Raw genomic sequence first — 425,135 nt, forward strand, 5'->3', positions numbered from 1 at the left:
GGGAAAAAAAAAATTCCCTGGATTCCAGAAAAGAAGGACCATGGAGAAGAGATGGTGGTTATTTTATGTGCAGTGGGCCAAGCAAATTACTGTTTGGCAGAGAGAAACATGCTTGACAAACCTGCAAAAATTGGAAATCTAAACCAAATATCTCTGTACTGTCCTATTTAATAAATCTAATTATTTATTTATAAAATTGTTATGGGATTTTCATTTGATGGAAACTCTTGCATTTGATTTGTGAGAATTCTGTTCCACATTTCAGAAGGATAACATAAAATGCTACGTACTCAAATGGTGAGATCTCTATATATATTTGTTTTTAATCTCTGACGAAATTTGTCACTTTCTGTAATAGTATTTGTTCCCAACCTCAAGTCAGTAAAGATTCTTTATTCAAGACAGGGGAGACTGCAGATGCTGCAAGTCTGGAGCTGGAGGAACACCATGGGTCAGGCAGCTGCCTGGCCATTTCCCTCCACAGAAGCTGCTGAGTTCTTCCAGCTCCTCTGCATAAAGGCTCTTTATCTCTGTTCTAAAGTTCAAAGTTTTGCATTTTAGCAATTTATGTCTTTATGTTTTATTTTTCTTTACTCACCTTTCTGACTTCCATTTCAATAGAATTATTTTTGTTCTCATTGTCTTTGGAATATTACAGCTCTTTGTGTATCCCATTGCAAACAGCAAGCAAAACAAGGCCCTTCGTATAAAATTCGAGGTCTATGAAGGAACCGCCAAGGTCAGTAAGTTGACGCCAGCACTGAAAGACTTATTCGTGGACCTATGTACAGCTAATATAAGCAATTACAGGCTTAGCTAGAATTTACTGTAGAATACCATTTTAGTGTACGTAGTAGCAGTAAAATAACATGCCACAACAATGTTAATGTCTATTTTATACAACATCTTTAATGCTCAGTATCAAGTGTTGAAAGTTAATATGATTCTAAAGTTAATATCCTTCAGCTGAGAAGTGCACAACTGGAGTAATACCATTGATTTCCCTCCTCCCAATTTAAAAATGTTTCATGGTCAAATCCACAACCATCTAGTTAGGAAATTTCATACTTGGAGACTTTGATCTATCATATTTGATTCCTAAGCAAAGAGCAGAAGATAAGTATCTGAATGATAGTGAGACGCAGAGACAAGAATCATTGCAGTTAGCCCAGTGGCTCATGCTACAGTCTTTAACAATTGGCTGATGTTATCTGCACATAGCAGGGGATTTGAGATCAAAAGCCTGCAAAAGCTAGAAATCTGAAATAGAAACAACCAATGTTCACTGTTTGCTGTTACAATTCATGGGCAATTGATGCATATCTTGCCAGCAACTGCTACATTTACAAACAAGTAATAAAAACCATAGATTTGCCCTACCTCTACAAGATGTTGATGTAAGTCATCAACTGAAACAGTAGTGTTGTTTCTCTTGCCACAGTTGCTGCCTGATCTCCAGCTTCTCCTTTCTTTTGGAAATGAAATACAATAACAAACTGTTGGATTTGGCCACTTAAGTTGTTTTATTTATGAATATGGGTGTCAGTGGCGCGACCAGTGCAAATTGCCCATTGGCTCAGTGATCTCCAAAGTGGGGGGAAATGATGGAATAGTAAACACAAGAGTTTCCACAAATGCTGGAAATCTTGTGCAGTACACATAAAGTGCTGGAGAAGCTCAGCAGGTTAGGCACCATCTGGGGAAAGGAATAAACTTTGAGCCGAGACCCTTTATTGTGACTGGAAAGAAAAATGAAGAAGCCAGAAAAAGGGTGGGGGGGGGGGTGTGGGAGGACAGAGTACAAGCTGGCGGGTGATAGATGAAACCAGTTGATGGGGAAGGTGGATGGTTGGAGGAGTGGGATACCCCCACTCTTCCCAGTAAGAAGCTGGGTGCCAGGTGTAAGAAGCTAAGCCTTTTGCCTCAAGAGGTAAAGGGCTGAGTAAAAAATAATCTGATAGGAGAGGACAGTGGCCCACGAAAGGAGGAAGGGTGCCAGAGAGAGGTGAGGAGAAGAGAAAAGGTGAGGGTGAAACTAGACTGGGAAATGGAAAAGAGCGGAGAGGGAGGGGGAGAAATTACTGGAAGTTGGAGAAATCGAAGTTCATGCCATCAGCTACCCATATGGAATATGAGATGTTTGCTCCTACAACCTAAGTGTGTCTTCTTTGTGGCAGTAGAGGAGACTGTGGATCAGTATGTCAGAAAGGGAAGTCAAATTGAAATGGGTGGCCATCAGGAAATCCCGCCTTTTGTGGCCGATTAAGTGAAGGTGTTCAACTGATGTAGAAGAGGCTGTGTAGGATCTCAGTGATGTAGAAGAGGCTGCACAAAGAGCAATGCTGAAATAGTGATAAATTCACGTATCAGTGTAATAATTGACTTGGAAATGGATTAATGACAGGGATTGTAGTATTGCCACAGAGTCCCTTTCACGTGTAGGGCCAATAAAAAAAAATGGTGATTGTTAACATCAAATCCCAGTAATTCCAGTGAAATTAATTCAACTTTTGATTTGCATCAATCTAGCTTTTAGTAGATATATATCACCATCATTAACTGCTATGTCATACAATGTGGGTGATTATGGTCTCATGACCATGATTGTTCTTGGCAAATTTTTCTACAGAAGTGCTTTCTCATTGCCGCCTTTAAAGTTGCAGAAGTATTTTTAAAGATGCAAAATATTTCAATTTTAACTTTTAATGTTTAGAAGAAAAAATAATTAATTCAAAAATTGTAAATTACTTTTGGTTATCGTTTTTTCTCTTCATTCATTTGAATGAACTCTCTCTGTTGATTCAGCATAACTGCTGGCCTACTGCTAAAGTTTGTGTTCTGCAGAGTCTGTGAGGAGTCCAAAATCCAGAGAGTAAGAAAGCGCCATCAGACTGTGATCAGCAAAAATTTCACTTCCATCTTTGCATAGGAATTCCATTCTTGGTGGTAGTTTTGCAAAGAATTCCAACGATTAGTCGTGCAAGTTCCAGTATTACCCAGCAAGTTCCAACAGGTTACTCCGCCAACATGCAAATCTGCTCTCTTTCAGCTGGACCTCGAGTCAGTAAACTGAACCAACACAAAAAAAGTCTTTTTTCAGTATATCTGTGCGTCTGTTTTACAAATAGAAAATCAAACACAAAATGGAAAATAAGTATACTATACTAGGGAAAAAATCTAGGCTTTGAGGAAGACTTTTAATATTGAATACATCATATTAAACTTTCCTGTAAAATTATCCTTGAGTGGCCCAGTGTTTTAGTTGAATTTGCCCCTCTAAATAATTGGGTTGCATTTAGTGGTTGTAATAATTGCCAAGCTAACGTTGTTGATGCTGTGATGGTTCTCAGAACAATCCCACACCTCCCAGCTCATTGTCTCTCACCTACCCATAAACTCCTTCCAGATTCTTCTGTCATCCACCTACACCCACCACCACCACCACGCAGGAGTCCAGAAGCCTTGGGTCACCGTGCTACCAGGTTCACAAACAGTTATTAACCTACAACCACCAGGCTCCTGAACCAGTGTGAATAACTTCAATCACTACTATTCTGAACTGATTCTGTGACTCATTGCACTCACTGCCAAAGACTCCTTACAACTCATGTTCTCATTTTTACACAATTTGTCTTCTTTTGCACATCATTTGTTTGTTAATCTTTCTCTGTTTATGTATACTTCTCATTATATTTTTCCCATAAATGCCTGCAAGAAAATAAATCTCAAGGTAGTACATCCCATCCTCGTTATATGCGTCTTCAGACAGTGCGGATTCACAGTTATGCGAAGAACCGATTTCTACCAACATCTCCATATATGCGTCCAAAACTCAGTTATGCACGGAGCACTGCTTTCCCGCCAATACAAATCAGGTGCGCGGGTCTCACAGTCTCACATTGGTTTTGGCAAGGCGTGGATGTGCGATCTTGCACTCCTAAACTTTTGTTGGTTTTACCTATGGTGCAGTGACTTTGTGCTTGAAATATTTAACTTTGCCTCCTAAGCGTCCAATGCTATGACCTGAGCCATCAGCCGAGTGGCAGAGAACCGCTTCCACACTTGAAAAAAAAAGTTGGAAATTATAAACAGGTAAAGGTAACACAGCTCTGGGACGCTACTGCTGGGAACAGAATCTTACCCTGACAAAGGGTCTCGGCCCAAAATGTCGACAGTGCTTCTCCCTGTAGATGCTGCCTGGCCTGCTGCGTTCCACCAGCATTTTGTGTGTGTTTCTTGCCTTTAAAGTTCTTTTGTTGCTTGACAATGCGCCAGCCCATCCTAAACATTTGGGCAGCAGTCATCCTAACATAACAGTGTGTTTCCTGCTGCCTAACACAACATCACTGATTCAACCACTCAACCAAGGTGTGATCCATATTCAAGGCGTATTTTTTTTACGGCGAACCATCTCTTGAATGCTGCAAGTAACAGACGATTTTGAAAATCCCTGGAGTTTCCCAACGGTGAGGGAATGGTGGAAGTCGGAACACTTGGCACTAATGGCGATGGACATGGACCCAAGTTTAGAACGGAGTCAGCATTTCACTTGGTCCCTGCCGTCAACCCTTCTTCCCTACAAGCAAACTTATGCTGAAAAACAAAATGCTGCCAAGCAAACAACCCTCACCATTTTCTTCAAACCGGTGTCATCTCCTGCTGCTGGCAGTTGTGTGAGTCTTCCTTCACCCCTTGCTATTCTTGATATGATCCCGACAACTCATCTCTCAGAGCGAACACACCTCCCACTGTTGGTGAGTACTGTACACCGTATGTTAACTTTCTATGATTTATTACGTTGAATATTAGCTTAAATTGATGAAATATAATACGAATGTTGCCTTGTGGTACTGCTTTTGTGTCGTATTGGTATGAAAATGTGAATAAATTACAGATAAAACATATTCAGGAAGCCCTTTGGAACGTATCCCTATTTTCTCCATTTAAATAATGATTCACATTATGTGTCGACTACGAGGAAAGTATCCTCTGCATATAACAAGGATAGGGTGTATATGGTAATATACTGCCTCCTGTACCTAATAAAGTGCCTGTGAGTGTACGTACGTGGTACTCTGCTGCTGTAGCCCATACAAGATTCAACATGTTGTGCATTTAGAGATGCTCTTCTGCACACTAGTGTAGTAACACTTGGTTATCTAAGTCACTGTCACCTTCCTGATAGCTTGAACCAATCTGGCCATTCTCCCCTGACCTCTCTCACTTACAAGGCCACAGTTCCACCCACAGAACTGCCACTCACTGGATTCACACACAATTCTCTGTCCGCTCTAGAGACTGTTGTGTGAGGAAGTCCCAGAGGATCAGCATTTTCTGAGATGCTCAAACTGCCCCCAACAACCATTCCACAGTCAAAAATTTTTAGGTCACATTTCTGCCCCATTTTTTGATGAGTTTTTACAATACAACAAAACAAAAAAAGCAATTAAAAAGGTTGAAACAAACATATCAAAGTACAATTCACAACAGTTAAGCAAAACACCCATAGTAGAATCATGTAAAATTAGTTACCACCCCACCCTCCCACTACCCAACTCCAAGCCAACCTTACAACATAAAAAAGTTAATCAGAACTATATCACCGCAGAGCTGTATTTATAAAAAGAAATTATATTGCCTACTATCTAAACTATATGTTTACACATCAAAAAAACCCATAGATCTTAACTGAAACAAGCTGGAAGTAAGGGATTTAAATGCAAAAGAAAAAAAAGGGAGGGTTGCACCCTTAATCTAAACGGGAATTATCTGCCCCATTCTGATGTTTGGTCTGAACAAGAACTGAACCTCTTGACTATGTCTGAATAATTTTATGCATTAAGTTACTGCCACATGATTGGCTGTTTCAATATTTGCATTAATGAGCAGGTGTACCTATAAAGTGGCCACTGAGTGTTTACATACTTTGATAATATATTTAGTTTGAAGGTGTAAATTGCAGTAACCATTTTACCTATCTTTGGGTTGTGGGAGGAAAGCAGAGCACTCCAGCAATGGCCCACATAGTAAGGAGAAGAACGTGCAAACTCCACTTAGCCAGAGCTGCTGAAATTGTGTGGCATCAGCACCACCTGCTGCACTATTGTGTCAATGACGTCCAACTGAGTCTTAATCAAGGTTAATAGTTATGAAACAAACTGTCCTAAATCAAACTAATTTGCAATTACTTCACATGAAGATATATTAGATATTAAACATTACATTTAGTATAGATAATACTAAATAGAGGAGATTCTGCAGATTAACGCACACAAAATGCTGGTGGTACTTGGCAGATCAGGCAGCGTCTATGGAAATGAATAACATTACAGTCTGAGACCTTCATCGTGACTCATGCAGGGCCTTGGCCAGAAGCGTTGACTTTATTTATTTCCATTAAGTGCTGCCTGTGCTCGTCATTCTCTTCTACAATTTAAAGTGGTTCATAGAGCTTACATTTCTAAACAGAAGCTCTCCAGTTTTTACCCGAATGTTTCTTCACTCTGTAATAAATGCAACTCTGCTGATGCCTCTTTAATTCATTTGTTTTGGTTTTGCCCGACAATTGAAAGGTTTTGGCGGGAAGTATTTCATACCTTCTCTTAACTTTTTAGGGTCCAATTTGACCCAAATCCCCTTACAGCCTTGTTTGGTATTATTGCCAATGAAGATATAACTTTAAATACTCCTAACCTACAGGTTTTAGTTTTTACCTCTCTCTTAGCAAGAAGAGCAATCTTGCTTAAATGGAAGGAGTCTACCCCTCCTACACATCTTCAATGGCTACGTGATATTATGTCGTATTTAAATTTAGAAAAGATCCGCTGCTCAGTCTTAAATTCGAAACAATCTTTTTTATGATATTTGGGGACCTTTCCTAAATTACTTTTCCAATTTATAAAGTTTAACAGTGCACAGACTTTTGCATATACTTTTATCTTCTCTTCTTAAGTGAATATGGTTTTTTTTCTAATTATCCATTGTCATCCATCAGCTTTTTTCTTTGGTAGTTGGTAGGGGGCTGACTTTTTATATATATAAAAAATTTCTTTTATGATGTATGACATATCTTTAAATTTTTGATTACAGAGTGGTATACCTTTGTGTTATGCTATAACATTTTGATCAATTTTATTACAATATATGAATGTACACAAGTTATGTTGAGATGTATCCATGTGTTGCACTCTGTAAATCTTTTTTTCTGAATAAAAATATTGTAAAAAGAAAGAAAGTGCTGCCTGACTGTTGAGTTTCTCCAGCATTTTGTGTGTTATTAAAATATTTATTTATGATACTGTATTAAAACTTCTTCCTAAATGACATATGTTCCAGACTTCATTTGACCGTGTTTAACGAGTTAATTAAACATTATGGTTTTCATGAAGCAAAAGTTTTTGGTTGGCTTTTAAGCTTGTTTAATTAAATTACGTCTGCTGGACACCAGGGATTCCTGTCAAGGTGTCTCTTGACATCAGAAGGTGTTGGAAAGGGAAATCTTCAGATTACTATTCTTAAGGGACCTACCGTACTCCTAGCTGAATGAAGTTCCCAATAAGACCAATACCTGCAAATCCTGGGAAACTGCAGATACTTGTAGATAACCTCCCAAGATGCAGTGGTATGATTCTGAACAATGAGCTTTCATATGCAGGTCATTTCAACACAGATTGGATCATGTACTTCATAATGTTTTTGGAAAGTTTCATTCTTTTAGAGAGAGAGAAGCAGCTAGGAGTCACTGGCAATATGTGATGTGAGTACCTTTTAATTTGAACTTTATATAAAGAAATGATAATCACTTGCAAAATTATTTACAGTACTTGGTTCAGTGTAAAATAAGACATCATGGTTCCAAATCAATTTTGCTTACGTGCTTTGTAAATACTTTCTCACAGGTGATTAAATTCATGTGATAGAGTTGAGCATGATTATAAATATATAAAGCAAAATTCTTGGGACAGAAAAGGGGAAAGTGAAAAGAAAGTTTAAGAGGCAGTACTGATGAGGGATGATATTGTTGGAAAGAGAGGACATCCTTGGGGGATGGAATACAACAGAATCCATTGTGTTCAAATTGGCTTTTAACATCGTAAACCAGCGGGTTGTTGTTATGTCTCCTGCTGTGAAAATGGGCGACACCTCCCTCTCCCTTGCCAGGGAGAGAGAGAACCTGTGGGATGTCAAATTTCAGATGAAATGCGAAACCTGGGTAACTTTGGTCTGTGTCTTTGATTTGCTTAGCACACGCTTCAGCTCGGTGATGGTACCGATGCGCGTATATTTTTGCCGGTGGGGGGAGAGAGGATTGTTGCTTGCTGCCGCTTATGCGTGGGGGGGTGGAGTTGTGAGCTACTTTGGGGTTTTCACATGTAACTGTCGTTCATTCTCTGGGGCACTTCTCTGTTTTCGTGGATGTTTTGCGAAGAAAAAGCATATCAGGATGTATATTGTATACATTTCTCTGACATTAAATTTGACCTTTGAACCTTTGAGAAAAAATGATCACACTACTGAAGTTACTCTTTTGTCTTCCAAATAATGAAAGGGAAGTTCTTCAGGGTAACAAAGGGTACGTGCATGAGTGATGATTTGGGGATAATGTTAGAGATCATTCTGGAGTTAAAGGAGTAAGCAGTGTTGAGTTTCTTAAAGAGCATTAACACAGATCAGTCTCCAGGGCCTGATGGGATGTACCCCAGGTTACTGAGAGAAGGAAGAGAAGAGATTGTGGGCTCTTGACCAATATCTTTGTGTCCTCTCTAACTACAGGTGAAGACCTGGAGGACTGGTGAGAGGCTAATATTCCATTATTCAAGAAGGGAACCAGGGATAATCCTGGAAACCATGGAAAACTCAGTCCCGTGTCAGTGGTATCAAAGTTACTGGAGCGAATTCTTTGGGATAAGATTTATGAGCATTTGGAAGACGATGGCTGAATTGGGGAGAGCCACCATGGCTTCGAGGCTTTAAGTGGGGCAAGTCTCGTCTTACTAATTTGATTGAGTCTTTTGACAAGGTGATGAGGGTGATTGATGAAAGCAGAACTGTGGATGTTGCCTACATGGATTTTAGCAAGGCACTTGACAAGGATACTCAAGGGAGGCTCACCTAGAAGATAAAGGTGCATGGGATCTATAGTGAAGAAATGAATCTCGGGGTTGTATATGGTGACATATATGTACTTTGATAATAAATTTACTTTGAATTGGCCATTGAAGATAGCAGTTGAAGGGTTCATTCTAGCTGCAGGTCTGTGATTAGGGGTGTTCTGCATGGATCTGTACTCAGGATCTCTGCTGTTTGTGATGTACTGTATATACATAAATGACCTGGATGAAAACGTAGATGAGTGTATTGGTAATTTTGCAAATGATATGAAGACTGGTGGAGTTGTGGATAGTGTAAAGGCTGGCAAAGAATACAGCAGGATATAGATCAGTTGCAGATGTGAGTGGAGGAATGGGTGGGAGTTTCTGTTGTTCCTTCCCGTGCCTTGCAGCACATCGGGTGGCAACCTTGTTGTTTCTTTTGCATTGTTGTCTGTTTTTTTTTAACGAGGCTGAGTTGCTAGCTTAACCCAGCATGGATGGAAAGCACGGTTCAAACCGGAGACCACTTGCCCCAAAGTCCAGTACAGATGCCACTACATATTGGCCAGCTAAGATGTGAAGTGTTGCACTTTGTTTTACCCAGCCAAATGTGAAGTGTTGCACTTTGATAGGTCAAATGTAAAGAGACAGTACACTGTAAAGGGCAAGACGTATCAGTGTTGATGAGCAAAGGGATCTTGGGGTCTATGTTCATTGCTCCCTGTAAGTGGCTACACAGATTGATAGGGTGGTTAAGGTGGCTATAGCATGCTTGCCTTTGTTAGCCGAGGCATTGAGTTCAAAAATCAGGATGTTGTGCTACAAGTTTATAAAACTCTAGTTAGGCTCACATCTAGAGTATTGCATACAGTCCTGATTGCCTCTTTATTGGAAGGATGTCGAGGGTTTGGAGAAGGTGTAGAAGAGTTTTGCCAGAATACTGCCTGGATTAGAGGGCATATGTGCTGTAACGAGAGATTGGACAAGCTTGGCAACACACACAAAATGCTGGAGAACTCAGCAGGCCAGGCAGCATTTATGGGGGAAAAAAAGTACTGTACAGTCGACGTTTTGGGCCAAGACCCTTCGGCAGGACACTTATTTGTGGTTGGACAACCTTGGGTTGTTCTCTCTGGAGCAGTGGATGCTGAGGGGAGATCTGATGGAGGTTCATAAGATAATGAGAAACATAGAGTAGACAGATAGTATCCTTTTCCTGGGGTTGGAATATCTAATACCAGAGGACATGCATTTAATGTTAGAAGGGGTCATTTCAAAGGAGATGTGGGGGCAAGATTCTTTAATACAGGGATCAGTGGTTGCCTGGATGTATTTCCTGCTGGGGTGGTAGAGGCATATGCACTGGGAGCTTCTAAGAGACATTTACAAACATTGTAGATAGAAATACGAATGGAGGATATTAGTTAGTCAGTTGATTACTAATTTAATAGGTTTGGCACAAAATTGTGGGCTGAAGGGCCTGTTCCTGTATTGTGCTGTTCTATAATCTATAAAATTATGGATAGCAACTAAAATGAGAACCAGTCTACAGGAAATAAAACCCGCACAAAAGTTAACTTCCAACAGATGTTTTGTGGCTGGAGAATCCAGTCATTGTGTGTGGAATATTCTGATTCTGTCCCTTTGAAATGACATAAAAGATGATAATAGATTAATGTTACTGCTTTTAGCATATCATTAAAAGTGTATCCTTGCAAGTTAATGCACAGTTCAGGACAGATCTGTTTTTGTTGGGTAGCCTCCAGTTAGTTAAAGATTCATGGAGCCATCCTTCAACACATAACAAAATGCTATATTTTGGGTGTCTGGAGTCTTTTCCCTATCAGGGTTTTGGAACAGACACCAGTACTGAATATTCAAAGATACTGCTTGTTGGGATGTTTTACTGTTGTAAATAAAGCCATTCGGCAAATTTACCTGACTACATTCAAAACTTTAAAGTAGGTGATTATAGCAATTAAAACTGTAGTTAATAGTTTCATCACACAAAGATAACAATAAACAATCATGTCAGGAGAATGAGATTCGCTTGGATTCTCCTGGAGGTTTGCTGTGGAATAAACATTTTTATAGTGCCCAGTTACAGCGACCGTCTGCAGACACGAGGAAATCTGCAGATGCTGGAAGTCCAAGCAACACACACAAAATGCTGCTGGAACACAGCAGGCCTGGTGGCATCTATAAGGAGAAGCGCTGTCGACGTTTCAGGCCGAGACCCTTCGTCAGGACAAAATGCTGGAGGAACTCAGCAGGCCAGGCAGTATCTATGGATAAGAGTAAACGGTCAATGTTTCGGGCCGAGACCCTTCTTTGTGAGACCCCACCCTTCTTGCTGAAGGTTCTCAGACCGAAACGTAGAGTGTTTACCTTTTTCCATAGATGCTGCCTGGCCTGCTAAGTTCCTCCAGCATTTTGTGTGTGTTGCTCAGAAGGATTGTGTTATTTCTGGGGCCAGCCCGTGCGTTATTGTTGTTCACTACTGCAAGGTAATACAATTCCCAAACTCTAACCACACAATGACTCACCAGAATTCTTGCTTGTACAGGACACCGTTGTGGAGTTGTTAATTTCTTGAAAAAAGCTGTACCTAATGTATTTACCATTCACTGTGTAATTCATAGACAACATGTTTTCACAAAAAACCTAAATGATCAGCTGCACAAGTCATTAAATGCTGTTATCTCCATGGTAAATAAAATCAAGTCCCAAGCTCTCAATCCTTGACTATCTTGAGAGTTTTGTTTGAAGACTTGCTGTCAAATGGTTCTCGAAAGGAAACTGCCTAAGATGCTTTCTGTGCTTTTTGAAACTGATAAAATTATTTGAAGACTGGAATGCTTCATTCATTAATCAATTCAAGAATATTAGGCATGACACTGCTTATTTGTCGGAATTATTCACAAAGTTTAATGAAATGAATCTTCAGTTACAAGGAAGTTATGTGAATCTTATTGAAGTCAAGCAATCATCTCCACATTTCTGTTCAAGTTAACCCTGTTTAAGTGCAACATTGGGGTTGTGACCTTTTCCAATTTCTGAGCCTCTCTAAGTTGAAAGTAAGAATACCAGATGATGATCTTCAAGTATACTGTGCCCACCTGGGTGAGCTGCATAAAGAAAAGTCAAAGAGATTTCAGGATCTTCTCTCGATCCAAATTCCAGATTGGGTAATAAATCCATTCCTGATCAGGCAGGATGGAGGAAGAACTGATCCTATTACAAAATTACTTTGAGTTGAAGCTGAGGTTTAAAAAATCATAGCAAGACTTTTGGTTGCAGAAGGAAATCTCTGATCACCATCCTGCATTGTGGAAAAGGTCAAAGTGTTCCTTATTGCCTTTCCAACATGTTATTTATGGAGTGCGATTTAAGTGGAGTCGCCCGACTTCTTTCAAGGCAATGAAACAGACTGCAAATTACTTAACGTGCAGATCTGAGACTACTCCTGAGTTGAGAAGCTGATATCACTGCACCAAGCCCACCCATCTCACTGAAAGGTGAAAAAGCAATGAAGTAATGAACATTTGTACTACTAATGTACACTCTAAAATTGTTGATGAAAATTATTTTTACTGTAATTAAATAAAGAAGCTATTTTATTTGTAGCTTTAAAAGATTTAATTATTTTTCACAATTATTTGTCATTGCTTTGAATTTGCAGTTACTATTTTTCTTTTTTTGTGTGAAGTTTTAAAAAAATTTATTAAAGGAATGATAAAATACAGAATGCATAATACATTGCATTTTCCTCCATTTTGCTTTTATATCTTACCCCTAAACAAACCTCCCCTCACCCTCCGTCCCTGAACATACCATGGCAGCTAATGTATTTACAATAGAACAATTCACAAATACAAGTACAGACATTTCACAGCCATACCCCCACACTACTTCAAGATGAAGGCCCACACACATCCACAACATGTCAGATGATCCAGAATATATTCAGAGTACAATTCATCAACCACCCCGTGAGGTAAACCATATGCGTGTTAAAAGAGAGGCAACTTCCCAAGTACAATCAGATGCCCTCAACTAGTAGGTAATTCCTTAAGACTCCCAAAATATGACAAGAAATGTCCAGATTTCGAGTAAACCTTTTTCACAGACCCCCTCAAAGTGAATTTAATCTTTTCTAATTTCAGAAAAAACATTACTTCCTCTAACCAAGCAGCAGTAGATGGGGGCAGTGGCAGATTTCCAGACCAGTAAGATTCTCCTACTGCAACGATATCTGACTGGTTTGCTTTTAAACCCAAAGCATCATCCGCCACACCAATTACAGCTGTAAGCGGGCAAGGTCTCAGTGTCACCCCCAAAACCTCACTGATAATTTTAAAATCCAGTACTGCCCAATAGCCATCAAGCTGAGGGCAAGACCAAAATACATGCACTAAACCAACCAGAGAGAAGGAACACCTGTCACAGCCAGCGTCTGTCCCAGGATATATGGCAGCAAGCTGGCTTTACTTAAATGTACCCTGTGTAAAACTTTAAATTGTATGAGCCCCAGTCTAGCACAGGATGACAATGAACCTTATTCAATGCTTTCGTCCAGTATTCCTCAGCCAGATCCATACCAAGGTTATCCTCCCACCTAGTCTTAGTTTTGTTTAAATCTTGAACTTCCAAAGACATCAGCTGAGAGTATAGGACAGAGATCAGCCCTTTATCATTAAAGCTAAGAGTGAGTTTTTCCCACAACATAGCAGGTGGTAGATCAGGAAAGGAGGGAAATTTTTCCTTGATAAAGTGGCGAATCTGCAGATATTTTAAAAAATGATTATGCAGAAGGCCATATTTACTGCGAAGGTTATCAGAGCTATCAAATATATTATCATTGTACAAATCCTTAATGCACTTAAGACCATTCAAACCCCATTGTCTAAAAACTGAATCGAGTGTGGAGGGAGTTCCTATTTTTCACTACGCATTGTAAATCAAAATTCTTTATAGTTTTTATGTAACAGCCGGAAAGGAGAGGAGGATGCTGGGTATGTAGTCTGGCAGCCAATGGGGCAGGAGCCCAAAGAAATTTGGGACCTCTGGCCAAGATAGAGTGGATGTGAAGAGGAGGTTTCCTATAATGTAGGAGCTAGAAAGAGAGGGCACAGCCTCAGAATAGAAGGACGCCGCTTTGGAACAGAGATGAGGAATTCCTTTAGCTAGGGGGTGGCAAAGATGTGGAATTTACTGTTATAGACAGCCATAGAGGCCAAATCGTTGGGTATTTTTAAAGTGGAGGTTGACTGGTTCTTGATTAGTAAGGGCTTCAAACAGGATGGAATGAAGGCAGGAGAATGGAGTTCAGAGCAAAAATAAATCAGCCATAATAGAATGGTGGAGTATGGCCTCATTCTGTTCCTCTGCCTTTTGGTCTCATGGTCGAAGTTCAATCACTGATGGATGGGGTTGGCATGCTGGCCTTCATAAGTCTCAAGGCATCAAGTACAAAGGGTGAGAGGTGGTACAGGACACGGTGAGGACACACATTGAACATTATCCCCCCTCCCCATCTTCTCCTATCATTTCCGGTCTCCCCCTCCCACCTTCAAATCTCTTACTGTCTCTTTTTTACGTTAGTCCTGACGAAGGGTCTCTACCAAAACGTTGACTGTACTTCTTCCTATAGATGCTGCCTGGCCTGCTGTGTTCCACCAGTATTTTGTGAATATTAGTTTTAGTCACTCTGCTATAGGAAAGATGTTATTAAACTGGAAAGAGTGCAGATAAGAATTACAATGAAGCTGTCAGAGCTTGAAGACAGACCTAAGCTATACAGAGAGCTTGGACAGACTAGAACTTTATTCCTTAGAGCATAGGAGACTGAAAGGTGATCTTATAGAGGTGTATTAAAGCTTGAGGAGTATAGACAGGGTGAATGTCTTGACATTTTTCCATAGTTGGGGCACAAGTTTAAGGTGAACGACTTGAGAGGAACTTGAGGGACAACTTTTTTTTAACATAAAGGCTGATGATTGTGTGGAATTAACTGCCAGAGGAAGTGGTTGGGACAGGTGCAAGAATAACTTTTTAAGACTGTTGGACAGATACATGAATTGGAAAGATTTAGGTTAGGAGGTCATGGACCAAGTGCATGCAAGTGGGATGAACTTTAATGGTTGGCATGAGCTAAAGGTCCTGTTTCTGTGCTGTATGACTCCAATTCTACAATGAGGGCTTTTCACTTTAAACTTGGGTTACAGAAGTTACAATTGCTGCTCTTGGAGCAATAGAGGTTGAAGGGGTATAGCAAGTTCCCAAAAGGTAGAAGAAAGAAAGGAAAGTTGTCAGGGTGAATTGTCATTGACCTGAAACATTATCTCTTTTGCTGCCTGACCCGCTGAGTACCTCCAACATTCTCTGACTTTATCTGAGAGGGACCTTGCCTATTCTGGAGGCTTGAAATAATTTACAAGTAAGCAGGTCATTCGTTGGCTACCATGGCTAGTAATTAGCAGCAAACAAGATGGTGAAGGGACTCAGTGTGCCGGGCAGCATCTGTAGAGAGAAATGAATGGTTGATATTTCAGGTCAGAACCCTCCGTGTACAGTCTCTTCTTTGTAGCTCCAATTTACAACCCTGGTAGTCCCCTGTGTCTCTCTGGCTAGTAATTAACTCAGTTCTCAACAGAAAAGCAGATAAAATGGTCACGTCTCTCTCATATTTGTTGGGGATTTACAAACTGACCCTTACATTCATCTGCATAAATATTTTGAACATACTTCAAACATAACTTCATTGAAGGTGATAAAAAACACGAAATGCTGGCAGAACTCAGCAGGCCAGACAGCATCTATGGGAGGAGGTAGTGACGACGTTTCAGGCCGAAACCTTCATCAGGGTTTTGGCCCGAAACGTCGTCACTACCTCCTCCCGTAGATGCTGTCTGGCCTGCTGAGTTCTGCCAGCATTTTGTGTTTTTTTAAATTTATTTCCAGTAACTGCAGATCCACTCGTGTTCATTGAAGGTGAAGTCCCTTAGAGGGAGCTAGATATATGAATGTCTTGTATTTACTCATTCTGTCTGCTTTCTTATGCAAATCCAGAGCAAATAAGAATATTTTCAATGTTAACTGCTCTTTGTAAAATACATGTGCTCATTTCAAACTGTTGTTCCTGTCTCCAACTCTAATTCTAATTCTAACTCTAACGCTCTGCATGCAATTTCTCAATGAGTATGCCCAGGTGTTTGTCTCTCAGTATGTCTGTGCTTTCCTTATATAAAAGGAAGCTGGTGAGCTGTAGGTGACAGAAATATGCTCTTTTCAGCCTACTGGCTGTGGGAAGACAGGAATTTGCAAGATCCTCGCATTGCCCTGACTGGCAGAGATTGGTGAGATGGTGGTAGGGGGTGGCAGTGGTATGGAGAGTTGGTGGAGGCAGTTGGGTTGGGGAGGGAGGTTGGCTGGGTAGGATGGAAGATGGCCCTGAAAGTTTGTGTGGTAATTGTTACATTTTTGTGGAAATTTGCTCCACGCCCTGGATAAATAAATAGCGTGTAATGCAACTTGTAGTGCAGTCAGCACATTATTTTAACTGAAATGACACTGATGTTTCCTTGATGTTGACAGTACAGCTTAAAAGAGATCCCTGTAACTTTATAGATCTACAAAGGAGCAATGTTCTTTTAATGCACCTAATGTGGAATTGTTCTTGGTTTTATCCCTCATAGTAAAGGACACTGCCAATTATTGAAAACTCAGCCATTTCCTTATCTAGTGTCCAGCAAGAGTTGCTGGAATCTGATTAGGTGTGGTAACACATTTCACACCACGTTCTCTCATCCTTCCCTTTTCCCACTCTCATACTTTCCTTCAGTACCCTCATTTACGTAAATTGGCTCAGATAATTGTCAGAATACATCAAAAAAGAAAAAGGTGTTTTTTCTTATAGGACTAGACTTGAAAGCAAAATACTTATTGCAACAATGTGAAATATTTGCTTTTTGAGCCTGCTGTGCCATTCAATAAGATTGTGGGAGATCGGTCCTGGCTTCGGCCTGATTTTCCTATGCACTCCCGTACTCTCTGACTCTCCTGTAGCTCAATGTACCTCAAGTTTTTCCTTGAAATACATTTAATGGCTGTGCCCCCACATCTAACTCCAGTAAGGTGGACATATTTGCCTGATTGAGGTCTGCTGATGAGGAAGTCAGGCTCCGTTTGCAGAGAGAGGTGCAGAGGCCCAGGTCTTGGAGCTTGGTAACAATGTTGGATAAAATGATGGTGCTGTTAGTGTACAGCAGCCTGGCATGTGTGTTACTATCATCCAGGTGGTCCAAAGCAGAATAGATAACCAACGAAGACACATGTTGTTGACCTGTTGCAGCTGTAGGCAAATCAAAGGGAATCCAGGTCACTTCAGAGGCCGGAGTTGACTCCTGCTTAGCATCTTATATACTTCAATAAGATCGGCTTTTTTTCTTCTAAACCCCTATCAAGCCACATAAACACAAGTTCTCTGTTTTACATATGTCATGGACTGTGTAATCACAAACTTGAAGATTACATATAAAAGTTGTAGTATTCCTAACCTCCTTTTCATACCCAGGACTAATGACTGTTAACAATCCATCACTGCCTGAGAAGTATGAGATGGGGTATCTCACCATTTCTGAACCCCTAAACCATGATGTTGTTTCTCCCAAATTCTTCAATAACACTGTATCTTGGTACATTTAGCAATAATTTACCAATACAAATACACTATTTATGTCAGTCACCTGAGCCACATTCTAAATAATCTTCACTCTCCCTTCCCTTTTGTGCTTGTTTGTCCCAATTGGCTGTCTTTCTTTATGTGCACAAGTTGAATTCCTACTTTTTACTTACAAATCTTTAGACTCCTCCCAACTGGTATTTTGGTGCCTTTATTTGATCATTGTTTTTTTCTAATTCCCTATTATTATCCCACCTTACTGCAGGGTCTCAGTCTATCCGAAACAAAATGCTGGAGGAACCCAGCAGACTAGGTAGCATCTTTGGAAAAGAGTGAACAGTTGACATTTCAGGCTGCGACCCTTCATCAGGACTGGAAAGGAAGGGGAGAAGTCTGAGTAAGAAGGTGTGGGGAGGGGAGGAAGAGCACAAAGTTGCAGGTAATAGTGTGGTCTCATCCTGGCAGTAGAGGAGGCCACGGACTGATATGTCGGAATGGGAATGTGAAGTAGAATTAAAATGGGTGGCCACGGGGGGGGGGGGGGGGGGGAGGGGGAGGGGGGGGGGTCCTGCTTTTACTGGCGGACAGACTGTAGGTGCTCAGCAAAGCACACTCCCGATCTACATCGGCTCTCACCAATATACAGGAGGCCACATTGGGAGCACCGGATACAGTGGTTGACCCCAACAGTCACACAGGTGAAGAGTTACCTCACCTGAAAGGACTGTTTGGGACGGTTTTCCAGCATCTACAGATGTCTGCTCTGTTACCATAGAAGTTAATAACTCATCAGGGGTGATTGATAAGCTTGTGGCCTAAGGTAGAAGGAGATGAGTTACTAACTTCAAACTTTCTGCATAATCACTCAAAGAGTTGAACTGCATGTGCATGAAATGAGATCTGTATATCGCTTTCTACTTCAGGCCACGAAATTATCAATCACTCATCTGTGGACACTTTCTGGAGGTCCAAGATCCGTATGCTCCACGACTGCTGGACTGAGTGTGTAAATGTAGGAGGGGACTATGTTGAAAAATAAATGTGCTAGGTTTTCTAAAATTGACTCCTTACCTTGGGCCACGAATGTATCAATCACCCCTCATATGTTAAAGAAATCCAGGAATATTCTATTGTATACTGACTCTATACAGCATTTAAAAACTGGATCATGAAATCTAAAAAATGTTTAAAAAGCTGAAGTAGAGCTATTGTCTCAGATGTGCAGCATGGGTCTTTGCATTTGTGTTTTCTAACACCACTGAACATAATCGAATGCGAACATAGCAGCATAAAAATAGAGATGCTGCAGAATACAATTTTACTGCCTTCTCACGCTGTCATTTGTCAATGGGAGCACGTGCAGTAACATATTTTAATTAGCATTTTTGAATGCACACCTGCTGATGTTAATTTCAAGCTTCTTGTAATGAGAAGACTGGTGATTTCTCATGTAAAGTCCAGAAATGACACAAATTACTTACTGAAGCATTGTCAGGTAATCTCATGAAAGGTACAACATGTCCTCCTGGAAAACCGACTTGACGAGGCTATATTATTTACAATGGAAATTGTTGGTTCTGCGACATATTTTAAAGAATAATATTGCAATGAAAGACTGTTCCAAAAATATACATTGAAGGCGGAACTACTTTACTCCAGCTGCACTGGATCTTCATTATGCAACCTTGTGCAATGGTGATTTGGCACTTAAATATATTTTTCAGCCACATTAGCATCAGAAAATAACAAACATTAACTGTCAAAATAAGTATTTCCCTAGGCTATTTACTAAAGATCACTTTGACACCGGAAAAGGCCTAAGACAGATCAAGCATTGCTGACTTGAGGAGTCATATCTCACACACGGGTTCCTCTGGGAAGAAAAGAGTCACCTTTCAAACCTTTAACATTCAGGAAACTCTCCAAAATGTTATTGTGTAAGTAAATAATGTCATATGCAACTTACATTAGCTTCTTTGTTGCTGTGAAAACTGTCTATCATATTACAAAAAAAACAAAAAGGAAGCTGAAAAATGGCAGATGGAGTCTAATACAGACAAGTGTGAAGTATTGTACTTTGGAAGGAAAAACCAAGGTAGAACATACAAGGTAAATGGTAGGACACTGAGGAGTGCAGTGGAACAGAGGGATCTGGGAATACAGATATAAAATTCCCTGAAAGTGGCATCACAGGTAGGTAGAGTCATAAAGAGAGCTTTTGGTATGTTGGCCTTTATAAAGTATTGAGTATAAGAATGTATATAGAATATAAAGAGTATATAGAATGTTATGGTGAGGTTGTGTAAGGCACTGGTGAGGCCGAATTTGGAGTATTGTGTACAGTTTTGGTCACCAAATTACAGGAAGGATATTAATAAGGTTGAAAGAATGCAGAGAAGGTTTACAAGGATGTTGCCAGGACTTGAGAAAGTGAGTTACAGAGAAAGGTTGAATAGGTTAGTACTTTATTCCCTGGAGTGTAGAAGAATGAGGGGTGATTTGATAGAGGTATATAAAATTATGATGGGTATAGATAGAGTGAATGCAAGCAGGCTTTTTCCACTGAGGCTGGGGAAGAAAAGAAACCAGAGGACGTGGGTTAAGGGTGAAAAGTTTAAAAGGAACATTGTGGGGGGGATTTCTTCACACAGAGAGTGGTGGGAGGGTGGAATGAGCTGCCAGATGAAGTTGTAAATGCGTTATGGGCCAGGTGGGACAAAGCAGAAAAATAGTTTGGCACAGCCAAGAAGGGCCAAAAGGCCTGTTTCTGTGCTAATGTTCTATGGTTCTAAGTCTGGAATAAAAAAAATTCATGAAACAATCAACCTCTCAACTATGATCCAACCCAAAATCATTTAATCACATCTTCCCTGATTCCTCTCGTAAGATTTTACAGATCCAAGACCATAGAATACTGGATTGTACATTGAAAATATAAAATGTGTGTACAGGTCTTGAAATTAATTTACTAGATTGAAACTAAAAGCAACAGAGATGCTAGAATGGTTGAACAGTTTTTTTAAAAGAGCATACGTGTGCACCTGTCCTCATCAACCTTCAGTTTAAGCAATTACTTGATTGTTTGGTGATCAGTTTTTTTACCGAGATACAGCATGGAATAGGCCCTTCCATCCCTTCGAGCTGTGCTGCCCTGCAATCCCCCAATTAAATCCTAGCCTAATCATGGAACAATTTACAGTCACCGACTAACCTACCAACCGGTCCTGTCTGTGGACTGTGGGAGGAAACTGGGAGCATCTGAAGGAAAGCCACACAGTGACAGGGAGAATGTTCATGGCAAATCTATCCTGCCAAAACAATGACTGCTTTAAATAGAGAATGAATTTTGTTATATTGATCAATTGGCTTACAATCACATTCTATTATTTCAACGTGAAAAATAATTTCACAGCTTGTTAATTTCTTTTCCTTTGCTGGAACAATGCTTTATGATTAGCAGTATATATAGATCTGTTTGTTTTTACTAAGCAAAGGCTGGCATTTTTAACCACATTTTTTGCAAACTAACTCTTAATATTTTGACTTCTTTTATCATCTCCAAACCCCCACTCTTACTCCCTTTCCACTCTCATGCATCCTAGTGTATTTGTTGCTTGCTCTTGTGTTCATTAGTACGGCTGACCATAACTATATTCCTCTATGCTCCACGGGTGGAGATACGTCTCTACCAAAGGAGGTGTAAGGCACTCCTTCCCTCTGCTAGCCTGCAGGTCACTCTTGAGCAAAGCTTAGCACCCCCAGTCAGGGTCTTGTGAAGCCATGGGAGCAGGTGGTGCATATCACAAGTCCTGGTTACGTGGCCAGTTCTGAAGAGTATTGATGAGGACTGGGGTCACCCATCTTGGAAAGACACTGCCCGGGCAATGGCAAACCACTTACGTAGAAAAAATTTGCCAAGAACTATCATGGTCGAAGACCACGCCATATGACTCAGGACACGAGATACAGTACCTTCATTTGGTGATATCTTCAAGGCAAGGGTTCTAAAAATGCTCAAGTTACATTAGTTATATAACAAACCTTGAATGGAATTTAATTTGACCAATTAAATTCATGGAAAAAGTGCAAGACCTTTAGAGCATTAATCCTAGAAGTCTCCTGATTAGAGCAATAGCAAAAGATTTTGGATTCAGATCAAGTAAAAATAGTAATTAAGCATGTTACGTCAGCAATATAGAGGGAGTTAACAAACTTGTCTTTGACATGTTTAGAATTACTCTAAATCTTTTAATTCAAGTTTCTAAATTAGGCACATTGGAAGTGCTAAAAGCAGTTCAAAGGTTGACATGGAAATGAGGATAGGTTCATCAGGAAATCCTGAAAATACTGTGTGAAGCTGAGAGGCAACCTGATTATTTTAGGTTAAGGACAGTTTAATAGATTATAAACTGGAAAAAATACTTCTGTTGTCTAAAACTAGAAATTATTAACATAATATAACCATACCTAAATCTAATATTGAATTCAGGAGGAAGTTCTTTATACAAATCCTGAAAAGAATGTAAACAGAAAGTATTTAAGTGCATTTAACATACACAAAATGCTGGTGGAAGGCAGCAGGCCAGGCAGCACCTATAGGAAGAAGTACAGTCATGAAGGGTCTTGGCCTGAAACATCGACTGTACTTCTCCCTATAGGTGCTGCCTGGCCTGCTGCATTCCACCAGCATTTTGTGTGTGTTGCTTGAATTTCCAGCATCTGCAGATTTCCTCGTGTTTAAGTGCATTTAATGAAGCTTTAATAGATTTAGGATATGAGTAACAATTGACTAGAAATAAAATGGAATGAAGAGGATTCTACTTCCAACTGAGGCCACAAGGAAACTGTAACAGGAACTACAAAGGATTTTATTTTCACAGCAAACTACCGGGGACACAGGAAAAGAATCCAAGAGAACCTCACTCTCCCAACATAATGTTTTATAAAGTACTTCTTCACACAAAGATAACAATAATGATTAACCCCAGTTTCAATTGCCATAATCACCTACTTAACTTTAACATTTAACACATAATCAGGAAAATTTACAGAATTAGTTTTTACAAAGGTAGCACCTCCCAACTAGCAGAATCCCTTCCCTATCGTTGCGGGGTGGGGGGGGGGGGTGTTCAACCAGGCCAGCTTTGAACAACTACCACCAATTTATCACCTGTAGAACAAGAGGAGCCAACATTCTTGACCATTGTTACACCACCATCAAGAATGCTTACTGCACCTTCCCACGGCCACACTTTGGAAATTCAAATTACCTAGCTGCATTTCAATGCTCCCTCTAATTTGTAACAGCCAGTGTGCACAAAAATCTTGCACTGTGCAGTTTTTTTTTGCCCAGTGACAGCAACATGTACGCACTGAATATTTTTATTCTATAAAAGCACTATAAATTCTTGTTCAGATAGTTCTAAAATCTGCAGACAAATCATTGCAACCTGCACATTATCAACACTGTCGGCAGTAGGAAAAGGAAAAGTGATTGTGTATGATCGTGAAATATACTTAACATGCCAATGAGGCAGAGGGTGACAACCTTTTGTGCGCAGTTTAAATTCCTTAGTGCGCTCATTGCAAAAGGTGTGTGTGTGTGTGTGTGTGTGTGTGTGTGTGTGTGTGTGTGTGTGTGTGTGTGTGTGTGTGCGCCTTTAGAGGGATTGTTGCTGTACATCTACTCCCAGCATATAGGTAGAGACTGAAGACTGCAACACCAGTGGTGAGGACCAAGAAGATACGGACTATGGAGGCTGCGGAGTGTTTAGAGGACTCCTTTGAGTCGGTAGACTGGATAATATTCAGCTTTGAATCTGAAAGAATACCCGACATTGACTTCATCAACACCTATGAGTGCCTTTGAGATCATACTGGACAAAAGCCACGAGTGAGCCAGGAGCTTGGTAGTCTGCTGAGGACTATTTCTGTGGCATTCAAGACCGGTGATCCAGAACAATACAAGAATCAGAATCAGACTTGAATCGCCAAGTACCTGTGCACATACAAGGAATTTACTTCCGGCAGATGTTGTCTCTCTGCTCATAACAATAATAATGATAAATATAAATGAAAATATAGATTATATATACAGGTAGTGCAATCCAAGTAATAGTTAGCTGACAGTTAACCGGCAGTTAACTGTTCAGCAAAGAGACTGCAGTAGTGCCTATTAGTCTTCGTCTGGAGGGATCTGAAGCGCCTACCAGACAGAAGCAGTTCAAACAGTCCGTGCGCAGGATGGAAGGAATCCTTTATGATGTTTAAGACATCCAACTAAGACCAACAGAAGGCTACTCTAAGGGTGAAAAAACAATTCTTATCGAGGTTAGAGACAGAATTGGATGCACATCAGCTCTGGCATGGTGTGCAGGCCATCACTTTCTTTAAAGCAAAACCTAACATCACAGATGCCTGTGGTGCCCCACTCCCAGATTAGTTCAAAGCCTCTTATGCATGCTTTGAAAAGGAAGCCCTGCAGCATCCGGTGACCTTATGATCTCTGTGTCAGAGGTCAGAACATCTATCTAGAGAGTGACTGCTCACAAGGCATTAGGCCCTGATGGTGTACAGATAGGGCACTGAAAACCATGGTGGAAATGTAATAAGACACCTTCAGTCTCTCACTGTTGCAGTCGGAGGGCAACAATCATACAAGTGCCCAAGAAGAGCAGGGTGAGCTGTCTCAATGACTGTGACACAGTGACAATGCAAATCTACTGTGTTGAAGTGCTTTGAGAGGTGGGTCATGGCTAAAATCAACTCCTGCCTCGGCAAGGACTTGGGAATAGGTTTGTAGCAGATCAATCTCTGTAGTTCTCCACCCGGCTTTGGGTCATCTGGACTACAGTAATACCCACATCAGGCTGCTGTCCACAGTCTCTTCCTCGCTGACAATTAACACTAGCGCACTTTGGGGATTCATGCTTAGCCCACTCTACACCCATGATTCTGTGACTCGGCACAGCTTAAACACCATCTAAAAATTTATTGATGACAAACTATTGTTGGCAAAATTTGAGATGGTGACGAGGAGGCTTACAGGAGCATTCTAACTGGTTGCATCACCACCTGGTTTGGAGGGGCCTCTGCAAAGGATCGGAAAAGGCTGCAGAAAGTTGTAAACTCGGTCAGCTCTATCATGGGCACCCCAGCATCAGGAGGCAGCAAAGGCAGCATCCATCATTAAGGACTCCTGTCACTCAGAACATGCCTTCTTAGCATTGCTGCCTTCAAGGTGGAGGTACAAGAGCCTGAAGACACACACTCAACATTTCAGGAACAGCTTTTTCCCCTCTGCTATCAGATTTCGGAATGGACAATGAGCCCATGAACTCTACCTCACTATTTTCCCCTCTCTTTCTGCACTATTAATTCAATTTTCCTTTCATATTACTACTTATTGTGATTTTATTATTCTTATTGTTTTTATTATTTTGCATTGTAATGTACTACTACTGTGAAACAGCTTTCATGGCATATCCCAGTGATGTTCTGAATGTTCAACACAAGAAATTCTGCAGATGTTGGAAATCCAAAGCAACACACACAAAATGTTGGAGGAACTCAGCAGGTCAGGCAGCATCTATGGAAAGGAACAAGCAGTGGAAGTTTCAGGCCGAGACCCTGAAACTTGGAATTTCATCATGACTGGAAAGGAAGGGGGAAGATGTCAGAATAAAGGTGGGGGGGGGGAGGGTAAAAGGTTAGCTAGAAGTGATTGGTGAAGCCCAGGTGGGTGGGACAGGTCAAGGGCTGGAGATGAAGGAATCTGATAAGACAGGAGAGTGGACCATGTGAAAAAGGGAAGGAGGAGGGGCACCAGGAGGAGGTGGTAGGCAGGTGAGAAGAGGTTAAGAGTCCAAAGTGGGGAATAGAAGAAAAGAGAGAATTTTTTTAACCGGAAGGAGAAATTGAAAATCAGGGTTGTAGGCAACCCAGACAGACTGTATGGTGTTGCTGCTCCACCCTGAGGGTCGCCTCTTCATGGCACAAAAGAAGGCCATCAACCAACATATTGGAACAGGAATGTGAATTGGACTTAAAGTGTTGGGCCATCCTGGGAAATTCCAATTTTGGCTGATGGAAAATGGTTTGAATGTCAGCAATTTGTACTCAAAGGCTTTTCCAGAAGCCTCGGAGTACAAAGTGCAGGCATCCAAAATATATCCCTTTTGTTACAGTGTTGAAGGATGGCGCCTTGAATACACAGCTAATCAGAAGGCTGAGTGACAAAGCTGTCTTGTCCTGAACTGTGCGTTAACTTGCAAGTTTAACAAAGTGCTAAAAGCAGGAAAATTAATCTGTGTAATTTAAATGGGTCAGAATCCACACCCATTAATTGGTTTGACTAACCACAAAGTATCAGTTGCAAGTTAAATTGTGTGCAGCTTTTATTTCCTGAAGACTGGTTCTTATTTCATAACCCCATAATGATCTCTAACAAAGATGTAAAAGAGGTTGATTCAGAAATATATAGTCTTGTAAACCTTTTTGGCAAGATAGTATGAATAGTATATCTCAATAATATGATGGTATATCTCAAATTGCTGTTAAAATACTGTATTGCTTAAATTTTCATAATTTTGCAAAGTTCCATGCTAAAACCTTAGTTACAACAATAGGCATTCTAAATCTAGTTTAGAAGACACTGAGGATTGATTGAAGTAGGCAGTTTGGCAAGAGGTAGTCAAGCAGAGTAAATTTATTGAATGTTACTTACTAATGAATTATTTGTTGCTTTTGACGTACAATAAATTTACAAAGAAACGGAGTGGGAGAAGAAGAGGAGTGGGGCATCAAAAAATTAGAAAGTATACCAAATCTGCTGAAGAATTGCAGAAAATTTAACAATTATTATTGATCTTCAGCAAAGTCTAGATTATGTTTGACAATGGGTACTCTGCTACTTTGTCTGTTGCTGCTATAATTGTGATAAATCAGAATCAGATTTAATATCACCAGCACATGGGAAATTTATTAACTCTGTGGTAGCAGTACAATGAAATACATAATAAAATAAATATAGAGAAAAAAACTGAGTTACATTAAGTATATACATATCTATTAAATAGTTAAGTTAAAATAAGTAGCACAAAAATAACAGAAATAAACAAGTAATGAAGTAGTGTTTATGTGTTCAATACCCATTTAGGAATTGTATGGCAGAGGAGAGAAACTGTTCATGAATCACTGAGTGTGTGCCTTCAGGCTTCTGTACCTCCTTCCTGACGGTAACAGAGTGAAGAGGGCATGTCCTTGGTGGTGGGGATCCTTAATGGTGGACTGTGCTTTCCTAAGACTCAGCTTCTTGAAGATATCTTGAATAGTACAGAGGTTAGTTCCTATGATAGAGCTGACTAATTTTACAAGTTTCTGCAACTTATTTCTATCTTGTGCAGTAGCCCCACCCCTATGCAGTCAGAATGCTCTCCACAGTACATTTGTAGATGTTTTCCAGTGTTCCAGCTGACAAAATCAAATCTCCTCAAACTCCTAATGAAATATAGCCACTGTCTTGCCTTCATCATAGCTGCATCAATATGTTGTCCAGGTTAGGTCCTCAGAGATATTGACACCCAGGAATTTGAAATTGCTCACTCTCTCCACTTCTTACCCCCCTTTGAGGATTGGTTTGTGTGTTCCCTCATCTTAAACTTTCTGAAGTTCACAATCAGCTCTTTGATCTTGCTGACATTGAATACAAAGTTGTTGCTGCGAAACCACTCAACTAGCTGGTAAATATCATTCCTGTACGTCCTTTTGTCACCATCTTAAACTCTGCCTACAATGGTTGTATCATCAGCAAATTTATAGATACTGTTTGAGCTACGCTTAGCCACATAGTCATGGGTGTAGAGACTAGAGCAGTGGGCTAAGCACACACCCCTGTGGAGTGTAGGTGTTAATTGTCAGCAAGGTGGAGATGTTATTTTCAATGCACACAGATTATGGTCTTCTGGTTAGGAATTCGAGGATCCAGTTACAGAGGGAGGCCTAGCTTCGATCAGGACTGTACGAATGATGATGTTACATGCTGAGCTATATTCAAAAAATAGCATTGTGACATAGGTATTGCATAAAGTGATGAACAGTCATGTATAATCAGATATGCACATATATTGAGATAATGGAATCAGAGTTGGTTTTATGTTGTCTGGTTTAGGGATATTTATTGTTCCACAATGGATTGCAGTGATGAACACTGTTATATTAGATTTTTGAATGCAGATTGCTAGTTACATTTAATATTGGGGCCATTATTTCACCCAGTGCAAGTGCATACTAGGATTTGCTGTAACAAGAATTTCTCAGCTGCAGAGCTGGTGACCAGCACCATTGTGAGCTTAGGTTGTCAGTGATATGTTCTGCACTGCTACGAGTTGTATCAGTGCCACACTCAGAACCAGCTCTACAGTACACCACTAACATCCGAAGACTTTTGGTGGTTGCATTAAGAGCTGGGTGAAATTTTTTAAAATGTGGAGCGTTAAGTGCAACACACAGAGAATGCTGGAGGAGGTCAGTATATCCTTTAAAAAAAATCTTACTTCATAATAAAAAAAATTTACAAGAGTAAACCGTTCAATGCTCTCCGACAGACAGCATGGACTTAGGAGTGGACAGTCTTGTGAGGCACAGTTAGCCAGACTCGTTAATGACCCAGCTTTTAGTAAAGCTTTTGATTCTGTACCACATCAACTTCTGTTAGCTAAACTTGACCATCTTGGCATCCAAGGCTCTACCAAGGATTGGATCAAAAGCTTTCTAACTAAATGGCACCAGGAGGTATTAATTGATGGGCAATCCTCATCCAGCTGTCCAGTGTTGTTGGGAGTACCACAGGGCACTGTCTTGGGCCCACTACTTTTTTTAACCTATATAAATGACCTTCCAACTTGTGTTACATCTGAAGGTAGACTGTTTGCAGATGTCCTGATTCTGTACAGACCCATAAATTCTCCAAATGACTGCAATACCCTTCAACAAGACATTAACTCGCTGTGCAATTGGGAGTCCTCCTGGCAGATGAAATTTAACATCTTAAAGTGCTACATTATGAGAATGACCCACAAGAAAATTTTTTACCATCATCAGTACTTCATGGGAAACACTGTACTCCAGGAAGTAAAACGTCACCCCTACTTGGCCATTGAACTGTCAGATAACCTTAGCTGGGCAAAACACATCAACCAAACCATTTAAAGTTCCAGCAAAATCCTTGGCCTTCTACGGTGTAACTTTTGGAATTGCTCAAAAACCACAAAAGAAATTGCTTATAAGACTCTCGTCCGTCCAAGACTTGAATACTGTCGTGCCATTTGGGATCCCTACCAAAGCATTCAGATCAATAACCTTGAGAAAGTCCAGAGAAGAGCTGCCCTGTTTGTAACCAGTGATTATAGAAAGACCAGTAGTGTTACAGATAGGCTTCTCGGCCTCAAATGGGATACCCTCCAAAGCCAGGCTACTTACCGTAACTTACCACAATTTACAAGGAAACTCATTCATTAACTCCATCCAACATTAGTCACCTTTTGTGTAACCAGAATAACAGACCAGCAACCCGACAAAACCAATCCCTGAACTACAAGACCACCCAGACCAACAGGGACTGCTACCACTACTCACTCTACCCTTGGACCACTCCAGTTTGGAACTCCCTGCCGCCACACTTTAAATCTGCTGCCGATAGTAAAATTGCTGCTCTTAAACACCGCAGTTTAAATTACAACCGCATGCATGAGGGACTGCACGTTTGTAGCCCAGCGGCGGCAGTTGGTGCAGTACGGACAAGGCAAGATGCCTTTTCATTGTTCACATTCACAGTCAATGTTTTCGGTATTGTTCTATTGCATTCCTACATATCAACAGCACTACTGCCACCCGTGGTGCCCTGAGGCAGTAGACTGCTAAGATAATGGCTTCCTCCTCCAGTAGGAGAAGAACCCTGCACTGTTGTCCTTCCCCACTGAGCTCTCGCAGTGGATGCACCAAAAGTCAGTGTGTCCCTCACCCATATACCCCTGCAGCCCTTCTTCAGCACTAAAGGGGCAGAAGTTAGGATAAAAGTGTAGGGGTGAGGGGTGATTAGTTAATCCAGGTGAGGCATTGGTAGGTAGGGAGGTGCGGGGGGAGGAATGATGAAACTGGGAGGGGTTAGGTAGAATAGACAAGAGGGTGAAGTGGAAGGAATCTGATAGGAGAGCACAGCAGACCATGGAAAAAGGGGAAGAAGGTGAGGAATCTGAAGGTGGAAGTTGTGAGTGATGTGAATATCATGAGGGCAGGGAAGGAGAACAAGAAGTAGTAAAAGGGCCAAAGGATAAGGGGAAATAGGGAGATTGGGAACAGAGATGACTAGGTACTGGAAGCTGGAGAAGTTGATGTTGATGCCATCAGTTTGGAGACCATCCAGACAGAAACTAGGATGTTACCTGGGTTTCAGCAATTAAGTTACAGAGAAAGGTTGAACAAGTTAGGTCTCTATTCATTGGAGCGTAGAAGGTTGAGGGGGGATTTGATCGAGGTATTTAAAATTTTGAGAGGGATAGATAGAGGACGTGAACAGGCTGTTTCCATTGAGAGTAGGGGAGATTCAAACTAGAGGACATGATTTGAGAGTTAGGGGGCAGAAGTTTAAGGGAAACACGAGGGGGTATTTCTTTACTCAAAGAGTGATAGCTGTGTGGAATGAGCTTCCTGTAGAAGTAGTAGAGGCCAGTTCAGTTGTGTCATTTAAGGTAAAATTGGATAGGTATATGGACAGGAAAGGAGTGGAGGGTTATGGGCTGAGTGTGGGTAGGTGGGACTAGGTGAGATTAAGGGTTCGGCACGGACTAGGAGGGCCAAGATGGCCTGTTTCCGTGCTGTGATTGTTATATGGTTATATATGGTTATATGGTTAAAATGAAGTGTTGGCCAAAGAGTCTCGGCCCGAACCGTTGACTGCCCCTTTCAACAGATGCTGCCCGACCTGCCGAGTTCATCCAGCTTGTTTGTACGTCTTGATGTTGACTACTTTTTTTCCCCATAGATGCTGCCCGGCCTGCTGAGTTCCTACAGCATTTTATGTGTGTTGCTTGGATTTCCAGTAACTGCAGATCTTCTCTTGTTTGTTGCTCCTCCAGCCCGGCTTTTGCCTGAACGTGGCACTGGAGGAGGCCATGCCAGTGTGGGAATGGAAATTGGAGTTAAGATGGTTGCCAACAGGAGATCCTGGCTGTTATGGTGGATGGAGCAAAGACGCACAGTGAAACAATTCCTCCCTCCTGTGTCAGGTCTCACCAGTGCAGAGGAGACTGGGCTGGAAGCCAGAAACTACCGCCGCTCTTGAGGCCAGACGTTTATTCTGGCTTTCTTTTCAGTCCTGATGAAGTAGGCTTCTTTTTTATTGACAGTGCAATAAGGAACTTGAGTATTTGGAAATGTTCACAAGCATCTCCAAACGCTGGATTTCAGTGGGGTGGGGCAAGAGCAAAGTGCTCAGGACTATCAGAAACTTCACATGAGGGTTACACATGTAGTCTGCATTCAGACCACCCATAACCCAATGTACTAGGAGTCAGATTTATGGGGAAAATTCTGCCAAGGACTACACTGGAGACTTGGGAAATGTTTGGTCACTTACCTTTAGTTATCCAGATATTTTAACATCTCATGTTTTAACAAAAAATATCTGATATATGGACTACATTAAAATGACCTGGTTATAAGTACACGAGGGGGAAAGGCTAGTTTAATATTTTTAATTTACAACCAGATCTCTACTGATTGTTTTTCCATTAATTAAGTCATTTGTTACACCATTTGTGATTTTCCCAGGTTAAATGATCATGTGTTCAGATACCACCACGGCTTACCTCTCCCCGTTCTTATCTTTGCTTTGTTTTGAGGTCTCTGAGCTCCTCCACACTTTGCTAAATCTCATCTGGAAAGTTCTGCAGTTAGTGAAAGGTTTAGACCCTTTCCAACCCCAGGCAAAACCACAAGATTGGCATTTCATGTGACTCAATGAAAGGTAGTCGTTTTTTCTGCAGTGAATTTTCTTGAAAGCTCCTGCATATTAGGACTGCTGGAAACCGGGGTCAAATCTGAAAGCGCGTTTTCTTTTTGAGGTCGCTTCATCATTGTTTTCTGGCATTAAGTATAGCCCCTAAATCCCTGGAACTCACCCCGCAAAATCTCAGCCTGCTTCTTTCTTTGACGCCACTTAAGACCAAAGTTTATGTTAACTGTCGGAACAAGCTCTAGGATGACTGGGAATGAAATCCTTCGCGTGAAACAGCTTAACATGTGTTACTGCAGTAGTATATAAATAAATATAGCCTGTCATTAGATTCATTTGTGATGCAGAAGAAAAGGGGACTCAATGGCGGGGAGATATTATTTGCGTGTATATAAAAAAAATGTGGAGAAGTAATTTCAGCCAACGATGACAAGGGTGGTGGAATTCATTTATTAATGCTTGTGGGGAGAAAAGGAACGGTTAGTGGGATGGGTTGCGGACGTCTGATGCCGAGCCAGCCGCGGGGGACTCGGCAGCGCGCGAAAGCCGCGCGGGCCCCGCCCCGCCCCCCGCTCCGGCTCCGGCTCCGGCTCCAGACTCGCAGCCGGCGTGCTTCTCGTGCGCAGCGCTGCCGGCAAGTTACCACCGCTTCGGGAAACTTTCTGGAGATTACCCACAAAATGAGGAAACTGCGGAATAAGGTAAGCGCGCAAGTTACGTTCCCGCATACCGGTACTGGGTTCGGTGATGAGAACTTCCACTGCGCTCCCGTTTCATTCTCTCGTACTAATGCTCGCTCTTAGAACGTAAAAAAATGTCTCCCTTCAATTCAGGTGACTGTTGGATTTTGGTGGAAAAGGTTTTCAAAACGCCAGGGTTGGGATCATTTTTTACTGTGAAATTTTAATATTTTTATAAACGTCAAAATAAGCGCAGATGCCGAGCTCTACGCCCTGTTGGTCGCACCTCCTTGTTGGTTTTTACATTGAAAGCTGCGTATTTTAAGTGTCCCATTTTGACGTGAAATCTCTGCATTGAACTTTGGTTTCGGGATTTAAACCGGGCGCCCGGTCATGTGACAGGACTTGACGCGGGAAAAGGTTCAGATGATTGACAGGGTCCCGGGGGCGCGCGGCGGGGGCGCGGGCGCGCGAACGATTAGACGATGTGGCCTGTTGTATGTGGTCAAGGATAACTTTGTCGCCTACTTGACGCGAGCTCCTTAAATAGTTAACGGTGCACTTCTATTGAATTGTGGATGGCTTAAGTTCACTATACCCTCCCAATTGACCATGCAATCTGAGCTCGTCTGATACCAAGTTGACCTGGACAGAATGAATTGATCCTGCGGTCCAATAATTATACAGTGTGCATGGTCTGCTGGTGGTAGGGGTGATGCTCACACCGCTTTAGATTGCTGAATTCAAGGCAATTTTGGAAACCGGATATAGTGATTTGTCTTTCACTTAAGCTATGATATTTCTCTAGCTGAAAACAGCATTGTATCCGACGATAGAATGAGAAGATGAAATTTTGCACTTCAACTAGATTTTCAAACCATCTTTTTGCTAGTTTTTAAAAAAAAATGGAAACTTATTTATCGAGAACTTGGGCATCCTTAAATATGAGGATTATTGTTTTTGAACAGAAGCTCAAGATTCTCAATTTGTTTTGGACGTACTTTCTTTCGTACAAGCTTAATGCGGCCTCCTTTTGCACCTATGTACTACTTAAACTGCTTTTAAATCAGGAATCAATAACTTAAAAATGGTCACCCTCCTCTCTTCTCCTCCATAACTTGGATTGCGTTCTTTAGTTTTAACTACTTTCCCGTATTAAAATGGAAATTTGATTAGCCCAAAATAAATTGGTAAGAGATGGCCTATTTCCATGTTTTACTTCCTTCCCACCATCCATCCTTCTAGTAAGTCATTGCAGATTTGTCTGAGAAGCAGCTTGAGTGCAACCATGTACAGAGCAACAGCCCTTAATGCCAACAATCTGATTTATCACTCAAATTCCAGAGGCTTCAATTTACCCCTCCCCTTTTGCCTCACCATTTGCACTGTGAAGGGTCTGATTGACAGCTGGCAACAACACATTTCAAAGTTCAAAATAAATTTATTATCAAAGTACATATATGAAACTATCTATAACCCTGAGACTCATTTTCCTCTGGAAGTGCTCAGCAAGTCTGTAGAACAGTAACTATAACAGGATCAGTGAAAGATCTACCTGAGGGCACAACACAGTAAACTGCAAATGCAATTATAAGTAACTAGAACATGCGATAAAGTGTCCTTAAAGTGAGATCATTGGTTGTGGGAATATCTCAATGGTGGGACAAGTGAAGTTGATGGTTGATGGTAACTCTTATTGAACCTGGTGGTGGGACTATTTCTAATGATATAGGTACTTCTTGACAAAAGAGCCTTTTACCCTCAAATCTCTTCCTCCTCCTCCTCCCAATCCCCACTCTGAATTTTCACTTAAGTCTGTGGTGCCAGTCTGTAACTACTGTATCTACCTTCTGGAAATGGATTCATCCTTTTTATCCATCATCCTCTTCTAAAATTCAAACAAGTACTTTGCTCCTTGAAACACAGCCCTGCTTCTGCTGCCTAACATTTTAGCTAAGATCCTTTGCAGCACTAGATCTTTTGGATGTTTCCAAGGGTATTGTCTTCTTCAGTTCTAGTCATTTACCATTGTAGGGACACAGCGTTTATCCAGTTTCTCTATTTATGTAGCTCAGGGCTCAATGTGATAATTTTAACGTTCTGTCAACATGACTGCCAATTTCTTGGGTATGTGCACATGGACACCCAGGTCCCTGTTCTGGTATGTATAGAGTGGAAGCCTCTTCTCTTTCCACCCCCCCCCCCCCACTCTGACTTCTCTTTCTTTCCGATCATGATGAAGGGTCTCAGCCAGAAACATCAACTGTTTACTCTTCTCTAGGAGCTGAATTCCTCCAGCATCTTGTGCGGGTTGCTTTATATAGGGTGGAGTTTTGTTGGATCTGGCCTGTTGCCCAGAATTTCAGACTGCATACTCCTTGCTTAGCCTTCCTTGCCCTTAAATCCAGTGCGGGTTTGCCACGTGCAAATGCTTGGAAGGCTGCTGGCAAGGCTTGCAGGAAGCTTTAACTTGGAGCCATTTTAGTTCTGAAAAAGCTCTGACCTTCAGAGGCAACTTGAATTTGTAAAACCTTGGTAAAAATAAATTATTTAACGAAAAGTTCTGTTTAACTTGCGTTGCTTTACATTTTTGCCTCTGAGTTCCAGGCCTAGAATCTCCATTGAAGTAGGTTGGCCTAGCTCCTAGAATTGAACCCATCTGGCACGGGATCTGGATTGGTGGAGCCTGCTACTGGTCTCATTCAGAAGTGAACAGGAAATAAGATTTCACTGCTCTTGTTAATAAGGCGGAGCAAATTATCTCCATGGAAACTAATCCTTAACGTTCCACAACAGTCAACTTAAAATGATCCCGACAGTGTTGCTTTTATGAAACATAGCTCCAGAGGTACAGCGGTGAATTCGTCGTGAGCATTGCCTTAGGCATCTCTGGTTATTATTGCAGTAGAGGAGGATGAGAGATTCTGCTGGAAGTCTTGAGCAACACACGAAATGCTTGAGGAACTCGGTAGGTCAAGCAGCATGCAGGCATGATAACATTTTAGAAGTTTGTCTTTGCATTGCTATAATTCTGACATCTTGCACATTGGTAAATAGTTTATTATTGTCTTATCAATTGAGGTACACTGGATCATTTCACCACATTAGTACATCCAGATAGTACAAGGGAAAAGCAAGATAATGTAGAATATAGCATTACAGTTAGAAAGAGTGCTCCGTAGGTATAGGGTAAGGTGTGTTGGCGCGTGGCCTAGTGGGCAAGGTATCAGACTAGTAACCTGAAGGTCACTGGTTCGAGCCTCAGCTGAGGCAGAGTGTTTGTGTCCTTGAGCTAGGTGACATTGCTCTGTGACGTCACCGGAACCAAGCTGCATGGGTCCTAGTGCCCTTCCCTTGGACAACATCGGTGGCATGGAGAGGGGAAGCCCTGCAGCTTGGGCAACTGCCGGTCTCCCATACAACCCTGCACCCTGGAAACTCCAGGCGCAGATCCATGGTCTCTCGAGACCGACGGATGCCACCATTAGGGTAAGGTGCAGGGCCATGAAGAAGTAAATTGTGAGATAACCCATTTTAATTGTTCCACCACTGAAACTATGCCTCAACTAACCAGTCCTCTTCCTTCTGGAATTTTTTCCCTAAACTTGTTTGCCCTCAACTTACTTATTAATATGCTTCTTATGAAGTTTACTTCCTAAGAGATCACCCAGTATTCTTATGTGCAATAACATCATTTGTCTTTTGTTTCATAACATACATTGTGTGTTGTCTTTAGATGTTTTTATGGCTGCAAGTTCTACCCAAAGTAGCAGCCAAGAGAGATGTATAAAAGGTTGGGTTGAGTTGATCTCTGCAATCCATTTGCAAATGTTTCGCCTCCTTACAAGGAGACCTCATTAGAAACGATGACCGGAGAACAGCGCAACCCAAACACCGACCACCTGAGCAACACATTTTCCAAGTTATTTTCAGATTATTACAGAGATTCTCACTCTATTGACCTTCTTCAGTTACCTCCCTTTGACTGTCCGGTTCTTGAACCAACTAATCATTGCAGTTTGACCCCTTTTGCACTAAAATGGTCTTTTTAATGTTTGTATTACAAATAATGTATAAATTATGTTTTGCTTGTGAATGTGCTACTGTTGATAATACAGTATGTGCTTGCAGTGCTGCTGGCTGCTGCAAATAAGCTTTACATTGCACCTGTGTATGTACTTGTGCACATGACAAAAATCTTGACTTTTGACTTTTAAAAAAATTTGACTTTAATTTTTTCTATTTGAAGGGCGAAGTTGAAGTGAAATATTTCTTCTGTTGAGGTGTTGCAATTTTACCTAATTTATGTTCTGTTTGTTTTACTTAAACGTGCTCAGTTGATGAGAGTTGTTGAAAAATTTAAGTTTTGTTACCGGTGAGAGCTGGGTTTAGGTTCAGACTGTTTGAATGTTGTGCAAATGTAATTTTTTTGAAAAGTCTGGGAAAAACTGATTGCAGCTGAAGTTATACTTGGGGTTTAAACTTCTATCGGTGTAGTATACAGTGCTAGAGAAGAGATGTGCAAACATTTGAGTATTCAGATTACTCCAGCAAGAAATGTACCAAACTTAATAGTTAAACTAAATGCTCTACAAGTTGGAGAAGACTTTTTGAAAGATTGTAATAAATTACTTGTATACAGTAAGATTCCATGACAAGGCTGACAATGCCTAAACATAAAGTGGTGTAAGTGGGTATCTGGAGCTGGGTATGTCGAGACTGCGTTCAGAAATGAAGTAGCAGGCTCTGAATGGCCTTCTATCAATTTAATATCAGTTGACCATAAGGTAATTAGCATTGAACCAAAAGAAAAGTGTTGCCCACAGTTTGAAAAGGGCTTTCACCAGCTTCTTTATTGGTACACCTCTTTCTAAGAAATCAAAGATGTACTTTTAGAAAATAACTCGTAGTCGCAGTTTTTAATATTGATCTTCTTTGTCAGATTCATAAAGTATGTTTAGGAATACATTTGTGCACTTTTTAACATGCTTTTCAGAGATACTAGAGCACTGGTAGAAATGCAGTGACTAAAATTTGGATTTCTTGCAAAGGGGGAAAAAAATTAAAGTCTCATTAGCAGAAGCCCTGGATTATTGTTTAAAAATCTATCTAGTCCAAGTGCTCTTGCTGACTAGTCGAAGCTTGTTGCTCCTACTCAGCTGGCTTGTATATTGCACTCCTGGATGTCCCATTGCCATGCCACCATCTGAAATTATGCCAACAATGGATGTATCATCAGCAAATTTATAGATGCCATTTGAGCTGTGTCTAGCCACAGTCATGGGTGTAGAGAGAGTAGAACAGTGGGCTAAGCAGACATCTGTGAGGTGCTTCAGTGTTGATTGTCAGTGAAGTGGAGATGTTATTTCTAATTGTGCTCATCGGTAAAGGATCCTGTTTGTATTGCTCAGGCTGTACAGTTATATAACCTTAACTGGGAATTAAATACTTGCACTGCTAGAATTGTCCATACTGCATGTACAAAAATTAGAAGATAAAATTTTATGTTGTCACAATTGCAACAGTGTATATTTGTTCAAATTCAAAAGGACAGAATGGACAATTGCAGATGTGAATGTTTTTTTCTGGATTTTTTTATGTGGATGTGATTGATCTCATTAGCCAAGTGATAAATGTTGAATTATACATTTGTTCTTCCCACTCCAGCATGTGTACAAAGTAGCTTTTATTCTGTCAGTGCAAAATGTTAGCAAACGAATTGAGATGGATCAGGCCCAATTAAAACCTACAGATATGGATCAGGCCCAATTAAAACCTACAGATATAACGTGTAAGGTTTTCTTTTAATTTATTTAGTTGCAGACCAATTTTAAATGTTTCAGCTCATCATACTTTCAATATTGGGAACTTATTGAAGTGGCAGCTACTGGCTGTCACTTATTTACTGTTGGAAGACTATCTTAAACGTAGTTTCATTTTATGGTCTGATGGAAAATGTGTTTAATTGGTGTATAGTGAAAGTGTTTGTAAGCCAACCACACAGTTAATTTCGAATGTACAAAACACGTGATCCACCTTGAGCTCCATCTCAAACCCCACTTTTGATAACTTTCCACCTCTTTCACCTTTTGACTTTTGAGACAGAGGGCCGCTTTGACATGCTTCTGGTATATTCTGTTCAATTCCAACAGATTCGTTCCAATGTTAATACGAAAGCAGAAGCAAAATGTTGAGTGGCTGCCTGCTGTTTTAATTCGCCATCCCCCTCCCATACTGACTTTCCTATCTGTGCTCTACACTGTATAACAAGAGCTTGTGCCAGTCCAAGGACCTCATCTAGTTAGTGGAGGATCATGGTGCTGAATTTAAAGATCAGCCAAGACTTATTGAATGATGGAGAAGGCTTGAGGGCTGATTGGCCCTCTGCTAACTCCACCAGGTGGTCTTTATTTAATTCAGTGCTGACAAATTTCTTTCTGAGACTGGGATGAATAAAGAAGTTCCACCTCTTCCCCCCCCCCCCCCCCCCACAGTAATACCACTTTCTGAATCGACAAAGCTTACTATTAAAATAAAAGCAATACACACAAAATGCTGGAGGAACTCAGCTGGTCTGGCAGCATCTATGAAAATTAACAAACAGTGTTTCAGGAAGAGCGAGACTTCTTCAGGACTAAAACAAGATGAGATTTAGTTAATGAAAGTCATTGTTTTGTAATCTTATTAGACAACCTTAACTGGGTGTTTATTGCATTATATTTCAATGCAGAAAGTAAATATACTGAAATGTTTTCAAAACTTGAATTCCACGTAATAATTTCTAGTAAAATCTTGTTAGTGTTTAAAAAGGATTAACAATGTTGGGAATAAGAGACCATCATTTCTCAGGTGTAAACATCTAAAATGCTAATCTCCTTTAGTGAAATTAGACCCCTGTACCTTTGTTGCTTGTCCCACCTTAGGCTATCATTTTCAAATGTCAGACAAGAACAAATGATTTAAAAACGGATAATGCTGGAAACACTCAGCAGGTCAGGTAACATTTGTGGAAAAAGCAAGAATTGACATTTCACCTCGAAGACCGCCTGTCAGAAAAAAAATCCTGACTGTGCTTGAATTCTACTGAAAGTCTATGAGCTAAAATGTTAAGAACTACTACTTTTTATACAAACACTGCCCGAGCATTTGCAGTATTTTGTGTTTTTATTGTATTTTATTTCAAACAAACAAGGACAATAAATATGGGCTAAATTATGGGTTTTTGGGCCATGATGAGGAGTAGTTGGATCTTGGAGATGCTGAACAATACGACAGGTGGCAAGGGTGGTTTAGAAGGCTCACTTACTCGCCTCTGCTCCAGTCTTAGGTATATGAGTAAGGAGCTCCTGCTGAAACTGCACGAGACACAAGTTCACAACTGGAATAATTTCAATCAAGAGAGAATTTTACTTCAGAGTTGCTTTTATTGTGGTAAAGAAGCTTAACCATTGGGTTGCGTAAAATTATCATAACCCTGGACAGTGGAGTGCCTCATGTGCGAATTGTTAATAAAATAGGGTGGGATGGGAATCATCTTTCACAGAGTATTTGGGGTTGGTGACGGTTTGTTTTCAGCCCCACTTTACCCCATGAGTGAGGTCTGATGTCCAGATTGCCTGTCCAGAGGTAAGCCAGGTGTGGTGTCTGGTTTCTGTGTGGGAGGGAGTCTGTACCTTAGTCTGCAGTGCACAAATGCAACTGAAAGTGCAACTAACACAGATTTTGGGGTGGGTGGTGTGTTTTCTCAAAGTGCAGTTGCAAATTTTGGCAGGAAGGGTGTGCCTGCATGTCTGGGATTAATTGGATCAATAGCAAGGGGATACAGACAGCGGGAGAGTGGAAGAGGAACGTTAAGAAGAGTTATGGGGATCTGAAACACACTGCTTGGGGGAGGGGGGTTGCAGTGGAGATGGAGACTCCAAAGTGTCACTTGTATTCAGTAACCCCCGCCTAGGCAAAGGATGAGTGCTGGGGTTTGGGAATGGCCGAAACAGCTGTTTGTTTTTGCACAGCATGGGAGGATGAATTGAATGGTCTCTTCCTTTGTTCCAGATTTTAATTTTGTATTTTAAGTTTTTTTTGAAAAGTTGTGCGAATATTTATTTTTAAACTGGGTGCTGGTAAGTTCAGTGTGGGGAACTGCCTGGAGGAATTAATGATCTTGACATTATTAGGAATTGAACTGTCAGAGTCAATTACCCAGGGCGCTTAAACCATTTCCCCTCATTTTAACTGCACGTTAATTCAGTTTCCTCACATTATCAGGTTTATTAATATCTCATCAGTGCTTGCTGTTAAAGAGAAATAATCAACAGAACAGGAGATTGATGGTCAGTTTTTAATATTGTCAGTAAAAGTCAAATTCTACTTCATAGGGACTTACAGTTTGCACTATTGTTTTTGTTCTAGTGCACCATAAATGTTGGTAACAAAAGGTACACTTTTCACACTCCGTGTGGGTGTCCTGAAATTCCCCAATTCATTTCAGTAGATTGGTTGGTTGTGTTAACACAGGTTGTATTCCCTCGAGGTCAGCTCCATTCCTTTCAATGCCAAGTGTTTGAAGTTCTATCAGACTGTTTGAAAAGCAATAAAATGTAAATTCAGGAAATACTCAGCATGTCGTGCAGATCCGTGAAGAGAAAATCACAATTAACATTTTGGTCGCTGACCTTTTTATCGGAAATGAGAAATATAGTCTGTAACTGGTAGCATGTTTGATTTCTGTTTTAAGTCTTGACATTATATATGACTGCACAAGTTAAGTTTTGGGTAATTTTTTTCATTAGATTAAGATGACTGATTTCCATCTTTGCAACATGACTCTGGCCTGCTTGAGCTCCTCCATTGCTGAAACTTGCCCATCTGCTTGTTAATCAAGACCTCTAACACCACTTTTGACAGGACATTTGTTGGCCCCCTTGCCTCCCAGCTTTATTTGCCCATCACCTTTTGTGCTCATTGATTTACGCTGCCTCCTGGTTAAGAATCTGATCTTTGTTTTCAGCTCCTTGCCCTTCTATAATCTCTTCTGGCATCTAGCCACCTGTGGATAATTGTGACCTCATCAGTTTTCCCCAGATTAAAATATCCTATCAATGGGATTGACTCACATGGCCTTGAAGTTCTGGAATTCCCCTCCCAAAAACCCTCTCCCACTTCATCTTTAAAACACACCTTATACTGACTCGTCTACCCTGATCTCCCTGTGATTCTGTATCAACTTGTTTAACATTTTTGTGAAGCACCTTTGAGAATGTCCTTTATAATGTAGACTACTGTGGTTAGAGGCCCTTGGATTTATTATTCTGCAAGAAAATGTGCAGAGCGAACACTTTCTAGGTAGTGTATGGGTTTTGCGATTTTTAAACATGTGCATCAAACTTCAAGTAACCCGGGAACGCCTTGCAGCCTTTGCATGGTGTTAACCTTTTAATAGAAATCTAAGTTGTACAGTATCTTAGAATCTGAGCTTGAGGCTTGGTGTTGGAAAGGAAAGGTTTCCTGTGTGGTAAAAGGAAGAGTGGTTCCATGCCCTTATGTTTTTCTGATGTCTTTTGCTGATGAAAACCCTGTAATGATCTAAGAGGCCTAGCAGTATTACCATTTCAAATGTGAAAGCCCAGTGGGACACCAGGCATGTTTTTTTGTGTGTTGCTTGTAGAGATCCTTGAAAAGACTTGCCGCTGTCATGTCTGTCGGAAGCAGTGAAACCACCTTTGGGTCAGGGTGTAAATACAGGCTGTCCGTGACCTGTTTTCTTTAGTTTGTTCAATTCTCGCCATGGTGCAGCTGTCAGTTACACTGATATAAAGTGAAAGTTGGGTGATTTGCAGCCTTGACATTTAAGATTTTATTTAATTGCACATCTTGGATATTGTGCTTGAAACTGGTAACTTTATTCTGTAAAATCTCACATATTTCCAGTATTACAATGAAAAGAGTTTAAAAAAAATATCGTTTGAAAAATCTCTCTGCAATCCACTGGGTGCTGTATGTAACAATGAGTTTTAATAAACAATGTTATTTCTATGTGAAATTTGCAATCAGGGAGCAATACATTTTGAAGTTGTATTGATTTGCATGCAGGTCATGTTACTATCATAGATTAGCTGCTTTTCGTACCCCCCCCCCCCCACCCCCCAACCAGTTGTCAGTGTTCCAGCTGGTATAGCAGATTTCTGTATGGAACAATAAAACTTTATCTGTCTACTTTGGTTTCTCAAACTAACCAAAACATGCTGTTTGAATATTGAATAAGCACAACTGATGATAAATATCTACAAATCTCAAAGCCAGCCTGCGAAGCTCAAATAAATTGGCTCAGCATTCCATTTACATAGCACAAAGCAGATTCAGAGTAGAACTGTGTGTTATGCTAAGTGAATTCCTTGCAATTCGTATCATTAAAACCTGACACTAAAAGAAATTATTTAAAAGGTATTCAAGATTGTATTTTTTTTCTCTCTCTCTTACAGCAGATAGACCTTTCTGGAAAGGAGGAATTTAAAGACTTCAGAAATGTAGCATTGGTTCCCATGGAAACATCATCATCAGATGATAGCTGTGATAGTTTTGCTTCAGACAATTTTACGAACAGTGTAAGTGTAATTTAAGATTGTGAATGCAAAAGAAGTCGACTACAATTACCTGTAATATGATAGTTGCTATATTATAACAAGTTTTCTATTTCTTCTCAGAAAGCTAAATTCAGAACAGAGATCCTGACAGATGAACTGGCTCGGATTTTTAATGAGGACTCTGACGATAATGAATCATTTGATGGCTTTTCTGAAAGCGACCTCAAAGATGTAATGGAAGCCATGGTATTACTGAGCATTGAAACTTTTTAGATAAACTGTGAATTTTATGTTTAATCTATATGAAGTATGGAGCTAGCTTGCATTAATGCCTTTTTCCAGTTTATTAATAGTTTGTCTGAAAGTTGTTATTTGGACTGAATCAGTGATTTTGCTGAAATCAGGTTTCTTTGCTGCTTTTGGAACCATTCTGTCACAACATGTGCTGTAAACAGTGACGTGTGAAATTTTTTTTGTAGAATTTCTCTTTGCATTTTGTTGGGATTGGAATAAATTAAGAGAAGAGGGATCATATAATGTCTTGCTTTTGAACACTATAGATTTCTTTTCGGGGGTTTTCTTTGTTCGAGGTTTTTCGAATATTCAAAGAAAACTGCTGAATTGAAATTTGTCCATCTTATTTTGGCTTGCAGTCTTTGGATGCGTTCCTAGTTAAAAAATGAATACAGCATTTTGTTCAGGAAATCTGATAAATCTATTATTTGTTTTGTAGATTGTTCAATCTGAGTCTGAGGAGGAAATGAGTGATGAAGATATTGAAGAGAATTCAAAAGTGCAGCACAAACATTCTTTTCCATTACGCGTGGCTTTTAGGTTTCCATCTCGAAAAAACAAAAACGTGTCTGTGCCAGATTCTACTGTCGACTTGAGTAATCAATCAGACTCTGAATCCGAATCTGACTCAGACCTTGATGAACCCAGAGGATCGAACTTTCTAGAAAAGAGAGCTCTAAACATTAAAGAAAACAAAGCCATGGTAAATAGTGCATGTTTCTCTGTAATTTATTTGTTCACTGACTCGAATAGATTGCACAGCTCTAAATCTCCCTGAGGCTTCTGGTTTGCTGGGCTAGAACAAGAATAGTGGAGGCTTTGCTACTTTGCTGTAGATCAGTAATTGCATATTGCCAAAAGGGAGAAGGTGGAACTGAAAGGGATATTGACCACAATCCAGCAGTTCAGTGGGCACAGTTGTTTATCCTACCCACTAGATAATTTTACTGATAGAAATTTCAGCACAGGGAAGGATACCCCTGCAACAACAGTGTGTCATCTTGTCTGAATACTGTTTGTATTGTAGATTAAAATGCTGGGACTGACCTTTAAAGATGGGGGGGGGGGGGGCGGGGGAGATAGGTGATGGTAATTGCCTATAACTCTGACATATATGACTATTGTGAATGAGCTGGGGATTTTAGCAAGTTGGAAATAATGTGACTTGAAAATTGAATTTCCCCTTCCGGCTATTTGCCCAGGGCAGAAGTTTGACCTGGTTATTTAAATTTGACGTAAGGTGTGCTGAGTTTGAGGTATGAAATACTAAATGGCAAGGAAGGTAGAGAGACTCCATCTTGTAAATCAGATCTGATCTGTGGGCAAGCAGGTAACCTGTGTCCCAGTACATTTGTAGTAAACAGCCCCGAAGTGGTGGTTTTCTATAATGCAAGGCCGTGTCATCTACACATGGCAAAAAAGATGAATTGAACCCATTCTTTGAGGTTTATTTTCTATCTCAAGTTATTGAGGAGGTTGTGAATTCTGTAAGGGTGGATTTCTGTAATGCTGGGGTTACCTGTGCAGTATTGCAGAATTGAATGACTTGTTCCATTGAGTTTTCTTTCTGCACTGGAGCGCAAAGCATGGTTTCTGAATTTGAGATTATTCAAGACTTGGAATATTATGAACTGTGAAGGAGTTGGTGATTGCAGTGAGATAAAGCTGAGCTAGTGGAATGAGCAGAAGTGTGTTAGATAAAGTTTAATGCAAAATTAAGTTTGAAATGAGGGTGGATGTAGGTTAATATTCTAAAAGGAGTGAGGGAGCAGGGGGAGCATGTGCAAATCTTTTAAAATGGTGGGGCGGATTTAAACGGGTTAAGACACAGATTATTCTGGCCTTTACCATTAGAGGCATAGTATCTAAAAGTAAAGAGGTCATGCTGAGTCTTTATATTGGTTTGGCCTCACCCACGGTATGTTACTGTATTGAAGGAAGGATGTGAAGGCATTAGCATCCAGAAAAGACTTAAAAGAATGCTTTTAAGATGGGCAACTACAAGAGTGGAATACAGAGGTGGTATGGTTTTTGAAGACAAGACTGAGGAGGGATGCTTTGCTAGAAGTATATAAAACAATGAGCAGTCTGGACAGAGTGAACAATAGAGGCTATTCCTGTTGGAATAGTCAAGGATGAGATGTTGGGTGTAAAAGAAAGGGGAAATGAATTAAGAATGATGTGATAAAACTATTTTATGTAGTACATGTTTGGAATCTGGGAAGTGTAGACATCGGGTTTAGTGGTCTTTGAGGGGAAAATTAACTAAGAAGGTAGTGGGTGGTGCGACTGGATTTCCTCTGATAACGAAATGGCACAAAGGGGATGGCTTCATGTGCATTTATGTTTGTTATAATTCTAAAATATTTGTAAGGTACACTGGAATAAACATACCGAAGGAAGACCGTATCAGGAACGAATATTTGGAAAAAGCTAAAATTCAGCAAGGTGTTTTTGAGAAATTGCTACCCATGGTGTAATGAAGATGTGGTAAATGCTACCACACAGAGTGGTTGAAGTGAATAGCACTGATACATTTTTAGAGAAAATTAGTAAGTACACGAAAGCAGAATTGATAAATGATTGGGTGCCTTTGTGGAATATAAAAACGAAAGTGGTCTAGTTAGCCTGAATGATGTGTATCTGTGCTGTAAATTCTGTCAATTTAAAAGGCTATTGCAGAATCTTCTAGAGGTAGTAAATGTCTAAATGTAAATTTTTATTTATATTTTTTGTATTTATTATAGCTGGCTAAGCTGATAGCAGAGTTGAAAACTGTGCCAGGGCTCATTCCACGGAGAGTTTCTGTTCAAAGGACGCCATCGGTAAGTGGTGACAGGATATGCTTGCTTTTTGCTTGTATTTGCTCAAAAACTCTTCAACACTGACACGGAAGTTCTTGCAAGCATTAGTCATTTAATAATTTTCTGAATTGTGATATCTTAACAATGAGCATATTGAGCTGAAATTGTTAGGATTACATTTAAGATTAATAGACTTACTTTACTAAAGTGGCCACATTTTATTTACTTAAATAGAAACTTTACTATATGAATATGTGATTTTAATATTGTGAGTGTGTGGTGTGTCTCATAGTTTAGCTTTACAAATTGGCTTAATTGTTTCTAGATCATCATCTACAGTAAAATAGACTTCCTTAAGTCTGCAAAATATACTTAAAAGATTTTTATTAAAATAAGGGGAAGATGTATTAAAGGTTAAAATTTTGTTTTCTTTGACAATGTTTTTAAATTACAGAAAATATAGGGTTTGCTAAAATTTTCTGTATTTTTAAGTACATTATCTCAATAATGTTTATAACATGGATATAGAGGTTGAAAATAACTGTGGCTTGTTGTTTTCTTTAGAAACTAAAACGCCCACCAAGGAATTCTTTTACAGAAAATGTTTCTAGACAGAATCCCGAGCGCAGTGCTCGACCTCGCACTCGGTCAAGATCCTTGGTTGATGGTCCTCCTTCTCCATCATTTGAGCAAGAAGATAATGTCAGCTTTATGAGGAAAAGAAAGTTTCTAGATAATGACTTCTCTGAGGTAGAGCCATTAAGTCATTTGTGCTGCTATTAACAACACCTTTCATGGTGCACTGACTTTGCCAGCTTAATCTGCATTTCTGGTGGTCACTTGTAAAGTCTAATAACCTTTGCAGTTAAAGACTTCATGTTCATAAAAATTATAAGAGATCTATTCCAGTGGTGTCTGCAGTGACTGCAATTAAACACTTGGGAATAAATGCCTCATTAAGAAATATTGAAATATTGAAAGTCAATATATTTTGTTTTGAAGCTTTCTGCAGCACTTGATGTTGCAGGTTGGCAGGCAGTTTGAAAACTAGCATGTTGAAACGATTGGCCTTGAGTATTAGTTTATCCAAAAGAGGCATGATATGATAGCTTTCATGATTTAAGCAACAGCTTTGCAAGGAAATATTTCAGTTCATCCTTAAATTTCACATTTGTCAAATCCTGGCAAGGATAATTAAATTAATATATTGCCTTTTCACAGACTGCTCGCATAAGCAATCTCTGTGACCATGCTGACCTTGCCGCTCCATCAGAAAGACCACCTGCTTCTAACTCTATAATGCAGTTTGCCCATCTGCTGCTAAAATTGGCATCTGTGGCTTTGTTGTCTACATGCTTTATTATTCTCATGCCAGCTTCATGTCTTCCAGAAGCTTCAGCACATCCAGAGCTGCAGCCTGTCCAGAATAGCTGGTCCTTGCAGTATCCTTTTTGACGTCATGGAGCTACAATGACATTTATTATAATAAATATAGGCCCAAGAGATGAAAACGAGGACATTTCATCTCCGCTGAGTTCTGTTAGCTTGTTCAGCCTTCTAGACCCAATACTGCAGGATTTCCCGATATACTCTTTTCTATCCAGTGCACTCCTTTTAAAATCTTACTAACCATCTCTAGACTATTTCCTATTTTCTGCTTTGGCCCACGTACTGTGTTTTATTCTTACTATGTTTTTGTGGAAAAGTTTGTCCACATCAAAGGTGCCACATAAACTCAGTTGACTCTTTACTCATAAATGCACAGATTAGGTGCTGGTGTAGGTCGCTTGTCTTCTCAAGCCTGTTCCACCATTTGTTACAGTCATGACTGATGTGATTGAAATTTGAATTCTGCATTTCTGCGTACCACTGAGGTAGTCTGTCACTTACCAAGAATCTTATCAATGCCTACCTTAAATCACTGTGACTCTGCTCCCATGACCCTTTGAGGAAAAGAATTGCAAAGGCTCATTGGTTTATGAGAAGAAAACATTTATCTCCTCATTTTTTTCCTTATTTTAACTGAGCCTCTAGTACTAGTTCTCCACAAAAAAATTTTAATACATCTCCACATCCACATCAAGACTAGCAGTGTTTGTCCCCTTTTACGTTTCTGGGATTTTCTAAAGATAGAAACGTGGCGTAACTCTTTCATAAGACTGTTCCAGATATTACTCCATTAAACCTGCTTCCAGTGCGTTTTAATTTTCCCTCATAAGGAGATCAGTGAAGTACACAGTACTTCAATGTGGTCCCACTAATACCGTCCATATCAAAAACATAACTTCCTATTTTTGCATTAATTTCTCTTAACTGTAAATAATAATATTCTGATACCCAGATTCCTTGTCATCTCAAGTTTTTCAATATATATACTAAAATGGACAACTTCACCTTTTTACCACAATGTACCCTTTTTGCCAGAACTTTGTCTATTTATCTGATCTATCTTTTATACATCCTTAAGTCCTCTTCACAGTTAGTTTTCCTTATCTTTACGTCATCATAACATTAGCAATCATCCAAGTCATTTACACAAATTGTATCAAGTTGAAACTGGCTTGATAAATCTTGCCAACCGGAGAAAAGCCGCTAGCGCTGCTGCGTATTTGTTAGTCTGCTCTCTTCTGTCCACACCAGTATGATGCCAACAGCGTCAAGTGCAGTGCATCGAATATTGTTTTTATCCAATGTATCTGGCACTTAAATTCTAGCAGTGCTGCTTTTTTTTTAAATGCTCTCTGGTTTTGTGAGAATATATTTTGCCTTGCATCCATTAATGCTCCCAAGTAAGGCAGACCAAAGGGCAACTACCAAGGAACATTTCCTTGGGAATTCTGGCAAACATGCAATGTTCTTTTGCTAACTGAGAACAAGGTGCACCATTTGTTTTCCCTGTGATCAGGTGAGTTTCTGCTAGGTGCTTCACTATTCTTCCAATTGTCTGTTAATTGGCTACTGTATACTACCCCTTAAATGTAGGTAAATGGCAAAGAACCAAAGGGGAGTGGGAGATTGGGAATGGGGTTGCTGTGCTGAGAACTACCTTGAACCTGACAGGCTGAATAATCTTTCTGCATCACATTTTTTAATGATGTAATCCTACCAGTGAATAGTTTTTGTTTCTGATTGATTGAGCAGATTTTTGTGGCTGCTGCATTTCTGCATTGGGTTGACAGGATACTGCAAGTCAGTCCCTCTTTTATTGTTACCTTGTTTGTTTACTGAATGCTGAGGTGTATAACCTCAAGCCTCCTACAGCTGAATGCCAGCCCATCAGTGAATTTGCATATGTGGAATGCTGTGTGCAGACAAAAGTAAACTTCTGTTCATTTATTTAAACGTTCAGATATCAGATTAGGAATCTGAATATTTGTTTTGTTTCACATGTAGTTTTGAGAAGTTTTTGTATTGATGCTGACTTTACCCTTGCTGCTCTGTCTGCCCTTAGGTGGATGTACCTCTGCGTAGGCGAAGCCGTCCCAGTGTACTTGCCATCCCACATGTGGTGCGGCCAGTTGAGGACATCACTCAGGAAGAGTTGGAAAACATTTCTTTTTCAGCAAAAGAGAAAGTTTATAATCGAGCTACAGTAGGTTTTTCCTGTTCAGCTTCTAGAAATGGGGAGAAAAATTGGTTTGTGCTATATGCTAGATTGGATTGGTTTTTGTGACGTTTGAGGCGAAAAGATTTATTTCCCTCATGGTTACGCAATAAGTACACATTATTGGATGTCATGTGCCATTGTCATTGTCAGAAGTCTGACTATTTGAGTGGAACAGTTAATTTGTGGTTTTAGATCCAAGTAGGATTTGTCGGGTAACATCAAGGTAAACTAGAACTACTAACCCAGTGCCCTTATTCTGTGCATTTATAACTACATCTCCTTATTTGAAATAACAGGATTATTCAGTTTAATGTGTTTTCACTTACTACAAGATGATATAATTTGCATTGAATACATTTACACGTTAAAAGTTGCAGACTCTTAAGTCACCCAGGATGCTAACGGTAAGCTGATGTACTGACCATGCAAAGATCTAGTCTCTACTGTTGTTAAATATGGAAAAAATGCTTTTGATTTAAATTCCTATTCTTAGTGCCTCCCTCCCCCTCCCAAAGGCATGCTGTGGGGGGAAAAAAGGTAAGCGTTAACATCTGGCAAAGGAGAACTGAAAAAAAGGTGCAGAGGAGAGAGAGAGAAGCTGGAAGGTTTCCCCACTCTTATTTCTTCAAGCATTGAAAATTATTCTAATGTAAAATTATTAGAATCATTTTAAGTTTATACTTTAATAAAATCCCAGTTAAAGCCAAAGCTTTAAGAAAAAACTAAATTTAAGTGCAATAAAAAAACTCTACTTCCAACAGTTGATCCTTTTGCGTGGGTTTCACAGCCTGAGAACATTGGTGGTGTCTGAAGCAACACGGCTGAGCTGGCCTTTGGTTGGTATTCTGCTGCATAGCCTTTGCTTGGGAATAGCCCATTGTCAGTATTGGCTGGTAACTAGGTGGAGGATATTTCCTATCAGCAATTTTTCTGTGATCTTAACCCAATATTTGTGAAGAATTGCTTAAAAGATATCAGTGTGAATGTACTGAAGTGTGAATCACTTTAGCATAATTTGTGTGCTTTTGTTTATAATCTTGGCATTTTCATTGTAGATGTGATGTGATCAGAAACATCTTTTTTTGCCCTGCAGGGTACAACTTGCCATCAATGCCGTCAGAAAACAATTGATACGAAAACAAACTGTCGCAACCCAGAATGTGTAGGTGTCCGTGGACAGTTCTGTGGGCCGTGTCTTCGTAATCGATACGGCGAGCTCGTTAGGAATGCCTTATTAGATCCAGTGAGTGATACGTTGATTTTTCACCATAGCAATAATGAAACTTAACAAAAACACAATTCCTCATTATTAAACCAGTTAATTTTAAAACTGTCAAGTACTTAAAGCCATCCTGTTCTTTTCAAGTTTAACTGCTTGATTGACAAGCTAGTCTGCCTTGATATTTTAACATGTTAGCAAGAAAACATTGAGTTAATTTGAATAGTTAATTTGTGAAGTTTAGTTACCTTTGCTTGGATATGTTGAACCCCTTGTTAAAGAAGAGATTTGAAAATAATCAGCATTGTTACTAATTAGATAAATTATTTTGTTGCCATGTCATTCTAAAATAACATAAGCACTTGGCTGCAGAATCAGGAACACCTAGTAGGAAAAGCTGTTCTGTGCTTTGCTCCCCCTCCAGAACTGGCAATGTCCTCCTTGCAGAGGAATCTGCAATTGCAGTTTCTGCCGACAGCGTGAAGGTCGCTGTGCTACAGGTGTTCTGGTTTACCTGGCCAAGTATCATGGATATGACAATGTTCATGCTTATTTGAAAAGGTAAGTTTAATTGATAGCTTTTGTTCATTTCATACAAATCTTGATGTGCAGCATTTTAATTCATGAAAACTTTTTTTCCAGCCTGCAAAAGGAACTTCAAGTGGAAGACTGAAAAGATGCACTGACACACAGTACAACACATTGAATGGTTTACATTTAACTTTCAGAATACACCATTTTAATTTTTGCTAAATGATATGAGCATTGATTACACAAAGCTACAGTAAAATACTTGCATTGTTTTCTTTGCTATCCTAATCAATTAGATCTCAGAGGAGAGGGTGTTAACAATTTTGCATTTGATTTTAAAGATTTGTTGTCAACTTAAGTCTATACTGCCATTGACGTTTCATAGATACTAATGTCAAAATTATTTGCACAATGACCTGCATATTGCAGCAAGTAAATCCCTCATTCCGTGCATTAATACAGTTAGTCTGTTTTTAAACATCCAGTTGCTCAATTTTTTAAGTTTCAGATAATTTTGTATTTCAGTTTTAGACTAATTGCTTCATATTCTTAACCTGCAGCTGGCTAAAGTAACAGGGACGACGTTCACTTTTTAAAAAAATCATTTTTGAAATAAAGCCATAAGTAGTTCATTTAAAATGTTATCAATTATTAGTCTAGCAATTAACAATATACACATACTTAGCTTTGCAGTGGTGCAGCTTCTATTGAATCGTGTTTTGGGGGGTGGGAAGGAAAGAGAAGTGGCAAGTGAAAAAACATTTTTTTTGCAATTGTGCCTTCTGCCTCCCCCATTATGCTTGCATTGTGCGTGAAGGATTTACATCACAAAATGCACTCTTGTTGAAGCCATACAAAATTTGAGATAATTTGCATCTAAAAGGTACTTGAATGTCTGGGAAGGAGGGAGAAATACTGGTCTTTTGCATTTTAATGCTATGTTTTCCCACTTGCACCATGGTATTACATGGTCGCCTAATTTTGGCTATTTGCACTCAGATGAATTTAAGCAGGAAGACATACATCGGATCTTAAGCATGTTACCAGGTTGGCAAAAATCAGGTTTTTTTTATTTGCTAGTATACAAGCACAGTAACATTATAAAAATATTTTTATTAAAATATACCTTGACCATCTCAGATACTGCAACATGTTATAGTTGATTGCCAAATAAAGTTTTTTTACTTGTATACCATGACAAGGTAGAAAAAGAGGTGGTTGAATTATTTCTGCATACTTTGAACAGGTTACAAGATTGCATTAATTTGCAAAGCAATCTTGCCTGCAACTAGATTCATAACACCCTCTCTTTTGATTCGGAGTTGCCGTGTTTTTGGTCAGTAATACGCCTATTTTGCTAATGAATGCAGGAAGACTTGGGGTAAAGTCCTCAATAATTGTCATTCTCAAACTTATGCCACACATGCTGATTGTTGCAAATCGGTAACCAAAGGCACCACTGCACTACAGTACATCTACACACTTAACAGTAAAGCAACGCTGGCAAGAATCCATTTTGCAGGCTTCTCTTTGGTCTTCAAGTTGAAAGTCCAGACATAGGTGTGTCCCCTCAACTTTGTCTTATAAACAGGACATTCATAAATATTTCTCATTTCCTGTTTATCAATGGGAATCGCTTTAACAAATATAACAGGCATTATGGGTGTAAGTTCTTTCAACCGCGCTTCTGCTATATGATTACTCTGTGTGTCCCATCGTGCTCCTGTGATGAAACAGGATAGGATTAAAGTAGGCAACTCGTACTAAAAATTTAAATTTAATAGCAAAGTGATAATGAGGTTACCTTCCATATAAAATCCAGAAATATATGCTCCTTCTCTGGCAGGCTGTGTAAAGTCTTCCTTTAATTTTTTGGTGACATCTACTGTTAGATGCATCTTATCTAGGGGCCATGCATTTTTCCTGGCCATACTTTGCATTACAGCTGGAAAAAAAAGGTATAAAATTTTAGCCGGTACTGATGGCATTCAACTAGGTGCACGACAAAAATAGTCAATTACCCCATAATTCACATTTGCAGAGAATTGTCGAGTTTCATTTGGAATTATTCAGCTGCACGTAGACACTAGAAAGGAAAGACTGGAGTTTGTCATTCAAGCCACTTTAATGCCACCAAGGGATTTGGAGTAAAACTGTAATCCGCCGTGCTTAGCACTTAGATGAACTCCAACTTAATTACTTTGATACACACACAGTAGCTGCAAGTTTGTGCCCTCTGGTCCTAGACACCCCCACTGTAGGATATATCCACCATATCTAGGGTTTTCAATAGTTGAATAAACTCCAGTGAGTACAGTCCCAGAGCACTCCTCATATGTTAACCCTTTCATTCCCATGAACCTCCCCAGACCTAATCCAATGCCAGCACATCCTTCCTTAGAAAAGGGGCCCCGAAACTGTTCATAATACTCCCAAGTGCAGTCTGACTAATGCCTTATAGAGCCTCAGCATTCCATCATTGCTTTTATATTCTAGTCCTCTCAAAATGAATGCTAACATTGATTGCATTTGCCTTGATTATCAACAACTCCACCTGCAAGTTAGCCTTTAGGGAATCCTGCACAAGGACTCCTAACACAAGGAAATCTGCAGATGCTGGTGGAACGCAGCAGGCCAGGCAGCATCTATAGAGAGAGGGTCCTGATGAAGGGTCTCGGCCTGAAACGTCGACAGTGCTTCTCCCTATAGATGCAGCCTGGCCTGCTGCGTTCCACCAGCATTTTATGTGTGTTGCAAGGACTTAAGTTGCTTTGCACCTTTCAATTTTCTCCATGTTTAGAAAATAGTGTATGTGCATTTATTCCTTCTGTCAAAGCACGTGACCTTAGACTTGCCAACACTATATTCCATCTGCCATTTCTTTGCCCATTCTCCTAATCCATCCCAGTCCTCCTGCAGACTTGCTGCTTCCTTGACAGTACTGATCCCTTCCCACGAAACCATTAATGGCATCATCCAAATCATTAACCTGGAAAGAAGCAGTCCGGCAGACCCCTGTGAAACACCACTAGCCAACAGAAAAAGCCCCTTTACTCCCACTTTTTGCCTCCTGCCAGTCAGCCAATCTATCCATGCCAGTATCTTTGCTGTACTATCATTGGCCCCTAAGCAACGTTTTCACATCTGGGCTAATTAAATCATGGATATTGTTTACATCAGCTCCACATGGCATGCAGATTAGAATCTAGGATTGGTTTGAGCTGCTTGAATGGCCACTTATCAGGAAGAGAAGATTTAAAAGAAAAATAAAGGAAAATACATTTTTTTTAATTACATTAAAGCAGCCATTAAGTCTCAAAAGTTTTTCGAAGTAATTGTACCACACAGCAGAAAATATCAAGATGGAGTTTTTAAGAAGATCTTAAAGGATTACACTAATCTTTTAGGATTTTTATTTGTTACATTCCGTTATCCATGACTAAACAAACTGCAAAGTTATAATATGCATAGAGTTAAGATTTATTGTATGATATATCGTATTTCCAAATAGAAAATACCTGTAAGAAAAGACTGTGGGTTGAAAAAACCTGAGATCCAGATTACACTAGGAGGAGACAGATCATGTGTCCAAATGTCAAGTTCATGGCAGCGCATTAGAAGATCACTGTACCTGCAGAGAATACAAAAGTTCAATAATAGTTTGGGTACCTTTAGCTGTATATTGCATGCGTGGTATGGATATATTAAGTAATAAATTGTGGCAGACCCTGATGGATGATGGTCTTAGAAGTTAAGATACTTCAGTACCAAAGCCACTCAAAACAGAATATTGAAATGCAAACTATAATGACTTGGATTTAATTGTCTTGCTTTGCAAAGAGACTTTCAGCACAAAAACTGGGCCCTTTTGCCCACTGTGTTCACACAGGTTAATTAGCTGTTTGCATTAATCCTTTATTCTAACCAGATTCTTAACTTTCACCCTGAGATTTTACTACTCACTTATACAGTAGAGGCAAGTTACTAACCAATTAACCTAGCAAACTATACATGACTGGAATGTGGAAGGAGACAGAATCACTCAAGTCCATATTCACAGCAAACATGCACCAGATCAGTACTACATTTATGCAAATTTAGTTTCACTTCCTTTTTATCAATTTAGTTTTGCATCGCAGGGTTTTACTTTATGTTGTCACTGAAAATACATGCAAATAATTTGTGCACAACTTTGTTGCCTAGATGAAATTCACTTAAGTAATAAATGCTTAATCCCATTCATAGTGTATTGCCTTTAAATATATATCCTCACCTGTATCCCAACAATCTATGTAACTTGTCTTTCTGGAAGAGAAACCTGATAAATGTAAGATAGCTCAAACCAGTGAAAGTACAAAGTTACTAGCAGAGTCCATTTCACTTATTAACATTTTGCATTATTGTGGCAAATTATTAGCGAAAGGCTTGATGGATAATCAATTCCTTGTACCTTCATGGTTTAATTTTGAGAGAGAACTAATTAAACAAACCCCAAGAGGTATCTCCATGTTAACTTGAAACTTAAAGCAACAAGTTGCTATTTCCAATTGTAAATTTTATATTTTTTGAAAAGTACAATATCAGCTGTTTCAAACAATTCAATTATGTTTCAGTTGAACAGAACAGACTCTTCAGCTCATGAAGTCTGTGCAAATCAGGATGCCAATCAGATTCAGTTTATTGTCATTTAGAAACCACAAATACAATGCAGTTAAAAAATGAGACAACGTTCTCCGGAATGATATCACAAAAAAAGCACACGACAAAACAGACCACACAAGAAAAACCGCATAACATTTGGTAATCCCCAGTCCAGAGTCCGGAGAGGCTGCTGCGTATCAATATCGCGCTACCATCTTAGCGTGTTCCCCGGAAAGGAACTCCAAATCCATCAGACAAAACAAGACTACCCAGACACCAAGTCAGGAGACCAACTCTACCACCCAACAAATCAAAAACCTACACAAAACCACATAGTTATAGTTAACATTTAGTTGCAACAGTGCAGACAATACCATAATTGATAAAAGACTATCTGACAAAAATCACATGATTTAACATATAGTTCCAACAGTGCAAAGCAATATCGTAATCTGATAAAGAGCAGACCATGGCACGGTAAAAAAGTCTCAAAGTCACGACAGCCCATTGTCTCACATAGACAGTAGAAGGAAGAAAAACTCTTCCTGCCATGAACCTCCAGTGCCGCAATCTTGCCGATACAGGCCCCTGGAAAAACCCAGCCAACTCTGAATCCGTCTGAAAAACTTCGAGCCCAAAGACACCGAGCACTGAGCAGCATCTCTGCCGAGTGCTTCGACCCCAGACCCGGCTGCCAAGCAACAGGCAAAGCCGAGGATTCGGGGCCTTCCTCCCGGAGATTTTCTGATTGCACAGTAGCGGCGGCAGTGAAACAGGCATTTCAAAAGTTTGACCAGATGTTCCTCCGTGCTTCACACATACGTCTTCATCAAATCAGGATTGTACATGGCATCCTGCTTGACAGATTACAGATATTCATTCTGAAATGGCCACTGTGCACTGCTATGTCGCGCCGCCATCTTTATGTACTCTTCTAATCTAATCACATCTTGCTCTATTTCCTGCCTGTTCATGTGTTCAGCTAAATGCTTCTTAAATGCCACTATCATATCTGCATCTACCATTGCCCCTCAGTGGAAAACTAAAGCTTGCCTCAAATCACCTTTAAGCTTTGCCCTTCTCACTGGATCCCCACACCCTTCAGTATTTGATACTTCTAACATGGGACAAAGATTATTATCTATGCTCCCTTTTTATATACTTCTTGGAGGTCACCCCTCACCTCCCTACACTGCAGTGAAAACAATCCAAGTTTGTCTAACCTGTCCTTATAGTAAATACTGTTCAATCCAGGTGACATCAAAGTCTAATCCTTCCTTTAATGTGGTGACCAGGACGGGACACAACACTCCAAATGTAATCCAACTTGAGATTTATACAATTGTAATACGACTTGTCAAATGTTATACTCGGTGCCTCAGCCAACGAAGGAAGGCAAGGATGCTGTACACCTTCTGTACCACCCCATCCACAAAACCAAAGAGCTGATTGTTAGCTGCAGCAGGAAGAGGTTGGAGGTCCATGAGCCGGTCCTCATTAGGGAAATGGAGGTAGAGAGAGTCAGATGTTCTAAATTCCTTGCTATCAACATATCAGAGGATCTATTCTGGGGCCCAAAGTCACCACCTCTATTAGTAAAGTTGGTGTAGATGTGGTATGTCACCATAGTGACAGTAGATGGTCAGGAACAGAAAGAGTCCAGGAAGTCATGGACACAGCCCAGTCCATCACTGGGAAAGTCCTCCCCATTATTGAATACATTTGCATAGAGCATTACCACAAGAAAGCAGCACCCTCACCATCCAGGTCATGCTGTCTTCTTGCTATTCCCATTGGGCAGGAGGTACAAAAGCCTTTGATCCTACATCACCATGCTCAGGAACAGTTATTACCCTACAGCCATCAGGCTCCTGGACTGGTGTGAACAACTTCAATCACGACAGCTGAACATGCTCACTTTCAAGGGCTCTGCAATTCATGTTCTCAGCATTCAGCATTGGCACATTGGTTGTTTCTCAATAACTTAATAGTTTTAAATAAATTGTTTTCCAGTAAATGCAAGAAAATGAATCTAGAAGTAGTACATAGTAGCATATATGTACTTTGATAATAGATTTACTTTGAATTATGTTGCTATTTTCAGAGAACTATAGCTTTACACCTCCCTCTACATCAACACTTAAAGGGACCTGCCATATACTGTGTACTTTAGCCTTGCATTGTGCCTCCCAAAATGCACCACGTAACAATTGTCCACATAAAATTCAACCTGACATTTCTCCACCTTGAGTTTCAACTTTCATATTTATTTTACTTCATAGGAGAAGATGGAGTTACCTCGTCATAGGGTACTACAGCATAGAAAGAGGCCTTTTGATCCATCCATCCATTCTAAGCCAAACTGTTATTCTGCCTAATGCCATCGTGGTGCACCTGGAACGAAAGCCCTCCATACGCTTCCCAACCATGCATTTACCCAAATTTCTCTTAAATAGTGAAACTGAACCCACAACTACAACTTCTACAGACAGCTCGTTCCACACTCACATCGCCCACTGAGGGAAGAAGTTCCCCATCAGGTTTCCATTAAATATTTCACCTTTCACCCTTAATCTATAACCCCTGGTTTGAGTCTCATCCAACCTCTGTAAAAAGCCGCCTTGCATTTACCCTGTACTGTATATACCCCTCAATTTTGTATAACCCATTTAAATCTCCCCTCATTCTCAGAGGAATAAAACCCTAACCTATTTAACCTTTCTCTTCACTCAGAACTTTAACTTGCAGTAACATCCTTGTAATTTTTCTCTACTCTCTCAATCTTACTGTTAACTTTCTTTTAGGTAGGTGACCATACAATACTCCAAATTAGGTTTCACCATCTCCTTATGCAAAATTCTAAATAACATCCCAACTCCTGTACTCAATACTTTATCTCTGAATGCCAATGTGCCAAAAGATTTCTTTGTGGCCCCATCTATGTGTGACACTACTTTTAAAGAATTATGGTGCTGTATTCCCGGACCCCTTTGTTCTACCGTGCTCCTCAGTACCCTGGTCGTGTAAGTCTACCTTGGTTTGTCCTCCCTCACACTCATCTCCATTACATTCCATTTGCCTTTTTTCCCCGGTCCAGATCCTGCTGCAAGCTTTGATAGCCTTCCTTGCTGTCCACTACACCCTCAGTCTTGGTGGGTCATCTGCAAATTTGTTGGTCCCATTTACCACATGATCATCCGGAACATTTATATAGATGACAAACAAGACTCAGCACCAATCCCTGGGACACATCACTCGTCACAGGCATCCAGTCAGAGAGGCAACTGTCATCTACCATTTTTCTGGCTTCTATGAAGCAAATGTCAAATCCAATTTACTACCTCACTCCAAATGCCAAGTTGCTGTATCTTGACCAGCCTCCCATGTGGGGCTCTGTCAAAGGCCTTGCTAAAGTCCACGTGACAACATCCAATCAAGAGAAAATCTGCAGATGCTGGAAATCCAAGCAACACACACAAAATGGTGGAGAAACTCAGCAGGCCAGGCAGCATCTATGGAAAAAAGTACAGTTGACATTTCAGGCCAAAATCCTTTGGCAGGACTGGAGAAAAAAAGCTGAGGAGTAGATTTAAAAGGTGTGGGGAAGGGAGAGAGAACCACCAGGTGATAAGTGAAACCTGGAGGGGGAGGGATGAAGTAAAGAGCTGGAAAGTTGATTGGTGAAAGAGACAGAAGGCCTTGGAAGGACACGTGGGAATGGGAAGTGGAATTAAATTGCTTTTCTTTCACTAACCTCAAAAAAACTCTCAAACTGATGATCCATTCTGTTGTACACATGATAGCTATTGGCATATGCTAAACTAACAGCTCAACAGATGAAATAAAAAGTGCTAGTGAATAGTATTGTGGTGTGTGAGAAGACCATATTGTGCATGTGGTAAAGCCTCTCACAGTGACTACAGTTGTATGAGTTAGATGAAGATAACTAAACACTCTGCTTTATGACTGTTGCTGGGCTCACCACAACGATTGCAGTAGTTTCGCCACAGCGGAGACTGAAGGCAGACTTTACAGTTATCTTGCCAAGACTGAATTGCACCAGGTCTTGCTCAAACTTGCTGCATTGAATCCTTGGCCTCTCCCTTTCACAAGCTGCTGAAATAGACAATGTTATAGAGCAGTAGTTCGATCTGCACACTGCACAGTTCCAGTGATGGGGTTTCATATTTATTCCTAAATGAATGTGCTGTCTGCAGAGCTTGGCATGTTCTCCCTGAAACTGTATGGGCTTCTGCTGGGTACATCAGTTTCTTCCACTCCAGCAGGTTAACCAACTCCTGGAAACTACCTCTAAACATACACTCAGTGGCCACTTTATTAGGTACTTCATGCACCTACTAAAGTGGCGACTGGTGTATGTTCATAGTCATCTTCTGCTGTTGACCATCCACTTCAAAGTTCGATGTGCGTTCAGAGATGCTCTTCACACTACTGTGATAATGCTTGGTCATTTGAGTCACTGTCACCCTCCTGCCATCTTGAACCAGTCTGGCCAGTCTCTCCTGCCCTCGCTCATTAACAAGCCAATTACGCCCACAGAACTGCTGCTCGCTGGATGTTTTTCTTGTTTTCGCACCATTCTCTAAATGCTAGAGACTGCTGTGCGTGAAAGATCCCAGAAAATGAAGAGTTTTTGAGATCATCAAACTACCCCGCCTGGCACCAACAATCATTCCACAGTTTGCAAATGATACAAAGATACTACAGGTGGAGGGGAAGGCAGTTTTGTAGAAACAGGAGGCTACAGAAGGTCTTGGAACAGATTGGGAGAATGGGCAGAGAAATGGCAGTTGGAATACAGTGTCAGGAAGTGTGTGGTCATGCACTTTGGTAGAAGAAATGAAGGGTTGTCTCTTTTCTAAGGAGCAAAAATACAAAAAAAAAGGTGTAAAGGGATTTGGGAGTCCTTGTGCTGGACTCCCTAAAGATTAATTTAAGTTGGTGTTGAGGAAGGCAAATGTGATGCTAGCATTCATTTCAAGAGGACTAGAATATAAAAGCAAGGATGTAATGTTGAGACTTTATAAAGAACTGGTGAGGAATTGAAGAATTGTGAGCAGTTCTGGGCCCCTTAGAAAGGATGTAGCTGAAACCGAAGAGGGTTCAAAGGCCGTTCACAAAAATGATTCCAGGATTGAATGGCTTGTCATATGAAGAGCAGTTGATGGCTCAAGCCCGTATTCACTGGAATTTAGAAGAATGAGGGCTGGCCTCATATGAAGTATTTCCTCATAGCAGAGGGTATAGGTTTAATGGGGATCTAAGTCGACAACTTATTAATCGTGATCTGCATCTTAACATTAACAGCTGTTCTGCGATCACAATGACAGGTTGAACTTGACAAGTTACGTATTCTGAAACCAAATAGTCTAACAGATTAGTTCATATTTCTCTTTTGTTTGGGCCACCTATTTCCATGTTCTCCACTAACGTGCTGAATGCTTCTAGTTCTGTGCACACAGGAACAGAAAGGACAAGGGACATTTGTGATTCATCTCAGCTGAGAGTAGGTCCCATCACTCTTACGTTGTGTGGTTTCAAGCAATGGGAGCACAGATGGAATTGACTCACTGTTCCAGAGCTGTTACTTTACAAACAATACTTTTACATGTACAGATGACAAGCTGACTCATACTAGTTCTCATTAGGAATTTCATGTGCATCATGCTAAGAGAACAGTGCTCCATTATGCAGTTAAGTGTGCACGCATGAGCTCTGCCTTTCCCTTTCAATAATAGATATAGCAAAGGAGCAGCTGGCACTCAGCTGCTGTTAAAAGATTCAGTGCTCACTGTAGTGCAACACAGAATCAACACTCAACATGGGAGGTGGTTTTGTGTGGGGTTTTGCAGTTATAATGCAGACTTACTGGTTCTAATTGAGTACTTGAGAATTCCTAAGTTAAGCAGTTGGCACGGGCTGAACTTGCCTCAGGTACAAGTCCACCTCGTGTCAGCAAAAATCAATCGCACCAACAGATTTGTGAAAGCTGGTCTGGTTATCAGCACCTGCTGTGAATGTTGTTGCCTGATGTTCAGCAACAGCATTCTGTAAGGTCGAGCGTCCAGTCATATTCCTCTGCTGTTACTGAAGGAAACCATTTCGCTCCTCGCAGAGTGCTGGGGTGTGGGGGGAGGGGTGGAATACTGTCAGGTCTAATTCAGCGACAACAGTCTCAGATGGTGTAAGTCACATTCCAAGAACGTGAACATAAAATATAGGTTGATACTCCATTGTATCAACTGTGTTCCTGAAGCCACTGTTTAACAGATTTGGCATAAAACTAAACTCAATCGTGTGCTAATGGATGGTCCCAGTTAGACATCAATCTCTCACCAACTGTCAACATCAGCTACTCATAATAATGTCACTTTCTAAGGGAGCCACTGCATTCAAATTGACCTACGTTTCCTACATTCTAAAATAAGTACTTCGGGTTATAAAGAAAGCTAAGGTTATTGTTAGCTCAAAACATCAACTGTTTATTCATTTCCAAGCATGCTGCCTGACCTGAGTTTCTCCAGCATTCTGTGTGTGTTGCTAAGATTATTAAAATCTTCATTTCGCATTTGTCTGACCCAGTGAAAGGAAATTTTATTCCTCATCTTTCCTCAAGTACAACCATATATTTTGTTTTTTACTTTAAAAAAATTGCTATCAACCCCCACCCCGGTACCAACTCTTTCTTGCCAACCCAACCCCCCAAATCCCTGGCCCTAGCGTGCAAGACCACAGCATCTTTGAACTGAAGGTTTGGAGTAGACACTCTTTTTAACATGGTGTCATTTTTAAAATGAGAATTATGCCAACATAAATATCTGAATTATTTCTTCAAATATCACTGCTTACCACAGGTGTGCCACTAAACTTCCCATCCATTTAATTACTTCCTTTTCCAATCAAACCCTTTTCTCTTGTTTATCATCGCTCGTGCAGTACTGTGGTTTCAAGCTGAATTATGTCTGATTTGCTACAATTTATCTGTCAGATCTTCAATGGCTTAACTATGTGTCCATTAGAAACTCATTGTTCACTCTTTAAATTAAGCACCTATACAGACTTTATGGTGTGTTCTCCAAAAACAGAGATGAATTTTATTCTTAGCATGTGCATCAATTGTACTTCATCTCCATATAAGGTGACACATCCACATCAACAATTAAATATTTATGTCAGCATATAAAGCTAAATGCAATTTTTCAGGTATGAGATGCTGAAGGGTTAAAAGACTGTTGACGCTGGTTATAACGCAATGAAAAATCTCAAACTGAGAAAAATATTAAAGGCTTACAGGATACCAGAGGAACATTTTGTTCTCTGTTCCCTCTCTGAATAATGATATTTATTACAGTTTCAAGGATGTGTTATTTAAATATGGAGGAGGAGGACAGGCCAGGCGAAAGTATGATGCTGTTCACACATGCATCATACTTTGTTTTTGGATAATGAGATTTTGGTCATTGGATTCCAGACCAGGAGATCTATTTTTCAGCACAGCTAATTAAGATAAGCTGATTTCACAAAAGAAAACGGGGTGAATTTTGCAAATTCCCAGCAATGAACTCCAGGAAACCAGGGCTGAAAATTGCATTTGAATTTTAATTTGAAGCAACATATACTTCAACAGGACTTGACCAGAAACGTTGACTGTTGATTCATTTTCCATAGATACTGCTGAGTTCCTCCAGCATTGTGTGTGTTGCTCTCGGCTTTCCAGCATCTGCAGAATCTCTTGAGTTTTTAATTTGAAGGCTGCTTTTGGGTGTATTGATTTTCTCAAGGCAGCCAATCTTGCATTGACATTACAAAGACATGGTTAGTGTTGAGACTGCAGGGAGCATTGCGATATCTCAGGTGCCACACTCCATTCATCCCCATGTTTGCCAGGCATTGTTGAAACCCTGTCTATTTCTCATTACTGATTTCCCAGCTCCTCTTTGGTCTCCCTCTTTCCCTCTGCATTAAAATGTTGGTAGAAGTTATTGTAGCTTTACCCTCTGATTAATAGATACCTTAAAATAATTTCAAAGTAAGCCGTATACAGTAGATTGATGTAGCTCTGAATAGCAATGTGTGGAAACACAGAACTTTGAAAAGTAGGGGTAAGACTCAGCCTGCTCCACCATTCAATTCAAACGTACTTGATCCTACATCTCATTGCTTTGCCCGCACTCTTCTCATATCCCCTCCACGCAATTATGTTTATGGGAAATAGAGCAAAAGGCTAGGGAAGTACTCATAGTGCAACATGTTCTTCAATTTTACACACTTATATAGGACTTTATTAAAAGCCTTCTAAACACCATCCACCGTTTTACATTTGTTCCGCCAGCTAAATCCATAATTGTCCCAAAACTCCTCAGCGATTCACAACTTTCTACGACAACTCAAGTAGGCAATATTGTGTGAGCAACGCCACCACATAACAAACTCCATCCTGATGTGGATGTTCACGGCAGTTCCTGTGTTGCTGCTGGACCACGTTTGGACCTGGCCGCCCAGAATCATCGCAGGAGCACAATGAACAAACACCAAGACTACAACGGTTCAATGAAATGCTCTACCTTCTTCTCAAGGCAGTACGAGATGGATAGCTTCAGCTTTGCCTTTGTCACCCAGGAAGAATAACAAAGATGCAAATCAATCTCCAAAGCTTGTCCAGTAGTTGTTTTGATTTGGGTCCCCTTTATTTTAGAGAATTTTCTAAAACATACAAATCTATGATCTCTACCAGCTGGAAGGATCTAGAAATTTGCCTTCCAAGACACACACCACCCTAACCTGGAAATATTACCACAGTGCCTCCATTCTTGCTGTGTCAAAATCCTGGAGCTCTCGACCTCAATACCCACTCCTCAATGCAAAGGTTCAAGAAGGCAGCTCATCACCACCTTCTCAAGGGCAGTTAAATGCTGGCTGAGCCTGTGAAGTGCACATCGCTCGAGTGAAAGGATACTCTAACATAGTTACACAAAATTTATCTGTAATGAAATGCACAAGACTAAATTGCAACTTAAAAATTGAAAACAATGTTTGCCTTATTGCCACAATAAAATATGGGTCGAAAAATGCAATTCAATTACACTCACATAACAGTCAAGGTTTCTCTTATTCACACTAACAATGTCACTAGAAGACTGGATGGTGTCATTACCACAATAATGCAGAATGACTTGAGGATATAGCAAGTAATTTCACAAGGCAGTTTTCAATCTGCCATCAGTGCGTGAAATGTGATTTGTAGAAGGTAGCCAGTTTCAGGGAAAGCTGAAGTATGCCTCATAACGTTTAGACAAGATTGTTTTTCGATTTCACACTCCAATCTCTGGGTTCTACAGCATTCACTAAACAGCTTCATGTACTGATGATTTTAAAAGAATAATTATATTTGTAAATTATTTTGTCTTCTAAAGATTATATACTGCAAGTGCAGACTATTTGCAGTATCAGTTCTGTCTTACAGAAGAAATGGTGTTAATGATAAGTGGGTCTATTTATAGTGTGAAATCTCAGCCTGTGCTTAAAATGATTGAGCCCTGGCAGATAGCATGCTTGATATAATTGGCATACAACGGTGGCTAGTCTAAATTGTACTTGATTATTAATCAAAGTATCCTGAGAGAACCAGATTTTATTATTGCGTTGCTGATCTCTCAAACTGTTGCCTTTCCTCATCTACAGTCATTTCTGACAATGGAGACAATGTAAATGAAAACATCTTTAGAAATATAAAACTGATGGTCAGGGCTGAGTGTATTTGTGTACAGAATCTGTCATCAGTTTTCAACTTTTGCATCAGTCAACAGCTTAGCCACATTTGTATTCAGAATCTGCAAACCATCTTGAATACATAATTTATCATACCATTTTATTCTATTTCTGGAGTCATACCAAAGTACAGTACAGAAACAGGCCCTTTGGCCCATCAGTCTGTGCTGAACCATTTAAACTGCCTACTCCCATTGTCCTGCACCGGGACCACAGCCCCCCATACCCCCACCATCCATGTACCAATCCAAACTTCTCTCAAACTTAGGAATTGAGCTTGCCTGCATCAAGTTCGTTATTCAGTTTTGTAAATGTTGTACATTAATTCACTTCTGGATCTCAGATCACATAAAAAGTAACTTTTAAATGGAGCTTTGTATTTTGCAATAATAATATAATAGAAAATTTCAAATATTTTGTATTCACTCAGAAATGTGTTATAATCTGATTCAGACCTGAATTTTATTAGAACCCAAGTTAATAGCTTTGCTTGTATAAAACAAAGTCTTGCAGAGTTATTTCAGAATCCAGCTATTATTTGGTGAAGGTCCACAAGTTAAAACTCCAGAAATCGACATTTCACCATTAACGGATTGTGGAAAATTACTTTATCCATCTCAAATCAAAGGCAACTAAACTAAGTTTTCAATTTAGCATTTCCTCAACTTGAGATTTTTTTTGGATAGAAACACTTGTTTGCAAAAGAAACAAAAATGTATAATTAATATTTATCATAAATTCACCCATAAAGGAAAGGATTTACTTATCTCCTTATCATATTGAGCAGCCTCCAAAGAAAAAGACACTTGATTGAACTGAATGTCTTTTTTTCCTATTCTGCACAAATACTTGTTTTCTACAAATTTCAATCTCTCCCCTTTTTCCATACATGCCCAACATCAGCACTGGCATGACAAGATATTACCAAAAAAACCCACAGACAAATGGATTATTTTGCAAGAAAGATGATAAAATATCGGTACAGAAATTAACCAAAGGCTGCACAGTATAATTTTCATAGTTATTATTTAGTGGAGTAAATGTTGCTGTATTGCATGCTGTCATGCACATGAGCACACAAAGTCTTCATTTAGAGTGGATAAGACATTTTCTATTATGACTACTATTAAACATGATTCCTTGCTTGCATTTCTCATACCATAGTGATCCCTGGAGACTCGTTATACATTATGCAAGTAGATACCGAATGGTTTGTGACTAACAGATCACTGTGATGCATAATAGCTACATCAAAACACTGTCGTACTTCGTGGGGGTGGGGGGGGGGGTGTTGGATATATCGTTGCAAATATCCCAATAAAAATACCGAACAAAACTAATTTCCATACAAGAAATACTTGTAATTCGAGTGGAATCTTGACAGACAGGATGCCATGTACAAACTATTTGTGTCTTGACATGTTACTTACCACTGTGCAAGACAGTGCATTGATGGATATGCCAGCTTGGTCCAGGTGTCAGGAACGTTATCAAAGAAAAGTGCTGTCTGCAGTAGCTCCATCTCAGATGAAATTGCTAACTCACCCTAACAAAAGCAAGGAGGAATGAAGATTGCACATGATAAAGAACCCAGCCCTTACAAAAAAGGCTACTGCAAAAACTACAAAAAGTAGAGAATTATATACTTTATGTGCAAGGATTTTTAAAACCTGCAGTTTGTGCAAAATAGGTTGTGGTACCATTTTGAACTCGGATGACTGACGTCACAAGAGAGATTTGGAATTAAGACAGCAATTTGCTTTGCTGGTTTTGACAAAGAACAGAATTAGATGCACGGATTAATGAGGATGTGATTTAAACTTTGATTTAATCAGAAAAATAATAAATTTACGTACAATGGAAACAGCCAAAGTGCCAAAGGATTATACCATCTTAGGTTGTGTCATTCTGTTCAGTCCTCAATTTTCTTTAGATCATTTTATGAACATCAGCAAGCAATTAAAGAAGCTCTAATTTTTACTAATTACAATGCTCTGGAATTGCACAATAAACTTGGAAAGCAAATATTTTGTTCCTGGTTAGAATTACCAAGGAAGTTTTTGGACTAATGTTTAGTCTGTTTCATTGGTACAAAATGAAGTCTAAAGTTGTGCATTTGACTGATATTCTTGCTTCACCTCAAAGTGCACTTGCAATCTTGAAATAGCTTCCTAATTGCCACTGAAGCCCCTTTGAATGCACTAATCTGGGCACTATGAAACTGAAATGAGTCCATTTGTAAAATCAACAGAAAATGCATGGCAAACTGGCTTTGAAGCATTTGTTGCCTAATCAGTGATTAAGAGGTTGTCGACACTCTAGAGAAAGGAAGGTGATCTGTATTAAAACTTATGCCTGTTTGAAGCCAGAAAGTGCAAGTGCACCTCCTGGTTGTGCAACTATCCTGTTGGTGAGCACAGATTGACTGCCAGATTTCAGAAAGGTTCACACAAGCTGGCCACATTCAATTACCGACTTAGCAGGTAGCAGGTAGGGAAGGTAATAGGCAACCAAAAAGGGAAAGCCCAGCCCCTGACTCAGCCATGTAAAAATGGCAGAGCAGACTCGATGGGCCAAATGGCCTACTTCTGTTCCTATATCTTATGGACTCAGAAAGTGGGCAACAGATAATACGAGTTAGGGGCCAACTCCTGAAAATGAATTCAGAAAGTATATTTTATTGTATACAGCACCTTTGAGGATGTCCTTTAGAGCAAATCTTCCACTTTGTTTCATAAATCTGTGCAAGATCAGTCTGCAATTTATTTTGGGACAGTGTCAAATAAACTAGAGAACTGCAACTGAACAGAACACAACTACAGTATTATTGAAGAAAAATGTTGCAACTTAACATTAGCATTTGTAGAAAGAATGTTTTTATAATCCTTCAATATTGTATTAATTGTTGATAATATACAAAAATGTACTTTTCATAACTTTGTAAAGTGCCATGGATTAGCTGGGGGTGGGAGGGGAAGTGAAATGCAATAAAATGTTTTGACTAAGTATGTCTTTGTATTGTACACCACCATGGACACAGTTTTACTCAAGCCTTACCTTCAATCCCAGATCAAGTTCCTTCAATGAATGTCTAATTTCTTGAATGAGGATATTCATTCTTTCACATTCTTGGAAACAGAACAGAATGTACGGGGAGCGCTCAGCTGGTTTAGAGGTTATATCAACCATATTATATTCCTCTGGTAGCTTTTCCACTATATCATCCAAGATAGCTTTTACCTTTAAAAATAGCATATTAAGATTTCATTATAAATAAAATTACATTTCTTAATATTCACTGATTTCTTTAGTTTCATTTTCTTCTGCTAAAAATATCAATAGATTTCATAGTCAGCTTCATTTCATGTACTAAACTGTTGACAATGGATGATAAAAGAAACTGAATACGAGGGCAAGGAAGGAAAATGGTGTTGAAGCAGAGGATTATTCAAGATCTTGTTTAATGAACCCCAGCTTACACTGGGTACCTTTACAGGCAATATCCATGTCAATTGTTTAAGCATTTGCCAAAGCTAAACCTACGAAAATTAGCTGCATTATTGTCAACACAAAATAATTGTATATATGGCCAATGCAACACAATAGTACAGACAGATGACAATAAATTTGAACTTAACCATGAGATATACCTTGTTACTTATACCCATGTTCTCAGGTTAAATACAACTGGCTAGTAATGACATATTTTGTTTCTCCTGATATTAAAAATGCACAGTTTAACAGTTTTATATTGCTGACCTTTTCTTCAACAGTTTGCGTTATTCCTTCAGCAGTCACCGAATCTCTGGGCTGCATTTCCAGTAAGGTGTGCAGAAGATCGTCCGAAGTTACAGTTAGGAATTCAATCTCTGCATTCAAGTGGAGACCATAATGTGCTGGACTTTCAGGTGGTAGCATTTCATCTATGTATCTGTGATAACCATCATAATCAAGATTTGACGGTGCCACAAAACCAGGAGCTAAAGCGAGCTTACCTTCAAACTGGAATAAAGCAAGAAACGAAAGAGAGAGAGAGAAAGAAATCAGTATGAACATCCTGATTTATTAAAATATGTTTCATAATCACTTTAAACGTATTTTCCCAATGATCCAGTTAAAACGAGGCACACCATTAACAAATAATGTCAGTGCAACAGAATAATTATCTTTGAATGTGAGGAATTTGGAACTCTATAAGCTGTTGGTGTGTGGAGCCTCAGTCATCACTTGAATTCAATAGATCAATGGATTCTGAATTTTGAAGGATATAGAATACAAGGACAGAGTGAGAAGATGGTGTTAAGGATGAATCGTGATCTTGTCAAATAGCTGAGCAGGATCGAGCAGTATAACCTATCGCCATTGATGGAAGAGTTAAATATACAATGAAATCATTAAATGTTTACTTGTAGTTGGACAGATTTTCTATAGCTGTGGGCACCCATAAATCTACAAATGGTCAAAGAATAGGAGCAAAAGTAACAAATTTATTACTTTCTTTCAAAATTTAATTTGGTTTTCCATTGTTCGAACATTCCATTGCCCTCTCATCCCAGTATCATTGTACCACTGACTGCCTTACTGAAAGATTCTAAAGAATCTGTGCTGATGACAGTACAGATATTCTTTTATGCCAGGAAAGTACAGGGCATACCAAGGTAAAAGTGACCAAGTGACAAGTGGGTAAATGAAAAACAATTGATAAAGAAGGAATATGCACGAGAAAATCTGCAGATGCTGGAAATTCAAACAACACACACAAGATGCTGGTGGAACACAGCAGGCCAGGCAGCATCTGTAGGGAGAAGCACTGTCGACGTTTCGGGCCAAGACCCTTCGTCAGGACTATTTAAAGAGCAAACACGAGGAAATCTGCAGATGCTGGAAATTCAAACAACACACACAAAATGCTGGTGGAACACAGCAGGCCAGGCAGCATCTATAGGGAGAAGCACTGTCGATGTTTCGGGCCAAGACGTCAACAGTGCTTCTCCCTATAGATGCTGCCTGGCCTGCTGTGTTCCACCAGCATTTTGTGTGTGTTGTTGATAAGGGAGTATGATTTGCTGATATTTTACCACTGACATTTCATTACACACAGCTATTTAGTTGCAAAAGATAGCCCACCAATAAAACTCAAAATTAAAAACTTAGCTTTGTGAAAACATGGAATTTATTTCATTAATTGCTTTAAAATGGAATTATTTGTATGTTTGCCCAGAGAAAATTTAATATTTATTTTCCAGTAGGGGGAGCCCTAGCTCCAGTAACTTTAAAACTAGCACCTTGTGCAACTCAGAATCATCTTCACCATGCAGAATACCTGATGAGGTTGCAAGTACTCTTCCAGATAAGTACGGCATAGTCTTCTGTCCCAGTCATCTGTAATATGGCCACCATACATAATTTCACCAAAGAGGTAACGCAGATCTTCCCAGGGTACCTATAACAAGCAAGGACTTCGCAGCAAAGAAAACAGCAAATATCTAAATATTTTAAAAATTACCATCAATAAATTAATTATGAAGGAATAATGCTTCAATACCATTAAATAATATAGATAAGTATTTTATTAATGTGGTCTTAATAAATTTATCTTAGTCTTTCATTGTACAGAAAGACAATTATAGAATAAGCAAAATTACCCACTGAAAGCAACCTTGCAACTTATAAACTTGTCTGGGTTTAAATATAATGATTCATTACTGAATTATCATCTCTTAATCTTCATTCATTCATGATAAACTTCGTAACTGGATTTTTAGCCTTCTGCAGTCCCAATAATTTTTTAAACATCATGGCATCACTGACACCAAATCTCATAATTTTATACCAAATTTATTTGTTTGATCATAGCATAATCAAGCTTCCCCAATAAAATACAAAATAAATTCATCCATGTAGTTAATAACACCCTCATGGGACTCCCACTGCCTTGGTACAATCAGCACAGAAACCATTTCTGTTTAAAATTTATTTGTGCCTGCTGTGCATAAAATACTCATGTCAAATGGACAGAAATCCAACTCCAATAGTCATTTCGGATTCCCAGAACCTTGTTTGAAGACATACTGACCCAACTAAACAGATAGATACTTCATTGGAAATATATGTCCCCTCTTTCAATCGTTTCAGTCGTTTCCAAACCACAACCCAGCGTCATTACAGAATAATTAAAATTGCTTTACGGTAAATAAAGGTCACCAATGTAGGAAGATGTCTTCTTCTGACATCGAGTAAATGGCCTCCAAAGTGCCAAACTGCTCTGTTATTCATCATTCCAGGTTACAATTGTCAGGCTGACTGGAGAGAATAAAAATATCACCTAGCACAACAGAGTGAAATCCATCAGCTGAGACATAACTACTGCAATCGAGAAATCGGGGAGGGCTGGCACTTCAATAATAGTCTTGGATCACTGTTGGAGAATAATGGTGACATGTCTGCACAGAGTATCATAGCCCTGCTTGCTCTTCCATCCATATCTTAATGGTTTAATCATAATATTTGAGCCCTAGCCATTAGGTATAATGCACTATCAATGAAGTAAAGTTAATTCATATACTGATACATAGAGTTTATAAGGAATTTAACAAAAATTGCTAATGGGGGAGGGGGAAAAGAGCACTGACCATTTCTTTGCTAGCCAGTAACATGTAGAAGAAACAGTTCCATCACTCTTAATAACTTGATGTGATCCTTTTCTGTCCAAGAGATAGAAGTATGAGGAATTTGAAACACAAATGTACTTTGGGAATGTGCAAGGGATCAAAGTTTCAAAATATGCAAGCAATACTGACCTTTTACTGGCACCCAGCAAATTCAATTGTTCACCATAAACTACTGAGAACTTCTTTTAACATCAGAAACTTGAAAATCATTTTCAATGCCTCTTGTAGTAAGGGACTGATAATCAGAAACAGAGAATTTCTGACATGTGAATATGAGCAACACTTCACGAGGTTATCAAAGTGGCCAGCAATCACTCAACCACAGTGTGAAGATTGGCCAAAAGAAGGCTCAGATTGTACGTTCAACTCGGGAGTAACGTGGAAAAGACAAAGATAAGAAAAATGGATGAGAGGAGGCTGTGTGAGAGAGGGAGGGGGTGTAGAGAGAGAGAGAGAGAGGGAGGTAGGATGTGCAGAGAGAGAAGATGGGGGAGTGCATAGAGGGAAAGTTAGATGGGGGAGTGACAGAGAATGGGAATGCACAAGTGAGAGAGGAAGATGGGGTGTGCAGAGGGAGGGAGATGAGAGTGACAGAGAGAGGGAGATGGGAGTGACAGAGAGAGGGAGATGGGAGTGACAGAGAGAGGGAGATGGGAGTGACAGAGAGGGAGATGGGGAGTGACAGAGAGAGGGAGATGGGGAGTGACAGAGAGAGGGAGATGGAGAGTGACAGAGAGAGGGAGATGGGAGTGACAGAGAGAGGGAGATGGGAGTGACAGAGAGAGGGAGATGGGGAGTGACAGAGAGAGGGAGATGGAGAGTGACAGAGAGAGGGAGGGGGAGTGACAGAGAGAGGGAGATGGGGATTGACAGAGAGAGGGAGATGGGGGAGTGAGAGAGGGAGGTTGGGGGAGTGACAGAGAGGGAGATGGGGGAGTGACAGAGAGAGAGATGGGGGAGTGACAGAGAGAGAGATGGGGGAGTGACAGAGAGAGGGAGATGGGGGAGTGACAGAGAGAGATGAGGGAGTGACAAAGAGAGGGAGATGGGGAGTGACAGAGAGAGGGAGATGGGGAGTGACAGAGAGAGGGAGGGGGAGTGACAGAGAGAGGGAGATGGGGATTGACAGAGAGAGGGAGATGGAGGAGTGAGAGAGGGAGGTTGGGGGAGTGACAGAGAGGGAGATGGGGGAGTGACAGAGAGGGAGATGGGGAGTGACAGAGAGAGGGAGATGGGGAGTGACAGAGAGAGGGAGATGGGAGTGACAGAGAGGGAGATGGGAGTGACAGAGAGGGAGATGGGGGAGTGACAGAGAGAGGTAGATGGGGGAGTGACAGAGAGAGGTAGATGGGGAGTGACAGAGAGAGGGAGATGGGGGAGTGACAGAGAGAGGTAGATGGGGAGTGACAGAGAGAGGGAGATGGGAGTGACAGAGAGAGGTAGATGGGGAGTGACAGAGAGAGGGAGATGGGAGTGACAGAGAGGGAGATGGGAGTGTCAGAGAGGGAGATGGGAGTGACAGAGAGGGAGATGGGAGTGACAGAGAGGGAGATGGGGGAGTGACAGAGAGAGGGAGATGGGGGAATGCACAAGAGAGTGGGAAATGGGGGGAGTGCACAGAGAGAAAAGGACATCCACGGAGTGCATAACAGAGTAGTAGATGGGGGATTACTCCAGATGGAAGGAGGGGAGGAAGTGCACAAATAAGAGGGAGATGGGGCATTCACAAGCGTGAGCGAGATGGGGACATGCACAAGAGGGTGGGACGTGGGTGTTGCGCACAAGAGAGGCAGACACTTGTACACGACACTGTAAGTGTGCATGAAAGAAATGAAAGGGTGTGTGAGTGAGAGATGTGGAAATGAGGCAGGGTCAATGGATCTGTGCAGGAATGGGGCATTGTTTGTGAGTGAGCGACAGGAAGGCAATGCACGCAAATGTGGGTGTGGCAAGCATGAACAGGTCTGTGGTGGGAGAAGGGCCATTTGAACCAGACACAGAGATCTCTGCTAAGCTTTTCATGCTATTTCAGCCCATGATCTGGGCAAATTTAAATTATGTTCTCAGTTCTGAGAATAGTTAGCTCAATATACATAGCTTTACAGTTTATTTTCTGCTTACTCTCTCCATGTACAGTATATAAATAAATTACCTTACACTGATTTCTACTCAATTGTATTTTCATGCATCTGTAATGTACCTGCGTGTTCGTTTCCAAATAGCTGTATAAAATATTGACTGAAATTGTCAGGTCTCCTGTGTTGAAAGGGTATTTTCGATTCCAGCCCTGCGGTCCAAATTTCCGACGTTCAGCCACACAGGCATGGAAGTAGCACAGGGAAAACAGTATTGTCTTAAACTCATGCTCACGGGAACACTGATCGAGAATATCCTGCGATGAAGGCATATGAATTTGTGAAGAAGGTACACGATTTTGCTGAGAGAAGAAATAAAAGTAAGTAAAACTCATCTAACGATGTACAATATATACAAATTGTTCCCCAGTAAATTGGACGAGAGTATCAAAGCTAACCCAGTCAGGTTGCCAGACTGAATCTTAAATATATTATTCTATTCTACCAAGAGCTGGACATGCATGCAATTGTTTGGGTTTTGGTGACAAAATGTAAATGCACCATTTATCCTATGTTAACAATGTGTGTTTTGCAGGTTTTTTATGCAACACACAATGTACTGGAGGAACTCAACAGGTTAGGCAGCATCTGAAGAAGGAAGTAGAGAGTTGATCATTTGGATTGAAACCCTTCCACCTGAACTCAGTTTTTTAATGTAGCTTCCAACGGGCTCAGCAGCTTTATTGTTCTTTTGCCGATGAGTGAAAGGAGGTGTGTGTGCACGTAACAGCATGGACCACATTTGAGCCACCTTCTGTGAAGCTAAGTTATGGAACTAGATTATCTCGCCTGATGTAGCCATTTTTCAAATCATCTACGAATGGAAAGTAGATCAGGAAACAAAATTACAGACAAGTGATTTTGCAAGATTTCTTTTGTGCTACCAAATAACTACACTTCGTTTGAGGCTAATGTTGCTCTTTCCATTCTTGAGCACAGAAGGTCCCAGCTCCTTTCTAACTGCAAAGACGGACTCGTGACCTTCACCAACATTCCTGGAAGTTTACCATACAGGAGCAGGGCCAGTTACCTACCTTGACTCTTTTCCCCTTATTCAGTGTTGGAAAGATTCTGGTTCCAACTCCGTATTGACCCACAAGGCATGTGTGAGATCAGTACATTCAAACACAATTCCCATTTTATCCTTGTACAGGGTGGGAATCCAGAACATGCTGGTACCAGCTCTGTGAGCAATCTGTACAACTGCAAAGGAGCAAATGGGCAACACAGTAGCACAGGTAGTGGAGTTCCTGACTCATAGCTCCAACATCCTGAGTTGAAACCTGACCTCCGATGCTATCTGCAAAAAAATTTACACGTTCTCCTCATGATTATGTGGATTTCCTCTAAGTATTCCAGTTTCCTCCCAGACCCCAAGAACCTGTGGATTCTCAGGCTGATTGGCCCCTGTCGATTATCCCCGATGTGTAGGTGTGTCTTGGGCAGCATTGTTCTTTAATGAGAATGTGGAGAGAATTTCGTGCGTTAGAGTAGGAATAGTATAAAAAACACGGTTGATGTCAACTTGATGCAATGATTGGGTCTGTTTTTCACACACACACACACACTTACATTGCAATGATAAAGGATTTCACATACATGGCTAAAGTAATTACAAAAAGCAAATATATCTTTCTCCTCCACAAGCAAAACTGAATGTCCTGAATTCTGGAATTTTAAATTTAGACTTGCAATTCAAATTTTAACACAAATTTGTGAAACAAGTCACTGTTCACAGTTCACCATTCTCATTTATGCCCCATGCATAGAACATTTCAGCTGCAAATCAATCTTTACTGTCTGTCAAAATATTGAAATGATATTACCCATACCTGATCAAAGTTATCCAAAGCTGCATGGAGATTAGCTAACATACCAGTTGGTGGCTCATTGGTAATTTTGATGGAGTCCTCGAGAATTCCTTGTGGAATGATATGCTCCTCAGGAGTTGGAGCAGACTCAGCACTCATGAATACACGATAGTCTGGATGGGATCCTTCACTTAACTTTTCAAGAAGTTGTTCTAAAATACTGAGCCACTTTGCCATTAAGTGAATATTCTGCAGGCAAAACATGCACGCATATTTTTGATTTTATATACAGTATTATATTGTCAAATATATATTTTTAAACATGAAACATATGCAATAAAGAGGAGCAAACTGCTCTAATGATCTGAGGCACTCCCTCAGGACCAGATTGACTTGATCCACTCTGGTTTTACAGGCTCTGAGGTGGCTAATAGAAACCACAGGCTTTTCTACAAATGGGACAGGCAGTGGCCGCCAGGGCAAATGGATGGTAAGCTTGTGAAATGGTGCACTCCTTCCACCACCAACACAGGGTCTCTCTGTGCCCCCGAGGTTCTCAATACTACCCTAAATGTTTCTCCTTCACTTTGATCAAGGTATGGAGACCAAAAGCAAACTGTAAAAGGATACAAGCCTAATCAGGCTTTGAGAACATCCTCAAATTATCTCCACAGTTCACTGATAATATCGAGTATTCCAGATGATAGCTCACCACTGCTCTACATATCTTGAGAAAAACCTCCCTAATATTGTCTTACCCAAGACTCCAGAATTTACTCGGTAAACAGAGGAAAGGATTCAAAAATATGCTCATAGTCTCCTTAGAAAATGCACCAACTCTGGGGAATCAATGGTCCCATGATTAATCAGACTGGGGAAAGCTGCATTTTGGATGGTTTGAGAACATACATCAGAAGCACAAAGCAGACCCAATGTAAACTATGGAAGGAAGATATCATCTTACAAACCATCCACACACCAGTTGACCTTGTCAGTCACTTCAGAACCCACCACACTGGAAAAGAAATTAGTTCCCTCAAGAACAAGCAACTGCCAAACAAAATTTCTATATCTCTAAATAAATATTAATGAAACATAATTTTCTACTTTATATTCATTTCACCTAACAATAAATCATGACATCCGATTAGCTTTCTTAATAATTTGCCATTCCTACATACCAACCTTCTGTGAATCTTGAACTAGGATACCAAGGCCCCCCTGCATCTCAATGCTATTATCAAAGAGGCAGCAGGATGGTGAAGTGAGTGGAGGTGCAGCCCCAGATGTTCCCGGTTCGATGCTAACCGCGGGTACTGTCAGTGTGAGGTCTTAGTGTGCTCCCTTCCACTGCATGGCTTCCTTCAGGTTCTCAGATTTCCTCCCACATACCAAAGATATTTGAGTGTATAGACTAATTCCACTGCAAATTGCCCCAGGACACATGCGAGTGGTAGAATACAGGGAGAGTTCATAAGAATGTGACAAAAATAGAAAAACATGGAATTAATGTAGGGTTAGTGTAAGTAGATGGTTGATGGTCAGGGTGGAGCTGGTGGGCTGAAAGAGTCAGAGAAGTACAGCGCAGAAACACATCCCTTAGCCCATCGAAAACATGCTGAAACCACTTAAACTGCCAATTCCCAATGACCTGCATTGGGATAATGGCATTCCATATCCTTATTATCCGTGTACGTATCTAAACTTCTCTTAAAAGTTGAAATCGAGCTCATATGCACCACTTGTACCAGCACCTCATTCCACACTCTCACAACCCTCTGAGTGAAGAAATATCCCCTCAAGTTCTTATTAAACTTCTCACCTTTCATCCTTAAGCCATGACCTCTGGTTGTAGTCCCTCCTAACCTCCATGAAGAATGCCTGCTTGCAGTTATCCTATCTATAACAGTAGCGTGGATATTGGGTACAAGTTGATCAGGGAGTTAACATTGGCATGTGCTAAAGGTAATGCAGTCGTTATGGGAGATTTCAACATGCAGGTGAACTGGGAGAATCAGGTAGGTGCTGGACCCCAGGATAGGGAGTTTGTGGAGTGTCTAAGAGATGTATTTTTGGAACAGCTTGTGCTTGAGCCAACCAGGAACGAGGCTATTTTGGACTTGGTGATGTGTAATGAACAGGAATTGATAAGTGATCTTGAAGTAAAGGAGCCATTAGGAAGTAGTGATCATAACATGATAAGTTTTTATCTACAATTTGAGAGGGATAAGGGCAGATCAGAGGTGTCAGTGTTGCAATTAAATAAAGGAGACTACGGAGCCATGAGGGAAGAGCTGGCCAAAGTTAAATGGGCGGATGCCCTGGCAGGAAAGACAGTGGATCAGCAGTGGCAGATATTCTTGGGGATAATACAAAAGATGCAAAAGCAGTTCATTCCAATGAGAAGGAAGGATTCAAAGAGGGGGAAGGGGCCACAGTGGTTGACAAAGGAAGTCAGAGATTGTATAGCATTAAAGAAAAAGAAGTATGACAGGGCTAAGATGAGTGGGAATACAGATGATTGGGAAAGTTTTAAGGAACAGCAGATCTTAACTAAAAAAGCAATACGGAGAGAAAAAATCAGGTATGAGCTCAGTCTAGCCAGGAATATAAAAGGGGATAGCAAAAGCTTTTTTAGCTATGTGAAGAGAAAGAAGATAGTTAAGAACAATGTTGGCCCCTTGAAGAATGAATTGGGAGAAATTGTTATGGGAAACAGGGAAATGGCAACAGAATTTAATGCGTACTTTAGATCTGTCTTCACCAGTGAGGACACAAGCAATCTCCCAGATGTATGGATGGGCCAGGGTCATAAGATATCAGTGGAATTGAGACAGATTGACATTAGAAACTGTGATGAGTAGGCTGGTAGGACTGAAGGCTAATAAATCCCCGGGTCCAGATGGTCTGCATCCGAGGGTTCTAAAAGAGGTGGCTCAGGAAATTGCGGATGCATTGGTAATCATTTTCCAATGTTCCTTAGATTCAGGATCAGTTCCTTAAGATTGGAGAGTGGCTAATGTTATCCCACTTTTCAAGAAGGGAGGGAAGGAGAAAACGGAGAACTATCGCCCTGTTAGCCTAACGTCAGTCGTGGGGAAGATGCCCACGAAATAGTGGCATATCTTGATGGCAGTAATAGGATTAGGCCGAGCCAGCATGGATTTACCAAGGGCAAATCATGCTTGACTAATCTGTTGGAGTTTTTTGAGGGTGTAACAAGGATGTTAGACGAGGGTAAGCCAGTGGATGTAGTGTACCTAGATTTTCAGAAGACATTCGATAAGGTGCCACATAGGAGATTGGTGAGTAAAATCAGAGCTCATGGCATTGGGGGCAGGGTTTCAACATGGATAGAAAACTGGTTGGCAGATAGAAAGCAAAGGGTAGCAGTGAATGGGTGTTTCTCGGACTGGCTGGAGGTGACTAGTGGGGTACCACAGGGCTCTGTATTGGGACCATAGCTCTTTACGATTTATGTCAACGATTTAGATGAGGGCATCGAAAACTATATCAGCAAGTTTGCTGACGATACTAAACTGGGTGGCAGTGTGACATGCAAAGAGGACGTTAGGAGAATACAGGGAGACTTGGATAGGCTGGGTGAGTGGGCAGATACATGGCAGATGACATTCAATGTGAATAAATGTGAAGTTATCCACTTTGGAAGCAGGAACAAGAGGGCAGAGTATTGTCTGAACGGTGTAGAGTTAGGTAAGGGAGAAATGTAAAGAGACCTGGGAGCCCTAGTTCATCAGTCAATGAAGGTGAATGAGCAAGTGTAACAGGCAGTGAAGAGGGCAAATGGAATGTTGGCCTTTATTACAAGGGGAATTGAGTACAAGAGCAAGGATGTCCTTTTGCATTTGTACAGGGCCCTGGTGAGACCACACCTGGAATACTGTGTACAGTTTTGGTCTCCAGGTTTAAGGAAGGACATTCTGGCAATTGAGGAAGTGCAGCGTAGATTCACTAGGTTGATTCCTGGGATGGCAGGGCTGTCTTACGCAGAGAGATTGGAGAGATTGGGCTTGTACATACTGGAATTGAGGAGATTGAGAGGGGATCTGATTGAAACGTTTAAGATAATTAAAGGATTTGATAGGATTGAGGCAGGGAATTTGTTCCAGATGTTGGGAGAGTCCAGTACCAGAGGGCATGGATTGAGAATAAGAGGTCAGTTATTTAAAACAGAGTTGAGGAAGAACTTCTTCTCCCAGAGAGTTGTGGAGGTGTGGAATGCACTGCCTCGGAAGACGGTGGAGGCCAATTCTCTGGATGCTTTCAAGAAGGAGCTAGATAGATATCTGATGGATAGGGGAATCAAGGGATATGACAAGGATGTTTCCAGGTCTGGAGGACCTGAGTAGTAAGGAAAGATGGAATAGATTAGGACTGTATTCTTCAGAATGTAGAAGATTGAGAGATTTGGCAGAGGTAGACAAAACTATGAAGGTAATAGACAATAGGTGCAGAAGTAGACCATTCGGCCCCTTGAGTCTGCACCGCCATTCTGAGATCATGGCTGATCATTCACTATCAATATCCCTTGATTCCCCTATCCATCAGATATCTATCTATGTCCATGTGGGACCTTGTCAAATGCCTTGCTGAGGTCCCTGTAGACAACAACCACTGCCTTGCCATCATCCACCTTCCTAGTAACTTGCTCGGAAAACTGTGAGATTGATTAGACATGACCTACCATACTGACTATCCTTAATCAGTTCATGTCTATCCAATTCCTTTTATATCCGGTCCTGGTTTTTTTTAAAACCTTATGTTTCCACCTTATTTTCCTCCTGATGTGGATAGTCTCTTATTTTTCTACATTACACTCCAAGTTTACAAGTGTTTTCTGCACTCATTTAATCTATTCATATACATTTCATAATTTATTTTCCAATCTTTGTGTCATCAGCAAATTTAGCATTCCTTTGGTGCTTTCATCCAAGTCACTCACACTGCCTACCGAAGTTGAAGCCCCTGCACTGAATCCCTGTAACACATCACTCATTACATTTTATAAATCAGAAAAAGATCCAGTTATGTCTACCTCCCATTTCCTGTTAGCCTGCCAATCTCCTATTCATGCCAATGTATCAGATACAACACCAGCACATCCTGATATATTGGATTATTATTGTCCATAATAATTATTGATGTGGCATCTTCTCAAATGTCTTCTAGAACTCCAATGATATCACCTTCTTCAGATCTACTTTAGCCATGTACTACGTCGTCAATCAATTCCAATCAGTTGGTTGTATACGATTTCCTTTTCACAAAACAATGTTTACTTCAAGTTGTGAAAAGAAATCATATGAGCAGTGCAGCTTAACTTGCCTGCAGGATAATCCAGTGTCCTTCTTTAGAAGCTTTTACCAAAGCTTGTTCAGCAATTGCCTCTTGTCCTTGCCCAAGGGAGACATTGTGAAGTTTTCCAGAATCAATAGCGAAACCAAGCTTTTTTCCTGAATAGGATGATAAATTACAATAATATTTAAGCAATAGTTTATTTTGACTGAATAAATATTTTCTAAAAGACGTATTCGTTGTCACCATCTAGTAAGATATACAATATTATTCAGTATGAGAGTCCAGCAAATTAACATCATTAGTTTCACTCATGTGACACAATATGGTCAAGAATCCTTAAAGCCATCATTTAACTTTGACCCAACATCATTTTGTAGTGTAGTTAATCAGTAGAAGCAAAAGAAAAGCTAAATCCTATTGCTCTGTCATCACAATTGCATGTCCACCAGGTAATATTCTTGATAACATCATGAATGTAATAGATAAAGCCTCGTGGTACCCATTTTGAGTGCCACAGATAGCCACTTCTCATTTAGCTTTGCTCCATTCTCGTCACAGGAAGCAAAAAGAAACCAAGAGCTACAAAAATGGCGTTATTCAATATGTCATAAATACAGAGTTTGCAACAGTTATGTACACTGTATACTCTATACTCAGGCCACTGCAAGTATCAGAATTTAAGCATTCCTTGCAGCTTCATACATAAGCTTTCAAAACATTTTAACCAAAATTATATACCATCAATTTTCTAATAAACCTTAAGCAGTGCTTCACATAGTGTGCCATTTTATTTTTGCCTGAAGGTTTACATCATTTCATTCTGAAAATTCCTCTGTGCTACTTCATTAACAGTGGAAATGACTGATTGTTGCTGAAGGATGACTGAAGGTATTTGGTGTGTTCTGACATTTCATGGCATTCTGATCGCATTGAACACAAAGTACAAGTTGATGCAAGATTGTCCATCAGTGAGTACAGATTTTCTTAAGGTAACAAAATACAACAGATGATGATGTTTAAAGTCTATACAGCAAATGTTGTGAATAAAGGAACACGTGGAGAGAGAAGACACACGTTAGAAAAGACATGCTTACTTTTATTGTTTATGTCTACTTTCCGTTTCCTGTTAGCCAGACAATCTTCTATTCATGCCAATATATTAGTGGCAACACCAATACATCCTAATATATTGGATTGTAATCATTGATGTGGCACCTTCTAAACTTCTTTTAGATCCAAATATATTTTTAACTGTATATTGTGTTTCTTTGTTTTGTGGCTGCCTGTAAGGAGATGAATCTCAAGGTTGTATATTTTGATAATAAACATATTTAAAACTTTTGAACTTTGAACACAGTTGGGATGATTGTAAGAGAAATAAGAATGGCGATGAAAAAATGATACAAATTTTGTTCTCCCTCTGATTTTATACTGAATGTAATCATAAAATTGTTTTACATTTTGAGATCTAAGTTTCTGAATCTAAAAAGCATCTAGTGCTTTTCCAGTGTATATGACAAATAAACTCTTCTCAGGCTTCCAGCCGGGTTCAGGTTTTGATTTTCAACTTTGATGGCATTTAACTACTGTGTTGCACCACTGGCTTTATGGACTGCCTAGTGAAGGAAGCCATTGAAATAAAACTAGAGGAAAAGAATTTTTAACAAAGGTGAAGGGTTTGCTCTAAGTAAGAGCTGGCATTCAATTGTAAACAAGGTGGGGCAGTGGAAACCTGATTGGATGAGAACTAACCAATCAGGAGGAACAGATGATGGGGGTATAAATACCTCTGGAGTAGACATGCCCAGGCATCATTCTTGATGAAGATGGCAGAGTTTGTCATTGAAATGTCGATTAAAATCCATACCTGTATGTGGCTGGAAGCCCAAGAGTATCTGAATCTAACTAAAAATCAACTGCTTCACATTTGCTGTTATAATGAATGAAAGGTTTGATAAAAACAAATTAGAACCTTAAGATTATACTGTTTGGTATAAACACATGATAGGACTCTGTCAAAATTTGATTTATGCTTTCCAGTTGGAGGTGTGTTCATTTGGAGTTTGACTTACACATGCAGGAGTCCACTGGATGTATACAGCCTTGCCAAATAGACAGCAATGCATATTTTGGACAAAATTGCAACAAAAGCAGGCCTGAACCAGATGGTTTGGGGCTACGTGCTGCCAATTAAAAGCAAATTTCTTGTTGAGTCCAACACCCAATCTCCAGCGTGGTCCTCTGTATCTCATTTACAACCAGGTGACGGCCTCAAGGCCTCCTCACACTCACTCTACCTACCCAATTCCTATCCTCTAATCCCCTGTCTATGGAACTCCCAGCTCTTACCCCCTAGTCACCACTCTGCCTGAATGAAACCACCGACTACCCCACTGCCCGTAAATCATCACAAAAGAGCAGTCATGCAATTAATCAACACCAACTCTTCTTGCACTCAGCAACAAGTTGGGAGGTGTTAACAGTGGACACTCACCAAGACCATGCGAAAGCCACTAGACGGTTGCTATACAAGAATGCTCTGGATGGCTCTTGACGTGAGTTGGCAACAGCGCATGACGAACGTCGAGCTCTATGACGACCTACCGATGCTCACTACTGACATCGAGGCAAGAAGACTGCAACCAGCAGGGCACTGTCTACACCACCCTGAGCTACCCGCCAGCCTAGTTATCCAATGGGAGGATGAACCCTGGGCGCCCTCCCAAGACTACGCGCTCCTAGAAGACAGCAGCGCAGCTAATGTAGATGAACGGAACACACTGAATGAAGGAGAGGGAGGAGCGGAGAGTCTCATCATGCCCGACACTGGCCCCCTAGGCCTGAGTCAACATAGTAGTAGTAACAGTCCATTCAAGTGGCATTAATTCAACGTTTGCCTGCTTGCTGATGCTCAGTTTGGGTTCTGCCATTGCCAGGGTCACTTGACTAAAAGAACGTCTTGTACCTCATGCTGCAAGGGTCATGCATGAAAGCAGAGATGGCCTCCAAGTAACACCTGACACCTGAGAATTTCTAACCAAGTCAAAATTTAAAAAAAGGGGATGCAAAAGATTTCAAATCTATGTGTTGGAAGGGTTATGGTGAAATAAGGGGCCATATTGTGCAAGCTTATTTCCAGTGCCATACATAAACGCCAGCAAAGTGGTGCTCACTCTTCAGCACTTCATCGATGTCAGTACCAGATGTGAAATACATCTGTCCCTCAACTATCTGCCAGGGACTGTTGGTGTACAGAGTGACACCCCAAGCTGTTTAAATCCTTAATAATAAAAACGTGCAGTTAACTGCATAATTGTTTTTTGACTTAAAGTTTCAGGTTCATTTCTGTAAAGTATTATTATTATTAATATTTTAATGTTTTAATAAATAACTTACAAAATAGACACAAAGTGTACTCGAGCCAGTTTTAAATTTTGTCATGAATATTTAAAAATTGTTCAAAGGCCTTTTACAGGACACCTAATCAAAGTGCAGTCAGGATGCTGCAAGCCCAGTTCATTACGTTTGGCTAGTGACAGGATGTCATCTTGCTGATCCTCTTTCCTTCCTTATTCAGACACAGTGGATGAGCAAGTAGAATCCACAGCAGCAAGTTAGGACAGAAGGTTTTATTCAACCCACTGTGACTAAATCGTCAGCTAGCTAAAACAATAAGACTACTGATTATCCCATAAACATTAGAATAATTTTTTAACAAGCACAGAGGCTCATTGAAATTTATGCTTTAAAAAAATCATGTCCAGCTATCAGGGCAAAGGCAAATACCATAAATATGTTTATATGGAATTGAGCAATTAATTGAAATGAATACAGAAGAACAATTGGATGCAAAAGGAAAAGCTAAAGATAATCTAACAGTTTACCACAACATCCTTACAGTCACAGAAGGTCTATAAGACTTGCAATTCCCACAGAGACCACTGAATATACACACACAATAATTTGAAATGATTATATTTCTGTGCCTGTTCTAAGCAGCATACGCACCCAAGGCCTCGACATCTTTCAGTGGATCAACACCAGAAGAGAGAATGAAGAAGATCGGAGATGCAGGACTACTTTCTCTGAATGATTTAATGAATTCTGTCTGACGGCCCTCAGTGTATTTTGTTCCAAGCTTCTCCTCCACAAATTTTCTGTAAAAGCATACATCATCTGTTTATTGCAAATATTAACAGTCACAAAGTCGAAGTAGATTTATTATCAAAGTACATATATCAAAGTAACACGCACATACCTGGGATTTATTTTCCTACGGGCATTCATAGTAAATACAAGAAACACAATCAAATCAATGAAAGACAACAGCCAACAGGACAGTCAAACAACCAGTGTGCAAAAGACAACAAACTGTACAAATGCAAAAAGAAAGTAAAAACTAATAATAATAATAAATAAGCAACAAGTATAGAGAACATGAGATGAAGAGTCCTTGAAGGTGAGCCCATAGGTCATGGGAACGGTTCAGTGAAGGGGCAAGTGATGTTGAGTTAAGTTATTTTCTTTGGTTCAAGAAACTCATTGAGAGGTAATAACTGTTCCTGAACCTGGTGCTGTGGGTCCTGAGGTTCCTATACCTTCTTCCTGATGGCAGCAGTGAGAAGAGAGCATGGCCTGGATTGTATGGGTTGTTAATGATGGATGCTGCTTTCCTGTGACAGTTCTCCATATAGATGTGCTCAACGGTGGGGAGGGCTTTATCCATGATGGTCTGGGCCATATCCACTCCTTTAGTAGGTTTTTCCACTCAAGAACACTGCTATTTCTATACCATACTGTGACCATTCCTGTCAATATACTCTCGATCATGCCTCTATTGAAGTTTGTCAAAGTTTTAGATGACATGCCAAATCTTTGCAAACTAGAGGTGATGCTGTGCTTTCTTTGTAATGGACCCAGGCCAGATCCTCTGAAATGATAACATGGACCTCCTCCTGAAGTCAATAATCAGTTTCTTGGTTTTAAGGACATTGAATGAGAGGTTGTTGTTATGGCATCCTTAATTTGTATTCATCTTCCTCTGATTCATCACCACCTTTGATTCGGCCAAAAACAGTGGTGTCATTAGCAAATTTAAGTAAGGCATTGGAGCTGTTCTTAGTGTAAAGTGAGTAGAGTGAGGACTAAGCACACAGTTTTGTGGTGCTTCTGTGCTGATGGAGATTGTGGAGAAGATGCTGTTGCCAATCCGAACTGACTGAAGTCTGCAAGTGAGGAAATCGAAAATCAGTTGCATAAAAAGGTATTAAAGACTAGATCTGGAAGCTTATTGATTAATTTTAAAGGGTTTGAAGGAATTGAATGTTGAGCTGCAGCCAATAAAAACATCTTGATATATGTACCTTTGCTGTCCAGATGTTCCTGGGCTGAGTGAAGAGACAAAGAAATGGCAAATGCTGTAGATCTGTTGTGACACTGGGCAAACTGGAGCATTTCCAAGGCAGGAATTGATATGATTCATCTCCAACCTCTCAAAGCATTTCATCACAGTGGATGTAAGTGCTACTGGGATGAAACGCATTGAGGCAGGTTACCACGCTCTCTTGGGCACTGGTGTAATCGAAGCTTGTTGCTTGTTAATGGGTGCCTAAGACTGCCAAAGTGAGAGGTCAAAGATATCGGTGAACACTCCAGCTAGTGGATCAGCACAGCTGTTTGTTATTCAGCCAGGTACACCTTCATGGGTTCACCCTCCCTCGGGATGGTCCCACTTCGACCTCAGAGTATGAAATCAAAGGGTCATCAGAAGCTGCATGGTAGCTTGTGAAAGTGCCTCCATATTTTGATGGTCAAAGTGAGCTAAAAAGGCATTTAGCTCATCTGGGAGTGAACACTTGTTGTCACCTCTGTCACTTGGTTTCACTTTGTAGGAGATGAGAGCATTCAAGCCCTGCCACAGCTGTTTAGCATCCCTCAGTGATTCAAGGTGGTCCAGAATTGTCACTGCACATGTGAAATGGCTTCCTGGAGATCATACCTGGACCTGGCCCTCAGCAGTCTGCGGATCTCAGGGTTCATCCAGGGCTTCTGGTTGGGGAAGACTGAATGCTTTTGTGAGGACACACTCATCTACAACTCCTTTTATCCTAAAAATTCTTTAGGATAAACACCAAAATAACATTATTTATGGTAAAAGAAACTGGAGGAGTGCTATAAAGCTACAATCATTATAAGTGAAACAACATGTTATATATTTTGCTTCAGCTTGCAATGATGTTGTGTGATTATTGCCCTGAGATGTGAAACTGGATGTTACTTTCCCAACAGTGGCTATTGCTTTTGCTTATGTTTTCTTTTTTCTGCATTCACTTACCTTACTTTCAGTATCACTGGCTTCCAATCTAGGTCAACTTTTGATCAAATTCATCTTGGCTCAGCACAGCTTTGATTGCCTGAGCTTATCAACATACATGGAGTGCAGGCCTGGTTTTAAATTTCACTGGCCATCATCATCATTCATTTATATTTGGTAATGTGACTACTAATACTTAGTCCTCTTCCCTGATTGGTCTCAGGCATACCCGTCCATCAAATTATCTTCTGAGCCTTTAAACTCAAGTCACTCATTTCTTCCTAGATCTCAGGGCCCAGAACCTTCTCCGCTGAGAGCTTCTTCCACAATGACAGAGGGAAAACCATGTTTCAGAACATTTCGGGAGCACCAAGGTGTAAGTGCCCATCAGTGGAACAAGTGTGAGAGAGATGAAGAAACTGGGAAGAGGAAATGGCAACCTTGTAGGCAGCAGATGAGAGGATACATAGCCAAGGCAGCTGTGGGAGACTATGGACTTGGAAGAGATGTTAGCCACTTGTCTGTCTCCTGAGATGGAGGCTCAGAGATCTAGAAAGGCAAACTTGGGAGATGAACTACATAAACATCAGAACAAGGTGGAAACAGGCAGGAAAAATGGAGAAATTTTCAAGTTCTACATGGGTACAGGATATGGCACCAATGCAGTCATTACAGCTTTGGAGAAAGAACTGGGGGAATGATCCTTAACAGGCCTGGAACAAGGATAGTTCCACTTATCCACCAAAAAAAAGGTATGGATCGGGCGTGTGGACACATAGCTACACTTTTTATTAGAAAAAGAGGAATGGAATGAAAGGAGAAGTTGTGAGCATAAGTACCTTTGTTGACAATCCCAACAGCAGTGGATGTGAATACTGCTATGCTATCATATCTCGGATAATTCAGAAGCTTTGACATTGACATTGGCACACTGAGTGAGGCAGGTCAGGCATCATCTTCAGAACAAACACTGAAGCAAGAGTATGTCTCATGGATACTACAAAAGCATTTCTTCTCAAAAATCTGTCAACTCCCAGATTCCAGAAGCCATAGTTTCTACAGTTTTTGGGCTACTCTGATCCATAATGTCTTGTATCTTTACTTGTCTATCGAAGAAAATTGGGACTGACGATAAGGAGATCAAAGAACTAATCAACTGCAAATGTGAAGCAATTCTAGATTTTTTGTGCCTTTACAACAAAAGAAATAGCTTTATAAGTATCTGTTTTACCAATATTGCAAAGTCTAAAGTACTTCATTAGGTAATGAGTACTTTGGATCACAATAAGTGTCATTGGTCAGGGTTGACCATGGATGTTGACTGCCAGCTGTCTATGTGATCTGCAAGGCAGTACGATATGAAAAGCAGGCTGTTGTCCATGAAGCAAGCTCCTCTCTCCAAGCAGCTGATGGATCCAAAGGAGCAGTAGAGATTGATAGTTCGGCATCACAGGGGTTGCCAGTCACCGTTGAACTCCAGCTCTGGACTGTTCCCTTGGGGTTTACTCCTGAAGCCTTCCCTATGAGTGGGTATAATCCCAAGGCAGCAGAGGCTTGAGATCAGAGTTTCCTTCTCCTAGATGAGCTGCCAACCACAGCTGACGAGCCCCAACTGGCTGAAGTGACTGGTTCTGCTCAAAGGCCTTTCTCCTTTCAGAGGGAACAGTTTCACCAGGCTTAGTAGATGAGCCACACATGAAGGCCAGGACTTGGTTGTCAGAGGCTCCTTGAGGTGCTCACAATTGGGAGCATTTAATAAACAGTGGGAGCTTATCTCCACTACCTCTTCTGGCTATGACAACCTTAAGGAACTGGATCATAATACTATACCTAATATTTCTGGCCAAAATCTTTATTTAAAGCAAGATCTCACAAACTGCAACAGTATGGCACCTTCAAAATTAAATAATTAACTATTAAGATACTAAGGTTCTAAAGATTCTGCAGAGTAAGTAATTATAACAGAGCATAATGATCAGATTACCTTATTGCATAAGTCATGCGATCAGGACGCAAAGCACGCATCATAATAAGTTTCTGAAGAGAGCTATTGTTTTTCCATTCTTGAGGGAATTCCTCTTTTTCTGGGCATTCGGATTCAACAAATTTCTTCCAGCGTTTGACTGAACCTTCAATATCCCTGTCCAAACCACGAAACTCATCCATGAAGCTCATTGTCTGTGGGCACAGATACGCATGAAGATTACATTTCTATTTCATCAATAGTATTGAAAAAAGAAATCAAAGTGCAATACCAAGATAAAACAAAAAGTGCTGGTAATTCTCAACAGTCAAGTAGTGAGAAGACACTTTAGGCCAATGGCCTTTCATCAGAACATCCCATATATGAACAAACTAACTTTTTAGAATCTTGCGTCCTTTCCTAATTCATTTATTAAAAGTAATAAGTATTTGACATCAAAGGAGATTTATTAGGATTATATTGCTGTGTTTGCAGATGGGAGCCAAAAATTGTTTAAGTAATTTATTATCATGTCACTCCATACAATAATGTGATTCTTTTTCTGCGAGCATACTTAGCCAATCTATAGAACAGTAACTGTAAACTGCAAGCACCAGGAACCGTTAACTGTACACAAACTGCAAATGCAACTGTAATTAAATAGCAATAAATAATGAGTGTAGCTATCCCCTTTTGCTCAAGAGCCTGATGGTTGAGGGGAAGTAACTGTTCTTGTACTTGGTGGTTTGAGTCCTGAGGTACCTGGACCTTCTGCCTGATGGCAGCAGTGAGAAAAGAGCATGGAAAAGAGAAAGTCTGCTGATGCTGGACATCCAATCAACACACACAAAATTCTGGAGGAACTCAGCAGGCCAGGCAGCATCAATGGAAAAAAGTACAGTTGACGTTTGGGCTGAGATCTTTTGGCAGGACTGGAGAAAAAAAGATAAGTAGATTTAAAAGGTGGGAGAGGAGAGAGAAATACAAAATGATTGGTGAAACAGGGATGGGATGAATAAAGTAAAGAGCTGGGAAGCTGATTGGTGGAAGAGATACAGGGCTGGAGAAGGGGGAATCTAATAGGAGAGGACAGAAGGCCATGGAAGAAAGAAAAGGGAGGAGGAGCACTGAAGGGAGGTGATGGACAGGCAAAGAGATAAGGTGAGAGAGGGAAAAGGGGATGGGGAACGGCGAAGGAGGTGGGGGAGCATTACTGGAAGTTCGAGAAACTGGGTGGTGAAGTTCTTTGATGATTAATGCTGCTTTTCCACGGCAACGTTTCATGTAGATGTGCTCAATGGTTGTGAGGGTTTTACCCGTGATGTACTGGGCTGAATCCACTACCTTTTGTAGGACTTTCCGCTCGAAGGCATTGGTGCTCCCACACCAGGCTGTAATGCAGCCGGTCAGCACATTTTTCACCACACACCTATATTGCCAAGGTTTTTGATGATGTGCCAAACCCCTGCAGGCTCCTGAGGAAGAAAAGGTGCTGTTGTGCTTTCTTTACAATAATATTTATATGATGGGTCCAGGGCAGGTCCTCTAGGATAGTGACACTCAGGAATTTAAAGCGACTGACCCTCTCCACCTCTGATCCTCCAGTGATTACTGGATCATGCACCTTTGGTTTCCTTCTCCTGAAGTCTACAATCAGTTCCTTGGTCTTAATGACATTGAATGGGAGGCTGTTATTATGACACCACTCAGCCAAATTTTCAGTCTCCCTCCTGTATGCTGATTCACCACCACCTCTGATACAGTGGTGTCATCAGTAAACTTGTATACGGTGTTGGAGCTGTACTTAGCCACACAGGTGTAAAGCGAGTAGAGCAGGGGGCTAATCACACATCCCTGCCGTGCTCCTGTGCTGATGGAGATTGTGGAGGAGATGCTCTTGCCAATCCAAACTGCCTGAGGAAATCCAGGATTCAAATGCACTAGGGGGTACTGAGGCCCAGGTCTTGGAGATTACTGATTAGTTTTGAGGGGATGATGGTGTTAAATGCTGAGCTGTAATCAATAAAGAGCATCCTGAAATATGCATCTTTGCTGTCCAGATGTTCCAGGGTTGTGTGAGAATTTACATGGAACTGAGGGGATTTCCTGGTTCAGTTCATAAATGTATTGTTGAAACTATTAGAAATTCCTCATGGTCACTTTTTCAGGGTGTAATGAACAGATTCCTCACATGACTAAAGCAGGAGAATCTAAGGCCCTCCTGTGTGAACTGTATGAATCCCTCAGTACTTATCACAGGTAAAGTGGAAGCTCAGTATTCCTCGATCCAACATAACCTTGCTGACTTGTCTAACAGCCAGGCCCCAATGCAACCAAGGTTCTGGAAAGTATAGAAGAACAAACATTTAGCCCTGATTAACTCATACAAGTTTTTAATAGTTGTTTTGCGTGCCTAAAAACATTACCCCATCAACATGATTAGGCATATTTATGGAATTATAGCATTCAGGATGGGGTCCCATGAAAATGGCCCTCTTTGTTCCTGTATTCTAACTTTATAATGAGCATAATTCATAACAAGATCAACACCATTATCTTCAATAATGAAATTACAGTTTTATTACCAAGTCCAACCGAGTTATGGCATTTTGAATTGCTGATTATATTTTGACAAAACTATACAGGATCTAAAGTACAACTGCATAGCTACTGGTGAGTAACTCTCTTTAAAATTTTTATGTTATTTACTTCTGCTATACTTTTTGCAAATAAACAAAACTGCAAGATACAAGCATATACCTTTATTGCACTCCATGCTGCATTTGACAGGAAGTCCACAGGACTGTTGTAATTATGGTCAATATTAAATCTGAGCAAGAAGTCAAGTTCATGGGTATCTATTTCCTTTTTCAAAAGTAAAAGCTAGACAAGGAAAATTAGAATCAATGTTATTATTTTGACATGACTGATTATTTAATATCTAATTTTACAACTAATCCATCCAAGCTGTCAACATTTTACTTTCCTAATCCTGGTATTCCTAATATAAGAATATCAAAACTTTACATAGTTCAAATTAAGTTATTAACATTTCTGAGACAAAAAGAGCCATGCAGTGTTCAGTTAGACATTTCAAATGCACACCTGAAATGCCAGTTGAGCTGTAAAGGTAAGTTTGTCCCTTTCAAATAATCCACGGCTAACATAGATGAAGGTTGAGTATGTGATTGCATCAATTAGATTAGTCACCCGCACATGAACGTTACCAGACTCCTCAGCCTGCTGTACAGCTTTGCGAAACACAGCAGCAAACGCCTGAAAGATAATTACATTGTTAGCTGTTTATTGTGACTGTGAAAAGGTTATGTATAAATAGTGCACAGAAATATTAACCTTGAGTGAGAATCTGTACATAGGATTGATCATGCTTAGGTCACTCATGATGAAATAGAGCAGTGAGGCTCTGACAGCTGCAGGACGATAATGTTCACGAGCTTCATTGATCGTTGCTTCATTAAATTTAGCTTCAAGTGCCTACACAGAGAAAAAAAAAATAACAATTAATGTGCGGCATCAAACATTTTTAAGCAACTGTCGATCTCCCGGTCTTTTCAGAATGATCAGGTGTGTGCCCTGGCGTACTGACACCTGGCTCAAAAGGCCAATATTCGCACGTATCCTTGCTTGACTGCCCACACCACATCCCAGTCACCTCAGATTCTGCCCTTGGCCTAAACCCAACCATATTCATTTCAAAGGGATTTGTGGACTGAGATTCAGGAGTGAGAAGTTGCTCTTTAACTCAAGGTTGCTGAAGTCAGTCATGGTGACAATTAAGTACAGAATAGATTTGAGATGTGCATCTTTCTGATGTGTGAAAATATCCTGAAAATATCATTAAAGCAAATCCCTGATGACTCTCTACTTTCTAACTGATTCTGCTCCAAAATTACTTTTAGTTTAAGTGAAGCAATGGGTCACAAAAATGTTACTTTAAATATGGCTCTACAACACTTTTTGCAACAACACTTCCTTAAGTACTTTAGTTCTCATCATTAGACTCCCATTAAAATAAAAGAATATATTGGGACGGTTGGCGAAAATGTTTGGCCATAAGAGAAGAATTCAAAGAGGAACTCACTATGGAGTAGACTGAAGGGTGAAAATTCAGAGATGAATCCAGGCATTCTTAGCAATGAGATAAGGAGAAGGAAAACATGATGCAGCAAATGTCAAAGTCAGAGGTTCAAAGGAGAAGACTGATTTGGAGAAGGCTGGGATGGAGAAGTTTACAGAGAGGGAAGGACAAAGAATTAAACAACATTGATCAGGATTTAAAATTTGACACATTGGAACAACTGGCCATGCAGAGTTACAGGGACATGAGCTCACTTGGCATGGAAATGATATGGATAGTTGGTTTTAAGATGAACTAGTGTTAACGGAAGACAGATAGAAATTTGTTCAAGATCATATTGAAAACGTCAAGTCTGGAAGTGACAAGGTATGTGATGCACCATCAATAACTCACTCTGAGACGTAAAGGCGAGATATCGGCTTTTATTGACTGGAAGAAGGAACAAGCAGTGAGTGACCACCATACTACATCCTGGAGACTGAGAGGCCGGGCTCAGGCCTCAATCGCCTTTATACCGGGGTCTGTGGGAGGGGCCACAGGAGCAGTCAGCAGGGGCGTGTCCGGACAGGTATATGTAGTTCACCACAGTATGAATGGGGCTTTCATGGTAAATGAGCTGAGGCAGCATGGAGACAAGAATCACTAGAAATGGATGGACAGAATATAGCATTAGAAGCAGAGGTTAGGATCCCGTTAAGTTCAACTTCTAGACTGTATGATCTGGCCTGACTCAGGAAACAAGAATTTCACTGTTTGATTGTCTATGTATACTGAAGATATACAAGGTTAATCTTTTTTAAAGAAAGGAATTCTGAGTGGCAGTTATAATTTTATAAAATGATGGGTGGATGATTAGTAATAATTATTGGTAGACCTTACACCATTATGAAACGTTGAAGCAATGTGAAAATGGAACAAACTTCTAGCAACAAGCCCTTAATATTGTGTTCATCGGCTTCTCCGTACCTTCGTTTCTATTTCAGCTGCTGTATCTTTAGTGGTTTCAAGATTTTTTACCAGTAATGTATCTCCAAGGAAATTCCAGTCTGCAGCTGAGAGCCGTGTTAATAATTCATTCTCGAGTAACTTCAGCTCAATTTTGAAATGATTCTGTTGCTTGGTGAGGTCAGACTAAGAAAACAAAGGATTTCTCTGATGCTATTTCTAATAAACTGAGTAGCAACATAATTTTCATTTCATCAGTAGCTTCACAAGTAATAGGAATAGGTGGTCTAGCAGTTTTAGATTTATAGCACTGTCAGTTATGACTTCTTGAGTGCTGAATCACTTTTATGGTGATAGTAATTTAACACTATGTAGCATACTTACAGAAAAATTATTTCATTGAGATAGCAAAGAGTCTAAATGTACTGCAACATTTAAAATGTGAAACATCAGTTCCTATTATATTCAATTGATAGCAATTCAATATGCTATTACACAATTTATAACATTAGACTGGAGAATAATATCTTCTTTGTCTTAGATAGTCCTTCAGCATCAAGGGTAACTTCTCTTCATTCTAGTTTGTGGGTTCTGAGATGACTGATTAAGTCAAGATAGAGAGTCTGCAGCATATCATAGACATAACAGAAATGTGGCTGAGGGAATAGCTCGACTGGTAGATACCAGCTCTAACAAAGATGCAGGTCAGAGAGGAAAGGGAGAGATACCTTCCTGGTGAAAGAGGACAGAACAATGGTCATTACAGATGATATTCTTGGAGATCAACCAATGTGGCCATATGAGTTAAACTTGGAAACATAAAGGGGCCTGCAAGAGAGGATGCAGCACCCCTCCTGGGGAATGAGGTAGGTCAAATGGCAGAAATGCCTGTTGGTGAGTACTTTGGGTCCAGTGACCGTAATTCTATTAGTTTTAAAGTACTCGTGGAGAATGATGTGGCCAGTGCACAGGGTAAGGTATTGAATGGGGGCAGAACAAATTTTGAATCATTTAGTGGGATCTTGCAGGAGTTGACCAGGTAAGATAGTTTGCTGGAACATAGTGTCTGCCAATTGGAAGGCCTTTGAAAGTGTGATATGAAGTGTTCAGGGCCCGCACGTTCCTGTTAGGCTGGCAGGTTTGAACAACCCTGGTTGGTAAGAGATACTGAGGCTCTAGCTAGGGTAAAGAGGGAGGCATACGCTGCTCTACACTAATTGCAAACTAGTTAATCTCTTGATGAGTACAAGAAATGTAAGGATGCACGTAGAGTGAAGTTAGATGGGCAAAAAGGAGATATTACAGAGATCTGACAGGCAAGATGAGATTCTACTGGTACATGAAAAGTAAAAGGTAACTAGGAAAAGAATAAGAACCCTTGAAGATCAGCATGACCATTTGTATGTGGAATAAAAGGATATGGGTGAGATTTATTATGAACACTTCTCTTCAGTTTTTTTGTCTGTGAGAAATCAATGGAAGCTAAGGAAATGGGGGGAAATGAGTGGTATTGCCTCGGCCAGATAGGAATCAGCAGAGATGAGATCATGAACAGTCAAGGCCTGACCCAGTGCATACTTGGAGCTTGTGGGAAGCTAGAGAAGAAATTACGGAGGCCCTTATAGATATTTTGCTTCCTTCCAAGTATGGAACAAGCCACACTGTACTTGAGTAGCAAGATCCCTGGAGTCATTGTGAGGTGCTGAATACCTGAGCATCTTCCCTTGATCTTTAGAACCAGAATCAGGTTTATTATCACCGGCATGTGACGTGAAATTTGTTAACTTAGCAGCAGCAGTTCAATGCAATACATAATATAGAAGAGGAAGAATAAATAAATAACATATATTTAGATTAAAAATCATGCAAAACAGAAATAATATGCATTAAAAAGTGAGGTAGATCTTGATGGACTGCAGAGCTCATCTCCTCACCTTTTCATAAAAATGGCACATTTTCCCATCCTACCATTTCCTTCCCATCCTACCAATAGTTCCAGAGCAGCGTTTGAACACTGATGCTCTTTTTGTACTGTGTTCATTCATTAAATCTCAAATTTCCACACGTGCACCATCTCTTCCCAAACAGAAAACAGAGATACTCTCCCATGATACACCACAGTAACAGGCTGTTCCGGCCCATGAGTCTGCATCGCCCAATTACACCCATGTGACCAACTAACTCACTACCCCAGATATCTTTGAATTGTGGGAGGAAACAGGAGCACCCACACACGGCCATGAGGAGACCATTCAAACTCCTGACAGATGGCGGCAGGAATTGAACCGAGGTTACCAGCGCTGCAATAGCATTACACTTCCGTCCTGACCCTAAATTAGCAATTTCACTTACAAAATTCTATCTTTAAATTAATGTTGGATCCATTCTGACATCTTACATTCTCATTCTCATCTTACATCATACAGACCACAGCAAAACAGACCCAAACTTCTCCAAATGGACACACTCACAATATAACCTTGAGACGACAGTAATCTCATATAATTACGCCCATCACGTGATATATTACCATGCTTGATCAGGTTTTAAGATATTTCACTTTTACATATTTTCACTGACAGCAATTTCTTTTCTTGGATACAATAGAAAAGTGAAGAATAAGTTCATTGGCTTATTTTTTGTATTGACTGTGAATTTGAAAATTAAATCTATTCACTCTTATTCTATAACTGTTATCTTTTGTACAAAAGCAGACTATTCTCAAATTAATGGTTCCCTCTCATAGATGCTGCCTTACCTCTAGACCTCTCAAGCACTTTGTTTAGTTCTGTGGATGGTGTTCAAAAAGGAATCAACAAGCAGATTACCTTCAGTTGTTCCAGGTCAGGCCTTTCAAAGTTCACAACCTCTGCAAGTATCTGGTCTTCTAAGCCATCTCTGGTGACGGTGAAGTTAATTAGAGTAGTTTGTGCTTGTATTTCTGGTTTATAATGAGGATTAGCCAATTTGGTGTGTAGAATCAAATGGAAATTGGGATGAAATGGACATTCTTTATCTCCAATTCTAATGAACCTTTAAAAATAATAATTAGCTGAGTTATACTTCTGTACTTGTGTTTTATATAAACATAAATTGCAGACAATGTTGATTAAAATCTAATGTTACCTTCCTTTCTTAATTGTGTTCCTTCCAAGTAAAGGGTCTAACACAGGATCAATAATCTCTTCCATGTTTTCTATTAAAACAGTGTCTCCCACACCAAGTGCTTGTTCTAAAACATCCATGTACCTATTAAATGGAACACAACATTGTCAGTGGAAGATTTCCAATATCCACAGTATGTTTAATGATGCAAACAGGATATTAACTACATAAATAAACCAAAAGCGTTACTTGTTTACTCTTTGGAGAGAAGGAGGATGAGAGGAGACATGATAGAGGTATACAAGATATTAAGAGGAATAGACAGAGTGGACAGCCAGTGCCTCTTCCCCAGGGCACCACCGCTCAATACAAGAGGACATGGCTTTAAGGTAAGGGGAGGGAAGTTCAAGGGGGATATTAAAGGAAGGTCTTTTACTCAGAGAGTGGTTGGTGCGTGGAATGCACTGCCTGAGTCAGTGGTGGAGGCAGATACACTAGTGAAGTTTAAGAGACTACTAGATGATGCACATATATACTAGACTACTAGTCTAGTTTAAGAGACTAGACTATGGAGGAATTTAAGGTGGGGGGTTATATGTGAGGCAGGGTTTGAAGGTCAGCACAACATTGTGGGCCGAAGGGCCTGTAATGTGCTGTACTATTCTATGTTCTATTGTTACTAAACAAATCTACAATAGGAAGTCACATTAGTGCCCATCAGACAAATTACAAGATCACAAGCATTCACAATTCCCTTCTCTTCAGAAAGTACAAATTGTTTTTGACGCACAACCTTCACACAAATTGAATTCCAGATTGCAATTACTCTGAATAAAATTCCTTCTATTGCATGTCCCTCATATCCTTTGCCCAAAAGTTTTAATTTGTGTTCCTGATCCTTGTGTTATTGGCAAATAGGAAGAGCTCTCTATTTCGCCTACCTAAGCCAGTCATAATCTTGTGCATCTTGATGAAATCTCGAATTTTTTTTCTTCCTAATGGAATCACTCCAGCATGCCCATTCTTAACACATAGATGAAATCCCCCATTTATAGAATCAATCTGGTAATTGTTTTCTATATGTTAAAGGTCCTTCATTTCTTCCTGAAGAGCAATGAACAGAACTGGATATAAATCTCCCTTTGTAAAACAAACAGTTATACATCCCTGCTTTGCTAGTCCAGACCTCCATTTATAAATGGATGATCCCATTCACATTATCGATGTGTGATCCCTTTTTCTGGAACGTGTGTGCCGATCACCTGTCAGTGCACATGCTTTAAAACTGTGCTATTTAGTTTATATTGCTATCCATTTTCATTCTGCCAAAATGCATCATTTCACATATTATTGTATCATCTGCTTCTCATCTTTCTACTCAGTCTTTTTTTAGTCTGACACTTTCCATAAGACCATAAGGCATAGGAACAGAATTAGGCCATTTGGCCCATCAGGTCTGCTCCACCATTCCATCATGACTGACTTATTACCCATCTCAACCACATTCTCCTCCCTTCTCTCACTAACTTTTGTCAACCTTACTAATCAAGAACCTTATCAACCTCCACTTTAAAATATATCTGATGACTTGGACTTCACAGTCATCTGAGGCAATAAACTCCACAGATTCATCGTCCTCTGGCAAATGAAATTCCTCCTCATCTCTGCTCTGAGGGGAAGCCTCTCTATTTTGAGTTTAGACCCTTTGGTCCAGACTCCGCCATTAAAGAAAACATCTTCTCCACATCCACTCTATCTAGGCATTTCAATACTTGATAGCTTTCAATGAGATCCTCCCCACCATTGATCTAAACTCCAGTGAGTACAGGGGTCCAGAGCTATCAAGCGGTCCTCATACGTTAACCCTTTCATTCCCATGAACCTACTCCAATGCCAGCACATCTTTTCCTGGATAAGGAGTCCAAATCTACTCGCAATACTCCAAGTGCAATCTGACCAATGCCATTTAAAGCCACAACATTATATATTTTAGTCCTTTCAAACTGAGTGAAAACATTGCATTTGCCTTCCTCACTATAGACTCAATCTGCAGATTAACCTTCAGGGATTCCTACACAAGGACTCCCAAATACCTTTGCAGCTCTAATTTCCTAATGTTCTACATTATTTAGAAAAAAAGTCTACACTTCTATTCCTTCTACCAAAGGGCATGACTATACACTTCCCTATACCAAATTCAAACTGCTACTTCTTTACCCATTCTCCTACTCTAAGTCCTCTGCAGACACCTTGCTTCTTCAAAGCTACCTTCCCCTCCACCTCTCTTTGTAAGGTCAGCAAACTCAGTGACAAGGCCATTGATTCTATCATTCAAATCAGTGATGAGTAACGTGAAAAGAATACTGAACTCTGCAGAATAGTACTAGTTACTGGCAGCATCCAGAAAACCTCCATCAGCCAATCTTCTATTATCCACTAACAACATCATTCATAAACAACACCCACTGACTCTCCTTTGTTTCTCCTGCCTGTTATATCGTCAAAGAATTCTAACAGATTTTTCAGGCAAGATTTTCCCTTCAGGAAACCATGCTGACCTTGGCCTATTTTGTCACATGACTCCGAGTACTCTCAGACCTCATCCTTAATAATCGATTCCAACATCTTCCCAATACTGGTCAAGCTAAATAGTCTGCAATTTTGCTTCCTTTGCCTCCCTCCCTTCTTAAAGAGTGGAGTGATGTTTGTAATTTTTCAGTCTTCCAGAACCTAGTGATTCTTGAAAGATCATTAATGCCTCCATAATCTCTTCAGCTATTTCCTTCAGACCCCTGGGTTGGGGTCCATCTGGTCTGGGTGATTTATCTACCTTCAGACCTTTCAGCTTCCCAAGCACCTTCTCCTTAGTAATAGCAACAATACTCACTTCTGTCCCCTGACAATCCTGAGTTTCTGGCATACTGCAAGTGTCTTCCAGAGGGAAGACCGATGCAAAAATACTTATCAAGTATTTCTCTGTCTCCCATTACAACCTCTTCAATGTCTTTTTCTAGGGGCCCAATATCCACCCTTGCCTCTTTTACTTTTTAATATATCCGTGAAAACCTCTGGTATCCTCTTTTATATTATGGGCTACTTACCTTCATATTTCATCTTTCTTTATTGCTTTTTAGTTGCATATGGCTTTTAAAAACTTCCCAATCCCCCTAAACAAAAAAAAGAATCAGCCATGATTGAATGGTGGAGCAGTCTCAATGGGCCAAATGGCCTAATTTGACTCCTGTCTTATAGTCTCTAACTTTCTACTAATTTTTGTTATATTATATACCTTTTCCTTTGCTTTTATGCTGGCTTTGACGTTGTTGGCCATGGTTGCCTCAACCTCTCTTTAGAATTCTACTACTTCTTTGAGATGTATCTACCCTGCGCTTTCTGAATTGCTCCCAGATACTCCAGCCATTGCTGTTCCATTGTCATTCTATCATATGATCCTCATTGTCTCCCAAGGGTTCCTTTACCTTATGCTGCCTCATCAAATCTGGTTCAATACACAACATCCAATCCAGAATTGCCTTTTCCCCAATGATTTCAACCACAAGCTGCTCCAAAAAGCCATCTCATAAGCATTCAACAAATTCACTCTTCAGATCCGGCACCAACCAGATTTTCCCAAACTATCTGTACATTGAAATCCCCCATGACTATCATAACATTTTCTCTTTCACATGCTTTTTCTAACTTTTTATACTCCACATTCTGGCTTCTGTTCAGAGGCTTCTATCTCACTCCCATCAGGGTCTTTTTACCCTTGCAGTTTCTTAACTCAACCTACAAGGATTCTACATCTTGCGGGAAGGGAAGCATCAATGGTGGAGGAAGGGAAGCACTGTTCTTTGAAGGAGGGCATCTCTTATGTCCTGGAAAGGAAAGCCTCATGCTGGGAACAGATGCGGGGTGGAGACAAAGGAAATGAGAAAAGGGAATACATTTTTACAGGAGGCAGGCTGGGAAGAGATATAGTCAAGGTAGCCATGGGAATCAGTTAGTTTATAAAAGATGGATCCTCAATTGGATCCTTGACTTCCTAACCAGAAGACCACAATCTGCAGATTGGTGACAATCAACACTGGTGCACCTCAGGGATGTGTGCTTAGCCCACTGCTCTGCTCTATATATACCCATGACTGTGTGGTTAGGCACAGCTCAAATACCATATATAAATTTGCTGACAGTACAACCATTGTTGGTAGAATCACAGATGGTGCCGATGGGTCATACAGGAGCGAGACATGCCAACTAGTGGAGTGGTGTCACAGCAACAACCTGGCACTCAACGTCAATAAGATGAAAGAGCTGATTGTGGACTTCAGGAAGGGTAAAACAAAGGAACACATACCAATCCTCAGAGATCAGAAATGGAGAGAATGAACAGTTTCAATTTCCTGGGTGTCAAGATCTCTGAGGATCTAACCTGGTCCCAACATACTGATGCATTTATAAAGAAGGAAAGACAGCGGCTATACTTCATTAGGAGTTTGAAAAGGTTTGGTATGTCAACAAATACACTCAAAAACTTCTACAGATGTACTGTGGGGAGCATTCTAACAGGCTGCATCACTGTCTGGTATGGGGTGGGGCTACTGCACAGGACCTAAAGAAGCTGCAGAGGTTTGTAAATTTAGTTGACCCCACTTTGGGTACTAGCCTACAAAGTAACCAGGACATCTTCAAGGAACAACGTCTCAGAAAGGCAGCATCCATTATTAAGGACCTCCAGCACCCAGACCATGCCCCTTTCTCACTGTTACCATCAGGTAGGAGATACTGAAGCCTGAAGGCACACGTTCAGCAATTCAGGAACAGCTTCTTCCCCTCTGCCATCCAATTCCTAAATGGACATTGAACCCTTGGGCACTACCTCGCTTTTTAAATATATATTATTTCTGTTTTTTGCATGATTTTTAATTATTCAATATAAGTATACTGTAATTAATTTACTTATTTATTATTATTTTATTTTGCTTTTTCTTCCATATCATGTATTGAATTGAAGTGCTGTTGCTATGTTAACAAATTTCACAGCACATGCCAGTGATAATAAACCTGATTCTGATGTCGGCAGACAGATTGTCTCCAGCGATGGAGACAAAGAGATTAAGAAAGGAGAGGGAGGTGTCAGATATAGACCAAATTAATTTAAGGCCTAGGTGGAAGTTGGAGCAAATTTGAAAAAAAAATGATGAGCTCAGCATGGGTGCATGAAGCAGCACTAATGCAGTTGTCAATGTAGTGCAGGAAGTTAGGAAGCATTACCAGGGAAGGCTTAGAACAGGGACTGTTCTACATAGCCAAAATACCTTATCATTAACTTATTCCATATACTGCGTGCATTCATATACAACACCTTCATTCCTGTATTCATCACTCTTTTTGATTTTGCCCCCATGTTACACTTCAGCTCATCCAACTGACTGAAATTTTGCCTTGTCATCTACCTGTGCTTCCTCACAGTTCCACTACACACTGCATCTACTTGTATACCAAATACCCCATCACTCCGGTTCCCATTCCTCCTGCCAAATCAATCACTGCTCCCTGCTGGCTATTGACAATCACTGTGTGGAGGCCAAATGCATCCTCATATACCATCATCAATAGGCTGCTGCTTCGATTTGTTCAGCACGTAACCCAAACCTTCCCAATTCATCAGGGCCATACTATGTGCTACACTCAGTTCTTCCTCCATGACCTGGATCAACACATTGACATCGTGTGGAGGCTTCCAAGCTTCAAGAACTCCATCAGGCGATGCCAGCTCAGGTCGACCCATGTTGGAACATCTGTGGACGAGATGCCAGATGAAGATTGATCCAACCCTGGCTCCCGAATAGACAGACTCGTGTTTGCCACTCCTGGGCCACTCTTCATTATGAACCAAGACAACGTATACGGCCCTGAGCTGGAGGAGTGGCTTGCCAAAGACCAGTTAGAAGTGTGAAGAGAATAAAACAGCAGCAGCTCAGTTCTTGAAAATGCAATCTATACTACTCCTCATTAAAGAAATGAGCCTAAGCAAAACTACTCATCAACATCAAATTCTATTAGTTACTTACAGACAGGAAATTATGAATTTAACTCTTTATGCATATATGTAGTCATGATCTCACTCAGGCAAGAGAAAGCTCAGGACCACTGGATCTCTGCCACTGGTCACTCCCATGAGCATCAAACCTCAAACCAAGCTGCTCTCCATTCTTTTCTTTGGTGTTATTGCATGATCACCTAGCCACAATGCACAAGATCAGGACACAGCCAGCTGCATCATGGTCTCAACCCTCCTCAGCATCAGCGGTATCTTCAAAAAGCCACATTCATTATGAAGGACCCACACCATCCTGGATATGTCCTCTTCTCGTAACTACCGTCAGGTAGTGGTTCAGGAGCTGGAACACCTACACGCAATACTTTAGGAAAAGCTTCGACACCTCTGCTATCAGATTTCTGAAGGTACCACAAACCTATAAGCACAACTTCTTCGTCTTTACCTTATTGACACTGTTTATTTTGTAATTTGTAGTAATTCTTTATGCTTTGCAAAACAACAAATTTCACATCATACAAGACAGTAATAATAAACATGATACTGATTCTTGACAAGATGTAACAGAACAGACTTCACTGAGGGCAACAATTTTCAAATTAAACTGCAGTCACTGATGCAGCAATGCATCAAATTCATATCATGCATTACTGCTAGCTCTTTTAAAAAATGGTCCTCCCATGTAGATCACAACTACTCTCTACTTCCTGTCTTTAAGCCGATTTCCCTTCCATGATAACACTACTGGTGATCTTTTAATTGTATAAGCCTCTATTTTCCTTATCAATACTGAATACTGCTTTCCAACTTTCGTGTGGGACTTCAGCAACCATCTTCTGAAAATCGCTATGTTACTTCACTCTGGAGGTGATAAACCTTTCAAATTCTCTTTGCTGAAGGGTTGTGGAGACTCAGTCATAACTGAAATTAATAAATTGCTGGATAACAAAAGAATCAGGGGTGGTGCTGGGAGGTACGAGATGAGTCACAATCTCAGAGGATGAAGAGCAGACTCAAGGGCCAGAGATCCTAGCCCTGCTCCGATTTCTCAATCCACATGGATGACGTCCACAGTAAGCTTTTCAAATTTCTTTTACTCCAAAAAAAAAATTGATTAGATCAGTCAAACATTCATTTATCTATTTTTCAAAAAGGGGAAATGGGAGAAACCTCATTCAGATACAAGCAGCAATGTTTTCTATGGGTCACTGACACTGGAAAAGTGCTTTGGATGGTGATAGACTGGAGCAGATCGGGGTATTGCCTCCACCTGGCCTAGTTTTTTTTTTAAAAAAGAGGTAAAGTGCTTAGAATTAGGTGGTGAAGGTCAAAGCACATGGAGAGATTGAAAGGCCTGGATCAATGGATCACTGGGTCAATCACTGCCCTATTTTACTCCTCATTCTTCCTCTCCTCTCAATTCATTCTCATTGTTGACACCATCGCATCTCTTGTTTTCCCATACCTCACATCTTTCACTTCTGCACCACAACAATTGGTGAGGCCACACTTGTGTGCGTGGAGATTTGCTGGAGAGGGTGCAGAAGAGATTTGTGAGGATGCTGCCTGGACTCGGGGACTTGAGTTATTCTCAGAGGCTGGCCATGCTTGATCTTTATTCTCTGTAGTGCAGAAAAATGAGGGGCGGTCTCACAGAGTTTTATAAATTGAACCAGTTGGACAGTTACAGACTTTTTCCCAGGCTTGGGAAGTTTAAAACTAGAGAGCACAGATGCAAGATTCAAAGATCTTCAAAGACTGAAAGTAGATTTATTATCAAAGTATGATGCAGTATACAACCCTGAGATTTGTCTTCCTGCAGAGAGCCACGAAACAAAGAAAGAAAATACCAAACAGCCAATGCACAAAAAAAAACAAGTCATGTGAATTGCAAAATACGAGAGAATAGCACACAGAATACAAAACATCAAACCACAGAGTCCTTGAAACTATCTAGGAATGTTCAGTTTAATTCAGTTCAATTTAGTGCTGTTCTCCAGGCCATACTCTCCATTGCAAACCTCACCAAGCTCCCTCTGAGACAGCAAAGTGCCAGATCACTCAACTGGCCCAAAAACACATCATCAAAATGTAAATCACAGGCTCCAATTGCACGCAGCTTAGGAGTAGAATCATATTTCGAAGAGGAAGAAGTAAAAGTAGTTTTGTGAACCGTCTGAAGGACGTTGCTGTTGGTCGTCTGGTTGACTGGCACCACTTTGACAAGAGGGAAAAGAAGGAGGCCTGAGAGGCAACCCTGTTACACGGAGGGTAGAGAGTACCAGTAATGTAGGAGGTTGTCATGGAGAATACAATGGCAACATTACTAAGTATTTTGGTAGGTGCTAGGAGAGGAGGAACTTGGAGGGTTATGGGCAAAAGGGACAGGCAAGGAGGATGTTGTAGTCAGCATGGACTAGTCAGACTAAATGGTCTGTCCCTGTGCTGTTACTTTATGAATCTAATGTTCTTAGGTTTCAAAGTAATGTTTCCCTTAATCTATGACAGAAGAAATCATGAAATCAGATGTCATGTATATATCTTTTCCCACCAGAGGAGAATTTACAGACATTTTAAGCAGTGGGAGGGATATCAAAGTGATTGACAGTAAGAATGGTCCAACACAGAACATTTGTTCATATTTTATCATGTTTCTACAATTTCTTTTCAATGTGACACCATGAGTGTCAAAAATTACATCTGATGGCTGCCTGGGGAGCACCTCAAGAGCCCCATTCTAGTAGGTGTCACCATAGTTGTGAACAGCATCGTGCAAACATCTTGCTTGGAAATGAAACATGTTTTACAGGTTGGGAGAAATTGCTGTCAGCTCTCCTGTGTACAAACTTGCACATAAGCACTGATAAGTAACTGCAGTAACATCAGACAATGTTTGGCATTATATGTCCCAAGTCCTGCAGCAGATCAGAGGACTAAGAAAACATGAAGCCAGTTTTAACCTAAGGATTGAGGTACACTGGAGGGTCAAGCTGATTCCATCTCTATTCTCTCTCCAGCATCCAACCTTGATCACTCTTCCCCAAATCAACTGTCTCAGCAGACTACCCAGCATCTCCTCCAAGATATCTGCTAGACACCAGCCCACTCAAAAAAGTGATGTGCCCTATCATCATCTCTTTCTAAACCTCTCTGGCACACCAGCTCCACCAACTTCTCCATAATTCATTTCCAGCAATTACTGATGATAACAGAGGAAAGAACTATTCTACTGCATAATACTTAGAATTTTTGTTCGTAGAATATTAAAGCCTCCCCGATGAATGCATCCATTTCAATGGAGCAAGCACTTTCAATTCATCTGAAAGTAAGATGCCTTCTCTCCTCTCCTCAATGTATCCCATGAGCTTTCATAACAATATATTTGAAAGCCCTTGGGATTGACTGAAGCATTTCTTGCTCTGAGCCATTGCCCACACCTACAGTGACATGAAGTTTTGCTTTCTGCACAAAATTGAACACTCTAAGTTACATAAGAGCTTGCAAGGTTTCAAAATTTCAGTCTTTAAATTGGCAAAATACACATCAGGGACAGGTCTCCAAGCTGTTGTTCATCATGTACAAAAGGTAACCTGCAAATTAAGGTGATCTTTTAACCCCAGAGTTCTCCAGGCAGAAATAATCTCTTCCCATCCCCCTAAACCAATTTCCTCTTGGAAAAGTAAAATCATCTCCAGCATTGTTACAAAGGCAGTAAAGGATCCTTTAGTCTGTACAAGTGCAATAAAGATAGTTCAAATGCAAGTGATTATTCCTTTCTATAATTGCTGCTTGTCTAAAAAAATACTTTTTCTTTGCATCTTGTTTAGCTGCATTTGTTTAGCTTCTTTGCAGATTTAGCTGCTGTCAGCTCACCCTTTTTGTCCCAAGTTGACAACTTTCAAATTGCTGTTATATCTGTTTTTGATCCATTTAATTCCCTGGAGCTGAGGATCAATTAAGAGTGGCCAACGTTCACAATTAGAAACAATAGTGGCATTCTCTGTGGACATTTTATCGCTTGGTAAGCCTTCGTTGTTCCAGGTTGCAATTGTTGCATCGTCTGTTAGTAACGCAACAACATCTAAATCTTCGGTCATTGGAACTGGAACCTGGCAAAGGAAGCAAATTCATTAAGAATATTTAAGATTGATTCTTGTTCAAATTTTATGTTGTAGTAAAACTTAATAGAATTATTTTGTATTTTGTTAACTTTTAAACGAACAAAACTTAAACAAGAATATTTCCAAAAATAATCATAGAATTTTCCATGTTATCGAAATTAACAGTATCATAATTTTTTTCTTCTTCACAAAAGCAAAGTACTTCAACAATGAATATTTTAGTCCAACTTAAAATAAAACTATCTTGTTCTGATCTAAAATATATCCATTTGAACTGCATTCTTCTCTCATTGCTGAGGTAATTATAACATTTGCCAGTTTTAACAACCTCTGCATCAGAATAACGATTAGTGCTTTCCAAGTCAAAATTACAATTTCAACATGCAGCCATATACAACAGTGATTAAGATACTAATTTAGTGAGATGCTTTACTTTAAGTCCTTAATATAAAAAAGTAGTGACCTTATGATAGCTGTGAACTCCTTTGCTGTGAAAATGTCTCTGTTGTCCTCCAAACTGAACTAATCTGGCACGTTCAGGACTTTGATAAGCATGACTATTTTCCAGACAATTGAGGGTGTTATTTTATGAACATTCCAACATTTTAAATTCACGTTAAAAAAAAGATTTTAAATTCCAATTAAGTTAGTTGGTTCAAAGAGAGCACAGAAATCAGGGCCTCAGCAAGAGCCCAGAGAGTTGGGGTAACTGGGACTGCAGTGAGTGGTTGAGGAACAAGGGAGCTGGGGCCTCAATGAGTGCGAACCAGAGCCTGAGCAAACAGACAGGATGACAAGGAATTAATACCTCAGTGAGAGACTAATGAGTGTAGGAAATAAAGCCCCAGCTTAGGAATTGGGGTTTCAGCAAACAGTCACTGAGTGCAGGAACCAACAGGGTAACTGGAGCCTGAGACAGTAGCTGGGGTGAGGAGGGAGCTGGGGCCTTGGAGAGTGGTCTAGAGGGTGCTGGCAGGTAGATGGCAAATGCAGCAAACATCACACGTTAATTCAATTGTCTAATCATCAGGATTTCCCAATAATCACTTGGCAAATTGTTGGGGCTCTACTGAATTTGCAATCATTTTTTAAGAGGTTGGAATGCAATAGACACAGAAAGAAAACAAGTTCCGTTTAAAGCAAGATTCTCTACACTACGAGAGAAATTCCCACTCGTATTAATCCAACATCCAATGTCACTCACCCACTACTCACAATGATCTTGTCCAAGTAATAGTCATGAAGAAATTGAAATGATGAACAATTTCAAGCCTAGTTTGGGGATGTGTGTCAAGTAAGGACATTGCAGATCTTAGTCTTCATGTATACTTTTCTTATTCGTTCTTTATACAGTGAAATTAGTGTTAGCAACCAGCCTAACTGTATCATTAATGAATTCAAAAATATTAACCGTCACACACAGATAGAATTTAAAGTGTCAGGCAAAGGCCTGCGTTTCTTCCATGGGTAGAAAGAGGAGGTAAAGTTATAATTATTGTTACATGGTGAATACAAAACAGAGGTTTATTTCACTTCATCATCCTGAGCCACTGCTACAAGACCACAGCAGCCAAATGCTGAACATCCCTCAATCATTTCTTGTGCCTGCTGTTCCCTGGGTTTCATTTGTAGTGCCCAAGGTAATAGCAACAGGCTTGTCTTGTTTCCTCTCCTCCAACTGTGGCTCCAGCAGATACCTGCTCAAGACCTTAATCACTGGACTGCGATTGCTTATTATGACCCCCTTGATACCACAGGACCTTTGTTCTGGGTTTCTACTTGCTGGCAGAAATCTTACCAGGAATCACCATATATACTTTAGATGTATAAGCAAAGAAATTGGAGCAATGCCATGGCTGTGTTGGAAATACAGTCCCAATTCTATTTCCCAAGGGTGAAAGTGTTTAAGCACGAAATCCCAATTAACAGACCAGCTTTGAGCTGTCTGGCTTCTACGTCAATTAAAATGGGTTAAAGGATGTTCCTGAAAATGAGAATGTAAGAAAACAATCAAATTTATTTCACATTTTCTTTGGTTTTCACTTATTTTATGAAAATTGAGTAACTGCAGATAATCGATCTGAAATAAAAACAATTAATGCTGGAAGTACACAGCAGATATGACATAAAGGGGTGCCTAATGTTCCATGCCCAGACAGCACCTCGGTAAAATCTGTCCCTTCTCTACCTGCATACAGTCAGAGGCTAAAGAGCAAGGCTCCAGAGAGTAGGACAACAATGGGGTGGTCACGGGAGGCAGAGGAGTGGCTGTAGGATTGCGTTGAGTTGGTGGACTGGGCCATATTCAAAGACTCATCAGTAGATCTGGATGAACACACCGCAGTTGTTCAGGTCTTTACTGAAACAGTCGTAGAGGCATGTGTCCCCACAAAAACGTTTACAGTCCTCCCCAAACAGAGGATCTGGATGACCCATGAGATCCACAATCTGCTGAGGGCCAGATCAGTGACATTCAGGTCTGGAGACCGAGTAAGAAACAAGAGGTGCAGCTACGATCTCCAGAAAGCCATTTCATGGGCAAAGTGGCAACTCCACACTAAACTTGAACCAATGAAGGATGCTCAACAGTTGTGGCAGAGCTTGAATGCTATCACCTCTTATAAAGTGAAATCAGGCAATATAGGTGACACTAGGGCTTCACTTCCTAATGCAGAATGCTTTCTATGCTCGCTTCGACCAAAACAAGAAAGAACCCTCATGGACTCATACAGCTCCCGTTGACCCTGTGATTTCAGTCTCTGGTGGCAACGTGAGAACACCCTTCAGGAGGGTGAACCCACGGGAAGCATCCAGCATAGATAGGGTATTTACCCAAGTACTAAAGACCTGTGCTGATCAACTGGCTGGAGAGTTCACCGATATCTTTAATCTCTTGCTTCAGCAGTCTGAGACACCCACCTGCTTCAAGCAGGCTTCAATTACACCAGCGCCCAAGAAGATCATGCTAACCTGCCTCAATGACTATCATCCAGTAGCATTTTGAATTGAATTGACTTTATTACTTGCATACTTAATATAAATGAGTAAAAATCTTTACATTACGTCTCTGTCTAAATGTGCAATGTGCAATATATAATTTATAATAAATAGTATGTACAACAGGCCAGTCAATATAACATAGAACTACAATTGTGTCAGCATGAATTAAGCAGTCTGATGGCCCTTACATCCACTGTGATGAAGTGTTGTGAGAGGTTGGTTTTGAAACACGTCAACTCCTGCCAGAGGAGTGACTTGGATCAGCTCCAATTTGCCTACCAGTATGACAAATCCATAGTAGATGTCATTTCATTAACTCTTCACTCAATCCTGGAACATCTGGACAGCAAAGACACGCACAACAGGATGCTTTTTATCAACTGCACCTCCACATTCAATACTATTATCCCTTCAAAAATAGTCAATAAACTTCCAGTACTAGGCCTCAATACGTCCTTCTACAATTGGATCTATTTCCTCACTTGCAGAGCCCAGTCAGTTCAGATTGGCAACAACATCTTCTCTGCAATCTCCATCAGCACGGGTGCACCACAAGGCTATGTGCTTAGCCCCCTGCTCTACTCACTTTACAATGACAACTGTGTGGCTAAGCACCTCCAATGCCATTTTTAAATTTGCTGATGACACCACTGTCGTAGGCCAAATCAAAGGTGGCGACAAATCAGCATATTGAAGGGAGATTGAAAATCTGCCTGAGTGGTGCCACAAAAACAACCTCTTACTTGACATCAGCAAGACCAAAGAGCTGATTACTGACTTCAGGAGGAGGAATCTGGATGACCCAGTCTTCACTGGAGTGTCAGAGGTAGAGAGAGAAAGCAACTTTAAATCCCTCAGTGTTTTCATTTCAGAGGACCTGGCCTGGGCCCAGCATGCAAGTGCAATTATGAAGAAAGAACAGCAGCACATCTACTTCCTTAGAAGTTTATGAAGATTTGGCATGACATCTAAAACTTTGGAAAACTTCTATAGATATGGTGTGGAGAGTATATTGACTTGTTGCATCACAGCCTGGTATGGAAACGCCAATGTCCATGAACGGAAAATCGTACAAAAAGTCATGGATATGCTCAAGTCCATCATGGGGAAAGCTCTCCCTAGCATTGAGCACATCTACATGGAGCGCTATCACAGAAAAGCAGCATTCATCATCAGGGATGCCCACCACCCAGGCCTTGCTTTCTTCTCACTGCTGCCATCAGGAAGAAGGTAGAGGAGTCCCAGGACTCACACTATTACGTTTAGGAACAGGTATTACTCCTCGACCATCAGGCTCTTGAACCAGTGAGGATAAAACCCTTGCCCCACCACTGAAATGTTCCTGCAATCTATGGACTCACTTTCAATGACTCTTCATCTCATGTTCTCAATATTTATTGCTTACTTATTTATTTATTATTTCCTTTTTTTTTCTTTTTTATTTGCATAGTTAGTTGCCTGTTGCACTTTGGTCGTTTGTCTGCCCTGTTGGGTGCTGCTTTTCATTAATTCTTGGAGTTACTGAGTATGCCCACAAGAAAACCACTCTCTCAGGTTGTACATGGTGAGATATATGAACTTTCAAAATTAATTTACTTTGAGATTCTGCAGATGTGAAAGAGGGAGCACCTTGCTGTTTTAGATCAAAGAACCTTCATCAGAAATGAGAAATAAAGTAAATAAATTACTTTACTAGGAGGGGGAGAGAGAGGGGGGAAAGAGAGGGGGGAGAGAGAGGAGGGAGAGAGAGGGGGAGAGACAATAAGTTTTTCTTTCCACATGCTACCTGTGTTGAATGATTTCAGCATTGTTAGTTTCAAGTTTGAGTCAAGAGATCTTAGTTGGGGCACCAAAATGCTTCATAGTTTGAATTCATTATCTTTTGGCCCTCAGGAAGGAACTGAAAGTGATTCAGTGTCTATGATATTGATCCCTACAAGGTGGATAGGAAAGAACTTATGAGAAAGAAAGGAAAACAAGAAACCTTAATATCTGTGCACACAGATTTAGTGATGAGACAATCTTTTCCACTCTCTGTGGCACTGGAAAAGCTGGATCAACTTGTATATGGCAGGCTGATATTTTTTTCATTATGGTTTCATCATCTGTGCTCACCTACAATGGAAGGCTGCAATTTTTAGGGTGTATCAGATAGTGCTAGATCCACAGAGTACCTCAAAAGGCTACGGTTGCATAGCGGTTAGCATAATGCTATTACAACACCAGCAACCTGGATTCAGTTCTATTGTAGTCTGTAAGGAGTTTGTACATTCTCCCCATGGCCACACGAGTTTCCTCCAGGTGCTTTAGCTTCCTCCCACATTAGAAAGTTAATTGGTCACAATTAATACTTACAATTAATTTATATACAGTGGATTCCGGTTAATTGGGCCATCAGTTAATCAGTGCAACCACTTACTTGGAATAACACTTAAAGAACAAAAACTGATTGAGAAAAATAGCTGGGATTCCCTTCATTTATTTGGGACACCATGCTGCTTAATTGGACCAGGAGACTGTTGCCAAACTGTTTCTTACTGGTGCAGTTGCACACATTTGTGGCCATTAGATACTATATCATGCTTAGAGTGATTCGTTTCTGAATAACATCAATTGCACGTGTTTGTGTTCAAAAAGGAGTGATTTTTTCTCACTGATAGATGGCAGGAATTAGCAGTTAGACAATTCAGAATCGTTTTGCTCACTGAGGTTTCAAGCATTCAGGCTTGGAGATGCCAGAAAATGCTGGAGTGAAAATGAAATGATTTTACTACTTCAACAAGTTAGGAACTATGATGAATTTGAAGGTATGTATCATCAATCAACTTCAATGTGACAATGAAAATGAAGATTTGGAGGATGCAATTGTCGAAAGCATTGCATGAAACCAGTCTGTTATCTACACTAGGTGTCTGCGCTGTTTTTGTTCATTTACAGTCAATCAAAAGAACACAGCAGCATACTCTGGATGAATTCCTCCTTTGATAACGATTGGGAACTTATACATTGTTATATAGCCTGTAGTAGTATTGGTAGTTCTAATTAGTTCTGCATTTCATTTAAAAACATAATTTGTTACTCAGTTAAATGGTAGTTTATCTTTTTTTAAAATACTTTTCTAACAATTTCTATGGAACTTCTGCTAATTCGGGAACCGCTTAATTGGACCAAAATGTACTGGTCCTAAACTGTCTTAATTGACTGGAATCCTCTGCACAATTGTCCCTATTTATAATGCATACATCCTTATTTTAATAGTTAGGTCTTCAATAATTCCCGTTTTCATTTAAGATATATTTCCGTTGCTCATAAATGTGTTTGACCAGATGTTAAAGATAAAAGGCCATCTGAAAGCACAACGTGTCAGAAAGCCATCAGGGTGGCCTCAGTGTGAACCATCTGAAGGCTGCTCGCAGTGCGATGCCTGCTCTGCCCAGCAGAACAATCAGAGTACCCGAGGAATCGTGTGGTTCTAAAAACTGCAGGGAGCTCGTGGAAACATGCAAAGAATGGGCAAAGCTATCAGGGACTTAGATAGTAGAAAATGATTTTCCCCATAAAAGAAGTGTCCAAAGCTCAAGGACATATGTTTCAGATAAGAGATGCAAGTTTTCCAGAGGATCAGAGGAGGATTTCTCCAGCTGGAAGATGGTTGGAACCTGGTACACACAGTCCAGAAGTCTGGTGAAAGTAGAAAATCTCATAACGTTTAAGTATCTGGATGAACATCTGAAGGATTATTTGAAATGCTGTTGACTAAACATTGGTAAATAGTATAGATACAGTAGGTATGTGATGTTCAGCATGGAGATGGTGGGCCAAAGATTTAGGCAGTTGGTCTACAAACCCCACATATTCTGCCATCAGCAAGAAAAATGTGTAAGTTTCAGATACAACAGGTTTGGAAGAATTTTGTAAAAGGCATAGTCCTATTATTGTACCATCACAGAAGGAACACAAATATACCTGGCTTGATTAAACAGGTGAGAGGTGAGACCAGGTTAGCGGGATGGTTGGTGGGTGGGAGAGGGGGACCAGGCAAGGTCCATCACCTGCCAGCTTGCACTCTTTCCCCTTCTCCCACTCCCCAGCTTATTATTCTGGTTTCTACCCTTCCTTTCCAGTCCTGATGAAGGTTCTCAGCCCAACACATCATCTGTTTATTCCCCTCCATAGACTTGCTGGGTTCCTTCAGAATTTGTGTGTGTTGCATAACATTTACAGCACCTGTAGAATCTCTCATGATTTTTAAGTGGAGTCTATATCGTAGACATTATCTTATGTAATTTTTTTTTTGTCTTTTCCTTTCAATACTCTAACCAAATCCTGAGGAAAGTGAAAATTATTACAGAACACTTTATCTGTCAAAGAAAGAAAACTATCACAAATTGCACACTGAAGATTATAAATGCTTGATATTTCCAAATTGGGCTTCAGCTTGAGAAATACATTCATATTCCAAATCATCAAACAGCTGTAATGGTACTATGTGGGGTAAACAAAATTAATAAAATACTCACTTAGAAAATTTATTTACTTCCCAGAATGACTCAGTGAAGTCAAATCAGTGAATGCAGGGGGATCTCACTGAAACCTACTGAATGTTGAAAGGACAGGATAAGGTGGCTGTGGAGAGGATGTTTCCTATGGTGGGGGTGTCCAGAACCAGAGGGCATAGCCTCAAAATTGAGGGACAACCCATTCAAACAGAGGTAAAGGAGGAATTTTTTTAGCCAGAGAGTAGTGAATCTGTGGAATGCTCTGCCTCAGACATCTGTGGAAGCCGAGACCATGAGTCTATTTAAAGCAAAAAATGATAGTTTCCAAAGATTATGGTGAGAAGGCAGGTGTGTGGGGTTGAGTGGAATCAGGAATCAGCCATGATGAAATGGCGGAGTGGACTCAACCGGCTAAATGCCTAATGCCAAATCTCCTATGTCTTATGCTCTTGTGGTCTAAATTACATTATAATGCACAGTAATAAACATTTATTTGCATTGTGATATTTCACTACTAAAGGAATATGACTTTTTAAATTCTTAATCAAAAATTATTTCCCATCAGTTAATTAAGCTTCAATTTCCCGAGACAACACTTCCACCAATTTGATAGTTTTAAAAATAACTTATGTATATGAACTTTATATTTATAGTGCAGTAAACAGTATGAAGATCACCTCAGCATGCAATTATGTTATGCTAAATATTTGCTCGAGGAAATGCCTTAGGAAAATATATTTCTGGTTAGTTAAATGTTTACCTTTTGGTTTTTCAGGTAAGGCATCCACATGCTTTGAACAAGTTCACGGCGATATCTCTTTGAGAAAGAGCCAGCATAAGAAATAAAAGCTGCCATTAAAAGGACATCTCCACAGAGAGTTTCTTCTTGTTCACGATACTGTGCAATAGACTGAGCCCAGCGCAAGTTCTCTGACTATCACATGAAATGAAAAGACAAAAATTTAACAGTAATGAATATCCATATAGCAAACTAGTACAGCTTTGCTAATTATACTTTGCCCCAAATAAAGCTGGTTTGTAAACACCTTCTAAATAAAAACTATTCCATCTCACTATGTAATATTTCAAATATAAGAACTGTAGTAACATTCATTAGAAAGCTGGTGTTTACTAAGTTTAAAACATGAGAAAATTTGCAGAAGCTGGAAATTCAAGGCAAAACACACAAAATACTGGAGAAAAAATAAAATATTAGTGCACTGCACTAAGTGGTTCTGTAAGTTCTTACCTCTAGTCCTCTCACTAATCTGTTAGCCAATTCAATCGTCTTATTGGTTCTGTTCACTTCATCCTGACAACGAATTTTCTCAAAAGTCGCTCTTTCAAAGGCTGCTGTTAACTCAGCCAAGCTTGCGTCTAATTCCTTAAAAATATAAAGTAGTTGCAGTTTAAAAAAATATCTTGAGCAATGTCAATGCACTAAATTCTTTTAGATTCGGCACCAACAATCTTCTCATTTTCTTCAACTGGGTGGGAAACAAATGACAGTAGTGAGAAATTATGTATCACAACATAAAAACAGATTTGATAAATAATTTTCTGAAAAAAAGTTTGGAATTGAAATGTTAAATCACCAAGTCAAAATAAATAGTGATGAGCGGTTCCAATTTATGTTGTCACAGCATCTGGCTGTTGATTCACATTCAATTCCTCCACAGCTTAAATTTAGTCGAAGACACATTACCATGCATAATTAAACATACCTTACAGATAACCAATATTACAAAGATATTTTATGTTTTAAAATATGCATTTCATAAAGATAATGGGATTAAAGTATTTTACTGTATTAAATGGTTTGCACAAAATAGGTATGTTATGTCTATGATCAATATTAAAATAGTTTTAAATTTGTAAAAGCATAAATACTTTTTAATCCATTATCATGCATACAGTGAGAATAAATGATGCATATTGCGATGTTTGCAGATAATTTCAAAATAGCTACGCTTTCTCTCTAAATCTCTTTGTATTTGAAGTGCTGCCCTTTTCAAAACAAGTGAAAGTTCAATCAAGTTTTGGTGCCATGATGATCAAACAGTGTCACATCACTATGGCAATGTCTGCCAGGGCCACAAGTGCAGATCAGCTTTAATTGTACTAGGCCTTATTGCTGGTGCATGTCAATCAGAACCTATGAATTGAAGAAAATTTGCTCTGTTCATTCTGTTAAATGATGTATCCAATTAAACCTGTTAGAATTCATGATCTTCAGTCAAGGTTAAATGAAAGTAGTTACTCCTGTCAGCTATGTGATTAAATGCTGCCTACAGCAGGCACATTTATGTGCGAAATTAAAATTTTGTCTAAAACATGAATCTTTATGCATGCCAGTTAATTATCTTTCAGTCCTTCTACACATTAAATGCCCAGTACATTTGTTCTTAATCATCAGGTGCAATTTAAAACACACTTCATATCCAGCATTTAACTAGATTCCTCCATTTTAATGTATTCGGTTATAGCTGAAAATGCTACCCTTTTCACAGGTTTGGCTGTTGCGACGTTATTACAGATTATCAACATTCAAGGGTATGGTAACGATCCACCCTACAAAACTAAAATGCTTGATTGCAGAGAAGTATTTAAAAGGAACGTTGTTTTATGCAACTTGGGTAATGATCCAATATCTATTATTCAGTGGCATTACACCTAACATTTTCGGTATCCATATTCAAGGTGCCATGAATATATACTGTATAAAATCTAGTGCCATCCTCAAATTTTCCAGCTTCAACATTTTTGTAAAACGCAAGTTGTATTCTTGTTAACTCTCAAAATTCTGCTCCTCAGTAGCTAAGCAGTCAATAAATTGTGACAGGGTTATAAAATTAGGAAATGGCATCAATAAAAATCTGGTTAAATATCTCAAAGAGCATCAGCGTTTAATGGGGCTACTAAATATTTGCTCTCCTTTCTGTGGTTCACACCTGACAGGAATGGAGAAACATTTTAAGAATGGATAATTCCATCAGTATTTCCCTGGTGCTCATTTACCCCTTACAATTTCCAAACACAGTTCTCCGAGTAAAGAGTTGCGTCTTTGCAAGATATCACCAATGCCAACTCACGACGATGGGTGCCAGTGGAAGACTGCGGAGACCAAGATCTCTGCCTGTCAGTTTCATCCTTGGTGTTGAGAATGAGGACTACCCATTTCCTGGATGTGACTGCAAAGCATTTTTTGAGGCATCCAGAAGGTGGTGCAATGACCTTCTTAACGCTATAGATACTGAGGAGAATTTTCTGCTAGATTGCGGGTCCTCTCCAAAGTAATAGCTGACGAAGGAATTAAATGCAGGTGGAGGCAGTGGAGGGGACTTCGAAACTTTTGAAATTTTACGGGCCACTGAAGTCCACTAAGTTAATGTCCACATGACAGAGGCCAACTGAAAGTATTTCAGTTTCACTTCCCCCGTCTCGATGGAGTACGGTTGAAGCTGGGCATGATTATTGGAATGCTGCTGGGTCAGATGAAATGGCCACTCTCCCACATCTGCTACTATGTTAACATGGATTAACCTTCCACTGTTTTATTCTGTCTATGTAAATTTCAGACATTTCAATTTGAAAAAACTCACTTCCTTTTTTCTATCTCTTTACTATTTCACCATTTGCAATTTTAATCTTTCCTTCATGCTTTTGCTAACTTGTGAAACCTTCTTTAATTTTTCATAACTTCAACATTTTGTTTGTGTCATCTTGGTCCATTTTGAAATTGGGAAGGTCCTCAGATGTTGGTGTTAAGAAAGAGTTGAAGAATTTAATAAAAAAAGAATCTTCTCTCCATACCAGGTGTAGATGCATTCCCAAATTATTAAACATATTAAACTTAACAGGCACAAGAAAATCTGCAGATGCTGGAAATCCAAGCAACATACACATAAAATGCTGGAAGAACTCAGCAGGCCAGGCAACATCGATGGAAAAGAATAAATGAACGTTTTGGGCTGAGAAAAGTCTAAGTCCCAAAATATCGACTGTTTACTCTGTTCTCTAGATGCTGCCTGGCCTGCTGAGTTCCCTCAGCATTTTGTGTGTGTGGCTTAAATTTAACAGACCTATTTTTTAAGGAACAGTGAGAGACAATATATTAATATTATAATTTTGTTAAAAGTCCAGGGCAATTTTTGCAACATACACTTTGCAAAACAGATTTCTTAGTTCAAGTGTTTTGCAATACCAAATTTAAATGGTCAGTCAGGCAAAGCTCACATGGTAGTAAGAGTAATCACAGTCACAATGCATCGTGACTGCTGTACTTCTATATCCTAGCCTTGTACATTCAATTCTCCGTGTGCCAATCTATCCATGATTGAGAAATTATAAGGCTATAGTTGACTGGAAAAAAAAATGAACCAAATCATCACAGAACCCTTTTGTGCACTTATACAAGGGTTTATAAAGCATCCTTAAAGAGCAAGCTGACCACTATCGCTTGCATGCAATTCAAAAGGGTGAGGGAAGAGACAAAAATGAATTTAAGAAGGTTGAAAAGAAAGTTGTTTTAATAAGGTACTTTAATACTAGTTCAGGCTTAACTTAGCATCCTTTTGTGACTTCTATTTGTCATTTCAGATCACAAAAATCTTTGGCTGCAACATATAAAGATTTGCAGTAGATGGCTTATGGAAATTGTCATTATCTCACTCCATAATTATTAGAATCACTGAATTTAATTTTGATAGATTTTTAATTATTGAGAAAATACAACTATTGATTTATTAAATGATTGTGTAATTTCATTCAGTGCATTTCATGATATCTAATAATACAAATTTAAATTAAAATTTACTATTGCTAATACAGTTTGCCCTTTATTTTATTAAGATGGCTTCAGGCTGCAGCTTTTTGAAGCATCTACAATATTTTAAATAAAATGTTCATGTTAAATACATTTGCAGATAAGCAATATGCACTGTAGAATAAATGGTCATAAAGAATATTATACAAAATTGAACATGCTTCCAGCAAATATATATTTAATATCTGTGTTAAATTCAGAAACAATTTTAACATAGGATTGGTTTAACATGGGATTGATTGGCTACTCTCACATTTTGGGGATTTATCAAGGGCAAATTCAGTAGATTTTGTAATTGGTTTATGGTTTACCGTCAGCAATGTCAAAATCGCTACTTTAGAATGGCTTGGAAATTAAATTAACCCTGGCCTTGTGTCACTGATGGCATTTATCAGTTTTCAAGGAACATGAGAATAAAGGAACAAACATTATCAAAGCCATTTAACATTTGTTAGTTTGATGAATTTGCCTCATTATAGCAATTGTTCTAACAAATTTACACTTGGATTATAATCAATTGCATCATGTACAATCCTGTTAGAAATTAGTTGTTAATGAATCGTAGAAGTTACAACTAATGAGTTCTCTTTGATAAAAACGAAATATTTTACAGGTGAAGGACTTTTCGTACTTACGGTGAGCTTTTTCCTGATGATCTGAAGTTTCTCTGCTGCAGCAGCTAAGTCAGAATTGGCTTGCACAAGGGCTTTACATTTGAATTCTACTTCACGGTGAACCTATTAATATACAGATAAGACTGACATTAAAGTTACAGCAGAGGTTATGTTCAGAATAATTGAAATTTGCAATATTAAAACTAATGTGTCATCAGCTCTGTGTACTGTTTATATACAGCAACTCTTGTTTTCCTGATCTCTTTGCTCTACCCACTGTACAGTGTGGTCCTATTTTATTCAAGCATAAAGCATTCCAGTATACAGATAACATTCCGGATACTCTCAATATTGATTCTTTATTAAGCTTGACAATTAACTATTTCTCGCCCTCCATGGTTCCTGTATGCTTTATTTGAAATGTAATTCATCTTCACCTGGATGAAAAGCCATAATTCCATTTTGGGAACATCGCTCTCCCTGGTTAGCAACCTATGCTGGTACATTGATGCCACTTTGTGGTTACCATACAAAAACTATGAGCATTTTAATATATTCACACAAATACATACAATCATATTGTTGTGAGTTAACATTCAAATAAAAGTGGATCCCTGATTCAAGGAGTTGCCAACATAGACATCATTATTAAATTACAGTATACATTAGGAAATTAAAATGGTTAAGAGCACTGCAGGGTCCATGGGAACTGCATGTTAATAATTAATCTTTTTGCCCCCAGCTGTGTTTTTAAAAATGTGCATATATCAAGAAATTATGGTACATGGTTGATCAAATATTGAGTGTCTTGAAATGCTATCCAGGCTTCTAAAGGAACACACAAACTGCAAGCAAATATTAAACTAGGTTAATACTTACATATATCTTTTGAAAATGACACCGTGACAGGCATGCAGATAGAGAAAAGGTAACGGAAAATGTTGAAAATGCATCACAACAAACAATGAAAAATTATTCTGTGTAAAAAACATTAATTACACCAAGAAAAGATGAATTAGCCACTCATCATTAATGAGAACGTACATTTTGTGTAGGTTTAAAGTCCATGTATGATAGATGTGCTATTACTGGCAAAATACATCATGATAACACTCAAGTCAGCACTGAAAATGTTCACTTGACATATGTTCTCTTGCAAAGCATTCAATCATGCCAAAACAAGCACTTTTGATTGGTTAAAAATATTGCTGTAATGCACCTGTGGACAGGAAGTGAAAATGTTTACAAATGACTACAGCTCATTATTTTATTTCTGTACTTTGAGATTCATTGGCAACTAGCTTAATTAAGACTGTCAAAGGGAAAAATGTGAGACAAAAATTGTCCTGCTAACAGTATTATAAAATTACTTGCAAATGCCTAGAAGCAAGTTTTGATGACTTGCATTGTTTAACTTGACATCTGCACTGATTCCAAAATTGCATAGCTTGGTGTTTGATCAGGTAGCAAGCGACACTTGCCACACAGTTGCTTCAGAGTAAAATGGACTGTTCAAGGTGATAGATACTCAGTATCGGGACCAAAACATGTCTTTGTCATCCTATCCATCTTACATTCATTATATCTACAAACTTTTTCATTTAACTTTAGTTAGCAATCATTAAAAACTAATAAAAATAACTGATTTCCAACATCCACAACAGGTACTCTCACAGCTTTTGAATTCTTTTCCACCAGTATTTTCTTCAATGAATTGTTCCTCAGTTTAATTTACCTGCCTTTAATCTATACCAGAGATCTTGTGTGATAGACTTCTGGATAACGAAATGTTACCCTTGCATAATTCACAAAATTACCCAAAAATCTGAAACATGAAATACAGTTTGCTCTCACAGAAACTATGTGGGGGGGGGGGGGAGGTGAATATGTCAGCACAAAAATAACTTACTTTTTCACCTGTGTTTGTCAATGTGCATGGAGATTAATTGGCTTCAGGTTAAGGAAAATGGTTACCTGACCTACTTTCAAGGAACTCAACCCGTAACATGGTGGTTGCCTGCATCCTTACCATTAGCCAAAAATAAAATGCAGATGGAACCAGGTAGGGTGAGGGGTGAGAAAAGGTGGAGATGGAAGTGTTGGAAGCAGGAATACAAAGGTTAGCAAATGCTGACGAAAAGTGATCATGGGAAGCATTATGAGAGAGATGAAATGTAGATGGAACCAGATGGAAAGAGGGTCAAAAATATAAAGACCAGGGGTAGATCAGAAGGATGGTGGTGGGACACACAGAGGAGGTCAAGATTCAAAGAAATGGGAAAAGTCGACTTACCTAACATTGGGTTTTGATTACCCAATCAAAAAAGGAGACATTGCTCTTCTAATTGTGAGCTGCCTCATCCTGACAGTGAAGATCAAGGACAAACAGGTAGGTGCGGGAATGGGAAGGGAAGTTCAAATGATGTGAGGCTCATGATGGATACTGCAGGTGCTCTGCATTTGGTCTCACTTTGGCAAAGGAGAGCTCACGGGGAACTCTGGATGGAGTAGGCGAGGTTGGAGGAGGTGCACATGAAACATTGCCTCAGCTGTAAGAACTGGTTTGGTGCCTTGATGGTAGTAAAGAAGAGTGAGTGGAAAGAGATGAGAGGACGAGGTAAGGATGAGTGGACCAGGGACTCATGGAGAAGTGGTCCTGGCAGAATGCAGAATAAGATGTGGCTAGCAGAGGGATTTTGTTGCAGTTGACAGGAAGGAAACTCTCCCAGCCCATATAAAGTCTTAAAACCCTCAGTTTTTTTCTGCAAACTAAGACCCAACCAGTTCACTTCCGCCAGCACTCTCTTCTGCCTGGCTGAATGGTTTTTGCTCCTTTTGACTCACTTCACTTCCTACAAATCCAAGGCCTAGCCATGGATGTTCATATGGGCCATTGCTGTGGCAGTTTTGTCAATGACTACCCCAGCAGTCCTTGTTCTAAATCTACTCTGACAATCCTCCCCAACTCTTCCACTGATATTGTTTCCTTCACTCATGCAGAACTCGTCAATTTTATCACCTATACTATTGGTTACTAGCCCTCTCTCAAACCCACTAACATATTTCTGATAGTTCTCTTCCTCTTCAGGATCTCTCTGTCTCCATTTCTGGAAAAAAACATCTGCTGATATTTACTGTAAGCTCACTGATTCACATGTATCTAACAAGGATGCCATCTCCTTTTCTCAGTTTCTCCTTTCTAGATGTTGTCCTTTTTCATGAAACTGGTTTCCCTTCTTCCAGTGGTTGATAGAAACCATATCATTCAGGGACTCTGGATCAGCCAGTCACACTTATACTCTTTATGTTTACCCTGAATTTCCTCCTCCAATACCTCCCATTGATCTGAAACCGATATAACTTTCAAAAGCTGTTTCCAAACCACTTTTTCGGAACTATTTGGCTATATTCCAGTTTAAAATGTTAGCTAGCTCTTATTTTTCCTTTTCCATAACTATTTTACTTAATTATGATTACCACCACAGATTGTTCTCCCATTAATAATCCTTTCACCTGCCCAACTTCATTCACAAGATCCAAATCCAGAGTTGTTCACCATTTGTCCCTCTCTTGCTGGGCTACATGCCAACTAAATAAAATTGTTCTGGAAGCAATTTAAAATGAGCCTTTTATGGCAAATGCATCTCATTTAATATTCAGGTAATTGAAATCTTCCACCATTTCTGCCTTAGTGTTTTTGCATATTCCAGAAATTTGCTCTTCTGTTGCCCTAGGGAGTTGTAGGGAGTTCTACAATACGATCTCAACTATCTGATTGTCCTTTTGTTTTCAAACTCATATCACCACATTTGATGTTTACATTATCCTTTCCTAGAGCTGGGATTGTTTTCGCTTAAACTGATATTGCAGTTCCCTACTCTCCTTTTCTCCACATCTGGGAATATTAAGCTGCTCTAATTAAAGACAGGGCAACATGTAGAATGCAATAGAGCCAGCTTGTGAAACGCAGAGACCTACAGGGGAGGTATCATTTGGGTATAAAGATGTGCAGTACAACCTCAGCATGGTGAACACCCTCCACGTGGTGAACAGTTGAGGACTTAAGTTAGGGGAAAGGGAATGAAGCTGAAAGCCTCCAGAGACGCAGAGCAAAGGTATCATCTCACAAAGTAAACATTTCAAAATAATTATGTATAACTGATATCATGCTAATCTGCAGGGATCATCTAATAACCCACATATTTACTCAATATCTGCGTTCCATGTTGTTTTGTTTGTCCTGGTGTTAGCCCAAAGGCTGCAAGTTGGAGATAGTTACTGACTTGCAGAACAGAAAACTACAGATGGCCTTGGAAATTGTGGCTGAACATCCTGAGCATGGAATGTATCTCTGGATAGCGCCAACATGCCAGATCCATTGATGGATGATAACAAGGTAGTAGCGGAACAGAGTGGGCAAGGAGGAGGTTTTTTGTCGGACCAGTCTTTCTCTTGTATATTTCACTGTCCACACAAGACTGCTTCTGTGGACTGTCTCACTGAGGTCTGCCATCGTAGTGCAAGTGAGATCTTATTCTTTCAGGGATGGACAAATGTTTTTTTGCTCTTGGCCTTTGTGTTAGTGTCTCCAAAAGAGCAGATTCAACCTCCAAGCTATTCTCTAATATATACATAGATGACACACAAGGTGGATCCCAGTTAATTAGGCCATCAATTAATCAGGGCAGACATTTATTTAGGACAACTCTTAAATTAAAAAAACTAATAGAGAAAATAGTGAGATTGCCTTCATTTAGTTGGGACACTATACCGCTTAATTGGAACAGGAGGTTGTTGCCAAATAGTTTCTAACTAGCTTCAGATAATTGTGCAGCTATAGGACACTAACACCCCACTTGGAGAGAACAGCTTTTAAATAGCATCAGCTGCGAGCACATGTACAAACAACCATGATTTTTGTCACTGACAGTTGTTGAGAAGTAGGCAGTAAGACAATACAGAACTGTTTTACTCCTGCATCTTCAAGGAATCAGGCTGGGAGATGCCAGGAATGGCTAGGAGTAAAAATGAAATGATTTCACTACTTCAACAAGTTCGGGGCTATAGAGGATTTGAAGGTATCAACAATCATCTTCAATTTACAATGAAAATGAGTATTTGTAGGATGTACAATAATTGTCAAAAGCATAGCATGAAGGCAGTCCATTACCTGCACTAGGCATCTGCAATGATTTTGTTCATTTACAGCGTACACTGGATGAATTCCCCCATTGATAATAATTAAGAATTAATACACTTTTATAGTACCATAGTAGTATTCATAGTGTTCTAATTGGTCCTATATTTCATTTAAATAATAATTTGTTACTCAGTTAAATAGTAATTTGTTTTTATTATACCTTTTTAACTATTTACATCAAAGTCCAGCTAATTGGGATAGCTGCTTAATTGGGCCAAAATGTATTGGTCCCAATGCATCCCAAATAACTGGAAGAGTGAGTGTGTGTGTGTGTGTGTGTGTGTGTGTGTGTGTGTGTGTGTGTGTGTGTGTGTGTGTGTGTCTGTGTGTGTCTGTGTGTGTGTGTGTGTGTGTGTGTGTGTGTGTGTGTGTGTGTGTGTGTGTGTGTGTGTTCTGCAATAAGCAATGTACTGTATACTGTAATTTGGTAATGACTACTGCTGACATCTTGTTCTTCATGAAAAGTTGCAAAGTTGGGTAACTAAATGTAGCAAACACAAAACGTAAATTTTGTGCTGCAGGTAGTTAAATTAAGTGGAAAAATAAATCTTGCATATTTACATCATAACTTACTGAGCAAAGCAATGCACACAAAATACTGGAGGAACACAGCAGGTCAGGCAGCATCTATGGAATTCAGTCAACATTGAATAAAGTATGTGTGGACTAACAGGGAGGTGCAATTCAAGAAAGTGGATTCAGTATGAAGATTCATGATCTTTGATGGTTTTAACACACCATCAGTCACAATTTTCACAATATTTTCGCAACAATGCCCAGTCCTGTCTTCTCCGTAGGGGTTACATCATACAATGTGTACATACCCCTTAGTTTCACACACTCTAATTATTGGCATTTTTACCTTTCTAATGAAAGTTGCACAACTTCCATCCCCTAAATCAGTGTGCAGCCTTTGATACACAGCATACAGATGTCGAAAATCTAAAACTTCATTATGGATTCCTGAAGAACACGCCTCATGTCTTGTCAAGCAGAATATGTTTAAAGGTTCAAAGGCTAAATTTAATGTCAGAGAAACGTGTACAATATACATCCTGAAATGTTTTTGCTTTGCAAACATCCACAAAAACAGAGAAGTGCTCCAAAGAATGAATGAGAGTTAAACGTGAGAACCCCAAAGTCCTTCCCCCACTCCCCCCTCCCACACAAGTGGCAGCAAGCAACAATCTCCCCTCCTCCCACCAGCAAAAAAAATCAAGCATCAGCACCCACCACCGAGCACAAGCGTGAGCAAAGCGATGGCAAAACCACAGACTTGCAGTTACCCCAAACACTTCGCATTTAATCTGGCATTCGACAAACCACAGGTTCTATCCATCCCTAATTAGGGAGAGGGAGGTGTCCCCCATTTTCACAGTGAGTGGGGAGACATAACAACAACCCGCTGGTTTACAATGTTAAAAGTCCATTTTGTCACATTTTCAAGCTCTGCGCCTGAAGATCGCAAAGATCTTGGGTCTTCAGGCCCACAGCAAAAGATTTTCCGGAACCCCCACCCCACCCACCGATGACATATGAGTGTCCTGCCGTGACACTGACACTTGATCCACCCGTGTCCACAGCCCCAAGATCTTAGGCTTCCAAATACGAGTAGGACTCTCAGGCCGAACCCTTGGCATACATGTTCTGTCTATTTCTATTCTAAGCCTTCTTCCAATGAACTTAACGTCAACACATCCATCCAAATCCATTTATTTTGACTTTTGTCAATAATCACATCAAAGGTCCCTCGAGATTTAATAGCTAACAAGAAACAAATGGCAACATACCTGTCAAAGCAACATCCATGGGCACTTCTCTATCTACTTCATTAGCGATCTCATTTAAAGGTCAACCAGATTGGTTAGACTAGACTCAATAAGTTCTAGTTGATTTGCCCTTTGCCCTTCAGTTCATTCTTGTTATTTACTTCCCTATGATACAGTGCATCACACCCTAGGATTGGCTTTAAAAAGTCAAGCATGAGCTGCAATTTTCACTCCTTTTCAATACTGGAATGATTACCATATTTTCAGTTGAAACCATTCTAAAGCCTAAAGATTTTTGATAAATTGTAACTATTGTAAATGCCACTTCACCAACTACACTTTTTAATGTCCTACAATGGAAACCATATCTTAATTGGTATTGCTTTCTCCAATTGTGTAAACATGTGGGGGGAAAATCCTTGCTGGTTGGAGACAACGATTGTTGAAGCTTCTCTAAGTGTCAGACCTCCACACATGCATCGCCATGGACTTATGACTAACAAAGAGTCTATGTGGAGTCCACCAACAAAGTTGGGAACGTTGTCATTCAGATCACACCTGGGAAGGGATCAGAGAACGCAGTGATTTCAGCTGAAGAGTTTTTCAATGATTTTATTGAAGGGCTTCTGAAGTACCTGGTGTCAAAGTATCAGAATGTATGCAGCATATTTGTGTGGACTTCAAGTCAGGAAACTGTACAAAATGATTATTCTAAACAGTCTTACCTTGACAGTTTTAATTAATATCTTTAATCACCTAAGGCTTTACAATGCTTTAAAAAAATCATCAACCTGAAACATTTAATTCGCTGTCATCTTCATAGACGTTGCTTGACCTGCTGGAAACTTCCAGCATTCCGTGCTTTAATCTGAGATTTCCAGTATACGCAGTAATTTTCTTTTAGACTACTGTTTAATATACCATCACTTCTCTTTCAGAAGCATCTTGAAAATAGTTTTATCTGGTCTTTGGCACAACTTCCAATTTTCTATTTTATCTTGTTAAACTTCAGTGCTTTCTGATTCTTTAAAATCTTCCACAGATTAATTATGACATTTTCACAGTGGAGAATATTCATTCTAAATGCATACTCATGCAGACAATGTGCCAATTTAAAGTACTCTCCTTCCCCAAAACTCCATTGTGTCTCAGACCAAAAATCCTGACTGACTAAATAAAAAGAGATGCTGTTATTTTTCCACTTGAGGTTTCAGAATCCCTCCACAGCATACAGAATAGTCTACAAAATATTCTGAAAATAAATAAATATTCTGAAAACAAAATAAATGTTGAATAATGTTTCATTGCCATTTCATAAAATCTTGGTCATCAGAACTGGCGAGGGAGGGAGAAAGGAGTTAAGGAAGGAGATCACTCATTTCACACTTCTGCAGAATCTACCACAATTTGTTTGTATGCTTCAACTCCAAAAGTTAAAAGAAGAATGAAAAACTAAGATTTGAATGGCAACTGAAAATAAGTAAAACTATTAAAAAAATTAGGATGCTTACCTCATGGAATTTAACAATATTTATAACCCAAGCACAGAGTCCAGCGGCAACTGATGACTTTGTCCGCACAAACTCAGGATTGAATTCAGGATCCTTAAGGAACTCTTCTTTTATAGTTTTGATAGTGGCTTCTGGGATATGCTCCTTATCGAAGTTAACAATAGCTTGAAGAAATTCATCTACCTGGGAAAAAATGAAAACTGATTCAGGCGAAGCCGTCATAACTACTTACTCTATCCTTTGCCCCTGAGAAACATGTACAAAGAGAAATAAGTGAACATTAATGTAAAATATATTAGCTTGAAGGGTTCGAGAGGCTGCCCTCCTTTTGGCATATTTGTTAACTGCCACGCAGTTAGGCTCACATTAAACAAGTCAGGATTACAGTGGCATCTGTAAGTGCAAAGAGCTCATTAAAAAAATGCAGAATTAGTCAAATCTGATATTTGTGTTCAGAGCACATCATTGTAAAATCATATCCTACATCCTTGTGGTGAAAGACCAGATTTTACACAGTCTATATTCCTATTGAGAAATTTAAAACCTATTTGGATATTTTATTTAGATAAGCAAAACTCTTCTCATCATGCTCTACAGACCTTTTGTGTTTAAAAAGAAATGGCCATCTCATGAATGAAACTTGTTGTAAGTGCATCAAGCCTGAACAGCAAGGGCTCTTTTGTCATTGGGTTCAGTGCAATCTATGGTGAAGTGCGTGCCTGGATTATGACTTAGCTTTCGATTGCAATTCCAACTCTTGAGATATCTGCAGCACAACTGTCGTTTCAGTTTACTAGACAAAACCAATAAATCTTCCCTACTGAAATTTCTATTTTGAATTTATGATGTCTGTTTTTGTTTTGGCTTCTTGTAATTGTGGGGACATGAAACAAAGTCATGCTGTGCATTTCATTTTTTCAGGGCTTTAGTACTGATGTTTACCCTGCCTAATAAGGTTGGATCAAAAATAATTATTGTTAATGATAGGAATGAGTAATTACAGTAAAAAGTGATTGCAGATGTGTTTCAAAACCTTGCTCTGGGATAAGCATACAGAACTACATTGTTAGATAGAAATGTAAATCAAATTGATTAAATGAAAATGCATTGAGGCTGCTATTTGTTAACTATATCAGCATTTTGGTAATAACCCTCACAGATTTTACTTGCAAATGATCTTAAATATTCTTCATTGTAAACTGAAAGAATAATGGTAAGACAATAACCCTCCATACAAAAATGTAGGTGATGAGAAAAATCTACAACCATTTTAATTAATTGAAATAAATGTAATTGCCATGAAGTTCTTGTAATCAAATTAGTTCTGAACAAAACATTGTAAGTATACTCAGGACTGGATTGTCAAGCCTGAAATTCAATGTGATGCAAATACAAAGATAAATGTATAAAGCAAATAATGGACAAAGTGCACAATAATTGACTGTATCGTCTCTGGTTACTTCCTGCAAAGGAGGGCTTGGTAACATGATGTTAAGGCATGATTTGGGATATTTTTGAATTAAGCATACAGTTTGTGAACTCGGTTAATTTAAACAGCCAAAACAAAATTCCAAACAGTGAAATGTTCAGAATTTATTTTGTAAATGAGGAATTACAGTAACTCATCTTCAAGAATGCATAAATCAACGTGCTAGTCATCAGTTATTAATATCCCTCTGGGGTGAAGGAAATCAATTACAAAAATCTGTGATTACCACTGTACAGAATAATTTGTGTTAATTATTTAATTTCCAAACCAAAGATTTTATGTGATATTTGGTAAATTTTCTCCAGGTTACCAGTGCTGGACTTACATATAGAAATAAAAATATGGTGCAATTTTTAGATATGAAGGGCAATTTCAATAAATTTCTGATCCACATAAAATAAAAAGAAACCCATTTTTATTTCTATGAAAATTGTAGAGTAAAATATATTGCAGGCAAAAATCTCATACATGGCATTTTATTTGTAATAAGTCTCTCTGAAAATCTGATTATAATTGTAATATGACCAAAAATGTTAAAATACTAAAATGCTAATAAGTGCTAAAAATGCTTACACTGATAAAATCTTGTTTACTGGCAACAAGGAGGCTTACAGGAGCAAAACAAATCAGCTGGCTGAATGGTGTCACAGCAATGACTGCACACTCAACATCAGCGAGACTGGGGAAGAAGAAGTGGGGAGAACAACACCAGTCTTCATTGTGGGGTCAGTGTGAAAAAGGTGTAAAGCTTTAAGCTTCTGGGAGTCAACATCTCTGAGGACCTGTCGTTAATACACACCAGTGACTCTACTTCATTAGGAATTTGAGGAGATTTGATTTGTCACCAAAGACTCCTGAAAATTTCTACTGACGTGCAATAGAGAACCTTCTGCCTGGTTACACCAAAGCTCCAATGCACAGAGTTGCAAGAGGCTGCGGAGGGTTTTAGACTCAGCCAGCTCCAACACTGACATGACCCTCCCCATTTTCAAGGGACATCTTCAAAGTGTGGTGCCTTCAGGACCCTCACCATCCAGGACATGCAGTCTTCATGTTACTGTTGTAAGGGAAGAGGTACAGAAGCCTGAAGATCCACACAATAATTCAGAAATAGCTCCTTCCCCTCTGCCCTCAGATTTCCAAGAGATCCACAAACACTTAACTCGTTATTCCTTTTATGCTCTATTTATTTTGTAATTCATAGTAATTCATGTCTTTGCACTGTGCTGCTGTCACAACATGTTTCATGTCATTTAAGATAGTGATAATAAACCTGATTCTGACAGATTTAACAGCATGGACCTTAATATAATGTTACCTTGCTCATATATACTTTAGCAGTCTTCCAGCTTCTATCTTTCCGGACTTTTCCACTTGGAGCTAAAAGCACCTGCACTGCTGTTGTAACATTGGTAACGATTGCAGGCGGATTCGGAAAGGTGCGTAATTCTGTCAAGTTTGACTAAAACACAAAAAGGGAAAAAAAAATAACAGTTTTATAAATTTGCGTATGGTAATGGATCATCACTTGCAGTTACTGTAGCCATATCTTCATACCCTGTTTAATGTGTTTAACGCAGCATTTGCAGCACTGAGAGCAGGCTCAGCCTTGGCTAGGTCCTCTGCAGATTCCTGTTGTCGCTTTGAAACTTCAGTTCGCATGGCAGTTACCTACAACAATAATTTCATCAGTGAGGCCTTTAGGGAGGATTTACTGTTGTCATTTAGGTACTTGTTAAGCTTTTGCCAATCATAAGATATTTGTAGTCTCTTAAATCATATAATCATTGATAATCTTCATTTAAATAGTCTGAAGTTAACACTGCTAACTTGCCAACTAAGTGTTAAAAATTTTGCATCACTATCACCTCTGGTGGTAAATATTACTCCAATATAAACAAACTGGAAATGTCAGTAAAAAAACAAGAAATGATTAATCAAGACGACTATACATAAGAACATAAGATCATAAAACCATAAGATATAAGAGCAGAATTAGGCCATTTGGCTCATCGAGTAGGCTCCACCATTTCATCATGGCTGATCCATTTCCCTCTCAGCTCCAACCTCCTGTCTTCTCCCCACATCCCTTCATGCTCTGACTTGGCCTTCACAGCAGGCAAATTCCACAGATTCACCACCCTCTGGCTAAAGAATCTCACAGATTCACCACCCTCTCATCGCAGTTCTAAATGGCAATCCCTCTATTCTGAGGCTGTCCCCTCTGGTCCTGGATTCTCCCATCAAAGAAAACATCCTCTCCACATCCAGTCTTATTAAGGGCTTCCCACTTTCGATAGGTTTCAATGAGACCTCCTCCTCCAGTGAGTATAGGCCCAAAACCATCAAACGTTCCTAATATGAGAAGCTTTCAGTCCCAGAACCTCCTCTGAACCCCCTCCAATGTCATCACATCCTTTCTTAGATAAGGGGCTCAAAGCAGCTCGCAATACTCCGAGTGAGGCCTCATCAGTGCTTTATAGAGCCTGAACATTACATCCTTGCTTTTATATTCTAGTCTTCTCGCAATGATTCATAAAAACTAATTAGCATAGTATTTTCTTGCTTCTCACTTCAATGCCACTTTTTCTAATCCTATCTAGCACTACGAAACAAAAAAAACAATTTTTAGATCGTCATTTATGCTGAAGTTTCATTTATTTATTGTGAACATGTAATCAGCACTGTGAACATCTGACAAAACATACTCTTGCATCCTTCTCTGAACGTTAGATCATCAGTCATACACATACCCTTTGCTCTTCACTATCTGCAATCGCTCTCTCTTGATTCAGTTTCTCAGTCTGTTGCCCTATTTTAACAATCAGTGCTTCAGTATCTTTGTTCCTCTGCTCAAGTTCCATTTCTTGAGCAGCGAGTTTTGTTTTCAGATCTTCTACCTAGATAATTAAAGCAGAAACATGCACTGTTTAAATTATAAAAGCTGACTGAGGCAACTACTGTATGTTTTTAATTTTATTATATAATAACACAATCCATTATCTTTGTGGTCAGAAAGTTAAAAGCAGTTGGTGTCTGGGGAACTGTAAAGTGTTCCTTTGAGCCTTGGTTGAAGCAGTTTAATTATTTTCAGTCCTCCATGGATACATTCAAAGTTATAAATTTTCTCCACAAGGCCAAATGAGACAAATACACTTGAGGAAAACTGCCAGCGATGAGCTTTAACAGATACTTGATTGAAAATTTACTTTTGGCATGATTACCTAAGTCACTATATTCAAATGATATAATCCATGCATTGGCTCATTCTGTAGTAATTACACTGAATACTCACTTGTGAAGCTGTGGTTTGTAATTTTTGCAGTCCATTTTCTAGACATTCTTTCTTTTGCACTAGTTCTTTCCTTTTCTTATGCAGGAGGTTTTGATACAATTTGATTTGTTCCAGGAAGCTTTTTGGAGTGGTGTAGTTATAGTGTTTCTCATTCTGTTGATACTTCACACTAATTTCATTCACACTGATATGTGCGTATGCAATAAATTGACTTATAGAAGATTTCACTTCCGGCTGCGAGAAAGATGTTTAATACATAAAACTATAACATGCAATAGATTACAGTGAAGTTTTTTTTTGAAAAAGCAATACAGTTTTTACATTGGACTTTCCCCAATGCTTTAAATTAATAGTATTCCCACCCCCCCCCCAATTTCATTGTAAAGAATACTTCTACATCATGTAACTGGGTGGATAAGGTGGACATTATTTTGCCCACGTACTTCAATTTAAAGCAGCCTTAAAATTAATCTCACTTTATCCCATATATTGAAAGCGATTTACAAAACAGGTCAAAATGTTTTAACATTGACCTGTCCACCACTGAGTGTCCAGGAATGAGTTTGCAGTTTGGCAAGTTTATGATCCAAAAGCACATCAAGTTTCTACTTTTCCACAGAAATTCATAATAAACTGATTATTATTGCAAAAGTACAGGACTTCATCAAACATTGAATTTCAGAAAGAAAACCTAAATTAGGGAGATTTAAGTAGCTAACTGCAGCACACAAAGCAAACATGAAAATTACCTTGGCTACCCAACACTTATCTCCTAACAGGGAATTCTTCATTTACTTTAAGGAAAAAGAAATGCAAAAGGTTTTACTTTGCTGCGTTTCTACGAACGCATGCCATTACTTAGAGCGCTATACTTGTGGGATAATAAAGCTTCATTTCAAAAGATTTATTTGAAAAAAAATCCAAACTCTTTGACACATCATGCTGTTATACAAATACTTTCTACCCTATTCCTCCTTTGCATGGAAAATGTATTTTCACAGTTGTCAGTATGATGGACGGGAAAAGAATGATCAGACAGTGGCTGTTTGCTTGTACCTATGCACAATAGCTCAGCAGGAGTCATGGTGTGTTGGTGAGACTAACTGTGTCCCGTTTTTTAACATATTAAGTTTGTCTCCAGGACACACATGGCTTCACTAGGTTGCCTAACCTCATTCATAATAGATGCTAATCTTTTCAGGGCTGACTGATGACAGCACTTCCTGCCCTTCACGGATTTAGAGCTGGGTTTTATCAAAGGACTTGAACTGCCTGCTAATTAGAGTAATTTCCTTCATCATGAATTATTTATTTCCATTGGTAACTGATCAGTGCGTCATTAATGGGATATTCTAAACTCAGTTTTCACACTAATGCACACTGTATCAGAAGTGTTTAAAAAACTCCTTAATACATGCCTCTCGGTCCAATATGTTCTGGAAAAAATGCTCCAGTTTTAGATAAATTAACTGCCACTCTTCTTGACTTATTAAAAAATATGGGGTCAATTTAAGCTTGACAAGCCATAAATTTAAATTACCTTATCTGAATACAAATAAAGTTAACAAACATGGAACTTCACTCAAGAAAAATAGCTTAAGTTCTTTTAGGGGAAAAATATAAAATGCATTACTGCATGAAAGGCTCTGTATGATGCATAATTAACCCAAGAGAACATAAAGAATTAACTTCCACTGCAAACATGAGTTTAACCATTTGATATAAAGACCATGACCAAGAGAAAAAAGATACACTTTGAAAATAAAATCTATAAATTCCAAGTCTGGGAAGTTGCATTTCTAAATCAGATCCTGAGGTTATGAAACATACAATCATGTGCGTGCAAGTGAAAGGCAGAGTTGATACAGAAGTTCAAAACCAAAGATTTGGTTGGTATATTTAGTCATGGTTACAAATTCTCAAATTCCAATTAAATTATTTTATTATTACTTGTGCAATATACATAGCTAACTCAACTGTTAATTCTACAACAGAAAAAAAGTCATCATTATAGATAAAATTTCAATACCCTTAATTTGACAGGATTCCATTTCTAATCAAAAAATGTGCTTCTGGTGAGATTATGGGTTACAAAGATTTAAAGAGTTACATGTTAATCTTTAGTTTGCCTTGTTTTGGCTTTATGGACTTCGGCCATTGAAATAGGCCTCCAGTCTGAGAAACAACCCTGGACCATTACCCTCTGCTTCTTTCCACAGAGGACTAGAGAGTGGCTAAGGTGGCACCATGGTTTAAAAAGGGTAGCAAAAACAACTCAGGAATCTACAGGCCAGTGAGTCAGTGAGTAAATTGCTGGAGGGGATACTGAAGGACAGAATCTATAAACACTTGGAGAGAAGTGGTTTAACTAGGGACAGTCCAAAGATTTGTGCGTGGGAAGTAATGCCTGACAAATTTCTTGGGAGTTCTTTGAGGATGTAACCAAGAGGGCAGATAATAGTAGGCAGTATGTGCTGTCTATATGGCTTTAGCAAGACCTTCAACAAAACCTCTCATGGCAGGCTAGTCTGGGAGTTTAGAGCGCATGAGATCTAGGAGGAAATTGCAGATCTGAATCATAATTGGCTCAGTGGCAGGACACAGAGGGCAAAAGTCAAGGGTTCTTCATCAGACTGGAGGCATCTGTCAAGTATTGTGCCTCAGGGGTTGCTTCTGGGACCTCCGCTGTTGGCAATTTATCCAACAGAACTGGATGTGAAATTACAGGAGAGCTTGATCAACTATGTGGGCTGAGGAATGGAAAATGAATTTTAATCCAGATAAACAAGGTTTTGCATTTTGAGAGATCAAACCACGGTAGGACTTACAGAATGAATGGTAGGGCTCTGGGAGTGTTAAGGAACAGAGGGATTTAGAGGAAGAAGTGCATAATTCACTAAAAGCAGCTTCAAAGGGAGATAAAGTGGTGAAGAACATCTGATATCCTGGCCTTCATCAGACAGAGCACTGAGTATAGAAGTTGGGAAGTTATGTTGCTTTTGTACAAGGTGCTCGTAAGGCTGCACTCGGAGTATCATGTACAGTTTTGGGCACCCTCTTAATTGAGAGATGTCATTAAGTTAGGAGGAAGACAGAAAACATTTACCAGGATGTTGTCTGGTCTTGGGGGACTGAGTTACAAGGAGAAGTTGCATCGACTGGGAATTTATTCCCTGGAATGTAGGAGATTGAGGGGTGACCTGATAGAGATCATGGCTCTAGATCATGACATGGGCAGGGGTGAAAACACATAGTTCTGTTCCCAGGAGGAGAAACAAGAGGACATTCAGATCCAAAAGTGACATGGGAGGGCAATTTCTTCATGCACAGAGTGGTACATATTTGGAATAAGCTGCCCTAAATCAAAGTTGAGGCAAACACATTAGCAAAATTTAAAAGACATCTAGATAAGTACAGAGGGATATAGGCGAACAGTTGGCATCGATCAATTGAGCTAAAGGGATTGTTGCCATGTGATATGATTCTATGAATATATACAGCATTCATAATGAGATGCATGAATCAATGGTCCAAATAGAAATAGATGTTAGATAATATGTTTGCAAAGTGCTCAAGGTAGGAGAAAGTATTCCAGGATACTTTTTTTTGCTAATCTCTTCTAAAAGTAAGCAAAAGAATCCCTTTATAATAAAGAACCAGTTAAAGCCAAAAAAGAAAAGGGGTCATAGTTCAGAAAAGTCAAGTAACCGAACCAGTTTGAGTGAAGCAGAGAAACTGCAAACCATTCGGTGAAGTTGTCTGAAGACCCCCAGGGGATAATTGCAGGCCTCGTATGAATCAGAAAGTCAGAAGCACAGGTAAGGAAGCATTGCAACACATATGAGGGATTCTGAATACAAGTATGGACAGGATAAAACAAATTGAAGTAATACTATGGGGGACGCATTAATGAAATAATTACAAGATCTTGTCCTAGGTCAGTATATTGAGGAATCAATGAGTAAACAGGCAAAGTTAGATCCAGCATAGTACAATGAGGAAGAATCAATTAATAAATTATGTTTTAGTTAAGAAGCCTAGGGAATAGCGATTGTAATATGAAAGGCGCTAATGTAAAGATTAAAAATAATTTAATACAAACCCAGCTATGAAGCATGAGGTGTCAATTGACTGTGGTGAATTATAAACGACGTTAAAGTCTATGAAGCAAATGAGCAATGGCAGTTTAGAGAAGCACAGCAAGTGTGTAGTGCCTTGAGGCATTGACGTGGAAGCGATCTAGTCACAGCAAATAAGAATGGTTAACTCAGAGGAAAAGAGAGTTCTACTGGCCAACAAGATAAGCAAGCGTGCAGATTTCAGACTGTAACAGAAGAACATGAAATAGACAAGGAAAGAAAGGCAGAATACAAGAGTAATTTCCCAAAACCATATAAACAGAATATAAAAGCTTCAACAGAAATGCAAAGAGGATTACAAAAAATTTACAGCAGTTCTCTTACACACTGAGACAAGAGAAATTATACTGATGAATAAGGAAACGGCAGAGAAATTAACAAATATTTTGTAAATGCCTTCATGAAACGAACAGACAATAGGTCTGAAGTGCATGAGAAGCTGAAAGAAATTTATTCTAGTTTTTAAAAAAAGGACTTTAAAATGATAAATATCAAGACCGAGGGCCAGTGATAGAAAGTTTGTGTAGTCGCACACTTTGCATCTAGTGATCACAATGTCATTAGTTTCAAGTAATTATGAAAAAGGATAGGTCTGGTCCCTTGGGTTGAGATTCTAAGTTGGAGAAATTGGAGAAAGGCCAATTTTATTGGTATCAGAAAGGATCTGGCAAGTGTGGACTGGGACAGGTGTTTTGGCAAAGGTGTACTTGGTAAGTGGAAAGCCTTCAAAAGCGAAATTTTGAGAGCACAGAGCTTGAATGTTCCTGTCAAAATTAAAGGCAAGGATGAGAGGTTTAAGGGAACCTTGGTTTTTGTGAAACATTGAGGCCCTGGTTAAGGGAAAGAAGGAGGTGCATCAAAGGCATAGGCAGATAGGAACAAACAAGGTACTTATCGAGTACAAGAAGCGCAAGGGAACACAAGGAGGAAATCAGAAAGACTAAAAGACATGAGGTTGCTCTAGCAGACAAGGAGAAGGAGAATCCCGAGGGTTTCTACAAGTATATTAAAAGCAAAATGGTAGCAAGGGACAGAATTGGTCCTGTGGAAGATCAGAGTGGTAATCTATGAGTGGAGCGAAAAAAGGTGGAGATGTTAATCGGATATTTTGCATCTGTATTTACTCAGGAGATGCCTATAAATGAGAGGCAATTCAAGTGAGGACATCAACCCTATACAGAATACAGAGGAGGTAGTGTTCAGTCTTGAGGCGAATTAGGTAGATAAATCCCCATGGCCTGACAAGGTGTTCCCTCAACCCCTGTGGGAGGCTAGAGCAGAAATTGCAGGCGCCCTAACAGAGATATTTAAAGCATCCTTAGCCATGGATGACATGATGGAGGAATAGAGGGAAGATGACATTGTTCCATTGTTTAAGAAAGGTTCTAAGAATGAGCCAGGAAATTATAGGGTGGTGAGCCTGACACCAATAAGAAAGTTATTGGAAGGTATTCTAAGGAACTGGATATTATATAGTGAGCATTTGGATAGATGTGGAGAGATTAAGGATAATCAGTATGGATTTGTGCATGCCTAACGAATCAGAGTTTTTCGAGGAAGTTACCAGGAAAGTAGATAAAGGCAATGTAATGGATGTTGTCTACCTGGACTTTAGTGAGGCATTTGACAAGGTCCACTTGGGAGGCTAGTTAAGAAGACTCAGTCGCTCAGCATTCAGGATGAGGTAGTAAACTGGATTAGACATTGGTATTGGTGAGAAGCCAGGTTGTAAGTGGGTGCCTCTCTGACTGGAAGCTTGAAACCTATGGTGTGTTGCAGGGATCGGGGCTGGGTCTGAAGTTGCTTGTCATCTATATCAAAGATCTGGATGTCGTGGTGAACTGAATCAGCAAATTTGCAGATGACACCAAGAATGGGAGGGTGTGTAATAGACAGTGAGGAAGACTATCAGAGCTTGCAGTGGGATCTGGATCAGCTAGCAAAATGGACTGAAAAATGGCAGATGGGATTTAATGTAGACAGGTGCAAAGTGTTACTCTTCAGTAGGACCAACCAACTGAGGAGTACTATAGAACAAAAGGATCTGGGAATATGGATTCATAATTCCTTACAAGTGGGGGTCACTGATAAATAGGGTTGTAAAGAAAGCTTTTGGCACATTGACTTTCATAAATAAATATACTGAGTACAGGAGGTGGGGTGTTATGTCGAAGTTGTCTAAGACATTGATGAGGCCTAATCTGGAGTACTGTGCGCAGTTTTGGTCACTATCCTACAGTAAAGATGTAAACAAGGTTGAAAGAGTACTGAGAAAATTTACAGGGATGTTGCTGGGACTTAAGGACCTGAGTTATAGGGGAAGGTTGAATTGATTAGGACTTTCTTCCCTAGAATCCAGAAGATTAAGGGGAGATTTGATAGGCATATGCAAAATTATGAGGGGTAAACGTAAACAGGCAGCTTCCTCTAAGTCTGGGTGACACTACAACTAGAGGTCATGGTCAAGTGTGAAAGGTGAGATGTTTAAAGGGAACGAGAGGGAACTTCTTAACTCAGAGGGTGGTGAGAGTGCCCAATGAGCTGCCAGCACAAGTGGTGCATGCAGGTTTGATTCCAACATTTAAGAGAAACTTGGGTGGGTACATGGCTGAGAGGGGCATGGAGGACTATGGTCTGGGTGCAGGGCAATGGAACCAAATTTATAGTTTGGCATGGACTGTGTGGGCTGAAGGGCTGCTTGTGTTGCAGGGTTCCATGATCCTTGCATCCCAAAATATAGAAAATTCTGATTTAGGGGGACCTTAAATGCATTTGTTGAACTCTTCCCAAATTCCATAGCTTTCAGTACATTTTCACAGATTGGAGGGAAGGAAATTTAAACCCCTTATTTATCAAAAGGAAAAAGAGTTAACAGTGAGCCTGGCATCAACAGCAGGGAAAATCTATTATCAGCGAATTGGTAGCAGGACAGTGTGGGTCTATGAAGGGGAAAGCAGATTTGACAGATCTCGGGTCCTTTAGTTACAATAATCAGAATAAATTAGTGAAACCAGTAGATGTGATATATTTGTACTTCCGGAAGGTCTTCAGTGAGGTGACGTACAGCAGGTTATTCAGCAAGATTACAGTTGGTATCTAATATACCAGAGTATATTAAATATTGGGTGATGGGCAGAAACACTATGGTAATGAGCATCACGTTCCACTAGGAGGCTGCTGCAGGGATGAGTGGCTGCTATCAGTCTACAGTGCCTATATTTGGGTGCATCATATATTCAGGCTTCATTGCTTCTGGCCTTTGTTGAGAGGTGGCTTCTCAGATATGGGAAGTGGTTTTGCAGTGAACTTTTATTGCCAGAGACTGACGCTGTCCAATAAATGGTTAATAGCAAAGCACTTCTCCTCTGTAGGTGTTGGATACAAGGCCTGTCCTCTTCTGCACAGCGACTGGGCAAAGGCAGATAAGATGCCATCTGATTGAGGAAAGGTTCTCAAACCGAGTACAAAACTCAGAAGTTTATCAGGAAGTTTAAAGTGTATTGTGTCCTTCTGAATATTTCCAAAGGCGGCACTGGACAATGATCACCAAACCCACCCTCAAGATCTTCCAAATCCAGCGGAGAGAGAATGTCCTTACCTTGGTCACCAACACTCCCATCACACTCAGTCAACTTTGCTGCCCAGACTCTGACACCATATACTCTAAAAACAGAATCTATAGAACATAAAATAGTACAGCACATTACAGGCCCTTCGGCCCACAATGTTGTGCCAACTCTCAAACCCTGCCTCCCATATAACTCCTCACCTTAAATTCCTCCATATACCTGTCTAGTAGTCTCTTAAATTTCACTAGTGTATCTGCCTCCACCACTGACTCAGGCAGTGCATTCCACGCACCAACCACTCCGAGTGAAAAACCTTCCTCTAATATCCCCCCTTGAACTTCCCTCCCCTTAACTTAAAGCCATGTCCTCTTGTACTGAGCAGTGGTGCCCTGGGGAAGAGGCGCTGGCTGTCCACTCTGTCTATTCCTCTTAATATCTTGTACACCTCTATCATGTCTCCTCTCATCCTCCTCATCTCCAGAGAGTAAAGCCCTAGCTCCCTTAATCTCTGATCATAATGCATACTCTCTAAACCAGGCAGCATCCTGGTAAATCTCCTCTGAACCCTTTCCAATGCTTCCACATCCTTCCTATAGTGAGGTGACCAGAACTGGACACAGTTCTCCAAGTGTGGCCTAACCAGAGTTTTACAGAGCTGCATCATTACATCGCGACTCTTAAACTCTATCCCTCAACTTATGAAAGCTAACACCCCATAAGCTTTCTTAACTACCCTATCTACCTGTGAGGAAACTCAGGGATCTGTGGACATGTACCCCCAGATCCCTCTGCTCCTCCACACTACCAAGTATCCTGACATTTACTTTGTACTCTATTTAATCTATTTAAAGAATCTACTTAAAGCTCTTTCACTGGAAAAGACCACAGACCTGCCCCAGGTTATGGATGCCTGACTTATGGTCATCCTGTATGCAAGAATGAGCTTTTGGTAGACGAATGGGATGGATGGGGGGGTGGGGGTTGCTGCTACATCTTCTACATGCTAAAGGCAGTTGCAACATGCTCCTCACCACGCTGTCTCCTATTCCAGCCCCACCCCTGAGCTGCAAGAATCAAGGACTGGGTTCAACTGGGCAGAGCTGGAAGTGCCTGGGAGACTCATTCACTCACTGAATAAGACCAGAAGACATAGGAGAAAAATTAGGCCATTCAGCCCATCAAGTCTGCTCTGCCATTCAATCATGGCTAATCGCAGATGCCACTCAACCCCATACACCTGCCTTCTCGCCATATCCTTTGATGCCCTGAACAATCAGGAAACGATCAACTTTCGCCTTAAAGTATACACACAGACTTGGCCTGCACTGCAATCTGTGGCAGAGCATTTCAGAGACTTACTACTCTCTGGCTAAAAAAATTCCTCCTTACCTCATTCTAAAGGGTCACACCTCAATATTGAGGCTGTGCCCTCTAGTTCTGGATACCCCCACCATAGAAAACATCATCTCTGTATCCACCTTATCTAGTCCTTTCAACATTTGCTGGTTTTCAGTGAGATCCCCACACGTTCTTCTAAATTCCAGGGAGTACAGGGCCAAATGGTCCTCATATGTTAACCCCTTCATTGCTGGAGTCATCTTCATGAACCTCCTCTGGACTCTCTCCAATGACAACACACCCTTTCTGAGATATGGGACCCAAAACTATTGACAATACTCTAAGTGTGGCCTGACTAGTTCCCTGTGTTTATATTCTATTCCCCTTGAAATGAATGCCTTCTTTACCACAGACTCAACCTGTAAATCAACCTTCTGGGAGTCTTACAGAGGATTCCTAAGTCCCTCTGCACCTCTAAAGTTTGAACCTTCTCCCCTTTTAGATAATAGTCTGCACTATTGTTCCTTTTAGCGAAATGCATTACCATACATCAACACTGTATTCCATCTGCCACTTTTTTGCCTATTCTTCCAATTTCTCTAAGTCTTGCTGCAATCACATTGCTTCCTCAGCACTACCTACTCCTCCATCTATCTTCGTATCATCCGCAAACTTTGTCACAATCTGTGAGGCTGGTTGGCAGCCTACACCTGCTTGCTCTCCCATCACATCTGTTTCTGTGATCCTCTCCTACACACTGCTTTTGTTCATTTGGAACTTGCAGTTACAAGTTGTTCTCAGTTGTAATGTGGGGGAAAAAAGACGTTTTTACATCTCCTTGAAAGAACTACAACATCCAACCGAGACCTCAAGGCAGAGAAGAAATATTCACAGTGGTACTGAGGCTCGTGAGTCCATTCATCAGGAAGGAAGCTCAGTGCCGACTGTGGAAGGTATTCGTCACCTCCTGTCTCCTCTGTGAGAGAGTCTTTAGGTCCCATATTGACCTCGTCAGCTAACCTGGAGTTCGGAATGGAAGTACGTAACTCTTCAAACTATGGGAATCCCTACAGCAGAAGGCCTAAGGATGGTGAAGATACCAAGCACAGGGGCACATGGGTTGTGAGGGGGATGCAGAGAGGATTCTGGGGGTATGAATGAAAGAGTGAGGGTGGGATAAGTGGAATATAAACTGTAAAGAAAGGAGGTGATCTGCTTAGAAAGGAACAAAGACCAGCACACTATGTCTTAAAATGGTATGACTGCAAGGTACAGGTGCTCAGAGGGACTGAGCCCCTTGCATAGACTTCACTAAAAGTTACCACATATATATCGACAGCAAGCAATTGTAAAGGCAGAGTATGTCCATTTTTATTGCAAGTGAATTTGAGTACATAAGATGTCTTACTCAAATTGATATGACCACACAGATTCTAACAGGGCTTCTGAGCACATAAACAGAAAACAATCGACCAAAATGCAGAGATCAGAGTAAGACCAAAATAAATTAATTTAAATTAATAAATTAATTTTTAAAAATCCCATTACAAGCAACAATTGAGCTGGCACTGGAGTCATAGAAAAGAATATATATTGAAGAAATATACCTCAATAAAAATAATACAGTCATTCAGTACTTAAATTTTCTCTTCCTTCTCCACATTGTAAAAATCACAAACTTATTTGATTGTTACATATTTTGGCAAATGTTTTGATTAATATTGTACAAACTCAAACTGATGCTTGAATTGAAAGACTGGCAATCGCATAAGGTCCATATATTGCAACAATGCAAAGTCTTAACTCAATTAGAATTAAATAATCTTACAAGCAGCATTAAATTTACCTGCAATCCATCAATCTTTTCAATGAAACTATAGCTGACAGATTCCAGAACAGCTTGGGACCACGGATGAAACCAATCAATGGCTGTACAGTTCACTACAGCTGGGAACTTCTTCGCTCTTGTCCGAAGAGAAAACCCCACTGGGGAAAAGCATAGTACAACCTGAAAAATGAATGCTGTCATACTTATTGCAGGCAGGGGAAGTTATCAAGTTTATGAAACTGTTGTCAGATATCAATGATCATCTGTTTAATTTCTGGAAGACTTTTATATACATTTTATTTATGGCACGTGAATAAGTTCATCCCTAGTTGAGCTCAAACTAAGCAGGTAAGTCTAGAATCACATATAGGCAGATCAGTTAAAGAGAACAGTACTAAAGAACAGCAGTGATCCAAGAGTTTCCTGTTTACCATTGCTGAAATTATATATACATCTTTTTAATTCCAGATTGACTTAATGGCTTCAAGTTTTCCAGCTGTCACAACAAGATTCAAACACCTGCCTTTGGATCAATGGCCCCGAACTCTAGCTGCTAGCCCAGTAATTTAATCATCATGCTATCTTTTTTATAGTGAAGACATTTGAAGGGTACATGAAATGCAGAGAGGCCAACATCAATGGTTGGAGTCGAATGTTAGGGATGTGGTTTCGGGGTTTTTGGAGACATAATAAAATAGGCTGTAGTCAGCATGGTTTCCTCAAAGGAACATCTTGCCTGATAAATTTGTTAAAGTCAAAGTAAAATTTATTATCGGAGTATGTAACTATCACCACATGCAATCCTGAGATTCTTCTTCTGCGGGCAAACTGAGCAAATCTATAGAACGGTAACTGTAAACAGGATCATTGGACAACAATCTGTGCAAATGCAGATATAAATATTCAGCAATAAATAATGAGCATGAAGTAACAAGATGAAACAGTCCTTATGTGAGTGCAGTTATCCCTTTTGTTCATGGGCCTGATGGTTGAGGGGTATTACTGTTCTTGAACCTGATGGTGTGAGTCCTCAGGCACTTGCACCTGATGACAGCAGCAAGAAAACAACATGGTCTGGGTGGTGGGGATCTCTGATGATGGATGCTGCTTTCTTACAGCAACTTCTCATGTAGATGTGCTCAATGGTTGGGAGGGTTTCGTTGAAGGAATAACAAGCAGAATAGACAAATGAGAATTGGCTGATGTTGCGTAAATGGATTTTCAGAAGGCCTTTGACAAGGTGCCACACGTGAGACTGCTTAACAGGCTACGAGCCCATGGTATTACAAGAAAGACTTTAGCACGGATAAAGCAGTGGTTAATTGGCAGAATGCGAAGAGTGGGAATAAAGGGAGCCTTTTCTGGTTGGCTGCCGGTGACTAGTGGTGTTCCACTGGGGTCTGTGTTAGGGCCGATTCTTTTTATGTTATATGTCAATGACTTGAATGATGAAATTGATGGCTTTGTTGCAAAGTTTGCAGACGATATGAAGATAGGTGGAGGGGCAGGTGATTTTGAGGAAGTAGAGAGGCTATAGAAGGTCTTAGACAGATGAGGAGAAAGGGCAACAAAGTGGCAGATGGAATACATTGCCAGGAAGTGTACGGTCATGCACCTTGGTAAAAGAAACAAAAGGGTTGACTATTTTCTAAATGGAGAGAACATATGAAAATCTGAGGTGCAAAGAGACTTGGGAGTCCTTGTGCAGGATTCCCTGAAGGTTAATTTGCAGGTTGAGTCTGTGGTGAGGAAGGCAAATGTGATGTTAGCATTCATTTCAAGAGGAATCAAATATAAAAGCAAGGATGTAATGTTGAGACTTTATAAAACACCAATAAGGCCTCACTTGGAGTATTGTGAGCAGTCTGGGCCCCTCATCTTGGAAAGGATGTGCTGAAAACGAAGAGGATTCAAAGGCGGTCCACGAAAATGATTCCAGGATTGAATGGCTTGTCATATGAATGGCGTTTGATGTCTCTGGGCCTGTATTCACTGGATTTCAGAAGAATGAGGGGTGACCTCATTGAAACCTACCAAATGGTGAAAGAGTGGATTTAGAGAGGATATTTCCTATGTTGGGAGAGTCTAAGACCAGAGGATTCAGCCTCAGAATAGAGGGGCATCCTTTTAGAACAACATTGAGGAGGAATTCCTTTAGCCAGAGAGTGGTGAGTCTGTGGAATTATTTAGAACAGGCAGCAGTGGAGGCCAAGTCTTTATGCATATATTAAGCAGAGGTTGATAGATTCTTGATTGGTCAGGGCATGAAGGGGTATCTTCAATGTTACCCTGCAAAAATATTTCACTGTTATAAAGTATGCAACCAGAATGCCAACCAAAATCTTACTGAAATGTTAGAAATAAAAGATTGAAAGTTCCTTTATGACTAAAATAGGAAAATTCTCATTTTATCCTGTAATTAAAATTTAGCGGTGGAACATGCAAATAGAAAAGAGTACAGGATCTTTGATTAAATAGTTTTTAAAAAGCTTTGTTAAAAAAGCAATTGAGCCACAGTTATTTTAGTGATGTATATTGATCTGTAAAATTTTGACCAATAATACCACTTCTTTCAGGCTTATTTACATACTTAAGATGAATATTGAACAGAAGAATGCAGGATGTACTTAAAATTAAATGATAGGCACAATGCATTTGACCTTTAATTGTTGTCTAATCCTGGCAATAAAGAATTGCCAGCAGTTCTCTCTGGTATCTAGCAATCCTAGGCCACGTAATTCCATCCTTATGGTTGAAATAATATTGTCCACTTCTTCTTCACTGAACAAATCTGGAATATCCCCTGAAACACAGTTGTATACATCTACATTAATAGCTTCCACAACATTCACTTGCATAAATATCAAAGCTACTAAAAGTTAAGTGTGTGTCAACACTGTAACACCGCCAAAGAAAGATGCAGATTTTGTAAAGTATTTTGCCATGGAAAAGTCACCAAATTTAGGATTTCCTTATAGGTGGAATGATGCTTATATTTGGAATCATGGGAGGAACACTTCTATCTATTTGATTAGAGAGGAATGGTTGTTGGAGAAAATGAATAGGACACTTATGATTTCTTTTTGAGTTGCTTAATCGTTCACAACTTCTTAAAGTATTAGATGATTTCATATGTTTTAGTTTTCTTACATTAGAAAATTATTTATATTTTTGGAATGTTTTCACATTATTTAAAAGAGCTAGAGAGTTGCTTGACCAAATATTTTGCTGTGAGTTACTATCATGGATTTTTGTGTCACTCAACAGGAAGTTAGAGCTTCAGATTAATATCTCATTCTAAATATGGCACACCTGTTTAACACTCCAGCTAATTTTTAAGCAATGGTCTCTGGAGTGGAGATTGAGCCCAAAATATTCTGACTCAAAGGTAGAAAGAAACTGCCTAATCATTTCTCTCAGTAGATAATGTTGATGTTCTTGCTGATTAATAATTTCTTGACTCTCCCTTCCATAACCATCTTTTCTTTTAAAATTGTTCCAAAACGGAAACAATAACAGTTCAGCCCTGTTCTGGATTCACTGTTCTGATAATGGTGCCTTGACTTCATCCATTTCAACTGCTCATTCCTTTCCTTGCTGTAAATTTTATATGTAAGGGTTTAATATGTTGCGGTTCAGCAATGTAGAGAATAATTATCTGCACATAAGTAACTTTAGTTTTGAAATTTAAGTATATCAACTAATTATATATTTTATATGTTTTCTGCTGAATTCACTTCACATACAGAGTTGGGCCTTTACCTTAATAACTCTGGACCTATTACATATAGATAATTTACAGCAGAACAAATTATGTTATATTTTATCTTGGCATTAATAGAGGAGACAAATTCTCAAACATCGTAGCTCAAAGGCATCTTTACATTCAAGTTGTCTCACCACCACTGGCAAGATTAGCCTGCACTTTGCCCTATTATCGCAACACAGATGGAATCCTGTCACACCGTGAAATGTCACTGTGCCTCTGCCCCACCCATACAGCTAATAGGTTGAGTACTGATCAATACTTTTTAAGTATTTAACTAGTTTCTCAGCTTGTTCTTATAAATTTGCAAGTTCTAATTGCCCTTCTAAAAATTCTTTAGAAACCAGTTTGACCTTACACTGGAATTCTATGTTATGCAGTGGTAAATTCATGTGGTTATGAATGAATCATTCATCAGATTTCACATGATCTACGTCCTATAGGTTGGTTGAGAGCTTGGAATTGGATTAATACAGCTTCTTAAAAATCACTGTAAAGTGAAGCAAAAATAGTGATTAACAAAGAGGCATAACTATAACAGCACTGTTTTGAAGCAGAAATGGTGCAAGAACCAAGTAACAAGTGCTGTAAGGAAGATGAAACAGTTGCCCCCAATATGAAGACATTATCAGGTATACTTAAAATTGTTGATGTATCCTTGAAACCAAAGGACCGCCTATGGAGACGAGGAAGGAGGTCCAGTATTGTTTAAATATTATAGAATGTGCTTAAAATATACTCTTGAAATAGATTTCAAGGTTCAATGTATTGAAGACAACTGTAACTTTCTTTCATCTCAATGAATGTCTCTGCACTGTGATAAATGTCTCTGCACTCAGCTTCACATCAACTGCAAACTAACACCCAGAGACGACAAAGCATATGAGGCAACAACAAAGAAAACTCTTTTACATAGGTAAAGACCTCAGTGATTCAGTTCATATATAGAGTAGTTAATGTAAACATAGGCATGGTTTTTATTTATAGGAAAGCAGTACTTGCAATTATGTAGACTCAAAATTCGATAGAGAAAATAAACTTGCAAAATGAACTCTCTAAAGGTTTAGAATAAGGTTTACACATTAGCCGTGCTAAATATTGTAAAGGTCTTTCCTAAATGCATTCAGCATTTATTGATTGCAGCAAATTATGTTTGGCTTGCATATTTTACAAAAGGTGAGGTAATGGATGTTGTATAACTAATCTTTATGGCTGACCCTTCACCTCCACTGATGAGGCCTATTCAGTAATTCAATGACCTCTGCTCGTTTTAAATATCATATGTCTGAAATGTTCCAAGAATGAATATTCCTGTCAAACTCTTTGTGCAGAAATTTGTGGTGCTATTACCAGAAAGTATCAAACTGAATTACTTACATTTGAATTAAAATGATTTATTACCTGAAGCCAACATGTCATTAATTAGAACTAGGAATCGTTCATCTGGTATTTGAGCATCTGTATGAAGGAATACTGTGCCAATATTCTTCACTCCAACTTTAATATACAAAGCCGCTATATCAGCCTGAATGATCATCAAGATGAAAAAAAATCGTAAGTAGCTGGAAGTGAAAAAAGTCATTGTCCTGTTTAATAATTAGCAACCTTACCCTGAGGTCAGGAATTCCATAGTTTTTGCGTAAGGTTATCTGAAACACCTCTAGTGCGCTGAGAAATGCTGCCAAACGACACAGGCTTTGTTTGCCACTCCCTCCGACACCGACCAAAAGAGCATTGCCTCGTGGAGCCTCCAAAATACGACTTATACGACAGCTGCATCAATTAAATAATTGGCTTCTTAATGTCATGCAAGTACTTCTAAAGTACTGAAATATAAAGTGTTCTACAGCAAATTCACAGCAAAAAAAAATCTGGAAAAATGTATTTCATTAAATACCATAGTAAATTCATCTCACTGCTGAGAAGAGTGTTTTTTAAAATGCTACGCCTGTATAGTATGCATTGATAATTAGGGGAAAGATTGTTTCCACTTTTGGAGACAATTGCCATTTTCTAAAAAAAAGGTGGTGGATGAACCATTTACTTGAACACATTTATTCTGTGCGATGAAGATACTCCAACAGTGAGTTTAAGAATGAAATTCATATGTTTGTTTTAATACTGAAGCCTATGCAATACACTTCCAGTCTAGATGATGAATAACTTGGAGATGAGTGTGCAGGCAATTTTATTCCTATGCACCTGCTGCCCTTAAAAATTTTAAGCATTAAGATTGTATATTTGGAAGGTCTTAAAGAAACAGCTCTGGTGCCAAAAATGCCAAAAAAGTATGCCGATTTATTTTTGTTGAACATGAAAGTCAAAAGGAGATAAATATCAAAGGTTCAAATATTCATTTTATTATCAAAGTATACAACTCTGAAATTCTTCTTCTCCAGATAGCCATGAAATTAAGAAAAGGAAGGCATCATGATCTTCAACCCCCAAATTCCTCCTCCCTGAATGAAAATGGAACAGTACCATAAACCCCCAACCTTCTCTCCCCCCGCCCCACAAAATACTGAATATATGCCCTGAAAATAATATTTATTACATTTAACTTAATGAATCTAGGGATGATTGGTGTAAGTAACATGTTACCTATCCCTACAAACCCATTACGAACCATAGTTTGAAAGATTTTTTTGGCACAGATACACAGAGTCTAATACATTTCAAACATGTTGGAGAAGTGTAATCAATTGATCAATCAGGATTTTAAAGATGTCTGACAATAATGGCCTCACTTTAATATGATTTAATACAAGGAGAGAGAATATGAATTTAAAAATTTAAGTTATCGTGATGTGAATGTTGTAAACTCCAGTTTCTGGTCCATTGTTGTAAAAATCATTATATCCATGATTTTGAATTGGCAGTTGCTGGGAAATATTAATATACAGATCCTTCCTTACACAAGTTGCAGAAAGTAAACATAAGTTTATGTCTTTCCTTAAAGTAAGAGGAGCTGAGAAAGCCTGCGTTCCCTTGAATGAAGCAGGAAGCATTGGGGAACACCCAACAGGTCAGACACCATATGGGGAGAGATAAATAACTAATGTTTCAAGTCATCAGCTTCATCAGCTGCTGTCCATCTCACAAAGTACCCCAAGCATTTCTCTATTTATTTCAGATTTCTAGCATTTGCTTTTCAATGTGTTCCCTGGAGTTTAGATGGTGATTTAATTGACTGTTAAACAATTCTCCAGAGCTCTTCAAGCTAGTTGAGAGAAGAATGGCCTCCTCTGGCTGGCTGTGGAGTAATTAGAGTCAAAATCTCAAAATAAGGAGTATAACATTTGTAACCAGGTGACTGATGAATATCTTTTTTTTATTGTTAAAGTGCACTTATGTATTCACCTAAAATAGCTGCCTGTGCATTTAAGAGAAAATGGTGATGTCATTTTTCTTGGGTGGAGCAGGGTGGTGCCATGTTCGGGAAAGAACGATGTTCAAATGTTGATGAGGAAAGGTGAATAATGTTTGATAATATCCATATAAATTTGTCTATGCTTGTTTGTAAATCTCGAGCATCAGTAATTTGACGTGTTTTACATGCGGATGCCATAGATTTTCGTGAGTAAATTGATCACCATTGGATAGCCTGATTGTGAAGTTCTTTAATTGGCCTACTAGGTTAGTCTTTTTTAGTCATTCAACTACAAGGCAATATATTGTAAAGGTTTATTTGTCTTTTGTTACTGTTTCATGACTGAATGTGAATTTAACAAGAGTAATGTGAATGTGTTAATCTCTGTTCACGTAGTGTGAGTGAGGAGAACTCATTTCAATGACTAGCCTGTATGTGCTTGGAAGTTAAGCATGTGTGTGCCAGATGTGAGTATATCTCTTAGTTAAGATGGGATGTATACATATCTTCGATGTTGTGTATAAGGTACAGGGTTGGTGGGATTCTAACATTATTTGTATTTTTATTTAGAATTGCCACTACTCTATGGGTTTAGTATATTTTGTTTTAGTTATTTTCAAACTGCATATGTAACAAGGGCGCAAGTTGGCACATGGCCAGGTGGTTAAGGCGTTGGCCTAGTTCAAGCCTCAGCTAAGGCAGCATGTTGTGTCCTTGAGCAAGGCACTTAACCACGCATTGACACCGGTGCCAAGCTGTATCGGCCCTTGCCCTTCCCTTGGACAACATCAGTGGCATGGAGAGGGGAGACCTGCAGCTTGGGCAACTGCCAGGCTTCCATGAAACCTTGTGCAGGCCTGTGCCCTGGAAACTTTCCAAGGCGCAAGTCCATGGTCTCTCGAGACTAACGGATGCCTACATGTAACAAGGGTGCGGTCTGGTTTAACTGAGATTGTAGTTGCTGGAACTTAAAAAAAAATATTTTGATATCCTCTTTCTGCAATAAAACATCTAAATCAGATAAAGGAATTTAAGACACGAAAAAGTATTTGTTGCCCTGCATGTGTATTTTTCCCCAGTCTACAAAACATTGAAATCAGCTGTGTACAAATCTCTTCGCATAAAACATTGTGAATTTCTGGCGTTCTCTGCCCAAGAGGCTCCGGACCCATGAAATGAAAATATTCAAAACAGTGACCAAAATATTCTATATGGGATGATGCAGGAAATGAGTTACGTAAGAATGAGAAAGCATTAAAAAAACAAGCAGAAGTCAGCCATATAGAAAAATTAAATGAGAATAACACCATTTCCCTGCACTGGTCTCATATCATTTGATTCCCTGTAACAGTCGTGATCTCTCAGAATGGCAGATTTTGCTCAAGAGCTGAATGTCCCCACCCACACGTGTATTTTTATCTTGGATTTTAAATGATGGCAGATATTTACGACTGAACATCCAAATAAATACATATTCACTGTTGCTGCCCTCAAGTAGTTAAGGCCTCGAAACTGGATGGATGAACGGATCATCCTGGTAGAATATATACAATATGCTGAATGAGTTCTGCTGAGGAGCAAAGTAAAACAGAAGTTGATGTCTGCATTGGTTCAGTACCAATGAGCAATGTGACCAGTGGATGTTCTGAATGAAACCTGAGGCAGGACAGAACGTAGATACACTATTACTAGGATACTGACCACAAGCCTGGGTTGCATCTGAGGAGGAAACAACTAATGGCTGGCAATGACATGTCATTTTCTATGTCAACAAGGGGGCCTAAAGATAGTTTTTGATGAAATCACAAGCTGTGGTAGGATGTAGCTCAATTTAGCATAAACCAATTAGCTACAAAACTCAAAACAGCTGGCTACTTGGTAGTTAATATAACATTCAACATATAATAGTAATACAACATTCAAAGAGATTAATTAATGTTTTATGATACCCAAACTCGGCATGCATCTGTTGCTGTTTAGATAAGAGAAATTAAGCACCTGAAATAGGCCTCACTGGACAAATTCTCCACTCATAAACAGGTGCAAGTTATCCAGAATTCGAATCAGATTCAATTTCACACATTCAGTATTACTGTTAAACATTCTCCCAATGGAAATATACTTCTCACAGCAACATAATATAAATTTCCATTATAGTATTTTAAGCAATATGCAAACTGATGGATTAATGTTATTTTTAAAATCTGGCTTGAGAATATAATCTATTAAACCAGTCCGTATCTGAACACATTTTCTCTTTAAATGAAACTCTGAATTTCAATTATTCCGTTTTACTTCATCGGACCAAAACAAACCACAGTTTTTAGTTTTGTTTTTTACATTTCTACAACCCAACAGGTGGAAAATGTTGTTCAGAGAATGTCAGTATGGCTTACGTTTCTAATATTCAGTTGTGAATTTTTTGAAATGAGAGCTGATCAGAAAATAACACCATGGTTTAGTTGAAATTAAAACTTAGGTTCCATATTGGATTAAAAACTGTCCTATACGGGAAGAACAGGGCAACTTACAATAAGAACCCAGGGAAAATATTTTTTTTAACTTTGTAATATAAATGCAAGGGTAGACATTTACCATATTGCACATTAGTAATTTTAATCTGTCGTTTCAATGCATAAAAAATGCCATTGCTAGATGACCTCAAAATATCATTGATTGCAAAGTCTAAAATTCCCTCATGAGAAAACAGCAGGCCACTATGAAGGAATTACTTAGTCACTGCTTAAGGAGGACCCTTTTGGAAAGGATATTTGCATCTGTTTTTGTGTCTTGTTGTTTTTCAACCCAATCTCCCATTATAATCATCTTGATAGAAGTGAGTCATTTTAAATAGCAACAAGTCACTTGAACATTCTGACGCCTCAGGTTCTTTGGAAATTAGAGAGGACCGAGGCATACTATGCAGAAGTCTGGTTACGTGTGCCACAGTGTTTAGAATATTTAAGGAAATTGAAGCAGATCAGACTTGTGCAATTGCAAATATTGCATTTCAACAGCTGTCATGGGACATAATATATTTTTATATAGGGTCACTTAAAATATTTTTATCAATCTACTTTTATCAGTATTGCACTAAAAATAAGAAGCGTCATGTTATATAATACGTACATATGCTGCATAGCCTCAGTGAATAGAACAAGATTCATCACTGCATGTACTTCATTGTAATGTTCAAGTGCACCTGTAAGAATTCTATGTAGCTTCTTCAAATCAGTTACAGGTGAATATCGAGGCTCTCCAACACCTTGGGCAAAGTGGCAGTAAATCAATGGTTTTTGGGTGAAAATATGCTCATCAGTGACCTAAAACCAAAATAACAGTGAATTTGTCACAATAACATTTTAAACAGTAGCTTCATAGTCTGATGTGGAGTTCTTGAGACAAATTGGATTGATTATCAAAATGTTTAAGTGGATAAAAGGATTTATTACTTCAAAATTAGTTGTTTCAGTTAGTCATTTACTATTTTCAAGTCAGGAACACAAAGTTCTATTTGGAAGTTGATAGTGGTTGTGGCTGCCTCTGGGCTTGAGACAGGTAATGAAACAAAGAGCACGTGGTGCCCTCTCATGAGACAATACCTCAAAGTATCTCTTTGCAGTATCAAAAAGGACTTTGTAAAATAGTTCAATATCTTTTTCTTCCATTAGTTTGTCAGCATATACTCTGGACGATTCATGAAGCCATAAAGAAATTAAATCCGTAGGCAGCCGTACACAATATGGAGTAACAAAAAGAATTCCCTGGAAACAGGAACATTTGGCAAACATCAGAATCAGCCCATCAGTTATTTATCTCAAAAGCTGTACATTTATTCGGTTTATGGTGCTACTCAAGTCACATTGTATTTGCTTCACACAAAGAATTTTTCATCATTAAATGTTCATATCTTCAGCTACAGTAGAACTATTCATGAATTTGATTGAACACTTTAGGGCACTTTATCTACGTGCTGTTAATATATCAGGGATGAGATGCAGTCTAATTTGAGTGATGACTCTGTGTAATGGCTATCCAAAGTTGAACCAGACTATTTCCAAATATTATGTCCCTGTTTGACTTGGTAATGAAGATCTGACCCCACTAAAAATCCAGCATCAGGATCACTGAATACCTTAATAAAATCACTCAATACTACACACATTTCATTTGTTGTTGAAACCCTTATTTTGTGCTTTGGACATCTCCTGACTACCTTCCTCAACCTCTCTCCATCACCTTGAACTTACCTAAAACTCCACTGTTGTACTTCAAATACGGTCAAAAAATTAATTTACCATCAGACATAAATTAATCCTAATCTTGCAATGACTTAATTTAAATACTAACCTTGTGTTCCTCTTTCCATGATCTTAACCCGTCTCTATCAAAGCCATCCCCATAAAGCCCAAGAGATCTCCTACTCTGGTTGCTTGCATTCCAAGGCCACAGGCTTTGGAGTTACCTTCCCAACTTTCTCCACATCTCTTCTCCGTTATGTATGAGAAAGTACAAACACCTAGGTTTGGCTGTGGTACTTATACCCATATCTCTGCTCACCCTCCCCCTGCAATGTTGTTGTTTTATCTTATTCTGGCTCAATGCAGAGTGTAATGATTTGATCTGAACTATAAACAGTGTACAAGACAGGCTTTTCAGTTTATCTTTGTATATTTAACAATAATAAACCAATTCCAATACCCATGATGCTACACCCTCCTGCTTCAAAAAGTACTTCACAAGCAATAATTCATATCAGGAAGTCAGCAGCCACAATAGTTGTCATTTTAATAACAATTCCCCCCTCAATTTAAAGACAAAATAAAATGAATTATTGAAGAGAAATCAGGGACAGAAAATGAAAGAACGTATAAGAAACTGGAACAGGGTATACCCAGCATGGCTGAAAAGTTGCACCAGCTAGAAATTTCCAGTACATTTCCCACTGCCTTTCTGTGACTGAAGTACACACAACAGGGAGAGGGATGTTCACTTGTTGAGGAGGCAGAAATGCATAGCAAAAGACTGGATTGCAAGCTCTCTCCAGCTCTTCCACATGCAACATCTAATCAATCATACTACTTACGCTTTGCACTCCTGTGCCCACACCTTCCAAACCAAAGAAACTGTTAAAGCCACTCCACACCTCATTTATTTGTTAGTTTGGGTATGTATTTACAGAGCATTTTTAATGGTTCAGTATCATAAAGAAAACCACCACATTTTGGAAAATCACCTTTTACATTGAATTTTAACAAGTTGTGGTCGTAGGCTGGAAAGTTATGCTTTGGAAACAAATGGTAATCTGGTGGCAAAAATATCCAAAGATGAAAGGGTCCTCCTGCCCCAAGCACCAACATCCCCCACCACCACCATCAACTTTCCATTCAAACCCAAATGCACGTTGCTAAACAGTGATTCACACGTGCGTCCAATCAAACATTGTCTAAGGAGAATTTTTTCCAAAATATATTTTGCATGTAAAAATGAAATATCTTGATATATTTAAGCACAGCAATTACAGTCAGATTAATTCAGCTAAAATTGCATATCATCAAACGTTTGAATGAGCACTCAATCCACCATCTGTAAATAACCTAAATTTAATTCTGTAAGTTTCCTTAAAACACACGCAGCCAGAATCATTTGTGACTTAAGCAGATGCACACATGATGTCAATCTTTAAGGTTATACTCAAAAGTTCCTAAAACATGTCATCTCGCACTCTACCACTTGAAAAAGTTTAATTTTTAGATGCTGTTCAAATTAATGAACATCTTTCTTTAAATAAGGAAACCAACACTGTATTCACTAGTCCAGCAGTGGTCTCACCAATACCTTTTATATTCAGGGTCATAGAAATACAGCACCAATACAGACTATTCACCTGTACAAGTTCATGCCAATCATGTCATCCACCTAATTTCCTGCATTCAGCCTCCCCCCCCCCCCCCCCATCTACCTATCCAAGAGCTTCTTAGCTGAAACAATTGTACCAATTACCACCAGCACATAACCTATTCTACCAGAGGTCCCTAAACCACTGCTACACTACGATAAGGAATGCCTATCATCTCTTTCCTGGACCATATTTTGGCAAGTCAGATCATTTGGCCGTGCTCCTACTATCTGTGTACAGACAGAGCCTAAAGAGCAAGGCTCCTGAGATCAAGGCAACTAAGAGGCGGTCGCTGAGGTAGAAGAACAGGAGTGGGGATGCTAAGCAGCTTACTACACCTTGCCCAAGGGTGACCAGCAGGCTAGTGGAGGGAAGGTTTTAAATCTAGTCAGTGCCAACTTGGGCACTAGCCTACAAAGTACCCAGGACATCTTTAGGGAGCAGTGTCTCAGAAAGGTAGCATCCATTATTAAAGACCTCCAGCACCCAGGGCATGCCCTTTTCTCACTGTTACCGTCAGGTAGGAGATACAGAAACCTGAAGACACACACTCAGTGATTCAGGAACAACTTCTTCCTCTCTGCCATCTGATTCCTAAATGGACTTTGAAGCTTTGGACACTACCTCACTTTTAAAAAAATATACAGTATTTCTGTTTTTGCGCATTTTTAAATAAACTATTCAATACACGTAAATGATTTACTTTATTTATTATTATTACTATTTTTTCTCTCTCTGATAGATTATGTATTGCATTGAACTGCTGCTGCTAAGTTAACAAATTTCACATCACATGCCGTGATAATAAAGCTGACTCTGATTCAGATTCTGACATCTCCTTTAGTAGAGACGTGTCTCCATCCCACCACCCTAACCTGACATAAATACGTAAAATTATGAGGCATGGAAAAGATAGAATGCAAGAGTCTTTTGCCCTCTAGGGTGAAAATCTTAAATACTAGGTTTTAGATGAGATGAGGAAAGTTTAAAGTAAATGTGTACAATTATGTGACTCCTGATGAAGGGTTTCGGCCCGAAGAGTCGTCACTACCTCCTCCCATAGATGCTGTCTGGCCTGCTGAGTTCTGCCAGCATTTTGTGTTTTTATTTATTTCCAGCATCTGCAGATTCACTCGTGTACAATTATGTTTTTTTTTAAACACACAGAATGGTTGGTGCCTGGAACATGCTGAAAGGGAAGATAGAGAAGCAGATACAATGGTGGTATTTAAGGCAAATTTAGACAGGCAGACGATCAGGCTGAGGACAGAGGAATACAGGTCATGTACAGGCAGATGGGATGAGCTGACAATGGCATCATGGCTAGCACAAACAAGGTGGGCAGAAGGGCCTGTACCCAGACTCCGCTGTTCTGACATTCTTCTTTTCTGCCAAAATGGATAACTACATTTTCCCACAAAATGTTCCATTTGATATATCTCTGCCACCTCACACAATCTATCTGTCTGCCTTTGTAAACTCCTAATGTCCTCTTTGGAACATACTTTTCTCTTGGACAAATTCAAACCCGTGCATCTGTGGATGAAATTATCTTCCTGAACAATCTATTTTAAATGTGTACAAAACATAATAGCAATTCTACTTGCACAGAACATAATATGCAGTTAAAATTCAATCATCTTTATCAGTTTTGCTGATTTAAACAAAGAAAACCCCCATCCCTGCCCCCCGAAGCTAGCAGAAATCCTTGATGCACATGTTCTAAATCTGTGGAATTCACTGCCACAAGCAGCTGCAGAGGCCAAGCCTGTATGTATATTTAAGGCTGAGGTTGATAGGTTCTTGATTGGTCAGGCATGAAGGGATATGGGGAGAAGGCAGGAGATTGGGGCTGAATGGACCTAATGGCCTAATTCTTCTCCTATACCTTGTGGTCTTATATCTTCTTCTTTGGCCGGCACTTGAAATCAAAGACTTGCATCTACTTCAGTTTTGTATGTTTAGGGGTGGCTGATGGGGTCAGAGACGAAGCCTTAAACTCAGATTGAGGGGGAAAGTGGTGGCTGATGGGGTCAGAGAGGAAGCCTTAAACTCAGATTGAGGGGGCGTGGTGGCTGATGGGATGGGTAGATGGACAGTTTGTGAAGTGTTCCATGCCAGACATCACCCACATGGAGACTCTGTGCATTCCGAAGGAATACCCTTGAGGTTCTTCACACTGAGTGCCTCCTTTTCACAATGACTGGCCATGATTTGCCGGGTGTCAGTGAGGATACTGCATTTCTTCAAGGTTTTAAACACAAGCCCAAACTATTTCCTTTGTCCACTTGGCGATATCTTTTGTATGGAGTTTGATACGGGGTGGCTGTTGTTGAGCTCTGGGTACTCAAGTGACATTGTGACTGTAATTAAGATCTCTGTGCAAGGGATGCTGCCCTGAGAATCTCAGTTCACTTATCCTTTCAATGAATGGGGGGTTGGATCATTTGCAGACAGCATTAGTGGTATCCTTCCACTGCCTTGAGAAGGGCAAGGCCATCTGGTATGCACACAGATGCCCATTCGTGTAATACGCATTTGCAAAAACACAAACACTCAAAACGGTTGATATTTAAAGAAAGGACTAAGAACACAATTCAAAACAATTGGATTAATTTAAAGTAATTATTCTCTCCCAGTAAAAGCATTAGGCTGCTCTATTCTCACCAAGCAGTCTCCCAGTCCAGGTAAGGTCGAGATAAGGAAGTTTATGATTCCGACGAGAAACCAAATAGCAGAGCTTGTGTATTGGGATCATTGTAATGGTAGAGTGGAAGGTCAAGCTTCTGCAGTCAAATGTACTTGCTTCCACCCAGTTATGTTGGTTAAAATCGGCAGTCCAGTAAAAAGTACATGACTTTTTAAGCAAAAGGTCCAAATCTGAGAGTATTGTCTGACTGAGATAATCCATTAAACTGAATCCAGTAAGGTTTTCTGAAACACAGGAATGAGCTCTATCCCAGAAATGCCTCAGGTATCTGGTAACAGGGATAGTGCTTTGCCAGCTATCCAATTCATTGGTACTTAAGATAGCTTTAAATATTTCTAACTTTAAGTTATTTTAAACCTATTGATGTAATTTTTTTAAAGTTGATTTTTAAAATCAGTTCATCAAAGCCATCAAATAATGCAAATAATTAAGAACGCTTATCTTCTGAATCTTTGCCCCAAGTGGCTCATTATAATGAATAGGTTCTTGGAACCAATGCCAGATCAAACCTGGCACAGAATCAGCAGGGCAACTCTCCAGAGTAATTCTGGGAAACCTGTGCAAAATTGGGCTCTGCCACTGTACCCACAGGAAATCCGGCAGGCAAAGAATGGAAAAATGCAGCTTTCTTTATCTTCCCGAAGTCTCTGATGAGCCAAGTTGGACAGAGCACGAACAATATCTGAACTTACTGCTTCATGTACAATTGAACACTTGCCATTCTGGAGCAGTTTTAATGTTCTCACACTCACAACTAGCTTTTGTTAGAAGAATTCATTCTGTATACTACAAGCTCTATATTATGATCCAAATGATAACTCAAGACCTACAAACTCAGCTTGGAAATACAAAATCAGAATCAGAATCAGGTTTATTATCACCGGCATGTGACGTGAAATTTGTTAACTTAGTAGCAGCAGCTCAAAGCAATGCATAATCTAGCAGAGAAATAAATAATAAATGAAATAATAATAAATAAACAAGTAAATCAATTAAATATATTGAATAGATTTAAAAACATGCAAAAACTGAAATACTGTATATTTTAAAAAATGAGGTAGTGTCCAAAGCTTCAATGTCCATTTAGGAATCGGATGGCAGAGGGAAAGAAGCTGTTCCTGAATCACTGAGTGTGTGCCTTCAGGCTTCTGTATCTCCTACCTGATGGTAACAGGGAGAAAAGGGCATGTCCTGGGTGTTGGAGGTCCTTAATAATGGACACTGCCTTTCGGAGACACCGATCCCTAAAGATGTCCTGGGTACTTTGTAGGCTAGTACCCAAGATGGAGCTGACTAGATTTACAACCTAAATAATAAATATGTTTATCATCATCAAAACCACAGGAAATATAGAAAAGTTTTAAGAATATCACACTCAAACTTGTAAGCAAATGTACTGATTTTAAAAAGATTTAAAAGGAAGGTACTTTAGAAATGTTATGTCTAGAGATACTATTCTGGTATCTAAACATGTGCAGTTTCGTGAATCAACACAGAACATGTAAACATACCTGGAAGATGTTGGATAGATCCCGTAAGTTGAAAACATAATGGAACCTGATTGCTGTCGGTAAGAAGATCTGGCTCATTTTTTGATGAAGACAGATAGAAGCTCGAACAACAGTATTAATAACTTTCATAACACTGTAACTGAAATTATTTTCTTTAAAGTATGCATTAAGAATGCTGCTGTATATTGTAGCCAAAGACTCTATACCTGGTAAATTTACTGCAAAAACGGAGAAGTGTCTCTGCAAAATAAGAGAATATTAAATCAAAATTATCAAACTTTTTCAACACCAAATGAAAGTAGAAACCAAGAAGAAAATAAGTTTTTTTGTTAATTGCAAGTTCTCATAAAATACACAGCTGGCTTTCATTGCACGAGAATTTAAAAATTGTTCTTGTAATTCAATTAATTTTAGAAATGTCCACAATGGTTTTTCTGCATTCTTTATTTAATGGGTTCTCTCCAATTAGTAATCTTGCATTTAGAGAGGCTTCATGTTTCTATAAACAATCCAGCAATGTCAATTGGAATAATATTGTCACAGGTCTTGCATACTATTCGTACAGATCAAATCCATTCACAGAGCAGTAAGGTGGAGCAAGATAAAACAACAACAATGCAGAATAAAGTGTAACAGCTGCAGAGAAAGTGCAGTGCAGGTTAACGACGAAGTGCAGGATCATAACAAGATAGATTGCGGATTCTGTTTACCAAGAGTCTATCTTATACTATGAACCAGTGGAATAGAAACTGCCCTTGAGCTTGGTCATACATGTCTTCAGGCTTTTGTATCTTCTGCTCCATGGAAGAGAGGAGAAGGGAGAGTTTTCAAGGTGAGTGCAATCTTTGATTATGCAGTCTGCTTTACTGAAATAGCGAAAAATACAGAGAGTCCGTGGAGGGAGGCTGGTTGGTTTTCATGATGAAATGAACTGTTTTCTCTGTTCATTATTTAACCTATGGCTCATCGATAGAAACTGGTAACAAAGTTCAAGGTAAATTTACTATCAAAGTATATATATGTGACCATATATAACCCTGACATTTGCTTTCTTGCGGTCATACGCAGTAAATCCAAGAAACGCAATAAAATCAATGGAAGACCACACCCAACAGGACGGACAAACAACCAATGTGCAAAAGACGACAAACTGTGCAAGTACAAAAGAAAAAAACTAATAATCAATAGTAAGCAATAACTACCAAGAACATGAGATGAAGAGTCCTTGAAAGTCAGTCCATAGGCTGTGGGAACAGTTCAGTGAAGTTATCCTTTCTGGTTCAAGAGCCTGATGGTTGAAGAGTAATAATTATTCCTGAATTTGATGGTGTGAGTCTGCCTTACCCTTTTCCTGATGGCAGCAGTGAGAAGAGAGCATGGCCTGGGTGTTGGGGTACCTGATGATGGATGCTGCTTTCCTGTGACAATACTCCATATAGATGTGCTCAATGGTGCGGCGGGCTTTGTCCATGATGGACTGGGCCGTGTCCACAACTTTTTGTAAGATTTTCTGTTCAAGGGCATTGGTGTTTCCATACTAGAGCATCATACAACCAGTCAATCTACTCTCTGCTGTGTATCTATAGAAGTTTGTCAAAGTTCTAGATGTCATGATGAGTCCTTGCAAACTTCTAAGGAAGTAGAGGCACAGTGGTGCTTTCTTTGTAATTGCACTCACGTACTGGACACAGGACAGATCCTCTGAAATGATAACACTGAGGAATTTAAAGTTGCTGACCCTCTCAACCTCTGATCCTCCAATGAGGATTGGCTCATGGACCTCTGGTTTCCTCCTCCTGAAGTCAAGAATCAGGTCCTTGGGTCTTGCTGACATTCCATGGGAGGTTGATGTTGTGGCATCACTCAGCTAGTTTTTCAATCTCCCTCCCATATACTATTTATATTCATAACCACTTCTAAATTGAAGGTGATTCAATTGCTCAGTCCCCTCCTTCACTCCAAATTGAACCTATCATCTCTGAAAATGTTAAGGTGCCTATAATCACAGAATATAATAAAACTAAGTAAAGCCTACAAGAGAACAATGTTAGAATATGTTTTTTGCACTCTATCACGTACAATAAACTCAGAAAACATTGGCGTCTACTATGATTTTGCCTTTGATTTGATGCCATATTGATCCTCCTCCTCTGCCTATTCTTAAACTATTCTTCCCTTTTATTTCCCTTCTGAAATTTTGCTGTGGACCCTCTCACAGCTCCTGTGAGAAAACTCTAGCTGCAATCACATTTTGATGAGGCTACAATATTCTGGGAGGAAGCAAAATTAACTGGTTGCACAAGGTTTAATCTTTGTTTGCCCAGATCACAAAGTAAACTGCTGGATTTTTGCTTACCATTTCATTCATGGTCAAATTATTTTCAGTCTGCAGTCCCACAGCCCACATATCAGTCATGTGGGACTAATAACCTGAATGATGGGAGCCATAGTCCACTTTCTCTTTGAAACCTTCCACTTGCTCAGGCCTAGCTTTGGTTTCTCCTAATTTGCATCCAAGCTTTGGAGTGGAGACACCTGCGTGGTTTTGAATATACCATCCTTTTCACCTCTCCTGAAGTTTTGGTTGATTTAACCATTCTGAATTACAGCGGGTGGTCACCTTCATTCTTATCCCTTCCTTTTCCCACTGCTGTGTGGTAAACTATGTATACCTGCCTGGACATGCCCCTCTGCTGACTGCTCCTGTGGCTCCTCCCACAGACCCCTGGATAAAGGTGATTGGGGCACTGCTCCTCCCTCAGTCTTCGAGGTATCGTGCTCCCTTTTTTGCTGTTAATAAAAGCCTATCGTTCACTTCCAGTCTCCTAGAGTTATTGATGGTGCATCGTGCTGTTAACGTATGTTTATGCCCTCTTCCGTCTGAGGTGCAATAAGTGGTCTTAAATTTTGCCATTTGCTTCAATCCTTTTGAATATATAATGCACCCTCCGGATTGAGTATAAACCTTGGCTGCATTCTCGTGCTGTTTCCACAGTCACTTCATTCTCATATTCAGCACCTTCAGATCTCAAAACCCAACTTGACATCCAAAAATTTCATTGCCTTTATCAACCAAGTTTGAGTGAACAAGTGAGAAACTAAAGCCAGGCAGAACCGATACACTCACAGAAAACATTGCATTTTTCCAGATGATTTTTCTCACAGACAAGCTACATAGAAATAGGACAAGAATACATCCATGGGGAAAGCAGGGGTTAATGGTTCAAGTACTGCTGCAAATATTTCCCTGGCTCTGACTGGATAGATAACAATGGGACAAGGTGAGTGTTTTGCCCAACTGGAAAGGCAGGAGAGGCACCAGAGGGCATGTTGTGATCACCCACATCGAAGACTACAGGCAGGTCAGGAAATATGGTAGCTACAAATACACAGCATCTATGACTTTGAAATGACAATGATGTTGTTACAAAATCATAATCCAAATTTGACATTGTTGAAAAAATAGACGCAGATTTGCAAGAGTCAAACTCCTCATTATTTTTCATGTATGGTGCAATGGATTACATTGTACCATCTTGTATTTTGTTTCAAATGAGCACAATTTGATATTCGGTGTTCCAACATTCTATTTTGGAGAGATTTGCATCAATGGCTACATCATTTACATTAATGATAGACAAAGTAGAAACATTTATGGAACTTTGGATTTCAGTTTCAAAGATGAAGTCATGGTCAGTTAAATTTATTTAGGAAAATTGTTACTGCCTGTGATAATGATGCTCCAAAATGCTAATAGGTATCTTAAGATTTATCTGCCATTATACAGGCATGAACATCTAGCAGTCAACTCAGTCTGAAGTCAAAGCCTGTACTAAAGAACCACCAAAGTCCAACAACGATGCTTTCAGAATTTCAATAGTTGTTATAAATAAGCAGGCTTGTATCATCGGGTGAAAATCTCCCATTCACTATTCCTAGCTATCTAAGTTTACAGGTTCACGGTAAGTTGAGCTGTAACATCATTGAATATGTTGAACTTTTTCAGTTCATAGCTAATTTAATGGCTTCAAGCCATTGTACACCTTACTGACTGTATTAGAATATACATTTTAAATAGGTGCATAGTAATTTCCCATTTCTGTATCCCTTTGAATAAAGTGCCCACGCTAAGTGCCACAACCCGCAGAAACCTCTTGAACTGTAAGGGAAACTTCACAGCAGACGGAGGTACAGACCGGAGACTTTGGATCCAAGCTCAGACTGACGCAGCTAACAGCACTGCTGGAGAAGCATTTAGTCACTGGGTTCATTTTCAATCACATTTATCACACTGCTTACGAGAGGCATTCATTATAAGTCATACACCATTAGGATGGCTCAAATTAATGAAATTAACTTATTACCACTAATAGTTCTTTTATTGAGGAGAACATCAAGCATTAACTGTAAAAGGATATTCAAACAAAAGATCACAAATATTCAATAATTATATGATATGAAATTTATAAATTGGAATAAAGCAATTTTGTTTGATGTCAGAACATTGGAATTACAAAAGAGACTGAAAGTTCACTGAGACTTTATAGCACAGTGAAACTGCACCCAAGTACAATTTTAATACCATACCAAGAAAAAAGGAAAATGCACAACATGGAGATGATACAAAGACTTAAACCACTGACCCAAATAATTAAAATGTGATTTGTGAAAAAAGATTACACCAAAGAACAAAAATCTGAATTGTGAACCTACAACTAACACAGAGATTAGAAGTAAATGCTCTTCCATATTTAAAACAATCCGATAAACATGACAACATTGCTGGAATGGTGGCTGAAATTTTTAGAATGCAAGAAGTAAAAGCCATGAGAACATGTGACTTTTATTTCATCTTTATTTTCCTTTTGTTCTAATACAAGCAGAATTGTCCTTAAACCTACTACCTTCAGCAGAGGATAGCCCTACCTGAAGACGCATATTTATAGAGAAACTGCCAGCTGCAGGATTCATGCAAGTGATGTATTGGCAATTATGAATTTCTTTCAGAACTAACTTTTGTCTGTCATACCTAATGACAAAAAGAAACAGCAGTTAGTCAAGTTCTTGGCATTTTAGACATTTCCATGTTCTTTTTTTATAAATTGTTCGGTACTGTAAAATTGTGATTTTTCTGGGTTCATCCAATTTTCTGATGATAGCCTTTAGTAGAAATCCTTTCTCCACTGTCACCAGAAGTGAGTAAAATTGCTTTGCACCAATTAAGATCCACACCTTAACACAGTTAGCTTGTTAATTCAATTGCTGAAAGAAAGCCTTAAGGAGTCAGAAATTTGCCAACTTGTGCATTGAGGATGTTCATTATATTCAGTCACATCACTGCTCCTTTCACTGTAAACTCGCTTTACATACTGAAGCCTGTCAACTTGGATGGCAAAAGATTGAGGAAAGGTAATGCTAATTTAATTTTAGAACCCTGAAAGTCTGAGACCCTGAGGCCTCCCCCGGTCAGAACTGGCAACGGATAGTGTCCAAGCTGTCCAGACACGCAAGCCTGGGCAGTACGATACAGAGAGCAAGCTCCCCCATTCCCTGCATCTGATGAATCCAAAGGAACAGCAGAGACCCATACAGTTTTGTACCAGAGGTATCACAGGAGTTGCCAGTCAGCATTGAACTCAATGTAGGACTGTCTTAGGGACTCCAGCTCCAGATTTTTCCCTCAGGGCTTACCCCCAAAGCCCACCACACAAATAGGTATACCCGCAAGGCAGCAGAGATCTGAGGGCACAGTTATTCCCCTCCTGGATGAATTGCCAACCATGGTTGATGAGCTCCATCTGCCCAAAGTGGATAGTTTTAAGGTGCCAGCAACCCATCTTTGCCCCTTACCCTGTCAGTAGAAACGGTTCTGTCAGGCTAAGCCACTTATGAAGGCCAGGAGCTGGACTTTGTTATCAGAAACTATTTGAGGTGCACACAACTGGAAGAATTTAATAGGTAGGAGCGTCCCCATTAACACCCACCCACCCCCCCGGCTATAACAATCTTAAGGAACTCTGAAAGTATCCCCTGTTGAATTTTGAAGAAACTGTTCTTCCTATGTAGATCACTATCAAAGGTCATATGATTCCATTCCATTTCAGTGGGTTTTGAAGTGTTTGATGAAGTGAACACTCTGTCACAAGTGGGGAAGGTAGGAGATAAAGTTTCAACGGGTAGTAAGTTGGGTATTGTGGGAGGTGGCAAGTTCCTTCTAGCATTTATGCTAAGCCTCTATGTACTTACTATGACAAATGCACTCAAAATTCTCTACAGTGTACTGAATGTTCTTGTTCTAACTTAAAGGTAGGGATTTCAAGTCAAGTCAAGTCACTTATATGGCAACACGAATGAATCTGCAGATGCTGGAAATAAATAAAAACTCAAAATGCTGGCAGAACTCAGCAGCCCAGACAGCATCTATGGGAGGAGGTAGTGACGACGTTCTGGGCCGAAACCTTTCATCAGGAGTGAAGTAACATGGGATGGTCGAGGGGGGATAAGAAGTGGGGGGAGGGATAAAGTAGAGAGCTAGGAAGTGATAGGCCAGAGGGAAATGGGCTGGGGGGGGGGGGAAGGTGGAGAATTATGGGAAATAAAAGAGAAAGAAAGGTAGGGCTGGGGGGAGATTATAGTGGGGGGGGGGGGGAAAAGAGAAAGAGAACCAGACTAAAATAATAGATAGGGATGGGGGTAAGGGGGGGGGGCAGTGATATCAATGGAGGTCTGTGGGTTGAATGTTCCTGCCGGCAGGTAGGAGGCTACCTAGGCGGGAGATAAGGTATTGCTCCATCAACCTGCGTGTGGCCTCATCTTGACAATAGAGGAGGCCATGGACAGACATGTCTGAGTGGGAGTGGTCTGTGAAATTGAAGTGTGTGGCCACAGGGAGATCCCGCCACTGCTGGAGGACCGAGCGCCAGTGTTCGGCGAAACGGTCTCCCAGTTTGTGGCGTGTCTCCCCAATGTAGAAATGGCCACATTGGGAGCACCGGATACAGTATATCACCCCAGTTGACTCGCAGGTGAAGTGGTGCCTCACCTGAAAGGACTGTCTGGGGCCTGGGATGGTGGTGAGGGAAGAAGTGTGGGGGCAGATGTAGCACTTCTTCCGTTTGCAGGGATGAGTGCCCGGAGGGAGGTCGGTGGGGAGGGATGGGGGGGGGATGAATGGACAAGGGAGTCGTGTAGGAAGCCATCCCTGCGGAAAGCCGATAGTGGGGGGGGAAGGGGAAAATGTGGCTGGTGGTGGGATCATGTAGGAGGTGGTGGAAGATTATACATTGGATCTGTAGGCTGGTAGGGTGATAGGTGAGGACCAGGGGGACTCTATCCCTGGTGGGCTGGCGGGGGGATGGGGTGAGGGCAGAGGTGCGTGAAATATGGGAGACGCGATGGAGGGCAGAGTTGACTATAAGTCATCTATATTGTCATTTCTACCATAACTGCTGGTACAGTACATAGTAAAAATGAGACAGCGTTTTTCAGGACCATGATGTTACATGACACAGTACAAAAACTAGACTAAACTATGTAAAAAAACAACAGACAAAAAAAACATACAACAACTACACTAGACTACAGACCTACCCAGGACTGCATAAAGTGCACAAAACAGTGCAGGCATTACAATAAATAATAAACAGGACAATAGGGCAAGGTGTCAGTCCAGGCTCTGGGTATTGAGGAGTCTGATAGCTTGGGGGAAGAAACTGTCACATAGTCTGGTCGTGAAAGCCCAAATGCTTCGGTGCCTTTTCCCAGACGGCAGGAGGGAGAAGAGTTTGTATGAGGGGTGCATGGGGTCCTTCATAATGCTGTTAGCTTTCTGGATGCAGCGTGTGGTGTAAATGTCCGTGATGGCGGGAAGAGAGACCCCGATGATCTTCTCAGCTGACCTCACTATCTGCTGCAGAGTCTTGTGATCCAAGATGGTGCAATTTCCGAACCAGGCAGCTGCTCAGGATGCTCTCAATACATCCCCTGTAGAATGTGATGAGGATGGGGGGGTTGGGAGATGGACTTTCCTCAGCCTTCGCAGAAAGTAGAGACACTGCTGGGCTTTCTTTGCTATGGAGCTGGTGTTGAGGGACCAGGTGCGATTCTCCGCCAGGTGAACACTGAGAAATTTGGTGCTCTTAACGATCTCTACCGAGGAGCCGTCGATGTTCAGTGGTCGCTCCATGCCCTTCAGAAGTCAACAACCATCTCTTTTGTTTAGTTCACATTCAGAGACAGGTTGTTGGCTCTGCACCAGTCTGTTAGCCACTGCACCTCCTCTCTGTAAGCTGACTTGTCGTTCTTGCTGATGAGACCCACCACGGTCACGTCATCGGCGAACTTGATGATGTGGTTCGAGCTGTGTGTTGCAGCACAATCGTGGGTCAGCAGAATGAACAGCAATGGACTGAGCACACAGCCCTGGGGGGCCCCCGTGCTCAATGTGATGGTGTTGGAGATGCTTCTCCCGATCCAGACCGACTGAGTCTCCCAGTCAGGAAATCTAGATTTTCCAAAAATCAGGTAAGATGATATGCTTTTAAGAAAGCCTTGAGTATATATGAATCATTTTATGGAGAAGGCTTCAGGAGTAAACCCCAAGGGGAAATCCTGGAGCTGGAGTCCCTAAGATAGTCCTATGCTGAGTTCAGTGGTGACTGGCAACTCCTGTGATGCCACTTGTGCCAGACTGTATCGGCCTGTGCCGTTCGTTTCGACTGATCAGCTGCATGGGCAACAGATGCTCTCCATATCGTACTGCCCTGGTAGTGGACAGCTGGGACACATCATCCATGGTCATCCCTGACCAACTGAGGACACAACATTTTGCCAGACTAGAGGCATAAATCAAGTGGGCAACCAGCGCCTTTTCCAGGGCAGCAATAGCTAATATGAGAAGGTGTAGCGGTGTGCTACACGCAGTGCTAAAATAATGACACGGAGTCGGCAAACTGCAGTCAAAGATAACTTTATTCGAACTACACAGCCTTGCTTTTAAGCCTCTCTCAACCTGCCCCCCATGGGCACGGATGCTCCAAAAGACACGTACCCACAAACCCCCGTAGGCTATCTCCCTTAGCCGGAACGCTGGGTAATTGTGAGCCGGTTCGGATGTGCCAGGAAATGGGTTGCCACAAAGGCATAATTTTAAGGTGACCAGAAGAAAGTACGGAGAATATGGCAGAGGTGTTTTGTTTATACAGGCAGCATGGAGCGCACTGCTGAGGGTGGTGGTGGAGACAGATACATTAGGGGCATTTGGAAGACTCTTAAATTGGCACACAGATGGAAAAAAAATGGCAGGCTACATGAGAGGGAAGGGTTAGATTGATCTTGAAATAGATTAAAGGGTCAACACATAGGCCAAAGGATGTGTAGTGTACTACACAGTTCTATGTTAATTTGCTTTGTTCCCCTGGTAATCTCTTCCTGTGAACTCACGCCTGTTTTGGGATCCACACACAGAGCACCGGAATTAAGTGGCCACCCCATTGGAGCCAAATGACCACTGTTAAAGTCACACAGTTAGGAGAGTTTGACTGAGTGAGGATGCTTTATTTGTTTAGACCGACCAACACAATATTATCATGGGAATTTTTGCTTCATGTGTCCTTTATCTAGCAAGAGCAGTTAAAAACACACAACTGATGCTGCAAGTCTGGGTTAGAACAGAAAGAGTTGGAAATGCTTAACCCAATCCGGCAGCAGCTATTGAGAAGCAAAATTAACATTTCGATCCTTGGACTGAAATGAGTTAGTGGCAAGCAAATGTTAAGATTCAGAGGAACAGGACAACAGTAGAGAAGATCTGTGTAGGTTACAGGAGTGATTAAACGACAAGAAGAGTTGATAATAAATGGTGAAAGAATGATCACAAAAGATCAGTCTGAAAGTAGCCTGCTGGAAGCAGTAAAATCATTAGTAGAGATTAGAAAAGAAACTGCAAAGACTGGGAGCACTCATCACAGAAAATATGGAGTCTGGAACGATACACATGTCATGTAAGAAAATGGGGAGCAGTTGTCCAAGCTAATGTTCAAGTTCTCTGGATCAGTGTTTAGGAAAGGAGAGAGCAAAGCAAGAAAGGGATGAAGGATTGAAGTGACAAGTAACTGAGAAACTGGGGTCATGCTTGATGAACAGAAGCTGGTAAGGAAATGGAAGAATGGAATTTTACAGGAAGCAAGATGGGTATATCATATTCAAGTTCAAGTCACTTTTTATTGTCATTTTGACCATAACTGCTGGCACAGTACACAGTAAAAATGAGACAACATTTTTCAGGACCATGGTGCTACGTGAAACAGTACAAAACCGACACTGAACTACGTAAAACAACATGTGGTGCAGTTTCCGAACCAGGCAGTGATTCAGCTGCTCGGAATGCTCTCAATACAACCTCTGTAGAATGTGGTGAGGATGTGGGGAGTTGGGAGATGGACTTTCCTCGGGCTTTGCAGAAAGTAGAGACGCTGCCGGGCTTTCTTTCATATGGAGCTGGTGTTGAGGGACCAGGTGCAATTCTCCACCAAGTGAACACCAAGAAATTTGGTGCTCTTAACAATCTCTGCAGAGGAGATAACTACAGCAATTTGAGACCTTATTGTTAAATACTAGCAAATCCCCTTTAATAAACATTTTAGAAGTTAAGGCAGGAAAAGGAAGAGCGCAAGATGGGCCATGTAAATTTAAAATAGGGTGAGGGAATTTGAAGAGTTGAAGAAATTGTACACAGTATTCAGATCGAGAGGAAGAAGCAATGATATGAATCCTGATAGAAAACAAAAAGCGTTGATAGAAAGGACCCGAACAGAGTAGAAAAATATTCTACAAACCCCACAAAGAATCAGGCATTGATAGGACATAGTTTACAAAGCAACATCTTTATTCTGGGGAAAGAATATGCAATTAAAGGAAAGGGCAGGGAGGCCAAGAAGGGCAACTGGAGCTTTGTTCATGGAAGAACATTTAATTTCAATATTCTATACGCTGCTCTTCAAGCAATAACATTTCAAGATTCAACCTATAATTGTTTCTTCTTTATGCAGTTATCAGTAACACCATAAAAACATTCTAATAAATGAAACATACCAGTGATGATAATCCAGATGTTGTCTGATTAGAGTATGTGGTTGAACAGTACCATAGGCATCCACTTCAGGCATATTAAGATCATCAATGAAATAAATCAGCTTTTTTGTGCCTTCAGGAGCATAATTTCTTCCAGCCTTTTTTTCTAAAGGTTTCTCAAGAACCCCTGTGATAATAAAAAGAAACTGTATGACAATGATTTCTTTAGAGTGATCAAATTTTTCAACATACATAACATAATTAATGCTATTATATAAAAAAGTAAACACAATTATGGGCATTTTTAATATTATGAAACAAATCATTTTCTGACATCATCAAGTTAAATCATTAAAAAATACAATAGGCCTTTGAAGATCATCTGCCCAGCTGATGCATTCTGCTGTGAATGAGCTTAGAGGACAAATCCCATCTCTGCAGGGACTTGTATGAAAGCTTCTTCCAGAAAGTGATCCGTTGATGTCACAACAGCTCTTAATTACAGCTATATTTTAGCACACTGGAACTGAACAAAACCAAAGAAACAAAGGGTGGCTTGCATGCACAATCATGTATTCCTGAAGTTAAAACTGTTTTGAGGAATCAGACCCTAGCACTTGATCCACTGCATTGTAAAAATTATTTTGCGAAAAGTATGTATTGGCAGTCATGTGTTGCCCACCCCAGTCTGGAGTTGTAAGATTAGGAATGACAGGGCAGACGTTACAAATATTTTTCAAACAATACATGGATAACAATAATCAAATTAAATGACCATTCAAGAGACAGGACTGTGACAACATTGCATTTATGAATTGGAATTTCTTATTGATACATACATAAAAACATACAAAATTAAGATTAGTTATTACAGGTTACACAATCTGATGACAATTTCCCTGTGTTCAGACATCATTTGGTGCTGTATGTAATTCTACACATCACTGACATGGATCATTGAAATGTGGCAATGAGGCAGGTCAATTAAAGCATTGGGTAACTGGCTAGTCAACTTTTAAAGATCCTTGTGCATGCAGGGGTAAAAACTCTTGATTGATAGCAGGGTCAGACCTATATGTAAAAATGGACATAAGCCAATTTATAAAACCTCACTTACAATACAGTAATTAATTTTGCACTTTTTGATGTTGAAAGTGAACTTATTGTAAATAGTACAAGTCCAAGATTCATTGGTGGTGTTTCTAAAGACCCACAGCAACCTAGACATCAATTGACTCTTGGCATTTGGTTGGCAAGCTAAATGAACTATCAGTCTGGGACACACAGTCTTGTAAATGAACAAATGGTTTATTTCACAATGAACACTGTAGATTTACAATCTAACCATTATATTTACATCAAAAATTGCTAAATCTAATTGATTGAACAGTTATTGAAAACTGGAATCTTGTATCTGGATCATTAGCTGTTATCAGTCCAACATATAGATCCAAACTTTTCTCTGCTTGGACAGGCAAACAGACCAATAAGACACCATATTTAAGAGAAAAAAAGCCCCAACTACAAATGTTCACCCAGGGAACCACAAAGTAGCTTATAAGTCTGACCTACATTTCATTCAAATTTAGCTGCCAATGAAAAATTGCTGCCCGACGAAGTTTCCAAAAAAAACAAAAAGGCCGTTGATCTGTCCCAAGAACACTGTATGCCACCTACTCACACACATTGGCTGCAATCAATCACACACATCAAAACTTCCAAAACTGTAAATGCCTCCATACGTTATGCAGAAAAGCAAAATTTAGCTAGAAAGTAACAGCTTAACTTTAGGGATTTCAGGGAGAGCAGATTTTAACCGAACGTAACACTATGTGCTTTATAACTACAAGTAGAATTAATATTAAAACAAGCCAAAAAATACTTACGCTGTAGCATGGCTGATGTTGTATAATAGTTAAAAGGAACTTTAGTTACAATATAATTTTCTGTTAGCTTTGAAAGTTCTTCTGATACAAGGATAGTCTTTCCTACCCCTGCATTGCCAACCAACATCACTGGTTTTCCCTTTTCCAAAAGTAAATCAATGAAATACTTCAGGCTAACTGTTTCTTGAGTATGAACAAGTACATCCTATTTACAGAAAAGAAAAACATACATCAAAAAATATCTGAAACTTTGCAGTGATATTACGGCAAAGCATTAATGATTAAAATAGTTCTTACAACTGCCTTTTTCCCGCCTACTGGAAAATAATTTACAGTTATAATGTATATTTCTCATTTTCGCACTGTGCTACATTGCAAAAGATGTTTCATGTGGAGCAAATCAAATAAAGAGCCAGATATCTTAATTGATCAGTGTCAATTGTGGATCCCGAAAAAATACTCTAAATTTTATATAAGTAGGAGGTATTATGTCTTATGGTCACCTGCAGCAAGCTGACAAAGTCTTAATTTAACATCCTTCACAATATCAGCCTAGACTATGTGCAAGCCTTCAATGTACCTTCAGCACACAAACTTACGGGCACATGTTGCTAAATGCATTTATCACTTGATAAACTTTGCACCTTTGATAAACTTTAGGAAAAAAGCACCAGTTTTAAAATGTATTTAGATAAGATTATAAATGCACCGTAGGGAGCATGGATAGGAATTTGCAAATAAGTTTTTAAAATGAGTATTTTAATAAAAAGCATTAAGAGCCAAAAAGATTAAGTATATCAAATGCCTTTAAGGATTGCTGCAGTTGATTCCAGTGAATTAAGAAACACATTATAAATGTGCAGGTTAGTTGCAATGCTTCTGTTAAAAATGAAAAGTGTAGTGAATTTCAATTAGCAGCTCTGTATCTGAACACTTTCTATATAAAGGAGGTGGAAAGCATTAAACTTAACATTGATAATATATCATTTGAAAATACTTGGCAAAATACATTTTAAGAGACTTCTGTGTAGTAAATTTGAAAATAAGTAGAATTACAGAATAAAAGACAAACTTACAAAATTGTGTTTACTGATATGCTTCAGTCAATATATCAGGGCTGATTAGGCAGAAAATATATAGCTTTCAGCAAAGTTTATCTATAATTTACATAGATAACCTATTTCAAAACTGCTGCAAATTACATTATTTATCTTTGTTCAGTTATGGTATGATCAAAGTTGTTGGGCAGATCTTAAAACACCAACAAAGTGGTCTGGACCTTGCCATTCCTACATTTCTTTTCACTCACTGTAATTATAATTGCAAAGGTTAGTTGATACAACAGGAATTTCTATAATATTCATAAAAAATTTAATTATTAGTGCACTGCAGATGGACATTCTAAAGGCAGTCATCAAGACAGCATATCCTCCAAAGCAAAATCTGCTATCTTACATTATATGTTTCAAAGTTTCTTTTTAAATTACCATCTTTTATTTATTCTAATGAAGAGCATTAGCAATGAAGTCTTGCACAGAGGTAAGCATTGATCACATCATTAATCACACATCATGGACAGTCACAAATCAAGTTCTAACAGCAAGCAGTGAATCAGAGGCAATGAAGCATAAACTCCTTCACAATTTATGATCTCTCAAATTGCATCTTTTCAACCATTAAATTGCAAGATACCATAAATTTTTATCTTCTTCACTTCAGTCACATTATTGATTCTGCCTGGTGGAATATAGAAAAGCACTAAATCTACAGTGTTGAATTAAATTGGAGTCCTTTCTCAGAAAAGTAACTAAAGAGAAAGATCAAGGCTGTTAATTCACACTTACGAACAAATGATGGAAACATTAAAATTTAAATATACAACAGGGATTTGAAGGAGCCATATCAATGCCAGTTCTAGTCACCATCAACCTTGAATTTTTAAACTATCTGTACTTTGTTCTTCTGAATTTTGAGTCCAACCACATAAAAGCAACATCCAATTTGGTGACATTCAGTTGTCTGAAAGCTGGTTAAAACCCACTTAATTCCTGTTTGAAACAATAATTAATTCCATTCTGTATGAATTGCTTCTGACTTGCAAGCATGCTGTGAAACCTGCCCTGATATATCCTACCTGTAGAGGGGCATCTAGATCCATTTCAAAAGTTGGGACTTTTTCTGTCCATGGAGCAAACTTTTTAGTATCAGGGTCAATATAATAATCAAAGACTGTTCCTTGGGATGGGAACTTAATCGTTCTCATCTCTTTGGTCCACCATCTACTAAATTCGACTCGATAGTCAATTAGCTGGTAAAAGAAAAACAACAATCAACTTTTATATTACATTATTGGGAGGTCATTAAATACAAAAGCTTACGTCATATTAAAAACCACACACACAAAATAGGAAGAGGGATTACACAGCTTTTCAAAAATGCCCTGCCTTTTCAATAAGAATCTGTCTGATGAATAACACACACAAAATGCTGGAGGAACTCAGCAGATCAGGCAGCATCTATGAAGGGAAATGAGCAGTTAACATTTTGAGCCAAGACCCTTCACCAAGACTGTATCATGTCCACTTTTTCACCCAGTCACCAAATCCCATGACTCTTAACCCTTCAGTCCATTGTCTCACAAACTTCTACAGACGTGCCATGGAGCACATTTTAACTGGCTGCTTCATGATCTGGTATGCGGGGTGGGGGTGGTGGTGGGAATACTGCACAGGATCAAAATAAGCTGCAGAAAGTTTTAAATTCTGTCAGCTCCATCTTGGCCACTAGCCTCCTCAGCATCCAGGACATCTTCAAGGAGCGATGCCTCAAAAAGGCAGCATTCATCATTAAAGATCCCCATCACCCATGACATGCCCTCTTCTCATTGCTCCCATCAGGGAGGAGGTACAGGAGCTTGAAGGCACACACTCAATGATTCAGGAACAGCTTCTTCCCCTCTGCAATCAGATTTCTGAATGGACAATTATCCCACAAACACTCTTTCTGCACTAATTAATTTAATTTTTAAAATATATACATATACTTCTTACAGCAATTTGCAGCTTTTATCATGTATTGCAATGTACTGCTGCCGCATAACAACTAATTTTTTGACATGTTGGTGATATTAAACCCCAGTCTGATTCTGATTCCTGCCTTGAATCAAAATCCAAAACCCTCTTTGATAGAATTTCAAAGATTCACAACCCCCAAAGGAATTATTTATGATTTCAGTCCTTAAAAAATACCTGATCACCAACAATCCCACAATCCTCTCAGAACGTTTTGTTTCAATTAAATTACCTTTCATTCCTCTCTAAGCTCCAGTGAGAATGGAACCATCCTATTTGAACATCTCTCACAGGACAGCCCAACGTATCAATTAGCACTTTTATAAACATATTTATCTCTTATAAATTTCTAGATCAAAGATGACTTCCTTCTATTCCAGTTCTGTGGGTTTCGAGCTGACAAATGAGACAAGCACGGGAACTGCAAATGCTTCCACACACACACAAAGAGATGGCTGATTAGGAAGGCAGATGGATAGTTTGGAAGCAGTATGCTAATTATACCATTTCACACCAATTTCCCACATGCTTCTAACACATTCCTAGTGGCATCCTAAAAGTTCCTTGTCCACTTTGAATGTCATAAGCCAGTTGTGACTTGATCCAGTTGTATAACATTATAGGGGGCATAAAAAGAGTGGACAGCCAAAGACTTTTTCAAACATTGTAAACGGCTGATAAGAGGGAGTATAACTTTAAGGTGATCAGAGGAATATAGAGAGGGCATGTCAGATATAGAATTTTTTACAACATAGAAAGTGGTGAGTGCGTGGAACAAGCTGCCAGGAGTGATAGTAGAGTCAGATACACTCAGGACTTTTTAGATCGGCAGCATATGGATAAAAGAGAAAAATGGAGCACTATGTAGGAGTGAAGAGTTAAATTGATCATACAGAAGATTAAAAGGTCTGCACAACATGCGGGCTGAAGGGCCTGTACTGTGCCCTATGCTCAGTGTGGATGTTGCATTTTTTCAACGAGACTTTGGGGATATCTTTGAATTGTTTTTCTCTGTTGACCTTGTAACCTCTTCCCAAAACAACACTGTGCATTTTGAGAGTCTGACGTTGAGCCTGCCCAAAGAGCTGTAACGTGGGGATGTCAGCCTGGAAGAGAATATTGATGATGGTTTACTTATCACACCAGTGATCTGGAAGATTTAGGGGAGCCAGACATTTAACTCTCCGATCTTATTAACTCTGTCCCAATTTACACATGGCTCAGGTAACAATCCTGTGATTACTACCTTTTGGTTCTGCATTTTAATTCAGTCCCTACCTGTTTAAATTCCCTCAGCAACTCTTCAGCCACTGTGAGGAGAGGTTGAGGAGGACCCTGATGAAGACCTTCCCTATGTAGTTATCAACTGAACATATCTCCGTTCTTGAAAAAGGTCCAGAGACATCTGACATTGCTCAGCATGATCTTCACTTTCCAGATAAAGGCAACAAGATTGTGCATTGGTGACCTAAATTCTTTATTATCAAGTTTAGAACTTAAGCAGGGGTATCTTCTGCTGCCAAGGCCCTGGCATTTTGATAATCATCAAATAAATTTTTAACCTCTTTTGGTCAGGTGTATTGGCACAGTTTAGCCCAAAGGGTTGCTGTCAGATGGGGTTAAGGGCACTCACGTCAAGGACAGAATCGTACGGGTAGAGGTTTTCAGTGAATTTCTTGCAATGGGCAATGACCACTCCTGTTTTATTTTTGCGTTTGTTTTAGCTGTTAGCAGATTGCATCTTAAATGCTTGGACTGAAGCAAACAGTGTCAACAGAAACATTGATGAAAACACTACAGTGTCAACGTTTGAAGGACAGTACAAAGCAAGGACTTCTTTGACAATGCCGCGGAGACAACTTATCAACCTTCAGCCTGCAAGACGCAGAAAGACACCATGGTGCCTGGACTGATTTGAATTCACAATTATCTGCCCTGGTTTCACTAATTATCACCCTGAAGGGTCTCCTTGTTTTCTTTCCAAAGACCACCAGAACAGGCTTGATGAAAATGCCCAGAAGATCCAAGTGCTAATTAATGACATTTCCAAGGCATCCTTGGATTGGAAGCTCCAGGAAAAAGAAGCCGCTCTACAGGAAACTAAAGGCTGAGAGTCAACAAAAATAATCATCTGATGGGTGGAAGGAGTTCATAAGGCCCAGCATTAGCTGACAGCCATAATGGACTCAGGTTCTACAGCAAGGTCAAGGCCATCCCTGATCTGCCTCAGTGGCCACTTTATTAAGTCAACTTGTGCACTTGCTTGTTAATTAAAAAAATCTAATCTATCAATTATGGTAGCAACGCAATGCATGGTCAGACATGGTCAAGAGGTTCGGCTGTTGGTCAGATCAAACCGCAGAAGGGGGAAGAAATGTGGTTTAAGTGACTTTGACTCTGGAATGATAGTTGGTGCCAGACAGGGTGGTTTGAGTATCCCAGAAACTGCTGATCTCCTGGGATTTTCATGCACAACAGTCTCGAGAGTTTAGAAAATGATGCTAAAAGCAAACAAAAAACATCTAGTGAGCAGCAGTTCTCTGGGCAAAAACACTTCGTTAGTGAGAGAGGCCAGAGGAGAATGGCCAGACTGGATCAAGCTGACAGGAAGCAACAGTAACTAGGATAACCACATATTACAACCGTGGTGTGTAGAACAGTATCTCTGAATGCACAATATTTCAAACCTTGCAGTGGCTGGGTTACAGCAGTGGAAGACCACAAACATACAGAAATACAACCAGTAACCTCTTTATTGAATGTGTAGGCCTCCGTTAGTCTCAATAGACCATGGATTTGTACTTTGGAAAGTTTCCAGGGCGCAAGCCTGGGCAAGGTTTTTTTTAATGGAAGGCCGGCAATTGCCCAAGCTGCAAGTCTCCCCTCTCCATGCCACCAATGTTGTCCAAGGGAAGGGCACCAGTGTCTTCGCAGAGCAATGTGTGGTTAAGTGCCTTGCTCAAGACACAACACGAAGCCTCAGCCAAGGTTCGAACCAGCAACCTTCAGATAACTAGACGAATGCCTTAACCACTTGGCCATGCACCAACACAGCCTCTTTATCAGACACCTCCTGTATATATATATATATATATATATATACATACATTAAACAAATGCATGATTTACCTTAACAAAGTTATCTTTGTTAATAATCCTAGATTGTCAGAATTCTTAGTCAGCCTAAAAGAATTATCTGTAAACCTCAATATTTAAATATCCAGTTTAATTCAAATCACTAATGTTTTAAATATATTTTTCCTACAGTTCTCTATTTGCTATAACTTGTGAACATTTTACTGGACTGCTCCAATTAAAAACAAGCTTAAAATACGAAGAAGAAAATTGTTTGAAACTTACTTGATCTTGTAGCAGAGCTCCACCAAAAGCCCAGACACAAGCAAACACAAAGTACATCTCATAGATCTCACGTGGAGTGTCTTGGGTTGTATTTTTGGGCGTTAATAAGCAGTCTAGTAAAGAACATAAGGTCTGAAAGAGAAGAAAATGTTTAGTGAAACAAACAAAAATATTAAAACATAAATCTAGACTGGCATGAGCTAGGTAGGCTCCTTCAATGACTTAGCTTCAACAAAATTTTTAACAATTGGAAGTGGTGATAGTAACACAAATGTTTCAATAGTTACATCCAATTAAGAAAAACAGAAAAGCAGAAAAGCTTCATACCTGTACAATACTGTTTTCAGGAGTTTGAGTAATAGTTTTAAGATTACCACGCACTTGTTCCAGACAGATAGGAACATACTTCTCAAACAGTATGGTAAGATTCGCCCGCTCTGACTGGGCTTCATGTGTGTCAATCCAGCTAGTGACATACCTACAAGAGAATGAAAAGTGATTGCATATCTGACCAAAAATACAGGTGACCTCTCTTTACTAGGGGGAGGTGGGGGAAGAGAGGGAATCATGTCCTTAGAAAATGGCCATATCATGATTTTCTGCAATGCAGAGCCATATTATCTAAGTACATGTCAAAAAATTAGAGTTAAAAAAGGGTGATTTGTTTATGTTTTTTCACACAAGTTCTGTGACAGCCAACTTTATTCCACATCTCTCAAACTTCTGGGTCATGATTTGTGAATTTTGTATCAGTGTATTTTTGTAACTCTAAAAGTGAAACAGCTCAAGTATTATAGTGAACAAAAAGTTAAAAATACTGAAGACGGTGGAATTCTGAAATAAAAACAGAAAATGATGAAAACATTAGGCAGCGTCTGTGGAAAAAGAAGCAGAGAATGTTTGAGTTTGAAACTCTGACAAAGTGTCTATAACTCAAACATTAATTCTGCTTCTTCTCTGGAGATACTGTTTGACCTACTGAATGCTTCGAGTACTTTGTTTTAATTCAGAGTAAAGTTCAAATCCACAAGCTACTTACGGACTCCACCCTAAATCCTGTGGATTGACGTATATTATGCCAGCCCTGGACACTGTAGCTGGAGTCGCTGTGTGTAGATGACTGATTTCAAATAATAACCTCATAGATGGAGTCAAGGATACACGCTCATTGCTAGCTAAAGTCAGTACCTAGGGACAGAAAAAACATATTGGATAATGTTAGATTGGCAGTTCAATATCAAGGTACCAATAACAGCTTCTTATTTACAATTTAATATTGCAAAAATGTTCCAAGATATTTTGCAGCAGCATTACCACAAAAACACACGAAATAGGGTCACTCATGGAGTATCAGGGCAGATGACCTAAAGCTTAAAAGCATTAAGATTTACATTAAGGAGCAACGTTATAAGCAAGCAAGAGAGCAACATGGAAAGGGTTAGGGAGGGAATCTTGTAGTTCATAACTTTGATAGCTGAAGGCACAATTATTATATCTGAGCAACAAACACAAAATTCAGGAGGAACTCAGATCAGGCAGCACTATGACCACACGCATCTCTTGTTTCACAGAATCTTGGTTAACCCCCTCTGTCAGTGATTCAGATTGAAGGGTTCACAATACACCACCCAGATAGGACTACCGAGTCTTTTATGCTTCATGATCAACTCTTATAACCATATAACAATTACTGCACAGAAACAGGACATCTCGGCCCATCTAGTCCATGCCGAATGCTTATTCTTCACGGTGTGCAAATGTGGAGATGCTGTCCTAGTCCTGTTCACCTGGAACATCTCACGATCAAGTACCGCCTGTTTTACCTGCCGCGGGATATTTCAGCAGTTACAGCAGCGTACATTCCACCTCAGGCCTAGACAAACTTTGCGAGGTGATCAACAGGCATGAAACAGCACACCCTGACGACCTCCCACTATTTTGGGGGATTTTAACCAGGCCAGCTTGATAAAGCCACTAAATAATTTCCATCAACAAATCACCTGTAGTACTTGAGGAACCAACACTTCGGACCACTGTCACGCCACCATCAAATATGCTTACTACGCTCTCCCACACCACACTGTGGAAAGTCTGATCGAGTACAGGCAGAGAGTGAAGACTGCAGCACCAGCAGTGAGAAACATGAATGTATGGACAAGGGAGGGACAGGAGCACTTACAGGACTGCTTTGAATCGGTGGACTGGACTGTATTCAGGGATTCGTTTCTGAGTTTGAATGGGTATGCCACAGCTGTCACCAACTTCATTAAAATCAACATGGATGAGTGTGTGCCTATGGGAATTTACTAGAAAGTATCCAGATCAAAAGCCACAGATGAACCAGGAGGTTCATAGTCTGCTGAGGGCTAGATCTGTGGCATTCAAATCTGGCAACCCAAGTCTGCACAAGAAAGCCAGGTATGACTTGCGGGGGGGGCTATCACAAGAGCAAAGAAACAATTCTGAGCGAGGTCGGCTGTGACATCAGATTCACGTCAACACTGGCAGTGTTTGTAGGCCATTATTTCCTACTAAGTGAAACCCAAAATCATGAAATGGCAGTGATGCTTCACTACCAGATGAGCTCAATGCCTTTTACGCTCGCTTTGAAAGGGAGAATAAACTACAGCAACGAGGATGCTTGCAGCATCCAGTGACCCTGTGATCTCTGTCTCGGAGACTGACTTCAAGCTGTGAGGAGGGTGAGATGACAAGCCCCCAATGGGAGTACCAGTTAAGGTTCTGAAACCTTGTGCCAACCAACTGGGCAAGGGTGCCTGAAGACACTTAAAATCTCTCACTACTACAATCAGAAGTTTCCAACTGCTTCAAAAGGGCAACAATTATACCAGTGCCCAAAAAGAGCAATGTGAGCTGCCTTAACAACTATCATCCAGTAGCACTCACATCTACGGTGATGAAGTGCTTTGAGAATTTGGTTATGGTTAAGATCAACTCCTGCCTCAGCAAGGACCTGGACCCACTGCAATTTGCCTATCGCCACAATAGGTCTACAGCAGACACGATCTCAACAGGTCTCCATGGGCCTTGGATCACCAGGACAATTCAAATACCTCTGTCAGGATGCTGGTTATTGACTATAACTCTGCGTCTAATATCATCATTCCTACAGTCCAGGTTGAAGAGCTACAGGACCCAGGTTTCTGCACCTCACTCTGCAGCTAGATCCTTGATTTCCAAACTGTAAGACCACAATCTGTGCAGAGTGGCAATAAGATCTCCAACTCGCTGACAATCAACACTGGTGCACCTCAGGGGTGTGTGCTTAGCCCACTGCTCTACTCTCCCTATAATACACATGACTGTGGGGCTAGGCATAGCTCAAATACCATCTACAAAATTTGCTGATGATACAACCATTGTTGGCAGGACTTCAGATGGCGAGCAATATACCAGCTAGTTGATGGTGTCACGGCAACAACCTTGCCAATGAAATGAAAGAGCTGATTGGGGATTTCATTAAGGGTAAGACCAGCAAACACACACCTGCCCTCATAGAGCAACCAGAAGTGGAGGAAGTGAGCAATTTCAAGTTCCTTGGTGTCAAGATCTCTGAGGACCTAACCTGGTCCCAACATATTGATGTAGCCATAAAGAAGGCAAGACAGCAGCTATACTTCGTTAAGAGTTTGAGGAGATTTGATTTGTCACCTAAAATACTCAAAATTTCTACAGATGTACTGTGGAGAGCATTCTGACTGGCTACATCACCGTCTGAAACAGGGGAGTGGGGGCAACAGCACAGGATTGAAGCAAGCTGCAGATTGTTGTATAATTAGTCAGCTCCATCATAGTTGCTAGCCTCAGCAGAATCCAAAATATCTTCAAGGAGCCGTGCCTCAAAAAGGCGGCATCCATCATTAATGACCCGCACCATCCAGGACATGCCCTCTTCAACACTGTTCCAATCAGGAAGGAGGTACAGCAGCCTGAAGGCACACACTCAACGATTCAGGAACAGCTTCTTCCCCTCTGCCATCCGATTTCTGAATGGACATTGAACCCATTAACACTACCTCACTACTTCTTAAATTTTTGCACTATTTATTTAATTTAACTATTTAATATTTACATACTTACTGCAATTCAGTTCCCCCCCCCCCTATATTATTATGTATTGTACTGCTGCTGCTAAGTTAACTAATTGCATGACATATACCAGCGATATTAAACTTGATTCTGATTGCATGGAATAGCCAAACTGTTTCAGGCTGAGACCCTTCTCCAGGACCGGAAAGGAAGGGGAAATATGCCAGAATAAAAAGGTGGGGGAGGGGGGAGGAGGATTTTATAGAAGGTGATAAGTGAAGCCAGGTGAGTGGGAAGGGTAAAGGGCTGGAGAGGGAGGAATATGATAGGAGAGAAGAGTGGACGACAGGAGAAAGGAAAGGAGGAAGGGCACCAGGGGGAAGTGATAGGCAGATGACAAGAGGTAGGAGGCCAGAGTAGAGAATAGAAGAGGGGAGGGAGAGGGTATTTTTTTTTTAACTGGAAGAAGAAATAGATATTCCTGCTATCAGGTAGGCATCTACCCAGATGGAAAATAAGGTGTTGTTCATCCACCCTGAGGGTTGCCTCATCTTGGCGCAAGAGGAGGAGAATGGACTGACATGTCAGAACAGGAATGGGAATGGGAATTACAATGTTAGGCCACCAGGAAGTTCAGCTTTTGGTGGATGGAGCGGAGGTACTCAGCGAAGTGGTCCCCCAATTTATGACAGGTCTCACCAATATAGAGGAGGCTGCACAGGACACAGTAGATGACCCTAGCAGATTCTCAGGTGAAGTGTTGTATTAGACAAGTTAGATCTGGAATCAGCGTAGATATATCAGATGGTTATGAGGAATTAGAATCAGGTTTATTATCACCTGATGTGAAATTTGTTAACGCAGCAACAGCAGTTCAATGCAATACATAATCTAGCAGAGAAAAAAATAATAAATAAAATATAATAATAAATAAACAAGTATATCAATCTTGTATATTGAATAGATTTTTAAAAATATGCAAAAACAGAAATACTGTATACTTTTAAAAAAGTGAGGTGTCCAAAGCTTCAATGTCCATTTAGGAATCAGATGGCAGAGGGGAAGAAGCTGTTCCTGAATCACTGAGTGTGTGCCTTCAGGCTTCTGTACCTCCTACCTGATGGCAACAGTGAGAAAAGGGCATGCCCTGGGTGCTGGAGGTTTTTAATAATGGATGCTGCCTTTCTGAGACATTGCTCCCTAAAGTTGTCCTGGGTACTTTGTAAGCTTGTGCCCAAGATGGAGCTTACTAGATTCACAACCTTCTGCAGCTTCTTTCGGTCCTGTGCAGCAGTGTCCCCCCCCCCGTACCAGACACTGATGCAGCCTGTCAGAATGCTCTCCATGGTACAACTTTAGAAGTACAGAGGAGTGGGGTTTGAAGGGATTCAAAAAGTAAGAATTTTTATTGAAAACAAAGGTGAGAACTTAAGATTCAATATTTACTAAACTAGGTGCCAGAGTAGGTCAGCAGGCTTGATGGGTGAATGGGATGATATAAAACTGGACACGAGCATGGGAATTTCAGACCATTGAACTTCTGGCTAAAAACTGAACATAACATAAAACGCTCATTCCTTCTGAAAATGACTTATGCAATTCATGTAAATGATACTGTGATGAGAATCTGGAATTCAATTTTGAATACTTTACTGAAGCTTAATATATTGGCTTAGATTTGGTTGACTGTTATTTTTCTGCCTTCAGTGCATCCAAGACCTTCACACCCCATCCCACGAGTTCAAGCTGATCTTGACTGTTTTTATTTTCCTGTTCATCACAATTGCAATCCTTCAGTTTCCAAAATCCAACTCACAGGTGCTATGCCACTGCCATTAACCAAAACCATGTGAGTGCCCCGTCAACAAAATCTCAGGAACTTATGCTTGCAAACCATCCCACTCGAACCAATAACCAAGTTCCAGACTTCAATTTACCTAAATTGGGCAACTGGCACAATTGGGATACGATAGAGTCTTTTAAGAGACTCTTGGATAGGTATATGGAGCATAGAAAAATAGACGTCTATGGGTAACCCTGGGTAATTTCTGGTTTGTTCATGTTTGGCACAGCATTGTGGACCGAAGGGCCTGTATTGTGCTGTAGGTTTTCTATGTTTCTATGGCAATGATGAGAACATAGAGTTCAATAAATCTGGTAAGTTCCAAATCCTCATTAAATAACCAATTAACTCACTGTGACTCAGGAAAAAGAGAAATAAAGTCACCAGGTTGTCTTTGTGCAGAGCAGATCTTGAAATATGTGATGCCAAAATAATATCCCCTCAACTTTTTTTTCACAATCACATCTTGTTTTCCCTCGTCCCAGTCTCCAAAAACTCGCATCTCATGAAAATCCAGATCTCTAATCATCCTCTAGCTGTCCCTAACCAGTCTTGCCTGATCATTAACCATACCTTGAAACTTCTGACCATTTCTCTCTCCTCAACTCCTACCCAAAACATCACTATTAAATATATCAAATATTGTAGGTTTCTTTGAAACTTAGTTTCTTGGGTCAGTATTTGACACCCTCTACAATTATACCAAAGATAACCTCTCTGAAGGGCAATAATTAATACAGTAATATATTTATTTCTAACAGAAACTTGGCTGAAATGACAAAAATGCCATGATCAATAACAAAATTAAACCAGTATATCTATGATCAGATTAAAATCAAAGGTTTCAAAATTGCTGTCCTTCAATCGTGATTATGGACATTTTTATGGCATTTTGTCAGGAATTCAGGTATTCCTTTCGTGATAAGACTCATTCCAAGCACCTCAAAACTTGCAACTTTTTCTGCACTTACAACAGGTATCTTAGAATCATAGAAATGTACAGAAGCCCAGTGTGTCCATATCAGCCAAAGTTGGAATGACACGCACTACTCTCACTTCTCAGCTTTTGACCTGTAGTCTAGTAGGGGCCCAGAATGTGACCACCAGAAGTACAGTATATAATCACAGGGGCTGCAAACTTCTCTTTTCTTATTTTCACAATCTTCATCATGGTTTTTGAATAACTCTGGCATTTCATTCACAAGGGAACAACAGAAACCAGCATATTAACCCTGGTACAGACGGTGGTTTCCCATGAGAGGAAATCTCATTGACATCACCCAGCTTTTTGTTTTTGGTGTTCAAGGTGTCAGTAAAACAGCATGAACACAGCACACAAAAGTAGGAACATTAAATTCAACTTTGCAGGCAGTGGACATTTGAATAATAGACTGACAGCTGCAAGGTATTCAGCATATTCATTTCATCTTGTTACAAAGATATCTCTAAAATTGTTAAAGGGGCAAGATGGAGGAACAAATTAGGGGAGGGGAAGTGGAAGGGAAGTTCATGGTATCATCTACCCTGCTTGTGGACACAATGAGGGAAAAGTAACTTGAACTAATTCTCAGAAAATGTACCATATATATCTTGAGGGAACACTCTGTTTTTGAATATACCTTGATTATGACTTTAATATTTAAAGTTAATTTATTTTTTAATTAAATACCATTCAACTGTTTCAAAATGTCTTTGAGATTGTTATTTGAAGAGATAACAGCTGAAATGAGGAGCACAAAATGAGCAGTCAGTGGGACTGGGCCTAAGAGAATGCACAGGGTGCACGTTAGTCAGTCTTACACAGTGAGGAACATATCAGTGCTGGGGATCCTGACAGGCAACCATCAAGCAAATTAAAGAGAGATGGAGCCTTAGATTTTCTGGAAGTGACACTGTTTTGTTAGCATTCTGTGGGCACATTTGCAGCTTTCACTTTCAATGAAAATACAAGCACTTTCCACCATTTGACTCTTATCTGAAGAACACTCTCACCTCCTTTCATGAGAGGTGCACGAAAAAAGGAGCATTCATACCACTCCAAGCCATTTTTAAAATACAAACGGGTTACTTGGTGTGTTTTTGTCAGCATCAGTAATTACCTATCTCTGAAAGGTTTAAATTCATTTGGCCCATAATTTAAATCATATGAACTTGGAGAATGATTTAATGTTAACCAGTCTCCTTCAAAAATAACTCTTCTAAGTTCATACCACCAACAATGAATTTGTTCAAACAAACTAAGCAAAAACTGGCCCATGAACACTACACCTTACTTTGTTTAAACTCTCTTTTTGCACAACTTATTTATTTTTGTATATACTTGTAATTTTTATTTTTTAATTACATATTGCAATGAACTGCTGTTGCAAAACAAACAATTGTCATGACATATGCCAGTGATATTAAACCTGATTCTGGAGATACTGAAAGGTTATAATACGGAAAACAAGAAAGAAAATACTTTAGATACAGAACCAAATACAGTACATAGCACAAGCAGTTCTTTTAATTCAAAGTTCTTTACAGGAATTAAAAACCTTTATCAATGTTCACAATAAGCTAACCAATATCACTTCCAAAATTAATGTTTTTATTCATTAAGGGTAAAACTACACTTACGTTTCTTGGGGTTAAATTGGGAATTTAAGACACTTGAGCACCAGACAGGGATTGTTCACTACTCTCCATATCAGGCTGTTTTTGCTTAAAAGAGGTGTACAGCAAATATCTAAAGCCTGTTTCTGAACCCTGCTGCAACTTTAGATTGCTGGGATAAGTAAGTACCTTATAAATTTCAATGATCAATACTAATTGCAATCAGATCCATTCCTAATCGACTGTCTCCAAAGTATAATCACTGACACACTCTCCTGCGCCTCCCCATCCCCACTGACATACTGTACACCCAATGGTTATGTCTTCCTCTCTATTCACAGGGGCAACCTCAAGGTGTATATTTAACTTGCCCTGTTGACGGTCCAGGTACTGACCACTTCTTGATGCATCTTCTCCTACACTGCCAAATTCAGAACATTGAGGTTTGAGGCTTGCACTTGGATTCGATGAAGGAATAAGGGAACACCGGAGTTGAAAGATTGGAAGGGATTGGGAGCATAAACTCTCGAAAGATCCCTTGAGATTGCTATAAACAAACCGCAAAAGTAACTTAACCACCTACTGTATAATCTACTAACCTTGTTATCGTCCATAACTGTGTTAAGTGATTCTATCCACATGGGGTCAATGTCTCCATCCAAAACAATCCACTTTGGACCTCTGTGAGCAACTCTGGAAAGTTCTCTCATGGTCATTGAAAACAAGCCTAGTGAGAAAAGAAATAAAGGTTTTTAAATCACCAGTATTAACTACACTTGTTTATATGTTGGAAACCAAAGTCAGGGAGAACAATACAGGCCTCTTCAGAATGAATTGTTCTTCTATAACACAGGACTGACAATTCGTTGCATTTTCACTCCAAGTCCGATGTTCACCACAAAACACTGAATGGGGCTAAGCACTCTTATGACCAAAGCTGGATTTACTACACTTCTGGATTATCTGTTCTAAATAGACTGGAGGAGCACCAGATGGAAAAACAGCATTGAAATTGGCTCCAGTGAAAAGTGAGTTAATGAGATCTCAGAGGAGGTGAAATACACACAATTGACAGCAAGAGCGAGAGAAGGTGCCATGACTATCCATATGAAATGCAAAAAGATAGAATGAAACGTAATCATTTTAGCTTTGCAAACAGACCTCACACACCTCTTATCTGTTCGATCTCCAATTGCCTCTTAGCAATATTTAGAGCATTTCCTTATCAGACACAGTAGGAACGATAGGAAATCAGAAGTTTGGTTGGGGTTGGAAGGGGGCAGGTTCCAAGAACTGTGGCATGCTAATCATCAAAGTGTTTCAGCTTGGTTCTTAGCACCAAGCAGTTACTGAGCAAAGAATATTTCCCTGAGAAAGCCAGAGTTAAAGTTTGTTGTCATATGCACGAGTACAAGTATATGCAGGAACAATTAAAAACTTCCCACAGCAGCACCCCAGGCACATAGCATGAAATAAGCCATATTCACAAGAAAATATGATTGTACACATTTAGAAAATGCAAATGATGAGAATCTCCTGCCTATACCGCAGCTTGTCACAAGCTGTAGTATATCTACAATGCCTTCATGCATTTCAAAACCCACTTTGGGAGTACGGTGGTGCTCTGCAAAATCGAGATCTCTGCCTCTATTTAATTTCCTGTAGTAGCCCTCCCTGGTCTGCCTGAAACCTCCAATGGAAGGAGACATCAGCTAGTGAATGTTGCTGAATGGCACATTCCAAGGGATAGTCTTGGAATTGTGCTAAGGAACACAATGAAGCTTCAAGTAGCCACCTCAAACTCTCTGTAGTAGCACCACAATCCGGGGTCACATTGCTATTACAGACCGAAAGACTACAACTTGAAGAAGACTTCTGGACGCTTCATGGATGCTACAGTTAAGGATGAAATAATATTTTGGACACATTATAATTGATTGTAGAATGAATATAGATCAAGACAGGTTCTGACCCTATTTACTGTACATATTATGAATAACGTATATATTTGAAAAAAGTTTTCAAAACTATCTTGACAAGACATGCAAAGCAAATATAGTTCTTGCAAATTGTTTCGACCGCAGCTGAAATTGAAACAAATTTAACATTAGATACATCAAGGTCTAACTTTTCAAATAATTTCTGCACTGAAGGATTTCAGAAGATGAAGCATGAAAGGAACAATAACAGCAGAATGAAAAATAAATGAACAAAGTGGAACAAAAATATTGGAACATTAGGGAAGATCGGGAATTGACACTAAGTTTAGAATTTGCCCAGTGAGCTTCACAAGTGCAGTAGGCAAGCGTTTTGTGTAATGGTGTTAATTTCTCTAAGATCTGACACATGCTGCATTTTTTGAGCTAACAAAATTTGTGTTTTCTTTTACTGAGAGAACTAATTAAAAATCAAAATGCAGAAGAATTATTTGCAGACATAAGCACAAGAAGCCCAAAGATTGTGTGAGATAACGTACTATAGCAGTTAAAGCATTACAGCATTAAAGCATTACCCATTACAGACAACTTGTGATGGGCAACACACGCTTTGCTAGCATCTTCTATATCTTTATTACAAACATTGCTCTTTTAATTTTGAAGAAAATTACTAATTATAAAGTATCCATATAAATTAGAAAGAAAATCACCACTTTAATCGTACACCCAACATACAGTATTTACCAATCTTAGTAATTCTAGACTCTGATACAAAAAGGGTCAGACAAGGCAGAGTTCACACCAGCGAACATTCACCTTATCTCAGAAAAGCAGCTGCAATTAGTCATTAAGAGAATTAGCCTCTTTGTAAGACAACAGCGGTGCATGCTCAAAAAGTTCATTGGCAGCCTAAAAAAATTAATCCATTCTGTGAACTTTTAGCAGTTCTTGTGATGTGCTTCTTTAAAACTGCATTGGATTTCAGAATCTACGTTTATCTTAAAAAACACAAATCTGCACACTACCGTTACCCGAAACAAAACATGCTGAGACCCTCACTCTCAATGTACTCTCCCTTTCCATTTCATACTGTCTTCTCTTGCCGGGGGAGGGAGGTCCCACTTCACTCAGCAATAAACTTCTGCCTGAATCCTTGACAAGTTATGCCTCCACAGGTATGGACTTGAGCATAAATGAAATCTTTCTCTCTATCTACCCTTTCATGACTCCGAGGACCTCTCTCAGATTATTTCACTGCTTGGCTGGTCTATCCTGTTTACTCCAGCTTTGTTGCTCTGAATCACATCTCTAGAACTCAACTCCTGCTCACTTTTAACTTCCTTCCACATTTCCACTTGCACTCGTGTTGCTCTTGAGCAGTGGTCCCCAACCACTGGCGAGGAAACGATATGATTTGGTGATATGAAACGATAAAGGTCAGCTGCACCTTTCCTCATTCCCTGTCACGCCCACTGAACTTGAACCCACACGAGGTCATCAGTCGCCTAAATGCAGTGACACCCTCGCGCCAGGGATAACTGGTTGGCCTCGGGTAACCGGGCGCCTTGCGCGGCCAGCAGGAAGTGCCATTGGTACTGGCCTGGAGCGCAGACAGATGGGCACTACCTCCTGTTTAGCACACTGAATGTTCATGGGGAACCCAGTGCTAAAATATTGTCAGATGACCTAACTTGGACTCAGAGTTTCATAAGTAGAGGAGCAGCTTTTGTTGGCCGATAGATCCTATGGGGGGGGGGGGGGTGAGTGCACACCCTGTCTCACTCCTCCTCGCTCGGTCAGTCATTCTCTCCAGACAGCAACCACCGCGGCCCTGGCACGGGAACCTCCAGCCCTTACCTTGTCCTCTCACCCCTCCCACGACCAGCCGCACCTGGCCAAGGCGTCTGGCGGCGGGTGGGAGGCTGAAATTCTGGCCCAGAGGCTGTCTAATGAGGCAATGAAGCCCTCAAAACTGCTTCGGCATCTTGAGTGCAAGCACCCTGCACTTAAACACAAACCCGTTGAGTTTTTTGAGTGGAAAAAACGTGAGCAAGCCGGACAGAAGCAAGTGCTGCTAGCCCTGTAAACTAAATAGCAGAATAGACTGGACATAAGGAACCCCCTTTGAGTATTGCTGTACTCCAGTCACGTTTAACACCCTCCCCCACACCCCCCACCCCCCATCAGCCGGTATGATCCACAAGAATATTGTCAATATTAAACCGGTCCATGGTGCAAAAAAGGTTGGTGATCCCTGCTCTTGAATAACAAGGGAGGGTAAGTGACGAGACTGTCTCTTGTTGGATATGGTCATTATCTGACTTGCTCATGGCAGAAATGTGATTGCCACTTATGCCTGAATGTTGTTGAGGTCAGGGGTGAACTAATAGCACATGCAAACATTTTCTTGGCACATGGTATGCAGTGCCTCCCCTTGATTCTATAAACCCCATCCATAATAAGGTTATCTCTACTGCCAAATGAAGCATCAATTTTTTTTTAACCCAAGAGCAGTGAGATATTTTCACAGGAAGTAGGCTTTTATTTTTTTAATTTTATTTAGACATACAGCATGGAACAGGCCCTTCTGGGCCAATGAGAAACACCACCTAGCCACACACCTATTTAACCACAGCCTAATCACAGGACAATTTACAATGACTAATTAACCCACTAACCACTGTGTCTTTGGACCATGGGATGAAACCAGAGCACCCGGAGGAAATCCATGCTGTCACAAGGAGAACATACAAACTCCTTACAGACGACACCAGAACTGAATTCCGAACTCCAACACCCCAAGCTATAATAGCGTCACGCTAACTGCCCTGCCACGGAGCTTAACACCAGTATACGGTTGCAAGAACATGTGATGTTGGAATATACATTTTGAAATCCTTCTGGTGTGCACGTCAATACTTGGATAGTAAATAGTTCAGTATCAGTACTATTTAGAAATTATGTTGTTTTGAATTGTCTTTTAAAAAGCTTAACAATAGTAATTTTTGGACAGATTTTCCAAACTGCTTCACTTATTTCAGTCCGTCTCCTTTATACTTTTATTAATTGTAAAACCATGAAAACAAGTAAATAAGCAACAAAACTCAACCTTTTAACTTAAAAAAGCGTCTATAATTATTATTTCTAATTTATTAATCAATGGTAATCCCTGCTCAAAATTACCATAATGCGAGAGATTTTTTTTTGAAGATTATCGCCAACTTGGGCACACACTCTCAAAAAGGTTAACCAGCAATGGTCGAAGTGCTGCTGAAGATACGCAAGGATCGCTTCATTTACTTAAGCAGTTGTGAAAGGAACTGAACATCGTGCAATCATCTGCACCAGTTGATCACTGTAAAGGTCATTGGTAAAGTAGCTGAAGGTTGTTAGACCCAGGACACTAGTTTCAGAAACTCCCACAGTGTCGTCCAGGCAGCTGAGATTGACCCCCAGCATCGATAGTCACATCCATCTGAGAATCTATTCCACTTGACGGGAGATGACAGCACACAGTCGAACAGTGCCTTTATATCAGGACTTGTTGCTCTCACTCACCTCACCGCTGGAAAACATCTCTTTGTCACATTTCATAAAGGCTCTACAACATTTAAATAAGTGGCTTTCATTAATACAAAATGGGCATCCATAAGCAGATTACTGGAAATGGTGCCATTTCATAGGACTATGAATGTCACCTTCCATAATAAGCATACATTGTCAGACAGTAACTTATATAACCATATAACAACTACAGCACAGAAACAGGCCATCTCGGCCCTTCTAGGTCCATGCCGACACTTATACTCACCTAGACCCACTGGCCCGCACTCAGCCCATAACCCTCCACTCCTTTCCTGTCCATATACCTATCCAATTTTACTTTAAATGACAATACCAAACCTGCCTCGACCACTTCTACTGGAAGCTCATTCCACACAGCTACCACTTTCTGAGTAAAGAAATTCCCCCTCGTGTTACTTTTAAACTTTTGCCCCCTAACTCTCAAATCATGTCCTCTTGTTTGAATCTCCCCTACTCTCAATGGAAAAAGCCTATCCACGTCAACTTGATCTATCCCCCTCATTATTTTAAATACCTCTATCAAGTCCCCCCTCAACCCTCTACACTCCAAAGAATAAAAACCTAACATGTTCAACCTTTCTCTGTAACTAAGGTGCTGAAACCCAGGTAGCATTCCAGTAAATCTTCTCTGTACTCTCTCTATTTTGTTGATACCTTTCCTATAATTCGGTGACCAGAACTTTACACAATACTCCAAATTCAGCCTTACCAATGCCTTGTACAATTACAACATTACATCCCAACTCCTATACTCAATGCTCTAATTTATAAAGGCCAGCGTTCCAAAAGCTTTCTTCACCACCCTATCCACGTGAGATTCCAACTTCAGGGAACTATGCATCATTATTCCTAGATCACTCTGTTCTACTGCATTCTTCAATGCCCTACCATTTACCAGGAATGTCATATTTGGATTATTCCTACCAAAATGTAGCACCTCACCCTTATCAGCATTAAACTCCATCTGCCATCTTTCAGCCCACTCTTCTATCTGGCCTAAATCTCTCTGCAAGCTTTGAAAACTTACTTCTTTATCCACAACGCCACCTACCTTAGCATCATCTGCATACTTACTAATTCAAATTAGCACTTCATCATCCAGATCATTAACGTATATGACAAAAAACATTAGACCTAATACAGATCCCTGAGGCACACCACTAGTCACCGGCCTCCAACCTGACAAACAGTTATCCACCACTACTCTCTGGCATCTCCCATCTAGCCACTGTTGAATCCATTTTACTACTTCAATATTAATACCCAATGACTGAACCTTCCTAACTAACCTTCCGTGCGGAACCTTGTCAAAGGCCTTACTGAAGTCCATATAGACAACATCCACTGCTTTACCCTCGTCAATTTTCCTCGTAACCTCTTCAAAAAATTCAATAAGATTTGTTAAACATGACCTTCCATGCACAAATCATGCTGACTATTCCTAATTAGACCCTATCTATCCAGATAATTATATATACCATCTCTAAGAATACTTTCCATTAATTTACCCACCACTGACGTCAAAATGACAGGCCTATAATTGCTAGGTTTACTCTTAGAACCCTTTTTAAACAATGGAACCACATGAGCAATACACCAATCCTCCGGCTCCATCCCCGTTTCTAATGACATTTGAAATATTTCTGTCAGAGCTCCTGCTATTTCTACACCAACTTCCCTCAAGGTCCTAGGGAATATCCTGTCAGGACCTGGAGATTTATCCACGTTTATATTCCTTAAAAGTGCCAGTATTTTCTCCTCTTTAATAGTCATAGTTTCCATAACTTCCCTACTTGTTTCCCTTACCTTACATAATTCAATATCCTTCTCCCTAATGAATACCGAAGAAAAGAAATTGTTCAAAATCTCCCCCATCTCTTTCAGCTCCACACATAGCTGTCCACTCTGATTCTCTAAGGGACCAATTTTATCCCTCACTATCCTTTTGCTATTAATATAATTGTAGAAACCCTTCGGATTTATTTTCACCTTACTTACCAAAGCAACCTCATATCTTATTTTAGCTTTTCTAATTTCTTTCTTAAGATTGTTTTTACATTCTTTATATTCCTCGAGCACCTCAATTACTCCATGCTGCCTATATTTATTATAAATCTCCCTCTTTTTCCGAACCAAGTTTCCAATATCCCTTGAAAACCATGGAGCTCTCAACTTTTAACCTTTCCTTTCAACCTAACAGGAACATAAAGATACTGTACCCTCAAAATTTCACCTTTAAATGACCTCCATTTCTCTATTACATCCTTCCCATAAAACAAATTGTTCCAATCCACTCCTTCTGAATCCTTTTGCATCTCCTCAAAGTTAGCCTTTCTCCAATCAAAAATCTCAACCCTGGGTCCAGACCTATCCTTCTCCATAATTATATTGAAGCTAATGGCATTGTGATCACTGGACTCAAAGTGTTCCCCAACATATACACCTGTCACCTGACCTATCTCATTCCCTAACAGGAGAACCAACACTGCCCCTTCTCTAATTGGTATCTCTATGTATTGCTGCAAAAATCTACCCTGCACACATTTTACAAACTCCAAACCATCCAAGCCCTTTTACAGAATGGGCTTCCCAGTCTGTATGGGGAAATTAAAATGTCCCACAATCACAACCTTGTGCTTACTACAAATATCTGCTATCTCCTTACAAATTTGCTCCTCCAATCCTCGCTCCCCATAGGTTATCTATAATATACCCCTGTAAGTGTTACTACACCTTTCCCATTCCTCAATTTCACCCAAGTAGCCTCCCTAGACGATCCCTCTAATCTATCCTGCCAGAGCACTGCTGTAATGTTTTCTCTGACAAGCAATGCAACACCTCCCCTTCTTGCCCCTCCAATTCTATCACACCTGAAGGAACGAAATCCAGGAATATTTAGTTGCCAATCACACCCCTCCTGCAACCATGTTTCACTAATAGCTACAACATCATATTTCCAAGTATCCAAATCTAAGCTCATCCACCTTTCTTACAATGCTCCTAGCATTTAAATAGATGCATTTAAGAAACTCTCCACCTCTTCCTCTCTGTTTATCCCTAACGATGCAATCAACTTGATTATCTTTTTCTTCTTTCTTCCCTACATTTGCGCTCTGAGTGCTCCCCTTCTCTATCACTTGCCTATCCTCCGTCACACACTGTCTACTAGCTTTCTCTATTTGTGAACTAATCTCCTCTCTCCTAGTCTCTTCAAATTGATTCCCACCCCCAACCATTCTAGTTTAAAGTCTCCCCAGTAGCCTTAGCAAATCTCCCCGCCAGGATATTGGTCCCCCTAGGATTCAAGTGTAACCTGTCCTTTTTGTACAGGTCACACCTGCCCCAAAAGAGGTCCCAATGATCCAGAAAACTTGAATCCCTGGCCCCTGCTCCAATCCCTCAGCCACGCATTTATCCTCCACCTCATTCCATTCCCACTCTCACTGTCGCGTGGCAAAGGCAGTAATCCTGAGATTACTACCTTTGCGGTCCTTCTTCTCAACTCCCTTCCTAACTCCCTATATTCTTCTTTCAGGACCTCTTCCCTTTTCCTACCCATGTCATTGGTACCTATATGTACCACGACCTTTGGCTCCTCACCCTCCCACTTGAGGATATCTTGGACACGATCAGAAACATCCCGGACCCTGGCACCAGGGAGGCAAACTACCATCCGGGTCTCCTGACTGCGTCCACAGAATCGCCTACCTGACCCCCTAACCATCAAGTCCCCTATTACTACTGCCTTCCTCTTCCTTTCCCTACCTTTTGAGCTACAGGGCCTGATTCTGTGCCGGAGGCACAGCCACTGTTGCTTCTCCCAGGTAGGCTGTCCCCCCCCCCCCCCAACAGTACTCAAACAGGAGTTACTTATTTGTCAAGGGGTACAGCCACTGGGGTACTCTCTAGTACCTGACTCTTCCCCTTCCCCCTCCTAACCGTGACCCACCTGTCTGCCTCCTGTGGTCCCGGTGTGACCACCAGCCTGTAACTCCTCTCTATCAACTACTCACTCTCCCTGACCAGACGATGTTCATCGAGCTGCAGCTCCAGTTCCTTAACATGGTCCCTTAGGAGCTGCAGCTCAGCGCACCTAGCGCAGATGTGGACTTCCAGGAGGCTAGGAAACTCCAGGACTTCCCACACCCAACACCAAGAACAATGAGCTGCCCTCACACTCATACTTCTCCTTTCCTCAAATAACAGGAAAAACTAAACCTAAACCTACCTTGCCTCGCCCGTTTCTGCCTAAGCCCGTTGAGCCCAAGCCCTTAAGCCTACACTGGGCTCCCAGCTCACTCCGCTGCCCACTGTATAAGGCTGTGTTCTTTTTAAATCTTCCCCGCTTCACTGCCTGCCGTCACACGCCTGCGCAGTCCCACCTCTCTTTACCAATGAGAATAAGAAAAATTCAAGATGGCTCCTGCCGCACTCCCGTTCTGATCCTCCGACTTCCTTCTCCAAACGAAAAATTCAAAAAATGTTTAAAATCTACAACTGGCAAAACCCTTTCTACACATTTCAGGTCAAAGCATCATCATTGTGCCACTAGAGGCCTATCCACTGCCAGCACTGAGATCTGATTGCTGAACACTGGGGCACAGATCCATCAAGATGAGCCAAGGCTGTGGTTGGCAGGATTGGACTCACAGATATGTTCCTAAAGCAAGACATCACTTCCTACAAAGCGAAACCCAATAGCACGAATGGCGGCGATGCTTCACTACAAGATGAATACCTTCTATGCCTGCTTTGAAAGGGAGAACATATCTACAGCTGTGAATATCCCTGCTGCACCTGATGACCCTGTGATCTCCGTCTCCGAGGCCAATGCTAGGCTGTCTTTAAAGAGAGTGAACCCTCACAAGGTGGAAGGTCCTGATGGAGTACCTGGTAAGGCTCTGAAAACCTGTGCCAACCAACTGGCAGGAGTATTTAAGGACATTTTCAACCTCTCACTGCTACAGGCAGAAGTTCCCACTTTCTTCAAAAAGGCAACAATACTAGTGCCTAAGAAGAATAATGCGAGCTGCCTTAATGACTATTGCCCAGTAGCACTCACATTGACCATGATGAATGCTTTGAGAGGTTGGTCATGACTAGACTTAACTCCTGCCTCAGCAAAGATCTGGACCCATTGCAGTTTGGCTATCGCCGCAATAGGTCAATGACAGATGCAATCTCAATGGCTCTTCACATGGCTTTAGACCACCAGGACAACACAAACACCTACATCAGGATGCTGTTCATCGACTGTAGCTCAGCATTTAATACCATCATTCCCACAACCCTGATTGAGAAGTTGCAGAACCTGGGCCTCTGTACTTCCCTCTGCAATTGGATCCTCAATTTCTGAACTGGAAGACAACAGTCTGTGCGGATTGGTGCTAACATATCCTCCTCACTGATGATCAACACTGGTGCACCTCAGGGGTGTGTGCTTAGCCCAATGCTCTACTCTGTATACCCATGACTGTGTGGCTAGACATAGCTCAAATAACATCTATAAATTTGCTGATGACACAACCATTGTTGGTAGAATCTCAGGTCGTGACAAGAGGGCATACAGGAGTGAGATATGCCAACTAGTGGAGTGGTGCCATAGCAACAACCTGACACTCAATGTCAGTAAGATGAGAGACTTCAGGAAAGGCAAGACGAAGGAACACATACCAATCCTCCTAGACTCAGAGGGATCAGAAGTAGAGAGAGTGAGCAGCTTCAAGTTCCTGGGTGTCAGGATCCCTGAGGATCTAACCTGGTCACAACATATCGATGTAGTTATAAAGAAAGCAAGACAGTGGCTATACTTTATTAGGAGTTTGAAGAGATTTTGAATGTCAACAAGTACACTCAAAAACTTCTATAGCTGTACCGTGGAGAGCATTCTGACAGGCTGCATCACTGTCTGGTATGGAGGGGGCTACTGCACAGGACCAAAAGAAGCTGCAGAAGATTGTAAATCTAGTCAGCTCCACCTTGGGCACTAGCCTACAAAGTACCCAGGACATCTTTAGGGAGCGGTGTCTCAGGAAGGTAGCGTCCATTATTAAGGACATCCAGCACCCGGGGCATGCCCTTTTCTCACTGTTACCATCAGGTGGGAGGTACAGAAGCCTGAAAGTACAGACTCAGCAATTCAGGAACTGCTTCTTCTCCTCTGCCATCCAATTCCTAAATGGACATTGAAACTCGCTTTTTCTTAATATAAAGTATTTCTGTTTTTGCACATTAAAAAAAAATCTATTCAATATACATAATTAATTTACCTGTTTATTATTATTTTTATTTTATTTATTATTATTTTTTCTTCCTCTGCTAGATTATGTATTGCATTGAACTGCTGCTGCTAAGTTGACAAATTTCACCTCACATGCTGGTGATAATAAACCTGATTCTGATTCTAAATTGGAAGGAAATGACTGGCGAGGTCCCACAGGATTGTTACTCAACTACGCACAACTTCCATTCGTGAGTTTGCATGCTAGAGTTCATCCATTCAAACTTGGAAAGATTGTTGTTGTATCAGTGTGGACTAGAGAATGTAATTAGAAAGTAATATTGATTTGTAAAATGTATGGCCCAATCTTTGACGTTAGTAAGACCAAAGAGCCGATTGTGGAAGGGTAATTCAAGAAGACACAAACCAATCCTCATTGCGGGATCAGAAGTGGAGAGAGTAAATAATTTCAAGTTGCTGCACAGGATCGAAGTAAGTTGCAGAAGGTAGTAAAATTAGTCAGCTCCTTCACGGGTACTAGCCTCCATTGTATCCAAGATGGCTTCAAGAAGTGGTGCCTCCAGAAGGTGGAGTCCATCATTAAGGACCCTCACCACCCAGGACTCATTGTTACCATCAGGAAGGAGGTACTGGAGCCTGAAGGCACACACTCAATATTTCAGGAAAAGCTTTTCCCCCTGCCATCCAATTCCTAAATGGACATTGAACCCATGAACACTACCTCACTGCTTTATTTTAATTCCTGTTTTTGCACTACTTATTTCTGTAATTCAGCTTTTTTCTATATTTATCATGTATTCCATCGTACAGCTGCTGCAAAGTTAACAAATTTCACGGCATATGCCGGTGATATTAAACCTGATTCTGAATCAGAAAAAAAGAGGAGCTGTCCACTTAATCTCTCAATGCAACATCTTCCTGATATCCACTGTTTCATTTTGGTAAACCTTTTGGAATTTTGACATTTGCACTGCCCCCCCCCCCCGATGTATAATGCTCACAAACGTACACAACAGACCGTGCAAGGCATGGACGGAGGTAATCAGTGGATGAGCAGAACTTTCTTGCTTTTCTATTCACTGCCTGTCTGAATTAATTTGCCCTGATACCTCCAACAATTTTCCAGTATGTACCACTGATTTCTGTGTTCTTACAACCCCTTCAAAACAGCAGTAAGTTAGTTACATGATAAACCCTGTAATTCTTCGAACTTAACTTCAAACTTTCTTATATTAAATTTTATAAGCCATGTGCCTGTAATTTCACTGGTCTGCCTACTTCCTTCTGTAGCCTAATTCCATTGTATTGTATAAGTAAGTTTCATATTGTTTGCAAGCCCAAAATGACCTAGCTGCTCCTAAATGGCGATTGAGTTAGAAGATCAACTATGATCTTGCTGAATGGTGGAACAGATGCTGAATGGTCCACCCGTGCTCCTATTTTGCTCTTTTGTAAGTCCCACGACTTACCCTTTATTAAAAATTCTCCCTTGCCATCTCTGAAATTATCACATTGCACTGGTCCAAAATTTTATTCAACTATAACAAAGAGAAACTTTTGACATGAATTGTATTATGTTGAAAACTGCTTGAACAAGTTCTAACGATACCTTACTTCCCTAAGGAAACCAATTCCCAGGAATTCATGAAATTTATCTCATGTCTTCAATGCTCAATACCCTGTCAAATCAGCTACTGACTTACAAATGGTTGAAACTACATTTATTATATAGATGGAATTATTCATTTCAAAGTCATTCATACTTGGATTAATTAAGTTATTAATTAACTTCTACTAAATAAGTTATTACAAACTCGATGTAATTTCTTGTCATTCTGAGTGCTACTGCTTTGCTACCATACCCTGTGCCGTAAGCACTGGCTGATGTCAGTGCTTAGACTTGGAAATTAGCTCCTTTAGTGAAGTATCGTATCGTAGCAACTTTCAACATGCTGCAATTCTGCCTTCCATCAAAAGTTCTCTCTGGATTAGTCGTAGGCAAGTTCAGATCCTACCACAGCAAGTGTGGAATTTTAAATTAGCTTATTTAAAATTAATACGCTTGAATCAGTATTAGGGTCCAGGAAACTGCAAACAGATATCAGAAAAAGTCCCAGTTTACCATGTCCTTGAAAAGATTCATTATTAATCACTTTATTGATGTTATTAAGTATGAGCACATGGTTCAAGTGATCAAAGTTGAATTTTCTCTCCAATATCTACTTACATAAACCCAGAGTGAAGTTGTTAAATCAACAACGAAATGGTCGAGCAATCCAATCAAATAACATTAAATATTAATTGGGAATAAAAACACAAAATTAAAACTAGGGCTCAATCTTGGCCTTGGAATTGGACAAGTGAAAGTTAAACACAGTCTATTGCAGCTGATCAGACCAGAAGGGTCTCTCTTCTCTAATCAAAGCATTCTGGAGCAGTATCACTGTTGAGTTTTCATGAGTTGGTCAATAACTAGAATCTCATAATTGATTAATTCAGTTGAACTACGTTATTAAGCATAATGACTAAACAATAAATTTGGTATGAGGAACAGTTAAATTTTCAATATAACAGAGGCCATGTCTAGTTCTGAACTTTGATTCAATTGACCTTACAGTATGTACAAAAATATAGGGAGCTCTCATGGCTGGTTTGTTGGTTGCTGTAGACTGTTAATTCTACAACACAATCTTCTTGTTTAGACAGGGCCAAAACATCTTGAATCCGATTTTGGTCACAGAACCAGACATGCCTTGATGGATTCAATCTCTTCTGCAATGCAGAAATATAAAAAATTACCAAAAACGTTATTAATATCCAAACCTCAAATGGTCAGTCGCACTTACTAACCATCCTTCCATTCACGTGTGGCAGGGTGTAGAAATCCAAACAGCTCATCCGTAGTCACGGCTTTGGGATTTATATCACACCATACTGGCTTTAACTTCATGTTGGCATAAGTCCTGTGTAGCGTTCTTAATATCTGTTGGCAGCAGAGATATGCAGTTATACTGTTTGTATTTCAGGGAGCTACAGAGCACATTACTGTTCCCTTTGAGATTCTTTGCTGCACTTCCATCTCAATCAATTTTCTATAAACCCACCTACCTTCACCGACACACCCTACCCCCTGTAAGGATGCTATTCTTCTCTGTCTTCATTGTTTCTGTACTCAAAGCTCACAGTACATTTATTATCTAAGTATGTATATGTTATACATTGAGATTCGATTCTGAAATGGCAGGAACAAAACAAAGAAACCAAAAGGACTCATTAAAAAAGATGGAAGACCGTCAGACATCCAATGTGCAGAGAAAATAAAACACATCATGCAAACAATAAACGCAAGCAAATGGCATTCTGAATTGAAGTCCACAGAGGGTCTGTTCCCAGACACTTAGCAGTAAGCTGAACCAGCCCATCCCTCACCTCTGGTCCCAACACACACCAAATGAGGCCTTCTGCTTTTGAGCTTCTGAAATGTCCTCCTCCTTTCAGAAACGTGGCTTCTCTCTGCCACAGTTGAAGCCTTCACACTCATTTCCTGCATGTCTGCTCTCAGTTCCCCCTCTCCCCAGACAGGAAGAGATAGAATTCTCTTGATCCTCACCTTTCATCCCACAACCTTTACCATGCAATTCCTCTCTCTCTGTCATTTCCTCCAGCTCCAACAGAATTCCATCAGTCACACATTACTCATCCCACAGCTTCTACAGGGAAAATTCTCTGTGGCTCCCTGATCCACATCCTTCTCCAGCCATCCCTCTCTGTCCCTTGGGACTTTCCTCTGCAAGAGCGGGGTGTCACACCTGTCCCTCACTACCACCATCCAGGGACCTAAACAACTCTTCTGAGGCTGCAATGCATAAAGTATGTATTATCACTGAGATTCATCACCCGCCCCGACAGCTATTAAACAAAGAAAAATATCAACACACACCACATGCAAAATAACATGTAAATGGCAACCAAAAAAAATCAAAAAGTACATAATATAATACACAACAAAATCGAAAGAGTCCAGGCATATTCAGCTCAGCTGTGTTCATTATCTGCAGGTGGCCCTGATTCAAAAATGCCCAAAATAGCAACAGAGAAGAGAGCAACAAGAAAGACATCATTATATGAAACACAGTCTAATCCACAACCACTGACACAGAACTTTGACACCATCCTTCAACAGAGAGAAACCATTCACACACAGGGACTTTCCTTCAGGAGCAGTGGGGGGGGAGAGGGAGGGAGGGAGAGGGAGAGGGGGAGAGGGAGAGGAAGAGGGAGAGGGGGAGAGGGAGAGGGAGGGGGAGGGGGAGGGGGAGGGGGAGGGGGAGGCGGAGGGGGAGGGGGAGGGGGAGGAGGAGGGGGAGGGAGAGAGAGAGAGAGAGAGAGAGAGAGAGAGAGAGAGAGAGAGAGAGAGAGAGAGAGAGAGAGAGAGAGAGAGGATCTAATCTGGTCCCAACATTTCGATGCAGTCATAAAGAAGGCAAGACAGCGGCTATGCTTTATTAGGAGTCTGAAGAGATCTGGTATGTCAACAAAGACACTCAAGAACTTCTATAGTTGTACCACTGAGAGCATTCTGACAGGCTGCGTCACTGTCTGGTATTGGGGGGGGGGGGGCTACTGCACAGGACCGAAAGAAGCAGAGGGTTGTAAATTTAGTCGGCTCCATCTTGGGTACTAGCTTACCAAGTACCCAGGACATCTTCAAGGAGTGGTGTCTCAGAAAGGCAGTGCCCATTATTAAGGACCTCCAGCACCCAGGGCATGCTCTTTTCTCACTGTTGCCATCAGGTAGGAGGTACAGAAGCCTGAAGGCACACACTCAGTGATTCACGAACAGCTTCTTCCCCTCTGCCATTCGATTCCTAAATGGACATTGAACCCTTGGACACTACCTTAATTTTTAAAAAAATAAAATATTTCTGTTTTTTGCATGATTTGTAATCTATTCAATATACGTATACTGTATAAAGTATACTGAATTAGATTTACTTATTTATTATTACAATTGTTATTTTTTTCTTCTATATTGTGTATTGCATTGAACCGCTGCTACTAAGTTATCAAATTTCACGTCACATGCCGGTGATAACAAACCTGATTCTGACTGTAATTCTCAGACTGTCACATGCAGAGACATCTTCCTCCAGCATCCCCCTACAAATATAATATTGCTCATGCCAAATACAATGCTGGTCTTAACCTGCACGTTATGATACCTCATGTTCCACTCCTCACCTTGGACTGCTGGCCTTTACCCTCAACCATCTCTACACTGCCCCCAATAAATGCAGATTGCAGATGGCCACCATATCCTGCATGTGACCAGAGCACAAGGCCAAGCCTGGAACTTGGGAAAGGAGGAAGACAGCACTGCTGGGCCTACAGAGCTCAAAGCATTAAGTACAACCAAACTCTAATAGAAGCTGCAGAGTGAAAATCAGAAACCAGCACAGAAAATACGAGAGATATTCAGTAGGTTAGGCAGTATCTATGAAAAAAAGAATCACAAGTTAACATTTCAGAGCAGAATGTCTCATATTTTCTGCTGCTTTGACAGATTTCTGGTCACCTACCTATAGAAAAGATGTCAATAAGCTTGAAAAAGTGCAGAGAAAATTTACAATGATCTCTCTGATAATTGAGGACCTGGGCTACAGGGATAGATTGAATAGGTTAGGACTTTATTCACTGGAATGCAGGAGGATGTGAGGGGATCTAATAGAGGAATACAAAATTTACAAAGGGCATAGACAGGGTGAATGCATGCAGGCATTTTTCCCCTCAAGTTGGGTGAGAATAGAACTAAAGGTCAAAGGTTTAGAGTGATAAGTAAAATATTTAAGGGGAATGTGAGAGGGAAGTACTTCATTCTGAGGGAAGTGGAAGTGGGGAATAAGCTGCCAGTGGAAGAGTAGCTGCAGGTTCAATTGCAATATTTAAGAGAAGCTTGGAGAAGTACCTATATGAGAGAAATATGGAGGTCTATGGGACGAGGGAGAAAACCAGGCTGGCAGAGACTCGATGAGCCTGAAAAGCTTGTTTCTGTGCTATAGTGCTTTATGACTGTTACACTATATTGTACATCAGTGATTTTCCATTTCTAAGTTTAATAAACCATAGTTTACTGATGATACAAAGCTTGGTGCCAGTTTGGGGAAGGAAGAAACAGGCTTCATGAATGAGCAAAATACACAGTACTACTTCAATACACAAGGTCAATCACTATGGTAGGAAAAACAGAAATGACGTATATCTATTAAATGGTGGGAAATTGAAGGTGTTGATATTAAAGAAACACCTAGATGACTTTAAACAGAAAGCACTGAAAGTTAATATGCAGATACAGCAAGTACTTAGTGAAACAACCACTATTATCATCATGTCACACAACATCTATGGAAACGAAAAAACAGTTGACGCTTCGAGCCAAGACCCTTCTTTAATCTAATAAGTGCAGCCCAACACCGCAAACACACAACTTGTATGCTTAATCTTTTTCTGTCCCTTACATATTCAAGTGCCTGTCTAAATGTCTCTTACATGTACTCATATTTAATGATTCCACCACCTCCTCTAATTCTGAATTCCAGATATCCATTTCTGCGATGCCTGTGATATCCAATTTCCAGGCCAATGTGTTAAGCTTTCTCCTTGAATCCTCTTTAAATCTCCTCCTTCTCACACTGGACATAATTTTTTGTTTTTGATACCCCAGCCATGGGGAAAAGATTCCTGCCAACTACCCTATCATTCTATGTACAATATCTTACTCTAGCCACCCCACACCCCCTTATCCAGCCCAGCCCCTCCGTGCTCCAATCCAGGCATGGTCCTGAAGGGTCTTCTGCACACTCTCCAGTGCAAACACATCCTACACTGTGCAGCCAGAACTACACACAACTCTCCAGGTGCAGCTTGAACTGTGGTCTGTGAAGTTGCAACATATACCCAACTTTGATCATCTATACCTTGCCCTGTGAAGGCAAGTATGCCATACGCCTGCTTCACCAACCTATCTAACTATGCTGCCACTTTCAGGGAACTGTGGATTTGAATGCCCAGGGTCTCTGTTCATTAATGTTCCTTAGTAGCCTACAATTGACTGTACATGTCGCATCCCATCTGGCAATGACCAACCAAACTTTCAATTAGATCCGTATCCATTGGCGTGAGAATGGGAAGTTGAAATGGTATTCATCTGGGAATTTAGGATGGCTGTTGTAGACAGTAAACAAACTATCCAGCTTGCACTTGGTCTCACCGATATAGAGAAGGCCACATTGGGAGCACCAAATGCAGAACACAAGTTTGGAAGTGAAAGTGAATATTCACCTCACTTTAAGGACTGTTTGGGCTCCTGGATGGTTCTGAGGGACGTGATGTACACAAGCTCTGTACTGGCAAAAATGACAAAGGATGCTGTACTGGATGCAGAGGCTGATAGCACAGTGAGTACTAGGGAACTCGGCCTGACACATCAACAGCGCTTCTTCTCAAAGATGCTGCCTGGCCTGCTGTGTTCCACCAGCATTTTGTGTGTGTTGCTTGAATTTCCAGCATCTGCAGATTTCCTCGTGTGAACTCTATCTTTGCTCCGTTTGGAGAGAGATAGGTGAGAGCAGGTCCAAGAAACACAGGTTTCTATCAACCACAATAAAATGGAAGTCACATTTCCTGAAAAAGGAGGGTATTTTGGATATACTGGAATGGACAGACTCATCTTGAGAACAGATGACGAAGAGACGAAGTAATTGGGAGAATGGGATAGCATTCTTCCAAGAGATAGGATGGGTAGAAGTGGGAAGATGAGGAAGCCACTGGAAATAAGCAAATGCCAGTGGACAGTTGTCTCCTGAGATGGAGACAGAAAAATCTAGAAAACAGAAGTGTCAGAAACTATCAAAGTGAATTTGAGAATGGGGTGGAAGTTAGTTGCAAAAGTGATAAAGTTGAGGAGTTCGGTATGGGTGCAGGAAGCAGCATGAATACAATAATCAGTGTAACGGAGAAAGAGTTGGGTCGTGATACCAGAGAATGTTTGGAACAAGCCAACACTAAATCGGGCACCACTAGGGCCCATAGCTACACATTTGATTTGTTGGAAGCAAGAGATGTTCAGGGCAAGGACAAGTTCAGTCAGGCGTATGATAGTGTTGCTGGAGAGGAACTGGTTGAATCTTTACTGCAGAAAGAAGTGGAGATTTTGATGGGGCTGAAGGTGCATAAAGAGGGACATCAATAGTGAAGAGATGGAGGGCTGGGGAATTGGAAATTGTCAAAAAGGTGGCGGGCTTGCAAGATGTCCCCAGTGTAGGTTGGAGATGAGTAGAGACAGGGTAGAGTCAAGTGGTGAGGGGCAAGAGCAGATAGAAACAATGGGTGCAGCAGGAAAGTCCTGTCTGGGACAGAAGCAGTTAGCGTGGGATCATGTGTGGTGTAAAAGGTTGCTTGAAAGTCAGCACGTTCTGTTGGCTGAGAGACATTGTCTTTAACTGTCAAATATGCTGCAATTGGTAGTTTTTCACTCACTTGGCTCTTTCCAGTTCCAGCGTCACCCACAACAAAAACTGAATGTCGCACTGCCAACAGCTCCTCGAGTTGTGTAACCTGACCAAACACAAACAAAAGTCTGGCCTTAGTGGGTGCCAGTTGTACAAATTTATCCATTTTAAGATATAAAATGGTTAATTTTCTTTGTTGTTTTTTTGCACTTTATTTCTTCAATAAGAACGGTGGCTGGCAGCACATCTAAAACCCCTTCCAAACCACTTCAAAAAGCACAGCAGCTGGAGATGCCAATTGCAGTATTGACCTATGACTTGCGCAGCTGTAATCAAGTGGAATATTTATAATCAGCACAATTAGATCATCAGTTTTCATACAAAGATCAAAAGTTAGCCTTTTATATACAAAAGTTTTTTATTTTGTTTAGCCTTTAAGAAAACTCGTGCACCACAGACCCACATTGAGCAGGGCAGAAATACAGATTACTCAGTGGAAAGAAAAATGATGCCAAAATTCAGCAACCAATTATTTGTACAAGAACTCATCTACAATTTCCCTCCCTGTAAGTAATTGGCAGAAGCAAGGACAGAAAAGGGACAACATCAAAAAGATGCCTCAGTGCAGTGATTGTCACAATGTCCAGGCAAAGGGAGGGCTCTAAAGAGAATGGTTGAATCCCAGGGGAAACAGCAGAGAACAATGAATCCAGAGGAAAAAATGAGCCTGGCAGCAGCACATGGGACCACAGACATTTACCATTAGAAGTAAAAGCAAATAAATTAGTACAAGGATATAGCAAAATAGCACAGCAATTTCAAGGTTATAAACATTTTTCACAATATAAAACATGACTTATTTTAAAAGCACTGAAAGCTTCACTTACCTTTTTCAAATCATTTATCCATCAAGATTAAAAACAAATAAATGCAAATATATTTTAACAAAGACAGTCATTACACAAACTGAGCAACAAAAGGTATGTTTATTTTACTGCCTTGAAAAGAAAAAATGTAGATTCAGCTCAGGAAACATATGGGTTATGGCTTGACAAGTTAAAGATGGAAACATATTGTTAGAAACACTGGGCATATACACATTTTAAAATAGTAAAAAAACACAACTTCTGATCATCTTACTTAGATTTATTAAGTATAAGCTATTATTTTCACCTTTAATATAAAGTTATCCTCTGGCTGTAGGTGTAGTTCTGAAATAGACTGGCGCACCATCTGTTCCAGATCTGCATCTCTCTTGCGTGGGACGTCCAACAATGGAAAAAGATCACCAATCAGACCCAGGAATATGGGAACATCGTTGGTAGCAATTTTTGGCAGATTAAAATCTCTCAAAGCACGCATTAGGACCTGGGAAACAGCAACATAGAAATAATAACAAACCTGAGGGGAGGGAGATGGAGGGAGTGGGAGAGGGAGAGGGGGGAGGGTGAATGCGGGGAAGTTGGGGGAGGTGGGAAGGGGAGAAGGGAGGCCAGTGAAGGTGAGGGAGAAGGGTATGGAGTGGCTGAGGGGACAGGGTGATCATCACAATTTCATCCATGTACAACCCCCCACAAGTCATCAGTGCAGCTCCATTCCTAACTTCTCTCTCCATCTTCCTCCATCCTACCCACTCCACTTCTAGTTCACCATCATTTTAACTCAGGTTTACACAGAAACTAGATCCATTTCCCGTAGTGGCAACCATGACTTCTATTTACCTGTTCCTCAGGTCTATTTCGATCTCCTCTCTTCAGTGATCCAGCAACAACAAGTACAGACTTTATAGCCCTTAGGCCCCAGTCATAATGGTCCTACAAGATAAGCATTTAAATATGACACTAATCAAATGAAGGAAAATCAAAACCCTTTAATAAGTTACTTCAACAGATACTTTACCTGTTTTGACAAAAGCTCGCGGCAAAGTGTGTAGAGACTTATGAATTTTCTGGCAAGCATCCGAGCATCTATGAATCCTTCTGCCATCAACATGATCTCACATATCAGCTCAAAGTCTGGGAAGACCATTGCACAAGGCCTGATAATTAGAAAAAATGTTATTAGACAGTTAAAACAGTTAAAATAAACCAATTTTCCACAAAACCACTTTTGCTCTAATCCACCTAAATGACCAATCTATTATTCTCCCATCTGTTTTTTCATGCTTTTTTTTGGATAATTTCATTATCATGGGTATTTTCTCTCCACTATTGGAATCTAAAATAAAACCGCCTTAAACTTGATTCAATTGAATTTTTTTCAAAAATAGTGTTGCGTCAGATGAAGGGTTCATGACTGAACTCCTTATTGCTTACCAAAGCAACTCCTTGTAGTCACAAGTATTCACCACCTTTCCCCACCAACAGCGCCACAAGGTAGGTTTCTTCAAGTCTCAGTTGTGTTCTCGCAAGTTCTCAACAACTGAAATTTCCATCTCAGTTTTCCATCACCCCATGACGAGGCTTAATGCCCCTCTGATATATTGAGGTGCCCAGCAGTATTGTCAGAACTGCTGTTCCAGAAAAGGTCATCTCAAGTGCCTGCAGTCCTAGGGTAGGTACTGCCACAAGTGTTAGGAAGAGTATTTAAGGACAGTGAAGAAATACTCATGCAAGTCATGATGTTGTGCAGTTTGAAGGGGGATCTGCAGGTGTTGGTGCTCCTCATCCTCTGACAACGGGAGGTGTGGCTTTAGGGACGCAGGTGGAACATCCTGGCACCTGCATGACACAAGTGTTATATGCTGATCATCAGACTGACTCATTTGATTTGATCTTGCTGCATCCCTTTCCCAGGAACTGAACATCATGCAATCACAGAAAAGCTGGAAGGTGGAGAGGGGAGAGAGTGAAAGAAACCTGAGGGGCAACTCCATATAGCAGGAGTATAGCCGGCATCTGGAATGAGCAGCCAGAGGAACTGGCTGAGGCAGGTTCACTAACATTTACCATAAAATGAACATGCACATGGAAAGGAAAGAATATAGGTCACATATGGGCAAACTGGATGAGCTAAGTCTAGTTGTCATGGATCATTTGGGCTGAAGAGACTGTTAAATGACTAGTTAAATCACACACTTATCTGGTTTGCTTCAGCATGGTTAACGTGGAAATGGTAGAATGAAGGGTCTGCGTATCTGTTCCGTATGATTCTACTATAACTGACAAGTGGAACTTGTGATGTTTTGTAACTCCTGAAATTAATTGAAAGAAAAACACAAAAGGCAGGAATACTTGTGAAGCCGAGGATATTTGTGTACTTAGTTTTCTTTCCTCTTTTCTAGTGAGACGCTCAAAGATGACGTGGTGGCGTAATGACTTAATGCCTTTAATGTACTTATTGAAAACCCATAATGAATCATGTAAACAAAGAATGCTTAATCAAACAGTATATTTACAATATTATTCAAATATTACTGGAACATAAAATACGCAACACTCCTTCCTGCTTAGCTATAAACTCCAACTCAATATAGAATGCATCTCCATTCAAATATGTAACATATTGCTCTCTAGTCATTATATCCACTGTATACATACAATTACATACAGTATACTATATAATACAACTCCACATATGCACCCACAGTGTTATTAGTGTTAAATTGTCTCATTCTGGCCTGAAGATTTAATTAATGGCAAGGATTTCTTTCTCTTCTGGGATAATGTCTTTCCTGACAAGGAGAATCACTTTGTCTGGCAGCTAAGACATCTTGCTATGAAACAATCTCAGGTTCTGAAGCCCTCTTGTGCTGGCTGTGGGAGTTGAGTCCAGAACTGCAGGAAGTGGTTCTGACATCTCTGGACACCTTTCTTCTCTAACAATTGACTCTGCTCTCAACCGATCATTGTGTCATCCCCAGGTGACATCAGATGCAATCTCACTGTGTAGGAGAGTGGTCTGGTTCTGTCCTTAGTCTTTCCACGTACCCACTGTTGATCACCTCTATAGCCCCTCGCCAGGAGTGAAACGTAGAACCTCCATGTTTAAGGAGGTACAAGTGTGAGTGCAAGAGACGACCCAGGAACAGCATAGCTGGTGAGTTGTTGGTTGTGGACTGCGCTGCACTGCGATACTGAAGGAGGAAACTGGTGAGCTTCTCATTCTGTGTTGTCAGTGTAGAGTGTTCTGCAGACATTGCTCACAGCGTGTTCTTCAGACTCGGAACAAAGCTTTCCATGTCTTATTCCTTTCATTTCCAGGAATGACTGAAACTCTGCCACATACTGATTCTGGATCACCAGTCCTCGAGAAGACTCTTCTCAATACACCAGTGTGTCAGGCTGCAGTGGAGGCCATTGAGAACACTCCTGGTCACTTAGTAGCCGCATCCACTACTACCAAGAAATCTGCATGAATGGTCTGGCAAAATCCACAAGACCCCTCTGCCAGGGCAATGCAGGCCATTCCCAGGGATGGAGAAGCTCTGCTCCTGGCTTCTTCTGGACGTGTTTGCATCCTGTACAGCGCATGGTGAGCTGCTCGATCTACAGATCTATCCCAGGACACCAGTCAAAGCTTCGAGTCAATGATTTCATTTTGACCTCGCCAAGAGGACCAGCGTATAGCTCCTCCAACACTTTAGATCTTGGCTTGGATGGTACAACAATTCTCAATCCCACATAAGGCAACCCTTGTCAAGGACAAGTTCATCCCAGTGCAGGTAAAAAAAAATAGGGGAACTGGAATTTCAGTTCTGGTTTCAGCCATTTTCGGTAGCCATGTAGACCTAGACAGTGTGGGGTCTTTTCTGGTTTCCCTTTGGGTCATCTCTGCCATAGCAGGGAGACTTTCAACTTGCTTTAGAGAGAATATGTCAAGAGGAACGTCTTCTTTTGTCAATCTTTTGGGTATTTCATTTTCCAAGGGTAACTGACATAATTCATCAGCATTTCCATGGTTTGTTGCCCCCTTGAATTCGATCTTGTAATCGAGTCCTCCAAGAAACAGAGCCCAACTCTACAATCACCTTTAATCTGCATTGGCCTGGTGTATATGAGGCCCTGCCTCAAAAGGTAACATATTATCTTTAGCCAGGTAGGTTTCTGTTCCGACATTTCAATTTTGTTCACGCTCTCTTTCATTCTTGACTTCAAGTCATTCTGACTACTCTTTTAAATGTGAGTTGAGCTGCAGTTGTTTTTGAATATCTTTTTGTAAGATTCCACAAACTAAAGTGATCTCTCTGTGCATTATTAAGCCCAATACTGAACTGACACTGCTCAATCTCTTCAATTCAGCCACATACATTGAAAAGGACTCCCCTTCCTGCTGCCAGACCTGCTAAGTATTTTTCCAGGATTTTTTTGTTTTTGAGTTTCAAATTTCCAGTAATGGTGGTTTCTCCTTTTGATTTTCATAGATATTGGAGTGCTGCATTCATCCACCTTACAGTTCACAAACTCATTAACTATAACCTATACTGGCAGAAAGAACATCTTTGTAGGTTTGATAGCAAAGAAGATATTGGGCAATAGGTCAAAGCCTTCTCAACCACATTTCTATTGTCTAATTTCAGAAATGGAACAAAACTTGTCAACATGTTATACTTAATATCTTGGTAATATCGACATACCTAAACAGAGCTTTAAGGTTTTCAGGAAGTTCTGCTCTCCCTGCATATCCTGGATTTAGGGTAATAAATATTCCAACAGAAGATTTCAACTCAATAAGCTCTCCTAGAAAATAAAATCTGTTGATTCAAAATTGTATGTTAATACAAGAAAAACATCAGTGGATTGATTATTTAACACATCGTCACATCACAGAGTTCCTTACCTTTTTTTCTTGTTTTTAATTGCATCTTGAATAGTTTTCACTTGTACAGCTACAACTGAGAGAACTTCCACTGAAATGCGATTAAATTCATCGAAACATCCCCATGCGCCTGTTTGTGCAAGGCCTTTATATATATTTCCTATGGACTGGTATTATAAATATTAAGAATTGATGAGTAATGACTACCTTTAAGACATATCAAATAAAGGATCAACTTGAAGAATAACAGAAACAGCCAGAAAATAATTTAAGTATCTGGAGATCTACATTTTAAAAGCTGCAAGATATATTGGGTCTGATGGCTCAGGGAATTGTACTTTTTCTTCTGAATCAACGTGCTGTGGCTTCAATTTCCATTCCACAAGACAAGCATGTTAAAGGTATCTAAAGCAATAGTCCAGTGTTCTACTGAGGATATGCTGAATTCTTCATGATTCTGTATTTTGGATCAAGTAGAAAATAAGGACGCATCTACTTACCTTCATGGTTGAAAATCACATTATCTAATTATTACCAGACTGGAACTTGTCAAACACTTAAATGAGTTTTGTATTTCCCAACTCATAAAACACTTCAACATACATAAAGGAACATCTTAGGGAAGAAAAATGTTAATTCCATAAGGTTCCCCAATTTGACAGGTTCATGGGAAAGAATTTGAACTATAACCTAAACATTCCAATTTCAGGTGCATTTTGGGTGTAATTTCTAAATTTCTAACTGGATTCCGATGACTTGCACTCGTTCATCTTTCACTTTTCATTTATTTGTGTATAAGGAGAACAGGTCAGCCCCTGTCAGTGAAGTGCTCTAAAGTTATAATTCAAAATTGTCTGGTTTTATGCAGTTATTAGTCCAATCGAAACTTTGTGCATTTCTGAATCCTCTTAGTTACATATTCCAGGAGTTAATAACCAATAAACTCTGCAAGTTAAATGCCAATAATATTCTAGAGATAATGAAATTACTGACTAATTGGTAATATTTGTCAACAAACATTTGCTCAGATTCATATCTTCTCTTGGTACCCCTGGTGATTTTGGGTCCCAAGTTTGAAAAGAAAGGCTATAAAAAGGGCAGCTGGCCTTTCAAAGGCCACGTTCAGCCTGGGTGAATCATACGTCTGCCCATTGTCGCTGTCATCTTAACTTGTGACTTACTACAACCTCTGCACTCCCAAAGCAGGAACTCCACCTCCATAGCTTTATAATTTAGATTAAATATCTTAAGCACAGGGAACATGTTCTGAAATATTAATTAAATTTAATTGCCCACTAATTTTACCTTCCTAGCAATAAAAGAACTAAACTCACACCAAGGCAAGAATTGCAAACAAACACAAACCAGTAAACATTGCAGTATTTCTCATCTTGGGTAGGAGTGAGAAAATAGAATATAGTGGACTGAATTTTTAATGGAATACAGTGTGATGGACATTGAGCAATAAAACTTATTTCCTTCTCCAAAGATGGAAAGTACATTCCTTTAAGTTTTAAGTTCATAATTATATTCAGAATCAAAATACTACTTCCATTTATTCATTTTTATAAAGCCAACCAAGGCCATTTTGACTGGTCTTTAATATCAATAGCTCAAAGTCAAGTTTTCATTCTTTTACAAAAGCAGGACCACCACTTATTGCCCATCCTCACGTGCAAGATAAATTAGTGATGTGAATAGACCGTCATTTCCCACCCCCCCCCACCCCGCCCAGATTTCCCCAAAGTTCTATTCCATACACATGACCTTGACTATCAGTGCTAACTCAGTGCTAACTACTGGGAAACATTACTACATTCAAGCTTGACAGTCTTTAGCTGAAGTCATCAGCCAGTGCCCACAAGTGTGTTTATAGCAAGCATCAGTGAATAATGGAAATTTGAGTGAATTCTCCTCACTGATTTGGTCAAATTGATTGCAGCACTCTAACTAGGATTAGGAGATGCTTTCCAACAAATTTCACTCTGTGTATTTAAATATCAAGTTCATTACCATTTCCAGATTTGCAAGTCATAATCATTTTGCAGCCAGGCACAAGATTGCAGTGTACTGTTACCTTATAATCCATCTGCTCAGAGCAGTTGAAAACATACACCATTATGCCCAGAGAACGTCCCAGATCTTTAGTAGTCTCTGTTTTACCAGTCCCAGCAGGTCCTGACGGTGCGCCACTCATGGTCAAGTGTAAAGATTGAGTCAGGGTAATATAACACCTGTAGAACAATTAAAAACAATATCTAAGGAGTAAACACAAAGATGTTTGTTCTGATGTCACAGGAGTGTACAAATCAGAGGAACCTGTTCCAACTATGTAACGTTCTAGCCTAATGACAGCAACTTCAATGGGCTATACTGGTCATTGAAATTCAAGAGAGACGTTCAATCCTTGGCGTTACTCAAAAAGAAATCATGAATCTTGTTTTTTTTAAAATAGGGAAGACTCAGTCAAGAGAATTAGTTTTTTAAACAAATCATTGTGACCTTTACATAAAGCTGAGAGTGGTATAAGAAATTACATGGCCTTCTACTAAATGCTTGACGAACTCAGTTTGTTTAAGTGTTGATTTATTTAGGGAATGTGAGTTGTCGTTTGTTGAGCAAAAAAGTAGATGCCATTAGAAAAACGGGTAAACACTCACTCTCCAGCTACTTTTATGTTAGCAAATAACATCTAGGCATTCTGGAAAATTTGATTATACTCAATTGTAAAGATGCATATTAAGTATAATTACCCTGGTCTACTGTCAGGACAAAAGCTCAAAGCTGCTCCTACTCTTCTACCATAATCCAGTACAATCAAAGATTTGTTCGCAAGTTTACCCTTGCAGCAAAAATTACAGCAGAAATGCATCAGCAACTCAGAGGAAACAGATTGTGAAAAACTCTCAAAATTCAAGATCAGTTATTGTCATTTTGCAGAACACAAGTGAAAAGGAGAACAAAATAATTGTTACCCCAGATCCAAAGTAGCATAAAAAAACAAGTATAAATAACACCATAAAATAAATATATAAGATTAGCTTACATACACAGAGTGATCATATCTACATAAAGTGACACTAGGTACAGGAGTACCTGTATGTAAGATAACTCAGAATCAAGTTTATTAACACCGGCATATGTTGCGAAATTTGTTGACTTTGCAGCAGCAGTACAATGTAATACACTAAATGATAAAATAGTGCTGGTGGGGTAGTCTAACTGCCAGAAGTATTATTCAGCCTGGTGGTTTAGGAAAACGTAACTGCTTTTAAGTCTGGAGGACCGGACGTGGATGCTGCGTTGCCCCTTCCCTGGTGTGAGCAGCAACAGTAGTATTGCTGGCCCATTTCTGGCACCTTTCAGTATATATGTCCCTGAGGACAGGTAGGTTGGTGTGGTAATGGGCTGGGCAGTTTTAACTAACATCCTGGCTGCTGCAGTGCAGCTTCCGAGCCATAGAGTGAAGCAGCATACTAAGATGCTCCCAACTGCCCATCTGTAAAAGGTTGTGAGCATTAATGTGCATAGTCTAGCTCTCTTTAGTCTCCTCAGAAAGTGGAGGTGTTGCTAAGGTTTCTTGACTCTGGAGTATGTACTCCGGGACCATGAAAGTTTTGTGAGATGTGCACTCCCAGGAATTTGAAACGGCTTGCAGCTTCCACAGCTGTGCCACTGGTGTGAGTTTTCCTGAAATCGATAACCATCTCCTTTGTCTTGTTGACACGGAGGAAGAGATTATTCGCCTGGCACCAGGCCTCAGACTTTTCCACCTCCTCTCTGTGGGCCATCTTATTATTGTTGGTGATGAGCCCCACTGCTGTCGTGTAATTGGTGAACTTGACAATGTGATTGCTCGGGTGTTTGGCCATGCTGTCTTCTGAGAGCAGTGTACAGCAGTGGGCTCAGCACACAGCCCTGGGGCTGTGATTTTCTCATGAGAAACTTTGTGAAGCTTCTAAATAGATACTAAAGAATTAAATGCAAACAAATCCCTTTTATGCAATAGAAATGTAAAAATTAATACAGTCATATCACAGACCACTTAAGAAATCTATCTTCTTAGTATGGCATCCTGCCCCTAGGGAAGAGTTACATAATTATTTATAAGTATCTGGCAGCATTATGTTCCTATTCTACTTAAATTCCTGTCTTTGGCAGATAATAATATCCAAGAAAGCATCAGACAATTTGGATAGGATTTTTTAAAAATGCAAAAAGAGCTTTTGAAATCACAGCCCAGTGAATAAACGCAACTTTATATTCCCAAATTCATTTCATTAAAGCTCTGTAACTATCTTCTTGCAGACAGATTCTAAATGACAGAATTATAATGGCCAACACAGGTAGGGCCAGTGGATGCTGAATCTCAAAAACATCCAATAAGATGTGAGGAAACAATAAAGGATTTTCAGTCCTGCCGAAGGCTCTCAGCCCAAAACATCAACTGTACTTGTTTTCCATGGATGCTGCCTGGCCTGCTGAGTTCCTCCAGCATTTTGTGTGTGTTGCTCGGATTTCCAGCATCTGCAGATTTTCTCGTTTGTGAAGGGATTTTCATCTTTTGCTTATCCTTCTTAATTTTTATTTGAAATCTGTAGATTTTGCAAAAGGGCTGATGCTACACAGTAAAACAATCCCTATTTCTGGTGACCCAGTAACCCTGTGATCTCTGTCTCAGAGACAAAGGTCAGGCAATCTTTCAGGAAGGTGAACACTCACAAGACAGCAGGCCCCCCGATGGAGTACGTGGTAAGGCTCTGAAAACTTGTGCCAACCAACTGGCAGGAGTATTCAAGGACATTTTCAACTTCTCACTGCTATGGTCGGAAGTTCCCAACTGCTTCAAAAAGGCAACAATTATACCAGTGAAGAGTAGTATGAGCTGTCTTAATGACGAATGTCCAGTAGCACTCACATCTATGCTGATGAAATGCTTTGAGAGATTGGTCATGGCCAGAATCAACTTCTGCCTCACCAAGGACCTGGACCCATTGTAATTTGCCTATCGCCACAATAGGTGTATGGCAGATACAATCTCAGATGCAAAGTAGGTGTCACAGCAACAACCCCGCACTCAGTGTCAGTAAGACGAAAGAGCTGATTGTAAACTTCAGCAAAAATAAGATGAGGAAACATGAAACAATCCTCATAGAGGGATCTGAAGTGGAGAGAGTGAGCAATTTCAAGTTGCTGGGTGTCAAGGTCTCTGAGGACCTAACCTGGTCCCAACATATCAACACAGCAATAAAGAAAGCAAGACGGCAGCTATATCACACTAGGAGTTGAAAAAATTTGGTTTGTAAACTAAAATGCTTGGAAACTTCTATAGATGTACCTTTGAGAACATTTTGACTGGCTACATCACTGTCTATTATCTGGTGTGGTGGGGGTGGGCATTGCACATGACTGAAGGAAGCTACAGAAAGTTGAAAAATTAGTCAGATCCATCTTGGGTACTAGCATCCAATTCATCTTCAAGGAGCAGCCCCTCAGAAAGGTGACGTCCATTATTAAGGATCACCATCACCCAGGACATGCCCTCTTCTCATTGTTACTGTCAGGAAGTAGGTACAGAAATCTGAAGGCATGCACTCTGCGATTTAGGAACAGCTTTTCCCCCTCTGCTATCCAATTCCTAAATGGACATTGAACCCATGAATACTACTTCACTTTTTAAATATATATTACTTCTGTTTTTGCACTGTTTTAAGCAATTCACTTTATATATTTGCTGTTATTGATTTACTTATTTTTTCCTTTTATATCATCATATATTGCTTTATACTACTGCTGCTGCTAAGTTAACAAATTTCACAGCACATGCCAGTGATAATAAATCTGATTCTAATTTCATTGATATTAAAATAAAAATCCAAAATTATAGCACAAATTTTTTCAAGTTTTTGATTTCTTGATTTGCTTTAACAAAAGGAAGATCAAACACTAAAATTCTGACATTAGCTAGTAAAGTAAAAAGGTGGCACAGTAGCGTAGTGGTTAGCACAACGCTTTACAGTACCAGTGACCGGGGTTCAATTCCCACTGCTGCCTGTAAGGAGTCTGTTCTTTCTCCCCATGACTGCGTGGGTTTCCTCTGGGTGCTCCAGTTTCCTATGTTATGAGTGATGAACAGACCTGATGGTCAATGGGGTGCAGAGTTAACCATTCTCAAACCCCCTCCTGAGAACTACGAACTATTGCTGTTACTGTGCTGCTATTGAGAGAGAGAGAGAGAGAGAGAGAGAGAGAGAGAGAGAGAGAGACGAAACACAGGCAAGAACATCTGCTACAGATAAGAGGAGGAGAGAGACTGTTGATTTACTGTATTATGACTCTTCCTGGATTATTTACCTTCCACTACAAGGACTTTACTTTGCTCGTTAACATTCCTCAGGAGATAGCAGGAGTGGCCTGATTTGATGGACACGGTCATTCAGAGTTGATAGCTGAGACCCCGTGAGTGGGGATAAAAGACAGGCCTGGAGAAACACCCTTCAGACACACCAGTGGACACTGACTGAGTGTTGGGAACCCACAGAAAGGTGGGGGCTTTGGAGACCGAACCAGGAGATCGGTCAGTAAAGCTCACAGTGTTACAGCAGGGCCGGTGGGGACGTTTGTGTGTCCACTCATGCCAGAGTGATGAGGCCACCACGGAAGAACTGTCTAGCTGAAGACCAGAGGGGTCATAACTGAATGGCCACAACGACACGATGGATTAAGAAAGCCACAAAAGGTTTGCCTGCCGCAGCTGTTGCTGTTACATCTCGCTTGCTCTCTCTCTCCAACAATTTCAATACAACATCCATAACCACCTCAGCATTTATGAACTGAACTCTATACTTTCCTATGACAATTCATTTATCCCTAGACATCAATAGAGCTTGTTTATTATTGCTTATTATTATTCCTACACTTTTAGGTTTATTACTGCTAACTTGTTTTATATGTATATTTACATTTTTGATATTGTATTGTGTAATTTACTAATAAACACCTTTGGTACCACCAGACTCCAATGGATTCTTCTTTCTCTGCTGGTCAGACACCCAGTTACGGGGTACGTAACACCTCCCACAGTCCAAAGACGTACCAGTTAATTAGGTTAGGTTAATTGGTCATTGTATATTGTCCTGTGACTAAATTGGGGGATTACTGGGTAATGTGACTCAAACCTACTCCACACTAAATCTCAGATAAAAAAGTACATTTAATAAAACTCACCTGTCAGTCAGAGGGGTAATTACCAAGCGAGGTGTGTTACCAAGGTACTCATATGAATATTGAAAATGGGCATCACAGATATCAACAAAGCAATGTTTATGTTCATCGTTCCATCTGTGTCGCAATTGGGAGAGCCAGGTAAAAGCCTGACTGTTATTGACCTATAATCATTAACAGTGCATTAACCATAATATCTTTGTTAGGTTTAAAGTCAACCAACAACTTTATCAAATTAGAACTGCAATGGCTACTTAGGTTTAGGAAGAAAGTATATAGTAAAATTAAAATAAGTGAATTAAAAAACATTTACCTTCTCAAAGGAACATTGGTCTGGATTTTATTGCCAATGGCCCACCATTCACTTTACATGAACCTGTCTCAGCTCTCTTAAAGCCACACAGCTTGTCTTTGATGAACAGGAGCAGGATCTTGAGTGAGGTAATGCAGTGGTGTAGGGCAGGGCTGCTGGGGAGTCCAACAGCAGAGTGCAGCCACTAAGTTTGAGATGATTTCTTTCTAGTAGAGTTTCAACATTCACTTGCACATGCTGAGAAGTATCAGAAGATTGCTTATGGAAACGGTCAGAATTTTCCAACAAAGTCCAGGCCAGAGCTTATAATTTGAGAAGTGAACTGGAAATTGCTCCTAACTTCAAAATGTAACAGTAACAACTAAAATGTTGTATATTCTTCAATCTAAAGTGTAGTCACTGTTCACATGTAAAAAGAAATGCACTATTCAATTTACAGGCAGCAACAGCTGGCTAAAAATAAAACAATCTGCTTTTCATTCATGATGGTTGAAGGTGGTTGCAGGATAAGCACTGGTCAGAGTATCAAAGACACTCTTCTTATTGAAATAGTGAGGGAGAATTTACTTTATGTATATACATGATGGAATGCATCGAGAAATAGTTCAACAACTTACAGAGAGTAGTGTATTTATTTACTGTTGCCAGGGATGTTGACCCAGAACACTACAAGACCATAAGATATAGTAGAATTAGGCCATTCGTCCCATCAAGTCTGCTCTGCCATTTTATCCATTTTCCATCTCAACCCTATTCTGCCTTGTCACCATAACCTTTCACGCCCTGACTAATGAAGAATTTATCAGCCTCTGCCTTAAATATAACCAATAACCTGGCCTCCACAGCTGCCTGTGGCAACAAATTCCAGAGATTCACTACCTTCAGGCTAAAGAAATTCCTCTTCATCTCCATCGTAAATGAATGTCTCTCTATTCTGAGGCAGCGCCCTCCGATCCTAGACTCCCGCACCACAAGCAATATCCTCTCCACATCCACTCAATTCAGTCCTTTCAAAATTCAATAAATTTCAATGAGATCCCCTCCTTCTTCTAAACTCTAGTGAATTCAGGCCCAGAGACATCAAATAAGCCTCAGACAATAACACTTTCATTCCTGGAATAATACTTGTGAACCCTCTCCGATGTCAGCACATCCTTTCTTAGATAAGGGGCTCTAAACTGCTCACAGTACTTCAGGTGAGGGCTCACCAGTGCCTTATAAAGCCTCGGCATTATACCCTCACTTTTATATTCTAGTCCTCTCAAAATGAATGGTATCTTTGCATTTGCCTTCCTTGAATCAAGCTTCAAGTTATCTTTTAGGGAATCCTGCACAACGACTCCGAAGTAACTTTGCACCTCAGTTTTAAAAAAAAAATTTCTTCCTGTTTAGAAAATAGTCTATGTTTTTATTCCTTTTACCAAAGCGCATGACCATACACTTCCCGACACTATTCTATCTGCCACTTCTTTGCCTATTCTCCCAATCTGTCCAAACCCTTCTGGACTCACAGCTTCCTCAACACTACCTGCCCCCTCACCTATCTTTGTATGGTTCGCAAACATGGCCACAAAGCCATCAATTCCATGTCATTAGCATGAAACATAAAAAGTATCACTGACCCCTGCAAGACATCACCAACAGCCAACCAGAAAAGGCTTCATTTATTCCCACACTTTCCATCCTGCCAATCAGCCAATCCTTTATCTATGGTGGTATCTTTCCTGTAATACCATGGGCTTTTATTTTGTTAAGCAGCCTCATGCGTGGCACCTTGTCAAAGACCTTTTGAAAATCCAAGTAGATGATAACATCCACCAATTCTCCTTTGTTTATCCTACTTGTTATTTCCTCAAAGAGTTCCAACAAATTTGTCAAGCAACATTTTCCCTTAAGGAAACCATGCTGACTTTGGCCTATTTTATCATATGTCTCCAAGTACCCCGCGACCTCGTCTTTAAACAATCGACTCCAACATCTTCCCAACCACTGAGGTCAGGCTAACTGGTCTATAATTTTCTTTCTTCTGCCTCCCTCCCTTCTCAAAGTGTGGAGTGACATTTGTAATTTTCCGTTCCTCCGGAACCCAGAATCTAGATCATTTCCAATGCCTTCACAATCTTCCCAGACATGTCTTTCAGAACACAGAGGTCCAGGAAACTTATCCACCTTCAGACCTTTCAGCTTCCCAAGCACCTTTTCCCTAGAGATACCAATTGCGCTCTCTTCTGCCCCTTGACACTCTGGAACTTCAGGCATACTGCCAGTGTATTATATGTCTCCAACTGGTAAGTGGCCAGAGCTTGCAGATTCAGGCAAGAATGCTATCAGTGAGCCCAGCCTCACATGTGAGGACCTGTTGTTTCATAAACATGTTGTGTCAAGAGCCTCTATTGTTCCACAAGAAACAGTTTAAATGGCACCCACTCAGTACCATTCAATATTTTGCCATTGAAGTGTTGATATTATTACAATACATGGGCTCTCTGTGGTACATACAGTGGCAAACTGGAAAATACAGCAAAGCCCATAACGTACATAATTTCTTGAAAGATAATTGAATGATATACTTTTTCTTTGATAAGTTTTTCTTTTTTTTATATTTCCAAATCAATTTATCCTATCAAAATTCAGCTGGATTGAAAGTCAGCACTGTCAAATGTGAAGAAGGAATTTAGAAACTTAATCAATTACTACATGACTTAACCCAGAGATTGGAACCCTTCAGAAAGTGAAGTTAGAATGGACTAAAACCTACACAGGAGAAAGAGGGATAGACTGTGCACAGTGTATATTTAAATAAACCTGGGAGAAATATGATAACAGAATATAGAGATATAGGGCTACAAAACTGCAATTTCATTTTCATTTCATTGCTCCTGCTGATATTATCAAACTTTACAAGCAGAATATAAGTTATCTTCTACAATGATCACTGTAGGAAAAACATTTTCAAATTAACACCATAATCGCTTGGGGTTTTAAGAATTTGCACTTAATATTTTCGGGTAACACACACCAAACGCTGCCAGAACTCAGCAGCATCTATGGAGGGGAATAAACAGTTGACTGGTTATTTCCCCTTAGTATTCTCCTCCTGTCTATTTCCCCTATTGACGCTGCTTGACCAGCTGCATTCCTCCAATATTTTGTGTATGCTGCTTAAGATTTCTAACATTTAACAGAATGGATCTTGTTTTAAAAGTTCTTGGAACACAGATCAATCAAAAATATATAAGTTAGAACCAGGTATGTATAGTAGAAATATTTTGTTATTTTCTTATCACCTTATATGATGCATACACTGTTTACTGAAAACAATCTATTATTCTGTAGTCCTACATGTGACAATTACTACTGAATCGATGGTTACAGCCAAGAGAAGATGACCAATAGTTAAATCTGTATTAGGTCAATGCAGATAGATGCCTTTATCCCAAAGCTCTTTAGACTGCTTCCTTTTTTGTTTAGATATCTTTGCAGCTCCTTTTTGATCGCTGCCATTAAGTTAGCCACTACCATTATCACTGGCAGTGCAATCCAGACACTCTCAATGCAAGAAAAAGTTTTCCTCAGGCTTGTTTTGGTCTTTTCCTTTTCGCCCATCATCTCTGAAAACCTAGTTATACTCCTACGCCACTGTGAATAGTTTCCCTATCAAATCTGCCTAGCATTCATGATTCCAAATAGATCTGTCAGATCTCTTCACAATCTTTGTCATTTTATCGTGAACAACCCCCGCTAATCCTGTTGGTCCACATAAGTACAGTCCCTCTTTGCTGGAATCTTCATATGTACAGTACAATCTGAAGTTTCATAATGAGACAACCCTCCATTTCAGTTGGGTGACACCTTTCGACAGCTTGTTATTGCAGCTATAGCAGCCAGAGCAGCAGAAGAGTGGAGCCTGAAAGTTGCATTTCCATGTTAAAAAGAGGAACAGGCCCTGGCTGGGTGAGTACCATGATGAGGCTTTGGTTCAGGAGGAGGTTGAATAGGTGGGTGCAGGCAAGGTTTTCCTCGAGCTACTCACCCTATTAGAGTAACTGGTTTAGGCAGTGACATGCTTGCTCTGCTGGATGTGGGAGATTAGGGAGTACGTCAAGCTGTAACTCCAGGCTGGCCATGTGAAGGAGCTTGAGATGGAGTTGGATGTACTTTAGATAATCCAGGATGCTCAAGGCATCAAAGACAAGGGCTTTGGTGAGGTGGTCACATCCAAGGTGCAGGCTGCAGACACTTGTGTGACTACCAAAAGAAGCAAGGGGAAAAGACAGAGACAAATCTTCCTGTGGCCATTTCCCTCAGCAACCTTTAGATATATCCTTTTAGATCAGGGGTTCCCAACCTTTTTATGCCATGGACCAATATCATTAAGCAAGGGGAACCCCCGCTTTAAATATTTCTGGAGAAGACAATCTTTCTGAGCACAGCAGGAGTAACCCCCAGGCTGATGACACTGAGGCTAAGTGGGAAAGGAAGAGGACAGGCAGGGCAACAGTGATAGAAGATTCGATAGTTAGGAAGACAGACAGGAGAAGGACAAACCAGAAGACTGAGTACAGGATTAATGGTCAGTTACTTAAGAGTGTGGATGAACAAAAGGACCTTGGGGTTCAAATCCATACATCCCTCAAGGTCGCTGCGCAGGTTGATAGTGTAGTTAAGAAGGCCTATGGGATGCTAGGCTTCATTAACAGGGGGATTGAGTTCAAGAGTAGAGAGGTCATGTTGCAACTCTACAAATCTCTGATGAGACCACACTTAGAGTATTGTGTTCAGTTCTGGTCACCTCATTATAGGAAGGATGTGGAAGCTATGGAGAGGGTGCAGAGATTTACCAGGATGTTGCCTGGTTTGGAGAACAAGTCATATGAACCAAGGTTAGCAGAGCTGGGACTTTTCTCTTTGGAGTGTAGAAGCATGAGATGGGACTTGATAGAGGTCTACAAGATTATGAGAGGCATAGATAGGGTGGATAGTCAGTACCTGTTTCCCAGGGCACCAATAGCAAACACCAGAGGGCATATGTACAAAATTAAGGGAGGGAAGTATAGAGGAGACATCGGGGGTAATTTATTTTTTTTCCACAGAGGGTTGTGAGTGCCTGGAATGACTTGCCAGGGATGGTAGTGGAGGCTAAAACATTAGGGGTATTTAAGAGCCTCTTGGACAGGCACATGGATGAAAGAAAAATGGAGGGTTATGGGGTAGTGTGGATTTGGTACTTTTTTAAAAAGGATTATATGGGTTGGCACAGCATGCAGGGCTGAAGGGCCTGTACTGTGCTGTAATGTTCTATGGTTCTATTCCATGGCTACATAACAGAGACCAGAATGGTGTGTACCTGCCAGGTGCCGGGGTCCGCAGTACCATCACAAGGGGGAGTGTGAACAGCCAGAGTCACAATGCACGTGGATATCAACGGCATCAATAGAAAGAGGGATTGGTCCTGCATTGTGGATTCAGGGATTTAGGGGAGAATTTTAGAAAGCAAGAGCTAAAGGATAGTAATCTCTGGATTTCTCCTGATGCCATGTGCTAAAGAGATTCGAAATAGGAAGACGACTCACATGAAGGCATGGTTAAAGAGCTGGTGCAGGGGGTACAGGTTCCAGTTCAAGTTCAGTGAGTTCTCTTCTGGAGTACAAATGATCTGTATAAGAGAGATTGATTCCAACGAACTGGACGGGTGCCAATATCCTCAACTGGAGATTTGTTAGAACTACTCTGGAGGGTTTAAACTTGAGTGTGGGACCCTGAGCAGTAGAGTGGATGATGAAAATTTGCGGGATAATGCCATAGCCAATGAGAGCACAGTAAAGGGCGAGGAGAGACCATTGGTTTAAACTGTATTGGCAATGCAAGAGGCTTGATAGATAAGGCAGATGTATTGAGGGCGAAAGTTGGTTCTATGAACTGGGAGTGGTGTGCCGCAGGGATTGGTGCTGGGCCCACAGCTGTTCACAATATACATTAACGATCTGGAAGAGGGGACCAAGTGCAGTGAATCTAAGTTTGCTGAAGAGACTAAATTGAGTGGAAAAGCAAATTGTGCAAAAGATACAGAGAGTCGGCAGAGGGATGTAGATAGGTTAAGTGAGTGGGCAAGGGTCTGGCAGATGGAGTACAATGTTGGTAAATGCAACGTCATCCACTTTGGAAGAAAAAATTAAAGACTAGATTGCTATTAAAATGGTTAAAAAATTGCAGCGTGCTGCTGTGCTGAGGGACTTGGGAGTGCTTGTGCACGAATCACAAAAGGTTGGTTTGGAGGTGCAGCAGGCTATCAAGAAGGCAAATGGAATGTTGGCCTTCATTGCTAGAGGGATTGAATTTAAGAGCAGGGAGGTTATGCTGCAGCTGTACAGGGTACTGGTGAGGTCGGACCTGGAGAATCTGGTCTCCTTACTTGAAGGAGGATATACTGGCTTTGGAGGCGGTGCAGAGGGAGTTCACCAGGTTGATTCCAGAGATGAGGGGTTAGACTATGAGGAGAGATTGAGTCTCCTGGGACTGTACTCACTGGAATTCAGAAGAACAGATCTTTTAGAAACATAAAACTATGAAAGGGATAGATAAGATAGAGGCAGGAAAGTTGTTTCCACTGGTAGGTGAGACTAGAACAAGAGGAGTATACTTAGGAGGGAGATGAGGAGGAACTGCTTTTCTTCGAGAGTGGTGAATCTGTGGAATTCTCTGCCCAATGAAGCAGTGTAGCAGTGTACCTCAATAAATACATTTAAGACAAGGTTGGATAGATTTTTGCCTAGTGGGGGAGTTAAGCGTTAAGGGGAAAAGACAGGTAGGTGGAGATGAGTCCATGGCCAGATCAGCCATGATCTTATTGAATGGCGGAGCAGGCTCGACGGGCCAGATGGCCTACTCCTGCTCCTATTTCTTATGGATATCATAGCAACTACATTAACATGGCTGAGGGAACGGCAGGGCTGGCAGCTAAGTGTTCCAGGATACAGATGCTACAAGTGAGGCAGCTGTACAAGAAAGGAGTGGGGGAGATGCTTCCGTGATGAAAGTTGACATAACAATGGTCATTTTTAAGGTATCATCCAGTGAGGCCATATGGGTAGAACTTAGAAAAGAAGGGGATGGTCACTCTGATGAGAATGAGTTACAGTCCCCTTCCCCCCCAATCATTAGTGGGAACTGGAGGTGCTGATATATAGAGAAGTTACAGCTAGTTGTAAATATAACATCATGTTCAGTTCTGTTCACTTCACTGCAAGAAGGATGTGAAAAGCTTTAGCGGGTGCGGAAAAGACTTACCCAGACGCTGCCTGGAGCCGAGAGTATGTCTTATGAGGAAAGGCTGACCGAGCTAGGGCTTTTCTTCTTTGGAGCAAAGGAGGATGAGAGGTAATGGCCAGCACATTTTCTCAGGGTGGCAATGGTTAATTAGAGTTGGCATAGCTTTAGGTTGACTGAAGAGTAGGAGGGATATCAGAGGCCAGTATTTTACTCTGGAGTGGTAGTGCATGGAACACACCACCACAGGCAGATACGCAAAAGATATTTCAGAGATTCTTAGATGGGTGCATGGATGAATGAAAAATGTAGGGCCATGTGGGAGGGAAGGGTTAGATTGATGTTGGAGTAGGTTGAATGGTCAGTCAAAGGGCTGCACTGTGCTGTACTGACCCTTGTTCTATAACAGGAAAGTATTCGTGGGAGACATTAAATTCCCTAATATTGTCTGGGCCAACCAAATTACGAAAGGCTTGAAAGGAGTGAAATTTGTGAAATATGTTCAAGAAAGCAACCTTTATCAATATGTAGAGGGAGCTACTAAAGAGCGTGCAGCAGTGGACCACGTCCTGGGAGTGTCTGTGGCAGGCACTTTGGATCCAGTGAACATAATTCTATCAGTTTTAAAATACTTGTGGAGAAGGATACAACTGATTCAAGATCCTGTACTGGGGTAGCTTTGGTGTCATTATGCAGGAACTTGCAGTGGTTGACAAGTGATGCATCCATGATATTGAATATTTCCCCTCTATGAAAGTGAAGTCTTGAGCTCATGGATGGATCAAAGTGATACCAGTTGTGCTCAGGCTCCGAAGTACAAGATTAGGGTGTTCCAACTGATGACATTTCTTGCACCTGTGGTTGTCCAGGATACAGACAGCAACCCGGAGTTCCCACATTACATAGTTTGTACATTTCATAAGCAGAGACGACGTAACATGTCTCAATGTTATTTTACATAAACTCAAATAATAGAAAAAAGTATATTGCAATTAATTTATTTGTGGATTATTTATTTATTTTTTATTGAGATACAGCACAGAACAGGGCCTTCTGGCACTTCGAGCCGCGCCACCCAACAATCCCCCAATTTATTCCAAGCCTAATCAGTGGACAATTGACAAAGACCAATTCACCTATCACCCGGTATGTCTTTGGAATATGGGAGGAAACTGGAGCACCCAGAGGAAACCCACGCGGTCACAGGGAGAACGTACAAACTCCTTACAGACGGCATGGGAATTGAGCCCAGGTCACTAGTACTGTAAAGCGTTGTGCTAACTACCATGCTGCCCCTTTACTTGCCCTGAGGGAATTTTAATTCCTTGGTTCTTTGTTTAAACCAAGTACTTTTTAAAAAATTTACCACAGATCTGTTTCCCATGCTCCTTCTAAACTCAGCAGCTCTAGTTCCTACATTCCCTTCTACTTATTAATAGGTTGAAAATGGTTAATATATTTCAATTATTCGGAATAGAAATTCAGAATCATTGCATAAAATTTCTGGTGTGGTTGTGAGAGATTGAGCTAATGAGTTGTTGTGTACTCTAAAGAATAATTTCATTCAGTCGTAGTTCCTTCAGCACTGACTGCCAAAGAAATATAAAGAATAGATATGAAACCTGCATTTGTACGTGATAATAATGCAGACTTAGTATTACAAAGTCAATCTTGGACTTTAGCTAGTAAATATAATAAGCAACATATCAATAGAAAAGGCACCTGACTGAATCAAAACAATGTCATTTCTTTTCAGAAGGAACCGAACAACCAGGAAAATTATGTTTATTTTATGCTTTTAAGAATGCATTAGGATAATTGCTAAAACAAATTACCTTCTGTGTTATGAGATTTGCTACAACATCTCTGGCATGTACATCAATTGTACAGATTGTCATAATCTTCTGGCGATCACTATGGGTGAGCTCTCCCAGTAGCATGTTTATAAGCACATTTAGCTGAGCAATCTGCAATAAAATTAATTATATTTGACTACTCAAAAAGATAGGGTACAATACACTACATGTCATATTAGTTATTCCATAAAGTGCTTTACTTGCAAGACAACTCCCAGTAATCTATTGAGCCTTTGAACAGCCAAAGTGAAAGAAAAGATACATGCAGGAGACTTAATAATACAACGTCAACCTTGGACTTTAGCTAGTAATGAAGAATCTTCTACTTTAATGGTAGAACATTGTACTTAAAAAAATATGGATATTATTATCAGAACAATACTTAAAACAGATTTGTGATCACAACAAAGTATGGTTCAAAACAAGTGCATGGTAAGAATTCTATTGCTTGATCACCAAAAGCGTAACAATGACAGGAAACTTAGGCCCACCTATATGCACCAAATAATCAGTAAAACAGGAAATCTTAAGTCCATCAGACATAGGAACAAAATTATGCCATTCAGCCCATCAAGTCTGCTCCACAATTCCACCATGGCTGATCTATTATCCCTCTCAACCCCATGCTTCTACCTTCTCCCCGTAACCCTCGATGCTCTTACTAACCAAGAGCCTACTGAGCTCCATTTCTACTAAGTATCCAACAGTCTGGCCTCCACAGCAGTCTGTTGAAATCAATTTCACAGATTCACCACCTTCTGGCTTGAGAAAACTTGTCTCCTCACCTCTGTTCTAATGGTAAGCCCTTGTATTCTGAGCCTGTGCCCTCTGGTCCTAGACCCCCTCCCCCCACTATTGGTAAAATCCTTTCCACAACCACTCTACCTGGGTCTTTCAATATTTGATGGGTTTCAGTGAGATGCTGCCTCATTCTTCTAAACTCCAGTGAGCACAGGCCATAATTTTTGCTGTATTATAAGTTTTTTCTTTTGCTTTTATGCTGTCTCTGACTTCCCTGCTTGGCCATAGTTGCCTCCTCTTCCCTTTCGAATACTTCATCTTCTTTGGGTTGTACCTATCCTGGATTTCTCCCAGAAACTCCAGACATTTGCCATCATCCCTGATACTTATCCTCTTCCAATCAACTTTGGCCAGCTTCTCTATCATCCCTCTGTAATTTCCTTTACTCTACTTTAATAGCAAGCCATCTGATTTTACCTTCTCCCTCTCAAACTGCAGGGAAATTCTGTCATATTTTGATCACTGTCTCCCAAGGGTTCCTTTACCTTAAGCTCCCTAATCAAATTCAGTTTATTACACAACAGCCAAACCAGAAATTCCTTTCCCCTAGTAGGCTCATCCACAGGTTGCTTTAAAAAAGCCAGCTCATAGAGATTCTATAAATTCCTTCTATTGTGATCTAGCAGCAACCTGATTTTCCCAATCTACCTGCACATTGAAATCCCCCATGGCTATTGTAACATTGTCCTTTTTATGTCTTTTCTACCTCCTGTTATACTTTCATCCTGGCTACTGTTTGTAGGTCTGTATATAGCTCCCATCAGGGTCTTCTTAACCCTTGCAGTTTCTTAACTCAACCTACAAGGATTCTACATCTTCTGATCGTATATCACCTATTTTTAAGGATTTGATTTCATTATTTACTAACAGAGCCAACCCAACCCCTCTGCCTATCTGCCTGTCAATTTAATGCAATAGGTATCCTTGGATGTTAAGCTTCCAACTATAATCTTCTTTCAGCCACAACTCAGTGATGTCCACAATGCCTGCCAATCTCTAACTGCGCTTACCAAAGATCATCTACCTTTTTTTGTATACTGCATGTATTCAAATATAACACCTTCAGTCCTGAATCCATCACCCTTTTCACTTTACCCCCATGTTGGACTTCATCTCATACCACTCACTGCAATTTTGCCCTAACATCTGCCTGTCTTTTATCACTCTCACTACATCTATCTGCGTACCAACTGCGCCATCCTCAACCCTATACTGGTCTCCCTTGGATTCAGATAAAACCAGTCCTTCTTGTACAGGTCATACATTCCCCAGAAGAAATCCCAATATTTCACAAATCTGAAACCCTGCAGCAGCTCCTCAGCCACACATTTCATCTGTCAAATCATCCTATTCTTACACTCACTAGCATGAGGCACAGGCAGACTGCTACCCTAAATGTCCTACTTTTCAGCTTTTTACCCAACTCCCTATATTCTTTCTCCAGGACCTCATCCCTTTTCCTACCTATGTTGTTGGGACCAATATTTTTATTTAAATTTATATATATATTCTCTCTCTCTCTCTCTCTCTCTCTCTCTCACTCACTCATAATGTGGACCCAGTACAAGACATTTCTAACCCTGGCACCTGAGTAGCAACATACCACCTGGGTGCTTCTTTATGGAATTCTATAGAGGAATGCCTCTATGGAAATCCCTCTCACTACTGTATGCCTCATCTTCCCACTTGCCTCCTGAGTCATAGAGCCAGACAGTGCCAGAGACCGGCCGTTATGCTTTCCTTAGGTAGGTCTTTTCCCCTTCCCCCAAAAAATTGAATAAATACGTACTGTTGCTGATATCATTCTGAGTACCTGTGCTCGCAGAAACCTGCAGAGCAACACAGCACTCCAGCATTCTGTTAACCAATGGATGACTGGGTTTGCTAAAGTATAACTTCAAAAGACAGGCAGTGGCTCCAGCTCAATGTCTTCCAGTAGTTCTTTTAAATTGTCAACTATTTCTCCCCTTAAAGATGATGTTATCTGTCAAAAATCTTCAGAAATTTCTTATTGCAACTAAATTAGGAATGATTAAACAGAGCAGATAAGGAGCTCCTTCCAGCTGCTAAAGACTTGATCCCCTCAATCCTCTTATTATATGATGTGTTCTGCACCACCAAGGTAAAATCTGATAGCACCAATGCCCATCAAATTTGTCCACTCTGTACACATCTGATGCTCAATAGCATTTCATAGCCTAATGCACTTCCCAATACACTAGTCAGCATGATCAACTCTACAAACGTTCATCACCATGATTATTCTTGGCGATTTTTTTCCACAGAAGTGATTCGCCATTGCCTTCTTCTGGGCAGTGCCTTTACCAGATGGGTGACCCCAGTCATTATCAATACTCTTCAGAGATTGTCTGCCTGGCGTCAGTGGTCGCATAAACAGGACTTGTAATATGTACCAGCTGCTTGTCCAACTACCTACAACCTGCTCCCATGGCTTCATGTGACGCTGATCGGTGGGGGCAGGGGTGCGGGGTTGTAAGTAAGTACTACACTTTGCCCAAGGGTGACCTCAGTTTAGCCGAGGGAAGGAATGCCTTACACCTCACCACCCCTCATTCATACATCACCTAATTCGGCTCCCAATATCCCCAAAATAAACAGCAGTATACAGCCAAAGTTATTAGTCCTGACATTTACACATGACTTGAAAACTTCTAGTTAAAAGCAGCTCACTTGTTTTTTGTAATAGTCTTTTAAAGCTGTTTCAAAGCCTTCCTGAAGATGGTCAAAAGCAATTTCAACATCTGTGGTCCACCATATCTGAGTCCCAGTCAAGGCCACTTGTGCTGGATAATCAAATAACCACTGATCTCGTGGCTTCTCTTCATAAGCTATGACTGCTTCCATGATCTCTACTTTCACCTTGGTTCGCATTGCCTCCTCAAGCTGATGCAACCAACATTCAACCTGGCAACAAAGAAAAAAATCACCCTGATTAGGAGCATGCATCTTCCTGTAAATGTAAATTCTGGTGTATAAAATGGAAGAATCTGCACCAGATTTATTATCACTGACAAATAGAAGGAAGTGTGTTGTTTTGAGATAGCACTACAGTGTAAGGGCATAAAGTTACTATAAATTATAACAAGCAAAACAAAAGGAAGAAATAATGAGGTAGTGTTCATGGGTTCATTGACCATTCAGAAATCTAATGGAGTAGGGGAAGAAACTGTTCCAAAATCATTGAGTTTGGGCCTTCTGGTTACTGCACCTCCTTCCAGATAGTAGTAATACGAAGAGTGCGTGTCCTAGCTGGCAAGGGTCCTTAAAGATGGATGCTGCCTTCTTAAGAAACTCCCTCTGGAAGAGGGAAAACAAAATAGATTTCTTCCTGTATTAATTCCATCTTTCACTCCTAGTTGATTCACTTCCTACTTAAATTTCAAAACATCATTTTGACAGTTCCCAATTCCCTACTCCCAATCAGTACAACTTTACTGTGAATAGAAATCCCTCGACACCTCTATTACACTGAATCTCCAATCATCTTGGAGACAGCCTCCCAAAGGCACATTCTGAAAGTGATCAGTTTGGAAGAAACAGATCATCTTGGGTGCAGGCAACCAAGGAATTTATTCGGTGGAAGAAAACTCTCCCTATATTATGAATAGCATCTATAAGTGAACTACAATCAGCATATGCAAAATTGTTTTTCACTGAAAGAGGAATATCTAAGCTGTAATCTGTTTTTCCATATTTAAATGTTCTGTAAACTGCCCTCACAACATTTGCTAAAGACCATGCTCAAAGTTCTAAAGAAAAACAGACCTTGGAGATGCAAGGATCATTAGGAAGTGATTCTTGGAAGAGGCATTAATAAAAATCTCTTCTGATTACAACTAAACCAATATAGACTCAAAATATTCCATTCAGTACTTTGACAAAGAACATACTTCATCATTTATTAAATGTATTTTCTTGCAAAACTGTAATCAACTAATTAGTAGAACAATAATTAGCAGCAAATTGATGAGTTTTACCTACTGATGCATATCTGAGTTATGATGGAGACAACAATCTAAACATAAAAAAAAATCTACATAGGCATCTTGAATTATGCAATGAAGAGCAAAGACTGAGAAGTGAAACTTAGCCTAAATAGTATATTACATCAAATATAGGTACAATGGGCTGAATGGCTTCCTATGCTACAGATTTTTAAACAGTTTAGGCTTTTTAGATTCTTATACAGCTCTGTATACAGTTGCACAGTAAACAAAAAAAAATCCAAAGAAATAAAAACTTCCAAATATACCTAGTGTTAAAATATGTTGTATGAGAAACTCAAAATTCCTTACCCGTCCTTCACAGAAACAGGGCGGTGAAAGCTGCACATATTCACCTTCTCGACTGTACATTCCCACCGCTTTAGAAGGATGATCATCATCATCTTCAAATTTTAAATCAGCTAAGTTATCAAACATCTTAAGCAGATGCTTTGTCACCTGTTCAGACAGAATAGAAATAACAACTGAAAGAAATAGTTTCATAATATTTTATGTCTTCCCCTTGAGCTTCCTCAACCAAAGTCTCAGATTAAAGACCAAGTAACATTGAAAGAATCTGAAGCTGGGGTAGACCACAGGCACCACCACAACCCCTTACCCTGACCCTCTCCGCAAGCATGCTCAGCTAAACGTTAAAATAGCAGACCATGTATCCCCATCCCCTTGGAGTTAGGGAATGCCAAAGAATGTTAAATCTTCTCCCTTAAGCAATTTCTTCACCTCAGTGATAAAACATTGACCTTTATCCTGAAAATGTGAATTCTAGTTGTGGATTAAACACACTAAGGAAATGGCCTCCCAGCATCGATCCTGTCATTCATTCCCTTTCAGAATCTGGTCTACTTCAATGAGATTACATTGAACTCCTCACTCTGTACAATGTCTTCAGGGAGAGACATTACTCCAGACAAGTTCAAACGAAATAGAATTTCACAATTGTTAATGATCAGGACATCTGGAGATTATGATGAATCATGGTAATCTTTACCTGTTTTGGCTGACCTCCTTTCGAAATAATTTCTAATAGATCCACTACAGAAACAAAGTAAAATCTTGGAAATGTGAGTTGTTTTGTCTCCAGATATTCAGATAAAGCTTTTTCACAAAGGGCCAATCTGCAAACAGATTGAAAGGTTAAAATGAATTCTTTAAAATTTTGTGGGATATTACTAGAGCAATGAAATTACAAAATAAGATAATTTTATCCAAGAACTTTACAATAATTTTCAATTACAAAACAAAAATGTACTAATGAAATTTCCAGACCAAGACAATATATCAAATACTAGAGTTTGTGGCAGCATATACATTTGGTCCCATAACTCGCCACTTACTTAGAATATTTTCAAATCTTCCCCAAAAGTTAAGAGGGGGGAAAGTATTCATTGAAAGACAATGACTATGCATATGGCTGAGTTTATATTGCCCAGTCCAAGCTCAAGATTAAATATGCAAACATTGAACTATTAGAAGTTTTCTAGTTCTGAACACATCTACTTCCAAGAAGTGAAAGCAAGTTGGTACAGCCTCACAGTAAAAAACTGTCTGGTGCAATCTATAAAAAAAACAGGTGAAGTTAGCAACACTTTTGAAGCAACCTTAGCAGTAGGAAACTTAAGCCCTGGTTCACAACCATGGAATTACCAGAATAAATGAGAGTGGATATATGTGAAATTGCTCAGCAAATGTGGTGCATGATGGGGGAAAAAACCACTAGAACAGGGTTAAAACTCACCCTTTTTCTTCTCCTCGCCGCCCTTGTGACCTGCCCATCCCTTCACCTCTGCTTCCCCACCTCCTTCCTTTTATTCCATTTTCTACTCACCTCTCCTATCAGATCTCTTCTTCATCTCAAATCCTCTTCCACCAATCACCTTCTAGCTTCTGTTAATTCCCTTTCATTCACCCCTCCCCAACCCACTTACATTTGAAACAGGAGCAGAATTAGACCATTCGTCCCATCGGGTCTGCTCCATGAATCAATCATGGCTGACTATCTTCTCTCTCAACTCCATTCTCCTGCCATCTCCCGTTGTCTTTGATGCCCTCGCTAACCAAGAGCCTATCAGCCTCCACTTTAAATACATCCAATGCACTGGCCTCCACAGCCATCTGTAGCAAAGAATTCCAGATTCACCACCTATTAGTGAAAGAAATTCCTTCACAGGGACATCCTTCTACTCCGAGGCTGTGCACTCTGGTCTTAGACTCTCCCTCCACTGGAAACATCTTCAGTATGTTCACACTATCTAGGATTTGGCAGGTTTCAATGTGATTCCTCTTCATTCTTCTAAACTCCAGCAAGTACAGAGAAAGAGCCACCAAACACTCCTCATACATTAACCATTGCATCTCTGGGATCACTCTCGTGAACATCCTCTGGATCTCCTTCAATGTCAGCTTGTCCTTTCTTATATCTGGGGCGCAAAACTACTCACAATACTTTAAATGTGTCCTGACTAATGCCTTGTACACTGTCAGCATTACAGCCTTGCTTTCATATTCTGGTCTCCTCAAAATGAGTGCTAAGATTACATTTGCCTTTGTTACTTCTGACTCAACATGCAAGTTAACCTTTAAGGAATCCTGCACAATGTCTCAAGTCCCTTTGGACCTTGGATTTCTGAATTGGCTCCCCACTTTGAAAATAGTCTACACTTGTATTCCTTCTACCAAATTGCATGACCATACACTGCTCAACATTGTATTCTATCTGCCACTTCTTTGCCCATTCTTCTAACCTGTGCAAGTCCCTCTGGAAATTCCGTTTACTCAGAAGTACCTTGCCCTCAACCTGTCTCTGTAGCATCCACAAAATTAGCCACAAATCCATCAATTCCGCCATCCAAATCACTCACACACAATGTGAAAAGGAGTGGACCCAATGCCAAACATTACCAATCATCAGAAGTTTACCAGAAAACACCCATTTATTCTCACTTAGTCTCCTGCCAGATGGCCAATCTTCTATCCATGCAACTGGTGGTTGAAAGATCCACACGTTTGTCGCGTCCAGTGAAGATAGGAAGATCTGATCCAAAACCAGGATTTCACTGCCATCTATGACGGTTCCTACACACTGGACACCTTCAGACTGCAAGTTGTGCAGCCTCTTGCTTCATCTTCAGCCTGGACCTTGACTGCAAGCATCTCCAGGCCAAGACTTTACTCGCTGCCACTGAGCTCTCAGTCTCCCATTCCCCCCACCCCCCACCACCACTCTCCACCCACCATCACATCTTGAGTCCTCGAAGCTTTCATCTTCCTCCCACCCCACCCCAACCCTTCCTCCTTCCTCTGACACCACCAACTCACCTCTCCCTCTAATTTCACTCTAATCCTTGCCATGTCTATACCATTTCCTCTGACTATCCCCTCTCAGAGTCAGAAGTTCTGTATTCAGCAAGGGCGTCATCCTTGTCCCCTTTTGCCCACACATCAGTGAGTTCCAAGTATGCCACTACATCCAGCACCTGTGTCTCCAAGCCCACGTCCTGGCAAGAATTTCACAACCGCTTCACAACCCTCGTCTTCAACACCACACTCTGGTTCTCTGACTGCTCTGGATCTTTTCATCTCAAATTGCCGACGAGACGTCAACTGTCTCAAATATACCTCTCCGCTCTCCTCCTCGAACCTTGCCCACTCTCTCTGCACCAATCCCAGCCTTACCATCAAACCTGCAGACAAAGGGGATACTGTTGTAAAACTCGATGGATAGACATGGGCACCTGCATGGACCCCAGCTGTGCTGGTCGCTTTGCTGGCTATGTAGAACAATTCCCCATGTTCCATAAGCCTTCCTTGGTAATATTCTCCAACTCTTTCTCCACTTCACTGACAACTGCATTGGTGCTGCTTCATCATTCTCCACACTTTCTGCCTTCTCCAAAGGGATCCTACCACTAAACGTTTCGTTAACTCCCCCCACCTCTCCACTTTCTGCAGGGATTGCTCCCTCCCCGATTCCTTTATCCATTCGTCCCTCTCTACTAATCTCCCTCAAGCACTTATCCTTGCAAGTGACCTAAGTGCTACAACTGCTCATATACCTCTGCCCTCACCTCCATGCAGGGCCCCATATAGTCCTTCCAGACAAGGCAACACTTCACCTGCCACATTGCTGGGTTTGTCAATGGTGTCCTGTGCTACTGATGCAGATTCCTCTGCTTTGGTGAGACCTGCTGTAAACTGGGGGACAGCTTCATCAAGCAACTCCACTTCATTCTCCAAAAGTGGAACTTCCTCGTGGCCAAGCATTTTAATTCCCATTCCCGTTCTGACATGCCAGTCCATGGCTCTCTCTTGTGCTAAGATGTGACCACCCTCAGGGTGGAGGAGAAATGCTTTATATTATGTCTGGGTAACCTCCAGCCTGATGGTATAAACATCGATTTCTCTTTCCAGTAAAAAAAAATTCCCTCCCCTCTTCCACTATTCCCCACTCTGGCCTTTTACCTCTTCTTACCGGTTCATCTCTTTTCCTGGGGTCCCCTCCTCCCCTTTTTCCTTTGGTTCACTCTCCTCTCCTATCCGATTTCTTCTTCTCCAGCCTTTTACCCTTCCCACCCACCAGGCTTCACCTAATGCCTCTATCTAGCCTTTTTCCCCTCCCTTCACCTTTTTCGGTTTCCTGGCATCTTCCCCCATCCTTCTTAGTCCTGAAGAAGGGTCTCAGCCTGAAATGTCGACAGTTTATTCATTTCCATAGATGCTGCCTGACCTGCTGTGTTCCTCCAGCAGTTTGTGTGTGTTGCTTCCATCCATGCTGGTATCTTTCCTGTAATACCATGGGATCTTACCTTGTTTAGTAGCCTCACGTGTGGCATCTTGTCAAATCAAAGTAAACAAAATCCACTGATGTTTCTTTGTCTATCCTGCCAGTTATGGCTTCAAAGAATTCCAGATTTGTCAGCAAGATTTCCCCTTAAGGAAACCATGTTCACCTTCCTTCTCACATGCCTCCAAGTACCCTGAAACTTCATCCTTAATAATGGACTCCAACATCCTCCCAACCACTGAAGTCAGGCTAACTGGCCTATCTGTTATTTCTTTGTCCCTCATCACTACAGTGTCATTTTCCAATCGTCCAATGTCTTCTTCCCTTTCTTTTATTCTTAATATATATGAAAAAACATTTTTGGTGTCCTCTTTTATACTACTGGCTACCTTACCTTCATATTTCATTTCTTCTCTTCTTAAAGCCATTTGAGTTGCCTTCTCTTGGTTTTACAAAGCTTCCCAATCTTCTGACTTCTAAGTTTTAGTAAATTACATGACTTATTTTGCTTTTATACTGTCTATGACTTCCCTTGTCAGACACAGTTGCCCCATCCTCCCTTTACAATGCTTCTTCTGCTTTGGGATAAACCATCGTGCATCTTCTGAATTGCTCCTAGAAACTCCAAATTGCTGCTCTAATGTCATCATTGCTCATTTCCTCTTCCAATCAACCTTGCCCTCACCTCTTTCACACCTCTGTAGCTCCCTGTGCACCACTCTAATACTGTCATGTCTTAATTTAACTTTTCCTTCTCAAATTGCAGGATGAATTCTATCATATTATGATCTCTGCCTCCTAAGGGTTCCTTTACGCTAAGCTCTCGAATCAAATCTAGTTTATTACACAACACCCAATCTAGAATTGCCTTTCCCGAGAGAGTTCAACCACATACACCTTTGCAAAACAATCACAGAGGCATTCTACAAATTCCCTCTCTTGGGATCCAGCACAAACCTGATTTTCCCAATCTACCTGCATATCGAAAACCCACGTGGCTATTGTAACATTATCCTTTTTACATGCCTTCTCTAATGTTAATTGTAATTTGTATCCCACATCCTGGCTACTATTCGGAGGCTTGTAAGTAACTCCCTTCTCGGTCCTTTTATCTACCCGCATGGATTCTCCATCTTTTGATCCCATGTCACTTCTTTCTAAGGATTTGATCTCATTTGTTATTTTTTTAACAAAGCCACCCACCCCTCTGCCCATCTGCCTGTCTTTACAATACAATCCTTTTACGTTAAGTTCCCAATTATAATCTTCTTTCAGCCGTATCTCAGAGATGCCCACATCATCCCTGCCAATCTCTAACTGTGCTACAAGATCATCTACCTTGCTCCATATACTGCGTGCATTAATATGTAACATCTTCAGTCCAGTATTCATCACCCCTTTCAATTTGGTCTCTATGTTGCCTATCAGTAACTTTTTAATCTTTTCTAAACTTTTTGTCTTATTCTTTCTTCGGGAGACTTTTGTACCACTTCTGCACTCCCCTTTTACATTGTCCATACTTTCCCAAGCTGTTGAACCCACTTCCCTATTATTTAATTTAAAGCCCTCTCCACAGCCCTATTCATGCAGCTCACCAGGACCCTGCATGATGAAGGTTGAGTCCACCCCATTGCAAAAGCTCCCTCCTTCCCCAATACAACACGCACAAAATGCTGGAGGAACTCAGGTCAGTCAGCATCTATGGATTGAATAAGCAGCCAATGTTTCGGGCTGAGACATTTCTTTGGGACTTCTTACACAACATTGGTGCCAATGTCCCACAAATTCAAACCCACTTCACTCATACTTTTAGTTCTCTGATCTTATGAACTCTGTGGAAATTTGCTCACGACTCAGGTAACAAGAGGTTACTACCTTTTTTGTTCTGCATTTTAATTTAGTCATTAGCTGCACAAATTCCCTTTTCAAAACTTCTCTGCTTGTTCTTCCTACATCACTGGTACCCACATGAACTAGAATAACTGGATATTTCCCCTCCCACTCCAAATTCCTCTATAGGTCTGATGAGATGCTCTGAAGTCAGGTACCAGGTAGGCAGCATAGCCTTCAAGACTGAAAATCTTTACAAAAGAGAATTATATCCAATCCCCCAAATATAAATTGCTCCTTGAACCACAGTGTCACGGTTTGGTTACTTATTATTCCTTCGGCCCCAACTCTCATCCTCACAGGAAGCAGCAATCTCAAGGGCAAGCTCAAGGGCTGAGGCTCCTCCAGCACAACCTCCTGGAATCCTCTGCCTGCCTTACTTGCAGTTTATACCCTCTTGCCTCTGACCACTGACCAGATTGGAAGCAGTTAATCTAATAGGCGTGACTGTCTCCTGACACAGTGTCCGTGTGTCAGTGTCCAGAGTCCCCTTTCCTGATGCATCGCAGATTCCAGGTCATCAACATCATTGCAGTGTTGATAAGTAATTATTACCTTTGTTGAAGAGCTTCTAATTTTTCCAACAATCCAAGGTTGTTTGTTGCATCAATTACTTTCTTATTCTTGATGGCCAAAGAAATTAAATCCTGAAATGAAAACAACAGTTATTTCAATATCTAAGCATAAAACACCAGAGAAAACAGCTGGCAAATTTTGTCATCACCCATTGAAAATAGTCATTGAAAATAGTCATAAATAGTCCATATCACAGAACATCTTTTCTAATATCTTCCTTATAAAGAAAAACTGAATGATTATCAGTCTGTATCATAGATAGCAAAGCATGGGACATTGCACAAAGATATAAATTACAAAACTAATCGCTTATCTTTAGCACCTTGAAATCCACGTCAACCTTGTCAAATCTTTTGGCATCCTGAGGAAGTTGGCTTCTGATATCTTCAGACCCAGTGAAGATGCTATGTAAATGAGCCCATGTCCGCTGTACTTCCATCCAAATGGAGATGACTAAATCGCTAATCATCAATTTCTTTTGCCAGCTGCTGACATCAGTTAAGAAATATTCCACGTGTTGGCTCATCAAAATGTTTTGTAGTTGAACCTGTATATCACAGCAAGGAAAACAAAGGACAAAATGTATGCCTTGCTGATGGTAATAGACTACAAACTTTTGCATTGTTGCCTTTAGCATGTTGCAATTAGGAGAATTATGAAAAGATTTCATAGAGCATAACTGGAAGTCTTTTTAAAAAGTAACAACACTATCATCAGTATCATCTGGCAGGTGACCACTTCAAGTATGACCAGAGTTTTGGGTCGCAACAGCTTATTACAAATTAAAATCTATGTACTCATTTGCCAACTACAATGCTGTGGTTGATTCTATGAAGAAAACCTGAAGTTCCATTCATGTTTAATATTGTAAGCAGAGAAGTTCATTGTATTGGTGAGTGAATAATTAAATTTTGTAATGAAAACAGCAAAGTGAGGGGAAAATTTGATAATAATTTAATAATGCTGTCATGGAATTAGCAGCAACAAATCAGCTCTTCAGCCCAAAGTTCTAAAATTTTTTGACATTTCTTTGGCAATTTGACCGGGGCACGACTGCACAAGCGCATGAAAGTCGGTCCGTGAGGCAGCGGGAGAGTTTAAAAAGTGAGCAGATTAACAGAGCGGGCAATGGAGTAGTGGAAGACAGAGTGGGAAGGCTTTGACTTGTTACGTACTCGTGACACATGACAGTGGTACCCTTGTCACATGACTGGGGTTGAAGCTATACTGGACTTGAGGTAATGGTCTTGTGATGGTGGAGTGATGTCATTTTCCCGCCAGTAGAGATCATGTGACAGGTTTTTTTTACAGGTTATAAAAGGAAGACCCCACCCTGTGAGGAGGGGCAGTTTGTGGCTGGATTTGCCAAGTTGACTTCATGCCACTGCGCGATTTAATGTGATGACGCAGTTTAGTTGAAGGATGAAGTTTTTATCTAATGCCTAAAGTTTAAAAGGTCATTGCCAGCAGTTTCGTTACAATACTGCTAGTTCAGAAGTCAGTGGAGAGTGAAGATCGGAGTTCGGGAATTAAAGATCGAGGAGAATCTATTTTCGACGGTGAAACGGGTTCGACATTATTTAATCCTTATTTGAAAGGAATTCGTTGACTGTTCTCGTGTTAATCTCTGCAGGATAGCAGAAGATTGAGGACAGTGTGATAAAGGAAAGGTCAGTGCCTTTAAGTCATTTCGTTTCGTAAATACTTCGTGGGAAAAGTTCGACGTTGGGGATCGAAGCAAAACAACGTGAAAGAGAATTTAAATCATCTTAAAAAGTCTCTCACTTAAATGGACTGTGAGCATTTCGAACTTTTGGCAATACTACTTTAAAGAATTGTTTTTGCTGCATCGCTTTAAGAAATGTTTAAGCTGCCGCACAGCAGCTGATTTCCGGTTACGTTAGTGTTTGTTTAATTTTGGGGGGTTTGTTTTCAGTGTTTAATAAACGTGTTGTTTGTTATATAAACCCTTGCTGAACTCATATATTTATTGTTGCCTGAATACGTAACAGACTCAAGAGGCTTCAGCGAGCAGAGGCTGAGGACGAGCTTGCTCCCAGTGAGCTAAGACCGGGTAAGCTTCTTTAATAACTCTAATTAACTTAGGAATGGGTAATAGAGGCAGCAGTTAGGGCAGTCGAGTGCTCCGGTTGCAAGATGTGGGAAGTCAGGGCGAGCACAGCTGTCCCTGATGACTACACCTGTAAAAGGTGCATCCAGCTGCAGCTCCTGCCAAACCAAGTTAGGGAACTGGAGCTGGAGCTGGATGAACTTTGGATCATTCGGGAGGCAGAGGCAGAAATAGACAGGGGTTACAGGGAGATAGTCACCCCTAAGAGTCAGGAGACAGATAGCTGGATGACTGTCAGGAGAGGGAAGGGGATTAGACAGAATGAGCAGAGCACCCCTGTGGCCATTCCCATCAATAATAAGTATACCACGTTGGATACTGTTGGTGGGGATGACCTACCAGGGACAAGTTCCAGTGGTTGCAACTCTGGCACCGAGGCTGGACCCTCAGCTCAGAAGGGAAGGAGGGAAAAGAGGAGAGCAGTAGTGATAGGGGTTTTGACAGTTAGGGGGACAGATAAGACGTTCTGTGGAAGAGATCCAGAATCCCAGATGGTCTGCTGCCTCCCTGGTGCCAGGGTCTCTGATAACTCGGATCGAGTTCTCAGTATTCTGAAGAGGGAGAATGAGCAGCCAGATGTTGTGGTCCCTATGTGGACCAATGACATGGATAGGAAGAAGGAGGAGGTCCTGCAAAGAGAATTTAGGGAGTTAGGTGCAAATTTGAAGGACAGGGCCTCCAGGGTTGCAATCTCAGGATTGCTACCCATGCCAAGTGCTAGTGAGGCCAGCAACATGAAGATAATGCAGCTAAATACGTGACTAAGGAGTTGGTGCAGGAGGGAATGCTTCATGTTTCTGGACAATTGGGCCTTGTTCCAGGGATGATGGGACCTGTTCCGACTGGATGGGTTGCACCAGAACTGGAGGGGGACTAACATCCTTGCCGAAAGGTTTACTAGTGCTGCTCTGGGGGGGGGGGGGGGGTTAAACTAGATTTCTAGTGGGAGGGGAACCAGAATGTTAGAGCAGATAGTGAGATGGAGGAGGATAAAGGTCATGCGAGTAAAGCAAATTCTAGCATATAAAGAGGCTTCGAGGAAAGAGAAACAGGATAAAGGGTGTTAAGGTGGAAGGGCTAAACTGTGTGTACTTCAATGCAAGAAGCATCAGGAACAAAGGTGATGAACTGAGAGCTTGGATACATACTTGGAATTATGATGTAGTGACCATTATGGAGACTTGGCTGGAACCAGGGCAGGCATGGGTTCTCAATATTCCAGGATTTCAGTGCTTTAAAAGGGATAGAGAGGGATGAAAAGGGGAGGAGGGGTTGCATTACTGGTCGAGGATACCATTACAGCTACAGAAAGGGAGGGTAATGTAGCAGGATCTTCTTTTGAGTCAGTATGGGTAGAAGTCAGGAACAGGAAGAGAGCAGTTACTCTATTGAGAGTATTGTATAGTCCTCCTGGTAGCAGAAGGGATACCGAGGAGCAGAGTGGGAGGCAGATTTTGGAAAGGTGCAAAAATAACTGGGTTATCATGGGTGACTTTAACTTCCCCAATATTAATTGGCACCTAATTATTTCCAATGGTTTGGACAGGGCAGAGTTTGTTAAGTGCATCCAGGATGGATTTGTGTCACAGTATGATGACAGGCCAACTAGAGGGAATGCCATACTAGATCTAGTATCAGGTAACAAACCAGGTCAGGTCACAGATCTCTCAGTGGGTGAGCATCTGGGGGACAGTGACCACTGCTCCCTGGCCTCTACCATTATCATGGAAAAGGATAGAATTAGAGAGGACAGGAACATTTTTAATTGGGGAAGGGCAAATTATCAGACTATAAGGCTAGAACTTGCAGGTGTGAATTGAAATGATGTTTTTGCAGGGAAATATACTATGGACATGTGGTCAATGTTTAGGGATCTCTTGCAGGATGTTAGGGAAAAATTTGTCCCTGTGAGGAAGATAAAGAATGGTAGGGTGAAGGAACCATGGGTGACAAGTGAGGTGGAGATTCTAGTCAGATGTTAGAAGGCAGCATACGTGAGGTTCAGGAAGCAAGGATTGAGGAATATAGGGTAGCAAGAAAGGAGCTTAAGAAGGGGCTGAGGAGAGCAAGAAGGGGGCATGAGAAGGCCTTGGCGGGTAGAGTAAAGGAAAACTCCAAGACATTCTTCAACTATGTGAAGAACAAAGGGCTGACAGGAGTGAAGATAGGATCGATTAGAGATAAAGGTGGGAAGATGTCCCTGGAGGCTGTGGAGGTGAGCAAGGTCCCCAATGAATACTTCTCTTCGGTATTCACCAATGAGAGGGAACTTGATGATGGTGAGGACAATATGAGTGAGGTTCATGTTCTGGAGCATGCTAATATTAAGGGAGAAGAGGGGTTGGAGTTGTTAAGATACATTAGGACATATAAGTCCCCAGGGCCTGACGGAATATTCCACAGGCTGCTTCACGAGGTGAGGGAAGAGATTGCTGAGCCTCTGGCTAGGATCTTTATGTCCTCGTTGTCAACAGGAATGGTATCGGAGGGAAGTGAACGTTGTCCCCTTGTTCAAAAAAGGTAGTAGTGATAGCCCAGGTAATTATAGACCAGTGATCCTTACGTCTGTGGTGGAAAAGCTGTTGGAAAAGATTCTTAGAGATGGGATCTATGGGCATTTAGAGAATCATGGTCTGATCAGGGACAGTCAGCATGGCTTTGTGGAGGGCAGATCATGTCTAACAAGCCTGATAGAGTTCTTTGAGGAGGTGACCAGGCATATAGATGAGGGTAGTGCAGTGGATGTGATCTATATGGATTTTAGTAAGGCATTTGACAAGGTTCCACATGGTAGGCTTATTTAGAAAGTCAGAAGGAACGGGATCCAGGGAAGTTTGGCCAGGTGGATTCAGAATTGGCCTGCCTGCAGAAAGCAGAAGGTCGTGGTGGAGGGAGTACATTTGAATTGGAGGGTTGTGACTAGTGGTGTCTCACAAGGATTGGTTCTGGGACCTCTACTTTTCATGATTTTTATTAACAACCTGGATGTGGGGGTAGAAGGGTGGGTTGGCAAGTTTGCAGACGACACAAAGGTTGGTGGTGTTGTAGATATTGTAGAGGATTGTCGAAGATTGCAGAGAGACATTGATAGGATGCAGAAGTGGGCTGAGAAGTGGCAGATGGAGTTCAACCCAGAGAAGTGTGAGTTGGTACACTTTGGAAGGACAAACTCCAAGGCAGAGTACAAAGTAAATGGCAGGTTACTTTTGAGTGTGGAGGAGCCGAGGGATCTGGGGGTACATGTCCACAAATCTCTGAAAGTTGCCTCACAGGTAGATGGGATAGTTAAGAAAACTTATGAAGTGTTAGCTTTCATAAGTCAAAGGATAGAGTTTAAGAGTCGCGGGGTAATGATACAGCTCTATAAAACTCTGATTAGGCCACACTTGGAGAACTGTCTCCAGTTCTGATCGCCTCATTATAGGAAGGATGTGGAAGGATTGGAAAGGGTACAGAGGAGATCTACCAGGATGCTGCCTGGTTTAGAGAGTATGCATTATGATCAGAGATTAAGGGAGCTAGGGCTTTACTCTTTGGAGAGAAGGAGGATGAGAGGAGACATGATAGAGGTATACAAGATATTAAGAGGAAGAGACAGAGTGGACAGCCAGTGCCTCTTCCCCAGGGCACCACTGCTCAATACAAGAGGACATGGCTTTAGGGTAAGGGATGGAAAGTTCAAGGGGGATATTAGAGGAAGGTTTTTTTTACTCAGAGTGATTGGTGCGTGGAATGCACTGCCTGAGTCAGTGGTGGAGGCAGATACACTAGAGAAATTTAAGAGACTACTAGACAGGTATATGGAGGAATTTAAAGTGGAGGGTTATATGGGAGGCAGAGTTTAAGGGTCGGCACAACATTGCAGGCTGAAGGGCCTGCACTGTGCTGTATTGTTCTATGTTTGTATCAACATTTAGGATTTGAACAATGAGCGCTGACGTTTACTCTCCATTCACAAGGAAGCCAGTGTTTCTACTTCACTGTTATTTATGTGATGAGTGTTATCAGCCGTGCGTGCCTTATCGCTCTGAAGCCAATTAAACAATTGGAACGCCTTTTACCTAAACTTTGGTCCTGATCTTCCTGTGTGACCCACCTCTTATTGTTTGAAAAGTTGCATAATACTCTTTGACTGAGCTTGCTTCAATACACCCTTCTTCAGGTTTCTTTGGAACACGACTGCCATGAACATGTTTACTTTGAGGAAGTCACTATACACATCCAAGTTGCTGTCACAGTATTGGATTATTCAGTTTTTACCCTATGTGCATTTAGAGGAATTCTAAATTATGGCCTGTCACTTCATTCAATTTCCACTGCAACAGCAAAAAAACACAAAAATACATAACCAAGGTATTACCCTTAAAAATACAAGCTCTCAGGCAGTGTCCTGCAATGTATTAATAGGTTAATATGCTGAAAGAAAACTTGAAATCTAAAATATATATGAACTTCTATTTATTCCATTTTTGAAATGCTATGGCCATTTTTATAAAGCCAATAATTTAATTCATGCACAAGCTGGTTCAAGTGATTGTATTAAGACTTTGAAAACAAAAACATCAAGGTACCCCTACATCACAATAACCAAAACCACAGTGTTCATGGCCTGGCACAGAATATAATATGTCATTTTAATTAATTTTTTAACTTTTACTTTTCAAATAAACCACCATTTTGCCTTTAACAATAAATTAATTTCTACCAATAAGCTTTTACTTTAAAACAATCAGAAACTATGCCTTTACAAAAGGGACCATTAATTCATATCACAAGGTGCAGCATCAATATACACAAGATATCAACAGCACAAATAGTCTGTTTAATGGTAAAACCACATTTTAATAACATCTTGGCAATAAGGTAGCTACAAATCCCTAGAGATATGCTTCTTTGTACTTTTAAATAGGCCCTATAACCACTTCAAATAGCAGCTAAAAATAATTTAAAACTCTACCAAGCAACAAAAGAGTGAATTCATTTTGAGACACAAAATGATCTCCAAGTAAAGTGGCAGTAAATTTGCACCTGATTATCTTCCAGAGTTTCAACGAGGTTTGCATCAGACTTGAGCAATGGAGTTCCAGTGCTGTGGTGTATTTCATATGAAAACTCCATTACACTCCATATTTGAGCAATTTCTCCCAGCACCTGAAGAAGCAGTAAAACTTACTCAAGTTTGAATGCTGGTAGCAAAGAGCTGTAACAGAACAATATATACACACACATATACACAAATATTTATTTATTATATTACCTTTTCTATGGCCATTTCCTTTACTGCTTTATCTACGATGTTTCTAACTTCCTCTTCTACCCTGTACAGATGAAGACCTAACAAGTCCCCCAGGGTAGTGTTAGCATCCACGATGAAGCTGACCTGTTGGAATGAAGTTCAGGTTTCGATGGCTTTGGAAAGAGAAGTAAAACTTCCTTTTTTGGAAGCTAATACAAATCAATGTTACACGGGCAGTCAGGAAGATCTTTTGTCTTACCCCTGTTGCATTCATTAATTGGTGCCAGTGCCTCGACCTGACTGCAGGACTCTGCAGCTCAGTCATAGCCCGAAGGGAAATCAGCATATTTTTAACAGTGGATGCTAATCCAGCATAAACATTCCATACTCGAACCTCCTTATCAAGGGCTTTCATCTCCTATTGGAAGAGTAAAGCTTGTAAAATTACACGATTGTGCATACTCTAAGCAATTTACATTCAGCTCATTCATACCTTTGTAAATCTTCGCAGTTCCATGTCCATCTGCTCAATATTGATTTGCTTCCACTGCGTTTTAGTCCAATCATCAATACTGGTCTATAACAAGTTAAAGAACATCATGCTTAGAAACTTAAAAAAAACAAAGACATTTACCTCTTTAATAAATCTACCTTAACAATTTATCAAATCCTGACCCAACAGAGTGCTTATGTGGCATTGCTCATAATCATGTATCGGCTACATTTTAATGCTCTATAACCAGAACTATGAACTCAACACTGATATTCACCCTTTCAATCTCAGTCCATAAACTATTGGAACAGAAATTAGGCCTTTCGGCCCATCAAGTCTGCTCTGCCATTTCATCATAGCTGATCCATTTCCTTCTCAGCCTCAATCTTCTGCCTTCTCCCCGTAATCCTTCACATCCAGGCCAAGCAAGAATCTATCAACCTCTGCCTTAAATATACATGAAGATTTTACCTCCACAACTCTCTGTGGCAATGAATTCCACAAATTCACCACTCTCTGGCTAAAGAAGTTCCTCCTCATCACCATCCTAAAAGGACACCCTCCTAATCTGAGGCTGTGTCCCCTGGTCCCAGACTCTCCCATCAACGGAAACATCCTCCCTACATCCACTCCGTCGAGGCCTTTCAACATTCAGTATGTTTCAATGACATTCCTCCTCATTCTCTGAATTCCAGTGAACAGAGCCATCAATCAGTCCTCATATGGTAATCTTTTCATTCCCAGAATCGCTCTCTTGAACCTCTGAACCCTCTTCAATGTCAGCACATCCTTTCTCAGATAAGGGCCCAAAACTGCTCACAATACTCCAAGTGAGGCCTCACCAGTGCCTTATAGAGCCTCAACATTACATCCTGGCTTTTATATTCTAGTCCACTCGAAGTGCATGCGAACATTGCATTGTCTTCCTGACCACAGACTCAACCTGCAGATAGCTATTACCCTAAAGTGGCACTTTAACAAGTCACAGAATGAAAGCTTTTGAATGGTATAAACATTGCTTTTACCAGTCTCAGGTAACCCGCACTCCCTGTGCCCCTTCCTCTATACCTCAGTTTTTCTCCATCCTCCACCCGCTCATTCCCCCATATAAACAAGAAACAATTGCTGGGTGTATCTCATGTAACTGCCAGAACTGTGCTGGCATCTATGATTTGTTAAGTTATAAAGGGATACTGCTAATACAACACATTCTTGGAAAGATGTTTGTTCACCTAACTAAATCTTTAATTCGGGAACAATTGTTAAACCTACCTGAACAACAATGACCAAGTCCCAGATAGACTTCAACAGAACAATATCCGAACGGCAATGTTTCAGCTGTTTGTAATCTAATATGTTGACTTCAAATAGCTTAGCTGCCTCCTGAAGTTTCTGCATTTCTGCTTCAAGTTTGCTAATGTGCCAATGTGCCTGCAGCATACAACAGAAAGAAATTCAAGTTGAATCAGCTACAACAATTAGTATAGAGCAAGTAGCAATCAACAAAACACAGGTAACTCGTCAGAAGTGTCCTCACCTTATCTAACTGTATATAAGGGTTGTCTGCATCAAACCGAAAAACAGCTTCGTTTCGGAACTGTTCTCTGAACTTGAATTGATTTTCCTGAAGAAGCAATAAAATCACCATTGGTATTTTGCTTATCAAGTGTTTTTGATTAAGAGGCATACTTCAAGGGACTGGATTTTGGGAGCATATCACAATTCCTGAGTTAATCCATTACCTTCAATGCCAACAATCTCTGAGCAATAAGCTTTTACCCAAATCTTTACTCAACTTTTCCACCATTTAGCTTACAACAGAAGTCCCGGCAGCTCAACGTGCCAGTGACAGTAAATTTGTGAAATGTATATAAGGTAAATATAAGGTTGCGAACAGAAGGAGGAAAAGACTATAGGCAATAAATATGATGTATTTTGGAATGGTGTTAACTTAAAGACAGGAAATCTGGTGGGAAATTAAGTGATTTAGGGGGATGATCCTTTGTACTGGTCCAAGAAAACACAGATTCATTGTTTAGCATTTTAAAGATGACCTTCTTAATTATTTCAAGTTACATTTAACTCCAAGTTAACTTTATCTTAAATCTCTAGTTATGTAAAACCTTAGTTATTGTTCATCTAATTTCAAAGAATCTAATTATAATGTAGAATTCTATTTATTTTTCACCTACCTTCACTATGGTAAAAATATGGTCTCTTATTAAACAAGATGACCAGGAAATTTGATTACACTCAAATTCTACACTGGAATCAAGAGTGCAAAAGGAATCATTATCCATTAGACCAGATCTTCACCCAATATCCACCATCTCCCTCATTCTATCTTCTCCTATTTGTAATATTCAGATCATGCAAGTAAACTACCTGTCCCCCACTTCTAGCACACTACATACGAGGGGTGATTGATAAGTTTGTGGCCTAAGATAGAAGGAGTCAATTTTAGAAACTCTAGCACATTTATTTTTCCTACATTTACACACTTAGTCCAGTGGTCATGGAGCATACAGATCCCATCCTTGTAGAAGTTGGTGTCTTGGACCTCCAGAAGTGGTCCACAGCATGGGGTGATTGATATGCATGGGGTGGCCTAAGGTAGAAGGAGATGAGTTATTAACTTCAAACTTTCTGCATAATCACTCAAAGAGTTGAACTGCACGTGCATGTAACGAGAGCTGTATAACTCATCTCCTTCTGCCTTAGGCCACAAACTTATCAATCACCCCTCGTATATTCTTTCAGATGCACGTGAACTTTCAACTGCCCCAACACTTGATGATGACCAGGAAGGTGGTGAATAGCAATAACATCCAATCCCAAACAAGAGAAAATCTGCAGATGTTGGAAATCCAAGCAACACACACAAAATGCTGGAGGAATAATTCAGCAGGTCAGACAGCATCTATGGTAAAAAGCACAGCTGACGTTTTGGGCTGAAACCCTTCAGCAGGACTGGAGAAAAAGGACGAGCAATGGAGTTTAAAGTTTGGGGGAGGGATGGAAAAACACAAGGTAGGTGAAACTGGTAGGAGAGGTGTGAAGTAGATTAGTGAAAGAGAAGGGGAAGTCTGATAGGAGAGGACAGAAGCCATGGAAGAAAGAAAAGGAAGGAGGAGCATCAGAGGGAGGTGATGCGTAGGCAAGGAGATATGGTGAGAGAGGGAAAAGGGGGTGGGGGGGGGAGCCACTACTGGAAGTTTGAGAAACCAATGTTCATGCCATCAGGTTGGAGGCTACCCAAACGGAATATGAGGCGCTGTTCCTCCAACCTGAGTGTGGCTTAATTGTGACAGGAGAAGAGGCCATGGATAGGCATATTAGAATGGGAATAGGAAGTGGAATTAAAATGGGTGGCCATTGGGAGATCCCACTTCTTCAGGCATACAGAGCGTAGATGCTCAGCGAAGCACTCTCTACAGTCTACGTCGGGACTGACTGATATACAGGAGGCCACACCGGGAACACCACGCACAGTAAATGACCCCAACAGACTCACCAGTGAAGTGTCGCCTCACCAGGAGCGACTGTTTCGGGCTCTGAGGTAGTGAGGGAGGAAGTGTAAGGGCAGGTGCAGCACTTGTTTTGCTTGCAAGGATAAGTGCCAGGAGGGCAGGAGGGATGAATGGTCGAGGGAGTTGTGTAGGGAGCGATCTCTGTGGAAAGCAGGAAGTGTGGGGAGGGCGAGAGGAAGGGAAGGATGTGCCTGGCGGTGGACTCCCATAGGAGATGGCGGAAGTTGCGGAGATTTAGAGAATTATGTGCTGGAAGTGGAGGCTGGTGGGGCGGTAGGTAAGGACAAAAGGAACCCTATCCTCGGTAGGGTGGCAGGAGGATGGGGTGAGAGCAGGTGTGTATGAAATGGAAGAGATCCATCTTGCACTCACAGTCAACAGCTTACTGACTGCCACTCCGCGGCCAATACAGCTTAGGACTGAGGGAAGAAACTATATGCAAGTGGCTGGCAGGACTGCTTTAGTATCAGCTCTCCATGACATGGCAGTTGTATTTCAATTCTGCTCTAAAGGACAGATGAGGACAAGGAATAGTGAGCTCACTAGATTTTCAAAGTCCTAATTTATTCCAAGCCACTTCACATAGCACTTGGCCATGTTTCCTATGCAGGAAATTCCCATCTACTGTGCATGGGCATTGTTAAGTACCTTCAGAAACACCAATCTGTGGCCACATACTTAGCAAACTTAATCACTGAAAATTCTTGCTGCCTTCTAAATGCAGGTTGAATCTCATAACTCAATTCAGTTCAGCCACCAGGAAACATTCACAGAATGGCCTCAGAAGTTCATCTGTGCAAGTAGTCACAGACAAACTATTAGTAACTTTGAAATTGCGAAGTGCTCCGTCCCAAACTGGCTGTCACTTCCTCCTAAGTTATGATCTGTTTCAATGTGCAGCAGTCCATATGCGACTACACGACAGCGAACACTGTAACCATACAGCTATCATAGATGGAATGGCCAAGCTTGTTCCACCAGTTCATGGCCTGTCACCGGAGTGAAAACACCTGCCAAGGAGAAATTTGGAAATTTATTAACTCCAAAAAAAGAAAGGCTAGAGCTTTTCCTTTCAGCCTGTGGATAGTTTATTTTTCTTTCTGGCATCAAGTTCTCAGTGTACTTTGGGACATGCAACAGTAACGATCCAATTTACTCCCCCAGCTTATGGAGCTCTCCACCACTCAGACCCAGTAGTCACTTGTGGTGAACTACGTATACCTGTCTGGACACCCCCCCCCCCCCCCCCGGCTGACTGCTCCTGTGACTCCTCCCACTGACCGTGGCTCCTCCCACTGACCGTGGCTCCTCCCACGGACCCCGGTATAAAGGCGATTGGAGCCTGAGCCCCGCCCTCAGTCTCCAGGATGTAGTGTGGTGGTCAATTACTGCTTGTTCTTTCTTCCAGTCAATAAAAGCCAATATCTCGCCTCACGTCTTGGAGAGTTATTGATGGTGCATCATCACTCTTGTATAGCAGTCTCTGAAAGGGAACTCTGCATCGAGGCCAATCCCTAAGCATTTTCAATCATACTTAAGTACCTTAGCGGATGACCAAAGCTCAATAATGTTAATAGCCTCTCTTATATCTAAAGCAAACTCCACATTCACCCCAAAGCAAGCTTCTCTCCAGCCTTACTGATTATCAACTTTAAATATCAAAAGTGTCAGCCTCACAAATCTACACTTATTCCACTTCAGCTGTACTTTGTCTTGGTAATCTGCTGTGTATCAGCATCTACAGATGGTCCTGCCACATACCCGTGGTAATAAGGACAGCATTTTGTTTAAAGTAAATGTTATTATTATCAAAATCCATATATGTCACCACATACCACCCTGAGATTCATTTTCCTGTTGGGATACTCAGTAAATCTGTAGAATAGGAACTATAACAGGATCAATGAAAGATCAGCCAGAGTGCATAAGACAACAAAACTGTGCACATGCAAATATGAATAAATATCGATAAATAACAAGAATATGAGGTAACAAGATAAAGAATCCTTAAAGTAAGGCCATCAGTTGTGGGAACACCTCAGTTGATGGTTGTAACTGTTCTTGAACCTGGTGGTGCAAGTACCTTCTACCTGATGGCAACAGTGAGAAAAGAGCATGGCCTGGGTGGTGGGGATCTCTGATGATGGATGCTGCTTTCCTACGACAATGCTTCATGTAGATGTGCTCAAAGGTTGGAAGGGGTTTTTCCATGAGGTACTGGGTCGAATTCACTACCTTCTGTAGGATTTCAGTTCAAGGGCGTTGGTGTTTCTATACCTTGCTGTGATGCAGCCAGTCAGTATGCTCTCCACTTCACACCTACAGAAGTTTGTCAAAGTTTTAGATGTCATGCTAAATCTCTGCAAACTCCTGAGGAAGTAGAGACATTGTTGTGCTTTCTTCGTAATTGCACTTACCTGCTGGGTCCAGGACAGGTCCTCTGAAATAGTAATTTAAAGTTGCTAAGCCTCTCCACCTCTAAACCTCCAGTGAGGACTGGCTCATGGAACTCTGATGTCCCACTCATTAAGTCTACAACCAAATTCTTGGTCTTACTGATATTGAGTTGTTATGGCACCACTCAAACAGATTTTCAATTTTCCTCCTATATGCTGATTCATCACCACTTTGACTCAGCCTTCAGAAGTGGTGTCATCAGCAAATTTGAACATGGTATTGGAGCTGTGCTTAACCACACAGTCAGATGTGTAAAGCGAATAGATCAGGGGGCTAAGCACACAGCCTCGTGGTGCATCTGTGCTGATGGAGATTGTGGAGGAGATATTCTTACCGATTCAAACTGACTGGGTCTATCTACAATTGCAGAAATCCAGTTGCACAAGGAGATATTGAGGCCAAGTTCTAGAAAGACCTGGCAACCTCTTGCAACACTGTATCCATAATGGACGAAGAGAAGTTCCAGTCTGAATTCAGGAATGGTAACTTAATCTATGCATTACTTATCGGATGGCCCTGACTTTGCCCATATTCAACTGTGTATACTTATAGAAATGATCCAGCTGACTGGAAGATACAGAAATCAATTCGGTAAACAAAACTTGTAAAGTGATCTGGATCCTCATTAACAATCACATACATGCTGGGTAACTTTACAGTCCCCAAACAATCACAATTTGATTGGCCAAATTGCTCTGTTGGACTTTACAAGCAACACTTTTTATTTCTAATTTGAACCATTCCTCTTCTACTTGCAATGACTCAGTCGACAGGGTCTGTTTCTGTGCAGTATCTATGACTTTGACAATGTATACAGGTTTGGCTCTACAGCCGATAGTTGTTGTATATGAGCAATATGTTTAGAAATCTTAACCTCCAGATATATCTCCCTATCTTCCTGTGGCCTCATCGGCAAGAAGGCTCTCCTGCTACCAATCAGGCTGGAACCCCAACAAAACTACAACTAAGGATCTAATATTTTCAAAATATCAAAATGTCACTCATTCTGTCTGCTATTTAGGCTTGATTTCTTGTTCATAGCTCACAAAGTGCTTTGCATGAATATATACACAGTCTGATTTGTCAGGAAGCATCATTTCTTTCATTATTCAAATACATTATTCAATCTGTTCAATAACTTCCCTTTAAGTTGTGTAATGACCATCTTTTTTTAAACGGCACTGCCTTTCATTCTGTGCTCTCTGAAGCTGTAAGTTTCTAAACCCTAGCTGGTACTCTTACTCTCCCAAATAATATCCTCCCCCGGCAACAGTCCAAGTAGGGATATATTTTGATGAAGCATGAACTTTTTAGAAGCTCTGCCATGTGTTATTTTGCCGCTCTGTAAAGTTACATCCATTTTATTAAAACCAAAAGCATCCAACCCAAAGGAAAGAAATAATGTTTATAAGGGCCTCATTTCTTGAGAGCGCATCTTCGAATTTTAGGATGTATTTAATCTTGCATATGGAAATAGCACCATCTAGCTTCAGGGGCAAACCTGTTAAATTGATGGATTCATAAAATACCATGTTCTGAAGTAGAAGCTAGCACGAATCATAGCTAATTTAAATTCTCTCTCCTCCAGCCCCCCCCACCCCCCAACTAAATTCTGTCACTGCTGTTAGGGCAAATAATTTCACTGCCTGCAGGACCATATACAAAATTGAATTATGCCTGCAACATAACTTGCATCAGAGCGTAAGCAGAAACCAATGCAAAACATCACATGGCAATTAATTACTGACACCAATTTTAATCTTACAGGGCACTAAGACTGTAGTACTTCTGCCCAGCAAGGAACAAAAGCTTTATTAACTGGCATTGTACTGACTTTGCATCTGAAACACATCAAAAAGATTTCATCACATGGACAAAACATGATTCATACAAGATTAAGATGTGACATGTAGATCCAGGCACAAGAGGGATTTTGGCTTTTCTGTTAGAATTTATAGTTCCTTCTCTCAGCTTAGATCAAAGATAATTATGAGGCAAATGCATATTATCTAAAACTTCACATGACTTGTTATTAATTAAAATTGCTAAACACCACTAAGGGATAATAAGATTGCCAAAATGTTCTGAAGAGCAATAGGCATGTTGAGCCACCTCTGCAAATGTCTGCAGATAAATCAGACACTTATTTGCCTGTGGAATTTAGCAATCTATAAATGCAGGGAAAGCATAGAAAGAGAAACTAATTTACAAAAGGATTTCCAAGAAAAAATTACTGTTAGGTACTTGGAGAAACAGAAATATCTTCCTTTGCCACAATTATACCTGCCACAAAATAAGCAAACAATGGTGAACATTTGCACAAATTAATTATTGTTATTCACAACTTATTCACTTATTACAATTTTCAAATACAACAAATTTTGAAAATAATATTTTCAAGACTGCTAGCATATATTTTATAAATATCTGTAATTTAACACATACTGAATTTTGTTTACAGCAACATTGAAATGAAAGGAACAGTCATATTCCACTGCAAAGCAAGTCAATAAAGAATGGTTATATGGTCTGCAACCAATTACCAAGAGATTCATAGCCTACCGGATTAAGAATAATTCACATTGAAAGGGGAGGAAGAACTACTCCCTTTTTATAAACCAGGGTTTACATTATCAGATCCATTTAGAATTTATAACCGTCAAACACATAATTGTTATCTCTGGACATCACCATTTCATAGAGTTTACAATTTCTTGGTTCACTGGAGCTTACCTCCAGCTTGTTAACAGAACAAAAATTGTGAAATCATTTGGTTCAAAGCACTGAGCTAAAGCTGATCTCACCTCAAACTGTACACATTTCCTTCTGATAACAGATACTTCATTGGACTGCAAAGGTGCCACTTCATGCTTTGTAGTTAAAGCAATCTTTTTAAGTCTCTTCCACTTTTCTGGCAGCTCCTAAAGTATTTTAGATGAAAATATGCAGAATGTATTAGTCAAGCATGCTAAATTATATTTGTGCAAATGTTTTAGCTACACATTGATGTGATGGCTTAGGCAAGAAATAATTTTTATCTGATTAATTTATTTTGCACTTGCATTATGCATTTCTTTCTGAAGAAAATAGTGACGAAACATTTCAAACCTTGGGAAGGCTTTTCAATGTCCTCAAGATCTGTGACTTTCAGGAATTTCAAAATGCTCTTAACACTCATTATTTAGATTTTAATAAAACTGAAGTCGGTGGAAAAAAAGCTCTGTGGACCAGAGTTAAAACAATTATGGATATGAAGAGTGTAGTAAAATAAATAGACAAATTAAATCAATTTTAATTGACACTTAGCTCTTGTTTATTTACCTCAAGATGTGCATAAACACATTCAGGAATCTGCTGTCCATAGGTTTTCAGCAATTCTGCTGCTTCTCCCAGAGATGTGAAAGTTTGCTCTGCAGACAGTTCCCAGTCTCGGACTGCCATTAGGTGTGCCATGACTTGAACAAGTCCAACGTTGTCCCCATCCTTTACCTTTACTGTAATGCCCTCCTCTGTCACAGCAATGAAGCTCACCAATTGCTTGACACTGAAAGACAAAGCCAAAAATTCTTCAGTACAAGCATTCAATAATATTGCAGTCGCAGGATAGAGCCTATGTACATCGATGTGCTCTCTGAAGGACACCAGTTCAGGTTGCACCAAACCAATTTGTGATGTCTTTTGTTGCAAAAGATAAAAGCTTATGGGTTTGGAAGACTATGTATTAGCATGGAGAGAGGATTAATTCAAGAACAGAACTCACGCATTCTGGTTGGCAGACTGGCCTATTGCTTGTATAGTGGGGGTACCACGAGGAAATAAAGAAAAGACAAATTTGAGAGCTCCTCACAAGCTAACCAGTGTAAAAAGTGATTCACAACGTGAACACTTCTGCAGAGGCAAATGCCTTTACGTAAACATTTTTGACATTATTCCCACAACCTGGATAGATTAATAGGCGGCCTTTGCTGTCCAGTGGCTTTATACCAACTTCCACAGGTTCACTTATTCTCAAAGTACGTACGCAGTATGCAACTCTGAGATTCGTCTTCTCCGGACAACCAAGAAACAAACAAAAACCATGGTGGTCGCTGAAAGACATCAACCCCATCCCCCCACCCCCCCCCCCGCACAAAAGAAGAAACAAAACCCCCAAACCTCTCCCTCACATAAAAAACTAACATATCACCAACACATTAAAACAGCAAAAGGCAGATCCCATTTTATGGCTGAACCCAGTTAGGGGTCCTAAAGAGCTGAAACAGTGCAATGGAGGAGTCCTGGTTGTGAAATTTCAAACTACTTTGAAAGCTAGCAAATTCAACCTCTAGCTTTGCCTGTTGGCAAAGTTGTGGGGATTTCTAAAACGTTTCTGAATTAATATTAAATGCAGGAACATAGAAGTTAATAAATTTTAGGAAACTTTAAAAAAAATCAATTAAACAATTAAATATTTGAGCATTGATATAACCTTCTCTCTTCCCTAGAGCTCCATGACCCTAGTGAAACGAATAAGTTTGCATATCTTCTGCCAAGATCAAACTGGATCAAAATAAGAGCCATTTCCCCAGCACAAACATGTGGTACCTCCACAGCTCTATCTGGAGAGAAGCAACGAAGCACACTTGATCACTGGTGATTAACTCATCTGCAAAGGCAAGTGTAGAAATCCCAAATTTATTTCTACTTAGATAAATACCAACTAAATCCATGTCAATCTGCCACTCTACAAATCTTTAATGAAAGATATGCACTTCAGGTTCAAAGGCACCTCATTTCCAACTGGAACAGCTGATCTTGATTGATGCTATATCTCAGCATTTTTAGTCTAAAATTATCAGGTATGCATTTCCAGTCCAAAAGTAGAAAACCTGATTAATAAAGTAGGTTAAATGTTAAATGCTAACAAGATTTAAAATTCTGATCTTTATATTTGGGCCACGTTGGAAATGTAACTTTTTAAAATTCTGGGTAATAACATCTCCAGTTATTTATGACGTATTTGTATTTAATGTAAATGAGTCATGTGGTCTGAGGACATGGTGACATCATCTACCACACTTATGGAGCGTGCAACAAAGCAATGAAACACTGACATTTTACAGATAATGGAAGCAGATGTTGCTCATACCTAATAATAATCTAGAGCTGTAAAACAGCACTAAAGATGTACAGGATTTGGATGCTGCGATGAGGGATCATAAAAGAACTGCATTAGCTTGAAACTCTCATAAACTCACTAAATTAGTAGCCCCTTAAAAACTACAAGTACCTCATTTGCAGCATTAGTTGGGGTGTTGGTAGAAAGTCCCAATATAAAATAATGGCAGGTTCTAAAATTGAGACAAGTATTCAAAAACTGATAGAAACTGAATGATTACTTTGTCACACTTAAGACTCATAATTTTAACTGAAGTGTTTTTGGATCATATGTTAAACACAGTACAACTGATTTCCATGCCATATGTCAGCCAGAAATACAGTCTAATAATGGTAGAATATACTAAGATGTAAAGAAATGTTGAAAATCGTTTAGGGATTCAAGTCCAGATAGTTAGGGTGGGTGAAGAAAGCTATTGGTGTGTTTGCCTAGACAGGTCATGACATAGAAAAGTCTGGATGTTACAGTGAAACTTAAGAAAATGCTGGATAGACCCGACACTTGGAGTATTGTGTGCAGTTCTAGTCATCACACTGCAGGAAGGATGTGCTGAAGAGAGTGCAAAGGAAACTCCCAAGGTGTTGTACAGATTGAAGGACTTTAGTAATGGAGAGAGATAGGATAGGCTGGGATTATTTTACCTAGTGGGAAGGAGGTAAAATGGACAAGCAGTTTCAATCATCTAACTCAATAAGGAATAAGATTATTTTTAAGATTTACAGGTCAAGTTTTGAAATGGACCGATGCAATGCAAGTAATGCTACAGGTACTGTAAGTACCCTCATGGACACATTATGAAAGGAGATACTGATTAACATGCCTGGAAATTTTTATTTGGCAGGTCTGTTGTTCAAAATAACGCCTGCTGAGACTACCATACAAATCACCTGAAATTAGAAGTGAAAGGTCAATTTCGGCCTGAGCACAGCGCTTCCTGGTAACAAGAACAACGGAAATTCAGAACAACAGTGCACAGCACAAGTCTCTTTAAAGACTGTAGTCCTGTTTTCTGACTGGTGGACCAAAATTGTCATAGCAAATTTGTGTCGGATAATAATAAGTCAGGCACCAGTATATTGATTTTTCATATACTTGTCTCCCTGCTTCCAGCGGGGCATATAGCTAAAAAAAAATCTCGAATAAGTGTGGCAAGGTTATTCTAGCTTCATAATGAATTATCCACTAACTTCCTGATTAAATACCATACAACTCCACACTCTACTACTGGTCTTACTCCAGTGAAGCTGTTAATGAATTGTCATTTACACACACAATTGAGCTTGGTACAGCCTAATGCAGTGAGGAGAGAGCAGTAATTGAAGCAAAATGCCACATTTCAAGGAAAAATAAAAGCAATTATGACTTTCTGAGAGAGTTAGAGTGATCAGGCCAATGAGCAATGGGACCTTGGTGAACTTATCTAAATCTGTAGCCCAAGAAGATATTTAATTTGTATCATAAATCACGTCAGAAATGTTCACGTAGATCAGATAATAGCAAAGAGATCTACCTGTAGATACTGAAATAATTCAAGGCAATAAATCTACTCCAGACATCAACACAGAGTGAACTACTGTCAAGAGTCACAATAGCAGTGAGTTGGGTCAAGAAGCTGCACTTTCCTCAGTAATGAACAGGTACAATGTCAGAAACAAGGACACATCTGAGAAGATCAAACTGATTTAGGAAGTCAGTAAACAGACAGTTTGAAGTGTGCAGTGTATACTACTGAAAGTATTTTCATGTGTTTTTTTTTCCCAAAAAGAGGAAGCAGTTTAATGCAATTTATCTACAATTATGTTAAAAGGCACTCACCAAGAAAACAGCACCAAGACAGCACCTTCAAGTGCAGTCGCTGCAGCCGAGTCTGTCACTCCTGTGTGGGCCTCTACAGCCACAACAGATGCTGCTCTACCAACACAGACTGATAATTTATGTACGATACAAACATAACGCAGAGAGTCTCTTACTGCTTGGGTGATAATAAATATCCCAGCTTGAATTTTGTGTCTTGTAGCACTAACAATATCCAAAATCTACCTCAGGCTGTTTTACAGTGTGCTCGATGTCATCCCTTGACAGCAAATAGACAAGGCTGCCAGGAACACAGCCTTGAGGATCTCTGGAGGCAAGAGTGCCTGAGTGAAAGAGAAACCACTACTGAATTTGTACTGGGTGCAATCAGATCCAGAGAACTGAGACCATAAAAAACTCCTAAATAACCTGAACAATAGAGGCTCAGAGGAAGGTGGGAATAATCAAGCATGTTAAAAACTAGTAGGAGGCAAAGTAGAACAGTTAATCATGAACACTTGATGGATAGCCCGTTTGTAACTGTTGTTATAGAGACTTCAGTGCCATGACTGAGTTAAAGGAAAAATAGACCTGGACTTGAGATATAATCTATTCAAGGGCATTAAAGACAAAATGGAAATTATCATAAAAATGTTTTGACAACACCCATGAAGTAAAATCAATGTTACCAAGAAATATGATAGACTAAATAAAACTATGATGAAAGTTAGAGCTCTAATATTGACAGTAATCTTGGTTTAAATAAGTCAGAAATTGTAGTTCTCTTCTGTATTGTCTTGCCTATATTGATATATTTAATTGGGTGAAAATTATGCCTTTGAGAGTTGTACAATTTTTTTTACCTGTTAATCACATGGTTCAGAAGATGCTCCTTCAACATCCAGCTCCATCTTTTTATTGTACTTAACAAAGAAGATTTGAAGGGCTTAATACATACTTGAAACCATCCAAAGCTATGGATATCTTTAAGTGCATTAACTTGGATATATAATGTTTCATAGAAACCAATCTAGAGAGAGAAAAATATGTTCTTACAGATTTCCAGTTTGCACAGTATTTTCCTTTAATTACATCCCCCCCCCCCCAAGCAGTGTCTCAGAAAAATATCGAATCCCAGTATAATTATTCAACAATGTTTAAAAACAGTGATCTTTAGAGTGGTTTAGGCTTACTGAACAACATGACAAATTAAAAAGGTTTTAAATATTTGGTTGTGTAACTCTCTGTACTATAAACACAAAAAATATTAATTAATGAATTGTACACTTAAGTTATGCATATTAAAAATGCATGGCAACTGTTATAAATTTAAGACCTTGTCTAAGATTTTCTCTCAGCTACAGATAATATTGCCGTGGTAAAAGCATTCATTCTCTTTCATTTAGACACCTGCATTGCCAGTCAACATGTAACTGCACGATAATTCCTTGTGATTCAAACTGGGTATGTCTTTCAGATATTTCCATCGTTTTAAAATTGAAGGAAAGGCCTGATCAGATGAGTTTTTAAACTACATTTATCAAAGCTGAAAATCTGTACAATTATGATTGCTTAGATTAAATCAGTTACAACTTTACATAGTAGTACAAAATAATCATACATACCAATTTATACAGTGCCAATTCAAAATCAAGTTACAACAGGTCAAGAAACGCAAAGGGCAGGAGAGAAGGGAGAGCCTTAAACAGGTCAGAAGGCAATAGAGATTCAGTAGCAGAAAGGATGATGACACAGGTGAAAAGATTGCTGAAGAATTCAACCCCCAAAGTACTTATAAAGATCCTAATATTACACAGTCAGTGTCTGGAAGGCTGCAACATACTAATCAAAATGATGAAAATACTGTTTCTTTAGCTTACACACTGGCTCTTAGAAACAGGGTACAAGGTGAAGGACAAGATCAGTGAAGATCAGTGACAAGTCCAGCGGCCGTGAAGCACTTCTTTGTAGAAGTGGTCCACAGCAGGGGTGATTGATAAGTTTGTGGCCTAAGCTAGAAGGAGATGAGTTATTAACTTCAAGCTTTCTTCATAATCACTCAGAGTTGAACTGCAGGTGCATGTAACGAGAGCTGTATAACTCATCTCCTTTTACCTTAGGCCGCAAACTTATCAATTACCCCATGCTGTGGACCACTTCTGGAGGTCCAAGACACCAACTTCTGTAAAGAAGGCATCTGTGTGCTCCACGATTGCTGGACTAAGTGTGCAAATGTAGGAAAAATAAATGTGCTGGGTTTTCTAAATTTGACACCTTCTACCTTAGGCCACGAACTTATCAATCACCCCTCGTATATTGTAGACAATGATAATGAAAGAAGAGGAAGATAAAAGATAGAATTACATCCAGAATAGTGAGTTCATTGACATTTTAAGTCATATTAATTTGAAAGTAACAATATTTTTAAAAGTTCAAAAGTCAAAGGAAAGTCAACAGTAAAAGAATTTCCACTGGTTTTGAATCAGTGCCAGCAATAAACATCTGAATTCTGCAAGTTAGTGGGGCTAGACGTTGCTTCCTATACTCACTAATACTGGTGAACTTTATAAGGGTCATGCATGAAGAATGGCAACTGGGTACGGGTTGAAGAGATGACACAAATAACAACTCCAGTCAGTCTGCACACACTCAGAGGATGTCTAAGTTGGAAGAGAAAACTCAGCACATCGGAGCCTGATGTTTCCTGACTGCTTACCAGGAGGCTCCGACACAACCTCCTGGTAGCTTTGACAATCTCAAGAAGAATGTTCAAAAAGTACTGTAGGTCACGAGTCTAACAATTACCTACTTTTAGCTTCAGCTGTACATCAGAAACGTCTGTGTTTATAAGACAAAGATAATTACTGTGTGGAAAATGCTACCAGTTGGAAATTAATATTTTACATTCATTTCAGTATGTTCTTCAACAGCACACTGACTGTGTAACATTAGAATCTCAAAGGGTATTATGAATTAATGATAAAGAACTGAATAGCTTTCCTCATCTTTAATTATCATCAGTCCTAGTAAATAGGCAAGTCACTGTATTATTTTTATGCTTTAATCTCCCATTTAAGCTTCATCTGTTACATTTTGATTCCCTTAATGAAATATACCATGCTCCATTTGAGAGAATTTAGAAGTTATTTCTCCACTTTGGATCAGGCCATCCATAACTACTTCCTTCTTGGGATCATCATTTGTTTAGTTGAGTTGTCCCACCTGTTCCCTATACTGATCCAGCCGTGGAGGGCATTTTGGTAATCCATAGTCTGCTTGAATCTTCAGTTCCTCAGAAGAAAGAGAGCGATCGAAATGCCTTATGAATTCTGTTTTATCATTCATCCACAGATAACTGTATCTGTTAAATAAAGATTTGTATTCTTTTGCTTTGTCAATAAGACTTTTCACTCTGTCCATAATCCTTCGACGCATCTCGGTCAGATCACTCATTTTGTTCAATTCATGCTGCAAGAAAAAAAAATTAAATATAATCAAACTTTTGCGACAATGTGAAAAGGGAAGTTTCTTTTTGAGCCATGCCATGCAACATTTCTGAAAGTTCATCAATCAAGAGGTGACCAGGCATATAGATGAGGGTAGTGCAGTGGATGTGATCTACATGGATTTTAGTAAGGCACTTGACAAGGTTCCACATGTTGGGCTTATTTAGAAAGTCAGAAGGCATGGGATCCAGGGAAGTTTGGCCAGGTGGATTCAGAATTGGCTTGCCTGCAGAAGGCAGACAGTCGTGGTGGAGGGAGTACATTCAGATTGGAGGGTTGGGACTAGTGGTGTCCCACAAGGATCTGTTCTGGGACCTCTACTTTTTGCGATTTTTATTAACGACCTGGATGTAGGGTTAGAAGGGTGGGTAGGCAAGTTTACAGACGACACAAAGGTTGGTGGTGGTGTAGATAGTGTAGAGGATTGTCAAAGATTGCAGAGAGACATTGATAGGATGCAGAAGTGGGCTGAGAAGTGGCAGATGGAGTTCAACCCGGAGAAGTGTGAGGTGGTACACTTTGGAAGGACAAACTCCAAGGCAGAGTATAAAGTAAATGGCAGGATACTTGGTAGTGTGGAGGAGCAGAGGGATCTGGGGGTACATGTCCACAGATCCCTGAAAGTTGCCTCACGGGTAGATAGGGTAGTTAAGAAAGCTTATGGGTTGTTAGCTTTCATAAGTCAAGGGATAGAGTTTAAGAGACGCGATGTAATGATGCAGCTCTATAAAACTCTAGTTAGGCCACATTTGGAGTACTGTGTTCAGTTCTGGTCGCCTCAGTATAGGAAGGATGTGGAAGCATTGGAAAGGGTACAGAAGAGATTTACCAGGATGCTGCCTGGTTTAGAGAGTATGGATTATGATCAGACATTAAGGGAGTTAGGGCTTTACTCTTTGGAGAGAAGGAGGATGAGAGGAGACATGATAGAGGTATACAAGATATTAAGAGGAATAAACAGAGTGGACAGCCAGTGCCTCTTCCCCAGGGCATCACTGCTCAGTACAAGAGGACATGGCTTTAAGGTAAGGGGAGGGAAGTTCAAGGGGGATATTAGAGGAAGGTTTTTCACTCAGAGAGTGGTTGGTGCATGGAATGCACTGCCTGAGAGTGGTGGAGGCAGATACACTAGTGAAGTTTAAGAGACTACTAGACAGGTATATGGAGGAATTTAAGGTAGGGGGTTATATGGGAGGCAGGGTTTGAGGGTCAGCAGAACATTGTGGGCTGAAGGGTCTGTACTGTGCTGTACTGTTCTACGTTAAGAAGCTTCACAAGTTAAATATCAGATAAATGTAATGAAATATTTACCAAACATTGAGCAATCTTTCTACAACAAGAATACATGATAAATTTAGTTTCCATTGATCAGCTATAAATAAAATTGTGTTCAATGCTGTTGAAATGTTCCATTGAGACTCAAAGTTTGATAGTAACATCTTCCTTTGCCTATGAACATTGATGACGAAGTTGGGAGTTTTACCTCCAAGAGGACCACAATTTTGCTGTAGTGGAGGCTTGTGTGCCTTAGAGACCTGGAGAGCTATGTTGACTAGAGTTAGGGCTTTACACTTTAGCTTTTGGTAAGGTCAACCATGCCAAACAGATCAAAGAGTAAAGGCCAAACTAAGAGCAGTCCACCAAACTTCCAAGTCTGGGGGTTCAACTCAGGGCTAACAACCTGACTGGTAAAAGAAAATTGTTACAGAAACGGCAATGAAGAATCCTTCTACATCTGAGTGCAACAGTATTCCTGACTCTCCGCCCAGGACTTGCATGTTTGACAGTAGTGAAAAGCAAGAGGAAACTACTGACATAATGAAGGAAGCGCTGAACACTGCCAGAAATGGAAGACCTTCAACGCCAGCAGTGGAACAGGTAGCAAGCAAGTGGGCGTTTTAGAACTACTGTTTTGTGTTGGGATGCCTTACAAAGTGTTGTGAACTGTTAACCATGAACAGATGGCTACTGCACCAAAGGCACTATCGCTCTTCATACCATAAGATAAGCCATTCAGCCCATCACTCCCCTGTCTTCTCCCCATACCCTTTGATGCTCTGGCTAATCAAGAACCTATCTCTGCCTTAAATGCACCCAATGACTTGGCCTCCACAAATTCCACAGATTTACCACCCTCTGACTAAAGTAATTTCTCCGCATCTCAGTTCTAAAAGGATGTCCTTCAATCCTGAAGTTGTGCCCTCTTGTCCTAGATTCCCCTACCATATGAAAGAACTTTGCCATATCTAATCTTTTCAGGCCGTTTAACATTCGGAATGTTTCTATGAGATCCCATCTCATTCTCCTGAACTCCAGGGAATACAGCCCAAGAGCTGCCAGACGTTCCTCATACGGTAACCTGTTCATTCCTGGAATCATTCTTGTGAATCTTCTCAGAACCCTCTCCGATGTCAGTAGCCTCACAATAAAATCTGAAATCACCTACTCCTCACAACAACCCATACTTTGGTTCTAATGTTGTCACTGTGGTGCAACTACGTACCAGGTGCAGCCCAATCATGAATAAGGGAACTGCAGCAAAATCCCTGAGGCCCTGATTTGGCAATCTACCCTACATACAACTTTGTTGGCCTCAAATGTCTGTTTAGAAATCAATTAACTCTCAGAGATCTTCAATTACACTTTCAAAGAGCTAACTTGAGTAAATAGAAACATAGAAAACCTGCAGCACCATAATGGCCCTTCAGCCCACAAAGCTGTCCTTACCTTAGAACTACCTAGGGCTTTACCCATAAGCCCTCTATTTTCCTAAGCTCCATGCAGCCATCCAGGAGTCTCTTAAAAGGCCCTATCGTGTGGCTAATTTGCTTAAAGTTGTATTATATTTATGGATAATGAATTTCTTTTACCACTGAATCAAGACTTAGACCTTGGATGCCTCATTTGAACTTCATGAACTTGGCACAATCTAAAAAAAAAGTAACCACTTTGAAATTCAACATTTATTTGTAACTGAAACAGGAACAATCCTGGAAAAGAGCGCAGTGTGCATCATATAATTCACTTCAAGCCAACTACCATTGTGACAACTAGCCTTAATAACTGGTTAAATATAGATTTTGAATAATCAAGCTAACACAGCATATATTGTCTGGCATAGATCACTAAATCAAAAGATAATGGGCATTATTTATTTCAGTCTGTACAAATGCAACACCCTTCTAACCTGCTTGCAAGCAGAGATTCCGTTAATTCTTTTTGTGTAATGTGGTTAGGTTATTCAATTTGTAATCACCTGCTTCTCCTTTTCGAACAAAGATAGTATTGCTCATTTCTAGTCTGCTAAACTAGTCCCCTGTATTCAGATGCATCCTCAAAACGGTACCTGCATCTGAAATTTCTCCCTTTGTCTAAGTATTATGCAGTGTCAATATCTCTGCTTCTGCACTTTAATCCATGCATACATAAACTTCGCTTTGCTAATCCAGAATTCTGGACCCACACAATAAAGGTTTTAAAGTTGAATAATCGGCCTATTCTTCCTTTTTTTCCCCCAGTGGATTCAGTGAAAATTCAGACTTGAATATTGAAAAGCCTACAGTGGATGTGGAGAGGATGTTTCCTATAGTGGGAGAGTCGAGGATCAGAGGGCATAGCCTCAGAATAGAAGGATGTCCGTTTAGAACAGATATGAGGAGGAATTTCTTAGCTAAGGGTGGAAAATCTGTGGAATTCATTGCCACAGACAGCTGTGCAGGTCAAGTCTTTGGATATATTTAAAGTGGAGGTTGATAAGTTCTTGATTAGCCAGGCTGTCAAAAGTTAGGGGGAGAAGGCAGAAGAATGGGGTTGAGCAGGATAATAAATCAGCCATGATGGCATAGCGGAAGAGACCTGATGTGACAAAAGACCTAATTCTGCTCCTATGTCTTGTCGTCAAAACACAGATGCTAGAATTTCCATTAACATTCCATTAGAATTTCATTACACATTATCATCAGATTTTCTTTTTATGCCATCTATGGTTTAAAAAAAACAAAAAGAATCTGTACAGAAAAGGTGCTGCTGGTTGTCAATTGGCATAAAATGCTTGGAAATAAATTTAAGATCACATACCTATTCTATTGCAACTCCTATAAAATTAATTTACAAACTAGTTCCAATTAGGTAATCTCTTTAAGTTCAATTGTCATTCAACCATGCACAGGTATACAGTCAAATGAAATGGCATTCTGCTGGGACCAAGATGCAATACATAGTACCAATAGTCACACACTGCACACATAGCACATATAATTACGATAGCAGTAAAATGTGTACTTAGTATTTAAGAAATGTTTGAGTAATGTTGTGTATATATATACAGCGGTATGCAAAAGTTTGGGCACCCCTGGTCAAAATTTCTGTTACTGTGAATAGCTAAGTAAAAGATTACCTGATTTCAAAAAGGCATAAAGTTAAAGATGACACATTTCTTTAAAAATTTAAGCAAGATTACTTTTTTTATTTCCATCTTTTACAGTTTCAAAATAACAAAGAAGGAAAAGGGCCCGAAGCAAAATTTTGGGCACCCTGCATGGTTAGTACTTAGTAACACCCCCTTTGGCAAGTATCACAGCTTGTAAATGCTTTCTGCAGCCAGCCAATAGTCTTTCAATACTTGTTTGGGGGATTTTCACCCATTCTTCCTTGCAAAAGGCTTCTAGTTCTGTGAGATTCTTGAGCCGTCTTGCATGCACTTCTCTTTTGAGGTCTATCCACAGATTTTCAATGATGTTTAGGTCGGAGGACTGTGAAGTCATGTCAAAACCTTCAGTTTGCACCTCGAGGTAGTCCATTGTGGATTTTGAGATGTGTTTAGGATCATTCTCCTGTTGTAGAAGCCATCCTCTTTTCATCTTCAGCTTTTATTTTTTTAAAGACAATGTAATGTTTGCTTCCAGAATTTGCTAGTATTTAATTGAATTCATTCTTCCCTCTACCAGTGAAATGTTCCCCGTGCCACTGGCTGCAACACAAGCCCAAAGCATGATCGATCCACCCCCATGCTTAACAGTTGGAGAGGTGTTCTTTTTATGAAATTCTGCACCCTTTTTTCTCCAAACATACCTTTGCTCATTGCGTACAAGAAGTCCTATTTTAACTTCAGTCTACAGGACTTGTTACCAAAATGCAACAGGCTTGTTTAGATGTCCCTTTGCAAGCTTACGAAGCTGAATTTTGTGGTGAGGATGCAGGAAAGGTTTTCTTCCATGAAGGTCATATTTGTTCAGGTGTCACTGCACAGTAGAACAGTGCACCACCACTCCAGAGTCTGCTAAATCTTCTTGAAGGTCTTTTGCAGTCAAATGAGGATTTTGATTAGCCTTTCTAGCAATCCTACGAGCAGTTCTCACAGAAAGTTTTAATAGACAATAGGTGCAGAAGTAGACCATTCGGCCCTTCAAGCCTGCACCGCCATTCTGAAATCATGGCTGATCATCTACTATCAATGCCCAGATCCTGCCTTGTCCCCATATCCCTTGATTCCCCTATCCGTAAGATACCTATCTAGCTCCTTCTTGAAAGCATCCAGAGAATTGGCCTCCAGTGCCTTCCAAGGCAGTGCATTCCAGACCCCCACAACTCTCTGGGAGAAGAAGTTTTTCCTCAACTCTGTCCTAAATGATCTACCCCTTATTCTTAAACCATGCCCTCTGGTACTGGACTCTCCCAGCATCTGGAACATATTTCCTGCCTCTATCTTGTCCAATCTTATATGCTGCAATCAGATTCCCTCTCAATCTCCTTAATTCCAGCGTGTACAAGCCCAATCTCTCTGACCTCTCTGCATAAGACAGTCCGGACATCCCAGGAATTAACCTCGTGAATCTACGCTGCACTTCCTCTATAGCCAGGATGTCCTTCCTTAACCCTGGAGACCAAAACTGTACACAATACTCCAGGTGTGGTCTCACCAGGGCCCTGTACAAATGCAAAAGGATTTCCTTGCTCTTGTACTCAATTCCCTTTGTAATAAAGGCCAACATTCCATTAGTCTTCTTCACTGCCTGCTGCACTTGCTCATTCACCTTCAGTGACTGATGAACAAGTCTTCTTGGTCTTTGCTCCTGAACTTGACTTCCACCGTTCCTGTTAACTGCCATTTCTTAATTACATTACGAACTGAGGAAACGGCTACCTGAAAACTCTTTGCTATCTTCTTATAGCCTTCTCCTGCTTCGTGGGCATCACATTTTAATTTTCAGAGCGCTAGGCAGCTGCTTAGAGGAGCCCATGGCTGCTGATTGTTGGGACAAGGTTTGAGGAGTCAGAGTATTTATAAAGCTTTGAAATTTGCATCACCTGGCCTTTCCTAACGATGACTGTGAACAAGTCATAGCCTTAACAATCTAATTAAGGTCTGAGACCTTGGTAAAAGTTATCCAAGAGCTCAAATCTCTTGGGGTGCCCAAACTTTTGTATGGTGCTCCCCTTTTTTTCCTAAAATTGTACAAATCAAAAACAGTACTCTAATCTTGCTTAAAATATTGAAAAGAATGTTTCATCTTTAACCTTATGACTTTTGGAGATCAGGTCATCTTTTACTCACTTAGCTATTCAAAGTAACAGAAATTTTGACCAGGGTGCCCAAACTTTTGCATGCCACTGTATATAATAGGTTGATTTGGCATTATTGTTCATTTAAATAATTCACTATGGGTTACATGTATAAATACGTGAATTGCATATGTCATCACACTACCACATGATGCATGCATGCCTTGCTTAAAGTAAACACAAAGTTAGACCTGCATTGCTGGACTCCCAAGTCTTCTTTGAATTAGATTAATGGTTCAAAGTTACAAAACATAACATTGGCAAGGAGGCTGCTTTATTAAAAAAAAACCCAAGACAGCTGCTGAGCCATTGAAGCACAGCAAAACTTTCGAACTTTTAAAAACACGTCTCAGTAAGTGCAGAGAATGTTGAGTTAAAATGGGTAGTAAATGAAAGGATTCACAGGTTTGTAAAGAGTGACAACAATCATAACCATAAAAACAAATCAGAAGTGGCTGGACACATTGGAAGGATCGACACTTTCATTCATTATACAATAGGCAACTGGCTCATGTATACTAAGCTAATTGAGCAATATTTTGAAGCAAATTAAATAGCCAAAAAGAAACAAGTACCAATTTTTGGGTTTAAAAGCATACAGTTTGCTCTGAAGTTTAACTGCTCCATCCAAAATTAGCTTTGCTGCTATTGTCAAAGTAATGCAGGAACATTTACAACCAAAGCCATTGATTGCAGAACACTTTAGGTTTCATAAGTGGAATCAAAAGGAAAGGGAGTCCATTTCAGTAGACATGGTTGAATTGAAGAACTTACCTCAGCACTGTCAATTCAATGATGGTCTTAATGACGAGAGATTATTTAGTTTGTGGAATCTTACAAGGAAGCATTCAAAAATGTCTCCTAACTGGACCACAGCTTACATTTAAAAGGGCAGTTGTTTCGATGGAAACCACAGACAGAGACACAGTCTGTGAGCGTGAACAAATTTGCAACATCTGAACAGAATACTGGCCTGGCCAAACAAATTGTGTTACCATTGTGGCAGGGGCTCACATTCACCAAACAAATACAGGTTTAAAGGTGAAAGTTGTAGAAAATGTAACAAAGTAGGACACATACAATATTAGGCAGACAAAAAAATGGACTGCCCTGGGGGGGGGGGGGGGGAAGAAAAAGCTAAAATGTCAAATTGCAGTTTCAAAAAGAGCACTAATCTGCATGCTGTTGATAAAAAAAAAATCTGATAATGATGAGAATGACACTGGACAGCGTAGCCTTGAGATTTACAATGTGAAAACTAGCAATAAACAAGCAAACACGAGGAAATCTGCAGATGCTGGAAATTCAAGCAAAGCACACAAAATGCCGGTGGAATGCAGCAGGCCAGGCAGCACCTATAGGGAGAAGCACTGTTGACGTTTCAGGCCGAGACCCTTCGTCATAGACAAGCAATATGGTTTACACCAAGGAAGGCAAATTAATTAAAATGCAATTGGACACTGGTTTCGCTGTTTCAGTCATTCCACAAAATGAGTTTGAATGGCTTTTCAAAGATACTGTACTGAAGCCTGCAGATATCCAACTAAAAACTTATACTGGAGAAAAGACAACTCCTGTGGGAGTGACATTTGTAACAGTGAAATACAACAACCAACAAGCCAAATTGGGCTTGTATGCGGTAAGAACAGGAGGACCAGCATTGTAGCGATGTGACTGGCTGAGACAAATGCAACTTGATTGAAGATCCATCCACCATTTACATGCCACATTCCCCGCAATAGAGTCAACTGAAAGCAAATTTGAAAAGGTACTGGATGTGCACAACTGTCTACATGCTGTACACCATGAACCATTGCCCAGAGGACAAAGAGGTATTGATGTCAACCTCTATGCCTCTGGTTGGAAAGCATAGTGGACCAAGGAAGGACCATGCTGCTCAGAGAAATCATAAATGTGATGAAAGCTGTGGTCCAACTATAATAGCTTTTGAACATATCTGAGAAAGCTTCTGATATTTTCATCAGGCAGTTATTTGTGAAATGTGGCTTGGTTTTAAGCTGTAAGAGCATTCAAGGAGCTTCAGGAGAGTTGCAAGCATTCTGCTTTCGTGGGTATAAAGAACCAGAATCTACTCTGTGTTCATTAAGGTCATTTCATGAACTTCAAATGGGAGACAAAAAGCTTCTTGTAAAAGTAGATGCAAAGACTAAAGCTCAGCTGGATGAATGGAAGGCCAAAAAGAAAGTGGTTAATTGAGATACAAAAACAGAAGATTCACCAGATGATGCTGTGGATGAGAAAACCAAGAGAGATCAGATCGTAAAGGGAGCAACAGAACAATTAATAAGAGAATACTTCCAGTGAATTAAATGCACCTTCCCTAGATCAAGATGCACAAACTAGAAGAAAGGTATCCAGAGCTGTCAGAACCACTTTTTGCAGTCTCAAAATCAACTCCTACAACTATTACGGTAGAGGCCCCTGAGCCTGAGATTGTTCTCACAGCCAGTCTCACCTGTCAACCAGAGTGACCTCCCTTGTCAAGAAAAACATTATGCCTCAAAAGTAAGAAATCCTCCTCAGTGATTAAATCTTTAGGCCTAAATGGAACATCTTAAAATCTACTATACTGTAGATGTCTGTATATTGTAGCTATATAATATAGTATACGTATATAGTTGAGATGCATTCTCTATTGAGTTGAAGTTTATACACACACACACACACACACACATATATACACAAACATGATACATGCATGTCTCACTTAAAGTAAACATCTGCACTCCAGGACTCCTGTGAATTCCTTTGAAATAGTTTAATGGTTTGAAGTTACAAAACATAGCACAGTTACAAAAAATATATTAAAAAATATAATATAGTCCAAGTCCCTGAGTGTGATTGATGGGGCACAGATATTATCCCGGAGCTATGTTTCTGCAAGAACAAGCCACAGCAGTTCTTCATTTCACACATGTACAACCAGAAATGCACGCAATCCAGGTTGCCTTCCACAGAGTGAACACTAGAGGCAGCACTGATGGGGGGGGGGACAGCACTGACTGGGAGGGTGGGGGGGAGGCACTGACGGGGGTGGGGGACAACACTGATGAGGGTGGGGGGACGGCACTGACCGGGGGTGTGGGGTCAACACTGACCGGGGGTGTGGGGGCCGGCACTGATGGGGGTGTGGGGGCCGCACTGACGGGGGTGTGGGGGCAGCACTGACCGGGGGTGTGGGGACAGCACTGACTGGGAGGGTGGGGGGGAGGCACTGACAGGGGTGGGGGACAACACTGATGAGGGTGGGGGGACGGTACTGACCGGGGGTGTGGGGTCAACACTGACCGGGAGTGTGGGGGCCGGCACTGATGGGGGTGTGGGGGCCGCACTGACGGGGGTGTGAGGGCAGCACTGACCGGGGGTGTGGGGGCGGCACTGACGGGGGTGTGGGGACGGCACTGACCGGGGGGTGTGGGGGCCGGCACTGACCGGGGGTGTGGGGGCAGCACTGACCGGGGGTGTGGGGGCAGCACTGACGGGGGTGTGGGGGCAGCACTGACGGGGGTGTGGGGACAGCACTGACGGGGGTGTGGGGGCAGCACTGATGGGGTGGGGTGGGGACAGCCTGCAACCCAGCACAGAATCCAGCAGCACACAACCCGATCCCACGTCTCCTTTGCTGGCGACTGCAACAGGTGAACTGGAAGCATGAGGATCATTCAAGGCAACACAGCTCCCCCGCCCTCAGCCCTGTCAATGAACCAATGAATCTGACTCTCAGTATTCTACATTACCAATGCCCAACAGCGTCTTGTGATCACATGAAAAACATGCAAGCCAATTATTTCTGCTGTTAGTTGGATCGTGTACCACCTGGGTGGCTGATGCAGCCTGTGACACAGTGTGCAGCAAGTCCAGCTCCAGCTCCATTGCCATCCAGCAACTTGCTAGTGGGGTAGACCTGACTATCTAGCAGCGTCTTGTGATCAGGAAAAAGACACAAAGGACGAACAATTACACTTCTGTTTGGACCCAGAGACCTAGTGCTCGGCCATCTTACCAGAAACCCTCTCTATGATTGCATTTATTAATGAAATACAAAATATACATCTTTATCCATTAGGAATGGTCACTACCTATTCCTCTAAAGAGAAAGAACTCTCAACATAACTTGAGAAGGATGGGCATTTCAACCATAATAGGTATCTGGCACTCAGTAAGTTACCCAGCCACTGATCTCTCGATTTCTCACCTGAGTGAAGTGGTCCCATATCCTTCTGCGTCAACTATTCATCAATTTTCCTTCATGCTTTCATTACCTCTGGATTTACCTCCTGTGCTGTACTCTCCTATGCCCTCTGGATTTTATTGCTCCAGTGCTCTACTGGTCAAAGCTCCTTGCTTAAGCCCCTATAAAACTGAGGACACAATCTCTCTGCTACTTGTGTATCAGCTCAAACTGCCACCCACAAAGCCAGCATTTATGAACATATATTGGCTTGTGTTTAATTAACTCCTCAATTTTTGAAGTCCTCATCCTTTTTTTCCTTAAAATCCTTCATATTTATGTAAGTTCTCCAGCTCTCCAAATTATCAATGCTCCTTTAGTTTCAGCTATCTGGTCATCCTCAGGTTAACTTTCTGCAAAAGGAGCAGCAGGGTTTTCCAGTTATTAGGGCCATAAACTCCAGAATTCCTTTTTGAACTTCTCTGCCTCTTCTACAAAGTACCTAAAAAAATTAACTCAAATATTCTGACACCTCCTCTTCCACTTCAGTGATAAATTTGATTTGCAAATTCTCTTTCCTGCCACGTTGAAGCTATATCTACAAAAATACAAAATCTTGCTACTTCTCATCTTGTGATCGTCGGAAACACTGCATGATCTGCTTATCTTGTCAATTTCAAAAGAAGTCACTACGACGTTCAGCATCCATGTACCAGACTCCTTTAAGGTTACATTAGGGCATTAATAAGAGCCATTTGTTTACTGTCATGGATAAAGTGCCTGCATATTTCATTCCTTTTTTAATAAAGTAATCAAAAATGCAAATGTTGAAAGTGTGTAACATAAACAGGTATGGGGTGGCACATAGTGGTTTCAGTGCCTGTGAACCAGGCTCCATTCCACCGGAAATGAGTCTGCATGTCTTCCCTGTGAAAACACGAGTTTCCTCTGGGAGCTCCTGTTTCCCTCTCCATTCCAAATATGAACAGGTTGGTTGGGTAATTTGTCACCAACGTAATTGGGCTGTGCAGGCTCATGGGGGAGAAGGGCCTGTTACTTTGACTCTGTCTCCAAACAAACACAGAAAATGCTAGAGACACACAGCAGCTCAGGCAACAACGATGGAAAAGGAAATGGTCTTAATATTTCACGTCAAAGACCTGACCAGAACTCTCTTAAATCAATTTGGTCAACAGGATGAACTCTGAACGAATGTCAGGATTTCTCCAAAGTGTAAAATGCAAATGATTGCACCTGCATCACCATCCACATACCCTTGACCAAGATTTATCTTTGACAGATAATTGCTTCACTTCTTCAGTGCCCAGCTGAATAGGTAAAAGAATTATCTGTCAGTGTATTTTCTTTAAGAGCATATTAGGGATTCCTGTGTTCTTAAGTTCATAGGTACACGTTTCGTTGTTATAACTGAAATTAACAGAGAAATATAGTTACCTGATAGGTTTCAGTATTGAAATGTATTGCCACTCTTTGCATTTCAGAGGCCATTTTGTAAGCATCATTTATCAACTCTTCCATGAAATCATAGAAATTATTGCTCATTTCCAGATCTAAAGGAGGACTGAATGACAATTCACAGCCACTAAGAACCAGCTGCACTTCAAACTGTGGTGATGATTTTGGCGAACTTTCTGTGCATTCAATTAGATACTGGAGGAAGGATTTAATAGCAATGTAGAATCCATCTAAAACGATGTGGTCAATTGTCTTAGTGTACACCTTCCATTCATCAGCTTGTGGATTTGCACCAAACAGGTGAAGATTTTCCTGTAAAGTGGGAAAAGTACCAGATTAACTTATCAGAAAAAGTAATGACTAGGGATAAATTAAGATGAAGATTTCTGAGGTAAAGAAAATATACAGGTACTTTGGTGTTTGTAACTGGCAAAAATAGAGATCACTGCTAATAGTTTGCCTAGTCATTGAAGTCCTATTGACTTGAATGTTTTAATAGTTGAATATTAGGCAAGTTTAAATTTGACGATCAACTCAGATTGCAGTTTGGGGAAGTACTTCAGCTAAGTCATAAAGTGACAAGAATGACATGCCTGTGGCATAAATACCATATCATTTTAAATAGGAAAATAATTTTCAATTTGGGAGGCAGGAACATAATAAGCATATCCCTTTAGTGCATTGAACAACTACAAATTTATTCTAAAAATTTATCAAATATTCAAGTTCAGGCTTGATGCAGACAAAATTCAAAAAGTTAGATCAATGAATGGCATTAAATTTAAATTTAATTTACAAAGTAATTTCCAATCCTTAAATAGTCCCAGGCAAGATTCACAAAAAGATAGCCAGGGAACAATTCAGTGCTTTCTAATACATAATTTTTAGTGCACTGCCCATGCTGTGAGCAATCATCCTCCCTGTGTTAGAATGTCACAGAATTAATCTGGAAACACTTGTTACAGCTGAAGTTTATATTTTTTGTTATGTATATTTCTGAATCATTAGATTGCAGACCAAACAGAAAAATATGCATTTGCTAGCTTTACTAACCAAAGTTGTTTTTATAAATTATCATTTTTCCCTCCACTTCCTACAACTGGAACGTGGCTTTTAATTTTTTTGTTAATAATAAGATGATTTCAAAAGCTAACAATGCAAGGACGAAATAAAAATTCTTTACCATTGAATGGAAAGTGGGAACTTTCCCTTTGTCTGCTTGTCAATCCAAAGCCAGGTCACCTATGCCACAGAGCAATTATGCATTCCAAGCTTTCTTCAGTTAACTACATCAAAATGCAGATTTATAGAATATGATGTATAACAACTCTGACCTCGACTAATTGATGAATAGTCTTCCCTCCATCTTCAACTAATTTATAGTATTTTGCCATCATTTTCCTTCCATCAAGACAGAGTGAAGCAATTTCACATTTTCTTTGCCAAGTCGACAACATTTCATTCCAGTCACGCACTGTAGTGTGTATTGTCTCCACGTTATACTTAATTTTCTGCATCCTGCTGTTCAGATCTTGGATCAGATGTTTAGTCTGCTGAATATATGGCCATTGATCCTCAGCATGCCACGTCAGGGATTCTGTAGCTGGTTTCAGTTGTTGGTTTACTTTCTCCAGTTCACCTTCAAGAAGTGGATATTCTACTTCCAGTACTGTGGTATGTAGCTTGTTGTATAGCTCAGCTACGAGCTTCCAGTTTCCAAAGGACTACCAAAGAGAAACACTGAAAATTGAAAAAAATCTGCAGATACGAGAAATCTCAGAGTAAGATCTGGAAATACTCAGCATGAGATGTTAATTCTGTTCCTCTCCACACAGATGCTGCCTGACCAGCTGAGTATTTCCAGTATTTTCTTTTTTCTAGGATAAATTCTTGCTAGTTTGACAAATAAAGCAGAATTTTTTCTTAAATTATTTAATGATTAAATGTGAATTTTCTTTGCTAACATTTAAATTCAAAACTTAGAGGAGATTCACACTAATAGTACCATTTACATTTGTTTTATCATTAATCTAAAAATTTATTTCTAGATTACGTATAAAAGAAGTAAATGTGCTTAATCCATTATTTTTCTTTCCATTATTCAGTTAAATAAACAACTAAGGTCATAGAATAAATACAATTTACCTCATCTATAAGATGTTATTTCTTAAAGTTAAATGGTTCTTCTGTTAAATAAACTTAACATCAACCCTAAAGTGGAACAACCCCACTTTGATCATATGGCCTTTTTCAAATTACAATGGTTTCACATTAAATATCAATCATAGCTCAAAAGGAAACAATGCCTATCTTACATTATAACTAATATTTGCCAGCCTTGGAAACACTTTGACCACTTGTCTAGGATTATTCCATTGTTTCTATAATTAGGTGACTAAAGTTAGCATTTTAAGCAGGTCCAGCTTGACCAACTCAAACTACTTCTTCAATCTGTCATCACTTGTCCATTCCCTTATTTTTCAAGAAAGGTTTATTATCTAAATCTAGAATTCATCTCCCAGAATACCCCATTTGCATTGCCCTGGATTGAATTCCACTGACATTTTTCTATTCCCTGACCAGTCTTCCTGTAGCCTGCAGCTTTGATTTTATTAACCACTCAGTCTATTATTGTATCTTCTTTCAAAGTTCATAACCACAGGTTTCTGAATTATCTTATAACTTAGCAGGGCTGAAGGCCAAATGAGCCATTCTTTGATGCTCTCAAAGCCACAATTTATACCTTGTATGATAGTTCAGGTGTGGAGAGCACATCACAAATACACACCAAAGTGATATAATCATCATATGTCTGCACTGTTACATGTGTGGTACATGCAGACCATGGATCACCCTGTGATTGGATTTTTCTGTCTTTCGATGTGGTGTCCTAAACGTTCCTCAATTGATACCCTTTGGAAACTTATAATCCTTATACAATAATGTCAATGGCTGTTCATCTCCACATCTGAACTGCTGGCTGGAGAGAAGGTTATTGGCAACATTTTGTTTCATTCACTGAGTCACAGATGCTCTTCAGAAGAGTAGGATATTTCTCCACTGACAAAAGGCACTGCCAGTGCATGCATGAGGATTGCAAGCTTTCAGGTGGCACCATTCAAGGCAATTTAGGACACCACAACTAAAGATAGAAAGATTTGATCACAAGGAGATCCATTAGCTGAACGTACAACACATGCAAACGTACAATGTCAATTGTGTTTGCTGTGCATTCTGATGTGCCCTTCACAGATGAGCTATCACACCAAACATAGAATCGCAGATCCAAGCTATAAATAGTACCCACACGAACATGACAACTGCACTTTAGCAACTTTTTATTTTACACCTCCTTCAATAATTAAAAAAAGCTTATTTATGAATTCATTTAAGTCAAAGCAGTTAATAAATATTCATTTACACAAATTAAAATTTGGTGTACCCATATTTCACATCTCATCCTTTGTTTTTTTACAGATCATTTAAGTGACTTTAAAAATTACTATAATCCCTACCCAAAAGTAATTTTCAACAGGTGACCCATATCCCTGTGTAACCAGCACAATAGTTCCAACTTCAGTTGATAGAACAGCTGCTGCCACACACAAATTCACACAACATGCTGCAGTAGATGATAACCAACTGATCATTTCCTCATAAATGTATAAATGAAAACAACCATGTTGCATTGGAACGGTACTTGGGCTTTTGGTGCGAACCTCTATGCAGACAGCATCACACCGACAATCAGAATTTCTTCAGGGCTACTCATGCAAACATGAACTTGCGAAGTAGCTGGAGGTCCTCACAGCTGACAGCACTCCAACATTTGGGAGACCAGCAGCTGATTGCAAGCTTCTTGGATTTTCTCAGCAGCTGCTGTAAACTGATGCTGTACCTAGTGCAAATTCAACAGTGCTATTCATGGAAAGGAGCAGTTACAAAGGATGTCGCATGATTCAGATAATTTTATTTTCTTTTTACTTAATTGATTTAAATGCATTTAACTGTTTGAAAGAGTTGGCTTCATTGTTGAGCTTTATTTAAAATAATTTCACATATTAGCAATTATCATCATATACATAACTTCCTTGAATTTTTTTATGAATATCAGATACATTACTAAGTTCTTTGTAGGCTGCATGTTAACTAGTTTACTCATTCATATCTAACTTATTGGAAAGGATATGTAATCCACAGTTAGAATTCCTGTAAAAATCACATCAGCATTTCTCTGCCACAAGAAATTATACATTAACAACCAGAAAAAAAGTCTATATATACTTACCCGATGAAGGATCTCTCTTTTCATATACAAATTTAGTGCTGTGTCTGATATGTTAAATCCTTTCAGTAATCCAAGGTATTTGACCTCTCGAAGTACAGATGAAAGCTGAAAGAAAGTTATGAAATGCTTCAGCAGTGCAATTGCCTTTCACATATTAGAAAATACCTGTAATCTGATCACGTACAAGATAACTGCATCCTCTGGCCAGAAATTACCTCAGGGGTAAGATTCACAAAGTATAAACCAGATTCTTTGTTCCAACGAAGAAATGGCTGAGTCAAGTTTGACTGGCAAATAACATCTAAATTTTCTGTCCACAATGTGTAGATTTCTTCTTCATAATGATCAATCAATGCCAACAATCTGTCACATTTCTGGAAAACCAGGTTTGCTTCCTTTGTTTGAAGACTTCTAAAAATTATTATACAATGTTAACTATATCTGAAAATCTTACAATTATAATTTCAAAAATAATTTGTTGAAACAATGGTTCCTTAATTTAAAAGCAGTATTTACTGATGATTGTGTTGAAATTCTTTCCTCTGACTGAATATCCTTTCACGAAGCTCTTGAGACCACTTCAGGTTGCCTGCTATCACTGGCATATTCTTATGCAATACATTATTCCTCTTCACCTGTTGAAAGGGTAATGTTAAACCAAAAAAAAACATAAGCAGTTGAATGATGCAAGGTCAAACAAATGTACAAGACACATACTTCTATTATCAGAAATAAACAGAAAACAAATGAAATACTGAAGTATTGAAGCAAAAACGGAATACCAATTAATTACTGATTAAAATTTACTTTCAATTGCTTAACTTTTCTGCCCTCCCCCACCCCCACATTCAAGTGTTATGTTCAGTATCTGAGAAACGCTTACCATGGCCTGGACTTGACCCAGGAAGGTAAGAACAGATTGGTAATGCTGGAGGAACTCAGAAGGTCAATGGAAATGGAAAAAACAACTGACGTTTCAGGCCGAGACCCTTCGTCAGGACTCGTGATGCTATTGACAAATACATTTCAGGTTAATTAAGAGAGGCTGTATATTTCAGCAGCAAAAATAAGCAAGCCAAAAGCAAGTGCCTACGTGGGGCAGAGCCTATGGGATACAGATGTATAATTCAAAGTAGTAGAGCTATTGCTAAAAGGCCAAAAAGTTAAAGCATTTCCTTATGATATACATAGAGAGCATTTGCTGGACAACATTTGGAAGTCATTTTACTCTAAAATTCTGGAATCAGCGGAGAAAGTACAAAAGATTTAATTAAATGTTACCAGAACCTGGTTACATCTGTCAGGAATTCAGGATCTCCTTTCTCCAGAAAATGAGGTAACCTTTAGAAACAACACTAAACTGGCACCTAGCCCACTGAGCCACTGATGGAACAATAATCCCTGTTTTTCCCCCAATAATCCTGTTAATTATTCTCTCCCAGCTGCCTGTCAGCCTTTCAAAAATATTAGCTCTTTCTGTGCCTGAAGTCAGCTGCTCTTGGTTTAACAGATCATTTTCACCATCAAATGTTCATCTTGTATCTTCTTCACAAATTTTAATCCATTTCCCTTATCCTTAAAAACAATTCAACAATGGGACCAACATCCCTCTCTATCAACGTGACTTTGTACCCTTCTTTCAATCATGGATTCTCCAGTCCAAAGTACAGATGAAATCTCTTGTTCCAGGAGCCATTCTAGTAATTTTAATAATTTTCTCTTTGCATAGAAACAGCGTTTCTATACAGCGTTTCTAGGACAGCGTTTACATACAAACTGAAACTACCAAAATTAGAAACATTACTCCAGTTGTGGCCTCACCAACCATTTTGCACAGCTTCAGCACAATTTCCATTTCTTTCATTGACACAATTTGTTCTCAAATCCCTCATGATTTACAATCCACTTTCTCAGCGTACTCAGTTGTTTATGGACAAGTGTGCACATGAGCACAGGCCCCTGTTCTGACACATCTTTTGGAGCACTGCCATTTATTCTGTATTGTCACTTTAATCGTTGAACATTACATTTAGACCATAAGACATAGGAGCAGAATTAGGCCATTTGGCCCATCGACTCTGGTTCACCATTCAATCATGGCTGATCCTTTTTCCCCTCCTCAACCCCACTCCCTGGCCTTCGCCCCATAACCTTTGATGCCATGTCCAACCAAGAACTTATCAATCTCTGCCTTCAATACACCCAACAACAACCTCCATAGCTGCCTGTGGTAATAACTTCCACAAAATCACCACCCTTTGCTAAAGAAATTTCTCTGCATCTCTGTTTTAAGTGGATACTCCTCTATCCTGAGTCTGTGCCTTTTCATCCTGGACTCCCCCACCATGGGAAACATCCTTTCCAAATCTACTCTGTCTCGGCCATTCAACATTCAAAAGGTTTCTAAATTCCAGCAAGTACAGACCTGGAGCCATCAAACATCCCTTGTATGTTAACCCTTTCATTCCCAGAATCATCCTTGTGAACCTCCTTGGGACCCTCTCCAATCCCAACACATCTTTTCTCAGATAAGGAGTCCAAAACTGTTCACAATACTCAAGATGAGACCACACCAGTGCCTTTTAAAGCCTCAGCACCAATCCCTGTTCTTGTATTCAAGCCCCCTTGAAATGAATGCTAATATTACATTTGCCTTCCTCACCACTGACTCTACCTGCAAGTTAACCTTTAGGGTGTTAGCCCTGTGAAGACCCTTCAGAATTTTGTAATATAGAGAGGAGTCACTGTTTAAAAATAAGGTAAAAACCAAAAAAAACTTGCATGAAAGAAAATTAAGCCACTGCAGAAAGCATTCTGTAGTTTAATAAAATACATTGATCAATTTGAAAGTTATGAAATTGATAATTATATGAACTATTAGATCCATAACTACATTGTACTGACACCCAAGAAGAGCACGGTGACCTGCCTCAGTGACTATTGCCCAGTGGCACTTATACACACAGTGATGAAGAGTTTCGAGAGATTGGTGGTGAAACATATCAACTCCTGCTTCAGAAGCAGCTTTGATTTGCTCCAATTTGCCTATCAGAGCAACAGGTCCACAGCAGGTGCCATTTCATTCACTCTTCACTCAACCCTGAAACATCCAGACAAAGATGTATACATCCAGATAGTCTTTATCGACTACAGCTCAGTATTCAATACCATCATCCCCTCAAAACTAATCAATATTGGCCTCAATAGTTCCTTGTGCAATTGTACCCTCTATTTTCTCACTTGCAGAGCTCAGTCAGTTCAGATTGGCAATGTCATCTCCTCTATGATCTTCATTAGAACAGGTGCACTGCAGGGCTGTGTGCTCAGCCCCCTGCTCTACTCACTTCACACTTATGACTGTGTGGCTAAGCACAATTCCAATGCAATATTCAAGTTTGCTGACCAAATCAAAGAGTGATAAATGAGCATCTGGAAGGGAGATTGAAAATCTGGCTGAGTGGTGCCAAAACACCACCTCTCACTCAATGCCAGCAAGACCAAGGAGCTGATTATTGGCTTCAAGAGAAGGAAACCAGAAGTTCATGAGCCAGTCCTCATCAGTGGATCAGAGGTGGAGAGAGTCAACAACTAAGTTCCTCAGTGTTATTTCGTAGGCCTGGCTGGGCTCAGCACCCGTGTAATTATGAAGAAAGCACAGCAGGACCTCCATTTCCTTTGGAGTTTGTGAAGATTCAGTGTAACATCTGAAACACTGATAAACACTTATAGATGTGTAGTGGAGAGTATACCGAAAGGCTGCATCACAGCCTGGTGAGGAAACACCAATGCCCTAAAACTGAAAATCCTCCAAAAAAAAATAGTGGATATGGTCCAGTCTATCTTGGGTAAAGCCCTCCCCACCATTGAGCACACCTACAAGTAGTGTTGTCACAGAAAAGCAGCATCCATCATCAGGGACCCCCACCACACAGCACTTGCTCTCTCTGCTGCCATCAGGACGGAGGTACAGGAGCCTCAGAGCTCTCACCACCAGGTTCAAGAACAGTTCCTGCCCCTCGACCATCAGGCTCTTGAACTGAACGGAATAAGTCCACTCAACTTCACTTACCCCATCACTGAAATGTCCCACAACCTATGGACTCACTTTCAGGGACTGTTCATCTCATGTTCGTGACATTCATTGTTTATTTATTATTGTTTTTGTATTTGTACAGTTTGTTGTTTTGATAAATGCCCAAGTTGTGTGTTATTTCATTAATTCTGATATGGTTATTATTCAATAGATTTATTGAGTGTGCCTGCAAGAAAATGAATCCCGGAGTTGAGCATGATGACATACATGTAATTTAATAAATTTACTTTGAACTTTAATATTTGTACTTTATTTGATCCCAGGCAGGGAATCCACAGTAAACTAAGACTAGGGACAGTAGTTGCTGAGTACATAGGTGAAAAATCTTTAATACAATCATGGTTATGCTCACGTGATCACACAGAATAAACAAAAAAGTGTAGCCCTCAGGTAAAAATAGTTGAGATAACCAGAAACAATTGAAAAAAGCATGAAACTCTTTTAAATTCAGTTTAATATCACAGATACTGTCCTTATTTCACTTTTGCTGTATCTTTATAGTTATACCTTCATCTAGGAAAAACAAGCTTAAGCTTGGGCAAGGCAACTGTTTTGCAGCTTTTAGGCAGTTATTAATTCAAGCCATACATGCATCAGTCAATCTGGATGTTCCTCATTTGTGCCACTGTCACCTCTTCCCTCAGGTATACAGAAGAGAGGATTAACGCGAGATGGAGCAAGAATATAAAAATTTGGACAAAGGAAATGGTAGAAATATCAAGACGGACTTAATGGAATTGACGGATTATTTTTATTAAAGGCAGAATTTTGAAATGCACATCTGTTAGTTCATTTCTGCACAAATCTGGTTCAAATTTACACAAAGAATAATCATTTCCAGCTCCCACCACCTTCTCACCTACCCCACCATGAAGGACAGAAATAAAAATTCAGTGAAAAATATGGGAAAGAATATGTTCTCAGTACAGATCAGGGCAGAAATATACAACTCGTTCTTCAGAAAAATTAAAATGCTCCCAAAATTGGTAAATGGAATTATTTAATACTCAAACTCTGGCCATCTTGAAATTATACATCATTTAGCTAATTTTAAACATGCAAGTGAAAAATGGAATAAAAATAAGCAACAGGTGTTTATGAACCACATCTGGCAACAGCATCTTTTCATACATTTTTCATACATCTTTTCACACAGCACAAGGCACATATAACATGTATAAGGTAGCAAGCACACAAGATATCAGTAAAATATAGTCAAAAAATGTAAGGCCAAGTCCATGAATGTTGCAGCAATCTTCAATCGAACACAACACTGAGTGACGACTGGGGGCAGCACCATCTCCAGCGTGGACGCCGCACCACACTGCATCCGGAGGAGTGCACAGACTCCGTAGCCTCTCTCTTGGGCAGCTAGAAAACAGGCAACACCACGACTTGAGGCCTAGTCGTTGCTAAGACTGAGCCCGTGCAGCTTCACCACTGTCTGGCAATAAATCAGTGAATGGCCATTCCACATTAGCAACACCCAATGGGTTCTTGCAATCAAGGAAAGTGACCAGGGCGAGCATTCACTGTTGGACTGCATACCACCTTCACTTTTCTAACACACTGGCAGCAACACGATCCGCTCGTTCAGTTTCTCTGCCAATGAGTAGCTCACTGATGGGGTAGACCTGCAGTACTTTAAGCTCTTAATATCCAGCCGGGTCTTGTGATCGTAAAAAATACATTTAAGGAAGAAACACCACCTTTGATTGACCCTGTAGAAGCTGCTGCAATTGTACATGCTGCCATAGAAAATAGGAAATATTTCTACAGGAGTCCACATGAATCCCAAAAGAGGAGACATGCTCCACTAAACTCTCTCCTAAATAACAATTACAGCACGGAAACAGGCCATTTTGGCCCTTCTAGTCCATGCTGAACACTTAACTCTCACCTAGTCCCACTGACCTGCACTCAGCCCATAACCCTCCATTCCTTTCCTGTCCACATACCTATCCAATTTTACTTTAAATGACAATACCGAACTTGCCTCTACCACTTCTACTGGAAGCTCATTCCACACAGCTACCACTCTCTGAGTAAAGAAGTTCCCCCTCGTGTTACCCCTAAACATTTTCCCCCAACTCTCAACTCATGTCCTCTAGTTTGAATCTCCCCTACTATCAATGGAAACAGCCTATCAATGTCAACTATCTATCCCCCTCATAATTTTAAATACCTCTATCAAGTCCCCCTCAACCTTCTACGCTCCAAAGATTAAAGACCTAACTTGTTCAACCTTTCTCTGTAACTTAGATGCTGAAACCCAGGTAACACTCTAGTAAATCTCCTCTGTACTCTCTATTTTGTTGACATCTTTCCTATAATTCAGTGACCAGAACTGTACACAATACTCCAAATTCAGCCTTACCAATGCCTTGTACAACTTTAACATTACATCCCAACTCCTATACTCAATGCTCTGATTTATAAAGGGCAGCATACCAAAAGTTTTTTTCACCACCCTATCCACATGAGATTCCACCTTCAGGGAACTATGCACCATTATTCCTAGATCACTCTGTTCTACTGCATTCCTCAATGCCCCACCATTTACCATGTATGTCCTATTTGGATTATTCCTAACAAAATGTAGCATCTCACACTTATCAGCATTAAACTCCATCTGCCATCTTTCAGCCCACTCTTCTAAACTGACCTAAATCTCTCTGCAAGCTTTGAAAATCTACTTCATTACCCACAACACCACCTACCTCAGTATCATCTGCATACTTACTTATCCAATTTACCACCCCATCATCCAGATCCTTAATGTATATGACAAAACAACATTGGACCCAGTACAGATCCCTGAGGCACACCACTAGTCACCAGCCTCCAACCTGACAAACAGTTATTCACCACTACTCTCTGGCATCTCCCATTCAGTCACTGCTGAATCCATTTTACTACTTCAGTATTAATATCTAAGCATTGAACCGTCCAAACTAACCTTCCATGTGGAACCTTGTCAAAGGTCTTACTGAAGTCCATATAGACAAAATCCACTGCTTTATCCTCGTCAACTTTCCTAGTAACATCTTCAAAAAATTCAATAAGATTTGTCAAACATTAACTTCTTCACACAAATCCACGTTGACCGTTCCTAATCAGACCCTGTCTATCCAGATAATTATATATACCATCTCTAAGAATACTTTCCATTAATTTACCCACCACTGACGTCAAACTTACAGGCCGATAATTGCTAGGTTTAATCTTAGAACCCTTTTTAAACAATGGAACTACATGAGCAATACGCCAATCCTCCAGCACCATCCCCGTTCCTAATAACATTTGAAATATTTCTGTCAGAGTCCCTGCTATTTCTACACTAGTTTCCCTCAAGGTCCTAGGTAATATCCTATCAGGACCTGGAGATTTATCCACTTTTATATTCTTTAAAAGTGCCAGTACTTCCTCTTCTTTAATCATCATAGTTTCCATAACTACCCTACTTGTTTCCCTTACCTTACACAATTCAATATCCTTCTCCTTAGTGAATACCGAAGAAAAGAAATTGTTCAAAATCTCCCCCATCTCTTTCAGCTCCACTCATAGCTGTCCACTCTGATTCTCTAAGGGACCAATTTGATTCCTTACTATCCTTTTGCTATTAATATAACTGTAGAAACCCTTCGGATTTATTTCCACCTTACTTGCCAAAGCAACCTCATTTCTTTTAGCTTTTCCAATTTCTTTAAGATTCTTTTTACATTCCTTATATTCCTCTAGCACCTCATTTACTCCATGCTGCCTACATTTATTGTAGATCTCTCTCTTTTTCCAAACCGAGTTTCCAATATCCCTTGAAAACCATGGCTCTTTCAAACTTTTAACCTTTCCTTTCAACCTAACAGGAACATAAAGATTCTGTACCCTCAAAATTTAATCTTTAAATGACCTCCATTTCTCTATTACATCCTTCCCATAAAACAAATTGTCCCAATCCACTCCTTCTGAATCCTTTCACATCTCCTCAAAGTTAGCCTTTCTCCAATCAAAAATTTCAACCCTGGGTCCAGACCTATCCTTCTCCATAATTATATTGAAGCTAATGGCATTGTGATTACTGGACCCGAAGTGCTCCCCAACACATACGTCTGTCACCTGACCTATCTCATTCCCTAACAGGAGAACCAACACTGCCCCTTCTCTAATTGGTATCTCTATGTATTGCTGCAAAAATCTACCCTGCACACATTTTACAAACTCCAAACCATCCAAGCCCTTTTACAGAATGGGCTTCCCAGTCTGTGTGGGGAAAATTAAAATGTCCCACAATCACAACCTTGTGCTTACTACAAATATCTGCTATCTCCTTACAAATTTGCTCCTCCAATCCTCGCTCCCCATAGGTTATCTATAATATACCCCTGTAAGTGTTACTACACCTTTCCCATTCCTCAATTTCACCCAAGTAGCCTCCCTAGACGAGCCCTCTAATCTATCCTGCCAGAGCACTGCTGTAATGTTTTCTCTGACAAGCAATGCAACACCTCCCCTTCTTGCCCCTCCAATTCTATCACACCTGAAGGAACGAAATCCAGGAATATTTAGTTGCCAATCACACCCCTCCTGCAACCATGTTTCACTAATAGCTACAACATCATATTTCCAAGTATCCAAATCTAAGCTCATCCACCTTTCTTACAATGCTCCTAGCATTAAAATAGATGCATTTAAGAAACTCTCCACCGCTTCCTCTGTTTATCCCTAATGGTGCAAACAACTTTACTATCTTCTTTTTCTTCCTTCTCCGCTACATATTCAGTCTGAACGATCCCCTTCTCCATCACCTGCCTATCCTCCCTCACACACTGTCTACTAGCTTTCTCTATTTGTGAACCAACCTCCTCTCCCCTAGTCTCTTCAAATTAATTCCCACCCCCCCCCCCAACCATTCTAGTTTAGTCTCCCCAGTAGCCTTAGCAAATCTCCCCACCAGGATATTGGTTCCCCCTAGGATTCAAGTGTAACCCATCCTTTTTGTGCAGGTCACACCTATCCCAAAAGAGGTCCCAATGATCCATAAACTTGAATCCCTGGCCCCTGCTACAATCCCTCAGCCACGCATTTATCCTCAACCTCATTCCATTCCTACTCTCACTGTCGTGTGGCACAGACAGTAATCCTGAGATTACTACCTTTGCGGTCCTTCTTCTCAACTCCCTTCCTAACTCCCTATTTTCTCCTTTCAGGACCTCTTCCCTTTTCCTACCCATGTCATTGGTACCTATATGTACCACGCCCTTTGGCTCCTCACCCTCCCACTTGAGGATATCGTGGACTCAATCAGAAACATCCCGGACCCTGGCACCAGGGAGGCAAACTACCATCTGGGTCTCCTGACTACATCCACAGAATTGCCTATCTGACCCCTAACTATCGAGACCCCTATTACTGCTGTCTTCCTCTTCCTTTCCCTATCCTTTGAGCTACAGGGCCTGATTCTGTGCTAGAGGCACAGCCACTGTTGCTTCTCTTCTCCCAGGTAGGCTGTTCCCCCCCCCCCCCCAACAGTACTCAAACAGGAGTTACTTATTTGTCAAGGGGTACAGCCACTGGGGTACACTCTAGTACTTGACTCTTCCCCTTCCCCCTCCTAACTGTGACCCACTTGTCTGCCTCCCGTGGTCTCGGTGTGACCACCTGCCTGTAACTCCTATTGCAATCATCTCTCCTCCTCCACCAATGAAGTTGCTGCTCCATACACTCTCCTCTCCACTCATCCTATTTCTCTAGGCATTTGCCCTCTAACAGACTGGCAGTTTGATTGCCTGCCAAAGAGGAAACAAACAGATTGGTCCCCACGATTTAAATTCAGCACAGCCCCTGCAAGCCAAGTTCCTCAGCTTTTTTCTGTTCCCCCATGGCTTCTCCAACCCGCTTGTAAATACTGGGACCCACACATTTAATGCATAATAAATATAGAATAAACAGCAGATTTTGCAGGAATTATGATGAATAAATGCATTCAGGATTAGATTAAAAAGATATCGAAGAGCAAGAGTTTGCTTTGTCACATGAATAGGGAGGATGAACTGATGCAGAGACTATTATTCTTATGGATAACAAAAAAAATTATTAAATCAAAGCATAAAATACCATTTGTGCATTTAAAAACCTATAGAATTCCAGGAAGTCCAATGAAGAGCATTGTTACGAATGTGGAGCAACTCTGAGGGGCCGAAGGGTGCAAAGTCACCCCCTCCTTTTTGAGAATCGCAAGATCGTTAGTATTTCGGGTATGGGACCCAGGAGATGACAGATACACAGCATGCCAGGAAATGAGAGAGAGAGAGACACAGAATACACAACCAGGTGGAATGTCTCCTGACATAAGCAGAACGGAACCGTTGATTACTGCTATTGTCTCTTGGAGAAGGAATTGTGTATTGAGGACTGTACTATTCATTGAAACCCCTCAGGGGACAACCAGAGTGGGCTGGTTGAGGGATTGCATCATCCCAAACTAATTGACATCTGAGACCCCGTGAGTGAGGATAAAGGGAGGGTCTGGGGAACAACCCCTTTAGACGCACCAGGAGAAACGCTAGAAATCCAATGACAGTGTTTTATAGCGAAAGCCGGTGGGAGCTCGTGTGCGTCCTCCCTTGCCTGCATGGTGGGCTCATCACAGGACGGTCTAAAGGACGGATATCGATCAAGACCGTACCAAGGAAAGTCAGCAAGTTTTTCTCTTTCTCTCTCTCTCCCCAACAATTACAACACAACGACGAACAAACGGCTGCAGCCTGTGTGAACTAAAGTGAACTTTAGATTTCCATCAGACAATTCATTATCCCCTAGACAACGATAGAGTCTAGGGGATTATTTCTTATTGATTATTATTATACCCACACTTTTAAGTTTAGTATTGATGACATATATTATCTGTATATTTGCATTGATATTATTTTTGTGTATTTTTACTAATAAATACTGTTAAAAGTAGTATCATCAGACTTCAACAGACGTCTCTATCTTTGCTGGTAAGTAACCCAGTTACGGGGTTCGTAACAGCATGAACAACATAGATTTTATCCTGGTCGCTCTAAAAGTTTCTCTTAAACTACTCCTGGATCTTCAAAGGAAATTAATTAAAACAATATTAATTACTGATTTCCACTCTAAAACAGCCTGTCAATGATACATTGCATTGCTCCAGTGGAATACACTGGGTAAATTAATATCATGATCGGGGTTGAATTGATAACATCCTCAGCAAGGGATGACTAGAATCTATGTTTCCACAGATGATGTTCACCACAAGACTGGCACATCTCAGAATCAGGTTTATTATCACTGACGTATCAGGAAATCTGTTGTTTTGCAGCAACAGTACAATGGAATACATAAAATAACTTGTATATTGCAATATATACAGTATATTAAAAATAAATTAGTACGAAGAGAGCAAAAATAGTGAGGTAATGTCCATGGGTTTATTGACCGTTCAAAAATCTAATTGTGGAGAAGTACTGTTCTTAAAATGTTAAGTCTTCAGGTTCCTATACCTCCTTTCTAATGGTAGCTGTTGCATGAATGAAATAGTCAGAAAGTTACTGGTAGATACAAAGCAGCTTCTTTATTCAACAAAACAAGGTAGAGCAGGCATCATATGGAGATGCTTTCGGTGGAAAGGTCTGCTGGCCCAATGTGGGACTCCATATTTTTGTGCTAAACATAAGGGACAATTCTGTATTTACAAAGTATAGACAATGCTTTCTTTTGAAACTACATACAAACTTCACACCTCCCGATTACATCCGTCCCTCAGACACCAGCATCGTCTGGACTGGGATTCACAGCTTTTAGGAATGCCCTGTTCCAAATTAAATCCACAATACATTTTCAAGGAACAGAAGACTGGTAGCCAAAGCCATTCGCTAAATGTAAATGACCTAAACCCAAAAATCACTTAACAGTAGTAATGAGAAAAGAGATCATTGTTCTGGGCGGCATAGATGTCACCTTATGAAAATGTCCTCAGTGGAGGGGAGATTTGTGTCCATGATGGATCGGGCTGAGTGTATAACCCTCTGCAACTTTCACTGACCCTGAGCAGTAGCACTTCCATATCAGATGGCAATACAACCAGTTAGAATGCCCTCTACAGAAAGTCTGTAAAAAATCTGCTAGTCACAGGCTGTCAAACCAAATCTGAACTAGTGCATGTTCCTTCAACTTTCCCATCCTGAAGTATACAATCAATTCTTTGGTCTTACTGACACTGAGTGCAAGATTGTTGTTGCAACACCACTCAACTAGCTGATCTCACTCATTTACGCCTCCTCATCACAATCTGAGATTTTGGTGACATTTTTTTTGTCATCATCAGATTCATAGATGGTGATTGTGCCGTGCCTCGCCCCACAGTCATGGGAGTAGAGAGAGTTGAGCAGTGGACTAAGCATGCATTCTTGAGGTGCAGCTGATCAGAAAGATGTTATTTCTGATCTGTACTGAGTGTGGTCTCCTCACAAGGAAGTCAAGGATCCATTTGCAGAGGGAGGTACAGAGGCCAAACTGAGCTTATCCTATGACTAAGCAAAGCTAGTAATCTTTACAGCTGAATCCTTGCAGGCTGGTTTTTAGCTAGCAGTTTCAGATGAGCAAGTATACATGGTACCTTGAGTATGGACCTCCTTTTCCAATTGTAGATGTGACATTTTGAATTGAGTTTAGCTGTCCAAACAGATGTTTCATTAGAAGAGCCATATTTTGGACAGTGGATTCTGTACTTCCCTCTGTACCTCCTGAAGTTTTGAAGCTCATTAATTCTGAGGTGATGAATGCTGAGCTTTAATCAATGGACACCAGCCTAATAAGTATTGCTATTGTCCACAACCCTGTGGAGAACCAGTAAGATTGCATCTACTGTAAACCTATTGTGGCTCTAGGCAAATTGCAGTGGGTCAAGGAGTTTGCTCAGGCAAGAGTTAATTCTAGCATGATCAACCTCTCAAAGTACTTCATAGTAGACATGAGTGCAACTGGGCAATAGTCAACGCAAAGATACACACTCATCCACACAAAGTCACTGAAGCTGCTCAACCTGCTTTTTCTTGGGCAACTGTAAGATTGACAATAAATTTACACTGAATGTTGAATTTTATTTCTCAAAGTACATATACAGTATACCATAATACCCTGAGATTCATTTTCTTGTAGACATTCAGTGGAACAAAGAAATACAATAGTATCAATGAAAAACTACACAGACTGACAAGCAACAAATATGCAAAGACAAGCAGTACAAATACAAATAAATAATACTGAGAACAAGCTGGTGGGAGCCTCAACTGCAGCAGTGAGAAATTGAAGCTGTCCTTGAACACTCCAGCTAGTTAGTTGGCACAGGTTTTCAATGCCCTACCACACTATCTGATGTCTTTGCGCAAGTTCACCCTCTTGAACGATTTTCTGACTTTGGCCTCGGAGATAGTTATAAGCAGATCACCAGATGCTGCAGGGAGTTGCACAGCTGTAATTTTACTCTCCCTTTCAATGTGTATAAAAGGTGTTGAGCTCATCCAGGAGTGAAGCATCATTGGTCTTCAACATCACAGATCTTCGCCCTTGACAGACTATAAACCTCAGGTTAACCACAGCTTCTGGTTTGGGTATGTCTGGCATGTTCTCAAAGGCACACAGTCATTCTCACAAGGTCTTGATGAAGTCGTCAACGTCATTCAGGTCTGTATATGTTGCTATTTCAAAAGTATTGTCTCTGTGGTTTCTTCTGCTACCAGTTAATTACTTATTAAAATAATCATTAGAAATTCCACCATTTATCAATTTGTTTTTTGCCATTGACAGATACATTTAAGTAGTCGGTCTTCACTAGTGAACATCATGTCGCTATGTAGCAAATGGTCATAATTCATTTTATCCAGCCTTCATGAAATTTCAGTTACTGTCTTTCAAGAAGGCATTCCTATTACAAATGAGGGAATTAGTGACAAAACGTTCTTCCATCCCATTGAATTGAACTTCTCCTCTCGGCATGGATATTCAGCTTACCTCTGTTTATTTAGTTCTGGATTGAATATCACTCCACTTGACAATGAACTTCAATGAACCGAAGTCAAGTCTACCACATTACAGCATGGTGAACTTTTGCAGAAGACCAGTCTAACATATTACAAGCTTGGCACTTGGCAGAAAACTCTGTTGTCTTACTTTGGTCACCCGCAATGGATTGTTCAGGGAGATTCACCCTCACTTATTCCTTCACTTCCGGTTTTCAATCTTCATTTTCGGAACTGATAAATCCTCATGATCATTAAATTTTATTAGATGTTCAATCGCTGGACAACAGATACAGTGGATCTAGCCCAGAAAAAAAACTTCCTTTTCTTTAATTCCTGCTATATATTTTCTGTTTCCTAGAAAGTTGACATTAACTACAGGGCATCTTTCTCAAACACTTACCAGGGGCAACTACACAAGGTCTACTTGTAGAAAATGTTCCCTCTAATTTTTTCTTAATATAAAGCTTCAGGGACCATCCGTTGCTCTAGGAGGAGGAAATTTTTAAATTTATTTCATTATTATTTAGTTTTACACAGTCTGAAAAGTGGGCGGCATTTTATATTATACAAAAGAAAATTCCAGCTGCACGCCATAGGCAACATACGTGGAAGCATTTCAATTACCGCATGGCCACAGCTTAGTGGAAACAGATCAATGTGACAGCATCCTTGGCAATTAATAACCTGCTGAAAGCTTTCTGTAGAAAAATATTACCACTTCTCCGTTTTACATAAAGGGCTGAAATGGACTTGTTCTGTAATTGCTTCAGACAAACAAGCTTTTGAATGTACAACACCCCTAAAGTTAATACTACTGTTGTTAGCAATGAGCAGAAAAGAGGTTGAGCAGATTAAGAAGCAGAGTTACTGCAATATTATTTGGTACAGTAGATCCTGGAGTAAGGATTTTGGTGAGTGAAGAGTATGTATTATATTACTGAGCTTATCCTATGACTAGGCAAAGCTAGTAACTTTTACAGCTGAATCCTGGCAGACTTTTTTAGCCAAAGCTAGCAGTTTCAGATGAGCAAGTATGCAAGGTACGTTGAGCGTGGACCTCTTTCCAGCTACAGATGTAACATTTTGAAATGAATTTATCTGTCTAAACAAGAGATGTTTGATTGGACAGCAGATTCAAGAGCAGTGACACAGTGTGGGCTTTGATAAGTACTATTAGCTGAGTAGTTCTACCAATCTGTTTTAATTCTCAAAGTAAAATTAAGGGGTTTTTGCTCATTGTGGGTTGTGCCCCAAACAGAGGTAGTTATTTCCCCTTTGAGTACTAAAGTAATTCAATGGTAATTCATAGCAAGAACACCCTGTTGTGTGTTCCTCCTGTATGACGAGGGGAAATCTGGGACACATCTCAAAGTTCAAAGTACATCTATTATCAATGTACAAATTATACAATCTTGATATTCATCTGCTTACAGGCAGCAAAGCAAGAAACCTGAAAGAATTCAATTTAAAAAAAAGACCAACACCCAATGCACAGCGAAAGAAAAAACACACAAATCAGGCAAACAATAAAAGCAAGCAACAGGATTCAGAAGCAAACCGAGTCCATAGAGCCAGAGCCCAGAGCAGCCGGAGTAGACTCATAGCCTCAGTTCATCACACAGCAGTGCAAATTGCCAGAAAGCTCACAGACACATAGCATGTAGCAGCTGGAACAGACTCGCCGTCTCAGCACAGTAGCAAGAGGAGAAAACACCACAGTAAAGTGAGCAGAATCGGCCCGACTCTTGCCTCCAGTGACCAACTGCAGGTGCTGAATGTCTATGTTGCAGTGGGAGATGGTAATCTCACTCTACATAAAGTATCCAGATGATGACTTGGATCACAAGATAATGTACAAAATGCAGGTAGATTGTATTTATGGTCAGGTATGTATATTGTGGACTGAGGAACTGTTCCTATGCCCTATACCTCTGTGATTGTAAAATCTGACAAAATTAACCCAAGCTATTTCATACATTAAGTAGTAATAGATGATAGTTCACTCTACCTGCAAAAATTAGGCAGTACGCACTAACAGTTGTATTTCACAATTAAAGTGAAAACATTGCTTTACCTTTGTTTGATCAAGTATTTGTTTGCAGCTATTAAGTTCCTCTTCAAACATTGAGAGAAGGTTGGAATAATTTGAAGCCGTAATATTGGCGATCACCGGCCTTTCCAGTAATGCACCAAATATTGACAGAAGCTGCAGAGAAATAACTAATTATAAATCACAACTCAGTACCTTGACAATTAACAAAGTATTATGAATAAACTTTTGCTGCTTTTTTTAAAAAAAAACATTATCACCTCACCATTTCTTTGTATAAACATGGCACCACTGAGAGATTTGCTATTAATGTCCCTTTTGATTAATTTACATAAAAGCAGTAAAACCAAAATATTTTAGTAACAGGAATATAGCAGATGATCTGGTGGAGCAAAGTATTTAGATGTCCAGCCAAACAAATCAATAAAATACATGCAATACTATGAAAATTAATCTAAAAATTTAGAGAAATATTGAACAGTCTCAGGAAGTGTTAGCCACATTGTTCAAACCCTATCAGGAATGGAGTTCAATTTTGATAACAAAATTTCAAGATATATTGTGGATATATATATATTATGAGACAAATGACCAAAGATTTATCAGAAATCGTTAGGTTAAACGAAACTTGCCTCATTTCCTCGACTATAGAAAATCAAGGAACAATCTATTTTAAGTGTTTAAAGATTAAATGAATACAATAGGTTAGGGAGAGAAATTGTTTCCTCCAATGGGAAACAAAATGCAGGGAGCCAATCTTAATGTTGGAGCAAACTACGAATGTTCTTTCCAAAAAAAATAGCGATAGAAACATGAAACTCCTGAAATATCATTGGACAATTGAAGTTTTCCCAAGATGCCTATGTGTTGTTCATTGGCATTATCAAGGGACCCAAACAAAAAGTGGAAAATGGATACGAGATACTAGTCACATGCAAACTAATTGATCAGAACATTTAATTTTTCTCATGGAATTCCCAGATCTCACTTTGTGGAAGTAATTTTTCCTCCCAATGTGGATCTCCAAAGGAGGAAACAAAGCATTCCAATAGTCAAGCAGCAAATGTAGATGTGAGAAATCTGAAATAAAAGCAGGAAACACTGGAAATATAGGGCATGTCTGGCAGCATCTGACAAGAAATAGTCAATCATTTGGGTTATCTTATATCAGAACTAGGAAGATTTAGAAATTCAATGTGGAGGACTGTAGAGGAGGGGAATGATCTAATTTCAGATATAGCGTAAGGCAGGTGTAATGAAAGATCGGCAACCTGGAAAAGCAAAATCAGGTAACATTCCAGAGAAGCAGCCCAACTAATGTCCATTTCAGATTTCCAGCAAGTGTTGTGTGTGCAGAACTTTTCCCCACCCCATGCACCACCCTGGCCATCTACCTCCTTCAACTTGCATCTCAACCAGACCATTCATTTGCAATCAACAAGCTTTTACCGCCTTTTCTCAGCCAGCCCTCTTATCTGCATCTTTTTCTCCTGTCCACACAATACCACAAACAATCTGTTTGTTCTGCCCTCCCACTTCTCTACAACTCTTAGCTTTGCCTAAATCCTGGTAAAAGGTCGCAGACCTGAAAAGTTAACCATTTCCCCCTCCCTGATCTGCCATATATTCACAGTATGATTTATGTTTTCATAATATTCTTTAATTGAGATGCAGTGCTGCAGTGCTCAAAATATTTAATTTCACCTTAAGTAACCATGGTATCTTCTCTATCTTGAAAAAGCATTTTATTCATCAACATAAATTAATCATCTTAAACTTTAATTACCAGCTCTACAGGATCTGAAACAAAACAACTGTAACTTGAATATTTTCCATTGTTTCAGAATAAACTCAAAAAGAATACAAATGGCTGGATTGAACTGATGCTCATCTTGCAGTTCCTTGTCCTTCACACACCCATACGGCATGATGCACAGGACTGATTGAGCGAGGAGGCATTTTTCATTGCTGTCTAATCCTTGTGTTGCCTCAAGTTCACAACAGGCAGTCAGCTGTCTGGTATGCCCTGACAGACATTGACAGGAGTCTAGGCAGTTCGTGGAGCCTTGTCTCATGTTTTCAAATTAAATATTAAAATAAAATTAATTGAACTTACCCTAGCTATGCTTTTCAATGTTCTCTACAAGACAGGGAATCAGCATTCGAGTGAATGGTTAAACCTGTGTGGATTTGGCTGGTTTAGGATTGACAAAGCTAATTACTGAGCACTTGGGCTCCATGGCCAAACTCCAGGTGACACAGCAGAGTGACAGGCACCACTTCGGTAGCTGAAGGCTATTTTCCCTCATTTTCCTATTGCACGCTTTAAAGTAAAATGAAAAACCTGATTTTAAATCCTACTTAATAGACCACAGCTTAGGCAATTCAAAGAAAGATCTGTAGCTTAGAAATGGGCTCAGTTTTCTATGTCAACTTAAACATGAAATTCTATAAATACCTTAAAAGCTGACTCCAGATTTCCACAATCATGAAATGCAAGGTTCAGCAATGAGCCCAGGCGTTGGTCAAAGTCATATACACAAGCCATGTATCTGCAGTGGTTAGACAAAAATTCCTGCACAGTGCATTGAATATATTTAGATTTGTGAATAAGGTAGCTCAGGTAATTTATTTTTAAAACATGCTTTTATATTGAATGAATATGAGCACATAAGAAAATTCTTATGTGTTTAAATTGGTACACAGCCTATTACAATGTTTAAAAAGTTAATTTTAGAAGGCAGATAACGCAAAATGCAAGTATATCTGACATTCACACAATCTTCGAAGAAAAGAGCAGTACCATATTGTTGAAATCCAATGGATCGTACTTGCTATCTCCAAATACTCGCCAACATTCCTGAAACTCCTCATGGATATTGTTGATCTCTTCAGTGAGAGCTTTCCCTCTGCGACCTCCTATTACAATTTTTTCCAATTTATGAAACTCAGTTGCAGTGATGAAGAGTTCCTGAAAGCAAACTTACAATGAGCAACTAACCTTAACACAATCAATATGGAAACTTAAGAAATAAAATTCATTGAATAATCAACTACCACAGTACAGTTCATTTTATTTTCCCTTCGTATCTCTTCGGTAGTCCAAACAGTCCCATTTCCTAGCATGATTCCAGGAATGAAAGGGTTACCGTATGAGGAACACCTGGCAGCTCTTGGGCTGTATTCCCTGGAGTTCAGGAGAATGAGGGAGTTCTCATAGAAACATTCCAAATGTTAGAAGGTATGAACAGACTAGATATAGCTAAGTTATTGGTAGGGGATTCTAGGACAAGAGGGCATGACTTCAGGACTGAAGGAAACCCTTTTTGGAACTGAGATGTGGAGAAATTACTTTAGTCAGAGGGTGGTAAATCTGTGGAATTTGTTGCCATGAGCAGCTGTGGAGGCCAAGTCATTGGGTGTATTTAAGACAGAGATAGATAGGCTCTTGATTAGCCAGGGCATCAAAGTGTATGGGGTGAAAGCAGGGGAGTGGCGATAACTGTAAGAACTGAATCAGCCCATGATTGAATGGCGGAGCAAATGGCCTTTTTCTGCTCCTATATCTTATGGTCTTATAATACAGACTTTTCGCCCTCAAAAATTACATCAAAATTCTCTTTATAAAGTTATTTTCAAATCTGCCTCCACCATCCTTTCCCTCAGATTACAAGAGCATGGCTTATAAAAAGGATCATTATATCATTTCCTATTCCTTTGGGAATCACCATTAATTCAGTTTGCCGACCCCAAGGCTAATTGTAACTATTAGATTCTACACAACTATCTTTCTGATTTTAAATTGCTCTAACTTCCTCCCTTCCATAGCAGTCCAAGCAACTGTTGTCCCTTGACACAAATATCTCTCAATCTTAATCACAATCTTAATCTCGTATACCTCCAAGGCTTTTTCATTTTTCTCAACGTGGTGTCAAGAGCTGACATTAATATCTTGATTGAGGATTACCTCTTTTAATGTTTGCACTCTTTTGTACCCTAGATATCTATTACTAAAGCCACATTTATCTCTCATTTTTACAAATAAGCAGAGAGTAACAATTGGAATCTTTATACAGTAATACCAAGATACAGTAAAATACTTGTGTGCAATTAATATGCAATGTGCTCTGAAAGTATTCAGCCCCCACAACTATTTTCACATTTTACTGTCACATTTTCTAAATTTAAAATATATTGAAGTAGGATTTTTGTGCTAATCAACATTGTGCATTATGTCAAATTGAAACAAAAACTGCAAAAGCTGCCAACAAATTTACTCAAGATCAAAAACCAAAATTGTGCGGCCAATGAAGTATTCATACCCCTGTAATTACTGCACTAACTTTCCTCGGGTGCAATACTACATATTACCTTACCAACTCACCCAATTTGTTGAAGTAGAAAATTGGAGGATCACCTGCTTTTGTTGAATTCATAATAAATATCCCCTCTCTCTGTAAGGTCCAACAGTAAGGTAGATTTCCAACAGACCAAACCAAAATGAAGACAAGTCAAGTCAGGGAATTGATAATAGAGAAGCACAGATCTGGGGAAGGGTACCAGCATCTCAAAGGCACTGAACATACGTACCTTGGAGCTCTGTACAGTCCATCATGAGAAAGTGGAAAAAATATGAAACCACAGTCGTACTACCTTGGTCAGTCCAGCCCTCTAAATTTAATCACCAAAGACTGGCATTTGTAAGAGGCTTCTGAGATGCCAACAGTCACTTAGAATGAGCTGCAGAAGTCAGCGGCTGCAAATGGAGATGTTCATGGCTCCAGAATCTCTAAGGCCTCGCATAAAAAGGGTATTTATGAAAGGGTGGCAAGGAAGCCCTGGCTAAATAGAAAGCATATGCTTGCCTGTAAAGACTTTGCAAAATGTCACTTAGAAACTGCTGTAAAGATGTGAAAGAAGGTCAGATGGGACTAAAGTGGAACTCTTTGACCTCAACACTAAGTGGTACGTGTGGCACAAATCTAAAACTGTGCATCAGCTAGGTAACACTATCCCTATCGTAAAATATGGTGGAGGTGGCATTATGCTATGGGGATGATTTTCAGTAGCAGAGACTGGAAATCTACTCAGGTAGATCTAATGAGAAGATGAATGCTGCTAAATACAGAGATCCTGAATAAAAATTCATGCTCGCCTCTACCTCTGGGATAGAAGCTCTTCTTGCAGCAGGACAACAACCCAAAGCACACTGCCAGAGCAACCATGGAGTGGCTTGAAAATGAAGAAAATGGATGTCCTTGAGTGATCCGGTCAGTCCTGACCTTACCCGATCGAACATCTCTGGCAGGACCTCAAGAATACCACCCAGCGCCACTCCCCAACTAACCTGGCACAGCTTGAGCGAATTTGTAAGGGAAAATAGACAAATCTTCTCCATCTTATTGTGCAAAGCAAACAGAGATACACTCAAAAAGACTATTGACTGTAATAGCTGAATGAGGTGGTCAACCTAAGCACTGAGCAAAGGGGGGATGTGAATACTTTTGAATTGCTGACATTTCAACTTCTTGAATTTTTAGTTTTTCATGCTTTACAATTTCCCCTGTTTTTTTTTGGAGAAAAGGAGCATGTGATTCACAAATTGATCAAAATCCCCAGTTGTAATACTCATTTATGTGAACAAAGGGTTAGGAGTCGAATACTCTTAAAAGACATTACTTTTGCCTATACATATATAACAAAGTTTACTCACCTCAGTTTTTAACAATCTGTCAAGAAACTTATCAAAATGAGCAAACACCATTTGTGATGGAAAGTCCCAGTGCTTCACTTCTATTGTGCTATTATAATACCAGGAAATCTTTAATCTGTGTTCATGAAAGCTATTCTTGAAGGTTTTCAATATACGTATGGCAACTTGCACCTTCTCCAGTGCCTCTTCTATCTCAACTTTAAAAATCTCTTCTGGAACAAGATAGTTCGAAGCCTATTGAAAAAACAAGACAGAGCTTCTCAGCTGAAATTCTGTTATTGTCAAAATATCAAATTTTTTTAATGACCATTTAATTTTTTTTTAAACTCAGCTGCTTAAGGAAAAACGTTTTGTAGAATAAGTTCAAAAATTACACATTCTAATTCATGAAAAAAGATCGGTCACAGGACATGTTCAAGAATGTCCTGAAACATAATTTGCAGTTAAAAAAAGCTGTAAATTGCTTTAAAATACTTAGATTTTATCAAATATTAACAAATTCATAAAGGTATATAGAATACAGTAGGAATATTATTAAAGATCAACTGTGTCCATATTGCACAGCTTACAATATTTATACTGTGAAAACATTTCAAATTCAGATTCTTTTATTTATCACATGTAGATAAAAAAAAATACAGTGAATCAAGTCATTTGCATTAACAACCAACACAATGTGCTGCGGGCACGTGTTCTACTGAAATTCAACACCTTCCTTCATAGAAACACTGGTATTTACAACTCATCATTGTTTTAATAACCAAATAGCCTTTCAGGATTAATTTATTATGAAAAATTGTTACATTATACAACCAAAAGATCTGCTTACTCACAGGAACCACAAAGCTAGAATCCAAAAAGAACCCAATTTAAAAAATAATAAAAACTAAAGAACACAATGTGCAAGAGAAAGAAAACACAGATCATGCAAACAACAGCATTCCAAACCACAACTGAGTCCTCAGATCTGAACCCTAGAGCAGCCCAGAGTAGGCCCAAAGCCTCACTTGTCAGTCCCTCGTGTTAGTGGGCACAGCAGCCAAAGTAGTCTCTATAGCCTCAGTGTCATGAAGAGAGGAGTGACCATTGCAGAGAACCTACAAAATCAGCTCTCACACTGGATCCTGACACCCTGTCTGTTCAGTCTATTTGGGCTGGAGTTTAAATTGAACAAACTACAGACAGCAAAAGGCTCCGGTGCCCAGAAGAGAGATGTGACCATCATGGAGAGAGTGAAATCGGCTCTCGCCTCCTATCTGGGCTGGTGTTTAAAATGTCTTAGCAGTGTATTGTACTTCACACTGGGACTCAGCTACTGTGAAGGCCTTAGGGCCTAGACCACACTGCCCAGCGACTCGCTCCTGGCCCTGTCGCCACCCTCAGGCCCTTCAAATCAGCTCGAGGCCCAAAGCAATCCAACCTTGCACCTGGGCCAGTTATACGAGCATCGAATCTCCTCTGCCCAGGCCCCAGGTTCTCTTGATGACCAGAGTGACCACACCTTGCACCTGGGTTAGTTGTACGAGCATCAGATCTCCACCTGCAACAACACTGCAACTATCTCAGCTCACCACCAAACTCACCTCACCATTGCTCGCTCCTTCACTGCTTGCAGTGATAATTTAGCGCAATTTACCTCAGAAAAGGTATTTTTAGTGATGTTTTTAGTCAGATTTCTTATCCTTTTAGCTACCAGAGTACTATCGCATGTGTTTGGTAGTGCCAGCTCAATGTGCCAAATGGCACAATCCTGTCCCAATATCTGGTCTTACCTGCTCTACCGAATGTGGTTCACTGCAAATATGAAATGTATGCCATTCTAACAACTTGTATTTAAATTTGGGCCTAACCAAAAAACATGTCACTCTTGAACATTGGAAAAGCCAAAATTTTTATTACACATTTTAAGTAACTTTTTTAGTTATGTATATAGTTACATTAAGGAGGTGTTAACATGCTATGTTAACAAGGTATGTCGATTCATGAGGGGCATAGAGAGCATTCCTTTCCCCAGGTAAGGTAGTCTGCAACTATACAGCAGATGGGAAATATTTAAAAGGGACCAAAGGAGTAACTTTATTCACAGATATATTGAACAAACTAAGAAAGCTGAAGAAGTAGGCACAATAACAATGCTTAAAATACTTTTGGACAGGTGGTAAAGAAAGACTTAGATTGAGAGAATGAGCAAAGAAATGGCAGATGGAATATACTGTAGGGAAGTTTATGGTCATGTGCTTTGGAAAAGGAATAAAGGCATGGACTATATTCAAAATGGGGAGAAAATTCAAAAACCAGACGTGCATAGGGACTTGGGAGTCCTTGTGCAGGGTTTCCTAAAGGTCAACTTGCAGGATGACTCGGTGATAAGGAAGGCAAATGCAATGCTGGCATTCACTTCAAGAGGACGAGAATACAAAAGGAAGGATGTAACGCTGAGGCTTCATAAGGCATTGGTCAGACTGCATTTGGAGTATTGTGGGCAGTTTTGGGCCCCTTATCTAAAAGATGTGTGGGCATTGGAGAGTGTCAAGGGCAAAGAATGATCTCAGCAATGAAGAGGTTGGCATAAAAGGAGTGTTTGATGGCTCAGGACCTGTACTCGTTTACATAATGCATTGGGGTTTATATGTAACAGTACGTAAATGGCATATATCATTACACTACCATGTCATATGTGTTCGCCTCACTTAAAGGAAAAACAAAGTCAGGCTTGCATTCTGGACTCCATTCCAATTAGTTTTATGTTTTGGAGTTACAAAACATAACAGTGGTGACAAGGAAGTTTTAAACAAACCCAAGATGACTAGCTACCTGTTGAAGCACAGTGAGATGTTCCAAGTTTTAAAACAAAACAGCAAGATGTCAGAGTTTTTTTTAAAAAGCAGTTATCATTGCTCATTAATATTGTAGTATTTTGTAGAAACATTATTTTCATTAAAGGTAGTCTGGAAACTTTCTCCACTCTTATCAGAAGAGCTATTCATAATCTGTTGCCACAATGGGAACTGCATAGGAAATATAACATAGTCACAAATTCTCCCAAGTTGTAAATTTTCTAAGCTAGTAAGTAAGGATCTACTAAGGACCAGATACTCTCACTTGCATTATATTCTTACCTGGTTGATGATTAAATTGCAGAATTCTTGCAGCAAGACAATAATTCTTGGTGGGAAACAATAATATCTGGAGTGGCTCCATATTAAGCAGATAGTGTGGAAAAGCGGAGCGATAAGTCGCTCAATGTCTGGGAAGTTTGACTCTTCCAGTTGGGAAAGGTGATGTTTCAAAGGTCGAAGATGCAATTCAATGTCCTGCGCCTCTGAGACAGCTGCAAACATTTGAGGACTAATGGTCATCTTGGTGATTGACTAACATCTCTAAGAAAACATTTAGAGGACATAAACATAACATGTGAAACTTGTGATAAAAGTTAATGGAATTGATTGTGGACTTCAGGAAGGGAAGTCAAGCGAACACACCAGTCTGCATTGAGGGATCAGCAGTGGAAAGGGCGAGACGTTCCTGGATGGCAACACCTGAAAAGATCTATCATGGGCCCAACATATTCACCCAATAACGAAGGCATGATAGTGGCTACATTTCATTAGGAGTTTGAGGACGCTTGCTATGTCACCAAAGACTCTCACAAATTTCTGTAGATGTACCATGGAGAGCATTCTGTTACATCACTATCTGGTATGGAGGGGAGGGCACTGCACAGGATCAGTAAAAGCTGCAGAAAGTTGCAACCTCAGCACGGGCACTAGTCTCCCCAGCTGCCAGGACATCTTCAAAAGGCTATGTGTCAAAAAGGCAGCACATCATTAAGGAGCTCCATCACCCAGGATGTGCTCTCTTCTCATTGTTACCATCATGGTGGTGGTACAGGAGCCTGAAGAGACACACTTAACGTTTTAGGAACAGCTTCTTTCATTCTGCCATCAGATTTCTGAATTAACCCATTTACAAAACCCCTTTTTGCTCCCCACTTTGTATCTGTACTAATTTTTATAAAGCTATAAGGAGTGTGCATATAAAACTATAAACTATAAAATGCAATATACACACATTATTGCATTTCATAGTTTTTTGAAAAAAAAATTTGTATTGCAACGTACTGCTGCCACAGAACATTACACAGCGATATTACACAGTGATATTAAATCTGATTTTGGTAAAATTACTGTGTGCTGTATTGGACACTTGCAAATGTCTTCCACCTGTAGGATAGCCAAAACAACCCCCCAGTTATTTTTATTACCATTTCATACCAGTGTAAGAGCAAAACAAACAAAACTCACAAATTGTAAAGTGAATCTTGAGCAACATGGAAAAGTTATATTTTTTTTTAGGGTGGTGGAAACTTATTAAAGAAATCCAAAGGATTTACATAAATGTTTTAAAAACTTCAAAACACCACACTTTAAAAAAAATGCAAATCCCAATTAACATGTAATTTGCTAATAATGATTACAGAATTTTGTATCTATTTTTCTAGGGATTATTTCATTTTGTTGGCCTTGCCCAGAGGGGTGATTATGAAAAGTAGGCAATCAAACAACCCCATGAATAATATTCTTATATAACCATATAACAATTACAGCACGGAAACAGGCCATCTCAGCTCTTCTAGTCCGTACCGAACGCTTACTCTCACCTAGTCCCACTGACCCGCACTCAGCCCATAACCCTCCATTCCTTTCCTGTCCATATACCTATCCAATTTTACTTTAAGTGACAATATCGAATCTGCCTCTACCACTTCTACCATTCTGAGTAAAGAAATTCCCCCTCACGTTACCCCTAAACTTTTGCCCCCTCTCAACTTTCGTTAGAATCTCCCCTACTCTCAATGGAAACAGCCTATCAATGTCAACTCTATCTATCCCCCTCATCATTTTAAATACCTCTATCAAGTCCCCCCTCAACCTTCTATGCTCCAAAGAATAAAGACCTAACTTGTTCAACCTTTCTCTGTAACTTAGGTGCTGAAACCCAGGTAACACTCTAGTAAATCTCCTCTGTACTCTCTATTTTGTTGACATCTTTCCTATAATTCAGTGACCAGAACTGTACACAATACTCCAAATTCAGCCTTACCAATGCCTTGTACAACTTTAACATTACATCCCAACTCCTATACTCAATGCTCTGATTTATAAAAGGCAGCATACCAAAAGCTTTCTTCACCACCCTATCCACATGAGATTCCACCTTCAGGGAACTATGCACCATTATTCCTAGATCACTCTGTTCTACTGCATTCCTCAATGCCCCACCATTTACCATGTATGCCCTATTTGGATTATTCCTATCAAAATGTAGCATCTCACACTTATCAGCATTAAACTCCATCTGCCATCTTTCAGCCCACTCTTCTAAACTGACCTAAATCTCTCTGCAAGCTTTGAAAACCTACTTCATTATCCAGAACGCCACCTACAATACAATGCAATCTTACAATGCAAATCACTACAGCATGTGGCAAAATGCTGAACATATATAACAAATTAAATACTATTAGACAGTATCAGATAACTTACATTTCTGTCTGGGCTAAATTAGAAAAAAATTATCAAATTTACGATTAGATATCAGGAGATACAGATATTTGAGTTTTGTTTGGGGGGGGGGGTGGAGAAAAACAAATAATTTAATTGACATCCTGAAAGTAGACACGGTCATCTAACAAAGATATTTCTTGGGAATAAATATCACACAGGAAATATGGTACTTGGATCTGAGGAGAGAAACTGGGTTAATATTTCAGATCATTTTTTAAAATCAGCAACTCTTTCGACTGCTGAGTATTTCCAAAATTTTGCTTTTAAGTTTCCAGTAGCAACAAGCAAGTTCATTTTGCACTCCTGTTCAGGAATAGTCTGGGCACAAGAAAATCGATAATTTGCCGTAGTTCATCAATTTACTAATATTGCCATCGCCAGGCATCTGTCCAAATCTCAACGTCTAACCTTTCAGCTGTATTCTCTCAATAGCGATTGAAGTTATCCTCAATACTTTACACATACTGCATTAAGAAACAGTGCCAATAGATCTAAAAGTTACTTTAGATTCATCACTTGCATTTGTTTCAAAAAAGCTAAAATAAAGTTAAGTGTTTGCATAAAAATCAGAAAACTTTTTGTTTTAATACATCCAAGTGCCTGGTGATTTTATCTTACAACAATATATACATTACATATTGAAATGTTATGGCAGCAAATTACCTTCTCTTAATTTCAAGATAATGCTTTTGAATGTAGAGTAGTAGCTGCTTTCTGTCATTTTCAGTATATCAGCTATTTTGCGAACCTTGGGATGCTGGAGCTTTGGAAGCAATTGTAGAGTTATTATTAAAATTATATAGCGAAACAATTCTTTCTGATCTGAAATGATTACATAATACCTCTTACCTTAAAGTACAGATACACAGAGACCAAATTTTGAGTAAAATTATTGGCACCACGCAATGCCAGCATTTCCTTATGCATTTGCCAACAAGGTTAGTGGTTCTAGTTATGCAAGCACAAGTGCACAAATTGTAAATCAATTTACTGAGAATATTATCATGCTAGAGTCATGGATACTGGTCATACAGCAAAGTTGCATAAATCTCCCAAGTGAATCCCAAGTGAAATCTCCTGGTGAATACTACATCTGAGTTTACCTGCTATATGAGGTAGCTGGAAACTACTCAACTACTATTTGCAAATAAAAGGGGAAACAAAATCATTGCCAATATCAGAGTTCTTTAACAAGAAACCATGGCAAACATAAATGGTTCATTTCTGTGATAGTATTGGGATCCTAGAGACATCAACCAACAACAAGAACATTGACGAAGAAACACAGTTTAGTATTTCTAGATTCCCTGGTGATATTAAGGTATTTGAGTTATAGTAAGGACAACAAAAGGGACAAAGTTAAATGATTGACATGACGGGACAAAGATAGGACAAAAATTATGCAGTGCAAACTTACCACTTCAAGAAGTATGGGGGAGGGGGGAGTGAAAATAACTGAGGTAATAGTTGAGTAAATATTAGCAAGGTACTGGGAGATGCCTGGACATAGATTTCAAAACAATATACAGGTACATTAATTAATAAACAAGGAACTGTATATGGCAAGTCAGTCTTTACTGCAAGGAAGTGTTGAGATTATATACTAATGAGATCAGAAATTGAGTAATATATAGCTTTGGTCTCAGTGCCTGTTATTGTTGGAACAAAACAAAGTTTCAGAAGATTAATATCCATTAGTGAGAAAATACTATTCTTTGAGCAGAATGAGCTGTTCCTGGAGATCCAAAGGGTGTAATTTAAAATGCTCTTTAACCATAACAGGGTAGATTTTGAGAGGTTTTGCACTTTTTCCACTGGTTAGACATAAAATCCTGGTTAGGCTAGTTTTTGGGAAAACTAAAGCTGAAATCAAGGGAAGTGCCTTCATTGAGGTTCATATAATGCAGAATTCTCTCCTGCAAAAATCTTTGCAGATACTCAATTTATAAACATGTTCAAGTCTGAGACTGATAGATTCTTTAACACCAAACAAATCAAACAATACTGGATGGCCTGGACATTTTTCCAATTCATTTTTCATCATTTTACAGAATAACAGAACAGCTTCAAAATAAGATACATCTTCCTCCTGACATATCTACATGCCTTTAGGCCAATTAAGAGTTCTTTTTAGTTCATTTGTGGTAGTGTGGACATGATTGATAAAGTCAATATTTATTGTCCTTCCCTCACTATGCCTATTGTGGCTTATTGGGCTGTTTTGAGAGGACTGTGACAGTTGGGTCAGAGCAGTTGAAGATGGTGAGTACATCCCTTGAAGGTGAGTGAAAGACAGGTTTATAAATTGCAATCTGGTAATTTTGCGATTGTCATTGCAGACTGAGCTTTTTGTTCTTAATAATCAGTTTAAACTTCAGTTTAGTGGATTTGAACTTGGATCTTTCAATAGTGAGACCAAGCTTCGAGATTACATATTCAATAATTCACTCAGTACATGTTACATACATCAGTTACTTTTACAAACTACATTCAAAATGCTGAAACTTTTTTCTAAAACCCATAAGGGAAAACATTTTACATTAGTGCTATGTTTTATATGATAGCAGCAGTCACATGCTACCAAAAAAAGCACTGAATACGCAGAGTTAACATACCAACCTGCCTATATATTCCAAGCAAGTTTCCTTTCCTTGAAATCCAGAAGTAAATTTCTGCACTTGGTATGGGATTAAATTCTTCAAACAAGACTTGAGCAGAATCTTGCTTGATGACATCCATTACCTGATGTGCCCACTGTATCACCATAGATTCAACAGAATGAAGTATTGATCTGTCCACTTGTGGAAGGCTACACAAACAGAGTCACTCAATAAGTTAGATCATTTGGGATCACCTAGCCAGCTTATTTCAACTACAACTATTTATGTACAATAGGAGGTTCCAGTCCAAATTTATTAGTAGATTATGTATTAAACTTGGATTATATGCACTCTTTAAACATCATGCTTTACAAGTAAATTAATACTTTGAATATAAATAAACAAAAATATTTGATTAATAACTGACTTTGTTGGAAGAGTGTTACAAATTTAAATTTTGGGTATTTTCAGACAATGATGCTGCTACTCTGCAGGATCAGAAGAAGCTGGAGGGTTGTAAACCCAGCCAGCAAGTCCATCATGGGCACTCATCTCCACAGCATCAAGGGCATCTTCAAAAGACAAAGCCTCAAAAAGTCAGCATCCATCATAAAGGACCCCCCCACATCACCCAGTACTTGCCCTGTTCTCATTGCTACTGTCAAGTACAGGAAACAGAAGACACAAAATATTTTATGAATAGATTCTTCCCCTCTGCCATCAGGATTTTTAAATTGTCCATGAACCCTACCTCACTATTTTGCTCTTTTTGTTCTACTCTTATATATTTTGTACCTTAACATAGTATTTTTATATATTGCACTGTACCGCTAAAGCAAAACACAGCAAATATCATGACACTCGTCAATAATAATAAACCTGATTCTGAACATTTGGATTAGAGATCTAGAAACCCATGAAAATCTTTACAAGTGTAATACTTACAATATATAACGATATATATACGATATGTAATACATACAATTTAAATTTGGAAATGTTGGTGTGAAGGTTTATAATACCGTTTCCTAGAATTGCACAAGGCAGAACTACGGCTAATTTTCTTAGCTAAAGATTTCCATAGATTTTCTTGAAGTTACTCCACACTCAGATTCATCTATAGGACGTATACCAAAGCCCGTATTTGTTGCCCAGTCTTGATCGCTCTTGAAGATGGTGGAGAGTAGTCAGCTAGGCCACTTCAAAGGGCAGCTAAGAGTCAATTACATTGTCCTGAACCTCAGTCAGAAAGTCACTCAACAAGGATACAGATTTCCTTTCCTTGTTCAGAGAATCGAATGGATTTTCTCTTTCCAGTTTTCATGTCTTTTTAAATTAATTTTAAAAGATGTTCTTCTGTTGCTCTCATCTTGATGTCAATTTTGTTGCTTCCCTATCCACCATTTCTTTCAGTATTCTGCCAATTGCCAACCTATCTAGAAATACCCAAGTTGCTTCAAGCACCTACACCATCACCCCACATTCTTCCTAGTCAACCTGGAACTTCACTGATCACCAATAAAAATTCCACAGAAAATCTGATGCAGCTCCATCTGAGAAATTTAACAGAAATAAATTGAAAGCAGCTTATCCTAGTGGCAGAGGATTGAATTATTTCAACATTCTCCTGAGGAATATAAAAATTGTTTCATGTAAAAACAAGAGTAGATGTGAATAACAAAGAAGCAAAGACAGTAGTATTTATAAACGGAGAATGGAAATGACACATCAAACACTAGTTCTATGCAAAAGCATTCCAGTTCTCACCTGCCCACTCCCTGTGGCCTTGAAAAAGTTCCCTTTATATGTTACTATTGAATCTACAACTCATCACCCTCTATCCGTAGCAGTGCATTCAATACTAATTGCTGCTTCAAAAAATTTCAAAGTGTCACTTTGACTTCTTCGCCTTTCACCTTGTTCTTGAACCTGAAGACCTCTGCTAATTAACTGGCTGGAATGTTTTACCGACATATTCAACCTCTTGCTTCAGTAGTCTGAGATACCCACCTGCTTCAAGCAGGCTTCAATCATTCTGGTGCCCAAGAACATGGTAACCTGCCTCAGTGACTGTTGTGCAGTCAAACTTGCATCCACTGTGATGAAGTGGTTTGAGCGGTTGGTGATGAAGCATTCCAGCTCCAGTCTGAAGAGAGACCTGGATCTACAACAAGTCAACAGCAGATGCCATTTCACTGGCTCTTCACCCAACTGTGAACACCTGGGCAATGAATCAGCATGAACTTCACTGACTGCAGCTCAGCATTCAACACCATCACCTCCTTGAAACTCAGCAATCAGCCCCAGGACCTGAGCCTTGGTACCTCCCTATGCAATTGGATTCTTGCTTTCCTCTCCAATTAGTACAGATTAGCAACAACATCTGCTCCACAATCACAACTAGCACAGTTACACCACAAGGTTCTGTGCTTAGCCCCTGATTTACTCACTTTATGATTATGTTACTAAGTACAGCCCAGTGCTGTATTTAAGCTTGCTGATGACACCACTGTTGGACAAACCAAAGGTGCTGACGAGTTGGCATAGGAGAAAGGATACTGAAAATCTGTTTGAGTGGTGCCACAAAAACATCCTCCCACATAATGTTAGCAAAATTGAAAGTGATTACTGACTCCAAGGGGAAGAAGCTGGAGGTCCATTTCCTCATTAGAGGATCAGAGGTAGAGAGGATTGTAGCTTTAAATTCCTTGGTGTTAACAGAGGATCTGTCTTGGGACCAACATATAAATGCAGTCACTTCCAAGGCATGACAGCTCCTCGCCTCAGTTAGAAGTTTGCATAGATTGGGCATTTCAGCAAAAGAATTTGACGAACTTCTATAGATGCACAGTGGAGAGTTTCCTAACTGCTCCCAGCCTGGTATGCAAACAAAGTGATGGATGTACCTCAGTTCATTACAGGCAAAGCCCTCCCCACCACTGAGTGCTGTAGCAAAAACCCCCACCCTGTCTATGCTCTCTTCTCACCACTACCATCAAGCAGGATATACAGAGTCTTGGCTCCTATAATGTAACATATACAACCATTAGGCTCCTGATGGTTACATATGGTAATCTCTATGTACTTGGATAATAAATTTACTTGGAACCTCTACAATTGTGAACAGTTCCATTTACACAACTTTATTACAGTTCTATATATGCTTCCAGATCTCCTTGAATTACTTCTGTTGCAAGGAGAAGAACTCAAACTTCTCCAGCCGATGCCTATAATAGGAGTCCGTCATCCCTGGAATCAATTTAGTACATTTTTCTGCACCTGCTAAGATATCACATCTTTTCTGAAATACCCAGAAGAAGGTATCGTACCCTACTCACGTCTGTTGTCCAGCAAGATTTCCTTGCTCTTATACGTCACGTATCTACATCTCACAAATAAAACCTGTGACTACATTTACCTTTTCAGCCACTTTTATCAACCCACCATGCTACTACAAAGGAACCTCTGGATCCCAGTCATTTGATCCATTTTAGAGTTATGTTCTCACACTTACATTCTCTCATTTCACTCTCTCTCAAAATGCAACACTTCACATCTCTCAGCATTAATTGTCCATTCAATCTGTCAGCCTATACTTCCTCGAAATCAAGGAAACAAGCCCTGTACACCTAAAAAAAAAGTGGTCATAGCACCATTCCCGGAGAATTGCACACCACTCTCCTCTCCAGTCCCATGAATTAGGCATTACAAATTAATGTCTTTTTTAAACTTAATTTTGAATTACACAATAGAACCAGATGTGCATCCGTTTGGAAAGCAAATCAGGAGAGTTCAACTGTGAATCATAACATTATCAACTGTAAAGGGGAATTGAGATATAATCTTTATCACTCAGATGGCAATTGATCATTGTGCTGATATAACCTTGGAGACTTTCATGATCAAGTTCACATCATCAGCATGTGAGCATTTCATGTGTGAAGTGACTGGGAATATCGAGTATGAAATTATATTTCTGGTTAGTACTTTAAGTTTCTGCAAGTTCTTTCATGTATTAAAAACTGCTTATACATTTTAAGAAAACAATTCTATCACAAGAGCTTGGAAAACCTACAAAATTGATATGAAGGAGTATCATCTCGAGAATAGATTTGTTCCAAAACCAGACAATATTTGTTTACGACTACCTATGAGGAAAAAAAAAACAAATTCAGCGAAAGAACATACTCATTTGCTTTTTCCACATCTTGACTTTCAGGAAGCAGAGGCATTGGCAAAATAGTTTTTCCTTCCATTTGTCCGTGGACAACAAATATTTTGCCCTTTATAGTTTCAACGTGTTTTTGGATATCATGTGACACAGCTTGTGGCCAACCTGAATGATTATTCATATTGGACAGAATAGGAGCCAGAACCTGGATGAAATGCACAAAAGCAAGAGAAAATATATCAAAATAAAAACTAGAATTCAATGGCAAGTCAGATCTAGTCAAGTTTATTGTCGTTTTAACTATATACACGAATATAACGTATATAACCATACAAGATATAGAAATGAGACAATTTTTCTTCGAACCAGGGTGTAATGCACAATAGTAAACATAACACATGATAACTTATGAAGGATAAAATCTAACCCAACTCAAGTAACTTTAGACAAAAAATGGAACTGAGCTTACAGAAATCAGCCATGATCTTAATGAACAGTGGGGCAGGTTCAATGGGCCGGATGGCCTACTCCTGCTCCAATTTCTTATGTTCTTATGTAAAAAGGCAAGAATACCTAGCAGTTATGCTGTAACCCTACAGAACAAAAGTAATCAATCTTTTAGTCAAGCTATCTCAGACAACCGACAGCTCAGCTTTAGACAGCAACAGCAATGAATGTCTGGCCCACTAACAAAGTACCAACCTGAAACAACAAGGAGCTAATGCCTCACACCCAAAGCAGCCAACGTTTAATCCTAACCTGGAAGTGTTGCTTATGGAATCCATATGTTCTCCCTGTGAACGTACGGGTTTCCCCCAGGTAGTCCAGTTTGTTCCCCATCCCAAAGGCAAGCAGGTCGGTAGGTTAATTGGCCAATATAAATCAATGCGGCTGTGTGGACGAGTGGTGGGATCTGTTGGGAGCAGGCAGGCTTGTGGGACTGGGTGTAGGATTAATGTGAATGGATTTATTAGGGACACTCACTCATTTGAGATGGTGCAGTAGCGCAGAGGTTAGCGCAATGCTTTACAATGCCAGCGGCCCGGGGTCAGGTCCCACCACTGTCCGTGTGGAGTCTGTATGTTCTACCTACAACTGTGCGGGTCTCCTCCAGTTTCCTCCCGCAGCCCAAAGTCATTCCAGTTGGTAGGTTTACTGGTTGCAAATTGTCCTGAGACTAGGCTAGGGTTAAATCAGTTGGGGGGGGGGGGGCGGAGGGGTTGCTGGGTGGCACAGCTTGAAGGGATAGACAGGCCTAGTCCATGCTGTAGCTCAATAAATAAATTGAGCTTTGACAATTAGTCAAGCTTGTTTGCATTGTACAAAACACTATTCTCCAATTACCTATTAATCCTATCATTGTATTCCTTCATTAACAGAAACATGACACATTCAGTAATTGATATTAAGACTTTTGAGGTCCTACTCTATAAATTATCCTTCAACCCGAGACTCTATTCAGATTAGATCATCTCAATTGTTTTCCTTCTTCAGAACGATGTATCATGCAATTTGGAAAATCAAGTGTTTTGTTCACAGAGACAAATGGAAAATGCATATTTAACCAAGTTAGTTAATTAAGCCAATCGCATCACAATACATTATTCACTGTTATTTGATGCTTTACCAAAGCCATTCCATTTGACGAATGATTGACATACATGCATCTCAGTCCTTTCAGTCATTTAGTTTTTATGCTACTGGCAATGCTCAGAAATTCCTCAATGTCCTCATGGAAATTGCTATGTCAATTTTGCCGTTTGAGTGATTTACTTTTGCCTTAAGCAGCTTAATAATGTTATTTAATTCAGCCTATACTGTATTATGTAGGGCTGTTGCAAAGAGTAACACAAAGTACTAAATTTACCACACGCCATAGCAATACTATGTATATTAGTACTCATGAATTGTTCCTTTTTATATGAATACTGTGGCTAATGCGCCATAAAATACACCTTCCAAGATGATTTAGGATCAATAACACTAGTAAACAATATTCACTCATTTTACTGACTCATGCAAAAGTGTATCCATTCTGCTTGATCAAGTCCATGTCGCACAGAACGTATGAAGTTAGGGTGAACAAAGCAGTTAAGGTAGTCAAGCAATGTTTATCAGTAGAAATGGAAGAAAAGAGCAACACGCGGTACAAACTTGTGTTCCTTAAAGAAAACTGCACCGAGCGTACTTGCTACAAAGCTGCCACAGAAGACAAACATGCAATGACACTTCGAAAGTGGTATCTCAATAGCCACTTGAGTACATTGGCAACCGATCAAGAGGTACCTTCTCGTTTAATGAGCAGATGCTATTCACCAGGGCAAACATTATACTTACACTCAAGAGACAAACAACTATCCAATTTGTTACAAATTATTCAATTATGTTACCTCATTGAATAAAATGGTCAGGTGTTCCACTGGGTGTTGCAAGATCTCCCCGAGCACCAATTCACTTGCGAGTTCATTTTTCAAGGATTTTTCACCACAGTTTTTTAAAATATAAAGCATTTTGCTTTTTGATGGAAACGACTGTTAAAAATTAGAACAATTAAAATTAAATCAGCATTAAGGAGTTTATTCATAGTTCATTTCGAAAAGCAATGTAATTAGCGTCACTCATTTGCTCCCCTTTATTTTCTTCTCTCTGATTACTGACATGTATTAAAAGCCATCACTTTCAAATGCAACTCTTCCTTGTTTAAAAATTTATGTCTTTCAGAATTTTGCCTCGAGTTCTTTTATCTTAACTTTACGAATTCTGGTCACCAATCCTATAATACTAAAATAGCTTTTAGTATTTATTCTAAACACCGTGATTTTAACACATTATAAAATCTCTTGGACTTCTCTGTCCAATAAGAAATTCTATACAAAATAGAAATTGCGCTTAACTTTAATTTCTGCAAATATTAGTTTCAGTATGGACTGCTATCAAAAAAAACACTTGCCCTGAAATCAGAATTTCAGAGTGCGAAATTAATTTTCTTTGCTTTAATTTTAAACAAGAAAATCGTGGGCATGAATGAAGTTTGAAAGGTCTTCGTAGTCTTCATTCTAACGTTTAAGATTAAATAATTCCCTTTGTACCTGAATATCAGCATGCAGGGCTCCTCCGGTGCCTGTAAATAACAGCAGCCTTCCGTGCTGTTTCTTATCGAGGAAGTCCAATAATACTTTCTTGTTTTCATCCACAGCGATAAACCTATTCCATTTCTCAGACTTCACTTTTAACGACTTAAATGCCTGTTTTTTTATAAAATCTATTCTCTCTTCTCCAATACGACCGGCGGATACAAGGGTATTTGTACCTACTTTTTCTTCAGCCATCACACCAGCCTCAAAAGTGTGTGTCGGGATGGAAGAGAACACAATATATATGACTGAATATTGCAAAATCAACATAACCAGAATTCCACATAATATCAAGCAACGATTGATTTAACGAAACTCCTCAGATTACACCCGTTCTGTGCCCGTGCAGGAACTACCGCCTGGGACAGTATTTTTTAAAAAATAAAGATGCATTAAGGCTTTCCCAAAGCACCAACTTCAGAGAAGACACAAATAATTGGTACAGGCTAAAATACCGAATATTAGGTAGCATTTTACCTGGCATCCGCTTCAACCGGTGCGATAGGATTCTGGCTGCCTCATACTAAATGAATTTGCTGTGTTACTTCCATCGCTGAATAGCTAGCGCGCGCCTCTCCGCGCCCCCTGCACCTACCCGCCCGCGCGCCTCTCCGCGCCCCCTCACCTACCCGCCCGCGCGCCTCTCCGCGCCCACAGCACCTACCCGCCCGCGCGCCTCTCCGCGCCCCCTGCACCTACCCGCCCGCGCGCCTCTCCGCGCCCACAGCACCTACCCGCCCGCGCGCCTGCACCAGCCTGATAGCCCGGTAGCGTGAATCAGCTGTTCTCCTGATAATCCACCGCCAGGTGCATACACTGTTTTAGTTGCAATAGTGAGTGAATAAAGATAAAAAGTTTTAAATGGGGGAACTATTGGACTTTGACAGTCTTCAAGAATACACGAAATAAAAATTCTTTTGGGTGTTCAGCAGACTCGTGGATCTTGCCGACCATTTGCAGCTCTGCAGTTTTGTTTAGGTTTTCCGTTTCCAACAAGAGTACACGAACTACTTTGACGAAATGTCATTGACTTGCAACGCCAATCCTGTTTTTCTCTTCACAAGTAGCACCTGACCTAACGGCATTTCCAACAGCTGCACAATTCACCGATAGCTTACCGGCCAATTAATAGCGAAAGTTTTCACTTGCCTTCCTCTACCTCTAACTTTACTTTGCGTTGGAAACAATTGCTCAGAGGAAATAGGTTGCATGTACTTCTGGGTGGATCCTGTTGTGGTCCCTAAAAGAAATAAAGGCATAAGGTGTATCCTTATTATGCGGGGTGATTGATAAATTTGTGGCCTACAGTAGGAGTCAATTTTAGGAAAACTGGCCCATTTATTTTTCAACATAGTCCCTTCCTACATTTACACACTCAGTCCAGCGGTCGTGGAGCACACGAATCTTGAAGGAGGTGAGTTATACAGCTCTCATTTCATGCACATGAAGTTCAACTCTTTGAGTGATTATGCAGAAAGTTTGAAGTTAATAACTCATCCCCTTCTACCTTAGGCCACAAACTTATCAATCACTCTTGCTGTGGACACTTTCTGGAGGTCCAAGATCCATATGCTCCACGACCGCTGGACTAAGTGTGTAAATGTAGGAGGGGACTATGTTGAAAAATAAATGTGCTAGGTTTTCTAAAATTGACTCTTTCTACCTTAAGCCATGAAATTATCAATCACCCCTCGTATTTAGTCTTATGCAGAAAATGTGACATTAAGATATGTACTTATATTATCATGGAGTCAATTTTTATTCTATTACAACTTTAAGCAAGTCTACAGGGAGTTTGGCCTCATCATGTAGGACATCAATAGAGTAGCTCCTTAGCAGCTAGCCAGCTAGTTTAAATTAGCTATGCTAATGGACGAATGACACCTGTTAAACTCACCTCCATGTATCTTTTTCAGTCATTTAACCCACCGTGGGCAATGGAAAAGTCACTGTTGCAAACAGTGCAGTGAGCAACACTGTCATTATTCTTGACCCCTATTAGGCAGGAGTACACTTTAGTGTAGTCTGGGGTGAAGTACGTTTTATATTTTCTTTTTTTGGAACACTCTGCCATGGCGATGCAGGACACTAAACTGAACAGATGGACAATGAAAGAGAGAGAGAGAGAGAGAGAGGGGGTCAACTGTAAAGCCCGCCCGCAGAGAAAACTGACAGGTCCACTTAGCACGGAGAGAGACCAATCAGGATGTTCTCTCTGTCATTCTCTCGCTACGTCTGTCACTCGTGCTCTCTCTCTCTCTCCCTCCCCCCCCCCCTCACTCGCTCTCAAAAAAAATCGATTTCCAGGATATTGTACAGTATATAATTTGCAGACATCAGGGAGCTGCTATCAATATGCGGGAGACTCCCTGAACTTCCAGGAGAGGTGGGATGTCTGCTACACTACTTTCATCTCCCTCATCTAAACGGTGCGTTATTTAGCATTTCCCTGATGATTATCATTCTTTCGTGAGGTTCCCTTAAGAGATGAATTGTTATTTAAGTCAGGTGAAATGACAAAATAAAATTGTTCAAACACACAAGGATATGATGAAATTGCTGAATTGCAAGTTACTTTTACTTTTTAAAAGACACTAATGGCATTGTTACAATACCTTCTCACTGTTCTGCCTTGAAAATGCAACTATTGTTAAGTTTTTTACTGAAATTAAACCATATACATATACTCTGTGGATTAAATTTAATGGTATCACCTTTGAATAATTTTAGCTTACTGGGATACCAAGAAATCCTATCCTATTAATCTTCCATTCTTTCCTTGACTCTCATCCTATAGTTCATATTAAAGATTTCACGGATAAAGTATATCTCAGGAGATTTCTGAAAATGGATATGAGCCTCAGGACTAAATTATTAGGGATACCCGAAAGTTTGTCTGAAAGAATGGGTATTGAAACAAGTTTAGGAAAATAATTCCAGAGAATGAGTTACAGGTAGCTTTAGGTAGAAGGAAATTAAATGCAAATCTAGCCAGAATGGAGGGGGGTTGTGACAGAAAGCAAAAAAAATGGTTGAAGGAAAGGTTGTGAGAAACATTCAAAGTACCATTTAAACATTAGATATGAAAGGATTCAAAAATCAATGTAGATGGACAAGGGTAGGAGTGATACATTCCTGGACAACTGTTATCTAGGACTAAGAAAGGACAAGACATTTTTAAACAAGTTTGTTTCTGGACAGAAAATAGGCAAAGCATTAGTTCATGATTGCAAAACAAACTCAATGACACAAGATTCCACCTGGAACTGTGGCTGCATACAAAAGCTGCAGAAGGGTAGTAAAGATCATTAAGTCTACCACAATGGACTTCTCCTTCTAGTAAAATGGTAGTGCACTCGGAAGCTGCCTTCTATGGGGCTAACCAAGGATGTTACAATCTTTGTTAAACGTATTTTTCATGATTACATGATATTAAGAAGTGCTGCAGGTCTACCCCATCAGCAACTTGCTCATTAGCAGAGAAGCTGAAGGAGCCAGACTTTGGTGTGCGAAGGTGGTGTGCAGTCTAACAGCAGGTGATCATCTTCGTCACTTTTTTTGAGATCATAAGACCCCATGGGACATTGGTAATGTGTAATTCTTGTTTATTGGCGAATAGTGGCTGTGGATGGCAGGGAAGCTGCATAGCCTCAGCTGTAGTGAAGACTAGGCCACAAACCCCAGTGTTGCCTGTTTGCGGCTGCCCAGGAAAGAGGCGTCAGTCAGTGATTCGACTAGTGTCGAGGGTGGTGTGGCATGGTGTCCGTGCTGATCTCCAGTGGTCACTCAGCAGAAGACAAAACACATTGTGTTCCACTGCAGACTGCTGCAATATTCATGAACTCGGGGACTTGGGCTATATATATTTTTGTGTGACTGTATTTTATTGCTGTCTTATGGGTGCTATGTGTGCCTTGTGCTGTGTATGACAGCTGACACTGTGTTTTGTACCTTGGCCCCAGAGTAATGCTGTTACATTTGGCTGCGTTCATGTTTGGTTGAAGGACAATTAAACTTGAACTTGCATGTTGCTGGAACCAAAACAAATCTTCTAAATATTTAGCAGAAGTAAATATAATAAGATGTGAGACAAGATAACTGGTAGAAAGATTAGGGAAAAGTGATGCAGTGATAAAAGATAGACATCATCAGACTGCATGTGGAAGTTAATTCCGCATCACACAGGAAAAAAGATAGCTATAGATGTTAGGAGTGGATGGCATGGCACAGCGAAAGGAAAACACAAAGGCACCAATAATTTTCTTTCTATGAGTTTATTAGCTGTAAGAGGATAGAATTTTAATTGAAATATTTAATTAAGTTGTTGGAAAGGACTAGAAAAAATTCATAGTAGTTCACAAAGAAAAAAAAGTCTGGAAATGTTATAAAATAATTTTGAGGATAGTGGTAAGGGATTGACACAATGATTTTAGAGTAATTGATGATGAAAACAATTTACAATTTCAGTTGGACTGGGTGCTGGGAAGAGATAAGTGGTGACTTTTTAAGTGAGGTATAGGAGCAGAATTAGACTATTTGGGCCCATCGAGTCTGCTCTGTCATTCCATCATGGCTGATTTATTATCCCTCAACCCCGTTCTCCTGCCTTTTCTCTGAATACGCAATGACTTGTCTTCCACAGCCATTTGTGGCAATAAATTCCACAGATTCAACACCCTTTGGCTAAAGAAATTACTCGCCATCTCTGTTCCAAATGGACATCCCTCTATTTTGAACATACAGACATACTTTATTTATCCCAAGGGAAATTGGGTTTCGTTGAAGCTGTGCCCTCTGGTCCTAGACTCCTCTCACTATAGGAAGCATCCTCCCTGCTTTCTCTACATGTTCAATATGTTTCAACAGTATCTCCCTCATTTTTCTATACTCCAGAGCCATCAAATGCTCCTCATAGGTTAACCCTTTCACTCTTGTGAACCTCCTCTGGACCCTCTCCAATGAAAGTACATCTTTTCTGAGATAAGGGACCCAAAACTTCTCACAATATTCCAAGTCCAGTCTGGCCAATGCCTTATAAGCCTTAACATTGCATGCTTACTTTTATACTCTATTCCTCTTGAAATGAATGCTAACACTGCATTTTCCTTCCTTACCGCTGACTCAAAGTGCAAGTTAATATTCAGGGAATCCTGCACGAGGATTCCCAAGTCCCTTTGACCTTCTGATTTTTAAAAATTTTCCCCATGTAGAAAGGTCTACATCTTTATTCCTTCTACCAAAGTCACATTTCCTATACTATATTCCAACTGCCACTTCTTTGCCCATTCTCCCAATCTGTCTAGGTCCTTCTGCAGACTCCCCGCTTGCTCATCACTACCTTCCCCTCCACCTATCTTTGTATGGTCTGCAACCTTAGCAAAGCCATCAGCTCTGTCATCCAAATCATTGACATTTAACATGAAAAGAAGTGGTCCGAAAGCCAACCTTTGAGAACACCCCTAGTCACCTCCAGCCAACCAGAGAAATCCCCCTTTATTCCCACTCTTTGCCTCTTGCCACTCACTAATCTTACACGCATGCAAGTATCTTTACTATAATACTTTCTATCCTGTTTCTTATTTCTTCAAAGAATTCCAACAGATTTGTCAGTCACAGTTTCCCATGAAGGAAACCATGCTGACTCCAACCTAGTGAGAATGGGTAAGAAGCAGAATCTCAAATACCTTGGGAGACAAGAGATCAACAAGACCAGAAAGCGCATCTATGGTCATTTTGAGGGCAGCTGGAGGAAAGGGTGGGTTGCATCATGAATAGGTGACTAGATCATCCAGTTAGAGGTTGACAATGGAAATAAATTTGGGCAGCACAGTGCAGGTTTGTAGGAATGTTGACTCTCAGCATCAGGAACCCAGCTTCAGTCCTGACCTCTGATGCTGTTTGTGACTGCATGTGTTTCCTCCAGGTGCTCTAGTATCCTTCCACTTTCCAAAGATGTGCAGTTGATTAGTTAACTTCCTGCTGTATATTACTTCTAGTATGTAGGCAAGTGGTAGAATCAGTACTAGTTATCAGGGAGAATTACATCAGTGTATAATTTAGTGCTTCATTGTCAGCATGGATTCATGGAGGCATTGACCCAATTTTTGTGCTGGATGAATTGATAGCCAACAGACAGTGGATTGGTTGTGCAAGTTGCTGAAAATATAGGAATTTGATTCAAGGTCAAAAACTAAGTATCTTCTCTCCAAACAAACAACACTAATAGTGATTATGGAGAAATTTAGCATCCAATGGCACTCCTAGAAATCAATCATGAATGCCAGATCATTTGCATATTGATCAGTAATAGTTCAGAATGTTTTAATATAAGCAAGAGGGTATGACCTTGCAAGATGGCTGTAACTGTGGTTCCACATACAGCCTTCAAATTTCTGTTATGCTCAAGTATTTTCTGCATAATCTAACATCCTGAAACAAAGGCAGAAGTGGTCCAGCCGATACCTACCAGATTTGCTTTTTTATACATATTTGGGACTTCATAAACACAACTGTTTAGGCTACTTGGATAGTCAATGCAAGGGTATAATCCTAAGTTTCGAAAGTAGTGCAGTTCACTTTGTATGAAGATTTCTTAAAAACTTACATCATTATTCTACAGGATTAATCATTAAAAACTTAATCATTATTCTACAGGATTGAAGAGATAGAGAAAGAGCAACCAACATATGCTAAAGAATGGGTGAGTGTTAAAGTGATTTATCAAACAATTGATAAAAACACAAACACAAAATGCTGACAGAACTCAGCAGGCCAGACAACATTTATGGGAGGAGGTAGTGACGACGTTTCGGGCCGAAACCCTTCATCACTCCTGATTTTTCTTTTGAAATTGACTTTTCTTTGAAACAGCGTAGGCAGGAATCATTTTGAACCCTGTCAAAAGAGTTTATAAATTCAAAAGGTTAAAGTTCTTATGAAAAATGAGTAAGGTCTTTAGAATGATCTGGCTTAAAAATATTATTTACCAATGTATGCAGGAACAGAGTGCAAATATTCAGATGATTAACATGCAGTGGGTTGAATCTCAAACTTGTTTGTTAAATTAAGCTGCTCCTCTGCTGCATAGAATTTGCCCCAATTTGCACAAAAATTACCCAGTGAATGCATAAAAGTCAAATTAAACACTTTTAAATGACTTAACTATTAATTCATTGCCAGTCAATCCCAGTATAGATGCTGAACACCTTTAAACAGGTACATTGTTCTTGTACACCAAAATATGACAACTAGAATGAAACAGTATCCTTAGGTGTTAGTGTTACAAGTTTAGCATTTTCCATTTATGTTTTCCTATTGTTTTTACAGAATGAATTATTGCTTGGTATGTCTTACTGGCACTGTACAGTACAGCTTTAGTCCTTGATCTATTTGTTCCTATCTTAAGTAAACAAAATGACTACTTCTTCCCACTTGTATTAAAATCTGATAATTTTCAAAAGGAGATAATATTGTCAGATATCTCTGGCTAGAAATTCCCACTTTAAAAGTCATGCAGCAAGGAAAAAGGCCCTTCAGCCCAACTGACCAAGATTCTCATTTATGCTAGTCCCGTTTGTCTATGTTTGGCTCATATCCATCAATCTTTCCTATGCTTGTACTTGTACAGGTATCCTTTAAATGTTGTTCATCCATGAACACCACCTCTAGCATTTCATGCACCAACCTCTCTCTGGGTGAAAAGCTGCCCAGCAGGTTCCTATTAAATCTCTCCTCTCTCACCTTAAACCTGAGTCCCTTAGTTCTTGATTTCCTAACCCTGGGAAAAGTGCATGTGCACATTTTATTCGTGACATTATACAGCCCTATAAGATCACCCTTACTCTAAAGAAAAGTCCTAACCATCTCAACCTCTCTCCATAATTCAGTTCCTCAAACTCCTGGACACTATTTCCAGCTTAATGGCTATTTTCCCATAGCAAGGTGATCTAAACTGAACACAATATTTCAAATGAACCTCACCAACAACTTGTCAACTGCAACATTACATCCCAACATTGATACTTAATGGCCTGATAAAAAGCCTTCACCACCATTTTACTTGCAATTCCACTTTCATGAATCCATATACTTGTGCCCTTGGGTTCCTCGGTTCTACACTCCCCACACTCCCATCAATTGTGTAAATCCTACTCTAATTTGTATTCCCAAACTACAACACCTAACACTTACCTGAATTAAACTCAATCTACATTTCTCAGTTGTTACCCAGCTGATCAAGGTTAGCTGTAAATCCTGATAACCACTTTTGTCATTCCCACTACGATCAGCTGATGCTTACAGTACAATGTTAACATTGTTGAAAAAGTGAAAAGAACAGTGTAAGGTTTTCTAAATGAATTACATGCAAGACTAAAATGCTGGCATAAAATCAATTCAGATTTAGACCAACTTGATGGTTGAGTGCATTAAATCTCAATACAAGAAAATTATTTTGCATAACAGCAATATTATAAAAGAAAAAGCAATCATGTTATGTGTTAAGACTTATTTCTGGGAAGTACATCCTCCAGGTTTAAAAAAACAGGGTCACTGTCCAAGTTTCATACCTATATTTTACCTTTGAGCCAAGCAGTACAGAAACAGATTCTGCAGCCCAACAAATCCACACTGACCATCAATCAGCTGTTCAGCTTAATCTCATTTTCTTCACACATTTCCTGAACACCCCATTTTTTATCAACCTACACACTAGGGGAAAATTACAGTTGCCAATTAACCTATCAACCCACACAATTTGGGTACGTGGGAAGAAACTAGAGCACCCAGAGGAAACCCATGCTGAATAGTGATGACATTTAAATAAGGTCAGCAATTTGATAGTATAATCTTACTTTATTAGCATTTTAATTTACATTTGGAAGGAACATGTAACCCTAGACACAATTTCCACATGGTATGTATATATTTTTATTTAATTTTAAAATCAAGTTTCATCATTGTTTCAAAGAATAGCTAACTTTTTTTGGGAAGGAAAGGGAGAGGGTGGAAGAGATAGGAAAAATGATCTAAATTAGCTCTAGAATGCAAAAGAAATTTGCTCGACTTAAAACATTAAAAGTTCCTTTTAAAAGCAATTACTACAGAACGGTACTATCTGTTATTTTCACATGTAACACACGTTATCTCAGCTGTTGCACATAACATATCTTAGTTTCAGGGCCATATATCCAATACAATTTAACATTTTTGTGACGAGTGAAAATCTTTAAGGATTTATACAAATCACAATTCTCACTGAGGAAAACCTCAGGAGGTCTCAAGTCTTATGCTGATGTGCAATCTAATTTTTGGAGGGAGCTTTGGACAATCATATTACACATACTAACGAGTAACTGGATTAAAAATGGAAACAATGATCAATAGACTCATCATAAAAACATTTCATTCTATAGTTGTGCTTTTATGCACACAGTACTATTTTACTTGAGGAATAATGTTAATCACTTGACACTGATAATCCCTTCATAGCAGTGGTTCAAGCACTAAGAACCAAAATAAAAGTAATGAAACCACAATATGGTTCATCAAAGCTGGTTTATATTGCAATCTGAATGTTTATTCTGCAAAATTGATTTCATTACAGTAAGGGCAAGACAGTTAAAAATAAATTTCAAAAGGGTACAAACTATGAGGTGATTCAGTACTTTTTAAAAAAATGGCATAAGATGCTGCTGATATATTTTGGGGATAAATGCTGTGATCTTTACTAGTACTGCACACCAACAGTTTGGAAAGAAAGAAATGTCAAAAGGTAGCATCTTTATCCCCATTTCTCTGGTGCCAAAATGATGATGAAGATTAAATAGTTAAGCAATACCTCTGTAGCCTTAACAAATACATAATAAAAATACAAACTGAATATATATATATATGCGCAACAAATAGTAAAAACTTGAATATAGAAAATTACAAAGGGTAGATGCATAAGGATCTGCAAAGTGTCAAAAGAAGCTTCATTTAGTAGCCGCTTTTTAACTTCAAGGTTAAATATAATCAATACAGTTATTTGGCAGATGATCCTTAACATTAGCAAAAAATGGCTTTTAATAAATTGAAAAAATAGATTAAGACTTCAGTTCCCATTTATACAATATTCCTCTTTTATAAAGAGCTTAGTAACACACAGAAATGCGTACTTACTTAGACACTGAACTGACAAACAGCTAGTTTACTAATCACCTTATAGAATGAGACCAGTAACCCTTTTATGTTTGAAATGCTTATTATATCAGAAAATGTAATGTGCGAATTAGAAAATTGCTATGAAATTTTATAGAAAACAGATATATCACAATAGATTGTGTTCCGAGATGTACATACCCATTAACTTTCCCATTCTGGACTGCATCAACCCCAAATCTTAATTTTCAAGAATTCCCCCAGTCTTGCATAGCTATTTTCCTGTGTTTATAATCTATCATGAGTGCTATATTTGAAAATTGCTACATGTGGTGAGCATCTGCAAAATGTACATGCAACGTTGCCAGTGTTCAATAATTATGAATACTGTATTACAAATACATAGAAAATAAGGCATTTTAGTGACATTTCACTTTTCCATAATAGATGAAATTTTATCACTGATAAAAAGACTGCAGAAAAAGCATAAAATTTACTCGCCATTTGCTCTTTTATAAAATCACTAACACATCATTCTCTATAAATTTTAGTCCATACAGTCATCCCCGCCAATCGTGACTAACTGTATATCTGTATTATGTAACATTTCTTCAGTATTTGCACCATCAGAATGATCAGTTCCAATCCCTTCCATATGGCCCTGCTGAATGTTTGCTATTACAGATGACATAATAGTTCCTCCTGTCGCAAGGATACCAACATCTGAGGCAGACGTCACTTCCATTGATGATATAGCTGCACTATTATGGCTGGAAAGGTTGCCCCTCTTGTTCTGGTGTGTTTTAATGTGCTTTGAAAGATGGTCACTTCTTATGAAGCGTTTGGAGCATTCTGGGCAGACAAATTTTTTCTCACCTGCATGTGATGGGGAGGGGAAAAAAACACAAAATCACAAATCTTTGAAAGAAATACTTGCAGTTTTTATATTATTGAGCAGTTTAGAGATAAAATAATACTTTTAAAATGTTGCTCAGTCCTACAGCGCAGGAAACACCCAATGACTGGTGCACTCCAAGGCTGGGTGCTCAGCTTCCTGCTGTTCAGGCTGCCTCATGACAACAATGCCAGACCCAGCCCAAACCACTTCAAGTTCACTGAAGGTACAACTGTGGTTGGTGTCACCTGCAATGATGTGTCAGCATGCAGAGGAGGTACAGAAGCTTGCCAAATGGTGTGAGAACAATAACCTGAGTTGCAGTGTGAAAAAGACAAAAGTACTAATTGTCAACTTCAGGAAGTGCAGGTTGCCCACTCTCCAATGTACATCAATGGCTCTGTCATGGAGAGAGTGAACAGCATAAAGTTCTTGTGTCTCTGCGTAACAAACAATCTAACCTAGACCCACAAGACCTCCATTAATCAAGAAGGCACAGCAGCATCTACATTTTCTGAGGAGATTGAGGCATGCAAGGCTCCCTGCCCCCATTTTAACAACTTTCTGCAACAGCACCATCAAGGGTATCCTGTCCGGCACATCAATGTGGTGGTACAGAAGCTGCAAACCATTGGACCGCAGCACCCTACAGAGGAGAGTGAAAACAGAGAGGATCACCGGGGTCTCTCTGCCCCCATTTATGACATTTACCTGGAACACTGCAGATGAAGGGCCTGAAGCATTGTTGATGATCCCTATCACTCTTCCTAGCATCAGGACTAGGAATACCAGACTGGGTAACAGCTTCTTCCCCTGGCTGTGAAACTAATGACTACCCTGACATCACCAAGATCTCATCACCAGGACAGTGAGCTGTATAGTGTTTTCTGTTTACCTGTGCTGCACAATTCACATGTATTTTTCATTATATTTTATTAACTTATTTGTGGTAATATTTTGTTTTATGTGCTGTGTATAACGTGTATTGTGGATGCATCATGGTTTGAAGGGACAGTTTCATTGAGTTGTATATGCACAAAAAGATGACAATAAACTTGAGCTTGAAAATATGAAAATTTAACAAGCCAGAGTGAAACAGCAATGGAAATAAGCCCTTCAGCCCAACTCATCTATGCCAGCTGTGGTGCCCACCAAACTAGTCCCATATCCTTCCAAACCTCTCCCACCCACGTACTTAGCTAAATATCTTTTAAGTATATTTTTCAATATTTTAACCCCGCAACCACTTCCTCTCATTCTACATACAGGTAATCTTTTGTACAGTTGCCCTTCAGATCCCTTTCAAGCCTTTTTACCTTAAACCTAAGCCCTGTATAATGTAGTTCTTTTAAGTTCAGCCTTTTTATATCCCTTTGTATTTTTTTTTACATCTCCAAGATCATCCCCAATCTCCTATGTTCCATTCCAAGGAATAAAGACCAAGCCTGCTCAACCTCTCCCTTTAATTCAGCTCCTTAAGCACTGGTACCATCCTCTTAAATCTTCAATGCATGTGTGTACAAACTCTTTGTCTACCTTACAAAATATATGAAAACAATCTTTTGCAACTTGCTTTACTGAAAAACTCGACTGAAATGTTACTTCATGATATACTAACTTTTGTAACTTAACAATTGCTGTCTGGATAATTACTATTTCATAGCAACTTTCAACCTATAGCAATTTTATAATGGCCTCTTCCAAGTTCTTAATTTTTAGATCCACTGTTTTCTAAATTACTTTATTGTTTGAAACACAAAATTAAATCCAAAAATAGGTTCAAAATATACATTGTAACTAACAAATTATGTGTGTGCTGCAGGGCAATTATACCTGTAATACAGCTTTTCAAAAGATAGCAAGGTGAGCATTATTGCTCTATTAGCTTTCAATGAGATGAGATGGTGAGCTTTTATCTTGAACCTTCTTGTAAAGGCATTCTTACACTGCTGTTTGGGGGGGGGGGGGGGGGGGAGAATATCCAGGATTTAAGCAGAACAATAGTTAAGCCCAGTTAGTAGAGTTTGTAACTTGCAGGGGAATCTGTAGGTCATTGTATTACCATACACTTGTTACCCTCAAGCTTCATGTTGCCAGAAGCTGAGAGTTTGGAAGTGATCTCAGAAAAGCACGGGCAGGTAAATGCAGTGCAATTTGTTGGTAGTCCAAGGAGCTACTGGCAGGGATGTCAGCAGAGCAGCAATGGTGTGTGTTTCTGGGAAAAATAAGGGAGGTGCAGGACACATGTATTCCAAAAATGAAGAAATACTCAAATGGTCAAATAGTACAACCATGGCTGACAAGGGAAGTCAAAGCAATTGTAAAAGCAAAAGAAAGAAAGTCAAAGTAAAAGCAAAAGAAAGGGCATTCAACAAAAGAAAAATTAGTGGGAAGATAGAGGATTGGTTGAGTTGGCAGTGAGGAAGGCAATTGCAATGTCAGCATTCACTTCAAGAGACCTAGAATACAAGAGCAAGGATGTGATGCTGAGGCTTCACCTCGAGTATTGTGAACAGTTTTGGGCTCCTCATCTTAAAAGAGATATGCTGGCATTGGAGGTGGTCCTCAGGTGATTCACAAGGATGATTCCAGGAATGAAAGGGTTATCATATGAGGAATGTTTGATGGCTCTGGGTCTGTAGTCACTGGAATTCAGATGGATGCGGGGGAATCTCATTGAAACCTTTCGAATGTTGAAAGGCCTAGACCAGGGGTCGGCAACCTTTACCACTGAAAGAGCCATATGGACCCGCTTCCCACAGAAAACACTGGGAGCCACAAAACCAGTTTGACATTTAAAATGAAATAACACTGCATACGTTTTTTTTTGCCTTTATGCTATGTATAAACAAACTATAATGTGTTGCATTTATGAAATCGATGAACTCCAGCAGAGCAAACGAAATTACATTTCTGCATGCAACAAAAACATTTTGAACTCCGAAAAAAAGACGTTGGGTTGAAGGTTACTACATCGTTAGCCTGCCTTAGATCGAAAAATTAAAAGAAACTGCGCACTGGCGGGTGTCAGGCATTGGCAGTGGTGATGTATATTAATAGCGATAAAAACACGTAACGGTGTGCTACACACAGCGCTAAAATAACGACACGGCGTGGGTAAACTGCAGTCAAAGATAACTTTATTCAAACTACACAGCCTTGCTTTTAAGCCTCTCTCAACCTGCCCCCCGTGGGCGCGGATGCTCCAAAAGACACGTACTCACAAACCCCTGTGGACTATCACCCTTAGCCGGAACGCTGGCAAATTGTGAGCCGGTTCGGATGTACCAGGAAATGGGTTGCCACAACGTTTTATTTAGATTGTACAAGATCACCATAATCTTCAAATTTAGAATTACATTTCAAAAACTAACAAACTAACATAAAATACATTTTAATTAAATACTCATCATTTATTTTCCAAAGCCACAGGGAGACGCAGCACAGAGTTGAAAGAGGCGCATGCGGCTCTGGAGCCGCGGGTTGCCGACCCCTGGCCTAGACAGAGCAGATGTGGAAAGGATGTTTCCTATGATGAGAGACTCCAAGATGGCACAGCCTCAGGATAGAGGGGCACCCTTTCAAAACAGAGATGCAAAGAAATTTCTGTAGCCAAAGGGTGGTGAATTTGTGGAATTTGTTGGCACATACAGCTGTGGAGGACAGGTCGTTGAGTGTATTTAAAGCAGAGATTGATCGGTTCTTGATTGGACATTGCATCAATGGTAACGGGGAGAAGGCCGGAAAATGGAGTTGAGGAGGAGGGGGTAAAATAAAAAGGATCAGCCATGATTAAATGGCAGAGCAGACACGATGGGCCAGATGGCCTAATTTTGCTCCTATGTCTTGTGGTCTTATAAGTGTGAAGAGGTTCATTTTGGTAGATCAAATATGATGACAGAATATAATATTAATGGTAAGACTCTTGGCAGTGTGGAGGATCAGAGGGAACTTGGGGTCAGAGTCCATAGGACACTCAAAGCTGCTGCGCAAATTGATTCTGTGAGTTAAGAAAGCATATGGCGCATTGACCATCATCAATCGTGGGATTGAGTTTTGGAGATGAGAGGTAATGTTGCAGCTATATAGGACCCTGGTCAGACTCTACTTGGGAGTACTGTGCTCAGTTCTGGTAACCTCACTATAGGAAGGATGTGGAAACCATAGAAAGGATGCAGAAGAGATTTACAAGGACGTTGCCTGGATTGAGGCGCATGCCTTATGAGAATAGGTTGAGTGAACTTGGCCTTTTCTCCTTGGGAGTAATGGAGGATGAGAGGTCACCTGATAGAAGTATATAAGATGATGAGAGGCACTGATTGTGTTGGTAGTCCGAGGCTTTTTCCCAGGGCTGAACTGGCGAGCATGAGAGGGCAGAGTTTTAAGGTGCTTGGAAGTAGGTACAGAGGAGATGTAAGGGGAAAGTTTTTTTTAAATGCCAAGAGTGGTGAGTGTGTGGAATAGGCTGCTGGCAACGGTGGTGGAGGCGGATACAATAGGGTCTTTTAAGAGACTCCTGGACAGGTACATGGAGCTCAGAAAAAGAGAGGGCTATCTGTAAGCCCTAGGTAATTTCTAAGGTAAGGGCATGTTTGGCACAGTTTTGTGGGCCGAAGGGCCTGTATTGTGCTGTAGGTTTTTCTATGTTTCTAGTCTGATTAACAATAGTCAGCTTGGCTTTGTGAGGGGCAGGTCATGCCTCATGAGCTTGATCAAATTCTTTTCAGAAGTGACAAAATAAATTGATAAAGATAGAGCAGAGGATGTGATGTACATGGATTTTAGTAAGGCGTTTGAAAAGGTTCCCCGTGATAGAAAGTCAGGAGGAATGGGATCCAAGGAAACTTGGCTGTGTGGATTCAGAATTAGCTCCTTCCAGTTTTCTAACTGCAGGTTCCTAAGGGTTCTTTTAGCTTAAGCTTCCTAATCATCTCCAGTTCATTACACAATACCCAATCCAGTATAGCTGATCTCCTAGAAGGCTCAATGAAAAACTGCTCTAAAAAGCTATCTCTTAGGCATTCAACAAATTCACTCCTGAGATCATGAATTTCTCCAATTGACCTGCATGTTAAAATCTCCCATGACTACCATAACATTGCCCTTCTGACCTGTCTTTTCTATTTCCTGTTGTAACCTTTGGTCCACCTCCCAGCCAATGTTAGGAGGCCTGTATATAACTGCCATTAACAGCCTTTTACCCTTGCAGTTTCTTAACTCAGCCCACAATGGCGGACTCCCGGTAAGATGGCGATTGCTTAGCTGCTCCGAACTTTTGTTCCGTTACTGTCGCTATCTTTGCACTAAATGTCTCCATTTTTTAGACCTTAGTCGGGAACTTTTTCGGTACCTCTTACTTGCCTGTGAACACATCTAACTTACAATGTCTAGCAAGAGCTCTAAATCCGGGAGGAAGGAAGCTACGGCTCTCTCAGACAAGACCCTGGCTGCGCTCGGTCAGCTCCGAGACGAAATTTTAAAGGAATTCAAAACCGCTTTCAAACAGTTGGAGGACAAGCTTGATCGGATCAACGACAAGGTGGGCAAGCATGCCCAACACTTATCTCGCATCGATTAGACTTCCGAAGATTTAGAAAGTCGTGTTCGATACTTGGAGACTTTCTGTTCCAGCTTGGAGGAAAAGTGTAACAAACTCCTTTTCAAAACGGTGGATCTCGAAAATCGCAGCAGACGCTGCAATCTTAGAATTCTTGGATTGCCAGAGGCCACTGAACAGGGATCAACAGTGAAGTTTTTCGCCGAGTTTCTCTGTGAGATATTCGGGAAAGATTTGCTTCCGAACCTGCCTGAGCTCGAACAGGCACACCGGGTCCATGTTCCTGCCAGAATTCTGGGCAACCGCCCGCAACCAGTAATCTTGTGCTTCCATCAATACCAGGTAAAACACCGTCTGATCGTAGAGGCATGTCGCAGAGGTTCTTTTGCGCAGAGGTTCTTTTATTTTCCAGGATACAACCATTCGCTTTGTGGAAGATTTTGCACCCCAGACCTTAAAGATGCGCGCTGAGTTTAAAGGCGCAATAAAAGTGCTTTTTGATCGTGGTTTTAAACCCTCTCTTTGTTCCCCTGCTGATCTATGAATCAAGCTTGACACTGGGAAATACAAATGGTTTAAGTCAGCCAAGGAAGCTGAAGCATTTGTGGCAAGTCTTCCGGCTATCCAGCCATCTTCGGAACCCGATCAAACCTCCTAAAATGGTGGATAAGTACTTCTCGTAGTAAAATTACTTTTTCTGGACTCAGACTTTACTTGAATCATTCAGACATTATCCATCGAAACTCTAAGGGCTGTTGACAATCTTTCCCTGAATTTGGTGTGTGTGTAATCTATTTTTTTTATTGTTGTACAACTTTATCTACAGAGTTCTACAACTGACTTTAACTTGTTTTGGAGGTTTGAAGTCTTCAGTGAAAGCCTTCCTGTTTGTTGGTTCACAGTTTAATTGCCGATCTATTTTTCCTTCTTTTTATATTTATTTATTTTATTATACTTTTTTTTCTTCGCCCCTTTTTCTAATTTCTGAATTTTTTTCTCTCTTCTCTGTAAATGGTTGATAAATACTCGTCTTGAATTTATAATTTTCCCCTTCCTCTCCTTTTTTTTTTATCCTTTTTTTCCTTTCTCTTACTTTATTCTTCTATAATTTTTTTGCTGGCAGGTTAGTTTTGGTCCTCTTCCGATTTTCTCTGTATTAAGTTTTATATTCCTGCAGAAGGTGTTCTAATCTGTAGTTATGTTTTTTAGTGCATAAACTAGTTACTATTTGTTATAGTATTTACACGGAACTGCTGTTAATGACACAGATCTGGAAGTTGTATTTGGGTTAATTTTTTTGGTAGAGCTAGCTACTTGTTTTGGTAGCCGTCTAGTTTTGGGTTGTGTGGGTGGGGTGGGTTTTCTAGTTCCAACATCACTCACTGTATATATTATATTTCTTTATTGCTCAGGACATGTATATGTTTTGATTTTACGAATCTATGTTTACATCTCTGCTCTCAGACTGCCATTGTACTGCTTGACTTTTTACATGGCTTCTGCCTTTTATGCATTAGTAATTGATAATGGCTAGTGCACTTAAATTCGTGAGCTGGAATGTAAAGGGATTGTATCACCCTGTTAAAAGGAGGAAGGTATTCTCACATATCAAACAACTCAAAGCTGACATTGCTTTCCTTCAAGAAACTCATATTCGTTGTTCTGATAACTCCCGGCTTTTGTCAAAGTGGGCGGGTCAGCATTTTCATTCATCCTTTACCGCTAAAGCTAGGGGAGTCTCCATTCTTATTAACTCAAATATTCCTTTTGAACTCCATAATAAAATATCTGATATAAATGGCCATTTTATTATTGTTTCTGGCAAACTATATGACACTAAAGTTGCACTAGCAAACCTGTATGCCCCCAATTTGATGATGTTAATTTTTTTGAACGGTTTTTTTCCTCACTACCAGACTTAAACTCATACTCTCTTATACTGGGTGGTGACTTTAATTGTTGGTTAGATCCTAATTTGGATCGATCGTCCTCTGTTACTAGACCACCTACTAAATCTGCCTTAGCTATCGAATCGTTTCTCTCTAATTATGGTATCTCTGATATATGGCGTTTCCTCCATCCTACGGAGAGAGATTATTCTTTTTTCTCACATGTTCACCATACCCTCACTAGAATTGATTATTTCTTACTCGATAACCAACTTATTCCATTTGCCCACTCTTGTGACTATCAGAGTATACTGATCTCTGACCATGCCCCAATTACTCTCTCTCTGAATTTGCCTGGTCTCCCTCAGAGGAATAAACACTGGCGGTTTGATTCAACTTTACTATCGGATGATGATTTTTAAAAATTTATTAAGGATCAGATAACCTTTTATTTTAACACTAATACATCACCTGAAGTGCCATCCCAGATTGTCTGGGATGCCATGAAAGCAAATCTGAGGGGGCAAATAATCTCTTACACAGCAAATCTCAACAGAAGATCCCATGCAGATCGATTAGACCTCATTAACCAGATTATATATATGCCCAAACTAAGAACCCTGAATTATACAAGAAGCGTGTTGAACTCCAAACTAAATTTAACCTTCTGTCCACTCAACCTGTCGAACGCCAACTTCTTGAAAGCAAGAGTTGCTTTTACATTCATGGGGATAAGTCTGGTAAATTCCTAGCCAATCAGCTGAGGCGTTCCAAAGCCAAACAACATATTACAAAGATCCGGAAGGAGAACGGAGACTTTACATCGGATCATTTAGAAATTAATGATTTTAAAATTTTTATTCTCTGCTTTATTCCTCTGAATCTCTGAATGACAATATCTCTGTTGATCAATTTTTACAGAATCTGAATATCCCCTCACTTTCATCTGATTTCAAAGCCAAACTCAATGCGCCTATGTCATTAGAAGAAATATCTACTGCAATTTCTGCACTGTCCTCAGGGAAATCTCCTGGACCTGATGGGTTCCCTGTAGAATTTTATAAATCATTTTCTTCTCTTCTTTCTCCTCAGTTACTTTCAGTATTATCTGACTCGTTTAATTACGGCAAATTGCCACCCTCTTTCAGTGAGGCATCTATTATTATTCTTTTAAAAAAGGGCAAAGACCCAACAGAGTGTTCTTCGTATAGGCCGATCTCTCTGTTCAATGTTGATGTAAAGATCTTAGCTAAAGTTTTGGCTCATAGATTAGAAACCGTCATTCCCTCCATTATCTCTGATGACCAAACAGGCTTTATTAAAAACTGTCTCCCTTTTTTTAACATTCGGCGTTTATTTAATATCTTATACTCACCTCCAACTGGGATTCCTGAATGTGTTATTACCCTCGATGCGGAGAAAGCATTTGATCGTATAGAGTGGAACTACCTTTTTGCAGTTTTAGAAAAATTTGACCTTGGCCAAAGTTTCATCTCTTGGATTCAATTGCTGTACCTGTGTCCTACTGCCTCTGTTTTAACCAATTTTCAGAAATCCCAAGTATTTAATCTCAAACGTGGCACCCCCCAGGGATGCCCCTTAAGTCCCTTTCTCTTTGATTTGGCTATGGAACCTCTGGCGATAGCATTTCGAAACTGCCCTGAATTGACTGGGATTTGGAGAGGGGGTGTTGAGCATAAAGTTTCTCTCTATGCTGATGACTTATTATTCTTTCTCTCAAATCCGTCTACATCCTTACCTCTAATGTTTTCACTTCTTGACCAGTTTAGCCAGATCTCTGGCTATAAACTTAATTTACATAAGAGCGAACTTCTCCCAATTAATAAAGAAGCACAAGAACTAACATTTTGTGATCTCCCTTTTAAAGTAGTCCATAATCAATTTACTTATCTTGGAATTACAGTCACAAGGAAGTTTAAAGATCTCTTTTGTGAAAACTTTGCCAATCTTTCATATGCTATAAAACAGAGTCTGGTACAATGGTCACCTCTATCTATGTCTTTGGTAGGTCGTATTAATGTTGTTAAAATGTATGTTCTCCCCAAATTTTTATACCTATTTCAATCTATCCCAATTTTTATTCCTAAATCTTTGTTTGATTCCTTAGACTCTATTATTTTGTCATATCTGTGGCAGAATAAGCGCTCTAGAATTAATAAAATCCATCTCCAAAAATCTAAAAAAGAGGGTGGCATGGCTTTACCTAACTTTTGTTTATATTATTGGGCAGCTAATATACGTTGTGCTACCTTCTGGTCTTTCTTCCATGGCCAACCCGAGTGCCCTAACTGGGTGGCGATGGAGCTGAGCTCCACTAAAGAATTATCTATCTCTGCACTTCTTGGCTCTGCACTCCCTAGTAGTCTGCCCAGGTCAATAGCTAATCCTCTTGTTAGACACACTTTGCGTATATGGGCTCAGATCAGGAAATGCTATGGTTTCCAGGGGTTTTCCATTTCCAGCCCTGTTGCTCATAATCATCTTTTTTTACCTACTACATACGATTCAGCATTCCAGCTTTGGTATAGGAAGGGCATTAGACATTTTGAAGATCTTTTCATTGATAATCGCTTCGCTTCTTTTCAGCAGCTCTCTGTTAAGTTCAATCTGCCCAATGCTCATTTTTTCAGATATCTCCAAATCCGACACTTTATTGCTCCCTTAATTCTTAACTTTCCTGAAATGCCTGCGAAAAATGCTATGGACCTATTTCTTTCCATGAATCCACTAGGTAAAGGCTTAATATCAATCATCCGAGATAAACTAGCGGCCTTACGACGGGCCCCCATGGATAAAATCAAAATGGCCTGGGAGCAGGATTTAAATATCTCCTTATCTGAGGAGAGCTGGGATTCAGTTCTCAAATCGGTTAACTCAACCTCTCTTTGTGCTCGCCACTGCCTTTTACAGTTTAAGATAGTTCAGATTTAGAGATATGGGCTCTATGAACAATCTCGATTCCACCCTAGCGTTAGTCCGCTCTGTGATAAATGCAAGAGGGGCGTGGCCTCTCTCATCCATATATACTGGTTCTGTCCTAGCTTGGAGAAATTCTGGAAAGATGTCTTCACTACGTTATCGTGTATTCTGAATCAGCACCTAGAACCAAACCCCTTAATTGCTCTGTTCGGTTTTTGGGGCGAGACAGATTTATGTCTGGATCCGACCAAATGCCGAATATTATCCTTTGTCTCTCTCTTGGCTAGACACTTGATCCTCCTCAGATGGAGAGATGTTGCCCTGCCCACTCATGCTCAATGGCTTAACGACATCATGGCCTGTTTGGACCTCGAAAAAATTCATTATTCAGTTCTCAATTCGGATCTAAAGTTCCATAAGGTCTGGGGACCTTTTATCGAGTACTTTCATAACCTTCCTCTTGACTAGGGTTTTTTTTCTTTTCGGTCCCTTGCTTTCAGCTCCTTTTTTTTTCTGGTAGAAGGCATTATTATCCTCTGTTGCTGAGTGTATTCACAGTCTGGGAGTTTGGCTGTCCTGACTTATACTCTCTATATTGTGTTGTGGTTGGTCTGGAGTTACTGTTGTTTTTTCTTGTGTTGTGGGGCTTGGGGAGGACACTAAGCTTACTTGTCTTTAATTTAGGTGCTTTTTTTTGTTAAATTCTCTTCCTTTGTAGCATATTGTTATTGTATGCTTAATTTTGCACTGTTTTAATGTTCCTCATTGGGATTTGGGGTTTTTAATTTGTAAAATGTTTTGAAAAGCTAATAAAAAACATTTAAAAAAAACTCAGCCCACAAGAATTCAATACCTTCTGATTCTATGTTACATCTTTCTACTGATTTGATGCCATTCTTTACCAGTAGAGCCACACCACCCCCTCTGCCTAACTTCCTCTCCCTCTGATATAACATGTAACCTTGGATGTTCAGCTTCCAACTACAACCATCCTTCAGCCATAATTTAACTTATCTAGGTTGAAGTTTATCTGCCACTTAGCCCAGCTCTGCATCCTATCACTGTCCCGCTATAACTTCTGACAACCCCCCAGACTACCCACAACACCCCCAACCTTTGTGTCATCAGCAAACTTACTAACCCACCCTTCTACTTCTTCAACCAGGTCATTTATAAAAATTATGAAGAGAAGGGGTCCCAGAACAGATCCCTGTGGAACACCACTGGTCACTGACCTCCATGCAGAATACGAACCATCTACAACCACCCTTTTCCTTCTGTGAGCAAGCCAATTCTGGATCCACAAAGCAAGGTCTCTTTGGGTTCCATGCCTCCATACTTTCTGAAGGAGTCGTGCATGGGGAATCGTATCAAATGCTTTGCTGCAATCTGTATACACTACATCCACTGCTCTACCTTTTTGTTACATCTTCAAAGAATTCAATCAAGCTCGTAAGATAAACCTGCCCTTGACAAAGCCACGCTGATTACTGCTTGCGCGGATTCAACCAACCATGGATCGGGAAAACCCATAAGTTCTCTCTCCAGCACTCGATGTTTGAGCATGTACAGACTATTTTTTCTTGTCATCATTCCCTAATACAGTATAACAACTAGTAACATAGCATTTACATTGTATTAGGTATTATAAGTAATCTAGAAATGACTTAAAAGTACAGGCAATCCACGGGTTATGAATGAGTTCCGTTCCCGAATCCGTCTTTAAGTTGGATTTGAAGTCGGAACAGGTACATTTGGTATTATTTAGCGTCAGTTAGTCAAACGTTTTTCTTAGTATATAGTACATATTTTACCTTTCTATGCATATAAAACACTTAAGAAACATGCGTATTTCAATAATTAAACCACTGCGTTGCTTAGTAATAATTGTAGCTTTCATCGGGGTGGGGCCTTTCACATGCTCCATCAAAATTGTTCCAATCATTGACCAACTGTAGCCTAATGCTTTTCCAATGACCAATGGCGTTTCACCTCTTCCCGATCACTTTATTACTTCCACCTTATTTTCAAGCGTGATCGTGATTATTTTTGTGAACAGAAACACCGCGGATTCAGAGCTGCACTGCTAGGTGCTAATGCCCAATGCAAGGAGACATGTTAAATAAAGTCTGGGGTTCCGCAGGGTCCTAAAGACCACCGTACTGAGACAGGTTAAATAAGGGACTTGAGCATCCGTGTTTTTTGGTATCTACGAGGGGTCTCGGAACCAATCCCCTGTGGATAAGGAGGGCCGACTGCAATAGCAAATAGACGGGAAGGAATAAAATTGATGGGAAAAATCTTAAATGGATTTTTTGAATCTGTATTTATTTGGGAGATAGACCCAGAGTCTATAGAACTGAGGGAAAACAGTAGTGAGACAGAGGAGGAGGTGCTTGCTGTCTCAAGGCAAATTAGGGTAGATAAATCAAAACTATGCAGGGGCCCCAGCAGATATTTTAAAATATCCACAGGCAAGGTGCCAAAGGATTAAAGGATAGCTAATGTTGTTCCATTATTTAAGAAAAGCTCAATGAATAAGCTGGAAAATTATAGGCCAGTGAACCTGACATCAATAAAGGATAAATTACTGGAAGATATTCTAAGTATTTGGATACACAGGGCCTGATTACAAATAATCAGCATTTGTTTGAGGATGATAGGTAGCATCTAACCAATCTTAAGAGGTTTGAGGAGATTACCAGGAAAGTTGATAAAAGAAAGACAATGGATGTTGTCTCATGGTCATTAGTAATAAGGTCCTGCATGGGAGAGTCATCAAGAAGGTTTGGTCATTTGCCATTCAGGATGAGGTAGTACACTGGATTCAACATTGGTTTTGCAGGAGAAGCCAGAGAGTGGTGCTAGATCAGGCATGGGCAAACTACGGCCCGGGGGCCATATGCGCCCGTTAAGCTTTTTAATCCGGCCCGCAGAACTTGATGAAATTATATTAATAAACCTTGTTAATGTTTTTTCCCCGCAAATCTGGCGTTTTCCCAATAGATGATGCACTCTATATACATTGACCTTTGTTGAGGTGCAGCGTATTACTCCACATTTGCACTTTACTCTTTGTTCGGCTCGACCTATTTGTGTGAACAGGCGTTCAGCGTCATGAACATCAACAAAGCCAGCCACAGATCCAAGTTAACTGACCAACACCTCAGATCCATCCTGAGAATCGCCACAACAAAACTAAATCCAGACTTAGATGAGCTGGCTAAAAAGGGAGACCAACAACACTGTTCCCACTGAAATTAAAAATAAGTTTCTTCGTTGTGTTATGTAAAAAATGCATTTGAAAATATTTTTTTCAATAAGCCTTAAATGTTACATGTCATTTCTGTTAAGTGATGGACATGAGTAGTGCGCAGGTGCACATACGTTCTCAAAATAAAAAATGCACTCCAGATCAAATAACGTGCTCCGCATACTGGCACGCAGTCACTGTTCTGTCCTTGTGCTGGTCGTTGTTGAGTTTTGGCACAGGGGACAATTGAATAAGAAGGAGCAGGACAAGTAGACCTGCATCTCCTACCGTTTTTGAAATAAAGACAGTCAGGAGGAGAGTGATGATGATAATATCTTGAAGGACAACAGAATTTTCAGTGCTTTAAAATAATAACTGTTACTATTAAAAAAGCTGTATTTTATTCATTTAATTTTCAGTGTTTTAAAAGTCATTTCAATAAATAGCTAAATACCATGGGACTTCAAAGACATATTTTATTGTAATGCATTTGTTCATTTTCAATTGAAATTAAAGCACATGTTTTCTACATATCCCATGATATTTTATTTTCTCTTATGAGGTGTATTACCAAAACACTCCGTCCATCTGCTCCTGGTCCGGCCCCCCTGTCAAATTTTAGAACCCTTTGTGGCCCACAAGTCAAAAAGTTTGCCCACCCCTGTGCTAGATGGTTGCCCCTCTGAATGGAGGCCATTGACTAAATAGGCCAAATGGCCTGTTTCTGAGCTGCAGTGCTCTGTGACTGACAGCAACGGACCCTTCTGACCAACTGAGCCGTATTGTCCAATTACACCCAATTAACTCATTAGCCTATACTTCTTTGGAATATGGGAGGAACCTCAGAGCAAGCTCACCAGGTCTTGTGGAGAACATCCATGGAGGGGCAAAACTGAACACTGGGCAATGGTGCTGTAACAGTTATGCTGAACACTGCTACCATGCCGTTTTTCTGCATCTTCTTTTGGAACCTTCCCTGATATACATACCAAAACATACATGGCCCTTATCTCAAGTTCTCAACCATTCCAATAACCACCTAAATAAAAGCACTTTTTTACTCAACCCAGTTTCCTTGGATCAAAATCACTTTCATTCTATGCACAAGCATTTAAATAGGAATGTGGCAGTTATGGTACAGTTCATACTCTAGAGAACAACGTCTATTAATAAAGAAAGAAATAGCAGAAATGTCCAATCAATTTTATTGCATCAGTCTTCATTGTGGAAGACACTGCAAATATCCCAAATACACAGAGGGTCTAATTTCAAAATAACTGGGAGGGAGTTGTAAAAGTCCCAATCACAGGAGATTAAATATTAGAGAAATTCATGGGACTAATGCTTGGCAAATTGCCAGGACCTGATGGGCAACAAAGAGGAGGTTGCAATGATAGTGGATCTATCAATTTTATGTTTCAAAATCCGCTATACGCAGAAGGAAAACAGGAGTGAAAAAGAACCAATGTGACTCAACTTCTTCCAAAAAAAAAGGGGGCAGAGAACTCCAGGCCAGTTAGATTACCATTTACTGCTGACAAGATGCTTAGATCATTAAATAAAGAGGGAATTACTATTTCAGAAAACGGCCTGAATTACTTGAGAATGTAACAGGAGTCGAAAAGGGGATACATATAAAGCTTTTACATTTCCAAAAGTCATTTGACAAAGTGCCATGTAGGAGGCCACAGCATAAATTAAGAGCTCATGGTGTTGGATGAAGTGTGTTAACATGGTTTGATAACTGTATCACATAGAAAACAAGAATATGTAATAAATTGTTCCTTCTTCAGACTGCAGGGATTTAACTGGTTCTTGCCATCAGCTGAAAAATATTTAGCAATCTTCACTGAAATTTAATCTTATCAGTTCACAGCTAATAAGCATAAATAATCTAATTAGAAAAATTATTTTTGATGTTTAGCCATTGTACTGCATGTATAATGGTGCCTGTAAAAACAAATTGCTAAAATCTAAATTCTAAAGAGAACTCTGCTGGGAACAAGTGCGAATTCATAAGGGACAACCAGTAACTTACGTCAAGATAATTGAAGTTCCACTACATCATTATCATAAAAAGGCAGAAATATGAAAATAACCTGTGTGTGTTTTTCTGTGACGTTGTAGCTCATCACTGCGAGTGAATCGTTTCCCACAAAAAACCCAGGTACACACAAAGGGTCGTTCCCCTGTGTGCCATCGAAGATGAGCTCTAAGGTGGGATGTTTTTCCGTAAGTCTTTCCACAACCTGGAAAATGGCATATATGCTGTTTCTTCTTTCCCAAGTTACTGGAGGATCTGTGGAAAAGAAATAAATTCAAATATTATTGGCAGATTTCAGTCGTTTTCTATGAATTCTGAATGTTTAATATTATTTTAAGTATTCTTATAGATTCAAAAACAATTAAATTAAATAGTTACAGCAACTGATATCAACACACACTCTATACAGGTACTGAAATTCAACAATTTACCATGCAAGTCCCGAGCAAATTTATTTACATCAACACAAAACAGTGTAGCACAGGAAGACCCATCAGCCCACACTGTCAATACTGAACACGATGCTGATAAACTAATCACATCAGTTTCCACAACCTATCCTGGCAACATGATCCATGTACCTATCACCATTCCAAAAAGAATTAAATTTTTAAAAAATTGCCTTGTCTCCTTTACACCTCACTCACACCTCAAACTAAAGGGTTCCCAACTTTTATATATATATATATATACATATACACATACACACACACACCATGAAGCCCTACCATTACCAAGGATCCGTGAACCCCAGGTTGGGAATCCCTGCCTGAAAGCTATGCCTTCCAATATTTAACATTTCCAACTTGTGAATAACATCCTGACCATCCAACCTATCTGCATCTTGCATAATGTTATACACATTTACTCAGTTATCCCTATGCTTTCAATGCTCCAGAGAAAACAATCCAAGTTTGTCATAACTCTCCTTATACGTAATACAACATCCTGGTGAACGTCTTCCACATCCTAAGATATAGATTGGATACAGAAAATTCTGTTTGATGCCCAGAATGATGGACACTTAGCATGATATTGTGTCCTTGATGTACAGTACATGAAGATCTGAGGAAAGTAGGCAAAAGATACACGATTAAATTTGATAAGGACTAACAATTGAAGCCATATCATCATTTGAAATTGAGGAACAAAACTAATGAAGAATTGAAATGAGAGATGAAAATATGGAAGGATTTAAACAGTGGAATAGGGCTAAGAAACTGAATGAAGGACAAAGATTTTGGATGACCAAAGTGGGGGGGGGGGGGGGGGGAGAGGAGTACTGGAGTGAGGGTTATGGGAGTAAGTATCTACAGATGTTGAGAATCTAAAACAAAAAAAATGCAAAAAGCAAGTCAGACAGCACCAAGTCAGAAACAGAATCTATCTTTAAGGTCAATGACCTTATGTAGAAAAGTGAGAAAATAAACATATTTTCCTACTCTGATAAAGGTTCATTAATCTGAAACATTGATTAGAGGGTGGAAGCACTTCAGTGTCAATCAGATGCTACAACCTGTCAAGTTCTTCTGAAACTCAGTTTCCATTACTTAACGTGTCAACAATAGTTTACAAACAATAAGTTAAATGAGAATGGAGTATCACTTGTTTCTAATTGACAGCAATCAGAGTCAAGCCTCAGCTTGGAATTCAAATAGACAGTGAGGTTATGTGGGGAAAACGCTGAAAAAAAGTGGATGGATTTCACAGTAGGCAAAAGATAAGTGCTTCCAACATTCTGATCTTTATCTACAAGTAACTACTCATCCAAAACTCCCCCCAAGTCAACTGACTAATATTGGCTCAGTGTTGAGAAAGGTGCAGTGAGGTAAGTTTTACCACATATGTAGAAACAGTCCCCTTGCTTGGAAAATGCTTTGATTACAGAACAACTGAAATGGGGCAAGTTTGACCCTTGAGGGATAATGAGGATCATGTTGCAAGCAAAGGTGGAGAGGGCTTTTCCAGAAAAAGTCCTACTGATAAATGAAGTGAAGATTATACTATAGCAAGAAAGAAAGCTATGAGAAAAAAAAACTCAAGACAGGGTTTGTTTGGGAATTGTCAAAGACATTAACTTTCTTACAATTATTTGAGTGATGAGGGATCAAAGTAACAGGATAAAATGAGTAACTGGAGTGGTTTCCATGGAGCAGAGAAGTACATAAGATTATGGAAACATTGAAAAGATGCAGTCTCAATGCAGGCAAACAGGATTAGTGAAGATTGACAAGAAGGTCAGTGAGCTGAAGGTACAGTAAGATTCTGAGATATGACGGATGCACTTAAAATCGAGGGGCAGCATTCAGCCTCTAGAAGTGCTGTTCATTTTGTATGCAGTACACTCTATACAAACATCACTTCCTATTTATAAGCTTTTTAAAAAAACATAATTTCTTGTTAATTTGGATTTCGACTTGAATTACACATGGTCGAAAGACATCCCGCTCCATCCACTTTATTTGCCCTTGAAACAGCAACATCTGAGTCTTGAGCTTCTCAATATTGGTAAACATTTAGTAGATGTACTTTGAAGGAAGTATTATGTTATCACTGATCGCTATTAAGCTATCGTCATGCCACAAGTTCACTCTAGTCCACGGAATAGCAATAGAATGTTGTATGTATATATTGCCTTGTTTAACAGTGATCATGTGAATAATCCACAATGTTAGTATATTCAGACATGCCACAATTCTGTACGGAACTTAATACGTGTGTTACTTGTCTTGCGTCAGTTTCATTAAGTTTTTCTCTTTAAAAACCCTGAAGAAAGCATGTGGCTCAGGTGATTTTTGAGAAGATGTTTAACTCCATGCCTAGCTTTATACACAACAGTGTGAGGACAGAAGAGAATGCAGTAAGATAAGGGGCAGTGGAAGCAGATAGAATCCAGCCATCCAAGAAGCACTAGTTTAGTACTCTGAAGCAAAATCTTTTACAGCTGTAGGAGGAGTAAGGTACAGAATCAGTTAGATTGATTTAACTTTGGATTAAACTAATATGGATGAATTGAAAGCCTTCTTTCTATCTTGTAATTTGTAAGTTTAAAAAAAAACTTTAAAAATGAATATTTTGTATAAGCAATGAAACTTAAAATCTCAAAGAGCTGGCTCCTGTGACAATTTAAGCGGAGCTGTATTCTGAACTGCTAGAAAGTGTTTTGGCTGAGGTTCAGACTTAAGTATTCTAATGAAAGGTGATCTCACATTCTGAACTTTCAACAAGTCCATGCAAAATAAAATTAAGATTGATGATTAAAAAGGACAATGTTATTAAAATGTTTATATTTCAATTTGTATACAACAGCTCATTTGCATTTGATTTACAGTAGTTCTCTGAAAATCCAATAGCTGGCAATCATAACTGCCATGTTATTTTGAAGGTCCTGCACAGTAGCCAAATTTTAAATTAGTAAATTCCCAAGTTTAGCTTATACAATATAATTTAAGGTAATGATTTTCACTTTAAAAGGAAGCATTTATTATTTCTATAAATCCTGAGGAAGAATGGGATAATTTAATTCCGCACTGACCAATAGATATCACCAACAATAGTCATTAAACAATCACATTACAATCTTTTTATAAATGACAGATTTTGAAGGTACAACAAAAATATTTAATGAAAGGAAAAAAATTACCTAAACCCTTAAAACAAAATAAAATCTTCTGTCTTTGACAGTTTGACTAGGCATCATCAGTTAAGATCAAATTAATTTACTGTGGACTTTCTAATAAAATCTGAAGTCTAAAGGAGCAAGACTAATTTCCATAACAAATCAATATAATTCTGAAGAGCTGGTCTCCAGAACTGTGAGCACAGTAATGAAGCAGTCAAGGCAAAAAAGGGTTTCAAGGTAGCATATAAGAATTTGTATTAAGCATAATCGAACCTTCCCAAGACGTCCTTGCAGTTAGGACAGGTACACGCAACTCGGCGGAGCCGTTTTCCTGGTTGATACTGCTGGTCACTTCCATCCTCATCCAGGTTCACAGATACTTGTGATAACTCACTGGAACCGAGGACTGATGCATTTCCCACATTAGTCACTGTAGAAGGTTGTGATGCTAGTTGCCAGGATTCAGAATCATCCTCCTCTTCTTTTATTTGAATATCTGGAATAAATAAGGCCATGTTCAATCTCACCTATGTATTTTCAAGACAACAGAAGTTCTTCTAATAAGCTTTTATCAATCAATATCCTATTAAAACGTGGACACTTTATTCAATAGTTTTTATTTTGAAAAATTATTGGCAGACATTGAGCCTTTCAGTGTAATTAAATCTGACATATTGTCATGAAATTCATGAAATCAACTTAATTGCAAGTATTTGGACACAAAAGAAAACTAATCTTCTGTTGCAACTGTACAAACAAGATTGAGCTTGACATCCAAGATCGTCATCTCCCACTTTCAGTAAATGACTGCACTCAAAAAACAGCCAGTTTTAACCTAAAATTTGGTAACGTTAACTACACTTAGTGCGATAATCAAGCAACTTAAATTCATGCCTGAATAATGCATCGTACGTGAAGATTTCAAAACAGATTCAAACATATTTAGTGCTAGAAATTAGGAGGAGAAAAAGCAGAAATGTTTGAAATACAAGTCAGTCAGCATCTGTTGAAAGAAAATTTGTTAACATATCAGAATGGTGATTGCTGGAGTTACTGAAATGAACGTTGATACAAATACTGACAAAAGGGACAGGTTAAATGATGAAAGGATGTATGGCAGAAGAAATTAAGAGCTGAATAATGAACAGGAGGTATAAATAGCAGACGAATACACAACTGAAACTACAGGCAAGATCATGAGCATTTTAATAATGGTGAAGCTGGAAGGCTATAATATGCCTAATCTTAAAACAAGGTGCTGGTTCTTAAGCAGGCATTAGGCTTTATAAGGAGTTGAAAACATCTTGGAACAGTACTGTACTGAACTGAAAGGACTGTAACCACTCCCTTATTTGGCATTTGGTTTTGTTAATGGCTATTCATTTATTTACTGAGATATGTTGCTGAAAAGACCCTTCCTGCTCTTTGAGCCACGCCACCTAGCAATCCCCTGATCTAATCTTGGCCTCATCACAGGACAATTTACAATGACCAATTAACCTACCAACCTTTGGACTGTGGGAGGAAACTGGAGCACTGGTGAAACCAGAAACCCATGTGAGAACGTGCAAACTCTTTATGGGCAGTGGAAGGAATCAAACCCAGGTCACCTGTACTGTAAAGCATTGTGCTAACCATTATGCTACCATGCCACCCCATTACAGTTTGTAGTGTGTGCAATGTATTAAACAGAAAGCTGCAAATGCCTGTTTGATCCTTAAATAGAAGTTCAGGTTCCTAGACAGTAAGAAAGGAGGTGGCAAAAGTGCAGCTATAGTGTAGTATAGATGTTGATAGAAATCAGCAAAGCAGAGCATCCTGGAGGAAATGGTCTTTTAAGATTGCTGGAAGTGTATGGGAAAGACACTTTGCTGGTAACATCACACCAGAAACTCATGATATTTCTACTTGGTGGTAGAACTGGAGTACAGATACACCATCTAAAACACATTGCTAAGGTATGATGAAATACAGTGGGAAGGGTATCAGTATGATACTAATGAATAGTATTGTATACACTAATTAAATCAAGTGGTTCACTTTTATTCTTTTTATATTATATGTCAATGATTTGGAAGGTGAAATTAATGGCTTTGTTGCGAAGTTTGCAGACGATATAAAGAAAGGTGAAGAGTTAGGTAGTTTTGAGGAAGTAGAGAGGCTACTGAAAGACAGATTAGGAAAATGGGCAACGAAAATACAGTGTCAGGAAGTGTATGGTCATTGCACTTTGGAAGAAGAAATGAAAGAGAAAATGGAGAGAAAATACAAAAAGACTGATGCACAAAGGGACTTGGGACTCCTTGTACAGGATTCCCTAAAGGCTAGTTTCCAGGTTGAGTCTGTGGTGAGGAAGGCAAATGCAATGTTAGCATTCATTTCAAGTTGACTAGAATATAAAAGTAAGAATATAATGTTGAGACTTTATAAAGCCTGATGAGGTCTCACTTGGAGAGCAGTTTTGGGTCCTTTATCTTAGAAAGGATATGCTTAAACTAGGGAGGGTTCAAAAGATGTTCACAAAAATTATTCTAGGATTGAATGGCTTGTCATATGAAGAGTGTTTGATGGCTCTGGGCCTGTATTCATTAGCATTCAGAAGAATAAAGGGTGACCTAATTGAAACCGATCAAATGGTGAAAGGCCTTGATAGAATGGATAGAATCCTTGAGAGGATGTTTCCCAAGAGCAGAGGACAGGGCCTCAGAATAGAAGGGCATCCTTTTAGAATGGAGTTGAGGAATTTCCTTAGTTTAATTTCTTTAGTGGTGAATCTGTGGAATTTGTTGCCACAGGCAGCTGTGAAGGCCAAGTCTTTATGTATATTAAGGCAGAGGCTGATAGATTCTTGACTGGACAGGGCATGAAGGAATATAGGGAGAAGGCTGGTAATTAGGGCCAAGAGGAAAACTGGATCAGCCATGATGAAATGGCAGAGCAGACTTGATTGGTCAAATGGCCTAATTCAGCTCCTATACCTTATGGTCTTATTTGCACTCTTGCCTAACCATTACTCATTCCTGTGTCTGATAAGCCTCATTGTTGTTGTATCCTGGAAGTTAACTACCCTGTCCTGTTTATGGCAAGTTATTTAGTATTACAACTTTTACTCCACCAACAGCTAAATGCAGCAAGTGCAGCTATACATGAATAATAGTTTATTCATTTGTGTACAAATACCAAATTAACCTACAATTTAATAAGTTACATTATTCAAAGTATTAATGAAAAATCTTGAGTGGATTTTACAAAACAAATATAATCTGTGTCATCCAATCAAATTAAAATTTAAGATATATTTTGTCAAGAATGCTATAAAAATCATAAATACATTGATAATAATTACAAATAAGCCAGAATGCAATATATAATGGAGATGGCCAGATTTTAAAAAAAATATATAAAAATCTCTCTGATACACTTAGTCCCAATTAAAGGCCTTGATTTTAAAATCATGGTGCCTGGAAATAAACCTCACTAGTTTAAATATTGACCACTTTATGAACAAATGTAGGCTATGTGATTAACAGAACAACAATTACAGCAGATAGCTGGATAAACTAAAAACCAACACCACAGAGCAGGATTAGAAATGCCAGAATTGTCATACCTGAAAATAAAGTCCAGCAGAAATCTCATGTGGTACAAGAACTGTGGTAACCACAACCATAAATGTTCTTTCCCAATATGAGAAAATTTACCGAGTCTTTCTCTAACTTCATATGACATGCCAAAATAGATAAACCATCAACTCAAAGAAAAAGAAACAGTTGCATTTGCACAAAATTATTACTTTTTTTATTTGGGATGTAGGCATCCCTGCCAACGACAGCATTTATTGCCCAAAAATAATTGCCTTTGAGAAGCTGGTGGCGTCATTACCATACATTAATGGTGATTTTTATCCTTCTGCTAAAAATATTCCCTCAAAGCTGTTGGGTTGAGTTTAGAGCTCAGGCAAGCAAAATCTGCCACTTGGTACCCCATTTCACAACAAGAATTTATTATTCAAGAGAGAAAATACTGAACCCAAATGATTACATAGCTTTACCAATGAATGAAAATAGCCAGTATCTGCAACCAAGGCTATCAGAAACCAAAGCACAACAGATAAATTCCTCCCCCAAAAAAGTGGAAACTAGATACTACATCTTCAATGGAATAATTTTTTAAATTTTATTCCAACTGTGCAGGACAATAGACAAGTTTCTGGGGCAGTAAAAGTATTAACTCTAAATAATAGTAAGGAATAATTTCCACAGATTATTAACCATAACTAGTGAAGACAGCATCCTCGAATGACTGTAATGGTCAAATAATGTGATCGGAACATTGAACAGTACAGGCCCTTCGGCCCACAATGTTGTGCCGACCCTTAAACTCTACCTCCCATATAACCCCCCAACTTAAATTCCTCCATATACCTGTCCAGTAGTCTCTTAAATTTAACTAGTGTATCTGCCTCAACTACTGACTCAGGCAGTGCATTCCACGCACCAACCACTCTCTTGAGTAAAAAACCTTCCTCTAATATCCCCCTTGAACTTCCCACCCCTGACCTTAAGCCATGTCCTCTTGTATTGAGCAGTGGTGCCTGGGGGAAGAGGCGCTGGCTGTCCACTCTATTTCTCTTATTATCTTGTATACCTCTATCATGTCTCCTCTCATCCTCCTCATCTCCACAGAGTAAAGCCCTTGCTCCCTTAATCTCTGATCATAATGCATACTCTCTAAACCAGGCAGCATTCCTGGTAAATCTCCTCTGTACCCTTTCCAATGCTTCCACATCCTTCCTATAGTGAGGTGACCAGAACTGGACACAGTTCTCCAAGTGTGGCCTAACCAGAGTTTTATAGAGCTGCATCATTACATCGCGACTCTTAAACTCTATCCCTCGACTTATGAAAGCTAACAACCCATAAGCTTTCTTAACTACCCTATCTACCTGTGAGGAAACTTACAAGGATCTGTGGACATGTACCCCCCAGATCCCTCTGCTCCTCCACACTACCAAGCATCCTGCCATTTACTTTGTATTCTACCTTGGAGTTTGTCCTTCCAAAGTGTACCACCTCACAGTTCTCCGGATTGAACTCCATCTGCCACTTCTCAGCCCTATCAATGTCTCTCTGCAATCTTCAACAATCCACTACACTATCTACAACACCACCAAACTTTGTGTCATCTACAAACTTGCCAACCCACCCTTCTACCCCCATATCCATGTCGTTAATAAAAATCACGAAAAGTAGAGGTCCCAGAACTGATCCTTGTGGGACACCACTAGTCTCAACCTCCAATCTGAATGTACTCCCTCTACCACGATCTTCTGCTTTCTGCAGACAAGCCAATTCTGAATCCACCTGGCCAAATTTCCCTGGACCCATGCCTTCTGACTTACTGATTAAGCCTACAGTGTGGAACCTTGTCAAATGCCTTACTAAAATCCATGTAGATCACATCCACTGCACTACCCTCATTTATATGCCTGGTCACCTCCTCAAAGAACTTTATCAGGCTTGTTAGACATGATCTGCCCTCCACAAAGCCATGCTGACTGTCCCTGATCAGACCATGATTCTCTAAATGCCCATAGATCCCATCTCTAAGAATCTTTTCCAACAGCTTTCCCACCACAGACGTAGGCTCACTGGTCAATAATTACCCGGGCTATCTCTACTGCCTTTTTTGAACAAGGGGACAACATCAGCCTCCCTCCAATCCTCCAGTACCATTCCCGTGGAGAATAAGGACATAAAGATCCTAGCCAGAGGCTCAGCAATCTCTTCCCTTGCCTCGTGGAGCAGCCTGTGGAATATTCCGTCAGGCCCTGGGAACTTATCCATCCTAATGTATTTTAACAACTCCAACGCCTCCGCTCCCTTAATATCAACATGCTCCAGAACATCAACCTCACTCATATTGTCCTCACAGTTATCAAGTTCCCTCTCATTGGTGAATACCGAAGAGATGTATTCACTGAGGACCTCACTCACTTCCACAGCCTCCAGGCACATCTTCCTACCTTTATCTCTAATTGGTCCTACCTTCACTCCTGTCATCCTTCACATAACCGAAGAAGGCCTTGGGGTTTTCCTTTACCCTACTCGCAAGGCCTTCTCATGCCCCCTTCTTGCTCTCCTCAGCCCCTTCTTAAGCTCCTTTCTTGCTACCCTATATTCCTCAACAGACCCATCTGATCCATGATTCCTAAACCTCATGTATGCTGCCTTCTTCCACCTGACTAGATTTTCCACCTCACTTGTCACCCATGGCTCCTTCACCCTACCATTCTTCATCTTCCTCACTGGCACAAATTTACCCCTAACATCCTGCAAGAGATCCCTAAACATCAACCACATGTCCATAGTACATTTCTCTGCAAAAACATTATCCCAATTCACACCTGCCTTATAGCCTCATAATTCGCCCTTCCCCAATTAAAAATTTTCCTCTCCTCTCTGATTCTATCCTTTTCCATGATAATGCTAAAGGCCAGGGAGTGGTGGTCACTGTCCCCCAGATGCTCACCCACTGAGAGATCTGTGACCTGACCTGGTTTGTTACCTGATACTAGATCTAGTACGGCATTCCCTCTAGTTGGCCTGTCAACATACTATGACAGGAATCCGTCCTGGACACATTTAACATGCGATGAGCAGGTACTAAACTAAACTCATATAACCAATTGATAGTGACACCCACACTGAATAAAGACAATGGGCCTTCCAAATCGAGTTGGAACTGGTATAGCCCCATAGAAAAATCAAATCAGAAATCAGCCACTCCAATTAAATGCAATTTCAATTAAAGTAACTTCTCAAATTTGAAATTTGGTCTGAAAATCATTCTAGCAATCTGAACTCCTATAACCCAGAGAAACAATGTGTGTTACATTGTAATGTTAATTCTTTCATGCTATATCCTGTTAAAGCAACTGCCTTGTACAACCACTAATTAAGGGACTGGGTGAAATCCAATTCATAATACCCCAACATAAATTTAACATGAAGCCCATGTATTACATAATGTATATTTGGTAGCCAAACCAAGATGCAAGAGTTTCAAACACACACCTGTACAAAAACTTAAAACATCTCAATCAAACATTCCAAAAGACATGATCAGCAAGGCATTATGCCTCACCAACATCACAAGATCATAGTTTTTAATCACATAATAAAATTATAAAATATTGTTGCAATTTTACAATAATCATGCACAATTTGGTAGTCATGTTGAACTATGGTTACATTCTAGTACCTCACTGTTCAGAAAATAAAACAAGCTTCTGAAAGGCACAATGTAAATGATAACAAGTCCATATTCCATTAGCAAACAGTGGTATAAATGCCATGAGTGTGAAAGGGAAAGGCAGTCAATCTTTCTGGCATCCAGGTTACTTAGCCTGAAGTCTGTGATAGGAAGTGTAAAAAAATTAACTCATCTGTCAATAAATATGGGCAGGAAAAAGAAACATTATCACAGCGCCTGTAATATCGAGGTTTCATCTCAGAAACTCTACGACCCCAAAACACAGAAGAAATAGGTCATTCAGCCCATCAAATCTGCTCTGCCTTTTCATCATGGTTGTCCCATTTCCCTCTCAATCCCATTCTCCTGCCTTCACCCTGTAACCTCCACACCCTGACTAATGAAGAACTGCTCAACCTCCACCTTAAATACACCCAATGACCTGGCCTCCACAGCCTCCAGTGCAAACGAATTTCAGATTCATCACCATCGGACCCTAGACTCCCCCAGCAAAGAAACATCTTCTGCACTTCCATTCTATCTAGGCCTTCCAACATTCGATAGGTTTCAATGAAATACACCCTCATTCTTCTAATTCCAGCAAGTAAAGGCTGAATGCCATCAATCGCTCCTCATACAATAAGCCTTTTATTCCTGGAACCATTCTCGTGAACCTCTGAACCCTCTCCAATGTCAGCACATCCTCTCTTCAACTAGGGGCGCAGAACTGCTCACAATACTCCAAGTGAGGCTTCGCCAGTGCCTTATAAAGTGTCAGCACCACATCCTTGTTTTTATATTCTAGTCCTCTCAAAATGAATGGTAACATTGTATTTGCCTTCCTCATCCCAAACTCAACCTGCAAATGAACTATTAAGTAATCTTGTATGAGGACTCCCAAGTCCTTTTGAACCTCGGGTTTTTGAATTTTCTCTGTTTAGAAACCAATCTTTGCTTTTATTCCTTCTACCAAAGTGCATGACCACATACATCCCGATCCTGTATTCCATTTGCCACTTCTTTGACCATTCTCCTAACCTGTCCAAGTTCTTCTGCAGCCTCACTGCTTCCTCAACACTATCTGCACCTCCAGCTATCTTCATAATATCCGCAAACTTTGCCACAAAACCATCAATTCCTCCATCAACATACAATGTGAAAAAATGTGGTCCCAGCATCGCTTAGTCACAGGCAGCCGATCAGCCAATGCTCCATCCACACTAGTATCTTTCTTGTAAATACCATGGGCTCTCAACTTATTAAGCAGCCTCACATGCAGCACCTTGTCAAAGGCATTCTGAATATCCAACTGCACAACACTCACTAATTTTACTTTGTCTAACCTGCTTGTTACTTCCTCAAAAATTTGTCAGGCAAGATTTTCCAATCAGGAAACCATGCTGACTTTGGCCTATTTTACCATGTTCCTCTACGTTCCCTGAAATCTCATCCATAACAATCGACTCCAACATCTTTCCAATCACTGAGGTCACAGCAAGTGGCCTATAATTTCCTTTCTTCCACCTCCCCTCTTGAAGTGGTGTGACATTTGCAATTTTCCAGTCCTCCAGAACTATGCCAGAATCAATCTTGAAAGATCATTACTAATGCCTCCCCAATCGCTTCAGCTGCCTCTTTCAGAACCTTGGGGTGTATACCATCTGGTCCAGATGATTTACCTTTCTGACACTTCAGCTTCCCAGGCACCTTTTCCCTAGTAATAGCAACTGCACTTACTTCTGCCATGACAGTCTCGGACTTCCAGCATACCACAAATGCTATCCACAGTGAAGAATGATGCAAAATACTTATGCAGTAATTGAAGTCTGAAAATCTTGACCTCCAAAGATTTTTTATTTTGTCTAAAGGAGTATTTCTCATTCCCAGCAACATCCCATAAATATTAGATATTGAACCATTATGAAAAGGTTTCAAATTAGAAATTACATCTAATAAGTTCTTATAAGGACTTTTAGGAAATGTATATAATTGAGATCGCAGAAAGTCTCTAATTAGTGGCTATCGAAAAAAATGGGTTTTTGGTAAGCTATATTTAGCTGACAATTGCTCAAACGAAAAGAGATTCCTCCAACAAACAAATCCTGGGAACAAGATTTACAGACTTCAATTTCTGAGGAAACTTGGAATTAAATTTTTAAACTAGTTAACACTTCATTGTTATGTGCATGCCACTCCCTCCTACAATTTAAAGTGGTCCATAAAGCCCACACGACCAAGGATAAGCTATCTCGTTTTTATTCGAATGTATCTCCCTATTGTAATAGATGTAACAATGGAGAAGTTTCACTAATTCATATGTTTTGGACATACCCGAGTCTTGAAAAATACTGGAAGGAAGTATTTCAAACTTTCTCTGTACTTTTCAAAGTAAATTTTAAGCCTAACCCTTTGACTGCCTTATTCAGTATTGTTGGAGGAAAAGATATTATTTTGGAGACATCTGGTTTGTACATTTTGGCTTTTATTTCTCTTATAGCTAGGAGGGTGCTCTTGCTTAAATGGAAGGATGTCATTCTGCCTATTCACATTCAATGGTTATGTGATGTTACGACATGTTTAAATTTAGAGAAGATCCATTGTTCAGTATTAGATGTTCCTTTGCAAACTTCTGATGCTGAATTTTGTGGTGAGGACGCAGGAAAGGTTTTCTTCTGATGCCTCTTCCATGAAGGTCATATTTGTGAAGGTGTCACTGCACAGTAGAACAGTGCACCACCACTCCAGAGTCTGCTAAACCTTCCTGAAGGTCTTTTGCAGTCAAATGGGGGTTTTGATTTGCCTTTCCTATGAGCAGTTCTCTCAGAAAGTTTTCTTGGTCTTCCACACCTCAACTTGACCTCCACCGTTCCTGTTGACTGCCATTTCTTAATTACATTTCGAACTGAGGAAACAGCTACCTGAAAACACTTTGCTATCTTCTTTTAGCCTTCTCCTGCTTTGTGGGCATCATTTATTTTAACTTTCAGAGTGCTAGACAGCTGCTTATTGTTGGGACAAGGTTTGAGGAGTGAGGGTGTTTATAAAGCTTTGAAATTTGCATCACCTGGCCTTTCCTATCGATGACTGTGAACAAGCCATAGTCCTAACAAGCTAATTAAGGTCTGAGACCTTGGTAAAAGTTATCTGAGAGCTCAAATCTCATGGGGTGCCCAAACTTTTGTATGGTGCTGCTTTCCTTTTTGCCCCCACTCTAAAATTGTGCAAAACAAAAATAATACACTAATTTTGCTTAAAATGTTTCATCTTTATGAATTTTGAAGATCAGTTCATCTTTTACTCGCTTAGCTATTCACAGTAACAGAAATTTTGATCAGGGCTTCCCAAACTTTTGCATGCCACTGTATACCCTTTCTTTTGTTTTACACTGGCTTTGACTTCCCCTGTCAGCCACAGTTGTGTCATCCTGCCTTTAGACTACTTCCTCTTCTTTGGAATGTATCTATCTTGCACCTTCCAAACTGTTTCCAGAAACGCCAGTCATTGCTGCTCTGCTGTCCTCCTAGCAAGTGCCCTTTCCAGTCAACTTTAGCCAGCTCCACTCTCATAGCTGTCATTCCCTTTATTCCACTGTCATACTAATACAACTGACTTCAGGTTCTTCTCAAATTACAGGGTGAAGTCTATCATATTATGACCACTGCCTGTTACAGGTTTCTTTACCTGAAGCTTCCTAATCAATCTAGTTCATTACAAAATACTCAATCCAGAATGGCCTTTTCCCTCATAGGTTCAACGACAAACTGCTCTAAAATGCTATTGTGTAGTCATTCTACAAATTCTCTTTCGGGATCCAGCACCAATGCGATTTTCCAGGGCTACCTATGTATTGAACCCCCACTCCCCATGACTATCATAATGTTATCCTTCTGTCAAGTTCATCTCTCCCTCTGTAATTTGTAGCTCATATCCTGGCTACTGTTTGGAGGCCTGTATATAAATCCATCAGCATCTTTTTACCCTTGCAGTTTCTTAACTCAACCCATAAGGATTCACCTCTTTCTAACAATTCAATTTCATATATTTTTGAACCAACAGAGCTACACAACCCCGTCTGCCTACCTGCCTGTGTTTTTGATACAAAGTGTACCCTTGGATGTTAAACATGAGACAATGGTCAAAATTACAGACATTTTAAATTATATAGTACGGTATAGGTTACCATCTATTTTATTAAAATGTTATTTCTTAATCAAGTAAATTAACAGCAGCTTGAAATGGAGGGCACATTAATTTCCAGCTATGCATGGAAGTTTTTAAATGCACTGTGGAAGCTATTACTCAGAATGATGCAAATCAGGGAGAGGCTATCCATCAATACTTCTCAAAAGATCAGATGAAAACAGGTCTAATATTTCAGATCAAGAACCCTGCAAAGGAACCAATGCAGGATCAGTGACCTAACATTCCCTGTTTCACTCACCAAAAAATGCTACTGAATCTGCTGAGTATGTCCAGCAATCTGTTTGTAGTAATAAATTCCATCACACTTAAATCAAAAGTTAAAAATATGGAAGCATTTTGGCTTTGCAATTTAGCCTCCTTTTTAGACAATGCTAAACACAGTTTTAGACACTGATGTTAGTTTATGAAAAAGGATCTAGTGCTTTCCCAGCACATATGACTGATAAACTCTTCTTGGGTTTCCAGCTGGGTATAGGTATCAATTATAACTGAAGTTTTGATTATAACTGATGAAGCTGGGGGAGTTAGTCATCTAAACATCAGTTATAATCAGTATCTGCACCCGGCTGCAAGCCTGAGAAGGAAATAGATAGTTTGTGACATTCTATTGCCTACTGTTTCTGTCCTTCTAGTGGAAGGGGACACAGATTTGGAAGGAACAGCTAAAGAACCAATGGCAAGTAACTGAAGTGTATTAGCTTGTGGAATAAATTCCTAATATTATGCACCATTACTGAAGGAACTACAGGCTTAGGGTGGTCCTGGGTAGTCCACTTTATCCTGTATGATGGCAAGTGTTGAAACTACGCTCTTGAGCAACGAAGAGTATTCTGTAATTCCTGAACTTGTGCCTTGTAGTGGTGGAATGCATAAAAGTTAACAAATTCTTTACAAGGACTCTGCAATGCAAGTTCAAAGTGCTCTAAACAATAATCCCTAACAATTTCCAAATGAAAGCCACAAGATAAGCATACAGAAATATGACAGATTACCAGACTAAGAAATACAAATCAGTCTTGGTGCTTGAGTACAATGAAATACTCATCTTCCATAACCCTACCCCCCCCCCCCAATGCCATGTTCACATCTCAGAACTGAATAAGTTCCAAGGTTCTCTATTCTTTTATTTAGTTTTAAAGATACTTCATAAAACAATCTCTATGCACATACTGAAAACCAAATAAAACAAAGAACCTAAGTGAAGCAGGGATGCTTTTATCAGAAACATAAAATATGCATGCACCACTTAGAAGATAACCACATGACAGCCGATCTCTAACCGCCCCATGAGCTGTAGAAGTTGGCTCCTTGAACTTCCACATCCATTGTGATATTACTCACCTAGCATATCAGGAAAGGATTTCTAGAATTGTCACCTCGGCAAACTGAAAGATTATTTATTACTGTATTTTCAAGTTAGGTGGCAACATGCAACCTAAACTACAAAACCAGTTCCAAGGCACCTACTGCTTGTATAGTCAGAGTTATACAGCATAAAAACCACTCCTTTGGTAATTAAAAACTTCATTTGCAGTACTTGCCCCTAGCACTAACAACTTGATGTACAAGTTTGAAAGGGGCATGTCAAACTTCTGTTTGATGTGTGGTATACATCATTAGAGGCAGTGGTGGAATCAGATACAATCATTAAGTTTAAAGTTCAAAGTAAATCTGTTATCGCAGTACATATTTATGTCACTACTTACTACCTTGAGATACATTTTCTTGTGGGCATTCACGGAAAAACAAAGAAATACAATAGAGCCAATGAGAAACTATACTGACAAATGTCTTTGGGCCTACAGCCAAAGTATTGCCTGGTCTTACAGCCTTTAATGCATCCAATATTCCTTGTTTATTTATCTTATGGAGTGAATTGAACTGGCTTTCAGGAGGAAGTAGGTAGTTCATCTCAACACCACTACTTGAAGATGGGGTTGCAAATGCTTCAATTTTGTCTTTAGCTTCACTGAATCCATGCTCAGCAAGGATGGGAATGCTCTTGAAGCTCACCATGCTGGTTACTTTTAATTGTCCTTCTCAGCAGAATGTGACAATGACAAGACTTCAGGACTTTGATCTGATTTTTGGGTTTTCAGAATCACATAGGTCTACTGCACAATACTAGACAAAACTCAACAGTGTGGTCTCATGTTACAATTGTAACAAAACTTCCCATTTCCAAACTCTAATCCCCTAATTAAAGGCTAATATGCTACTTACCTTTTCAATTAATTGTTGGACTACGTGAAAGAATCAGTAGGCCAAGGGTAGATTTTTTGATCATTCCACTGGTTAAGATTTTACAGTCTGGGGAAAAAAACTCAACCATTCTTCGCTACGATAACCAATCTTCAATTCAAATTAACACACTCATTCTGACCACCCCCCGCCAACATCATGATGCATTTTCATTAAATTATTTTGATAATTTTTATTTATAAATGTACCCATGTGTGTTTTTTCAAAAACACTACTAATTAATCACTGAGTGCCAGACAACTGAAAACTAACAGAAAATAAGTGCCTGTACTGTGCTGCAATGTTCTATGTTTTTATATAAAAGTATGAGGGAAAACAGGAGTAGCTCCTGGTCCCTCAAACCTGAGCAAACATTCAAATATAACACTGGATAACAAACACTTTGGGCTGCTGATCATGAAAATTATCATGACATTTCCCTATCATGAACTTTTTTTTGGAATGGCCTACATTTGTTATTTCAATTCCTAATTCAAGTCAATTAAGATGTTAGCCACAATTTAAGCTGACAGCTTTTCTGACTTGTCCAGCCCTGCCCAGGAGTGCTTTGGGTTGCCAGCATGACCAATAATGGTGCCGTTTTATTGATTAACCTGAAAGCTGTGCTGCACAATGGCAATGTCCATCCTTCAATACCAAACGGCCATGCAAAACACGAGAGAAAACTACCAACATTTGGAAGTCTTGTTGAAACACAAACAATACAACAACTACAGCTGGAATATCTATGGTGATCTGAAAGTAGTGGCGCTGTTACTCGGAATGCAGCTTAGATACACAACATACCATGATTCCATTTACGAATAGGCCAATCATGCTAAAGAATCTCATTACTTTAAAAACTATTTGCAATGCAACAGCGCTCCTTAATGCCTTCACCATTGTTTTGGGAGATTTTAACAAGGACAGTCTGAAAAAAAATCACTAAGCAACTACCATCAACAGATCACTTGCAGTACCAGAGGAAACAACACACTGGACCATTGCTACACCACCATCAAGAATGCCTACCATGCTATTCCACACCCTCACTTCGGAAAGTCTGATCACCGGGCTGTACTTCTACTCCCTGAGTATAGGCAGAGACTGTAGCACCAGCAGTGAGGACCAAGAAGGTTTGGATAAGTACAGCAGCGCCTACAGGACTGCTTTGAATCGGTGGACTGGACTGGACTGTATTCAGGTATTCATCTTTGAGCCTGGATGAGTATGCTGCAGTTGTTACTGACTTCATTAAAACCTGTGTGGATGAGTGTGTGCCTACAAAGACTTACAGTACATTCCCAAACCAAAACCCGTGGATGAACCAGGAGGTACATCGTTTGGTGAAGGCTAGATCTGTGGCATTCAAGTCTGGCAACCCAGGCCTGTACCAAAAAACCAGGTATGATTTGCGGAGGGCTAATTCAAGGACGAAGAGACAATCTAGAAAGAGGTTGGAGGTGCTATCAGATGCACAGCAACTCTGGCAGGGTCTGCAAGACATTACTTCTTACAAAGCGAAACCCAATAGTGTGAATGGCAGTGATGCTTCACTACCAGATGAACTCAACGCCTCTATGTACGCTTTGAAAGGGAGAACACAACTACAGCTGTGAAGATCCCTACTGCAACTGAGGACCCTGTGACGTCTGTCTCAGAGGCCGATGTTAGACTGTCTTTTAAAGAGAGTGAACCCTCGCAAGGCAGAAGGTCCTGATGAGGATGCCCTGCACGGACTGATTGCAGGGGGCATCCTCAAGGGCGAAGGTGAACAGCCGGAAGTAGTAGTGCATGTCGGCACAAATGACGTCGGGAGGAAGAGGAAAGAAATTCTGCAGTGTGACATCAGAGAACTCAGAAGAAAGCTGAAAAGTAGGACTCCAGGGTGGATATCTCGTTTGCTTCCAGTTCCTCGTGCTGGTGAGGGCAGGAACAGGGAGATAGGGGATCTCAATGTGTGGCTGAGGAGCTGGTGTGGGGAGCAGGGTTTTAGATTCTTAGACAACTGGGATCAGTTTTGGGGTAAGGATGAATTGTACAAAAGAGACTGGTTGCACCTTAACAGCATTCTGGCAGGCAGGTTTGCCACTGCTTCACGGGTGTGTTTAAACTAAGTAGTGGGTGGGGGGGGGGGAGAGAGAGAGGAGATGAACTGGAAATATGATAGAGTTAAAAGGAAAGAGAAAATAAGTAAAGTTAAGAAAGACAACAGAATTAACTGAGCAGAAAGCTCATGAAGGGATCGGAGAGTATGGCCAAGTGCAATAGGAATCGATGTGAGAAGTGAGGGGAGTTATGGATTAAAAGTATTATACAGTATATGAATGCATGAAGTATAAGAAATAAAGTGGTTGAGCTTGAGGCTCAGTTGGAAATTGGCAAGTATGATGTGGGAATAAAAGTGACATGGCTGCAAGAGGACCAGGGCTGGAAAATGAATATTCAAGGGTATACGTCCTATCGAAAGGACGAACAGGTGGGCAGAGGGGGTGGGGTAGCTCTGCTGGTGAGGAATGAAATTCAGTCCCTTGCGAGGGGTGACATAGAATCAGGAGATGTAGAATCAGTATGGATAGAACTGAGAAATTGTAAGGGCAAAAAGACCCTAATGGGAGTTATCTACAGGCCCCCAAATAGTAGCCTGGATATAGGGTGCAAGTTGAATCAAGAGTTAAAATTGGCATGTTGCAAAGGTAATGCTACGGTTGTTATGGGGGATTTCAACATGCAGGTAGACTGAGAAAATCAGGTTGGTACTGGACTCCAAGAAAGGGAGTTTGTGGAGTGCCTCCGAGATGAATTCTTAGAGCAGCTTGTACTGGAGCCTACCAGGGAGAAGGCAATTCTGGATTTAGTGTTGTGCGATGAACCGGATTTGATAAAGGAACTCAAGGTAAAGGAGCCATTAGAAGGTAGTGACCATAATATGATAAGCTTTAATCTACAAACAGAGGGAGAAGGGAAAATCAAAGTGTCAGTATTACAGTTGAACAAAGGAGACTATGGAGCCATGAGGAAGGAGCTGGCCAGAGTTGACTGGAAGGATACCCTAGCAGGGTGACAGTGGAACAACAATGGCAGGTATTTCTAGGAATACAGATGGTGCAGGATCACTCCATTCCAAGAGGAAGAAAGATTCTAAGGGGAGTAAGGGGCAACCGTGGCTGACAAGGGAAGTCAAGAACAGTATAAAAATAAAAGAGAAGTATAACATAGCAAAGATGAGTGGGAAGCCACAGGATTGGGAAACTTTTAAAGAGCAACATAAGATAACTAAAAAGGCAATACAGGGAGAAAAGATGAGGTACAAAGGTAAGCTAGCCAAGAATATAAAGGAGGATAGTAAAAGCTTCTTTAGGTATGTGAAGAGGAAAAAATTAGTTCAGACCAAATTTGGGCCCTGGAAGACAGAAGCGGGTGTATTTATTATGGGGAACAAGGAAATGGCAGACGACTTGAACAGGTACTTCGGATCTCTCTTCACTAGGGAGGACACAGACAATCTCCCAGATGTAATAGTGGCCAGAAGACCTAGGGTAACAGAGGAACTGAAGGAAATTCACATTAGGCAGAAAATGGTGTTGGGTAGACTGATGGGACTAAAGGCTGATAAATCCCCAGGGCCTGATGGTCTGCATCCCAGAGTACTTAAGGAGGTGGCTCTAGAAATCGTGGACGCATTGGTAATCATTTTCTAATGTTCTATAGATTCAGGATCAGTTCCTGTTCCTGAGGATTGGAGGGTAGCTAATGTTATCCCACTTTTTAAGAAAGGAGAGAGAGAGAGAAAACAAGGAATTATAGACTAGTTAGCCTGACATCAGTGGTGGGGAAGATGCTGGAGTCAATCATAAAAGATGAAATAGTGGCACATTTGGATAGCAGTAACAGGATCGGTCTGAGTCAGCATGGATTTATGAAGGGGAAATCATGCTTGACTAATCTGGAATTTTTTTGAGGATGTAACTATGAAAGTGGACAAGGGGGAGCCAGTGGACTTGGACTTTCAGAAAGCCTTTGATAAGGCCCCACATAGAAGATTAGTGGACAAAATTAGAGCACGTGGTATTGGGGGACAGGTATTGACATGGATTGAAAATTGGTTGGCAGACAGGAAACAAAGAGTAGGCATTAATGGGTCCTTTTCAGAATGGCAGGCAGTGACTAGTGGGGTACCACAAGGCTCGGTGCTGGGACCACTGCTATTTACAACACATGTTAATGAGTTAGATGAAGGGATTAGAAATAACATTAGCAAATTTGCAAATGACACAAAGCTGTGTGGCAGTGTGAAATGTGAGGAGGATGTTATGAGAATGCAGGGTGACTTGGACAGGTTGAGTGAGTGGGCAGATGCAGTTTAATGTGGATAAATGTGAGGTTATCCACTTTGGTTGCAAGAACAGGAAGGCAAATTACTATCTGAATGGTGTCAAGTTAGGAAAAGGGGAAGTACAACAAGATCTAGGTGTCCTGAAAGTAAGCATGCAGGGACAGCAGGCAATGAAGAAAGTTAATGGCATGTTGGCCTTCATAACAAGGGGAGCTGAGTATAGAAGCAATAGAGTACAGAAGTATCCTTCTGCAGTTGTACAAGGCCCTGATGAGACCACACCTGGAGTACTGTGTGCAGTTTTGGTCTCCAAATTTGAGGAAGGACATTCTTGCTATTGAGGGAGTGCAGCGTGGGTTCACGAGGTTAATTCCCAGGATGCTGGGACTGTCATATGTTGAAAGATTGGAGCGACTGGGCTTGTATACACTGGAATTGAGAAGAATGAGAGAGGATCTGATTGAAACATATAAGATTATTAAGGGGTTGGACACACTAGAGGCAGGAAACATGTTCCTGATGTTGGGGGAGTCCAGAACCAGAGGCCACAGTTTAAGAATTAAGGGGTAGGCCATTTAGAATGGAGTTGAGGAAAAACTTTTTCACCCAGAGTTGTGGATCTGTGGAATGCTCTCCCTCAGAAGGTAGTGGAGGACAATTCTCTGGATGCTTTCAAGAGAGTTAGATAGAGCTCTTAAAGATAGCGGAGTCAAGGGATATGGGGAGAAGGCAGGAACGGGGTACTGATTGTGGACGATCAGCCATGATCACAGTGAATGATGGTGCTGGCTCAAAGGGCCGAATGGCCTACTCCTGCACCTATTGTCTATTGAGTACCTGGTAAGGCTCTGAAAACCTGTGCCAACCAACTAGCGAGAGTATTCAAGGACATTTTCAACCTCTCACTGCTACAGGCAGAAGTTCTCACTTTCTTCAAAAAGGCAACAATCATACCAGTCCCCAAGAGTAATGTGGACTGCCTTAATGACTACCACTCGGTAGCACACACATCAACAGTGATGAAATGCTATGAGAGGTTGGTTATGACTAGACTGAACTCCTGCCTCAGCAAGAACTTGGAGCCATTGCAATTTGTTTATTGCCACAATAGGTCAAAGGCGGACACAATCTCAATGACTCTCCACATGGCTTTAGACCACCTAGACAACACAAACACCTACGTCAGGATGCTGTTCATCAACTATAGCTCAGCATTTAATACCATCATTCCCACAATCCTGATTGAGAAGTTGCAGAACCTGGGCCTCTGTACCTCCTTCTGTAATTGGATCCTTGACTTCCTAAATGAAAGACCACACTGTGCAGATTGGTGGTAACATACCCCCTCGCTGACGATAAACAGTGGCGCACCTCAGGGGTGTGTGCTTAGCCCACTGCTCTATTCTCTGTATACACATGACTGTGTGGCTAGGCATAGCTCAAATAACATCTATAAATTTGCTGATGATACAACCATTGTTGGTAGAATCTCAGATGGTGATAAGAGGGCATACAGGAGTGAGATATGTCAACTAGTGGAATGGTGCCGCAACAACAACCTGGCACTCAACATCAGTAAGATGGAAGAGCTGATTGTGGGCTTCAGGAAGGGTAAGACGAAGGAGCCCATACCAATCCTTAGAGGGATCAGAATTGGAGAGAGCGAGCAGTTTCAAGTTCCTCGATGTCAAGTTCTCTGAGGATCTAACTTGGCCCCAACATATCGACGTAAGTTATAAAGAAGGGAAGACAGCAGCTATACTTTATTAAGAGCTTGAAGAGAGTTAGCATGCCAACAAATACACTCAAGAATTTCTATAGATGTACCATGGAGAGCATTCTGACAAGCTGTATCACTGTCTGGTATGGAAGGGCTACTGCACAGGACCAAAAGAAGCTGCAGAAGGTTGTAAATCTAGTCAGCTCCATCTTGGGCACTATTCTACAAAGTACCCAGGACGACTTTAGGGAGCGGTGTCTCAGAAAGGCAGCATCCATTATTAAGGACCTTCAACACCTAGGACATGCCCTTTTCTCACTGTTACCAGGTAGGAGATACAGAAGCCTGAAGGCACACACTCAGCGATTAAAGAACAGTTTCTTTCCCTCTGCCATCCGATTCCTAAATGGACATTGAAGCTTTGGACACTATCTCATTTTTTTTAATATACAGGATTATGTTTTATTTTTTTCTTTCTAATAGATTACATATTGCATTGAACTGCTGCTGCTAAGTTAACAAATTTCACATCACATGCTGGTGATAATAAACCCGATTCTGATTCACTTTGTTAGCAGTTGGTTCCAGGGTAGAAAAATATGGTACATGACTGACTTGTAAACCTGACAAAGATATTTTTGCCTCTTCATATAAAACTGGGGCCTGTGAAAAATTGTGTAAGCACTGAACAAGGAAGGATGCTCTATATGAGAATGCTGCTCTTGGACTACAGTTCAGCATTCAACACCATAGTTCCATCCAGGCTCAACAATTAGCTCAGAGACCTCGGCCTTGACCCTGCCTTGTGCAGCTGGATCCTGGACGTCCTGTCAGATCGCCAGCAGGTGGTGAGAGTGAGCTCCCTCACCTCCACCCCTCTAATTCTCAATACGGAAGCCCCTCAGGGCTCTGTACTAAGTCCCCTCTTTTACTCCGTTAATTAAATTTGCTGATGACACTACATTGATTGGCCTAATCTCAAACAATAACAAGGTGGCCTAGGAAGAAGTAATCTCTCTGACACAGTGGTGTCAAGAAAACTACCTCTCCCTCAATGCTGCAAAAACAAAGTAGCTGGTTATGGATTAGAGAAGGAATGGAGACAGGCTAACCCCTATTGACATCAATGAATCTGAGGTTGAGAGGGTAAATAGCTGTAAGTTCCTTAGCACCCACATCACAGAGGACCTCACATGGTCTGTTACACACAAGCTGTCAGTGCATGTCAGTGTGGCATCATCAGTGTCTTGTATTATTATAACAATACTTCTCCACTTTCTAAACTTCAATCATCTTGCAATAAAGGCTAATTTGTCATTTGTTTTCCCAACATGCTGCACCTGCCTAACCTTTTGCAATTTATGCACAAGTTCACCTAGATCCCCCAGACTTGAGTCATTTGCAATCTTTTTCCATTTAGATAACAGTCAGAGTTATACTGCATGGAAACAGTTGGTTCAGTCCATCAAGTCACATAAAGCAGTGGGCACCCCTCTGTATGAACTCCATTTTCCAGCTCCAGGCAATAAAGGCTAAAATAGCCCCTATATATGCTGTACTTTCCACACATTAAACTCCAAATTCAAGTTGACATCCACTCAACCAATTTAGATCCTATTGCAGTCATAATACCCTCATTGCAACGTCTTCCCGCATACTGTTACACCATTTGCAAATTCAGATACCCATGCTCTGCTCCCTTTCCAGTCATCAGTACAATCAAATAATCGAAGACCGAGGACAGATCTGTGGGACACTCCATTCGTTACATCCATATAGCCTAAAAAACACCTTATGCTAACCTGAGTTGTTGCAATGAAGACAATTTCTAATCCATGCTAATACACTTCACCCAGTACCATGAGCTCTTAATTTGTGCATCAACCTGTTGTACCTTGGCAAGGACCTTTCAAAAATACTAATTCATCTACAGGTTTCTCTTTCAAATCTGTTTGTTAAACCCTTGAAGAACACTAGCAAATTTATTGAACATAATTTTTCATAAATTTAACTTGATTTGATTACATTAACCTTCTCTAAATGATACCTTATTTCATGGTTAATTGTAAAATCCAACCTCTTGCCAACATCAAGATTCTAAAATAACAGACCTATAGTCATAAACACAAGAAATTTCTGCAAATGCTGGAAATCCAAAGCAATACACACACACACACAAAATCCTGGAGGAACTCAGCAGGACACACAGCATCAATGGAAATGCATATACAATTGAAGTTTTGGGCTGAGACGCTTCTTCAGGACAGGAAAGAGGAAGAAGCCAAAATTATAAGGTGTGGGGTGGGGGGAAGAGAGGAATGTGACCAGAAAGTGATAGGTGAAGCCAGGTGGGTAGGAAGGAACCAGAGAGGAGAGTGGACCATAGGGAAAGGGAAGGAGGAGGGAACCCATGGGTAGCAAATAGGCAGGTGAAAAGAGGCCAAAGTGGAGAATAGAAAAAGGGAGGAATTTTTTTTTAAACCAGAAGGAGAAACTGCCATTAGGTTGGAATTTACCCAGAAGGAGTATAAGGTGTTGCTCCTCCACCCTGAGGGTGGCCTCATCATGGCACAAGAGGAGGCCATGGACTGACAGGTTGGAACAGGAATGGGAAATTGAATTAAAATGTCTGGCCACCAGGAAGTTCCACTTTTGGTGGATTGCGCTTAGGTGCTCAACGAAGTGGATCTCCAATGTGGGGGAGACTGCATCAGGAGCACTGAAAACAATAGAGGATCCAAGCAGATTTGCAGGTGAAGTGTTACCTCACCTGGAAGAACTACTTGGAGCCCTGAATGGAGGTGAGGAAGGAGGTAAATCAGGTGTAGCACTATGGCCAGTGGCTGGGATAAGTGCTGGGAGGGAAATTGTAGGGACGACAAATGGATAAGGGAATCATGAAGGGAGTGAATCCTGTGGAAAGCAGAGAGAGGAGGGAAGGAGGTAAAGATATGTTTGGTGCCAAGATCCCATTGGAGTTTGAGTAAGTTGTAGGCAATGATGTGTTGGATGCGGGACTCATGGGGTGGAAGGCAAGACCTACAGTCACTCATTCTGACCAACACACACAAAATGCTGGTGGAACACAGCAGGCCAGGCAGCATCTATAGGAAGAAGCGCTGTCGACATTTTGGGCTGAGACCCTTCGTCAGGACCTCACTCTGATCTCCTTTTCTGAACAAAGATATTTGAGGGTTTCCAATCCACAACATTTCCTGAAACACAATGACTTTTGATAAATACTACCTACTGACTTCCCTATCCCTGCAACCACTTTAAATACTTCATAGGTTGTCCATCAGAGCCTGGCAACTTGCTTGGCTACAATCCAGTTAATTTTTTTTTTCAATACCATATCCCCAAAGATATTATTACGAGTTCTTCTACTTGGCTTGAAACTAGTCCATCAAATATCTTTGGGATATGTGTTATGTTCTCCACCATGAAGACTGATACAGTGGATGGAAAGCATCACCTGCCATATCCCAGCCGATCCCTTCTTATCTCACAACATCCAGAGTTTGTGTTGAGGAATAACGGTAACTCCCCTCTGACCACTATTGTTGATCCTGATGGAGTCCAGAAGATGTTATGAGTCATTTTGAACATGCTTATGGCATGTTGCTTGACTAACATATGGAGTTTTCCCAAATTGGCATATCTTTGGAGCTGATTTGATGGACCAAATGGCATAATTCTGCTCCTATGTCCTATTAGTGTCAATAGGCCGGGTTTGTCTTTGTCCTGTACTGGTGACGAGGACAGATAATTCTGCCTTATCTGTCTACATATATTTGTGGTAAGCAATTTTTTGTTATGTCTTTTTAAAGCAAAGTCAAAAGAGCAAACAAAATGATTCAGGCTTGGAGTCATAACTATTAGTTGATGTGAAAACACACATTTGAGGAATTTGTAGTAGCAGCTCAAAATTACTGATGCCTTTACAATTTTCTTTTTTAACTATAACAACAACATCTTCAGTTGCTAAGAACAGGACCTACATCGGGGGTTCCCAACCTGGGGTCCACAGACACCTCCGTTAATAGCAAGGCTCCATGGCATAAGAAAGGTTGGGAATCCCTAACCTAGACAGTTCTTTGGACAATGGTGGGTTTAAGAATAATTGAGACTTAATTTTGTGCATTCCAAAGACCGATGATGCTTTTGAGGATGAAACAGAGAAAAAAGGAAGCTGAAGATATAGAATATCCATAGGTAACATGGAATATTAAGCCAAGGATTTTTTGAAGTGGGTGGACGCAGATAGTGCAGGAAGCTTCATGTTAAGAGCCCAAGGTATTGCAGGAAAGAGCATTGGGTGACTGGTAGAAGGTAGAGTGGGAATAAAGGGAACCTTTTCTGCTTGGATGCCAGTGAAAAGAGGTGTTCCACAGGGGTTTAAGTTGGGACTGCTTCTTTTTATGCTATTTGTAAATGATCTGGATGACTATTTTCTAAGTGGAAAGGAAATTCAAAAATCTAAGGTGCTTGGAAGTTGGGAGTCCTTGTGTAGGATTCCCCAATGGTTAATTTGCAGGTCTAGCATCAGAATGCACAGCCTCAGAATAGAGGGATGTCCTTTTAGAACAGAATAAGGAGAAATTTCTTGAGCCAGAGAGTGGTGAATCTGCAGAACTCGTTGCTACAGGTGGTTACAGAGGTTGATAAATTCTTGAATAGTTGGGGCATGAAGGGCTATAGGGAGAATGCAGGAGATTGGGGCTGAGAGAAAAAATGAATCAGCCATGATAAAATGGCAAAGGAGACTCAATGGGCCATATGGCCAAATTCTGCTCCTATATCTTATGGTCTTATGTTCAAACTAAGACAGAATTGTCTGAACTTGAACATGAACTGCAGAGCAGGCAGGACAAAATGTTTGTAATGAATTTATAAAAGGTAAAAAAAATAATTTAGTGTAAATAAAAATGTGGAGTGATGAGCCAGAAGTAAAAACATAAAAGGGACTTTAGGCACTGAAGCAATTGTAGTTATAACAGTAGAAGTGACTAAACCCTACAAGTATGTTTAGCAAAAGCTCTGTCCGATGTCATTTCTTAAAGAATATATTACTTTCCCAAAATCAAATTCTTAAAGCATTTTAACATCCTAACCTACCTAATCTTACACATTCATGGAATTACCTATTTGGAGTGAGATATTACTTCAATATTCACTTTGTGTCTTTCCATGCAAGATATATAACCACCTTTCCTCAAAATATATTACCTCACACTCTTATTCAATTTGTACTTGCCACCTGTCTGGTGGAAACAAGTTTGTTACAGTTTTTTCAAATGCAATTAAGCATTGTCACATACCATAAGTCCCAAAGTTGTGCTCACTATACCAAATCTGAATCCAAATTACTTAAATAGAAAAAAATATCTTGCACAGATCTTGGAGATACACTACCAATCTCTTTCCAAAGCAGGATCTTTTTAATTCAGTTTAAATAAGGTCATATTTATTCTCTCTTGCCCCCTCCACCCCCAGAATATGCAAAAATAAACCATGTCCAAATGATAAAATATCAAAGAGAAATTTATGCACACTATGGGATATATGCACAGAAAGGAGATGTTATCCTTTAAAGTGTTCTTAAAATTAGAACTGCGCTAAGATGCAGATTGATAGGATGACAGAAGCTAGAGTACCAAGACAAGAATGTACAATGCATTCTGATCATAGCAAAAAATGTTGCTGAGACATTGTCTATATTGATATTTTACAGCAAAGCTCTAAAAATCAGATGAGAAAAGTGTCAACAAAATGCTAATCAGACAACAAAAAAGAAAAAGTCTGCAGATGCTGGAAATCCATCCACCAGAACAAGCAGGATTACCCAGTGGCCACCCATTTTAATTCCACTTCCCATTCCAGTATGTCCATTCATGGCCTCCTCCATTGTCGGGTTAAGGCCACACTTAGGTTGGAGGAACAACACCTTGTATTCCATTTGGGTAGCCTCCAACCTGATGGCACAAACATCGATTTCTCATTCCAGTAATGCCTTCAGCCCCCTCTTCATTTCCCACCTCCTTGCCCCTCTCTCATGTTATCTCCTTGACCTGCGCATTGACCCCCTCTGGTGCTTCTTCCACCCCTCCTTCTTCTCTCTTCCAAGGCCCTGTCTCTTTCACCAATCAACTTCCTGGCTCTTAGCTTCATCCCTCCCCCTCCAAGTTTCACCTATCGCCTGGCGTTTCTCACCTCCCCCCACCTTTCAAATCTCCTCAGGTATTTTTCCCCAGTCCTGCCAAAGGTTTTCAGCCCGAAACGTCGCCTGTACTTTTTTCCATAGATGCTGCTTGACCTGCTGAGTTCCTCCAGCAGTTTGTGTTATGATGCTGATAGACAGGTCTGCTTGAGACTTTTTTTAAATTTGCACCAACAGTAGTTTGTATTGAAATCTTATTTAAAAGAAAATGCAGTGATAGAGTCAATCTGGACTTGAGATAAAGTGTTGACCACTTAGCATTGTAAAATAATTGTATCAGCATTTTGCCAGTCTACTTACCTGCAAAAACCTACTTGATGAAAAAGACAACACTCCACAACTTCCAACTCTTTGCCTTCAGAAAGGCTTATTGGAATATCGAATCCAAAAACAGCCCATTAGGATACATTAATCCAAAGTACAGTGGGTTCCAATTAATCACGACAGCCACTTATTTGGGGCAACTTTCAAAGAACAAAAACATTGAGAAAATAGCTGCAATTTCCTTTGTTTATTTGGGACACAATGCCTCTTAATTTGGACGGAAGACTTTTGCTGAACACTTTCTAACTAGCATCAGCTGCATGCACTTGTGTGGCTGTTAGACACTGCACCGCACTTGGAGTGGACAGATTTAAATAGCGTCAGTTGTGTGAGTTTATCTTCAAAAAGCTGCAATTTTTGTCACTGACAGTTGGCGAGAAATAAACAGTGAGTTAACTTAGAACTGCTTTACTTTTTGTGGTTTCAAGCATTCAGGATTGGAGATGCTAGCAACAGCTGGAAGTGAAAATAAAATGATTTCACTACTTCAAATTAGGAATTACAAAGAATCTGAAGGATGCAATTGTCGAAAGCATTGTACCAAGGCAGTTCACTATTTGCACTCAGTGCTTGCACTGATTTTGGTCATTTACAGTCTAAAGAGCACAATAGCATACAGTGGACAACTTCCTCTGTCAATAACTATTAGGTACTAACACCATTTTTTAGTATTGAAGTAGCATTGATGTTCTAATTTAATCTGTATTTCATTTAAACACATAATTTTCTACTTAGTTAAACGGTAGATTGTCCTCTTCTACACCTTTTTAAACTATTTCCATGAAACTTCGACTAACTTGGGGCAGCTACTTAATTAGTCGAAAATGCACCTGGACTCGATAACCCTATTGACCAGAATGCACTGTATTTGAATTTTGGAGCAATTTTGCCTTCTTATGATCGTTTTAACATGAGATTTTATACACTGACAGCAACATTTTTGATTATTTTCTCTCTTACACCCATCAATTTTGCAACCATTTCTCCATGCTAAAACTACAAAGGGAATTTTCCAAATAAGATTTCAGACACATGGACCACTTCAATGTAATAGTAGCATCAAAAATGGACATTTTTTTCCTGTAACTACATCAATTCATTTTATTATCCTTAAAACACAATAGTTTAATCCTCAATTCATTTTAACACTTCACACCAGAATTGCCCCCACCCAAGGTAACATTGACATTTAATTTGTGGACAAATGTTTAGTTAGAACATATTGCACTTATATGAATAAAAAAATGCACATGGCAATGATCAAAATTAATGAACTCTTTCTCAAAGTTTGATAAGTTAATGCACAGCCCCTTTCAAAGTTTGAATCTAAAACTACAATGCACAGAAAACTTTATGTTGGACATTATGCTAGGTCAAATGTGAAGCTGTTTATAGAAATACTGACTGAAAATTTGAGAAATAAACAGGTGGCACAGTGAACTGAAACTCAAGAGTGTTCTTCTAGAATACTAAAATAGTAGTTTAAACCATCAAAGGAATTAAATACCATTTTGTAGTGAAGGTAATGTTGATGTTGAAGGTAGTGTTGTTAGTGCTGAGGAAAACATTTTATACATCCAGTATTCAATTTTTACAGCAGCAATTAGAAAATCATGGCATTATATTACACATATGCTGCCAGCATAAGTTTGATTCATAACTTTTTAAAAAATTAAACAAGGCAGAACAGGCCATTTTGGCCCAACAAGCCACACTGCACCTACTTAACCCTAGCCTGATCATGGGACAATTTACAATGACCAGTTAACCTAATAAAAGGTAGGTCCTTGGACTGTGAGAGGAAACCCACATGCTCACAGGAAGTTCACAGAAACATCTTACTGACAGTATCAGAATTGAATTCCGCGCCCCCAAGCTGTTAAAAGCGTCATGCTAACTGCTATAATGCAAGAATCCCACCAATATATAGAAAAATAAGATAGCATCTAACTTAGGAAACTGCATTGCAATATAGACCTAGCTCAATCAATATACTTACTTGAATTGTGCGTCCCTTGTTGTAATTGAATGCCTGAAGTGAATGAATTTACAGTTGCTGTTTGTAATTGTGGGCTACTAACTGTTAATGGAGCTGGTGCAATTGGAGTCAATGCTCCACTGGATGCTACTTGGCCCAATGTGACAGTATGCACCGGAGTAAGAGTTATCTGCTGGGTTGGCGCACTCTGAATTTGCACATTTTGCAAGTTCTGGATGTTCTGCACCTGAAAAGTTTGCCAGGTAATTTCTCCAGATGGAGTTAACGTTGGGGCTCGCAATATTAGGGAACCTGCATTTTGGACTACTTGTAGTTGAAGATTCTGCAAGGGTTGCTGAGGAACAGCTTGTGGAGCAATGGTCTGTCCTGCAATCGTTTGTATTGCCTGCTGTGGAATAGTCTGAACCATCTGTGGCTGGACAGCATACTGCTGATGTGACTGAAATTGAATTTGGTGGTCAGCTGGTTGTGAGGCTGAGCCTTGTAAATCTTGTAATTGTGTTTGATCAACAGTAGACTGGTTCACATGAAGATCAGTTGCTGCCTGTACCTGGTCAGAGGCTGCAGTAGAACTACCACTGGAGGTTTGTTGTGCAGTATTGATATGATCATCTGGAACAACCATATGACCCACTGAGGTTGTTGGCACAAATGAAGCTATATTAGTGTTAGAGTTACCAGAAGCCGAATTCTGCACAGCTACAGAAATATTCTGGTCATCTGTCCTTGCTGAGGTATCTAAAGCATTTATAGCTTCTGATGAAACAGGTATCATCTGGCTTGAAGTGGTAATTGCTGTAGTATTACTCGGAGTCATGGACTGTGAAGAAGGTGTTCCATGTGAATCAACGTCAACATTTCCAATGGGCACAAAAGCAACATTTCCTGCTAATCCAACAGGAACGTTTGTGAGAAGCTGTGTTTGACCAGGGTAAGTACCACCACCATACGCAACTCCCTGAATTTGCACAGGGACGTGTGCATTACTCTGCTGTATTTGAACTGAAACAGTTGACGACATAAGGTTTTGGGTGGCTAGAATATTGCCTGAAGGAGTCTTGCTGCCAATTAATGCTTGGCTGGTGCCAGGAATAATTTGAATTTGGCCATTACCATCTTGCTGCAATGCTGCTGCTTCTGAATTCGATGAGGTTAAATTCAGTTGTAAGTGTTGCCCATCTCCAGTCTGAATTTGTGGAATAACTTGATATTGAACACTAGGCACTACACCCGTTGCAGCTGTGGATGATCCTGGAGCGACAGCAAAGACTTGCTGGTTCTGCAGTCCTTGTAAAACATACTGTCCACTTGTTGGTACAGTAGCAGTGGCAGGAGATCCTGGAACCTGTCCAGTAATTTGCACAAAATTACCAGCAGTATCTTTTGTTACTACAGTGGGTGCTGAAGTTATTAGCTGCCATCCATTCGACGCTGCTAATTGCGCAGAAGCCAAGTCAAGCGGCTGGAAGAAAGAAAGAAGTGCATTATTTTACATAGAATAAATATTACAAGATGTTACAAAAGCTTTGCATTTTTTTGATGTCTGTGAAGAAAATTAACCAGTACGAAAACAATTACAGAAAAATAATTTTGACATATACTCCTTGCAGTATATGTATATAAACTTCAATACCAACATTCACAGCCACCTCCTGATCCTGCCAACTCTGTCATGTCAAATATTGGCAAAGCACCTCTAAACACTCATCTATCTCTGACACCTCTCCACAACTGACCCTGGCAGGGAAAAAGAACTCCAAGTCATTTACAGCTCTTTGAAAATGACTAATGTCTCCCCTTTGGCCTGCCATTTTATAAAAGCATCAGATCAGCTATCATTTTATTAAATGGCCAAGCAGCCTTGGAGGGGGGGGTGGGGGCATGGCCATCTCCTTGTTCATGTTCTACTAGCTTACTCAATCACATCCCAACAATAACCTTTAATGCATTTGTTGCCATTAAAAATACTCTGCTATCCCTTCAACCCCTCCTCCCCAACCCACCACCCAGGGGCTGTTTACCCTGATATAGATTAATTCCAAGAGTGATGAATCTGAAACCTTTAGGTAGTGATTAGTTTAGCAGTTTGAATACATCTGGTTGCTCTTGGGTGCTGTCATCCTCTGCCAAAACCACACACTATTCCAGGGTGATAAAGAAATGGAAAGATAAGCCTAGCTACACTTCATAACTAACCTTTACAATCTGTTCTCCAATTCCTCTTTCACTGTTAGTTTCAACCCAAGACTGAGACCTTTGCTGCTTCCCACTCTTAACCTGATTCAGCAGACCACGTTTACCAATTATTGGTTTTCAGAACACTGATCTGCATGTGCCTCCAGACCAACCAAATGACTGGTTAAACTGCTTTTGAAATAACTCAGAAGATTAAGGTGGGAAAGTACCTTATTCATCATTGACATGCACATTACATTAAATTTTTTAAAATTCTGCTCGTGGGATCACTAAACTAGCATCCATCTTCTATCACATCCTCAATGAACTTGGCTTATGTGTGAAATCCACTGTCTAATGCACCAAAATGCTGCTCATCCTCCTCTTAACTGTTTCTGAACTTGTTAATCAATAATAAAACAATCATAAACGATAGAAATAACATTTGACAGTGACCTTAACCATCACTCCTTCAATTTTCTCAGCTGATTTGCAGCCTTGGGATACAAGTAACCACATCATCTCTTTGTAGCAACTGTCCTTCCTCATCCAAGTGGATGGTACTGAACTCATCTGCTTTCTGCACTTGCTGACTTATACTTTTTCCTGGTCTTGCATTGTCTAGCAATTCCCTGAAATGCTTCACTGTCCTCAACTTTTGAAACATTTCTGCCTTGTATCTCTGATGTCAGCTCATCCACTACAAGACCTTCAGACAGCATGTTGACCAGGTTACACATGCCAATTACATCAAAGGACAGAGGCCAGACTAAAAGTGGCCCAGCAGTCCTCTCAGTTCAGGGCTAACAACTCTGACTAGTAAAGAATTATTAGTGATACAACAGTGAAGAATCCTGCTACATCTGAGTGCAACAGTATTCCTGTGTTTTTACCTGGGACTGCATGATTGACAGTAGTGAAAACTAAGGAAGCTACTGACATGATGAAAGGAAGCTCTGAACACCGCAAGAGATGGAGGACCTTCATTGTTGCCCTAAACACCAGCGGCATAAGTATAACCATACATATTCAGCACTGTCTCATCGTACTTTCTGTAGCAGAGTCCTCAGCCTTAGATTTTTCTTAAAATTTGTCATGTCACCTCCAAAGCACCCCATAAATGTTTGAGCATGCAGTTTTCAAGTTAGTTCCTTCTCTCAATTCATATTAAGCAGTTACATCCAATGATCAAGTTCTACATCTCTTTTCAAAACAGGTAGTTCAAATTCATGGCAAGCATCTTTATCAATAGCACATTTTAAAAGGCTACAGATTAGTTAATTTCAGGAAATGTATTTGCATGTTAATCGCTAATAACATTAAAACTGCAACCATCCACTACTTCTCCCATCATACAAGTGTCAACATTAACCAAAGAATAAATGCAAACAAGCACATTAAAGATCATTTACAAGTGTAAAAGTTTGATTAGTTCCCTGGAAATTGTTCATCTCCTTCATGTTGGTTAGGAGAATAGCATATTCCCTTGATCAGCACAACTATCTACAAAATGGACAACACCATCCTATACTTAATCAATACTTTAGTCACTTGACCCATATCTTACCCTTCCAGGAGATGCAGATGCACAAAGAATTTGATATGCATAATTTACACAGCTGTGTACTAAGGCAACTCTATAACACACACAACATGCTGGAGGAACTCAGCAGGCCAGGCCGCATCCACGAAAAGGAATAAAGAGTCTAGGTTTTAGGCAGAGACTCTTCATCAGGTCTTGGCCTGAAATGTCGATTCTTTATTCCTTGCCATAGATTTTACCTGACCTGTTGAGTTACTCCAGTATTTTGTGTTACTGTGGATTTCCAGCACCTGCAGAATCTGTAACATGGCCTCTATTCACAAGGATATCAATGCGTCCAAGTCTCATTCCCAACCACATACCACCCTGACTTGAACATACATACATATATTTTTTTAAAACAGTTCTGAAGGAGCATTTTTAGAACTTTCATCTGTGATTAGTTCACAAAGAACAACAACTTCATTTTATTTATTCAAACATATTACCATGAATGGTTATAATGATAATTTTGTCAAAATTTTCACAATAAGTTCCACAGAAGTATGCATTATTTAAGAAAGTCAACCATTTTGGTTCAGTATTTACACAATTCAAAGATCTATGCACAAGGTTTGTAGAATTCATTTTCAAATTAACAAAATAAACTATGGTATTAAGGTGATGTTCTTTCCTCATTTAGAGACATGGCTATATAAGACAACTTAAACCCCCAAACACATTTACACAGTAATTTTAACTAGGTTAAATCCCCCATCTCTACATCTACAACAGAAGCTACCATGTAAAGTTTATCATTCATAATGTCTTTATCAGACATTAGCCTGATGACTAATTAATGGCAAGAGGGACAACAGCAGTAAAACAAAGGTTTTTTTTAATGGTAGGTTGGAACTACAGAAGTGCTACAAGATTCACTGCTCTGGGTCTCAGCCACTTAGAACCTGTATTACCAACTTGGATAAATTATATTCCATCTTTGCCCAGAAGGCTGTGAGTACATTTAACTTTTTTTGACAAGAATAAAAGCAAAGGCATGATAATTTAAAGAGATTAGTTTCAGAGAGTTAGGCTCCTTATATAGTACATAAAGAATGTTAACAAACTGTTGGAGCAAAGATTTAAAATCATTCTTTATTGCAAAGGGGTGGAATGCAAGAATAAGGAAGTCCTGTGGCAATGACAGAGCATTGGAGAGGCTATGCTTGAAATTTTTGTAGTTTTGATGATGCCCTTAGCCAGGGGTTTACTTGCCTAAAATGAAAAGATTACTTTTGAGGAGAGAAAAGTGGAATGCTCCATATTTAGTTTGCAAGATAGAAATAGATTTTCTGAAGCACCATCCTAACAGCATAAATCAGTCACAATGTGTGAAATTCTCTTAAATTGCATGGTTGTCAATTTCTCATGTTCACCAAGCTGTGATTGTACAACGACTAACCCTATTTAAGATACTCAACTGAATTTTGGATTAAGGAAATTAAGGAACACAAGTCTGGACAACAATGCAGTGATTTATTGAAAGGCAGAGCGAGCCAAGGAAGTTAGTGCTCTAACCTTGTTCCTAGTTCTTTTGCTTGAAATGCTATAATGCATGTAGGAGTATGGTAAGTCACCTGCAAAGTGGTCTATATATTGTTCAAATTTCAGAAGTTTTAAATTTATAATGAAAACAGACAAAATACAGCAAGGAATAAATTGCATCATCAGCATTTATCCAATACTCTTACACCCTCAAATATGCTTCACCACAAGACTAACCAGTTGGGTCACCTCGTCAGATATAGAATTTTGGATTCCTGCCATATACAATTCTTAAATGTTCTTACAATTGTTTAACACAGTAAAAAGACCACTATTGAAATATGTATAAAAACTGGAAGCAGGAATTAACATTAAAAGGAAATGAAGCACAAACTTGGTTATGATATATACATCTGCAACAACCATTGTTACTAATTGTTATTTATTTATCCCATCTTTCATCATTCCACTATTTTCTTCTTAGAACACACATAAAATGCTGGAACACAGCAGGCCAAGCAGCCACTATAGGAAGAAGTACAGTCGACATTTTGGGTCAAGACCTTTCATCAGGACTAACAGAAAAAAAGAGATAGTCAGAGATTTGAAAGTGGGAGGGGGGGGGAAACCTGAAATGGTTCTTAAGAATTTACTGTTAAAACTCCGAGAAACTAATACAAAGACAATATGAAACTTGTAATGTAATCAGGCAGTCAACATGGAAAGGCATTTTATAAATCTCAAAGTGATTTGATAAAATAAATGTGTGCATGTGTACATTCATTATGCTTTCTCAAACAATGCAAATGGATAGAGAATTAAGGAAACAAAAGTAAACTATATACTTCTAGGTTTACTATTTTATCAGCAAAGTGCTATTAAGTAGAGAGAGGTTTCACATGATAACAAGACAAAAGGACAAAACAGCTAATGTATCTTGTTTAAAAAGTCAGTGGGTAAAGCTGGTTGAAAACAAGGAGCAGAGTCTGCAAAGGCACAGAATAGATAAAATGAATAAGCAAGAAATTGTCAGTTGTGGAAAGATGTGGAAAATTCTTGAGGATATTGATTTTGCTACTTTTAAACAGTGTCAGAAATAAAACATTGCGCATGTAGAGGGACTGTACAGAAGTTAACAGTCAGATGCAGAAATTGAGAAAACAGGTATGTTAAGTCTTTATTTCAAGGAAGCTGGAAAAAAAAGTCTCGTTGCAATTATCAAGGCTTTTACAAGAGCACTCCTGAAGAACTAGACGATGTTCTAATTTCCATTCTTAAAGGAACACATTTGTGTTAAAAAATATTCAATGTGAACAGATTGTTGGAATAAGGTTGTCCCTTGAAGATCAAGGCTAAACAGAGAAAGCCAATAGTCACTGAAATTTACCAACACTTGATCCTTGAAATATGCATAATACTGGAGAGAGCATGATAGGGTAGGTGCTAGGGTCCTCAAATATTCAACAAGGTCAAGACAACAAGTTACTCTATTAAGACTAACAAAAAATTCTTCAGTGAGCATTCAATCAAGTATATTCAAAGCTCAAGTCAGGCCTCGAAATGATAGGTAACAAAGTTAAAGATCAAACGTGATTGGTAGAGCACCGAAGGACTACTGCGGTATTCTGCTGATGACTGCTTGAATCATCAGTACATTGTCTTATGTGATGTGAAATGTTGTTTTGCAATAGCAGAACAGAACAAAGACATAAAATCACTATCAATTACAAATTAAATAAATAGTACATAATAAAAGGGTTAACATAGGATTTTTGAGCCATCCAGAAGCCTGATAGTGGTCATCACTCCTCACACACCACCATGTTTTAAATTTACCTGGAAATAATTTCAAAAACTTAATTTTGAATAAAATAGTAAACATCTTTGCAGTTCCATTGACATTCACTCACTAGGCTTTCAATTAACTTTTCTATGCATATGTCAATCTCCAGACATTAAATTATATACATGGCAAACAACATGCATATCATAATACTGTGCAAAAGATCACCATGAAAGCCACTGCCATACTAACACTGTTATTTTTGGCATGTTCACCATTCATTAAAACATGTATATCATATTTCAAAAATCTTGCATTTGATTTAATTAAGAAAGTTACATGCAATGTGTTACCTAACATTACACAACGGACCCAAGTATAGTAGCTTAAAAGGCTGGCTTTTTTGGCCAGCAATTTAACCATCTGAATCTGCCTTTTTTTTAAAAAAGATCCCTTGCTTCTACCACAATCACTGATTTTGTTGAAATTCTGAATCTACATCTTCTTTTGTAGCAAATCATTCAAAATAGCAATTGAGTTTAGAGATCAGCTGACAGTCAAAAATACTGCTTTATTTTGACATTGCAAATAGTAGATTCCAGTTAATTGGGACACACTGGGACCAGTAAATTTTGGCCCAATTAAGCAGCTGCTCTAATTAACCAACGTTTCATAGAAATAGTTAAAAAGGTATTGAAAAACTACTATTGAACTGAGTAACAAATTAAAACATTACCAATATAGTACGATAGAGCTACAGTACTACACAATAGTTCCTAATAGTTATCAACAGAACTCAGCCACTGAACACTGCCGTGATCTTTTGAATGACTGTAAATTAACAAAATCAGCACAACCACCTTATGCAAATAATGGACTGCCTTCATTGTCTTCCTTCATGAAGTAAGGCCGTATTCCAACAATAAATTTCCTGGCATTCTGTGTAGTCACTAGCTCAAATTTAGACATGTCATCTTCATTACTTTCCTCATCTTCATATTTACTGCCTCAGTATTTTGATGTTTTTGATGATTGCATCCATTCAATCCGTCGGCCCAAATGTTTAACATTAACAGAAGCACACGCAGAACTGACACCATTTATAAAAATAATTTGATCTAACCACAGTGTATGTAAGTGCATGCAACTGATGCTAGTTAGAAACTATATGGCAATAGGCTCCTGTCTCAATTAAACAACATAGTGTCCCAAATTAACAAAGGCATCCCAGCTAGTTTCACAATTAATTTTTGTTAACAGTTGTCCAAAATAAGCCAAGTAATTGATGGCCCAATAACTGGAATCCACTGTATGTTAAATTACCTTCAGTCCAGTACTCTGCAGAATCCCTCCTAGCACCAACTGGTACAGATCATAAGACTGAATTAGACTGGAGTTCAGCATCATTGTTCCCTACCATTTGATATTTTTTACAATTAACAAGCTAATTAAACGGTGTTACAAAAGTTCACAAATTGATTGAGATTACATTCCAAATGCTTGATAACAAATCTGTCAAAAATACCCCATAAACCTTCCTCTCTGCTTTGAGACTCCTTAAATAAAAATACCTTGTTGACCCAAGTTTTTGACCTCTCACTCCCATCTTCTATTTTCCTCCACTTAAACAATACGATTAAGTCAGGGAGGTTTCTTAAAAAAATGCACTCTTTCCATTTTCTGAAGGCCATTGATAACTCCAATTAAATATAGTCAACTGTTAAGGTTTTACATGAAATGTTATTTTACCCACTTCAAATCACTCAATATCAAAATGTACAAACTATAGGGCTGTTGTTTTTTTAAATAAAGGTTATTGCTGATTGACCAACACTCAGTTATAAAACCCATCTTTCCTATTTCAGAATCTTCAATCTGCAGATTTAGTTCTTAATCTGAAAATCCAAAAAATTTCATCTGTCCCCCTGTATTTAACACAGAACCTGCAAAATTGAAACTAATCATACATTCTTTCTTGGAATGTATTCACAATTTCACTAAGCACAACAGGTTAGTTAAAAAAAAGCAAATAGAATTAATTTTAACAATACAGTTTTATCTTGGTGCATCATACCAGGTTTTTCAAAGTAATTCAGCAAGCAAGAAACAATGTATTCAATCTTCCCACCCCGGCAATCTAGCAAATTTACAAACCAAAATAGTTATGAATCAAAATAGTGTGATTATTCCTGAAAGTCAATTCTGTGGTCTCCAAAGTTTGTATGTTAACTTTCTAAGTAGAATACATAACAACATAAAAGAAAACTCATGAAACACACTCAGCTCTTCCACTACCTTTGAACATTTGATTCAACTGAACCGGAATTAACGAGTTAGCAAGCCAAGAAAGAAAATAACCACAAGTAACTATATTCATGAAGGATTCACAATCAGGTATAAAAACTGATTAAAGTTATGGTTACTTGCCAGATTTAAAATGTTAACTGACTGCATTAGCAGCTGAACAGATTTATGCCATAGAATTTAAGAATAGTGCTTTTGTATACAGTGCTTATCTGCCACACAGACAGAACAGGCCAATTGTTGAAATATCCCAATTAAGAGTTTTAATACCTGTACTATATTTTGAGAAAAGTAATGAATGGAATAACAAACATGGAGAAGCAGTTCAGTGGGGGACATTTTAAGTTGAAAACTGCAGCAGTACTGAAATGTGGTCAATTACTCTCCCCACCCCCACAGATGCTGCTTCATTTGCTGATCACCTCCAGCAAATTGTTTATTGCAGCAGATTCCAATAGGTAGATGGATAGAAATCTATAATCTCTTGGGTGTATGTGGGCATACTAAAACTGAGTAAAGCCATCACCAGCACCTTCCAGCAGGATCCAACATTATACTTGGTACATCTGGCATCGTGGGGCAAACACTGTCATTTGCTGCATAGCATTGACATGGAATCTAGTTACCGGACAGTATTTCAAAATGAAAGATACTAGATTGTTTGATTGTGAAGTGTCAGATAACCAAATTTTCACTGTACTTGAAGTTCAACAGCACCTTACTTGAAACCATGGCCAGTTGCACAAGCAGAAAATTAATATGCATCTGATTTTGGTCATCTAACACAAGGTTTCTATCTCAGCAGGGTGGGAGGAAAATGCAATTTTGAACATTTTTTCATTTGGTAGATCCTTTATTTTAAGTGTTATTGGTCAACTAAATATAGCTCTATTTAAGCATGACCATCATTCTCACATTATTGCCTTTGATTGTGGAAAAAAGCTGCTGTGAATCCACAACTCTTCAGGTACCTTCCTTGAAGCAACAAGATCCTACTTTTAAGAGTGAGTTATTTTGCTTATAAACCTGTTTTTAATTAAATCTGGAGATATTGAAGAATCAGGTTTAATATCACTAGCATATATCATACAATACACTAATACATATTAAATTCTATAAAGTATATATAAAATTTAAATGTAGAAGAAAAAGGGAAGTAAGTGAGGTATTGTTCATGGATTCATTGTCCATTCAGAACTGTGATGGAAGAGGGGAAGAAGCTGTGTCTGAAACATTTAGTGTTTGCTTTCAGATTCATGTACCTCCTCCTTGATGGTAGCAATGAGAAGATGGCAGGTCCTGGGTGAAGGGCACTCAAGACCACAATGACAAACTTTTGAATAATAGACCAGCAGTGAGCTAGTAGATCTGTAGTCTCTCTGCTTCAGAGACCTGGGATCAACCATGCCCTCGGGTATTATCTGTGCATTCTTGAGGCGGTCAAGTAGACTTCCTCCAAATTTCCTCCTGTGTCTCAAAAACATATGGCTGGTTAATTGGTCAGTGTAAAGTGCACCTCACGTGTAGGTGAATGATATAAGAAGGGACTTGATGAAAATGGGAAAAGATGGGATTATGTCAGATTAGTGTCAATAGGTAGTGGGTTGGTGCTGACCTGCAAGGCTGAAAAGTATGTTTCAATGTTGACGAATTAATTATTTCGTCCTACATAAAAATTTACTTAATGTAGCTGAATAGCTAGGGAAAGTAGTAAGGATAAACTATTAAATGCTCCCATAGCATGCGTCTCAAGTAGCTTCTGACAACCAAGTCGAGCTCCTGGCCTTCACTTGTGGTTTAGCTAGTAAGCCCGACTGAACAGTTTCTACTGACAGAAAAAGCAGTTTAAAGCAGTCGCTTCGGGCAGATGGTGCTCATCAGCTTTGCTTTGGCAGCTAACCTGGAAGGAAAATTCTGATCTCAAACCTTCACTACCTTGGGGCTATATTTTTCCTCCAGGTTTACTCCTGAAGCTTTCCCCATGAGTGTTCACTTCAGGAGTAAACCCGGAGGAAAAATCCAGAGCTGGGGTCCCTACATTGAGTTCAATGCTGACTGGCAGCTCCTGTGACTCTGCTAGTGCTAAACTGTATCAGGCTCTGCCATTTCTTTGGATTCATCACCTACATTGGTGGGGGGGCGGGGGGTAGCCTTCCGCAATGGCAATAGTTTGCATATCATGTAGACAGCTAGGATGCAACATCCATTGTCCACAGCGATCAACAGAGGGCCTCAGCTGAATAAAAACAATTCAAAAGCTGGAAAGACATAGAAAGACATCTGCAACAGGTTGTTCTTTCAATGCAAGATTGTGGCAAAATTCAGTACCTCAACCACTGGCTAAGAATCACTGTCCCAAATAAAACACAACAAAATCGTAACTATATGCAAATTAACTTAAAGTTTTAAAATGCTGAGATTCTTCTGTGGTCTGTGGCATACTTGCATTAAAGTTCAACTGAAAAAGACTCAAAGTCAACTCTCTTGCTGGAGGTTCTTTTTTATCTAGAGGCAATTTTACTTAGTCTAACATAGAAGATACCTTCCCCCAAAATTCCATGTTTGGTTTACAAGCAGATAGGCATAATAAGAGGTGCTATACTTGTTGAACAAATTCAACAGAAGAAATGAGCTAAAAAATAAATTTTGGTACTTCAATAAATTACAGTAAGGATCATGTCTTTTCCATCATGTTTCCACTAATAGTTTAAGAAAATTTAAACTGCTTGAGAAAAAATTACCACATTAGATATTTGGAAATCAGAAAGAAATGTCATTTTATTCCAAAGGAAACATTTACAAAGCCTCAGATCCCAAGATTCATTATCGATCTATGATAACAAAAACAAGCTCTGAAAACTAGTTCCTCATTAAATTTGGGAGAGTGAAGACAGCACCAAGCTCATCTACAAAAACAGCTTAAATTCCTCTCTTTAGTGTCTTTTTCTTTTCAAGGTGGCCGGACTTCTATCAAGGTCCCTGATCTGCAACGGCATTCAAAAACTGGCTTTCACGGCAGTTGAGTTCCTGCTCCTGTAGTTCGCCAGCTGTTTTCCTACATGCTTCAGGCGCGGCTTGGAAGAAGGCGTCTCCAGGTTGTGGTCCTGCAGACGACCAATTTGAGGTCACTGTTGCTGACTGAGGCATTGCAGGAGAAGAAACATCAGGATTTCGCTGCGGTGATGTATGGATGTTGATCTCTGTAGTTGAGCAATCACACTCTCTCCCTCACACAACAGTGGGGAGAGTTTGCTGCCAATTCTCAAAATTAAAAGCAACGCAGCAGACTGACACCACAAGAGTGACTGTTAATGGTCCCTTTCGCTGTGAAATGGGTGACATCTCTATCTCTTGCTAGTGCCTGTGGCATGTCAAACTGTCAGTTAAACAACAGTTTTTGTTGATTGCAGATCACAGTCTGTCTTTGGGTGCTTTGCTTTTGCTTAGTGGGTGGTGGGTGCTTTTTGACTGAAATGGGTGGGGACTGACGCACCAATGCTTGCTGCTGCTTGTGTGGGGAGGGGCAAGGGCTTTGGGTTCTAACGTTTTTCTGTCATTCATTCTTGTGGGGCTCCTCTGTTTTCAGGGATGTTTGCAAAGATTAAGTATTTCAGGTACAAACGGTACCATTTGAACTTGTTCCTGTTGCAGACTTTGCAAATATGCTTCAGAGGTAAAGGGACCAGAAAACTTTAATTTGGGAAGTCACACACAAAATGCTGGAGGAGTTCAGCAGGTCAGGCAGCATCGACAGAAACAATTACGGTTGACGTTTCGAGTTGGCACACTTCAGACAGTCCTGCTGAAGGTTGACTGTACTCTTTTCCATAAATGCTGCCTGGCCTGCTGAGATTCTCCAGCATTTTGTGTGTGTTGCTTGGATTTCCAGTATCTGCAGATTTTCTCTTGCTTTTTTCTTTGGGGTGGTGATTTGAAAGGTATCAAACTCAATTCCCTTCTCAAAACACCTTGATATTCCCCCAACCCGGGTACAATCAAATGATAACAAGGATTTGAAAAAGCATGGTGAATTTTTACCATTTTAAAAGGCACCACCCAACCTCCAGACTAGATGTCAATTAGTCCAGGGCTGATATGTGAACTGTACACATTTAAATTTAAACATGTCATTCTCAATACCTTCAACAGCTAAGTATAGCCTGACTGAATACAAACAAAACCTTTATTTAGAAGGCACTGATTAATCAGAGACAAAAACTAACATTGCTAATGCGAAGGGAAGGCTTGGCCCGACTAATTTGAGTGAATTGTCAGATGTTCTCGAAGCAATGCTGTATAGCAATGTTCTCAAAGCAAATCTGTGTAGTCTACACAGATTTTAGCAAGACTACTAACCAAGACCAGCACAACAGGCTAGTCAAAGTAGTTCGCATGACCCAAGGGAATGTGGCAAATTGCATTCAAACTTGTCCAGTGGTATGAAGGATAACAGCTGATGGCCATTTTTGTGACCAGAAGACATAACTAGCAGGGCTGTACAAGACTCAGTATTTGATCCTGCTTTGAATCAAACCTAAATATAGTTCATGATATGGTTCAGAGGTTTGCTATGTGGATGATTGTGAGTAGGGGTGCTTTAGACTGCTGGAAGATTTAGATAGGCCAGTCTTGTGAGCAGAAAAATGGAAAAAGTAATTTAATACAGAACTTTAAGATGATGTGTTTGGAGAACTGCAAAAAAAGAGAATATACAACAAATGAGCGAATTGTAAGATATAAAGGAACAGATGGCCCTGGGATGTATACACATTTAAAACAGACAAACTGACAAAAAGGCATTGGGATGCTTTCCTTTATTAGGCAAAATATAAAACAGGGCAGAGAGGCAAACATGTTGGACAACATCCTGCAGGTTGTGGATAGTTTGAATCATGTTACAAAGATACCTCATAACTGGAGAGGATACATAGGGGGCTTAATAAGCATCCTACCAGAACTGGTAAACTGTACCGACTATATTGAATAGTATCTGGCTGTGAAGATGTTCACAATTATGAAGGGTCAAGGTAGAGCAAGTACCTTGCAAGTAGAAAGCTGTAGAAAGCAAGTAGAGCAAGTAGAAAGCTGTTTTTAAACCCAAGAGGAAATCACAAAAAAACCACTAAAATAATTTTAAAGCAACTGATACACCATTAGAGCAGAGGAATAAAACGCTCCTTTTCAACCAGCCTGGCTACAAGGGATTGAATTATATCCTTTCGTGTCCAATTTTTACTAATACAAAACGGAAGTACTTGCAATATGCAAGTTGAAAATTGCGTAAAATTTAGTTTGCTTAACTCAAACACACGCGTCACGGACACGGACGATTTACAATGAGTTGAATCACAGCAAAACTGTTGAATGACTTTATTCCACCAGTTAGCATCTCTGTTGTACGAAATAATATTTTCCCCGAAGCTTGCGTTTTCCTCATATTCACTTACCAGTTTACACAACACTGTGTCAGTCAATTTTTTTTTAAAAAAATGGCACCTAAAGTACATCGCCAGTAAAGGCCGAGTTCGCAGGAGTGCAGTGTACGGATAATGAGAATTCTTTGGTAACGGTGATTTTGGTACTGGGGGAGGGACAAATCAAATAAATATTTGATTATTTGCTGCAATGCGTGTTTATACAATGATCTGACAGACTCACCAGCCCGGTTCCAACCGTTGTGGTAGCTCCCACGGTCTCCGATGGCGGCGACCCGATCTTGCTGCACGTAGCTGCCAGCAGTGCAAGCGGTGACGGCTGAATGTTCTACCCACAGGGGGCGGGTTTAGGAGGAAAGTGGGTGTGAATTAGTCCGGGGCTTACACAGGAAGTAGCCGTACACATCAAAATTTAAACATGTGAACACACACACACCAACATACAGTGGCTTGTTTACGAGTAAACTGCGAGACAAAAGAAAAACGCGGGCGCGGGAGGAGAGGGGAGAGCGCGGCCCGGGGCCGGGCTTACCTGCGCCGCGCTACTCCTGTGCTGGAGATACTCGCTCTGCTTGTCCACGTCCAGCGCAGCCATTTCCTCCTGCTTCACTGGCTTCTCCGGAGCTGCACAGAAGCGGGCGGAGAGAGAGAGAAAAGAGTGATGAAGAGTGGAGAGAGAAACGGGCCGCACCGCCGGCCTAACTTGGGCCCGGCTGGGCCTCCCCGCCGGGACGCCTACACAACCTACCAGTCATAGCGGGCGGCTGGGCGATCGGTCGGTCGGTCGGTCGGTCCGTCTGCGGCTTTGGCGGGCAGGTCCTACACGCTCAGCATGGTGTCTCCTCGGGGCGCGGGCGCCGGGCGAGCGTCGCTAAGGGTAATTTTTTGTGTTCGTTGCCTTTGATTGACGGTGCAGGAAGCGGCGAAGGGTGGAGCTTCGAGCCGGGACCGTCCGGGGCTCGCCGAAAAAAAGCCCACACGACGTTTGTTGTCGGCTCAACCCAACGCTATGACGGAAAGCCCGCCCACGGGCCGACTCCTGATTGGTCGCGGGTGCCGGTTCTCTTCGCCGAGGCGGCCCACGATTGAGAGGGGGAACTGTCAATCATAGTGCTTTCCGCTCATCAAGCTTCTTTGAGCGCCTGCGGTTCCTTTTCCGGGGGGGGGGGGGGTGTAGATGTTCGGGGGTAGGGGGTATTGGTGTGGGAGGTAACCGTGCTGATCGGTCCCCTGATGGCATTCGCTGGGTGGGACTGAGACTGGCGCTGGTCGCTTCCGAAACGAATGGCTAGTTTACAGGGAGCACGGTTCCCGCTTCCCCCGAGCCTCGATCTGGGGCCGGTTCAATGGCAGCTCAGGTTGGAGGAGTCAATAGACTGGGCCCAGGAGTGCGATCGTACAACACACCGCAAATAAAGCTTTCAGTGAGCATTTTAGGGTGATATTGTTGACAGACCGAAACCCACTGTCCAAAAATGAGTGAGCAAATTGACAATCCCCTTGCGTTTTCATCAATTTAGGCATTGCTAGGTTATTTTTAAGGGTAAAGACGAAGTTGAGTGACCCCTGAGGACTGTTCGAAAAATATAGTTAATTTAGTAATCAAATGCTTATATTTAGTCATTGTTAAAAAGTGTACAAGTACTATTTGTGGTGAGAGACAGTTAACATCTCTGGTTAAAGGCCTACACTACTGAACAACCCAAAATGCTGCTTTTCTCCATAACTGTAGTCTTACCTGCAGAATATTTCCAACAGTTTGCTTTATTTCAGACTTCCACCACCTGCAGCATTTTGCCAACATCATCTATATTTTCAAAAACACTGAACTTCATCCTGTGTTATTTAATAGTCCCATCAAAATGTTACTATCACTGTGATCTAGTGGATGACTATACATTATCCAGGGGTAAACTATACATTGAGAGATGGACTCAAACAGGAACATTCCAAGCTGTTTAAAACAAAGCTTTTATTTTCCCCTTCACTCACACTTGACAAATTTGACCCATGCCCAAGACAGTACTTTGCAATCAGCATTAGTTGATAAGTTTGCATCCATGTTCATGATCAGCAATTCAAGAGCAAACATGAATCACAAAAAGATGCTCAATAACTGTGCCATCACCTCCTACCAAGCAAAACAAATGACAATGAGGTTTTGCTCCAAGATGAGGTCAATGCCTTTTATCCTCACTTTGGCTAACAAAACATGACGAGAGTGATTCCAGGAATGAAAGGGTTATCGTATGAGGAATGTCTGGCAGCTCTTGGGCTGTATTCCCTGGAGTTAAGAAGAATAAGGGGATATCCTATAAAAACATTCTGAATGTTAAAAGGCCTGAGCAGATTAGAAATGGCAAAGTTACTTCTCATGGTAGAGGATTCTAGGACAAGAGGGCACGACTTCAGGATTGAAGGACGTCCTTTTAGAACTGAGATGCGGAGAAATTACCTTAGTCAGAGGGTGGTAAATCTGGAATTTGTTGCCTCGAGCAGCTATGGAGGCCAAGTCTGTGGGTGTATTTAGGGCAGAGGTAGATAGGTTCTTGATTAGCCAGGGCATCAAAGGGTGTGGGAGAGTGGGGATGAATGGAAAAATTGAATCAGCCCATGTTTGGTGGAGCAGACTCAATGGGCTGAATGACCTACTTCTGCTCCTATATCTTATGGTCTTCATGAACTCCTGTGACATGAATGCACCCTTCAGGAAAATGTACCTCAGCGTACCTCACAGGGTACTGAAAGTCTGTGCCAATGAACTGGCTGGAGTGTTAATTGACATCATACATCCGTTGCTTTGGCAGCCTAAGCTACCCACCTGCTTCAAGCAGGCTTCAATTCCAGTGCCCAAGAATGCGGTAACCTGCCTCAATGACTATCGTCCATTGCGATGAAGCATATCAACTGCTTGAAAAGTAACTTGGATCTACTATAATTTGCCTAACATCACGACAGGTAAACAGCAAATGTTATTTCATTGGCTCTTCACTCACCTGTGGAACATCAGGACAATGAAAATCCATATATTAGGATACTCTTTATTGACTCCAACTCAGCATTCAACACTTATCACCCCCTCAAAGCTAATCAATAAGCTCCACAACCTCGACCTTGATATCTCCCTGTGCAACTGGGTCATTGATTTCCTCACTTGCAGATGATTGGCAACATCTCCACAAGCAGCATCAGCACAAGTGCTCCACAAGACCATGTGCTTAGTCCTTGCTCGACTCACTTTATACCTATGACTGACTAAATGCAGCTCCAATGCCATATTTAACTTTGCTGATGATGCCACTGTTGTTGGCTGAGTCAATAGGGGTGATGAATCAGCTTGCAGGAGGGAGATTAAAAAATTTGGATGCATAGTGCCACAACAACAACCTCTTACTCAATATTAGCAAAACCAAAGAGCTGAATATTGACTACAGGAGAAAGAAAACGGAAGTCGAGCCAGTCCTCTTCAGGAATTGGAGATAGAGAGGGTCAGTAACTTAACTTCCTTGCATTATCATATCAGAGGATCTGTCCAGGAATTAACACTTAACTGTCATCACAAAGAAGGCATGACAATGCCTCTACTTTCTTAGAAGTTTGCACAGATTTGGCATGTCTTCTAACTCCTTGACAAACTTCTATCGGTGGGGAGTATCTTCACTGGTTGCATCACGGCCAGGTATGAAAACACCAATGCCCAAGAACCCCCTACCATCCAGACCATTCTGTCTTCTCACTGCTGTCATCAAGAGGGTGGTATAGGAGCTTTAGGCGCCACATCACCAGGTTCAGGAACAATTGTTACCCTTCGACCATCAGGCTCCTGAACCAAAGTGGATGACTTCACTCACCTTAACTCTGAACTGATTCTACAACCTCCGGCCTCACTTTCAAGGACTCTAAAACTCATGTTTTCAGAGTTATTTGTTTATTTATTATTTGTAATTTGTCTTTTGTACATTCTATGTTTGTCAGTCTTTATATGTCACTTTTCATTGATTATATTGTATTTCTTTGTTCAACTGTGATTGCTTGAAAGAAAATGAAAAAATGTGTAAACAAAATAACTTAATGTGGATCTGACGCAGCACAAAAAAAGCACATAAGATAAAGAACTGTAATAAAAATTGCAATAAATATAAAAACAGAGGATAACTTATATACATATATATCCATAAAGTGATACAAGGCACAGGAGCATCTGTACTGGACACAAGGCGACTCTGACAGGAAATGATAAGTTTGGTGGGTGGAGGTGTTGATCAGACTTGCTGCTTGGGAAAAGTAACTGTTTTTGAGTCTGGTGGTCCTGGGGTGGATGCTACATAGCTGCCCCCTGATGGGGTTGGGAAAAATAGGCCATGAGCAGGATGGATGAGATCCTTCATGATATTGCTGGCCCTTTTTTGGCATGTTTCTATATGTATGACCCTGATATTGGGTAGGCTGGTGTGGGTGAAGTTGTGGACTGTTTTGACTACCCATTGTAGAGCTCTCCTGCCTGCTCCCATGCAGTTTCTGTACCAAACAGCAACTTATTGGGATGTTCTCTGCTGTGCATCTGTAGAATGATGTGTGTAAAGACGTGCATAGCCTAGTGCTCCTCAGAAAGCAGAGGTATTGGTGAGCTTTCCCAATTGAATAGAATGTGTTCTGGAAGCATGAGAGGGTAGTGTGTGAGATGAGTTCTCTCAGGAGTTTGAACCTGCTTGCAGTTTCCACTGCTGTGCAGCCAATGTAGGGAGGGGTGTGATGGTTCGAGTCCTTCTGACGTTGATAACCTTTTCCTTTGTCTTGTAGGCATTGACATTCCAGTCAAGTGTTGCACCCACCCATAAGGCACCCCTATGTTATATCATGACAACCTATGAAAAGTTGCAGCTACAGAAAATCTGATATAAAACAGCATTGCAATCAGCATCTGGGAAGAAAGAAACTTAACGTTTCAGGTCAAAAACCTTGTAAAGGGAGAAAGTAAGATAAAAAGAGTGGGGGAAGGAAAGGATTGCACAAAGTCAATATCTTTGAGAAGATGAGCATCCCTTTCTTATAATTCCTCTGTTTTATCTATACCTCAGCCAGCCTCTCTGCAACTTAAAACTAACTTTCCCAGATCTCTCCTGAGAAGTCCACTGTTTTTCATTCTAGAGATACTGCTTGGCCTGTAGTATGTTTCCAGCATTTTTGGTTTTTATTATATGCCATCAATGTGGTACTTGCTGTGAAACATTGACAAACTTGTATCTGACAGTAATGTGAGTGAGTGTGAGGGCCTCTGTCGGTCAGAGTTGACCATGGATATTGCATCCTAGCTATCTGGAAACACAAGCCTGGGCAACACGATATGGAGAACAAGCTGTTGCCCATGTAGCAAGTTCCCCCTCTCCACGCATCTGATGAATCCAAAGGAATGGCAGTGACCTTTACAGTTTGGTACCAGAAGCATCACAGGAATTACCCAGTCAGCTATGAACTCAATGTAGAACTGCCTTAGGGATGCCAGCTCCAGATTTTTCCCTTGGGGTTTACTCCCGAAGCCTTCCCCGTGAGTGAGTATAGCCGCGAGGCAGCAGAGGTTTGAGATCAGAGTTTTCCTTCTCTGAGATGAGCTGCCAACCACAGCTGATGAGCCCATATGCCCAAAATGACTTGTTTTAAGGTGCCAGTTACCTACCTTTTCCCCTTCTCCTGTCAGCAGAAATAGTTCCGCTGGGCTTAGTTGTCAGAGACTATATGGGGGCATGCCAATGGGAGCATTTAATAGGTGGTGGGAGCTTGTCCCCATTACCATCCCCAGCTATAACAATCTTAAGGAAATACTGTATCCTAGTATATAATAACAGCAGATTCAATTCTACCAGTACAGTACACTGGGATGTGACCTGAATCCGGAATTGTGCTGAAGATGTTGGTCCAGGACTGGCATTATTCCTGCATGTCTGGTCCTGGGTAGGCCACAAAGGCCCAGAAGACTTATTAAAAGATTTAAGAATTCAAGTGGAGAAATGAGTGGATCCTGTGAACTGGTATACAGTATCAACAAAGAGAAGTCTTCAAACAAGAGAAAATCTGCAGATACTGGAAATCCAAGTAACACACACAAAATGCTGGAGGAACTCTGCAGGCCAGGCAGCATCTATAGAAAAGAGTAAATGATCGATGTTTCGGGCTGAGACCCTGAAATACAACCAGCTTCAAGAATGCTTCTTCAAATGAGTCCAGGTTTTCATGGGGATTTATTTTCATCTCTTCATTACTTCCCCTGTTGGTATTAAAGGAGAATTGGCATCTTATGCCAAGCTCAAACCACACAACTAATTTTCTTTATAGGTATGGAAATTAATGTACCAAGGCAATCCTTGGCTGCTGGCAATTAGAAGACAACAATTGATGTTGTAACACTAGGAAAATCAACTATAGTTGACCCAGATGTAGCCCAGAGCCCTGTACTGTTTATCACATCCTTTAAACAGTCAAATACAGAGACACACACCCCTAAAATACTGTCTCTTACTTATTGTACATTATTTGGCAAACTCCAAATTGGGACTTGTATAATAATAAAATTTATATCACAAGATGAGGCTTCCCTACTTTCAGGGCAATGCTGACCAATTAAAGTGTTTGTCAAACCTAGCTATCTATTTTATTGTTGTACAAAGAGCCACCTACCATTGTAGGCCTTAATGGCCTTACTAATTGCTTTACAGTTCTCCAGTTGGAATTCCATTTGCTTCTTCTTTCACATAACTGATATGTCCCTCTGCATCTCAACAACTTGGCACTCAACGTCAGTAAGATGAAAGAGCTGATTGTGGACTTAAGGAAGGGTAAGATGAAGGAATACATACCAATCGTCAGAGATGGGTCAGAAGTGGAGAGAGTGAGCAGTTTCAAGTACCTGGATGTTAAGATCTCTTGAGGATCAAACCTGGTCCCAGCATATTGATATAGTTATAAAGAAGGCAAGACAGTGGCTATGTTTGAAGAGATTTGGCATGACAACAAATACACTCAAAAACTTATATAGTTGTACCGTGGAGAGCATTCTGACAGGCTGCATCACTATCTGGTATGGAGGGGCTAATGCACAGGACCGAAAGAAGCTGCAAAGGGTTGTAAATCTAGTCAGCTCCATCTTCGGTACTAGCCTACAAAGTACTCAGTTCATCTTTAGGGAGCAGTGTCTCAGAAAGGCAGCGTCCATTATTAAGGACTTCCAGCACCCAGGGCATGCACTCTCCTCACTATTACCATCAGGTGGGAGATACAGAAGCCTGAAGGCACACACTCAGCAATTCAGGAACAGCTTCTTTCCCTCTGCCATCCAATTCCTGAATGGACATTGAACCCATGAACACTACCTCACTTTTTTAATATACAGTACTTCTATATGTTTGCTCCTCAGTGTTTGTGCTGCATTTAATTATTAAATGATGCCTCAGCACTACATTGTTACATTTATTGCATATCTGTTGAATCTCTCATTTCCTTGAGATCCATCAGTTCCTGCAATGGTCACATCAAGTTTCTGAGCCTTTATTAGAATTTCCAAGGATTCATCACCATCTTTTTGATGAAATGTTTTGTCAACTCTGTCTCAAATGGCTTACCCATTTACTTTGAGATGATTACCTCTGCCCCCATTCAGTTGAAACATCAACCATGCATCTACCTTGGAGAATTTTGTACATTTCAGATTCCCTCTCACCCTTCTAAATTCTGGAAAGTACAAGCCCAATCTGCTTAATCTTTCATGAAATAAACCCACAATCACAGGAAATCAATGACAAAACCTGATCTATACTGTCTCTCTTTAAGTATATACAGTACTTCCTTTGCTAGGAAGACCAGGCTTGGACATGATGTTCTGAATGTAGGCCATGTCTATTTGGAACAAAATATACCCTTACCGAAAAGGCAACGTTTTATTTCTTTCTTGATTACTTGCTCAACCTGCATGCTAACTTTCCATGATTCATGCACAAGGACATTCTGATCCTTCTGAACACCAGCAGCTTACAAACCCAGAATGAGAATCAGCTTTATTGTCATTTACATTAATTGTGAAATTTGCAGTTTGGCAATTGCAGAATTCCTGATAGCCAATAAAAATTAAGGTAACATGTCTTAGTAACTTCTACCCAATGGCTCTAATGATCACAAGATGAAGTGCTTCTAAAGGATCCTCATGGCTTCACCACTGAAGTAGTTCAACTCCAGCCTCCCAGTCAACCTCAATCCACTGCAATTTGCCTACCACTGAAACAGGTCCCCAGCAAAACCATCTCCCTGGCCTACCACTCATTTCTGGAGCATCCTGACACTAACAATACCTACATTAGGTTATTGTTTTTTTTTACAGCTCCACCTTCAAACTATAATTCCAACCAAACTCCTCAACCCGGGACTCAATATCTTCCTTTGCAAATGAATGCACATTTCTACAGGTGGAGAGCATTCCAACTGGATGTATCACTGTCTGGTATGGGGTGGGGGTGGGTGGGGGGGGGGTTGCTATTGCACAGAATCAAAGTGAGCTGCAGAGAGTTGTAAAATTAGTCTGCTCCATCATGGGCACTAGCTTCCATAGCATCCAGGACATCTTCAAGGAGTGGTGCCTCAGAAAGGCAGCATCCATCATTAAGGACCCCCACTATTTAGGACATGCCCTCTCCTCATTGCTACTGTCAGGAAGGTACACACACAGTGATTCAGGAACAGCTTCTTCCCCCCTCTGCCATCGATTTCTAAATGGACATTGAACCCATGAACACTACCTTCTTACTTTTTTATTTCCTATATTTATGCACTTATTTGACATATATATACATACACTGTAAATCAAGTTTTTTTTCTCTCTATGATCATGTATTGCATTGTACTGCTGCTGCAAAATTAACAAATTTTGTAATCAATGCCGGTGATATTAAACTGATTCCTGAACCAAAGGCCACAATCAGTAAGGATAGGCAGCAACTTCTCTGTAATGATTATCCTCAGAACCAAAGGCCACAATCAGTAAGGATAGGCAGCAACTTCTCTGTAATGATTATCCTCAGACCAGTGCCCCACAATGCTGTGTCCTTAGCCCCCTCACCTTATTCTCTTTTATACTCATGACTGCATGGCAAGATGCTGTTCTAACTTCATCTATAATTTGCAGATAACACCACTGTAGTGGACCAAATCACAAGTAGTGATGAGTTGGAGTTTAGAAAAAAGGTAGTTTTGTCTCATGACTAACAACTTTTCCCAACGAAAGAGCTAGTCATTGACTTCAGGAAGTGGGGTGGTGCTTATACTCCTATCTACCTCAGTGGTGCTGAGGTCAGCAGAGTTGAAACCTCAAATTCCTAGGAATGAATATTAGCAATAGTCTGTAGGTGGCCAAAAAGTGTTCCAGCAATTCTACTTCCTCAGGAGGCTAAAGACATGTTGCATGTCCTCTGTGATACATCATGATTTGGCGTGGCAACTACTCTGCCGGTAACTTCAAGAAGCTGTGATTCTGGACAGAGTTCAACACATCATGAAAACTAGCCTCCCTTCCATGGACTCTGTCTACACTTCTCGCTGCCTCAGTAGAGAAGCCAGCCTAATTAAGGAACCAGCCCACCCAGGTATTGTTTCTTCTTACTCTGCAAAATCAGACAAGAGGCTGAAAGCTTCTACTCTGCTGCTCTAAGACTTAAATGGTTTCCTAGTAAGATGGACTCTTGACCTCACAACCTACCTCGTTATGCCTAGGAAGGAGCTTAAGAATGGAATTAGAGAGCCAGAAGGGGCAATGAGAAGGCCTTGGTGAGCAGGATTAAAGAAAAGGCATGCTACAAGTATGTGAAGAGCAAGAGGATGAGCCATGTGAGAATAGGACCAATCAGGTACAGTAGTGGAAACGTGTGCATGGAGACGGAGGAGGTAGCAGACCACTTAATGAATACTTTGCTTCAGTATTCACCAGGGCAAAAGAACTTGGCAATAGTGGGTATGACTTAGAGCGGACTGAAATGCTTGAGCATATAGACATTAAGAAAGAGGATGTGCTGGAGCTTTTGAAAAGCTTTGTTAGAAGAGTCACTGGGACCGGATGAGATATATCCCAGGCTACTGTGGGAAGTGAGGGAGGAGATTGCCGAGCCCCTTGCAATGATCTTTGTGTCATCAGTAAGGACATGAGAAGTACTGGAGGATTAGAGGGTTGTAAATGTTGTTCCCTTATTCAAGAAAGTGAGTAGAGATAACCCAGGAAATTATAGACCAGTGACTTCAGTGGTGGGCAAGTTGTTAGAAAAGATCCTGAGAGGCAGGATTTATGAGCATCTGGAGAGACATAATCTGATTAGGGATAGTCAGCATGGCTTTGTCAAGGGCAGGCTGTGCCTTACAAGCCTGATTGAATTCTTTGAGGATGTAACAAAACACATTGATGAAGGTACAGTAGTGGATTTCAGATTTTTATAAATGACCTGGATGAAGAGGTAGAAGGTGGGTTAGTAAGTTTGCTGATGACACAAAGGATGAGGATGTTGTGGATAGTCTGGAGAGTTGTCAGAGGTTACAGCGGGACATCGATAGGATGCAGAACTGGGCTGAGAAGTATCAGATGGACTTTAACCCAAATAAGTGTGAAGTGGTTCATTTTGGTAGGTTTAATTTGAAGACAATATAGTATTAATGGTAAGACTCTTGACAGCGTGGACGATCAGAGGGATCTTGGGGTCTATGTTGATCAGACACTCAAAGCTGCTGTGCAGGTTGACAGTGTTGTTACGAATATGTCTGGTGTGTTGGCATTCATCAACCTTGGTATTGTGTTTATGAGCCATAAGGTAATGTTACAGCTGTACAAGAGCTTGGTCAGACCCCACTTGGAGTGCTGTGTTCAGTTCTGGTCCTGTCACTACAGAAAGGATGTGGATACTATAGAGAGAGTGCAGAAGAGATTTACAAGGATGTTGCCTGGATTGAGGGGCGGGGGGAGGGAGATACCTTATGAGAATAGGTTGAGTGTACTTGGCCTTTTCTCCCTGGAGCTACAGAGGATGAGAGGTGACCTGATAGAGGTGTATAAGATGATGAGGGGCATTGATTGTGTGGATAACCAGAGGCTTTTTCCCAGGACTGAAATGGGTAATACAAAGGGGCATAGCTTTAAGGTGCTTGGAAATAGGTACCAAGGGGATATAAACTTGGATGTATTTCGGTAAATTTTACCCACCAAGATTTGGAGAATTCCACTGCCATGGCCCTGGTGTCACAACATGGCCACGAGCGTATCAATGCACCTCTGGATGAGCCAGAGGCACCTGCGGTTCCTCCACGCATGGAACTCAGGACCCAGGCCAGGCGCCTTCATCCGAGCTCCAGACAGGCTCACAATGCCGATTTTAGTGAATTCTGGTGGGGCCTGTAATGTAAGTGGGACAAATGCACATAATTCACAACCACCAACATTGAGTTGGGGTTTTCCTTTGAGGCTGGTCTAACATGATGACATTGTTACATAGATTTTTTAGTGTGCTTTTGTGTGCAGGTTCTGGAGTTCAATAAAACGTGTTATGGGTTTCTTACAGCATTATACACCTCACTTTGTTTTATTTGTGAAAGCCTACAAAACAGGAGAAAATTATATTAGAATAAAGAGATGGCAGAGAAATTAAACGTTCTGTGTCTTCATGCAAGAAGACACTGAAAATACAGCAGAAAATTTAAGAAATCAAATAAATTTAAGAGAGAAAGAAAGAGGAATTAATGGGACTAACTTCTGGTAATTTCTTCACCTGCCTTCTTTCTTTTTACATTCCCCTTTCTGGCTCCCCTCTTACCACTTCGCTTCTCCTCACCTACCCATCACCTTCCTCTGGTACCCCTCTTCCTTTTCTTCCAAAGTCCATTCTCCTGTCAGATTCTTCCTTCTTTAGCCCATTACCTTTTCCACCTATCACTTCCCAACTTCTAGTGCCCTCCTCCGTCCCCCACCCACACCTTCCCCCTCATCTTGTTTCACCCATCACTTGCCAGCTTGAACCACCTCCCATCTACCTCCTTATTCTGTCTTCTTCCCCCTTTTCCAGTAGTGATGAAGGGTCTTGGCCTGAAATGTCAATTGTTTATTCCTCTCCATAGATGCTACCTGACCTGCTGGGTTCCTCCATCATTTTGTGTGTATTGCTCTGGATTTCCAGCATCTGCAGAATCTTTTGTGTTTTTACGTAATGGCACTCACTGTTAATAAATCTCCATAACCTGATAACCTACACATTTCCTTTGAAGGAAATGGTTGTGGAGATGTTAGTTGACATCTTCCAAAATTCCATATCTGCCGTAAGTAACTCCACTAATTAAGAAATGTGGAACTACAGACCAGTTGCCTTGCAATATGGAACATAATGATAGAACCAACTATTAATAATGTGTAAACAGTACCATTAAAATTATTAGGATATGGTTAGTCAAAAATAGAAAATAGCAGATACATTTAGCAGCTCTGTTCATGTGTCCACTATAAGAAAATCACTGAATAAAAATGATGTTCATGGAAGGACACCACAAAGGAAACCACTGGTCTCCAAAAAAAAAATTGCTGCATGAAAGACCAGCTAGATGTTCTACAACAATTTTGGGACAATAGGACAAAAACTGAAATTTTTGGCAGAAATGCACATTGCTATGTTTGGAGGAAAATGGGCACTGCACACTAACACCAAAACCTCATCCCAACTATGAAGTATAGTGGAAGGAGCACCATTGTTTGGGGCTGCTTTGCTACCTCAGGGCCTGGACAGCTTGCGATCATTGAGGGAATAATGAATTTAAAATTGTATCAAGGCATTTTACAGGAGGACATCAGGGTAGCAGTCTGTCACCTGAAGCTTAATAGAAGTTGGCTAATGCAACAAGACAATGATCGAAAAAACAAGAGTAAATCAACAACAAAATGGCTTAAAAAGAAGAAAATTCATGTTTTGGAATGGCTGAGTCAGAGTCCAGGCCTTAATCCTATAAAAATGTTGTGGAAGGACTTGAAGCAAGCAGTTCATGCAAAGAAGCCCACCTACATCGCAGCCCAGAGTTGAAGCAGTTCTGTAAGGAATAATGGCCTAAAATTCCTTCAAGCCAATGTGCAGGACTGACCAAAAGTCAATGGAAATGTTTGCTTGAAGTTATTGCTGTACAGGGGGGGGGGGTTACACCAGTTACTGAAAGCAAAGGTTCACACAGTTTTTCCAACAAACACATATAATACTGGATCACTTTTCACAATAAATAAATGAACAAGTATAATGTTTTGTGTTATTTATTTAATTGGGTTCTGTTTATCTATATTTATAACTAATGTGAAGATCTAATCATGTTTTAAGGCATATTTATGCAGAAATAGAGAAAATTCTGCAGGTGTGCTTCAGGGATCTGTTCTGGGACCCCTACTCTGTGATTTTTATAAATGACCTGGATGAGGAAGTAGAGGGATGGGTTAGGAAATTTTCTGATGACACAAAGGTTGGGGGTGTTGTGGATAGTCTGGAGGGCTGTCATAAGTTACAACAGGACATTGATAGGATGCAAAACTGGGCTGAGAAGTGGTAGATGGAATTTAACCCAGATAAGTGTGAGGTGGTTCATTTTGGTAGGTCAAATATGATGGTAGAATATAGCATTAATCGTAAGACTTGGCAGTGTGGATCTTGGGATCCAAGTCCATAGGACACTCAAAGCTGCTACGTAGGTTGACTCTGTGGTTAGGAAGGCATATGGTGCATTGGCCTTCATCAATCGTGGGATTGAGTTTAAGAGCCGAGAGGTAATGTTGCAGTTTTATAGCACCCCACTTGGAGTACTGTGCTCATTTCTGGTTGCCTCACTACAGGAAGGACATGGAAACCATAGAAAGCGTGCAGAGGAGATTTACAAGGATGTTGCTTGGATTGGGGAGCATGCCTTATGAGAATAGGTTGATTGACCTCGGCCTTTTCTCCTTGGAGTGATGGAGGATGAGAGGTAACCTGATAGAGGTATTCAAGACAATGAGAGGCATTGATAGTGTGGATAGTCAGAGGCTTTTCCCCAGGGCTGAAATGGCTAGCACGAGAGGGCATGGTTTTAAGGTACTTGGAAGTAGGTACAGAGGAGATGTCAGGGGTAAGTTTTTTAAGTGATGAGTGGTGAGCATGTAGAATGGGCTGCCGGCAGCAGAAACAATAGGGTCTTTTAAGGAACTCCTGGATGGATACATGGAGCTTAGAAAAATAGAGGGCTATGTGTAAAGCCTAGGTAGTTCTAAGGTAGGAACATGTTCAGCACAGCTTTGTAGGCCGAAGGGCCTGTATTGTGCTGTAGGTTTTCTATGTTTCACAAACTTTCTAGCACCACTGTAGCAGATTTAATAATCAACTGGTGTTGGCTTAAGTGTTCATGGTGGAGGACACGTCTAATATGCCAAAGAAGGATGTTATGGATGAAATGGGAGTTGAGGACCTCGATAAAATCACTGTCACTAAAGAGATAGTGATGAGCAGACTTGAAGGCCTGAAGGTAGATAAGTCCCCTGGTCCTGATGGGATGCATCCTAGGGTGCTGAAGGAATTGGCGGAGGTTATAGTAGATGCATTGGTAATCATTTATCAAAACTCTCTAGACTCTGGACAGGTCCTGGCAGATTGGAAGACAGCAAATGTCACGCCACTTTTTAAAAAAATGTAGGCAAAAGACAAGCAACTATAGGCTAGTTAGCTTAACATCTGTAGTCGGGAAAATGCTGATCTTAAGGAAGAAATAGCGAAACATTTAGAAAGGAGTGTTTCCATTAGACAGAAGCAGCTTGGATTCAGAAAGGGCAGGTCCTGTTTGACAAACTTGAGTTCTTTGAGGACATAATGAGTGCAGTGGATAGAGGGAACAGGTGGATGTCGTATACTTGGATTTCCAGAAGGTGTTCAATAAGGTGCTGCCCAAGAGACTTATAAATAAGATACGGATGCATGGAGTCGGAGGAAGTGTATTGGCATGGATAGTGGATTGGTTAACCAATGGAATGCAGAGTTGGTATAATGGGTGTTTCTCCGGTTGTGAGTCAGTGGTGAATGGGATGCCACAGGGGTCAGTGCTGGGCCCATGGTTGTTTACCATTTACATTGATGATTTGGAAGAGAGGACTGAGTGTAGCAGATGACACCAATTTTGCTGATGACACTAAACTGAGTGGAAAATCAAATTGTACAGAGGATGTGGAGAGTCTGCAGGGGGATATAGATAGGTTAAGTGAGTGGGCCAAGGTCTAGCAGATGGAATACAACGTCAGTAAATGCAAGATCATCCACTTTGGTAGGTGTAATAGAAGAGCAGATAATTTAAATGGTGAAAGATTGCAGCATGCTATTGTGCAGAGGGACTTGGGAGGGCTTGTTCATGAATCGCAAAAAGTTGGCTTGCAGGTACAACAGGTTATTTTTTTAAAAAACTTTTTAAATTGAGTTTTCAAATAATTACAGAAAGAAAAAGAAAATATGTAAAAAAATATACCCTTCCCCCTCCCCCCTAACATCCCTATAGAAAAAAAAGAAAGAAAAAAAAGTGCCTGGATATTGGAAGATCCCCACATCCTCCATGGAGTTCGTAATAACTTTAGTATATATATTAATTTCTTTCCCCAAATAACCAATTATTTTATCTTTAATTGTCTTTTGTAAACAAGGGCGCCAAATTTTCAAAAATGTTTCATATTTATCTCTTAAATTATAAGTAATTTTTTCAAGTGGAATACAGCTGTAAATTTCATTCTTCCAACGATCTATATTTAAGTATGCATCCAATTTCCAAGTAACTGCAATAGTCTTTTTGGCTACTGCCAGTGCAATTTTTATAAATTCTTTCTGATATTTATTCAATTTGGGTTTTGATTTTATCCCTTCAATATCACCTAATAAAAATAATATTGGATTATGTGGAAGTTGTGTTCCAATAAAACTCTTAAATGTGTCCAAAAAGGTTGAATTTTAGAACATGACCAAGTAGAATGTAAAAAAGTACCGATTTCTTGGTTACATCGGAAACACTGATCGGATATACAACAGGTTATTAAGAAGGTAAAAGGAATGTTTGCCTTCATTGCTAAAGGCATTGAATTCAAGAGCAGGGAGGTCATGCTGCAACTATACAGGGTACTGGTGAGGCCGCACCTATAATACTGTGTGCAGTTCTGGTCTCCATACTTGAGGAAGGATACACTGGCTTTGGAGGCAGTGCAGAGGAGGTTCACCAGGTTGATTCCAGGGATGAAGGGGTTAAAAAAAAAGAAAATCTAAGCCTTTTAATAGAGTCTATCAGCCGTTGGAAAGTCTGTGCTGCATTTTTCAGTCCAAATGGCATGAGCAGAAACTCTAAGAGGCCAAACTGGCTTATCACACCTGTTTTGGGAATGTCTTCTGAGCATGCAAGCACCTGATGTTAGCCCCTAACTAGACCAACTTTGGAAAAAATTAACTTTCTGACTAAATGAGCTGAAAATTTTTGGATACATGGGACCAGGTAATGATTGGGGGTGGTAGCTTCACTAAGGCGTCAGTAATCATCACATGGGCAACAAACATCAATGGACTTAGGGAACATATGAAGGGGTGAAGGCTAGGGACTATTCTAATGGCACTCAATGCTGAGTTTTTCCATGTTGGCAAACTTGCCTTTAAACTTAGCTTTTCTGGGTCCAGTCCATGCAGATGTGCATGGACTGGTGGGCCAGTTGTGGGAATGTGGTGCTTGACCCCATGTTTTGTGACTGTAGTGAAGAATGTGGGCTTAGTGATGCATGGGAATTAGCCCAGTAGTCGAGTAAACTCAAACAAAAGAAAATCTGCAGATGCTGGAAATCTGAACAACACATGCAAAATGCTGGAGGAACTCAGCAGACCAGGCAGCATCTATGGAAAAGAGTACAGTCAACACTTCAGGTTGAAACATTGATTGTACTCTTCCATAGATGCTACCTGGTCTGCTGAGCTCCTCCAGCATTTTGTGTGTGTTGAGTAAACTCAAAAGAGGTGATGCATACATTTTACAGAGCCATTGTGGGGAACTTACTTGGGGAATCAGGATAACTACCTAAAGTCCTTGACATCCACAAGCTGGCAGTTCTTAAGATTGACCAACAGTCCTTTGGCACACAGGAAATCTGCATGGAGCAGAGGTGTAGCCCATGTAGTCAAGACAAAGTCCCATATGTAATGTTGCCCACTGAAGAAGTGTATCACCTGCCGTACCCAGTAAGTCTGGATCTTGCTGCCGTTGGCGGCCTCCGGTGAGGTTTCATCGCTCTTTGCCATCTTAATCGGTAGGTAGCACACTCACCTGAGCACCTGTCACATTAGGAGTGTCATCCTGAAAGGGTGTCCATAATGAACAGTAGACGTCCCTTGCAGCTGGAACCCATGGTATTCACAGACCTCTGATGTCCTGATGTGCTGGCACTGTTGAAGCTGCAAGGTGGTTGGCACTTCCTAATGTTCCTACCAAAGTGACCACGGTAAAAGCCAGGCCCGACGTACTCTACTTCACGGCTGCGGGTGTCCTTCTGTTGAGGGCCTTGCTGACTGGGCTTATTGAGGCAGAGAAAGGAGGAGGAATGATGCACCTCTGCCTGGTTAAGTGTAGACTATCAGCCATGTTACCAAGCTCTCTGTAGTCCATCACGGGTGCATTAGTGAGAGCTATATGAACTGGATCAGACATCTGCTGCTTGAAGAGTTCTTTAAAAATAAAACATGGATTGTAATTTCCCGGGAGAGACAGCATGTGGTCCATTAGCTCTGAAGGCTTACCATTGCTAAGACTGAGCAAGAAAGGCAACTGTTTTGTGCGATCAGACTCCCATAGTCCAAGTCTGTAAAAAATGAGTTTTCAGTGATTGGTATTTATGCTGTTCAGGGAGGTGTTCCAGCCAACTCACCACTTTTTGCTGTGTAATGCTACCCTGTAGTAGAATTTGGCATTATTGGTGGTGATTTCTCACAGTGCGAACTGGGCCTCAGCTTGTACAAACCACGTGATGGCATTTTGCTCCCAAAACTCTGGCAGTTTTAAAGTGACTGTGTTGGCTGACATGTTCAGTAACTCCAGAATCATTGTAGAGCATTGGGGTCATCAATGTAGGTTTTTGCAAATAAAACAAAGTGACATGTTTTACGTTTAAGGAACCCCATAACACATTTTATTGAACTCAAAAACTTAAAACACAAAAGCATGTTAAAAATCCTTATGAAACATTCTCATCCCGTCAGACCAGCCTTATAGTGAAACTGCAACTCAATGTCGGTGGGTGTGAATTATGTGTATTTCTCCCAAATTATTTTACACTACATTAGTATATAAATGAGCCAGATTTAATTGTTAATCTTTTCCTTTTTATATATTTGTAGAACTCTGTTTGTTTTTGTGTTCCTCTCTAGTCTACTCTTATTATATTCTATTTTCCAGTTCCTTATCAATGTTCTGCTCTTTCTTTGCTGAACTCTGAGATTTTCTCAAACTTCAGGCTTCCTACTTTTCAAGCTGACTTTTTTTGCCTTATTTATAAGGGGTTATGGCTTTGTTTATATTCAATAAATGTCTCTGATATTCCTCGCTTACATCACATTTAGCGTGCAGCAATAGAGATGGCAGTACTCTGCATCAAATTTTTGAAAGGTTAGCAAGAAAGGCCAGTAACATCATGATGGATTCCACCCACCTTGCTCAGAGACTGTCTGTCCTACTGCCATCAAGGAGAGGCTATGTAGCATCCACACCAGGATCACCACATTCAAAAAGTTACTTTCACTGTTCCCTTTAAGCCGTGTAGGTGCATGGCAACATAGCAACTAAAATGCTCCCATGCACATAGCCATTGTTGCTGCTCAGCTGGAATTTTCTTTTATATAATGTTAATATAATTTTGAAATTGTGTTAATATAATTGTGAAATACCGTGTATTTATGTTAATGATTATAGTCTATAAATGTTCTAAACAATAAACTACAAGCTTTACTTTGAAAGATTTTAGAACTTCAGTGTATTTACATTGTGTTTCAGGTTACAACATTGTTACAAATTGTAACAATAAACACAATGGAAGTTGGTAGCTCATTGTTAATAAACCGCCGACCCACTGTGTGCTGATGCCATCTAGTCAGTAGTCAAGATGCATGTTACAAAAAATAACATTTAAACTGCTGAGCATTTTTCCGGTTGTGTAAACATTTCCTGCTCAGTGCAATGGTTGGTCCACACAGCCATAAAAAGAATTGTGGGAATGTTGGTTACTTTCCCCGAGCAGTTAGTCTGATAAACACCTCCACCCACTACCACACACCTACACAACCACGCCACCCCCACTACTTTATCATTTCTAATCAGAGTCACCTTCTGTGTGGACACTCCTGTGCGTAGCGTCACTTTATGGATGTGCAATCATTCTATATATATATATAGTACTGTATTTTACATATTTATATTTATTGTGTTTTTGTTATTGTGCTCTTTATAGTTCTTTTGTGCTGCATTGAATCTGGAGTAACAACTACTTTGTTCTCCTTTACACTTATGTACTAGAAATGACTTTAAACTATCTTGAAGAAGCCTGAGTAAAGGTCCTCTTTAAAATTTGGGAGGGGGGAAATGTATTAAGTACCTATGAATGTTCGGACTAGATGATGAAGAGTGCAATCATGAATCAGTACTTTGTGAGGGCAGAACTAAGCGAGGTTCCAGTGGTAATTTTTAACACCATTTCCTAAATCACCATAGCTATTTCATTCCATGCCTTCACTCAGATTTAAGACACAAGTTTCAGACTGAACTGAATTCCTTTCAATTTTCATATAAAACTATTACCCTATCACACCATATGCGACCATGAAAACTGAACACCTACCAGAACCCAATGCAAGCAGTCCATCGCTTATTAAACATCTGGCAGCTACTTTCTGCCATTATTTGGATTAAGTGAGTTTATTCAGCTGTTTAGTATGCTTTATGGAATCTTTCAAACATGCCAACAAAATTCTGGAATATCAAATGTGACATCTATTGAATTCATTGAGGTAAAGAGAGGGTCAATCACAAATCTGACATCAGCTTTCCTTAAGCAATCTATTCTGATAGTCTTTGTTTAATCTCAGCACAATTCCTTAAAATTGTTCTCAGAATTTCCCCAATACTTCTGGTGTACTGACTGGGCTAAATTTGTCCAGGTTATCCCTTCTTCCTCCTTCATACAGCAACTTCTAATCCTAAAACTAAAGCAGGAGTAAAATCTTGACTGGAGTTTCTGCTATTTTCTGCCTTGCTTTTCTTAACATCATTTTATTTGGTCTTCAATTGACCTACTTTTAAAGGAGCTAAAATTCTTCATTTTTCTCTTTTCTAGATGATCACATTCAATAGTTTACACTTTTTGTTTCTTCTTTAAAGCAATGTACAGTATTACCCATTTTTCTGTGAATTCAGTGTGGTTCTAAATTAATACCAGTATCTTTTGCTTCTGTAATTTATTTACATCTGTTGGTCTGGAATAAGCCTTTCTCTTTTGCCCTTTGTGCATTGTGAACTAATAATTTTCAATTTTGCCTTGCATATTCTTCTTCTGATTTCACGCTGATTTCAACTACACGCTAGAAAGAGACAAATTGTTAATTATCGTTTCAGCATTGATTTTGCAAGTTCATCATGATAAAAGGAAAACTTCATTAAGGAAAGGAGAAACATTATTAGATTCTCTTTGGCTGTGGTTCAAGACATTTTCAAATTCCAATCCAGAGACAAGACTACAATATTTAAGCAGGCACACCCATGCAATACTGAGGGTGTGCTATCTTGTCAGAACTGCCCTTGTTCTGATTTGGCAGTGAATTGAAGGCTTTCCTGGGCCTTGTATGAATAAAAAAAAATCCATGGTGTGAAAGAAAAAGCTAAGTTTGGACAAATATATCCCTCAAATAACATTTACTAAAATACACTACTGAACAGCTGTGTGTCATATGATTGCCATATTTATTTTTACAATTGCAACTGTTTCAAAAATATATTGATCTTGAAGTGTTTTAAATGGGTAGAAGTAGTAAAAGACATTGCATTGTATACCAACTGTAAAACATCTACAGGAAAGCTCATTTCTCATATCAAATGTAACAAATGGAGAAATTTCCATTATAGCCCATTCCTTATATGTTATATCATTAGGTAGTAGCACATTTATAAATAAGTACATTTTACCTGATGATCCTTGGGTATTTTAAGAGAACTTTAATAAATTTAATACTACTCCACAGAAGATTATAAGGACAGATGACAAAAAACTTGGTTAATCAGGTAGGTTTTAAAGCAAATTTTCAGTGGTATAAACAAGAAAAAGTTAAGTTAAAGCAATTACTTAGACAGCTGCCACTTTTCACTTTTTATAGCAATACGTCTGAACTATGTATTAACTACACTTGACCATGCTGGTGTCAATAATCAAAATTATATCTTACAACATTATGGATAACCAAAAACTGAACATTTCAGAAAAGAGTTTATCTTCAAAGCAAAAAATGAAATACTTACGGAAACAATTTCTCAGACAATTTATCTGTGGTAGATCACGACAATAAACATAAAAGGTTTCTTAATAAGATGCTTTCTGTCTAATGCTCACAGCAACATTACAGGACCTGGCCCATAAATCCACACTTCCACAGGTCCCACATGGAAGACAACACTGATGCAATAATTACAAACCAATGTAGCAAAAGGTGAAGCTGTTAAGTTCATACACCTCTTGAATAACTCCAGCATGCATGACTTTACTGTTACTCCTTGAAATTTGAAGGATTTCAGACACTGGAAATATTAAGTAAAAATAGAAAAAATCCTCACCTGTTGATTTTTTTCCAGCATTTTTAACTTTTATTTCATTGTTCTTGCTTCATTGATGCCACTACAGCTGTGCACTAGATCTTATTCATTCACAAGCATCCTAAAAACTTTGCTCCAGCAAGGTAAAGTTGAGAATAATAAACTCCATATATTTAAAGATTAAGAAATGCCAATTGCATTATAGGAACATATTTCTCAAAAATTCCTCCTCTTTACCAACTGAGTAGATTCTCCATTCTATTAATACTCATGTGATATGATCATACACTGTCTCAATGTAAAATTACATCTGATACATAAAGACCAGTAATAGCTGTTGTCTGCTTATTGTTAGCTTTCCAGTACAGGCAGTGCACAAATTACATTCTACACCAGAGAACTGTGTAACTGATTTTTCTGTAAGTCAGACTTGTCTGTTTTCTATGACGACTCATATCCTATCACTCTATTTACACTTCCTATAATTCTTTCATTTCACATACAGTATGTTCACCCACTACTCATTGTTAAACTAATGAAATATATACTGTATCCAGTTGTTAATAAATACCACAAGACATTTTTATTGCCATTTTGAAAAATACTCAATTTTTTTGGATACTTGGCAAAAATCAAATTTTGACAAGATCAGCCAGCTTACCTTTAGAAAAACCTACTCAATTAAGCAGAACAAAATTGTTTTGAATGGGATCATCCAAGTTACCCATCAATAAAGCATCAGCGAGTTGTTAGTGAATTCCAGAATACAGGAATCTGAATCTGAAGTATCTAGTTGCCTGAAACTAGCCATCAACAATTGAAATCTAGTTCCAAGCTGCTATGGATATATCATTAGGGGATGTAGAAGACAGAAAGGAAGGCTATCAAAGCTTGCAGCAGGAATTAGATTAGCTGGAGAAATGATCAGAAAAATGACAGATGGAATTTAATGCAGACAAAGTTCAAAGTAAATTTATTGTCCAAGAACATATATGTCACCATATACAACCCTGAAATTTATTTTCTTGCAGACATACTCAGTAAATCTATAAGAGAATAATACTCGTAACAGAGTCAATGAAAGACCGCACCAAATTAGGCGTACAACCTGTGTGCAAAAGACAACAAACTGTGCAAATACAAGATGAAAGAAATAATAATAATAAATAAGCAATACATTTTGAGAACATGAGATGATGAGTCCTTGAAAGGGAGTCCAATGTTTGCAGCAACATTTCAATGATATGGAAAGAAGTTATCCTCTTTGGTTCAGGAGCCTGATGGAAGGTTGAATATTATTTAGGACATAGGAGAATGAAAGGAGATTTGATAGAAATATACAAAATTATGAGGTGTATAGATAGCAAGCAGGCTTTTTCCACTGAGGTTAGGTGAGATTAAAGCTAGAAATCATGCATTAAGAATGTAAGGTGAAATGTTTAAGGAGAACATTTGGAGGAACTTCTTCAGAGAGTGGTGAGGGAGTGGAACAAGCTGCCTGTGGAAGTAGTGGGTGCAGGTTTGATTGCAACATCTAGAAATTTGAACGGGTCCTTTGTTGGTAGGAGTATAATGCGCTATGGCCTCGATGCAAGTTGATGGGACTAGGCAGAACAATAGTTTGTCATAGACTAGATGGATCAATGGTCCAGTTTCTGTGCTGTAAATTTCTGTCTCTATGTCTCTTAAAACCTGCATTTATACAACACATTTAAATAACAAAACATCGCTGATTATTCAGAGGCACATAATATAACAAATATATTGACACAGAGCTAAAGGAGATATTAGGACATGTCGCAAAGTCTTCAGAGAACATCTTAAGAGGTGAATGTTTGATGGTAGACAGGACCCTGAATGTCCACCTGGCCTGAGTTAGGATACAAATGCTCATTAAAAGAAAATCAGGATTTCTTTAAAAGTTATGATGCCTTGAAAAATATAAGCAAGCTTCCTCAAAGTTGAGCAGTTACCTATTAAATATATAAAGCCAGATATTTTTGTAGTCAATGATGTTTAATAATACCCATTTATGTTTCTAATAATTACTCAAAGCTAGCAGCTGGAAATTGATATTCTATACACAATTAGGAAACTATATGGTTCATACTACTTACGCTCACTGCCACATAGCTATTTTCATTCAGTATAACATACAATTTCAAGCTGAAAAAAGACAACATTTGACCATAAGACATAGGGGCAAAATTAAGCCATTCAGATGATCAATTCTACTCTGCAATTCAATCATAATAGATTTACTCCCTCTCAAAGCCATTCTCCTGTCTTCTCGCTTTAACCTTTGACATCTTTACTGATCAAGAACTTATCAATCTTTACTTTACCCAATGACTTAGCCTCCAAAATCATCTGCGACAATGTTTGCCACCCTATTGCTGAAGAAACCCCTCCTCATTTCTATTCTAAAGGGAGACCTTATAGTTTGAGGCTGTGCACTCTGGTTCTAGACTCTCCCGCTTCTGAAAACATTCTCTCCTTGTCCACTGTAATTCTCTGTTTTAAGGTTTCCCAAAATTTTCAGGTAATGAAGTTCACTAAATTTTTACTCTTGTTATAAAAATTTCACCTTCAGACTCTCTGTATGTTTGATTGAAAATGCAGTTCCATGGATGTCCCTTATAATTTAATTCTTCATTCTTCCAGGAATTTGCATCAGAATCTTGACTGCATCAGCATCTAACTAATCACAGGATCAGAACAGAGTATGACCTTCTCCATGTAACTTCTACTGTTGGACAGTACTTAGGAGCTCAGATCCTGGCTAAGTTTTTTTCAGCAGAATCCAATATGTTTTACTTGCAATCTAATTGTGGCAATACTAGATGAGTGATATATACCCTTGACAGGAATTTGATATCAATGCACATCTATGTGGCACATGCATTCGTACTTAAAATTTCTGTACATTTGTTAACATAAGTGTTTCTGTTCTTGGTCAATGGATAATTGAAGATGCTCATTAATTGAATATACAAATTAAGTTACTAAAGGTCTATTAACATAATTTTCTACTAAAATTAAAACTTAGTTAAAGCAGGATGATCACAATTACAGCTGTGAGTATTCACTGTATTCCTTTTGAATCTATATATACAGTACATACAGTAATGGTTATGCCACTAAGCTAATAATTCTGAGCAGAGAATTCGTTTCAATCCGGAACCCTTGACTTGTGGTTCAAATTCTATGTCACAGTGGTATAGTCCATTGGTGATACTCATCTTTAATGCAAGGAAATCCATTGGTGTGAAGTAACGTAATAGTTACTGTACAATTAATCCACAGGCCTGGATTAATGATCCAAGTTCAAAATCTGCCATGGCAGCTGGTGAATTTAAATCCAGTTAATTAAATAAGCAGACTTAAAAGCTAGCATCATTGTAACCAATGAAATCTTAATTCACAAATCCCTTCAATGGAAGGGACTCTGCTGTAATTGTTAAGTCAGGTTTGCATCTGACTCCATTTGTAGCACCCATCGGTCCAGTCTGCCCATATTCAGCAAAGCAATTTGTGCTGGCTGTGTCAAAGAAAGTTCTTATTTCAGAAATCTCACTTCAGAGATATAGACACAAACTTAGGCTGCATTTGTGGACAGTTAATGGAAGTTCTACACCGTCAGCAATGGCAACCCTCAGATAGGACATTAAACTGAGGCTCTATTTGGTTTTGAGCTGTACACTGTGTATCTTTTGCCAAACATTACTAAATCTTGGGCCTGTCTGTGCATGAATTGGTTGCCATTCTTTCCACATAATAATGATGATTGCATTTGAATTACTTAATTTGCTGTAGAGCAGTCTGTGGTATGCTGAAAAACATTATAAGAATGGGTCAATACTAATTTTTATTCATTACTACACTTTGCATGTGCACTAATATCGCACATATTCACTGACACTCCTGCAATTACTGCATGTTATTGTGTCTTCAGTTGGATCAGTGTCTCTGCAAACTCAATAAACATTTCATAAAATTTAAGTTTCACAATTCTTATGCAGAGATTAAAAATAACAAAAGTATTTCAGCATAATTTGTTTCTATAAACAGTTAATTTCCTCCAAGTTTCATTTTACATTTGACTTTTGATCAGTACCTCAACCTTCCTGTTTTAAACTAGTTTGCTTCATATTCATCAACTTAACAAAAATCTGTCAATTCTCTCTCTTGAAAGCTTTAACTAGCTGGTTGCTGCAGTATTTCCACAGAAAGTCAAGTCTCTCTGATTTCTACTGCAGTTTGAAGTGGTTGTCAAACTCACTTCTGATTTTTAAAATTTATTCACAGGAATTTAGGTTCACAGGCATTGCCAGCATTTATTGTCCATCACTATTTACCCTTCAGTCAATGAGCTGGCTTGGTAAAGAATGACAGCTTTCCATCCCTGAAAATATAATTTTGAAACATTTCAGTAGTTTGATGATTACAATTCCCAGCTGTTTGAAGTTAAATACATGGTTGATACCTTAAGAGCTGTGTATATCTAGCATTTACACTTCAGATTTTCACTATCCAGAATATTTTGCTTTCCAACAGTCTTTGTAGAAATCTTCAAGGGAAAAAAAAGAATACTTTTATTTTTTGTAGAGGGAATCATTGCCAAGGACAATACTTAATCTCTAGCCTAATTGTCTTTGAGAATTTGGTGTTGGTCCACATTCTAGAGATGTCATACCATTCCATTCAAGGTATCTTACCGGACAGGGAGTTACATAATTTAGACCCAGCAGTGATGAAGGCACTTTGATATATTTTCAAGTCAGGATATTTTATCACTTTGAAAGACAGCTTACAAGTAGTGTTGTTCTCATGCAGTACATCTGCTGGTGCCCTGAGAAAATTGGTCATAGAGTAATACAACAGGGAAACAGACCTTTGGCGCTGCTCATCCATTTCAGCCATGGTGCCTGCCAACATTGTCTGATTTGCCCATGTTTGACACATATCCCTCTAAATCACTTATCCAAATATATTTGAAATGTTATTATTGTACCTGCCTGAACCACTTTCTCTGAAAGCTAATTCCGTATATCTACAACCCACCGCATGAAGAACTTGCCCTTAAATCTTTCACCTCTCACTTTAGACATATGCCCTCTTTTGTTTTAAGTTCTCTTGGGTAAAAATGACTGTGTTTACTCTACCAATATCCCTCATGATTTTTTACACCTCTATAAAGTCACTCCTCAATCTTCTACATTCTCTGAGGAATAAGGTTCTAGCCTACCTAACTTCTCCCTGTAGCTTATTCTGGTAGCATCCTTGTAAATCTCTGCACTCTTTCCTGTTCTCTAATGTCTTTCCTTAACAGGAGACCAAAACAATACATAAAACCCCAAGTGCAGTCTCACCAGCATCTTGTACAATGGTAACATAACATCTCAACTCCTAAACTCAAGTGTCCTGATGAAGGCCAGTGTGCCAAATACCTTCTTCACGGGTAACAACAGCACTTTCAGTAAACTACGTACTTGAACTCCGTAAGTTTCTCTGTTTCACAATATTCCCCAAGGCCTGACCATTCATCATATGTTAAACCTTGGTTTGACTGCCCAAAATGCAACACTTTGCACTCACCTGAATTGATTACTATTTGCCAATCTTCAGCCAATTTATCTAGCTGATCGAGATCCATCTATAATTTTTGATAACCTACTTCACCTGTCCATGATCCAACCTAGTTTATTATAATTCAGCAATTTACTAATGATATCTTGAATAACCAAATCATTCACATAAATGAGCAAAGGTCCCAGCGATGATCCCTGCTGCACTCCACTAGACAGACTTCCTGTCCGAGAAACAACCTTTAACCATCACTTTCTGCTTCCCTCCAAAGAGCCAATTACAAATCTAATCAGTTATGCTACGCTAGCTAACTTTCCAGACTAGTCTGTCACATGGGATGTTGTCAAAGTTCCACATACACAATGTCCATTGCCCTAATCTATTGGTTACCTCTTTGAAAAATCCTGATTTATCACACATCATTTCTCACTCACAAAGCCGTGCTGACTATCCTTGATTAGAGATGTCTATCCAAAGATCATATCCCCTCCAGTAACCTACCAACAAATGTCAAACTCACAGCTTGCAATTCCCTTGTCTGTCTTTGCTGCCCTTCTTAAATAATAGTACAACATTGGCTACCTTCCAGTATTTCAGTACTTCACCTATAGCTAAAGATGAACTATATATCTCTCCAAGGGTCTCC

General features: G+C 40.0%; 3 protein-coding genes across 12 annotated transcripts; 1 reads left to right on the forward strand and 2 right to left on the reverse strand.

Moving 5' to 3' along the window:
- The first annotated feature begins 26,936 nt into the window (after positions 1-26,936).
- On the forward strand, positions 26,937-52,691 carry cdca7a (cell division cycle associated 7a). 8 transcript variants are annotated; one of them, XM_059966674.1, is made up of 11 exons: positions 32,464-32,487; positions 35,372-35,434; positions 42,945-43,067; positions 43,167-43,292; positions 43,780-44,043; positions 46,088-46,165; positions 46,709-46,894; positions 49,596-49,736; positions 50,845-50,994; positions 51,395-51,531; positions 51,613-52,691. In XM_059966674.1, exons 2-11 carry the CDS (start codon positions 35,381-35,383, stop codon positions 51,641-51,643), a joined length of 1,290 nt encoding a protein of 429 aa, XP_059822657.1. In that variant the 5' UTR covers positions 32,464-32,487; positions 35,372-35,380; the 3' UTR covers positions 51,644-52,691. The 8 variants fall into 8 exon arrangements, with proteins under 8 accessions (XP_059822656.1, XP_059822655.1, XP_059822653.1 ...); XM_059966673.1 differs by lacking the exons at positions 32,464-32,487; positions 35,372-35,434 and adding an exon at positions 26,937-27,114; XM_059966672.1 differs by lacking the exons at positions 32,464-32,487; positions 35,372-35,434 and adding an exon at positions 30,970-31,155.
- dnah9l (dynein, axonemal, heavy polypeptide 9 like) lies at positions 51,972-323,830 on the reverse strand. The gene is given in 83 exon segments (XM_059966255.1): positions 51,972-53,224; positions 53,306-53,446; positions 55,020-55,132; positions 67,362-67,477; positions 68,989-69,171; positions 69,691-69,933; positions 71,255-71,374; positions 74,803-74,994; positions 76,570-76,797; positions 81,895-82,022; positions 85,876-86,024; positions 90,165-90,358; positions 92,904-93,026; positions 93,249-93,419; positions 93,498-93,638; positions 95,209-95,373; positions 98,016-98,220; positions 98,314-98,436; positions 108,227-108,462; positions 116,734-116,907; positions 117,223-117,357; positions 121,434-121,535; positions 129,893-130,075; positions 132,700-132,843; positions 132,939-133,052; positions 134,135-134,281; positions 134,677-134,910; positions 145,569-145,730; positions 148,211-148,353; positions 150,718-150,841; positions 150,927-151,089; positions 155,816-156,009; positions 156,289-156,450; positions 162,807-163,046; positions 167,733-167,835; positions 173,898-174,063; positions 175,763-175,967; positions 177,897-178,070; positions 182,194-182,325; positions 182,521-182,671; positions 183,233-183,381; positions 191,281-191,408; positions 205,295-205,427; positions 210,980-211,057; positions 212,125-212,319; positions 212,673-212,765; positions 212,851-212,989; positions 216,527-216,643; positions 216,730-216,875; positions 218,786-218,942; positions 223,936-224,096; positions 233,347-233,478; positions 236,860-237,093; positions 238,485-238,631; positions 239,182-239,308; positions 245,419-245,510; positions 245,762-245,986; positions 252,599-252,721; positions 252,828-252,950; positions 253,066-253,224; positions 253,300-253,383; positions 254,572-254,730; positions 254,837-254,923; positions 262,091-262,207; positions 262,608-262,830; positions 267,102-267,268; positions 269,461-269,706; positions 281,953-282,285; positions 283,308-283,697; positions 286,262-286,366; positions 286,477-286,696; positions 286,778-286,888; positions 293,948-293,967; positions 302,475-302,606; positions 304,909-305,025; positions 305,254-305,421; positions 308,164-308,397; positions 311,283-311,494; positions 314,394-314,493; positions 316,350-316,539; positions 320,519-320,706; positions 322,892-323,032; positions 323,591-323,830. Coding segments are annotated over 83 exon segments (13,413 nt in total). The 3' UTR covers positions 51,972-52,976.
- Positions 323,831-332,468: 8,638 nt separating this feature from the next.
- Positions 332,469-398,179, reverse strand: sp3a (sp3a transcription factor). Of its 3 annotated transcripts, none has more exons than XM_059966677.1 (7): positions 397,785-398,179; positions 397,569-397,660; positions 397,260-397,355; positions 382,273-383,734; positions 354,249-354,471; positions 350,409-350,608; positions 332,469-334,651 (listed from the first exon to the last, which is right to left on the reverse strand). In XM_059966677.1, the coding sequence occupies exons 1-7, from the start codon at positions 397,789-397,791 to the stop codon at positions 334,323-334,325; spliced, it is 2,409 nt and encodes an 802-aa protein (XP_059822660.1). In that variant the 5' UTR covers positions 397,792-398,179; the 3' UTR covers positions 332,469-334,322. The 3 variants fall into 3 exon arrangements, with proteins under 3 accessions (XP_059822660.1, XP_059822659.1, XP_059822661.1); XM_059966676.1 differs by having other exon boundaries at positions 397,260-397,364; XM_059966678.1 differs by lacking the exon at positions 397,260-397,355.
- Positions 398,180-425,135: the final 26,956 nt, after the last annotated feature.

This window comes from Hypanus sabinus, chromosome 4 (genome assembly GCF_030144855.1).
Source record: "Hypanus sabinus isolate sHypSab1 chromosome 4, sHypSab1.hap1, whole genome shotgun sequence".
Classification (NCBI taxonomy): Eukaryota; Metazoa; Chordata; class Chondrichthyes; order Myliobatiformes; family Dasyatidae; genus Hypanus; species Hypanus sabinus.

Coding starts and splice junctions, on each gene's coding strand:
- sp3a (XM_059966676.1), bottom strand. Junction 383,735..397,259: donor CAACGGTTGGAACCGGGCTG/GTGAGTCTGTCA, acceptor TCTTTCTTCCAG/CCGCTTGACTTGGCTTCTGC. Junction 354,472..382,272: donor ACAAGGGACGCACAATTCAA/GTAAGTATATTG, acceptor TATTTATTCCAG/ATATTCAAATAAAAGAAGAG.
- cdca7a (XM_059966668.1), top strand. CDS start 32,275: ATGGGTTGCGGACGTCTGATGCCGAGCCAGCCGCGGGGGACTCGGCAG. Junction 46,166..46,708: donor CTGTTCAAAGGACGCCATCG/GTAAGTGGTGAC, acceptor TGTTTTCTTTAG/AAACTAAAACGCCCACCAAG. Junction 51,532..51,612: donor GTTCATGCTTATTTGAAAAG/GTAAGTTTAATT, acceptor CTTTTTTTCCAG/CCTGCAAAAGGAACTTCAAG.